This window comes from Saccopteryx bilineata, chromosome 8 (genome assembly GCF_036850765.1).
Source record: "Saccopteryx bilineata isolate mSacBil1 chromosome 8, mSacBil1_pri_phased_curated, whole genome shotgun sequence".
Lineage (NCBI taxonomy): Eukaryota > Metazoa > Chordata > Mammalia > Chiroptera > Emballonuridae > Saccopteryx > Saccopteryx bilineata.
In genome coordinates, this window is record NC_089497.1 from 33884490 (window position 1) to 34443657 (window position 559168).

At 37.1% G+C, this 559168-nt stretch overlaps 1 protein-coding gene, 2 non-coding genes and 2 pseudogenes across 4 annotated transcripts; 3 read left to right on the top strand and 2 right to left on the bottom strand.

Annotated features, from left to right (window-relative positions):
* Nucleotides 1–160692: 160692 nt before the first annotated feature.
* LOC136312319 (small nucleolar RNA U3) lies at nucleotides 160693–160769 on the bottom strand (annotated as a pseudogene).
* Nucleotides 160770–231240: 70471 nt separating this feature from the next.
* On the top strand, nucleotides 231241–231396 carry LOC136312313 (U12 minor spliceosomal RNA). Its single transcript, XR_010726927.1, has one exon. It is a non-coding gene; the product is annotated as a U12 minor spliceosomal RNA (small nuclear RNA).
* Nucleotides 231397–238173: 6777 nt separating this feature from the next.
* ALCAM (activated leukocyte cell adhesion molecule) lies at nucleotides 238174–465136 on the top strand. Of its 2 annotated transcripts, XM_066240914.1 has the most exons (15): nucleotides 238176–238846; nucleotides 411634–411734; nucleotides 416440–416659; nucleotides 423773–423837; nucleotides 425032–425119; nucleotides 425578–425760; nucleotides 430965–431092; nucleotides 432592–432724; nucleotides 436158–436270; nucleotides 438270–438405; nucleotides 438880–439013; nucleotides 441497–441629; nucleotides 443503–443541; nucleotides 443836–443953; nucleotides 465024–465136. In XM_066240914.1, the coding sequence occupies exons 1-15, from the start codon at nucleotides 238774–238776 to the stop codon at nucleotides 465109–465111; spliced, it is 1752 nt and encodes a 583-aa protein (XP_066097011.1). In that variant the 5' UTR covers nucleotides 238176–238773; the 3' UTR covers nucleotides 465112–465136. The 2 variants fall into 2 exon arrangements, with proteins under 2 accessions (XP_066097012.1, XP_066097011.1); XM_066240915.1 differs by lacking the exon at nucleotides 443503–443541 and having other exon boundaries at nucleotides 238174–238846.
* On the bottom strand, nucleotides 464168–464243 carry TRNAV-GAC (transfer RNA valine (anticodon GAC)). Its single transcript has one exon. It is a non-coding gene; the product is annotated as a tRNA-Val (tRNA).
* A 23666-nt stretch (nucleotides 465137–488802) lies between the features above and the next one.
* Nucleotides 488803–488917, top strand: LOC136312410 (small nucleolar RNA SNORA26; annotated as a pseudogene).
* Nucleotides 488918–559168: the final 70251 nt, after the last annotated feature.

The following is a 559168-nucleotide window of genomic DNA, read 5'->3' on the forward strand; positions in this document are numbered from 1 at the left end:
AACAAGTTTCTAATCTGAAAACAAAAATGACATACTTTATGGTTTTACTGTCCTCTCAGTCAAGAACAAGCAGATATTTTCTAATGAGATAACATAGTCCATGGTTATACTAGACTAGCAACAGAGTCAAAAGGCATTTAGTAATCTTTTATTTAACTAAAAGGATACCTTGTATATCTGCTTAAGGGGAAATCATATATTTATGTTTTATTCTACCTTGTATAACTTGTTTTGTTTTAGTTTTAAAGTTATTATAGAATAGATAAGTATTTTACTTAGTGTTTTTCACAATAAAACAAGTCACTAAAAAAATTAAATGACAAATATATTAAAGAGGATTTTATAGGCAATTTTGCCAACTCTTTACACTCCAGAGAGCTTCACAGATGGAGGGATGTTAGCATAAGATTGTACAGACATCTACAGAAAGAAATTCTCCATTTCAGGTAATCCATTTGATATTTCTCATGAAGGCAAATGTTTTACTTGTGTTCTATGGACATTAGAAACAAATTGTTCAGTATACCCAGGCTTCTGATTTCATTTAGATTACTTTTTTAAGAAAGTGCTCTGTTAAGTTTGAAATTCTAGATCTCATTGGTGACTTTGTAACAACATATATTATTTAACAATATTTTCCAACAACTTATTTTGAAAGAAGAAAAGAAATATAGGAATTATATGCTATATGATATAGTTAATTGAAAATAAGTGCCCAGTTTTTTTACATTAGATGATAATCTGATCCAAAATGATAAACCAGTTATTTTTCTTCTATTATTCTTTCTGTGCAATTTATGCTTGATAAATCTTCATTCCTTAACTTTCTATTCTCTTATGTTCTCTCTATCTCCAGTGATAACATTTAATAAACACTTAAGCCTGACCAGGCGATGGCACCGTGGATAAAGCGTCGGACTGGAACGCAGAGGACCCAGGTTCAAAACCCTGAAGTCACCAGCTTGACTGTGGACTCATCTGGTTTGAGCAAGGTTCACCAGTTTGAGCCCAATGTCAATGGCTTGAGCAACGGGTCACTTGTTCTGCTATAGCCCCCCTGATCAAGGTACATATGAGAAAGCAATCAATGATCAACTAAGATACCACAATGAAGAACTGATGCATCTCATCTCTCTCTCTCTTCCTATCTATCCTATCTGTCCCTCTCTCTGTCTCTGTCACACAAAAAAATAAATTTTTTTATGGCTAGAAAGGGAAATAAGGGAATAGAATGCTTTATGTGTATAACTAATAATGAATAATAACAGTTACATAAATATTACTTAACATATGCTTATTAACTAAAATAAAATCATATTATAAAGAAAATAAAATTTCAGAGGGTGAAGAAAAAGAGGTATTTATATACATCCATAAAGTGAAATAGTAACTTCATGAGCAGAGATTCAATTAAAACATTTAGTTAAGTTAGAAAATACAAAACTAGAATTTTGAATGTATGTGACAAAATTATAATTTTTGATAATATTGTTTTTATCCATGGGAAGATAGAAGAAGCATATAATATAAAGTAAAAACACATTTCTAATACTGAGTATAATAATAGAGGAAAAGCAGAAAGATATAAAATTCTAGACTAACGCAATTCTAATAAATGCTAATCGATGAAGACTTGATGTAGAAAAGACCAAGGGAGATGTTCCAGAATTTAGAATTTCATTCCCATTATAAACATTAGGATCCAATCTGCCCATGGATAGTTTCTTTACCACCTGATTTTTCTTGTAAGAGAAATGTACTTAAAATTTTTTTGGTTATGCATTGTGAATTTATCACGCATTTATTTCTGCTCCACCTGAAACACCTACATAGTAGCAATTAAAAAAGGATAGGCACACAAAGTCTAAGAAACTAGAGCCGTGTAGAATAGAAACGTTTAACTAAATTTTGGAATCTGAAAACCAAATAGGCAGTTATTGATTTAGGTGACATGAATGAAGAAGATGTGTGTGTGTCTGTTTCTGTGTAAGGGGTATTAGCAACCAGACTAGCTGTTTCACACTACAGGAGACTTAGGAATCAGAAAGATCTGTTATTTCAATAAAGCACAGCAGGAAGCAAGTTAAGTGGGTAAGTCTTTTATAAGAACTGTATATCCTCTTCCCTCATCCAAAGCTGCCAATAATTACCTATATCCTACCTGTGCTAAAGATGAAAGATTTATTCTCCGAAAAAATTTAACAGAAAAATCTCATGTAAGGCTATAAGGCACAGGTGAGGAGAAGAGGTTAAATACTAATAATGAAGTTTACATAACTGATAACTCATTTACTGAACAGTGAGTATACCACTTTGTTCCACCTGCTGGTACCTACTGGTCTAAATCCCCAAGAAAGGAAATGGAAGGGAAACCAGACCATAGGAAAAAGCTCCCACAATATTGACAATAAATGATCCCCTCAACTACTTTAAAAAGCCTGAGTTCTCCTATGAGTAAAACCCATCAGTAAACCAGCTCCTCCTGATAAAACAGAGCTTCAATAAGTTTTAGTACCTCACTCTTAATATAAACAGAAGGCCAAGGACCACCAACCAGTTGTAGAAAGTCTGTAATATAAAGCATGAGCATGAAAATATACAGTAAAAAAACAGGAAGCCAAAGTATTTTAAAAAGCAAAATGAAATATTTTTTAAATATTTGGTTGTTCTTAAAAAAATAAGAGCAACACTATAGCTATGACTCCAAATCAAAATGCAAAAAAAAAAAAAGAGAGAGAGAGAGAGAGAGATCATTTCAGGTAACACAACGTTCTTAGAAAACTAAAATATAACAACAAAATCTACGAAATAGGAAGTTTGAAAAATAAAGTTGAGGCTATCTTCCATAAAATAAAACAAAAATAAAGCAAAAAAAAGAGGACAGAGGGGCCCTGGCCCGTTGGCTCAGCGGTAGAGCGTCGGCCTGGCGTGCGGGGGCCCCAGGTTCGATTCCCGGCCAGGGCACATAGGAGAAGCGCCCATTTGCTTCTCCACCCCCCCCTCCTTCCTCTCTGTCTCTTTCTTCCCCTCCCGCAGCCAAGGCTCCATTGGAGCAAAGATGGCCGGGGCGCTGGGGATGGCTCCTTGGCCTCTGCCCCAGGCGCTAGAGTGGCTCTGGTCGCCGCAGAGTGACGCCCCGGAGGGGCAGAGCATCGCCCCCTGGTGGGCAGAGCGTTGCCCCTGGTGGGCGTGCCAGGTGGATCCCCGTCGGGCGCATGTGGGAGTCTGTCTGACTGTCTCTCCCGGTTTCCAGCTTCAGAAAAATACAAAAAAAAAAAAAGAAGAAGACAGAAAATATATACAAAAATACTACTACTAATAATAATAATAATAAAGATTGATTCAGGAGGTTTAACATTTATAAATATGTGTTCCAGATAAATAAAGTAGAGTGAATGGGAGGTAAAAAATTATCAATAAAATAAAATAAACAGAAAATTTTCCAAATTCAATTGATATGTATGGCTCTCCATTAAAAAGAGCATAAAGTACCCAACAATAATAAATAGAAAAACAAAACAAAAACAACTCATACCAAAGTGTGTAACTGCAAAATTTCATCACCTGAGGGATAAAGGAGAATCTTGAAAATTTTTAGGGAGAGAGACAAGATTAATGTGCAAAGTACTGTGTATAAAAGTATCATCCGCCTTCTTGACAGCAATGCTGAAAGCAATAAAACAAATGTGAAAGTGCCTTTTAAATTCTAAGGCATAATTGTTACTTAAACATTTAAGTGCAAACTATCAACTGTGAAAATGGAAAATTTTTCCACTATGCATGCATACAAAAAAAATGTCTGCCTCATGTGATTACATAAAGCTATTGGAGAATGTTCTTCAGCAAAATAAGAGAACAAATAAGAAAGGAAGGTACAGTGTATCTTCAAGCTCTATATCAGAGTTTCTAGTTCCAAACAATAAAAGAGGACTCTGGATTACTCTCTAGATGAAAAATTTATCAGGAAGATGTGGGAATGTATAAAATCATTGGAAGGGCTAGAAAAGCAAGCTACTGACAGCACTGTCACTAAAGAGATGTGACATCTTACGTCTTTTGAACTTTAATGAGGGTAGATTTGGGTGTCTCCATCATGTGAGTCAACATCCTCCACAACAAAGATTTAAAAGGTTCCACACAAAGAGCTCAAGTGTTAGGACTTTACTTAGGGCTGTTGGTCAAGCTATACAGCTTTCTGGTCAGAAAACCAACTCGCCTGACCATCCACTGGTGGCGCAGTGGATAAAGCGTCGACCTGGAAATGCTGAGGTCGCCAGTTCGAAACCCTGGGCTTGCCTGGTCAAGGCACATATGGGAGATGATGCTTCCAGCTCCTCCCCACCTTCTCTCTCTGTCTCTCTCTCCCTCTCTGTCTCTCTCTCTCCCTTTCTCTCTCCTCTCTAAAATGAATAAATAAAAATAAAAAAAAAATAAAAAAAAAAAGAAAACCAACTACACCTTCAACACCTTCAACTAAGTTGTACCGATGAGGTTGTTTATGAGTTACACCAATCAGCTACCTCTGCCCTTTTCCCTGATGATACATAAAATTAGCTTCCTGGCCAGGAAGAAAAAAAAAAGCTGTGTTTGTAAGGATTATAAGGAATGATGTACCTGTCCAGAAGGTGACCATTTTGAAGGTGTGAGACACATATGAGCAACAATGCCAGGAACCACATCCTCCAAGCAAGTGGCAAGATTCTTACAACCAGCTGGCCTGGAATTCCCCCCAAGAACTTTGGCAGCACCTTGATCTCTTTTCAATGCCAAGGAGGTGTACAGGCATTTTAGCAAAGCTCAAGGAACCCACACAACCACAACAAACCCTACCTGCACTCCAAGAATGGAAGTTACCTTGTCCCGGCAGCAGAAGGGGCAGCTGTGGCTACAAAACCTAATCCAGATCCTACCTTGTTATTAAGGAATTTGGATGAAGAAAAGGAAGGAAAGGAAAGGAGGGGAGGGGAGGGGAGAGGAGGAGAGGAGAGGAGAGGAGAGGAGAGGAGAGGAGAGGAGAGGAGAGGAGAGGAGAGGAGAGGAGAGGAGAGGAGAGGAAATAAAAATTTCAAAGGGTTCACTGAGGTCTTTTTATTTTGCAAATAAAAACATTGGGAATATTACCTGTGGACACACCTGAGATTACAATGTAGATACATGTGATTCCTGCCACTTGTTGGTTTGTAAAGTGATATAAACACTGATTTGGGCTAATCACATGATTACAAAGCATGGGTTCGAAGCATGATTCCAGAAAATCAAGCTAGCTTAGCTTCTGTAGTAGTTCTTAAGAAAGCAGTAAGAACAAGAGCATCACAGGGACCAGAGAAAGCAGTTAACTACCGGAGGCATGTGAAAGCACCGGTTGGGTACCTTCAGCTGCCCCTGCCTACATTAAGAACTTCATGCTACAAAGTGTTTTATTTCAGCTACCCCCAGAGAGAGCACTCCTGTCCCTTCTTTTGTGCATCATGAGCCATGTTCAAGTTTGCCACCTACATAGTTGACTGAGCCACTCTGGCTCATACATTTATGTCCTGGAAGAAAGAGTGTCAGGAAAAGTGAGAATCTATTATTTTCAGCTACTGAGCAGTAAGTCACTCTTTAGTCTCCTGAAATGTTCATCAGAGTGAAGATTTCCTCAATCACAGAAAAAGCTTCAGATGCTGGGCATACAAAGCAAAGAACAAATGTTCTTTATCCATGGTATCTATAAAATACTGGATCCAGCACAGGTGAGAGGTGAAAAGAATTTCCTGGAGAATTGGTGTAGGGTTAATAGATATGCATCAAGCCTAGAAAACAACTACTCAAACTAAAGCAGAAAACTAAAGAAATAATCTGGGAAAGATTTTCCAAAATTTGTAATCTAAAAAATAGAATAGATTTGACAACTTTGATTTCATGGAAAATGAGACTGAGAAGTGTTGAAAAGTGTAGGAATATAAAATGAGAGATTATAAAAAAATAAATAAAAACAACAACACTAATAAAAGGCAATTAATTCCATGAAATAAAAACAAAAATGGTATACAAGAAAGGAAATTTAATAATAATGTTCAACTTGGCTCTGAATTAAACAGTGTATACACAACCATGACAATAAAAACTTAATAAAGATTCAACTTAAATGTTACAAAACTGGATTTGTTTTATGGGAAGGGAGGCATACATATCTATGTGAGGAACATCAGAAAATGAGAGGGTTTAGGGGTTGTTGTTTTTTTGTATTTTTCTGAAGTTGGAAACCGGGAGGCAGACAGACTCCCTCATGCGCCTGACCAGGATCCACCTGGCATGCCCACCAGGGGACAATGCTCTGCCCATCTGGGGGGTCACTCTGTTGCAACCAGAGCCATTCTAGCTCCTGAGGCAGAGGCCATAGAGCCATCCTCAGCGCCCAGGCCAACTTTGCTCCAATGGAGCCTCGGCTGCGGGAGGGGAAGAGAGAGACAGAGAGGAAGGAGAGGGGGAGGGGTGGAGAAGCAGATGGGCACTTATCCTGTGTGCCCTGGCCGGGAATCGAATCCAGAACTCCTACACACCAGGCCGACGCTCTACCACTGAGCCAACCAGCCAGGGCCCAGAAAATGAGAGTTTTAAGAGAGCTAATCTTCAGTTTCCATAATAAATCAATATATAATACTGAAATTTAGGAAGATATTCAAACTAAGTTATTTTAAAAACTAGCTAAACATCAAAGAAAATGGCTAAAAGATTTGAAAGGGACATCCACTGGGGGAGTAGAGAACTATTGTGAGGAAGGAGTGACAGACTTTAGTTGTAAGCCTTATATCACTACTTTTTAATTTTTAAATCATTTCCAAGAATGACTTTGTGAAAAAAGTACACAGTTTGTAAAAACATAAAAAGCTGTAGCTAGAGTTCAATACTTACTGCATTACAAATTACACTATTTGAAAAACTGTATGTCAAAATATAGCAAAAACTATTAAGATTTTTATATATTTTGACTCTTTACTTTTATTTATGATAATTTATCATGAGGAAACAAATCAATAAAGCAAAATGCTATTAATTATAGCATTATCTATAATAGCAAAAAAACATAAAATAAATTACAATAAGAAAACAAAAGATTTATAAATTATAATAAATTGAAGGACAGAAGAGAATTTTAAGAATAGAAAAAATTATAATTATAAGAATATAGTAATATAGAAAAATGTTTCTGATATATAGATTAAAATGGAAGAATATAAAATCAAAGTTCAATGTGATTGCTACTATTTAAAACCAAGTTTCTATATTGGTAAAAATATAAAGCATAAGTAAAAACAAAAGTAGAAAACAAAGTTAAAGTGAAGTAGAAACAAATGCAAAGAAAAATACCCAGACTGTTTAACTATTTATAAAAACAAAATACAAACTGGAAAAATGTTTGTAACATTTCATGGAAAAAGTAGTATTACCCTTGTGTGAGCTTTTGCTGAACAACAACAACAACAACAAAAAAAACACTGCAAAATTTAGATGCTTTAAACAAAATAATTTTTTGTTACCTTATGATTTTGAGGTTGGAATTTTGCCCCTAAGTATTTGGTTCTTCTGGCTTCTGCTGTTTTTAGTCATGTTGCCATGTCTAAACTGACCTTAACATAATGCTCATCTCTGCTCCATGTGGACTCTCATTCTCCAGCAGGGTAGCTAGGATTAGCTTACAAGACAGCTAGGCAGTGTTCCAAGAAGCTGAGAGAAGCGTGCAAGGTCTCTAGAGGTTTAAACTTGAAACTGATACAAGGTCACCTCTGATACATTCTATTGGTCCAAACAAGCCCTAAGCCTAACCTTACCTTGCTTCAAAGAAATGGAGAAATGCACTTCAAATTTTCCTAAAAAGAGCTGAGAAAGAACATTTCAAAGGGAACAGCTAAAGGAAGGAATGAAAGAATGTGGTCATTTTTGCAAACTGCCATATTTCTTAATTCGTTAAAAAAAAGTTTATTAAAAAGATAAAAAGCTTACAGTTATATGTAAAAATAGCCTTAAGATGTGGTCACACAGCTTATTGAAAAATAATCACAAAACTGTTAAACATAAAAAATTTACATCTTAATGAAATTAAGGCAAATTAAACTATATTAAGATACCAATAAAAATTTAAAATGTTGATAATATACTCCGTGAAGTTTTGGTGGAAACAGCACTTTTAAATATTATAGGTAAAAATGAAAAATGATGAAAAAGAATTTGCAAATATATAACAATTTGCATATGCATTTATTCATTGACCTAGAATCCTACTTGTAAGACTCTTATCCTAAAAATACAGTGCCAAAAGTTTGGATGAAATTATGCAGTTATTTATTAAAGGACAATGATTGGAAACAAACACAAGTTCATTAATAAAGAACTGATGGAATAACTTTTGTAAATCCATACAATGGAATACAGTGCAATTACTAAAAGGAAGAAGAGATAGCACCATAAACATGGAGTAATCTCCAGGGCTGAATATTAAGTAAAAAGGAAAGCCAGACTAACATTTCTCTAATCAGTCGTATACATATTTACTTGTGTAGTTTCAAAGAGAATAAGAAGATAAAGTATAAATTAGCTTATATGTGAAGAAAAGAGGAACATGGTTGAGAGACCAATGATAGAAGTTAGACTTTGCTGATATAATTGCCTTGTAGATGTGTTTTGAGACACATAAATATATTATAATTATAAGATAAAATTATATCAGAATGAAATAACTACAGTCCCCATAATTGAGAGGAAAACCAAATGTATTATACTGGTCTATCAAAAAAACTAATCTCAAATAATAAAAAACATAGTGATTTGTTTGTCTTCTTGAATAAACTTGTCATAAAGACAAACAAACAAAAAACAACATAATTACTTAAAGCAACTATTTATGAATATTAAATACAAACAAAAGCAAATAGGTAGTTGTAAAATCAATGGAGTAAATTGGAACCCTATGATTATAAATTAGAGCTGGAAATGTCATTACAAATTTATGATTTACTTTCTCTTAAGCACAATATTCCTAAGTTTGTCCACTAGAAAGAGGAAAAGGTCTAGAAATGATAAATAATGATAGGTTAAAACTAATCAAAAACCAAAAAAAGCCCTAGCTTTTATTTTTTATATCTTAACCTACCATTTCCTACCAGAAGGACCTAGGAATTATTGAGGCAATGGCTAATTCAAGATTTGAAAGAGGAAATTTTGAAGATGATCTTAGACATCAGGCCATATCTGATAGCAAAGGAATCCATCAAAGACTACTAAGGTCATGTCTAAAGATGAAAAAGCCAACTTACAAAGCCTCTTTGTGCTAAAGGTGGACAATTTGTGTACCAATAAAAATTTAAACATCAATAAATTGATGAAAAACAACTATACTAATCTTCACAAGATCAAAATCAACTGTAAAAAGACATTAATCATTTTGGTGATGGTAGATAATGAATTTATTATTTAGAAAGTAGTAAGTAGGGGGAAATAAACAAGAATTTAACATGATCCTTCTATATAAAATAATTATTCATATTAAAATATATGACTTAATTTCAAAAGAGATAAGATATTATGTACTTCCACATATACAGTGGTTTTTCCCAAAACAAACCTGAATAAGATAAAGATATACAAATAATTTGGTTTTCAACAAATAAATTTTAAGAACAAAAATTAGTACATGGGGTAACCAATAGATTAAAAAATACTAAAGAAGCCCTGGCCAGTTGGTTCACTGGTTAAAGTGTCGTCTACATGAATGGAGGTCATGGTTTGATCCTCGGTCAAAACTCATTAGAGTAACAATCAATAAGCATACAACTAAGTAGAACAATGAGTTGATGCTTCTTTCTCTCCCTCTCTTCCCTTCCTCTCTCTCTCAAGCAATGAAAAAAAAATAATACTAAAGAGACATACCAAAATAATAGTGTTTTGATGTTATTTGGATACTGATTTAAACAAACCAATTGTAAACATAAAATTGAAAAAATTTTAACATGGACTTCATATTTGGTACTATCAGTGGATTATTTCTAAATCCTTTTTTAGATATGATAAAATTATGGCTATGTTTAAAAACGAATTCTTACCTTTTAGTACTATATACTAATACATATGAATATAAAATTATGTAATACCTTAATTTTTTCCAAATAATTTTATTTTGAGTTAGTGGAATAGGAAGAAGTACAGATGAAGCAAGATAACAAAAAAGGTCAAGATAAGTTAATATATCAACTATTAAAAGCATTGACCTTGCTGAGGTCGCCGGTTCAAAACCCTGGGCTTGCCTGGTTAAGGCATATATGGGAGTTGATGCTTCCTGCTCCTCCCCCCTTCTCTCTCTGTCTCTCTTCTCTAAAATGAATAAATAAATAAAAATAATTAAAAAAAAGAAGCATTGACCTGTTCCCAAAGAGGACAATACCAAGAATAATTAGTAAATTTTCTTATTAGAATATTTTCTATGTAGAAATGATTGAAATAAAACAGAATTTATCTTTCATGTACAATATTAAAAATCAATTTTTATAAACCAGAGAAAATTTCAGATACTGCATCAAATATTATCCAAATAACAATTCAAACTAAGTGAAATTGCATTTCTCACACTCCATATTTCCTGCCTTTTGTTTTCAATTTTCTCTCTCTTTTGTATAACACCTACTCTCTGTTATGCATATTTTATCTTCTACTCTTTTTACTATTATTTACTTTTTGGCTTATTTTTTTAAATCAACTAAACTTATAAGAGAACTTCACTGTAGTGTATTATGAATGTGCAAGGTATCAATCTTCAGCAAAGTTGGAGCTGTTAGTAACAAAATTCAACTGTAACAGTAACTCTGCAGAATAGTTTTTCCATAGTTATCTACTGGTATATGTATAAAGATTTAATCACAACACTAATGTTTATGCCAAATGGCACCAGATTTTACTGGCAAAGTTAGACCTTGGTTCTTGAGTTCAGCTAAGAAAGAATTCAGAGTCAAGACGCAAATAAAGCAAAAGCTAATTTAGAAAGTCACGGAGGTGGAAGTAAGCTGTATAAGAAATGAGCCAGCTGGGCTGCATGGACTCAGGAAACAACTTACAGAGGCAAAAGAAGAGTCCTTGGAGATTAGACGAAAGGACGCAAAGGTATGAACCTTGAGGGAAGAAAGAGGAAAGGAAAGGCACACAGTGAGAGCGAGAGCACTAGGTCTTTGTCTTGACAGTTTTTTTTTTTTTTTTTTCATTTTTCTGAAGCTGGAAACAGGGAGAGACAGTCAGACAGACTCCCGCATGCGCCCGACCGGGATCCACCCGGCACGCCCACCATGGGGCGACGCTCTGCCCACCAGGGGGGCCATGCTCTGCCCATCCTGGGCGTCACCATGTTGCGACCAGAGCCACTCTAGTGCCTGTTGGCTGCGGGAGGGGAAAAGAGAGACAGAGAGGAAAGCACGGCAGAGGGGTGGAGAAGCAAATGGGCACTTTTCTTGTGTGCCCTGGCCGAGAATCGAACCCGGGTCCTCTGCACACTAGGCCGATGCTCTACCGCTGAGCCAACCGGCCAGGGCTGTCTTGACAGTTTTTATCTGCTTCTCTGAAGGCAGGGATTTGGGGGAAGTCTCAGGATAGAATCTCAACAGAATATTCATCAGCTTTTTCAGGTGTGTCCTTTCAGGGTTCAGGTCTCTACTGACTGATTGACACTAGGGTAGAAGGTCATTAGCCATTGCATCTGGTCCTCATGGCAGCCATGACATCACTTTGTCGGGTTTTGCTGCTTTTCTGATCCTGGAGCTCAAACAACTGAGGCCTAGAAATCCTGTATGGGAGTCATATGAGACTGTTCTCTGGCCTGCTTGTTCCTCATCAAAGGGGGTCTATCATACTACCAAATGACTAGCAACATGCCAGGAGAGGAAAGGTCAGGACAGGGAGACTGAATTGCTTGATAAGTGATATGACAGGGGAGGAAAGGCCACCCTGGGGACAAGGTCCCACCCTACAATACTTGCTTTCCAAGTTTTGTCCATTGTTAGGCGCCTGGAGCTCTCTGCCCTTGTGACCTTCAGTACCTGGACTATCTTTTTTACCCTGCTCATGCCTGTCTAACTGCCTACTCTAACAGTAACACCAGAGTTCTCACACGGTCCAACTGTTAAATAACACAGCATTATAAATTTAGCTGTTTTCACATGAACCACTGATGCGCAAAAATAATTTCTTGCTAATCAGTAATAATGACTATATACCCAGTGAGTCACCGTTACAGTTTAAGAAGATTGTGCTAATGCATGAATAATTATTGACCTGATTAAGTGTTCAATCTTGCTCTTAGAAAAAAAAAAAAGTGCACATTATTTAACGATTCAGCTGTATATTCTCTGTGTGATAAGAGCAAGAGGTAATTTGGATAACTAATGCATCAGCTAACTTCCGTTAGGCAGTTCCCAAAAGTAGATGATTTTCATCTTCCTTAAACATTACAGGAACCTACATTTTTCTCTTCCCTGTGTCCTTAATGTGCTGCCAACTATTTTCATTTTTTCTCCCTAGAGGCAAGGAGGAAAAAATATAGAGAAAATGAAGTAGATGATAGGGTTTTATCTGTCTGTCAGTTAAGAGGGCTTGGGATTTAGAGAAAAGGCTATTACTAGTTAGTGCCACAGACCACTCTTTCACCAGGCCACTTTTCAAAGCTATTAGAAAGGTAAGCCTTTTGGGGGAAATGAGAAATGTGCAGAATTTCAAGCATTTAGCAAAGATCAAGTTGGAGTACAGTGAGGAGCTAAGAGCTCTTATTTGTCAGGTTACAGTTGTCTTTGATCAAATTGTTTCTTCGGCTTGTTTCTATAAGATTATCTCCCATTAAGTACAAAGAGCATTTTTGCTCTCCAGAAATGTCTTGACTTTGTAAATTAGACTAGAGGCATAAAAAGAAAAGAGGCATGCATCTGGGGAGAGGAAAAGGCCCTTTCATTTATGAATGAGTGTCGTGAGATCGTGAATGCTATGTTATTAACAGCTGGATACATATACTGGTTCAGAAAAACTTTTAAAACAATTAAAATGTACCCTGAAGAAGTAATTTGAATCCTGCAGCAATCTGTTGAGACAGCAGCATAAAAAGTCTTACTGTATACCACTACTTAAATTTGCAGTTCTGTTGGGAGAAGGAGAATTAGTCCACAATCAAGTTAAGGGCTGTGGACAGCAGAGCAATGTCCTTTCCTGGGAAGCATTTGCTGCCCACTATGACACTATTTTTCACCCAAACTACCCTGGAGCTAAATAACATTAGAAAGTATTCCTCTAAGTAACATTTAACCAAAACAACTTCAGTGAGTCTGATGGTGATACAAAGGTCTTCCAGGAATAACTGAAATATGACTGCAACTTTGGGAAAAGCAGAGTATTTGCAAAGAATGCTGCATTTGACCATAATCAAAGATGGAAAAAAATGGAAAAACTACAGCCATCTTCCTTTGGGAATGTTGTTTGTGTATCAGTGTTTCAATTTTGCCCACTTCAAACCATTCACTTTTATTTTAAGGGGATTTGAAGCTACCTCAGAGGCACTTTGAAACAACAGAGTAATATTGAGTTTTGGTCACAGGAGGCAAGTTGTTTGTGCCTCAGTATTAGCTTCAGGCTTTAATTAGTTAACCTTTCTACATCTTACTCATTAAATGAAATTCTCTCACACCATGCAACAACAATACTATTTCCCTTGTACTACACTAATGAGAAGCTTGTGTTCACTTCAGGCTATAACTAATACTACTTCTGTTTTATATCACCAAATAATAATTATTCTTTATTCTAGGAACTCTCATCATTAATAAAATGAGTATATAGTGATCATTATGCTCTATTTAGAAAGGTAAATCGGTATATAATACAGTTTAGAATGACTTCCATCTAAAATGATTAAAATATAAAACTTTACTGAATAAGAATAATTTAGGTTATCAAGAAGATTTACTGGTCTAAAACCATTTATATTCCAATTGTATATATAAATCACTGCTATATCAGCATAATAATGCTTATCAGAATTTTTATTCCAATATAGATTTTTCTAACTCTAAACATTGTCAATATGGTATTTTTTTTCTCTGAAATAGACTCATCTATATCTAGCTGGATTAAAATAAGGCAGAATGAATTCTGAATGGAGCAAACAAAGTGGGTTTTTTTTGTTTGTTTTTGTTTATTTGTTTTTAGTGAGAGGAGGGGAGACAGTGAAACAGACTTCTGCATGCACCCTACCAGGATCCCCCCTCCGCCCCAGTCTGGAGCCAATGCTCGAATCAACCAAGCTATCTTCAGTGCCTGAGGCTGATGCTCTGACCAACCTAGCTATTCTCAGCTCCCAGGGCCAATGCTGGAACAAACTGTTAATCGAGCTACTGACTGTGAGAGAGGAAGAGAGAGAGAAGGGGCAGAGAGAGGGGAAGAGTAGAGGATTGCTACTTCTCATGTGTGCCCTGACTGAGAATCGAACCCAGGATGTCTGCATACCAGGCCAGTGCTCTATGTACTAAGTTAATTGGGCAGGGCCAAAGTGTTTGATGAAGATAGCTTAATGCTTCCACTAACAGAGGTAAAGTTTATATTTCTCTTTAATTGGTCCAATGCAGCAAAATGGGAGTTGCTCATGAGTTGTGAAGATTCCATCAAGTTTTTCCTATCTTAATTCTCACTTTTCTTCAGGGGTTGCAAATCAAAAGACCTGAAATAGGTACCCTGCTCTAGTAATACTCTCTACTCAGACCTTTTATACAAACACATAGCTTTCTTCCCATCTTTAGGATAAAATTATACTTTCCTTACTGACATTGTATTAATATTTTTGTTTCTCCCCTTCAGTTGGAATCACTAACTGGTGAGATTTGCCTTCACAGTGCTGAAGGGAGATGATGTGATTATTTCCTACCTCTCCTTCTTAAGTCCAGAATAACAATGAGACTACAATGCAAGCTGTCTCAGGGGGCAGCTACATTCAGTGCATGATCTAGAATGGGAAGGAGGAAAAGTATGCTGGCGGATAAAAACTTTACACTGTACTTTTATCTTGAACAAGGTATTTTCTTGTAACGATAGGTCAAGATCTTAGAAAATAACACTGTTTTCCCCTACATACTTCCAAAAAGGATTAAAAAATTCAATAGTATAGAAATAACCAATTTAAAATGTTCTTTAAAATATCATCAGAAAAAAAAAATCTGGATTGAGTAAATGCAAAGTAGAAAAATAAAAATATTATCCCAGAACACCTAAGGTCAGAGAAAGTCCTGTGGTCTTCCAAGAGAAAGAAAGGAAAAATAGTTCTTATCATCAAAATTTAGATAACTCATCAGATTTTTATGTGGGACTAAGTTTTCCTATACAGAACAGCTGAAAGGAACCAGTAGTTAGCTAATTAATTCTCTGAATCAACACAGGTTTCTTTGAGAATCCAGAACAGAGACAGAGAAAATCACAATAAGGTGGGTTTCTCAAATATAGACTACTGACTTAAGACAAGATGCCTTTGGGTTTTTGCTTTAATTCACATGACCATACTTAATATGCTCTATTTTCAAATATTTCTTTAACTTCTGCTGTTTCCTGCATTGTGCATCTATATTTCTCCATGAAAAGCAAAATTAGCACAATTAAAGATTTAAATTAAGCTCCCATCTGCTTCTCCACCCTTCCCCTTCTCCTTTCTCTCTGACTCTCTCTTCCTCTCCCACAGCCAAGTCTCCATTGGAGCAAAGTTGGCCCAGGTGCTGAGGATGGCTCCATGGCCTCTCTAGCTCAGGCACTAGAATGGCTCCAGTTGCAAAGAGTATCACCCCCTAGTGGGCTCACCAGATGGATCTTGGTTGGCCACATGCAGGAGTGTGTCTCTCTGCCTTCCCGCTTCTCACTTCAGAAAAATAAAAAAAATTAAAATTAATGGTAACTGGTAATTGGTAATTCTTATCGACACTTTTAATTTTAAAAAAAAGGGTTATTTCATAACTTCATTGAATCTTTCTACAAAGATTTAGCAGGCAAGAAGAATAGAAATACAGGCTTAATTGAGCTTTACTACACACTGTATATTTTCATTTTCTTTCTCTTTATGGCTTCTAACAATCTAATTCATGTCAGCAAATACTTATTGAGCACCACATGTGATAAGCTTGGACCATGCATGGAGCAACTGGGGTTGAAAAGAAATATATAAAATAGTTTCTTCCCTAGAGAACCTTTAAATATTAAATATAAATAGGCAGAGAACTTATAAAAATTTCTTTTAAAAATTAGAAACTTTTAGACATCAAATAATCAAGGACACAAGTAAAATGCAATAAATAAGACTAGAAAAGAACAATTTATAGAAGATGTAAGAATTGGACCAGACCTTGAAATAAAATTGGCCATGTACACCAGGAAAGAATCATCAACCAAGACATGGAGAAAAACAGTAAGTAAGAGAGGTTTGATGGAGACTGAGAACTATGTACTGGGAGAACTGGAGATCTGACAGCTGGAGATGAACATGAATGGTGATAATTAAAAGTAAAGGCAAGAATAATGAATGATATACAGTAGGCAAACAAGGAAGTATACATATTTCCCTAGATTAGCAAGAGTACATAATATATATATATATATATATTAAGCATCATCATATAAATTATTATACTAGACACAGAGACATTATTTTGTTTCCATATCTGTTAGAGTCTGCAGAAATTTCAGAAGTAAATTTTATTTTCTACACTAACTGGTAGAGTGAGTCAGCAACCCTGGAAAACTCTGAGGGCAAGACATATTTTACTTTTGCTTGAAAACATTAGCAGCTATTAAAATAATTCTCTTTATTTCATCTGTTATACAACAGACAGGAAGTGCATAGAAGAACACCACATATACCAGCTGCAGAGAAATGAAACTTTGCCTTATCAAAGTAACTGGTATGATATGTGACTAACTTTGCTTCAAAACCTCTTTTGTTTTTTTGTGGAAAATATGGTAAGTGATCAGCATTTCACATTGCCTCATCACCACATCCCTTTTAAGAAAAAATGTTTAGCCTGACCAGGCAGTGGTGCAGTAGATAGAGTGTCAGACTGGGATGCTGAGGATCCAGGTTTGAAACCCTGAGGTAGCCAGCATGAGTGCCGGCTCATCCGGCTTGAGCACAGGCTCACCAGCTTGAGCACGGGGTCTCTGGTTTGAGAGTGGGATCATAGACACAACCCCACAGTCACTGGCTTGAGCTCAAAAGTTGCTGGCTTGAAACCCAAAGTCTCTGGCTTAAGCCCAAAGATTGCTGGCTTGAGCAAAGGGTCACTTGCTCTGCTGCAGCCCCCCGGTAAAGACAGATATGAGGAAGCAATCACTGAACAACTAAGGTGCCACCACGAAAAATTGATGCTTCCTATCTTTTTCCCTTCCTGTCTATCCTTCTCTCTGTCTCTGTCACAAAAGAAAAAAAGAAAAAGAAAAAAAAATCTTATACTGCAATAGACAATACATATATATTGCAGTTTAAACTTACTCTCATAAGCTTATTATTCATTCAACTATTATGTGATCGGTCAGTGTATGTCAGGGGCTATCATAAGTACTATAAACACAACAAGAAGCAAGAAGACTAAGGTCTCAGCAATTGTGGAGCATGCACTCCAGTAAAGGAAGTAAGCAACAAATAGAAAAGCAAAAAGTAGATATGATGATTTCAGTCTGCGATCAGTGCTATCTAGGAAATAAACAGGGTCATAGGACAGAGCGTGATGGAAAAAGGACAAGACTGTTTCTGGATCAAGTGGTCACAGAAGTGGTCTCTGAGTAGTTTACTCTTGAGTTTAACTAAAGGATGTAGGAAAACAGTAGATACAAGAGTCAGAGAAGAAACAGGCAAACAGAACTTCAAATGCAACAAATCTTGGAGTAGCTGCAAAGAGATTGGGGTGCTCAAGGAACAACAGTGGGGTGGTTGTACAGTTTGGCTGCAGAAAGAGGAAGAATGGATGGTATGAGTTTGCAAGTTGGGAAGGGATCCCCTTCAGAAAAATATTGTAAAGTTTGATTAGAGGAGGGAATGGAGAAGAAAAGAATGATTCATGCAAGACTGAGCTCTATAGAGGAAAAAAGGAAAACGATCTTCTCATGAATTCAAAACAAACCTTTTAATACTGTCTTACCTTGACAAAAACGTACACTTAATTTGCCATTTTCTTAAGTAAGGAATTCTATTTTTAATTGGCTATTTTAAGCTATAAAAAGCCAAAGTAAACTAAAATCATATTTTTCCCTGTGTCTTAGACTTTTTCTATGATGCATATACAAAGAAATCTGGATAGAAAACTTCCAAACCAATAATCAAATAAATTATACAAGTGTTTATTAATCACTTTCTGTGTATTTTGCTATTCCAAGTACTACGGAATTGCAAAAGAAGACAAAAGGCATGGTTCTTATGCTCAGGGAACTCATAACCTATTTGAGAAGACCTGCATAAATGTAAAACCTAGAGAGCAATGCCATCACAACTATGTAAATCAGAGGAGATTATAGGAGTGGTTTTCAAACTTTTTACACGTAGGGACTGATGGAAACAGGAGAATGATTGGGGGGAGCAAAGGCATAAATCACCTAGAGCATGAGCAAATTTGACTAAGATCATTGAGTCGAAAATCTTCATGGAACATCGGGGTGGTTAACTCTTTTGCAGACCATCACAAAATTTCTGGCAAAGCAATTTGTGAACCAGTTCTTGAAAAACATTGGATTAGAGCATAAGTTGTGTGCTTAATTGATAAAAAGTTGTGGGATGTTATAAACACCACTGTGAGGTGAATTCATCTGAGAAAATTAGATGAAGTTGTGAGGCAAATCCCAGTTATAACAGAAGAGGGTTGAATTTCTAAACAAGGGGTAACATTCACAAAGTTGGGACTGGATATTGGGTTTATAGGGGCAAACAGAGACTGAAGGTGACAGTCTACCAGTAGGTGAGGGGAAAGATTAAAAATAACTAGGCACAGAGTAATATGTTAGAAGATCTGTGCAACTAGACTAAAGAATTTGTATCAAATAGTTCACAGAAAACTACTACACTTTTAACCAGTAAGCATAAAAATAAAAATTTCTTTTCAGATAACATACAAACACAAAAGCACAAATAGCCCGACCAGGTGGTGGCACAGTGGATAGAGTGTCAGACTAGAATGCTGAGGACCCAGGTTCGAGACCCCTAAGTCACCAGCTTGAGTTCGGGCTCATCTGGTTTGAGCAGAAGCTCACCAGCTTGACCCAAGGTCACTGGCTCGAGCAAGGGGTTACTCAGTCTGCTGAAGGCCCGCAGTCTAGGCACATATGAGAAAGCAGTCAATGAACAACTAAGGTGTCACAATGCACAACAGAAAACTAATGATTGATGCTTCTCATCTCTCTCCATTCCTGTCTGTCTGTCCCTGTCTATCCCTCTCTCTGACTCTCTCTCTGTCTCTGTAAAAAAAAACAAAAAACACACAAATAAATAGCACATACATGTAGTACTTCTCATGTGAAAGATACTTAAATTAAATATCTTTAAACAGTTTATAGTAACAATCAGAAGTAGGTCAATAACCTAAGATAACAAAAAAAATTTTTTAAATGGCCACACAAGTTACCTAACTTGCCCATTGTCACCATATAATTTCGCATAAAACCAAGGTATTTCTTGATGTTCAGGTGTTTGACTTCATTAAGACATTGAACCTGATCTTGGAATAAATGAAATAAAGGCAAAAGGAATCAGACACAAAGAACAGGTAGAAGGGTTTGGTACTTGTGAGATGAAAACTCTATAGCTCACTACTAACACTAAAAATTGAGAGAAAGGTATAAATCTAAGAGTTCTCATAATGGATGATTGTCTAAGCTTTGGGAAAATATGCATGTAACAAGTGAAATAAAGAATAACACCAAAAGAGTTCATTTAGTAAATGGGGATGATAATAGTATAGTTGGCACAAATGTAGAAATTGGAGAGGAGGGTTAATTAGTGCTGAAAAATGATGGTTGTCTGGACATAGAGATGTAAGCACATTGCTGGGAAGGTATTCGTAGGTATCAGTAAAGCAGCTAAAGAATCAATTTAGAGCATCATGCCAAGTAGACTTTAATTCAAAATAAAATTCCTATCACTGCCTTTCTTAGCGTTAGATTTTACTGCAAGTATTGAGATCCAAAAGAAATCTTGGTCTGACTTCAGATGAATAATTGTAGCAGCTGTGGCTAAGTCTTGTCATTCTCAGAGGTGATGAGGTCAAGCTCCACAGTTGGCCTGACACTTTGTTCAAACTGAGAGGCCCATCTGCTCTTGTAGTGTAACAGTGCTGCCGTTCACAGAAAGTGGCTATCTTGATCACCTATGACTATATTTGGGAAGCAGACATGCAAGAGATGATGGATGGCTTTACTTCAGTGAAGTGTAGAGTAAGGAGTGAGTAAGGGCAAAGGTGAGAGGGTAAAGACAGTTTGCCAGAGACTGAAAAAACAAACCAGCTTTCCCTTAATTAACTTTGGTTCTTTACTCTTTCACCCTCTTGTCGTGGGGGTTGACCCCACTAAGATCCTCCATTTCACTTAGATTTTATTACTGATGTATCACAGTAATAATGATGCATAAGGTAACCACATGCTAAATTTTTCTGTTCTTTCCCAGGTGACCCATGACAAGAGATGATGAAAGGTCTGATACGGCCTATTTCTAAATTCCAGGGATGGTCCTTTATTTTTTAAGATAACCAATTTGCTTATGATCTTCTCACTATTCTTGTTTTCTTTCTCATGGGGGAAAAAATAGAATATTACAGAAACTTAGCTGAACACTAACTCTAGTGACAAATCAATTTAAACTTTTCTGATCTGTCAAAATTTCCATAGAAAAGATGTTACAATATGGAGTCAGAGAAATGCTTTTGCCTCTCAAGAGTCAGCCTTGCCTCTCAAGCCACAGAGACCATATGTTCCACAAAGCATGAAGAAAACCAAGTAGAATTTATCCGTAACAGCCATTCAAGTTTCAGTCAAGTAAATCATCAAATCATAGTCTAAATGAAGATTCATGGCCCAAACCTAGAGAGACATAATTTTACTGATGTAGACTGAAGTAACACAAATACTTTGGGGCCAACATCTAATCTGTTACCAGATTTTATTCAAGATTGGTATGAGAGAAAATGCAGAAGCTTGCCCCACATGTGATACGTGTAACAATGTACTTGCTGGCCTAATGATAATAGGTCTCTTTTGTACAATGCAAATGAAATCTACAAAAATGTGGACTTGCAGGTTGTTTGTAAAACTCTGTAGCAAAATAGAAAATTTCTAACAACTATTTATAATTCTCAGATCACTTTGGTTTACTTATTTTGATTAATTAATTAATTTATTCTCAGTCATCCAGTAGAACAGCTTTTAAAAGCCTTTCAATCCTTATTTGATTTTCTATTAGCTCCACAGATAAACCAGCCATCAAAATAAAACATCAGGCTATTATTTTATGCCTGAAGAGACTACTAACTATACAGTCTGTGAAATAGATTCAACAGGCAACTGCTTTCTTTTGTAACTAATTCTCAATAAATTTGGCATTTCTCCTCTGAAGCAGCTTCCAGGTTTCTCAAAATAGTTGCAATTTGAAGTTACAAATGGTTTATTTATGTCTTCATAAAATTTTACAAAGACCTAACTAGACATCAGATGCTGTGCTATTTACAAAAGCACAACATATTATTTCTAAAAGATATTATTCCTTAATCTCTGGTGGCAATCTTATCTGACAAACTCATGCACATAGTTCTTGGTTTAAGCTAAATAATATGATAATCATACCAGAGTTATCTCTACTTAAGGAAGCTAAAAGCAATTTTTACAAATTATTTATGATTGGTTTTAGAATGAGATGAGGGAAGAGAGAGATAGAGAAATATCAATTTGCTGTTCTGTTTATTTATGCATTCATTGGTTGATTATTTTATGTGCCCTGACCAGGGGTTGAACCCACAACCTGGACATATTGGGAAGATGTTCAACCAACCGAGCTACCTGGCCAGAGCTGACACTAAAAGAAATTTGTTCTTCAGGATGCCTGATAGCTTTATAGCCATTCATTCAACATTAAGGATGGTGAACCATTTTATTATTGTGTCCTCAGATCTTCTAAGTCCATGTGAAGTAGTTCACATTCAGGTCAGCTAAGCCTCCTATAGAAACATTACTTTCCTACATTTAGTGTGTATATGTGGATATGTGGAGAGGGTATTAATAATTGTACATGATGAGCAATTTACAGTCACTTTATCTTGCTGTTTTTGCTATCTCTTTTGCTAACAAATCCACTCAGATAAATTAACTTTCTTAACTGGATTGCCTCACCTGATGACAACAGCATAAGAAAAGTTTATCATCAACTTTTCATCAAATATATAAAAGATTATCATTATACCATTTGGTTTTATACCAAAAGAAACATTGAAAATGGTCAAGTTTATTTTTCTTTTCTTTTTTCTTTCCACAGAAAAACCCATTATTTTTTATTCTAGCACAACTGGTATATAAGAGAGTAGAAAAATCTTGTCATTTTATCCCAGGTCATATATTGATATAAAGACTTGCTGATTATGTGTAGTAGTATTTTAAGGGTAATATTTGAGAAGACTTGAATAAAGTTAGACAAGTCGATAAAATGCTTTCTTTTTTCTCTCTCTCTTTATTTATCTTTTAAAAATCAGGAGAAACTAACCTTGTCCCCAGCTCAGGGATAAATCTTGGTTGAACTAAGACAATTCTAAAATTCCTATACCCTTTTAAACTATTTATTTATTTATTTTTAATATATTTCTTTTTTAAAAAATTATTTTTTTATTTATTCGGGTTTTTTAGAGAAAGGAGAGACAGAGAAAGAGACAGAGGGGAGGGAGAGGAGCAGGAAGCATCAACTCCCATATGTGCCTTGACCAGGCAAGTGCAGGGTTTCGAACCAGCGACCTCGGCATTTGAAGTTGACACTTTATCCACTGTGCCACCACAGGTCAGACCTTTTCTAACTATTTAAATAAGGACAAGTTTGGCCAATAAAACATGAGGGAAAGTCTGCTGGAGACTTCAGGAAAGTTTTCTTATTGATATAAAGGAAGACATATATGCTGACAAAGCCATGTCTGCCTCTAAATCCTGGAACCACAACAGCCATTTGTGATCATAAAGGGAACCAGCTGAAGACAAACTAATACGCTCCCCATACATCCCCCAAGGGATCTTCCTACTCCTGATTCAGTAAATATTACTGGATAAAGAATACCCAATTTTTTATGGAATCTTCCTATAAAATATTGTTAGATAATCAAAGATCCAAAGCTTACCTATTAGGGTAAGAGGTTTGTAATAGAATCTAGAGCCAGTGCCGTTTTATACATATTTGTAATTGCTTTCCTATTTCTTAATGTGAAAGCAGAATGTGCATGCTTTTAGTTGATAAAAAGTTGCAGTTCTTTTTAAATGGAGTGCTCCCAATTGTATGAAGTCACAAATGGGAAGCCACTAGAAATTCATACTAAAACAGAAATAGTACATCTAAGATTGCACTTGAGCAGGTCTAGAGGGCACAAGTTAGCTACACAAATAATTGGTCCAGAAACCCAGGTCACCTACTATGTATTTTATATCTTTCTCTCTCCCTTAGTCCATGCTTATTACTTCACAGAGGGTTCCCTATGACCACATAACCAAGGAGAAAAAAATCAAGCTTGGTTCATAGAATGATCCTGTTTTACATATAACTTGAAGCTAAAAACCATCGGCTACCATCCTGTAGCTGCAATTAGAAATAACCCTGAAAGAAAAACAGGGAAGTTCCCCAACACACAGACCTTCTGACTCTGTGCTTGACTCAGTTATTTTTTTGTAAAAAGAAAATTGTCCCATGGTAAGGATTTGCATAAATTTATGGGCAAAGCCTCATTACTTGGTCAAGGACTTGAAAAAGCAAGGTGGAAATATTGAGAACAAAAGATTAGAGGAAATGGCAATTGGGAGGACTATATACCAATACCACTCGTAAGTGGCTGGCCAGAAAGAGTGATAAAATAGATTCTTAGTGCTGTAGATGAGGCATTAGCTTGGAAATAACACCCTGAAATGATAAGAAAATATCCTATAGTATGCATAACCCAATGGGCACGGAATGGTACAATTCCCCACTGGGTAGAATGCATGGGCTCATGAACCAAATGCAGAGCAAGGAGTGACCCTATGCGTCTTGCTCATCTTCAAGCTCAACAATCCATTAAAAATTGGTGATTCTCATCCTCTCAAATTTCAAGCTCTTTTAAGGTAGAAGGTTTAGTTCCCCAAGGAATGATGCTTCCACCAGAGGATAAAGTACAGATCCTATTTTTTAAAAGAAGAAGAAGAGGAGGAGAAGGAGGAGGTGGAGGAAGAGGAGGAAGAAGAAGAAGAAAAGGAGGAGGAGGAGGAAGAAGAGGAAGAAGAAGAAGAAGAACAACAACAACAACAACAACATGGCTGCAACTAGTTTGAGACCCTTATTTTAGCAGATCAGTAATCCAAGAAAGAAGTTTCATGCCAGCAGAAGCAACTGATGCCAGTCATAATTAGGAGATAAGATGGCTGTTATATAATGAGGTCTGGGGGAAATATGTTGTCACTCAGGTCATACGCCAAGGTGATCTGCATTACCCAGAACAGCTTTGTGAGCTGTGAATAGAAAATAACTGCCTCAGCTTGGTCAGTAAAAAGGCCAATTGTTTCTCTAGAATGGACCACACCAGTATGGGCAACGATGATCACAATGGCAATAAAGACATATAGAAAACTAGAATTTTATCAAATTTTATGGACCAAGTAAATCTCTCAGAACGCTCGAATGATCCTGGAGAAAGAACAGTAGCAGCCAACAAACACGATTGAATTTTTTTTTCTTGGTAACACTGAAAAAATGGGGAATATGGTCAGATTTTTTAAATTAAAAAGAAATCAAAATATAAGATTTTTTTGTTTGTTTTTTTGTGACAGAGACAGAGAGACACACAGATAGGGACAGACAGACAGGAAGGGAGAGAGATAAGAAGCATCAATTCTTTGTTGTGCCTCCTTAGCTGTTCATTGATTGTTTTCTCATATGTGCCTTGACCAGGGAGCTACAGCAGAGTGAGTGACTCCTTGCTCAAGCTAGTGATTTTTGGGCTCAAGCCAGCAACTAAGGGGTCATGTCTATGATCCAATGCTCAAGCCAGTGACCTCACGCTCAAACTGGCGACCTCCAGGTTTCAAACCTGGCTTCTCCACAACCCAATCTGATGCTCTGTCCACTGTGCCACCGCCTGGTCAGGCAAAACATAAGATATTCTTGCTACATATTATTTTGCTATAGTATTTATTTCTACCAGTTATCTAAATATTATGTATAGTGTTATTTCCTCTAGTGCTAATGTTATTAGACTATCAGATTAAATTGCTAAAATGTCTATAAAATATATATTAAAATACTTCTTTCTTCAAACTTTCTATAAGTATGTAATTTATTTATATTTACATAATATATATGACATAATTTGACACAGGTATTCAAGATTCAGTTATTTAGAACTTTTTAGTATTTTCCTTTGATGATTTCTAACATGTTGGAAATAATTTTGTCTTTGCTCATGTTTTCACATAGTTTTGACTATAGAAGACGGTTAGGAAAAGGAGGGCCTGTGTTTGAAAGCTAGCTTGCTTATGATATTTCTAGTTGTGCAACATTGAGCAAGTTACTTACACTCTTTAACCTTCAGGTTTTTAATCAATAATAATTCTTATTTTATAGGGGTCTTGTAAATATTAAGTAAAATAAATTATGCAAAGCACCTAGTAGGTTGGTTGCACTAGGTGGATGTGATTAGGTTAAAAAGGAAAAGAAGTGATTATCCAATACACATTATGATTTGATCTTGAAAAATATTTGACCAAGTGTTTCCAGAATTATGTCATCTATAAAGCATAAATAATTTAAAGTGTTTCTTTGTTTCTTGTCAAGTAAAAATACTATTGTGAGACTGCTAGGTCCCGTCCTCATAGGTAGACCGTGCACTTCTTCTTTACTAGCTTAAAAAATGTGCAAGTTTCTTCTGCTCCCTCTTGACTTCCTAGTTGTAGAGAATATCTCTGTGGTCTGTGTGAGAAGTTTCTGCTTTCCCTGCTTGTTTCTCAATGTTTTTCCTCCCAACACGCCAACATATTAATAAGGAATAGACTAAGCTATGAGCAACAGAAATGCCAAATGGCAGTGGCTAAATAAAATATAAGTACAACCTCTATAATGCAAAAGTCAGAACTTGGCTGTCCAGGAGTGATAAGGCTGTATCTGCTCCACCAAGTCTATCATGTTGTTCTGCCATGCATGACCACTATGACCAATATCAGCTCATGGTTGGAGATGACTGCTCTGATTTCAGCCATCCTGTAGCTATATTCTGAGCAGAAAGACAGAAGAGGTAAAGTAAATGGAGGGAAGGGATGCACACAGACCTACGTTGAAGGAAAGTGCCCAAACCTGGTATGTAACATTTTACTTAGATCAGCAAAATGTATTCCCATGTGCACATCCAGCTTGCAAATAAAGCTAAGTAACAAAGTTATTTCTCTGGGCAGAAATATCTAGAATTAAGAGTGGAAATATTGCTGTGGAAGAAGGAAAGGGAAAAGATATATTGGGGAGTATTAATAGTATCTCCCATAGCCCACCATAAACCACTGGACTTAGACAGGTAGAAAAGTATCTAAATCTTCCACAAGGCTTGGCTTATTATGGACATGAGAATGAAAAAGCTGTGCAGACTATTTTCACCTTCTGCCCATTTTTATATCTCCCTTGAGGCACTGAATAGGAGCAGGCATCATCCATCAGTAACAAAAAAATTCAGGAGGAAACTGAAGCTTAAATTAACATTTGAAGTATTATGGAATTATATATGTTGAGAAGTTGACTTAATTATTCAACAAGTACTCAATAAGAGGTAATCATTATAAATTATTATACTGATTAGTCCAGAATATAATACAAAGAGTCAGAATATATTTAAAGTTTTTTTATTGATTGATTTGAGAGAGAGAGAGAAACATCAATTTGTTGTTATATGTATATTTATTTATGTATCCATTGGTTGATTCTTATATGTGCCCTGACTATGAATAGAACCCACAACCTTGGTATATCAGGATGATGTTTTAACCAACTGAGCTACCTGGCCAAGGCTACAGTCAGAATATTTTTTGAAACCTATGTAATAATGTTATATTACTATACTCATAAGCTCCTCATAATACTGTTACTATTACTTTATATTCAAATTTAAAGAGGAAAAATAAAAGAATGACTATATAACTCTACTTACAACTCACAAATGTCCCTTTTGTAAGCACATCTACAGATCATCTATAAAACATTAATATATATCATTTTTTCGCTTATTTTATTTAGACATCAATACAACTTACACATATACTAATGTTAATGACAACAGGAAATGATGAATATAACCCTGGGTTAAGAATCAAATTAGTTACTGAAAGAACATAATTGTATTTCTTTTAGTTATTAGTTCTCTGACTTTGGGAAAGATTTTTTAACATTTTCTTTATTTATTTTAAAGAAAAGTAATATGTGATAAAAAAATTTACAAAAATTGTATTTTTTTTTGTATTTTTCTGAAGCTGGAAACAGGGAGAGACAGTCAGACAGACTCCCGCATGCGCCTGACCGGGATCCACCTGGCACGCCCACCAGGAGGCGACGCTCTGCCCTCCAGGGGGGGATGCTCTGCCCCTCCGGGGCTCGCTCTGTTGCAACCAGAGCCACTCTAGCACCTGGGGCAGAAGCCAAGGAGTCATCCCCAGTGCCCAGGCCATCTTTGCTCCAATGGAGCCTCGCTGCGGGAGGGGAAAAGAGAGACAGAGAGGAAGGAGAGGAGGAGGGATGGAGAGGCAGATGGGCGCTTCTCCTATGTGCCCTGGCCGGGAATCGAACCCGGGACTTCTGCATGCCAGGCTGACGCTCTACCACTGAGCCAACTGGCCAGGGCCCCAAAATTGTATATTTTTAAAGGTTAATAATCATCCCTCACCTACATTAATTTCATTGCCAGAGGCAAATATTGATATATTTGTGTATATTTGTTCATGTGTTTCTTCATAGTTATACAAATATGTATAAATATATAATCAACATTGGTAGAAATTGTTACTTCTACTGGAAATTTTAAAGTGTTGATTGTATTTTGCTTTTCTCAAAAATACAATTTTTTCAAACTTTCATAGATATATATGCATATAAACAATATACATATATATATTTATATACTGCTCACAAAAATTAGGGGATATTTTATTGCTTCATATTCATTTTGAAAATATCCCCTAATTTTCATTATATATGCATATCACAGTCTAATTTCACTTGCACAATGCCCTCAAGGTCATCAAGGTCACAAATGGGAGAATTTCCTTCTTTTTATGACTAATATTTCATCATACATATCTACCACATTTTATTTGCCCATTCGTCCTATGACGGACACTTACGCTATTTTCAAGTTTTGGTTATTGAAGACAATGCTTCAGGAAACATGGTCATGCTATCACCAGAGATCCAAGTCTAAGGGGGCTTTCCCCTCACTGGTTGTTGTCACACTCACAAGAAAAACTTCAGAAAGACAAAGTGCAGTGGTCAAGTAAAGCAAGCAATTTAATAGAGAAATACACTTGACATAAAGCACAAGAAGAGAACTCAGACTAGCTGAGTTGGGTTTTAGATGTAATATATTCTAAGTTGCAAGCTTCAAGGCTTCCTTTCCCAGATATCAGGGCTAGCAGACAGGGTTTCAAGGCTTCCCTCTTCAAAAATCAGAATTAGCACCCAGGGTCTCGAGGCTTCCCCTCTGCATCATTGTAGTTTCTCTTGTAATTGTTGAGACAACTGGTTTTGTTTTGTCTGCTCTCAAGACTGCTGACTTCCTCTTCAGTTGATGGGCTAAATGTCTTTTATTTCCCCTTCCCCTTCTCCTGTTCTAATAACTGTCTATCCTGCCCAAGAGTACAGGTATTTTTTAGAGATAGTGACCTTGTTTTCTTTGAGTATATATGCAGAAGTAGAGTTACTGAATTTTACATTAGTTCTATCTTTAATTTTTTGAAAAAGCCTCTATCCTGTTTTCTTCATAATGGATGCACCAACCTACATTCCCACCAACAGTGCATGAGTTCCTTTCTCTCCGCATCCTCACCAACACGTATCATCTGTTGACTTTTTAATTATAGTTATTCTAATAGCTGTGAGGTAATGTCTTGTAATTTTGATTTACATTTTCCTGAAGATTAGAGATGATGAGCACATTTTAATATACCTTTTGTCCAATTGGATATCTTTTTTTTTTTTTCCTTTTTTTTTTTTTTTTCATTTTTCTGAAGCTGGAAACAGGGAGAGACAGTCAGACAGACTCCCGCATGCGCCCGACCGGGATCCGCCCGGCACGCCCACCAGGGGCGGTGCTCTGCCCCCCAGGGGGCGATGCTCTGCCCATCCTGGGCGTCGCCATATTGCGACCAGAGCCACTCTAGTGCCTGAGGCAGAGGCCACAGAGCCATGCCCAGCGCCCGGGCCATCTTGGCTCCAATGGAGCCTTGGCTGCGGGAGGGGAAGAGAGAGACAGAGAGGAAAGCGCGGCGGAGGGGTGGAGAAGCAAATGGGCGCTTCTCCTATGTGCCCTGGCCGGGAATCGAACCCAGGTCCTCCGCACGCTAGGCCGACGCTCTACCGCTGAGCCAACCGGCCAGGGCTATCTTTTTTTTTTTAAGTGAGAAGAGGAACAATAGTGAGTCAGACTCCCACATGAGCTCCAACCACAATCCTCCTGGTCACCCCCATCTGGGGCCAATGCTGGAACCGAGATATCTTCAGCACCTGAGGCTAACGGTTGGACTAACTAAGCCATCTTTAACACCAGGGCCAATGCTGGAACCAATCGAGCCACTGGCTGCTTGAGGGGAAGAAAGAGAGAAGAGGAAAAAGGAGGAGAAGAGAAGCAACTGGTTGTTTCTAATGTGTGTGCCCCGACCAAGGATTAAACGACCAGGATGGCCACACAGCAGGCTGATGCTCTATCCACTAAGCCAACCAGCCAGGGTTAATTAGTATATCTTCTCTGGAAAAACGTCTGCTCAGTTCTTCTGCCCACTTATTAATTGAACTGCTTGGAGATTTTTGTTTGTATGCTTTTGGGTTTTTTGTTTTGTTGTTGTTGTGTTTTGGGTTTTTTTGGTATTGAATGTATGAGTTATTTATATGTTTCAGATATTAACTCCTTATCAGACATTTGATTTACAAATATTTTCCTTCATTTCTAAAATGCCAAGATGTTGGATGTCAACTGTACCTCTTTCCCTTTTCTTTTTAAAGAAGATTGAGTGTTGTACTTGTTCCTCATTTGGCAGAGCTATGCCTTTTTGAGCACTGAAATGTGAAGATGTTAAGGGCAAGCTCCCCTTTCTACCCTCCTTCCAAAAAAGAGACATCTCAGGATTGTGCAACTTCCCTCATTCCACAGAATCAGGCTACTTTCTGAAAGCTAATCACTCATTTTTCCTAACGAGGTGCACTTAAATGCCAGGAGGTTGGTACAAGTTTCATTTCTTTTTTTTTTTTTTTTTTTTCTGAAAAGGTCTCAAGATGGTGTGCCTTCTCTTAATCCCGTAGCACTAGGCTGCCTGCTGGGAGCCATCCACACAACTATTTTTTTTAAAGGATTGAGCTTGAATGCCAGGAGACTGGGTGCAAGTTCCATATTTCTCATTTTCTCTCTCTCTCTTTTTTTAAATTTTATTTAGAAAATTAAATTTAATGGGGAGACTGATCAATAAGAATACATAGGACTGAGTCAAACATTACTATAGCATTTGAATGGTTGATTCTGTTGTATTCCCCTCACCCAAAGTCAAATTATTTTCTGTCACCATATATTTGTTCCTCTACTCCTCTTCCTCTCAACCTTTACCCCCAACCCCTTTCCCCTGGTAACCACTTCACTTTTATCTATGTCCATGAGTCTCAGTTTTATATCCCACCTATGTGTGAAATTATATAGTTCTTAGCTTTTTCTGATTTATTTATTTCATTAGTATAGTATTCTTAAGGTCCATCCATATTATCATAAATGACAATGGGTCTTCATTTCTTATGGCTGAGTATGTACCACCTTCATTCTCTCTTGAAAGAGAAATCTTAAAATTGTGTACCTTTTTTCATCCTGAAGAGCCATATAGACTACTGAGAGCTGCCCAAGCCTTTTCTTTATTCTTAGCTTCCCCTAGACATTCAAACTAGTCTGGTTTCCTCAACTAAGTCTCTATTAAGTTATACAAAAGTAGATTTCTGGGGCAGCGTCCCAAAGGGAAATTAAATTCATGCTTCATTCTCTCACTCTCCCAAGGGATACATCTTGGGCCAACTCAATCTCTCTTAGCATTGAGCTGTGCTGACTTAGGGGAAGAGGGCCCAGCACAGGTAAAGTAAAAAACTATTCTTCTCGCCTATTTTGAAGTGTTTTTTCTTTTGTCTTGTCTTGGGTGTTTCAACTTCTTAACTGGTCTCTGGAACTCTCAGAAAGATATTTTGGCTCAAATATCATTGTTTTATGTTTGATTACATAAATAAACAATGGCTAGGTCTTCTTATTATACTACCATCTTAACTGATATTACTCTTCAATATCTTAATGTATTAAAAATTGATGAACACAAAAAAATATGTTTTTGGAAGAACACTTACAAACACAAATATACAAATTAAAGAAATTAGAACCACAGCTTAGGGAAGGAAAAATAAAAGAAAATATAAAATAATATATAATAATAACCCTACAAACACCAATTTTTCATTCAATCTTAAGATAGTTGGGTATTAGAGAAAATAAGAGCCTATAAGAGCTTTGTAGTGATTTCCTCAAAAATAAAGACTTCATAAAGAAAATGTTTGTGGATATAGGTAAACTTGTTTGTAATTCAGGAAGAATTTCTCAGGGCACTGTGAAAAAGTTTGGAGGATGCAAGAGGTAGAAAGTTGAGTTAAGATAAAGGCATCATTGAGCATTTGAGAAATACTTGTAGCAATCAATTTGATGCCTGTAAGAATTCACATTTTAGTTGGCGACCAAGGATAAGAAATTAAGAATGATGCATTTGGTCTTAACCATCTTCTGAAGATAGGAAGCAATCTAAATTTATTGAATTTAGTGCTAGGCTTGAGTAAACGATCAGTGGCTCTAGAGTAGGGTCAGATATTCCTTTCTTCTTAGTCCTTGAGGAGGAATAGACTCAACAACATAATGTGATCCCTGCATTAGCATGCCTCACCAAGTTTGAGGACCAAAGAGGACAGCATGATCAACATATCAATCCAAGCCTGACCAGGCAGTGGTGCAGTGGATAGAGCATCAGACTGGGATGTGAAAGGACCCATCGAGACTCCAGGGTTGCCAGATTGAGAGCAGGCTCATCTGGCTTGAGCTTGAGCAAAAAAGCTCACTAGCATGGACCCAAGGTCACTGGCTCGAGAGGGGGGTTACTCAATCTGCTGAAGGCCCATAGTCATGGCACATATGAGAAAGCAATCAATGAACAACCACAGCGTCACAACAAAAAACTGATGATCGATGCTTCTCATCTCTCTCTGTTCTTGTCTGTCTATCCCTATCTTCCCTCTATCTGACTCTCTCTCTGTCCCTGTAAAAAAAAAAACAACAACATATCAATCCAAAATGTAAATCCCATGGGGAAAGACACAATATCTTCTGCTTTGTTCATCACTCTGTCCAAAAACATGAAAGCATCAATTAATGTGGTATTTGCTGAATAAATTAGATAATAACAAACAACTAGAACTAGAAAGCCAACATAAGAGATCAATCAAATACATTATGACATATCTTTGCAATGGAATTTGATAAAATAAATGAAAGTTATGTTTCATAAATATACTATTAATATGGAAAATACTGCCCTGGCCGGTTGGCTCAATGGTAGAGCATTGGCCTGGCATGCAGGAGTCCTGGGTTCGATTCCCGGCCAGGGCACACAGGAGAAGCAGCCATCTGCTTCTCCACCCCTCCCCCTCTCCTTCCTCTCTGTCTCTCTCTTCCCCTCCCACAGCCAAGGCTCCACTGGAGCAAAGTTTGCCCAGGCACTGAGGATGGCTCTGTGGCCTCTGCCTCAGGCACTAGAATGGCTCTGATTGCAGCAGAGCGATGCCCCAAGATGGGCAGAGCATTGCCCCATGGTGGGCATGCCGGGTGGATCCCGGTCGGGTGCATGCGGGAGTCTGTCTGACTGCCTCCCTGTTTCCAGCTTCAGAAAAATACAAATAAATAAATTAAAAAATTTTAAATACAGCTATTTCTGGATTTTATAAGTGAAGTTCTTTTTTCGCTATTATATATTTCTTAATATTCTAACAGTTAACAAGGATAATGGTGAAATTTTAGAAGTACAAAAATGTAAGTGGATTCAAGAATTAATACCTGTACTGTGAATAAATTAGTTTTAAAAATTATCTATACTAAAGACTTATATTTAGCTTTAATTATACCAGTTAAGTAGGTATAAAATGGTTTAATGGTCTTCTAATTTGCATTTCTTTGCCATATGTTTATATGGTGAACAGCTGCAAGCTCCTTGAGGGCAGTATAACGTTTTTATAAGTATCATGAGAACCTAGGTGTTCAATAAATAGCTGTTGAACTAAGTAACTATTTTATGATATCCTCTAATTATTTGCTACCATTCTCTTAAAATGTTAAATGAACACTTCATATAGTACTGACTAAAATTTTATCTGAAACTGCTTCTGCATTTGTTTTAATTAGGTTGCAATCTTTCCTTTGTACAGAAACAAAAAATTATAGTATGATCTGTGGCCCTTTTACATTTTGATATTTTCTATAACTTCTCTGCTTATAAAGTGACTATTTCAAAGCTCCAGTAAGTAGTCATTTTTTCTCTTATTTTAAGCATAAACTTTTTACATTTAAATTTTTAATACATCTAAAATTTATTTTATTTCCACAGAAAGGAAATCTTGCTTTATTTTTTTAGCATTTACTCTTAATACATGAGAGTCAAGAGTCTTAACGATCCTTTTGATATTTTGACATGCTCTCAAATGCATTCTTAGAATTTTTTGTCATTTTAAAAATGTTTTATTATTTTAGAATAAACAAGATCATGTTGATTCTTTCACTGAGGCTATAGAGAGCTGCACTGAACATTGGGAACATCTGACATATTCAGAATAGTATTATCTTCATATTCAGAAATACTATAGGCCTCTGCATTTCATGCTTCATTTTCAGCTCTTAGATTCATCCCAAGTATTTAATTTTTGCTTTATTGTGAATTTAATCCTTTTTTTATTATTGTTCCCACATATTTTGACTTTTTATCATTTCTTTTTTCCCATTTTCTTGACATGCTGCTTTATTCTTTTCCTAAGTTATTTAGGTAGAGGCTTAGTTCATTGTTTATCCCTTTTCTTCCATACAAACAGAGGTATTTTGAGTGATAAATTTTCTCTTAAGTGCTATTTTGGCTGAATTCCATACTTTTTTATTATATTGTATTTGTATTTTCATTGAATTTTCTTGTTATTACATACTAGATTCCTTTCCTAACTTAGGTACTTTTTAAAACATTTTTAAGGTTTTTTTGTTTAGTTTTGTTTTTAGCCTTTGATTCGTTTTCATTTCATTCTTATTATTTGTTTTTATTTTTAATGTAGTTCAGCTTAACATGTATTCTATAGAACATCAGCTATTAAAAATTGCTTCAGTACAATTTCATTGCAGCATGTGATTCTTTTGAAAAGATCTTAGTATACTTGAAAAGGAAGTACATTTTCATATCCTGCTACTATGTTCTCTACAAATAATGGTTCTTTTCTATAATCATGTTGTTCAGGTAAAATTTTGAAAATTAATTATCTGTTTTCTTGTTGTCAATCTAATTAGAATCTTAATGTGATGGTTTTGCTTATCTCACTACCTCTTGGATCTATTTTTAACTAAGTTAATTGGGCAGTCATCTTCTAGCTAGCCAGGGGCCAAATCACATGGTAACCATATGATTTGTCATCCAAACTGGGAAACTTTTGATAGTGAAAAAGGATGCTGCTAATAATTATGCTGGATCAATGGGTGTTGTTTTGTTATAAGCCAATCAGAGAAGCACAAGTACCACATGAATTTACTCCTATGTGGAATCTAATGAACAAAATAAACTGACAAGCAAAATTGAGAAAGACTCATAGAGAGAGAGCAGGCTGACAGCTGTGCAGGTAGGGGCTGGATGGGAAGGTGGAGGGATTGACAAAAAAAGGAAAAAAACAAAAACAAAAAACTCATGGACACATGTAGGGAATCACCCATCTAAGCATTAATCCTCTATGGCTTGTGTAAAGCCAGTAGCCACGACCACCATCAGAGCCTCCTGGCCCGTGCAGGTTCGTATTTGATTCAGACAGACGGTAATGAAACAACGGAGTCAAGACCTGGTGGGCCATTAGCTTTAACCCTAGCTTGTACCCGGTGGGCAAGAAATACACCGAGTGGGAAAACACTTCCCTTTCCATTCAGGGCTGGCTCCTAAAGCCACTGACTCATCTGTGTTTCCTAGAATCAAAGGTTTCTACCTCACTAGCCTTACTCACCTCTGTTCCCCATCTCCTTCTCCCTGCACAAACTCTGCACAAACTGGCTTCTCCTTCAGCACTCTGCCATCTTGGCTGCTTTTCCTCTCCTCCTCTCCTCCTCTCCTCCTCTCCTCCACGTGTCCTTTCTCTGCTCTCCTTCCAGCATGGGCTCCTCTGCCTCATTTTATAGAGTAGAAATCAAAACCTTTAATCCAATATACAAAGTCACTTATCTGAGGCATAATGGGATTCCTCATGAGACTGCACCACCCCCTATCATGCAACAGTCAAGGGTGTGGGGTAAAGCTTAGTCTTAAAACTAAGGCTTAGGGTATAAAAACCCTGCCTGCTATCAGCTGTCCCACATCCAATGCAAACTATAAGCAAGCAAACATATATATCATATTTACAAACTTATTTGACCAACAGCTTGGATTGGAGAATTCTAGTTAAAAAGCCCTAAGTAAATGTCTCTTGGATGCAAACACCAAGAAACTGTGTGAATGAGTGACCTTGCTGCAGACACAAAGAAATGCATGTTGAATGGGCTTTAGGAAATTAATCTAGAGAGTTTTAGACTGCTCCTTCCTCTGTGCTTGTTAATTAGCAAAAGAAAAAGAATGTACTGACTGAAATTAGCTCTTTCTCCATGTCAGCAAGGAATCCATTAGTCATTCTTTCCCCTTATCAACTGATCTCCCTCCCCTGTAATCCTGTTACCTTGTTCTGCTTCTGATCAAGGATAACTGAGGGAGAAGATTCAGGTCTTTGTCTCTCTTGACACTCTCTCCCTCTTCCTCTTGACATCAGTTTGTGTCTTGAGCAGGTTTTTTCCTCCAGACACTGGTAGTTCCCAGTGGGCTGGAGGACAACAGACAGAGACAACAAAATGGTGATTGCCAAGGGAAGGGGGCTGGGGTGCTGTTGGTCAAATAAGTTTCTAAATATGATATATATGTTTGCTTGCTTATACTTTACATTGGGTGTGGAAGACAGGCTGTAAGCCAACAAAGTCATTATAGCCTTTCCTACCTGTATGGCCAGTATCCACGGCCACCATCACAGCCGTCTGGACAATGCAGGTTCGCATTAGATTAGGACAGACTGTAATGAAACAATGGAGTCAAAAACTGGTGGGCCATTAGCTTTAATCGTAGCTTGCACCCGGCAGGCATGTAAAAACACACACTGGGTTCCAAAACCCACTCATTCAGTGCTCACAAAGCTACTGACTTATTCGAGTTTCCTAGAATCAAAGGTTTCTAGCTCACTAGCCTCATTCTCCTTTGTTCCCCATCTCCTTCTCTCTACACAAACTCTGCACTAACTGGCTTCTCTTTCAGCACTCCACCATCTTGGCTGCTTCTCCTGGCCTCTTCCACGTGGTCTTTCCCTGCTCTCCTCTAGTGCCAATCTCAGGAACCGAGAGAGCGCAAGTTCCTGGTCTGTCCCACTTTATAGTGCAGAAATCAAAACCTTTAATCCAATATACAAATAGGGAAGTCTCTAATACAAAGTCACTTATCTGAGGCATGATGAGATGGCACCACCCCACATCAAAAAGGGTGGGAAAAGCTTAGTCCCAAAACTAAACCCCAGGCTACAAGAATCCTGCCTGCCCACAGCCCACCCCCAACACACATTAATACCACATGGGCAGCGCCATCTTTAACAAAGTGAGCATAATATATTTTATCTGCCCAACAATCCACCCCTATGCTCACTTTACTACCCACAATCTATATCACCGGCATCTCTGTGCAAGGAAATTAGGTACATTACACAAATTACAACAAATGATATAGTTTCAACAGTTACAAAGGTACGTTTCACCAGTCTGAGCACTTAGCCCAAAGCAGAAAATGTCCTCAGCCTCCTTTCTAGCCATAAGAAAAGCTTCCCGGGACAGGGGAGTGCCTCCAGCAAAGCTGCTCCCCACCCCCATCAGGGTATTTCACATTGTCCAGAATCTGTAAGTCCATCCAACAAAGGAGCCGGTGCCCACTCCGGTCGTAGTCCAGGAATTCAGTCCACGCACATGGGGCATCAGCCACCGCCATCATTCCTACCGTCCTGGCAGGTCTTACACTGTCCCTAAGAAGAGCACGTGGCAATGGGAGTCAGCGTTTCCATCTCTGCTCCGGAGAGCATGATGGCATTCACTCCTATGTTACAAAATGTCAGCAAACCCAACAGCAGCTTAGCAGGCACTCCCTGCCATTACAGCGGCCACTTGGCGATGCAAACCTAGCTTCCAGGACGTCCATTCATTCTTCCACCGCAGCTGCCATCATATACCTTCTGGAGTCTGCGAATCGCAACTCTGGCCCAATTCTCCTCATCCTCCAAAGATGAACTGAAAACACCAGCTCACGCTGCCGGAATCGAGCCCCAGGCTGCTGCTCCCTTCTGCTCCACAGACCTTGCAGCTCCAGCTGCGGTCTCAGCCCCAGCCTCCCTCCGCTGCTGGCTCTCAATAACATCCAGGGCAATCTGAAACTCACGAACCTGTGATACCTCCTCCAGCAGTTGCTGTATTTCCAAGGGAATCTCACGAACCTGGTCGGCCTCCTCCTCCAGCGCTTCCTCCAGCTCCAGGGTCAGCATCTGTTTCTCAATGTTTGCTCCAGCTCCTTCCACTGCTCAGTTTGCAGGTCCCGGGCAGCCTCTTCCACAGAGCTCTCGGTTTCCTCATGCATGGCTGTAAAAGTCAGCCAGCCTATGGTCCTCAAAAGGACAGCCATGGGGAACCATAACAGCAGCCAGTCCTTTACTCCACCACTCAAATTTGGTGGTGGCTCCTTGCCAATCTGTATCGAATCCTGCCACAGACTATGCCAAATGTATGGCCAATATCCACAGCCACCTGGCCCATGCAGGTTCGCATTAGATTCGGACAGTCGGTAATGAAACAATGGAGCCAAGAACTGGTGGGCCATCATCTTTAATCCTAGTTTGCACCCAGTAGGCAAGTAAAAACACACACTGGGCTCCAAAACCCACTCATGCAGCGCTCACAAAGCTACTGACTTATCCAAGTTTCCTAGAATCAAAGGTTTCTAGCTCACTAGCCTCATTCTCCTTTGTTCCTCATCTCCTTCTATCTACACAAACTCTGCACTAACTGGCTTCTCCTTCAGCACTCCACCACCTTGGCTGCTTCTCCTGGCCTCCTCCACGTGGCCTTTCTCTGCTCTCCTCTCTAATGCTAATCTCAGGAACCGAGAGAGAGCAAGCTCCTGGTCTGCCCCTCTTTATAGGGTAGAAATCCAAACCTTTAATCCAATATACAAACAAGGAAGTCTCTGAAACAAAGTCACTTATCTGAGGCATAATGGGATTCCTCATGAGAATGCACTATCCCACATCAAAAGGGTGGGAAAGGCTTAGTCCTAAAACCAAGCCTCGGGCTACAAGGATCCTGCCTGCCCACAGCCTGCCCTAACACACATTAATATAATTATGCCCATTCCAAGCAAGAAGGGCAACTAATATCACCTGGGCAATGGGTTTCCACATGGGCAGCACCATGTTTAACAAAGTGAGCATAATATATTTTATCTGCCCAACAGAGAGGCAGCCAAGATGGTGGAGTATTGAAGGAGAAGTCAGTTTGTGCTATTTGTGCAGAGAGAAGGAGATGGGGAACAGAGGTGAATAAGGCTGGTGAGGTACAAACCTTTGATTCTAGGAAACTCGGATAAGTCAGTGGCTTTGGGAGCCCTGAATGGAAACGGAAGTGTTTTCCCACTGTGTGTATTTCTTGCCTGCCTGGTGTGAGGTAGGATTAAAGGTAACGGCCCACCAGTTCTTGGTTCTGTTGTTTCATTACCATCTGTCCGAATCAAATGCAAACCTGCACGGGCCAGGTGGCCGTGATGGTGGCCATAGCTACTGGCTTTACAGGTGGTGAACATATAATACAGTGTAGAGATAATATGTTCTAGAATTGTGCACCTGAAACCTGTATAATTTTGTTAACCAATGTCACCTCAGTTAATTCAGTGAAACAAACAAAAAAAAGATCAACACATTTAGAACAGACTATTTGATCAACTCAAATGTACCCTTCCTAAAGTAATCTACATGTGAATTCTAGCCAGTTTTGGGGCCAATAAAATATATTATGCTCACTTTGTTAAAGATAGCGCTGCCCACATGGAAGCCCGTGGCCCAGGTGATTGCTTGGGATGGGCATGATTATATTAATGTGTGATAGGGGCGGGCTGTGAGCAGGCAGGATCCTTGTATCCTGGGGTTTGGTTTTAGGACTAAGCCTTTCCCACCCTTTTTAATGTGAGGTGGTGCACTCTAATGAGGAATCTCACCATATCTCAGATAAGTGACTTTGTATTAGAGACTTCCCTATTTGTATATTAAATTAAAGGTTTGGATTTCTACCCTATAAAGAGGGGCAGCCTGGGAGCTTGCTCTCTCTCGGTTCCTGAGATTAGCATTAGAGCAGAGAGTAGGTTGGAGAGTAAAGTAAGACCACATGGAGGAGAGGAGAGGCAGCCAAGATGGTGGAGTGCTGAAGGAGAAGCCAGTTAATGCAGAGTTTATGTAGAGAGAAGGAGATGGGGAATAAAGGAGAATGAGGCTAGTGAGCTAGAAACCTTTGATTCTAGGAAACTTGGATAAGTCAGTAGCTTTGTGAGTGCTGCATGAGTGGGTTTTGGAGCCCAGTGTGTGTTTTTACTTGCCTACTGGGTGCAAGTTAGAATTAAATATAATGACCCACCAGTTTGTGGCTCTGTTGTTTCATTACCATCTGTCCGAATCCAATGCAAACCTTCATGGGCCAGGCGACTGTGATGGTGGCAGTGGATACTGACCATACACCAGTGGAGTGTCCTAGACTACTCATTCAAGAATACATCATTAAATGAATTAGCCTGTGTATCTTTGACTTGAAACCTGGAAAAATCTAACATTATATTATCTGTAAAACTTACCATATTGTAAAGTTCCAGTGGATGTCAATTACATGTGTTCATAAGTGTTTGCTATATACCAAAGGTAGATACAGAGGTTATGACTGATTCTTATTTCCATCTCTTGCTTTCTAAGTGTAAACCCAGTAGCCACGGCCGGCCACCATCAGAGCTGCCTGGCCCGTGCAGGTTTGCATTTGATTCAGACAGATGGTAATAAAACAATGGAGCCAAAAACTGGTGGGCCATTACCTTTAATCCTAACTTGCACCTGGCAGGCAAGAAATACAAACAGTGGGAAAACACTTCCCTTTTCATTCAGGGCTCCTAAAGCCACTGACTCATCCGAGTATTCTAGAATTAAAGGTTTGTACCCTCACCAGCCTTATTCACCTCTGTTCCCCATCTCCTTCTTTCTGCACAAACTCTGCAGAAACTGGCTTCTCCTTCAGTACTCCACCATCTTGGCTGCTTCTCCTTGCAACGCTAATTTCATGAAATGTGAGAGAGAGCAAGCCCCCGGTCTGCCCCATTTTATAGTGTAAAAATCAAAACCTTTAAGCCAATATACAAATAAGGAAGCCCCTGATACAAAGCCACTTATCTGAGGCATAAAGGGGATTCCTCATAAGAGTACACCACTCCACATCATGCAACAGTCAAGAGTGTGGGGAAAAGCTTAGTTTTAAAACTAAGTCTTAGGTCCGTGATAGCGAACCTTTTAATAAAAACCACCCACTTTTGCAGTGCTGGTCAACCTGGTCCCTCCCGCCCACTAGTGGGTGTTCCAGCTTTCATGGTGGTTGGTAGTGGAGCAACCAAATGCCACCGCAATTGGCCCACCATGAAAGCTGGAATGCCCACTAGTGGGCTGGAGGGACCAGGTTGACCAGCACTGCAAATGTGGGCGGTTTTTATAAAAAGGTTCACCATCACAGCCTTAGGCTATAATGAATTTGCCAGCTTACAGTCTGTCTCCCACACCCAAAGCCAGCAAATATATATACCATATTTACAAACTTATTTGACTAACATTCCACCCCTTTTGCTCACTTTATGATCTAAACCACAGGTATCTTCCATGATGGGCACTGTGCAAGGAGTGGGATACAGTGCATAAATAGAAACAATACAAGCTACAGCAATAGAATTAACAAATCAAAAGCTATGGGTGAAATGAAAGATCTGTCAGTGGCACCAAGAAAGGCAAATCTTTTCCCTCTGGCAGAATATAGTTTTGTCGGTAGAGAGCACAGTAGCTGGTACCAGAGGCCACCCTGAGCAGGCATACCAAACCTTATTGGCCAATACACCAGCATCTGCTAGTTCTGTGTGTAGTAAAATAGGAGAACTCATTATTGGCCATAAATAAATTACAAAGGTGCCCTTCAGAATGCTGTCCCCCTGAGCACTCAAGGGATAGTACACTTCTACCTTAGGTGGACACGTGCTGCTTGCCCAAGGAGTTAACTGGAGGTCCACCTCTAGCCCTTTTCCCCATGGTGCCAACAAGGCCACCTATCTCAGATGGGGGCCTGTATGGTCCAAGGCCAAGTCCATCGAAACCATTGGCCTTTAAGGAGGGCTGTTGGAGCAGGTAAGAGCACGTTGCCCTGCTGTCCAAAACCCTGCTTGAATAAAGTGTCCTATGTGTGTATCTGCAACTGAATGGGGGCAGCTGTCCAATGCAGGAGGGCCTCTACTGGAGCTGGGCTCCCCTGTCGAGGTTGCTCATTCAAAATGTGGAGTACTGTCCATAAGCGGCGTGTCCACCTAGTAAGGGAGCCAGTGCCCCCCTCCTGTCTCAGTCCCTGCTTTAAGAGTCCATTATACCACTCAGTGATACCAGCAGCCTGGGGGTGGTAGGGAACATGATACTTCCAGTCCACCCCCAGCTCTTAAGCCCATTTTCTCACCGTTGAACCAGTGAAATGGGTACCATTGTCACTTTCAAGGACCAGCGGTCGCCCGTATACAGCACTCAGGTGGCTCAGAGCCCGTATGACTGCCCTCTGGTCGGGGTCATAGGTGGGATAAGCAGAAAGCAGACCGGTGGCAGTATCTACACGAGTGACTGCATACTGGTACCCTTCTGACATTGACTAAAGTGCGATGGTTGGCGACTGCACCTGCAGGTGATGTGGTACAGTGGCTCCACCAGCGCCTGCTCCATGCAGGACAGAAAACTATGTGGGGTATGGTTAAGGTGTGGAACTTGCCTGTGTCCTATGCAGAGGTACTTGCAGCCTGTGAGCAATGTGCAGTATGTTCCAAGGAGCACTCTCGGAGACCACTGGTGTCACCTGGACAGGTCCAGAGGGGTCATGTTCCACTGACACGATGGCAGATAGACATCATTGGACCCTTACCAAAGTCAGAAGGGTACTCGTATGCAGTCACTTGTGTAGATACTGCCACCGGGCTGCTTGCTGCTTACCCTGCTCATAACCCTGACCAGAGGGCAGTCATACGGGCTCTGGACTGCCTGAGTGCTGCATACGGGCAACTGCAGGTCCTTGAAAGCAACAATGGTACCCACTTCACTGGTTCAGTGGTAAGACAATGGGCTCAAGAGCTGGGGGTGGACTGGAAGTACCATGTTCCCTACCATGACCAACATAGCTCTTTTTAAATATTTTATTTAAAAAATTACATTTAAAGGGGTGACATTGATCAATAAGAGTATTTTGGGCCCTGGCTAGTGGCTCAGTGGATAAAGAATTGGCCCTGCTATGGACATCCCAGGTTCGATTCCAGTTAGGGTCCATAGGAGAAGTGCCATCTGCTTCTCTTCCCCTCCTTCTCCCCCTTTATTCTCTCCTTCCCTCCCTCAGCCAGCGGCTTGATTGGTTTAAGCATCGGCCCCAGGTGCTGAGGAAAACTCAGTTGGTCCGTGCACAGCCTCTGGTGCTAAAAGTACCTCGGTTGTTTTAAGCATAAGCCCTAGATGGGGGTTGCTGGATGGATTCTGGTCCATCACATGTGGAAGTCTATCTCACTACCTGCTCTCCTCTCACCAAAAAAAAAAAAAAAAGAATATTTTGAAGGGAAGAAATACATTTTTAAAATAAGAAAATAAGCAGGTGATTTAGTAAGTATAACTATTTGGAACAATTCTAATTCTCAGGTTTAATAAAGAGACAGTAAAAACTACCTTAAAGAAAGGATGTAGTAATGGATGTAGTAATATTTAGAAAATAAAGTTATCAAGAGTCAGTCCACTAGAGCCAGACTACCACATCATGTATTAGATGTGCAGCAGTTAAGCTGTACTCACTAACTTTCTCCTCTGATAAAATAAAGTACCTTTCCTAAGAGGTTGTCATGAGTGTTACATGAGACGGTGCTAGCCCAGTGCCAGTTGATGCATAAGTGCTCGGGGCACTAGATATTTGCTAAGGACAAGCAAGAGAGTGTCAAAGAAATGCACAGGATCAAGAAAATAAAGTAGCCTGACTAGGTGGTGGTGCAGTGGATAGAGCATCGGACTGGGATGCAGAGGACCCAGGTTCGAGACCCCGAGGTCGCCAGCTTGAGCGCGGACTCATCTGGCTTGAGCAAGGCTCACCAGCTTGGACCCAAGGTCGCTGGCTCGAGCAAGGGGTTACTCGGTCTGCTGAAGGCCCATAGTCAAGGCACATATGAGAAAGCAATCAATGAACCACTAAGGTGTCGCAACGAAAAACTAATGATTGATGCTTCTCATCTCTCTCTGTTCCTGTCTGTCTGTCCCTGTCTTTCCCTCTCTGACTCTCTCTCTCTGTCTTTGTAAAAAAAATAAAAAGATTTTAAAAAGAAAATAAAATAAAGAAGTGGCATAAATATAGAAAAGTAATACTTAAACTGGGCCTGCCTCCCTTTGTTCCGTCACCTGAGTACGCAGCAGGATTCTGACCATTCTGCAAACCCGCAGGACATGTTTAGGTTCAGAGAGAGGCCTTCCTTTCTGAAGCGTCCCACCTCCCTTTTCCCATTCCCTAAGCTACAGCCATCCTGTAGCCTGCTCTGCCCCAAGCTGCCAGCCAGATGTTTGCCCCTTGAGATTTATTATTTGCCACAGAAAGGGAAGTAAAATCCCGCTGCTTGCACAGTTGTAACATTTCTTCCAAATACTATAGAAAGCGTTGCCACACGTGTCATGCATTGTTCTCTTTCCTTTTTAGCTACAAACCAAATGGGACAACGTTGGCACATAGAAAATGATGCTGGAACATATTAACACAAAAAAGAAGCAGCTAGTAAATATAAAGAGTTGGAGAACAAGGAAAACAAAAATGAAGAGTAAATTTAGGTGGATATTAACATCAATTTGTGGTATTCTACTTACATTTTCTTTGCAAGTATTATGCTATTAATGCTAGAACTTTGGCTACTGGCCATTAAAGCATGCTGCAAACACAACCTTTGTTTTCCATGAATTTCTTAGTCAGTGAAGAGCTCATATCTTGTTCATATCAATATTTTCAGCAAGTGGCAAAACTCCTAGCATATAGTAAGTCCTCAATACAAATCTGTTAAATAAAAGTAGGAGAGAATAAACACACACAAAAAGAACCAATTTGCAATATATTATGTAATCTATAAAGGAATCAATAGTTTTTAATATGCTTTGAGGAATAAAAAGAAGCAGTGATATATCTGGGTCAATAATGAAAGCTGGCTGAAAAGGAAAATATTTAGTAAATTGAATATATTGTTATCATTGGTGCCTCCAAACTACTTCTTAAATTTAATATTTGACTCTAACATTCTTAACTTGAGCCTTTCATTTTCTTACCTGTTTAATTAGAATTTCACACTAGAGGTTGAAGATAATTCCGTAAGAGCAGCAAAACAATCCATGAGAAAACACTACCATGGGATATTTTATTTAGGATACTCCTGTAAGCTCAAATTTCTTCTGCTAGCTTTTATTATTTTTTTTTCCGAAGTTGGAAACGGGGAGGCAGTCAGCCAGACTCCCGCATGCACCTGACCGGGATCCACCCGGCTTGCCCACCAGGGGGTGATGCTCTGTCCATCTTGGGGCATAGCTCTGCCGCAATCAGAGCCATTCTAGTGCCTGAGGCAGAGGCCACAGAGCCATCCTCAGCGCCCGGGCAAACTTTGCTCCAATGGAGCCTTGGCTGCAGGAAGGGAAGAGAGAGACAGAGAGAAAGGAAAGGGGGAGGGGTGGAGAAGCAGATGGGTGCTTCTCCTGTGTGCCCTGGCTGGGAATCGAACCCGGGACTCCTGCACGCCAGGCCAACGCTCTACCACTTAGCCAACCGGCCAGGGCCCAGCTTTTAAACATTATATACATCAACTCCCCTTATAAGCTGATTAATGGAGTCAGCATGTATAATTTTACCAAAATTAAAAAGAACACATTTTGTACCAAAACTGTGCTAGGCATTTGGATTAAAGAATAAGTATATATGATCTTACATTTCTGATTTGTCTTTGCATAGTTGGAGCATTACTATTTGATTCAGAGCTACTACTTTAGATATCTGGCTCTTGTAATAGTTACAATAATGTTAGCTTCTATAATCAATGAACACTATAACCTCAGTGGCTTAAATTAGTAGAAGTTTATTTCCTGTTATACATTTTAAAATGACTATTTTTAATCAGTGGGTGGCTTCCTCCAGTCATGTGTTCACATACCAATGTTCCTGTCATCTTGAGATCTGCCCTATTCAATAGGGGCTTTACACAGTCACCCTGGAGTTTGTCTCCATCCCATCAAGCCTGAAGTGGAAGAGAACATTGAGGATTGTACATGGGAGTATTTTTTTATATATAGACAGAGCGAGAGTCAGAGAGAGGGACAGATAGGGACAGACAGACAGGAAGGGAGAGACATGAAAAGCATCAATTCTTTGTTACATCTCCTTAGTTGTTCAGTGTTTGCTTTCTCATATGTGCCTTGACTGGGGGGCCACAACAGAGCGAGTGACCCCTTACTCAAGCCAGTGACCTTGGGCTCAAGGCAGTGATTTTGGGCTTCAAGCCAGTGACTTTTGGGCTCAAGCTTGTGAGTTCATGCTCAAGCCAGATGAGCCTGTGCTCAAGCCGGTGACCTTGGGGTTTCAAGCGTGGGTCCTCATCCTCGTCTGATGCTCTATTCATTGCACCACTGCCTGGTTGGGCCACATGAGAGTTTTTTGGTTTGCATAACTTCTATTTGCATTATTTTATCTAAAACTCATTCACTTGTTTACATCTACCTGCAAAAAAAGCTTGCAAATTTGAGCTACCAGTGTGCCCATGAAGGAAAAATGAGTTGAGTAAGTAATGAGTCTAGTCTGACTTGTCTGTCAATTCTGTATATTGCAACTGCCCACAATAGACAATACTCCTTTTATCCAACCCAGACATTTGAGATCCCATCAGCGAACTGTACTCTTAATTTCATCTATCCCTGTTCCAAAATAAGACAACTTTCCTTTAGTGTTTCTCAGTATTTTTTCATAAAAACTATATTTGTGTGATAAACTCTGTGATGGCTCCCCAAGATCCCTACATGTTATGCATGCCCTGTATAATTCCTTTCCCTTGAGTGTGTGCTGGACCTAGTGACTAAATTCTACAAAATAAATATGGCAGGAGTGATGGATGTCACTTTTAGGAATAAGTTATAAAAAGACTGATTTCCTTGGACATTCATTTTCTCTCACGCTCTGAGGGAAGTCAGTTGCCATGTTGTGAGCTGCCCTAGAGAGAGACCAAAGGAACTAAGAGAGGACTCTGGCCAACTGCCAAGGAGGAATTGAGTGTCTCATTTCATAACCAGTGAGGAACTAAATATTTTCAACAACTATGTGAGTGAGATTGAAAGCTGATTCTGGAGAAATAAGCCTTCAGATGAGACAACAGCCCAAGGTGACATATTTAAAGAGTTAAGTAATCTCCTGAAAATCCTTGAGCCAGAAGTGACCAGATTACTTAACCACAGAACCAGAAATGTTTACTGATGAAGTCATTATGTTTGGGGGTAATTTGCTACACAATAATAAAAAAAACAAACTTTTGACATTGCCAGCTTGGGTTTCCATCTTCTCTCCTTTTCTTCCTTACCAAATATTCATATTTCCATGCCTATAGAATTATATACCCTTGTATGTGATCTGAAAATGTATACATAATTTATATACATCAATATAATTCTAGAAAAAATAAATTTATGCAACTTAAATTTATTTTAGTAAAACTAATTTGTTCAATATATAAATTGGACTGTTTGTCTTAGAAAACAAAAACTTTGTGATTATGTTTTGTCTAATACAGGGGTCTCCAAACTACGGCCCGCAGGCCACATGCGGCCCCCTGAGGCCATTTATCCGGCCCCCACCACACTTCCAGAAGGGGCACCTCTTTCATTGGTGGTCAGTGAGAGGAGCATAGTTCCCATTGAAATACAGGTCAGTTTGTTGATTTAAATTTACTTGTTCTTTATTTTAAATATTGTATTTGTTCCCGTTTTGTTTTTTTACTTTAAAATAAGATATGTGCGTTGTGCACAGGGATTTGTTCATAGTTTTTTTTATAGTCCGGCCCTCCAACGGTCTGAGAGACAGTGAACTGGCCCCCTGTGTAAAAAGTTTGGGGACCCCTGGTCTAATATTTGGTTGTAAAAATTATGATCATGTTATGATGTATTAACCTTTAAACTTGAAATGCCTATATAAGGGAAATATTGCCTGATTTAGGTTTAGATAAAAAAGAATCATAGATAATACATAGCCAAACTCTTGAGAGCAATAAGCTTAATATATTCATGTTTGTGTTTCAAAATCTCTAACAGAGACCATTGCATATTGGACCATAATGAAAGTTAGTGCTTTATGGTAGATTTTTCTCCCCTATTCTAACAAATATCATATGTGGGGTAAACAAAAACCTTAGAGACTCACGTTTTTATCTGCAAAATGTAGAGATCAGTGTTGATTTTTCTATCTCCTTAAGGGTGCTGTGAGAAATATAATAAAATGCTGAGAACAAAACTTTGGAACAATGTCTTCAAGAGGTTTTTTGTTTTTAATTTAAATCTTTGGAAAGTTTACAGGTAGAAATTGCCTAAAAGACAGGCTTATACTATTGAGAAAACATGGGCTTTGAAATCAGAATATGTATCCTAGCTCTAAATTTATTTATGATCTCTAGTACTTTTTGGAGCTGGTTTTCTGATATGTAAAATGAAATAATGACATATTAAAATAGCTCATAGTGATGTTATGAAGCTCCAATTAATTCATGTACATGCCATTTTATGAATTATAAAACACTATACAAGTATTAGTTATAACCATTATCATTAAACACAAGTATACCTATATAGACTAATATGTATAGGCTTATATTTCTATAGCATTTCACTCTTCCAATTATTAAAAATAGGCCCTGGCCCCAGTTGGCTCAGTGGTAGAGCATCAGCCTGGCATGCGGAAGTCCCAGGTTTGATTCCCAGCCAGGGCACACAGGAGAGGCGCCCATATTCTTCTCCACCCCTCCCCCTCTTCTTCCTCTCTGTCTCTCTCTTCCCCTCCCGCAGCCAAGGCTCCATTGGAGCAAAAGATGGCCCGGTCGCTGGGGATAGCTCCTTGGCCTCTGCCCCAGGCACTAGAGTGGCTCTGGTCGCGACAAAGCGACGCCCTGGATGGGCAAAGCATCACCCCCTGGTGGGCGTGCTGGGTGGATCCCGGTCGGGCGCATGCGGGAGTCTGTCTGACTGCCTCCCCATTTCCAGCTTCAGAAAAATACAAAAAACAAAAAAAAAGAAAGAAAGAAAAAAGAAAAATAGTTTTTGGAGCCAAATACTATCCCAAGAAGTTTACATGTATTAATTTTAGAGTTAAGGAAAAAGAGGATCAGAGATGTTGTATAACTACTAAAAGCTATACAGTTTATAATTACTGCCAGAGTCTCAATTTGAACCATTGAGTCAAGCTCAATGTAACTTTTCTAATGTAACATTTCTAATAAATTTAATTATAATTGCAAGGATGTGTTCATACACACCTACAAACATGCCAACGTTTTTAAAAACTGAAGTCCATAGATTATTCAGATTATCTGAGTTTTTCTGTTGTGTCATTTCTCTCTTTCAAGATACTACATTATATTTATTAACCATGTCTTCTTAGGCTTTTCTTGGCCATGACAGTTTCTCAGACTTTCATGTTTTTAATAATCTTGACAGTTTTGAAGATTACTAGTCAGGAATTTTGCAGACTGTCTCTCATTCAGATTGGTTTGATGTGTTTCTTATGATTAGACAGGGATAATGTGTGTTTGGGAGGGAGATTCACAAAGATAAATTGATATTATCACATCATATCAAGTGTACTTACTATCAATATGACTTATCACTGTTGATATTCATTTTGATTATCTGACTTGAGATAGTATTATCAAGTTTCTTCACTGTAAAGTCCATTTTTTTTTTCCCCAATACATTCACACTTACTGCACTCTGGGAGAAAGTCACTATACAGAGTTAATTCTTAAATAGTGGTAAGATGGTCTATACCTTCTGAAGAGTGAAGTATCTACTCAATTATTTAAAATTCTTCTGCATAAGAGATTTGTTTACTATTCCCAAAGTAATTATTATTCAATCATTTATTTAGCCAATATTGAATTTGTGAATATTTATTTTATACTTTGGGTTATAAACCAATACTACTTTATTTTGTTGCTCAAATGGTTCTAATTTTGATCATTGGGAGCTTCATGTGGCTTGTGTCATTTAGATATACCCATCATTGTGTGATTTAGTTTTGTATGTTTTATTTGAACAGTTTCTCACTTTCTGGTACAATATATTTTTAAAATTCCATTAAAATAGGAATATCTGATGTAAATCCCTACTTTAAACACTGGCATTTCTCAGAAAAAAGGTAGGAAAGCTATACTTCCTAGAGCTCCCTCCATTCTTATCTGCAAGTTTCTCTTCAGGCTTGCACAAGTACAGTTCCTTTTATACTTCCCTTCTTTAGGATAATTGTTTGGGGATATAAACTCCTTCGTGTGTCTGTGTGTGTCTGTGTGTGTGTGTCTGTGTGTGTGTATGTGTGTGTGTGTGTGTGTGAGAGAGAGAGAGAGAGAGAGAGAGAGAAGAACAGATAGGGACAGACAGACAGGAACAGAGAGAGAAGAGAAGCATCAAGTCTTCACTGTGGCATCTTACTTGTTTGTTGATTGCTTTCTCATATGTGCCTTGACAGGGGAGGGAGGGGGGGTGTGACTCCAGTTGAGCCAGTGAACACTTGCTCAAGACTGTGACCTTTGGACTCAAGCTAGTGACTATGGGTCATGTCTATGATCCCACGTTCAAACCAGCAACATCAAGCTGGTGAGCTGCACTCAATCGAGATGGGCCTGTGCTCAAACCAGTGACCTCAGGGTTTTGAACCTGCGTCTTCTGCATCCCAGGCTGATGCTCTATCCACTTTGCCACTGTCTGGTCAGGCCATAAACTCCTTTAAAAATCTAATTTTTAAAAAATCTCCCAAAAGCACATGTAAGTACTCATCCATTAAATTTGCACAAGATCTTCTGGATCCACAAACCACCTAAAGCTTACAGGTGTAGCCTACTTTAGAGCTGGCCCTTCAGTCCTCAGAAAAAAACATGTAAGCTCATAAAACCAGAAATACTCAAATTCATGCTGCCTATCTCCAATTCAGCCAAAAAAGGTAGAGACAGGGATTGACTCTTTATGGGTGCTTGATTCAGATGGCCAGTAATCTAGGAAGACTGGGGTTATATTCCCAAATTATCTCAACTTTCTATCCCCACCCAACCTTTTTATAAGGGAAAGAAAAGGGTACGAAAGGGTTTTGGAATTTTAAAGGTGAATTAATCAGATCATAGTCAATGTTAATAGAATCAAAGCAGGTGTTTTGTCCTTGGAGCACAAAGGCTTTACTTGTAGTCTCCTGGGGCACGAAAGTGGATTGCTGGTTGATCTGGTTAAATCATGTAGGCCTGTTCAGGTAACTTAGTTGCTGGAACAAAACTTTTACTTGCATTAACCATTATGGCCACTGACCACAACCAAAGTCATCATTCCTTGAGCTAAAATTTTAACTCTTGAGTTCCCCCATCACACGCATCAATTCTGGATAAACATTTAGCAATTGCAGAAGTAAAAGAAACATAATCAATCTCTATTTATAACTGTAGAATCTTAAGGTCAAGAATCTTGCAAGCTTATGCTAGAACATTCCTATAGATAAGAAAGAGATGTTTGCAGAAATAACTTGACCTTCCCCTGGACATTCTCTTCACACAGCCACCCTTGGTCTCATTTCTTATTCCAAGGCCACTGCTAATGACATTGCATTTTTTATCTTGCTTATGTGAATGTAGAATAAATTAAACTTTAATCTGTTTTCTATTTTCCAAATTGCTAAATGAAAAAACCCTTCTTATTAATGTTATTATTTACTAATAACTTTCTCCCAAATCACTCCCAGCAGGAAACTAAGAGAGTAAATAAATCACCCTCTTTAAAAAGGTGGAAGGTCTCATTCTCAGGATCTGCTCATCTCTGATATTTTCATTCCCTTTCTCCTTGAGTCTCACTCTCCTCCAATAATATATAGTTTCTTTTCTCTCTGAAAATTGAAAAATTGAAACAGCTCAGAAAGAAATAAAGGATTGAATATAGCTTCTCTGTGGTTGTATTTATCTTTTTTTTTCAAATACATGCTTCTCAGTTTCCAGTCTGAAGATAAACTCTGATCTATGATTTAGAGATCTATGTTGCTACACCTGAAGTTAGTATTAGCGAAGCTAGACTGCTTGTCCTAGGATTGAGAAAAAATATTGTATAGATACACAATGTATTTATCATTAACCTCCTCCTTGGAGTGTCCTGTCATTCCAGATCAAAACCTTCTTGAAAGAACATAAATAACCAGCAAGACTGTTCAAAGGAAAAGTTCTTCAAAGGGTAGTCCCACCCAAAAAGAGTATTATAGAAAAACTCTTCCATGCACTCATCAGTTAATAGATAAGAATTGTAAATGACCATATGCTTCAATGCACAAAACAATTTGGACCTACTCTACTATATTCTTCAGTGAGGTTGATCTGAACATAGCAGTAGAGATACATAGGATAATAACAGGAATGTATTGCAAGTTTAGAGTAAGGAATTTTATCAGAAATAAGAACCTGAAATTCCCTGGAATGCAATTCACCATTGTCTGTGGACACCAGTCAAGGCCATTGTTGGTCAAATAAGTTTTTAAATATGATATACATGTTTGCTCGCTTATAGTTTGCATTGGGTGTGGGGTACAGTCTGGAAGCAGTCAGGGTGGTTATAGCGTAAGGCTTAGTTTTAAGACTAAACTTTTCCCCACACCCTTGACTGTTAAATGATGTGGGGTGGTGTACTCTCATGAGGAATCCCATTATGCCTCAGATAAGTGACTTTGTATCAGAGACTTCCTTGTTTGTATATTGGATTAAAGGTTTTGATTTCTTTTTTTTAATAATTTATTTAAAAAAATAAATATAGTTTTTTTTAATGATTTATTTTTAATGGGGCGACATCACTTATGTTGCATACCCATCACCCAAAGTCAGATTGTCCTCTGTCACCTTCTATCTAGTTTTCTTTGTGCCCCTCCCCCTCCCCCTTTCTCTCTCCCTCTCTCCCCTCCCCCCGTAACCGCCACACTCTTATCAATGTCTCTTAGTTTCACTTTTATGTCCCACCTACGTATGGAATAATGCAGTTCCTGTTTTTTTCTGATTTACTTATTTCACTTTGTATAATGTTATCAAGATCCCACCATTTTGATGTAAATGATCCTATGTCATCGTTTCTTATAGCTGAGTAGTATTCCATAGTGTATATGTGCCACATCTTCTTTATCCAGTCATCTATTGATGGGCTTTTTGGTTGTTTCCAAGTCCTGGCCACTGTGAACAATGCTGCAATGAACATAGGGCTGCATGTGTCTTTACGTATCAATGTTTCTGAGTTTTTATACTATAAAGTGGCGCAGACTGGCAGCTTGCTCTCTCTCAGTTCCTGAGATTAGCATTACAGGGGAGAACAGAGAAAGGCCACGTGGAGGAGGCCAGGAGAAGCAGCCAAGATGGTGGAGTGCTGAGGGAAAAAGCCAATTTGTGCAGAGTTTGTGCAGAGAGAAAGAGATAGGGAACAGAGGTGAATAAGGCTGGTGAGGTACAAACCTTTGATTCTAGGAATACTTGAGTAAGTCAGTGGCTTTGGGAGCTCTGAATGGAAAGGGAAATACACTGTGTGTATTTCTTGCCCGCCAGGTGCAAGCTAGGATTAAAGCTAATGGCCCACCAGTTCTTGGCTCCATTGTTTCATTACTGTCTACTGAATCAAATGTGAACCTGCATGGGCCAGGCAGCTGTGATGGTGACTGTGGCTACTGGCTTTACACCGTATAATATATAAAATCAACTAAAACATGAGGTTCTGACACCTTCCAGCAAACAGGTAAAGTTCAAGTTCTATGTTAGAAGCCAGAGTATTAACCTGTTAAAAACATGATCCTCACAGTGTACTCTGAGGATCTTCATAAGAGTTAGCTGCATCAGAATGACATTGGGGTGGGAGCAGGTTGGAGGCAGAGAATTTGGCCTAATTCAGACTTCTGAATCACTGCAAATCAATGGGGTCGGGAATGAATCTGTGGGGTTGTGGTCCCCCCAACTGCATCCTCCACACCCAAACACTGGAAAGCCTCTGCCTTAAAAACAATAAAATGTAAGGGAAAATGCCTTTATAACTGATAGTGTGCATACTCAGACAAAATTGGTTTTGAATTTATGATATGGTATAGTTCAATTTTATCATGCACAACACATCATAAATTTTTTAAAACAAAATTATTTTTATTAAGACAAGCAACTGCTGGGATAGTTGAGGAGTTTTATATTTGGAGCTTTAAGATATTCATGGAAAATAAACCGTTTTATTCTTGGCAAAATTCTCAGTTAATATTTTTTAATTTTATAAGGGCACATCTACCTAAAATATAGTTGTAAAGCCAGTAGCCAGGGCCACCATCACAGCCGCCTGGCCAGTGCAGGTTCACAGTAGATTCAGACAGATGGTAATGAAACAATGGAGCCAAGAACTGGTGGGCATTAGCTTTAATCATAGCTTGCACCCAGTGGGCATGAAATACACACAGTGGGAAAATACTTCTCTTTCCATTCAGGGCTCCCAAAGCTACTAACTTATCCGAGTTTCCTAGAATCAAAGGTTTCTAACCTCACCAGCCTCATTTACCTCTGTTCCTCATCTCTTCTCTGCACAAACTCTGCACAAACTGGCTTCTCCTTCAACACTCCACCATCTTGGCTGCTTCTCCTGGCCTCCTCCACGTGGCCTTACTCTGCTCTCCTCTCTAATTCTAATCTCAGGAACCGAGAGAGAGCAAGCTCCTGGTCTGTCCCACTTTATAGTGTAGAAACCAAAACCTTTAATTTAATATACAAACAAGGAAGTCTCTGATACAAAGTCACTTATCTGAGGCATAATGGGATTCCTCATGAGAGTGCACCACCCACATCAAAAAGAGTGGGAAAGGCTTAGTCCTAAAACCAAGCCACAGGCTACAAAGATGCTGCCTGCCCACAGCCCGCCCTAACACACATTAATATAATCATGCCCATCCCAAGCAAGAAGGACAACTAATATCACCTGGTCAACGGGCTTCCACATGGGCAGTGCCATCTTTAACAAAGTGAGCATAATATATTTTATCTGCCCAACAATAGTTAAGTTTTATAGTAGACTGTACAACTTCCTCTTTAAGTACATTTATCTGACCCTTTTCAGAAATATCCTTAAATGCACATCAGCTTAGGGTTGGAGTCTTGTTAACTCAGCTCTCTAGAACGTGGTTAAAATTATTTAACAAGTTGTAGTTCTTAGTTTTCCAATTTTCAAAGGGCATTGCTATCCCGTGCACCCTATACACACCCATCTTTAAAAATTGCTCTTTGGCATTTTTATCCAAGCAACAAGCTTAACCCTTATCGAGCAGTGAATGACATTAAAAGAAGCTGTAAAAGTATAAACCAGTCTTGTTAAAATTATCACCAGGTTCTGAATCTTTAAAATATATTTGTAGAAGCAAAAATAGTATGTGCTGTACAGACCACTGCCGGCAGGAACAACCGCCGGCCTCAGAGCGAGCGCCAGGGGCCGCCGGCCCTGTCTCGGCCCGGTTCCTGCGAGACGGGGGTTTCGAGGATGAAAAAGTGTGCCTGCTCTCTGCATCTTAAGCAGACAAAATGAAAAATATTTTATAAGCTTTAAAACTTTATTTGAAGATTACCCTAAAGTGAGAATTTCATACTGTAAAACCTCCAAACAGTAAACCTTAATACCGCCTGCCACGCGTTGCAATGAAACAGTGAACTGCTCCTGCAGTGTTGAAAGTATCAGACATAAAGTTAAAGTTCCTCATTTTGAAATTAAGAATTATGTTGCAATGAACAAAGTCCTCCTAGACAAAGCTGATTTACATTCATCTTGTCAGTATAATTACTCAGTTTTTAAGATACAAAGGTAGAAATTGATCTTAAAGCTGTTATATTTTAATATACCACCCATTCGTGAATTTTAAGGCAGATTTTATTTATTGCAGTTTTGGGGATGAAACCTTCCTTATCAAGTATAAAAGTGAGTAGTCAGTGTAACCCGAGAAATTCAGTGCTACATATATTTGTTGTGTTAGCACCTTCACTGGTCTATAGAAACAACAAATGGATTTGGTAATCAGGCAGTGTTACAGCTCATTAGAGAGACCTCACTGAGAAGCACTCTACCTAAAAGGGAATGTCACATGCTTGCTATTAATTAACTACAGTCATTTTTTAGCTGCTGCTTAGGAAGCTATACTTTCAATTTCCTTGTTACTGAACAAGACAACTGAAGAGTTTGCAAAAAAAAAAAAGTTGTCTGCTTAAATCTCTGATAACATATAAAGTAAGCTAATTCCCTTTCAACTAATAACTCAAAATTTTAAAGATGCTGAATGGAGACAAAGCCAGCCTAAGGAGAAACTTAACTTGGAGAAATGGGATGAAGTCAGAGAGAAAAAGAAAACTGTTTCCTCAATGCAAACATCTCCATGTTGGACAGATAAGGGGGTGGCTAGCAGGCGTTAGAGCAGTTCAGATCTCATGAAATCATCTAATGGAATAAAAAGCTTTAACGAATTAAAACAAAGATGGAAGACTTTAATTGAAAACTTGATCAATTAGCAGCGAGGCCATCAGATGGAAGCAGTAAAGCATGAAATTTGATTAAACAGAACCATACGTCCCACTTCATTTCCAGTGATGTGGTGAAACTGATGACCTTGGAAAGAGATGGTTGGCAATGTGAAATGGCTGGGATAGTGGTTGAAACATAGTTCTGATGGGAAGTTTTGTGCATAAGAAAGCTTTACATTAAAATTCCGATTCATATTCAAGGGAGAAAGTACAGAGAGGTAAATTTGGATAATTGACGTATAATCCAAATTTATGACACTCTATCACTGCAGATGGGATGCAAAAAAATGATTTCATTTCATAAATGTAAAGAACTGAGCTGATCGTGGTTTGCTGACTAGTCAAATTCTGTCTCATTTTGGCCCTGTTTTCATGCATTCTTTAATGGAAGAACAAAACAGGTCCAAATTACAGGCCTGAGCCCAGTCAGATCAAAAGTGTGTGATAAACCCCTCCAAGAAATGCCTTCGTAATGATTTTTCACCTTCTTCCCTCAGAAGGTGGCAAGGAAGGAGAATTAGAACAAAACTAGAATATTCTTTTATCCCTGCTACAATTTAGGATCACTCTGCTTGCTGTCGATTCTCAAGAGTAGAAACAACAGTAGACATGCCAATCTTTGTACATCCAGATATGAAATATCAATAATAATATCGGAAACACATACCAATTTTTGTAGCTTTTCTTTTCCCTAGCTAGTCAGAGGTAAATACCCCTGCCCCTTTTCATTACTTGTCTCTGTACCTCATTTCATTTCTAATTTCATCGTGTCTTCCTTCAATAAAATGTTCTCCCATGTCCTCTCCCAATGTTTAGACCTGAAGATGAGTGAAGTTTTGCTACTACTGCCTTCTGCATGTTGATGTAAATGATTTTTTATCATTGGGAAAGAAGTCACAAAAGACTTTGGGTGGTGGGGGGGGACATGAAATCTATAGAAATAGAAGATCTCTGAAGAAGTAGCAGAGAATTTTTACTTCAAAAATTGCTAAGTGCTGTAAGAAATCTGTTCCTTGCAAACTCAAGATATGAGATGTGGATGGCAAATAGATACAGGTTACCATTCTGGTCTGCAGAGAAGTCAGAAATTAAAAATCACTCAAAGTCTTTCATCTGTAAAAGCACCTCCTCCTTCCCACCCACACTCACAATGGCTACGGAAGTCGCAGAGACTCATGGCTGTCACTAAGGGAGACAATGGCTCTGCCAACTATTATTGAAAGGCATGTGTAGATACAAATATACATACTCTGCTATTGAATTCACTACTGTCTCCAACACAAAATCATAAGTCTTCTCCTTTCCCTTCTCATTTTAGTGGCCTTCACTGTTTTCCCATAATTTTGTTTGTTTAAAAATAGTAAAGCAGGAGAATATAGCAGCCTACACTAACCAGCCTACACCCTCCTTCTGAATATTACATTAAATACCGAATTTGATTACTGAGTAAGCAGCCTCACATTTAACAGTTCATGACTTTCTGGATAATGAAGACAGTCTAAAAATCTGCAAGTCTCACAAGCAAATTCAATTTTACTCTGGAATCTCCAAGAGACATACCTGCTTAGTCTTCATGCTGGAGATAAACCTGTGCTCTTCAACTGGGTAATAAATATTAAGATAAGTTTTGTAAGAGTTCTACCACAGTGATTCTCAAATTTTAATGTGTGGATGCATCACCTGATGTTCTTAGTAAAAGACTCTGTTTGAAGCAGTGAGTCTGCAGTGGTGCCTGAAGATCTTGCATTTCCATCCAGTTCCCGGAGGAAACAGTGCTGCTATGACTAGCAAGGTCCTAGTATTTGATGCTCGGGCATATGGGAAATATTTGGAAAAAGACTAGTCTGGAGTGTTTTCCAACAGCAACAACCAATTCTCTGATTCTCTGGTTATGGATTGGTGTCTTAGAATTCAATTCTGACACTAATCACAAGGAGTTGGCACAGACCCCATAGGTGAGGGCTCAGTCCCACAAGACTGCCTCTTCAGACCACCAATTGCGAGACCCAGTTTGTCACTTGGATTGCTGATCAACCAGCTATATAAAGTAGGAGTTTCCATCATGCCCCTCCTAAGGCTGAGTTGATTGCTATGGCTTCCTGAAAGCAAAAAGGCATTGAGTAAAATAAGCCAGGCAGAAAAAGAAAAATATCATATGACCTCACTCATTTGAGGAATCCAATGAACAGTGTGAACTGAGGAACGGAATAGAGACAGAGGAGAGATCAAAGGGACCAGAGGAAAAGAGGACAGAGGGAAAGGGGATGATAAGATGGGATAAACCTGAAGGGAAGGGGGGAGGGCGCTATGGGGAGGGGGCAAGGGAGATGTTGAGGGGAATACGGGGGAGGTAGGATGCATTTGGGGTAACACTAGAATCTATGTAAACACAATAAATTAAAATCAATAATAAAAAAAAAGGGCACTGAGGTTTGTCAGTTTATTGTAAAAGATACAACTCAGGAACAGCCAAATGGAACAGATTCATAAGGAAATGTATGGGGTCGGGATAGTGGTATGTGGAGCTTCGTGCCCCTTCCAGGCCTGCCACCTTACAGTCCCTGGATGTTTTCACCAACGTAGGAGTTCATCGAATTTGGTTGTTCAAGATCTTCTATCAAGTTCAATCTCCAGCTGACCCTATCCTGTTCCCAGAAGTCAGAGAGTGGGCCTGAAAGTCCCAGACTTTATCTTTCTGGTGAGCAGCCCCATCCTAAGGCTATATAGGGGCCCCGTTCCAAGTCACCTCATTAGTATAAACTCAGGTATAATCAAAGAGACACTTTTTTTAAAAAAAGAAACTTCTATTACTCACAGATTTACAAGAATTTTAGAAGACTGATTCCAGAAAGCAGGGACAAAAAGCAAACATATTTTTTTTTATACTACAACTGGCTATTGGTACGTTGTTGCTGATGTTTTTATAACTTCTAATATAAAGTTCTAAGACAGCTCAAGTGAGCTCCTAGAATCAATCTCTTCTACCTATGTCTTGACCCCTAAAATAAGCATGTCATTTTTCGCTAGAGTTTGGTCCAATGAATCTTAAAGACTGCCAACACAAGGAACAGGGTTAAAGAGAATGAAAGCTGCAAGCCTGACCGGCCACATGGAGCTGGTTTTCCCATGATGAAAGCCGCCTTCCCTCTGATGCTGCCAACAGATAGCACACATTCTCATTCCCAAGTGGCACCACTGACAGTTTCCATTAAACAACATCGAGATCAGATGGAAAACCTTTTCTCACATCCTAGAAATCTGTGCTGTTCTACATCCTCCCCTTGCATAAAAAGAAAACAATTAAAGTCAGCCAGATGAATTACTTTCTTTCTTTTTTTTTTTTTTAATTTTGCTTGCCCTTTGATTCTCTGTGGCAACTATTCAGCTAACCTGAGCTTCATTCTTTTCTCTCCTTCCGGCACCTGTTACTACCCACCTCCAACTTTGCGTATTGAAAAGTTCTCTCATCCATAGCTAAAAGATAAGCACGCAGTTAGTTGTCTCTGGAGAGTAGACATTGAGATTGTACAGGACTGGGGCAGAGTCTGTGGTGAAAAGTTATTTGATTTTTGAAAAATGTACTATATTGGTAAAAATAAAAATGAATATAAATTAAAAAAATAAAACAGTTCTCTTTCTGCTGCGCACTAACATTGCTTGAAATACATCTCACACCAAGTGAAGTGTGCACGTGAGCATGGCCTTCCAGGACCAACAGCCTCCACACTGTCGTAGAAATCCATTTTTGAAATTAATATACGTGGTAATTCAGTGCAGAGCAGTTTGTGAACTCCATCGGTTTCCAGGGGTAGTCAATCTTTTTATACCTACCGCCCACTTTTGTATCTCTGTCAGTAGTAAAATTTTCTATCCGCCCACCGGTTCCACAGTAATAGTGATTTATAAAGTAAGGAAGTAACTTTACTTTATAAAATTTATAAAGCAGAGTTACAGCAAGTTAAAGCATATAATAATAATTACTTACCAAGTACTTTATGTTGGATTTTCGCTAAGTTTGGCAGAATAAATCTTTATAAAACAACTTACTATAGTTAAATCTATCTTTTTATTTACACTTTGGTTGTTCCACTACCGCCCACCACGAAAGCTGGAACACCCACTAGTGGGCAGTAGGGACCAGGTTGACTACCACTGGTTTAAACAAAGGAAACTCGGTGTCTCGGAAAACAAAATAAACAAAAGATAAGGGTAATTTTTATGCATATTACATTGCAGGACCCACAGGATGAGAAAGTTTTAATGTGTGCAGGGGTTTTTTTAGACTTGCTTACAAGTTAACTGAATTAAAAGATTCCGAGTGTGAGCCGGCGAGAAAGTGACTTTGTGAAGGGTGCCAATCTAATTACAGTGCCGCCCGTCCCTGGGGGCTCACTGGGCGCTGCCTCAGCACTTATGTATGTCACCTCAAACCAGTGTACTGTGATTTCTCCACTGTCTTCCAGGGACAACATCATTCCCTTAAAATTCTTCTTCATTTGCTGATACTTACTTTTTAAAGTTTACAGGATCTCTTTTCTCTCCTCTGCTTTCACATAAATGACAACAGAATGCAATGAAAAGATACTTAACTTTCTGTGATGTCCGAAATAGTTTTCCTTTTCTCCACTCCCTTGTCCTTACTTCTCTACTATTCATTTTTATCTTTAACTGAGATTTGGTTCTAGAAATTACCGTCTTCCTCAGCATCTCTCCACAATCATTTTCACTTAAAGATACCTTCCCCTACTTTGAAAAATTGCCAGTAAAATTGCCTTTTGTCTTTAGGCAGATCACATGCAAGGTCTTCTGTGTCTGACTAAGGCATAGACTGAGGTTCTTGCCCTCACTTGACTCTCAGTTTTATGCCTATTGCTTTGACCTTAAGGCTATGTTCTGGCACTTATAGCATCCCAATTCATGTTTAGAGTCAACTACCAAAAACACATGCTCTAGTCCAACAATCAATCTATGTAACCAGAGGCAGCAATATCTTCAAGGCTATAGAGTACAATGTCAATCTCCAATTTAAAAGTCTGTAACATTCAAAAATTTCTAAATTCACTGTTCTAAATTCATTTTTTAAACATTTTATTTTATGGATAATTGGATTGCAACTGGTGATTGCAAAACTAGATACATTCTTTCAGGCCCCAGTTGATGGGAATTGGGAATTGAATTGATGCAGATTCGTTACCAACTTTTGCTCAATTTATTACAATTAACAACAGCAATAATAATAACAACTGCATGTTACACAGCTTTTTCTCAGGCTACTGTGAAACTTACACAGCTAGTTTATACCCTTCAAATTATTTCTCGTTTTCAGTGGAATCGATTTGGTTGGAAATAATCAGATAAAACAGTGGAAAGAGGAAAGGGAAAAAAAACTGAAAAGGAAAAAGAAAATATGATGATTAGAGCATGAGAAAGTTGGAGGACAATAAATAAGAGAGCTAGAGATGGAGATAGAGATAAAGAAAGAGGGATCAAAAGTGAATAACAAAATATATACAATGTGGTATTCTGTGTCGGATCTCGGAAGAGAAAAATGATATTAGTAGGAAAATGATAAAAGACAAAAATAGATTCTGTAGTTTAAGTAATAATAATGCAACAATGTTAACTTCTTGGTTTTGACAAAAGTACCATGATTTTGTAGGATATTAAGTTGGGGGAAACCGAGTGACAAGAACATAAGATATTTGCACTATCTTTGCAACTGTCTTGTGTATATTTGAAAGGATTGCAAAAATTTTTTTAAAAGCTTATTTTTAAAAGTAAAAAAAAAGAGTTAGAAGAAGAAATAAAATAAAGTATAATCCATTTATTTCCTTCTTGTTTTTAAGAGAGGAAGAACACAACAGTAAGTGCTCAGGTTTTTCTCCACCACTGCGTCATAGTGACCTAACAGAAGAGTCTTTCAAACCTCAGTTCCTCTGCCTATAAAGTAATAATAATATCTACTTCAAAAGTTCTGGTGAGTTTTACGTGAAATAGAATATGCAAAGTGCTTAAAGCAGTAACTGCCAAGTATTAGTCTTGTATTCATTTACAGTGTCACAATTTATCTTTAAAATAAAATTGACTCACCATCACATGGACTCATTTGGTCCAGTCAAATGAGGCTTATTTTTTTTTTCTTTACACTTTAAAGCTTTGTCTCAATTGTCCTTCACTTCTCATTCCTTCCTATCTTAGGGTATAAGATGACATAATCTATTTCTAAGACTATTCTCTCATAAAAAGAGCTAATATTTAAAATATTTAACACACAGTTTCAACCAATTATGACAGATGCCACAACCAATTAGTATGAACATTACCACAATGTCAGGTACATACTAATGACTAGCAACCTAGATGAAAAGAGTCACAAATCATACTGGCTGCCAGTTCATAACAATTCCCTCAAAAGACCACACTATATTATGTACCTTCTTCCTTGTTTTAAAAAGGATTTTGAATTGGAGCTTTGCCATTTTCTTGGACATAATAATAAACCTAAAGGAGGACCCTGGATCCAAGTTGAGCCAATCATTTATTGTCCTAGCAACAATAATTAGTTGGAGGTGTGAACACATGACTGAAACTGGGAAAAAGAAGGTACCAGGTCTGTACTAGTTAGGAAATAAGGTCTAGGTGTTTATTTTTGGGTATATGCATGAGAATCTAAGTGAGCCAAACAGAACTTTCTTGTCATTTTCTCAAATAGAATCTTCCCTCTTAGAATGAGACTTTGCAGGGATCTGGGCCCAACAGTAGTTGACAGCTCATGGTTTGTCAAATTATTTATAGAATTAGTTTTAAAGACTAAAATTGACACATAGATTAAAGCAAAGATGTTAAATTGAAAGAGGGAGAAGAGAACAGTTGGGTTACATGAGTCAATACAGTTCCTCTTCTTTTGGTAATGGCTAGATCAAATTAGGTTTCACTTATAACCAAAAAAGTTCTGTTTAATATACCCCTCCATCTCTGTTACTCAATGCTATCTACTGCCAATTACTCTGGGATCTTTTATAATACACATGTACACACATTAAATTATCCTCTCCTTTCACCAAAATATTTCATTGTTTTTTTCTTGAGTGACTTCTTGAATCTGCCTTAAAATATTCACTTGTTTGGATCTCTTTTTATCTTGAAATAAATCTTTATGTAACTCTCATGTCTTTCAAGTTACACTCATATTTCTTTCCATCTATTTACAACCTAACTTCTTTTTTTTTTTACAGGGACAGAGAGAGAGAGTAAGAGAGAGGGATAGACAGGGACAGACAGACAGGAATGGAGAGAGATGAGAAGCATCAATCATCAGTTTTTTGTTGCGACATCTTAGTTGTTCGTTGATTGCTTTCTCATGTGTACCTTGACCATGGGCCTTTCAGCAGACCGAGTAACCCCTTGCTCAAGCCAGCGACCTTGGGTCCAAGCTGGTGAGCTTTTGCTCAAACCAGATGAGGCTGCGCTCAAGCTGGTGACCTCGGGATCTCTAACCTTGGTCCTCTGCATCCCAGTCCAATGCTCTATCCACTGTGCCACCGCCTGATCAGGCTACAACCTAACTTCTTAAACTTGCTTTTATTTTCTTAACTCTCCTTCCCTAATTTATAATCTGAGTTGTTTTCAGGATTCTAAAATATACTTTAAAAAATTTATTTATATTATTGTGGAATATCCATCAAAATATATATCTTAGATCACAAAATTTAAACTCTAGCACTACTACAAAAGAGTGATCAAAACAGTAGGCTTAGACTAAAACATTTTTATAAATTTTAGAGCCATATCAGCTACTTTTTATGCTTCCTCCTGGATATCCTAAAATTATTTCAAAGAATCTATCTTTAACCTAAAGTTACTCTCCTGACTAAGTTGTCTATTCAATACTTTAATCACCTAGGTTAAGAATGAACTTTTTCTAGAGGGGTTCTGATCTAAGAACATATTCAACTCTGCCATCATACTGTAAAAGCAGCCATAGACAAACATAAAAAAAATAGTGTCATTTTCTTTTAATAAACCACAAAATTAGGAAATGGAACAAATTTGACCAATGGATTTGAGTTTGTCCTAAGAAAGCAAGCAAATGACACTAATCGGATGTAATCACCAATCACACCTCCATGATGTCTTCTGTCATTGTGAATTCCTGTAGAATATTTTTATAGGATTGCTCTTGTATACCTTACCATATTCCTATATATTGCTATCCATATGGATATCGCTCATACAAGTATACTTATTGTGAAAACTTAATATATTATAAGCCCCTTAAAAAGGAACTATCATTTATTTAGTTAGTTTTGCATACCACAGTTTATTATACAGTGACTTGCACAGAGTGGATGAATATTTAACATTAACAAGAAGTTTTCAGAATACCTGTTACCACATTTATTCCTTACCTTTTCTTCTGGTGTTTCAAGGGGTTATAGAGAGTAGATACTATGAAAAAAATTCAGTATAAACCTGGAACATCAGTGAAAATAGTATCTTAACTAATCAGTTTTGTGTAGAGAATGAGGAAAACAATAATATCTTAAATGCTGATTTGGGCTTGAAGGGAAGAATAATGTGAAGCGTTTTTGGTGAAGAAAAACTCAGTTTGTCAGAGAGATATGAGGAACATCAGAAACATCAGCTTCTCCATGGGTTTCAGGTTCATCCCCATTCCTAATTATACTGATTTTGCCTGATGATGCCATTCGAATTTTTTTTTTTAATTTAATTGGTATACTCATTCTCAATGTAACCATGTGGCATATATTTTAAAAGGTATTCTTTTTTTCCTTTTTTTATTAATTTTAATGGGGTGACATTGATAAATCAGGGTACATATGTTTAGGGAAAACATCCCTAGGTTTGTTTTTTTTTTCTGTATTTTTCTGAAGCCGGAAACGGGGAAAGACAATCAGACAGACTCCCGCATGCGCCTGACCGGGATCCACCCAGCATGCCCACCAGGGGGCGATGCTCTGCCCCTCCGGGGCGTCGCTCTGTTGTGACCAGAGCCACTCTAGCGCCTGGGGCAGAGGCCAAGGAGCCATCCCAGCACCCGGACCATCTTTGCTCCAATGGAGCCTCGGCTGCGGAAGGGGAAGAAAGACAGAGAGGAAGGAGAGGGGGAGGGTGGAGAAGCAGATGGGCGCTTCTCCTGTGTGCCCTGGCCAAGAATCGAACCCGGGACTTCTGCACGCCAGGCCGACGCTCTACAACTGAGCCAACCGGCCAGGGCCTATCTCTAGGTTATTTTGACATTTGATTATGCTGCATTCCCATCACCCAAAGTCCAATTGTCTTCTGTCACCTTCTAATTGGTTTTCATTGTGCCCCTCCGCTCCCCCAATCCCTTTTCTCTCCTCTCCCCCTCCCCATAACACCCACACTCTTGTCCATGTCTCTGAGTCTCATTTTTATGTCCCACCTATGTATGGAATCATATAGTTCTCAGTTTTTTCTGATTTACTTATTTCGCTCAGTATAGTGTTGTCAAGGTCCATCCATGTTGTTGTAAATGATCCAATGTCATCATTTCTTATGGCTGAGTAGTATTCCATAGTATATATGTACCAAAGCTTTTTAATCCACTCATCCACTGACACTTGGACTGTTTCCAGATCTTTGCTATTGTGAACAATGCTGCCATAAACATGTAGATGCATTTCTTCTTTTCAAACAGTGCTGTGGTGTTCCTGGGGTATATTCCTAAAAGTGGGATAGCTGGGTCAAAAGGCAGTTCAATTTTTAATTTCTTGAGGAATCTCCATACTGTTTTCCACAGTGGCTGCACCAGTCTGCATTCCCACCAGCACCCCATTAACATTAATAAAAATTTATTTATTAAAAAATGGATAAAAGACTTAAATGTAAGCTGTAAAACCATAAGCATCTTAGAAGAAAACATAGGCAGTAAGCTCTCTGACATCTCTCGCAGCAATATATCAATATTTGCCAATTTACCTCCATGGGCAAGTGAAATAAAAGACAGTATAAACAAATGGGATTATATCAAACTAAAAGGCTTCTGCACAGCTAAAAACAATAAGAACAGAATAAAAAGACAAACTACACAATGGGAGAATATATTTGACAATACATGTGATAAGGGGTTAATAACTAAAATTTATAAAGAACTTGTAAAACTCAATACCAGGAAGACAAATATTCCAATCGAAAAATGGGCAAAAGAAATGAATAGACACTTCTCCAAAGAGGACATACAGATGGCCAATAGGCATATGAAAAAATGTTCAACATCACTAATCATTAGAGAAATGCAAATTAAAACCACAATGAGATATCACCTCACACCAGTCAGAATGGTGCCCATCAACAAAACAACACAGAATAAGTGCTGACGAGGATGTGGAGAAAAGGGAACCCTCCTGCACTGCTGGTGGAAAAGGTATTCTCTATAATGGAGGATCATCATACTTTTTATACCTATTAAAGGTTAAATCCTATGATTTTCAAAGCCTCAACTTTTCCCACAATCACTTATAAATCCATTTTTATTGTAGGTGAAATTATAGTTACATAAAACAGCAAAAAAGATAAGTTATAATCCATCTGAACCAGACTTTAAAGTAATGGAAATGAAAAGAAAGCTTCATGTTTTAATGACTTCCTATCAAGCTAATCTGAATGAACACACTATAAACTAGACAGCTTTGTTTCCCAGTGGGTATTAATTTTGGATTTCTAAGATAAAACCAATGAAAACTAAGTTTATGACACATATATAGATAGAAATCCTGTGACTATTTTTTTAGCATCTTATTCATAACACGTAGGCAAAAAAGTACATTTACATAAGAGATCATGCAAATAATGATCTAGGAGTAGGGAGGAAGAATGTGAAACCTTTGTATTAGTGGCAATTTTGTGCTCTTAGATTAACTATTCAGTTATCATTAAATAAGCTTTAAGCTGTAATTTACTAATTGCTACCAAATGACTCACATTTAACATTTCTTTAAAATTGACCAGAAGGTTACAACTCTTTAAAATTTTAAATTATTTGGTAGGCATCTGCTGACCTTGTCACACATACAATAAAGTTTTTTAGATTTCTAAGTTGCCCAAAAGCACCTGTGTTTTGATAGAGATGGAATACCTGGTAATTTCCAGTTATTTAATTAGCCTCTTATTCAAAATGTAACTCTAAATCTTTCACTCAATATAATACACATGCTAATCTTTTATATATGTATATACCCATTTTAATATTCCTAACTGCTAAACATAATTAAATATTAATTGACTCAAACACAATTATATATGGGAATAAGAAGAGAACTTCACAATGTAGTGTTATGCCAGATATCATATCTTTCTATAAAACTGTCAGAAATGAAGTCAAATTCTATAAAGCCTAAGCTTTTAGGAGATAGATGAAACTAATTATGACAAGACGTCATCATGCATTATGTTTAGATACCAGCAATAAGAAAGATGAATATAATCACAATTCTGGTAAAGTAATTCAGACTAAGAATATGCCATAAGCCATTGGCTCATGAAAAGATATATATAATACAATGGTAAGTCAGGAAGAAACATTTGCTTAATTCATTTATCACTGAGAAATTTTCAAATTGAGTCATAATACTAGGGAAAATAAGAATCCTGATAGTGGATTTCATGATAAAAATGCGGTTAAGGAATCACTGGTTACAGGAAAGAATGGGAAAATTCATTTTTTTCGGTTAAGAAGTGGCAGATTACCCTGACCAGTTGGTGGCACAGTAGATAGGGCAGCAGCCTGGGATGCCATGGACCCAGGTTCAAAACCCCAATGCCACTGGCTTGAGTGTGGGCCCATCCAGCTTGAGCCCTGAGTCACTGGCTTGATTGTGGGATTGTAAACATGACCCCATGGTCACTGGCTTGAGCCCAAAGGTGACTAGCTTGAAGACCAAGGTTGCTTGCTTAAGACTAAGATCGCTGGCTTGAGCAAGTGGTCAATAGATTGACTGGAGCTCTCCCCTACCCCGCCCCGGATCAAGGCACATATGAGAAATAACTGATGAACAACTAAGGTGTCACAACTAGGAGCTGATGCTTCTCATTTCTCTCTCTTCCTTTCTGTCCCCATGTGTCCTTCTCTCTTACTTTCTCTCGCTAAAAAAAAAAAAAGTGACAAATTAAAAATAATTTTCTTCTAGATTTATATATAAAGAAGAATGAGGTATTACTGAAAGCTTTGATAAAATTAAAAGTATATTCTGTGGCTTGGGAAAGAACCTATGAATAGTAATTAAAGGAGATCATTTCAGTGAGCTTTGAAATCACCATAAGGTAAAGAAGCACACACATGCACACAGAGACACATACTCTAAGATGAATATAAAAGATCACTTGGAATTTATCTTATCAGAACTCTTATTATAAAGCTAAAAATAAATCAGTAGCTTAATATATTATGGGAATTCACTGCTGGAAATAAATGAACAAAGGTTATTGTCTTCATAGAAAATAATTTGGTCACTACACATACTGAGTTTAAAAATTGGTTGAAAGAGTATTTTGTTATTGTGTGGTGCTTGCCAAATATGGAAAATGTTGACACACAGGCAAAAGAGAGAGAGAGAGAGAGAGATTCTTTCTCTTAGATTCCTCCTTGTTTCAAGTTGAGTAAATTATGCAAGAGACTTTCAAAGTAAGAACAACTGACAGAAAAGGATGTTTATTTTCTATGTTGTGCTGAAACCATAAGAAGTTGTGAAGTTCTCTTCAAATCATATAGATGAAATAGAAGCCGTAATTTAACAATTTCTAATGAGCTATGTATTCATCTGAGCTTGAAAATTTATGCTTTTATAAGGCTCTTTAAATATATATTTCCAGAGATACACTTTCATAATGAATAATTTATTTTGTATATGTGCATTTTATGTGAAAGATGAGCAGAAAAAAAAAACTAATGTAGTCTCAGCTCTTTTTCTTTTTATTGATAGATTTGTGTGGTCCCCTAAAAATTACTGCAAGTACCACATCTATATATTTATGTCCTTAGGTGTATATGTAATATGCACACTTTGATGCTTTTATTGCTTAAGAAGAATATTTTCCAGCTGTGTTTTTGCATTAAAGAAAATGACTCCATTAGTATAAAGCTCTCTGCTTCAAATCCCTTGAGGATTTTGTGGCATATGGTACATCTTTGGTGGAGTGCATAATAGTGGGTGTGGTCCTGTGGTTACCTCTATGGGGAGGTGCTGTTTCCCTTTCACTCCAGGAGTCACAGTATAAAGTATAAATTTCCATCATACAATAAGAACATAAATGCCTTTGCCAACATTTTGGCAATATCTTTTCCTCAAGCTGGCAAACAAAACTCAGCAGATGCTTCCCCAGATGACTCCACACTGATGAGCATTATATATGCAATCTATCTCATATGATTGTACAACACAGATCATCATAAACATTGTATGCTTCACAATCTGTCTGCCAACTGATCTATGAATTTTGAGGTTTCCTGGGCATGAAATCACTGTGCAATTGATGGTCTGCCCCCTAATCCAAGTGAGACAAATAAAATTGATGACTACAACCTTGACTGATTTATCAATATAGGAGAAGGTGAAAAAAGATGAATCTTGAGCAAATGTTCTTCAGTGGGTAGCACAGAATCAGGAGAAGTCAGAATGAAAACAAAGAGTGACATATCTTGTTTAAAAGTCTAAAAGTACAGGTGATAGAATTTTCCCTTGCTTTGTGACAAAGAAAAAAGTTCTGTTCATTCAATCTAGAGATACATTGATCTATTTGTTGCTCCCTCTCAGTCTTCTGTAAAACAGTAGCATGATAAGGAAAAAAAAATATTTTAAGGTGGAACTGAGACAACATGGTTTCAAAATCTATATCTGCCATTTATTAGTTATGTGCTTTATGGCATATTAACCCCTTCGAAATGTATAATACTAATAACAATCCTTTATGAGATACCTCTCTAGGGTAACTTTCTACAAAAAGGGGCACTATGACAAATCCAGAGTTATTACTTCACTTAAATGCCACTATGAGATGAAATATAGGCTAATAATATTACTCTCATTTTAAAATGATGAAAATAAAGTTTAGTGTATTTAAATTATCTGGGCACAGTCATGCAACAAATAAGTCACAAATTCTTCCCAAGTTTATATTTTTTTTGTACATCAAGACTACCATTGGCTAAGATGAGACTCAGACATTTGTCTGAATAATAACACAGTCTCTTGGAGATGAAGAAAAGGGAATACTTATAAATTACTCCTAGGTTTCTTCATTGAGAAAGTAGATAAATGGTAGTGTTCTTAATAAATACATGCTCTATATAAAAAATATAATATTGGTCATTTTGGAGTGGAGAGAGATAATAAGTTTAGTTTATAGAAGGCTTTAATGTACAATAGAATACACAAGTGGCTTATGTTTTCTAGGCAGACCAGTACCTGCGGTTTCTGGATTTTGAACAGAACATAACAATATACTTATAATAAGAGAGAGAGAAAATGTGCCAAACAAAAGACAAAGAACCTAAACTAGAACAAAAATAAATCTTATGGAAAAGTAGAGAATTGCTCCATATTACATAAAAACTTAAGAAACCCATTCATTCTGAAAAAAATAAATAAATAATTTAATTAATTAAAAAACCTCAAAGATAAATAATAAAACAAAAGAGTATGATACAAAACAGTGACTTAAGACCCAAGGATAAAAATGAAGACTAAAACCATCTCTACTTAACTGACAAATAAGTGAGATTAGAACAAAGAAAATAGCAGAATAGAGAGTCTTAGAATTTGAAGAACTCAAATATTAAAAATATAGTTATCATCAAGCAAATAAGAATGAGTTTTTTGCCTGACCAGGTGGTGGCGCAGTGGATAGAGCATCGGACTGGGATGCGGAAGGACCCAGGTTCGAGACCCCGAGGTCGCCAGCTTGAGTGTGGGCTCATCTGGCATGAGCAAAGAGCTCACCAGCTTGGACCCAAGGTCACTGGCTCCAGCAGGGGGTTACTTGGTCTGCTGAAGGCCCACGGTCAAGGCACATGTGAGAAAGCAATCAATGAACAACTAAGAAGTCGCAACGCGGAAAGAGAAACTGATGATTGATGCTTCTCATCTCTCTCCGTTCCTGTCTGTCTGTCCCTGTCTATCTCTGCCTCTGTAAAAAAAAAAAAAAGAATGAGTTTTTGTCCTGGACAGATAGGTCGGTTGGTTACAGCATTGTGTTCATCCTCCAAAGTGGTTGGTTTGATCCCTAGTCCGGGCACATGCAAGAATCAAGCAACAAATGCATAAATAAGTGGAACAACAAATCTCTCTCTTTCTCTCTCTCTCTCTCTCTCTCTTTCTGTTCTTTTCCTTCTCTCTAAAATTAATAAGTTAAAAAATAAAAGAAAATGAGTTTCAAGAAACTATAGAGAAGTGAATGATTTAAAAAAAAGACAAAGATGCTCCATTATGATGATAATTGCTGTCCCTGTAGTAAGAAACTCATTCATAAAATTAATAGCTATTAAAAGCTTTATTCAATGATTTAGTGCAAGAAAAATTTCCTTGATGAAGATAAGATTTAAAGAGCATACACTAAAATTCAACATAAAATGGTTACACTGACATTTTGTATTGAGCAGTTAAACTTCAAGAATAAAAAATACTAATTTTTAAAGATATCTTGATAAGCTTTGGTTTCTGCTTGGAAAGGTAAGGAAATACAGTGCACAGTTGGAAAAACACAGGAGCCTGCAGTAATAGACAGCACATGAACATTTCTTGTCTGAGAAAAACACAACTCAGCACCTATAAGTATTCATCTAGGATAGTTAACAAATTGTGGAAGTAAATGTGGACTGCTTGCAGGGGTCCCCAAACTTTTTACACAAGGGGCCAGTTCACTGTCCCTCAGACCGTTGGAGGGCCACCACATACAGTGCTCCTCTCACTGACCACCAATGAAAGAGGTGCCCCTTCGGGAAGTGCGGCGGGGGGGCCGGATACACGGCCTCAGGGGACTGCATGCAGCCCGGCCTGTGGGCCGTAATTTGGGGATGCCTAGGTGGGAGCCAGCCCATCAGGATCAAGTTACAAGAAGAGTTGCATCTTTTGCTGACTTTTGCTCCATGGGCCCCATTTGTTGAGAGTCTTGAGAAGGGGTCCTTCATGTTATGTTGAAGTGAGGAACGGTAACAGCAGCCACAATAAAGGTAACAATCCTTACTGGGATCCTTCCATTCATGATTCCAATGATATAAGTGGTTTTATTTGTAGGGAAAGGGCAACAAAATCAGTCTACTTTTAGTGACTGATGGTAAAAATTCATTGTGGCTAAGTAAAGGGAAGAGAAGAGTCTCTACCTCTTGAGGAAGAACGGCAATGCATACTATCACCAGAACGGCCTTTGGGTTGGAATGTGAGCACTAAAACGGCCAGAGCACTGATGCTCAGGAACAGCATTGTTTATCATTGAGACTTAATCAGAATAATAAGGACTGCAATGTTCCACCACCATTACTAGCTGACTAATAACAAGAAAATACTGTACCTGGAACATAGAGATGACCCTCTCTGAGGTGCAGCACAAAGGAATGGCCTAAAGCTGAGGGTGGAACACTCAGTGAGAGGAACTGTCTGGCATGTCAATCCTCATCCAAACCACAGGACATCACTAGAGATATATGATGCTTATGGTACATTGAGAATAACCAATGCAGTAACAACCTCCAGTTCAGCCCAACTCCAGACCAGATTAGGTCAAACACCCTCTCTCAAGTCCTTGAGAAAAAAAATGCTGTATCCATTTCCAGAGATAAGAACTATTTAGTTCAGTCTCTGCTGTCATCCACGAGATGTTTGCCATCAATAAATAATTTCTAAGCATATGAAAAGGCAAGGCAAAACAACATTCTCAGAGAGCCAAAAAGCATTTCATCCAGATTCAGATATGACACCAATATTAAAACTACCAGATAGGGAATTAAAAATAACTCTGATTAATATGTTAAAGGTCCTAATAGACAAAAATACACAACATGCAAGATAAAGAAAGCTTTTACATACATGTTAAGGCAGAGAAAAAAAAATCACCTATAAAACCTGACATAGATAAAAGTGAAATGGTTACCAGAAGGCAGAAGTCGAGGAGGGGAGTAAAGAGGGACAAATATATGGTAACAGAAAATGATTTGACTTTGGGTGATTGTCACAGAAAGCAATCAACAGTTCAGATGCTATAGAGATGTTTATCTGAGACCTAAGTACTTTCATTGATCAATGTCACTCCATAAAATTTAATTTCAAAATAAAAAATAACAAAAAAAGTCACATACAAAAGTGAAAAGAAGTCAGGGTGGTCTCAAGTTTCACAACAACATTCAAAAACAGAGCAAAATAAACTGATGTCTCTCAAGTCCTGAGGGCAGAAACTGCGACTAATTATACCTACATTATACCTGCACAAGAAACCATTTTATTTTAAATTTAACAAAGTTATTATTATACATGGAAAAAGTTTTTGAAATAAGTTAGTCATAGCTCTTGTTTGGAAAAAAAAATAACAACATCCAGACAATTTAGTGGGGTTTTTTAAAATTGAGTTTATTAAGGTGACATTGGGTAATGAAAATTATATAGGTTTCAGGTATACAACTCTATAATTCATCATTTGTTTATTGTATTGTGTGTTCATTTCCCCAAGTTAAGTCTCCCTTCATCACCATTTACCCCCTATACCATCTTCTACCTCCCCTCTAAGAACTGTCAGTGTGTTCTCTATCTTATTTGTTAGCATCTTTACATGATTCTACATGAGTGAAATCACAAATTTGAATTAATATGAATACCTGAGAAATACAGATTCTTTATTAAAAGACATAGAAATAAATACTAAAATTATTCTCTAAAAATATAACCATGTATTCATTCAACTCAAGAAATACTATTGAGAAAAATAAAATTCAATTGGGTGAATATTAAGGGCCTATTTTCTTTCAGACACTATTCTCAGTAATGGAGATAAAATGGTGAAAAAACTCAAACAATATCTTTGTGTTCAAAAAGCTGACTCATATAAACATAAAATGACAAAAACAAAACAAAACAAAAACAAGAGAAATAAAACTAAATATGAATTTTACATGTTTATGAAACTAAACATAAATTTTACAATTGTAGAAAATTCAAAACTAATTTTATAAGCAACAAGAACCAGGATATAAGGGTAGGTAAACTAAGAAGATGTGCTCAAAGGACTAAATTCTTCTCTTCACAACAAGGTTTCAACTATTTAAAATTGCAAACTTCTTGTTTGTTTGTTTTTTAATGACTTCAAAGTCTTAATTATTTTTATAATTTTTTCTTTTTTTAGATAGTGAGAGAAAGACAGACAGGGACAAACAGAAAAAGAAAGAGATGAGAAGTATCAATTCTTCATTGTGGCATCTTAGTTGTTCAATGATTGCTTTCTCATATATCCCTTGACCAGGGTTGGAGGTTGGGGGGTGGCTTCAGCCAAGCCATTGACTTTGGGTTTGAAGCCATTGATCTTTGGGTTTAAGCCAGCGACTATGGGGTCATGTCTATGAACCCACACTGAAGCTGGTGAGCCTGCACTCAAGCTGGATGAGCCTGTACTCAAGCCTATGACCTTGGGGTTTTGAACCTGGGTCCTCAGTATCCCAGGCTGATGCTCTATCCACTGTGCTGCCACCTGGTCATGCTATAAATTTTTCTTTGAAATTTTTAAGAAAATATTTTTGTTAAAGACAAATTTGTTTGAGGTTCAACATTTCTTATAATTTAACTACAATCTTATTTTCTCTCTTAATTTCAAATAAAAGTAAGATTAGTATTCTTTTATTTTTTAAAACAACCTTAGTATAATTCAATATTTTTAAAATTATTTTTCTATTATTTTTTTTTTGGATTATGTCTGGAATAATGCTCACCTAGACTAATGAGGATTATTTCTAAACAGCGGAATTTTTTTCCTGAATGTTATTTTGTAAATTTCTGTACTGCTTAAATCCTCTAAGGTGAGCACAAATTATTTTTACAAAAAAAACAATATAGCAATTTCCCTTTTAAATTGTCAAATTGTTACTGGGTGTTGCAAATATGAATAATAGTTATTTTCTTCTTTGTATTTTTCTGTATGTTTAATTTTTTTAAAAATGATTAAAATAAAAGAACTAACAACACAAAATGCTGAGTAAAGTTAAATGTGACAATGGTGAAGAAAAATAGTAACTTGAAGGCTGGTAGAGAAACAAAGCCTGGCAGCGCAGGGAGGTCCCAGCCTGGAGCATCCAATGAGGGTCAGGTAAATATATTTATTCCATTCTTTTTCAATACTAAGTGAGGTTGTAGTCAGAGACCTCTGAGTGATGCTTTTTTGCTCATTTCTCATTGGCGATGGACAGAAAATCCGCACAGGGAACAAGGACAGCTGGGTCCGTCTGTCTGGCCAGCTCCAAGAGGAGCAGTGGTAGTACCTGTTACACAAATGATCTGGATTGTCTCTATTTTGGTGATAGGATCCAATATTCTGAACTGGTGAACTAGACAAACACCCAGTCTGCTCTTAATCTTTGTAAAGGGAAATAAATCCCTTCCTTTGAAATATTATTATTTAATGTGCCTACAATACACTGAGCAGGCACTTCTGCTCATACTCTCTGAGATATGTTAAAGGATACCTGGTACCCTTCCCAGGAAATGGTTCAGGGGAAACAGGGACTGCGTCCAGGTTCCTTTCAATGTTTGGTTAACTGATAGCACAAATCCTCTCGAAACCTGCAGCTCAACCTGCTCATTATCTAAAGTGGAACAAAAACTGCCATTAGCGTTCCAAAGGGGGGCTAAGGCTGGAAGCGGAGAGAAGAGAGGCTTTATTATGTGGGACATGTAGTCCAGGCTGGTAGATGTCTGAAGTAAAGTTTTAAGAGAACTGTAGTAAAAAATAGATGACGTATTTTCATAACATAAATTTTCTGGGCAAGAGACAGATTTAAAAGAACTCAGTTTTATAACCATCATGACACGCCCTGTGTTCTGAATATATATGCACTGTCAGATTCTGTCTATACGTGAACAGTAGCCCTTCAAATTATCTGCCCATAAGAAGATTTCTCTTAAAACAATGTGAAAGTCACCAATTAGCAATAAAAAATAAAAAATTTTTAAAAAGAAAATGAAATCTATTTCTTATCCAGCAGGGATGCTTTTTAGTGCTTTCTTGCCAGACCCCTATGGTTCATGTGCTCTGTCAGTTACTTGAGGTCTCAAATGTTTCTTTCAAAAGGTCATCCCTACATGGCATTTCCCCCATTTATTTTTAGATGTTCTAACCCGGTAAGTTGAACCACCTCACAGCCTGAGAGCAACTACCGATTTCGGTGCTGCTGAAACTAGGGCTGGATCAAGCACACGCTTCTGTGAGTACTTTCTACGTAGTTTCTCTGCTGCTTCAACAGCCATCTCAAAAATCACCTGCGTTCTAGGCACTGAGGTTTGCATGGCATTATGAAAATTAGAGTTCCAAGTGCTTTGATTTTTAACTGGTGGCCAAGGTATAACCTAATAAAAATGTAATGCATTCAACCAATGAGGAATCAACAATAGCTCGCAAGGCATAAGCATGTATATAGCCCCCGAACACTGCACAGTACAATCTAAATAATTTGTCCACTATAAGTAATCACAGTCTGAGACACATGCACCCAATTGACAATCATCTTTTAAGTCATTCTTTGCCTGTCCCCTTATGGAGATAGATGGTGAAGTACACTTTAAAGCTTTAAATAAATTCTAAAGATTTGGGGACTTGTAATCACTCAGAACCTGTCTGAGGACAATAAAGGTTGGGAGGCTTAGGTCTCTAAATTTACTTAGGATTTCAGATCTGAGCTGAGGCAAGCTTAGGAAATCTGCAGACAATGGTGACCAGAATATAAGAGAAATGGTCAGCTATCCTCTTTGCTACAAACTGAGGCAGTAAAATGATCTCCTGCCTCCTAGAGTAATTTTGTCAAGACTGAATAGAGGGCCTTGCCCTATTGGATCAGTGGTAGACTGTCGGCCAGGTGTGTGAAAGTCCTGGGTTTGATCCTCAGTCAGGGTACACAAGGGAAGCGACCATCTGCTTGATAAGGACTTGTCAAGGTGGATCCTGGTCAGACTGCATTTGGCAGTCTGTCTCTGTCTCCCTGCCTCTCACTTAATAAAAAAAATACATAAATAAGGACTAAATAAGGCCTAGCACCTCCATCAATATAATACTCTTCTAGCATCTCAGGGTGTGGCACATGGTTTGTGTGTGTGTTCATTCCTGTGTGTGTGTGCCTGAGCATGTCTAAATTTAGAAGGGACTGGAAATAAGTACACCAAGTACTATTTGTCAACAAATTAAATAAATTTTGTATGCTAATATGTCTACATGTGCATTCCATTCAAGGTATCATGTTTATGTTGGAGCCAGAGAGGTATAGTGATACTTATGATAGATCATATAGATCTTACAATTTAAAAAGTACAAGGTGATTGTGTTTTTCTTTTAGTAAAAAGGTATAAAATAAAAGCTTAAATTTTTATTCATTTAGCATGACAACACCTTGGTTTATTAGTATATAAAAGAAAAATTAAAGGAAAAGCGGAAGGAGAGAGAGAGAAGTATTGAGAAAGAGAAGCAGAAAGGACGAAAAATAAGGAAAGATATACTTGCGGAGAGCCTAACACTGAAAACAAAAGAAAACATGTAAAATAAAATATGAGAAGATCAGCAGGAGAGAGAGAGGGGATGGAAATGGGAAAGATAAAAGAGACACAAAAAAAGAAGGAAAAGTCAGATAAATGGGAAAAAAATGAGGAAGAAAAGAAGAAGCTACAATGAAGAAAATGAAATACCTCTAAGAAAGAAGGAGAAAAAGTAGAGGGAGATTAAATACAGAGAATGACTAGATGAGAGGCATAGCTAAAAGCAGAGCAGATCCTGAATTATTAGGAAGAGACAGACTGCTCATCTCCAACCCTGTTGCTCTTTTGCATAGTGGTTTAGAATCCATAGTCGATTCCCTCCAAAGCAGGGGTCAGGAACCTATGGCTTGCAGGCCAGATGTGGCTCTTTTGATGGCTACATCTGGCTCGCAGACAAATCTTTAATAAAAAAAATAATGTTAAAAATATAAAGCACTCTCATGTATTACAATCCATTCATTTCCTACCGCTCATGTTCATGGTTGCGGATGGCTGGAGCCAATCACATCTGTCCTCTGGGATAACACCAATTTTTTATTGGATAATGTGTAATGTACTTGGGTCGTTGTATGGCTCTCATGGAATTAAATTTTAAAATATGTGGCATTCATGGCTCAGCCAAAAAGTTTCCCGACCCTTGCTCTGAAGTCCTAACTGGGCACTGTTCAGAGCCCAGAATGTCCATTCTAAACTTATAGTCAAACTAACCTAGTAAAAAGAAAAGTGTTCTCTGAGCTAACAATTGGTGTGGCTGGTGAGATTACACTTTGCAGAGTACCCTCCATCAAAACAAAACTAAGGTAGATAGAAATTCAGCTGAAATTTCCTACCTCTAATTAAAGAAAGATCTTCAGATGATTATTTGAATTATCCTCCTCTAATTTAGAGTTTCTCAGTTGGGGTGGTATTGACATTTCAAAAAGTATAGCTTTGTTGTGGTGAGGCTCTCTGTCTGGTGTAAGAGTTTAGAAGAATCAAAGCCCTTTGTCTACTAGATGCCAGTAGCACTCCCTGGTAGTTACAATCAAAACTGTCTCCAGACAGGAAACTGTGTGGAAAGGGGGAGGGTAAAACTCCCACACCCCACACCATCCGTTGAGCATCATTGCTCTAATGCATCAACACTACTGAGGTTAAAAAATAGCAAAGAGTAGGAAACAAGTGTTTCCAAGATAAGGTTCAATGCTGCCACAGAAATTTGTTCCCAATTTCTCCTGATTATCTTGATAAAACCATCTTAGCATAGTACTATGTACCTCTTCTAGGACATCCTAGGACTTGTGGTCTAGCCAGAGTTTAGGCAGAGTCCCCAGAGAACCAACCTCAGTCAGGACAGTGGACTGGCTCAGCTCTGGATTGAGAGTGTTGGCCACAGAGTTAAATAGGCCAACGCGAATAAGTGAATGACAAATGCCTATGGACTGCAGGGTAGCAGGACGTTCTGGCACAGAATCCTCAATTAGAGGGCCATTTTCTTTTCTCACATCTTCTATTTGCAAACCCTCAGAGAACATTAAAAACCTTGTTTTAGCAGGCGCCTGGCTTTGCCTGACTGCAATTAGGATGCACAATTTCTAAATTACCCCCACCCTGGATATCAGCCACAGGCTACTGAAACACAAGCCAGGCAGAATGCAGGCTAGGTTCTGAGCATTCAGGCTGACTCAAGAAAGGAACTCCAACTCCCAGTAATCCTTGACCTTTACCAGAGCCATATCCTTCTGTTCTGCTGTTTTAGTTAGACGGCACTATGAGAAGGCATATCCAGCAGGGCATTGTTATGCTACCTTTTCCTAAGTAACTTGCCTTGCTTATGTCAGTTTCATATCAGCCTTTATCCCATGCTTTTCTCATACACAGATCTGTCACTTTAGTACAATGCTTTTTTAGTATGGAGAAAATAATTTTAATTACCCAGGTACCTGTCTTTGATATTTGTTAAGAGAAACGAATAAAGGTAATAACATGTAGAAAGGTTAAAAATACCAAAGACTATAAAATGATAATCTCTCTCTCTTCATGATCCCTCATTCTTCTCTTCAAAGACAATTGTTATTTATGGTTTTTAATGATTCTTGCTATAGAGATTCACTATAATTAAATACATGTATACATTTAATTATAATTTTCCATGTAATGATTTTATATTAAGCAGTGTCTTCTCTACTTTTATTAAAATACACTTTATAGATTATTCCATCTATTGATATAGTGACTTAGTTCAGTGCTTTTCAATCTTTTTATACTTGGAGACCAGTGAAAATAGAATTATTTCAGGGACCTCTAAGGCAGAAATCACCCTGAGCATAAATGAATTCAACTAAGATCATTGGGTTTATAATCTTCCTACAACATCAGGTTGGTTAACTCTTTTGCTGACTGGCGTGAAATTTCTGGTGGACCAGTCTGCAGACCAAAGATTGAAAAAACACTGACTTAACTCAGTCTTTTAAAGAACAGTTTTGTATGAAATTGTGGAAGTATATAACTTCTTCAATACATACCCTATAAAAAGAAACATTATGTTTGTTTATATTGAGGTTGTTGATGCTGATATTACACAAAAGCAACAATGAATACCCTTAAACATAACCATAGTGAACTTTTGCAGGATATCCATAGTAAAGTTATTATCTAATGATTTCAGAAGTATATTATTGCTAAGCTTTCTCTGGAATCATTTATTCTGAATAAAGTTCCAAAAGGGTCTTGTGTCAACAAGTATATATTGAATAGGCTTATTTCCATCAATTTGATTTTGTGGAGATTTATACTCTGGAAATTTTATTTCATTGAATATAAATTTATATATTTAAGTTCTTGTTATAATCTGGGGGTATAGACATGTGGGGTATAGATTTGCTGTTTAGTAGACTAATTATAAAAACAACTTCATACTGCTTTTTCAAAAACCTAGTATAAACTAATAAATGTAAATACCATTCAGATCAAAAGTCAAAATATGTTTGCCATTGACACAGTGTTTTCCTTTAGCATTTTACAAGAATGTTTAAATGCATTATTAAATATACTGAACTCCTCAGATATTGATAGTAAGAATGTAAAATGTTGCAACAGTTATGGAAAACAATTTGGAAATTTCTCAAAAATTTAAAAGTAGAATGACCTAGCAATGCTATTCCTAGGTATATACACAAGAGATTAAAACATATTTATGCAAAAGGATGAACATGAGTGTTCATAGAAGCATTATTAATAATAACCAAAAAAAACCCACCCAAATGTCCAATTAATGAATTGACAAATAAATATCAGTGTATTTATAAATGGATTATTATTCATCCATTTAAAGAAATAAAATGTTGATACACGCTACACCAAGTATGGATGTTAAAAATCTTATGCTAAGCAAAAGAAATTAAGCACAGAAGGGCACATGTATCAATTTACATGAAATGTTCAGAATAGACATATACTTGGAGAGAAAGTAGACTAGTGGTTTTGGGGGCCTCGACAGAACAAAAATAGTGACTGCTAATGAGTACAGCATTTCTTTTTGAGGGGGTAGAGAACAGTTAAACAAAATGTTCTGGAGTTAGATAGTTATGATTTGCACAACGTTGCAAATCTAAATATCACTTCACTGTACACTCTAAAAGAATAAGATTGAGGTATATAAAATATAGTTTAACAAAGCGGTTACTATATATATATATATGTAATTTCAACATAGTCAAATATTTTTGTAAAGAAATATGAATAAGAATACACTTTGAAATTTGTGCCTAGTTGGGCTTAGACTGATCCAGAAAGAAAAGTGAGGTTGGTCTTGATTACAGAAGAATTCAGCCTGTAGTCCAGAATAACAGAACATTTTTTTAGTATTTGAAGGCCATCCTTAACTATGTGTATGTGGCAATCACATTTTCTGAACCAATACTCAGAGACCTGATGCAATTAATACACATTTATTTATAATCAGAATTACAATTAGAACGCTTGAGAGCAGGTTTGTTCTAGGAAACTGAGAAATGAAGTTTTGACACAGACATGGAACTATTTCTGAAAGCTGATTTTATGCTGGAAGTTTGAAATAAGAAATAATACTTCAAACCACTACTAAATTACCTCTTATTAAATGTCTATTTGAAAATTCTAATTATCTCTTTCACTTAGAAGGGCCAATTAAGATTAAAATTATTAAAAGTTGTTCAAGTCACAGTAATCAACCACAAAGAAGAGTTTAAACATCAAAGTTAAAGCATATATATTCCTCATATGTTATTCTAGAAGGAACTTTAAAGAAGGTCCTTAATTTTATCATGAGAGTCTGTTTGACAATCATCTGATTTACATAAAATCAAATTTGAAAACTGAAAAGAAAGGGATAATTATATGCAATTACTTTGCCTTGGAATGTAGTTCTTATTACTAAATAGACTTACATTTTCTTTTTTTTTTTCTCCCATTATCATCATCTGAAAAGAAAAATAAGAATGCACATTAACATTGTTGTGTAACCACATTTATCATTTGGGGATAAAGAAAAGGTTCTTTTTCATGATTCACTCTTAGTTAATGATGAGACTTTGGTATGCAACATGTTGATAGAAAATTTAAAAAAAGCAATTCATTTACTATTCCAGGTACATGTATTGTATTGGATTAGGGCAATGGTTCTCAAAGTGTGTTCCAGGGCACACTGGTGCGCTCTAGAAGATTTTCAGGTGCGCCCTATGGTATTCCAGAGAAATATGTGCCTGTTGGGTACCCAAAAACCAACACAGTTTTTCGAGTTTAGATTTTGGGGGGGCAGGGGTATGGGGAATTGGCTGTAAACTGACAATCTGCCCAACATCCCACCTCACTTGCCTGCTTGGGTTGCAAAAGGCTGTTAAGCTGTGGTACTGGATTGTTTACACTACCCCCCATGTTCCCCAGAAAGACTGGAAGCAAGTTTTTTCTATCCTTTGTTTGGTGTAAAGTTAAGATGATATGTATGGTGGGGGTTTTGGATTGATGATTAAATATAAGGAATTGTCTCTTGGAAGCCTTTTGGATTTCTATAAAACATGGGTCAGGAATCTTTTTGGCTGAGAGAGCCATAAATGCCACATATTTTAAAATGTAATTCCATGAGAGCCATACAACAACCCATGTACATTATACATTATCCAATAAAAATTTGGTGTTGTCCTGGAGGACAGCTGTGATTGGCTCCAGCCACCTGCAATCATGAACATGAGCGGTAGGAAATAAATGGATTGTAATACATGAGAATGTTTTATATTTTTAACGTTATTATTTTTTTTATTAAAGATTTGTCTGCGAGCTAGATGCAGCCATCAAAAGAGCCACATCTGGCCTGTGAGCCATAGGTTCCCGACCCCTGCTATAAAAGAAGAATATGTGACAATATCTAAAAAAAAGCTTTGAATATTTTACTACAATTTTCAACATTCTATTTATGTGAATTAGGATTTTCTACCCTCAACACAATTAAGAGTAAAAAAAAGAGTAATTCTTCAATGTATTGATGAGGAAATGAGAGTTTGCTTTTCAAATATATGCCCAACCATTGAAAAAATTGCTAGGATACATCAGGCTCATGTTTCTCATAAACACAAGAATGAGAAAACTTAACACATTCACGCCAGAACCTGCCGAATTTACTAAATCTTACAAAGAATGTATCTATATATATATAAAAAGATAACTTTTTTGTCATTTTTTTTATTTTTAACCCCTCTTTTTTATAAATTCTAAAAAGCATAACTCAAAGAATGTAACATAAAACCGTTTTTTAATGTCCAAATAAATTTAATATTTTGTCATATTTATTTCATTTAATTACCATAAAAGCACACTTGGACTTCATTTTTTTCCTTTAATATTTGACTTAATTATTATAATATATTTCTCAGAAATTTGTATATAGTGTGCCTACAGTTATATATAGGATTTTAAATGCACCCCGACTTCAAAAAGTTTGAGAACCACTGGATTAGGGTATTTGTCCTTATCAGATCAAGTACTTATTTCTAAAGGTTTTGCTCTTTCTGGCTGCAGAATGGTATATGCATCAATGGATTTTTGCCACATACTTCAACAGTCTTGAATTTCTCCAGATAAGGAAAAATTCTCTAAATTATAGGAAAAATATATAGCATATTCTTCATGGAAATTTAAAAACCAAACAAACAAAAAGAAAACAATGACAATAGCCTTAAATGGTAAGTTGGGTGTTATTATGGTTTTTAAAAATTTAGATACATTGACTTGCCAGGCATTATCAACTAAAGACTATGTATACATATTTATGATCTTAGGGGGATTTTATCTTTGCTTATGGGAACAAGTCAAAAGCCTTCATTTAAGTTAATTAGATTAACTATAAATTAAAACTATTATTTCTTTTTTAGAACACCAGATTTAAAAATAGGGACTATATATGCATATGCATGTGCACATATATACATACACATAATACATATATAACTGTGAGCTGATGTTATTCACCAAGGGAAAAGTATGCAGAACTTGCCCAGTATTCTAAATTATGTAATTATAAGTTTATCTACTTTGCATAGGACATGGAGGCACAATGCAGGCTGTAAATTTATAAATATATAAATATTCATATATACAATAAGTTAAGTCAAAGTTTTCAGACTGGACGAACTCATGCCAGGAAACTCAGAGGACATTTTTCTGTTTGTTATTATTACTACTAGTAGAAATTATTTCTTGCCTGGTCAAGGCACATATGGGAGTTGATGCTTCCTGCTCCTCCTCACTTCATTCTCTCTCTCCTCTCAAAAAAAAAAGAAAAAAAAAAGAAAGAAAGCAAAATTATTTGTTCCCATGAAATCAGTCAGAAGAAGGCAATATTGATACTGAAATATAAAAACAAAGTGATGTAGCCTTGAAAATTAGCACAAAGCCCTGGCCAGTTGGCTCAGTGGTAGAGCATCGGCCTGGCGTGCGGGAGTCCTGGGTTCGATCCCCGGCCAGGACACACAGGAGAAGCGCCCATCTGCTTCTCCACCCCTCCCCCTCTCCTTCCTCTCTGTCTCTCTCTTCCCCTCCTGCAGACAAGGCTCCATTGGAGCAAAGATGGCCCGGGCACTGAGGATGGCTCTGTGGCCTCTGCCTCAGGCACTAGAATGGCTCTGGTTGCAACAGAGCAACGCCCCAGATGGGCAGAGCATCGCCCCCTGGTGGGCATGCCGTGTGGATCCTGGTCGGGCGCATGCAGGAGTCTGTCTGACTGCCTCCCCGTTTCCAACTTCAGAAAAAGAAAAAAGAAAAAAAAGAAAATTAGCACAAACAAGCCTTGGCTTTGGCTTAGCAGTAGAACGTGGTCCAAGCATGTGGAAGTCCCACGTTTGATTCCTAATCAGGGCACACAGGGAAAGCTACCATCTGCTTCTTCCCCTCGCTCCTCCTTTATCTTTCTCTCTCTTTCTCTTCTCCTGCAGGCATGGCTCAAATGGTTCCAGCAAAGTTGACCCCTGATGCTGAGGACAGCACCATGGCATCTGCCTCAGGTGCTAAAATAGCTTGGCTGCTGAGCAACAAATAGAGCTGTAGCCCAGCACTGCAGAGCATCACCTGGAAGGGGCTTTGAGGGTAGAACTTGTTCAGGGCACATGAGAGAGTATGTTTCTCTGCCTCCCTGCTTCTCACTTAATTAGAAAGAAAGAAGGAAGGAAGGAAGGAAGGAAGGAAGGAAGGAAGGAAGGAAGGAAGGAAGGAAGGAAGGAGAAGGGAAGGGAAGGGAGGAAGGAAGGAAGGAAGGAAGGAAGGAAGGAAGGAAGGAAGGAAGGAAGGAAGGAAGGAAGGAAGGAAAGAAAAATTAGCACAAACCTTTTCTTGCACCACTAAAAAAAAGTGGGAATAGAATTTTCATAAATTGGAAAACACACAAATACTATGTCATTTCTGGCTTCTTCACCAATACTATAGTGTCATCATTGCTAAGACTCTAGAACAGGGGTCCCCAAACTACGGACCGCAGGCCGCATGCAGCCCCATGAGGCCATTTATCCAGTCCCCACCGCACTTCTGGAAGGGCACCCCTTTCATTGGTGGTCAGAGAGAGGAGCACTGTATGTGGCGGCCCTCCAACGGTCTGAGGGACAGTGAACTGGCCCCTGTGTAAAAAATTTGGGGATCCCTGCTCTAGAAAGTCAGAAAAACATCTGCTGAAATGAGTTAAAAAATATCGACACCGATTATTAAGCATAACTTCAGAGTAAATAATAATGACTAAAATTTGTAAAGTGCTTCATTTTACCGCGCAATTTTATCATTTAATCTTTTTTTTTTCCATACAGGGCAGGCTATATTTCTTGCAGATAAAGAACATGCGAGGTAATGTGATTTACTTGAAATCATGCCTCAATAACGGTGATCGCATTCCTGATTTCAACCAGAAGTTTTCATTCCAAATGACTTGTTGCTAAAAGCATAAGAAAAAAATTACATTGTGTTTGAAACTTTGGATTTTATCTTAAAGAAGTTGTAACCAAAGCACCAGAATGATCATCTTATACAATAATTGGCTGCGTAAGATAATACTACCAATTTTTAAGATATGATTACTAAGTAATTATTTGAACTGACTTTTCAATTCAGCCTAAAATTGAAAATTATTTTATGTCTCTTAATATAGCCTGAATAATGACTCCTGAATTCCTAGTAAACGTAGTAGAATCATCATCGCACAAACTTAGGTATAAAATGTTAGTTTTCCTTTTTGTTGGGTGAGATGTAATCTTTTGTTACTTTTAATGCAGAAAAATTTTAGATAATCTTTAAAATAAGAAGATAATATCTGGAAGAATAGATAAGGCAGAAAATTTGAAGTCATCAAAAATCTAAGAAAAAGTCTACATTGTAATTCCAATTTGTCTATTGAGTTCATTTATTCTGGGCCCTTGGTTTCACTTTTCTGTGCAACAATTTCCCTGAAGTGAAACCCAAGCACATCATTCCCCTTAACAACTGGGAACAGTATGAATAATAAATGAGAGTAGTGAAGCACTTAAACTGAGTGCTATGGAAGTAATGTTTTTTTAAGAAGAAGAAAATGTTCATATGGGAATTGAATATGATTTCCTTTTAGCACCATGTGGTGAATCCCATGTTAGTGAAAAGAATAACCTGATTTTTTTTAATGAGATAAAATTTTCCTTTAGCTCAAGACAAGATCCCACTACATTGAAAAACTCTAGAATATCACAACATAGTTAAAAAAATTCTAAAAGTCACAAAACTACAATCAAGTCTCTGAGGTCAAAAATAACAACATAAAAATATTAGAATAGGAATGTGGCAAGACAGAACTCTAAGAGGTAATAAAATTATTTTTCTATTTTAGAACACAAAAGAGAAACTGTCCTCCACACAATATATCGATAAGTTCTTGACTAGAAAGAAATAGAATCATAATTATTATTAATAAATACATAAAGCATTTAACCAGATAATGAATTTAGAAAGCTGATTTGTTACTATGCTCAGTCCCCTTCTATTTAACCAATATATGACTAATATAAAGCATTAAACTTAAATAAAGACATTTTTAAAGAGCATCCAATCTTTTATGGTCAAAAGCCCATTTATGAATATGTAAATTGATTAAATGCACCTACGTAATTGGTAACTTCGTATATTATTTCAAGGGATTCAGTATACCTGATATAGGCAATTGGGGACCCCACTAGAAATCCTGATCTTTATTCTAATGCTATGTTCTCTTTTCCAACCTTTCTCCTTCACATAGTGAAAAGTGGTTCCAAAAAAGCTTAGGGAAAAGGGAAAATTCAGAGCAGAAATATTAATAAGGCATAAAATGTTACTGGCATGCGTGGATATGGAATATTAAATATTTAAGTAGTTGTGCTCTAACCCACAAATGTTAAGGTGTTATGTCAATGGAGAAACTGATTTCATCTCAGATTGGTTGCTACCAGAGACTTTTAATTGTCCCTCTTCACAGCTTATCCAAAGACTCACAAACCCACAACTAGCAAAAACTTTTTGATCTTAGAAAGGAAATGAAGCCACCCCAAAGCACTTAGATAAGGAGAACTCAGACTTACACATCAGAATTTAATGTCACACAGCAATTGCTAAAGTTAACAGTTAAAAACTAAAATATATTGGTTTCAGTAATAAAAGTCCTAAAACTGGAAGAAGGCATGGCACCATATGTAAGAATTCATAAGAAAAGAATAAACCATAAGAGAATATAGACTAGATAAGCACAGTTGATCATTCTACTCACCACACCAGTAAAGAAATAATGCTACTTCCTCTGAAGGAAAGAAGTGGAGACTAGTACCAGCCATCAGGTATTCTTCAGAGTACTTTAAAAGTTATGTGTTATGCTTGGTTGCACAGGCATAGTACATTCTGAACAGTTTTCATTAAAGAGTATATTCGGTAATTTTGAGAAAAATCTTGTCAGAATTAAGTCCAGATATAAGGAGTTCTTAAGATTATTATTATAGTTAGAAATGTTCCCTTAAGTGACCCATCCAGTTTATATAGTCTCCTTTTTCCTAAGTTATTTCTTCATTAAAGAGAATCTATTTGGCTCATTTTCACATGTAAGTTTTTACTTTTAAGTCATCTAAATCTGTTAAATATAAGATGTCAAGAGTTCATATTGCCAACATAGAAAACCTTACAATAATTAACTAGAAAAATTAGGGACAACTTAAAAAGATAATTTGCAGCCTACACATTATTGACCTCAACTTTCAAAAGCCTAGTTTACATTCCCTACTAAATTATTCTTTCTAAATGAAAGCAGTATGAGCTAAAAATAAAAAAGAATAAAATATAATTAGTTTAGAAGATAAACTGAGGGTCATGTAGAAAAGAGAATAATATGAAACATCATCTGCAATGCTTTTACTTTATGCTTTATCAATTACCCTTAACTTTTATTCACTACTCATGAGTTGTTTTTTTTACAAAAGTAGCATCATTATTTGGTTCTGGTCCATTTGCAGCTACACGTCTATGCATATATTCTTTAGAATTCTTGAATTCTTTCTGTAATCTTGTAGAATAAGGTGTTAGTGATTTCTAATTGTTTTAAAGATTTTATTTATTGATTTTGAGGGGGAAGGAAGCATCAACTTGTAGTAGTTGCTTCATGTATGTGCCTTGACTGGGCAAGTCTAGGGTTTCCAACTGGCGACCTCAGTGTTCTAGGTTGACACTTTATTCACTGCATCACCAATGGCCAGGCAGATGTTAGTGATTTCTAACAATTTATAATAAGGCTTAGGATAAAAATTAAATGGGACATTTAATCCATTAAAGTAAGTAGTACTAGAAACATCATTGTTTCTCTTTGTTTTTATTATTACACAATTCTGTTAGGTGGACAGTGATTGTTTCCTTCCTGCCCAACATCACTTTCTGCTACTAAGTATCTGTAATAGGATGCCTTTCAGACCCTCTTTTAGGAAAATGAGTCTATTTAATATACTCTAGATAAATAATTTTGATCTTAGGCATCTAACCATCTTTAAAAATGGTAAACTTGTGAGCATATTTTTTTCAACAAGAATATTTTATCTTCCTTGATAAATTAGTTCCAAGGTCTGGTAAATGATTATAACCAAAATCTCTTCAGGGGGTTCTGACCAGAGCTATCAGAGAAACTCTCCTTTGCTTAAGCTTGCTTGAGTTGAGTTTCTATTGCACACAAGCCAGTCTTGATTTATACTTCAGTAAAATCTTCCTACTAAATAAAATTAATACTTCTTTGAGTCTTGGATATGGGATTAAAGATAAGTAAAGAGATTGTTTTGAACTGTTCATAAGCTCCACTGTATTCCATTTTCTTTTCTAAGAGTTCACATGCATTTGCAAGATTGGGGATAAGAGCACATTCTGTGTTTAAAGGATTTTTGTTTTATATCATGAGATTCAGCACTTTGAGTCACAACAATGAAACAAAAAGAATATAAAATCTTTACCTGAATATATATCAAAATGAGACCCCTGAGTTGTGATTGAGGGCTGAGACATGAGTGCTTCAAACTGAGAAGTTGAATTAGCATAAATAATTTGTTTCAAGTACTAAAATGTTTTCTCTAAATTCATAAAACTGATCATCTGCTCGTTTTATTTTTAAATAATAATGTTTGTAAAAATGAAAATCAGAATAGTTTAAAAATGTAAATGGAATAAATATGACTAATATCATTTAAAATAGTAATGAACAAATGCGTTGCTCTGAATTCAACAAATGAATATGGATAAAGAAATTCATGAACATCAGAGTCAAGAATGACAAAAGAAAATAAACTTTTCAAATCTCAAGTTATAAATAACATGAATGATATACCAAAATTTAGCCCATTTTTTTATTGACAGATTTAAAAGCATTTTGTATTTTACATTTTGGAGGGATCAGTCAAAAGATGCCACCTTGGGCAACTGAATAGATGAGAATCCTCAGGAAGAAATTATGGAGAGCTCTCACATTCTTAGAATTGATAGTGAGAGTAAATCAATTTGATTAAGAAATTATTTCTGATAACAATATCTGTGACCCAATAGTGTTTTCAAACACACAGTAGACATTTTCAGATCAAAAAGAGAATATACATTGTTTTAATTTCTTTAAACACTTTAGCCAAACAAGGTAAGTGGATAGTTGATGATTATTAAAAGGATAATAACAAAATCAAAAAAGCTTTTGAATGTGTATCAATATAAAATCTTCATATAGTTTAATGAGGTTAATATTTATAATCTCTTCAGTGTAATATGCATGTGAGGAAGCTTCAAGATCAGTATGAACACAATTTTCCTCAAGTAGAAATCAGTGTTACATGGTACGTTTTTGCTTTTTGGTTATTTTATTTTTTAATTTTATTTTATTATTTTATTTTTAGGTGAGAGGAGGGGAGATAGAAAGGAAGATTACTGCCTATACCCTTACCAGGATTAATCTGGCAACCTCATTTGGGGCTGATGCTAGATTACAGAGCTACCTTTAGTGCCTGAGGCTGATGTTATCCAAGGGAGCCACCTTTGGTGCCTGGGGCCATGCTCAAATCAATGGAGACACTGGCTGTGGGAAGGGAAGAGGGAGAAAAAGATAGAGGGAGGTGGAGAGAAGCAGATGGTCCCTTCTCCTGTGTGCCTTGACTGGGAATCAAACTTTGACATCCATATGCCAGACTGATGCTCTATCTACTGAGCAACTTGCCAGGACCATAAAGTGCTTTTTTGAATTAAGTCTTTCAGGAAATCACAAATTACTCAATGCTCTTACCCAGAAAAAGGTAGGACAAAATGAGCACACATTAAAACAAACAAAAAAAAGCAACAGTATTCTCTGCTCAGAATTCAGTGTACAAAAAGCAATGATTTCACTTTATTATTTGCTTTAAGAAGTGTTACCCAGGAAAGCTTGACCTCTAAAACAAAAGATAAGATTTTATTTAAAGAAATACAAACAAACCTGACTAGGTGGTGGCACAATAGATAGAGCATTGACCTGGGACGCAGAGAACACAGGTTTGAAACACTAAGGTCAACGGCTTGAGCGCAGGGTCTCTGGCTTGAGTGTGGGATCATATATATGATCCCATAGTCTCTGGCTTGAAGCCCAATGTTGTTAGCTTGAGCCTAAGGTCACTGACTTGACAAGGGGTTCCTGGTTCAGCTGGAGCCCCCAGTCAAGACACATATGGGAAAGCAATCAATGAACAACTATGGTGCTTCAATGAAGAACTGATGCTTCTCAAATCTTTCCCTTCCTGACTGTCTGTCCCTGCATATCCTTCTCTCTCTCTCTCTTTCTCTGTGTCTTTGTTTTTCTTGTTTAAAAAAAATATAAACAAGTGACGTCACGGAAATGGCGCCGTGAAAAGCGCATCCGACAGCTCTCCCCTAAATCACAACAAATTTATCAACTAGAAAAATTTATCCTCGGAGCATTCCGGAGTTCCACACAAACTGAAAGCAAAAGGACTGTTATCACTTGAATCTGAGAGACGAGGGTGTGGAGGAAGCTACCGCAGCAGCGACGCTCATTCAAGCCGCGAGGGAGTGCGCCTGCGGTGAGTCAGCCCATATACTTGGGAACCGCGAGCCACCGCGAGCGGCCGACACGAGCCGCCACCGCGAGCCGCCACGAGCCGCCGCAAGCCGCCACGAGCCGCCGCGCGCGCGCCCGGTCCGGTTGAGCACCGCTGACGTTCCCAGCGGCCCGCACACTGCGAGTGGGGGTCGCAGGCCACCGGTGCCTGGAGCGCCCCATTCGCGCGCGTGCCTTGGGCATTCCACACGCCCAGGGCGCCCTACTGGCCCGCACACCCAGGGGGCTCCATTATCCTGCGCCTGGTGCGGTCCAGCCACCAGTGGCGGGGCGAGCGGGAGAGGCTTGGGAGATTCTCTCCGTGGGCGGGGCACCTCACCCAGCCATTCAAGCTAACAATCAAGCGTTGGGGGAGGGGCGCGCGCAGGCAGCCTAAAATACCTTCAGAAACACAGCTGCGACCCAATCACTGAAATTAGCTTAACCCATAAAATCTGCGCACCCTCGGTTCTAATTGATAAGATCTCTCTCAGTTCAGCGATCCAAGACAAGAGGCGTGATATTTTTTAATGCCTCTCGCTAAAGGGGCGGGGGCAACTTCTGATTGATAGAGCCTCCATATTCAGGGATAAACGCTAACAAGAAGGACTTGGCAGATAATAAGGTCTATACTACACTAGTCGTAAGCAGAGACTAGTGCCTCTTCTTCCCTGCAAAAACAGGCTACAAAGTGTGGAAAGCCTGGGTTGAGAGGTCCAACTAAATGCTAGGCGCTGAACAGTCACCTTGACAACAATTGACTCCCACCCCCGCCTGATTACACTGGAGGCCCTGACTCTCAGAGCCTTTCCCAAAGCCTTGCACTGAGTGGGGATAGAGTGGGGATTTCCCAGCTCTTTGAGCCTCTTACTCCCCAGGCAGAAGCAGTTGCAGCCTTATAGCTGGATCACCAGGCTGCTAATTCAGAAAGGGGGGACTAGAAGAGAGAATCCAGGAAAGCAAACTCTCTCATCGTTGGACCCTGCAAACGCCAACAAGCCTTTACTTCCAGCAAGACTAAAGCCAATTATATGATATTGCCATAGAATCCCATCAACTGCAAATCCCTACCTACGAGTGACACAGGGGCAGAGCCTGGGGTACAGAGTCACCGACTAGGAAGAGGGAGAGAAAAGAAAAAGGAAGAAGTTAACCTCTTAAAATCAAGAAAAACCCACAGACTTTACAACTTGATCCACTAATTTTTTGTTGTTGTTGTTGTTGTTGTTTGTTTCTTCTATCTTTTTGCCTTTATTTCCTCCACCTCGGTCCTTCTATTCTCTGCCCATCTTATGCTTCCCCTTTCTTGAACTACACTACCCATGAGTGTTGCATTTTATTTTTCTTCTTCATCCTCACCCTCCTTTAAGGTTATACTCCAAAACACAACTCTCACTCTCTCCTCTTTTGTTTTTTTTTGTTTTTTTTTGTCTTGCTTTATTTTGTTTTTTTCTCCTCCTATTTTATTTCTTCCTTCGTTTTTCTCTTTTTCTTATTTTTTCCTTTATATTCATTTTTTCTTTTCTCATTTTACTTTCCTCCCATATAATCCTCAATCACGAACAAATTAGTTAATTTGGGACTCAAGGCTTTTTTTTGGCTTTATTTCTCTTTTTTGCTTTTGTTTTTATTTTTTTTTCTCTTGTTTGTTTATTTTTGTGGCATTTTGGGTCCTCCCAACCCAAGGTCTCCATTGTATTTAGTCTTCGCTCCACTTAATACAACAGATTTTTACTTATTATTTTTATTTTTTCTTCTTTATTATTCTTTTTTGGTCCTTTTTTCTGAACCCCTCTTATCCCTCTCATTATATCTCTTAGTTGACCATCACTTACAAGCAAATCATCTTATGCTTGTCTAAGATTTTCTTCCTTTTTTTATTTTGCATTTAGTAGGTCCCTACTCCCTTTTTTTTGCCCCTTGAACTCTTCACCCCAAATCAGGCCCTCCATTATAGGCACGATATTTCCCTGAGGAGGGGAGAGGAGGGAAAGAGAAGAGAGAAAAAAAGGGGAAATAATAAATTATTACTGTTTTTTTTTTGTGGGGTGTTTTACCCTTTTTTTTTTCTTTTTACTCTTTATTAATTCTAATTAGTGCTATCAATAAGACCACCCTCAGATGCCGATAAGAAAGAGGAAATCGAATATTATAGATACAAAAGAAAGAGAGGTAACACAAATAGATGTGGAAAAATCTATGGAGAAAAGACTTAACATATTGGAAGCCTTGGAGCTAAATGACAGAGATTTTAAAATAGAAATCTTAAAAATACTCAGAGATATACAAGAAAACACAGAAAGGCAATATAGAAAGATCAGAAAACAACTCAATGAACACAAAGAATATATTACCAAAAAAATTGAAACTATAAAAACAAATCAAACAGAAATGAAAAACTCAATTCATGAGCTGAAAAACGAGGTAACAAGCTTAGCTAACAGAACAGCCCAGATTGAAGATAGGATTAGTGAAATAGAAGACAAACAACTTGAGGCACAACAGAGAGAAGAAGAAAGAGACTCAAAAATAATAAAAAATGAGAAAGCCCTACAGGAATTGTCTAACTTCATCAGAAAGAATAACATAAGAATAATAGGTATATCAGAGGGAGAAGAGAAAGAAAATGGAATGGAGAATATACTCAAACAAATAATAGACGAGAACTTCCCAAGCCTGTGGAAGGAACTAAAGCCTCAAATTCAAGAAGCAAACAGAACACCAAGTTTTCTTAACCCCAACAAACCCACTCCAAGGCACATCATAATAAAGATGACACAAACCAATGACAAAGAAAAAATTCTCAAGGCAGCCAGGGAAAAGAAGAGTACAACATATAAAGGAAGGCCTATTAGAATATCATCAGATTTCTCAGCAGAAACTCTACAAGCTAGAAGAGAGTGGACCCCAATATTTAAAGCCCTGAAAGAGAGGAACTTTCAGCCAAGAATACTATACCCATCAAAGCTATCCTTCAAGTATGAAGGAGATATAAAAACATTCACAAATACAGAAAAGATGAGAGAATTTATCAACAGAAAGCCCCCACTCCAGGAAATACTAAGGGGGGTTTTCCAACCAGATTCAAAGAACAAAAGAAAACAACACCACAAGTAACAGCTCCACCAAGAACACAATAAAACCAAACTTAAACTGTGACAACAAAGGAAAAAAAGGGGGGAGAGGATGGAGATTAACAGTAGCAAAGGATGATGAAGTGCAGAAATACTTATAAGATAGGGTACTACAATGAATATGGTAGGTACCCTTTTCATTACTTAATGGTAACCACCCTTAAAAAAACCACCACAAAAACACTTGACTTAAAAAAGGTAGCAACAGAGGAAAGAAGTATGGAATACAAACAAACAAAAACAAATGATAGAAAAACAAAAGAGAAGAATCAAACTAGATACAAAACTAACAGAAAGCAATTTATAAAATGGCAGTAGGGAACCCACAAGTGTCAATAATTACACTAAATGTAAATGGATTAAACTTACCAATAAAAAGACACAGAGTAGCAGAATGGATTAAAAAAGAAAATCCAACTATATGCTGCCTACAAGAAACACATCTAAGCAACAAGGATAAAAACAAATTCAAAGTGAAAGGCTGGAAAACAATACTCCAAGCAAACAACACCCAAAAAAAAGCAGGCGTAGCAATACTCATATCTAATAATGCTGACTACAAGACAGAAAAAGTACTCAGAGACAAAAATGGTCATTTCATAATGATTAAGGGGAAGTTGAATCAAGAAGACATAACAATCCTTAATATATATGCACCAAACCAAGGAGCACCAAAATATATAAGACAGCTACTTATTGACCTTAAAACAAAAACTAACAAAAATACAATCATACTTGGTGACCTCAATACACCGCTGACGGCTCTAAATTGGTCATCCAAACAGAGAATCAATAAAGATATAGTGGCCTTAAACGAAATACTAGAACACCTGGATATGATAGACATCTACAGGACACTTCATCCCAAAGCGACAGAGTATACATTTTTCTCTAGTGTACATGGAACATTCTCAAGAATTGACCATATGTTGGGCCACAAAGACAATATCAGCAAATTTAGAAAAATTGAAATTGTACCAAGCATATTTTCTGATCATAAAGCCTTGAAACTAGAATTCAACTGCAAAAAAGAGGGGGAAAAACCCACAAAAATGTGGAAACTAAACAACATACTTCTAAAAAATGAATGGGTCAAAGAAGAAATAAGCGCAGAAATCAAAAGATATATACAGACAAATGAAAATGAAAATACGACATATCAGAATCTCTGGGATGCAGCAAAAGCAGTAATAAGAGGAAAGTTCATATCACTTCAGGCCTATATGAACAAACAAGAGAGAGCCGAAGTAAACCACTTAACTTCACACCTTAAGGAACTAGAAAAAGAAGAACAAAGACAACCCAAAACCAGCCGAAGAAAGGAGATAATAAAAATCAGAGCAGAAATAAATGAAATAGAGAACAGAAAAACTATAGAAAAAATCAATAAAACAAGGAGCTGGTTCTTTGAAAAGATCAACAAAATTGACAAACCCTTGGCAAGACTCACCAAGGAAAAAAGACACAGGACTCAAATAAATAAAATCCAAAATGAAAGAGGAGAGATCACCACAGACATCATAGAAATACAAAGAATTATTGTAGAATACTATGAAAAATTATATGCCACCAAATACAACAATCTAGAAGAAATGGATAAATTCCTAGAACAATACAACCTTCCTAGACTGAGTCATGAAGAAGCAGAAAGCCTAAACAGACCAATCAGCAGGGAGGAAATAGAAAAAACTATTAAAAATCTCCCCAAAAATAAAAGTCCAGGCCCAGACGGTTATACTAGTGAATTCTATCAAACATTCAAAGAAGACTTGGTTCCTATTCTACTCAAAGTCTTCCAAAAAATTGAAGAAGAAGCAATACTTCCAAACACATTTTATGAGGCCAACATAACCCTCATACCAAAACCTGGCAAGGATGGCACAAAGAAAGAAAACTACAGACCAATATCTCTAATGAATACAGATGCTAAAATACTAAACAAAATACTGGCAAACCGAATACAACAACATATTAAAAAAATAATACATCATGATCAAGTGGGATTCATCCCAGAATCTCAAGGATGGTTCAACATACGCAAAACGGTTAATGTAATACACCATATCAACAAAACAAAGAACAAAAACCACATGATCTTATCAATAGATGCAGAAAAGGCTTTTGATAAAATACAACACAATTTTATGTTTAAGACTCTCAACAAAATGGGTATAGAAGGAAAATATCTCAACATGATAAAGGCCATATATGATAAACCATCAGCCAACATCCTATTAAACGGCATAAAACTGAGGACTTTCTACCTTAAATCAGGAACAAGACAGGGTTGTCCACTCTCTCCACTCTTATTCAACGTGGTGCTAGAAGTTCTGGCCAGAGCAATCAGACAAGACAAAGAAATAAAAGGCATCCATATCGGAAAAGAAGAAGTAAAGCTATCACTTTTTGCTGATGATATGATCCTATACATCGAAAACCCGAAGGACTCCACAAAAAGATTATTAGAAACAATAAACCAATACAGTAAGGTCGCAGGATACAAAATTAACATACAAAAGTCCATAGCCTTTCTATATGCCAACAATGAAATATTAGAAAACGAACTCAAAAAAATAATCCCCTTCACGATTGCAACAAAAAAAATAAAATACCTAGGAATAAACATAACAAAGAACGTAAAGGACCTATATAATGAAAATTACAAAGCATTGTTAAGGGAAATCGAAAAAGATACAATGAGATGGAAAAATATTCCTTGTTCCTGGATAGGAAGAATAAATATAATCAAAATGGCCATATTACCCAAAGCAATATACAAATTTAATGCAATTCCCATCAAAATCCCTATGAGATTTTTTTAAAGAAATGGAACAAAAAATCATCAGATTTATATGGAACTATAAAAAACCCCGAATAGCCAAAAGAATCCTAAGGAAAAAGAATGAAGCTGGGGGCATTACAATACCTGACTTTAAACTATATTATAGGGCCACGATAATCAAAACAGCATGGTATTGGCAAAAAAATAGACACTCAGACCAATGGAACAGAATAGAAAGCCCAGAAATAAAACCACATATATATGGTCAAATAATCTTTGATAAAGGGGCCAACAACACACAATGGAGAAAAGAAAGCCTCTTCAACAAATGGTGTTGGGAAAACTGGAAAGCCACATGCAAAAGAATGAAACTCGACTACAGCCTGTCCCCGTGTACTAAAATTAATTCAAAATGGATCAAAGACCTAAATATAAGACCTGAAACAATAAAGTACATAGAAGAAGACATAGGTACTAAAATCATGGACCTGGGTTTTAAAGAACATTTTATGAACTTGACTCCAATGGCAAGAGAAGTGAAGGCAAAGATAAATGAATGGGACTACATCAGAATTAAAAGTTTTTGCTCAGCAAGAGAAACTGATATCAAAATAAACAGACAGCCAACTATATGGGAACTGATATTTTCAAACGACAGCTCAGATAAGGGCCTAATATCCAAAATTTACAAAGAACTCATAAAACTCAACAACAAACAAACAAACAATCCAATAAAAAAATGGGAAGAGGACATGAACAGACACTTCTCCCAGGAAGAGATACAAATGGCCAACAGATATATGAAAAGATGCTCAGCTTCATTAGTTATTAGAGAAATGCAAATCAAAACTACAATGAGATACCACCTCACTCCTGTTAGATTAGCTATTATCAACAAGACGGGTAATAGCAAATGTTGGAGAGGCTGTGGAGAAAAAGGAACCCTCATTCACTGTTGGTGGGACTGTAAAGTAGTACAACCATTATGGAGGAAAGTATGGTGGTTCCTCAAAAAACTGCAAATAGAACTACCTTATGACCCAGCAATCCCTCTACTGGGTATATACCCCAAAACCTCAGAAACATTGATACGTGAAGACACATGTAGCCCCATGTTCATTGCAGCACTGTTCACAGTGGCCAAGACATGGAAACAACCAAAAAGCCCTTCAATAGAAGACTGGATAAAGAAGATGTGGCACATATACACTATGGAATACTACTCAGCCATAAGAAATGATGACATCAGATCATTTACAGCAAAATGGTGGGATCTTGATAACATTATAAGGAGTGAAATAAGCAAATCAGAAAAAAACAAGAACTACATGATTCCATACATTGGTGGAACATAAAAATGAGACTAAGAGACATGGACAAGAGTGTGGTGGTTACCAAGGGTAGGGGGGGGGAGGACATGGGAGGGAGGGAGGGAGAGAGTTAGGGGGAGGGGGAGGGGCACAGAGAACTAGATAGAGGGTGACGGAGGAGAATCTGACTTTGGGCGAGGGGTTTGCAACATAATTTGATGACAAAATAACCTAGACATGTTTTCTTTGAATATATGTACCCTGATTTATTAATGTCATCCCATTACCATTAATAAAAATTTATTAAAAAAAATATATAAACAAACTAGATACTTAATAGTCTTTTCCATATTTAAGATATTCAAAAGTTATATTAATCTTGGGTATCTCAAAAGCTAAACAGTTGTTCTTAACCCCAGCTACATATTAGAATTATCTAAAGAATAAGATTATAAATTTCCACAACTTACTATCACCTCTATTTTAAATTCTGCTATAATACATATAATGTAGGACATGGGCACTTGTATTTTCTTAGTGGTGGCCAGGTAACTTTAATGTATAGCCCAGATTAAGAAACACTGATCTAGATAGAAACATATTAAGGAGGTACTCACTAGTGTTATTGAGTGAGCAAATGAGTGAATCAACATTCAATTTAAATCAATCAATCAAACAATAAATGGAGCAATATTGTATCTTCACTTAAATCTAATCTCTTTCTAGCTCCTTTGCTCCTAAAGATATGTCATTTCACACAAGTTTATCAACTCTATTTAGATTTAACCTAACTTCTTTCTTCACAATTATGCTGCATCATTTTTATCTTTGGAAAGGCAGTAATATCTTTAAGCAGATCTACTATCCAACTTGATTGAAACCCTTCACTGTCTCTAATATTATACTACTGAAATGATAATATTGTGTCTACAATCTCTACTTCATAGTAGATATAGGAAAAGTATTAAAACTACTCTCCTCTAAATGTTTAAGAAATTAATTCTCTCTATGATTAGATTATGATTTAGTAACTTTAAAAATTAAGTAAGTTTAAGGGAAAGAGGTGTTTTAAAAGAAAGTTTAAATCTTCCCTTCTAAGTTGAAAAATTCTTAATTACAGCAACCATGGTTTATTTGCATATAGTGCATAAGCATTTAATAAATATTCACAAAAGTTAGGAAATGAAGAAACCAAGTCTTTCAAAGAATAATTACCGGATTAAATTGGGAAAAAATGTATGGAAATTAAAATATGCATTTTATTTCTATTTTTAAAATACACTATATATGTACATATAAACAGTAATTTGCATAAAATACATATAATATTTTAGAAGAGAAAATTATATTTTAAAAACTATGACTGGCAGGAAATTTTATCATTAAGGTACAATACATATGCTTTGGTACATTTTGCACTCTGTCTTAGATGGATGAGAAGGCATTTCGCTTTATTTCTCAGTCACCAAATATAATCTCATAGTATATAATGACCCATCTACCTGTCCTCTATCCATCTTACCTTTGCTCTAGAAACTTGGAATAATTTTTTGTCTTTCCTGTCAATTGAATATACAAAAGCTTTCCAATATTATGAAACATGTTCACTGCCTTAGGGCTGCAGACATTTTGAAAATGTTAAAAGATCACATTATATATCCAGTTTCAAATCAATACTGGGCTAACATGTTGCTATGGTTACTAAGTCTCCATATAAAAATGTGTATGTGCATAAACAATATATATATACACACATATGGATGGGTAGATAACTCTGGGGAACAAAATTTTTGTTGCATCCACAAAAACACTTGCTCTTACCTAATTCAAGTGTGCTAATCTCAAATCTGACATTGGTTTTTCTCTGTAAGCTACAGTTTTTTTGAAATTCAAGATTTTAGGTTTTCATCTTATTGTAAAATTTTCAACATTTAGTTTAACATAATGAAGTAGAATGTCTTCTTGGGCATCATCTTTGTGAAAATATAATAATTTATATAATGCAGCAAATACACTAATACACTATAAGATATGATTGTATCAGAATTTGTTTACAATTTCAAAATAGAACATATTAAAACACTTACTTTAATCACAAAGTTTGTGCAAAACTTATTTAAATTATATTCAGGAACAAATTTGCGTTTGTAGCTCTTGCATTTGTGTACTTATTGAGGACAATCTCATTTGATATTCCAGCAGTAGTAGTCTGCTCATCACTAACAGCTCCAAGATTTTCGGGAAACTTATCAAGGTGACTGTTCAGGAAGTGAATTTAAATACTCATGTTACATCCAATGTCGTGGAAAGCCAACAGTATCCTTTGAACCAGAGTTCATAGTTTTCTGCTGTTTTGTTGCCAAGGGAGTTCTTTGTAACTTCACTAAAGACTGCCATGCTGCTTTCTCCACCTTATTCATCTTCCTGGTAAATTCTTCATCACATATGAGGGTTTGAATTTGAGGTCCATTGAATACACCTGCTTTTATCTTCTCTAAAGACAAGGCAGGAAAAGCAGAAATAATGTGTTGAAAGCATTCACTTTCTCTATTCAAAGCCTGAACAAACTGCTTCATTAAGCCAAGTTTGATATAAAGTGGGGAAAAAATGATCCTGTCTCGATTAACTACAGGTTCATTCACAATATTTTGCATCCCTACTTCTAGAGCTTCACGTTTCGGCCACTCCTTTTGTGTCCAGTATTTCTCCCGAGCTTGGCTATTCCACAAACACAGAAAGCAAGGATACTTCATGAAACCTCTCTGTTGTCCTAGCAGGAAATTTACTATTTTAAGATCTACACAAATGATCCAGTTATGCTCCTTATACTTCAGAAAGTCGAGGACAATTTTTATGTCATTTTTACTAAGTTATTCTATTTGGGTTGGCTAAACTGCTGAGGGGTTAATGACTGCTTGGCATCAGAAGAAGACCCTACAGATTCTACAACCATTTCCTCATGCATCTTATCAAAATACATTTCATCACCATGTTCACTTTCCTCATCCTTAGAAGAAATAAAATCATTGAAAACTGGAACCAGGAGTGTCTCAGAGTGTGGGAGAGTTTGTATTGCTGAAATTAGGAATACAAGGAATATTAGGATATGTGATCCTATGCCGTTTTTTCATGCCGATGCCCTTTGTATGGATCAGACAGAATTAACAGTCACTGCTGTGGTCCTTAGGTTCACGCCAAACCATGGGAATACCAAAAGGCATTCCTTTGCGTTTTCCTTTTGTCCAGTCATGAAGCATTTCCTCACAATTATAACACACAATATGACCCGCCTAATTCTTGTCTTGATTACCAAGGGGAACTTGAAATTAGGCAATATATACATGTGTCGCAAATGATAAAATATTGTGTATTTGACATTGAAGTGTGTAACAGTCACATAAATAACAGAAGGTGTCAGGACTATTCTTACATTTACACCTACTTGAAGAAGCCATGATTCAATCTCAAAACAAAATAAGAGGGTGTTTTCATCAGATAATAATTTTTTACATTTAAAAACTACTACAATTATGTAAAAATGATGTTTGGAAAACATTAATTGCCTTGTGGTTATGTTCAATCCAAGAGTTGTTGCCTTTAACTCCAATTTAAAAACCAATGCATGCCATTAACTGTAACAAAAAGAAATTAAAATTGCATAAAAACTGGAACATGCACCAAAAAATAGATTTCATATTTGGAATCAATGATGCAGACATATATAGAAACATTTCTAAAACCTCATGCAACAGAAAATGAAAAAAAAATTTTTGTTTCCCAGTGTATAGTGTGTCATTTTAATTTTTAAACTTTGAGAAACAGTCAAAAGAATTATATAAGCTACAACAATGATTCCTAGTGATGAAGTAAAATTAACGGGATTCTAGATGCAACTAGGTAATAGATTTATGGGATTACATTTTCTTACTTTTCTTCATTTGTAAACTCTCTACATTTCTTTTTTCAAGAAAGTCCTGCAAATATAACTTTGAAGAACAAATGGTAAAATTTAAATTCCAAAAATAAAATTTTTAATCTGCCTATCATTCACTGCAAATATGAAATTATCTCCAATGATAACTTGATATGCAAATCCTCTATATTGTATCTTTTGTATGAATATTATGTCAGCTATATTTTTTTAAATAAGCCCTTCATGTAACATGTAAGAACAGACTTTTTCTATTTGAATTTGTTTGAAGATGTGTGTGTGTGTGTGTGTGTGTGTGTGTGTGTTTAAAGCTTTTATTATCTTGGTCCAGGGAAGTGTAAATAGGGCTTACCAAAATCAAATTTATAAAATCTATAAAGTTTGTCTCATTTTCTTCTATTTGTCTTAAGTATAAAAATTTCTTTATAAAACTGAAAATAGAACTACCTTATGACGCAGCAATCCCTCTACTGGGTATATACCCCCAAAACTCAGAAACATTGATACGTAAAGACACATGTAGCCCCATGTTCATTGCAGCATTGTTCACAGTGGCCAGGACATGGAAACAACCAAAAAGCCCTTCAATAGAAGACTGGATAAAGAAGTTGTGGCACATATACACTATGGAATACTACTCAGCCATAAGAAATGATGACATCGGATCATTTACAACAAAATAATGGGATCTTGCTAACATTATACGGAGTGAAATAAGTAAATCAGAAAAAACCAAGAACTACATGATTTCATACCTTGGTGGGACATAAAAACGAGACTAACAGACATGGACAAGAGTGTGGTGGTTACAGGGTGGGGGGAAGCAGGGAAAGGGGAAGGGAAAGGGGGAGGGGCACAAAGAAAACTAGATAGAAGGTGACGGAGGACAATCTGACTTTGGGTGATGGATATGAAATATAATTGAATGACAAGGTAACTTGGACATGTTTTTTTTGAAATATGTACCCTGATTTATTGATGTCACCCCATTAACATTAATAAAAATTTATTTAAAAAATTTCTTTATAAAGTAAAGCTCTATGTTCCTTGCCTTGTCACTCTTTTTCCTTCATTGAAGAAATAAAAGATCCAGAAACCAATGACCTTTGGCTATTAGAGTATTTATATTTTAATATATTATACATTATTTTTTTTTAAAAAATTGTTTTTAATTTCTAAGCGGGAAGCTGGTGGAAAAAAATTCTTAGAGAACAAGGGAACACTGAGATACTACAAGGTTAATATTCCTGAGCAGTGGTAATGAATGTTAACTAGACTTGTCATAATCATTTTACAATATATACAAATATCAAATCATTATGCTGTATATCTAAAACTAATATAATCAAATTTGTAATTATGTCTCAATAAGAAATTATAAAATAAAATAAAACTTAAATTCCTGAGCATCGGTAGAAGCCTGACTGATATATTATATGGCAAAAGTTTTCATCTCTGGTCCATGGACCATCAAGTTTATAAAAATTAAATTTAGCACATCAGGAAACCTCCTAAACTAAATCTTCTATACGACTGTGTGCTAAAATGTCTAACATAATATAGTCAAAGAAAAAGATCTATAGATGTTCTCAAAAGAGGCTTTGGCCTCTGAAATAAAATAACTGCTACTTTTTTTTTCTTACAGACATATGCAATTTATGTCAAAATTTGTATGTAACTTGATCATAGTTAAGACACTTTTAAAACTTTTAATGTTTTTCCTAACTTAAGACACTTTTAAAACTTAATATTTTTCCTAACTTTACTTAAAACAGTAAAGTGTACTTTCTTTGATGTATAGTTTTGTGAGTTTAAAAATACATGGAGTCTTGTAGCAACCATAATAACCCAAAACAGTTTTCTCATTCCCAAAATTGTTCTCCCCCCATCTGTTTCTTTGTATTAAAATTTTTATTTTATGCTTAATCCCTGGTAAAAACTGATCTATCTGTTCTCTTTTTTTCTTATGCTTAATCACTGGTAAAAACTGATCTATCTGTTCTCTTTTTCTATAGAATGGCCTTTTCTTCTTCTATATTCAATAATATAGTATATAACATTTATTGTCTAACTTATTTTACTAAACTTAATGCATTTGAGAGTAAATAAGTATGTTTTTAATTGATATTTAGTGTTTTATTGCATGAAAGTATATAGTTTGTTTATTCTTTCATTCATTGAAGGTTACTTCAGTTGTTCTCAAGGTTTGTAAATTATTGATATTGCTGCTACAAATACTTATGTTTGGTTTTTATATGTCTGCATTACTTCAGCTCAATAACCAGGAGTGAGATTGCTAGATCATATGGTAAATGTAAGGTTAACGTTTTTAGAAATTGCCAGTTTTCCAAAGTGGAAATATATTTTCTAATTCACACCAGCATTGTAGCAGAGTTTCAGCTTCTCTTCATTTTATTCAGTATTTGATATTCTTAGGTTTTATATTTTAGCCATTATAACAACTTTGTTGTTATACTTCACTGAGATCTTAACTTACATTTCTTTAATGACCAATGTCCTTGAGTACTTTTCATAGGCACATTTGTCTTTCTTTTTTGTGAAGTATCTCTTCAAGTCTTCTGTCCATTTTTAGTGGGTTGTTTGTTTTTTATTACTGAATTTTAAGTGCTCTTTATATATTCTAGATAAAAATCATTTATTAGATGGGTGATTTACAAATATGTTCTTTAAACTTCTCAATCTCTTAACAGTGCCTTTTGCAAAATAAAAGTTGTAACTTTTGAGAAGGGCCATTTATCTTTACTTTTTGTCATATATATTTTGCCTTTTTGGGACATCTAAAGACAATTTGCCTAATCTCATGTCCCCAAAGTATTCTCTTGTTTTTTTCAAAGAGTTTTATACTTTTACATTTTACATTTAAGCACATAGTTCATTGTAATTTCATTTTTTGAGGCTCCCATTCTTGCCAATGGATTTCCAATTGCACTAGAACTATTCGTTTTTTTCTTTAAAAAAAACAGTATTTCTTTTTTGAATTGCTTTGCATTTTTGTCTATAATCAGTCAGCCTCATTTGTATGGGTATATATTTGTATTTTGCTCTGTTCCAGTGACTAATATGTCTATGTTTTTTGCCAATAACATACAGAGTGATATGATTTTATGATAAGACTTAAAATCATATCCCCAAAACTTTGATATTTCTTAAAATTATTTTGGCATTTTTAGTTCTTTTATCAATCCAAATGAATGTCATATCAGCTTTTTATTATCTAAAAAAGATACTACTGGCATTTTGGTTGGGATTGCTTTCAACCTATAGAATAATTAAGAAAAAATGACATCTGAACAATTCATAAACACCATCTGTCTCTCTGTTTGTTTGTGTGTGTTTGTGTTTTATTAACCATTTTCAGCATACAGATGTTACACAAATATTTTCTTAGATTTATAACCACATTTTTTCATATTTTTGAGCTAATGTAAATGCAGCTTTTTAAATAATTTTAAATTGCGGTTGTTTTTGCTAGTATCTAGAAATACAAATGATTTTTAAAATCTCAGTTTCATATGCTGCAACACTGTCACACTTACTAATTATTTCTAGTAATCTTTTCTTGTAGATTCCTTGGGATTTTCTATGTAAATAATCCCGTCATCTCTAAATAAGGACAGTTTTAGGTGTTTACCACATACTATATCTGTAAGTAAGTCTTTTAGTTATTCTTTGTGTGTTGTACTACCTAGGACTTCCAGGAGGATATTAGAGAGTAGTAGTAAGATCAGTTATCCTTAATGTTTTTGTTTTGTTTTTTGTTTTTCTGAACATAGAAAGGATTCATTTAGTCTTTCACTGTTTAGTATGCCATTAAGTATAAGTTTAGTATAGATTTCTTTTAACGAGTTACCAAAATTCTTTTTTTTTTTTTCCTTTTTTCCGAAGCTGGAAACGGGGAGGCAGTCAGACAGATTCCCGCATGCGCTCGGCACGCCCACCAGGGGCCGATGCTTTGCCCCTCTGGGGCGTCGCTCTGTCGCATCCAGAACCATTCTAGCGCCTGAGGCAGAGGTCACAGAGCCATCCCCAGCGCTCGGGCCATCTTTGCTCCAATGGAGCCTCAATGCAGGAGGGGAAGAGAAAGACAGAGAGGAAGAAGAGGGGGAGGGGTGGAGAAGCAAATAGGCGACTCTCCTGTGTGTCCTAGCCGGGAATAGAACCCAGGACTCCTGCACGACAGGCCGTTGCTCTACCGCTGAGCTAACCGGCCAGGGCCCCAAAATTCTTTTTTTTTTTTTTGTTTTTGTTTTTTTTGTTTTGTTTTTAATATTAATATTTTTTTATTAAATTTAATGCAGTGACATTGATAAATCAGGGTACATATGTTGAGAGAAAATATCTCTAGATTATTTTGACATTTGATTGTGCTGTATACCCCTCCCGCAAAGTTAAATTGTCTTCTGTCACCTTCTATCTGGTTTTCTTTGTGCCCCTCCCCTCCCCTAACCCCTCTCTCCTTCTTCAACCCCTCCCCCCTCCCCCAACCCCCCCGCCCCTGTTGCCATCACATTCTTGTTCATGTCTCTGAGTCTCATTTTTATGTCCCTTCTATGTATGGATTCATCTCAGTTTTTTTTCTGATTTACTTATTTCACTCCGTATAATGTTATCAAGGTCCATCCATGCTATTGTAAATGATCCGATGTCATCATTTCTTATGGCTGAGTAGTATTCCATAGTATATATGTACCAAAGTTTGTTAATCCACTCGTCCTCTGACGGACACTTGGGCTGTTTCCAGATCTTCGCTATTGTGAACAATGCTGCCACAAACATGCGGGTGCATTTCTCCTTTTCGAGCCGTTCTATGGTGTCCTTGGGGTATATTCCTAAAAGTGGGATAGCTGGGTCAAAAGGCGGTTCGATTTTCAGTTTTTTGAGGAATCTCCATACTGTTTTCCACAGTGGCTGCACCAGTCTGCATTCCCACCAGCAGTGCAGGAGGGTCCCCTTTTCTCCACATCCTCGCCAGCACTTATTCTGTGTTGTTTTGTTGATAAGCGCCATTCTGACTGGTGTAAGGTGATATCTCATTGTGGTTTTAATTTGCATTTCTCTAATGATTAGTGATGTTGAGCATTTTTTCATATGCCTATTGGCCATCTGTATGTCCTCTTTGGAGAAGTGTCTATTCATCTCTTTTGCCCATTTTTGGATTGGGTTGTTTGTCTTCCTGGTGTTGAGTTTTACAAGTTCTTTATAAATTTTGGTTATTAACCCCTTATCAGACGTATTGTCAAATATGTTCTCCCATTGTGTAGTTTGTCTTTTTATTCTGTTCTTGTTGTCTTTAGCTGTGCAAAAGCTTTTTAGTTTGATATAGTCCCATTTGTTTATCCTGTCTTTTATTTCACTTCCCCGTGGAGATAAATCAGCAAATATATTGCTCCGAGAGATGTCGGAGAGCTTACTGCCTATGTTTTCTTCTAAGATGCTTATGGTTTCACGGCCTACATTCAAGTCTTTTATCCATTTTGAGTTTATTTTTGTGAGTGGTGTAAGCTGGTGATCTAGTTTCATTTTTTTGCAGGTAGCTGTCCAATTTTCCCAACACCATTTGTTAAAGAGGCTGTCTTTACTCCATTGTATTTCCTTACCTCCTTTGTCAAATATCAGTTGTCCATAGAACTGTGGGTTTATTTCTGGGTTCTCTGTTCTGTTCCCTTGATCTATATGCCTGTTCTTATGCCAGTACCAGGCTGTTTTGAGTACAATGGCCTTGTAGTATAACTTGATATCAGGAAGTGTGATACCTCCCACTTTATTCTTCTTTTTTAAGATTGCTGAGGCTATTCGTGTCCTTTTTTGGTTCCATATAAATTTTTGGAATATGTGTTCTATATCTTTGAAGTATGTCATTGGTATTTTAACTGGTATTGCATTGAATTTATAAATTGCTTTGGGTAATATAGACATTTTAATGATGTTTATTCTTCCTAACCATGAGCACGGTATATGCTTCCACTTGTTAGTATCTTCCTTGATTTCTTTTACCAATGTTTTGTAATTTTCCGAGTACAAGTCTTTAGTCTCCTTGGTTAAGTTTACTCCTAGGTACTTTATTTTTTTGGTTGTAATTGTGAAGGGGATTGTTTCCTTAATTTCTCTTTCTGACTGTTCATTGTTGGTGTATAAAAATGCTTCTGATTTCTGAGTATTGATTTTATATCCTGCCACTTTGCTGAATTTATTTATCAGGTCCAGTAGTTTTTTGACTGAGACTTTAGGGTTTTCTATATACAATATCATATCATCTGCAAATAATGATAGTTTTACTTCTTCTTTTCCAACTTGAATGCCTTTGATTTCTTCTTCTTGTCTGATTGCTGTGGCTAGGACTTCCAGGACTATGTTAAATAAGAGTGGTGAAAGGGGGCACCCCTGCCTTGTTTCTGATCTTAAGGGTATTGCTTTTAATTTTTGCCCATTGAGTATGATGTTGGCTGTGGGTTTCTCATAGATGGCTTTTATCATGTTGAGGTATGTTCCCTGTATTCCCACTTTGCTGAGAGTTTTGATCATGAATGGGTGCTGGATTTTATCAAATGCTTTTTCTGCATCTATTGAAATTATCATATGGTTTTTCTCCTTCTTTTTGTTTATGTGATGAATCACATTGATTGATTTACGAATATTGTACCAGCCTTGCCTCCCCAGAATAAATCCCACTTGATCATGGTGTATGATTTTTTCCATATATTGTTGGATCCGGTTTGCTAATATTTTGTTGAGGATTTTAGCATCTATATTCATCAGAGATATTGGCCTATAATTTTCTTTCTTTGTGTGGTCTTTGCCTGGTTTTGGAATCAGAATTATGCTCGCCTCATAAAAGGAGTTTGGAAGTCTTCCTTCCTCTTGAATTTTTTGAAATAGTTTGAGAAGGATAGGAGTTAGTTCTTCTTTGAATATTTGGTAGAATTCCATTGTGAAGCCATTGGGCCCCGGACTTTTCTTTGTTGGGAGTTTTTGATAACTGTTTCGATCTCCTTTGGTGTAATTGGTCTGTTTAAGTTTTCTGATTCTTCCAGATTGATTTTTGGAAGATTGTACGTTTCAAGGAATTTGTCCATTTCATCTAGGTTGTCTAGTTTTTTGGCATACAGTTCTTCATAGTATTTTCTTACAATACTTTGTATTTCTGTTGTGTCAGTTGTTATTTCTCCTCTCTCATTTCTAATTTTATTTATTTGAGTCCTCTCTCTCTTTTTCTTGGTGAGTCTACTTAAAGGTGCATCAATCTTGTTTACCTTTTCAAAGAACCAGCTCCTAGTTTCATTGATCTTCTGTATTGTTTCTTTAGCCTCTATGTCATTTATTTCTGCTCTGATCTTCATTATTTCCTTCCTTCTACTACATTTGGGCTTTACTTGCTGTTCTTTTTCTAATTCTTTTAGATGCAGGGTTAAGTTGTTTATTTGAGCTTTTTCTAGCTTCTGAAAGTGTGCCTGTAGTGCTATGAACTTCCCTCTCAGCACTGCTTTCGCTGTGTCCCATAAATTTTGAGTTGTTGTATGCTCATTGTCATTCGTTTCTAGGAATTTCTTTATTTCTTCTTTGATCTCATTCTTAATCCATTCATTATTTAACACCCTGCTATTTAGTTTCCATGTGTTTGAGAATTTTTGAGCTTTTCTGCTGTGATTCATTTCTAGTTTCATGCCGTTGTGATCGGAGAAAGTGCTTGATATGATTTCAGTCTTCTTAAATTTGTTGAGAGCACTTTTGTGCCCTAACATGTGGTCTATCCTAGAGAATGTACCATGAGCACTTGAAAAGAATGTATATTCTGCTGCTTTAGGGTGAAATGTTCTGAAGATATCTATTAAATCGAGTTGATCTAGTGTTTCCAATAAGTCTGCTGTTTCTTTGTTAATTTTCTTTCTTGAGGATCTATTTAGTGATGTTAGTGGGGTATTGAAATCCCCTACTATTATAGTATTGCTGTTGATCTCGCCCTTTAAATCCATCAAAGTCTGTTTTATATATTTGGGTGCTCCTATATTAGGTGCATAGATATTTATAATAGTTATATCTTCCTGTTGGATTACTCCCTTTATCATTATGTAGTGGCCTTCTTTATCTCTTACTATATCCTTTGTTTTAAAGTCCAATTTGTCTGATATAAGTATTGCTACCCCAGCTGTTTTTTCATTTCCGTTTGCATGAAACATTTTTTTCCATCCTTTTACCTTCAATCTGTGTGTGTCTTTTGTTCTAAGGTGTGTCTCTTGTAGACAACATATGTATGGGTCCTGTTTTTTTTTCCACGCAGCTACCCTATGTCTTTTGATTGGATCATTTAATCCATTTACATTTAAGGTTATTATTGATATGTAGTTGTTTGTTGCCATTTTCTTCTTTAAAGGTGTATTCCTTTTTCTTTTTTTTTTTTTTTCTGTATTCTTTTCCCACTTTATCTGTTTACACCAGGCCCCTTAATATTTCCTGCAGCATTGGTTTGGTTGTAATGAATTCCTTGAGTTGTTTTTTGTCTGAGAAGCTTTTTATTTCTCCTTCAATTTTAAACGATAGCCTTGCTGGATAAAGTAGTCTTGGTTGTAGGTTCTTGTTCTGCATTACTTTGAATATTTCTTGCCATTCCCTTCTGGCCTCAAGTGTTTCTGTTGAGAAGTCAGATGTCATCCTTATGGGGGCTCCTTTGTAGGTGATAACTTTTTTTTCTCTTGCAGCTTTTAATATTTTCTCTTTATCGCTTAGCTTTGGTATTTTAATTATGATGTGTCTTGGTGTAGGTTTCTTTGGGTTTCTCTTTAATGGAGTCCTCTGTGCTTCTTGGATTTGTGAGAGTTTCTCTTGCATTAATTTAGGGAAGTTTTCAGCTATGATATGATTGAACAAAGTCTCTATCTCTTGTTCTTTTTCTTCTTCTTCAGGAACCCCTATGATGCGGATGTTATTTCTCTTCATGTTGTCACAGAGCTAAGAGTTTCCTCTGACTTTTTGAGTCTTTTTTCTCTTTTCTTCTCTGCTTTCATGCCTTCATTCCAGTTGTCTTCTAACTCGCTGATTCGATCCTCTGCTCTATCTATCCTGTTTTTAATTCCTTCCATTGTGGTCTTTATTTCTGATATTGTATTTGTCGTCTCCCACTGATTCTTTTTTATACTTGCTATTTCTTTATTTAGGTTTTCAAACTCCCCCTCCATTGTTGTTCTAAGATCCCTAAGCATCCTTACAATCATTATTTTGAACTCCGCATCTGGAAGTTTGATTATTTCCATATCACTCAGTTCATCTCTCGAAAGTGTCTCTTGTGGTTTCATTTGGATTGCACTCCTTTGTTTTCTCATCTTCTTCTTCTTTTTTTTTTTATTTGTAGAGTTGATTGAGTCTAGGCTTGGTGTTGTCTGCCTCCAGTTTTCAGTTGTGTTATTTTTAGGTCTTCTTGGGTTGGTATCAGCTATTATTTGTAATCCACTTTCGGATTTGGGCACCTTTGAAGTCTTGATTTGTTTGTTTTCTTAACAGGTGATAGTCTTGTTAACTGATCTCAGCAGGGGGCTTCCTTGAAACTGTATCCAGGAATGCTGTGGGTGTAACCTGAGACGCTGAAGGTCTCTTCCTCCAACTAATCTCACTGGGGGCAGGGTTTTTTTCTCTCAGCTTCAGTAGGGGGAGGTGTATCTCACATCTCCATGGAGACCTGAGTTACTGCCCCTCCTCCCCACTTCTTGTTTTCAGCTGTGTCTTGTTGTGCTGATTGGAGCTGGATAGATGTCCGGAGATCTCTGATCCGGGAAGCACTTCAGCTCTGTTTTGTGAAAGGTTCAGTCCCTCCCCCAGCTATGGCCGCCTCCAGCACGAATGAGTCAGCTTTTTTATTTTGTTTCTTGCATACCTTAGCCCCTCACAGTCTGTCCCTCTCCCTGTCTTTTCCACTTGGGAGATAAGCTGGTCTTTTCAACCCACCTTGCTCCCTGGTCACCAGGTAAGTGGCTGTGAGCAGTAGTTTCTGCTCTTTTTCCTCTGTGAAATCCTCTCTGGGCTCTCAGCCTCACCCCCCTCCTTCCCTTCCTGTAAGCAGAGGAGATTCAGGCACTCCTTACCAGGATTATTGTGGCTTCCTCTTTGCTCCTTGGTTTTTGAGAGCTGTTCTTGCAGTTCAGTGTTGGTTTTTCATGCTGATTTTTTCTAAATTGATTTGTATTCCAGTTTGGTGTTGAGAGCTGGGTGTCTGTGCATCCGCCTACTCCGCTGCCATCTTCTCTCTCCCCAAAATTCTTTATTGTTCTTAGTTTGCAGAGTTTGGATGTTGAATATATGCAAATATATTTTTTATCTATTGGTATGATAACAATTTTCTACTTTTTCTATTAATATGATATGACTGATTTCATGACATTTCACCAGCCTTGAATTGCTGAGATAAACCTCATCTAGTTATGAAATATTATAATTTTTATATATTATTAGATTTGATTTCTAATACTTTGATGTGCTGTATAAATGTCCATCGAATGTTGGCCTGTAGTTTTCTTTTCTTCTACTGTTTTTTTTTGTTCTTTATTTGTTTGTTTGTGTTTACTTCTTTTGGAATCAGAAAACACAGAATGTCAGAATTCTGACCTATAAAACTATGAGCTGATAAATTTGTGCTGCTTTAAGCCACTACTTTTTTGTTGTTATCTGATAAACTTCAAGGGAAAACTAATAAAATAGCTTTGTGTAAACCTCTCCTCTTTAGTCTGTCGTGGCCCTAGTGACTTGTTTACAATGTATAGAACATAGCAAAAATGAAGAGATGCCTATTCACGATTAGGTTATAAAAGATTCTGACTTTTACCTTGCTGGCATTCCTGCACTATTGCTTGCTCAGCTGACATGTTTTAATGAGGCAAGATCCATTGGTAAGGAATGAAGGACAGTCTGGTTAACAGCCACTGAGTAACTGAGACCCTCAGACTAACAGCCCATGAACAACTAAATGCTGTGAAGAATTATGTAAACTAAGAATCAGATCCCTCCCCAGTTAGGCCTTCACAAGAGATTCAAACTCAGTGGATACCTTTATTGCAGGCTTGTGAGAGACACATCTACACATGCCTGTATGATCCACAGAAATTATGAGAAAATAAATGTGTGTTGTATTAAGCCACTAAGTTTTAGAGTAATTTGGTAGGAAGCAATAAGTACCTGATATATATTTCATTTTACTTTTTCCACCAGCTTTTTTTTACTGTATTTCTTATGTATATGCATATATTTTTATTGATTGATCTATAAATTACTATATAGGTATAAAAGTTATTATAGTCTACTGAGAATTAATATTTCACCATTTCAAGTTAAAGGTAAAAACTATATAACTCTACATTATTTTTAACTTTTTTCCCTTTATGTTGTAGTTTCTTATGTTGTGGTAGACAAAATAATGACCCCCCCCCTTCCACCAAAGATGTTCATGCAGAAATTACCAGAACTAGTGAATATGTTACTTGACAAGGCAAAAAGAACTTCATGTACAGATTAAAAGTATCTAATTTCTTCTGTTTCATGTTCCCTTATACGTTCTGGTTTCCAGAGGCCCTTTCCTTGGTGCTCTGAATAGAGAGGCCTCCTTATGTTACCCACACTTTCCCAAACTGGATCTTCATCTGGACAAAGTTGTGAGTGAGAACACAATAAAAATCATTGGGATCTCCTCCACATACTTCAGATCACATGCATGTTGTTTCCAAAGTCTTTAATCAAAGAGACATGAGTACAACTTCAAGAATAGGGAGGTCTTAGGTCATGGCCAAAAAAAGTAAAAAGAGAAAAAAAAAACAGTGGAGATTTGCATGTGTGCACACATGTTCCATCCCAGAGAGGTTTACCTTTGAGTCTTCTAGCTTTAAAAACAGGTTTTCCTGTAGTCTTTTCTGTTCATGAGAACTGTGAGATTCCATTGGATTACTTAGAATATAAGCCAGGAGATAAAGAAAATAAATAAATAAATAAATAAATAAATAAATATAAATAAATAAATAAATAAATACAAGAAACTTATTGCTGCGTTTGGTATTTGGGGTTTTGATTTCTCTCCTGAATCTGCCTCTTATTATTTATTTTTCAAAATTATCACTGATTTATTTTATAAATTCAGTCCAGAAATTTTAGTTGTTATGAGTGGAAGATATAGAGTAGAATAGGTTTACTTCTTCTCAGCTGGAACTGAAAATTGTCATTTTCAGGTGATATATCACAATTTACATTCTTCCTCCTTTTTATTACTTTAAGTCTTCAAACAATCAATTTCTTCTTTTATAACTCACCTTTATACCATATTTCACCTTTTGACCTCCTAGTACATATCATACTGTTATTTCCATTTTTAAATGATGAATCTTTCTTTAAAAACTAGTGATTCATCTTTGTTTTCCAAACCTGTTTGGGAAAACCTGTGTTAGCAAAATTAAACAATGCCTTTACTATATAACTTTTTAGGTCCTTTAATATGTTAATCTGAATGCAGAATTTCCAAGAGGGGTAGATAATACATTGCTTTTTCCAAACATATTTAATTTCTGAGACATTTATTTTGTGCCCCACAGAATTGACATTCTTCAGAAAAGAATTTCAGAAATATTCTAACCACTAGCACTAAACTTTTATATCATACATTACTCATGTTATACACTCCAACTTTGCTCCCTTCTATTCTTATTAAATGTTATTTTAGGACAATGTGGGGTGTACCTTTTGTAGATTTAAAGTGCTATTCCAGACCTTTGCTAAAATGACTCTGCTCTTAACAACATTAAACATGCTGTCACCTAACATTGCCAAGTATTCTCAAGACAAATTCAAGAAAGAATGTATAGAAAGTCTTAATTTTAAACATAGTCTATGAATTCTGTAGCTAACTCAAATAGAAGTAGGTACATTTACTAAGCTTTATAGAAATTGTTAACCTTGAAATTAAAGGAAAAAGATTGGTGCATACCTTCTCTCTTTTTTTTTTTTTGAGAAGAAAAAAATTATTTTAATTTCCAAGGTGCATACCTTCTTGAGTGAAATAGTGATGCAAAGATGAGAAGACTGAGGAATACTAAGGTAATAAATGTGGAAATATTGGACCTTAAGTAAAACCTAAGTAATAATCACAGCCAACATGTATAAAAAAAACTCCATATATTAAACATTATGCTACATGTTTATAATGGAAATCTGTAGTATCTTCCAGAGTTATCTATTCTCCTTTTCCAGAGAACCCTTGATATAGGTTTGAGAATTTCTATGATTTAAAAGATGTGGAAAATATACCAAGATAAGTCAATGATTATATTCTGTATGTCTAGACCCTAGATTAATTTGGAAGTTGCCTTGTGACTTAAAATAGCTCAATCATACTAAATTTCAGGATTCCTTCTGGGAATGTTTGAAACAAAGGGATCTCTTTGCTCTAGACCATATACTATCATACTATAGAGATGTGAGGCAGTGAAACAAATGTAGCTAGTTTTCTTTCATAAGTGGCTAAAGCCAACACACAAAGAAAACCAGAACTTAGAAAATATCATCACAGAAAAACATGGTCAATTTATGAACAAATCAAGCATAAAACTATCCCATATTTAGATATTTTTTTTCATTAAAGCAAGTTGTATTTATTATGTATTGCCATATGAAAAATTACCTTAAAATGTATTGGCTTAAAAGAACAATAAATATTAATCTCTTATGTTTTAATTGGTCAGGAATTAAGATAAGACACTACAGGATGGTTTATCTCTGCTCTGTAATTAGAGGTTCTTAACTGAAATACTTGAAGGTTAGAAGGCTGTGGGTTACAGTCATTTGAAACTCATTTACTCACATATTCAGAAACTGATGCTGGCTGTCATCTGGGGAACAAGCTGGGGTTGTTGGCTAGGGTGGGCTTCCTCCTCCCATGGTAGCTAGATTCCAAAGGAAAATAAAGCACATGAACAGAGGAGAGAAAGATGAGATAGACAGACAGACAGAAACACACACACACACATTCACACTCACTCACACACTTTGCCTTTTTATGATTTAAGTTCAAAATTCAGGAAGGATTGCCCCTGCTTCATTGTACTGGTTGAGTCTCTTCAGATGTGTACCCCCTTTAAGGGAGAGGGAACATAAACCGGTAGCTCTCTGTGGAAGTGTGTCAATATCATATTTTTAAAAAGAGCATTTGATGTAGAGTATGTATATAACGTCCAACTTTGGAAAAAATAACCTACTACACGTCATAAATGTACATTTATTCTGTGAGCCAATTTGAGTTAAATTATTTGTTTAAACACCTGACCCACATCACACTTATCCATGATATTTATTGTGAACAACATTTACAGAAACGAAGTAATGTACCAGTCAATTCTTCAGAGAAAGAGAACTAATAAGATAATAAGATAGGTGGATAAAGATAGAGATAGAGAGAGAATGTAAGACATTGATTCATGTGACTGTAGGTGTTGGCAGTCAGAATTGGTACCTTAGGGTAACAGTCTAGAAACACAGGCACAATATGTACTCTTTAGATTGAAATTAAGGCAAGCCAGCTGGCTGGAGACTCAACTAGAATTTCTATCTATGTTAAAGTCTTAAGGCAGAATTCCTTTTATTCTGGTAAACTTTGGATTTTGTCCTAAGGCCTTGAACTTATTGGATAAGGCCAAGCCACATTACCAAGGATGATCTGCTTTCTTTAAATCCACTGATTATACATGTTAATTCCATATATATAAAATATCTTCACAGTAAGATTACTTCTTGACCAAACAACTGAGTATCATAGCCTAGCCAAGTTATAGTTTAACCATAACAGCCATAACTTGTCAACTTAACACTTAGACACATCTCCTTATACCATATTTAATCTCCAAATAAAAACAATAACAAAGGCTTTAAAAGGCTTTTAACATTACGACTATATCCACATTCAACTCTGTTTACTCAGAAGGCTGCTTGACAATTTGAGAAATTCTCAATTTACCTTTTTAGATCCACTCTCCACCTTTCTCTACCCAACAACATATTCTGTGCTCAAGACACTGACTTTATGAACTGTATCAAATAGTCTTGCCCTCTGGCTTCTGGTTTTGTATGCCCAAACGAAGATGCAAAGGTGAGGGGAAAGATAAACTAGAGTATTTATTCTCCAGTGCTTTCACTGATGTTCTGCAATGGGGGACTAGTTATTTTCTTTGACATTTCATGAGCTATAGTTCTCACAGAGTACTGGTAACTATTCTTTTTTCTTTCCTGTGCCTTTACACAATTTCTAAATTACACTGTAAGCCTTGAATATGGCACCATTCACGGGGGTAAAAACTAGATACATTGAACAGCTTCTGTCATTGACAATTATTTTTTTTATCAGAGGACTAGATACAATAAAGTTATACCTTCACTGCCTTTGACAATTTTACCAGCTCTATCATTTCTGAACTTACATAATTCCTTCTCCTCTACCATGGCATCCCATATCATGTCTCATGAAGCAACTTATTTTATGTTGAAATAATTGTAAAAATTGATTTATATCCACAATACTATGTTTCTTATCACTAAGAAACTACTGACTTAAAAGATAGTGAAGTGGCCATCTGTAGGTTCATTTGATATATATCTTAAAAATCATTTTGTGAGGTTGCTGAAATTTATACTCTTTTTGAATGAAGTATAAAATTTTAATCAGTAGCCAGCATAGGTGCCGACTTAATTATAGTCAAAAGTCACATAACCTCAAAGTAGACGATAAAGGTTGGATGACCTCTTCTTATCATTATATCAAATAATTCACTTAGAAATTTATGCTTCTGGTACCCAAAACAAGGGCCTTGGTGAATTTGGTGCTCATAATGCTTAAGAGAAGCATTGTTCAATTGGGAAATACAGTTATAGTTATCTTAAATGAGAGCTGAGACCAGACGTTAGTTATTTTGTGCTCCTCATTAAATCAACAGGGAAAGCAAGACATCCTACTGACTGAGTGATTGATCTCAGTTACCAAGTAGAAACTGATTTGCTGTCTCACAACAAGGGCAAGGAAGACTATGGCTGAAACTTAGGAATTCACTGGTCACCCCTTAGAAATCCCTTACTAATACTCTTAGTCAATAAAAAAATAATTTAATAAAGGATAAACAGGTAAGAATTCATATTCTGGGATTTGTGTCTCTCAGAATGAGAAAATCCTCAGTCATAGTGCTGATATATAATGAGGAGTTTCTGCTGCTTTACATGAAGCACTCTAGTGATGGCTAATGATTCATATTTCTGGGGGGAAATGTGACCGAATTAACATCACCCTACTTCTATGTAGGGACACAAGATTTTCATTCAGACAAAGAACGGGTGCTGAGAAACAAAACAAGTAGTTTGGTTAAATATGCTGCCCTACTAAAATCACCCTCTATCCATCTTCACCCATCTTTGCTCTGGGAATCTCTCTTGCATATGTCTTCTATTTGAATTTGATTGATGAAAGACGGCAGAAGAAAAGAAGGCAGGAATACAGAAATCTTCAGAGGTTGTTTCTTCTTCCACAGGTTACACCACTTGTGTGGCTGTCTCCCTCACAGTTTTGATAACCACTGCCTTCTGTTGTCCTCCTGGGCCAGGAGTGGTAATATCTTTCTGCTGCCTAAGATACTTTACTATTATTGTTAGTTTTCTTTAATCCTGTCCATAAATATAAAAAGTGTATTCATTAAATTATCTCCAAACATTCTTTTGGGAATCCAATCTGTTTCCAACCAGAATATCATTCCATGAAGTGATCTGCTATATTCTAAGAAAGCCTATTCGCATATTTAAACTATCAACCTATTATCCCCTACATCAGTGGTCCCCAACCTTTTTTTGGGCCACAGACGGGTTTAATGTCAGAAAATATTTTCACAGACCGGCCTTTAGGGTGGGACGGATAAATGTATCAAGTGACCGAGACAAGCGTCAACAGTGAGTCTTAGATGGATGTAACAGAGGGAATCTAGTCATTTTTTAAAAAATAAAACATCGTTCAGACTTAAATATAAATAAAACGGAAATAATGTAAGTTATTTATTCTTTCTCTGTGGACCGGTACCAAATGGCCCATGGACCGGTAGCCGTCCAAGGCCCAGGGGTTGGGGACCACTGCCCTACATCTATAGTTATTGAAAGTTTTTCATCCCTCTCAAATATGCTGTAATCTCATAGACTAGCAAGCAAATTAAAAAAATTGCAATTCAATATAAAAAGAGATCAATTGAAAAGAGAGATTAGATAATTATTCTTATAAGTTAGAAAGATAAAAGTTTGAATTTATAAGTTAGAAACAACCACATACTTGAATTTTGCAAATTTTAATCTAAAATAAAACAAATTTCTAAAATAAGTTGCATAAATCAATAGAATGACTAGAAGAAGGTAAAAATTGCTCATACTTTTAAGGCTAATAAAAGAATTTACAGAGAAAATTAATGCCAGAGCTGCAGCATAATATCCTCAGAAAACGCTCATTAAAACACACATACTGTGGTGCATACACTATGTGGGACCTCCATGCCCGGCCTACTTCGTTACTGCTCTAAAAGTGGTGTCAGCACAGAGAGTACAAATAAAACTAGATAAAATGTTTTCTCTAAAAATATCGTAATATTTTAAATAATACATTTTTCTGAACACAGGAATGCCTTGAGCTAGGAAGTACCCACCTTTGCCCTACTTCCCACCAAAAGATAAAACAGTAGGAAAAAACCTGAGGAGTCTCACTACTGTATCAAATTAAATTGTAGGTTTTGGTGCATCCAATTCTACAGGAGATTTGAATTGAGTACAGATGCTGTATTGAAGCATTTCTGATACAAATTAAAGAATGAACCGGTAAGATCAACACTTTCTTTCAGATAACCAAGTGGAAAACAAAATTTATTTCAGTCTTATTTTAAAAATCAAACACTTTGTCTAGCAATATTTGGACCTTATTAGCAGCTACATCTTTTAATATATGATGAAATAAGAATCCTTCTATATGAATTCTTTATAAAAGAATGAAGAGAAGATCTTGTATAGAACCAGGTATATTCACATATGATGGAATAAATGTGAACTTTCTCAACTTTATGCCATGTTAAAAATTATGCATTATAAGTAAAATGATAGGTTACCAATCTGATGGTATAAGGATTTACACCTGCTAATTTCTCTTGTTTACAATAGACTCATATGTATATAAAATATAGAGGGTAATCCATAGCAGAAGTTTCAGTCTTGGGATGTCTTTCTCTCTACCTTCTACAACATTATTTTCTTAGCAAATACACTTAAAGAAAACATCAGCAGCAGCTTTTAAGAGAAAGCTTATCACAGAAAGACAAGAAAGCCTATCACAGAAAAACAAGGTTGAGGACTAAGAATGAGAGTTTGGAGTCCTATTTTTTTCATTTTATGATGGAATAAAAGTTGGTCTTATGAATACCATGCTGTAATTGCAGAAACAAGGTATGAGATCTAGAGAAGTCATATTTAATTATATGTGGATTTTCTCAAACCTTTTTTCTTATTCTGATGTTTTTTAATAAAAAGAAAAAAAATTCCATGAGATGCTTAAGAAAATTTTATAAAATATATTTCTGTTGCCTGACCAGGTGGTGGCGCAGTGGATAGAGCATCGGACTGGGATATGGAAGGACCCAGGTTCGAGACCCCGAGGTTGGCAGCTTGAGCGTGGGCTCATCTGGTGTGAGCAAAAAGCTCACCAGCTTGGACCAAAGGTTGCTGACTCGAGCAAGGGGTTACTCGGTCTGCTGAAGGCCCATGGTCAAGGCACATATGAGAAAGCAATCAATGAACAACTAAGGTGTTGCAACGAAAAACTGACGATTAATGCTTCTCATCTCTTTCCGTTCCTGTCTGTCTGTCCCTGTCTATCCCTCTCTCTGACTCTCGCTCTGTCTCTGAAATAAATAAATAAAAATTAAAAAAAATCTATTTATATTTAAAAATATATATATATATTTCTGTTATTGCCAAAAAAGTTTCTGATTTCTAGTACATATCTATTGTACAGAAATAACATTTCTAGAATTAAGATGACCTGATTAATTTATTCTGATAATATTTTGTTAAATAGGACTTTTTCACTATTTCATAGTTATTTTCTTATATTCAACCATGTGCTAATATGAAATGTTGTGGACTTTCTAATAGAATTTGTCTGTTTTTAGACACTGAAGTCACTAATATTAGAGAACCATTCTAAAAGCAATGGATGATGCCTGACCTGTGGTGACTCAATGGATAAAGCATTGACCTGGAAAAGCATTGAAACTCCGGGCTTGTTAGATCAAAGCATATATGAGAAGCAACTATGAGTTGATACTTCCCACTCCTCCACCCTACTTTTCTCTCTCTCTCTTTCTAAAATCAAATAAATAAAATCTAAAATAAATAAATAAATAATAAAGGAAGTGGATAACATATGTTGCTTATGAAGAAAAAAAAATTTAGTGTTTCTTCTTCTTTCCAAAGAACCCATAAAAATTTACAAAAAAAAAGGACATATAAAACAGCAGTAAAATAAAAGTATTTGAGGCCTGACCTGTGGTGGCGCAGTGGATGGGGCATCGACCTGGAAATGCTGAGGTTGCCGGTTTGAAACCCTGGGCTTGCCTGGTCAAGGCAGGCACATATGGGAGTTGATGCTTCCAGCTCCTCCCCCCCTTCTCTCTCTCTGTCTCTCTCTCCCTCTCTGTCTCTCTCTCCTCTCTAAAAAAAATGAATAAATAAAATTTAAAAATAAAATAAAAGTATTTGAGAAATGAGTAATGAGTAGCCTTATTAAATAAGTTATAAGTTGAGATATCATTACTTTATTGTACACTTCAGTTAGTCCCTCAGCCATTTAAAAATCAATGCAAGAAGCATAAAATAGAATTAAGACTAAGTTCCAATAATAAGACTGTGAATAAATACCAACACTGGCTGAGCAGTATACACACGTAGTCTTTTAGTTTCTATAGATATGACATGAAATGGAAAGTAATTAAGGAAATGTCTATGCAATACCAAATACAATAACTAAAAAAAAAATAATGATCCCTTGACATTTTAAAATAACTCAATAGTAGCTAGCATAGAAACTTCGCAAGTTTGACTTCCTAAATTTTCATCAGATTACAAAATTTGGGAACAACTTTTTATTCATTTGTTTTATTCGCAATGACCTTAAATATATACAAAACTTTATGTTTAAAGATGAGGAATATAAGAGTCCTATTTATTTACCTACCCACCTCCTTAAATTAGTTACAGTATTCACTATGTTTGTGGGATGAAAACAAACAAATTACTGAGAAGAAAAACAACTAATTTTTTTTTTTGGACTAGTAAGAAATAACTCCTAGGCATCTTCGACAATAAGAGGCAATACTAACAAGCTTAGAGAGAGTAAGTGATTTGCATAAGTTTACACAGCCAGTAAAAAGGCTATGCCCAGTGTTCTTCACTAACTGATGTAAGTATCGGCAGAACCTTCAATGGTTTAACAAAATTAGAATATCAAATCATTGGATTGTGTCAGTGAATAAAATAAAAATTAGAGAAAATGAATCAAAGACCTTTCTTTTTGGAAACTGAGGATTATTACAGATAACTACAAATAGAGCCTGTATATTTGATATTGCCCAGTGGTTTAAAAGACAGGGCTTTGAAACAGTTTGAAGATAATCAACTGAAGCAATGTCCACAGACAAATATTAAAGTATAAGAAAAAAATGAGAATTAAAACACTTGCTCAGTTTTTCCATGGTGCTTCATACCTACACCACAAGAGGTAACTTTGTTTCAACTAAACACTTGAACTCCTCAACAAATAGTTTGACTTTTGGATTCAATTTCAATTGTGTGGATCACAGAATTCTGTAAATTCTATATTCTTCAAATGTGCTATGAATACCTGTATATTACAAACATATTGGGAAAAAATTAAGCTGTAATGGTACTGTTGTATATTTATCTGCTCTGGGACATTTTGAATAAATTTATCAAAACTCTGTGGTAAGAAAATGAAAAGAACAAATCATAATCGACAGTAGTTAAACATGCCTGAGCTTTGATTGATTAGACCAACAGTCATACATGAGAGGCTTTCTTTCAAATTTCACTCTGAAAACATTAATAAAAAACGTAATACAGAAATATTTAGCTTTAGACTGCTGCCAAAATATAAAGAAAACACAGGTAATGCTTCTGTAGGTGTTGCCTACCACCATTAGTCATCTTTTTCTTCCAGGAAAATCATGACATTTACGTTCGTCTCGTGCCGATTGGCAATATATTGTACTTTGTAGTTTACATATGTTCTTCAAAAGACCTGCATGCGTATTTGGTGAGAAAATCTTGCATGTACTTACTATATAAGTCTGGTGGTTCAAATATCTTGTGATTCTCTTTCTCCTCGACTGCACTTCTTCTTTTTTTTTTTTTCTACCCAATACCTTTCAATCCTTGGCTTATTAAATTTTAGCATCAGTATTCCCAGGAAAGCTTGTCAGAACAGACTTTAGGTCCCTGCTTAGGAATTATGATTCATTATGCCTGGAGTGAGTGTCAAAAGTTGCCTTTTTTTTCCCCAGTGATATTAATGCTTCTAGTCTACCAATCATACCTTGAGTGGCACTGCTATAGTAATTTGATAATGCAATTGTACTCTGCAGACTAACACCATTACCATCACTGCCAAGTGTGTTTAAAATGCAGAATCTCGGAACCCGTTACATATCTACAGAATGTTTTTTCTCAAACCACATCATGGGGTAAAATCTGTCATTCCTAGAGAATACACAGCAATGATCTTGTAACTCTCTAGGACCTGTGTTCATGTTCTTGCCCTTAAATTAGGCCTCTTGTCAAATATAGTCTCTGGGTGTTTGTGACTTTTTTTTTTTTGGACAAACAGGAAGGGACAGAGAAGAGAAGCATCAACTCATAGTTGCAGTGCCTTACTTGTTCTTTGACTGCTTTCTCATATGTGATTATAAAAGGATTTCAGTCATGCCAGTGATGCCTTGCTCAAGCCAGCAACCTTGAACTTTAAGACAGCAACCTTTTGGCTCAAGCTTGTGACCATGGGGTTATCTCTATGATACCACATTCAAGCCAGCGACTCCACACTCAAACTGGTGAGCCAGAATTCAAGCCAGTGACCTCAGGGTTTCGAACCTGGGTTGTCAGCATCCCAAGATGTCCCTCTATCCACTGAGCTACCAGCTGGTCGGGCTAAAAATTAGTTCAAACATTTATAGCTTTTCCCATCAAAAGGTAGAGTCCATTTCCTCAATTTTGGCATGTTATTGGTTTGAATTCACAAAACATAAAAATTAGCTCTATGAAAATGACAATACAAGACCTCAAGAAACCTTGAAGGTTCTTCTCTCGCTATTCTAAGGACTCTTGCCACTGGTACCATGCAAAGAAGCTGAAGCTAAAGTCTTCAAGATATCAAGGAACATGTGACCCACTGTTGCCTCAGTCAACAAAGAGTCAACCTGCAGAAACAAAGCGAGTTGACTGGCAGCTGACTTTAGACACATGAGTGTCTAAAGATCAACAGAAGAACAACCTAGCCTCAGTAGCTAAGCCAGAAATTTATGAACAAAATAAATGGTGGTTGATTTTTGCCATTAAGATTTAAAGTGATTTGTACCAGAAAGAAATACTGACATGTACTTCTTCTTAGTAATTCTTTTTGAGGATTATAAAAACTAATTAAAAGAAAATTATGACAGAGCAAGCTCTGAGATTTTATCTGTTTTTAACTTCTTGGCTCTTTTTTTTTCATTAAGCCAGAAATAATCACTGACAATAATAGATCAAAGATCAAACTGTAACTTTCTTAACAAATAAAACAAACAACCAAAAAAACTCCAATTCTTTTATAAATCAAAAAGTGAAATTATTGATGTTGAATATGTTCCAGAAGGATATAAAAGAACTAGTTTTGTATATCAGGAAATCTAAGTCAATGACCCTGAGAGAGTTTCAGGGGTGGCTGACCTACAAGCATTCACACCTCTATTTCTGTGGGTCTTTTCAGTTCCCAGAGCTGTACAGTCTCACTCATATATTCAGATTGGTTTGAAAATTTTGGCTACAGTGCTAGACTTGTTTGTTCTATAAGATAATACTAAGTATAAAAAGGTAACAGTTTTTTTCAGATTCCTTGTATTAGCAAAACTATTACTAATATTCTAGGGAATTTTTTTCTAATAAAAAAGTTTAATATTTGAGTTAATTTAGTAATATGAACAGGTAGAAATAACTAAGAAAAAATTGAAATAATAGTAATGATGGAAAATTAACTTGAGAAGATTTTACAAATAATGTGAAGCTACTAAAATTAAATCAATATAAAACTTGCATAAAAATGTAAAAAATCAAGCTAGAAAATAGACCCCATGTTATATGAGAATTCACCATATGATAACAAATGTATCATAAATCGTAAATTCTATAAAATGTAAAAACTATTAAGAAGCTACACTGGGTAGTATTGATGCTTAAGTAAACAGAAAAAAACAAGGGAAAATAATATACTCTAGAATGAGACCAAACTTAGTATATATTAAATATAGCTTGTATTTTACCTAAATACAAGATGATTTGATAAAAGATGATTTGGTTAATAAGCTGTGTTTGGACAATTAGGTTGAAATTTCAAAAAACATTAAGATATTTCACACATAAAATATATTCAGATGATTAAAGTTTAAATATTAAAAGAAAAATATATAACAAAAGGGTAAAAAATGTCTTTACTATTTGATTGAAAAATCACAAAGTGTAACAATAAAATCAGAAGCCATTAAATATATGTTATAATAAATGCCACAAAAAACCTTCATTGAAAAAATAATAAATAAAATCCAAGTGAAAGAGAACAAACTGAAATATGTTTTTCAGAGCCACAAGTAAAAGCTCCAAGAAGAACACAATAAAACCAAATTTAAACTGTGACAACAACAAAAAGAAAGAGGGGGAGAAGATGGAGATTAACAGTAGCAAAGGACGATGGAGTGCAAAAGTACTCACAAAATAGTTCGCTACAATGAACAGGGTAGGGACCCTTTTCATTACTTAAAGGTAACCACCATTGAAAAAACCACCACAGAAGCACATGAGATAAAAAAGATAGCAACAGAGGAAAGATGTATGGAATACAACCAAATAAAAACAAAAGATAGAAAAACTAAAGAGAAGGATCAAACAAGACACAAAACTAACAGAAAGCAAGATATAAAATGGCAATAGGGAACTCACAAGTATCAATAATTACACTAAATGTAAACGGATTAAACTCACCAATAAAAAGGCACAGAGTAGCAGAATGGATTAAAAAAGAAAATCCAACTGTATGCTGCCTACAGGAAACTCATCTAAGTAACAAGGATAAAAACAAATTCAAAGTGAAAGGCTGGAAAACAATACTCCAAGCAAATAACATCCAAAAAAAAGCAGGTGTAGCAATACTCATATCGGATAATGCTGACTACAAGACAGGAAAAGTACTCAGAGACAAAAATGGCCATTTCATAATGGCTAAGGGGACACTGAATCAAGAAGACATAACAATTCTTAATATATATGCACCAAACCAAGGAGCACAAAAATATATAAGACAGCTACTTATTGATCTTAAAACAAAAACTGACAAAAATACGATCATACTTGGACACCTCAATACACCGCTGACGGCTCTAGATCGGTCATCCAAACAGAGAATCAACAAAGACATAGTGGCCTTAAACAAAACACTAGAGCACCTGGATATGATAGACATCTACAGGACATTTCATCCCAAAGTGACTGAGTATACATTTTTCTCCAGTGTACATGGATCATTCTCAAGAATTGACCATATGTTGGGCCACAAAAACAACATCAGCAAATTCAGAAAAATTGAAGTTGTACCAAGCATATTTTCTGATCATAAAGCCTTGAAACTAGAATTCAACTGCAAAAAAGAGGAAAAAAATCCCACAAAAATGTGGAAACTAAACAACATACTTTTAAAAAATGAATGGGTCAAAGAAGAAATAAGTGCAGAGATCAAAAGATATATACAGACTAATGAAAATGACAATACGACATATCAGAATCTATGGGATGCAGCAAAAGCAGTGATAAGAGGGAAGTTCATATCGCTTCAGGCATATATGAACAAACAAGAGAGAGCCCAAGTGAACCACTTAACTTCTCACCTTAAGGAACTAGAAAAAGAAGAACAAAGACAACCCAAAACCAGCCGAAGAAAGGAGATAATAAAAATCAGAGCAGAAATAAATGAATTAGAGAACAGAAAAACTATAGAAAAAATTAATAGAACAAGGAGCTGTTTCTTTGAAAAGATCAACAAAATTGACAAACCCTTGGCAAGAATTACCAAGGAAAAAAGAGAAAGAACTCATATAAACAAAATCCAAAATGAAAGAGGAGAAATCACCACGTACACCGTAGATATACAAAGAATTATTGTAGAATACTATGAAAAACTTTATGCCACTAAATTCAACAACCTAGAAGAAATGGATAAATTCCTAGAAAAATACAACCTTCCTAGACTGAGTCAAGAAGAAGCAGAAAGCCTAAACAGACCTATCAGTAGAGAAGAAATAGAAAAAACCATTAAAAACCTCCCCAAAAATAAAAGTCCAGGCCCTGACAGCTATACCAGCAAATTTTATCAAACATTCAAAGAAGACTTGGTTCCTATTCTACTCAAAGTCTTCCAAAAAATTGAAGAAGAAGCAATACTTCCAAACACATTTTATGAGGCCAACATAACCCTCATACCAAAACCAGGCAAGGATGGCACAAAAAAAGAAAACTACAGACCAATATCTCTAATGAATACAGATGCTAAAATACTAAACAAAATACTAGCAAATCGAATACAACAACATATTAAAAAAATAATACATCATGATCAAGTGGGATTCATCCCAGAATCTCAAGGATGGTTCAACATACGTAAAACGGTTAATGTAATACACCATATCAACAAAACAAAGAACAAAAACCACATGATCTTATCAATAGATGCAGAAAAGGCTTTCGATAAAATACAACACAATTTTATGTTTAAGACTCTCAACAAAATGGGTATAGAAGGAAAATATCTCAACATGATAAAGGCCATATATGATAAACCATCAGCTAACATCATATTAAATGGCACTAAACTGAAGGCTTTCCCCCTTAAATCAGGAACAAGACAGGGTTGTCCACTCTCTCCACTCTTATTTAATGTGGTACTAGAGGTTTTCGCCACAGCAATCAGACAAGACAAAGAAATAAAAGGCATCCATATCGGAAAAGAAGAAGTAAAGCTATCACTTTTTGCAGATGATATGATCCTATACATCGAAAACCCCAAAGAATCCACAAAAAGACTACTAGAAACAATAAGCCAATACAGTAAGGTCGCAGGATACAAAATTAACATACAGAAGTCAATAGCCTTTCTATATGCCAACAATGAAACAACTGAGAAGGAACTCAAAAGAATAATCCCCTTCACGATTGCAACAAAAAAAATAAAATACTTAGGAATAAACATTACAAAGAATGTAAAGGACTTATATAATGAAAACTATAAACCATTGTTAAGGGAAATTGAAAAAGATATAATGAGATGGAAGAATATACCTTGTTCTTGGCTAGGAAGAATAAATATAATCAAGATGGCTATATTACCCAAAGCAATATACAAATTTAATGCAATTCCCATCAAACTTCCAATGACATTTTTTAAAGAAATAGAGCAAAAAATCATCAGATTTATATGGAACTATAAAAAACCCCGAATAGCCAAAGCAATCCTAAGGAAAAAGAATGAAGCTGGGGGCATAACAATACCTGACTTCAAACTCTATTATAGGGCCACGACAATCAAAACAGCATTGTATTGGCAGAAAAATAGACACTCAGACCAATGGAACAGAATAGAAAGTCCAGAAATAAAACCACATATATATAGTCAAATAATTTTTGATAAAGGGGCCAACAACACACAATGGAGAAAAGAAAGCCTCTTCAATAAATGGTGCTGGGAAAACTGGAAAGCCACATGCAAAAGAATGAAACTGGACTACAGTCTCTCCCCCTGTACAAAAATTAACTCAAAATGGATCAAAGATCTAAACATAAGACCTGAAACAATTAAGTACATAGAAGAAGACATAGGTACTCAACTCATGGACCTGGGTTTTAAAGAGCATTTTATGAATTTGACTCCACAGGCAAGAGAAGTGAAGGCAAAAATTAATGAATGGGACTACATCAGACTAAGAAGTTTTTGCTCAGCAAGAGAAACTGATAACAAAATAAACAGAAAGCCAACTAAATGGGAAATGATATTTTCAAACAACAGCTCAGATAAGGGCTTAATATCCAAAATATACAAAGAACTCATAAAACTCAACAACAAACAAACAAACAATCCAATAAAAAAATGGGAAGAGGATATGAATAGACACTTCTCCCAGGAAGAAATGCAAATGGCCAACAGATATATGAAAAGATGCTCATCTTCTTTAGCTATTAGAGAAATGCAAATCAAAACGGCAATGAGATACCACCTCACACCTGTTCGATTAGCTGTTATTAGCAAGTCAGGTAATAGCAAATGTTGGAGAGGCTGTGGAGAAAAAGGAACCCTCATCCACTGTTGGTGGGAATGTAAAGTAGTACAACCATTATGGAAGAAAGTATGGTGGTTCCTCAAAAAACTGAAAATAGAACTACCTTATGACCCAGCAATTCCTCTACTGGGTATATATCCCCAAAACTCAGAAACATTGATACGTAAAGACACATGCAGCCCCATGTTTATTGCAGCATTGTTCACAGTGGCCAGGACATGGAAACAACCAAAAAGCCCATCAATAGATGACTGGATAAAGAAGATGTGGCACATATACACTATTGAATACTACTCAGCCATAAGAAATGATGACATCGGAACATTTACAGCAAAATGGTGGGATCTTGATAACATGATACGAAGCGAAATAAGTAAATCAGAAAAAAACAGGAACTGTATTATTCCATACGTAGGTGGGACATAATAGTGAAACTAAGAGACATTGATAAGAGTGTGGTGGTTACGGGGGGGAGGGGGAATGGGAGAGGGAAAGGGGGAGGGGAAGGGGCACAGAGAGAACAAGATAGAGGGTGACGGAGGACAATCTGACTTTGGGTGGTGGGTATGCAACATAATTGAACGACAAGATAACCTGGACTTGTTATCTTTGAATATATGTATCCTGATTTATTGATGTCACCCCATTAAAAAAATAAAATTATAAAAAAGAAAAAAAACAAATATGTTTTTAAAAATGTTTTCTCACAGAAAAAGAAATCAAATAGTCCTTAATTATATCTAAAGATATTAAAATCTCAGTTATAATAAAATAAATTAAAAAAACAAATTATTTATTTTGTTTTATAATGTACACAAAAATCAAAAGTTTTCATTATTCAGTAGATATAGGGAAACATTAGAAAGTGAACTGATATAGCTTCACACAGAGCAATTAAAAAAACTGTCAAGCCTAACCAGGCGGTGGCACAGTGGATAGAGCGTTGGACTGGGATGTGGAGGACCCAGGTTCAAGACCCCGAGGTCGCCAGTTTGAGTGCAAGCTCATCTGGTTTGAGCAAGGCTCACCAGCTTGAGCCCAAGGTTGCTGGCTTGAGCAACAAGTCACTCGGTCTGCTGTAGCTCCCTGGTCAAGGCACATATGAGAAAGCAATCAATGAACAACTAAGGAACTGCAACGAATAAATTGATGTTTCTCATCTCTCTCCCTTCCTGTCTGTCTATCCCTATCTGTCCCTCTGTCTGACTCTCTCTGTCTCTCCCACAAGAAAAAAAAAACTGTCAAAATTACAATTCATATACCCTTTCACTCAGAGTTTCAGTTTATATCCTAATATTTATTTTTTAGGACACAAATTAATTAATTGAAATTGAAGACCAATGTGAAGACCAATTGAAAACAGACATCCAATGAGTAAATAAGGGATTAATACAAACATACAAAGTTTTTTGTTTTTTTTAAATTTATTCATTTTAGAGAAGAGAGACAGAAAGAGAGAGAGAGAGGAGCAGGAAGCATCAACTCCCATATGTGCCTTGACCAGGCAAGCCCAGGGTTTTGAACCGGTGACCTCAGCATTCCAGGTCGACTCTTGATCCACTGTGCCACCACAGGTCAGGCCAAACATACCAAGTTTTATTGTAGCTCAAATTATTGCACTTTGCAGATGTTATATTTTTTACAAATTGAAGGTTTATGTGAACCCTTCATCTAGCCAGTAAATCTGCACCATTTTTCCAACAGCATTTGCTCACTTTGCTTCTGTTTGGGGGAGCATAGAACCATATCCATGTAAGACAGAGTACTGCATCAATGAATGTTATGGGTGTTTTATTTCAGTACCTGCCATTCCCTCATTTTTCTCCCTCTCCTCGGGCCTCCATAGTCCCTGAAACTCAACAATATTGAATTAGGCCAATTAATAACTCAACAGTGGCACCTAATTGTTTGAGTGAAAGAAAGATTGCATGTCTCTCACTTTAAATTTAAAGTTAGAAAAGATTAAGCCTAGTGAGGAAGGCATGTTGAAAGCTGAGAGAGGTTGAAAGTTAAGCCTTTTACACCAGTTAGCCAAGTTCTAAATGCAAAATAAAATAAAAAAATTATTAAGAAAAATTAAAAGTACTACTTCAGTGAACACACAAAATGTTATAAAAGCAAAACAACCATTTTGCTGCTATGGAAAAAGTTTAGTGATCTGGACAGAATATCAGACCAGCCACAGAATTCCCTTAAACCAAAGCCTAATAAGGATCAATGCCCCAAATCTCTTCAATTCTATTATGGTTGAAAGATATGAGAAAGCTGCAGAAGAAAAGTTTGGAGCAGATGTTGGTTCATGAGGTTTAAGAAAACAAGCCATACCTGTAACAGAAAAGTGCAAGGTGAAGCAGCAATTGCTGATGTAGATGTTGCAGCAAGTTATCCAGAAGATCTATGAAAGCGGATACTTAACAACACATTTTTAATGTAGACAAAACATCCTTTTATTGGGAAGAAAATGCCATCTAGGACTTCCATAGCTAGAAAGGAGATGTCAATGCCTGGCTTCAAAGGACAGTCTGACTCTCTTACTAGGGGTTAATGCAACTGGTGACTTTAAGTTGAAGTCAGTACTCATTTAACATTTCAAAATTCTAAAGCCCTTAGCAATCATGTTAAATCTACTCTATAAATGGAACAACAAAACTTAGATGGCAGCATATCTGTTTACAAAATAGTTTACTGATTATTTTAAACCCACTACTAAGCAAGCTTGGAAATGACTGCTGACACTTCCAATAATTGAGATTATTGTTTTCTCAATTCTTTTCCCTACTGGCCCCATTTTTTGTCTCTCCCCTTGCTTCCTTTTTTTTTTTTTTTTAAACAGTTTGGGCATATTTTTTTTCTTTTTTTCTCATTTTAATGATACTTTGAGGGTAGAGGAGGTAGATGAATATTCTCAATCTAGCGCTTTTTAAATTTTATATACAATCATTAAGTTTCTTAGGATAGTGTGTTTTTTATTATATTTATATATGTGTGTGCATGATCTACAATAGTATATCATAAGTTTCTTGACCCTTATGACTCATTAATTGTTAATCACAACTCCCCACAGAATACTAGAAAAAATTTTTCTGCGAACTAAATTTTATCTTTAGGTCTTCCAACTTTTATCTTTAAAAGATTTTTATATTTAGTTATTTTAGTTACTCTTTTGTACAATTTTCAAACTTTGATTACCTTTCTTGAGACATTTAAACAACCTTTAACTGATGCTAACAATTCCAATTTCTCCTCTCTATAACCCCCCTTATATACTGCTGTCAAGGTTAATAATCATCCAGAAACTCAACCCTTGTTACATTATTTCTTTGTTCCAAAGTCACTATGACCTATGATATTAATTCCAAAAATGTAGACTAATATCTAAAATTTTCTATCATATAAGTCCAGGAAAGTTTTCCAACTTAAGTTCTTAAAATTCCCCTATATATATACCTTATTTTGCTAACAAAGGACTTTCTTATTTCTGAACATCTCTCACACATTCTGCTTTGCTTATTTTCATGTATACAAATTCTGTCCAGTTTTCAAGGGGAGCTCAAATACCATCAGCTTTACAGAATTTATTTTCATGTCTCCAGAAATCTTTCTGTTCTCTGAACTTATATAACTCCTTATGAGTATTATTGCTATAATTTTTTCCTTTTATAAATTTTTAAAATATATGTCTTATAGTCATATATTTTTTAAAAAAACAGGCTTCTTATAAACAAAATCTGAGTTGAACTCATTATTTGTACCTATTATAACAACTAATACAGGAACTCATAGAGTTAAATTTAATTTTTCATACAAATAACAGCAAAATTACATATCAATTATTCACATTAATAAATAAAATAGCTCAACTATAAGTTTTAAAATCCTGGTAATCCAAACTTTATTAATCATTGGCCTCCAAATTACTCCCTATTTACCTTTAATAAGATAAGTATATTAGAACAACAACAAAAACTAAGAAGGGAAGTTAGAGAGATTAATATATAAACTTATCTTCTTACTAACAAAATAAAAAGTACTTCTATCTTCACATAATAGACTCTTAGGTGATACAATCTTTTGTTATTCACAGATAGCTATATGTCTGAGTGTTCATATTTTTTTTCTACTCAGAAATATAAACAATCAACTACATAATACAAAATGAAATTTTACTCAGTATTGAAATGAATAAAGAAATATGCTATGAAAGCTTTCAGCATAATTCCTAGAACACACTGCTCAATAATTGGTGACCATGAATGAAAATTCTTGAGTAAGTGCTCTTTACTTTGGGGGAAAAAAAGCAACACATTATAACCACACATTTGAACCAATGATCAAGATTTAAGTTATTAGATTCCACCAGCAATGGGCTTTTTTGGCCATTGTTCTAGGTTCAAGGTGGTGACATTAGACCCTCATTAACTCACCACTTCCTCCTGAGTGTACTGAATTTACAGCTACATGTAAAGCAACTAACTCTGAAAGAAATATAGAAACAAGCTGAATGGCTCCTACACATTGGGTAAATGAGAAAATACCCCCATCACCCATATTGATATGGCTAGAAAAGGCAAAAACATACTCTCACCATTAATCTAAGCCCTGGAACTGCACCATACAATAGAAAGGGAAGTCTTATCTCCCAGCTTCTTCCAGAAGAACAAAGATTTTGGGCTCTATCTATTGCCCCAAATTGTAAGATTCACACATGAGAAATTGACTGAAAACAACTAGGTTTAAAAGCCAATGGTACAACCACCCATTGGATCCACAAGACTATAGATCAGAAAAAAGACACAGCTCTTGGAGGGCTCACAAGGATTCACAGTGGCTACCCACACCTCCCAGGGTTCAGAGTAAAGGAAGCAGACAGAAACAACCATCTTCCATCTTTTCCTAAAATACATCTATTTGCATACTTTAAAAAATTACTATCTGAACATCAGGCTTCTAATTGAGCACATATCATGGTACAGACTGTGATCCAATCCAGAGATCAGGGGAGGCTCTTGACACCTCCCTTGTATTCTCCCTCTAGCCTAGTCCAAGTCACCAATATCTCCCTGGAAGAAGCTTATACATATGTCTTGCACCCAAACTTTTGTAGTTGCTTCCCAAGAGACAAGCCCCAAGATCACATATCCCAGATTATCAAAGGGGCCTGCTTTCACAAGTCCCACAGTAATGTAGAAAAAAATAAAAAGTTAATGAATAGATAATCAGATAAAAATGCTAACCTCCCAGTTTCTCTAATTATTTTAAATGTAAAAAGATTAAAATCTCTAATCAAAGAAATAAAATACCTAAAAATAAACTTAACAAAAAATGTGAAAGACTTATGTACTGAAAACTACAAATCATTGTTAAAAGAAATTGAAAAGACACAATGAAATGGAAAAATATTCCATGTTCATGGACAGGAAGAATCAACATAGTTAAAATGCTCATATTATCCAAAGCAATATACAGATTTAATGCAATCCTCATTAAAATCCCAATGTCATTCCTTAAAGAAATGGAACAAAAAATCATCAAATTTTTATGGAACCATAGTAGACCCACATAATCAAAGCAATATTGAAAAAAAAGAATGAAGCCAGAAGTATTACACTACCTGACTTAAAATTATACTACAGAGCCACAATAATCAAAATAGCATGGTATTGGCAGAAAAACAGACATACAAGCCAATGGAACAGAATCAAGAGCTCAAAAATAAAATCACATATATATGGACAAATAATCTTTGACAAAGGAGCCAAAACATACAATGAAAAAAAAAACATAAGGCTTTTCAATAAATGGTTCTGGGAAAATTGGATAGCCACATGCAAAAGAATAAAACTTAACTACATTCTTTCCCTATGCACAAAAATTAATTCAAAATGAATCAAAGACCCACATAAATGAGCTGAAACAATAAATTACATAGAGGAAAGCATAAGTACTAAACTTACAGATGTTGGCCATAGGAACATTTTATAAATTTGACCCCAAAAGCAAGAAAAATAAAGGCAAAAATAAATGAATGGGACTATATCAAAATAAAAAGCTTCTGCACAGCAAAAAAACAACCAACAGCAAAACTAAAAAGGCAGCCAACCATATAGGAGTTGATATTCACTAACAACAGCTCCAACAAAGGGTTAATACTCAAAATATATAAAGAATTCAAAAATCTCAACAACAAACTAGTAAACCATTCAATTAAAAATGAGGAGAGGACCTGAACAGACACTTCTCCCATCAGAACATATAGCTATAGCTCTCACCAGTTAGCTCAGTGGTAGAGTGCTGGCCTGGCATGTGGATATCCGAGGTTTGATTTCCAGTCAGGGCACCCAGGAGAAGCAACCATCTATCTGCTTCTCCACCCTTCCACTCTTCCTTTTCTCTATCTCTCTCTTCCTCTCCCACAGCCAAGGCTCCATTGGAGCAAGTTGACCTGGGGACTAAGGATGGCACCATGACCTCATCTCAGGTGCTAAAATGGCTCTAGTTGCAATGGAGCAACAGCTCCAGATGGACAGAGTAACTCCCCTTAGTGAAGTTGCCAGGTGGATCTCGATTGGGTGCATGTAGGAGTCTCTCTGCCTCCCCACTTCTCAGTTAAGAAAAATACAAAAAAACAACCCACAAACCAACCACATAGATATATGAAAATATGCTCATCTTTGTTAGCTCCTAGAGAAATCCAAATCAAAACTACAATAACATGCCACCTCACACTTGTTAGATTAGCTGTTATCAATAACACAATAATAACAAGTGTTAGAGAGGCTATGGAGAAAAGGAACCCTCATTTACTGCTGGTGGGAATATAAATAGTACAATTACAATGGAAGACAGTATGGTGATTTCTCAAAACTTAAGAATAGAACTACCATATGACCCAGCAATCCCTTTACCAAGTATCTACCCAAAAACTCAAAAACATTTGTACACAAAGACATATGCACCCCCATGTACATTGCAGCATTACTCACTGTGGCCAAGACATGGAAACAACCAAAGTGTCCTTTGATAGAGGATTGGATAAAGAAGATGTGGTACATATGTACAATGGAATACTACTCAGTCATTAGAAATGATGAGATATTGTCATTTATAACATTATTGATCAGACATAGGTGGGATATAAAACTGACACTCATAGATAAAAGTGAATTGGCTACCAGGGGTAGGGGTTGGGGTGAAAGTTGGGAGGAAGGGGAGTAAAGAGGGACAAATATATGGTGATAGAAAATAACAACTTTGGATTGGGGCACACAACACAATCAACAATTCAAATGATATAAAAATGTTTACCTGTTTTCTTTTTATTTATTTATTTATTTTTTATTAAATTTAATGCAGTGACATTGATAAATCAGGGTATATATGTTGAGAGAAAACATCTCCAGATGTTTTGACATTTGATTCTGCTGTATACCCCTCCTCCAAAGTCAAATTGTCTTCTGTCACCTTCTATCTGGTTTTCTTTGTGCCCCTCCCCTCCCCCACCCCCTCTCTCCTTCCTCGCCCCATCCACCCTCCCCCCACGCCCCACCCCTGTTGCTATCACATTCTTGTTCATGTCTCTGAGTCACATTTTTATGTTCCATTTATGTATGGATTCATATAGTTCTTAGTTTTTTCTGATTTACTTATTTCACTCTGTATAATGTTATCAAGGTCCATCCATGTTATTGTAAATGATCCGATGTCATCATTTCTTATGGCTGAGTAGTATTCCATAATATATATATATATATATATATATATATATATATATATATATATATATATACCAAAGCTTTTTAATCCACTCGTCCTCTGACGGACACTTGGGCTGTTTCCAGATCTTCACTATTGTGAACAATGCTGCCACAAACACGGGGGTGCATTTCTCCTTTTGGTACCTGTTTTATTATAATGTTGCTGACATGCCCTTGGAACTTAACTCTTTTTTTATTTATTCATTTTAGAAAGGAGAGAGAGAGGGGGAGAGAGAGAGGAGAGAGAGAGAAGGGGGAGGAACAGGAAGCATCAACTCCCATATGTGACTTGACCAGGCAAGCCCAGGGTTTCGAATCGGCGACCTCAGCATTTCCAAGTTAACGCTTTATCCACTGCGCCACCACAGGTCAGGACCTTAACTCTTTTTTAAATTAATAAATCAATTAATTTATCCTTTAGAAAATTAAATTTTATATACTCTTGATCAACAAGAGTACATAGATTTCAGGTAGATATATTTATAGCATTTGAACTGTTGACTGTGTTGTGTTCCCATCACCCAGTCAAATCACTCTCAATGACCTCATATGTGTCCCTCTTTCCTCTCCTCCCCAAACTCTTTCCCCACAACCTCCTCTACCTGGTAACCACTTACTTTTATCTATGTCCATGAGTCTGTTTTATATCCAACCTATTGAATATATGTGAAATTATATCTTTTTAGCTTTTCTGATTTACTTATTTCACTCAGTATAATGTTCTCAAAGTCCATTCATGTTGTTGTAAATGGCAATATGTCATCATTTCTTATGGCTGAGTAGTATTTCATTGTGTAAATTTATCACAACATATTTTTTGGTGACAGAGACAGAAAAAGAGACAGATAGGGATAGACAGGCATGAAGGGAGATACATGAGAAGCATCAATTCTTTGTTGAAGCACCTTAGTTGTTCATTGACTGCTTTCTCATATGTGCCTTGACTGGGGGGCTTCAGCAGAGCTAGTGATTCCTTGCTCAAGCCAGTGACCTTGGGCTCAAGCCAGTGACCATAGGGTCATATCTATGATCCTCCAGCCTACAATCCTACACTCAAGCCAGTGACCCATGCTCAAGCTGGTGAGCCCGCACTCAAGCCGGATGAGCCCATGCTCAAGCTGGCAACCTTGGGGTCTCAAACCTTGGTCCTCTGCATCCCAGTCCAATGCTATATCCACTGTGTCACTGCCTGGTAAGGCTAAATGTACCACAACTTTTTTATTCACATCTACTGATGGGCACTTGGCTGTTTACAAATCTTGGCTATTATAAATAATGCTGCAATGAACATAAGGATACATATATTCTTTTGAATTAATGTTATGAGTTCCTTTGGGTATATTCCCAGAAGTGGAATTGCTAGGTCAAAAGGCAGTTCCATTTTTTTTTATTTTTTAAGGTAACCCCATACTGCTTCCACAGTGGCTGCACTAATCTGGCATTCTCACCAACAGCACAGGAGGGTTCTTTTTTCTTCACATTCTTGACATTTGGTATTTTTTTATTTTCTTATAAAACTATAAGTACACTTACTCAAGACCAAGCAATCACACTCCTACATATTTACCAAGAGAAATAAAAACAGATGTCCACACTAAGACTTGTATGAGCCCTGGCCGATTGGCTCAGCGGTAGAGCGTTAGCCTGGCGTGCAGGAGTCCCGGGTTCGATTCCCAGCCAGGGAACACAGGAGAGGCACCCATTTGCTTCTCCACTCCTCCCCCTCTCCTTCCTCTCTGTCTCTCTCTTCCCCTCCCGCAGCGAGGCTCCATTGGAGCAAAGATGGCCCGGGTGCTGGGGATGGCTGTGTGGCCTCTGCCTCAGGTGCTAGAATGGCTCTGGACGCAACAGAGCAATGCCCCAGAGGGGCAAAGCATCGCCCCCTGGTGGGCATGCTGGGTGGATCCTGGTCGGGCGCATGCGGGAGTCTGTCTGACTGTCTCCCCATTTCCAGCTTCAGAAAAATGAAAAAAAAAAAGGTCTGTATGAGAATATTTGTAGCTCTACTTATAATAGCTGAAAGAAGCAGCAGCCCAACTGCTGAATAAACAAGCCACTTGTGGTGCATCTGAACAATGGACTACTCCTCAGCAATAAAACATTAACAAATTACTGACACACAAATAACATGTGTGAATACCTAAAGTTCTACTCTAAGTGAAATAAGCTAAGCCCTGAAGGCTGCATACAGTATGATTTGTATGGTTGCATTTATAAGGTGTTCTGGTCTTAAAAAGGCAAAGCTGTGGAGAGTGTTACTACATCAGTGATGCTAGGGACTGAGAATGGAGTGAATGCAAAGACGCAGGAGAGACTTTCAAGGGAGAAATAGTAGAAATGTGCTGTATCACGACTGTTGTTATTAGTCTGCTGGAGTTGCCAAAACAAAATTCCACAGATTGAGTGGCTTAAACAACAGAATTTTACTTTCTCACAGTTCTGGAAGCTGGAATTCCAAAATCAAGAAACTGGAGAGATTAGTGTCCTCTGAGGCCTCTCTCATTAGCTTACAGATGACCACTCTCCTGCTGTCTGGTTACATGCTCTTTTCTCTGTGCAGGGACATCTTTGATGTCTTTTATGTGTGCCCAAATTTCATCCTCTTATAAGAATTTTAGTCATATGACCTCCTTTAACCTTAATTATCTCCTTTTAGGACCTGTCTCCAAATACAGTCACATTCCGAGGTCCCGGGGCTTAGAGCTTCACCATATGAATTATGACAGGGAAGAATGCACAATTTGACCCATAATAACTGTGGTGATAGTTACACAGCTATACACATTTCACAACTCATCAAACATATATAGTTGTACTTCTATAACTGTGTAAAACTATGTATTTTTAATTTTATAATTTATGCTTTTGATGTTGTTTTTATTTTCATTTATTTTAAAATATTTTCTTTTTTCTTTTTTTTTTCATTTTTCCGAAGCTGGAAACGGGGAGGCAGTCAGACAGACTCCCGCATGCGCCCAACCGGGATCCACCCGGCATGCCCACCAGGGGGCGACGCCCTGCCCCTCTGGGGCATCGCTCTGTTGCGTCCAGAGCCATTCCAGAGCCTGAGGCAGAGGCCACAGAGCCATCCCCAGCGCCTGTGCCATCCTAGCTCCAATGGAGCCTCGATGCAGGAGGGGAAGAGAGAAACAGAGAGGAAGGAAAGGTGGAGGAGTGGAGAAGCAAATGGGTGCCTCTCCTATGTGCCCTGGCCGGGAATCGAACCCGGGACTCCTGCACGCCAGGCCGACGCTCTACCGCTGAGCCAACCGGCCAGGGCCTTAAAATATTTTCTAATGTCAACACTATACTTGTGTACACTTAAAATGGTGAATTTTTTTTTAATAATTTTATTTTTTTAATGGGGCGACATCAATCAGGATACATATATTCAAAGATAACAAGTCCAAGATATCTTGTCGTTCAATTATGTTGCATACCCATCACCCAAAGTCACATTGTCCTCTGTCATCTTCTATCTAGTTTTCTCTGTGCCCCTCCCCCTCCCCCTTTCCCTCTCCCCCCTCCCCCCCGTAACCACCACACTCTTATCAATGTCTCTTAGTTTCACTTTTATGTCCCACCTACGTATGGAATAATGCAGTTCTTGTTTTTTTCTGATTTACTTATTTCACTTCGCATAATGTTAGCAAGATCCCACCATTTTGCTGTAAATGATCCAATGTCATCATTTCTTATGGCTGAGTAGTATTCCATAGTGTATATGTGCCACATCTTCTTTATCCAGTCATCTATTGACGGGCTTTTTGGTTGTTTCCATGTCCTGGCCACTGTGAACAATGCTGCAATGAACATGGGGCTGCATGTGTCTTTACGTATCAATGTTTCTGAGTTTTGGAGGTATATACCCAGTAGAGGAATTGCTGGGTCATAAGGTAGTTCTATTTTCAGTTTTTTGAGGAAACACCATACTTTCTTCCATAATGGTTGTACTACTAAAATTAACTCAAAATGGATCAAAGATCTAAACATAAGACCTGAAACAATTAAGTACATAGAAGAAGACATAGGTACTCAACTCATGGACCTGGGTTTTAAAGAGCATTTTATGAATTTGACTCCAAAGGCAAGAGAAGTGAAGGCAAAAATTAATGAATGGGACTACATCAGACTAAGAAGTTTTTGCTCAGCAAGAGAAAGTGATAACAAAATAAACAGAAAGCCAACTAAATGGGAAATGATATTTTCAAACAACAGCTCAGATAAGGGCCTAATATCCAAAATATACAAAGAACTCATAAAACTCAACAACAAACAAACAAACAATCCAATAAAAAAATGGGAAGAGGACATGAACAGACACTTCTCCCATGAGGAAATACAAATGGCCAACAGATATATGAAAAGATGCTCATCTTCTTTAGTTATTAGAAAAATGCAAATCAAAACTGCAATGAGATATCATCTCACACCTGTTAGATTAGCTATTATTAACAAGACAGGTAATAGCAAATATTGGAGAGGCTGTGGAGAAAAAGGAACCCTCATACACTGTTGGTGGGAATGAAAAGGGTGAACTTTTAGCCTGACCTGTGGTGGCGCAGTGGATAAAGCGTCGACCTGGAAATTCTGAGGTCACTGGTTCGAAACCCTGGGCTTGCCTGGTCAAGGCACATATGGGAGTTGGTGCTTCCAGCTCCTCCCCCCTTCTCTCTCTCTGACTCCTCTCTCTCTGACTCTCCTCTCTCTCTCTCTCTCTCTCTCTCTCTCTGTCTCTCCCTCTCCTCTCTAAAATGAATAAATTTTAAAAAAGGTGAATTTCGCAGCGGTACAGCGTCGGCCTGGCATGCAGGAGTCCCAGGTTCGATTCCCTACCAGGGCACACAGGAGAAGCGCCCATCTGCTTCTCCACCCTTCCCCCTCTCCTTCCTCTCTGTCTCTCTCTTCCCCTCCCGCAGCTGAGGCTCCATTGGAGCAAAGATGGCCCGGGCGCTGGGGATGGCTCTGTGGCCTCTGCCTCAGGCACTAGAATGGCTCTGGATGCAACAGAGCGACGCCCCCGAGGGGCAGAATATCGCCCCCTGGTGGGCATGCCGGGTGGATCCCGGTCGGGCGCATGGGGGAGTCTGTCTGACTGCCTCCCTGTTTCCAGCTTCAGAAAAATGAAAAAAAAAAAAAAAAAAAAAAAAAAAAAAAAAAAATATATATATATATATATATATATATATATATATATATAATACTGTAACACAATAGACCTTATTTCTTTAAAAAAGAGTAAGTGGGTATTTTTAAGATTTGTGTGTATAAAATTTTTACCTAGTACATTGATGTAAATTTCTAATAAATTCATAAAATGGACTACTGTGTTAGTGATTTAGGGTTTTTCTGAGGTAAATCTTGAGAGTTTGGTAACTTACATAATTAATGGCATTTTCTAGGGGTTACTATATATATTTCATAAAAAGAAAATAGACAATGAGTTGTAACCTATTGCTATAGATCTGCCTTTATTTTGTAGTAGTATAGTATGAAAAATGCACCTATTGGGGAAAAAAAAGCACTGGAACCCTATATAACTACACTATATATTATAAGGTCAGTCCATTCACCCAAAATGAACTTGATTCAACATGAAAAATGCCGATGACCATTCACTGAGACTATGCTATAATTCTTCAAAGACCTAATGATTACATCATCTGAGAAATGAAAGTGTGAAAATACAAAAGTAACCTTCTACTAAAGTTTTTAGGAAAGATCTCAAATGCCTCTTATAGTCTTCTATTTTTATTTGGGCAAGTTTTGGCAAATCTCTGGGAGGAACATCTGGGTAGACACAAAGAAAATACAGGTTTCCAAGAAAGAGCTAGACCAGCTGGCTGGTGAAATGTCAGCATAGTGGGGTGGGAGGACTGTTATTTTGATTTGTGGAGGTCATGCTATATGAGATTCGCAGGGAATACCTCTATCACAGTATGTCTAAGTTTAAATTCATCCTCACAGTTGTACAAACAATTTAAGAGTGCCAATAAATGATATAACTTCCCCATGTGGATATTTATACTAAAACTAGCATTGCCATTAAAATATTAAGCAACATATGGCAGGCTTAAATATCAATTACATCATTTATGCCAGAACACATTATTTTAAGATTTACAGATAAAATGATACTACTGGCAATTTCTTCAGAATAGGTTTTCAATCACAATACTTTATGAAGATTAAAAAAAAAAGAAAGAAAAAGCTTTTCAATTTGACACATTGTTGGTGATGTTAGCTTCAGACAAGTGCTTTCACTAAGTAAATACATACCCAGGTTGAACACTACTGCTAACAGGATAAATTTTCAGCAGACTCTCATAGTCCTGCTGTATACTTCTTGGGTAAATACATTCAACATTGATCTACAAAAGGTATGGGAGAAATCTTTAAGACATCCAGCTGTTTACCACTTTGTAGTGAACAGCTGGACTCCAGCATAGACTCAACAAAGTAATGTGTGCAGTAGTTCAGTTAGGCATACAGTTTAGCAATGATCTAACAGGAAATACGTACTCAGAACACATTGTCTATATAGTGTATTTGGGGATATTCTCACTGAATAGTTAAAAAAATAAAGACAGCAAGAATAAGAAAAACTTTTCAATAATTGAAAATGCACATGAGAGAATCTCTCTCACTCTCTTTTTTTTCTTTATTTTTTTGTGGCAACAGTGATGGTAAATATCTTTTTTCCATGAGGTATTGACACTGAAAGTGAAATGTCATTGCTTTCTGTAAGGCCACCTCATGTCCTGGATTTTTCTAGAAGAGAGAAGTCATATGTCTAGCAAAATATACTGTTACCCTGGTGATTGAAATACTATAAAAATGATTTCAAAAGTAAGTATACTGTATGTGGACTGCAAAACTACCAACATTGCACATTCTTTTAGGAAATTATAAGCTTTGCCTTTCTATAGAATATTTGATTCCAATAAAAGAAAATAATATGTTTCTAGACATATTCTTTTAGTGCGGTGCATCTCAAATTTTACAGTGCATACAAGTCACAAGGGAGTATTTTTTTAAATACAGATGCTCATTCAGCAGTTTTAGGGTAGATCCCAAGACTGGATTTCTGACAAACTGGATGATATTGATGCTGCTGGGGGCAGATGCTCTTTCTAAAGCAAAGCTTTAGAATATTCTACACTGACAGCTGAACACTGTCAAATCTATCATCTATTTAAGCAATCACATTTTATTAGCATCTGTGAGGTTTTTGGGTTTTTTTAAATAATATTTTAAAATACATCCTACTCACTTGAATAATATGGGTTTGGAAACTGAAAATTAGGATAAGGAGCATGAGGGACTCATGAATTCTCATGAATCCCAGAGCCCTAGAAGGACTGGCGGAGCGAGCTGTGACTATGTATACCAAACAGCCATAGTTAGAGCCCCAACCTTTTTTCTTTTTTTAAAAATGATTTGATATAACTTAACTTTCATCTCCTTCTATACAGTTCTATACTAATGCTTACTATTCTTATAGTCATCCATGCATTACTTTTCTAGGATTAAAACAGACTGAGTGTCTTAAACAAAAATTCATTATTTCACAGTTCTGAAAGCAGGAAGTACACAATTAAGGTGTCAACAAGGTTGTTTTTTTCTGAGGCCTCTCTCCGTGGCTTGTTGATGGCTCCTTTCTCACTGTATCTTCATATGGTCTTCCCTCTGTGTGTATCCATGTCCTAATTGCTTCTTCAAAGGATTAGAATTAGGGCCTGCCCTAATGACCTCACTTTAACTTAATTATCTTTTAAAGATCCTATTTCCAAATACAGTCACATTCTAGGTACTGGGGGTTAAAACTTCAAAATATGAATTTTGAAAGAATGCAATTTCTCCTATAACAGAATATATAAGTAGAGATTACTATAAAGTTATATAATTTATATATATATAATATACACACACAGACATACACATATACACACACACACACTTTTTTTATATGGGTACATTGAGTTATGCTGGTCAAAATGAATTAAGTCAACACTAGAATATAATTAAAAAGTGTCATCAGACTCTTCATAGTTCTCCAGGTTTTGGTGTCTAAAATGAGGAGCTAGAAAGGTTAATCTGTTTGATACACAAAGAAATAAAAAATTGGAGGCTTTAAGTGACTGAGACTATCTTCACTCATGCTCTTGTAAATCTCCAATCTAAATCTCTGAGTCCTAACTCTTCATAATAATTTATCATCTTACTCTGGTTTCCAGAAATAAAGCAGAGCAGTTCATAATGATACTAAGATATCATTTGCCTATTTCACTATCTTAGTATTTGTTCAGATGCTGAAAAAGCAAGAAGGGGGTGAAACTGTTGATGCCTAAGCACAAAACAAAGCAGTAACCCTTCAGTAGTCATTACATTCTGTAAGGCTACACACTTGTAGTAAAAATGTCAGTTTCACTTTTAAGAATGTCCTTAATAAAGCAGTAAAGGTCAGAGGCAGATTAAGGTCGGTTGAGGCCCTGGATGCAGAAGAAAATATCGAGCCCCTTACATTAAAAAGAAAGTGTAGCCTGACCAGGCAGTGGCGCACTGGATAGAGCGTCGGACTGGGATGCAGAGGACCCAGGTTCGAGACCCTGAGGTCGCCAGCTTGAGCGCGGGCTCATCTGGTTTGAGCAAAAGCCCATCAGCTTGAACCCAAGGTTGCTGGCCCCAGCAAGGGGCTACTCGGTCTGCTGAAAGCCCGCGGTCAAGGCACATATGAGAAAGCAATCAATGAACAACTAAGGTGTTGCAACACACAACGAAAAACTAGTGATTGATGCTTCTCATCTCTCTCCATTCCTGTCTGTCTGTCCCTGTCTATCCCTCTCTCAGACTCACTCTCTCTCTGTAAAAAAAAAAAAAAAAAAAAAAAAAAGAAAGAAAGAAAGTGTAAAGTTGGGTTTTGCAGAGCCCTTCAGAAAGCTGGTTCCAGGGTGTGAGCCCGGTGAACCCGCCGTTAAATCCACCTCTGGTAAAGATTATTAGTTTTATTTCATCCCAACGGTTGACTGCATGCATTTTTAAATATAAATCATTTTTGCTGTACACTGACATATGATGATTGCCTCAAAAAAAAGAAAAAAACAACCAACAAACAAAAAAAATGTGTAATTGTTGGAGTTGCAAGCTAAACTATCTGGTTTTTTTGTTTTTGTTTTTTTCATGGAGCTTTGAGTTTTCTTGGTTATTAAGACTTGGGTATTTGGCAAGTAGTTTCTCAAACATGAAACATAGTGAGCCTGCCATTTTCAGGAAACAACTGACAGTATTTGTTGGCAAGGATAAAATTTAAGCTTTCAAACCAAAACCAAAATTTTGAGAAATTTGTATCTGTTTCTGAGCTTGACAGCCTTTCAATAGACTTTTCTAGTGAGATTAACAAATGTATAATAAAACGTTACAACATTTGGAAATCTGCATAAGTCAGTGGACCAACATATTCCAAAGGACAAATGCATGATGTTACAAAATCAAGCATAGTAGAATATGCAAAGATAGTCTAAAAACTTTAATGTAACAGAGTTGAAAAGTTCAGTGATATGGTTTCAGTTTCTACATTGCAATTAAAGTGTGAAAAAAACCCAAATTTTTCTATATATCTTTGTAATGCTAGATTTACTTTCTTTCTTGAAACCAAAACAATACATCATAACCAATTAAATGCAGAAGCAGAAATATAAATTCAGCTATCTTCTATTAAAGGAAATATTAAATAAAAATTTAAAATATGCCATTCTACTTTTCCTTTTTTTCTTTTCTTTGTTCTGGAAAATAGTTATTTTCCTAAAAATAGTTTTATATTAATATGTAAAATATTAATTATTATTATTAAATTACTTAATAAATATTTTATTTTTAATATTAATTTATAATACAGTAAATATCAATGACTATAATCCACACAAACAAAATTCTTTGTTATCTTTTGTAATTTTTAAGTATAAGAGTCCTGAGACCAAAATGTTTAAAAATCAGTTCTCTAGCAATAATACACTCTTTTTATCCTGGCGGGGAATTCTGCACGAATCTTTATGTAGTCATCACCCATCTTATGATATGAGCTAGCTAGGTCAAACATGAACGTCAAAGAGTTCTTTTTACTTTTTTTCTCCCAGAGTAAAATAGAAGTTGTTCTTTTCTTTATCCAAGATTAACCCAGTCATATTTGTATTTGCAGAGCTGGCAGGCAGCTCAAAGGAAAAGAGCTCATTCAGTCTCAATTTTACTCCATCTGAAGAAAGAAAACATAGTTCAGAATCATTCCTGAGAAAACCTTTATTCTTCCTACCTGAGCCTATTCAGCTGAGGGCAGGAGTTTCCTCTGCAGAAAGCTATCAGCAAAGCACTATGAGTCAAAAAGAGTGTGATGAAGGTAGAAAGAGTTATCCTCTACTGTGTCTGCCTTCACTGATATTATCATCATTGTCATAATCATCATCATTATCACTGTCTACCAAATCCATTTATATAATACCCATACTGAGTCTTGTGCCTTATATGTCAGACACTGTGCTAAATACTTTAAGAATAACCTCTTTTAATCTTCACCAAAATCTTAGGAGCCAGATAGTATATTATTTCCACTTTACAGATGGGAAGTTGAAACGGAGAGTTTAAGTAAATAGTTCAAAGCCTCTGTTAATAAGTGGGGTGATCTAGAATTTAATTAAACCAGAGTCTTACCTACTCAACAAAATATATAGTTTCACAGCATTCTGCCAAGTTTATGTACAGGAAGAATAGAGAACAACATTCTGAGATGCATTACTTGTGAAAGTCTCATTTTCCTGAAGGATAAAGTAGGGAAAAGGGATGCTTTCAAAATCAGTGTTTACAACATTGAGAATGTATTCTGGGAAACTTTGTTAAGATAGAAGAAGCTTTATTTTGAATAATTTTATTAAGTTTTGCTTTGTTTGTTTACATATTATTGCTGTAAATAAAAACACATTGTCTTATGTGGCTTTCACTTGTTAATAAAAAGCAGCAGAAAACTTACGGGGTAAGACATTTTCCCTCAATACAAAGTTTCAGGAAATCTTTATAATGCAGAGTCTTATATAAGAGATTCTAGGTTACATAATGGAAAATGTTTTCAACTATAAATTTTCAAGCAGTAAAGAAATGTTCAAATGGTCAATTTCTTATATCAGACCTTTATAAAAGCTTAGAGCATAACATATATCAATGGAAGCATTTCTATAAGAAACTAAGCTAATATCGCTCAGGTATGTGATTTTGGCTGCTCTAATTTAATACATAGAAACTTAGTTTAGGAAACCTAGAGAAATGAGTAATTAATATGTTCTTAGCCTCCATTATTACATCTCAACAGAGTGGAAAGTAAATGTTGGCTCATGGTAAACTCTTGATTAGAGTTCTTGACACTGCCCGATAAAGTGATGTTTTGTTTATTACAAAGAAACTCTATGCATTAGATGCCAAACATTCAGGCAGCCAGCAACTGTTTTAAAATTTTAGAAGCCTGTCATATTCTTAGCATGAAAAACATCCTAAAATATGCCTACATACATATCAGACATGCATTGGGATTTAGCCTTATTTTTTTTTTTATAAGAGGAACACTGAAGCTATCTAAATCTGCCTAATAAATGAGCAGTAACCTTGGGCCCTGAGCCTGAGTTTGGGTGATACTAGCCCCGACATGGCAGATTACAGAACTAAAGATGGTATGAAAGACAACTCCTGCCTGACCTGTGGTGGCGCAATGGATAAAGCGTTGACCTGGAAATGCTGAGGTCGCCGGTTCAAAACCCTGGGCTTGCCTGGTCAAGGCACATATGGGAGTTGATGCTTCCAGCTCCTCCCCCCTGTCTCTCTCTCCTCTCTCTCTCCTCTCTAAAATGAATAAATAAAAATATATTTAAAAAAAAAGAAAAAAGAAAGACAACTCCTAGAGTAAAACACATGAATCAAAGAGCCACTGGGTTCCTATCAGAGGAAGCTCAAGAGAGAAGTAGAATCCCATGAAAAGTCAACACAACAAAAGGCAAAGTAACCAGCATTGAAACTGGGCTTCTGAACCATAAGTAGGAGATGCTGGCATCAAGATTCATTTTTAGATGTCCCCAAGCTCAGTATATTTGGGGCAAAAAATTTTTGTAGTTATGACAAGCCTGCTCAAACAAAATCTGATAAAGATCTAAAAGAAATATTCAGTTGAAACCATAATCATTATCGTTATCAAGTGTGGGGTTTTTTTTTGGGGGGGGGAGTATTGAAATGAAAGTTCATTGCCAGAATTAAATCTTATTAGACAGTTTAAGTTAAAAATTATAAACCTCAAATATCCTTTTTTTTGAACTTACTACTAGTGGGAGAAAATTTTGAGACTTTCCAATAGAGTAATGCTTACTATATTAGTGTTCTATTGCTGCTATGACGAGTTACCACAAATTTAGTGAATTAAAACAATGCAAACCTATTATGTCATAGTTTTGGAGGTCAGAAATCTGAAATTGACATCACTGAGTAAAAATCAAGGAGCTGCATTTTTTTCTGAAGGCTCTAGAGGAGATTCCACTTTCTTGTTTTTTAGATTACTCCATTGGCTTCCTGCTGTTTCGTAAGAATGTTTGTGATTACATTGGGTCCACTGCATAATCCAGGCATTTCTTCTCAAATTAAGGTTAACTGATGAGCCACCATAATTGAATCTGCTACCTCAATTCTTTTTTGCCATGGAACAAAATGTGGACATTGACAGAAAGACATTATTCAACCTATAATACCTGCCAATAAAATTTACTTAATGATATATTTTTAAAGTTAAAATGAGACCACATTCACAAGCCAAAAGAGAGACATTTGGAGGTATGCAAGAACTTTTTTTTTTTTTTCATTTTTCTGAAGCTGGAAACAGGGAGAGACAGTCAGACAGACTGCCGCATGTGCCCAACCGGAATCCACCCGGCACGCCCACCATGGGGCGACGTTCTGCCCACCAGGGGGCGATGCTCTGCCCATCCTGGGCGTCGCCATGTTGCGACCAGAGCCACTCTAGAGCCTGAGGCAGAGGCCACAGAGCCATCCCCAGCGCCCGGGCCATCTTTGCTCCAATGGAGCCTTGGCTGTGGGAGGGGAAGAGAGAGACAGAGAGGAAAGCGCGGCGGAGGGGTGGAGAAGCAAATGGGTGGAGAAGCAAATGGGTGCTTCTCCTGTGTGCCCTGGCCAGGAATCGAACCGGGTCCTCCGCACGATAGGCCGACGCTCTACCGCTGAGCCAACAAGCCAGGGCTGCAAGAACTTTTGACAATGCTTCTTCTTGAATCTATTAAAACAAGACTTTTAATATGATACAAATGCTCTTTGTCCTTTGTCAAACCAACTAAGAAATTCAAACTTATTTTAAAAAGATACAGAACAATTTAAAGTTAACTTAAATGTTATAATTAGCTCACATCAAGATTGTACATATTAATAGAGAGTTCTTAACTATATATTAACAAACTTTGGAAAAACTCTTAGTGTTCTTATATTTCTGTTAACATTTTTAAGAATTATAAATTCCTGCATTTATTTACTAAATGTGTCAGTAGTCAATAATAAGTATATATATAATCATCGTAGAGGATAATATGTCAAAACTCTACCTTACAATTACCTGAGAAAAATGTTAGCATTGCATTCTGTGAGAATATTCAAGATAAAATAGCATTCTAATTTGAGATAAAAGACTTTTCATTACTATAAAGTTTACTCAACTTAAGTCCATCCTGAGGAAAATATATTTGAATTTTATTTACTATGACATGAATATGGTATAGTCACACTGTTAAGACTGAGAAATCATTCTGAAAAAAAAAATTTTTCCTAAAAGTCCTTTTCTGCTGTAAAATTTTAAAATCAATGAGGTTAGTGGGTCAAGCTAAAAAAAAAAAAAACTTGGAATTTAGAAAATGCAAATACATATGTCATAAAACTGTAAAATGTAGAGAAATGATACGCGAAGTTATTGTTAGATGATTTTAATTGATTGATTTTTCCTTTTTTCTTTTTATTTCTTTTTTTATATTTTTCTGAAGTTGGAAATGGGGAGGCAGTCAGACAGACTCCTGCATGCCCACCAAGGGGTGATGCTCTGCCCATCTGGGGCATTGCTCTGTTGCAACCAGAGCCATTCTAGCGCCTGAGGCAGAGGCCATGAAGCCATCCTCAGCGCCCGGGCCAACTTTGCTCCAATGGAGCCTTGGCTGCGGGAGGGGAAGAGAGAGACAGAGAGGAAGGAGAGGGGGAGGTGTGGAGAAGCAGATAGGTGCTTCTCCTGTGTGCCCTGGCCAGGAATCAAACCCAGGACTCCTGCACGCCAGGTCGATGCTCTACCACTGAGCCAACCGGCCAGGGCCTTATCGTTAGATGATTTTAATCAATAATTTATCTTACAAAAGTAACTCCATGAGAAATAGCATTATTCTACACTCATTATTAGACTAGAACTGGTGGCTGAGGACTCCCATTTATTTAACTTAATATTTTAAAGAATAACTTACTTGTAAAAATATTTTAGCTTAATATTTGTACAAGAGTGGGCAAAAGTAGGTTTATAAGTATAATACAAATAAAATAATGCAATAATTAATAAATAATACCAAAATAAATTCTGTGTTTCATACACTCGCTAATGTAAACCTACATTTGCCTATCCCTGTTTGTGTGACTTCATCTGAATGTCATTTGCAGTCTTGGTCTCTCTACCTCTGTCAATTATTTTCATTTTATCTTGTTTTATCTTTTTTACAACTAGATGGGATGGGGAAGAGCAGTTTAAGCACACAGCAGTCAAAATTAATTTATCAACAGTTATTTCTAAAGTACTGCTGAGAGGATTTGTCATAATTCCTCAGACTGAGGCTGTTACTTGCAAAATAAAACCACTATTTTCCTATCCTAATTTCTTTCTGTCTTTTGGTCAGACACAAAGACAATAAAATGGAGGACAAAATTAAGTCATTTTCAACTTTGACTAAAATATCTACTTCTAGAATTGAACCAACCAAACAAAATTATTAAGAAATAATACATTAGGCTTTTAATTGGATTGAACCCTTTAGAGTTATCACACAGACCATATGTGCAAACTGGTCATTCATCACCTGACTCCCAACTGTACTTGCCAATATTACCTTCTTCACTTTAGTGTTTCAGTTTCATTGGGTTTCTACCTTTTATGCAACTATGTACTCAAAGAAGGTGACTTTATCCAGAGCCACAATCCCTGCTCCCTTCCTCATGAATGAGCCAACAGCTACAACATGGATTCCATTAACATTTATCCTGTGGTTAATAATGTCCTCAAAATGAATGTGATCTGTGGAAGACCTAGAAAAGTATACATGAATCAAGTCAGTATAATCAAGTGTTCTTTCACTTCTTCACTGTTGCTAATCCTTTACACTGCCTTTCTCCTTTTATATATCTGTGTGTATCACTAAGTCAAAACTCTTAACCTTGTAATAGGTCTCAGGACACAAAAGATGTGAGTCACCTACTACTGTATGTCTTGCAAATATTTTAAGTTGCTTAGCTTCTAGCTTTCTTGTTTCTAACCAGTCCTTTTTCACAGAAACACCTGCTGAAGATTTTGGGAACTCTTGTTCTTACCAGGGCAATGCCCTCAAGTTGCTTAAAGAAAAGAAAGTTGGTTATTCAGTCTCAAAATATTGCAGAAAAGTGGGAAAATCTTACTTAAGTGAAAAGATGATGGCAGACACATTTGTTGAGAAATTTTTTGATGAACCATGGTGGGTCTTTCTTTTCTTTTTTTTTTTTTTTTTTAATTTTTTTTTCTTCCATTTTTCTGAAGCTGGAAACAGGGAGAGACAGTCAGACAGACTCCCGCATGCGCCCGACCAGGATCCACCCAGCACGCCCACCAGGGGCGAGCGATGCTCTGCCCATCCTGGGCGTCGCCATGTTGTGACCAGAGCCACTCCAGCGCCTGAGGCAGAGGCCACAGAGCCATGCCCAGCGCCCGGGCCATCTTTGCTCCAATGGAGCCTCGGCTGCGGGAGGGGAAGAGAGAGACAGAGAGGAAAGCGCAGCGGAGGGGTGGAGAAGCAAATGGGCGCTTCTCCTGTGTGCCCTGGCCGGGAATCGAACCCCAGTCCTCCGCACGCTAGGCCGAGGCTCTACCGCTGAGCCAACCGGCCAGGGCCATGGTGGGTCTTTCAAGATGAGAAACATAAGGGTGCCTAGACACTTAGAGCTGTAGTTCCTTACATAACAAAATGAGAGGAAGTGTAAATAAGGAGAGGAGAAAAAAAAGAAACAGAGAAAAGGGAACCTGATCAGCAGCCTTCTTGCTACTTACGAAACCCAACACAGTTTTCTTCCATTGCTCAGTCTGGAAGAAAACTTTCAGGGACATAGAATACTCGCTGCTGCTCTTTGTTCACTATGATTTATGTTAAAGAGAGAGAGAGAGAGTGCAAGCAATAACAATAGTACTACAGCCTCTATTGATAACGCCAAAAATCTAATGCTTTAGGGACTGAATTCTCATTATTTTTAAACAGAGAAAATAGTTCATTACAATGAACTTGGATCAAACCAGAATAGATAACATGGGATACAGCAGGAAGAACATGGATTGAAGAAACATAAGGGCAAAAAAAATACGATAAGAGATAACAGAGCTGGACATAAGCATTACTAGATTCACCAAGTAATCAAGAAAAGATTTTGTCCAGAAACGCATAGTTTTTGCCTTAGACATAAAACAGGCCTGGGGTCAAAATCTTACTTGGGCAAACCAGTGGTGTGTAATCTTTGGCAACGTTCTTATCCTCTTCAAACTTCAGTTTATCTATAAAAAGTAATATTTAACAAAGTCTTGGAACATATTAGGAAGTTATTTTACCATTATGTATTTGGACTAATAAATGATTATCTCTAGATATACCTTATATTTTGGTAAATCTGTATTTACAATCTGCTTCGTATATTCTATTTATATTAACACTCTAATTTTATATAATTGATTATAATGTATTTATTGACTAATCCTTTTGTTGCCATTATAGAATCCTGGGATAAAGAAAGACTAAAGCTGGCCCTGGCCTGTTGGCTCAGTGGTAGAGTGTTGGCCTGGCGTGTGGGAGTCCCGGGTTCGATTCCCAGCCAAGGCACACAGGAGAAGCGCCCATCTGCTTCTTCACCCCTCCCCCTCTCCTTCTTCTCTGTCTCTCTCTTCCCCTCCCGCAGCCAAGGCTCCATTGGAGCAGTTTGCCCGGGCGCTGAGGAAGGCTCTGTGGCCTCTGCCTCAGGCGCTAAAATGGCTCTGATTGCGGCAGAGCGACACCCCAAGATGGGCAGAGCATCACCCCCTGGTGGGCGTGCCGGGTGGATCCCGGTCGGGCGCATGCAGGAGTCTGTCTGACTGCCTCCCCGTTTCCAACTTCAGAAAAGGAAAAAAAGAAAAGAAAGAAAGAAAGACTAAAGCCCTTGCTAAGGAGAGCTAAGATATACAGTAAGTCTTAATAAATTATGCCACAGACAATCCTTGAACAGTGTTTTCATTGGAATTGAACATAACATGAAACAAAATATTTTATCTATTTACAAATCTGTTTTGATTGTGTGCCTCTTTAGTACAGATTATACTGGCATCAGTTATCTGATAACAAAGCTCTGGAATACACTTTGCAATGGATGCTTAAACAGTGAAAGAATAAAACATAACTGTAGAGTTAGGGTTGAAGAAAGCCATACCATATCAAATGAAATTCTTACAGTTGCATGTGCATTTCTCAACCTACCTTGCAGTTTAGTGTCCTTCACAACTCTCCCACCTTGACTGCCAATATAGTTTATTAGAGTTTATTAAAGTCTTTTGATTTGCATTGAACAGTTTTGTTTTGTTTTTGGCTTGAGATTCTATAATCACTGAAAAATGCTAATGTTATGTAGACTAGCCAAAACACTTTTACTCATAAATATTGGATGTGCTAGTATTTTGCATGTTTTATACTCTTGAATTTTAACATTTAACTGAGCACTGAGCACAGTATTATTTACTTTTTTTACTCAATAAACTAGGAATACGAAATACAAAGGTAAAAGTAATATAATAGTTGTGACTGTTTTAGTTGAATGTATTGGAGTGACACTGGTTAACAAAACCATATTAAAAAACCCATATAGATTTCAAGTGTGTAAGTCAACAAAATTCATTCGTACACTGCATTTTGCACCCTTTGCCATTGCCCCAAGCAAAATCTCTTTCCATCCCCACTTAGCTCCCCCTTGCCCTCTACCACCCACAACTCCCTTTCCCTCTGGCTATCACCAAATATAAATATACTATTAAGTATCAGTTCTTAAGAAAAAAGGAGCCTGACCAGTCGGTGGCGCAGTGGATAGAGCATTGGACAGGATGCAGAGGACCCAGGTTCGAGACCCTGAGGTCGCTAGTTTGAGTGCAGGCTCATCGAGTTTGAGCAAAGCTCACCAGGTTTGACCCAAGAATACTGGCTTGAGCAAGAGGTTACCAGTCTGCTGTTGCCACACGGTCAAGGCACATATGAGAAAGCAATCAATGAACAACTAAGGTGTAGCAAAAAAAAGCTAATGATTGATGCTTCTCATCTTTCTCCATTCCTGTCTGTCTGTCCCTCTCTCTGACTCTCTCTCTCTGTTTCTGTAAAAAGAAAAAAAAATTATATATATATATATATATATATATATATATATATATATATATATATTTCATTATGCTTAAGGTAGGAAAAAAATGTCCTGAAAACAAAACAATTTCCCTGCTGTTATTCAATTTGCCATAAACTTCAATAAATTATTTTGCAAAGGATAACATCATTTATCTTTCATTCAGTCATTCTTAAGTGATTATTTTCATGTTAATAAAATTCTTAGTTTTGGTCATCAACTTTTCCTCATTCATTATTGACAATGTCCCTAATCAGTAACATAGTAGCAAGTTGCATGCCAAAGACTTTGTAATATTCTAAGTACTTATATAAAGCTCTGTATATTCCAAGTGATTTATAATATTTTGTGTGGGTTTTTTTCAACATTCTAATATAAAGAGCACATTTTAAAACAAAAGTCATCGAAAGGCTATATTCTTTTCAATAGAATAATAAATGGTCATTTACACCAAGTAAAATTTTCACAAATGCAGGTTACGTTTCCAATTTAACTGTAACAAATGCATAAATACATAAGTAGATACTCATTTTATTTATTTATCCTATTTTCCCAAAATGTTCTCAATCTGTATGCACATATTTTCTTATGATTTCTAACTCACCCTGGGCTGAGAGCAGTATAGAATAGCTTCAATCTTTATTGAAAAAAACTCTTGAAGTCTTTAGCTTCAATCCATAATAAAACTTAGAAAGGTCTAAATGGCTATTCAAACAAACAGACTTTGGAAAAGGACAGCTTGAGACCTTCTAGCATAACGTGGAGTACACCACCAAACACAGGATAGCACTGTCATAGCTTGGGAGTCAGTAACCTCAGTTTACATGGTAATGGGTTTGCCTAAGCTTGTTTTAATTCTCAATTCTTTCAAGTCCACAGGAGAACTCAGAAGAGTATTTCATCACTGAGCATTGATGTGGAGAACACATAATGAAGTAGACAAGAATATGAATAATAAGTTCTCTGAATTTCTGTTTCTTCCAGCATGTAAGCTGTAAAAACTATCTAATTAGCTTTCTCTGAAGATTAAATAAGAAAATATATGTACAGTATAGATGATATTAAAGTTTTATTAAACACTAAAAGTTATAGCGTCTATAATTATAATACCATTAGGGACATTCACATTAGTATAAATCATGAACCTGGAGGTTTTAATCTGCGTATCATCAATTTTCAAACCATAGACATTAAACCTTAACATTTCCATCCACTTATTTACTTATTCTGGTTTTGGAGATCACACTCCCCTCCCAGGCAGTAAAACTCAGAAAGAAAAAAGAAGGAAATGAGTTTTTTAAACACCTTAAATCCTCCTCCTGGAGGTCTGAGAGTTGTTGTGGTCCCAGGAACAATAGGGGAATCAATGCCGCCCCCAAACCCTGTGCAGCCTGATTGCCCAACCTCAGTGCGAAGAAAAAAAATGCCACTTACACTCAAGCTACTGCAGTTGCCAAAGCCAGATCCCCTCTCCAATCCCAACCCTTCTCCAGGCTCCTTAAAAGTTTTCAAGGGCAGTAGGTAATTAAACAGTTCACTTTTGAACACACTCAAAAGGAATTCAATAATCACCAGGAATCCAAATGGGTGATTTAAGCTTAATTAATGTCTTTAAAGTTATTAACATAAAATATGTGTTTAGGTTTTTTTTTTTAACCTGGATTTACAAAAAGGTTTATGTTATCTCTGTTATGCCTTTTTCTTTTTCTTTTTTTTTCAATTGATTGGAGAGAGTGAGAGAGAAGAAGGGGTAGAGAGGAGAAGAAAGAGAAACTTCAATTTGTTGTTTCTCTTAGTTGTTCTTTTTAGTTGTGCATTCATTGATTGCTTCTTGTATGTGCCCTGACCTGGGGGGGGGGGAGTGTTAAACTCTGGTACTCTGAGGTTATTAAGCTTTATTCACTGAACCAACCACCTGTCCAGGGCCTCTGTTATGCCTTTTAAAAATATAAATGTGTTTGTTTAATGAAAACACCTGTTTCTAAAAGTTATGAAATGTACTCAGAAGAGTATCAATCTAAAGAATGCTAATTACTTACTTTTGGTTATCACAAAAAGTTAAAGTTTCTGAGAATTAAGAATTCTAATTAAATTGGGAAAAGATTTGGTTTTAGTAATAAAAGATATAAAATATAAAAATACATTTTTAAAGGACAAGAATTAAAAATACATTGTTCTAAAATAGTTTTACTGTAAAAGTTATAAGGGGGGGTGTGCTAGGAATTTTCTTTAATTTTTGAAAACCAGTTGTTCTTTTCCCACAGGACCAACAAGTACAATTGACAGTAGAGAACAAATTAATTGATTTTTTAGTTAATACGGGAGCTACTTATTTGGTTCTAAATACAAAAATGACCAAAAGGAGTCAGAGAATCATCTCAGTAGCTGGAGTTACCAAACAGAAATGACAAAAAGCCTTTCTCCAACCTTCTCATTGGTTAAACTTTAAGATACTTTTTCTTAGAAATGTCTTTGGGTTATTCCAATGGGCCCCTAGAATACCTGAAGAATTTGTTCTCTCTCCTAATAAAGTTTTTTAACTAATTAGGCCTACTTGACACACTTGAACTACATGGGAAACATTATCAAATAAAAATAATAACTATGCTCTCTATATATATATACATATATTTTTATTACTAAAGTAACAAACTATAGAAATGATCCCTGAAAGTATAGTCTTTTTATTACTAAAGTAAATGTTTAAAAAATTATATAAAAATTTCCAAAAGCCCACAAATTCTGATCTACTTTCATTTATAATTCTGATTATTATCTTAAAATATTGTGTCAATTGCATTATAATCAAATTTATAACCATGTCATTTTAAGTTGTTTTTTGTTTGTTTGTTTGTTTTTGTCATTTAGAGACAGCCATTGTTTTGTTCTAATTCTTTGCAAATATATCTGCACAAAAATCCATTGAAAGTACTCTCACTTGTTCTAAAGTATGGATTTAGAGAATACATTTTCAGATCATACCTTTAAATTGAATAAACATTTATAAAACTCTAAGAAATAACTGGGTTCACTGAAATACTAGCAAATAATCAGAATAAAGAAGAATTAATTATAGGGCTGAATGGACTGAGAATAGGTTATTATTTTTATAACTTTGTTCAAATTTTGCTGATTTTTAACTCTTTTTGTTTTCTTGACATAAGAAAGTTTGTTTTTTTTCTTTAGAAGTAGTTGATAAATTACATCTTTCTAAGCAAGATAGAGACATTTATAGTTTTCTCCATACTCAATCCCTACAGAATATAGAAACTCTTAATGAGTGAGTTTTATTATTTTCATGGCAATATGTTTGCATGAATGTATGGCCAGTAGTCATGGCCACCATCACAGCTGCCTGGCCCATGCAGGTTCGCATCGGATTCAGACAGGTGGTAATGAAACAACGGAGCCAAGAACTGGTAGGCCATTAGCTTTAATCCTAGCTTGCACCCAACGGGCAAGTAAAACACACACTAGGCTCCAAAACTCAATCATTCAGTGCTCACAAAGCTACGGACTTATCTGATTTTTCTAGAATCAAAGGTGTCTACCTCACCAGCCTTATTCACCTCTGTTCTCCATCTCCTCTATACACAAACTCTGCACAAACTGGTTTCTCCTTCAGCACTCTGCCATCTTGGCTGCCTCTCCTCTCCTCCACGTGGTCTTTCTCTGCTCTCCTTTCACTGCTCTCTCCTCTAATGCTAATCTCAGGAACGGAGAGAGAGCAAGCTCCAGGTCTGCCCCACTTTATAGTGTAGAAATCCAATATACAAACAAGGAAGTCTCTGATACAAAGTCACTTATCTGAGGCATAATGGGATTCCTCATGAGAGTGCACCACTCCACATCATGCAATCAGTCAAGGGTGTGGGGAAAAGCTTAGTCTGAAAACTAAGCCTTAGGCTATAAGGACCCGGCCTGCTTACAACCTGTCCCCCACACCCAATGCAAACTATAAGTGAGCAAACATATATATCATATTTACAAATTTATTTGACCAACAATGAATAAGAATTTGTTCTCTTTATAACGGGACACTTAAACCTCTTTTCAATTGTGGTTTTATTAACCAAACTTTTACTGCAATCTTATATCTAAGAGAGACATGCCTGAACTCTGGATGTCACCAGAAATCCTTAAAACATTAAGATTTACTTTGGTAGCTAATAAAAAGCCATTGAAGATACAGTCTGGTATTTTCTTGTTTGTCCATGTGGTTTATGGCAGTCTTTTCAGGTAAGGCACAAAGGTTGCTTTCCTGAAAGATGGTAAGAAAGGAACCTCAAGACATGTGGGGGGATATCAAGTAGTTGAGAAATTTACCCAAATCGAGGTAAAGGCTGATAACAACTCTGGAGCTTAATTTCTTCACCCAAATGAGAGAGTTAAAACTCAATCTAAAGTTCCTTATTGTAAGGCCAAGAGCCAGGGCCATCATCACAGCCGCCTGGCCCATGCAGGTTCGCATCTGATTTGGACAGACGGTAAGGAAACAATGGAGCCAAGAACTGGTGGGCCATTAGCTTTAATTCTAGCTAGCACCCAATAAGAAAGAAATATGTACAGTGGGAAAACACTTCCCTTTCCATTCAGGGCTCCCAAAGCCACTGACTTATCTGAGTTTCCAAGAATCAAAGGTTTCTAGCTCACCAACCTTATTCACCTCTGTTCCCCATCTCCTTCTCTCTGCACAAACTCTGCACAAACTGTCTTCTCCTTCAGCACCCTGCCATCTTGGCTGCTTCTCCTGGCCTCCTCCATGTGGCCTTTCTCTGCTCTCCTCTCCGCTCTCCCCTCTTCCCCGAAACAATGTGATCTCTCTTCCTGTTAAAACTTTTTGGCGTGAAAGCCCTCCCCCAACACACATTAATATAATCATGCCCATCCCAAGCAAGAAGGGCAAGTAATATTATCACCTTGGCGATGGGCTTCCACGTGGGCAGTGCCATCTTTAACAAAGTGAGCATAATATATTTTATCTGCCCAACACTTATGAAATCCCAGCAAAGCATATTTGAAGAAGCCTATATGATCAATTGCTGTTCTTGTTGTGCGTATGCAAGTAATCAAGCCAAATTGAAACTGGACTTAATGCAGAAAATAGTCCTAATTTGGCTGTATTTAATAAATGAGGGTAATTTTAGGGAAAAAATTGTGTTTCAATAAACTCTATAATACACAGTTGTAAATACTAGATTCTAGTTCAGTAAATTGTCTTTAAAGTTATTTTTCACCTATAAACGAGACGATATCCTGAATTTTTTTAGACTTCTTAAATGTTTTGGCTGCAACCCTCTGAACTAATATCATTTTCATCTAATCCTTTTGTTGGGCAGATAAAATGTATTATGCTCACTTTGTTAAAGATAACACGAGGAGGCCGTCGCCCAGGTGATATTAATGTGTGTTGGGGTGGGCTAAAGGCAGGCAGAATCCTTGTAGCCTGGGGCTTGGTTTTGGGATTAAGCCTTTCCTACCCTTTTTGATGTGGGGTGGTGCAATCCAATCATGCCTCAGAAGGTGACTTTGGGTTGGAGACTTCCCTACTTTGTATATTGGATTAGAGGTTGTGAAGCTACAGTATAAAGTGGGGGCAAAACGGGATTTTGCTCTCTTGGTTCCTGAGGTTAGCATGAGAGAGCAGAGAGAGTAGAGCCAGCAGCGGAAGGAGGCCACGTGGAGGAGGCCAGGAAAAGCAGCCAAGATGGCGGAGAGCTGAGTGAGATGCCAGTTTGTACAGTTTGTATCTGGGATAAGGAAGGTGATGGGGAACTGAGGAGAATAAGGCTGGTGAGCTAGAAACCTTTGATTCTAGGAAACTCGGATAAGTCAGTGGCTTTGTGAGCACTGAATGTGACTGGATTTTTGGAGCCCAGTGTGTATTTTTTACTTGCCCATCGGGTGCAAGCTAGGATTAAAGACTATGGCCCACCAGTTTTTGGCTCCATGGTTTCTTTACCGACTGTCCGAATCCAATGCGAACCTGCATGGGCCAGGCTGCTCTGATGGTGGCCCTGGCCCTGGCTTCTGGCTTTACACCTTTGATTTGAAATTATTGAAAACTAAAACTATTTCTTTTTCTTTGCCATTGTAAATTGCAGTTAAAGAAATATTCTCAGTGACTAATATTGTGTAAACCATGAGGAATTTACCTGAGCATCTGATAACATCACCAACCACATCTAAACTACAGATAAAGATTTATCAGATTGCCACCCTTGCTTTCATTCCAGCAGGGGAAATGATAAGTCTCTGCACTCGTTCCAAGCAGGAGATAAGGTTCTACTGAAGACTTGGAGGAAACAGGGACCTGAGCAACAACTGGCTAAACAATGGATCTGTCTCCATGACATTTTATAAATGATCCACTGTTGGGCAGATAAAATATATTATGCTCACTTTGTTAAAGATGGCGCTGCCCACAAGGAGGCCATCGCCCAGGTGATATTAATGTGTGTTGGGGGTGGGCAAAAAGCAGGCAGAATCCTTGTAGCCTGGGGCTTGGTTTTGCGATTAAGCCTTTCCCACCCTTTTTGATGTGGGGTAGTACAATCCCATCTTGACTCAGGTGACTTTGTATTAGAGACTTCCCTATTGTGTATATTGGATTAAAGGTTTGGATTTCTACACTATAAAATAGGGGCAGAATAGGAGCTTGCTCTCTCGGTTCCTGAGATTAGCATTAGAGGAGAGAGCAGAGAGCAGAGAAAGGCCACATGGAGCAGGCCAGGAAAAGCAGCCAAGATGGCAGAGTGTTGAGTGAGAAGTCAGTTTGTGCAGAGTTTCTGCAGGGAGAAGGAAGGAGATGGGGAACAGAGGTGAATAAGTCTGGTGAGCTAGGAACCTTTGATTCTAGGAAACTCGGATAAGTCAGTAGCTTTGTGAGCACTGAATGTGAGTGGGTTTTGGAGTCCAGTGTGTGTTTTTACTTGCCTGCCGGGTGCAAGCTAGGATTAAAGATGATGGCCCATCAGTTTTTGGCTCCGTTGTTTCTTTACCGACTGTCCGAATCCAATGTAAACCTGCATGGGCCAGGCTGCTGTGATGGTGCCGTGGCTTCTGGCTTCACACCCACACTTCTTTGAAGCTTGTGGAGATAAAGCCTTGAGTAACCACAACCCATTTTTTGAAGGGACTAAAGAGTGGTTTAAGAGTTTATTCCTGAAGATATCACAGGAATTCTGGTCCAAATTTTAGCAAGATTTTTAAGTTAGGACTAACTGTCCCGTTTTGGTTTTTGTTTTGTTTTTTTACTTGCGTTTATTTCTCTAAAGCTTTTTATGACCTGTTCATCTTCAATAGGTAAATGCATTTCTACTTGACATATACTTTTGAAAGATAAGCTATAAAGCCAGTAGCCATGGCCACCATCACAGCTGCCTGGCCAGTGTAGGTTTGCATTTGATTAGGACAGATGGTAATGGAACAATGGAGCCAAGAACTGGTGGGCCATTAGCTTTGATCCTAGCTTGCACCTGGCAGGCAAGAAGTACACACAGTGGGAAAACACTTCCCTTTCCATTCAGGGCTCCCAAAGCCACCAACTTATCCGAGTATTCCTAGGATCAAAGGTTTGTACCTCACCAGTCTCATTCACCTCTTTTCCCCATCTCCTTCCCTCTGCACAATCTCTGCACAAACTGGCTTCTCCCTCAGCACTCCACCATCTTTGCTGTTTCTCCTGGCCTCCTCCACTTGGCCTTTCTTTGCTCTCCTCTCTAATGCTAATCTCAGGAACCGAGAGAGCAAGCTCCAGGTCTGCCCCACTTTATAGTGTAGAAATCAAAACCTTTAATCCAATATACAAACAAGTCTCTGATACAAAGTCACTTATCTGAAGCATAATGGGATTCATCATGAGAATGCACCACCCTACATCATGCAACAGTCAAGGATGTGGGAAAAGCTTAGTCTTAAAACAGCCTTGGGCTATAACCACCCTGCATGCTACAGCCTGTCCCCCACACCCAATGCAAACTATAAGCGAGCAAACATATATCATATTTAAAAACTTATTTGAGGAGGAGACAAGATGGCACTGGAGTAGGCGGACGTACCAGCATCTACCTCCCAGAACCAATGTGGATTACAAACTAATTTTATGAACTATCAGCTGGAAAAACCAACTTTGGACTAAACTAAAAGGACTCTTCAACCAAGGAACGCTGAAGAAGCCACACCAGACTGGTAGGAAAAGCGGAGACGCGGAGAGGGCTGCCCAGCTTCTCGGAGCGAACGGCAGCAGGGAGAGACTCGCGTGGCGGGAAGTGAGTTTAGCAGAGGGGGAAGAGTCCTGAGCCCCAGGAACAAAGCCCCAGCCTGCAGCCCCAGAGCCCAGAAGAAGCGTAAAGACAGTATTTAGCTGGAAACAAGTCAGGATACTGTTTGTGAGAGAGTCTGATGTCTCAGACCCAGGATCCTTCTTAAAGGGACCACGCAGAACATCGCTCTCACAAACACTCACCCAGGGCTCCTGGAGATGGAGGGAGAGGGGAGAGAACCATAGTAACAGGAAGAGAGTGCAATCTAGGAGGCATAGGGAAAAACATTTTGGGAGATAGCCACCCTAACCCCTGGGACGAGTCACTCCCCAAAGCTGAAGTGAATATTTCCCCCGGAAACCGCAATACCAGCAAAGGGAAGCAGGAGAGCAGCCAAACAAGCTCCCCCGCGGCATTCAGAGCAGAGTCGCATAGAAGGAGGGAGCTTTCGGGTCTACAGTAGTGAGTCTTAGGGTTCGAGCTGCAACGCCCCCACCCACGCGGCTGAGGGCTCCCCGGAGGGCGGGCGGCAGCGGGAGACAAAAGCGCGGTTCTGCTGGCAGGGGCGGAAGCCGGCTGGCCACCAGTGGGCTCAGGTGTGAGCTCAATCTTGCCCGGCTAGGGAGAAGGGGGCGTGCAAAAGCGGCCAAGCTCAGCTGCCGGCAGCCTGTAATCCAGCCTCCGGGAGAAGGGCGGGAAACCCAAAAAGGGTAGAAACCAGCCCCGGAGCAAGGGCAGAGGAGCACATCCCTGCCCCGCCCGTGCAACCCAGGCTTGCGGTCTGACTTGGTAGCCTGCTCCTCCCGCGAGGGTGGAGCCAAAAGCCCAGAAGAGGCGGAGTTCCACTACGAAGCTGAGCTTGGGCACGCAGCCCTGCCTGGCAGTAGAGCCAAGGCTAGCAGCTGTTCCTTGAGTGGGATCATCCTGCAAAGGCAGGGCAAAAGCTCGGAAACAGGTGGAGACCCGCAGCAGAGCAAAGGTGCTTGCCAGTGCCCTCAGGACAGAGCATAACGTCACACACAGGGGCGGCGCAAAGCCAAGGCCACCAACCCTTGTGCACCCAAGCACGTGATCACAGCCGCTCTCGAGAAGATAAAATACGGAGGCAGAGAAATACAACACAAATAAACCAAGAGAAATCCCCAGAAAAGGACCTAAGTGAATCGGATATAACCAAATTACCAGATGCAGAGTTTAAAATAACGATTGTTAGGATGCTCAAAGATATTAGAACCACCATAGATGGCCATTACGAAAACCTAAATAAAGAGATAACAAATATAAAAAAGTACATTGAAATAATAAAAAAGAATCAGACAGAAATGACAAATACAATATCTGAAATAAAGAATACAATGGAAGGAATTAAAAGCAGGATGGATGAAGCAGAGAATCGAATCAGTGAGTTAGAGGACACAATAAATAAAGGCACAGAAGCAGAGCAGAAAAAAGAAAAGAGACTCAAAAAGTCTGAGGAAACTCTAAGAGAGCTCTGTGACAACATGAAGAGAAATAACATCCGCATCATAGGGGTTCCTGAAGAAGAAGAGAAAGAACAAGGGATAGAGACTTTGTTCAAACATATTATAGCAGAAAACTTCGCCCAATTAAGGCAGGAAAACATTTCACATGTTCAGGAAGCACAGAGAACTCCATTAAGGAGAAACCCAAAGAAACCAACACCAAGACACATCATAATTAAATTACCAAAGCTAAATGATAAAGAGAAAATATTAAAAGCTGCTAGAGAAAAAAAGACTATCACCTACAAAGGAGCCCCCATAAGGATGACTTCTGACTTCTCAACAGAAACACTTGAGGCCAGAAGGGAATGGCAAGAAATATTCAAAGTAATGCAGAACAAGAACCTACAACCAAGACTACTTTATCCAGCAAGGCTATCACTTAAAATAGAAGGAGAAATAAAAAGCTTTACAGACAAAAAAAACCTCAAGGATTTCACTGCAACCAAACCAAGGCTGCAAGAAATGCTAAGGGACCTCTTGTAAACAGATCAAAGGAAAAAAAAGAATATAGCAAAAGAGAAAAACAGTTTTAAAGAAAAAAAATGGCAACAAACAATTACATATCAGTAATAACCTTAAATGTTAATGGATTAAATGATCCGATCAAGAGACATAGGGTAGCTGCGTGGATAAGAAAACAGGACTCATACATATGTTGTCTACAAGAGACACACCTTAAATCAAAAGATGCACACAGACTGAAGATAAAAGGATGGAAAAAAATATTTCACGCAAATGGAAATGAAAAAAAAGCTGGGGTAGCAATACTTATATCAGACAAAATGGACTTTGAAACAAAGACCATAGCTAGAGATAAAGAAGGTCACTACATAATGATAAAGGGAGCAATACAAAAGGAAGATATAACCATTATAAATATCTACGCACCTAATATAGGAGCACCTAAATATATAAAGCAGACTTTGATAGACTTAAAGGGCGAGATCAACAGCAACACTATAATAGTAGGAGATTTCAATACCCCATTAACATCATCAGACAGATCCTCAAGAAAGAAAATTAACAAAGAAACAGCAGACTTAAAGGACATATTAGATCAACTCGATTTAATAGATATCTTCAGAACCTTTCACCCTAAAACAGCAGAATATACATTCTTTTCAAGCGCTCATGGTACATTCTCTAGAATAGACCACATGTTAGGGCACAAAAGCAGGCTCAACAAATTTAAGAAGATTGAAATCATATCGAGCACTTTCTCTGATCACAATGGCATTAAACTAGAAATCAACCACAATAGAAAAATTGAAAAACATTCAAACACTTGGAAACTAAATAGCACGTTATTAAACAATGAATGGGTTAACATTGAGATCAAAGAAGAAATTTAAAAATTCCTAGAAACAAACGATAATGAGCATACACCAACTCAAAATGTATGGGACACAGCAAAAGCAGTCCTGAGAGGGAAGTTTATAGCATTACAGGCATACCTCAAGAAGCTAGAAAAAGCTCAAATAAACAACTTAACCCTGCATCTAAAAGAACTAGAAAAAGAACAGCAAGTAAAGCCCAGAGCTAGTAGAAGGAAGGAAATAATAAAGATCAGAGCAGAAATAAATGACATAGAGGCTAAAGAAACAATACAGAGGATCAATGAAACCAGGAGCTGGTTCTTTGAAAAGGTAAACAAGACCGATGAACCTTTAACAAGACTCACCAAGAAAAAAAGAGAGAGGACTCAAATAAATAAAATTAGAAACGAGAGTGGAGAAATAACAACTGACACAACAGAAATACAAAATATTGTAAGAAAATACTATGAAGAACTGTACGCCAAAAAACTAGACAACCTAGATGAAATGGACAATTTCCTTGAACCATATAATCTTCCAAAAATCAATCTGGAAGAATCAGAAAACCTAAACAGACCAATTACAACAAATGAGATTGAAACAGCTATCAAAAAACTCCCAAAAAAGAAAAGTCCTGGGCCTGATGGCTTCACAAGTGAATTCTACCAAATATTCAAAGAAGAACTAACTCCTATCCTTCTCAAGCTATTTCAAAAAATTCAAGAGGAAGGAAGACTTCCAAACTCCTTTTATGAGGCGAGCATAATTCTATTCCAAAACCAGGCAAAGACCACACAAAAAATGAAAACTATAGGCCAATATCCCTGATGAACTTAGATGCAAAAATCCTCAACAAAATATTAGCAAACCGGATCCAGCAATATATGGAAAAAATCATACACTATGATCAAGTAGGATTTATTCTTGGGAGGCAAGGCTGGTACAATATTCGCAAATCAATCAATGTGATTCATCACATAAACAAAAGAAAGGAGAAAAACCACATGATAATTTCAATAGATGCAGAAAAAGCATTTGATAAAGTCCAGCACCCATTCATGATCAAAACTCTCAGCAAAGTGGGAATACAGGGAACATACCTCAACATGATAAAGGCCATCTATGACAAACCCACAGCCAACATCATACTCAATGGGAAAAAATTAAAAGCAATCCTCTTAAGATCAGGAACAAGGCAGGGGTGCCCCCTTTCACCACTCTTATTCAACATAGTTCTGGAAGTCCTAGCCACAGCAATCAGACAAGAAAAAGAAATAAAAGGCATCCAAATTGGAAAAGAAGTAAAACTATCATTATTTGCAGATGACATGATATTGTATATAGAAAACCCTAAAGTCTCAGTCAAAAAACTACTAGACCTGATAAAAGAATTTGGCAAGGTGGCAGGATATAAAATCAATACTCAGAAATCAGAGGCATTTTTATACACTAATAATGAACTGTCAGAAAGAGAAATCAGGGAATCAATCCCCTTTACCATTGCAACCAAAAAAATAAAGTACCTAGGAATAAATCTAACCAAGGAGATTAAAGACTTGTACTCGGAAAATTATAAAACATTGATAAAAGAAATCAGGGAAGATACGAATAAGTGGAGGCATATACCGTGCTCATGGTTAGAAAGAATAAACATCATTAAAATGTCTATATTACCCAAAGCAATTTATAAATTCAATGCAATACCAATGAAAATACCAATGACTTACTTCAAAGACATAGAACACATATTCCAAAAATTTATATGGAACCAAAAAAGAACACGAATAGCCTCAGCAATCCTGAAAAGGAAGAAAAAAGCGGGAGGTATCACACTTCCAGATATCAAGTTATATTATAAGGCCATTGTACTCAAAACAGCATGGTACTGGCATAAGAACAGGCACATAGATCAATGGAACAGAACAGAGAACTCAGAAATAAACCCACAGCTCTATGGACAACTGGTATTTGACAAAGGAGGTAAGACAATACAATGGAGTAAAGACAGCCTCTTCAACAAATGGTGTTGGGAAAACTGGACAGCTACTTGCAAAAAAATGAAGCTAGACCACCAACTTACACCACTCACAAAAATAAACTCAAAATGGATAAAAGACTTGAATATAAGCCGTGAAACCATAAGCATCTTAGAAGAAAACATAGGCAGTAAGCTCTCTGACATCTGTCGCAGCAATATATTTGCTGATTTGTCTCTACAGGCAAGTGAAATAAAAGACAGGATAAACAAATGGGACTTTATCAAACTAAAAAGCTTCTGCACAGCTAAAGACAATAAGAACAGAATAAAAAGACAAACTACACAATGGGAGAATATATTTGACATAGCGTCTGATAAGGGGTTAATAACCAAAATTTATAAAGAACTTGTAAAACTTAATACCAGGAAAACAAACAATCCAATCCAAAAATGGGCAAAAGAAATGAATAGACACTTCTCCAAAGAGGACACACAGATGGCCAATAGGCATATGAAAAAATGTTCAACATCACTAATGATTAGAGCAATGCAAATTAAAACCACAATGAGATATCACCTCACACCAGTCAGAATGGCTCTCATCAATAAAACAACACAGAATAAGTGCTGGCGAGGATGTGGAGAAAAGGGAACCCTCCTGCACTGCTGGTGGGAATTCAGACTGGTGCAGCCACTGTGGAAAACAATATGGAGATTCCTCAAGAAATTAAAAATCGAACTGCCTTTTGACCCAGCTATACCACTGTTAGAAATATACCCCAAGAACACCATAGCACTGTTTGAAAAGAAGAAATGCACCCTCATGTTTATGGCAGCATTGTTCACAATAGCAAAGATTTGGAAACAGCCCAAGTGTCCATCAGAGGACGAGTGGATTAAAAAGCTTTGGTATATATATACTATGGAATACTACTCAGCCACAAGAAATGATGACATCGGATCTTTTACAACAACATGGATGGGCCTTGATAACATTATACTGAGTGAAAGAAGTAAATCAGAAAAAACTAAGAACTATATGTTTCCACACATAGGTGGGACATAAAGATGAGACTCAGAGACATAAACAACAGTGTGGGGGTTACAGGGTGGGGGGAGGAGAGGGAGGGGGGTTGGGGGAGGGGAGGGGCACAAAGATCATGGCCTTTCAGCATTTGCCATATTCCCCCCTTAATCTATAGACAGACAGCAAATATTTACGTATGGTGTTCCCACTATAAAGACTGCTGTCTTAGGGACAAATGCTGATAAACTATTTCAGCAGTTCCTCCTTCTTCAAAGACTTATATAGAAACATAGATCTCCATGTTTCATAGGACATACTCAAGCTCACTCCATGCTCCCTGGTGCTTTAGCACAAGGGTATGCCTCCCCCCCCCCTTTTTTTTTTTTTTTTTTTTTAGTATTTTTCTTTTATTTATTTATTTTTTGTATATTTCTGAGGATGGGGATGGGGAGGCTGTCAGACAGACTCCTGCATGTGCCTGACTGGGATCCACCTGGCATGCCTACCGGGGGGAATGCTCTGCCCATCTGGGATGTTGCTCTGTTGCAACCGGAGCCATTCTGGTGACTGGGGCAGAGGCCACGGGGCCATCCTTAGGGTCCAGGGTGGATTTGCTCCGGTGGAACCTTGGCTGCGGGCGGAAGGAGAGGGGGAGGAATGGAGAGGTAGATGGGCGCTTCTCCTGTGTGCTCTGGCCGGGAATCGAACCCGGGGATCCTGCACACCTGGCCAATGACTCCGACGGGTCTACCATATCATGCTTTTTACTTAAAAAAAAAAATTTACATTTCTTTTGAATGCTGATGAACAGGAGACACCAAATCTTTTTCGCCTGCAAACTACTACCTTCTTTATTAGATCTAGCTAATAACACTGTTTTGTCTTTTTTCCAAATAGCTCCAGATATATGGAAAAGATTTATATAGGCGGAAGGGGATCCTCAAACCCCTCAGCGAGATCTTCTGAGAATGGCTTTTAAGATACCTAGAGGCAGAAAAAGCCCAATAGAGATCAGGGGAACTACCAGCTTTTAGGATACACCCTTAAAGGCTCCAACACCCAAAAGGGTCTCATAGGATGCCATCTGGGTCCTGCTTCAATAGTGGAAAGGAAGGTCATTGAGCTAAAGCCTGCCAGGCTTACACGCCTCTGCTGTGAGGAAACAGGGCCACTGGAAGGTGGGCTTCTCCCTCGCTCCTCTAAGGGAGGGTTCAGTCTCTTCCAGCCCTGCTCCAACCACCTATGACCTAACCTTCCCAGAAAGCTGGGGTTTGCCACTGAAGGCTGAAGGTGCCCAGGGACGTCGGCCCCATCTACGACACTGGACGAGCCAAGGGTATTTCTTCCAAGAAGCAGGTAAACTGATCTCATTTGCACAAGGGCCACTTAACTATGTTTTGCCTGAATAGTCAGGTTTTTTATTCTTCCCTCAAAGATCTCTGTTGTGGGTGTTGATAGTCCTATTTTCTGCTGCTTTGCTTAATATATAGTGTTTCCTTTATCCCTCCTACCTCAATGCCCCACTCATATTTCAGGCTGAGACCTACTCTTAATTTAGAGCTCTCTTTCCTCCTTATGCCAACTTGTATTATGAATTTACCTTTGCCACCCAGCTTAGTGTATCCCAAGGTTCTCTTTACCAGGCCACAGTCACAGAGCTCCAGGGAAAAGCAACCTGGTCTCAATTCTCCAGGCAGAGGAGAACAGAAGCTCCGTATCCACGCATGCTGCAAATGGTTTTTTCCAGTCTGCCTGAATCATTACCAGCTAGAAGCAGCGGTCATTGGGACTTGGACATGAGCTGCAAAGTATAGAATGGTGACAACAATTCCAGTGCCATGCGGACTTTTCCTGTGGGGAACTTTCCTGGACTCCTGCTCCCTGTGGCGGCTCCTAACAGACTGAACTGTGGTTGGGTTGCATTTTTCTGGGATTTGGCATGGTGATGGGGCCAACTTGGACTTGGGGAACATGTTAAGGATACTACTCATTCATGGATTCTTGCTGTATTGGCCAAGAGTTTGCTTAAAGGCTGTTAATCACTGTAAAAAAAATAGAGGACTGGATAAAGAAGACGGGGCACATATACACCATGGTATATTATTCAGCTAGGAGAAAGGGTGACATCGGATCACTTATAGCGGAATGGTGGAGTCTTGGTAGCATTGTGCGGGGTGAAATGGGTGAATCAGAAAAAAACAGGAACTGCAGGATTCCATACATTGGTGGGACATAAAAGCGAGACTAAGAGGCATGAACAGGAGTGTGCTGGCTATAGGGGGTGGGGGGAGGGAAGGAGGGAGAGAGGAGGGGGAGGGGTACAGAGAGAACTGGATGGAGGGTGGCGGAGGACGATCTCTCTTCGGGTGATGGGTATGCAACAGAACTAAATAACAAGATAACCTGGAAAAAAAAAAAAAACTTATTTGACCAACATTAGCCTACTTTTAACTCGTGAGATTTTGCTTTATAGCAGGCCCAAGTTTTCACTTCCCTAGAAGATTGAGAGATGTCAAAGGCCCCTTAGAAATGGAGCCAGAATTGACAGTGGGGAGTTATAATGGGGAATAAATATACTAAACTACTTATATTAGCCTGACTGACCATAGAATAGAATTAAAATAAGAATATACTAATAAAATAAGCTCATTCAAACTTATGTAAAGCCACCCATGTAAATCTCAGTAAATAATATACCCAGCTTGTGACTCTAACTGTAATTATGATTTAATATTACAAACCTAGTAATCAAAGTTCTGTATTCTGAAACAAATCATAAGTATATAATCCATGCTATGCTTTCACCTCTAGCAAAATTCTCCTTAGAATTCAGAGGCCTGTTCCCTTCTGGGAACAAGGAATGTTCATGCTGGTGATTCACAGCCCTCCCGCTGACGCACCTTGAGAGTTAACATCAGAGTGGGAAGAATGAACCCTCAGCTCCTCCCCTCTCTCTCAGGAAAGGCCGAGAGGAGAGCCTGAGCACAGGAACGTGGAGACACAATTTTCAGGAAAAACAGTAACTCTAATATATGAGCTACTTTCTAACTTCAGTTCCAGTTAGGAGGCCAGGAGAATCATGGAAGTCCAGCAGCTACGGAAATAAGAAAAAGGCCTTTTCTTGAGAGAAACTGCACATCTGCCCTCCTCTAAGAGTTTGTTCCCTTCTGAATTCCCCCAGTCCCTATATAATCTGGGCAAAGAGTCTGAGCGTTCACGATGGGTTTTTGAGGACAGGAGTTCTCCTCATCTTCTGAGGTGGCTGGCACTTGAATAAACCTCTTTCCTTCTCACCAGCACCTGTGTCACAAATGGCTTTTCATGTTGCAGCAGACAGCTGAACCTGCATCTGGGAACAGTTTCCCTGGCTTCAAGCTGGTTACATCATTACCTTGGCACAGCTGTTGTTCACCAGTGAACAATTAGTCCCCTGGACTAGACATGCACTTATAACATGAAAAAAAATGTACAAATTTTTAACAAAATTGGTATGGGTGATATAACACTATTTCAAAAATCATTTTCTGGTCTACTTGAGACTGTGAAAATTCATGTATGTGAAACTGGTGAAATGACATGCATTTTTTTCCCTGTCATATTAGGTCAATATTCTGCTTTTAAAGGCAGTAGGTCCATTAGCTCTAGAGGTCAGGCCAGTATCCATTATCTATTGCTTCACTGAGCTGCATGAACCAGGTTTTCTCTTCCGAGTCCTATCCACACACAGAATAAAGGGATCTCATATCTCCATCGCTAGTTTTTCTATTATGCTTGATTTTTCTAGTTTTTTAGTTTAGAAATTGCAGTAATATTCCAAGGGTCCAAGAAAGTGTTTTTCACATTAATAATAACCCTGAATGACCACAAAGTCGCTTCTAAGATTATTTTCTTAAGGTTGCTATTGATTTACTTTTTCATAAATTGTTTATTGGTTTAGTATGATATTAGTGATTTTCAAAAATTGTCTTTTAAAAAAGGAGTCCTTTGAGGCTATGGTGAGATACCTGAGATTTAAATGGAAATAATTATGAAATGTTTTTAGTTTAAAACATTATTATTTTTCAGACTTCTTAGCAGTACTACTGAGAAGCATGGATGACATTTCATTTACAAGCTATCACTAATCTTGTAGGTGAGATGTACTATAGAGTATACACCAAAGAAATAACTTATCAATGGTATAATATGCCATCTTTGAAGTGTTTTTCCTGTGATGATGGTATGAAAAACTTAGAAATAAATCATAGGAATTAAAGAAAAAAATGATCTACCTAAATTGTTTTTAAAATGGAGACTATAAAAATATTCATAATTAATGTTATTCCCAAAATAATTTAAATTACTAAAAATTATGAAAATCATGAAATTTTCATACACTTTGATACATATTCTGAGAATTTCCTTAGCATTGTTTGCAATTAATACCTATATGCTGCTAAGGAAGTAATAATATTCATTGCTACTTTATGATTATCATAGATACCCTTGTTTTATAATGTGCTAAACAGAAATGTATTGGAAAATGATAAATTTTCAAAAACGATATAACTTTTACTAAATGGTACTGTCTTTAACAAACATCTAAAATAGTCTATACAAACAGAGTATGTCTCTACAGAAAATTAATGAAGCTTTTCCTATTCACTACATTGACTAACATCTTGTTTTTGAAAGAGCAATTGAATGAAAGGTTATTTAAAAGTTTATTTTGTGGCCTGATCCTATGAATATGAATACAGAAAAAGGGGATGAAATATGTGAGCAGATTTAACTTCAATAATTTATTCTGATTAATCAAGGTTGATTATCAACAATGTACAAAGAATCTTAATAGCTTGAGAAAATATATGGATCATTGCCATGCACTGTCTTGTTTAAATAACAGTTTATAACACAAAGTGACTCATCGAAAAAAATACAAAACAGGCAACATAACCAGGAGATACAGGTTATCAGCAACATCTCTTGCACATTTTTATCCTAGAGTTCCTTAAGTTACAGTGTCTGTAAAGGAGCAAACATATTACTGCTACTTTTATTTTTTTTAGAGAGTGAGAAAGCGGGGGTGGAGGGTGGGAACAGGAAGCATCAACTCATAGTTGTTGCTTCTCTTATGTATTGTACCTTGACCGGACAAGCCCAGGGTTTCAAACCAGTGACTTCAGCATTCCAGGCTGATGCTCTATTCACTGTGATACCACAGGTCAGGTTACTGCTACCATTTTTTTTTCCTATTATGGTCATAATCTAATTTTCTAATTTTGTTTATCATGTTTTAAAGATTTATACTCAATCCCATATTATAATGCCCTAATATATTTCTCCTTCATAAGGCCAAAGTGGTAAGCCGGTTTGAGACAAATTATTTAATTGCCTTTCCTTCTAATGTTTTAACTTTTGCTTTATTGCCTTGAAAATAAAACATGTAAAAAAGTTGCCTCCTGTGTCCTGTTACACCATCAACTACCCCAATCTCACAGGTTTATTTACTGGTTTTCAAAAACATATGAACCAGAGGCTTCAATTAGCATAAAAAGAAGCAGCTTGTTTTTGCAGCTATTCCTGTTCATCTCATCACAATTCCCTCTTGGTACCTTCTTTGTTGTAAAAATTCAGTGATTTCTTTTTCAGGTTCCTTTTTTCCAACTCATTTAAAATTCCCAATGATATCTAGCGTACCTTTCCTAGTTTCTTCTTACCATATGTTCTTAGTCATTCATTCAAGTGCATCTGTTCATTATTTGGTATAGCACCTCCTCAGTATCAATTCCAAAACAATCGGAGTTTAGATTTAATTAATTAAGTGTTGCAGTAATGAGTCAACTTCTGCTTCAAATTAATATTTTTTCCTTAGAGAGAATTACAGAAATATACTTAGTGTACCAGAGAGTCATACTATAATAATATACTAGTACATAGTTAGTATCAATATATTGGTGCACTTTGACACAGTATTACAACCTGCAAAGTTCACCACAGAGAAATTCAGGAAGGAAATGTTACCTTTCTCTGAATTCTTTTGTATTATTCTTTCTCCTTGAAATACGGTAAACAGTATATTTTTTCCTGTTCTATATTATCTAACATATGCAGTAAAAAAAATGAAAATAATAAAACAAATATCAAAATAAAAGAAATATAAATTTTACTAGAAGTCATACATCAAGTATAAAAAAATATTTAAGAGTAGTACATAGAACCTATACTAATATATATACTTGGATATAAAGTTCCTGTCAACCAATCTTTTTATTTTTTTATCTTTTATTTTATTTATTTTTTTATTAGTTTTACTAAGGTGACATCAGTATATCAGGGTACATATGTTCAAAGAAAACATGTCCAGGTTATCTTGTCGATCAATTATGGTGCATACCCATCACCCAAAGTCACATTGTCCTCTGTCATCTTCTATCTAGTTTTCTTTGTGACCCTCCCCCTCCCCGTTCCCCTCTTCCCCCCCCCCCCCGTAGCCACCAAACTCTTGCCAGTGTCTCTTAGTCTCATTTTTATGTCCCACCTACGTATGGAATAATGCAGTTCTTCGTTTTTTCTGATTTACTTATTTCACTCCATATAATGTTAGCAAGATCCCACCATTTTGTTGTAAATGATCCGATGTCATAATTTCTTATGGCTGAGTAGTATTCCATAGTGTATATGTGCCACATCTTCTTTATCCAGTCTTCTATTGAAGGGCTTTTTGGTTGTTTCCATGTCTTGGCCACTGTGAGCAATGCTTCAATGAACATGGGGCTGCATGTGTCTTTACATATCAATGTTTCTGAGTTTTGGGGGTATATACCCAGTAGAGGGATTGCTGGGTCATAAGGTAGTTCTATTTTCAGTTTTTTGAGGAACCACCATACTTTCTTCCATAATAGTTGTACTACTTTACATTCCCACCAACAGTGAATGAGGGTTCCTTTTTTTCCACAGCCTCTCCAACATTTACTATTACCTGTCTTGTTAATAATAACTGATCTAACAGGTGTGAGGTGGTATTTCATTGCAGTTTTGATTTGCATTTCTCTAATAACTAACAAAGATGAGCATCTTTTCATATATCAGTTGGCCATTTATATTTCTTCCTGGGAGAAGTGTCTGTTCATGTCCTCTTCCCACTTTTTTATTGGATTGTTTGTTTGTTTGTTGTTGAGTTTTATGAGTTCTTTGTATATTTTGGATATTAGGCCCTTATCTGAGCTGTTGTTTGAAAATATCATTTCCCATTTAGTTGGCTTTCTGTTTATTTGTTGTCAGTTTCTCTTGCTGAGCAAAAACTTCTTATTCTGATGTAATCCCATTCATTTATCTTTGCCTTCACTTCTCTTGCCTTTGGAGTCAAATTCATAAAATTCTCTTTAAAACCCAGAACCATGAGTTTAGTACCTATGTCTTCTTCTATGTACTTTATTGTTTCAGGTCTTATATTTAGGTCTTTAATCCATTTTGAATTAATTTTAGTAAAAGGGAACAAACTGTAGTCAAGTATCATTCTTTTGCATGTGGCTTTCCAGTTTTCCCAACACCATTTGTTGAAGAGGCTTTCTTTTCTCCATTGTGTATTGTTGGCCCCTTTATCAAAAATTATTTGACCGTATATATGTGGTTTTATTTCCGGACTTTCTATTCTGTTCCATTGGTCTGAGTGTCTATTTTTCTGCCAATACCATGCTGTTTTGATTGTCGTGGCTCTATAATATAGCTTGAAGTCAGGTATTTTAATGCCCCCAGCTTTGTTCTTTTTCTTTAGGATTGCTTTAGCTATTTCGGGTTTTTTATAGTTCCATATAAATTTGATGATTTTTTGTTCCATTTCTTTAAAAAATGTCATAGGAATTTTGATGGGAATTGCATTAAATTTGTATATTGCTTTCGGTAATATGGCCATCTTGATTATATTTATTCTTCCTATCCAAGAACAAGGAATATTCTTCCATCTCATTGTATCTTTTTTGATTTCCCTTAAGAATGGTTTGTAGTTTTCATTATATAAGTCATTTACATTCTTTGTTATGTTTATTCCTAGGTATTTTATTTTTTTTGTTGGAATCGTGAAGGGGATTGTTTCTTTGAGTTTGTTCTCAAATGTTTCATTGTTGGAATATAGAAAGGCTATGAACTTCTGTACGTTAATTTTGTATCCTGAGACCTTACTGTATTGGCTTATTGTTTCTAGTAGTCTTTTTGTGGATTCTTTGGGGTTTTTGATGTATAGGATCATATCATCTCTTTACTTCTTCTTTTCCTATATGGATGCCTTTTATTTCTTTGTCTTGTCTGATTGCTCTGGCAAGAACCTCTAGAACCACATTAAATAAGAGTGGAGAGAGTGGACAACCCTGTCTTGTTCCTGATTTAAGGGGGAAAGCCCTCAGTTTTGTACCATTTAATGATGTTAGCTGATGGTTTATCATATATGGCCTTTATCATGTTGAGATATTTTCCTCCTATACCCATTTTGTTGAGAGTCTTAAACATAAAATTGTGTTATATTTTATCGAATGCCTTTTCTGCATCTATTGATAAGATCACGTGGTTTTTGTTCTTTGTTTTGTTGATATGTTGTATTACATTAACCATTTTATGTATGTTGAACTATCCTTGAGATTCTGGGATGAGTCCCACTTGATCATGATGTATTATTTTTTTAATATATTGTTGTATTCAATTTGATGGTATTTTTTTTAGTATTTTAGTATCTGTATTCATTAGAGATATTGATCTGTAGTTTTCTTTTTTTGTGCTGACTTGCTCGGTTTCAGTATGAGGGTTATGTTGGCCTCATACAATGTGTTTGGAAGTATTACTTCTTCATTTTTTGGAAGACTTTGAGTAGGATAGGAACCAAGTCTTCTTTGAATGTTTGACAGAATTTACTAGTATACGCATCTGGGCCTGGACTTTTATTTTTGGGGAGGTTTTTAATAGTTTTTTTCTATTTCTTCCCTGATGATTGGTCTGTTTAGGCTTTCTGCTTCTTCTTGACTCAGTCTAGGAAGGTTGTGTTGTTCTAGGAATTTATCCATTTCTTCTAGATTGTTGAATTTAGTGGAATAAAGTTTCTCATAGTATACTACAATAATTCTTTGTATATCTATGATATCCGTGGTGATTTCTCCTCTTTCATTTTGGATTTTGTTTATATGAGTCCTTTCTCTTTTTTCCTTGGTGAGTCTTGCCAAGGGTTTGTCAATTTTGTTGATCTTTTCAAAGAACCAGCTCCTTGTTCTATTAATTTTTTCTATTCTCTATTTCATTTATTTCTGCTCTGATTTTTATTATCTCCTTTCTTCGGCTGATTTTGGGTTGTCTTTGTTCTTCTTTTTCCAGTTCCTTAAGGTGTGAAGTTAAGTGGTTCACTTGGGCCCTCATTTGTTCATAAAGACCTGAAGTGATATGAACTTCCCTCTTATCACTGCTTTTTTTGCTGCATCCCAGAGATTCTGATATGTTGTATTGTCATTTTCATTTGTCTGTATATATCTTTTGATCTCTGTGCTTATTTCTTCTTTGACCCATTCATTTTTTAAAAGTATGTTGTTTAGATTCCACATTTTTGTGGGGTTTTATCCCCTCTCTTTTGCAGTTGAATTCTAGTTTCAAGGCTTTATGATCAGAAAATATGCTTGATACAACTTCGATTTTTCTGAATTTGCTGATGTTATTTTTGTGGCCCAACATATGGTCAATTCTTGAGAATAATCCATGTCCACTGGAGAAAAATGTATACTCTGTCACTTTAGGATGAAATATCCTGTAGGTGTCTATTATATCCAGGTGCTCTAATGTTTTGTTTAAGGCCAAAATATCTTTATTGATTCTCTGTTTGTATCCATCAGCAGTGTATTGAGGTCTTTAACTATGATTGTATTTTTGTCAGTTTTTGTTTTTAGGTCAATAAGTAGCTGTCTGATATATTTTGGTGCTCCTTGGTTTGATGCATATATATTAAGGATTGTTGTCTTCTTGATTCAGTGTCCCCTTAATCATTATGAAATGACCATTTTTGTCTCTGAGTACTTTTGCTGTCTTGTAGTCACCATTGTCAGATATGAGTATTGCTACACCTGCTTTTTTTGGATATTTGCTTGGAGTATTGTTTTCAAGTCTTTCACTTTGGATTTGTTTTTATCCTTGTTGCTTAGGTGAGTTTCTTGTAGGCAGCATACAGTTGGATTTTCTTTTTTAATCCATTCTGCTACTCTGTGCTTTTTATTGGTGAGTTTAATCCATTTACATTTAGTGTAATTATTGACACTTTTGGGTTCCCTATTGGCATTTTATACATTGTTTTCTGTTAGTTTTGTGTCTTGTTTGATTCTTCTCTTTTGTTTTTCTATCCTTTGTTTTTGTTTGGTTGTATTCCATACTTCTTTCCTCTGTTGCTATCTTTTTTAAATCATGTGCTTCTGTGGTGGTTTTTTCAAGGGTGGATATCATTAAGTAATAAAAAGGGGTCCTACTCTGTTCATTGTAATGCACTATCTTGTGAGTACTTCTGTACTCCATCGTCCTTTGCTACTGTTAATTTCCATCCTATCTCCTTTTTTTTGTTTGTTTTTGTTGTCACAGTTTAAATTTGGTTTTATTGTTTTCTTGGTGGAGCTTTTTTTTCTTTTCTTTTCTTTTCTTTTCTTTTCTTTTCTTTTCTTTTCTTTTCTTTTCTTTTCCTGAAGCTGGAAACGGGGAGAGACAGTCAGACAGACTCCCGCATGCGCCCGACCAGGATCCACCCGGCACGCCCACCAGGGGCGATGCTCTGTCTACCAGGGGGCGATGCTCTGCCCCTCCGGGGCATCGCTCTGCCGCGACCAGAGCGACTCCAGCGCCTGGGGCAGAGGCCAAGGAGCCATCCCCAGTGCCCGGGCCATCTTTGCCCCAATGGAGCCTTGGCTGCGGGAGGGGAAGAGAGAGACAGAGAGGAAGGAGGGGTGGGGGTGGAGAAGCAAATGGGCGCTTCTCCTATGTGCCCTGGCCGGGAATCGAACCCGGGTCCCCCGCACGCCAGGCTGACGCTCTACCGCTGAGCCAACCGGCCAGGGCCGGTGGAGCTTTTACTTGTGGTTTTGTTTTGTTTTGTTCTTTGTATCTGGTTGGGAAACCCCCTTTAGTATTTCCTGGCATGAGGGTTTTCTGATAATAAATTCCCTCATCTTTTCTGTATCTGTGAATGTTTTATTTCTCCTTCGTATTTGAAGGATAGCTTTGATGGGTATAGTATTCTTGGCTGAAAGTTCCTCTCTTTCAGGACTTTAAATATTGGGGTCCACTCTCTTCTACCTTATAGAGTTTCTGTTGAGAAATCCAATGATAATCTAATGGGCCTTCCTTTATATGTTGTATTCTTCTTTTCCCTGGCTGCCTTGAGAATTTTTTCTTTGTCATTTGTTTGTGTCAATTTCATTATGATGTGCCTTGGAGTAGGTTTGTTGGGGTTAAGAAAACTCGGAGTTCTGTTTGCTTCTTGAATTTGAGGCTTTAGTTCTTTCCAAGGCTTGGGAAGTTCTCATCTATTATTTGTTTGAATATGTTCTTCATTCTATTTTCTCTCTCTTCTCCCTCTGATATACTTATTATTCTTATGTTATTCTTTTTGATGGAGTCAGACAATTCCTGTAGGGCTTTCTCATTTTTTTTAAATTTTTGAGTCTCTTTCTTTTTCTCTCTGTTGTGTCTCAAGTTGTTTGTCTTCTGTTTCACTAATCCTACCTTCTATCTGGCCTGTTCTATTAGCTAAGCTTGTTACTACATTTTTCAGATTGTGAATTGAGTTTTCATCTCTGTTTGATTTGTTTTTATAGTTTCAATTTCCTTGGTAATATATTCTTTGTGTTCGTTCAGTTGTTTTCTGAGCTCCCTAAATTGCCTTTCTGTGTTTTCTTGTATATCTCTGAGTATTTTTAGAATTTCTATTTTAAAATCTCTGTCATTAAGCTTCAAGGTTTCCAATATATTAAATTTTTTCTCCATAGAATTTTCCTCATCTATCTGTGCTACCTCTCTGTCTTTTGTATCCATGATATTTGATTTCCTTTTCCTTAATGGCATCTGAGGGAGGTTTTGTTGATAGTACTAATGAGAATTAATAAAGAATAAAAAGTTAAAAAAATAAAAAAATTATTTCCCTTTTTTTCCACTCTTCTCTTCTCCCCTCCTTCTTGAGAAAATCTTGTGGTGAATTGTGAATTATGTTGTGCTAAATAGAACAAAAATACCTATAATGGATGGCCTGTGTTGAGGAGAAGTGATAAAGGAGCAAAAAAAGGGGGTATGGACTCACAAAATGCAAAAAAGGAAAAAATTTGGGTCAAGAATAAAATGATTTATTTTAGGTGATGGTTAACTAAAAGATATAATGAGAGGAATAAGAGGGAAACAGGAAAAATGGAAAAATATTTACAAATTACTATTGTATTTAGTGAAGCAAAAACTAGATAAAATGGAGTGCCAGGGTTGGAAGCACTGTTAGTGAGTTAAAAAAGGAAAGTAAAAAAACCCCAAAGCGCCATAAAGAAAAATTTGAGTCCCAAATAAAATAATTTGTTTGTGATTGAGGATTGAATGAGAGGAAAAGTAAAGGAGAAAGGAAGAAATTAATACAGAGAGAAAGAAAAAGAAAGAGGAAAACACAAAAAGAAGAAAAAAGAAAAAAGAACAAAAGGAGACTGCTAGAGAGAGCGAGTTAAGGGTTTTGGAGTGCAACCCTCATAGAGAGAAAAGAAGAGGAAAGAAAAGATAATAGGAGATGTAACACTTATGGGTAGTGTAGTTCAAAGAGAGGAGAGAATAAGACCGGCAGAGAATTAAATGACCAAATTGGAAAAGGAATAAAATAATCAAGACAATAAGATAAGAGAAACAAATGAACAAATCTAATAAAATGGGATAGGTTATAAAATCTGTGGATTATTCTTGATTTTGAGAGGTTATCTTCTTGCTCTTTCTTTTATGTCCCTCTTCCTGATCAGTGACTCTGTACCCCGGGTTCTGCCCTTATGGCACGTTTAGGTAGAGGTTTGCAGTTGATAAGTCTATATGGCGATGTCATATATTGGGCTTCAGTCTTGTTGGCAGTCAAGGCTCATTAGCATTTGCAGGCTCCGCCAATGAAAGAGTCCGTATTCCCGGAGCCTCTCTCCTAGTCTTTCCTTCCTGAATTAGCAGCCTGATGATCCAGCTATGGGATTGCTGCTGCCTCTGCCTTTGAGAGTAAGAGGCTCAAAGAGCTGACAAATCCCCACTCTATCCCCACTCAGCGCAGGGTTCTGGGTAATGCTCAATCAGTCAGAGCTGCTAGCATAATCAGGCAGAGCTGGGAGCCAACTGTTTTCAAGGTGCCTTTCTATGTGCCTCTAGGCACATCCCAAATGCCTCAGCACTCTGTGGGACCCCTTTCCCCAGGCTTTTGGCACTTTGTAACCTGTTTTGGCTGGGTAGAAGATGCCCTAGTCACTGTTTGCAAAGCAGGAGGACTTACAAGCTGCCAAATCCCTCTTTTTAACATATAGCCCTGAGTATGCAAGCTCTGCCAATCAGAGATTGCCCCCACCGCTATGTGCATAGCATAACAAGAGGTACTAAAAGATATCTCCCCTCTTGTCTTAGACCGCTGACCTGAGAGAGATATTGTCAGATAGGGTCACATAGGTCAGTTGGGAGGCGAGCAGACTGTGGGTTAAGCTAATCCTTCATGGGTCTGTTAGCTTGTATGGCTGGGTGAGGCGCCCCACCCACCTGGAGAAGTTCAAGCGCAAGGAATCTGGCTTTCACGTGCCGCTCTTCAGGGTGCAGGGGTGACACTGAGACTCTGGTCACAGCCCACGCAAAGGCCTCTGACTCTGCCCCTCTGTCCAGGAACATGGGCGCCCACTCCCGGGGGAATCTCTTACCCACTATCCGCACTCGCCGACCAGAATATCATGCTGGCCGCCTCTCACTCTGGGTGCAACACCCCGCCCGCACGGAAAAATTTGAGCACAGGGAATTTTGCTCTCTCTCACTCCCCACGCACCGCTTTTTCAGGGCTCAGGAGAGGCACCGAGACTCTGGATTCAGTCCACACAAAGGCCTCTGACTCTACCCCTCTGTCCGGTAACATGAGCACCCACTCCTGAGACTCTAGGAGGAATCTTTCGCACACTATCTGCATGTGCCAACCAGGAGATCGGGGCGGATGGCTGCCCCACTTGCTTTTCTTTGTCTGGATTTGGCGCAATTGTTAGCCTGTCTTGACTGGGTGCCACAAGCACGGTTTTTCCTCAGCTTGGATGTCCATGCCACAGCCTGGTTCGGATGTTTGTGCCACAGGCTGGTACTATTCACACCCTATGCCCGCCTTAGTACCTATACTCTCAGTTCCCAGTGAAAGCAGCCTTTATTTAGGTTAGTGAGGAAGGCAGAGTGTTTCTTCCTCTGTCTTATTTCCTTCGGGGTTGATTATATATTTAGTCAATTTTTCACTCGATCATACCTTTGTGTTTAGTGTGGAACTGCTGGAGGCTCCAAGGATAGATTTTTCTGTCTCTGGTTGAAGATCTTGTTGAATTTTTGGGGAGATTTGTCGGTATTGCTCCTTACAGCGCCATTTCTCTGACATCACTGCAAATCTCAACCAATCTTTTTAAATGAAAGATATTTGTGTATATATATATATACTCTAGAAGTAGAGCATGCTTATAGACTTTGCTCTTAACTTTTTTCTATAAAAATGGTAATTTTGACATAAAAGAAAACAGCTGATCAAAAAGCATTGGTTTGCCTGTAAGAATAATGGGTATTTCATACATTTTAATTCCATAAAGTAAACAACAAATCCCCCCCAAAAAGTAATTAAAGGGTATCACAATATAAATCAAAATTTTAGATATGATAGTTTCAGTCTGTTATAGTCACAGCTGCCTGCTAACACCTTTACTGGTATACAGAACTTTTAATGTATTGATATATTTGTTGAGTTAGTCAGTTAATTAGTTAATTAAAGTATCTTACAGTGATTCTGGCTTTGCTTGAAACCTGATGATCTTTGAGGTCCTGCAATTGGTGATATGCAGATCATCCATTTCAATCTAGTGTTGTGTTAAGCAACACAGATGTGTGGGGCTATAGGTTTGTATAAAGGTTTGGGATTAGGGCAAGGCAAGCAAGATATTTTACTTAAGGTACAAAATTACAGTGGTTATAAAAACTAAGAAATCAAGAAAAAGTACATTTTAATACAATATTTTTAAAAATCAAATTAACGTAAAAGACATCCATAATGAACAAAAAAAAATCAAAATGTTACTGATGGCTGCTCCCCCTACTTTGGGGGTCAGATGACGTGCTGCCCTAAGAGCACCAGGGAACAATTCAGGAGCACAAATTATGGTAACTAATGGATCTAACTTTAACCAGTGAAAGACAAGTGAAAGGAAAAAAATTCTTTTTTCCACAAGACTCTTTCAGGGCATAGTATATATTTCCATATGGCTACCCTGGATGGTACCTCCCATGTCTGAGCAACCAGCGTCTCTGGCTTGTGAGACTGTGACCAGCTCAGAATAATAGCTTTATATTTTCTTTCTCCTTCCCTGTCCCATTTCCCGTCTTACACACACTTTCTTCCTGAAATTTCATCCTTCTACAAAGTATAGCTCATAACGAATTCTGTTTTGCAGGGAACTCCAGCTAAAGCTAAAGGTGCAGGCGCAGTTCAGCAGTTTAGCAGCCAAGTAAAAGCTGCAGCAGAGAAGTTCAACAGATAATTTCAGTGTGGTGCAATAAGTGCTCCATCTGTGAGCCTTTATGAAGGAGTAGGCACTAGGTGGGATGAGTGAGTGTTGAAGAATAAAAAAGAGTTTATAGACAAAGGACCGACCCATTATGTACATTCTAGTAGAGAATAGAGAGAGTAAACAAAAGCATAGAGGTATTGGCAGGAAATAGTACCTAGAAGAGTTTGTATCCTCACACATTACAAGGTGCTTGATTGAAATACCTTTTTAAAGACCTCATTCTCATTAGCTCTGAAATGAAGATTATAATAATGTCTACCCCAGGGGTTGGGAACCTTTTTGACTGAGAGACCCAGGAATGCCACAGACTTTAAAATGTAATTATGTGAGAGCCATACAATATGTTTAACACTAAATACAAGTAAATGTGTGCATTTTATGTAAGACCAACACTTTTAAAGTACAATAAGTCTCTGAATTATTTTTAATAACATTGTTATGCTGTTGCTAACCAATAATGAATAAAATACTTCTTACCATTATGCGACTTCTGGTGCTGCATGGTTTTGCTGATGGCTTTGTAGTCTGGTTGATAGATGGTGAGGTTAAGCTTCATGCAGGCGTTGAGACTTCCATCCATTAAATGTGATCCTAGGTTGGTCTTAACAGTCTTTAGATGTGAGAAGGACTTCTCACATGCATATGTAGAGCCAAACATTGTCAGTACAGCAATACAACACTCACATGCTGCAGTGTGTGGTATGTGACTGAAATTGCCTTTCAAGTATTGACAATCAGCTGGTCCGTGGGTTGAAGTTTTTTCATTTTCCCCCACTTGTGTTTGCTCGCCAACTCTGCTTGCTGTTGTGCAAGTCTTTCCAAATATTCATTCAGTGACTTGAACTTATACACCCACATGAATGAAGCAGCTTGTAGTTCAAAATCTCTGACGGAGACACCGGGGATGTAACTCAGGTCGGCGCTGTCTATTGCACACTCGTGTGGATGGGTGATGAACTTAAAAAGATGAGTGCACTCACAAAATTCTCCAAAACATGCTTTGAATGACTACAGGAAATTAGATGTGAAGCCTGCTAGCTGCTGGAGATCAAAATGTTGAGCAGGGTCACTTGCTGTGCATGCATCTTTAAACTCTCCCAGTTTTTCAAAGTGTAGTAAACCAGTGGTCCCCAATGCCCAGGCCGTGGACCAGTACCAGTCCATGGGCCATTTGGTACCGGTCCACAGAGAAAGAATAAATAACTTACATTATTTCCATTTTATTTATATTTAAGTCTGAACAATGTTTTATTTTTAAAAAATGACCAGATTCCCTCTGTTACATCTGTCTAAGACTCACTCTTGACACTTATCTCAGTCACGTGATACATTTATCTGTCCCACTGTAAAGGCCGGTCCGTCAAAATGTTTTCTGACAATAAACCGGTCCATGGCCCAAAAAAGGTTGGGGACCACTGTAGTAAATGACCTGTTTCAATGTCAGCGATGAAGAGTTCCAGCTTGCTTTCAAATGCGAACACCTTTGTTGAAGGGATAAGACTGTATTTTCAATGCCTTGCATTTTCACATTGAGCTGGTTCAGATGTTCAGTCATGTCCATGAAATATTAGAACTTCCAGAGCCAATCAGTGTTAGCTAACTCAGGATACTCAATGTTTTTCATTTCAAGAAAAATCCAGATTTGGGCCCTGGCCGGTTGGCTCAGTGGTAGAGTGTCGGCCTGGCGTGCAGAAGTCCCGGGTTTGATTCCCAGCCAGGGCACACAGGAGAAGCACCCATCTGCTTCTCCACCCCTCCCTCTCTCCTTCCTCTCTGTCTCTCTCTTCCCCTCCCACAGCCAAGGCTCCACTAGAGCAAAGATGGCCCGGGCACTGGGGATGGCTCCTCGGCCTCTGCCTCAGGTGCTAGAGTGGGTCTGGGTGCAACAGAGCGACGCCCTGGAGGGGCAGAGCATTGGCCCCTGGTGGGCGTGCCGGGTGGATCCCCGTCGGGTGCATGCGGGAGTCTGTCTGACTGTCTCTCCCTGTTTCCAGCTTCAGAAAAAATACAGGAAAAAAAAATCCAGATTTCACTCAGACAAGCCGAGAAATTGCTGAGCACCTTCCCTCTTGACAACCAACGCACATTGCTGTGCAGAAGCAGACTAGAATAATTATTCCCAACTTCAGTCAGTAGTATTTTAAACTGGTGATAATTTAAAGCTCAGGCAACTATAAAGCTGACCACCCAAATGACCAGCGACATGACCTCACCAAACTGCTCGCCACACATCTGAGCACAAAGCGCCTCCTGATGTAGGATGCAGTGAAAACTTAGAATGGGTCTCTTTTCATGTTCACAAAGAAGCACTATAAATCTTCTGTTTTTCCCCACCATGCATGGAGCACCATCAGTACAGACCGAAGTAGGTCTATCCATTGGTAGATTTTTTTCTTTAGCAAACTCAAGAAAAAATTGAATAAATCCTCCCTTCTTGTTGTCTCTTTCATAGGCAAAACAGCAAAACTTTCCTCATGTAGTGTGTCACCGAAAGCATACCTTGCAATCATGCTGAACTGGGATAAATGGCTTACGTCTGTTGACTCATGCAAAGCGAGAGAAAAGAATGGTGCTGTATTTATGTCCTTCACTTGTGTTGCCTCAATTTGATTTGCCATCATGATGGTACGATCGTGAACAGTTTTTGCCGACAGAGGCATGTCTTTTATTTCTTTGATTATCTTGTCTTTATCTGAAAAGTCATCAAAAAGTTTATTGGCAATATCAAGCATGAATCATTTTGGCATACTCCTCATTTGTGAATGGCTTTCCATTTCTCACAATTGCTAAAGCACCAGCAAAGCTAGCCAAATTCCAGTCACCTTGTTGGGTCCAGACACAGAGTTACTGCTGACTAGCTTGCACTCTGCACAGTAGCTCTTGACATGCTTTCTTCCTGCTGTCCCCCGCTGGATATTTCAATGCAAATGTAGTATGACGTGTGTCAAAGTGCCGCTTTATATTTGACCATTTCATCGATGCAATTTTATCATTGCATATTAGATATACTGCAGAACCTGCTCTCTCCACAAACGTGAATTCCTCTGTCCATTCCTGCTGAAAAGTACAATACTCCTCATCTTTTTTTTCTTTTAGCCATCTTCTTTGTCAAAAGGGTTTCTGCAATTAGCTAGCTGACTACTTGATTAAAAGGAGGGAAGTTTACTTCCTGACCTCACAACAACCTGTGTACGTTATGCATTATTCAATAAATATTTGGTGTTGTCCTGAAGGACAGCTGTGATTGGCTCCAGCTACCCGCAACCATGAACATGAGCAGTAGGAAATGAATGGATTGTAATATATGAGAATGTTTTATATATATTTTTTTTTCTGAAACTGGAAATGGGGTGAGACAGTCTGACAGACTCCCGCATGCACCCAACCGGGATCCACCCAGCACGCCCACCAGGGGGCGATGCTCTGCCCCTCCGGGGTGTGGCTCTGTTGTGACCAGAGCCACTCTAGCACCTGGGGCAGAGGCCAAGGAGCCATCCCCAGCGCCCAGGCCATCCTTGCTCCAATGGAGCCTCGGCTGCGGGAGGGGAAGAGAGAGACAGAGAGGAAGGAGAGGGGGAGGGGTGGAAAAGCAGATGGGCACTTCTCCTGTGTGCCCTGGCCGGGAATCGAACCCCGGACTTCTGCACGCCAGGCCAACGCTCTACCACTGAGCCAACCGGCCAGGGCTGTTTTATATTTTTAACGTTATTATTTCTTATTAAAGATTTGTCTGCGAGCCAGATGCAGCCATCAAAAGAGCCACATCTGACTCACAAGCCATAGGTTCCCGACCTCTGATCTACCCCATAGTGTCATCTAGTAGATTAAATGATGATATACATGAAAACACACTGAAAAAAATGTTTGGGAAATAGCAAAACCTGAGTGCCTTATACACCTTTAAAATTGTATTTTCAATGAATATACTGAGATTGCCATTTCATTGAGTCATTTCCATTTTTAGACAAATTGTATTGCATGTTAATAGTTTGAACTCTTTTAATATGCATTCCCATTTAAAACACACTAGTAAACATGTGTTGAACCACCTAGAAAATGTATTTTAAAAAATGAACTAGTGACTTAATTTAATAATATGTTGAAAGTCATCTAGCTATCACATCTCAAACATGACAGAACTAATTTTTTTTTGACATTGGTGTTTTTCTACTTTAACTTTTTTATTAAAAGAAACTATATTTGTGCTTTATGAGACCCTGAACAAAAATTACTAGTGCTTCCACTTTATGCTGTCTTCTTTCAATAACCACTTTTCTAAAATTATTTGTACCATGGACCTTTTTAGTTTGCTTAGTTAGAGACAGAAGTGTCAAATAATTCATTCTTTTTTTAATAAATTTTTATTTTAATGGGGTGATATCAATAAATCAGGGTACATACATTCAAAGAAAACATTTCCAGGTTATCTTGTCATTTAGTTCTGTTGCATACCCATCACCCGAAGAGAGATCGTCCTCCGCCACCCTCCATCCAGTTCTCTCTGTACCCCTCCCCCTTCCCCTCTCCTTCCTTCCCTCCCCCCACCCCCCATAACCACCACACTCCCGTCCATGCCTCTTAGTCTCGCTTCTATGTCCCACTAATGTATGGAATCCTGCAGTTCCTGTTTTTTTCTGACTCGCCCATTTCACCCCACACAATGCTACCAAGACTCCACCATTCCACTGCAAGTGATCCGATGTCATCATTTCTCCTAGCTGAATAATATACCATGGTGTATATGTGCCCCATCTTCTTCATCCAGTCCTCTATTTTTTTTACAGTGATTAAAAGCCTTTAAGCAAACTCTTGGCCAATACAGCAAGAATCCCTAAAAGAGTAGTGTCCTTAACATAATTCATTCTTTTTTAACCTATAACTTTTCTGATTAAAAATATCTTTAATAAGTTAATGTATATACCTATTATTTTCTACTAAAGTAAAGTGCATAACATCAACTCAAGTTCTAAAGAGGCTTTATGTTGGTTAAATAGCTGTTGTGTTTTTACTACTTCATTTAGCAAATGTTAATTACTAGGCTTAGAGAGAGTTGTTTGTATGTTTGTCGGTTGATTTTTTGTGTCAGAGACAGAGAGACAGATGGGGGCAGACAAACAGAAAAGGAAAAAGATGAACAGCATCAATTCTTTGTTGTGGCACCTTAGTTGTTCATTGATTACTTTCTCATATGTGCCTAGACCAGGGGGCTACAGCAGACCAAGTGACCCCTTGCTCAAACCAGATGAGCCCACACTCAAGCCAGTGACCTAAGGGTTTCAAACCTGGGTCTTCCATGTCCCAGTCCGATGCTCTATCTACTGCACCACCGCCTGGTCAAGCTGTTTGTTTTTAAATGTACATTCCCTTACATCAATTAACTTCTTATGATTTAAAATATAGAAACCTATTTAAATAACAAGCAGGATGTGACACAAATACATGTTATAAATAATTTATGCTTCCAGATTTTAGAGCAGTGGTAGTCAACCTGGTCCCTACTGCCCACTAGTGGGCATTCCAGCTTACATGGTGGGTGGTAGTGGAGCAACCAAAGTATAAATAAAAAGATAGACTTAACTATAATAAGTTGTTTTATAAAGATTTATTCTGCCAAACTTAGCAAAAATCTGACATAGAGTACTTGGTAAGTAATTATTATTATATGCTTTAACTTGCTGTAACTCTGCTTTATAAATTTTATAAAGCAAATTTACTTCCCTACTTTATAAATCACCATTACTGTGGAACCGGTGGGCAGTTAGAAAATTTTAACACTAACAGAGATACAAAAGTGGGTAGTAGGTATAAAAAGATTTACTACCCCTGGTTTATAGTAAGACAGAACCATGGACTAAAGTGGAAATTAAAAAAAAAAAGAATACAGGAAAATATGAATAGCATAAACAGTAGAAAAGACATTCTAAGTGCAAATTAAGACACCACATAATCTGTCACATGATAATTGTCAAAAATGGGAAAAGGTCCTAGAGCACTAATAACAGGTTAACATTATTTTATACACATTTATGGTTTGATATCCAATACACTGGGAATGTGTAATGCATCGATAACAGTATTAAGTATATTGCTATAAAATAAATATTTCAGTAATGTACGGTTTGTATATGTTCCACCACTAGGTATGTGAAGTTATAGAAAACTATGTAGCAGGCGCATAAATAAGAGAGTGGAATTGATGGGAAAAAAATTAATTTTAAAAGATATGTCTTGGCCCTGGCCGGTTGGCTCAGCGGTAGAGCGTCAGCCTAGCGTGCGGAGGACCCGGGTTCGATTCCCGGCCAGGGCACATAGGAGAAGCGCCCATTTGCTTCTCCACCCCTCCGCCGCGCCTTCCTCTCTGTCTCTCTCTTCCCCTCCCGCAGCCAAGGCTCCATTGGAGCAAAGATGGCCCGGGCGCTGGGGATGGCTCTGTGGCCTCTGCCCCAGGCGCTAGAGTGGCTCTGGTCGCAACATGGCGACACCCAGGAGGGTCGCAACATGGCGACGCCCAGGATGGGCAGAGCATCGCCCCCTGGTGGGCAGAGCGTCGCCCCTGGTGGGCGTGCCGGGTGGATCCTGGTCGGGCGCATGCGGGAGTCTGTCTGACTGTCTCTCCCTGTTTCCAGCTTCAGAAAAATGCAAAAAAAAAAAAAAAAGATATGTCTTGTGGTTTTAATTTCTATCTTTATTCTCTTCTTTCCCTACTTCTTTTGAATATATTCTTCCTTCATATTTATATAGGAAACAAAAGAAAAGGAAACAATCTACAATAACACTAATTCATAGATCTTTTGGGCAAACTCTAACTAATCTGTACTTTGTTTCTCCATGCATAAAGAAACAGCAATAAATTTTGCAGATTTTTTTCTACTACCCCCGTTTCTATCAGTAATTACAAGCAATACTCAAAAACACAGTTTCCATGTTTACTCCCATGTTATAATGTCAAGTTTCTATAATTATAGCTTAGTAAGTTAATAAAGAATTCAAATAGCATTTTAATTCCAATGAAAATGAAGTTCTGAATATTCTGCTGTTGATTCACAAATTGGCCCCTATACACAGAAGGCAAAGAGAGACTGGAAAAAGAAGCTGGTCACTCCAGACTGGTAGATGGCAGGTTTAATACGCAAGGGAACTTTCATACAAGATTTTCTTGGGTGGTGGCAAAATTCAGAGTAGGTCTCTGCACCCACCCACCATACACTTAAAAAATTATAAAGAGGCCTTCTCTGTGTTCAGTCATTTCACATATTCAGTCCAAATGGTCCCAATACACATTGCTCTCTCAAGCCTGCATCCTTGCAAATGGGTCCAGCTGTGGGAACAGCAGGCAGAACATAAGTATAAGGGTAAGGAAAGGGTGGTGAAGAGCCTCTGATTTCCCACATGAAGCTCACTGAATCACTTCCCTTCCATGACTTTCTTCTCCAACACTATTCCTCACAACTGGTTCTTACGATCTTACATGCACCCCTGTTTCACAGTGTGCTTTAGCCATCAGCAAGGGGTTTCATTAACATGGAGGAGGATCATTTGTCAGCTATCTGGTTTCATTGGAGGCAAATACCACAGTAACAATATAGGTACATATGAGAAAAAAACATAGATCAAGATAATGATCACCAAAATAAGTAATTTTTCCACCAAACGTCTTATGATCCAAATCACTGATTTATCAAGTCCCCTAGGCTGGAGGTTGCATTACTCAGGACATTCATTTGTGTCCTCATATGATTTCATAAAGTTGATTCATTAGCAGATACATCAAGTATGAAGATAAAGCATTCTGTTCAGATAATGGCATAGTTGCCTACTTATGAGTTAGTTATAATGTCCAGGGCCATCCTAATGTGGAAGGCAGCTTTTCTCATTAGAGATTAGATTGTTCAGTGTTCAGTAAAGATAGGATTTGCAAGCTATCATTTAAGGCTTCTTGAGTGAATATAGGAAGAGCTTCTCTGTGTGCTATACCAATCCCCAGGGCAATGAAGGATACAAAGACAGCAGCCGAATGAACTTACCAATGAAAACAGAAAGTGCCCATCTGGTCTTGAAGAGAGGGAGATGGGCAGCTTTAGGTAATTGACTAGGTTGTACATACTATACATGTTGACGTGGGTAGGCAACACTGTCAGGCATGAGGAAATGAACTGGGAACAAATATGCCAGAGCAGCCTTCATCCCCTTCTCCCCTCTTTAATGTGCATGTTCCATTCCAGGTATAGTATTTCAAAAGTTCTGCTTTGCCGCAGTACATGATCCCAGTGGAGACTGAGTAGTTAGTTTCCTTTTACATAAGGGTGCAAAGTACTTCATCTATCCCAGTAGGATGTCCCATTTCATATTCCAGTAGATAACGTCTTCCACAGGTGTGATGGAGCCTGGTGTTCTCAACTGCATAACACTGATCCATGGTGAGAGTCAGGGCAATGGCTGCTTCCCTTGACTTCTAAATCTTTATAGTCTTGGGTGTCTCTGCAGGGGTCCCTGCCTAGAATGTGGAGCAACAGGCCCTATTGGTTGATCAGTATAAGTGTTAAAACCTGGAACAGTACATTAGTCTACCCAGCCATGGTGGTCTTACCCATTAGTAAATTAATCTGCTGCTTTAATATTCTATTCTTTCAATTACCCTTGTTTGTGGAGTATACAGGAGATGGAACCTCTATTTAATGTCATGTTTCACACGTCATGACCTTTGACATGTGACCATGATCACTGTCTATTTGTTGAAGGTATTTGTATAAGGTACTCAGTTTTGCTAATCCCCTAACAGTGCAGCCTAGTTTGTGTGGCAACAGGAAAAACCTAAGATTACGCCAGGCACAGTACCACATAAAACAAGGCATATTTATAGAACCCTCACTCAGGCAGAGGGAGCCAGTGTTATCAATTTTCCAATCCTTTATTTGTGAAAACTACCCAGACTTCTTTGACAATTGCCTTGGGCATTGTTTGCAACACACAGGATATGCTATTACTGCATCAACCAATTCATTGTATTTCAAGAATAATCCAGCATCTTTGGCAATATACCATCTCACCTGGGGCACTAAGATGGCTCTTTTTTCCATATACCCAATCTGCTGTATCTACTGATAGATCAGTTGTCAAGTTAAGGCATCAGTTTCCTGATTGCCAAGGGTTATCAGCACCTTATGAGCCAGAACATGGAAGACAGTGAGGACTACCTCATAATTTTGTAAGTGAACTCAAATGCCTTTCCACACGTGCTGACCCCACAAGGGCTTATTAGTGATTATCCACTCTTTGGCTTCCCATTGTCCAAAACATGGGCTTAACCCCTGTAGAACAGCCCAACTGTCAGTACAGAGTTAATGGCCATGGCTCAGGAGTCATCACCAGCCAAACCACTGAGTTGAACCCACTAGCTGCTGTGATTTGTTCCTGTTTCCACCCAGATGGTGTCAGTGTTGAGCTGAATCACTACTGCAGTCCAAGTTGATGGGTTGTCCTGAGTAGACCCATCTGTATAACGGGTAGTAGTGGGAATTTACCTCTCTTTCTCTCTACAAGTCACAGGGGCTGCCACAAGAATAAGGTGAAGGCATTTGGAGGTTCGACAGATACCCCCAAAATTTTATGGTGATGCCTGGGCCTTGAATTTTCTATGGGTTTATAACCCACCCTCTCTCTTGGAGACATTTCAACATTGTCTGCAGAGTGTCCTGCAACTGAGGCAAGTCTTTTTTTTTTTCTTTCTTTCTTTTAAAATGCTACTTAACATAACTTTTTATTTATTTATTTATTTATTTATTTATTTATATTTTTTTATTTATTGATTTTTAGAGGGGCGGGGAGAGAGAGAAAGGGGAGGAGCAGGAAGCATCAACTCCCATATGTGCCTTGACCGGGCAAGCCCAAGGTTTCAAACCGGCAACCTCAGCGTTCCAGGTCGACGCTTTATCCCACTGCGCCACCACAGATCAGGCCAACTGAGGCAAGTCTTTATGTACATTACTTTGTCATTGTAGTAGGCCAACTATACTGATGTGGGAAATGAGAATAGGGAGAGATACTAGACTAACCTTTAATAACATACTGTGGGGCTGTGCATGTAGCCTAGAGGAACCACTTATAAGGTCCATTGTTGTCCTTTTAGGGCAGTGGCCAACGGATCTAAGATGGTGGCAATATTAATGCTTGGGACAGCCATATTGATAGGGGCACTCCTTGTTCAATTCTTAGTAGTCCATAGTCACGTGCCATGAGTCATTTGGCTTTTTTAAAGGCTATACTGGGCTGTTGAAAGCACTATGGGTAGAGTGTATAATGTTTACTCAGTGCAATTATTGGACTCTGTTTCCTATTTTCTTATGCTTCTTCCCCCAGGCAGTTTATATTGTTTGATAGTTACGACCCTTTGAGAAGGCAGTAGATTTACAGCTTCCAAGTGGTGTTTCCCTTCGGCACTACTTTGATTATTCTAACACATAAGAAGAACTCACCCATAGAGTTTTATAGAATGTGACTTTGTGGGACAATAATGTCCAATATGTTTTCTGGTACTGAATCTCATAGGAGAGAATGTTCAATTTGCAAAAGGGCCTTCCTAACCATAATCATTTGTCCTCCATTGCCATCAGTGGTGCTGAGGGAGCCAATAACTTCTGCAGGTTATTACATATTATTAGATAGAGTACATTTTGCTCCAGTATCAATCAGAACCATCACTTTTTGTTTATTTCTGAAGGATTAGTAAATAGTGAGCTTAATATGAGGCCTCCAGTAGCCTCTACTGGCCCCCACATGGAGTTATTCTTGACCTGCATCCTATGCTTTAAGTGTGGGAAGCACATACCCCAAATGAGACTGTATTCCTGAAGATTTGCTGAAGTGGGTGTGAGTGAAAAACAGAGATGATAGGGGCAGGTGGGCAAGTCTAAACTGTTATTCAGGTCTTAAGGTTTTCCACAGGTAAACCAACACAATGTTGGGTTGCCAGTCTATCTTCCCAGGAGAATTCTGGTAGCAATGAGGTCAGACCTCATTTATTTCTGGGTTTTGAAATTGGACCCTTTACAACTGATTGGGATAGGATTTTGGCTCTTCAACTTTTCTCTCTGTCTCAGGTCCCTCTCAAAGTCTGTAACTATTTCTGGGACTTGTAAGTTTCTCCTAGATCAGCAATGGATTGCACAACATCATAAACATCTTTTCCCACAACCAACACAGCCCAAGTACAATATCTCATACCAGTTGCATTATACACAGTTCCTCAAACAAACAGATTAATTCAGCCAGCATTTTTGAGATATCTCTGTACTTTTATGGCAGTATACAAAGCCCTAACATACAGGCTACCCCTCCCCACACAGAAGTTGATGAACAAATTTGGATTTCCCCTGTAGATATTGCTTTCCCAAGAAACATTTCTTTGATCTACTGGCTGGCTCATCAATTTTTGGTTACAAATCTGGACTGTGTATACAGAGGGCAAGGAGAAACCAAAGAAAATGGCATGCCACTGTAGCTTGGTAGGTGGAAGTTTTACAAAACAAGAGAAACTAGCCTGACTGGACAGTGGCACAACGGATAGAGCGTCAAACTGGGATGCGGAAGGACCCAGGTTCAAGACCCCGAGGTCGCCAGCTTGAGTGCGGTCTCATCTGGTTTGAGCAAAAGCTCACCAGCTTGGACCCAAGGTCACTGGCTCGAGCAAGGGGTTAGTCGGTCTGCTGAAGGCCCGCGGTCAAGGCACATATGAGAAAGCAATCAAAGAACAACTAAGGTGTTGCAATGAAAAACTGATGATTGCCTGACCAGGTGGTGGCACAGTGGATAGAGCGTCGGACTGGGATGCGGAAGCACCCAGGTTCGAGACCCCGAGGTCGCCAGCTTGAGCGCGGGCTCATCTGGCTTGAGCAAAGAGCTCACCAGCTTGGACCCAAGGTCGCTGGCTCCAGCAGGGGGTTACTCGGTCTGCTGAAGGCCCACAGTCAAGGCACATGTGAGAAAGCAATCAATGAACAACTAAGAAGTCGCAACACACAACAAGAAACTGATGATTGATGCTTCTCATCTCTCTCTCTCTGTTCCTGTCTGTCTGTCCCTGTCTATCTCTGCCTCTGTAAAAAAAAAAAAAAAAAAAAAAAAGAAAAACTGATGATTGATGCTTCTCGTCTCTGTCCGTTCCTGTCTGTCTATCCCTCTCTCTGACTCTCTCTCTGTCTCTGTAAAAAATAACAGAAAAAAAAGAAACTATGTGCAAGGTTTGTGTTGGGCATTTACAAGACAAGTAGATCTCCCCATAGGCCCAGTAGAATCTTAAAAGTTTACACAAAGGCTTTAACTGAGTTTAGTCACATAGAACATCCAGATGGTTTCATTAACACATTGCTCTCTCAAGATTATGGCCTTGAAATAGCTTTGGTTGTGTAACAGTGGGTGGAACACACATCCCAGAGACAGGAGAGAGAGTGAGGAACCTCCAATCACCCAGGTCTAGCCCTTGGGTCAACCAGTGGTCATATCTTCTCTATGATGATCATTAATCTACCATGAATTATATTTGACTGATCATTATTTATATATTTAGTTGTTTGTTCTCTTCTTTCTTTTTTATTTTTTTAAACATAAAATCAACTCTCATTTGTAAATTATCTAGAACCATTTTCACATTATAGAAGGCTCTTAATTATCTCTTTCTTATTTACAACTTACTTATTCAGAATTTGAAGAGTGAAAAGATAATATAATTGATGAAACCATCTTTTTCATTCAGATTTAGGCTGGCCTACTGTTTTACTCGGTAACAGTGTGATCCTGAATTTCTTAACCTTTCAGAGTTCCAGCTTCTTCAATAAAATGGGAAAAATTAGATCTACCTCAGAGTCACTAGGAGCAGGAAGAAATGAGATTACACACATTAACTAGCTCTGAGCACAACACAAAGCACACTCAATACATCTTAACCATTGTCATTATTTGTTTTCAAATATTATTTATGCTTAAGTCCATTTTTTATTGTAGTGAGTGCTAGAAGTATAACTCAACTCAAACAATAAGGATAATACATTTTTTTCCAAAAATACTTTGTTATCATAGTTAAATAACATTAATTTAAATCATTGTTTCTTAGCATATTAATAGGAACTCAATACATTTTAAAATTACTGTTGTCTATTTTAAAAATGATCCAAGCTACATCTCCCTTTTTGCTAAAATAGATAGTTGAAAGCTGAATACAAGAAATTACATTAGAGAAAACAAATGTTCTATTATAATTGCTTTGGAAGATGAACATGAACATATATTTAAGCACATATCTAATTTTTGACATATTACAGATTAGTTGCAAACAAATGTAAAGACTTGTCTTTGAAATAATGTACAGGGATTATCAATATATAACTATAAAATATACCAACTCATTTACTCTCAAAAGGAGTAGTTAACTGCAAATTCTATCTCTGTACTCTATTATTTGACTATATCCAAGCAAAAACAAACAGAAAAAAAGTTTTTAATAACCATGTTTCACTTATCTTTGTTCTAAACCTGATTCTGATGATTATTTCAGATCCTCACAAACAGCAACAATTACTCAGAGCAATCACATGCCTTAATCTCAGGCAAGAACAACATTACAAAAAGGCTAGAAGGTCTACGGCCATACCTCCCTGAACACGCCCGATCTTGTCTGATCTCGGAAGCTAAGCAAGGTCGGGCCTGGTTAGTACTTGGATGGGAGACAAAAAAGTTAGAAGGTATATTAGGCAGTACATTTCTAAAAATTTTAAAATACAGTTTTTTTCAACAACCTAGATAATCAATACATAAGACCAGGGATTATATGCAAAATCACCTGAAAAAGAACCAAAAAAAGTTGGTAAAATATAGAATTATATCTATACATTTATATAGAGAGATATCTATACTATATACATAGTATATATCTATAAAATACAATGTATATCTACAGAATCTATCTGTAGATTTATAGTATATATAAATATACTATACAGTATAATATAAATGTTGTAATGTATACTATACTAAATGTAGTATCTAGCCTGTGTAGCAGTGTTTTTCAACCGCCGGTCTACCGACCAGTACCAGTACTCCAGAAATACCATGCAGACCTGCAAAAGAGTTAACCATCATGATGATGTATGAGGATTATAGACCCAATGATCTTAGTCAAATTCGCTTGTGCTCAAGGTGATTATCAGCCTGTATCGATGAAAATACTATCGGAGTTGTCTTAAATATCTTTGAAATTTGTAGATTCATTGGACCAACCTTTTGCACCATGCAGAGTATTCACAAATTATGCACAATAGACAAAAAATATTCAAACTTATGCAGTATTCAGTGCATCCTACATATGAAGTTCAGAAATCAAGCACCATCTTGTACTGTGTTGCACTGTTATGCACAGTAAGATAAAACTTTGTTGCATGTTTCACTTTTCCTGTTGGCTAGGTCATTAGTCCTCAAGTATAGAAAAGTTGAAAACCACTGCTGTATATACATACACATACATGTTTATTTACACTAGTAATAGATATGCCCTTTGACTTATGATGGGAATATGTCTGGACACACCCATTCTCAGTTGAAAATATTGTAAATTAAAAAGGCTTTTAATACACTTAACCTACCAAACATCATAGGTTAGCCCTACTTTCCATATGTCTGCGTTAGCCTTCAGTTGGGCAATTATCTTGAATTTCATCTCAAGAGAAATTGCCCTCCTGTTCTCCCCCAGAAGCAGAAAATATGAATGGGCTTTCTGTAGACATGTTGGGATGCAAAAAACACAATATTCATAAAAACACTTGCAACACATTTCACTATAGAATATTGGTTGTTTACCCCCAAGATCCTGTGCTGACTGGGAACCTTGGCTCCCTGCCACTGCACAACATCATGGGAGAGTATGGTATTGCATATCACTAACCCAGAAAAAGATCAAAATTCAAAATTCTGCCTCACCAAGCAGTGGTGCAGTGGATAGAGAGTCGGACTTGAATGCGGAGGACCCAGGTTCAAAACCCTGAGGTCACCAGCTTGAGCACGGGCTCATCTGGTTTGAGCAAGGCTCACCAGCTTCAGCCCAAGGTTGCTGGCTCAAGCAAGGGGTCACTCAGTCTGCTGTAGCCACCCCTGGCCAAGGCACATATGAGAAAGCAATCAATAAACAACTAAGGTGCAGCAATGAATAATTGATGCTTCTCATCTCTCCCTTCCTGTCTGTCCGTTCTATCAATCTGACTCTCTCTCTCTCTGTCAAAAAAAAAAAAAAAAATTCGGCCCTGGCCGGTTGGCTCAGTGGTAGAGCGTCAGCCTGGCGTGCAGGAGTCCCGGGTTCAATTCCCAGCCAGGGCACACAGGAGGGGCGCCCATCTGCTTCTCCGCCCCTCCCCCTCTCCTTCCTCTCTGTCTCTCTCTTCCCCTCCTGCACCCCAGGCTCCATTGGAGCGGAGTTGGCCCAGGCGCTGGGGATGGCTCTGTGGCCTCTGCCTCAGGTGCTAGAATGGCTCTGGTTGCAACAGAGCAACGCCCCAGATGGGCAGAGCATCGCCCCCTGGTAGGCATGCCGGGTGGATCCCAGTCGGGCGCATGCGGGAGTCTGTCTGACTGCCTCCCCATTTCCAACTTCAGAAAAATACTAAATAAATAAATAAATAAATAAATTCTAAGTATAGCATATCACTCTCAAACCATTATAAAGTCAAGAATTATAAGTTTAACATCATAAATTAGGGAGCATCAGTGTATCTATACACACATATACCATATATATCATAGATGTATAGTTTACTATAGAAATATCTCCATACATATAGACATAACTACATATGTATATATCCATAATGTATTATACTTTATATCTATATACTATATATCTATAACCCCTGGGCTGCGGACTGGTACCAGTTCATGAGCCATTTAGTACCAGTCCGCAGAGAAAGAATAAATAACTTACATTATTTTTGTTTTATTTATATTTAAATCTGAACGATGTTTTATTTTTAAAAATTGACCAGATTCCCTGTGTTACATCCATCTAAGACTTACTCTTGATGCTTGTCTCATAAGTTTGACAATTATATTTAAAAATACCACAGTTTTTACTCCGGTCGCATATTTTTATTTTGTGCATTTATCCATCCCACCTTAAAGGCTGGTCCATGAAAATATTTTCTGACATTAAACCAGTCCGTGGCCCAAAAAAGGTTGGAGACCACTGATCTCCACTATATATATTATAGTATATATAGCATAGTATATATAGATTATATTCATATACTATAGATATAGCATATAACTTGACAAAAGATAGTATCATATTTAAGAAAAAATGTATGACTCTGAAAAGAAAGTGAACAATTTTTAAAGAAGATAAAAATTTGTGAAACACATTGCCTATACTCATCTTTGTGTTATTGTTAAGAGGGAGACCCAAGAAGATAATTTGTGATTTCATTCTGAAATTAGGTAAAGAAATTTTCACAAGTGAATGTAGCAAGCTTAAAAGGTGATATGATTATGCATTCATATTACACTCTCTTCTGCCTCTGCTTCTTTATTACTGCAGTAATTATTACTGCTGTTTACCAAATGTTCCCAGTTCTTTTCTTGGGGACACATAGTAGAATTATGCTTCCCAACTCACTTTGAACTTAATCTGTGTCATTTCCAGATTAAAGTTTGAATAGTCTGTCTGTGATTCACCATATTTCTTTTCCCAGACCTAGAAATCATGAAAACATGAGACTCATTCACTGTGAAGCTAATTTAAGAAAGAAAAAGAAAAAGTCTTGATTTTTATTGTTTCTTCATTTGCATAGGCTTATTTAAGACTAAATAATTCTGTATTTCTAATTTTGTATTATATTTCTTTTTTTAAAAAAAAGGCTCAAAACTATAGAAATTTCAGACCCCAGAAACCTTAGCTCTGACCTGGAAGTATATGACTTAGAGCCTGCATCAGCCAGGTTCCCTGGGCATTACAATTAGATCACCCTGCTCACAAGGAATGGACAAGCATGAGCAAGAAATATGTCTTTATTGTTTCAGTATACTGAAGTTATGAGTTTGTTACAGCAGCATAGCCCACATTATCCCAACTGATACAGTTAAGCAAGTAATTCTTACAGAACAATGTGCTCGTCAGATCAAAATAAACACCTAATTGTTCTGGCAATTACATTTTATATATTAACTAAATCACCTAGAATTTTTATTTATAAATTAATTGTTCCTAAACTTAAATAACTGAGTAAGTACCCCTTAGCATCTAAGAGCTTAGGAATCAGGCAAAATGGTGTTTTTAACACGCAAAACTACTACTATGATCTTGGAGACTACACCAGCTTAGTAATTAGAAGTTTATCTAGCTCTGATAAAAATTTACTCTGATCCATCCTGAGTAATGCCTCATACATGATTTCAAACTCCTGAATCTACCCCATCATCTATCTATATTTATTAGTTAAATAGCTACAATATTCCATCTACTTGTTTACTTTTTATTGATTATATTAAATGAAATCAAAGATTGGCAATGAATTGACAACCTTACTAGTTGTATAACCTTAATCATTCCAGCCCCTATTTTCTCACTTGAAAAATGAGACCAAGACTATATCTCACTTATAGTTTTCTGGTAAGAATTAAATGAAATAATTGTAGTAGATACAAAATTAAGAAAAGCATTTAGAAGAATGGAGAACTAAAGACAGTATATAACTAATTTCTGGCTCTTTAGTACACAGTACTCACATTTAAGATTTTAGCATTTGTGGCAGCAGCCAAGATTGTCCCCAAATCATGATCTCTTTCTTGTGTTCACACCTTTATGTAGTTCCCTTCCACATGACTAAGGGTGATCCATTTGACAACAGACTCTTGAAGATGTAACAGTATGTGCCTTCTGAGGCTATGTTATAAAGACATTGCTGGTACCATTTTGTAATCTCTCTTGATAGCTCATGTGAAGAAATCCCCCAGCCATGCTATAAGAACACTAACAGCACTGAGAAGAGGCTGGAGTATGGAGGAATTGAAGTGCCCTGCCAACAACAAGCACCAATTTGCTAGCCATGTGAGTGAGAGACATTGGAAGCGGATCCTCCAAACTGAGTCTAGCCTTCAGCATTGTCGTCCTGGCCAACATTTTCACTTAGCTTCACGAGAAATGCTGAGCCAGATTTGCTGGCTGAGCCACTCTCAAATTATTGACCTGCAAAAACAGCAATAACAATTACTTTTACTAAATGGTTGAGTAATTTAGCATAAAAGAATAGATAACTAGGCCCTGTCCGGTTGGCTCAGTGGTAGAGTGTCGGCCTGGCGTGCAGGAGTCCCAGGTTCAATTCCTGGCCAGGGCACACAGGAGAAGTGCTCATCTGCTTCTCCACCCCTCCCCCTCTCCTCTCCTCTCCTTCCTCTCTGTCTCTCTCTTCCCCTCCCATAGCCAAGGCTCCATTGGAGCAAAGTTGGCCCGGGCGCTGAAGATGGCTCTGTGGCCTCTGCCTCAAGCTCTAGAATGGCTCTGGTTGCAACAGAGCAATGCCCCAGATGGGCAGAGCATCGCCCCCTGGTGGGCATGCCGGGTGGATCCTGGTCAGACGCATGAGGGAGTCTGTCTGACTGCCTCCCCGTTTCCAACTTCAGAAAAATACAAAAAAAAAAAAAAGAATAGATAACTAATACATCATCTAGTTTGATTTTTTTTCCAAGTGATGAATTCATATCCAACTACTAATATAAATCCTAAATATGTATTCCCAGAAAAGAGATTATAAAATTCTATTTTATTTCATAGTACTTCAACATGCTGTTGTATTGAGAATCACATGACTACCTAGGCTCTATCACATTGTAACAAAGAACCCAAGGTTTTAGCCTTTTGGACAATAAACATAAAATCATCTTTCTGTTTTCATTTCCTTTTTCTTGTTTCATTTCAAACACAGCATTATAGAAAAGTGTGCCAGTCTGGACTTGGCATTTCTATCACACTGTTTCATTCCATAGCCTGTAAAGTGACTCTTTTTCTCAAAATGAGAATTTTTTTTTATATAACGGAGCCCACAAACCTCCTTCTTGCCATCTACCATGCAGTTTTCTCAAGTTAAAAAATAAATGGGAGAGAATCAGGGGCTGTGACTACTCCATATTCCTCTCTTGGTACCACAGGGTCTGCAGCCAGGAGCTCCAAAATTGTAACTGATAAAAGTCCTTAAGGGACATCATTTCTATGCCTGGATAATTCTTCACTCACTAACTGCTGTTTGAATGCATTTATGTGCCAAGCACTGTGTTTGGTGCTAGAGACCCTGACAATCTTAAAGTTTTATTTTCCTTTGCTTTTGATTTTTTTATTACCTTCTTGCAAAATGCGAAAAACAGGAAAAGCAAAATTTCTTTCAAATGTATATAAGAAACATATAAAGGAAAAAGTCATAAAAATTTTTAGAACATTTTTTATGTGTTTGTTTCATAATACAGCTTCTTTGGGATTAGTGTAGGTAAACTGCTACTACAGCCTGAATGCGTGATCACCTGATGTCAATAGCTGGCAATCACAATTAATGTCAAATAAAACCCTAATAGAAAATTGCCAATAAAATGGAGTTATTTATGACAAAAAAGAAGCAATCGCAATTTTGTGACCAATAAAAATACCAATGAGGTGTGTACAATGGGGAACAACTGCAAATTGTGAAAGTAAACAGACCATAAATACTTAAATGAATTTTCAAGGATTATTTTCTTACCAGCTCTTCAGATTAGATTTATCTATACTATTTGCTGTATAAGCATCTAGGAATTTATTCTGCTTATTTTTATCACATCTAGGAATCCCCTGGAATTATCATTGTTAGAATTAATTATGTTTTAACCTCTATAAAGATGTTGGAATTAACTTGAAAAATATTTAAGATCCTTTCCTGTCTGTACTGCAAACATCAAGAAAGCATTTATTTATTCATGGTATATCTAGATGATAGATAGATGATAGATAGATAGATGATGATAGATAGATAGATAGATAGATAGAATCTTAATCTGATGCATGTACTCTATTAAGAAAATAATTTTAAACCTGATTAGCTATTCCAAAGAACTGCTAATTTTCTGTTCTAGTCATCTCAGAAAGATATTGTTGATGTTATTCAGACTATCCAAGCTTAACATCCAAATGAACATTGCCAGAACCATGAAATTGCTGATTAGACAGTATAACAGACAGAAGGGATATTCAAAATAATTAGCAAACTGGCACTGCCATCAACCAATCAGAATTGACACTGGCTGAAGTAGTAAGCAGGGTTCCAGAGTCCTTGCTACACTATGAGTTAACCTAGTGTTAGGTCAGGAGCACCTGAGAATTTGGAGGGACCATATTTAGCAGACTTGAGGTCAGGGGTTATTTGAAATAGGTAGAGAGTTATTTGAATATTTCAATAACTGATATGACTTTACAGTACTTAAGTGAAGTCAACATGGCTTGACTAGATGGAAAAGAATCTTTAAAATTACTCCAACAGTATTGTCATTGCCTAAACAGTCTGTGGAATTTCTTTTTGAAAGTACCTTCAGCACCAGTTTATAATCCTGTAAAAAGTAAATGTCTCATTAACTTCATCACAACTGATTTTTTACCAAAAATGGTATTATACAACTTGTTCACTTTTATTATTCACTACACTTGGCTCTGAGTGGCTTTTAGCTATTTCCAAAATTCAGACTCAAATTTCAAAGAAAAAGATATATTAAGGATTTATTTTAGTGTTTAATATAGCATCTAAATCAACTCCAAGTGAGGAAAATAAATTCAAATGTATTAAGTTCCTATTATATACAATTTTAGGAGAAGAAGCTTATATACAGTTATCTCATTTAATTTTACATTATTTTATGTCATTGGCCTCTTGGGATTCTGTTCTCCACATATAAGCAAAAAAGTCAGAACAAAACTTTACAACACTCTGGAAAGAATGCGTTTCTCTTGTATAATGTTCTACTTACTAATTACAACTTATGAGTGTAATTAATAGATTCATGCATAATAACATATTGAAAGAAACAAGACAAAGCTTCCAAAGATCTTAAAATAAAAGGAAGCTAAGATTTATTGAGTGCCCATTAGGTGCCCAGAACGATCACATGTTAGAACTAGTTTGTGTATACGTGTAATACGTTTTGAAAAGACTGTATTTGTTCAGGAAGAATGTTACAACATCTCTTGGTATTAATCAATTGCCTACTGATAAATAAATATTTCTATCCTTGTCAGTTTTTTTACTTATTTTTAAGCACCTACTATATACAGGCATGTGTGAATTCATTACACATTATATCATTTGACCCCAACTACAACCCCATAAAGTAGATGTTATTAAAATTTCAAATTTATAAATAAGAAAATGGAGATTTAGTGATGTCAAGAATATTATCTATGGCTGCAGGGTATAACTAGGATTTGAACACAGGCATCCTGTTTCTAGAACCATGTCTTTATCATTGTGTTGCATTGAACGAATTGGTGAGAACACTGACATAGACTTGCTACTTAATAAATTCAGAATTGTGGTTATGTGCTTAGTTCAGTGTGCGCTCTATAATTTGCATACAGGTGGAACAGAATGATTTGACCCACCAGAAAAGAGAAGAAAGAAAGATGGAGCCCACTTTATGAGATAGAAGGAACACTCATTTCCATCTCAGAAGTATCCTCCCTGAAGTATGGTCCCAGAAAGGCCAAAATTCCCTTACGAGTCCAGCCTCTGCATTAAAAAGTGATTATGTTGTCTTCACACATATGTTGCAAACTGTATGTCACAAAAAATTAGTTACTATATACTTAAAATACAGAATTTTTAAATTTGGTTGTTTTTTTTTAGGAAAGATTTTGTTCTTCACCATATACACACAGAAAGGAAGAAACACATGTATTTATCAACCAGTTAAGAAATAGAGTAATGCATATAAATGAGTGCTTTTTGCCAATCTCATTTACTTCCTTTTGCAACAGAAGACAGTATACATTATCCTACTTTTGAAATTTCATTTTCTTCCTTTTCTTCTGTTTACCACCTATTATGTATTTCTAAACATTATATTTTCCCTTTTTTATAAACATTAGAAATCATTCTGTGTATATTCTGTGACTTGTTTATTATGTAGCTTTGCTGTGACATTCATATATATTGATGTATAGCTTGTTTATTTTCATGAATCTATAGTACTGTATTTTATAGCTCAATTCATTTATTCTGTCTATTGTTAATGCATAATTGAATTATTACCAGATTTTTTTTTATTTTATTTTTTTGCTAAAACAAAGCCTTTATGAATATTCTGGTACAATGTCTCCTGGTAGACAGTTAAAAACAAGTCTCTTGGATACAGGAGTAGAATTGTTGTGTCATAGAGATAAGATATAGAGATTGCTCATTACTCCTTAGTATCTTCTTACTCCATAAAAATAGAAGATTAGATAATACATTCCCAAGCCTTCTTACAGTCATTTTTGGCCATGTGACTAAATCATTGGCAAAAGAGTGTAAGAGAAAAAAAGGTAAAACACGTCCTGGCGTAGACCTCTATGCTCTTGTTTCCTTCCCATACTCTGTGACATTAATATGTCTTCAATCTATCTTATAAACCATGCAAACATGGACAATGTTCTAAAAAAAAAAAAAAAAAAAAAAAAAAAAAAAAAAAAAGAGCCGACTAATGATATAGAAGAATCCTCAAGTGACTGTGAAAGAAGACATCTCCTAAATTGAATCATTCACTTGGGACTGTTTTATGAGGGACAAATATCACTGCAATTTTACTTTATAGCATCTTGGCCTCTATGCTGTGTAATATTTGACTAAGTTGTGCTAAAATGTTTTTCAAACTGGATGTGTCAATTGGCACTCCTACCTGTGTATGAGTTCTTATTACTTAAACTCTTCACTCACATTTGGTATTCTGAGTCATTTTAACTTTTAATACTCTACTGAGTATCAAATGCTAGCTCATTGAATTTTAAGTTACACTTTCTTGATTTATCATTGCTAATTTTATATGATTATTTCAATCAGGTTTCTCCTTTTGTAAAGTACATATTTAAGTCTTTTGTCAATTTCTCTGTTGATTGTCTTTTTCTTAATAATTTGTAACAATTCTTTATAAATTAGGAACATTGTGTTGCAAATATCTTTCATTTTATGAGGACTCGAGATGTTTTTTCTTTTAATGAAGTCAAATGTCTCAGCTTCTTCCTTTATTTGTGCATTGTGTACAAAATTCCTTTTTTCCTTGATAAAAAGATATTAACCTATGTTATCTTTCAAAAGCTTTAGGCTATTGTTTTTACATTTAGTTCTTTGCTTTACTTACTCAACTTTTGATATGCTTTTTTTGCACAGAAGAGTAAAGTGCGGCATCAAAACTGGCAAATAAAAATTTCAAATAGAATTATGGTGTGCCTGTGGGCATTTGTATTTTATGTGAATAACATCATTAATGTGCATTGAGAAGAAAAAATTATTGAGAACAAGTTGAAAGCATTGTCTCCAGTTCCTTTAAATTTCTCTAAGCATGACTCAATAAATGTTAAAAAACCTGCTGCTTGATACACTCTTAGTTACTCATGTACAAAACAGACTGGACCTAGTTTATCAATTGTTCACGTGAAAAAGACCTGGAGTTACTGCTCTGTTTCTGACTTGTGGTTAATAAATTAGATATGCCTCCAACTATGTGATGTGGTTGGCAAGAAATTTAATGAAATCTCAGCCTCTATTAAGAATATAGTGTCACTTGACCAGGCGGTGGTGCAGTGGATAGAGCGTCGGATTGGGATGCAGAGGACCCAGATTCGAGACCTCGAGGTCACCAGCTTGAGCGCAGGCTCATCTGGTTTAAGCAAAGCTCACCAGCTTGGACCCAAGGTCGCTGGCTCAAACAAGGGGTTACTTAGTCTGCTGTAGCCCCCCGGGTCAAGGCACATATGAGAAAGCAGTCAATGAACAACTGAAGTGCCACAACAAAAAACTGATGATTGATGCTTCTCATCCCTCTCCGTTCCTGTCTGTCCTTCCCTATCTATCCCTCTCTCTGTCTCTGTAAAAAAAAAAAAAAAAAAAAAAAAAAAAATATATATATATATATATATATATATATATATATATATATATATATATATATATATATATATAGTGTCCAGATCATGGAGGATAATATTTTTACTGTATTCTGAACTAGTTTGACAAAAATTCAGGTATTGCATCTTTTCCTAGTGCAGTCCTTGAAGAGGTACAGAGATAAACTAGATGTCATCATGAGGAGAGCAATTGTTGGTGATGATGTGAGAACTGTAGAAAGAATAAATATGCTATATTACTGATGTTAGTCTGAGTAACCATAGAATAAAATTAAAATAAGAATATACTAGTGAGCCCTGGCTGGTTGGCTCAGTATATAGAGCATTGGTCTGCCATGCCAATGTCTCTGGTTTGATCTGGAATCAGGGCACACAGGAGAAGCAATCATCTGCTGCTTCTTTTTCCCTCCATCTCCCCCATCTCTCTGTCTTCCACTCCCACAGCTAGTGGCTTGATTGGTTCAAGCATCAGCCCTTGGTGCTGAGGATACTGAGTTGGTCTGAATGTGTCTGCCTCAGGCACTAAAACTAGCTTGGTTGATTGAGCATTGGCCCAAGATGGGGTTGCTAAGCAGAACCCAGTTGGGGCATATGTGGGAGTCTGTCCTACTCTCTCCCCTCATATCCTTTTAAAAAAATGAATATCCTAATAAAGTAAGAATTTATACAAAGTCACCCATGTTAATCTTAGTAAATATTAAACCCAGCTTTTTAATTTAACTATAACTAAGATTTAATAACCAATCTATTAATCACAGTTATATATTCTGTAAGAAATCACAACTATAAAACCAATCTTATGCTTTCACCATTGGCTGAGCTCTTATTACAGTTCAACAGCCTGTTCCCCTCCTGGAATAAAGAACACTAACACTGGCAATGAATCACAGACATCTAGGTGACACGTATCAAGAGTTAACATCAGAGCAAGAATAAACACTCAGGCTGCCTGCCTCTCATCTCTCCTGCCAGACTGAGGCTTACATTTCTGATTCTCTGATGAGACCAAGAAGACTGTGGAAGTCCACTCAGCCATGAAGATAAGAACTTCCTTCCCTTAAGAGAAACTGCACATCTGCCCTCCCTCTAAGAGTTCTTTCCCTGGCAAAATCTCTTGATTCCCTATATAATATGGCCAAGGTATCTGAGCTGTTAAGAGGAGGTTTTGAGGATGAGTCATCCTCATTTTCTGAGGTGGCTAACACTTAACTTCTTTCCTTTCCACCAGCACCACCGTTATGAATACTGGCTTTTTTTTGTCTCAGCAAACAGCAGAACCTATGGGTCTTTTTAACTGGTTACAAAACCACTGCAGATGAACAACAGTCGAAGGAACTGGAAAATCTTAGCCTAGATAACAAAAATATAATGCGCTATAATTGTATTTAGAAATTTTAAATGTTTTCTCACAAAAAACAGGTACATGTCTTAGCTTGGACTACTACAACAAAGTAACATGGACTGGGTGGCTTAAGCAACAGATAACTTTCTTATCTCTTTCTCCTCAGCTTTCTTATCTCTTTCTCCTCTTTGTGTACTAATATCTTCATCTAAATTTAATTATCTTCCCAAAGCCCCATATTCAAATACTATCACTTTGAGGAGTAGGGTTGCAACATATGAATTGGGAGGGGGGGAGGTGGACATAAATATTCAGTTCAGCACATATATACTCAAGTAAACACTGGGGAAGCAGCACATGGAAGCTATAAGGAAGCCGGTTTAAGTTAATTCTAAAGGAGTTTTGCAACAAGTAGATAATTTGTCTTCAAAAAGATCTGATTGACTCAAGAAAGTAGTGATCTCCTTCCCCAATACTGATGGCATGAAAATGAAGTCGGGAAGACCATTTATCAAGAATGTTTCTAGCCTGACTGGGCGGTGGTGCAGTGGATAGAGCATTAGACTGGGATGCGGAAGACCCAGGTTCGAGACCTCGAGTTCACCAGCTTGAGCAAGGGCTCATCTGGTTTGAGCAAAAGCTCTCCAGCTTGAGCCCAAGGTCACTGGCTTGAGCAAGGGGTTACTCGGTCTGCTGAAGGCCCGCGATCAAGGCATATATGAGAGGGCAATCAATGAACAACTAAGGTCTCGCAATGAAAAACTCATGATTGATGCTTCTCATCTCTCTCCATTCCTGTCTGTCTGTCCCTATCTATCCCTCTCTCTTACTCTCTCTCTGTCTCTGGGAGAAAAAAAAGAATATTTCTAGTAATTGCTCATATTTATTAGCAGTTACAACTGGCAAATAATTATTTTGTGCTCTCCCTGCCTTTTCTCATTTAATATAGTAACCCTAGAAGATAAGATCTATTTTGACATCATTTTTAAATGAAGATCTTAAAGCTTAGAGGGATTAAATAATTTACTCAAAGTCATATAATTGGTAAAAGGCAGAAAGTACATATGCCTCCTGTCTATGAACTGACTTCTGAGCCACGCTACCTCTCACTTCTCAATGCTGAGGGGAGAATTGCTTCACTGGGAAAGAGGTTGTACTCTGAGGCCTTCCAATTCTGTTATAACTTGATTCACACAAAATAATAATATATTGCCTAGGAAGCATAAAAACATTAGGGGAAGCAGACACAAGAGGGAATGGAAAAGTGGTAGGTAAAATTTAATAAGGGGGGAAAAAGTCTGGAAAGATTCTAAGTAAAAGGCACTAGTCCAGGAAAAATACATTCTTGGCTGGGTGTCTGCAAGGGGCATTTCCTCAGGACTGTGCAGAGAGAGAGGTGAAGGGGGAGCAGGAGGCAACAAAGACATAAACATACAAAAATATTTATGCTAACAGAAACATCATTCAATGGTCTGAAATGAGAACCCCACCACCACATTTTGTTGATAAGCAGAAGAAACTGTGGTGAACAAGGAAAGAATACCAACTCCACATCAAGTATCCAGTGACCTACAATGAGCTTACTTTCATTATTTTTCTTTTAAGTAATTAATTAGCACCCCTCCCTTACAAAAAGCAGTGGCAGATAGATACTAATTAGATCCAATGGACAAATAGACTCTTTTCAAGCATTCATTCATTCATTCATTCATGTATACATACATATATTTAACAAATATTTATTGAGTGCCTATTATTTTCTAGATAGTTTTGTTGGCATGGGAGATACAGTTGAAGAAAGGTTCTCACCCCCATCAACCCTCACTTCTTAAAATTAATTCCCTGTTTTCACTGAGTGTATTCTCTAGAACAGAAAAGCAAAGAAAAAACAAATAAATGATGATCAATATGTAAAATTTAAAGTATATTAAATAGGAGAGCTAAGGAGAAAAACAAAGCAAGGAAAAAGAATAGACATTGAGAAAGTTTGGAGAATTATTGAAAATTTTGATAGATTTTCAACTAAATATTTAAACTAAAAAGATGAGAAAAGGTCAAGAAAAGAGGATGTGTTGAGGTCCTGTGTGGTATTAAAGTTCACGCTTATGAATCATAAATACTGTTTTGAGAAGTTTTGAGGCAAAGAAGAAAGGACAATGGAAAAATCACTTCCTTCATTTTATTCTCATTTCTTTATCTTTAAAATGGGAATCCTGCCTGACCAGGTGGTGGTGCAGTAGATAGAGAGTTGGACTGGGATGCAGAGGACCCAGGTTCGAGACCCCCAAGGTTGCCAGCTTGAGCACGGGTTCATCTGGTTTGAGCAAAGCTCACCAGCTTGGACCCAAGGTCTCTGGCTCGAGCAAGGGGTTACTCGGTTTGCTGAAGGCTTGCGGTCAAGGCACATATGAGAAAGCAATCAATGAACAACTAAGGTGTCGCAATGAAAACCTGATGATTGATACTTCTCATCTCTCTCTGTTCCTGTCTGTCTGTCCCTATCTATCTGACTCTCTCTCAGTCTCTGTAAAATAAAATAAAATAAAATAAAATAAAATAAAATAAAATAAAATAAAATAAAATGGAATTCTAACATTATCCCTGTAAGCAACATAAGATCTGTGTGTGTATCACATGAATGTGGCCTGCAAAATGTAAAACAATATATTCGTGTAACTGCCTGACCAGACAGTGGCACAGTGAATAGAGCGTCAAACTGGGATGTGGAAGGACCCAGGTTCGAGACCCCAAGGTCGCCAGCTTGAGCACGGGCTCATCTGGTTTAAGCAAAAAGCTCTCCAGCTTGAGTCCAAGGTCACTGGCTCGAGCAAGGGGTTACTCAGTCTGTTGAAGGCCCGTGGTCATGGCACATATGAGAAAGCAATCATGAACAACTAAGGTGTCGCCATGAAAAACTGATAATTGATGCTTCTCATCTCTCTCCGTTCCTGTCTGTCCCTAGCTATCCCTCTCTTTGACTCTCTCTCTGTCATATATATATATATATATATATATATATATATATATATATATATATTCATGTAACTTCACTTAACTACAAAATGGTCTATATTGAAATTCCTACAGAATACACACACAGAGTATCCATTCCATCTCATATCTCATATAATTCACCTAATACAAATGTCTGGTAAGGAATAGAAAATCTCTAGTGGAATAGGGTCCCTGAGGCTCCCAGGAGCCTCCCTGCGGACTGAGTAACCCCTTTCTTCCCCGTTCAGGTCTCCTTGGACTACTGAACACTTGGCAGAGCTTTTTAACCACCTCCTGAAATGCTGATTTCCTTCCTCCATCAACATACTCAACAAAACGCAACTTGTCAACTCTGCTTATGGTAATAAATCTCTTTTCCAGCATTTCTTCTGACGTTCTAATATCTTCCTGCACATAATGAAAAGGTTATTTTCCACCTGAATTCATCTCCTCCAAGCTACCTTATATTTCTGCAAATCCAAGTTTCAACAAGTTTAATCTCTTTTCTTCTACAGTATTTTCTTTGCTTTACCCAAGCTGAAAATCCCAACTGCAACCCCACACTCTCTAACTGCTTGAGGAATGATTACATTTTATTAGTTGACTGTATGATAGAGATACGTTTTGAAAGATGAACTGTTTCCTTTTCTCAAGTGGCAGAGAATTAAATGACCCCTTTCAGATATTGCCCAAGGATTTCTTAGGATTTTTTATTTCCACGTCAACTCAATAGCTTTCTATGTATCAATTAATCAAATATCAACATTCTCACCTACAAGTAAAACAATCCCCCGAAACCCATCAGACATGTGCAGGCCTTGCACTTTGTTCAACCAAGCCAGCTGTATTGTCAGGCATTTTACAATCTTATTTCTGGTTTCCAGACCTGTAATTCAAGAGGAAGTCTTACAGGCCCTGGCCAGGTAGCTCAGTTGATTAAACATAGTATTATGTTGAAGAGGTCGTGTGATTGATCCCTGGTCAGGAAACATACAACAAGTACAGAAATAAGAGGAACAACAAAATGGTTTCTCTCTCTCTTCCTCCCAGTCTCTCTCTCTCTCTCTCTCCCTCTCTCTTTCTTTTCTTTTGTATTTTTCCAAAGCTGGAAATGGGGAGGCAGTTGGAAAGACTCCCACATGCGCCCCACCAGGATCCACCCGGCATGCCTACCAGGGGGCAATGCTCTGCCCATCCAGGGTGTCGCTCTGTCGCGACCAGAGCCATTCTAGCACCTGAGGCAGAGGCCACAGAGCCATCCTCACCACCCGGGCAAACTTTGCTCCAGTGGAGCCTTGACTGCAGGAGGGGAAAAGAGAGACAGAAAGGAAAGAGAGGGGGAGCGGTGGAGAAGCAGATGGGCGCTTCTCCTGTGTGCCCTGGCCGAGAATCAAACCTGGGACTCCCGCACGCCAGGCTGATGCTCTACCACTGAGCCAACCGGCCAGGGCCTCTCCTTCTCTCTTTCAACAACAACAAAGTTGTAGCCAAAAGGTATATATTCCTGAGGAATTTTTTTTAATATTTATTTATTGATTTTTGGAGAGAGGGAGAGAGAGAGAAAGAGACAGAGAGAAGGGGGAGGAACAGGAAGCATCAACTCCCATATGTGCCTTGATCAGGCAAGCCCAAGGTTTCGAACCAGCAACCTCAGTGTTCCAGGTTGACGCTTTATCCCACTGCGCCACCACAGGTCAGGCGAGGAATTTTTTTCAAGTAATAATAGTGATATTTATTTTTCATAGGTTCAGGTGCTTAAGTGCAATCATTATATCTAGACATTATTTGGAATATAATACCATTTTATAATGAAAATTTAGTGGGGGAGTAGGGCTAGTAAGAGCGCTCCCAGGTAAAAGAAAATTAAAAAATAAAAAAGTAAAAGAAAAACCTTGGACCTCTTGCTAGCCACAATGAATGATAGTACGTGGGCACTTACTTATTTTGTTTAACATATTTGTGACATTTCTCTCTATACCTTGGTCTCTCCACTTCCCCGAAATGATGAATCAATGACTCTGATCATGGAAGCAGCTGCGGCCCTCACTTGGAGAAACAGGATCTCAGGACAATTTTAAGGGACCACACCTTGACCACGACCTCTTCTGCGCGAGGCAGGATACACAGGATCCTAGTGACAGGCGGTCCCCAATCTCGCCGGGTGGCGGGGGTGCAAGCTTGTCCGCTGCTAGGGCGCCGCCAGCCGGTCTCTCCCGGATCCCAACCCCTGGCCCAGCAGTTCCAGCTCCTGCAGCCGAAGACCGCGTGGTGTCTGTCCCTCCGGACGCGGACAGACTGTCGATCCTCCGCCAGGGTGATCGCTCTCCTCTCAGAGAGTAGTTCTTAAACAGGAAGAGGGGGAGTGCCCTTTGGGACTCTGCCAGCTCTCCAGGAGTGTCAGGGGACCCTCCTCCAGGCCGCCAGGTCCGAGACGCGGATAGGGAGCCAGTGGCAGCCGGGCAGAGAGGAGCGAAGGGACCCGAGGGAAGGGACCAGGTGAGGACAGAAAACGAGAGGGAGAGAGAACTGGCTCAGCCTCCTGACCTGTGCGGTCTTCAGACTAAACCCAAGTTGGGTCTGGAAAATGGATACGAGAGCGAGCTGCTGGAGCTCCGGGGGCGAGCCTCGGACAGCAAAGCAGAAGGGACCATCGCGCGCGGGGTCTGGGACTGAAGGATGCACTCGGTTGAACGAAGGGAGGGAGAAGAGAAGAAAACATAAACACCTCTCTTTCTTGTTTCATTCTGTTTTTATGTTTCTGTTCTTGATCTCTAAAAAGCGCGAAATGGAATCAGTCGCGACTCTTGCTCTGGGAAGAATATTGTTATTTAATATAAACAGGAGAGCCTTTTATTTTTTCTTGTTCTTTGAAATAAATTTAGCAGCATTGCCTTTCTCCCCATTTCTTCGATTCTGCATTCTCAATCTATTTTCTCTTATTCCATTGCCATCGCATCCCTAGTCTGGTTCCAGGCTGGTCTTTTGGACTAATTGAAAGAAATCGTTTTATGTCCTATTTATCAGATTTGTATCTGCTTAAATGCCTTCAGACTATATTACTCTGCTAGTGTGGTCTTCCACTCTGGACGTCCCAGTCCTTTCTAGTCCAGGGGTTCCATTATTAAGTGAGCTTTGTCCCTCCTCTTCTCCCTCCCTCTCTGCAGAAACTGTTTCATTCCAAGCCCCTTGCATTCCAACCCCTGGCTGAGTTGCTTTTTTGCCCTCAGGCTTTCAAAACACATCAGAGAAGTTTGCTTTCACTTTCCTTAGACCCAAGTGATGTCTACTGGTGGGGCTGCTCTCTAGATTGAAAATCTGCTCTTCTCCCCTCTTTTTTGTCTTTAGCTTGTTTCAGTTCCTGCTAATAAGAACAATTGAAGTGCTTAAACAAAACTGTGAAATAGGATAGTGTGACATGTTCTCTGCTTCCCTAACACAATAGTTCTCTTCTTCCTCCTTCTTCTCTCTTTTTCCTCCTGTATTTCTCCTTTTCATCAGCACCACAGTTTCTGTTATCTGAAAAGTTAACTCAAATTCATGGACTCAGGTATGAGAAAAGAGCTGGTATCTGGCATTTTAGCTGTGTTGTAAAGTAGTGCAAGTATTCATTCAACAATCATGCACTGGGCACATGCAATAGCTGCCAGAAGTTAAGAAGTATCCCAGGGACTGAAAATATATAAAACTTTCTTTTTCATTATTTTATCTCCTCCTTCTGCTCTCAGACCACATCAACATCATCTTTTATAATAGTCATTGAGCCCTTAATAGATGTCTGGCATAAGGGTAAGAGCTTTAAATGCATTTTCTCTTTGTGTTATTATAAGAACACTTATAAGGGAGAATTCCATTTTATAGGTGAGGAAACTGGGAATTAAAGATGTTGAGTAGCTTCCTCAAGCTCATACGCCTAGTTTGCATTGGTAGGGGAGAGCTTGCAAACCAGACAGTTTGACTCTAAACTTGTGGCACATCACTACTAGGGAGTCATAGTTTCAGTAGGGGAGCCAGACTTGTAAACAGATAACTATAATTCAAAGGGGTAAGAGCTAGTGCTGTAGAAATATAGAAACAGCATGACTAACACTGCCCAAGGGAATTAGGAAAAGCTTAAAAGACAACTTGACAGGTGAGGTGTCTTGAAATATGAGTGGGAGTATCCCGGGAAAACAAATGAATGGAAGTGGTAGGTGCATTTCAGGCTGAGAGAACCATATATGTAATGCCACACGTTAAGAAAGGCTGCCATGGTGTGTTTAGGAAACAGTTTAATCTGATTGAAGCATAGAGTTCACTGTATGTTGAATATAAAACTAAGACAGACAAATATGAAACTGGGAGCAAGAATGTTAACGACTTTAGAGATCTTGACAGTACGTTGAACTTTCATCTTATAGGTAAAATGACTCCAGCAGAGATCTTAAAGAAAGGGAACGACATAGTGAAATTTGTGTGTCTGTTTGTCGGTCTTAAGATAGCAGGAGAACTCTGAAGAATGGAGAGAAGGGCCAGATGGTAGGCATACTGATTGGAAATTTTCTGTAAAGATTCTGGGAGCCTGAGCCAGGAGTCATGAAACACTAAATAGATTATGGACATTAATCTTCTGTTTCTCCAAAAAGGGTTTAAGAGACAAAGAATTTCATTCAAGATAAAAGGCCTCTTAAGAGGATACCAAATCAGCCCTCTAACGTTTACAGGTATAAAGTCTATGAAGCTTAAGGCTATCAAACCACACAATCAAATAGTGGAATGATAATAGCCACTTTTTATTTAGAGACCACTGTCTTCACACTTAGCATCCGTCAAAACATTTGGCCCTCCTAACTTTTGATGGTAAGTGCAATGCTACTCTTAAATCCATGCAATGGATGAGGAAGCTGAGGTCTGTATCTTTCTTGGTGAAGGCTTTGTAGATAATTAAAAACAGAACTAGCCCTGGCCGGTTGGCTCAGCGGTAGAGCATCGGCCTAGCGTGCGGAGGACCCGGGTTCGATTCCTGGCCAGGGCACACAGGAGAAGTGCCCATTTGCTTCTCCACCCCTCCGCCGCGCTTTCCTCTCTGTCTCTCTCTTCCCCTCCTGCAGCCAAGGCTCCATTGGAGCAAAGATGGCCCGGGCGCTGGGGATGGCTCCTTGGCCTCTGCCCCAGGCGCTAGAGTGGCTCTGGTCGCAACATGGCGACGCCCAGGATGGGCAGAGCATCGCCCCCTGGTGGGCAGAGCCTCGCCCCTGGTGGGCGTGCTGGGTGGATCCCGGTCGGGCGCATGCGGGAGTCTGTCTGACTGTCTCTCCCTGTTTCCAGCTTCAGAAAAAATGAAAAGAAAAAAAAAAAAAAAAAAAAAAAAAAAAAACAGAACTAGGACTCACACTAGAGTTATTGAATCATGGAGTTCTTATAGTTTTTGTATGCTATGTTCTGAGATTGAAACTTATTCATACTCTTAACTTAGTGCACTCTTCACTAGTTGTTGCTGACTTTATCTTTTTTTAAATTCATTTTAGGCATCATTGGACACACATTTGTGACTATCTGAATTGTCTGCTTTACAAATATTCCCTAATGTGGCATCTATGGTGGATTCCTTATCAAATACACTAAGCAGGATATTATGATGATCCTTTTTAAGACCAGGATTTTATGGCAAAAGAAAAAGGACATACAAATAACATTAATACATGGCAAGAACCACAGCTAATCAAAACCTTGAATAATGTAACCATGAATCATCAAGAGCTATTGGGGAAATGGCTAAAGTTATTTAATACTTTCTTGCGGCAGGGGCTTAACATGTGTTACTTTATTTAATAAAACTGACTTAGAGAAGTGGAGTAACCTACTCAGTCTCACATAAGTAATAAACAGATGAGCCAAAAGTTGAGATTCAGTTTATCTGACATCAAGATCAGGCTTTTAAGAACTGTTACAGTGATTAATAAAGACTGAAGTCAGTTCCATGGACAGAAGTGTGCTAGCAAATGCTTAACAACCAGCTCTCAGAAACAAAAATAACCCTGATTTGTAGCATTTGCCAATTCCTAATTCCCATAGGATGTAAACAATTCCACAACAGTGGACTTCAGGCTGTCAATGTGACATTACTAAATAAATGTGGCATCTGGAATGATGTTCACAAGCAGCTCTAGAAAGCCTTCAGTATATGATTGTACCACGAAGAAAGACATACTTGGGCAGTCAATTATAGGAAAAGTAGTAGAAGAAATTCAGGATAATTCTTGGAGAAACGAAAGGTAATGAATGAAGGCTGGAGTGGAGATTAAGTTAGTTATTGTCAAAGAAAGTAGATGGGTTAACTAACTGTAGAAAACATGATTTAGGATTAGTTGGGGTGGCTACTTGCTTAAAATCACCATTCCTGAGGGATGACAATTTGCTTGAAAAAGTAAGACCTAAACATTGGTGTATTTTATCTGAAACTGTCAGCAGGGATTTGTCTTAATGACTGATAAAACTAATAATGTACTTAAAAGACTGAAGTCAGGGCTAGATGAATCAAAATGATTGGTCAATATAAATTTCTGGTTATTTATCTACTTTTTTCTTTCTTTATCACAAGGATGGTAGCAGACAGATGAAGGTGATAGATTGAAGGAAAATAAGTCTTAGCAAATATATGGACAATAAAGCTGAAAAGAGTGAATTGGTGTTCACCTTTAAAAGAGGTCCTTCAAAAGAGTTCAGACTGTCTGAATGTACCTTATATTTAATTTGTATCCAGGGAAAATAAATATATTTGCACATACTTCAGAATATTTATTTTGTCATTTTATTTTATATCTTTTTATATATATATATATATATATATATATATATATATATATGCAATGTTTCCCTTTTTCTCCACATAATCAGACAGTAAATAAGAAAGAAGAGGGGGAAAAAAAACATTGCTAGCACCTGCAAATAATGCCTGTTTCCCTCTGTGCCAATAATCTAGAGCTTTAAAACAAGAAAGGGTGAAAATAAAGTTATTTCTTCATGTTACAGAATATCTCTACTTTTCCCTTTGGATAATCAAAAACTCTTGTACACAATCTGGATGGAAAGCATATTGGTCCTAAGAACCAACAAAAATAACGTAAAGAAAATGAAGTAAATGTCTTCTGTTTTTATCTGATCATTGTCAAATGGCCCCAATTCCTGTGATTTTGAGGTACTGTCAAGTGTGATATCCACCTGTCTTCTGGCTATATGGGTGGACACATGATTTAGTCCTGGACAGTCATCAGTCATGGTCCTGGATCTTCTTTTTCATAGTAAATGACTCTAAAAATTGGCAAAACCAATCAAACCTTTTCCATCAGTGAGAGAGTATATCTTCCTTTAGGATTTTAATTTTTGTAGATTATGCCTCATGCCTGAAGATAATTTTCTGTCAATATGAAGGAAGTTTAGCTACGATAGAGAAAATTGAGAAAACAGTCCAAAATAAGCAAAGGCATGTAAAGCCAAAATAGAGGAAAAAGGACAGATTTGAGAATTTTACTAAATGTCTGGATCTTGCTATACCTAACCATATACATACTATTCAAACTCTTGGGGTTCCCAGTCATTTAAACCAGCGAGTCATTCCATCGTTTTTTTTTGTTTGTTTGTTTGTTTGTCTGGTTTGAGTGTTTTTGTTTGTTCATTTTTTGGTTTGGTTTGGTTAAGCTTCTTGGAGTCGGCTTTTGTTACTTTCAGTTGAAACTATCCTGGCCATTACAAAAACTTTGTTAAAATTTCCTGACCTGCCTGACCAGGTGGTGGCGCAGTGGATAGAGCGTCGGACTGGGATGCGGAAGCACCCAGGTTCGAGACCCCGAGGTCGCCAGCTTGAGCGTGGGCTCAGCTGGCTTGAGCAAAGAGCTCACCAGCTTGGACACAAGGTCACTGGCTCCAGCAGGGGGTTACTCGGTCTGCTGAAGGCCCACGGTCAAGGCACATGTGAGAAAGCAGTCAATGAACAACTAAGAAGTCACAACGTGCAACAAGAAACTGATGATTGATGCTTCTCATCTCTCTCCGTTCCTGTCTGTCTGTCCCTGTCTATCTCTGCCTCTGTAAAAAAAAAAAAAAAAAAAAAAAAAAAAAAAAAAAAAAAAAAAAAAAATTCCTGACCTGATGACAAACTTTAGTAAGCGAGAGTATAAATAGTAATGTCTTCTTAACTTTTTTTTAAAAAGGTGGAGAGAGTTGGAAAAATACCAAGAATCTGAGATATGCTGATTTATTTTATTTTGTTTCTCTGGTCTATGATTCATCTCTCTTTGGAAATCTTCATTCGTTATCACAGAGATCATAATACATTCATTCCTTCATTTATAAATTATCATGGCTTTATTATTTCACTCAAAATGCTGAGCTTTCTCAGAATAAGCAGATGACAAGGTATTATTAGTTGAGAGGAAAAGAGGAAATGCTGATCATTTAAAACTGGAAGGATAAATCATAATTTAAAAAAAAAATCTTTCACCTGACCTGTGGTAGCACAGTGGATAAAGCGTCGATCTGGAATGCTAAGGTTGCCGGTTCAAAACCCTAGGCTTGCCTGGTCAAGGCACATATGGGAGTTGATGCTTCCTGTTCCTCCCTCCTCTTTCTCTCTCTCTCTCTCTCTTTCACTCTCTCTCCTCTCTAAAAATTAATAAAAAGTAAAAAAATTAAAAAAAAATCTTTCCACCGCAACATAAAGTAATCTGGAAATCTTTCTTGGAAGACCCCATACGTTGCAGAAGGTGAGAAGTGAGAGTAGAAGATGACTATGTTGCTGGTATGGTTAAAAGACATGAATGACTAAGACCTACTTACTCAGTCAGATTACATGAATATGATTCCCTTCTCTACATACTTCTCAGGTTGCCTTTGATATGTTTTGCATTTAAAGGTTGATTTAGCATTTACTTAATCCAGAACTCAATATTTCTCTGAAAAAAAAATTACCTAAGAAATAACACTGGATCTGACTGACACTCTTTTGAAATATCCTTATGTCTAGGAAAAATAACTGAGTTATGCTCTTTGGGAATTCTCTTCTAACTTGATATGTTCACTGCTCTTGGACAGAACGCTTCATTTTATAATTTGGATATCATTTTCTATAAAAGGGCAATTCATTTTCCTTAAGGAATGGATCAATTAACTAGTTTTAACAGAACTACAAAACTGGAAGCAATAGCCAAAAATCATTTAATTTTTCTCACAGCCAAATAGAACATATCAGATTCTTATGATTTCAATAAAAACATGCATATGTTTATAAATATTTTATGCCTGGCTTATATAGTGATTTTAATATGTATTGTATTTTCTCACATGCTTTTTACCTTGAGGTACAATTATTAAGTGAATGTCTTGCCCTAAACAGAAGAGTAAACACATTAAACACCTCCATATAATGTTGAGGTGCTGGAGATTAAACTAAATTAAATATTTGTCTTACAGCACTGTTAGATGAATAGGTTATGAATCATCTATATTTGTAGTAGAATACATTGCTTTAAATTATAAGTTTGCCAAATCCACGCTGTAAAGAACAAAGTATAAGGAACACTGTGGCTTAAAACCTTAAATACTGAACCACCTCTGTAGATTGCGATATTGATACTGAATCCATAATCACACAGTAGTGAAGAACTTACAGAACATTATTCAAAATGTTCTGAAAAAGAGTTTGGATCAATGTACTATACTTGAAATTAATTAATACTGTCTGATATGCATCCAAACCTTTTATTATGTTGAGAATCTGACTTAAAATTTACAGGGTATCTTGTGTATTTACTCTGTTTAAAAGTGGCCCATTTGCACTTAGGTAAAGTGGTCCTCATGGTTATGTAAATTTTGGTTAAGTCTCTGGATCCTGGGACCTCTATTACCTCATCTTTCATGTGATGTAGTTAGACTGGTTCCATGGATTTTTCTACCTATGCTGAAAAGCCTTCAAGTAGCTACAGGCTGTTTATCAAACTGCAGCCAAAGCAGCCCACCTTTATCAGTTTATTAACTACCTTGCACAATAATGTATTATTTATTCATGTATGTATGAATTGATGAAATCATTAATCAAGTAGAGTAGTATGTGTGTCTCCTATGTGTCTGTTTAATCTAGGCATATGGCAGAGACTAAAACAGTCACAAATCCCTGCCCTTTTGGAACTTTCACGCTAGTAAAGAGTGGCAGACAACATTCAAAACATGTCAGTTAAATATATGATATGTTATATGGTGATAGAGTCTATGGAAAAAGTGAAGCGGGAAAGGGAGATAAGGAGTACGGGGGATGGAAACTAAAATTTTAAGTAGTTGCTCATGAAAAGCTTCAAAAAGAAGGTAATATTTGAGCAAATACCTTGAAGGAGATGATACTGTAAGCTACACTAATAACTAAGGAGAAAGAGTGCCAAGTATTAGAAACAGCAAGTACAAAGACCTTGATGTGGGAATATACAAGTGTATTTAGGAATAATGAGAAGACCACTATGGTTTGAATAAATAGAATAAAGGGGAAAGAGGAATTGAACCTCAGAGTATCCCTATGTTAGAAGAAAAGGTTTATATTTAAAGATTGAAAACTTTTTTTGTGACAAAGACAGACAGAGAGAGGGACAGATAGGGACAGACAGACAGGAAGGGAGAGAGATGAGAAACATCAATTCTTCACTGTGGCACCTTAGTTGTTCATTGATTGCTTTCTCATATGTGCCTTGACTGGGGGGATACAGCAGACCGAATGACTCCTTGCTCAAGCCAGCGACCTTGCACTCAAGCTGGTGAGCCTTGGTCAAACCAGATGAGCCTGCACTCAAACTGATGACCTTGAGGTTTTCAATCTGGATCCACCATGTCCCAATCTGATGCTCTATCCACTGGGCCACCACCTGGTCAGGCAACATTGAAACTCTTCATCTAAATTACTTGTAAGGCCTTGAAAAGCATTAATAATAAGGTTCTATTTTATATTACATAATAAATGAACTTTCATTCAGTGATATTAATTTTTTGGCTAATTAGTTATCATCACTCCTTAGAAATTATGTTTATCCAAGAAGTGCTTCTTAATAATTTCCTGTAAACTCAACTATCTTATATATTATAAGGGAAAATAGTATGACTGACCTAGGCCTCATATTTATATATAATTAATTTGGTTTTCCAGAGTTCATTCAATCTATGGTGATCTATTTGTTTTAGAAAATCAAATACATATCATTTTCATATATATATATGTGTGTGTGTGTATATATACATATATATTATATATATACATATCTCAAATTCTGAACAAAATTATGGATCATAATAGTATGTGACAAAGCAAGTAGAGATAATTCTGGAGGATTTCTTTAGGATTAATGAAATAGAAATTTCTTTTAAAGTATGAAACATTTGAAAAACCATACCCTGAGTCACTTTTTATTTACTCAAAACTGAAAAAACTGTTTATTTCATTTGAAAGTTGAAAACTATATTTACATAGAGACCTCTGAAGAGAAGCTCTCAAGTTGTAGGATAAACCCAAACTGTTATACTTTTTGAATCAATTTTATTCATTGACAGAAATCACTAATGAATTATGAGTGTTTAATACACTAAGAGTTTTGTCATCTATTTTTTAGCTATAGTGTAAGTTTCACAGTTAAATAGCTTAAGTAGATTTTTTGTTCATTCATTATATCTAAGACAGGAAGGAAAATGTGGAAATGTGTTTCCACTTCAACTGAAATAGCTATGCATTTCCTTTTATTCCTAGACATCAAGCAATCTACAGTCCGAAATAAGAACATAATGTGTACCATAGGCTTTGAAAGTTTTTTTTTTTATTAATTTTTTTTATTTTTTATTTATTCATTTTAGAGAGGAGAGAGAGAGGGAGATAGAGAGACAAAGAGAGAGAAAGACAGAGGGGAGGAGCTGGAAGCATCAACTCCCATATGTGCCTTGATCAGGCAAGCCCAGGGTTTCAAACCGGCGACCTCAGCATTTCCAGGTCGACGCTTTATCCACTGCACCACCACAGGTCAGGCCAGGCTTTGAAAGTTTTTACTCTCCTGAGCTCCAGTGATATGTCTTCATTAGCTAGCATTATTGAGAATGAGAGTTGCAAAATTTTATTAAAACAATGACTGATATTATTATTAAAATTGAAATTAAAAAATAAAAGTAAAGGTTATATTTCTTCAGGACAGAAATTTGTATCTAGAATAATTTTAGGAATTATTGACTTAAAAAACCCTGGGGTTGGTTAGGCAGATAAAATATATTATGCTCACTTTGTTAAAGATGGCGCTGCCCATGTGGAAGCTGTCATCTAGGACCTCGTGATATTAATGTGTGTTTGGGGTGGGCTGCGGGCAGGCAGGATCATTATAGCCTGGGGCTTGGTTGTAGGACTAAGCCTTTCCCACCCTTTTATTTTTTTATTTTTTTTAATTTTATTCATTTTTTTTTTAGAGAAGAGAGAGGAAGGGAGAGAGAGAGACAGAGAGGGAGAGGAGAGAGAGACAGAGAGAGAAGGTGGGGAGGAGCTGGAAGCATCAACTCCCATATGTGCCTTGACCAGGCAAGCCCAGGGTTTCGAACCGGCGACCTCAGCATTTCCAGGTCGACGCTTTATCCACTGCGCCACCACAGGTCAGGCCATTTTCCCACCCTTTTTGATGAGGAGTGGTGCAATCCCATCATGCCTCAGATAAGTGACTTTGTATCAGAGACTTCCCTATTTTGTATATTGGATTAAAGATTTTGATTTCTGCACTATAAGGTGGGGCAGACCGGGAGCTTGCTTTCTCAGTTCCTGCTATCACCATTGCAGGGGCCTCCCTGATCCTTTGCCCTTCATGGGAAAGGCTGGTTTTCTGCTTTTCCCTTGTCTTCTCTTGCCTGTCTTGGTGAGACACCAATAAACAGAATGGGCCACCATCCTCCGACTCCGCCATTTCTTTACCATCTGCCTGAATCCAATGGGAACCTGCATGTAAATGGGCATGATAGCGGCTCCTGGCCTTACAGAATTCAAAAATAAAATAGAGTTTTATCTTATACCTATGTAATCTCTGTGCCTCTTTATAATAGTTCTCTCTTCCTGGACTTAATATAAATCCTACTGTATGGCGAGGAGCCGCAATAGTGGCCATTCACATGCAGGTTCCCATTGGATTTGGGCAGATGGTAAAGAAATGGCGGAGTCAGAGGATGGTGGGCCATTCTGATTATTGGTGTCTCATCAAGACAGGCAAGCCACAAGAGAAGACAAGGGAAAAGCAGGTTTACATGAAGGGCAAGGGATCAGGGAGGCCCCTGCAATGGTGATAGCAGGAACCTAGAGAAAGCAAGCTCCCGGTCTGCCCTACCCCATAGGATCGAAATCAAAACCTTTAATCCAATATACAAACAAGGAAGTCTCTGATACAAAGTCACTTATCTGAGGCATAATGGGATTCCTCATTAGAGTGCACCGCCCACATCATGCAACAGTCAAGGATGTGGGGAAAAGCTTAGTCTTAAAACTAAGCCTTAGGCTATAGCAATCCAGCCTGCTTACAGCCTGCCCCCCACACCCAATGCAAACTATAAGCGAGCAAACATATATATCATATTTACAAACTTATTTGATCAACACCCACTTAGTCCTCTGTTTCTTTTCATCAGTGCATTAGCCCAGGACTGGTCACCTAGAACATTTACTAGCCAGGCTTCTATTCTCAGTGTGGCTCTTTTTGTTTTATTCTCATTGGCGACAAGTAGTTTTTACCACTCACTTTCTCCTATAAATTAAATTGCCTTTCTTCAAATTTTTTACTATATATACTAGGACTTGACTTACTCTCTCTTTTTATTTTAAATTTTTATTTATTTATTTTAAATTATTTTACAGGGACAGAGAGAAAACCAGATAGAGGGACAGATAACGACAGACAGACAGGAATGGAGAGAGATGAGAAGAATCAATCATCAGTTTTTCATTGAGACACCATAGTTGTTCATTGATTGCTTTCTCATATGTGCCATGACCGCGGGCCTTCAGTACACTGAGTAACCCCCGCTCCAGCCAGTGACCTTGGGTCCATGCTAGTGAGCTTTTTGCTCAAGCCAGATGAATCCGCGCTCAAGCTGGCAACCCTGGGGTCTCGAACCTGGGTCCTTCCGCATCCCAGTCTGACGCTCTATCCACTGCGCCACTGCCTAGTCAGGCTTGACTTACTCTCTTTACACTTCCAAAACCATAGTGGGCCTATTTGTAATATTGATTTATAATAAGAAATAGATATTTGGCCTTTGACCAATTCCCTGCACAGAGTTCCTAAAATTTTTGACTTTCTGAAGTTATTAGAGTGATAAAGTTGTCTTTCTTATGTTATGGGGGTAAGTTTTGGAAAGCTCCTAGGTAACCTGTGATTGGGGGATGGTTGCCAGGTGACCCAAACATGTGATTAGAAGATTTGGAACTTTTAGTCCTTCCACTCAACCTCCAAGGAGGAGAGAGGGGCTGAAGATAAAGTTCAATCACCAATGACCAAAAATAGGTCAATCATTCCTATGTAATGAAGCCTCCACAAAACCCCAAAGGATAGGGCGTGGAACACTTTGGGGTTGGTAAATACATGGAGATTGGAATGTTTAGAGAGCTTGGAAGCCTGCTTCCCTTTCCACATAGCTCACCCTTTATATCTCTTGCATCTGGATGACTGCTCTATTCCAGTAGATAGTGTCAGAATTGAGTTGAACTGTAGGATACCCAGCTGGTGTCCAAGAATTGATGGTGTGGGGGAAAAAAAACCCAAATTATGCCTTAAACTTATGAGTAAGGAAAATAATGATTCGGGGTGACGCCCAAATCCTCACTGCTAACGTGAGACGAAGACGAATTTTTGAGCGGGTAAAGGTTGCCCCTAAGGTGACCCGCCTACTTTGCAGGATGCCTGGGAGTTGTGATCTGCCCGTCCCTTTTATCTCTAAAAAGTAAATTTGTCAGAGGTTAGGAATAAAGGATTGAAAAAAAAAACAAAAACCCAAATTAGAATTAGTATCAGAATCACCCTTACTAATCTGATCATTGAAAACCAATGGAAACATTTCTCTTGTCCTTCTAAAACCCTCCCTTCTAAGTTTGTGTCAAGGTGTATGCTCTGTAAAGAGAAGCTATTTTTTTTTTACCATTTATCATTTATACCTAAATATTTAGAGAATTCTCAGGTATTTACAAAGTATTGGCTAGAAATGTGTAATTACTAATGGAGAGGTGAGAGAAAGAAAGTGAATTGAATTCGTTGCATGCTCTTGATTTGTTCACAGTTGTTTTTTTTATTTGGGGGGGGTTTCTTTTGTGTTTTTTTTTCTTCAAAAACTAGTAAGACACAAAGAATAGTGTGGGTCAAGTAACTTTGCAAATATGATATATGTTTGCTGGCTTATAGTTTGCATTGGATGTGGGGACAGGCTGTAAGCAAGCAGGGTCCTTATAGCCTAAGGCTTTTTAAAAATTTTATTTATTCATTTTAGAGAGGAGAGAGAAAGGGAGAGAGAGAGGAGAGACAGACAGAGAGAGAAGGTGGGGAGGAGCTGGAAGCATCAACTCCCATATGTGCTGTAAAGCCAGGAGGCACGGCCAGGGCCAGCATCACAGCCGTCTGGCCCATGCAGGTTCGCATTGGATTCGGACAGTCGGTAAAGAAACCATGGAGCCAAAAACTGGTGGGCCATAGTCTTTAATCTAGCTTGCACCCGGCGGGCAAGTAAAAATACACAATGGCTCCAAAACCCAGTCACATTCAGTGCTCACAAAGCTACTGATTTATCCGAGTTTCCTAGAATCAAAGGTTTCTAGCTCACCAGACTTATTCTCCTCAGTTCCCCATCTCCTTCCTTATCCCAGATACAAACTCTGTACAAACTGGCATCTCACTCAGCACTCCGCCATCTTGGCTGCTTTTCCTGGCCTTCTCCACGTGGCCTCCTCCCGCTGCTGGCTCTATTCTCTCTGCTCTCTCATGCTAACCTCAGGAACCAAGAGACAAACTCCCGCTCCGTTCCTATTTTATAGTGTAGAAATCCAAACCCTTAATCCAATATACATAATAGGGAAGTCTCTAATACGAAGTCACTTCTCTGAGGCATGATAGGATTGTACCACCTTACACCAAAAAGGGTAGGAAAGGCTTAATCCCAAAACCAAGCCCCAGGCTACAAGGATTCTCCCTGCCTTTAGCCCACCCCAACACACATTAATATCACCTGGGCAACGGCCTCTTTAACAAAGTGAGCATAATACATTTTATCTGCCCAACATGTGCCTTGACCAGGCAAGCAGGGTTTCGAACTGGCAACCTCAGCATTTCCAGGTTGTAAGGCCAGGAGCCGCCATCGTGGCCATTCACATGCAGGTTCCCATTGGATTCGGGAAGACGATAAAGAAATGGCGGAGTCAGAGGATGGGGGGCCATCCTATTTATTGGTGTCTCACCAAGACAGGCAAACCACAAAAGAAGACAAGGGAAAAGCAGAAAACCAGCTCTTCCCATGAAGGGCAAGGGATCAGGGAAGCCCCTGCAATTGTGATAGCAGGAACTGTGTGTCCAAGCTCCTGGTCTGTCCCACTTTATAGTGTAGAAAACCAAAATCCCTTAATCCAATATACAAACAAGGAAGTCTCTGATACAAAGTCACTTATCCAAGGCATAATTGGATTCCTCATGAGAGTGCACCACCCAGATCACACAATCAGTCAAGGGTGTGGGGAAAAGCTTAGTCCCAAAACCAAACTTTAGGCTACAATGACCTGGCCTGCTTATAGCCTGTCCCCCACACCCAATATAAGTCACAAGCGAGCAAACATATATATCATATTTACAAACTTATTTGACCAGCACAGGTCGACGCTTTATCCACTGCGCCACCACAGGTCAGGCAGCCTAAGGCTTTTAAGACTAAGCCATTTTTTTTTTTGTATTTTTCCGAAGCTGGAAACAGGGAGAGACAGTCAGACAGACTCCCGCATGCGCCCGACCGGGATCCACCCGGCACACCCACCAAGGGGTGATGCTCTGCCCCTCCGGGGGGTCACTCTGTTGCAACCAGAGCCACTCTAGCACCTGGGGCAGAGGCCAAGGAGCCATCCCCAGTGCCCGGGCCATCTTTGCTCCAATGGAGCCTCGTTGTGGGAGGGGAAGAGAGAGACAGAGAGGAAGGAGAGGGGGAGGGGTGGAGAAGCAGATGGGCGCTTCTCCTGTGTGCCCTGGCCGGGAATCGAACCTGGGACCTCTTGCATGCCAGGCCGACGCTCTACCACTGAGCCAACCAGCCAGGGCCAAGACTAAGCCATTTTAATACTAAGATCTTCTCAACACTAAGCATTTCCCCACACCCTTGACTGTTGCATGATGTGGGGTGGTGCACTCTTATGAGAAATCCCATTTATGCTTCCGATAAATGGCTTTGTATCAGAGACTTCCTTATTTGTATACTGGCTTAAAGGCTTTAATTTCTACACTATAAAATAAGGGAGACCAGGGGCTCTCTCTCTGTTCCTGCTATTAGCATTGCGGAGGAGAGGCAGCCAAGATGACGGAGTGCTGAAGAAGAAGCCAGTTTGTGCAGAGTTTATGCAGGGAGAAGGAGATGAGGAATAGAGGTGATTAAGGCTGGTGAGCCTTTGATTCTAGAAATACTCGGATAAGTCAGTGGCTTTGGGAGCCCTGAATGGAAAGGGAAGTGTTTTCACACTGTGTGTATTTCTCGCCCGCCAGGTGCGATCTAGGATTAAAGGTAATGGCCCATCCGTTCTTGGCTCCATTGTTTCATTATTGTCTATCCAAATCAAATTCGAACCTGCATGGGCCAGGCAGCTGTGATGGTGGCTGTGGCTAATAGCTTTACAAATAGTATAATATAAGGTGGTAAAAAACAAATGTCACTAGCCTCCAAAATCATCTTTAGTGAAATTTAATTTTTTGTAGGAAATTATTTACAATAATCAGAAGGAAAAAAGTTATCTCAACTCTTTAAATGCGCATACCTGACCTGGCTATGTTGTCACATACTGATAGTATAATGTTTTAGTACAGGGCAAAGGTTCCTGGCCAGAATTTCTGGGATCCTGAGTTCTGAGCTCAGATTCTAAACAGCGAAGTTACTTAACGTGCTGTCATTGCTGTGTCACTGCCTGATGATGACTCTTCCATACTGAAGATGCAACACTCGTCTGTTCTAGATAACATTAAATATCTTTTCCTCTGGCTGAATGTTTTTATTTTACCTCTTAGAGTAAGAAGTACCCATTATAGTGTTCTGGTTCATGACTACACTGTATGGTAAATATCATTGGTATAGTATGTATCATCAGTTGTAACAAAAGCAATCATGATCCAGATGCAGCTGGAAAACTCTTCCTTTAAAGAACTAGGTAAGCTGGCCTAACATGTGGTGGCACAGTGGATAAAGCGTCGACCTGGAAATGCTGAGGTCGCTGGTTCGAAACCCTTGGCTTGCCTGGTCAAGGCACATACAGGAGTTGATGCTTCCAGCTCCTCCCCCTTCTCTCTCTCTCTCCCTCTCTCTCTCCTCTCTAAAAATGAATAAATAAATAAATAAAAAGAACTAGGTAAGCTGGATTGAACTCCCCTTCCCTAGATTTTTAAGAACAAATGCTGTCTCCAACCCATTATTTTGAGGAGCTTACATTCTTAAGTTTCTGATTGAAAGCTTTTGCTTATGCTAAATTATTTCACTCTAAAAATGGTCTTGTCATTTTATATGCACTGTATTTGGCTTGAGCAGAACTGTGTACACTGCTGTATTAATTTTCTTAAGGAAAATGTATCTGAGAGTAGGAGACTTTATTCAAATTTCAGGAAGATAAAGGAATTTATGTTCAAATCAGGCCTACCTTTCCCTCTGACCAAAAAAGAAAGTGAATAGTTTATTGTCAGACATTTCTGGTGAGCAAAGTGGATAAGAATGAGGCCTAGCGTCAAAGTGCCTGGGGTAGAATTTGGTCATTGTGTGACCTTGGGAAAGTTACTTCATGTCTCTGGGCTTTAGTTTCTTCATGAGTAAAAGAAAGTGATAATAGCGCTTACCTCATAAGATTTTTTTTTAGGGCGATCTTTTTCATTAATTTACATAAGTTGCTTAAAATAATTAACATACAGCAAGTTTCTAAGAACTTCTGCTAATTACTTAACTAAAGATATTCAGAGGCATTTGATCATTTCCAAATTCATAATTATATGACTTGGTTGTTGTGCCTTCTTCTCTTCTCAGCATCTCCCTCTTCACTCTTCCACCAAATTCCTGCTTTTGTTATTTTGTTATTCTTATTTTTATTTTTATGGTTTTTTTTTAATACAGAGTAGTTTCACCATCACTTTTGTGGCCTTAGCTATATATGACTGATAACCTTGGGAGTTACTGCTCCAAGTGGTTTATCAAGGCATTTTCCTAAACTAGAACAAATTCCTTCAAAAAGGAATTATGAAAGCTACTGACTTTATAAACAAGCATGTGTCAGTATACCTGTTAAGTCAGTTTCCAGAATCCCATACATAGTGTGTGTATATGATAGCCTTAATTTATACAATGTATTTTTGATACAATTTAGTTAGCAATTTTAAAGGTGGTACTCTAATGTATTATCACACTTTGATTATGAGAGACTTACTTTTGCTCAAGGTCACTTGCTAAATAAAGATTTTAACTAGATTCTGACTACTCCCCAAAGCCCAGGCTCCTTTTATTATACCTAGCCAGTTATTTGTGTGATCTCAATTCTCACAACAATCTCAAGAGACTGACATTATTGTTATTACATTTTACATTTAAGGAAATTGAGGTTTATAAAGATTAAGTTGACCAAGATATAAATGTCAGAGCTCAAATCAGACAGTCTGCCTTTTGCAGATCTACTTTTCAACAATTATATTAATTCTCATCCCAAAATAAAGGAGGTCAGAGAGACAAAGTCTGGTATCCAGGTTAAATATATAGTTAGGATGATTTGTTTTAATACAAACTACATGGAGCTGCTGCTAAAAGAAAAACAACACAAAACAAACAAAAACAATTCCCCATAGGAATTCTACAGAACCCATCAGAATGCTAGCAATTAGTAAAAGTTATTTTATAGAATACTGAACTAAAAAGCATTTGCCTCATACCATTAGCCTTCCTGATGGTTCGTAAGATGCAAAAGAACTATTAATGTTAAAACCAAGCGGGAGAAACTACTTATTTTGAGAGGAAAAATATAAGAGCTCTTCTCTAGAATATTGTTATTGTAATGTAAGGAGACCCTGGAGGACAAGACAGGCAGACTTTTGACAAAAATTGCAGCTGTAAATGGACCTTAATAGTTTCAAGCATGAAAAGATTTTAAAAATTCAACATTGTGTGTGTGCACGCGCACGTGTGTGCTTGTTTTATTAAGCTTCTCCTGCCGCAAACTCCCCTTTCCCCCATCTGGCTGGTGCCTCTAAGCCCTCGGATGAAAGCACAGTATGAGACGATCACTAGTTGGCATTCTCTCTGCTGGAGAATAGCCTCACACAGGGGGTGACTCTGTGATGCACGGAAGGCTATTTAATGTCCCGGCGAAGTGGTTCAGGGACCAATATTTTATTAAGCTTTGGGTATGAGAGCTGTGATTCCGCATCCCTGATTTACAGCCACTCAGGGCTCCGACAACTCCACCCCGGTATTCTTGAGAAAATTTTTTCCTTCATGATCTCTGGCTGATCTGAAAAGGACGCAGCTTCCACTGTTCCGCCTGGGAGGTGGTTGAATCCTCAGAAAATGCCCGAGAAGCCTGTCCATCCGCTGAGGTTCCTGGCTTTCTGGAACGGACAAGGAGTAGTTTGCTTTTTAATCTGAGCAATTTGAGGGATTTGTTTGTAATTTAAAAATCGCCGCTTAATTCAAAATAAAAGAGACACACGCTCTGGCTTTGTAGACATTGGGAAAATCCGTGTGACAGAGTATGGTCTAGAAATTCCTGGCTTAATTTCCCCCGAGAAAGAGTAAATATTTTTCTTTTTGGTCCTGGGCAGTCCATTCAAGTCATCTGCCTTTTTAAAAAGGTGTGTGAGAGGCGGGTGGGATGGGGGAGGCAGTAGGAGGAATCAGCTCAGTACGTGGGTTACCCCCGGCCAACCACAACCGTCTGTTAACTCCCGGGAGGTGAGTTTCCACCTTTGCCTCCCCCCCCCCCACACACACCACCACCACCACCGCCACCAGCACCATCACCACCACCACCAGCAGCAGCAGCAGCCCCTTCCTTTCTCCTCCGGTCCGCCCTTGCGCCCAAAGTCTGTGAGTTCCCCACCCCGACTCCCCTGCCCCACTACGCTCTAGGTAGGAGGAGGCTGCAACACCACAGCCGAAAAGTCCCCGAGGAGTAAGTCAATCCGATGGCAGTCCTTGGGAAAGAAAAGGGTAATTTGGCTTTCTGAACCGCGACGAGGCTGGGTAAGGGGGGTGAACTGAGAGGCCACAGGGAAGTGGCAGTCCCGGGGGCCCACCCGGAGCGCGTGGCTTCTGTGTCTCCTGCCTATTGGCTCGCGCGCTGCTGGGGCGGAGCCGCGAGAAGCCCCGCCCACTCGGGGGCCCTCCTCCGGGCGAAGTTCCGGAGCGGGGCTGAGTCTCCGCCTCGGTCCTGCAGCGCCTCTAGGCTGCGGAGCTGCGCTCCAACCACCTGCTCGGCGCCGCGTCTCGGGCAGCCGGGAGGAGAGGAGAGGGAGGGGAGGAGGCGGAGAAAGGAGGAAAGAGGCAGCTTACACACGCCTTCCAGTCTCCACTCGGAGCCGCCGGGAGTGCTGCTGCCGCTGCCGCTGCCATCCCCGCCGCTGCTACTGTTGCTGCCACAACTGCTGCCACCTGAGGTGACCCGCTGGACCAGCCGGCCCCTGGTGCCATCCGCGGCTATTCCTTCCCAGAACCGGCTTTTTATGCACTCTGCCACTATTACCATCATTATTATTCCAAGAGACGGGAAATAGCAGACCAGTCAAAAAGAACCACGTCTACCTTGCTGAGTTGCTCAAGTGTCTCCCGGGAAGAGAGGGTCGCCGGTCTCCGCAGAAGCAGCTGGGGGACCCTAGGGCAAGTGCGGAAAGGGAGGGAGCAGGAGTTGGGGGCGCTCCGTGGCGGAAAGTTCCGTGCGGCGAAGACCTGACGGTGCAGCGCCACAGTCCCGGGGACCGTGTGTCTGGGAGAAGCCGCTGCCCCCTGCGTCCCGACCCGTGAGCGCGCGGGCCGCGTGGGGTTGGGAACGACGCCCCCTCCTGCGGCGCGGACTCTGTCGGTGGCTCCCGAGGAGGAAGAATATGGCATCGAAAGTGGCACCTTCCTGTCGTCTGGTCTTCTGCCTCTTGATCTCTGCTGCTATCCTCAGGCCAGGTGAGCAGGGGCCTGGGATCAGCCTCCGGCCGACGAGGGCCGGGGTCAGTGTCCTGGGGTCCCCCTCCCCGGCCTGGCCCCGCGGGGCCGTGTGCCCTGGCGCGTGGGGAGGTAAAGGGACGGCGGTGCGGGCGGAGAGTTGGCCCCGGGTTCAGTCACCTGTGACACACGTTTGGGCTTGGCGGGTCGGCTCAAGTTTGCCCAGCGACTGGCACTGGGGAAATCTCCAGGAACTTGGGGTGCGGCCGGTGTCGGGACCCCGGGGGTCCCCGGGCAGGACTCTTCTAGCTCTCTCCCCTGCCCCGGCGGCTCCTGCCTCGGCGGCGAGCTCTGGCTCACTGACAATCCAGTCCCTGGATCTCAAAGTTCACGTCACTCCGCTCCGGGCACTTTTCCTTTTGGTTCGCTCTCGGAGACCGTGACTACCTGCAGTTTTTCTGTGATAAATCCCCTAGTAACTTCCGCATGGTACGAGGCGAAGAGGCGATGGGAGAGGTAGAAGAGGAGGACTTCAATCGCTCCCTTAAAGTCCTTCTCCATCTTAAATCTTGTTTCGGACGCCCCCTCCCCCATGGTCTGAGTTCTGGACTGAGGGTGGGCAACAGACCCAGCCCGACTGGTGGGACCTCGCTGTGGGGTTTGTGAATTTTTCAGGACCTGTGATTCAATCTCAGATTTCAGTTCTGTTCTCAGCCTCAGAAAAAAAAAAAAAAAAAAGGCAAAACCCCCAACAACTAAAATATCTGGCCGGGAATCCCTCGCTTCACCCCAGGGCTGCCCCGGGCTCTCTCATCCCCAGACCCGCGGGCGGCTGACTCGAGTTGGTGCTCACAGCGCATTCTTCCTGCTCACCGTTACTTGACAGAGCAGCAGGTTTATTTCCTCGTTAAATAGAAAGACTTTTGGAATTTTCCCCCCACCCATTTGAAGTTTTGATTGCTAGCCCTTTGTTGACAGTTGCATGTACGACTCCTACTTCCTGTTATTTCGGGTTCTGTTTGTTCTACTCCTTTCTTTAGTTTGTATCAGTTCCTTGTTGCATCTTGAATTTCTGCACATCCCTTCAGTTGTCGGCAAGTTGAGGCTGAAGAGGAGGTTTGAAAGCCGCTGGATCTCTTCCAGGAACAGGGGGAACGTGAAGTTGGGGGCTAGAGCCTGAGCATAAATGTTTGTGAACTGCAGCTGTGTGTTTGCGGTTGGTAGTGGGGCGGGGGGTGTTCTCTCTCGCGATCTCCTTAAGTTGCATTTCTGGGTGAGGTAATGAGCTCACCTGCTGTTCTGAGGCTGGAGAAAGAGGCATCTGTGACAAATCTCCAGGTCTGGGGCAAGGACTGTGGAACGCTAGTTGAACCTTATTTAAAGCAGGTGGGGTTGGGTAGGAGCACCAGGAAAGTGGGGGAAGAGAGACCCCCTTGGTTTGGCACTGTGTGGATTTCTTTTTTCTTTTTTCCTGATCCCAGCGTCGATGTGGGAAGGAAGGGCACTCACACTAGAACCAAGAGGAGAGAAGGGAGGATGATGGTGATGTAGTTTGTAAAATGCAAAGATCCACACGCCCACAGATGATTGTCAGTTTAACCCCCTCGCCACTTGGAGAGTGTCATCTCACCTCCAACCCCACCCCGGGAGCACGCGCACACGCCCAGTTTCCTTTTCCGTGCCATAGCTCAGGTATTTATTTCAGTGGGGTCACCTTAGAGGACAGGTTTCCCCACATATTTAACTGGTAAAAGGGGAGAGGTTCGGCTTTCAGATCCTCATCGTGGCCATTCTTTTGGCGCGTGGGCTTCGCACCGGTGTCTTCTCGCTTTCCGCGAGCGTCAGGCGGGGCTGCCCTAGGGCTCAGAAGCCTCAGCCCTCGGATCAGCTATTTCTTTGAATTTACCCCGCTGGCAAATGCGCGAAATTTTCAGCCAATGTATTTTAACAAAGGGTTATGGCACTAAAAGCACCAAGTCCGAACTCAGGACGCAAGTCCTGGATTGCAAATACGCCTTCTTATGAGCTCTCTGCATAGCTGAGCCCAGTGGGGATGCAAAGCCAATGGCTGGCTTAGTCAAGGGAGCCAAGTGACTCCCAGCCGGCCGTCCTCATTTCCGGAACAGTTTTTAATAGTGTGTGTCCAGGCTTAGAACACAAAAATTTGAGTTCATGAACCTGCTCCTGCAGGTCTTTTGGTCTGTAGTCATTACGTAGTCATTGATGTATTTTAGGCATGGCATGTTACTTGGTTGGAAGGGAAGGGAAACTATACATGAACCACCAAAACTGAATTCGGAGTTATAAAGGCAATGAAGTGTGTGTTCATCATCCCAGAGAGCAAAGAATCTCATTATTCTTATAGAAAGAGCGTCAGCCTGTGGTGACATTTTGTATTGCTTTTAAAAAGGCGTTCCTTGATTATTTACAACAAGGAGGTGGGGCCCTGCAGTTAACTGTTTCTTCACTTGGGTCATCTATATGCATTCCTGTCTGGAATTTTTCTTAATTGCTCACAGATATAAGATTAATTCCAAGACATAAGCACACTTAAAGGTATTTGTTGTTGTTTGGAAAGTATCAGTTTATCTGAATTTGGCCTTGGGAAAAGCATCAACTCAAATTAATAATGTCCTTTCAGACTACATGTTGTGGGATTATTAATATTTATTAATGAAAAAATAGCAAACTGTTTTAATAGCCAGTAAATATTACTTTTTCCTTGATTTATTTAATCCAATATGAATCACAATTTAATAGAGGACTCTTCGGTAAACTGCTTTTCTCATGGCCTGTCCTCAGGCATGTTGAGCAGGTCATTTGACCTTTTTGGGCCTCAGCTTTCTTATGTGCAAGGAGAAGGGTGGGCTGAAAATCTACTCTCTCAGATGTTTTCAGCTCAAGACTGTTTCTGACTACCTAAGGGGAAAAGCCAATTATGGCAAGACAGAGTCATTTTCTTGTATTTTTCTAATTCTTCCAGACAGCCTGGCTGGATACAGTTTATATAAATTTTGTTTCTAGAAAATGTCAGTGTCCTCCAAAGGCTAATATTCCTTTTATTCTCCTCTACTTTTATAAACTCATCTTAATATCTTGTACTTATTCTCCAGGCCAGAATAGAGCTATTAAAAAATAATAATAAAAATGTCATGGAGAGGAATTAGTCTCCCACTTTCCTGGATAAGAAGACCAAGAAAAGGGTTTCTAGATTTTAAAGAAACAAAAAAACATAAATGTGCCCCGCTCCTCCTGGAATCTGCCTCTATCTAAACTCCATTTATACTTCCAAGGACAAGACATAAGTGATAGGTGATGCTGATATGTTCATGAAACAATGTTTAATACGAACACTATAAAATGCTCCTAAACCAAATTGATTTGCACTATGGTTGTGTGTGCAATATAAAACAAAGTAGAAAATACCAATGTTTCTTTTTTTTTCCAATTTTATACAATTGCAAAATGTTTTCTGGTTAATTTAACAAAAGTTGTATTCTAAACTTTTTCTGACTTTTTAGAAAATTCAAACTATTATTTTGAGTGAGAGAGAGGGAAATAGTGGGACAGACAGGGACAGACAGAAAGGAAGAGAGATGAGAAGCATCAATTAGGAGTTGCAGCACTTTAGTTGTTTATTAATTGCTTTCTCATATGTGCCTTGATTGGGGGGGGGTCCTGTTGAGCCAGTGACCCCTTGTTCAAGCCAGCAACCTTGAGCTTCAAGCCAGCAACCTTCAACTTTCAAGCCAGAGACCTATGGGCTCAAACCAGCAACCATGGGGTTATATCTATGATCCCATGCTCAAACGGGTGACCTGGCGAGCTTGTGCTCAAGCCAGATGAGCTGCAATCAAGCCAACAACCTCAGGGTTTCGAATCTGGGTTCTCAGCATCTCAGGTTGATGCTCTATCCACTGTGCCACTGCCTGGTCAGGTTCAAACTATCATTTTAATACAGAAATTTGGAAGAGAATGATTGCTTACCATTGACTTATTTTTAAAAATCAATAAAAACTTATTTTAATAGTTACATGTATTACCAGAAAATTCTATCTCTTGGATGAGTACTCATGTGTGCTGTCTTTAGCTATGATGTATGTAAATGTTGTGACTTTGAGAAAGTTATTTTTCTGTTGCTTTTTATTTCTAATCTGAAAATTTTTTCTCCTTCTGTTATGCATGTTTCTGACTAGTAATTCCTTGGCTCAACATTTTGAACTTTTCAAGTAAAACTTGCTGTATTAGAACTTTCATTATACTCTTAATAGAATAACACTATTTCACTTATCACTTGACCATTTTATTAAAACAGACAAAATATTTCTTGTATTTTTTCTTCAACTTTTTTCTTTTACTCCTCAAGTTCATGCCATTAAACATAGGCCTTTGTAAAACTGAGCACTAAGATACCAATCAGCATTACACGGTGTAAGATGGCAGCATTTTGTCATACAGTATTTTTTTTTTGTATTTTTCCGAAGCCAGAAACAGGGAGGCAGTCAGACAGACTCCCGATGCGCCCAACCGGGATCCACCCAGCACACCCACCAGGGGGCGATGCTCTGTTCATTCTGGGCGTCGCTCTGTTGCAACCAGAGCCATTCTAGCACCTGAGGCAGAGGCCAAAGAGCCATCCTCAGCGCCAGGGCAAACTTTGCTCCAATGGAGCCTCCGCTGCAGGAGGGGAAGAGAGAGACAGAGAGGAAGGAGAGGGGAAAGGGTAGAGAAGCAGATCGGCGCTTCCCCTGTGTGCCCTGGCCGGGAATTGAACCCGGGACTCCTGCACACCAGGCCGATGCTCTACCACTGAGCCAACCGGCCAGGGCCTGTCACACAGTATTTTAAATGCTTTACAATCACTTTGTCTAATAGTCTCAAACACACACCTCTTTTTGTTTTGTCCATTTATTTTGTATAAAACATCATCAATGAGTTCTAGCTCTCTAAAGACACTAACTCAAGTAGACACATGCAACATAGGTCCCAAATATGCAGGAGAGCAACATAGATGCAACTAGGATAAAAAGAATATCTCTGTGTCTCTGTGAATATATATCATTTACCAACTTATATTTAATTCTTCCAGAAGTATTATTTTAGTCTTTTAAATTTTTTTGAGAGATGATATTGTTTAATATAATTATATAGGTTTCAGGTATATAATTTGATAATACATCATCTGTATAATTTATTGTATGATTTTTTTTTTTTTACAGGGACAGAGAGAGAGTCAGAGAGAGGAATAGATAGGAACAGACAGACAGGAATGGAGAGAGATGAGAAGCATCAATAATCAGTTTTTCGTTGCAACACCTTAGTTGTTCATTGATTGCTTTCTCATATGTGCCTTGACCGTGGGTCTTCAGCAAACCGAGTAACCCCTTGCTCAAGCCAGCAACCTTGGGTCTAAGCTGGCGAGCTTTGCTCAAACTAGATGAGTCTGCGCTCAAAGCTGGTGACCTTGGGGTCTCGAACCTGAGTCCTCCGCATTCCAGTCCGATGCTCTATCCACTGCGCCACTGCCTGGTCAGGCTGTATGATTTTTTTATTGTCAGATTTTCACAAAAGATCGTTTCATTTTTTGAAAAATTTTTTTTCATTTTTCTGAAGCTGGAAACGGGGAGGCAGTCAGACAGACTCCCACATGCTACCAACTGGGATCCACCCGGCATGCCCACCAGGGGGCGATGCTTTGCCCCTCTAGGGCGTCGCTCTGTTGCGTCCAGAGCCCCTCTAGTGCCTGGGGCAGAGGCCATGGAGCCATCCCCAGCGCCCGGGCCAACTTTGCTCCAATGGAGCCTTGGCTGCAGGAGGGGAAGAGAGAGACAGAGAGGAAGGAGAGGGGGAGTTGTGGAGAAGCAAATGGGCGCCTCTCCTGTGTGCCCTGGCCGGGAATCGAACCCGGGACTCCTGCACGCCAGGCTGACGCTCTACTGCTGAGCCAACCGGCCAGGGCCTATTTTTTGAAATTTTAAAATCAAATTTATTGGGGTGACATTGGTTAATAAAATTATATATGTCTCAAATGTACAGTTCTATATCATTTTTGTATTGCATTGTGTGTTTACCATTCAAAGTCAAATCTCCTTTTGTTACCATATGCATGACCCCTTAATTTCATTTCTTACATATTAATAATATATGTGGCATATTAAGAAACTAGCTAACTCACTGTAATAATAAAGTTTTCTTTAAAGTGGTGGGTAATGAATTAATATTTATTTATTACTTTTGGATATCAGTTTTTTATTTTCAATAAGAAATGGAAAAGAACAAAAAATGCCCATCTGTATTTCTCATTATTTTTTATTATGTATTTGTATTATTATTTTCTTCCTTGTGGAGATCAAAGTCAAGACTCAAATATGTTATCTATATTTAAGAAGAGGATTACAGGCTATTTGATAAGGTTAAATCTTATGGTTATTATAAGTATTCCTAGTGTAAAAAGTATTATCATATATTTGGAATTACTGATATTTTTATCCAGCTAATTTCTGTTTAAATAACAAAATTTATATTCTCTCCCTTCTACCTTATTATTAAATACCATCTATATTTTAGCTAGAACTAATGTGCTGGTATATCTACTACAGTACTGGCTTATGCCTGATGTCTTCATTTAATTATATATTAATAGTATTCTATTTCACTCTCAAAAGTGCAGTTTGGATGGCAAATTATATAGTTACCATAATTATTAATGACTTTTCTGTCTATATGTCTGCCTTAAGAGTATTTAACAACAAGACATACATTCTTCATTCTGACCATTACATGTTTCTAACCTTTTTAATTTAAGTTTCAGTTACAGTGAACTAACAATAGGAATTATATGCTCCTTTAATGTCAAGTATAAGAGAGGGACAAGGTTATAACTTTGAACCACAGAACAGTATAGTGAGTGTGAAACATTAAGAATCTCACGGTTTGAAATGGAAACTGAATTCACCTGAGATGCCAGCAGAAGAATGGTGGTTGAAATTCACCTGGAAGCTATAGTTAGCTATGGAGTATCTAGAGAAGGTCTTTTTCAATTTTGTCCTAAAATCCTTTCTTAACCAATTGCACAATTCCCATTCTGTTATTCTGTAAGTTTTCTCAGTAGTTTCCTATCAATTTGGATCTAAAAACAAAACAAAACAAGCATGTCTATAAAATTGAGAGAAACCCTAAGTCTTTTTGTACATGTAAACTATAGTTGTAGCAGTTAGCTATAGTGTCTGTGGTAGACAAAAATATGGCTTGGAGAGTTGGTGCCAAGTCTGACTATTCCTAATTAGGTACCTAGGTGTTATTTGGTTCAGTTATCTCTGAGTGTCTCACTTACTCCAGTGGATGAAGATCACTAACAGTGCAGAAGATAAAGGACACCATGGAATTGTCCTGTTATAGTTAATAGGGAAGATGAAGGGAGAAGTCGTTGGCCATTGTAGTTGAAATTCTTATCAATGTATTCCCAAACATTTTCCCTGATAGTTGGAAATTTTCTGGGTATGGAATTTACTGAGCTTCAAATCAAGCAAAAAACATAAAAAGAGGTCTCATTATGACTATTAAAAATTTGAACTACAGTTTAATAGTTAATGGTGCTGCATAATAAATACATAGTAGTTTAAATCAGCAACCATCTTATGTAGTACATTATTGTGCTGGTTGGTGGTTCAGTCTATACAGTGGGTGATTTTCTGATTTTAGCTAGATGTCTTCATTTTACTAGTGTGATGTGTATCAGCCTAGGGGCCTCCTGGGAGTTAGCTGGTTGCTGTTCAGGAAAAAATGATTCTTCTTCATGGTCTTTCATCTCTAATTTGCTTCCCTAGATTTTATTTTCTTGGTGGAAGCCACATTCTGATGACGAAAAGTTCGAAGCCCAGCTCAAATTCTAGGGTGGAAAAATAGTCTCTACCTATTAAATGAAAGGAGCCAAAAATACTTGACAAAAGGTGTGGATAAAGACCAGGAGAGAGAATTAGGGCCATTCTTAAAATCATTCTACCTCTCATAATAGTGGAGAATGTGGCAGCAACAAAGACCCTTACAGTAGATCCTTAGCCCCATATTCCAATTTACACACTTCTCTTCTAGATCCTTAGGCAACATCCACCCGGCATGCCCACTAGGGAGCAATGCTCTGCCCATCTGGGGCATTGCTCTGTTGCAACCAGGGCCATTCTAGCATCTGAGGCAGAGGCCACAGAGCCATCCTCAATGCCCAGGCCAACTTTGCTCCAGTGGAGCCTTGGCTGCGGGAGGGGAAGAAAGAGACAGAGAGGGGGAGGGGTGGAGAAGCACGCCCCTCCTGTGTGCCCTGGCCAGGAATCGAACCCAGGACTCCTGCACGCCAGGCCGACACTCTACCACTGAGCCAACCAGCCAGGGCCCTTTTCTGTTCTTTTAAACGTAGTTTTCAAGTTTTTTTCACTACAAACAATAGAAATTCTTGGCCATATGTGCAATTATGTTGGTAGGAATATGTCCTGAAAGTGAAATTGCCTAAAGAATAATTGCATTTTTTTATTTGGAAAGAACTTCTAAAATTACAGTTCAAAGAGTATATACCTTATTGTATATTTGAAAGTTGCTTAGAGAGTATATCTTAAAAGTTCTCATTGTAGGAAAATATGTTGTAACTATGTGCAGTGATGCATGTTAACTAAGCTTACTGTGGTGATGATTACTTTGTATTGTGTGCATATTTCAAATCATTATGCTGTACATCTAAAATGAATACAATGTTACATGTCAGTTATGCTTCAATAAAAAAAAGAGCATTTAAAAAAAAAGAAAGGAAAAAATAGAAAAAAAACCCAGAGTGTATATCTTTTAAAAGTTCCAACAAAAGTATTCTGGGATGCCCGTTCCTTGTATTTCTTCTGTAACTCTGTACTATTAGTATAAATTTTAACAAAACCCTGGATAATAGGTTGGTTCTTATTTATTTAAAGCTCATGAGAAATATGAGAATGATAGGAGTAATAGGCACACACTCTCACATGTAAGGCAAGAGCAGTGGATATATTGGTGCCTAATTTTATTACACGTAAGATAGGGCCACTAATGGGAGAAAGTGCATTTCTTATGAATGATTATTATTGAGTTTTCCATATAAGATAGCTAACTTTGAGAACATAAACTATGTAATTACAAACTATATTTTCTTCCATTTTGGAAGATTTATACCCTGTGGAAGCCTTGAGAGTAGTTGATATTGTTTTTCATGTCATAAATGTTTTCTAAATATCTGTGTTAGTTTATGTACAATATTCATTATATGGGTGGTCTAATGCCATTTTATAAAACCCTGCATAATAATTCTTACTAAATATATTTCAGTTTATATTATATTTTAAACAATTCTTCTAAATTGAACTAGTTTGTTTTAACAGACATCAAAAATATTTATAAGCTGATAAAAAGTACCATTTTCTATAAATTTATAAAAAATCAGTGCCATTAAATATGTTTCCCCTGGCCTGACCAGGCAGTGGTGCAGTGGATGGAGCATCGGACTGGGATGCGGAGGACCCAGGTTTGAGACCCCGAGGTCCCCAGCTTGAGCGTGGGCTCATCTGGTTTGAGCAAAGCTCACCAGCTTGGACCCAAGGTCGCTGGCTTGAACAAGGGGTTACTCGGTCTGCTGTAGCCCCACGGCACATATGAGAAAGCAATCAATGAACAACTAAGGTGTTACAATGAAAAACTAATGATTGATGCTTCTCATCTCTCTTCGTTCCTGTTTGTCCCTATCTATCCCTCTATCTGTCTGAATCTGTAAAAAAAAAAAAAAATTTCCCCTGTAGTTTTTGTATCTATTGTGGAAAGGCATAAAATATTTATTTTATACCCACTTTTATGTAGAAAAACCATAACAATATATGTGAAAAGTATTCAATAATTATATGCTCAAGATACAATTTTTAAACAAAGCAACAAATATTCATAAAAGAGTTAATATTAGTTTGCACATACTGCAATTTCATGAATAAGTTAGCTTTTGCCTAGCATTTCGTTTTAAATATCCAAACTGGTGGCATTTGTATTTTATTCTGCAAGTATTTTCTCCACCTGGATGATAAGTATGACACTTTTCAGAAAAACATTTATGTTGGTTATAAGACATAGGTTTTTATTTTTGTGGAGATGTGCCTGGCCTAAATATTAATAGAGATTTTGTCAGATCCAGGAGTAAAATGCAATACATAATTGGATTTTCTCTGTTGGATTAATCCCCTACTGAACCCAAGTGCATGGTAATCTAGTTTTCAAATAAAAATTTTCTTTTAGAAATAATTGTTTAGTATAAGGTAAAATTGCTTTTCTTATCATACTAGGTGGCAAATTAATATCTGTTAATTAAAATAAACCCTGCATCTGCTCAGCTGTTTTTTTCCTTTGCTGATAAGAAATATGTCTTCTTACTAAAAGAAATGACAAAACAATTCAAAAAGAGTAGATTTTAAGGGTATGGCTGGCTTCTAGATTATCATTTTGTAGAAGTGATCTAAAATATTTGGCTAGATGAAATTTGAACTGGCTGAATAATGATATTTTGTAGACAGTATGGCTATAGTTCAATGATTCTTTAAAAAATAATTCTCTGCTTAACTTTTATAGACTGTCAATGTTCACAGATTTCAGAGACTATCAATATAGACCACAGATTTCATTACACAGGAGCTCAAAATCTTGGATAATGGAGCAGACCAATTAGTTTGATTTCTAGCTCTTGTCTCTCTTTTCTTACTTGAGAAATGAGCATAGCAATACTACCAAGTTCATTAGCTATGAATATTCAAAAAAGTTATAATGGACTCTCAAATAATAATTATTATGAATCACAATTTTGAGTTATGTTATTTATATCAGAAAGTAAGTGAAACTACCTTATTTTACTGACTGAAAGATATATTTAAGTTCCCATCTAAGTACATTTTTTGCTTCCAAAAACAAAATTCGAATTCATATTATTAGGATATTTCAGAGACCTAACATCTGTTGAGTAACTCTTCAGTTTTATCAATTCAAGGAAAACAAAAGAGAAAAACACATTTAGAATTACAGCCTAAAAATGTAATTCCTCAAACAAAAACCATTAAGAACAGTCTGACTTGTGGTGGTGCCGTGGATCTAGTGTCAGCCTGCAGTGTGGAGGTTGCTGAGGTCGTCAGTCTGAAACCTTGGGCTTGCCTGGTCAATCCACAAAGAACAAGCAGGCATTCAAAGGCTAAAGCAAAGCATACTGTTGATTTAGATCATTAGTGTAAGTTGGTCAGAGGTAATTTAGGAGTAGGAAAGTGCATGTGTTTAAGACTTTTGTGGACTCTAGATTCAAAATAAGTAGATCATAATCTAAGAAAGTGAGCAAAATAAACAAATAATCTAACAGATTCTTAAATTTCCACCTATCACTCCTCCAATCTCCCCTCTCCTTTGCCATCAAATTGATATATCAAGCTTTGAGTAGAATTTTGTAACTGGCCTGCTTAAAACACTTCAGTGGCTCCCTGTTAGAGTAAGGTTAAAATACCTCTCTCTCCCAACCACTCTCTCTGTAAGATCAATAAATAAAATCTTAAAAAAAAACAACATAAGGACATGTATGATTTAGAAAAATACTCTTAGAAATTGTATATGAATGAGTTTTTGTCATTTGAAAGACATTAGATAGCAGAGAAAAATCATGCAATTATTAAAATAGAGTCATTTTGATAAAATTATGGTTTTAAATACAATGTACAGTTTCTCAATTATAATTCAATAGAGGGAGCTCAACTGCTTTCTGTGTGAGCACTGCAGGATGCTTCTGATGATTATGATTTTCGTCTATTTTAATGGTGAGATTATTAAAATATATTTGTAACATTCATGGTATTTTGGAAATTCAACAATATTCTTTTCTTATTAGTCTGATTTAAAAAATGCTTCTACAAACACTATACATGTTTTAAAACCCTTGTTCTTAGTATTTGTACTCTTGGATAATAAATTGCTAGACAAAATTCAAGTATGCATACTTGAGAAGCATGCTTCATTCTAACATAGGAAGGCAACAAAGGAGTTTTTTTGTTGTTTGTTTGTTTGTTTCTGAAGTTGGAAACGGGGAGGCAGTCAGACAGACTCCCGCATGTGCCCAACCGGGATCCATCCAGCTTGCCCGCCAGGGGGCGATGCTCTGCCCATCTGGGGCGTCGCTCTGTCGCAACCAGAGCCATTCCAGCGCTTGAGGCGGAGACCACGGAGCCATCCTCAGTGTAGGGGCCAACATTGCTCCAATGGAGCCTTGGCTGCTGGAATGGAAGAGAGAGACAGAGAGGAAAAAGAGGGGGAAGGGTGGAGAAGCAGATAGGCACTCCTCCTATGTGCCCTGGCTGGGAATCGAACCCGGGACCCCTGCACACCAGGCCGACGCTCTACCACTGAGCCAACTGGCTAGGGCATATTTTTAATGTTAAATAATGACTATTTTTGGTATTAGTTTTGTGGTACTATTAAATAAAAACAGCTATATATTTGAATAGGAGAAAAAAATAGCTGGTATTTTTCTCAATTACTCTGCTCGTATTTTTAACCAAATGAGTATAGATTTCTATGTGGAAATAGTCTCTACTCACATCTTTCCCTGCCCCAAATATCCCCTTGATTTAGGTAATTCCAATTGTTTTCATTCTAAGTTGATATACATCACCTTTGTGACTGACAGTTCATTTACATGGAAGTATTGTACCGTATGATTTTTAATATCTTTACAGCTTAAAAATTCTAGTATAAAATTATACATCAATTAAGAAATTTTTTTATCAGTTTGAGTGGATGGGAATCAACAACTTTCACTTAACTTCCAATTAAGAAAAAATTAATTTTAATGATGAGCCCCATTTATTTTTTTATTCAAAATTAAAATGATTTGAGTTCTATAAGAAATTACATAACCCCACAAATTAGACCTCATAATTTCTAAACTGCTCTCAGTTGAATAAATGTCCTAGTTCTCTGGTATATTTCAGGATTGCCAACTTAAGACAACTTTTTTTTTTCCTTTTTGTATTTTTCTGAAGCTGGAAATGGTGAGGCAGTCAGACAGACTCCCGCATGCGCCCAACCGGGATCCACCCGGCATGCCCACCAGGGGGCGATGCTCTGCCCATCTGGGGCGTAGCTCTGCTGCAACCAGAGCCATTCTAACGCCTGAGGCAGAGGCCACAGAGCCATCCTCAGCGCCTGGTCCAACTTTGCTCCAATGGAGCCTGGTCTGCAGGAGGGGAAGAGAGAGACAGAGAGGAAGGAGAGGGGGAGGGGTGGAGAAGTAGATGGACACTTCTCCTGTGTGCCCTGGCTGGGAATCAAACCCGGAACTCCTGCACACCAGGCCAATGCTCTACCACTGAGCCAACTGGCCAGGGCTTAAGACAACTTTTAAACATTTGCTATTGAGATTTAAAATCTGCTCTTATGTCAGTGCTTGGGCAGCAGTCTGAAGATTGAGGCCAATAGCTTGTTAATGACAGTTTTCAGCAACTTTTAAATTAAATGTTCATTTTATTGTGTTTACTTTTCATAACAGATTAGAGCTTGAGAATGTGGCTTCTGGGGGCAAATTGTGTGGTTTGTAAACAAGTGTCTTCACTCTCCAGCCTTTCAGCCAGGTGGCATTGGGCACCATCCTTAACCCTTCTATGGTAATAGTACCTATCTCTTAGGGTTGTTAGGAAGGTTAAATAAATTAATACACATAAAGCGGTATGGTTGTCAAATAAACTCTCCATAAATTGTTAGAACTATTACTATAAACCAATTTTAGTTCCACGAGTAGCTATAGAAGAGAGGCCTCAAGTTGTATCAAAGCTATAAAAATGCCAGCTAAGATTTTTCCCATGCCACACCTTTTTCTTCCATTAAAGAAAGGGGATAAGAGTGATATCATAATATTTATTGGGTATAACCTTGAATCAACTCACTTGAAAAAACCTATAAGGTATTCACAAACACCTAGACTTTTGAATAATTAGAATTATATTCAATATGATGCCATTCTCATGATAATGAAACATCATTGCATTGCAATCTTGAATTTTAAATCTAAATTTAAAAGTAATTTTAAAGTTGAAAAAAAAAACATCTTGTGGGCTATAGTTTGCAGTGTCTGAATGCATACTGTTGAATTAGATCATTAGTGTAAGTTGGCCAGAGGTAATTTAGGAGTAGGAAAGTGCTTGTGTTTAAGATTTATGTGGATTCTAGATTCAGACTAAAGTAGATCATAATAATTTAAGAAAGTGAGAAAAATAAACATAATCTAACAGATTCTCAAACTTTTACCACCCTCTAATCTCGTCTCCCCTTTGCCATTGAATTGATATAAGCTATGGAGTAGAATTTTGTAACTGACCTGCTTAAAACACTTAAGTGGCTCTCTGTTAGAGTAAGGATAAAATAAAAATTTCCTAACATAGCATTTAAAGTTCTTCATAAATTTGTTTAACAAAATCTTTCTTGAAATTCCATGCTGTAGCCATATGTCCAAGTCAGCTGCGGCCTTGCAGTTAGTTCCCCATGTACTTTTTCAAGTCATTTAGTTATTCTAGAACTCTCCCCTTTACACCTGCTGCCATCACTCTTCCTTTGCCTGAACAATAACCAGCATCCCCATCTCCAGAACACAATTTAGATTCATGTCTTCCAGAAACCCTTCTCTAAGCTCTCTAGAGTGTCCATCCTCTGGAGTTCCAGAGCTAATTTCATCTCCTGCCTGTTGGCTGTGTATTCTCGTAGCTCTCTCTTAAAGAATTTTTGAGTTTCTGAAGGCATGAGCTGTGTTTTCTTAATCGTTTTCTCTACTCAGTGTCTATTTGGTATATCCCCAGTACACATAGGATGGTTGAATAAATGCATTAATCAAAATTATAAATGCTGATTATTAATGAAGCTTATCTAAAAATGCAAAATTTATTCACACGTGAATAAGAAATACCTATATTGGGACAAATTTTCAATTGCTTTCAGAATTTCAGTTAGAGGATAATAAATCTCCTTAATTATGGTTGTGAGCATGAAAACAAAAAAGCATTTGCCATTTTCTACCCAAGCTGTCCAATGCAATATAAGAAGAAATGAAAAAAAGTTTAGCATAGCTTTTCCTCCAGATTCCAATCCAGGTTAATATAAAATAAAACCTTGACTAACTGCATTCTTCTAGAGCTTCAATAAACATTGAATATTAAGTGTAAGATATTCTAGAAAAATATAGAAATTTATTTAAACTAGTTTATTTTTAGAACTGTAGTTTTTTTGTAGGATAATTATAGGAACACATTCTCAAAATGCAGTAAGTGACTGGTAATATTTGATTTCTCTTAATTTTATTTTTTAGATTAAAACTGTGAATCAGGGCATTTTTCTAAATATGAAAAAAAATAGTATAGAAACAATTTTATGAACAAGTTGATCAGTTATGTAGACAATATTTAATGTATTTGTAGGCCATACCTTGAATGTGGTTAACATAAAATTTAGAGATAATTTGGAAAAAATCTGGTGTTAGTCTTTCAAATTTATTTTTTATCAAAACATTTTAAAAATTAGGCACAAAACAAAAATTATGAAAAAAAGAAATGATTTTATTTTTACTAAAGAATAAAACTTGTGTTCATGAAACTGACTTATCATTTTAACAGGCCAGTATTGAAAACAGCTGTGCAGAATTGAATTTATCACGGGACCTTGTTAGTTGATGGTATTTGATAGTTAAAATCTTAATGAACTTTAAGTCTTTCTGATGTCTCTTTTCTGGGTAAAATAATTTTAATTCTTTTTTTTTTTTTTTTTTTTTTTTCTTTTCTGAAGCTGGAAACGGGGAAAGACAGTCAGACAGACTCCCGCATGCGCCCGACCGGGATCCACCTGGCACGCCCACAAGGGGGCGACGCTCTGCCCACCAGGGGGCGATGCTCTGCCCCTCCGGGGCGTCGCTCTGTTGTGACCAGAGCCACTCTAGCGCCTGGGGTAGAGGCCAAGGAGCCATCCACAGCGCCCGGGCCATCTTTGCTCCAATGGAGCCTTGGCTGCGGGAGAGGAAGGGAGAGACAGAGAGGAAGGAGAGGGGGAGGGGTGGAGAAGCAGATGGGCGCCTCTCCTGTGTACCGTGGTCGGGAATCGAACCCGGGACTTCTGCACGCCAGGCCGACGCTCCACCACTGAGCCAACCGGCCAGGGCAATTTTAATTCTTATAACCTTTCTTGAAGCCTTTTCATAAGCTTTGATTTTTTTTTTCCTTTATTTTGGGTCCTTCCAGTTCTGAGTTTTAATTTTTGTATCATGGTTTTATGGTATCATTTTCCATAGACAACCTCGTCTGTGAGTCAAGTTCTGTCCCGATTTCCTGCAGAGAAATTCTAGTATTTTTCTAACATGTTATAAAAGTTCCTGTTCAGATAAACCAGTTTAAGTACAACACATTGTCACTATTAGCTCCCACTTATTGAATATCTACTATGTTCCATGCACGGTAGCACTTTATAAAATAATGGTCAGTATATTTTTATAACTGATTTTAAGTTTAAAAACTGTACTTTTTTAGTTTTTGAATTACAAAATCTATCTCACTTTCAAACTTTTCAGTATAGAACTTTTGAATGTACTATAGCAAATGTATCTAGAAGTAGAGCAAACTTATTATCAAATAAAGCCAAGTAAGCGGGACTTTTTTATTCTTTTAATATATAGCACAAAACTGGCCCATATCAAAGAACTGTTTACATTTGTTTGGAATCAACTGCACAATAATTCATGAATAGAAGGCCGGCATAAACTTCAGATTTGATCTTAGTTACAGGTGTCCTCTCTTGGTTTATTCACAAATAAAACCCAATTAAATCCATTCTCATTGGTTAGGAACATCGTTCCTCATGCTTAGTTTTGTAAGACTTTTCCCCACATCCTACCTTCCTAACCCTTTTTTTTCATGGTCCCTGCCTCTAAACACAAGACCCCAATTCCTGACGTCCCACAGTTGGCCTATCATTTTATTAAAGTAAATATATATATTTAGTTGCTTTCTTAGTGAATTGTGGATTTAAAAAAATTAAAATTACATGGAAATGTATGTTATACTCTTTCCTATCAAATTAGGCACATTTTTGAGAAGCATGCCTGTTTTTGGACACAAAGCCTCAATTCAGGATACCAAATAACCAGTATGATTGTGTTTCTATGGAGTACAGTTTCCAGTGTTTGGAATGCCATCCTTCTGAACTTATTCCTTTAGTGTGAAAGCAAACATCTGAGGGTAGTATGAGTAGATTACCCAATATACATGATTTTTCTTCAATAGTTTCAGTCTCATTCTGGTTAATATCAGATGAAGTGTGGATATTTCAAATTGACAACTTTTGAATTTTGTCCTCTCTTTTAACCCAGGTCATTTTCCAAATAGAAATTTAGAGATTTTTCCATCAGAGAAATATACTGCTCACAATAATTAGGGATTATTTTATTGCTTCATACTCACTTTGAAATATCCCCTAATTTTTGTGAGCAATAGGGAAGGATAACTGAGCAGTAATTACATTTTCCACAGCAGTATGTAGTAGTCAAAAGGCCAAGGTTCCAAATTAGTCTGTTATAAGAAAGGCAGGCAGAAATGACAATTAAAATAAAACAATCCTCCCTACCCGCACACACACAAAACCCAGAAACCATCCAACGAAGCCCAGAAACACTTTAAACATAAGTTCGTATTTTACTTTACTCTTTTCTTGGCTATTTATTTGCCTTCTGGGAATATTGCACAATCTATTAGCTTTTTCTCTTTAGATGTTTGCAGGATACAGAATGTACCACTAACATAAAAAAAAGTAACATTGGTTCTCACAACAGAACTATTGTGTACCTACTTGTTAACCACATAACTGCATTGCTAAATACAGTTCCTTCACAAATTAGAAAATAAAATGAAAAAGCAGTTACAAAAACAGGCCCTATGTAAACTATTGTGGACAAGTCCTGCCGGCGGTGAGGATGATGGAACATAAAGACCCAACTCCGGGGACCAGGTTCAGTGACTCAGATCCATTTTATTCAGGAAGTAAACTAGCTTATATACATGGGTTCAGCCAATAGGATGTTATAGCATGTCCTTCACAGCCAATGGCTGAAAAGATCAGGGAGCTACGTGGTTGGCACTAAGTCACTTCCTTATAGCGGGCGAGCTTCCTTCCTGGGTATGCTCAGGAGGGTTCTGGGAGCTGGAGTATTCTCACAGCATTGCATCAGTCGCAGCTGCTAGGAATGTGCTCTGCGCTCCACCCACAAACTATCAATACATTTTGCAAACATTATTATTTAGTGATTAAACAGAAAGCATTAATGTTGGTTTATCATTGTTGAATCAGTAACAGTAACCTGTATCATTGTGGAGTTAATAACAGTGACCAGGAACTTTTCTTCTTCATGTGGCATGAATGCCAGTGATGAATGGCAGAGTGACATGGAAGGCAAGATGGAAGATCAGCCCCAGGTGTTAGTTCCACCTTTGTCAGCAGCTCTGGGATTTTGGTTAGTCACTGCATGTTTCTGCTCTCTGTTTCTTTGCTCATGCAATGACAATTATTAGGGTAGTGGGCTTCCTTACATGTGATTGTGAACATTGTGTGATTAATTTAATTTCACTGTCAAATAAAAATGATCTTTACATTGTCTCCTTTGTGTTATTTGTTCTTTTTTTATCAGTATGCATAGTTAAGAGTTAGCCATGTAACATTATGCAAAATGAGATTCCCACTCACAGTGGACCATAAATAAAATAATTGAGCAACAGAAATAAAGAAATACAATATAGTTAAGCATTAACAGAACATGAAATTATGATAGACAAGGAGCAATAAACTTTCCTTCTTATTCAATACTGAACAAACTTCAAGCGTACAGAATTACATTTCACTTCAGCCTTCATATTTTAAATAAAAATGAAGAGAAGTTTAATTTGGTTCAGAGAAAAACAATAAATTGATTAAACCGTATATAATACAGATCCTCTGGGGAGAGGTTAAGGTCTATAGAAGGAAAGAGTAAAGGATAAATGAATACCTGTGATGAGAATGCTCATTCAAGATTCCCTGTGTTCACAGATAGTCCACAATGATAATGACAAAACAAGACTCAATTGCTGGAAGAAAAAGCAAGTTCCTTGACTTTGATTTTGCTACTTTTGGGGAAAACTCAGAGATTATTATCTCTGATAGTATTACAAAATATTATAGCCCCTTGTCTGTCTGGGATACTTTATATGTATTCTATACTCCAGGCAGAGATAGTCTGTCTCTTTCAATGTGGGTATCAGTATGCAAGGATGATAAAATGGAGATTAATGCTTCATTTTTCTTATTTGTAAAGTGATGAAGTTTCTTTTCTTTTCTTTTTTTTTTGCACATATCTAAGTTCCCATCACCGTTTATTGAATAGACTAACTTTACCCCATTGTATGTGTTTGCCTCCTTTGTCAAATATTAATTGATGATACAAGTGGGGGTTTATTTCTGGGCTCTCTATTATGTTCTGTTGTTCTTTATGACTCATTATTTGATGCCAGTACCATCTGTTTTGATTACTACAGTCTTGACATGTACGAGTAGTTTGGTATCAGATAGCACTATTTCTCTAAGTTTGTTCTTTTCTCTCAAGATTGCTATGACTATTCAAGGTCTTTTGTATTTCCATATATCAATAAAATTTTCAAAAATTTATTCTAGTTCTGTGAAATACACCATTGATATCTTGATCAGCATTGTATTGAATCTATAGATTTCTTTAGGTAGTATGGACATTTTAAAAATACAAATTCTCCCTATTCACGAACATGATATTTGCTTCCACTTACTTGTTTCTTCTTCAGTTTTTCTTTAGTGTCTTGTAACTTCCTAAGGGTAGATCTTTTACATACTTGATTAAATTTATTTCTAGGTATTTTATTTATGCAATTTTAAATGAGATTGGGTTTTTGTTTTTTTTTTAGTTTTCCTTTCTAATAGTTCGTTACTGGTGTTTAAAAATACAACTGATTTCTGGGTATTTATTTTGTATCCTGTTATGTCACTTAACTTATTTATCATTTCTATTAGTTTTTGCCAGAATCTTTAGGTTTTCTACATACAGTATCATGTCATCTTCAAATAATAACAGTTTTACTTCTTACTTTTCAATTTGGATGCCTTTTATTTCTTATTCTTGTCTGATTGCTATGGCTAGGATTTTCAGTATTATGTATGTTGAATAAGAGTGGTGAAAGTGAACATCCTGATCTTAAAGGAAATTTTTACAATTTTTGTCCATTGAATGTGAGTTGACTGTTGGTTTGTAATATATGGTCTTAAAAAATTATATATATATTGAGTTCATCGTCTCTGTTTTCAAATTTTCAGTCTCTTTGATACAGTATTTATTTTGTTCATTAACTGTTTTGGGGGCTCATTAAATTACCCACAGTGTTTTTTATTTTTGTTTGTTTGTTTTGCATCTTGAGAACATTATACTAAGTGAAATTAAGTAAATCAGAAAAAGCTAAGAACTGTGTAATTTCACACATAGGTGCAATATAAAAATGAGACTCATGGCCATAAACAAAAGTGAAGTGGTTACGAGGGAGAGAGTTTTGAAGAAAGAGGAATAAAGAGGGACAAATATATAGTGACAGAAAATGATTTGACTTTGGGTGATGGGCACAAAACACAATCAACAAGTCAAATGCTACAGAAATGTTTACCTTATTAATCAATGTTACCCAATTAAATTTAATTTTCTATATAAAATGCAAAAAATAATAATAATGAAGAAAAAATAATTTATATTTACTGCTTTAAAATGAAATGCTTTGAAGATATCAATTCAATCCATCTGATTTAGTGGTCATTTAAGGCTGCCGTATTCTTGTTTATTTTCTGTTTGGAAGAGCTATTCATTGATGTCAATAGGGTGTCAAAATTTCCTACTATGACTGCATTACTGTTAATCTCTACCTTTATGTCCATCAAGATTTGTTTTACATATTTAGTTATTCCTATAATGGGTGTATAAATGTTTACAAGGGTTATATTCTCTTGTGGGATTGAATTCTTTATTATTATACAGTGTTCTCCTTTGTCTCTTACTATAACCTTTGTTTTCAAGTCTATTATGTCAAATATAAGTATTGCTACCACAGCTTTTTATCTCTTTTCATTTGTGTTTAATATTTTTCTCTATCCCTTTACTTTTAATCTGTGTGTGTCTTTTATTCTGTGGTAGGTTTTTTGTAGACTGCATCTATATGAGTCATGTTTTCTTATACATCCAGTTATTCTATGTCTTTTTTTTAGAAAATTAAATGTAACAGGGTGACATTGATTAACAAGAGTACATAGATTTTGGGTAAACATCTCCACATCATTTGATTGGAACATTTAAGCCATTTATATTTAAAGTAATTATTAATAGTTATGTATTTATTGCCATTTTATTTTTTTAACTGTGCTCCTCTGTTTTTATTCTTTTTTTCATTTTTTTTCTTTTTTCTCCTTTTGTCCTTCTTCTCTTTCTCTTAGTCTTTGAAGGTCCTTTAACATTTTTTGTAGTACTGGTTTGGTGGTAATTTATCCTAAATTTATAAAAAACTCATGCAACTCAACACCAAAAACAAACAAACAAAAATACAACTAAAAAACGGGCAAAGGACCTAAATACATACTTCTCAGAGACAATGTACATATGCCAATAGACATGTGAAAATAAGCTTAACATTACTAATCATCAGATAAATGCAAATTAAAAGCACAGTGAGATATCACCTAACACTTGTCAAAATAGCTATTATCAATCAATCAACAAACAAGTGCTGGTGAGGATACCATTGCACACAGTTGGGGGAATGCAGATTGGTGCATACTGTGAAAAACAGTATGGAATTGCCTCAAAAATAAAAAAATGGAACTGCCTATTATCCAGTAATTCTACTTCTTGGAATATACCTAAAGAAGCCCAAATCACTGATTGGAAAGAATATATGTTCATTGCAGCATTATTTACAGTTTCCAAGATTGGGAAAGAAGCGTCCATCAATAAGTGAGTGGATTAAAAAATGTGATATAGTTATACAATGGAATATTATTTGGCTGTACAAAAGGAAATCTCACCTTTTACAACAGTGTGGATGGACCTGGAGAGTTTTGCTAAGAGAAATAAGCCAGTCAGAGAAAGACAAATACCATACAACTTCATTCATAAGTGGAACCTAGTGAACAAAATAAAGTAACAAACAAAATAGAAACAAACTCATAGATATAGAGAATAGACTGACAGCTGTCAGTAGGGAGTAGAATTGGGGGAGGGCAGCTTGATGAAAAATGATGAAGGGATTAAGAAAAAGAACTCATAGGCAGCATTATGGTGATTAACAGATGAAAAGGGAGGCAAGGAAGGTTGAGGAGGGTATCGTGGGAGATTTGACTTGGAGTGGTGAACCTACAATACAATATACAGATGATGTATTTATAGAATTAAACACCTGAAACCTATATAATTTTTATTAAGCAATGACACCCCAATAAATTAAAAAGTAAAATATAAATCAAAATAAAATATAATTCATATTTCAAGTATGATTCAAGACAGCCAATCCAAAGTAATAATGAGAAATGTTCCCAATATCAAGAGTCACTGAACAACAGAAATAAATGGATGCATAAAAAAATAAAATAAAATGAAAGGAAGAAACTGTAACTTAAGAGTCTTTCTGCCTGACCAGGTGGTGGCGCAGTGGATGGAGCGTTGGACTGGGATGTGGAAGGACCCAGGTTCGAGACCCCGAGGTCACCAGCTTGAGTGCGGGCTCAACTGGTTTGAGCAAAAGCTCACCAGCTTGGACCCAAGGTTGCTGGCCCGAGCAAGGGGTTACTCTGTCTACTGAAGGCCCGCGGTTAAGGCACATATGAGAAAGCAATCAATGAAAAACTAAGGTGTCACAACAAAAAACTGATGATTGATGCTTCTCATCTCTCTCCATTCCTGTCTGTCCCTGTCTATCCCTCTCTCTGACTCTCTCTCTGTCTCTGTAAAAATAAATAAATAAATAAATAAATAAATAAATAAAATATTTTTTAAAAAAGAGTCTTTCTGGTTCAAGTTGTATATGATTTTTTTTTTTTGTATTTTTCTGAACTTGGAAACGAGGAGGCAGTCAGACAGACTTCCACATGCACTCAACCGGGATCCACCCGACATGCCCCCAAGTGGGCGATGCTCTGCCCATCTGGAGCGTTGCTCTGTTGCAACCAGAGCTATTCTAGTGCCTGAAGCAGAGGCCATAGAACAGTGGTTCTCAACCTTTCTAATGTCGTGACCCCACAATACAGTTCCTCATGTTGCAGTGATCCCAAACCAAAAAATAATTTTGGTGGCTATTTCTATGATTCAAAATGTAAATACCTGATATGCATTATGTATTCTCATTGCTTTAGGCGACCCCTGTGTTTTGGTCGTTCGACCCTGCTGGGGTCACAACCCACAGGTTGAGAACTGCTGCCATAGAGCCATCCCCAGTGCCCGGGCCACCTTTGCTCCAATGGAGCCTCGGCTGCGAGAGGGGAAGAGAGAGACACAGAGGAAGGAGAGGGAGAGGGATGGAGAAGCAGATGAGCGCTTCTCCTGTGTGCCCTGGCCAGGAATCGAACCTGGGACTCCTGCATGCCAGGCTGACTCTCTACCACTGAGCCAACCGGCCAGGGCCTGTATATGATTTTTGAGTGTTGGAATGTTGGACCTGAATCTTAGCTTAATATTTGATTATAGACATATCCTTCTAGGTAAATTTTTCTTAGGTTAGGAAATCAAACGTTTCTTTTTCTTATAAATATAAAATGGGCATCTTTTGAACTTGAATAATTAGATTCCAAATGGTTCAAACCACTCTCTGTGGATTTTTACCTTTTGAAGCCTCAAAGCCCTGAGACTTTTCACTTAAGATTTAGAAACTATCCATTGAATGCTTATATTAAGAATTTTGTGAAAGAAAAGAGGAAAAAAGAATAGCAAACAAGTTACATAAAGTGGGGAAGTTTTGTGTTATGTCTCTAGGTCAATTTTCTTCTCTGTGAAATGAAAGAAATAATAGTAATTATACCAGAGGTTTGTTGAAAGAATTAAGTGAAAAAATCTTTGTAAAGGAATTATCAAAGTCAATGTTGAGTAGCACAGACTTCAGAAATGCAGCTGTTATTGTTAATACTGCCATTATTGTCAACATCTTAAGCTCAACATTTTAATATATTGTATCTTCTCAAAAAGAAGTTCATATCTGACACATATTTAAATATAACAGAAAGGAGGGAAACTTTTCTATGTAAAGTGGAAAATAATCCCACAATAGTTTTCTTTAATTGTATTTATTAAAAACATAAAAATGAATAGCAATAAAAAAAAAGGTGACAGACCAATTTGTATGGCATGCTTATTTCTACGAAAATGGAATATATATTTAAACAGACAAAATCATTTATCAGGATTGTGTATACATAAATTTTTTTTCCTGAAAAACAAACTTTTAATAATGGCTATTGTTAAAAGAAGAAAATGGAGATAAAAGATAAAAGGAAAGCCTTTTTACTAACTACATACTCTGTCATGCAATTTGTATATTTATATATTATTTAGAAAAAACTACTAGTACAAAGATTATTGTAATATTGGTGCCATTATCAAAACTGTAGAGAGGGGTATACTTCTCAAGTACTAATTTACTCATTTTGAATTGAGAAATTAGGACATTTTATTAAATGTAGTACTATCCATAATTATGAAATTTTAGATTAACAGTTATAGTCAGTTTTGTGTTTCTTGTTTCTCTTTTTTGGTTTTGTAGTATATTTCAGTAAACCTACAAACATACTGAAATTAAAATGATCCTTCATTTTTATTGTTGTGTTTTTTTATAATACTAGTCCACATTTAAATTTAAAATACATTCAAGATGAGATTGCAGAGTTTGCTTATTGACTGGTATTCTGAAGTGATTTGCAAATGTAAAACTGTAACCCAAATGATGACTGCTAAAAGATTGTTCAAATATCTGGTTAATAAATTCACACCTGTGATGACAAGTGCATATGAGAGAAAAAAATACATACAGTCAAAGAAACTTAAATTTCGTATCAGCAATAATTTTCTGATACCAAAGGTTGTTGAACCAAATGAAATGAGTTATTTTAAAGATACTGGCATACCAGTCTTGGAGAAATGTTTCCCAAATTCTTGTGATCTGATTACTTAGGCCATGATCAAATTCAGTTGTGAAATCATGTGATATCTTTATGCTCATTCTTAACATTCACAATACAAATAAACTTTGCTAATTCCTAGTGTAAAGAAATTTCATCACCATTGTTTAAACTGGTGTCTGACTTTGAGACACTTACAGAACCAGTATTTCAAAAGCATTACTCCACTCCTGGTTAAACTGGTAGGCAGCAGCTGCAGCAAAAGACTTTGACTAGAATCTGTGTCTGAATGCATAGAAGGCATTTGGAAAACATATGGAAAACATCTAGAAAGACTAAATCCCAACAGTCCTATCACATTTTAAATCAGTCAGTTGTTTGATTTTATTGATGATCTGGCAGACCTCAACTGCATTGCTTACCGAGTTGATAAAGAGGCATACCAGCCTTATAATAAAAACTGAATTAAAGAGAAGATCTGTGTGCTCCGTCATTGGCAGGCCCAATAGTCCCAAAAATATTTGTGTTGGAAGAATTAGCAGGATGGGATTGGTTTAGAACACTGTGTGTCTAGCAGTTCTGTTGCGAAAGTTTGCATTATAGTAATCCTGTTCCCACTTTGGTACACTCTAGCCAGAATTGGATGAATGTATATTAGATGAAATGTGGGGATCTTGTTCAATCGGAAAATTCCATCACCTCTTTTTCTTTCTTTTCTTCTTCTTCTTTTTTATTTTTTTACTTAACCACTTTTTTTTTTAATTTATCTTATCTTTTTTTTTTCTTTTCTTTTTTTCTTTTTATTGAAGCTGGAAACGGGGAGAGACAGTCAGACAGACTCCCACATGCGCCCGACCAGGATCCACCCGGCACGCCCACCAGGGGCGATGCTCTGCCCACCAGGGGGCGATGCTCTGCCCCTCCGGGGCGTCGCTCTGTTGAGACCAGAGCCACCCTAGCGCCTGGGGCAGAGTCCAAGGAGCCATCCCCAGCGCCCGGGCCATCTTTGCTCCAATGGAGCCTTGGCTGCGGGAGGGGAAGAGAGAGACAGAGAGGAAGGAGGGGGGCGGGGTGGAGAAGCAGATGGGCGCTTCTCCTGTGTGCCCTGGCCGGGAATCGAACCCGGGTACCCCGCACGCCGGGCGGACGCTCTACCGCTGAGCCAACCGGCCAGGGCCTTTTTAAATTTATTTATTTGTTTATTTTCAGAGACAGAGAGAGAGTCAGAGAGAGGGATAGCCAGGGACAGACAGACAGGAACAGAGAGATGAGAAGCATCAATTATTAGTTGTTGTTGTGTTGTTGTTTTTTACAGGGACTGAGTGAGAGTCAGAGACAGGGATAGATAGGGACAGACAGGAACGGAGAGAGATGAGAAGCATCACTCATCAGTTTTTCACTGCAACACCTTAGTTGCTCATTGATTGCTTTCTCATATGTGCCTTGACCGGGGGCCTTCAGCAGACCGAGCAACCCCCCGCTCCAGCCAGCGACCCTGAGTCCAACCAAGCTGGTGAGGTTGTTTTTTTTTTGTTTTTTTTTGCTCAAGCCAGATGAGCCTGCGTTCAACCTGGCGTCCCGGTAAAGCGGCTGCCATGTTTTTAATGGCATACAGTACCGGAGAGGGAGGAAGGGAGGTGGGCGGTCAGTTCCTCGCTCTCCTATCGAAGAGGTTAGCACGAAGTTAAGGGCTTAACCACTTTTTTTTAAGTGAGAGGAGAGGAAATAATGAGACAGACTCCTGCATGTGCCCAACTGGGATCCACCCAGCAACCCTGTATGGGATGGATGCTGGAATCAACTGAGCTATTTTTAGTGCCTGAGGCTTCCTGGCTGGGACCAGTCATGCTATCTTTTTTTTTTTTTTTGCATTTTTCTGAAGCTGGAAACAGGGAGAGACAGTCAGACAGACTCCCGCATGCGCCCGACCGGGATCCACCCGGCACGCCCACCAGGGGGCGACGGTCTGCCCACCAGGGGGCGATGCTCTGCCCATCCTGGGCGTCGCCATGTTGCGACCCTCCTGGGTGTCACCATGTTGCGACCAGAGCCACTCTAGCGCCTGGGGCAGAGGCCACAGAGCCATCCCCAGCGCCCGGGCCATCCCTGCTCCAATGGAGCCTGGCTGCGGGAGGGGAAGAGAGAGACAGAGAGGAAGGCGCGGCGGAGGGGTGGAGAAGCAAATGGGCGCTTCTCCTATGTGCCCTGGCCGGGAATCGAACCCGGGTCCTCCGCACGCTAGGCCGACGCTCTACCGCTGAGCCAACCGGCCAGGGCCAGTCATGCTATCTTAACACCAGGGCAGATCCTTGAACCAATTGAGCCACTGGCTGCAGGAGAGGAAGAGGGAGGGAAGGGTGAAGGGAGTGGAAGAGAAGCAAATGGTTGCTTCTCTGTGTGCCCTGATGGGGAACTGAACCTGGATGTCCATTCACTGGGCCAGTGCTCTATTCACTGAGCCAACTGGCCAGGGCTACTTAAACACTTTTATGCTGACTTAGAGAGAAGTTTTTCTTTGTCAGTTAATGTTGGTTCCAATCCTTTTATCCTTTTTTTTTCCCCAGATACAGAGAGAGAGAGAGTCAGAGAGAGGGATAGACAGGGACAGATAGGAACGGAGAGAGATGAGAAGCATCAATCATTAGTTTTTTGTTGCGCATTGTGACACCTTAGTTGTTCATTGATTGCTTTCTCATATGTGCCTTGACCGCAGTCCTTCAGCAGATAGAGTAACTCCTTGCTCGAGCCAGCGACCTTGGGTCCAAGCTGGTGAGCTTGTGCTCAAACCAGATGAGCCCGCGCTCAAGCTGGCGACCTCAGGGTCTCAAACCTGGGTGCTCCGCATCTCAATCCAACTCTCTATCTACTGCGCCACCGCCTGGTCAGGCGGTTCCAACTTTTTAAAAACTGTTCATATCTGCTTTATGACATTCACTGTATTAACCATGCTTCAAGTTGAGTGGGGTGGTGATGACACAGCTTAGGTATGTCCTAAGGTAAAGTCTTAATGAAAAACAAATGTTTACCTGAAATCTATTTATTCTTATTGATCAATGTCACTGTATATATAATATGAGCACTACTCTAGTCATGCTTAGAAATAAAATGGATTACATAAATATATTAAACAAATGAAACAGCATCCAGATTTTTAATCTAGAACTATATTTCTGCATTATAAATAAAAGGCATGATAACTGAAGGACAAAAGAAACCTGTTTATTTCTTACTAGCCGCATATAAGATTTCTTATTATTTGTAATTTATATCCAATTTAAAATTTTAAACTTACTTAAATATGGGCAATTTTTTTTTTGTATTTTTCTGAAGCTGGAAACGGGGGAGAGACAGTCAGACAGACTCCCGCATGCGCCCAACCGGGATCCACCCGGCAGGCCCACCAGGGGGCGACGCTCTGCCCCTCTGGGGCATCGCTCTGTTGCGACCAGAGCCACTCTAGCGCCTGGGGCAGAGGCCAAGGAGCCATCCCCAGCGCCCGGGCCATCTTAGCTCCAATGGAGCCTCGGCTGGGGGAGGGGAAGAGAGAAACAGAGAGGAAGGAGAGGGGGAGGGGTGGAGAAGCAGATGGGCGTTTCTCCTGTGTGCCCTGGCTGGGAATCGAACCCTGGACTTCTGCACGCCAGGCCGACGCTCTACCACTGAGCCAACCGGCCAGGGCAAATATGGGCAATTTTAAATTTTGTAGAAGTAGTCTATAATAATTGTGTTATGTTTCCTTTTTGCTTGAGTTGTTGAATAGTTAGCATCTCATAAATGGAATCTGGAGACCTCAGGGATTTTCACGGTTGTAACCTTACTACACAGAATATAGAAAAATTGCATTTCCAAACTATTTTCGAAATCATAGAAAATTTGGAAGCATAGATATCTATAATTAAAACATTTTTCTTATTCTGATTTAAGTACTGATGAAAAAAATGAAAAATATTAAATCTTATGTCTTCACTGGAGGAATTTAGCAGGGCTAATTTCTGTGAGATAGTGTTAACCCTCCTAGAAATCTTTGCACCTTCAAGCTTGACTTTATTAGAATACAGATTTTTATAAAACATATTTATAATTTGCCTGATTCAAAGAGACACCACTTGGTTACATTATCCTTATAGTTATTCTCTCTGGCATTTTTTCTGAAAGATCACTCATAGAATAATTCTTTTAAATACCAACAGCCCAGGTAATGGTATCTTACTTTTAGATTGTACTCTGGCATTTTAGAAATCTAATTTGTTCTGATTTCTAAGCCCTCATTGTAAATGGCATTTAGATCAGAGCTAGTCCAGAGCCAATTCAAAAGAGATTAGACTTTAAAACATATGTAAATGTGTTTTAAAAGAAACAACTGAGCCTACTGAATAGCTCAGTTGGTGAGAGTGCTGTCCTCATATGACAAGGTTATGGGTTCAATCCCCAGTCAGGGATCAGTGGATAGAGCTTCAGCTCAACCAGCGGAAGTCCCAGGTTTGACCCCTGAGGATAGGTTGGTAAGTCTGAGCATTAGTCTCAGGCACCAAGGATAACTTGGTTGATTCAAGCATCAGCCCCAGATGGGAGTTGCTAGGTGAATGTTGGTTGGGGCACATGGGAGAGTTTGTCTCTCTATCTCCTGTCCACTCACTTAAAAAAATAGAATAAAATAAATAAGAATCAAACAATGAATGTGTAAGTAAATGAAACAGCAAATTGATGTGTCTCTCTCCCTTCCTCTCTCTCTAAAATCAAACAATAAATAAAAATTTTGAAAGGTAAAACTGAAAAAATAAGGCAGACAAAAATTAACACAGGGATTTAAAGATTTTTTTTTTAATTTAAGAATATAATGAACACCTGTTTTTAGGTAATCAATAATTCCAGAGTATTTTCACTGACCTTACCATCAAATTTTAAAGCCAAGCTGATGATATAAGTTAAAGTGCTTGCATGATATGAGCTGGGTTGAATTGTATATGGAAAGCATTATGAATCTCTTCAAATTGCTGTAGTAATAGAAAGCTCAGCCCATTTTCACAATATTGTTTTAGTCCATTTCCTCAAGAGTGCCACATCAGTGGCCAAAATACTATGTCACTTTCAATAAGTATGGTAACAGCATGTAAAATACCTAAAATTGAAAGAATTAAAAGTAATTCTGAGATAATTGAACCTACTGAGGAAGTATAGAACGCTTTGGAGCAGTCAGCTGATTGTATGTAGTTTTCTTTTTACTTCTCTCTGTGTGCTCACAGCCCATGACTCACCACCTGTGTATTTCTGGACGTGGGAGGAAGAGGCGAGTATAGTTATCTTGTGACGCTTCTAGTTTCTTTCTTTCTTTCTTTCTTTCTTTCTTTCTTTCTTTCTTTCTTTCTTTCTTTCTCTTTTCTTTTGGAGAGGGAGTTGGGGGACAAAATAACCATGACAAATTTATTTTATTTTATTAATCTTTATTGAATTTATAGGGGTGACAAAGGTTAATAAAATTATTGGAATTTAGGCGTACAGTTCTATAATACATCATCTGTATATTGTGTGTTCGCCGCCTTGAGTCAAATCTCCCTTTCTTGTTGCAGACACAGCTAGCCATGAACAGGAAGCCAGCACCCTCATTCACAGGCTTTTCTAAATTCCTGTTTCATCCTTGAGAGGACCCTAGAAAATTTTCTATTTCTTACCTGACATTTTCATTCACTATGGCCTCAGGAATTTCCTTTGACTCCTTCAATCTCAGCTGACTTTGCAAAGCAAAAATTTGTCTCAGGGGATTTTTAGTAAGTTATCACTATTTTTAAGAAAATATGAGACACAAAATGTTCCGCAAAGTACTCATGAAAACAGTCTTCCGTATTTCAGAGACCCATTGTGTATACTTAGAACTACACAGCCCTATGGCCTTCTCCTGGAGCTCAGACATTTATTGTCATGAGCATTAACTCAGTTGAGGAAGTGATTTTATTTTAATTTTAAAATTTACTGAAGCCATATAGCAAGTGTGGCAAGCCAATGGCTACATTTTGGAAAATTATTTATTAATTCAGTAGCTTACAGAGATTGTCTTTGCTTTTTCTGAATCTATTATAAGTGGCCTGTATAAGGTTTTGCTCTCTGTAGTTATTCTTTTCATTAATGTGGAAAGTAAAAGTCTTATTCTTGGTGAAACAAACACAAAGTAGATATTAACAACCATGGTTCATATAGAGTTTTTCATAACATAATTGGAACCATAGCAGATAAAGCATGTTATCTCGTGCCACAAGTATTATACCCAAAGCTTATCACAAATTAACAATCAGTATGTATAATTTATATCAAATGAACTTTCTGCCAAGTTATTGACAAAGGATGTGTGCTATTAAAATTTTTTAATGCTTGCTTTGGACCCTTTTATATTTCTTTATTGGAAATATATATATTTAGTGACCACAGTGGAGTATGCTTTTACATTTTAGGTAGGGCAGTATTCAAGGAAACACTTCCAGGATGATACTTCATACATTGTTACTTTCTTCATATATAGTATAATGGATACATAGAACTTTTAATCCTTGGGAAATATACAGAAATATAGAGATTCAAAGCAACAATTAGGCTCCCACTTCCATATGCAGATGTTTTTCTTATTCGATTGTTCTCTATGTGTACTCATGTGATATATTTTATCTGAATTTAAGTGACATTTCTATGTTACCTTTCTATTTTAGATCTCCCCAAATATGGTTTTCTCATTAATTTAAAAATAATTAATAATATATCACCCATTATTCTGTCACCTGTATTATACAGAATATTTTATTGCAGTAATAGGAGCCTACAGGATCTAGCTTAAGCAAAAAAGAAATCTCCATAACCAAGGGAGATGATACAGCTAAGACTTAGGACTTAGAAACTATTTAGAAAGAAGGGCGTGAATGCGGTCACTTCTGTCTGTCTCCATTTCTCAGATCTTTTTTGTGCCTTCTCTGTTTCTGCAAACTATCATATTTTGACTCTAATGCCATATGGCAGGCTATAGCTTCTGGATTTGGTTCTTTTCCATTTAATAAACTACCCAGCACAGTTTGTCTAGTTTGGATTCCAAATATACACAAAAATAATTCAGACTGGCTTAGTTTGAGTCACTAATCGAAGACCAATCAACAATAAATGGAGGAAGGGCCTGACCAGGCGGTGCCACAGTGGATAGAGCATTGGACTGGGATGAGGAGGACCCAGGTTCGAGACCCCGAGGTCGCCAGCTTGAGTGCGGGTTCATCTGGCTTGAGCAAAAAACAAAACAAAACAACAAAAAAAAAAACGCTCACCAGTTCGGACCCAAGATCGCTGGCTCGAGCAAGGGATTACTCGGTCTACTGAAGGCCCGCAGTCAAGGCACATATGAGAAAGCAATCAATGAGCAACTAAGGTGTTGCAAGGAAAAACTGATGATTGATGCTTCTCATCTCTCTCCATTCCTATCTGTCTGTCCCTGTCTATCCCTCTCTCTGACTCTCTCTCTCTGTCCCTGTAAAAAAATAAAATAAAAATAAATAAACAGAGGAAGGGAAGTTGGCAGATTTCTGTTCGGTAACGCAAAAACTGGGGATGTGATAACAGAAAAGACTGGGCAAGCAAATAATACGATAGCACTTTTAAACTTAATTAATATTTATTAGATATCCAGTATAAGCAGGAAATTGAAAATAACTTTTGTCCTGGATAAAGATGAGTAAGATGCAGCATCTGTATCCAAAGGTGTAAGAGGCCACAGACACAGCACGAATCATCGGTGTACAATTCAGACAGGAATGGAGTCTGGTGATGAGCCTAAGGAGAGAAATAGGAGGTTAAGAAGACACCAAGTTTGATGCTCTGGAGAATTTTTTAAAATTGAGGAGATCTAAATACGTGTGTGGGCCAACAGAAAAGAAGTAAGCTGAAGAGACAGCTGAACTTGGAAGCAAATGTGTATTGACTGAGCAAAGCATTCAAGTTGGAGGAAGAAGAGAAACCAAGAAATGGGAGAAGAGCATTTAGGAACTTGTTGGGTTTCTTCCTCAAATCTGAAACCAAAAGACGGACAAAGGCCTTAATAACAGTTTTTAAGTAGAATTGTAGTGGACTTTGGTCAATAGTTTAGGGTACTCTTCAGAAATATCTGCTATGTAAGAGTTAAAATACCATAAAATCATAGCTTCCCCACTGCCTGGTCCTATACAGTGTGTCCGAAAAGTCATAGTGCACTTTTGACCGGTCACAGGAAAGCAAAAAAGACGATAGAAATGTGAAATCTGCACCAAATAAAAGGAAAACTCTCCCAGTTTCATATCTATTCAGTGCAGTTCGATGTGGGCTCACACACAGATTTTTTAGGGCTCCTTAGGTAGCTATCCCGTATAGCCTCTACAGACTCGTCACTGACTGATGGCCTACCAGAACGGGGTTTCTCCACCAAACTGCCCGTTTCCTTCAACTGCTTATCCCACTGAGTAATGTTATTCCTATGTGGTGACGCATTGTTATAAATGCGCCAATATTCACGTTGCACTTTGGTCACGGATTTGAATTTAGCGAGCCACAGAACACACTGAACTTTCCTCTGTACCGTCCACATCTCAACTGGCATAGCCATGGGCTGCTCTGCTGTATACACGGTGTTACGTCATCATCTGCACATGCGCACATGCTGCCACATCAATCCTACAGAAACTGGGAGGGTTTTCCTTTAATTTGGTGCAGATTTCACATTTCTATCGTCTTTTGTTGTTCTCCTGTGACCAGTCAAAAGTGCACCATGACTTTATGGACACACTGCATTTCTTTGGTTCTTTTTCCCTATTATTGATGCTTATGGCGTTAGCATTATTGATGGTTAACCCCACGGATGGCATTCAGGAAAGAGACTGTCCCCTTATGAGTTAGCATTTCTTTCTAAAGATAGTCTCTGGATTCATTATTTAGCATTTTTATAGTTCTTTTGTTAATGTTAGCATGTGAAATGATAATTTTACTACTGTATGAAGGATATGTATATCATTAGGTGGCATTAGTGTTCAACTTTTCTTTCTGTTGACTTTTAGGCAATTTTCAGCTCATGCTGACAAGTTTCTTCTTGCAGATAAATTGAATTAATTTTTTAAAGTAACATTTTTTGTGTGTATGTGAGGCTATATTTAATAGTGTCCTAGAGTTCAAATATATTACTTTGCCCAATTTCCTATTTTTTATGAAAGTTTAAAATTCAAGCAAAAGTACACTAACAGTTTATCTCCTAAAACTATACTTTGTAAAATGATGATGGTCATTACTTTACCCCTTGAGATTCATAAGTTTTCTTCTTGGCATTTGTTCCCTTAGTTAACTGGCAATATACATTTCGAGTTTACAGGTACAGATCCTACTATTTTCTCATAGTTTTAGTTTTGATCATTCTGTAAATAATGATTTTAAAAACATAAAGCATATCTTTTAAAGACTGTACACATATACATGGTGGGAGAAAAGTAGGATTACCGTTTTTATCGAATATAGCCCAATAATTAATAAATAGCAACACAAGATTAAGCTCTGTTTTGTGTACTCACAACTGTGAACCTGCTTTTGCCCTACCCTGTATATATGAATTATACCTATGTAAAGTGCTTGAGTTGTCTTGCCATACAAAATTTTATGAATATATTATGTTATGCTGAGTAACATAAGATAATAGCTAAAAGTTTAAACAAATAATTAAATTTAAAATTTATGCCAGTTATAGATAATGATTGGTAATAGAGTCCATTGTTAAGATTATCTTCTCATATGGTCCCCTTCACAACAACAACAACAACGAAACAACAAGCTACCTATCCACAAACACAAAACTAGTTACACGATGATTGTCACAATGTATTTTAAAGAACATTTTGTTTTTCAAATACAACTGACTCTAATTCAAATAAGAATTTATTCATTTTAATGAAGCTTTTAAGAAATTTTTTTCTGTTCTATAAATACAACTATATACCAGTGCTAAAAACACCTGAAAATGATGGTTGGGATATCTCTTCAATCTATTTCTTTAAAGAAAGAGCTTTTAAAATATTAATTTATTCAACAAATGCAGTCCCACGGAGCTTTCATTGTAGTGGAGCGGTGGTTCTCAATCTTGGACACACATCAGAATCACCTGGAGAGAAGCAGAATCGTCTGCTGAAACAGAGTTGAGCCTAACCCCTGGCATTCAGACTGATTCAGGATTGCTGATGTGGGCTGTAGAATTTATATTTCTAATAAGGTTCCGTATGTTGTTGATGCTGCTGGTCCTGGGACCACACTCTGAGAACCGCTGTGCTAGAGGAAGGCAATGCTGTCTGTTCCCCAGTTCTCCAGTTAGCCTGCTCTCTGCTGACCCATGCTCACTGCAGAGACCCCCTTTGTAGTTATAACCAGTAGAAAAATACTGTCTATAAATGCAGTCTGGTGTGTGGCTAGCACTCAAATTGTATAGATGCTTATCAAGTTATCAAGAAATTTATGAGATCAGATAGATATAATTTTCAAAGACAAAGCTGCCTTGTTTATCCCAGTAAAAATGTATCATCAGCATTATGGCCTGATTTTCAATTTAATCATCACTTTATTTTAACATAAAGCTTTTCTTTCTGATCTATTGGCAACCCTCCAGTTTGCCATAGTCTTTTAAAAGTGATGACCAGTGGTTCATTTATTGCAATAATTAAGATGGATAGCAGCATGCCAGCTGGAATGACTACACTTGTGTTTTTGTATAAATTATTTTCCTAGTATGAAAGCCTCTTTTATGGCTTCTGCTTTGGTCATTTTCTTTTGTACCCCAAACCATTAAATATAGCATAGTTAGGAGAGATATTTATAAAAAATCTTGTAATATTTACCAATTTTTAATCACCATTAATTCATTTCTGTATTTTTCTTAGCACTAAAGATTGCTTTTCACTTTGTTCCTTCTGCCAAGAGCAGCAAAAAGGCCTTCTAGTCCTCATAAGCCTGTTTTGTTCTTTTTTTTCACTACCTTTACACTTCCTTTATTTTGTTCTAATTCTAAACCCTTTTCCTTGTGAATCTTAAGTGGCTCTGGACAGTTCACCCAAAGTGCATAGAAGAACAGTCCCAAATATAAATTTCTTATAAGGCATATTTGAAATTCCCATTAAAACATAGATTTAAAAAATATTACTTGAGTTTAATGGTCTTTTTTATTTCAAGAATGAATGCATCTCAAATTCAATAGTAATTATTTAGATAAAGTTTGACACTGGTCATCTTATTTTTGTATCCATCATATAGAATCTAATCTATATCAGTAAAATTTGCTGACCTATTTTGTTCTATACATTTGGCTTTAAAAGAAATTGCATATCATTGTTATATATATATATATTTATAATGCTTATTTTTTGTTTTAATCTTTATAAATCTGAAAAGAAATTTAAAAGTGTAACACAGTGCCAGAATATTTAGTTATTATCCATATGCCATATAACTAGTTAAAACAATTCGGAGTAGCTAACAAGGAATAACTAGTCATAATGAATATATATTACTGCAAATATATACACACTGGGTGGGGCAACAGGTTAACAGTTGTTTGTATAGAAATAATATAATAATTAATACATAATAATACAAAAATAAATTGTATTTTGCATACTCACAACTGTAAACTTACTTTTGCCCTACCCTGTATATTAGCACTAGGTAGATTTATTGCCTGCAACTCTTTAAATTTTATTAGATTTCAACATAAAGGAAAATGGTGAATGAAATAAACAAAAGACATTGTCACCATGTTAATTTCTCTATCTTGTAATGGTTTAATGTTATATCTTGATAGTTTTATGGCTTCTAGCCAATCTTTCAGGTTAGACTTTTCTTAACATCCAAACTGTGAAAACCTGCCCTCCTTGGAAAATCTAAAAGAGCTGGTTAGTTCACACAAAGACAACAAGAGTAACTCTGTTTGGAGAACTCTGGCTCTTTTTCAACAGAGTCCCGACTGGCCTGAGAATACAGATTATTCACACCCACTGGCTAAAATTAACTTGTTTTAGCAGACAGCCTGCATCCCTTAGTATAAGAACTGTTTTTAAAAGGTAGCAAACATTGTCCTAACTCCCCTAACCCCATCCCCGAATACTATTTCATACTTGCTATCTGACTTATTAGAACTTTTATTCTTACATACAGATTTTAATTGCTGTCATTATTCTTGTTTTCAAATAATTGAATTTATAACCATAGTAGCTGGAAAAAGTAACCACATTGTCCTTTGGAAGCTCATAAAATTAATTTAGGTGACTTTAAATGAAGAATGAGAAAAGTCAATATCTCTCTCTTAGGTCAATGAGATGATTAGTATTTTTTTATAGAAATTTTGTAGATATTTAAAACTTTTAATTTGCTATTGGTGAAACATTTTATTATTAGGTTTTGAAAACTATTTGACATCTTCTGTAAATATCATTTAATTTATAAATAAAAAACAGAAACAAAACGTAACCATTTCCACATGTACAGAATATTTTTAAAAATGTTAAATAAAAATTTTATGTTGTTTATTAATACTGTTGAAGGAGAACTTTTGAGTAATAGACTGTTAAAACAAAAAGTTTCCTTTTTTTAATCTATCCCCCATTGATTGAGAGATAATTGACATATAACATTGATTCGATACATTTATATATTGCAAAAAATCACCACCAAAGTATTAGTGACCATCTTTATTCTATCACATAGTTACCATTTTGTTTCTATCGTAATAACATTTTATATCTACTCTGTTAGCAATATTCAAGTGTATGATATGGTATTACTAGCTATAATCAACATGTTTTGTATTATTTGATCCCTAAACTTGTTAATCTTATGATTGGAACTGTGTACCCCTTAAGCAACATCTCCTAATTTGCTTCACACCCCAACTCATGGGATTTACTTGACTTCTTGTTTCTCTGAGTTTGTATCTCTAGATTCCACATAGAAGTGAGATTGTACAGTATTTGTCTTTCTCATCTAACTTATTTGATTTAGCATAGCACCCTCAAGGTTAATCCATGTTGTCAGAGGTAACAGGTTTTCCTTCTTTCTTATGGCTGAATTTTACATTTTTATTATATAACACACACACACACACACCCACACACCACATCTTCTTTATCCATTCATCCATTGGTGGACATGTATGTTGTTTCCCTATCTTGGTTCTAGTAAATAAAACTACATTAAAAATGGGAATGCCAATATCTTTTTGATACCCCATTTTCATTTCCTTTAGATACATACCTAGAACTGGAGTGAGATTATTGAATCAAATGGTAGTTTTATTTTCAATTTTTGAGAAACCCCATACTGTTCCTATAGCGACTGTACCAAACATAATGTATCCTTTGCATTTATAAAATGATTTCACTAATGCTCTTCCATTGTTTTATAGATTTGTAACAGTAATGCAATGATAATAAGAGTGTTAACAATTTTCAGGTTCACTTTTAGAGATGAATAAAGGGCCTTCTGGAATTTTATACAGAGAGAGAACTCCTCCTACATAGAATTGATGAAACACTCAAGTTAAAGGTTTTCTGAAGATGGGTTGGTGGCGACAGTGGAAGTGGTGGTGGGATTTACTGGTGAGGTAGGATAAGAAACTAATCTATAGTTTAGGAAAACAGAAGGGAAACAGCAACAATATAATTCTGGGATAGTGGATAGTGGCAAACACTAAGCAAAGAGAATAATAAAAATAATACTTCTGAAACTTGACTGCACCTCCTCCTCATATGTTTCAAAGTAGCGTACATGACTTACACAGAAAGCAAGCTAACGACTTGCTCTTAGATAACATAGTAATTTCCTTCATACTCAAGAGAAATTTCTGTCAAGAAATGTGCTAATTCTAGACACTTTGTCATATTGTTAGGAATTTCCTGTCCTAACAATAAATGGATTATTGTGCTGTACCTTGCCATTAGAAACTATATGATTACAATGAATTTTGGCCGGATTGATCTATATATTTAAAATAACAGCTACACGAGTCTGAATTTGGTGCCTGTAGTTTTAAACTATGGCTTTATTTTATCCTCACCATTACCTGTAATGTTATAATGGGGCTATCCAACCAACCATACCACTGGCAGTTTCAGTTTCCAAGGTTGCCAATCTGGGTCACCCGTTATTAGCACAATGGAAAAGCCAGGTTGGATAGGCTGCATTAGAAATCACAAAGGCAAGATGTCTTAAGTTGTAAGAAAGAAGGTAGTGTCTGCTGTGGTGTCTACCATAAAATCCATCAGATAATTAGAGTTGGTTCAAAGCAAATCAGGGAAGAAGAGTTAACATCCATTCCATTTTCCTGCGTATATGTATGTGTGTGTGTATGTGCTTTGTATGTGTTTGTGTAACCCAGTATTTTGTACCTCCATGGAAATAGGCATTGTTGGAAATAGGCATTGTTAACTTGGTTTGTGATCCACAGTTGGTTTATTGTAAATCTAAATGCTGCCTTATTCTGTTTATCTCTGTTTCTGCAGTAGGCAGGCTTTAACTGACTTAACAGTGTGCTAACAACTCAGATATTATGAGATCTAATCATATTTTAACCCATCCTTAAATTACTTTATATCTTCACTTTAGAATCTTTATGGGACTTTGTTTGAGAAATAAATATTAAAAATTATTGTGGGACACTTTGAAAATATAAATTGTTATGAAAAAGTAATTATAGTACTTTCAAAATTTCTTTTGACATGCTTGACCAGGCAATGGCCTAGTGGATAGAATGTTTGACTGGGATGCAGAGAACCCAGGTTCAAAATCACGAAGTCACTAGCTTGAGTGCGGCTCATCTGGCTTGAGCCATGGGCTCACCAGCTTGAGCACAGGCTCACCTGCTTGAGTGTGGGGGTCTCTGGCTTGTGTGTACGATTATAGACATGACCCCATGGTCACTGGCTTGATCCCAGAGGTCGCTGGCTTAAAGCTCAAGGTCACTGGCTTGAACCTAAGGTTCCTGGCTTGAGTAAGGGGTTAGTTGCTCTGCTGGAGCTCCTGGTCAAGGCACATATGAGAAAGCAATCAATGAACTACTAAGATGCTGCAACGAAGAATTGATGCTTCTCATTGCTCTCCTTTCCTGTCTATCTGTCCCTCTTTCTGTGTCTCTCTCTGTCTTTGTCACACAAAAAGAAGTCTTTTGACATCAACCTACAGAGAAAAAAATGTAAGGTTTCCCATTTATAGACCTTTTAAAAGATATTTTGTATTTGATTTATCCTTGCAATTTTCTATACTCTTATGTACAATACTTATCCTAATCCACTAACAGGGTTTGTGTAAACATTAGATAATATTGAAATATATTTTTTTTGAAATATATTTCTTTTAGGTGAACTGTCAATGCACGTTAATGGGAGAACATTAATGCAGATCTTACAAAGTGACAGACTGTCCAAAAGATCTCAGGAAGGATTAAGGACCACCAAACTTAGAGGCCCTGTCCTGTATTACTGCCTTTGTCAACTTGGATAATGATTGTGTTAAACACCATGTGATCAGGGAGAATGAAGTTCAGTTGTACAATTAAGAGGAGTGGGGGTTTGGGTGGGGGTGACCCTCAACCACCCAAAGCATTCAGTTCACTGGGTAGGGAAAAAGGGCACCAGTCAGGGTGTAATGGCAGTAAAAGAAGTGGCAGTAGAAATAAACATAGTAGCATGAACAGTAGTAGTAGTAACAGTAGAAATAAAAGTAGTAGTGGTAGCAACAGCAGTAATGGGAATAGAATAAATAGTTACCAGTGGTGCATGAGCAATAGCTAACATTAAGTATACTACTATTTTCCAGGCACTCTTCTATGCAATTCGTATGTTTTAACTCATTTAATATTCCTAATAGTTTTACAACTTGTTATTCCCATTATCTGGGATACTGCCTATGAGAACATTATTCATCAAAATCAGCAAAGGGCCAATGGACAAATTGGTATGCATTGCCCAGAGTTTACCATACTGTTTGTGTGAACCGAGATGAGCAGGGATGTCTGAGCAATGCTGCCTTTCAGGCACAGACAGCTTCTGATGCAGAGAAGCAGAGCATATGGAAGCTCTACAGTCCTTCTGTGTTTGAGGTCTTATAACCTAGGAGAGAAATGAAAGCATAGAGTATTTCTTACTACAAAGATGAAAAACATAAAAAATAATAATACAAAATTTTGTACTGTAAAAAGGAAAAAAAAGTAAAATCTCATGGTGGTAAGAGCATTTTATGAACAGAAATAGGTTACTTAAAGAGAGAAATAGAATCCTTTCCCCTGGAGACATTTAACGTCAGGACCAATAACGTCAGTATAAAATAATATGAATAAAACCTGGAGAAAGAATGGGTGAACCTCGAGAGTCCTTTTCAGACCTATGCGTTTATAAAGTAATACTTAGAATTTTAATATCTCAAGACGTACGCGTAAGAAGAGAAAGAGATCCTCATGTCGAAATAATTACATCAGTTTTCTTCAGCATTCTTCCTTAACAGCCTTCAAGACTAAGATAAAAGAAAAGAACATGACGGTCAAAAAGCATTGAAAGTAAATGCTTATTCTCATTGTGAACTTATATGGTATATAATGTTCAAATTGTATAATTCTAATTAATTTGAAATGTGGAACTCAGAAATTTAAACAAATATATCCCTATTTCAACAACACTGTTAGACTTAAAACAAAATAGAGAGGGATTTTGTACTTAAAACTAGCAAAATAATGATCCATGTGGTATTATTGTTTACATGCAAATTATTAATCCCGTAGCGTACATTTGTTTAGAGAGTACTCAAATTTTAATTCACATGTGTATTTTTAAGTGCCATGTTGTTTCTTTTATGTATTAAATGATTTATAATCTGAAGTGCTATGTTTTTTCGAGAAAAAACATGGCTTAGACATAGCACCAGAAGTCAGTATGAACAGAAATAAATGATGGTTTTGTTTAACTCAGTGGTAGTCAACCTGGTCCCTACCGCCCACTAGTAGGCTTTCCAACTTTCATGGTGGACAGTAGTGGAGCAACCAAAGTATAAATAAAAAGATAGATTTAACTATAGTAAGTTGTTTTATAAAGATTTATTCTGCCAAACTTAGTGACAATCCGACATAGAGTACTTGGTAAGTAATTATTATTATATGCTTTAACTTGCTATAACTCTGCTTTATAAATTTTATAAAGTAAAGTTACTTCTCTACTTTATAACTCACCATTACTGTGGAATCTGTGGGCGTTTAGAAAATTTACTACTAACAGAGATACAACAGTGGGCGGTAGGTATAAAAAGGTTGACTACCTCTGGTTTAACGGAAATAAAATTGGCCCTGGCCAGTTGGTTGTGGATAGAGTGTCATCCAGCCTGCAGACGTCCTGGTTTCAATCCCCGGTTAAGGCACACATGAGAAGTGACCTTCTCTTCTCCTCCCTTTCCCCCTTCTCTCTCTCTTCCCCTCTCACAGCCAATGGCTTGATTGGTTTGAGCATCTGCCCAGGTGCTGAGGATAGGTCATTGGTCCCAGTGTCTACCCCAGACGTCAGTTGCCAGGTGGATCCAGGTTGGGGTACATATGGGAAGTCTGTCTCTCTATCTCCCCTCCTCTCACTTAAAAAAATTCCTAGCTCCATAATTTTGGGAAACATCAGAAGAAAATGTGAAAGGCCCTGGCTGGTTGGCTCAGTGGTAGAGCGTCAGCCGATGTGTGGAAGTTTGAGGTTCAATTCCTGGTCAAGGCACACAGGAGAAGCACCCATATGCTTCTCCACACTTCCCCCTCTCCTTTGTCTCTGTCTCTCTTTTCCCCTCCCACAGCCTAGGCTCCATTGGAGCAAAGTTGGCTCGGGCACCATGACCTCAGCCTCAGGTGCTAGAATGGCTCCAGCCGCAATGGAGCAATGCCCCAGATAGGCAGAGCATTGCCCCCTGATGGGCATTCTAGGTGGATTCCAGTTGGGTGCATGCAAGAGTCTTTCTGACTGCCTCCCCATTTCTAACTTCGGGGAAAAAAAGTAAAGCATATATTACTGTTTATCCAGTATGTGTAATATTTTATGTTAAATATTCAGTAAGAACCAATGGTTATGTTAATGTGGATATTAACTAGAATTTCTCCAAGGAAACATTTTAAAGTATCATAAATCTAATGTATATATGCTCCATATCATATGATAAACAACAATAAAAGGTTTATCTAAATTAAACATTTTCACATGCTTTTTACATGCTTTGTCAGAATTATATGAATTTATGAATACAGTTAGGAAATATATAATGTTGCCAATCCAAAACGCCTGGTTCTCAATCAAAGTTTTATCAGTTATTAGTATTGTGACTGTAGATAGTTTAGTAACATGCCTAAATTCCCATTTATTCATCAGTGTAATATGTATAATGATAGTATTTACCTCAGTGCTCTTTTTAAAATTTTTTTATTGATTTTAATTTATTGTGTTTACATAAATTCTAGTGTTACCCCGAATGCATCCCCCCCTTCCTTGTATTCCCCTCAACATCTCCCTTGACCCCCCCAAAGCACCCTCCCCCCTTCCCTTCAGGTTTATCTCATCCTATCATCCCCTTTCCCTCTGTCTTCTTTTTCTCTGGTCCCTTTAATACCTCCTCTGTCTCAATTCTGTTCTTCAGTTAACATTGTTAATTGAATTCCTCAAATGAGTGATATTTTTCTTTTTCTGCCTGGCTTATTTCACTTACCGTAATAGTTTTCAGGTCCATCCATGTTTTTGCTAAGGGTAAGATTTCCTTCTTTTTCATGGTCCCATAATATTCCATTTGTATATATGTACCACTGCTTTTTAATCTACTTGTCTACTGACGGACACTTGGGCTGTTTCCAGGTCTTCGCTATAGTGAACACTGCCATAAACATGGAGGTGTATTTCTCCTTTTGAAACAGTGCTATGGTGTTCTTGGGGTATATTCCTAAAAATAGTATGTCTGGGTCAAAAGGCAGTTTAATTTCTAATTTTTTGAGGAATCTCCATACTGTTTTCCACAGTGGCTGCCCCAGTCTGCATTCCCACCACAGTAGGAGGGTTCCCTTTTCTCCACATCCTCTCCAGCACTTATTCTGTGTTGTTTTGTTGATGAGCACCATTCAGACTGGTGATATCTCATTGTGGTTTTAATTTGCATTTCTCTAATGATTAGTGATGTTGACCATTTTATCATATGCCTATTGGCGATCTGTATGTCCTCTTTGGAGAAGTGTCTATTCATTTCTTTTGCCCATTTTTGGATTGGATTGTTTGTCTTCCTGGTATTAAGTTTTACAAGTTTTTTATAAATTTTGGTTATTAACTCCTTATCAGATGTATTGTTGAATTCTCCCATTGTGTATTTTGTCTTTTTATTCTGTTCTTATTGTATTTAGCTGTACAAAAGCTTTTTAGTTTAATATAGTCCCATTTGTTTATCCTGTCTTTTATTTCCCTTGCCAGTCAAGATAAATCAGTAAATATATTGCTGCGAGAGATGTCGGAGAGCTTACTGCCTATGTTTTCTTCTAAGATGCTTATGGTTTCATGGCTTACATTTAATTCTTTTATCCGTTGTGAGTTTATTTTTGTGAATGGTGTAAGTTGGTGGTCTAGTTTCATTTTTTTTGCAAGTAGCTCTCCAATTTTCCCAACACCGTTTGTTGAAGTGGCTGTCTTAACTCCATTGTATGCTCTTACCTCCTTTGTCAAATATCAGTTGTCCATAAAGGTGTGGGTTTATTTCTGGGTTCTCTGTTCTATGCCATTGGTCTATATGCCTGTTCTTATGCCAGTACCAAGCTGTTTTGAGTACAATGGCCTTGTAGTATAACTTGATATATCAGGAAGTGTGATACCTCCCACTTTATTCTTCCTTTTCAAGATGCTGAAGCTATTTGCGTTCTTATTTGGTTCCATATAAATTTTTGGAATATGTGTTCTATATCTTTAAAGTATGTCATTGGTATTTTAATTGGTATTGCATTGAATTTATAAATTGCTTTGGGTAATATGAACATTTTAATAATGTTTATTCTTTTTTTTTTTTTGTATTTTTCTGAAGCTGGAAACGGGGAGAGACAGTCAGACAGACTCCCGCATGCGCCCGACCAGGATCCACCCGGCACGCCCACCAGGGGCGACACTCTACCCACCAGGGGGCAATGCTCTGCCCCTCCGGGGTGTCGCTCTGCCACGACCAGTGCCACTCTAGCGCCTGGGGCAGAGGCCACAGAGCCATCCCCAGCGCCCGGGCCATCTTTGCTCCAATGGAGCCTTGGCTGCGGGAGGGGAAGAGAGAGACAGAGAGGAAGGAGGGGGTGGGGTGGAGAAGCAAATGGGCACTTCTCCTATGTGCTCTGGCTGGGAATCAAACCCGGGTGCCCCACACGCCAGGCCAACACTCTACCGCTGAGCCAACCGGCCAGGGCAATGTTTATTCTTTCTATCCATGAACACTGTATATGCTTCCACTTGTTTGTATCTTCCTTGATTTCTTTTATCAATGTTTTATAATTTTCCGAGTAAAAGTCTTTAATCTCCTTGGTTAAATTTACACCTAGGTACTTTCTTTTTTTTGTTGCAATAGTGAAGGGAATTGTTTCCTTAATTTCTCTTTCTGACAGTTCATTATTGGTGTATAAAAATGCCTGTAATTTCTGAGTATTAATTTTATATCCTGACACCTTGCTGAATTCATTTATCAGGTCCAGTAGTTTTCTGACTGAGACTTTAGGGTTTTCTATACACAATATCATATCATCTGCAAATAATGATAGTTTTACTTCTTCTTTTCTAATTTGGATGCCTTTTATTTCTTCTTGTTGTCTGATTGCTGTCGCCAGGACTTCCAGAACTATGTTGAATAAGAGTGGTGAAAGGGGGCACCCCTGCCTTGTTCCTGATCTTAAGAGGATTGCTTTTCATTTTTGCCCATTGAGTATGATATTGGCTGTGGGTTTGTCATAGATGGCCTTTATCATGTTGAGATATGTTCCCTGTATTCTCACTTTGCTGAGAGTTTTGATCATGAATGGGTGCTGGATTTTATCAAATGCTTTTTCTGCATCTATTGAAATTATCATGTGGTTTTTCTCCTTCCTTTTGTTTATGTGATGAATCACATTGATTGATTTACAAATATTGTACCAGCCTTGCCTCCCCAGAATAAGTCCCATTTGATCATGATGTACGATTTTTCCCCATATATTGCTGGATCCAGTTTGCTAACATTTTGTTGGAGATTTTAGCATCTAAATTCATCAGGTATATTGGCCTATAATTTTCTTTCTTTGTGTTGTCTTTGCCTTGGTTTGGAATCAGAATTATGCTTACCTTATAAAAGGAGCTTGGAAGTCTTCCTTCCTCTTGAATTTTTTGAAATAGCTTGAGAAGGATAGGAATTAGTTCTTTGAATATTTGGTAGAATTCACTTGTGAAGCCATCTGGCCCAGGGCTTTTGTTTGTTGGTAGTTTTTTGATAACTGTTTTGATCTCATTTGTTGTAATTGGTCTGTTTAGATTTTCTGATTCTTCCTGATTGATATTTAAAAGATTATATGTTTCAAGAAATTTGTCCATTTCATCTAGGTTGTCTAATTTTTTGGCATTCAGTTCTTCATAGTATTTTCTTACAATCCTTTGTATTTCTGTTGTGTCAGTTGTTATTTCTCCACTCTCATTTCTAATTTTATTTATTTGAGTCCTCTCTTTTTTTTCTTGGTGAGTCTGGTTAAAGGTTCATCAATCTTGTTTACCTTTTCAAAGAACCAGCTCCTGGTTTCATTGATCCTCTGTATTGTTTCTTTAGCCTCTGTGTCATTTATTTCTGCTCTGCTCTTTATTATTTCCTTCCTTCTATTACCTCTGGGCTTTGTTTGCTGTTCTTTTTTTAGTTCTTTTACATGCAGGGGTAGATTGTTTATTTGAGTTTTTTCTAGCTTTTTAAAGTATGCCTATCATCTTATGAACTTCCCTCTCAGGACTGCTTTTGCTGTGTCCCATAAATTTTGAGTTGTATGCTCATTATTGTTCATTTCTAGGAATTTTTTTATTTCTTCTTTGACCTCATTGTTAACTCATTTGTTATTTAATAACAAGCTATTAATTTCCAAGTGTTTTTAGTGTTTTTCAGTTTTTCTGTTGTGGTTGATTTCTAGTTTCCAATCATTTTGATTAGAGAAAATGCTTCATATAATTTCAATCTTTTTAAATTTCTTGAGACCACTTTTGTGCCCTAACATGTGGTCTATCCTAGAGAATGTACCATGAACACTTGAGAAGAATGTATATTCTGCTGCTTTAGGGTGAAAGGTTCTGAAGATATCTATTAAATCTAGTTGATCTAGTGTGTCTTTTAAGTCTGCTGTTTCTTTGTTAATTTTCTTTCTTGAGGATCTATCTAGTGATGTTAGCGGGGTATTGAAATCCCCTAGTGCTCCTGTGAAGATTAAATTAATTAGTGAAGTATATGCTTGGCACAGTGATTGATATTTAATATGCAAATGAAGATTATATTTTATGGTTATCATATCATTTAAAACATATCTGATAAGAGCATCATATACTTTCGGTTAAGTATCACAGTTTGGAAAGTTATAGAAAAGATATATTTTTTTGTAGTTGTCCTTTCTGTTGTTAAATTTCTGTATAAACTGGTATAAATCAGGTTACAAAGTAGTCTTTTATCTTCTCCATATACATCTACATATTTCAATCTTACAAACCTGGAGAATTGTGCTGTAGCCTAGAACATATCTAGACTTGACAGTGGAACATAACTGACTTCTAGTTCCTGCCCAGGTCCTTAATAACTGGGCTCAGGATAAATCACCTGTCCCATTTCTGTCCTTAAGTTGTCACCTGTAAAATGAAAGGATTGACATTTAACTAATACATTGTTTGGAATTATAGATACAACAAAGTCAAGAATCTCTATAATTGAAATAGAACAAGCTTAATACTAAGTAGGCAGTCTGTCCACAGCTCCTCCTTATTGTACCATGTATTTGATCATTGTAGGCTCTTTTTCATTGCAATCGTTATATATTGAAGAAGCACAAAAGAAAATAATTAGAAAATAGAATTCTCAATATTTTTGACTGAAACTTTGCAGTAGAACATAATTACTCAGGCCTAGAATGTTCATATGCTATGATGTTATTTATCAAATATTATTCAGTTCAATTTAGCAAATGTGATACCTGCTGTAAACAAAAAAATTATGCCCAGTGCTGATGGGGGAAATAAATATAAATAAGGTTAGAGAGCATGTTCAAGGCTGCATGTGTGTATGTGTGTGTGTGTGTGTGTGTGTGTGTGTGTTTGAGAGAAAGAGAGAGAGAGAGATAATTGGGCTAATCTTTAGAGTGTCATGAAAGATAAAGTTCAAAAATCCAAGATGCAATAAATTGAAGAAAGATTTGAAATCTAGGTCAAAAGGTTCAGAGCTTATTGTGAGAACACATCAAATGCTATTTTAACTAGTGGAATAAAAAGGCCCAATTTCTTCTTGAAAAAGGTAAGTTGGATGCTAATATTAATGGTATTTTTGCAGAGAGAGAGTTTGGAAGAAGGGAGAGCAAGAGGCGAACTTGATCTGATCTATAGCAGTGTGAGAGAGCTGTCTGAAGAGATACAGTAGAGAGAGCACCAACAAGATCCATGCCAGCTTATAGTTTTGGCTACTCTGTAAAAGTGCTGTTTTGCATGCATTGGCAGGCCAGTAGCCTGGAAGTGTTGTACAGTCCCTTTAGAGAGCATGTCAGGATGGTTTATGGATGCCCATTTTCTCATGCTTATTTACTGAAAGAGTCTGGGCAAGGTGCCTAAATTTGCTCTTTCTCAGTAAACACGAATTACTTGTCTTTATCACTTTGGTCTCAGAGTGGTTTTAAGTATTAATTAGTTGAGATAAAGTTCTTTAGCAAGAAGAATTATGGAACATATAGTTTTCCTGAAATAAATAAATCTTATAGGCATCTAGGTCTATGCCTTGAAGGTAAATGTTAAAAAGGCAGAAATTGTGTAAAATGGAAAAACAGCAGAGATCACCAAGTAATAAACCTCCCAGAGCAAGCTATTGCTTAGGAAGTGAAAATTTATGTCTATGTCTACTAAAAACAATTTACAGATATACCTTTAAGAAAACAACCTGCTGATTAGCCCCACAACCACATTATTTTGCCAGCCATGGAAACATTTATTGGTTCTTTTTTGGAAGTCATATGAATGAGTTTGTAGACTCAAAGTGGCCATATGTAAGTTATTTTTATTTGTATGTATACACTTTTAGTTATTACTGATAGTATTAAATATTGTATTTTTGTTCCACAATTTTTGTCTTTGTGTGCATTTCTTTTTAAATCTACCCTACCCATTTATGTCAATCCATATATCTTTATTATATTCAAACAATGGTTTTTCTTTGTAGGTTGTATAGTTAAAGTATAGTGAGAGTAACTCAGATATTTTTGGGCCTGAAGTGAGTATACATTTGATTTTTATTTTGAGTATATTCTCCTATTGATGTTCTCATTGCATATCTGTAAGACAAGCATACACTCTCATGCACTATCTCCGTGTCGGCGGACAAGATCATTGTACTGGGTAATGCTTCTGGAGCTAGTCATTCATTTCTCCTGCTTGTTTCCATAGTTGGCACATTCCATTATCTTTATACCTGACTCCTAATTCTTACTTCATTTGTCATTCCTGGCTTGACCTTGCTTTCCCCCCTCCCAAGATATAGTGTAGACTGCTCTTACCAATGATTTCCATTGGAGAATAAATTCATTAAGATGTCACCATAGGTCACTAAGTAGGGACTTCGTCAATGCCTTGAGTTATCTTTTCTCCAAATATAGTATGTAATCTCACATTAATGCTTTTTGTCTACTCCTTATTTAGTTGGCTCTGGCATATACCAGCTGTGAAAGTTACTAAACTTTTCAATTTATTCTTAATTTTTCCAATTATAAAATTGATACAATAATTACCTCAGAGGGGGGTTGTGAAAAATTAAATAATATGTATAAAGCACTAAACATTTTCTTCAGCATAGTTAAAAGTTAAACAATTGGTTTTCATCATTATTACTGTTCATTATGGTAATATTATTATAAAGCTGGCCCATATTGCTTCTCCTTCTGTGTACCCAATCTTGATAAGTGCCACCACCATCTTGCTAGTTTTTAAACCAGTGTCCTTAATTATCCTTGACACATCTCCATCTGTCATATCCCACAATCACTCAGCAAATTCAGTTGATGCCATTTCCTAGATATCTGCTGCATCTCAGCACATTTTCTCCATTTCTCTACACAGCCATTCTCTGAGTTGAAGCCACCATCATTTCTTCCTTGAGCTACTGCAATAGCTTCCTACTCATTTTCTAGTATTTCTCTTGTTGACTCTATAATTCTCACATTTTTAGGAAATTCAAATCTGATCATGTTATTCCTTACTTTAAATATTTCAATAGCATCTCATTACCCCTGAACAAAGATCAAAAATCCTTGTTCTGAGCTATAACAAAAGCATAACCACATGCACTTTGCCTGAATTATCTCCTCTGTACCCAGCTTCAGCTCTCCTTTATTTCTCCAGAAGTTCTCTGCCCCGCTTCCTCCCAATGCCTTTAGCCCTACAATTTTCTGTGCCTCAAAAATTCCTGTTTCACTTTGCTAACTCTTTCTCTTATTCTAGTGACTTTTCCAGGAAGCTTTGCTGATTTCTTCCTTCCCTACTCCATCCCCTGCCGACCCTTATTAGTAAATTCTCCAGCATTTTTACACTATATTCACTGTGTATTTACTAATTCCAAGACTAATAATATTATATTTTCCAACTGATTCTTAAGTTGGCTTGAAGACAGTGACGGTTTTATTTCTCACTGTTTTCCCTCCAAAACGTAATGTGGAAGACTTTAATAGATGAATGAACTATTTAGTGAGAAAATAATAGACTTTTGTTAACCATTCAAACCTGAACTCAAATCCTCTCTTGAGCACTTGCTGACACTGGTACCTTGAACAAATCATTTAGTTTTAGGTTTTGTTTTGTTTTTGTTTTTGTTTTAAATCAGGAAATTGGGAGATAATTATACTCTCCTCCTGATGGTTATTTTGGTTAAATAAGGTAACATATGTAAAGCACTAAACACAAAGCATTTCTATAAATGTTACTTCTTCTTTTTCCCTTTTATATTTAGAGTTCTTTTGAAGTAGTAGTAGTGACTTTGATTAATGTGAAGTTTTATGCCATTTTAATTGTATATTCTCCTAGGAAATACGGAACAAAAATTTCCTCCTCTTTTTGTAAATATTTTTTGAATGATTGATAAGCCATTTTAGTGTCTCTGGGGATAAAAAATTATCGCCACCTCCCATTTCCTTTCCAGGATTGAGTATTATATTCTTTGTTGTAACTTGAGGAGAAATGAGTGACCTAATGGTTAAAAGTACCAGAAATAAAAATTGCACTTTTGTTGATTCACTTGAGGGTTTGATTATGGGGACAATTGGTGCTGAATCACCCTGTTGAAGAAATGTGTTTCGTTCTCATATCCTCCTTTCATGTATGACTATGCTCATTCTTTCTAACCGAAGTCTTTAAATTCTGCCTTAATGCAGATCTGTGTGTTTTGAAAGTTTCTCAGTTGATTTTTTAAAAAGGTAAAACACACTGAAAAGGCTGGAGAGCTTACTCTTGGGGTTTTAAGAGTGTTAAAGTGCTATCTTCACCGGCTGTCCATTTTAAAATTAGATTCCTGTTTTTCACATGGAACACTGTGCACTGACCAACATTAAAGAGAGAAGTTACAAAAGCCTTGAAATTAATTCTTCGTTAAGAAACAGCTGAGGGGTTGAGTGTGACACCGTTTTCCCTTGAATCTGCAGTCAAGCTGGTGTGCTTCCTACTACCACTAGATTAAAAAAATAATAATGACAGTTCAGATTCACGCCACATGACAAACTTTTCTAAAACTAGGCTTTATGACGATTGAAGAATTGAATTTTTTTCAACTGTTGTTTTGTTTCTTTGTTTGTTTGTTTGGTTTCAGTTTTGCAACCAACTTATTTGATGCATTAAGGCTCATCTGCCTCAGAGTTTACATCAGAAAATATGACTAAAACAGCAAGGAGGGGTTTAATGTTATAAAGAGTACATTTAGAACAAAAGCTAGTGTTTGATATCTTATTCGATTATGTCTTTATTTTTCTGTCTTTCTTAAGTAGTTACTGTAGAAAAAAATGCTATTTATCACAAATGGATTTTTTCCCTAAGTTTTATTATTTTCAATACCAAATCCTAAAATGTCTTCTTGAATTTCTTATACACTATCATTCATCTACTCTTTCATTTCTACCTATTTTTTGCCTCCTTATCAATTTCCATTTCTGTGGTTTCTTTTTTTTGAACAGTTGGTACATTCTGCTTTCTTTGAGATTCTTTCCTTCCTCTCAATTCCTGAACTTTCAATTTTATAGCCCTATAAAAGAGGATACTAGAGCCCTGGCCGGTTGGCTCAGTGGTAGAGCATTGGCCTGGAGTGCAGGAGTCCCAGGTCCGATTCCTGGCCAGGGCACACAGAAGAAGCGCCCATCTGCTTCTCCACCCCTCCCCCTCTCCTTCCTCTCTGTCTCTCTCTTCCCCTCCCGCAGCCAAGGTTCCACTGGAGCAAAGTTTACCCAGGCGCTGAAGATAGCTCTGTGGCCTCTGCCTCAGGCACTAGAATGGCTCTGATTGCTGCAGAGCAACACCCCAAGATGGGCAGAGCATCGCCCCCTGGTGGGCATGCCGGGTGGATCCCAGTCGGGCTCATGCGGGAGTCTGACTGCCTCCCCGTTTCCAGCTTCGGAGAAATACAAAAAAAAAAAAAAAAAAAAGAGGATACTATAAGATAAAAAAATTATCAAATTATACCTATATATATAAACAATAAATGCACCCAGGCTTTTCTCAAAAATATGGTATTATTGACATACAATTCCTTAATGGCTACACAGAGACCATGGAAATTAATTTTATGGAAGAATTCTGGAAAGCGTTTAAGTTCAATAGACAATTTAATTTCCGAATCACATTCAGAATAGTGCCCCTTCTTTCCATTGAAACATTAAAAAAAATAATGTGAAATTATTAAATTTGGACCATGTAAGACATACCTAACAAAAAGGGAAAAAAACACAGGGAGCAGGGAAACATTAATGTTTCTAAAGAACTAATAGAAAAATGAGGTAAAAGTCAAGAAAGAGCTACCTTACATTCACTTTGAGAACTGGCAAAAGAGATGTTCCAGTTACATCACAGAGAACTCAATAACTTTGCGATGTTTCAAGGGTCCTTGTGACAAGGAGAGTCCAGAGATAAAGAAGGAAAAATTAATATAAAGTACTAAAGGTTGTTAGGCCTTAAAGAAGATATTAATAAAACTTCCTATAAGGATTTTTTTTTAATGTAGCATACTAGAAATTTTAAGTGGTCCCAGAGGAGTCTTATTTTTCTAATTGAAATAGCTGCTACTAATCTGAAGCTTAATAGTATGTTGTTATAATAAACAGGTGATTATGAGAAATTAAATGTCCCTGGAGAATGAGTAAATAACAACAGGCAAGTAGATATAATTTTACATAAGTTTACATTGTGAAGAAGGCCACATAGGAAGACAGCATTCAATTTCTTCTCTCCAAAGGAACATTTGCCACGAGCATCCTTTGCATGGCACAGCTGTACATCCACAGTTCTAACCATCTGGATTTGTATAAAGAACATGGATGGAGCAGAGAAAGAAATAAAGTCTTTTTGTTTGTATAAGCACAAATACAAAAACTTTTTGGTAATTTTTGAAGAATCACAAATATTATTTTTTATTTTAAAGTCAGAAGTATTAGCAAATATTGTTTTAGTTTTTGTTTTTTTTTAATTCTCAATTAAGGTTGACATTAAATATTGTATTAGTTTCAGATGTACAGCATAGTGGTTAGACTATTATATAATTTATGAAGTGATCCTCCTGATACGTCTAGTCCCCACCTGGCACCATACGTGGTTATTACAATATTATTGACTATACCCCCTGTGCTGTATTTTACATTCCAGTGACTGTTTTGTAAATATTAATTTGTACTTCTTAATCCCTTTAGCTTTTATATCCAGTCCCCCAAAACTCGCTCCTCTGACACCCTTCAGTCTGTTCTCTGTATCTATGAATCTGTTTCTATTTTGTTTGTTCATTATTTTGTTCTTGAGGTTCCACATATACATAAATCATATGGTATTTGTCTTTCTCTGTCTGACTTACTTTACTTAATATAATACCTTCTAAATTCATTCATGTTGTTGCAAATGGTAAGCTTTCATTCTCTTTTATGGCTGAGTAATATTCCATTGGGTAAATGCTCTGAAGCTTTTTTATCCATTCTTCCGTTAATGGACACTTAGTTTGATTCCATATCTTGACTACTATAGTTACTCTTAAAATGAACATAGGGGGGTGCATATATCATTTTGAGTCAGTATTTTGGATTCTTCAGATACCCAGAAGTGGAATTGAATATTAATAAATATTAAATACTTTAAATAATTGCCACATGTAAGGGTTCTAATTTTATTATCAATGGTTCACTTATCTTACATCTTGGAAAGAGCCACAATGGGTGGTCTTCTTCCTTTCTTGCTTTTTTCCTTTTACCTTTTTTCCTAACTTTATTTCTTCCCTCTTTTTTCTAATTATTTTTTATCTCCTGTAAAAATGAATTTCAGTTACTAACAAAATTATAACATACACTGATGACATTTTTTAAAATTTTTTACAGAGACAGAGAGAGAGTCAGAGAAAGGGACAGATAGGGACAGACAGACAGGAATGGAGAGAGATGACAAGCATCAATTATTAGTTTTTTTATTGCGCATTGCGACACCCTAGTGGTTCATTGATTGATTTCTCATATGTGCCCTCACCATGGGCCCCCAGCAGACCAAGTAACCCCTTCCTCGAGCCAGCGACCCTGGGTCTAAGCTGGAGAGCTTTTGCTCAAACCAGATGAGCCCACACTCAAGCTGGTGACCTTGGAGTCTTAAACTTGGGTCCTCGGCATCCCAGTCCAATGCTCTATCCACTGCACTACTGCCTGGTCAGGCACAACATTTTTAATTTAAAGTAAAAAAAGTGATTAAAAAGAATTTGAAAAGAATGTAGGTATTATTTCATTGTATTAATCAACTCAGTCAGCCATAACCAAATAGACTGGTAGCATAAGCAACAGAAGTTTATTTTCTCAGAGTTCTGGAGGCTAGGAAATTTATGATCAAGGTGACAGCTGTTTCAGTTCCTGGTGAGAGCTCTCTTCCTGGTTTGCAGATGGCTATCTCCTCATTGTGTCCTCACATTTCAGGGGCAGAGGGAGAGAGGCCAGTAGAGAGAACACTGTGGTTATGATATTATTTCTTATAAGTACACTGATTTTATCAGATCAGAACTTCACCTTTGCAAATTCATTTAACCATAATTACTTTCTTATAAGCCCTATCTCCAAATGCAGCAATATTGGGGGTTAGGGTTTAAATATATATATGAGTTTTGGAGTCAGGGGTAGAATTCAGTCTGTAGCTCCATGGATACACATGATGTAGCAATTGTTTGTTTACTAGGTGTGTCATTGGGCAACATGATGTACTTGAAAGAGCCTTGAAGTTGATGTAACAGAGTATTGATGCTCTGCCAGATGCCAAACAAATAATGTTGGGCAAACCGCTTAACCTCCCTGCATCTCAGTTTACTCACTGCTAAAGTAGTGTTGAAAAAACCTTTTTAAATGTCATAATCAAATAAAATTAGGTATATGTTGCACCTTATGTAGTGCCCTCCACACATATAGAAGGCATTCATAAAATTCACACTAATTTCTCTTCAAATTTCTTGAATCCACTGGAAAAGGGGAAATAAGATGATTTTATATATTCCATTTTTAAATAAATGAAAAGAGAATTGTGTAAAGAAAGTACATTTATTTCCAATTTTAAGGAAAATACAATCTAGTTTCTATTTTTACTTAGAAGACATTGAGGAATATAATGAACAAAGAATTTTAGCTCTAGTTTATATCTATATCTATATCTATGACTGTTTTTTCTTTCAGTGTTTTTATATTGGTTCTCAATAAAAATGTAAGGCCAGTCATGACATATAACTCAGTTTAAGTCACACTTATGACACTTAAATACATGTGAGGCACACATGTTGTTTTAGTGATCTGACTTAATATAAGTACAGAGTTTCTTGATGTGGATTCTATAGCAGGCTGTATTGTCTGTTAATTCTTTGAAAATTTTTGTGGTATTTTCTGCTCACCTACATTTTTTTTGAGGAGAATTCTTATGGCTTTTCTTGGTTTCTTAAAGATGCTTTTACCTCTGAAAGAATGTAGATAGACCTAGAGGGTGTTATGCTAAGTGAAATAAGTCAAAGAAAGACAAATGCTGTATTATTTCACTTATGTGTGGAATCTGAGAAACTAAACAAATGAACAAACAAAACAAACAGACTCATAGACCCAGGAACACTGAGAGTTGCCAGAGGGGTTGGTGGAGGTATGGGCAAAAAGGTGAAAGGGATTGAGAGGTATAAATTTATAGTTGTAACATAAATAAGTCACAGCAATGTAAAGCACAGAATAGGGAATACTGTCAATATCACAATAACTTTGTATGGTGACAGATGGATAGTGGGCTTTTTGTGGTAATCATTTTTTAAGGTGTATAAATGTGGAATCGTATTATGTTGCACACCTGAAATTAATGTAATATTGTATGTCAACTATACTTTAATTAAAAACAGCCTTATATTCCAGAACAACAGTAATAATAAAAGCCAGTATACTAGAGAGAAAGAGTTAACAATCCAAGAAGAATGAACAGTTCACACATTTCTGTAGCTGTCTCCCTCAAATACCAGACATCTGAATTTTTCTTTGGGAAGAACTGGATAGGAGTCAATTCATGGTAGTGCTCACAGAGTCCCTGAACTCTTTTCATCCCACAAATACCATATAGCCTAGAAAACAGTTACAAGTAGTGAACATACTCAGAACCCAAATGTGGAAAACGAGGTCTGCCTTTTGCTTTTGCTCTGGAAGGGGCATCTTTCTCCTCTCCATTTTATTATGTATTGAACACTTGCAACACCTCAGACAAAACTTACATGCTTCTATTTTTTTAAAAAGTGTCCTAAAATTGTTTAATACCTAGATATGTTATGTCCTTTATTATATTCTCAGAGGTCCCTATTGCACAATATTGAAAAGATCATTTTAACTTAGAGAAATTCAAGGACAGAATCTACACACTTGGATCCACTATAGAAATATTCAAATTTGTCTCTAAAAGTGTGTGCTTTGAAGATATATTGTATCTAAACTGAACATCACCCAAAATGAACTAACTGCAAACTGAACACTCCTGAAGTTGAATGAATTGATTTGCTGAATAAAAGTATTTGGAATTACATATTTAAATTTTGGAAATTTTGTGTGCTATTTCTGTTTTAGTACTATATATCTTAGCTCAAAAAGCATCTATTTCTTACCACTCCTGGGCCATACAGTCCATCAGTTATTTAGAGAGAGCCTAGCTCGTTCCAGCAGGTAGCAGGTTCCTTCTCTGGATATGCTCACAGTGCGGCCTAACTGACACACACATTCACAACCAACGGTGATGCACTGGAGGTGAGAACCATAATGGAAATATTGCGCTGGGAACATAGAGGAGGCAGTGATATATTTTGATGATGTGTTAATAATGTGTGTGTTAAAGAGAGAAAGGTTAAAGGAAGGAGGTTTATTATCATTATGGGGTTATGGAGTAAAAGATTCATGGATTTTAAACATAACTTGGTTGTATTTTTTGTGTGTGTGTGTGTATTTTTCTGAAGCTAGAAACGGGGAGAGACAGTCAGACAGACTCCCGCATGCGCCCGACCGGGATCCACCCGGAACGCCCACCAGGGGGCGACGCTCTGCCCCTCCGGGGCGTCGCTATGCCGCGACCAGAGCCACTTTAGCGCCTGGGGCAGAGGCCAAGGAGCCATCCCCAGTGCCCGGGCCATCTTTGCTCCAATGGAGCCTTGGCTGCAGGAGGGGAAGAGAGAGACAGAGAGGAAGGAGAGGGGGAGGGGTGGAGAAGCAGATGGGCGCTTCTCCTATGTGCCCCAGCCGAGAATCGAACCCGGGTCCCCCGCACACCAGGCCGACGCTCTACCGCTGAGCCAACCGGCCAGGGCTGGTTGTATTTTTAAGCTAGGAAATTAGTGGTGGAGTTGTAGTAATTTAGTAAACATTTGTTCATATTCCACTAACTCTGTTTACATATTTTCAGAGGGTAAGTGTTTTACTTTATCGCCCTTAATAATATCTATAACCATTTGAGGTAAGAGTTGTTGGCTTTATTTACAGAGAAAGAAATAGTTTAAAAGACAATGAGCGAATGTTCTGATTACACAGTTTCTAATCACCAACAACATTCTAGCTAATTAAAATTAAATATAAGAGGGGAACCTGTAAAAATGAGACAGGTTATGAAATTAATAAGAAAAAAGTATCTGTGCTGTGTCATTTGAGTTCCACCCCACCAAAAAAAAAAAAAAGTAAGTCTGTGTTAACATAATATTTGGAAAATACCAAATCTCAATGACTACACATTCTACTTATGAACTTTTATCATAAAATGTCAGTAAAATTGATAACATGAAGAATTGCTTCTCTCACTATTTTTAGAATAGAAAGACAAAATAGATCACTTCTAATAGTATCTCATCTTTCCTTCAACCTCCTGTTTTAATGAAAGATCAAGAAGGAGATGGTTTTTATTTTGTGTGTGTGTGTGTGTGTGTGTGTGTGTGTATTTCTCTGAAGTTGGAAACTGGGAGGCAGTCAGACAGACTCTCATATGCAACCCACTGGGATCCACCTGGCACGCACACCAGGGGCCGATGCTCTGCCCATCTGGGGCGTCGCTCTGCCACAATCAGAGCCATTCTAGCACCTAAGGCAGCGGCCACAGAGCCATCCTCAGTGCCCGGGCAAACTCTGCTCCAATGGAGCCTTGGCTGCGGGAGGGGAAGAAAGAGACAGAGAGGAAGGAGAGGAGGAGGGGTGGAGAAGCAGATGGGCGCTTTCTGTGTGCCCTGGCCGGGAATCGAACCCGGGACTCCTGCACACCAGTCCGATGCTCTACCACTGAGCCAACCAGCCAGGGCCAAGAAGGAGATGGTTTTTAATAGAAAGTTGCCACCCTGAAAAGTTGATTAAACTTGTCAACCAGGGAAATCCTACATTCCGCAACCTTGCCTACTCCATGGCGTTTAAAGTGGAGCACCAAAGAAGTGTTCTGGTAAAAGTTTTTCTGCAAAATTTTTGTTTGTTCTTGAGTCAAAATTTTGATGAGGTTAAAAACATTTAACTCCACTTCTAGGATATCAGTTTTGAACAAATTTGACCTTTTCAGGGTAACAATACTTTAAAAACAAGTGGTAATGCCAACATTATTTCCAGTGGTACTACTGGTAATGCACCGAGGTAGATAATTTGTTGGCTTTCCTCTTTTTACTTGAACCAGTGTACCTTGTGAAGATAGATTAATGAATTAATGCTTCTGAATTTTTGCTTTGTGTCTGAGACATTTATAGCCTTGGGAAAATATGCTTTTCAAGACCACAAGTGACAAATGGATAAAATAGTGTTTTTCTTTCTTTATGGGGACTGTAGAAATCATTTAATGTGTACAACATGCTGGATATTATCATTATAGTATAGTATTAGATTTCTTTGATGTATCATGGAGCAGAATATTGAACAATAATAAGATAAAACAGCTTTTTAAAGCAAGCAGTGTTTTAGTCACTGATAATTATAAAATTATGCCAGATGAACTTATTTTTTTCCCTATAGTTACTCTTCAAACAGCCAGTGGGATATGAAGTACTCAGGTGGGGAAAGTACCAATGGACAGAAAGAGCAAGTGTCATCATTACTTTATGGTATGAACAGTTAACATCTGAACACACTTTTCAGAAATTATTAGACTCGTAACTAACAGTTGTAATAGTTCTGTTTGAAAATATAGTAGCCATCCCATTTTACAACATAGTATATAGGTAAGTCATATAGTTTTATTGTAAACTTCTAATGTAACTACCTACTGTTAGCAATGAAAGTAACAACTGGCCACTAGTGTGTTTTTGGAAAAGCTAGATGAAATAGAAATGTTGTACAAGCTCTTTATTCCTGTATTGTAGATAGTGAATCAAAAAGTTTTTAGAGTAAAAACTTGATTGCAATAGTTGATTACAGAAATTATATTATAATTATAATGAGTTCTTTACTATTACATCCTTAGTTCTTTGCTAACCCCTCTCCCACACACATACACTATTCAATAAAGATATGAAATATAATTTTTCAGTGCCTATGAAAATAAATATTGTCCAAGACAATTAGCATTGTCTATGGAGTCTCCTATATGTACCAATTGTTCAGTGGAGGATGAACAGGGGCAATGGGTTAGTAAGGACATTAGGCTAAAGCAGTTATCCTAGGATTTTAATATTAAATACAGGTGTAATTAGTTTTTTTTATTATTTTTTCACTGATGAAAAAGAGAGGGAGGTAGAGAGGAAGGAAGGAAAGGAAGAAAAGAAGAAGGGGCGCCTGACCTGTGGTGGCGCAGTGGATAAAGCATTGACCTGGAAATGCTGAGGTCGCCAGTTCAAAACCCTGGGCTTGCCTGGTCAAGGCACATATGGGAGTTGATGCTTCCAGCTCCTCCCCCCTTCTCTGTCTCTTTTCTCTCTCTCTCTCTGTCTCTCCCTCTCCTCTCTAAAATGAATAAATAAAAAATAAAAAGTATTTAAAAAAAAAAAGAAAAGAAGAAGGGAAAGAGAGAGAGAGAAAAACACCTACTCATTGTTCCATTTAGTTGTGCACTCATTGATTGCTTCTCATAGGTACCCTAACTGAGGATTAAACCCATGGCTTCAGCACACAAGGATGACACTTTATCCATGGAGCCACTGGCCAGGGTCTAGTATTAAATATTTTTTAACTGCAGATAATATTTAATCAAATTTTACTGGGTATGTTTTTATATCTGTTCTTTCAGAAAAAAAACCCATATAATAAATACAATGTCAGAACTATATTTGCTTCTCTAATGGCTAAGATCTGTCTAGTTCAGTATTAGATAAAATACTTTTTTTTTGTAACAGTATTTTCACACATTCAACTAGAAAATTATATAACACATCATTTTAATCTATAAATTAATACTGTTTTCATCTATAACATAAAGAGAAAAAATTCCTTAGTATTTAAAGTCCAAAGCAATCACCACTTTAATAAACCTGGGACTATATTTGAGAGTTCATGCACTTTTCATAGATTAAAACTAGAGTTTGTAAGGGTCTAATGATATATAGTCTATAGTCAGTAGCTTTGATTCCTAGTGACCACGTTAGCTTGAGTCAAGTAAGTTACCCTTAAACTGAATAGTATGGGAGAAAATACTAGTATTTTTTAGAGTTTTACTTTTATTTAAATTTCAGATTACTCATTTATTCATTAACATTTTGGTGTATGTGCCAGGTTACACTACTCTAGATACATTTTATTTTAGTAGTTCAGAGTACCAGCTTAGAAGCCACATACTAAAAAGTTGCTTTAGCTTTTATGCCACAATTCTCTCATGAATGAGAAATAGTATCTTAGCTAGTGGTCCCCAACCTCCGGGCTGTAGACCGGTACCAGTCCGTGGGCCATTTGGTACCAGTCTGCAGAGAAAGAATAAATAACTTACATTATTTCCATTTTATTTATATTTAAGTCTGAAAGATGTTTTATTTTTTAAAAAATGACCAGATTCCCTCTGTAACATCCATCTAAGACTCACTCTTGATGCTTATCTCGGTCACGTGATACAGTTATCCGTCCCACCCTAAAGGCCAATCCGAGAAAATATTTTCTGACATTGAACCGGTCCGTGGCCCAAAAAAGGTTAGGGACCAGTCTTAGCTACTTCATGGAGTCACTGTCAGTATGAAATTCATAAATATATGTAAATGTATAGAATGGAGCCTGAGCCATAGTATGCTCTAAATAAATTATATATATATATATGTTTTATAGCTATTATCTCATTTAACTATTACAAAAAGCATGTTGGGTAGTCTCATTTTACTGTGACCTAAAATATCCTAAATTATACATTTGGTCAAGTATCAGAATTGAGATTGCACTTAGAATTTCTTGAATCCAGAAACCATGTTCTTCTTACTGCACTGAAGAGGAGAGTGCATTTCAGAACAAACACACATTGCTATGGGAGTGAGAATGGGTACAGTACTATCGTGAAGAATCGACTTCGTGTGATTTTAGAGTTGTGGGAATAATGTTGAATAGTTGTAAGGCCAGTTTAGAGAATATCTTTAAAAACAGGTTTATAATCTGGGATTTGTTAAGATTAGTATTTGAAGGTATTGGTAACATTTGAAGATGTCCAAAGGTGACAGACTAAAAGGCAAATTTTGGGAAGAAAAGACAAAATTAGTGAGAGAAGTGCTGACTTTACAAGAATCTTGATGTTGAGTTGCAACCAGACAAAAATGGCATCCATCGAGACTATGAAACCATGTTCAGAACACAATAGGCATTTCAAGGAAACAAATGCTTTGCTGATAGACTAGGACAGATGAACAGGAAAGAATAACTTACTTTCTAACTTGGAAGACTGGCTTCACACTCAGGATGAACAAATCAAAACTGAGCATTTCCTGTGTATTTGCCATTGTGTTAAGTACCACGAAGTGGTGGAACCAGAACTTGAAACCTGAGTATTTTATATCGTCTTCATCCTTAATTTCACTATACTGCCTCCCACCTCTGGGTGGCAGCATGTTCAGCTATTTGAAGTCATAGAGCTAGAAGGAATGGGCTGAAAGATGCATCAGGTCCTTTTAATAATAAATAGCGGCACAGTGCTAAAATTCAGAGCCTTTACAGTCTTGTTCTATGCTTCATGACTGTTAAATACTTAAGCAGTTCTTTTAGGTTAAGGGCTTATTTCTCTGAAAAAAAATTACTTCTTTACTTGAGCTCAGGCTGTGTTATATGTTTAGAGGCACATGATATCTTTCTACTTTACTGATTTTCTTTTCTTGGTGTGTGTGTGTGTGTGTGTGTGTGTGTGTGTGTGTGTGTGTGTGTGTAGTATCTAACTAGGCTTGAGCAAGGAAAGGAAGCCAGAATTTCCTCCTCTTCCAGAGTGGACCCTGTCTTCATTAGACTGATTTTCTGCTTTTAATGCCTTAGCTGAACACTTGATTTTAGAGAGCTGATTTTTGTTCTCCAATAATGATTTCAAAAATAATTTCTCATAAAAATTAAATAGATTATACTGTAAAAATCATATAATTACTACTGTAAAACTACAGATGAAAGCAAGCACAGAAAATTATAGTGTAAAGTTTTTAATTAGCTTCTGATTAGCTGTAACCTTATGTTTTAAATGTACCATGCAATACCTTATAATAAGTAGGCGTAAATTAAATAGCCACTAATATGTAAGTAGTAAAAGAGATTAATTCTACAGTTACTAGGTAAGCATTTTTTCTGGCACAGTTTTAATACTTTGCAATATAAATCGGGGTAAAGTCTATAGTTACAGGAGTATCCATCACATGATTATTAGAATGGGAAAATATTCTTTTAGAATATGAACAATAGTCTTTATTTATTTAGTAGCTGTGCTGTGTGGTTAGTGATTTGTTCATCTCTTTAAAAATAAGGAGTCTTTCTATCGAAAATGAGATTTCATGTGTTTTCTTTTAATAGGAGACCTATGCTTTCAGTCAATGGGCATGCTGGTTTTAAGATCATAGCAAAACTAAACTCTATTTATGTAAGTGCTATCTTGTCTATGTTCCTCATTTTAGGGTTAGAAACTAGAAATTTAATTTGAGTGAGAGTCGGGGTATTTTTCAATCTATATTTAGTGACTTAAGCTGCTGAATGACCTTTTAGAAAAGGGGGCAGTCACTTAAGCTCTTGGGGCCTTACTCTTCTAATTGTTAAATTAGAAGTTTAAAGTAAATGATCTTTATAGGTAGTGTCAAATCAAAAGTCATTTTTTAGATGCATTCTGTTTTTGAAGGTCTTGACATCAATGGTTTTTCAATATTATTTTAGAAATAAAAACTACTTACAACTGTTGGCTCTGGCTGGGTAGTCTGTTTGTTGCAGAATGGTCCCAACATGCTCAGGTTGCTGATTCGATCCCTGGCCAAAGCACATACAAGAATCAACCAATGATGGCATGAATAAGTGGAACAACAATGAATGTCTCCCTCTGTCTCTGTCTCTTTCCCTTCTTTTCTCTCTAAATATCAACAAATTAAAATTAAAAGATACTTAGGGGTGTTATTACAACAGAAATACCTCAATATTTTGTGATAAAAAATATTCAATTGTAAATTGGATTATTAACTTACGTAAGTAACTTGGAATCTTCTGAATTAGACTTCAGATATCATTGGGCAAAATACCATAACATTAATAAGCCTGTTCAGAATTCAGTAGGCTTTAGACCCAATACCTAGACATCTCTACTGGGACACTGATCATTATTTACATATTTTTGGATACTTTTAGGACTAACAAAAAATGGATGAAAGAATATAATAGCTGACAAACTAAGTTCAAGAGTGCATGTCATTGTTTATTTTTGAAAAGGGCTTTTCTCAGGAACATAACTGATCTAGTATATGTTAAAGGATGGCTGGCCACTTAAGAATTTTTGCTCACTTCAAATGCAAAATGTAAATTAACACATAAATGTTTATTTTTTCTAGACATTATATATATGACTGAGATTAACATCAAAAAACAATCATTAGTAAGATATTTTCAAAATTATTTTTAAACGTTTCTGTTATTGATTAAATGAAAGCATAATTTAACAAAATATGGGACAGTCTTGTACTTTACAATGATGATGATATTTCTCATATATTTGACCACTCATTTCTTCTGAAGAGACATGGAGATGTAGCTACCTTCCTCAGTGCCAAGATCCTTAAGTAGTAGAGAAGGAAGTGGAGAAAAAGTCATTTTCTTATTGTAATCATGATAAGATTCTTATATATACATTAAACTTAATTTTGGCTCAACATAATCTAACCCACCTTTGCTTTTTTTTTTTTTTTTTTGTATTTTTCCGAAGCTGGAAACAGGGAGGCAGTCAGACAGACTCCCACATGCGCCCGACTGGGATCCACTCGGCATGCCCACCAGGGGGCGATGCTCTGCCCATCTGGGGGCATCGCGCTGCCGCAATCAGAGCCATTCTAGCGCCTGAGGCAGAGGCCACAGAGCCATCCTCAGTGCCTGGGCAAACTTCGCTCCAGTGGAGCCTTGGCTGTGGGAGGGGAAGAGAGAGACACAGAGGAAGGAGAGGGGGAGGGGTGGAGAAGCAGATGGGCACTTCTCCTGTGTGCTCTGGCCGGGAATCGAACCCAGGACTCCTGCACGCCAGGCTGATGTTCTACCACTGAGCCAACCCACTTTTGCTTTTTAACTTTTCTTTTTTTTTTTTTTTAGCTTCTCTCTAATTCTTTATCAGCCCTTACCTTGCTTCTATGGCCCATCCTGAAAACCTAACCACCATATGCACAAGTCGTTTTCATTGGAAAATGCCTACAAATGATATACAAAAGAAGTTTTCAGACAAAGCATTTCAATATTAGAGACAACCTATAATATTCAAGAAAATAAAATGATTGGGATATCCAAGGCTGAGTTAATATCTGTCCCCCTCCCTGCTCACACATTAAAATTTTGACAAAGAAAAATACTTTTAAGTCTTTTTTTGTAATATTGAAGCATTTGAACTAAATATTTGAATGCTTAGAAAGGCCTGGAATTGCTATGTCCTCTTTGGTCACACTGCTCATATCCTTTATAAGCTCTTCATGACTGAGTAAATATTATCAGACAACCTTAGAATTAGAAGCTTAGGTTCTTTGACCAAAAGATTTTCCAGGGTTTAAAGGCCACCTTTGACAGCATGTTTCTCTTAAGGTTTAACAAACCTGGCAACAATAAAGTCTAAAATAAAAAACATACACATCAAGAGTTTTCTTTTATCTTGTAACTTAAATTTTTATTCTTAAATTCTTAAGCCACTTTCTTTTCTTATTTGAAGTGAAAAGATTATTCTAAAAGCTCTTCTTTAGGAAATTACATGTTAAGCAAGTGTTCATGTTTTCTGACATTTAAAGAGATTAGTTGACTCTACATATTTTTAAAATACTACATACATTACAAAAGTAATGTGTTTATATTATAAAATATGGTTAAACCCTGTAATCTGTGCTTTCAGATCATGATCAACTTTGGATAGTAAATATTAAACCGACATTTTAAATTACTTAACTCTATAATTCCATCTGCAAATGTCTATTTTGCTTTTTAAAACTTAATATGAAATTTCAACCACACTTTCCACCCTTCTTCTTTTGGTGTCCGCATCAGTAGACAAAGAGAATAATAACTTCTGCCTGAAGCAAATACTACAGTTCACAGTTAAACACATTCCCAAGAAACCAAACAGAAAAAGAATAAAAAATAAGAAACATGTTTTATTAAATGTCTTCTACACCTGCTGCCTTTATCTTTGAAACCTGTTTACTGAAGCATATTGGATATCATTAATTTTTTTAAAGCTACAGAGCATATGAGCTAGTGGTTATTTTTGTCATCGCACTGAATATTTGTCTCCTAATATTACATTATTAATGATAATAACCTAGTATTGAAAGATAGTAATGTTCCACATGTAGGGGATATCCACGAAAGTTTTTCAGCTGCAAAAAGTTTCTAGTAGTTGCTAAGCAGACTGGTTATTTCTTAAGCTAGCATGGTTAAATAAAGAGTATTTAAACAGCTGGTTTCTCTGTGATCCTACCATTAATCCTCTCCAGAGAGTGACAAGAAGTGATATTTGACAATTTTAGAAAATGATAGTAAAAACAATTGATTATGCAATTTTCATTTTATTTTCCAAGTTATATTAAAATATATAGTATACAATCTATTTTTTTAAATCCTAAAATGGAATTTAAATTATCTTAACCTACATAATTTATTTTAAATTTCAGAATTACACACTAGTTTTTATTAATTTCTATATTAAATTAGCAATCTCTTAAAATTAATATCTTTATAGCAGTATTTGGAAAATTACAAATTTTCAGATTTAAAGAAACTATGCCTGGTCTGACCAGGTAGTGGTGCAGTGGATGGCATCAGACTGGGGCGCAGAGGACTCTGGTTCAAAACCCTGAGGTCACTGCTTTAGCACAGGGTCATCTGGTTTGAGCACAGCTCACCCGCTTAAACCCAAGGTCGCTGGCTTGAGCAAAGGGTCACTCAGTCTACTGTAGGCCCTGGTCAAGGCACATATGAGAAAGCAATCAATGAACAACTAAGGTGCCTCAACGAAAAATTGATGCTTCTCATTTCTCTCCCTTTCTGTCTGTCCCTACCTGTCCCTCTCTCTGCTTCTCTCTCTGTCACACAAGAAAGGAAGGAAGGAAGGGAGGGAGGGAGGGAGGGAGGGAGGGAGGGAGGGAGGGAGGGAGGGAGGGAGGGAGGGAGGGAGGGAGGAGGGAGCCTGATAATAAGCTGATTAAGAACCAATGATAATTACATAATTATTTTTAGTATTCATACTTTATTCATACTCTTAAATTTTACCTAATGTCATTTTTCTAGAACTTTAGGATTACCTTCAGTCATGTCTATAAACTCTATTTGCAGCTATTCAGTTTCTCCTTGCCTCTTTTTTTTTTTTTTTCTTTTTTTAGTGATCTTGACAGTTTAGATGAGAACTGGCCATGTATTTAGTAACATACTCCTTGGGGTTTGTGTGATGTTTTCCTTATGATAATATTTGGATTGAAGTTATAGATTTTGGAAATAGAAAACCACAGTGGGAAAATGCTATTCTCATCATATCATATCAAACATACATAGTATCAACATGACTTACCACTGTTGATGTTAACCTTTACCACCTGGCTGAGTTGGTGTTTGTCAGGTTTCTCCACTATAAAGCTACTCTTTTGGCCTCTTTCCATACAGCACTCTTTCGAAGAAAGTCACTATGCATAGCCCACACTTAGGAGTATATATGCTCTGTCTCCTTGAAGCTGAAATATCTTCCTAAATTATTTGAAATTATTCTGCTAGGGATGGTTATCTGTTCTTACTTATTTGTTTGTTTATTCTTTTTTTATAACACTGTGAACTCATTTATATTTATTTTATGCTTTGAATTATAGTCCATTACTACTTTATTTTGTTGCTCAGATAGTTCCAGACATTATCTTTTGAACTTTATTTATATTTAGAAGTTCCCAGCACAGCACCAGAAACATAGTAGATGCTAAACAAATGGTATTTTACTATAAACCTAAATGTAGGAATATGCTCATGGGCTATTTTCTTATTAAGAAATAGAACTTTTTTATTGAGAAATAGTACTTTTGTTATTTTGAACATAATTCTTAATTATGCAGATTATAATTCAGATTCAGGATTATGCCAGTTATTCTGCATAATGGCAGATCCCTGTTTATGCCCTTATAAATAAAAACTAAGGAGAAAAGCCAGTATATAATTTAAGTGTTGCCACAAAAATGTGACATTATAAACAACCATCAAAACTTAGTAGCAAGCAACAATATATGTTTACTTAGCTCATGAGTCATTGGGGGTTCAGCTGATCTGGACTAAGTTTGGCCGATTGGCTGGATTCGCTCACAGTGTTATGTGGCCGGGGTTTGAGGGGTTGGAGAATAGTGAGGGGGAATCAACAGACACTGCTTATGCCTCAGGGGCTATCATAGCTGAGGGAACACCGCTTTCGCCCATGATTGCTTCTTATGAAAAAGGGGCAGCTAGGCATGTTCTCATGGCAATGGCCAAGGACAAGAGTGAACAGAAATGTAAGTGCCTTTCTCAAGCCTGTGCTTACATCACATCTGCTATCATTTCATTGGTCAAAGCAAGGCGCAAGGTGAGCCTAGATGTAAGAATTGGGGAAAGGAATTGTGCCTCTTTGTAGTGTAGAGGAACTACAAAGTCCTATGGCAAATGTAGTTTACACAGAAAGGGATAAAAAATAGGGCCATTAACACAATCAATCGACCATGCCTGACGATGCAAGGGAAAGTGTCTGGGGTTTTTGTTTATTGTTTGTGAAATAAGTTTGCACCCTGTTTTTGTTGTGACGTATAACTGAAAGTGGAAGAGCGGCATTATCATTAACTGTCATATTTCAAAAACTGTTCTTTCTAAGCTGATGATCCAATCAGTTAAATGTATGATAGTAATTTATTTTTCAGACCTACACACATCTCTCATTATAATGCAGTCTTATTGATCAAATGCATTTTAATACAGTGTAATTCCAATATGAGTGAAAATTTAATGTAGGAAACCTTGAAATGTAATAATGAACTGCTCTATAAACTTGAAAGAATCAGCTAAGCCTGGAAATTTCCTTCAATATACATTTATGCCAGAATTAAGTATGTTAGTAATCTATTCTTGGCGAATATTCAGGAAAAGATAAACTCTAACTTATAAAGAGGTCTCATTGGAAAGTCTCTTAGAAACACTTATAGACAATTGCAAAATATACAACTTGCAAATTTATTGTTTTAAAGTTTGTTTAAACTAAAATAAGCCTTTAAGAATTTATGCATATCGGCCTGACCTGTGGTGGCGCAGTGGATAAAGCGTCGACCTGGAAATGCTGAGGTTGCCGGTTCGAAACCCTGGGCTTGCCTGGTCAAGGCACATATGGGAGTTGATGCTTCCAGCTCCTCCCCCTTCTCTTTCTCTGTTTCTCTCTCTCCCTCTCTCTCTCCTCTCTAAAAAAAATAAAATAAAAAAAAATAAAGCATTTAAAAAAAAAGAATTTATGCATATCAAATCCTTTTCTCTGTAGAAAATTGAAATAAAATGAAATAAATCTTTTTTCTCGAAATATTTGAAAATAATTTATGAGATGTAATTAAACATAAACGTTTATGTTTACATTTTGTGGGCTACATACAATCCTTCAAGAAGCAGTTCCATTTAAATCCAAGGAGATCTGGGTTAAAATCCTGATTCTCTCTTTTGTAAAATTAGTTTAGCAAGAGTTTTAAGTTCTGTGAGCCTGCTTTCTTATTGGTAAAAAGGAATTACAGTGATTATATAATATGTTTTTAATTAGAATTTAATGATATATAGAATGTGGAACTTAGCACAATGCTTCACATACAACAAGCTCCTTACTAATATTTTGATATCACTAACTTCCATGAAAAGTTTTATAGTTGCTTAATGACTTACTTCTCAATGGCTATTTTTAAAAAATCTTTCTGTCACTTGTTGGGGTATATGTATCTACTAGCCTCACTTTTAGATGATTTATTATTTGCCAATACTTTGACGCAAGTGTGGGCATGAAAAAAATTCATACCAGAAAAAAATCAGCCTGGCCAGGCAGTAGTGCAGTGGATAGAGCATCAGACTGGGACAGAGAGGACCCAGGTTCAAAATTCTGAGGTTGCTGGCTTGAGCATGGGCTTATCCAGTTTGAGCATGGGCTCACCAACTTGAGTGCAGGGTCAGTGGCTTGAATGTTAGATCATAGACATGACCCTATGGTCACTAGATTGAAGCCCAAGGTTGCTGGCTTGAGCTCAAGATCGCTGGCTTGAGCAAGGGGTCACTTGCTCTGCTGTAGCTCCCCCCGCCCCAGTCAAAGCATGTATGAGAAAGCGATCAATGAACAACTAAGGAGCTGCAATGAAAGGTTGCTGCTTCTCATCTCTCTTTCTTCTTATCTGTCCGTCCTTATCAGCCCCTCTCTCTGACTCTGTCTCTGTTTCTGTCACACACACACAAAAAAAGAAAATTATCCTGCAGAGTCTGAGCAGAGCAAAACCAGTACATTATCACAAAGATATCTATACAATCTTGTATTATTCACATTCTCTGAAACTTAACAGAAGCATACATTAAATAGTTTTGTAATTAATGTGCCCCACTGATATCAGCATTATCACTTTGTGTGTGTGTACACATACATATTTATAAATTGAGTTGGAGAACTTTCTTCAGAACACTGAGAGCTTTGATAAATGACCACATAGGAAAGCAAAACAGAATTAGAAATATCTAACAAGTTTAATACCATATTTTCCTCCTTCCAGAGCTATAAAAGCTCTTGCTGTTAACTAAATATTCAGGCTACAGTGTGAGATACATTTCTATGAACTTTCTTAGGTTCATTCTTCTGCTATTGCCAGATGTTTGTCACAGGATATCCTAGATGACACCAGGTCTTTAATGTCAAAGTCAGTCAAGGACCAACAAAATCAATAAATAGATGTTTAAAGTGCTGTTTTTAAATTGGAGCTTCCAGTGGTTCAACCAAACATTCTGGTATATCATCCAGGGAATTTTCACTACAAGATCCTGAATATCACACTGCATAGAATCCATGAATAAGAATTGTGGCTTGGCCATCAAATTCTTTCTTTACCTCCTTTGAATGATACTGAGAAGACATAGGTTTCTAAGTAGAGCTTGACATTACTTCTATCACATAAGAATATTCATACACACTCATATATGTAGACATACACACAGACAAGCTAACACACTGAAAACTGAAATTAGTTTTTAAATTTTAGGTGGTTTGTACTTACTTAAAAAATATGACAAATATTTTGTCTCAGATTTTGAGTTTCTTTTACTAAAATTTTCATATATTAATATATGTAAATATATTCTACACTGGCCTTTTTTATCCTCTAGGGCAATTACTAAAGTAATTCATAGACCTGTTCTTAGTGTAAGTAATAATAAATTAAATTTGTCAGGACACTAAAGTAGCATTAGATAAATTATGTTTCATTGACCTAAAAAATAACTAATTCTCTAGAAATAAAGCAGTTTATTTCTTAACTGTTGTATAAGTTTATATTGGAATTTTGAGAGTTTTAATAAAATTAGTGTTTAATGAGCTCTTATTGAGTATAGAACACACTATAAAATTCTTCGCCATTCTTCCCAGTGATAATTTAGGTATGCAGCAACTGTGGACCAGTTTTCTGCATGTGAATAGAATAAATATTTTAAGTTCTTATGTATATTATTTAAAAATAAGTAAAATAGCCTGACCTGTGGTGGCGCAGTGGATAAAGCGTCAACCTGGAAACGCTGAGGTTGCCGGTTCAAAACCGTGGGCTTGCCTGGTCAAGGCACATATGGGAGTTGATGCTTCCTGCTCCTCCCCCCTTCTCTCTCTCTCTCTCTCTTCCCTCTCTATAATGAATAAATTTTTAAAAAATAAGTAAAATTATAGTATGGTTTGCTATATTATAGTCTTTGACTCTGTTACTAGTTGTTGATATAACATTGAACAAATCCCTTAACTTTCTTCTTCTGTAAAACAAGGGATTATATGTTGATGATTTCTGAAGCCATTTTTGGCTTTTATATGGTTTAATACATTGTAACTTTTTCTAAAATATGGATTCTTCTTTCTCTGTATCTAACCTATGTCTACAGTTGTTTGTTATTGTAAAAAAAATACCTAATAATTTACTTCATTTCTCTAGTCAGCAGTGCTGAAACAAGTGGCAAGTCACACAAGGAAAACCACACCATCTAGAATTGTTAACAGAGAAATAAACACTACTGTCTCTTTCTGAATTCTAGTCTGAGTGATTAAACAGGAGAACATAAACAATGCTGGACATTTCTGAGTATACCCCATATCTATCACTATTTCCCCCCATGGTTATTATATGACTCAACATCAACATGATGCTATTTATTTCTTCTGTATTTAGGGTCTTAAGTAATAATACACTGGTATTGGAGGTTGTATTTGTTATTACTCTTTCAGTAGCAAATAATGCCAAAATATACAGCTTCCTATCACTTAGCTTCATTTTCTTTAGTGGTGACTTTCTTTAGACAACTTCTTGCCAGGTTACATTAGTACAGCCAGAAATACAGTCTATTCATTTGACAGCTTCAGTGTAAAAGCTTCTTTTTCTTAACAATTCCAGTAAAAATCCTTCAGCTAAATCTCCTTAGCCTGGTGCGGGTCACATGTTCATCTGAACCAATCATATGGCTCAGTTGAATGCACTCTTCTTATTGGACAAATTAAGCATATGCACCTCTCTAGAGCCTGTCAGGGTAGGGGGGAGGTGAGAACACTGTCAATCTGTCCGAACTGTACATGTTGAGGATAGAAAAAGTGATGATGCAATGAAAATTTTAAGGTACTGTTTCCAGAAGAGTAAATGACTGCTGGGCTGGCAAACAATAAATATACATTTCAATAAAGAATCAAAGGGGGGGTATCAAGGAGAATAAGGACAGAGGAGGGAGATATATTTTGGGGGTACAAATGTAACTAAGTAAACACAAGAAATTAAAACCCCCCAAATAATAATAAATAAAAATAATCAAAGAAATTGCAGCCACTGTGGAAAACAGTATGGATTTACCTCAAAAAATTAAAAATGGAACTGCTTCATGACCCAGCAATTCCACTACTGGGAACATATCCAAAGAAACCTGAGACACTCATTCAGAAGACTGTATGCATCCCCGTGTTTATTGCAGTGTTCTTTACAATAGGCAATGTATGGAAGTAGGCCAAGTGCCCATTGGTAGATGAGTGAACCAAAAGCTGGCACATTTACATAGATGAATGGTACATTTACACAGTGGAATACTACTGAGGCATAAGAAGAGGGAAATCCTACCATTTGCAACAGCATGGATGGACCTGGAGATTGTAATGCTAAGTGGAATAAACTAGACAGAAAAATACAAGTACCGTATGATTTCACTCATATGTGGAATCTAATGAAGAAAATAAACTAACAAACAAAATAGAAACAGACTCAGAGTAGAGAACAGATTGACAGTTGTCAGAGAGAATGGGGGATGAGAGAGCTGGGTGAAAAAAGGTGATTAATCAAAGAAAAAAAACTTCATAGGCAAAGACAAAAAAATAAAATAAAGAACCAAAGAGAGAAAAAAAGAAAAAGTGAAAAAGGAAGTTACTGTTCTTTCAACACTTGGGGTATGTGCAATAGACTATGTGTCCAGCACACTGATGACACCGAAGTAAACAAAACAGGCAAAAACTTTATCCTTGTGTTTGTTCTGGTTGGAGAGAAAGAATTATGTGTTGACCTCCGGCGAAATATTGCTGTTTTGATCTGTTCAGGATGCTATAACAGAATACCATAGACTGGGTGGCTTACACAACCAAGTTTGTAATTCTGGAGGCTGGAAAGTCCAAGATCAAGGTGTCAACAGGATCAGTTCAGATTAGAACCCACTTCCTGGTTTATAGTCATCTTCTCATTGGGTCTTCACATGATGGAAGTGACAAAGTAGCATTTTGGAATCTCTTTTATAAGGACACTAATTTCATGCACGAAGGCTCCACCTTCCAGGCCTAATCACCTCACAAATGGCCCCACCTCCTAATATCATTACATTGGGTTTAGGAGTTCAGCATATGAATTTTAGGAGGAAACATTCAGTCTGTTATAATTGCTATAATATATTTTATGATATAGGAAGTATTTGAATGGAAGTTTGGTTCAAGACTGATTTCTTTGATTAATTCAGTTCTCACTCTACCCACTATAATTTTGAGAACAGACTATTTTGTTTTTATTCTCTTTGCAGTTGATTATCGCCTTTAATGATAGTTACAAACTTCTAAAAACAAAAACATAACAGAATTTTTTTCATTTAACTAATATTTATTTAATTTTATTTATTTTTATAAATTTTTATGGGGTGACATCAATAAATTAGGGTATATATGTTCAAAGAAAACATGTCCGGTTATCTTGTCATTCAATTATGTTGCATACCCATCACCCAAAGTCAGATTATTCTGTTTTAAAGAGCATTTTATGAATTTGACTCCAAAGGTAAGAGAAGTGAAGGCAAATGAATGGGACTACATCAGACTAAGAAGTTTTTGCTCAGCAAGAGAAACTGACAACAAAATAAACAGACAGCCAACTAAATGGGAAATGATATTTTCAAACAACAGCTCAGTTAAGGGCTTAATATACAACAGAATTTTTAAACCTATAATATATTATACATTATAGTATATTTTTTTTTTGAAAAGCTGGAAACTGGGAGAGACAGACAGACTCCCGCATGCGCCTGACCGGGATCCACCCGGCACGCCCACCAAGGGGTGACGCTCTGCCCACCAGGGGGCGATGCTCTGTCCCGACCAGAGCCACTCTAGCGCCTGGGGCAGAGGCCAAGGAGCCATCCCCAGCGCCCACGCCATCTTTGCTCCAATGGAGCCTCCGCTGTGGGAGGGGAAGAGAAAGACAGAGAGGAAGGAGAGGGGGAGGGGTGGAGAAGCAGATGGGCGCTTCTCCTGTGTGCCCTGGCTGGGAATCGAACCCGGGACTTCTGCACGCCAGGCCGACACTCTACCACTGAGCCAACCAGCCAGGGCCTATAGTATATTTTTTTATTAGTAAAAAATATTAATTATTTTGATAACTTTTTTACAAGCTCATTTGCTGTTTTTTAAGAAAGGTTTTTCTCATTTATGGACTACTATTTCCATGATAATAATACTCATTCATGGAAAAGGTAAAATTAGGTTTTATTTTTCTATCATTTCTATCTATTAACCTCCTCCAAAAAAAAGGACATTTCAAAACTATTATTTCTTGTATTCTAGATATTTCTTGGAAGAATTATTTTTCATCTTTTCCAAAGAAATAAAAACAAAATAAAAGTTTAAAAATCCTAGGTACTTTTTGAAAAGAAGTGCTAGCTAATTCTTACAGGTTAAATCATTAAAACACTTCATTCATAACAGTTAACAAGGTAGAAAAGTGTAATGCATAAGAACTCTCTGATTAATTTAACTATATTCCATGAACATTTGGTATGGAACCATATGGAGCTTGTAGGGAACTCTAGTTAGCTATAATATTAAAGAGACTACTTACTGTCCTAGTATATGTCATCTTTCAGAGATAATAGGTTTTTCCTGAATCTGATTTAATACTTTTTTTCCCTCCAAAAGAGGTAAAAAGATGTAAGTTAACATGGAAAGTTTTTCTTTTAAAATCTATCCCTAAACTCATTATAATGGTTTTTCAAATTATAAGTGAGTACAAAATACCATACAGAGACCATTGTGTACAAATTAGAACAACATAGTTTTACATCTATAGGTATGTGGACATTCCTAAACTCTCATATTTTATAGCAGAAAATATGTATTTTTTTATCAATCTTAAATTTAGGCCATATTTAAACTTTAAAAGAAAAGAGGTAGCCTATATTTAAAACCTATTTGTAAGTAAATAAATTCTCAATGTAACTCTTATATGACATGAATTTACCCTCTGGTGTCCATTTTAACATTCATTTTCTAGATATTTACTCCTATTTGTCAGAGTCTTCGTAAAGAATGTGATCCTCTTTACAGTGTGAAGCATGATATTTCAATGAATGATCTGCTGGGGGACCTGATAGAGAATCTTTAATTTTCCATGGACTATATACTGGCTTAATATTAATTTAACATGTTTGTTTTCTACATAACATAATATGTTTGTCCCATAGTGTTGACATATTTTTTAATGTTATAACTCCTTAACATCTTATTTACTTATTTTTATATTTGATAGACACAAATAATTTTAGACATTAATCAAAAATTTTAAATTCCTTGGAAAAACATGAACTATAATCCAATAACATTTTTTAATATCTATTAGGGAGCATTATAGCTATAAATATTTAATAACTATTTCATTATGGAATAGATACTAAAATTATATAGCAATAAATTTGTTTAATTATTTTTAATCATTTAAAAATATTTTTCAATTACAGTTGACATACAATATTATATTTGTTTCAGCTATACACCACAGTGATTCAACATTATATAACTTTCTAAGGATCATCCTGATAAATCTCGTGTACTCTTGACACCATACATAGTTCTTACTATATTTCCTATGCTATACTTCACATTCCCATTTTAGTCTGTAATGACCAATCTGTACTTCTTAATCCCTTCACCTTTTCAACCCAGCCCTCCAGACTCCCTCCCATCTGCCAAGCATATTTATAAGTCTTTCAGTTCTGCCTGTTCAGTTGTTTTGGTTTTCTTAGATTCAATTGTTGATAGATATGTATTTATTGCCATTTTATCATTCATATTTTTATCTCCTATTTCTTCTCCTTAAAGAAGACCCATTAACATTTCATGTAATAGTAGTTTGGTGGCGATGAACTCCTTTAGCTTTTTCTTGTTTGGGAAGCTCTTTATATGTCGTTTGCTCTTCAATGATAGTTTTTCTGGATAATGCTGGTTGTAGGTCCTTGCTTTTTTGTTGTTGCTGTTTTGGAAAAAATGGGGTAAAATGAGACTGCTTGGGGCAATGGCTACATGATGCAGAGCACAGATGATGTTTAGTTGAAATGTGTACTTAAAATCTGTAATGTCCTATGAATCAATGTCACCCCAACAAACTCAAACAAAAAAATTAGTAAACAACTTGTAATTTCCAAACAACACCTACCAAAAAATTATAAATCTTCATTAAACATGAAAAATTAACTCCTATTAATCAGAAAAGTGCAATGTAAAACAATTATATACTTATTTAACAAAGTTTTTAAACAAAAAAAGAAAAATCTTTGATAACATTATTATTAATATGGCCCTGGCCGGGTTGGCTCAGTGGCAGAGCGTTTGCTGGGTGTGTGGATGTCCTGAGTTTGATTTCTGGTTGAGGCACACAGGAGAAGTGCCCATCTTCTTCTCCACCCCTCCACCTCTCACTTCTCTTTATTCCCCTCCTACAGCCATGGCTCAATTAGAGTGAATTGGCCTGGGCGTTGAGGATGGCTTCATGGCCTTTGCCTCAGGCACTGAGAAGAGCTCGGTTGAGAGTGTAGCCCCAGATGGGCACAGCATCACCCCCTAGTGGACTTGCCAGGTGAATCCAAGTCAGAGCATACATAGGAGTCTGTCTCTCTGCCTCCTCTCCTCTCACTCAAAAATAATAATAAAAAAGATTATTATTAATGTAAACAGCTAAAATTTTCCAAAAAAATTTAAAAATGAGAATATTATGGGTCAAAAGTATCCTTATTTTTAAGGTCCTTGCTTTTTATCACTTTCAATAACCATATTTCCCCATGTATAAGACACTCCCATGTATAAAATGCACCTTAATTTTGGGGCCCAATTTTTTTAAAAAATGTATTACATAAAGTTATTGAACTCAGGTTTTATTCAGCATAAAATTTATACAACTCCTCATCACTGTCAAAACTCCCATCCATTAGCTTATGCTCATCTGTGTCTGATGATGACTCACTGTCTTCAATAATGAGAGCAAACACAAAAGCAAAACAGCAGGAAATTCAAGTAAAAAACCCCCAAAAACTGCCTGACCAGGCGGTGGTGCAGTGGATGGAGCGTCGGACTAAGATGCGGGGGACCCAGGTTCGAGACCCCGGGGTTGCCGGTTTGAGCGCGGGCTCATCTGGCTTGAGCAAAAAGCTCTCCAGCTTGGACCCAGGGTCGCTGGCTCAAGCGGGGGGTTGTTCGGTCTGCTGAGGGCCCACAGTCGGGGCACATGTGGGAGGGCAATCGATGAACAACTAAGGTGTCGCAATGTGCAACGAAGGGCTGATGATTGATGCTTCTCATCTCTCCGTTCCTGTCTGTCTGTCCCTGTCTGTCCCCCACTCTGGCTCTCTCTCTGTCTCTGTAGGAAAAAAAAACAACCCAAAACAAAAACACTGTATAAGATGCACCCAGTTTTTAGACCCCAAAATTTTTGAAAAAGGGTACATCTTATACATGGGAAAATATGGTATCTTGCCAGTCCCTTCTAGAATGCAAAGGTTTTGTTGAAAAATCAACTGAAAATCTTTTGAGAGCTCCTTAGTAGCTGACTAACTCCTTTTCTTTTGCTGCTTTTTAGATTCTTTCTTAGTCTTTAAACTTCTGCAGTTTAATTATGATGTGTCTTGGTATGGGCCATTTTGGATTCATCTCTTTGGGACTTTCTGCATTTCCCGGACTTGTATGCCTATTTCCTTCACTAGGTTAGGGAAATTTTCTCTTATTATTTTTTTTCAAATAGGTTTTCAATTCCTTGTTCTCTCTTTTCTACTTCTGGCACCCCCATGATGCAAATGTTGGTATGCTTAAAGTTGTCCAGAGGTTCGTTACACTATCCTTATTTTTTTAATTATTTTCTGTTTTTACTGTTCTGATTGGCTGTTTTTTGGTTCTTTATATTCCAAATTGCTGCTTTGATTCTCAGCTTCATCTACTCCACTGTTTGTTCCCTGTACTTTTTTTTTTCATTTAAGTTAGTGTATTCTTCATTTTTGACAGTTCTGTTTTTATGGTTTTCATGTCCTTTTTTTAAGCTGTTGAAAGTTGGTACTAAGTCCATTGAGTAATCTTATCACTAATGTTTTGACTGTGCACCTAGTGTATTGCTTATTTCCATTTTGTTTACTTCTTTTTCAGAAGTGTTATTCTGTTCTTTCATGTAAGACATGTTTCTTTGTCTCCTCATTTTGGCAGCCTCTCTGTGTTTGTTTCTATTATATATATTAGGTAGAGCTCTGCTATAGCTTCTGGTCTTGATAGAGTGACTTTATATAGTAGGTGTTCTATAGGGTCCATAACTTCCTCCATCTACATGAGCTGGGCACTCTAAGTATGCCCCACACCCCCCTGTGCGCTGTGTACAGCTTTTTATTGTTGTTGACCTTCGATTGCTTTTGGCATACCAATGGTACGGCTTTACCCCCGGGCCAATCAACTGAAAAAACTGGTTGTGACCACCAAGGAGAATCAGTGGAGCGGGGGCACTCTCCATGGAGCAGGGCTTATTTCAGCAAGGCTCTGCTGCTCACTGAATCTGTCTCTTGCATGTGTCACCTTTGATGGTTATGTGGTGCTTCAGTGTGGTCTGAAGCTCCTCACCTGGTATGCTGGCTTGGAGGCCTCCTGGCAGGTGAAGGCCAAGGTCAACCACTGCTTGGGTTTTATCCAGGGCTACCCAATATGAGTTACCAAGTGATCTACAGATGGCTGCTATTTGTGCTGGTTTTGGAGGTTTCCAGAAAAGGCCAAGCTGCTAACCAAGGCTGGCTACTGCTAATGCCATGCCTGGGGCCACATAACAAGAGGTGCAAGGCACATCAAGGCCAGTTGCTACCTGTTTGACAGTTTATTTAAGTCTGAAGCATGAACCAAGACAGGCCACTTGTATGGAAAAGCCATTGGAAACAGTTTTGTGGGCCTACAGGTTGGGTGTGGTGGTGTCTCATGGTTGGATAAACAGTCTTTACCCAGTTGTTGGCGAATCAGATATGATACCCACCTAAAGGCTCTATAGGGGAAGGACTCAGAACAATTAGAATGACCTCTGTCAGTACTTCTACTTAGAAGAAAACTGTCATCTAGCTTTCACTTTGATGCCAGATAATTCAGATTCACCCTCTATGTCCATGCTTTTTGAGCTGCTGCCCCAGCACTGGAGGTTAGAGAGAGTTAGTCCAACTAATTCTGTTTCTGAGCCCTTTAAAAATAAACTGCCTGGGACTGCTGCAGCCTTCTGTCTCATTCAGCCATAATCCTTGCTTGTTTTATAGCTGCAAGTTATGGGGACTTTTTTTTCTGGTACTGAAATCCTGGGCTTGGGGGCCTGGTGTAAGGAGGCTGTGATCCCTTGCTCATCAGAGAGAACCTCCACAACTGAAATATCCCTCCCAATTTTTATCCTCCACATGTGGGTGTTGGACCAGCCCTTTCCACAACTTCATCCATCCTACCAATCTTTAAGTGGCTTCTTCATAATATTGTTAGTTGTATGGCATTCCTTCATCTAGAGTTCAGGCAGTTCTGAATGATGGTTGTTCTGAAGTTTAGTTGTAACTTTGATGTGGTCCTGGGACCACATTTGTGATGTGATGCGAGTACCACATTTACCTATGCTGCCATCTTATCCAGAAGCCCCTGTTTAATTATTACATAATTATTTCATTAAATATAATAGACTTGATTATTTTCTTGAATGTCTCAGTGTTTGAATAGTGCATCAATTCTTAATTATCTGGCAAAAGCAGATTAATTAAAAAATATCACACTGCTATCCCTATGTTAAATTATTCATATTGCTATAGATACTGTAAAGAAAACATACATAGAAATAATGTGTTGCTACCAGTCAAGGCATATGCATTTGGAAAGATATAATGCTGTTGCCAATTAGGCAATGTGTTTTGATTCCAGTGTGAGATGGTTGGATAGTCTTCAACAGTGAAGAACCAAAATTTAAAAGTGGAGACTATGGCTCTGTGATTATTAGTATCTAGACTAATAACAAATGAGGAAATCAGAATAAACAGCAGAAGATTTGTACTTTTAGTAACCAGGAGGCAAAGAATTTAGTCATTGACTCAAAATTATAGGTCTCAGGGGGTTTTAATTATTGAGACTATAAGCATATATTGCATTCAAAGTTCTGTATTGGTAACGATGGCAACTGGAATGGAATCCCAGGTGACACTTAGATCATTTGAGTAGTTTATGCACATGACATGTACCTCCATTTCATGATCAATAAAAATGGAGGATAAAACAAAGCAAAACAGCCTGACCAGGTGGTGGCGCAGTGGATAGAGCATTGGACTAGACCCAGGTTCGAGACCCCGAGGTCGCCAGCTTGAGCGTGGGCTCACCTGGTTTGAGCAAAAGCTCACCAGCTTGGACCCAAAGTCGCTGGCTCGAGCAAGGTGTTACTCGGTCTGCTGAAGGCCCATGGTCAAGGCACATATGAGAAAGCAATCAATGAACAACTAAGGTGTCGCAATGCGCAACGAAAAACTAATGATTGATGCTTCTCATCTCTCCATTCCTGTCTGTCTGTCCCTCACTCTGACTCTCTCTCTGTCTCTGTAAAAAAAAAAAAAAAAGCAAAACAAAAATATGTTTTGGGTTTTTTTGTTTTGCTTTTTCATATAGAGAAAATCATAGAATTCATCTTCCCCATGTAGATACTTGAGAAACTGTACTTACTGTGATCTGGATAAAGACATAGACTCTTTTTAAAGGGAACTTAGGATTGTATTGGGAAAAAAGTCATAATATCAGTAATACAAATGATTTGAAATTGGGGATGTGAAGAATTTGGGCTCAATATGGAATTTTTAGCTTCTTGTGTTCTGAAACGGGAAGTCGGAGCAAGTGTTGATCTAAAATCTAGAAGGTCAAGTGAACTAAGATCAGAATACAAGTATTCAGAGCACTAAATGAATCTGATCCTCAGACAGAATGAGTAACTTCTGTGGCCTATTTTGTATTTCCTGAGTGAGTGCTCAAGCCTGAAGGTCAGGACAAAAAGTGTAGTTGTCTCACAGAGAGTGGAATTTCAGTGGCTGTTGAACTTGCTTGTTGTTGTTATTGTTGCTATTTGGCCATAACATAGAGGAAAAATGTGGTTGTAGGTATATTTTATAGCTTGTTTTTAGTCTGCAGATATACAAAAACAAAGTTAATAAATGTTAATAAATTATTGTTCTAATATTAAGATATATTTTCTTTTAAACCATACACTAGTTTTGTGCATGACAGCTGTTCTTCATTATGAGTTTTTCTTTAAATTAAATGAGTTATGTGAAATTTTTTAGCAGAATTAGTAGAACATAGTCCACTCTCTTTTTGTTAATTTTCTTCTTTACTTTTTCTTGCCTTGTTATATCATTGTAAGAAAAATACATATCCATAAATTTTGTTTAAAAAGTAAAATAGGAAATGTAAGTTAAGTTTTCCATGATTAGATGTTAATAAAAATACTCTAAATAAAAGGAAAACTAAATTAATTTACATAGATAATATCAGTTATTCTAGCTTTAAAAAATAGAAATAAATAAAAATAATGTACATTGTACTCAATAACATTAAAATTTTTAACATACACTCAAGTATTTTCTTGAAAATTTCTAAAAATAGAATTTAGTATGACACTATTCTATATTTCAAAAAAGGAAATTCTTTCATTTGAGCACCCTTACAGTTTTGTTTTCAAATCCTTATACATTATATTCAGCAATTTTCTACGGTGCATGCTATTTCTCTTCTCCACTTTATTACTTATTTAATTCAGTACATAAATCAGTATTTTGAGTAAAACTTCTCAACCTACACAATGATAATCATAAAGTTGTTGGTTACATCCCCTATTTAGCTTTAGAAATTCAAAGTACCAAGTGAGGCAAACTATTGTGTTCTTTTCCCTTATGGTTTATGATTATAAAATAAACAAAATAAAATATTTAGAAATAATTTCTAAAATATTTGTCATTGATATTATAAACAATTTAAAATATGTTTTAACCAAATTTAGTCCTTTTAAATTTTTTATTTGTTGATTTCAGAGAGAGAGGAAAGGGGAGAGAGAGAGAAAGAGTCATCAATTTGCTGCTCTACCCATCCATTGGTTGATTTCTGTATGTGCAACAGGAGATTGAACCCACAACGTTGACATATTGAGACAATGTTCTAACCAACTGAGCTACCCAACTGGAGCTTAACAATATTTAGACTTAATGGATGAAATTTTTGGAGAATTTTTTTAGAAAACACTATTGATTGAAATCCTTTCTTTTAGCCTTATTTGTAAATCTTTAAAAAATAATTACAATGACATTTAGAAGATACACTTTTCCATTTGTGCCTTTGTAAAGTTAATCCATATCATTTTTTAAAAATTATTCTGTAAGTAGTTTTTTTAATTGAATTTATTAGGGTGACACTAATTAACGTAATTATATAGATTTCAGGTGCCCAATTCTACAACACATCTATGTACACCATACTGTGTGTTCACCTTCCCAAGTAAAGTCTTTGTTTATCACTAATGCTCCCATACCCTTCTCCACCTTCCCCCTCCCAGTAATCATACACTGTTGCCTGTGAGTTTTTTGTTGCTGTTATTGTTTTTTTGTTCTATCTTTCTACCTCCCTCACCCAACACCCTGCCACCCACACATCAATGGCTGTCAGCCTGCTCTCTATGATTGAGTCTGTCTCTGTTTTTCTTGTTAGTTCATTTTGTTCATTATATTCACATATGAATAAAATCATATGGTACTTGTCTTTTTCTGACTGGCATATTTTACTTAGCATAATGATCTCCAGGTCTATCCTTGCTGTCACAAAAGGTAAGATGTCCTTTCTTATGGTTGCGTACTATTCCATTGTGTAAATGTGCCACAGCTTTTTGTCTCAAAGCCAATATACATCAATTTAATGAATCAAAGATTCAGTAAAACTTGAATAATTTTTTTCACTAAGTTTTTAAAGTCTTTTCTTCTTACTCTCATCTTAATGAAAACTAACACAATTTTTTAAATTACAGCATTTGACTTACATTAAAAAATATGAAGTTAGGTATATTGGTTAAAATATTATTTTTGTCTAAAGATTATTTAAATATTATTTATTTCCTATGGAAAAAATATTAGTTTTACATGATTCTTTCAACAGTATATAAAGGCCACTCAATATTTTCAAGGAACTCTACTTATGAATGAAGATTAAAGTGATCAAGATAAAACCCTGGAGAGAATAAGAAGAAAACAAAGTCAGAACTGGAGACAGCATCTTGGAGTCCTTTAGCTATAGATACACAGGAATAAATAACATCTAAATCAATTTCAAGGAAGACGAGTCAAAAAAAAACATAAAATGAGAAAGAGAAGCTTCTTCTAGGAGATAACACTTGTGATAGAAAAAGAAAATAAACCATTATTGAACAATTCTACAGCTAAAAAGCAAATATTTATTGATAACAGCTCACTCTAGGGTAGCAAAGGGTCTTTTCAGATGTTTAATTTTGGTTTGTTTGGCTTAATTATTTGTGTTTGTGATGGCATGGGGGAAGGGCGAATGGATTAGGAGAAAACATCCTCCAGTGATAACTTCTCAAGAGCAAGAACTGGAAAGTGGCCCCTTTAAGTCCCTGACTTCAGTAGGAAGCTCAAGTTTCCAGCAAATCAGAAATTTTCAATTAAAAGGAAAAAAAGTTGGTGCAGTCTTTAAAAGGTGGCCAAGTTACTGACCTCTTATCTCCAACATGCCCCAGGGAAGAAGTTAGCAAAGAGCACTAGGCCTACCACCTCCCATCACTTATCAAGAACTATTTATGTTAATAATCCCTTCTTTAAAAGCAAGTCAGGCAGGAAATTTAAGCGGATTCACACTTCTACATAAACTACCTCCATCAGATAACCAAACAAATTGCTTTTCTTTTTATGCTATCTCAAATCTCCTGCCCTATGGTATTATTTTCAAGCAGTGGAGGAGAGGTGTGAGTTTCTTTGGAAGTCCTGGCCATTTGGGTCTTACTGAATCTGTTCCAGGAAACTGAACGAGGGCATAGAAACGAGAGAAAGGTAAAAGTAAAACATAAAGCAGTGAAAGAAAACTTTCTCTATTTTTTTTATTTTATTTTTTCTAAGGCCTTCCTGAGTTAGAAAATCCTTTCAAGAACATTTGTAGTAGTTTCCTAATGCCTGAGCTAATGTAAAATAATAAGACCTGAATTTCTGGCTTGGCTCTGTGCATCAAGTATAACCCCTAGGTTATGGACAGAAGCCCAGATATTATTTGAACATTTGCCAAAAGTTCATGACACTTTGTTACCAAACAAAAATTTAAAAAAATACATAAATTTTAAATATCTAATTTTTCTTGTGAACTTACTTTTTTTCTTTTTTTGCCCAGAACCAGATCATTGGGTCTGTTTTTCATGTTTGCACATATTTAATTAAGGTGACTAAATGGCCTCAACAGTGTGGTTACTACTGTGGCTGAAGCTCAGGGATCAGTATCCATGGCAATGCACTGAATCAGCGTTCTGCTCCTTTTTTTTTTTTTTTTAAAAAAAAGGAAGATTGACAGGAAGAGAACATTCCCACCTTATTTATTATATAGAGTTCATTATTTCCCTTGACAAATTTCTTTGCTTTTAATCAATTGGGGAAAAAAGTTTCACAGATTTTTAGTAAGAAGTATAGAGAGCTGTAGCTCATCAGTAATGCGCGAACTTCTATTTAAAGGTGCTGCGGATCTTGACCTTGCATTCTTCCCAAGGTGCACTCAGAAATCCTGTGATCAATAAATTAAATAGTATTCTAACCCCTTCACACTCATCTTTGAATGTCTGCTTTTCTCACACATCATCTAAACTTCTGTAAAACTTGTTATTTTTTTTTTGTAACAGGTTCTAATCCCTTTTATATGGGAAGTTTCACAAAAGAAGGGCTTAGCATTTCTCTTTAATATTAAGATATGGCTATAAAATAATAAGTTAACAAGATTGGTATTTTAAGAAATCCAACTTTACTTAAATGTCTAAATGGATGCATCTTTCTAAAGAGTCACCCTGCATGTCAATATATTTATTTCAAGGGTGTTGCCATTTCATAGAGGTTATCGCTGTTGCTTTAGAATAGCATTTCAAACCTATATTCAAGCTTCAATACTTTATAGTTAAGCCTTAATATTTATTATTTACTACAGGAGAGCTTCTTATCATCAGCTTTTAAAAAGTAGCCACTGTGGAAAACAGTATGAAGATTCCTCAAAAAATTAAAAATCAAACTGCCTTTTCACCAAGCTATCCTACTTTTAGAAATATACACCAAGAACACCATAGCACTGTTTTAAAAGGAGAAATTCACCTCCATGTTTATGGCAGCACTGTTCACAATAGCAAAGATCTGGAAGCAGCTCAAGTGTCCGTTAGTGGATGAGTGGATTAAAAAGCTTTGGTACATATATACTAGGGATCGGGAACCTTTTTGGATGAGAGAGCCATGAATGCCGCATATTTTTAAATGTAATTTCATGAGAGCCATACAATATGTTTAACACTAAATACAAGTAAATGTGTGCATTTTATGTAAGACCAACACTTTTAAAGTACAATAAGTCTCTGAATTCTTTTTAATAACATTGTTATGCTGTTGCTAACCAATGATGAATAAAGTACTTCTTACCATTAATGCGTCTTTTGGTGCTGCATAGTTTTGATAATGGCTTTGTAGTCTGGTTGATACGTGGTGAGGTTAAGCTTCATGCAGGCGCTGAGACTTCCATCCGTTAAACATGATTGTAGGTTGGTCTTAATGTTCTTTAGATGTTGAGAAAGACTGCTCACATGCATACGTAGAGCCAAACATTGTTAGTACAGCAATACTCACATGCTGCAGTGTGTGGAATGTGACTGGAAGCGCGTTCCAAGTTTTGACAATCAGCTGGTCTGCAGGTTTTCATTTCTCCCCACTTGTGTTTGCTCGCCAACTCTGCTTGCTGTCATGCAAGTCTTTCCAAATCTTCATTCAGTGACTTGAACTTATTCACCCTCATGTCTGAGGCCTTCAGGTCAGCAGTTAGTAGCTCAAAATCTCTAATGGAGACACCGGGGATGTAACTCAGGTCGGCGCTGTCCACTGCACACTCATGCGGATGGGTGATGAACTTAAAAAGAAGAGTGCGCTCACGAAATTCTCCATAGTGCGCTTTGAATGACTGCAGGAGATTAGATGTGAAGCCCGCTAGCTACTGGATATTAAGATGTTGAGCAGGGTCACTTGCTGTGCATGCTTCTTTAAACTCTTCCAGTTTTTCAAAGTGTAGTAAATGACCTGTTTCAATGTCAGCGATGAAGAGTTCCAGCTTGTTTTCAAATGCAAACACAGCTTGTTGAAGGGATAAGACTGATTTCCAAGGCCTTGCATTTTCACATTGAGCTGGTTCAGATGTTCAGTCATGTCCACAAGAGAGTAGAACTTCAGGAGCCACTCAGTGTTAGCTAACTCAGGATGCTTGATGTTTTTCATTTCAAAAAAAGTCCAAATTTCGCTCAGACAAGCCACGAAATGGCTGAGCACCTTCCATCTTGACAACCAACACACATTGCTGTGCAGAAGCAGACCAGGATAATTATTCCCAACTTCATCCAGCAGTGTTTTAAACTGGTGATCATTTAAAGCTCGGGAAACAATAAAGTTGACGCCCTGAATGACCAGCAGCATCATCTCACCAAGGGGCTCGCCACACATCTGAGCACAAAGTGCCTCCTGATGTAGGATGCAGTGAAAACTTAGAGTGAGTCTCTTTTCATGTTCACGAAGAAGCGCTACGAATCCCCTGTTTTTCCCCACCATGCACAGAGCACCATCAGTACACACTGGAATAAGTTTATCCATCAGTAGATTTTTTTCTTTAGCAAACTCAATGAAAGACTTGAATAAATCCTCCCCTCTTGTTGTCTCTCTCATAGGTAAAACAGCAAGAATTTCCTCACGTAGTGTGTCACCGACAGCATACCTTGCAATCATGCTGAACTGAGATAAATGACTTATGTCTATTGACTCATCCAAAGTGGGAGAAAAGAATGGTGCTGCATTTATGTCCTTCACTTGTGTTGCCTCAATTTGATTTGCCATCATGATGGTACAATCGTGAACAGTTCTTGCCAACAGAGGCATATCTTTTATTTGTTCAATTATCTTGTCTTTATTCGAAAAGTCATCACAAAGTTCATTGACAACATCAAACATAAATGTTTCACTTACCCCCCATCTGTGAGTGGATTTCAGTTTCTCACAATTGCTAGAGCACCAACAAAGCTAGCTGAATTCCAGGCATCTTGCTGGGTCCAAGCACGGAGTTGCTGCTGACTAGCTTGCACTTGGCACAGTAGCTCTTGACATGCTTTCTTCCTGCTGTCCCTCGCTGGATATTTCAATGCAAATGTAGTATGGCGTGTGTCGAAGTGCCACTTTATATTTGACCGTTTCATTGGTGAAATTTTATCATTGCATACGAGACACACCGCAGAACCTGCTCTCTCAACAAAGGTGAATTCCTCTGTCCATTCCTGCTGAAAAGTACGATACTCCTCGTCTTTTTTCTTTTAGCCATCTTCTTCATTAAAAGGGTTTCTGCAATTAGCTAGCTGACTACTTGATTAAAAGGAGGGAAGTTTACTTTCTGACCTCACAACGACCCCTGTATGTTACGCATCATCCAATAAAAATTTAGTGTTGTCCCAGAGCACAGTTGTGATTGGCTCCAGCGACCTGCAACCATGAACATGAGTGGTAGGAAATGAATGGATTATAATATATGAGAATATTTTATATTTTTAATGTTATTATTTTTATTAAAGATTTGTCTATGAGCCATATGCAGCCATCAAAAGAGGCACATGTGACCTGCGAGCCATAGGTTACTGACCTTTTATATATAATATGGAATACTACTCAGCCATAGAAATGATGACATCGGATCATTTACAACAACATAGATGGACCTTGGTAATGTTATAATGAATGAAATAAGTAAATCATAAAAAAAACTAAGAAATATAATAAAAATGAGACTCAGAGACATGGACAAGAGTGTTGTGGTTATGGGGTGGAGATGGGGGGAGGGGAGGGGCACAAAGAAAACCAGATAAAAGGTGAGGGAAGACCATTTGACTTTGGGTGATGGGAATGCCACATAATCAAATGTCAAAATAACCTGGAGATGTTCTCTCTGAACATATGTACCCTGATTTATCAATGTCACCCCATTAAAATTAATAATAAATATAGATATAGATGATATAGATATAGATGATATAGATATAGATGATATAGATTAGATATAGATATAGATATAGATATAGAGTAACCAAGAAAGCCTGATCAGGTGGTGATGCAGTGGATAGTGTCGGACTGGGATGTGGAGGACCCAGGTTTGAGACCCCAAGGTCGCCAGCTTGAGCACCAGCCATCTGGTTTGAGCAAAAGCTCACTAATTTGGACCCAAGGTTGCTAGCTCAAGCAAGGGGTTACTCGGTCTGCTGTAGCCCCACGGTCAAGGCACATATGAGAAAGCAATCAATTAACAACTAAAGTGTCGCAACAAAAAACTAATGATTGGTGCTTCTCATCTCTCTCCATTCCTATCTGTCTGTCCCTCTCTATCCCTCTTTCTCACTCTCTCTCTGTCTCTGTAAAAAAAATAAAAATAAAAAATAAATAAAAATAAAAAGTTCCCAAGAGTACTTAACATATACTAGCATATTTTCCTTTTCTTTATATACATTTGTGAATATATTGAGAAAAGTTAAAGATTGGAGATGGGTCAATGCTGAAATACAACCAGATCAAACCTATCTGGGACCTTTATACACTTTTTTATCTCTTGGGTTTGAGATATTAAGACACGCTTTGAGCTGTCCTACCTCTTAGAGACCTCAAGGACGTAAATAAGATATTATTTACGTCCAAGTGTATTAAAATATTATTTTCCAAGTGTATTAAAGCATTGCAGGATATTAGTCAAATAATTTGTAAAACTAATTTTTTTTTACTGTAAGGGAATAATAAAAACAGCTTTTTACTTTGTCCCTTAGGACAAGTGAGAAAAATATTAAATATTTAAAAGGAAAAAAAATATTTTTTAAAGAGTTACTTGTGAAAATGAACAAATTTCAAGTTCTCAGGTTGAAGCTTTTAATATACCAAAAATTATTCAAAGATGTAGAAATTACATCCATTAAAATGGTTTTTTCAACTTAAAGTTGTTTTTTTTTCTTATTCCTATTTTGAGTGCACCCTTTCTAAGATATCAAGTATACTATTAAAATGCTATATGTATTCTTTGAAGAACAAAATTGAAACATCCATTTAACCACTGATTTTCACACAAGAATAGGTACAAGCTCTTGAGGGTTGAATCATGATCCTTAGAGATAACGTTTCAAACTGTGTCCCTACCTTCCAATTTCCTTCAAATCTAATATACTCTTCCTGGGTCCCTCCACTTCTACTGTGCTGAAAATCATAGTATTCATGTGCAATGTTTCTGAGTGGAGTGCATTGTGCAAATGAGCATACTAAAAACTGAAAACATATTGAGGACCACTGAATTAAACCATGGTTATATAAAAACATTGAATAATAAGAGGTATATAGTAGAAATTAATAATTCATTAATTAAAGCATACCTAGAGTTTTTCTATAATAATAGACTTTTAAAACCAGGAAATATATATAAAATATCTGTAATTTAAAATGATTTATCTTTAATTAATAATAAAACATATATATATAGCCTTGGATCTTAAACTCTGGACAAATGTAGAATGAAATGTCTGCTATTTAAAATAGGTGTAGACAAGTTTCCAATGACTCTGCATATAAACTTGCTGCATGCATAATTTCAAATCAGTTGTAGCTTTCAGTTTTTGAAGAAAATTCAAAATTCTAACTTTCACTGTATTAAGGAGATAAGTCAAATGTTTCTTTAATGCCTACTTTTATTCAGTCCACATCCAATTTTGAAGGACTGCTGTCAATGCCAAAAGTATAGACAATGTTTTATAATGTTGCTGATATGATAAAAAGAATCTAAGGTAATTGTATAGTAATGTAAGTGCTGGATTCATCTTATACTATTCAAATAAAACTAAACCACCACTAATTTCTTAAAGGACCTTTTAAAAATTCACCATAAAAACACCATGATTTCTCTATCATACAGCAAGATATGCTTGCTACTCTTTATAATGAATTCAAAATAAAGTAGTTATGTTTACTTTTACAACAGCATTGCAATTTGTTTTCTGTAAGTAAACAAAAAATATAGACCAAACATAATGTAAAATTAATTTTTAAGCCTGACCTGTGGTGGCACAGTGGATAAAGCATCAACCTGGAATGCTGAGGTTGCTGGTTTGAAACCCTGGGCTTTCCCAGTCAAGACACATATGAGAAGCAACGACGCTTCTAGTTGATGCTTCCTGCCCTCCCCTCCGCTTTCTCTCTCTCTCTCTTTTATCTAAAAAGAAAAAGAAAAAATAATAATTTTTAAATGTCCCCAAAGTGCATCTTAAAATTTGTACTGAACATGAAAAAGTGATAAATTGCCATAACTATCTAAATCAGGACCCTCCAGTGTACAAGGCTTTTTTTCATCTTCTCAGCTAGAACTAAAGTGTTGAGTAATATTGTTTTAGTTTATATATACCATTGAAAAGACGTTTCCCGGCCAGGGCACACAGGAGAAGCGCCCATTTGCTTCTCCACCCCTCCGCCTCACTTTCCTCTCTGTCTCTCTCTTCCCCTCCCGCAGCCAAGGCTCCATTGGAGCAAAGGTGGCCCGGGCGCTGGGGATGGCTCTGTGGCCTCTGCCTCAGGTGCTGGAGTGGCTCTGGTCGCAACATGGCGACGCCCAGGATGGGCAGAGCATCGCCCCCTGGTGGGCAGAGCGTCGCCCCATGGTGGGTGTGCCGGGATATCCCGATTGGGCGCATGCGGGAGTCTGTCTGACTGTCTCTCCCTGTTTCCAGCTTCAGAAAAATGAAAAAAAGAAAAAAAGGAATAAAAATAAAAATAAAAAAAGAAAAGTATTTATTCTCCTTATCTTCCTGCTTTTTTTTTTTTTTTTGGTCTTTCTCTTTTTTAAAAAGATAAGCAGTCAGCTAAGGATTACTGATGCAATTTTATATCATAATAAATCATAATACCAACCTATTTTGTCTTAATAAATATGAACAATGACCTTTTCCTTGAAATGGTTCAAGGTTTACCTAGAGATATATTTTAAATATATATTTTTTTCTGTTTTTTAAATCATTCCAAGTATATCCAGGAGACAACCAACAGTTTATTTGATATATGATACATGAAATAAATTGTTTATGTGACCTTCATTTATCTTAGTCTATAAGACAATGAGCTCAAAGAGCAACAATGGCAAAAATATTTGGGGAAATTAACATTGAAGATTGAGTAAATCAAGTCTATCATACAATTTCTATATATTCAGATATAGTATATGTTGATTAATAAATACATATACAAGTAATTTTAATGTTTGAAATTTGGAAAAAAGCTAAGAGGAAAAGTAAGAGTTGTAATTTTAGTGCAGGAGTGGATTTAAGAATTTTAAAGAGTAGATATATATAAATACACACATATACACATACATATATGTATATATACACATAGAGAGAGAGACTATATATATAGTTTGGTTCGTTTTCATTTTTTTATAAAGATAATAAATTCGTATTGTTTTATTTTTATTTTATTGACATTCAATATTATTTTATTTTAGTTTCAGGTATGAAGCATACTGGTTAGACAATCATAGACTTTGCAAAGCGACCCCTCTCCCAGTATTTCAAGTCCCCACCAACACCACATATTGTTATTACAGTACTATTGACCATATTCCCTATGCTGTAGTTTACATCCCTGTGACTATATATATATATATTTTTTTGTATTTTTCTGAAGCTGGAAACAAACGGGGAGGCAGTCAGACAGACTCCCGCAGGACCGGGATCCACCCGGCACGCCCACCAGGGGGCAATGCTCTACCCATCTGGGGTGTCACTCTGTTGTGACCAGAGCCACTCTAGCACCTGAGGCAGGGGCCATGGAGCCATCCTCAGTGCCCGGGCCATCTTTGCTCCAATGGAGCCTTGGTTGCGGGAGGGGAAGAGAGAGACAGAGAGGAAGGAGAGGGGGAGGGGTGGAGAAGCAGATGGGCGCTTCTCCTGTGTGCCCTGGCCAGGAATCAAACCTGGGACTTCCGCACGCCAGGCCAACGCTCTACCACTGAGCCAACCGGCCAGGGCCCATCCCTGTGACTATTTTGTAACTACCAATTTATAGCCCTTAATCCTTTCACCTTTTTCTCACAGCTCCTCCAACTCCCCTCCCCTCTGACTACCATCAGTCTGTTCTCTGTATCTATGAGAGACCAAGTATATTTTTAAAGGTACAGAACCACCTGTCTTATTATAAGGGAGACACATTTGTGTTTAGAATTTTTAAATATAATTCTGAAAACTCCAGCATGTCTTTGTCAGGTTTTTTGGGTTTTTTTAATCAAATAATGCTGGTGTTTGGCCATGGGATGAAATTAAATCTTCTTTCATAACATTGTTACCAAACACATGAATAGAATGAAAGGATATATTTATTTTTCTCTGTATAATATTTTAAGAATTAGATAAATATATAAAGAAGAAAACATTTGATAATTCTGACTGTATTTTTTACATAGATCTCTAGATTTATTCAGTTTTATGTGTTTAATATAAATCCTTTTATATATAGAATCTGCCAGTAACAAAAAAGTGTTTGGGATTGTGAAGTTCTTATAGTACTGGAGATTTATTTTTCAGAAGTGATGTTAGTTATTTAAATGTCATCTGAAGCTGAACTGTAAGTGTTTCAGTAAAGTAATGAAAGCATTTTAGTTCCAATCAAGAAACCTGCTTTTCTGATCAATTTAAACTTATTTTCATATACATTGCTCACAAAAATAAAAGGAAATTTTATCACTTCATATTCATTTTGAAATATCCCCTAATTTTTGTGAGCAGTATATACACATATTTACCACACAATATTCAATTTACATATAGGCACATATATTTACCATATTTTAACTATTATAAAATCTTAAAGTTGAAAGTCTTATAAACATAAAAAATGATATATAGAATATTATAAATGATAAAACATTATCGGTCAGTTAGTGACTGAACTGATTAAATGTCATTAAGGTAAAAGAAAAATGTCACTTGCATTCTGAAGTTTACATTAAGGGAAAAAAAAAGAACAATTTCAATAATCTTCTGAATCCTTTTTCAGCCAGCAGCTCTGTAACATCTTGCTTCTTCTGCACACGATACTGCCTTTTTAGCCAATTCCAATTTAGAAAGATGAGTAACCATGGCTCCATCCAATTTTCCACATGACATCTGTGGCAACAGAGGTATTCACAGGACCTCTCTCCTGGAGAGTTCTCCCTTAGGTGGAGCTTGAATTTCTGTAAGAAAGTCATTGACACAGAAATCAGTCAGGACTCTGCAATAAGACTAGAAGCTTCCTGGGCTCAGATGCTGACAAGGCCATGTTTCTTATCTTTGTGATTTCCTGCCCTTCCTCCATGAAGCTCTGTTCCTTCAGGCTGGCAGGGAACTCGCCTCTGGACTAGAGGGTGACAGACTCCCTTTGATGATCAGTATCCGAAGAGACAGGGTGCAGACTCTTGCTATTCATCCAGCTGCACAGCTGTGGCAACTGGATCCTGCCCGGGTGTCCAAAATGGGGGGCAGGGCTTCAGTTTCAGCAAAAGGAAAAACAGTCCAAGTACAAACGAACTGCTTTAGGCTCTTTGAATTTATCTCCCACTGATTATTTTACTGAAACTTTATCACTGTAAAGTGACCATCCTTTTTATAAGCTCATATGAGAAAAATAAGAATAACCATGTTTTCACACCTCAAAAGACAAATTTTTATATATGAATAGCATAGTGGATTTTTGGCATTAATATTTTCACAATGGCATATTCTCTTATTAAACCCTGGTTTCAGCATAAAACATTCTTGTTGATTCATCTTTAATACTATTGTATGCTTTGCCTCACTGCAGGCTGTGTACAATAATAATAATTCAATTGATTTTTTTATTATTTTTTTGTGAACAGCAGGTTTGCATATTTCATGAATAAACTTCTCAAATCATGAAGGAATTCTAACAAGTTCTCCAGGCATTTTTTATAATGACATGAAAAAGAATCTATAGCAGGGTTCTATTTCCAGCTAAACAACGCTTAGAAAGCACATAAAGAGTTAATCCAACTCTTATTCATATAAATGAATAGGCTAATAAGGATATGACTTATCTCTGAAGAAACATTTATTGTGTCTGCTATTTGATTACATGAGCTCAATGTTCAATTAATCAGTTACCTTTCAATATCATTCCAAAGAGCTGCTTAATTAATCTATTGCATGCAGCCCCGTTCATTCTCCTAGCAATCCGTCGTCCCATTTCAAATGACAAAACCCAGTAACTGTGCCACAAAAAGACTTTATGCCAATGTTAGGTAAAGGTTGATAAGTGGCTGACTTTTTTTTTTCTTTATTAGGTTAATCAAACCAATCAGCCTTATAGAATTTACAGTTGTTAAAATTTTTAATGAGTTGAAACTAATGAGAAAAAGAAGAAGAAATTTACCCCGAGAATTGTGGCATTATCTGTACATTTCAATGGCTGTATACTGTTTTCATCAAGTAGATAGTTTTTCATCTTTTTCCAAATGCTTGATTTATATAATACTGCTAATTAAAGCTAGACTAGTTTATTATGCTACACTGCCACATCTCTCACTAACAAATAAGGCATCCTAGGTCCTTGTGTCTGAAGAAAAAAGCATTTTACATGTTTTCTGTATTTTGGACACTACTTATCGCACTACTTATCCTAAATGGTTCTAGTAACAGTTCCAGTAATAGTTGCATCATTATTTACCAAAAACTTACTGGGTGCCCCTTATGTAACCTAAAGTAACCACTCCAAGTAATAACTGAAATACTCCAGGGTCACGTGATTTTGCTCTCTTTATCTGTTTCCCCCAGTTGGAATCTCTTCTTTTTCCTTTTCTTTTTTCTTGATATTAACTGAAATTCTTCATTGTCCCTCAATGTCACTTCCCTTTGCTCTGCAGAAGCAGAGGAATTTTAGTAGCAGTTCTAAAATTGGTGTGGAACCATCTTCTTTATCTGCCCAATGACTTAGGCCGACTTTCATCCTCCACTATCACCTTACCTGGACCCTCTTAGCATCCCAGGAAGAATTTTAAAAACTGTGAATCAATCGTTGCTATTGTTCCTTCTAAAATAAAATACTTATGAAAGCATAGGGTGGTGTTTTTTGTAGTTGTGTGAATGCCATAAGATCATTTGAGAAAACCAATAGTAATATTTGTGTTATAATTCAACACTATTAATTTGCCTTGTACAATTTTAATTTTTACATAAATATATATATGTTTATTATTTTATTTCATCTTATCTTCAAGGCATCCCTAAGTATTTTCTATTATTTTACCCATTATATACATGAGGAAACTGAGGCATTGGGGATGAAATGGCTTGCTCAACAGTACATACCCACCCTATTATTTAAAAGGGAGATTACATATTCATAATTTTAAAATGTAACTCTAAAAATTCTAGCAAGCTTATGAAAAGTAGTTTGTTTTCATTAACTAATACCTTAATAAAATAATACCTCTGTAGCTTATACCTTCTCATAGAAACAAATAACTGCCCCCAAAAAATTATCCAAGAGAGTATCTATTGGCCACGTCCCATTTAGTGGTGACTAATAGTTAATAAACTACTGGTAAATGAGGATTTTTGAGACTGCTGCCCATTCTGGGGCAGAGGTTGAAATTTTCTCTTTGGTAATCTTACTATATACTTAATCATTTTAATCAGGATGTCTATAATGGCTCCCTCAAATAACTTCTCTAAACAGACTGTGAAGATGGGTATAATCTCATTCATACTGATATTCCCCAGGGCTTTACCCAGCATCTGACAAATTGTGAATGTTTAGTTAGCATCTTTGAAAGAAATTACTGAATGGCTTCCTGCCTACTTTAGATGGGCAATAAATTGTTGGTACTACCATGAACCAAAGTCCTGTTATATGTCATGATTATTTGTAAGATTGCCTTCTACTTTCCCTACTAAATCCCCATAGGGCAGCGAGTTTATTATCTAAACTCCCTGGTACCTAGCACTCCTGTGGTACCTAGCAAAACTTTGTACATAGTAAATACTAATCTATAGTTGTGGAATTAAATTTTTAAAATTACTCCAACAAATTTTTCTGTAGTCTGTTGGAACTTCCAAAATAACGACTTCCTTATTGTATGCTCATTAAATTATTTTTATTTATTTATTCATTTTAGAGGGGAGAGAGAGAGAGAGAGAAAAGTGGGGAGGAGCAGGAAGCCTCAACTCCCACATGTGCCTTGACTGGGCAAGCCAGGGTTCCGAACCGGCAACCTCAGCATTCCAGGTCAAAGCTTTATCCATTGTATGCTCATTAAAGAGATACGAAGAAGGAATCAGAAAACTTCCTAGGGAAACAACTTATTTGCTTAGTTCCTGCTTTCCTCTGACTTCCTACTCAACCTGGTTGACTAAGCATTAAGCTTGAGCAGAGAAGGGGCAGGAAACTGTGGGAGTAAAAGCATTCCAATGCAGTAGAGGCTCCATGGAAATAAAAAAGTCAACTGGATAGCAGAAAAAAAGTCAATTTGATAGCAGAAAGAGAGCGAAGAAAATTGTTGGGAATGTTAATTAATTCAGGGAGCATTTGGGGTGAGAGGAGGTAGAATCAGAGAAGAGTGTAGGGGGGGAGGAAGCTGTTAAAGTGAATCAGTTTTGACAGTATGTGGTATAGACTCTTTGGTACGACTAATTGAGAATCGATTGTGCATGCAGAAAGGTTATGCTTTATTAAGGGAAGCCTTTTTCTCTTTTGTCTTGATGAAACCCACTCTTCTGCACATTATCCCTTACCCATACAGAGCCCTCATTAATTTATAATTCACCGCAATGCTTTAATAGTGCTGCACAGACTTCCTGTTTCTCTCAAACATAGTGCTTCTAACAGATAAAGTCAGGTGGGGTGTAGGTTGAAATGTTGCTTGCCCTGAGGATTGCGTGCCAGACTTGCTGGTGCCAAAACATTTCAGCATCTGTCTCTAAGATCACTGTAAATGTTTCGAAGTGCCGTTTTGCAAGCTCCATGAAAGTGAATTTAGGCTCTAAAACAACTCTTTTACTGTTGGCTATAAATTTACTCTGGTTTCTGGAATCTGAAAGTCAAAACTAAATGAAGTCTGTTAGTGGGGATCTGTTCATTTTAAGGACAGGTACCCTCACATACAAAAGGGCATCATTTCACCAAATGTAAATACTCTGAGGGCAGAGGTAGTAGGAATGGAGAATAGAAAATAAATCACCTCCACCATCCTAACTGTTCTCTCTGCCAGGAAGTTTTAACAGAATGTGGGAAGTCATTGGCTACAGAGATACAGAAGGAGAAGTCACAATGGCTTTTTAATTTCTAATTGCACAAAACGCCCTTAGTCAATCTAGGAATTAAAGAAGTAGTTTTAACATCACTTTTCACTGAATCCCAATTTACAAATATATAGAAAACAGGAAGATAAGTTCATGATTTAGATAATTTAAAAAATTTTAAGTATCTTGAATATGAAATACCTAAGATAAATAGATTGAGGCTTCTGATCTTTTTAGAGACTTCAAGTGAGTTTAGGGGAGGGGGTGCGCGCGCGTGTGCACGCGCCCTTGCGCATTGGCACGGGACTGATAGCATGGAGTATCACTCAGGGTTGAAAATCTCCCACAATTTCTGGGCAGAGAACATAAATAAAGTAGGCTAGATAGGATTGAGAGAAATATGTGGCTGGGCTAAAGGAGCAGTAGCCATTGAGCTCTGGTTGATTACTGCCAAACAGAATTCAGTGTGACCAGGCCTTGTATTTTTCCAAGAGAAACTAGAAAACTGTATTTCTGTTGCTGTTGTTATGCAGACTCACGGGAATATCTGCAACTAGCTAAACACTGAAATTTTGTGATGATCAAATGAAACATATAAGACAAATTCAACTAAAACTTTGAGACCTTTGGATTAGAATCTAATTTTGGAAAAAAAGACTTATAACATGTTAAGCAACTTAAAAGCACTGTAAGTCCTTACATAATTAGATGTTAAATTAAGTAAAATAAGACATCAATTGACAAGCTTCTAAGTGTAGAAGGGGAGAGATTAATGTTGGCTGAGGTTAAACTAGAATTGTGTGAACAAGTGGAATGTTTTATGAAACTTGGAGAATGGATGGCTACCGGTAGTGGAAAACTAGGGAGAAAACAGTACAAGTGAGAAAAGTATTATAGTTTGGAGCCTAAAAATGGTAATTTGGAAGACAGTGAATAGTTTATACTAAGTGGGAACTTCTAATTCCTGGTTCGTTGATTTCTCTTTCATGCTTGATCACCTCATACTCTCACTTAGAATATTTATTGAATACCAACTATATGCCATGCACTACTCCAGGCTCTGGAGCACAGTGCTTGCTAATGTTCTATACATGCTTTCCTGTGCATATGAGCAACAGTCAAACCCAACCTTATTACAAATTGATTACATGAAAAATCAAACTAAATACATTTTAATTATTTTAGAAGGAAGTGGAGTTGATAATTTATATAATCTTGGGAAACTACAGTCAAAATATAACATTTGAATATGACATTTTACACCAAGTGTCAAATACTTATGTTAAATATTTCTAGAAGAAAATAAGTATAAAACAAACTGATGTTCATCAAAAGTTTATTAAAAATTTGTAGTGGGTGGCCAAACTAAAATAATCTTTTGATCAGGTAGTTAATACCTCCCATTCAACAGCCACTGAAGGAATACTTATCATCGGGAACAATATTAAAATCAGTATGAGTAACATTTTCTATACTTTGCTTTCTTGCCTCTCATGCTTCTTGAGAATAAAGAGATGGATTGTTGCAGGGAAATGGGTAGAGAGAATAAAAGAAATAACTACTTTTGGGGAAAGCAACACTGAGATGTCCTTCAAATGATTTTTGATTTTATATATATTTCATTTTATGAAAAAATAATATCTGTGTATAAATATAAAAAATACTTGTTTCTTTAGCTTTAGCAAATGTATTTATGATTTCTAAAATATAACAATATGTTTTTATAGATTATATATGAAGTATATATCAAAGATTCATATTTAACAGTGTAAATTATCATTGTTTTTAAAATAATTACACATTTGTCAATAAATATGAGTAAGTTCTGGAGAAAAAAGTAACCTTATTCAAGCATTCATTGCCCATAGAAAAAAACATTGCAGAACAGATAGCTAGCAAATGTCTATGTTGATGTTTCAAACTCAGTATTATTCTTAAAACATGGTCAAATAGTTAAAAGTCATTCCAAAAGCATTAGTCTGAATCATTTGATATTAAATATGTACTTATAAAGCTTATATTGTATAATAACATACAGTTTAAATATGCTATATCGTTGATCTAACCCTTTCAGCTATTTCTTACCATTTTACCCAGGCACTTTTCAAAGATACACAGAATATTAGCTGTGCACTCTCTAAATTAAACTTGAAAATTGAGAGAGATCAGGTCTATATATGTACAAGGAAAATAAAGTGGCAGCAGGACCATCTTAAATCTGTGTATTGTATACTATTTTAAAAAGTTACTCCTTCAGAGTTGACATACTACTAACAAGTATAATGCAGTTAAACCTTATTTTGTTGAATACATGTCACAAAACCATAGTTTAATCATGAAAAGGGATATGAATCAATATCATAATAATTTTGATTAAATGTTATATGCCTAGAAGGGGACATCCCAGTGTTTGAATTTCAGTAATATTTCACCTCCCCTCAGTCCTGTTTCTACTATGTCAGCACAACATTATCTCGGGGAGCAGACCCGAGTAGTTGTCTCTCTTCTGTTGACTCTCTTGCATACATTCTGCTGCCTGCTCTGATGGAATTTTTATCTTCACACATATATTTAATAGTTTGTCTATTTCTGTGTCCAGTAAGTCTACATGTTAGGAAGGTAAAGGTGCAGCCATCTTTCAGTTATATAACTTTATAAACAAAATTTTTCCAATGGTGAACAACTTGACACAATTTATCAGGCATTTTGATTTAAAACTAAAACATTTCTATTAAATTTTTTTATTTGCAGTTTATAAGGATTTGAAGTTTCAAAGGTTTTGAGAAAAAAGAGCATTTGGTGGGCACCACCTGCATCACATAATTCTCTCGAAAAGTTTAAAATTTGTAATTAGCCTAAATAAATCCTTTGTTGACTTTTAGAAGTAACACAGATGTCTACTACATCTTCAGAGTAAATGCGTTAAAATATGTAACTGTGGAATATTGAGACTGTGGATTCAGAGATAATAAAGCTATTTAGAAATTTGGGAGATTTTGTTTTGTTACTAACGTATTTTCCCTGAAGTCACTTAGTCAATAGAAAGAATAGCAATTTCCCAGAAACTGCAAAGTACTTTATCTGGATGATTGACAATTCATAAAATTTTCATTCTTCATAAGGAAGGTTTTTATAATGCACAGATATTTTGTTCACCACAAGCAAGATTAAAATAAGTTAACAAAACATGCAGCTTGTACTGTCACATTTAGTGCCTGTGAAATATCTGCTGCTCTCAAAGAGCCAATCTGTCAACCTCGAACAAGCGCAAAGAGATACATGAACAGGGACAGTTATGTCTTCGATACATTTTTTCCATATCAAAGTATTTTATTATAGTGTAATTATAAGTTCAGGGTTTTTTTTCCAAAATTTTTACAAAAATCTTCTGAGAGGAATATTTGACTCTAAGAAATGCAATGTAATGGAACAACAACTGAAAACCTTTGGTTTAAGTTACCATTGTTCATAAGGGGCATAATCCTGGTTCCCAAACAAAATTTCTGTGCACAGAGCTTTATAGTTAGTAAAAGAAATAGAATTTTAGAAAGGAACTTTTTCTTTAGCAAACATATATTGGTGACTTTTGGTTACTCAAAAGAGACAAACAGCAATCCACAAAGAGATTACAAGAGTAAAAGGCCTAGATTTTTCTCTATATTTTTTTCTTCATAACTATAAGCACACGAGGACAAATAATAAATTTTATTGCATTTTGGATGTCCTTGGAATAATGTAGTATCTATTTAGTAGGAAACTGTGTGTTATCATCAAAAGAAAGAAAAAAATCTAATCAAGGACTCGTATTTTCCAAAAGTGGTGACTACATCTGCTGACTAGTAAGGTTTTGAAATAAGGACTCTGAAATAAAAAATGAAATAAGGACTCTGTTGTCTTTGGAAAGTGGCTAACTAAAAATATTGTGGTGGAAATAATTCACGGGATGAAAGCATAAGAGAGTAGCGAGAGTAGCTTGGTAGAGGAAATATAAGAATACATGCTACACTTCCTGAATAGTTTAGAGATAATTTGCATTTAGATTTTAATTGTACAGTTTGATAAGTTTTGACAGATGCATTCAGTGGTGTCACCAACCTAATCAATATATACAACATCTCCATCACCTGGCCAGCTCCCTCATGTCCTATTTCAGTCGATATCCATCCCCTGCCCAGACATAATCAGTGTTAAACTCCTGTCATCACAGATTGATGTTGTCTGTTCTCGTATTTCTTAGAAATATAATGATATGGTAAAAACTTAGAGATTTTGTTACTGAAAACAATAGTAATTCTTAGAAGTTAGAAGAGGCAAGCAGGCAAGCAAGATTTGACAGGATAGAAGAGTCTTGTTTATATTGTTCCTAAGCTAAGGAACAGAACCTGTGTAGAGAAGGAGCTCGAAGATTTAACAGAGGGGGCATAAATAATGATGTGGTTTTCAAAGAGTAGAAACATTATCTCTTCAGAGCTGAAGATAACAAGATGTGTGAACATACATTTACCGTGTTGTTAGTAAACACTGTTACATGACTCCATCCAAAAAATTTTGAACTGCTGAGGAGCAGATTCAGGGGAAGAAGAAGACATGATTTAGTCAAGATTGGTGATGGGCAAAATGAATTTAACAGATAATCAAAAATGTAATAGTAACTAGAGCATAGTAAAATATATACACTATACAAAAAAAAAAAAAAGAATTGGTCATGATTAAGGGAAAAGCAGCTACTATGAATTAGAAATTTATACCCACTGGTTGGTTATATGTTCTTTAAAGAGTTTGTCACCACTTTTAACATGATTTGTAAAGGTAGCTCTCTCCAATTTATACTAATATCTTATTCCAACTTTTATGAAGCAACTTGTTTATCTGAACACAACACTGTTGATAATCCTTTAGCAAATTTAAGAAATTTTTGCTCTCTACTTCTACTATTATTGTAGCTAAGCATTAAAATGCATTGGTTAACAAAATTCTTCAAAAATGTGTAAATTTTTTCAGCTTTAAATCCTTTATAAAAATGCCTGTATCTCAGATTAAACCTGACTTCGGAGCTAGACCACTGTGTATTTCGACAGAGATAAATAGATACTGACTTTAAACACCAGGACGTATACAAGAAGAAAGAGCGTTTTATCTTTCAAAACCCAGCTCTCTGATGGTTTCACAAACAATCACAAAGAAATGCAAATTTTTAAATTGCCATCTATTCCATACAATACTAATTTTGTATTCCACTTTTATTGAAAGCAGCCCTTATACATAGCCTCTGATATCTAATTTTAAAAATATATTTCACCATTTATTTCTTGGTGCTTAATATCTAACTCAAAACATGTGACAAGAGCTGCCTTTTTATTCCCTCATTATGATTATACTTTCTTTATTCTTCATCATTTGGGGGGGAGCTCCTGCCCTTGTATTTCCAGATTCCCCTGATTTCCAGTGTTCTTTCCCGCATTATGTGCCTTTCTAGTCATCTTGAATGTTCTCCAAGAAAGTATGGGTGAATAGGCCAGGGTGACTATGCTCCTAAGTGCAAATCATAATCATTTCAGCAATCAGGGGACCAGAGATCAAGTGAAAGTCCTTTAACATTGTGTCATCTTCACAGTACTCATTTATTAAGGGTGCATGTGTTCTAAAGATTCTGCTTCTTGCATAAGAAGCTTTTAAGTGCTTTTCTTATATCCATTTGTTCTTTTTATCTTAAAAAAAAAAAGTCCTCTTCCCAGCTCCATTTGTTATCAAAGTCATTCTTTTTCATGTGTCAGGATGTAGCTCAAAGGTTAAATGAATTGTCCAACCAGTTTAATCAAGAGGTGACTGTACTCTGGTATCCCTGAGACATGCAGAATGACTCTGAATGTTTATGGTTAGGGTTATGGACCCTGAATGTTTAGAACATTGTTTCAGCACATATTAATTAGTGACAAATGACCTGAATTGATTTTTGTCTAGATCCAGGTCAAATGAGTAATCAGATATTTGACTTCTAGCCTCAGATACTAGAGGCCTGGCTATTGGATTTTTCCACCAGCAGATCCAAGGTCTGATCTCAACAACTTGGAGTTTGACTCTTGATTTTTTCAGTCCCAGGTAGAGTGACTAGGCCTGTAGGAGCACTTCTTTACACTAAGCAAGCTCATCAGAAACTGATATGTAGAGCAAAATAATATTTTATCAATTTACAGTGGAACAGAAAGAACATGGACTGTGGACCTATATAGAATAAGGTTTACTTCTCAACATCAGTATTTAACAACTGTGTAATTTTGGAAATATAATTTAGTCCTTCTGAACTTAATTTTTCTATTTGTTAAGTGAGTATAATACTATTCAGAACTCTGCTGAGCGTTACAGAGACAGAAAAAGTTCTAAGAACCTCCCTGGAATGTATTACATGCTAAACAAATATTGCTTTCTTTTTCTTCACTCCTGTTGAGAACAGAAATATTTATCTAAGAAATGTTTCGTACACTGCTGGGTAGAATTCTTCAGAAAGTCAGTTTACAGATTAAATAGTTATTTCATGAACATAGAATTAAATAAAGGGTGATATTTTCATCTAGTACTAGTTTAACTGATCTTTCACAACCTAGAAATATTTGGGGTAGATAACTAATGCTCTACATTAGCCTTTAAAAAGCCTCTCCCATGGGGATTGTGAGAGACACAGAGGAAAATGTTTAATATATAGCTCTTCAGTATTCCTTATTACTTTGATACTTCTCATATTATAAATTTTTTTCTCTAGAAGATGACATTCTTAGCTAATTTGACTCCCAATCTTTTCAATAGGAAAATATTTCAAGATTTTCAGTGAGGTTTGCAGATACCTTTAATATATCAGGAGGGATTAATGTGTGGTTTCTAAAGATTTATATTGGTTCTTGTTTATTGTTGATTCAATTTCAGATAATTTTAAAGTGAGAATATTCACTTGGTGCCTGTCATGAACCCAGTAAAAAATTACACTTACATGAATCACGCAAATGAATGATCTCATTCTGCAGAATAATTCTATGGCTCCATGTGGTTTTGTTTATCTGACCATCACCGCCTCAGATACTTTGTAAAAATTCTCTCCTCAGTTTTCATCTCTCACTTTCAATTTTTCAGTTTTGTTGAGCTCTTGATGGAGGACTGAAATTTTGGGGATCATTTCCACATCGTTTCCTGTTGGCCCATGAAAAAGTAGTAGAAATTTTTACTCTACTTCAAGAAGTTAGCATATGATGTGAGATTCAGGCAATAAAAAGACAATTACAACGGAATGTGCTAATTTCATCACTGAGCTATGGGTATGGTAAAAAGAAAGGGAGAGTGTCTGATTAAGACTAAATATGTACCTAATGTTTAAGCCATAAACTAACGAGAAAACGTTTAACCAAACATTTGGGTTTACCACTCTCTTTCTTGGCACTGCTACTGACCAGGATAACTACAAAATACGTAATAAAATTTCTTATTAGTCGTTACTTAATAAAGAGAAGTTAGTAAGGAGTTTGTTCGGTCAATGCTGGCTGATTAGATAGTAATTCTAAGATGTCCATTGTCATCGCATTGAGTACTCCATAACCTTTTCTTTCCAAGTGACATCATAGAGTGAATTTTTGTTTAAATGGTTGGACTGTATCTATATCCATTCATTTATATTAATTTTTTATAAATAAATAAAAAATATGGATAATTTTTGCATCCTGTCAGCAATGCAAGAAAATCAACCCGCTAGAGGCCTACACATTAGAAGAAGGCTGTGGCTCCATACCTGTGGTGAGCAGTGCATGAGAAAGGTCACCAATATGCTTTACTTTACCATCTCTATTTCTTTTCGAAAAAGGGTTTCGAACTAACAAATTTGAATGAAGACATAAACAATTAAAAAAAGTATATAAAAATTAATATTCGGTTCAGATTTATATTATTTTCATACTTAAAAATGAAGGTGGCATGTCTATAACCATTGGTGTTTACCTAAATAAATGCTCTATGTTCACTACAACCTCTTTTTAAAGATATTTTATTTTTAATATTACAATTTTTTTATTATTTTTATTTCTTGATTTAATTTCTTATTAGTTTATTAATTTTTAATAAAAATGTTTATGTCTTTGCAGAGAGTTGTAATACTCGCTTTAAAATTTTTGCTTGCTAATTTGAGCATTTGGGCCAATTTCTTTTGATTGTCTTTTCATTAAATGAGTCACATTATCCTGTTTCTTCATATGTGTAGGAATTCTGGATTGTATATAGGACATGTGACTATTACATCATTAGAGACTCTGGCTTGTTTATATTTTCCTAAAAAATGATTTTTGTTCTGTTCTATTTTATTTTATGAGGCAATTAATTCCAAACTTAATTTATACTGCTGTGAGCAGCAGCTGAAATTTTTGTTCAGATTTTTTTTTGCCTTAATTAGGATCCTTAGAGCCCTCACTACTCATGTGTAGTTTGGGGTTCTGCTAGTGACAGAGTTTATACACAGCATTTGTCCCCTACCTTTCCCCATCTCTTTCCTTTTCAAAATTTTCCCATTCATTCTCCAAATGCTACAGTAGCTTCAACCTCTAGTCATAAAGCCAGTAAGACTGTGGGTTTTAGTTATGTAACTTGAAATTACTGGAGAGAGATCAGCAAGCAGAAAACAAAAGAGTTGACAGTCTAACTTAACAAAATGAATGGCACTGGTTGAATTTGGGTAAATTTCCTGCTTATACAGGGTTTTGCCTGAAGGCCAAATAAATGAAGTGTGAGAACTAAATATGTACTATACAGTTCATTCCACAATTTGTAGATTATAGTTTTTATATGTAGGAAAGTTGCTCTGTTCAACTCTAGAAGCAGAATTCTCTCCAAGCTTTTAGCCGGTGTTACATTTTTTTTGATGCCGACTTCCAATATCCTTCAAATTTATTTTACATTCTCCCAGTATAACAATCATTTAAGACCCAATTCTAGTCCAGAAGGAATCCTTTTTTTACTCTACTAGCTGGCAGTGTGATTTCCATCTCATATTGGAACATAAACTCTCCAACTTAACCTCATTGAGCCTATGCTTTCATATCTATAAATACAAAAATAATAATTCTTACCTCCAGGGGACATTATGGATATTAATAAATATATATGTATGTATTTGTGTATATTTAAGTGTATGTGTAGCTACATGGCTGACACTTGATAAGTACTCAGCAAATAATGGGTTTAATTCTGCCTGCCATTTTTACCTGCATTGAAACTCATGTATTTTCATTTTTTGTCATTAGTTAGTTAGTTAGTTAGTTTTTAGAGGGAGAAAGGGGGAGAGAGAACAGAAACATCAACTTGTTGTTCCACTTATTTATGTATTTGTCAGTTAATTCTTACATGTGCCCTGACCGAGGATTGAACCTACAACTTTGGCAGGTAGGGACTGCTCTAGCCAACTGAGTTGTGCAGCCAGGGCAAAAGTCATGTGTTTTCAACTGTGTTCTAAAATATTAGGAGGCTGGAACCAGGTACCAAGATTCAAGGTTGCTTTTGTTTCCTTATATTGTTTAATAAATAGATAAACTAAAATCATTCAAAGACAAAGCTGAATTACTATAAACATTTTATCTTTTGTTAATTCCAGATTAAGAAAGTATAGGCCCTGGCCAGTGGCTTAGTGGATAGAGCATGGCTCATTGTATAGACATTCTGGGATTGATTCCCAGTCAGGGCACATAGGAGAAGTGACCATCTGCTTCTCCCCACATCTTTCTCTTCCTCTTCCCCTCTTGCAGCCAGTAGCTCAATTGGTTTGAACATAGCTGTGGGTACTGAGGATAGCTCAGTTGGTCTAAGCATGTCAGCCTCAGGTGCTAAAAATAGGTCTATATTTGAGCATTGGCCCTAGACAAGAGTTGCATGGTGGATCCCAGTTGGAAGACATGCAGCAGTCTGCTTCACTATCTCCCCTCCTCTCATCTAAAACTAAAAAGAAAAAAAAATAAGGTATATAACCTCTCTCATTCTAAAAATACTTCATACCTTCACCAAGATGAGAAAGAACTTAACATAACCCAAAAGAACTCTTGTTCCAGATTCTACTAGGCAACAGCCAATAATGTATGTATTTGGATCAATAAATGAGTTAATTAATAAGATAAGCAACCAGGTTGGTGGAAGTTAGGAAGTTCGCCAACTTTCTAATAGTTGGTGTATTTATAGTTCATGTATTTATAATTAGGAATTATATGTATAAAGTTAGTTTAAAGTTATAAATAGTATTAACTCTGGTTCTCAATTTATCAGAACTTTTTAACACTCAGATTTGAAAGAAAGAGAAAAGTGAGAAAAAACAAGTGATAAACAGGATTAATTCAGAAGAGAATTTTCTATGGCATTGCTTGAAGATTATATATTATATATATATATGTGTATGTATGTGTGTGTGTGTGTGTGTGTATATATATATATATATATATATATATATATATATATATATAATCAGTCCAAACTCCTACACTATCCCAGGAATGTACAATGAGAATTGTTACTCAAGATGATTCTGAATCACTCAATCTAACTCACCAAATTATTTTCCTCCATAGATTATACTTAACATGCCAAGAAGGAGATCAAAAGGTTTTTAGAAGGATTGAAATTCTAAAAAATGTTTTCCTCCTGAATTTAAGTTCATGAAACGATTTAATTTGTCAGAAGATCCCATTTTCTGAGCATTGTAGTATAAGTCTGTAAAGAGTTATTTAAGTCTCCAAGCTGCTCTGTGAAATGTTATATTTACTTTTATAATTTCCTACCCTTCTTCTCAACTTCAGCTCTCCCAAACAAATGAAAGTGGGGAAAGGATAAGACAATAACTGAACTGTTTATTCTTATACATGTAAATCAATTAATTTATTTATTTTCATTTAATTTGAATATTACTCAAAAGATTGTTTTAATGTGAAACTGATCACATTTGATAGCTTACAGAATAAGATTCTTTATTGTGCAGTAATTAATTATGTGCTTTTGGAAATCAAAATTTAAATTTTATCTGTCCGATCATTGATGAGAAAACAATCATAGGAAAAAACTTTCTAAAGAGAAATATTATTTCCTTAAGGACATCTTGATTGTAAATAGCTTATTATACTATAAAAAGGTCAGCAAATGGGAAACAAGTCTAAATAAAAGAAGTCGATATTAGCAAGACAAATTTCATTATGTGGAGAACTTTCATGTAAATGTTACTTAATTTTTCTTAATTTACTTAATTTATGGGGTGAATGTGTTAGCTTTTAAAATTGGCACTGGATTTTGTCAGCTGAACTTAAAGCACTGTATTTCTATAATAATAAAAAATAAACAATTTCTTTGAAGACATTTTATTTTACCATTGATCCTATGTATGTTAGGTGTTTTTTCCCCTCTGGTTCCATCCAAAATTTTTAAAATTAATTTCTGGACATTTAACTATATTATGTCTAAGTGTAGCTTTTGTAACATTTATTCAGATTAGTGTTCTCTGAGTTTCCAGAATCTGTTGTCACCATAAGCTAAAGTTATAAAAAGCATTTATAAAAAAAAATTGTTGTTACAATAGTTTTGATTAATATTTGGGAATGTTAGTTCCCCCAAAAGAATTAAAAAATGGAACAGCTCTATGACCCAGAGATTTCATTTCTGGGTATAAATTCAAAGAAACCCAAAACACTAATTCGAAAGAATATATGTACCCCTATGTTCATTGCAGAATTCTTTACAGTAGCCAAGATATGGAAGCAACTCAAGTGCCCATCAATAGACAAGTAGCTGAAGAAGATGTAGTAAGTATATAAAAAGGAATATCACTCAACCATAACAAAAGAATGAAATCTTACTGTTTGCAACAATATGGGTGCACGCTAATGAGTATTATGCTAAGTGAAATAAATCAGCCTGAGAAAGACAAATGCCATGTGATTTCACTTCTGTGGAATCTAAAGAATAATACACATGAACAAATGGAGCAGAAATAAACTCATAGATACAGAGAAAAGACTGATGGTTTCCAGAGTTGAGGAGGTGGGGGACTGAGTGAAAAAGGTGAAGGGCTTGAGAAATACATACTGGTAGTTACAAAATAGTCACAGGGATGTTAGATACAGCATGGGGAAAATAGCCAATATTGTAATAACTATGTATGATGCTGAGTAGATACCAGAAATATCAGGGGAAACCCATTATAAAGTATATGATTGTCTAACCACTAGGCTATATATCTGAAACTAATACAAAATAAAATTGAATGTAAACTGAAAAAAATAATATAAAGCCCAGGCCAGAGCATCGTCCCAAAACAGCAGAGGTTGCAGGTTCGATCCCTGGTCAGGGCACATACAAGAACAGCTCGATGTTCCTCTCTCTCTCTTTTCCCCTTCTTCTCTCTTGGTAAAATAAATAATTAAAAATTATATAAATAAATAAAAATAAAGCAAAAATATTTAGGAATGTAAGAAAAGACTACAAGATATCATTTGATTGATAGATTCCATGTCTGTTTTCTTCTCTAAGTAACAGAGCAAAAGTGGCACATCCACACTTTTGGAGACTTTTATCTTGACACCTTCAGGTTTAATATTGGGCTTTCTGGTAGTCTAAATATTTATATTAATCAACATTTTAAAAATAAACAATGGTTATATTGTTATAACGTACATATGTTTGAATATCTGAAACTAAGGTCCAAGTAAGCAAAGAATGTAAAATTCATATGGGCAGATATATTTGTCTTCCTTATCCTTGACTCTCCAGCAATTGGCATAGACCCTGGTAGGCTCTTGTACTGTGTTATTATGATTAATTACTGCACATTCAAAATCTTGGGTACATACATCCCATTTTCTGACCACAGTGACATACTTTTCTAACTTACTTTCTCTACTTTTATCCAAAACATCTTGATAAGCCCTGGCCGGTTGGCTCAGCGGTAGAACATAGGCTGGGCGTGTGGATGTCCTGGGTTTGATTCCTGGCCCGGGCACACAGGAGAAGCACCCATCTGCTTCTCCACCCATCCCCCTCTCTTTCTTCTCTATCTCTCTCTTCTCCTCCCACAACCAAGGCTCCATTGGAGAAAAGTTGTCCCAGGTGGTGAGGATGGCTCCATGGCCTCCACCTCAGGCACTAGAATGGCTCTGATCACTGTGGAGCAATGCCCCAGAGGGGCTGAGCATCGCCCCCTGGTGGGCATTCTGGGTGGATCCCGGTCGGGCACATGTGAGAGTCTATATGTCTGACGCCCCCACCCTGCACCCCCTGCTTCTCACTTCAGAAAAATACAAAATAAAAAGTCTTGATAATAACAAAATACTTTCTTTTCAAGATACATCAGCCTTTCACATCTTTTTCATACTTCCTCCTTTCCCAACCTAAATCCCATGGTCTTTCTTTATAACTACATCTTTGCTAGCTATAAGTCTCTTGACCCTTTCATATTCTATTCTTGTTACCTAACAAATCCCAACCTGATATAAATTTAGTTATCTTCCTACTCTATGATTACATATAAAATAGTGAGCATAGCTGGAGAAAAGTTACACAACTATTATGATTAGTCTCATATTAGGTGCATGACCACAAATCTCTTCACTTCTCAGGTATCCTATGATATGGTACAGTAAGTTCCTTTCTCACATGCTTACATTTTTGCACTAAAGCACATTATGTCTAAGGAATGTGTGTATGACTTCAATCCACAGAGTTGTATGCCACATCCATTTCTTATAATAGATAATAGTGATTTTCAACCAGTATGCTACAGGAAATTTTTTTTAGTGAAAGGTAGAAGGTAAAGAGATAGACTTCTCATGCACCCCACCAGGATCCACTCAGTAACCCCTGTCTGGAGCCAATGCTCAAATCAGTTAAGTTATTTTTACTGCTAGGGGCTAATGCTCAAACCAATCGACCCACTGACCGTGGGAGAGGAAGAGAGAGAGAAGGGAGAGAAGGAGGGGTAAAAAAGCAGATGGTCGCTTCTCTTGTGTGCCCTGACCAGGAATTGAACCAGGGTATCCATATGCTGGGCCAGTGCTCTATCCATTGAACCAACTAACCAGGGCCAAGAATTTTTAAAACATGTCATATCTGTCTATTTAGTCAGGGGCACTGACTTCTTTTCTCTTAGATTGTCAAATTAAAAAAAAAAATGACAACAGTTAATTAACATGATAATAGCAATCTGGTGTGAATGAATCAAAATTATACCTATTTTTTTTTAGATTGGCAAAATATATATATTTTTGGTGTGCCACCAAATTTTAGTAATTAGTTCAGGTGTGCCATAAGAAAAAAAGATGTTGAAAATTGCTTTCCTACACCATCCTCCCCTGATGAAGTCTTGGGAAATGTATTTAGGTCAATGAAGCCACTAGGTGATGTGGAGAATGAGTTTTTCTTCCAAAAGTTATGTGGGCTTGCTTCAGTTGTCTGTCAAAAGGTTATACTCAAAGTTAAAACAATGCTATGAAGGGTCAATGACTAATTCATTCCCAACTCCATTGCTGTGGATACGTACGTGTGGTTCAGTGAGCACCCCCAAGTAGTGAGTGGTCAGGTCTGTAGCATTTGGTTTCACTGACAGTAATTGGAAAAGTGTCCTTTGAGGTTTTAGCAATTACCCGAAACATATGCTGTTTTCCAACAATATCAAATAGATTATGTAAACTTTGTTATAAGAATTTTTATGCTGTTCTGTTACTGGCCTTCCCACAATTTTGAATTAAAGATGCAATTAGGCACTGAATAAATCTGTTGCTATGCATTCTGCATGTTAACACCTCTACGCAGTGTTCACTAAGCAGCTTCATGAGTTTATGTATGTACTCCAACTTGTTTCCTACTGCAACTGTTAGATCGAAGTATTATGTGGAAAATTTTATGAGCATGTATTTATTTGTTGCTCTGTGAGAGGATGTTTAGTCTGTTAAATTGCCCCCAGAACAGGAGATTAATACCTAAGAGCAATGATATGCAACTTAAGTCATAATTGGTATAAACTGCTCGGTAACTCTGCTTTCAATAAAAAGTGAAAATATTCAGACATAAGACTTTTCTTATTTTAAAAAAGGAAGAAACAAAACTTAGTTATTATTTTACGTTAAAAATTAGTCACTTTCTCTTTTCATAATTGGGTATAGGCAATATCTATTTGCTATATTGATGATAGACATACTATAATTTTAAATTATAGTATTTTAATATTATTATAATCTATTTATAAGAATTATTGTTTTTAAGTTTCCCTTGGCTTCACAGTTCCTTTAGTTTTTGTCAAATATAAAATGCTTTACAGGTTTTAGCCAATTAGTTCAAGTAGCCAGTTAAAGATCATCCACATAGCAGCTCATTTAGAGCAAATGATATCTGATTATTGAACAATGGATGAACTATGTCTGATGGTTCATCTAGTCATTAGTTAGAACAGCTCTGCCATGTAGTTATAAGCCAGAGTCACCTACCAAGCCCCCTGCTATGGCTAAAACATGACAAGTCACTTTCTGGTTTATTTTATGAATGGTGTCTGCTTACATTGTCAATATTTCGAAGGGAGTCTATTTTGGAGCCTGGAGTTTTCATGTAAACCATCAAGCAAAGTCTATTAGTGCAAAAGTTGTAAGTTTATAGTTTCCTCAATGAATACATTTTAAAATTATACATATAACACTATATAATATCCTTCATGTGAGGTGGGCTTATTTGCTAGCATAATTTAAAATAACATTTAAAAAACACTCTGGTTGCCTTGAGATGAAATCGCTCAGGTAAATCTACAGAAATGAAACACCACATTGCAATATGTGTTCTGTTTATCTTTTTCAGTTGTGTACTTGCTTGAAACTAATTTGCAGGTTAAGTTAACATTTCCCTTTAAAATGGTGTTTGCTGAGTAGATACAACACATCTATAACTTTTAGTTAACCTAACCGGGGCATAAGTTTTAAACACTGAACACTTAATACACACAAACACATAATTTGGCAGTAAAGTTTTTTAGCATCGAATATAGCTACCGTATAAATTTCATGCTCAGCAAAATACAAGATTATCTGAGTAAGTCTAAGAGGAAGCTTCTTCTAAAATGTTGCCTCTGATGATTAGACTAACTCTTAAAACTTAACTCACATCTGTCATAGTTTCTCTCAATTACTCAGGACCCTTACTTGCCTGTGTCTATAATCTCTCCCTCTGAACTGGATCCTTGCCATCATCACTACGCTCAGAATTCTCTCATCTTGAAAAATGCTTTGTCATTACTCTACTTTCTCCTTCCTTCTCTTTTATCATCAAACTCCTTGAAAATAGCTACCTACAATTACTGTTTCCATTTCCTCATTTTCTAACCATCATTTCTCCTCCAGGTTTAATTTTCCTTCAAGATTCAGGCCACCACAATAAAAGATTCCTCCTAAGATCAACAGCGGCATATATTACTAATGCAATGGGATTTTCAGGTCTTCATTGAATATGACTTCTTGGGTATAAGTGTTTTACAAACTGTTGATGATTTCTTCCTCCAGACACTGTTTTTTTTGTTGTTGTTTTTTTTTTTTTGCTGCCCCCATACTGCACAACACTCATTCCCGTCTGCCCCGAGTTTTCTTTGCTTGTTCACTCTCATTTACCTAAACTGCAACTGTTGGAGTTCCTTGAGCTTCATGTTTCTATCCCAGTTCTCTTCTTTTTCTAAATGTTTCATTCACAATCATAGCTCTCATTGTCATCTGTGTGCGAATGATCCTCAAGTGTATACCTCTAAATCAAAACCTTTCCCTGATTTCCATTTCTACATTGAGCTGTACACATAAATTCCTCCTCTGAATGTCTTACCATACCTCCACTGGAATTTAATATGTGTCCCAATAAGAACTCTGTATTCTTCCACAAGCTCTGCTTTTTCCAAGTTTCCCATCTCAGTGAGTAACATCACCATCCATTTAGTTGCTTAAGCTTGAAGCCTGGAAACCATCATTTCCTCAGTCATTTCTTTTACTCTCAAAGTCAGAATATCTACTTTCCTTTACATTTTAAATTCCCTGGATAAGTTGCTTCAAGGGGCTGCATCAGCATCTAGAAAAAAAATCTTTTATGTGGTCTATCAGGTTCAGGTAACCTTAGCTACCCAACCTGGAGACTACACTTCCTTTCTTTCTGTATGTAGTTCATTAACAAGCTTCTTCTTGAGCCATTCAGATACATTTTCCCTTTTCTGATTTACAGGCTCACTTATTCTGCCTTCTGTCCAAAACTCTTTCCATTGACTAGTTAACTGTGATTCATTCTTCAAAGCTTAGTTTCATTTTCTGTCACTTGAGAGTATCTACTACTTACTTTGCTATTACCATTTACTTCATTTTTGTAACACTGTTATAATTAAAGCATTAGCTATTTTTGTATTCTAATTTACTTTCTTACTTTCCCACTGGAATATAACTGTAATAGAGCAAAGAATATGATTATATCCTTAACATTTGGCATAATGTCCCACAATACTTCACAAATTAATAAATATATAATGAGTAAAATTTTTCTTCTCCACTTAGATTTTAAAAGATAAATGTTTCAAAAATTAAAAGAGAGCACAAAATTAGTGTTTAATTATATAAATCTAGTAAAAATAAATGTTTATTGCTTCAACTATTAAAATTTTTCTTAATGTTTTCTGTCATTCACACTTTAAAAATTGAATTAAAATTTTATTGTTGTTGATCAGGTTGCAAATTGCTGTTACTGTATTTTAAATTGTGAAATCAATATTTAACATAAACTTTCCCCTTTAACTGTACAATATAATATTATACATTTTTAAATATTGTTTAGAAAATTTACTTTAACATGGTGACATTGATCAATAAGAGTACATAGGTTTCAGGTAAACATTTCTATAGCATTTGAACTGTTGATTATGTTATATACTCATCACCCAAAGTCAAACTGATCAACTTAATACACTACATCAACAAAACAAAAATCTTATGATTATATCAATATATGTAAAAAAGGCATTAGATAAGATACAACATCCCTTTATATTTAAAACACTCAATAAATTTGGAATAGAAGGAAAGTACCTTAACATGATAAAGGCCATATAAAACAAACCATCAGCTAATATCATACTAAATGGTGAAAAATGAAGGCTTTTCCTCTACAATTAGGAACAAGACAAGGCTGCCACTCTCTCCACTCTTATTCAACATGGTTATGAAAGTTTTAACCAGAGATCAGGCAAGAGAAAGAAATAAAAGGCATTCATATGGGAAAGAAGAAGCCCTGGCTGGTTGGCTCAGTGGTAGAGCATCAGCCCAGCATGTGGATGTCCTGGGTTCTATTCCCAGTGAGGGCACACAGGAGAAGTGACCATCTGCTTCTCCACCCCTCCCCTTCTTTCTTTTATCTATCTATCTATCTATCTATCTATCTATCTATCTATCTATCTATCTATCTATCTATCTCTTCTCCTCTCACAGCCACTGGAGCAAGTTGGTCCCAGGCCCTGACGATGGCTCCATAGTCTCACCTCAGGCACTAAAACAGCTCGGTTTTCTAGCAACGGAGCCGGCCCCAGATGGGCAGAACATGGCCCCATAGAGAGCCTATGGGTGGGTCCTGGTCGAGGCGCATGTGAAAGTCTGTCTTTCTGCCTCCCAGCTTCTCACTTAAGAAAAATAATAATAATAATAATAATAATAATAATAATAAAATGAAGTAAAGGTATTACTTTTTGCAGATGACATGATCCTCTGCAAAATCTTCTGTATAGAAAACCCCAAAATTCTACCAAAACACTATTAGAAACAACCAATACAGTAACGTCGCAGGAAACAAAATCAATATTATCCATATTTAACGGAGTTTTCTTTTCAAGGTTGACTGAATATTAACAAGTAGATTTACAAATAAGTACAAAGAAAAATACTGACCACTAAAGACTGCAAAATTAAAGTGTTTTTGGAAATGTGGTGAAAATAAATACCTAATTTTATAATTATATTTTTATTTGTATCTCTTTCTTTTAAGATCCTAAACTCAAAACATGCAAATTCTGAAATATCACTACTTCACTGACCACATATATTTAAATATTTTATTACTTAAAAGTAAGACCACAATCCTTTGCTTACCTCTAAGCTCTTTCTATTCTTAAGTTCTATGAACATTTGAGTATACTAAAGAATACATCATATATATTGTTTGGGATGGTTATTCCCTTCATAAATATATTTCTTAAGTAACTAGAGCTTAGTACTTTAACAAATAAGTTTTCTAGATATTTTGTTATTGATTCAAATTTAATTCCATAATAATTAAAGAACACTTTTTATGATTTTAATAAGTTACATTTGTGACTTGTTTTATGGCCCAATATATGTCTTTCATGGAAAATGTACTATGTGTGCTTGAAAAAGTTGTATATTTTGCATTTGCTGAAAGTCATAGTATATAAACATCAATCAGATCAAGGTTGTTGATAGTGTTGTTAAAATTATCTACATCTTCACTGTTTTTTGTTTTTTTGTATTTTTCTGAAGTGAGAAGCAGGGAGGCAGACAGACAGACTCCTGCATATGCCCGGCCTTGATTCATCTGGCATGCCTACTAGGGCGCTATACTCTGCTCATCTGGGGCGTTGCTCTGTTACAACCAGAGCCATTCTAGTGCCTGAGGCAGAGGCCATGGAGCCATCCTCAGCGCCTGGGCCAACTTTGCTCCAATGGAGCTTTGGCTGCAGGAGGGAAAAAGAGAGACAGAGAGAAAAAGGATAAGGGGAAGGGTAGAGAAGCAGATGGGCACTTCTCCTTTGTGCCTTGACGGGGAATTGAACCCAGGACTTCCATATGCTGGGCTGACACTCTACCGCTGAGTTAACCTGCCAGGGCCACCTCCATGTTTTTTACAACTACGTATTTTCTATGTGTTTGAATTAAATAGTCATTCCTTATGAACTTAGATGGTGTGTATCAGTCCCCCAAATCCGATCCACCTAATACCTATTTCTGTAAAACTTTCCACCATATTGTGTACTATTGGGATTGTACCCAGTTCTGCCTACTCTTACCTTATGCCAGACACAATCAGAAACAGAACATCATCAGCTTTTGTTCATAGCATCTCCAAATTCCTTACTGCCCATTCTAAAAATATGAATACACACATTTTGGTATAATCTGTTAATAAGTAGTTATATCTTTAAAAAAAACAATGGAAGGGAGAACAATTAAAAGTTCACTTATTGGCCTCAAATTTCTGGGCTAATTAAGTTTTTTTTTAACATTCTGTTGCTAGAGTATATGTGTGATTATGCATGTGTGTAATTTGAAGTCTTTTATTTATTTATTTTTTAAATAATTTTATTTTTTTAATGGGGTGACATCAATAAATCAGGATACATATATTCAAAGATAACAAGTCCAGGGTATCTTGTCGTTCAATCATGTTGCATACCCATCACCCAAAGTCAGATTGTCCTCCGTCACCCTCTATCTTGTTCTCTCTGTGCCCCTCCCCCTCCCCCTTTCCCTCTCCCATGAAGTCTTTTATTAATTAAAAAATTTTTTCAATGATTTCAGAGAGAGAAAGGGAGAGTGGGGGACAGGGAGAGAGAAAAAGAGAAAGAGGAAGAAGCATGGACTCATTCCATTAGTTGTGCACTCATCTATCTGTTGCTTCTCATATGTGCCTTGACCAGGATCAAACACATGATCTCCAAGCGCCGAGACAACCTTCTATCCACCAAGTCACCAGGTCAGGGCAATTTGAAATAGTTTCCAAGGGATTGTTTGAGAGGGGAGCAGAATTCTGAGCCTTTGATTTAACAGTAAATCACAGAGCTCAAATACAAATCCCCCCAAATACGGCTTCAGCATATAGTCATCTGGGGTTGTTGAAAGAGAATACCAAGCTAGTGTGCAGAAACAAAAAGATCATACAGAATAAAGCTTGACTTTAGATTTTTTAAACTTTGTGTAGTGTTACTTTGAACTTCTTCTGTTTATAAAATAAAATTTCTCATAAAATGTATTTTGTGGGAACGATGTATTCACGTTGGGAAGTGCTTCCTAGAGATATAGGACTGTCATTTGTTCCCTTGACCTTACACAGTAATTCAACAAACTTGCCTATTTGAGAATTCTTTCCTTTGTTTCCACTCTAGTGTAAAGAAAGCACCCGAGAGTGAAGTCCTGTTGTCTGATTGATGAGATTTTCTCCAGGCTGTGACAGTGCATAACTCCTCTCATTGCCCAATCTGTTGACTCCCAGAGAGTCTGAGAGTAACACAGCCTTGGGACATAAGAAGTTTAGAATGTTTGTTTTTTCTAACATTGTTTACAAGTATTGGAACCATCAGTAGCCATGATAGTGGAAAGTAGAATGTATTTTTTATCCAGAAAGTTAAGAGCAATTGTGAGCTGAGGTTGCTTAATGGGCGAATAAGGCCAATGCCATCAGACCTGGTAGTTACGTAAGTGATATAAAAATATTTTGTTTTTCCTAACTCAAACTAAACCCATAACTAAAGCCTATATTCACTTTGTAATGTTGCTCACTGATTGCATAAGGGACCAAGATGGATTTAGGTAATATACCACTCATGCTGTTCATATTTCTAAACAGGGGAACCACTGGAATATCATTTTTCACCAGTGAAAATGCTGGCTTTACCTTTATTTCTGAAGAATAGAAAATTTGTAGCATAGCTTATAGGTCACTGAGTTAAAAATGTAATGTTAGTCCTTAGAGGACTTAAAAATAATTGAAATGATAATGAAAGGTTGTGTGTAATTCTGAATTAGCACATTTTTCTTATCTATTGTTAAGAAGACTAAGTCTACAAGTAGTCCAGACTAAATACCGATTTTGAAATGGCACCTTTACCAAAATAGAACCAATAAGGCAGTATTTTTGTTTATTTAATCTCCCCACATACTTGTTAAAGTAAATTAAGACAAAGAGTGGCACAAATATAGGGATGAGAGTTTCTCTTGATGGAAAAAAAATAAAGCTATATTTTTTCTTTTTCAGTTATTTAGGTATTTCTTAATCTTTTCTTTATAAAATGATAATGATATTATTTCAACTGTGTAACCAATTCATTTAAGGTAGTTTGTATATTTAACTTCAAAATGATAATTAAATTTATTGGCTTTTTTTTACTATTTACTGAATCATATTTGGTAATTAGAGAATAAACAAGGCTATTATTTTATAGATTTTATAACTATCGACTAATTAGCCCTGAAAAGAAAGTTTAATGGAAAGCAAATTTTAAAAAAGGGGCCAAAAAATACTGCAAGAACCTTGATCATTGCCTACTAATATTAATTTGTATTATAAAGGAAGACAATTTCTAAATTTTTTGAGAATGTATTATGAAAAGTTGAATCATTATTATTCCTATAATTATTAGTACATGGCTTGTCCATTTCAGAACAAATAAACCCAGTAAAGACCACTAAAAAAGCTTGTTCATATTGAGTGTCACCACATAGCTGAGACCAGCTCAGAATTGGAGCATATCTTTCAAGAAGGCTGTGATTGAGTCTGATCTGACAGCTCTATGAGTATGTTTACACAGCCTACACTTTTTATTAAAACATAAGATTCTTTTGAATTCATATGAAAGTTTATAGAACAATGTAATCTGCTAGTTAATTGAAGCCTTGTGTTTCAATGGTTTGCGGTTAAGATTTGGGGCCAAGTCTGTCTCTGTTAATTATGCAAGACAGAGATCAGAGGTCCTTTAGGAAAAGTTGTACCCAAGAGCATCTTAGCAGTCATGGCTACCTGGGGAGTAGAAAAGCCAAAAGGGTCTTTGTGCAAACCACTGAATTTCCCTTTGTCCTCATCCAATTTTCCCCTGCTACTCAATCTAAAGATATTAGTAGAAAACAAAGTAGATTATAAATGAGTAAATAAATTTCTTCGTTACCTAGGTTTTCATTCTTCAGAAAGACTTCACTGAGCCCAGCTCAGGTAAAGTACCTCTCATATGTGACCTCCCTGGGAACATCACATAAATATTTCTTTATTTGTCCTTCCTTCATTTATTAGAATGAGCTAAATGAGGCTAGAAACTGTTTTTAGTCATCATTCACTTGCTCATTCTTGTTCTATTCATTCATCAGTAAATATTTATGAAGCGTCTACAATGTGTTAAGCTTTACAAGTGAGCTTTGGTAGAATGGGGAAGGTGAGGGAACAGATAACAGATAACATAAGATGCTAGGCGGAATTTGTGATTAATTATGTGTGGGGAATTGAGGGTAGAAGAGAAATCTAGAGTGACATCCAAGGGCCCAGTTTGGTTACTTGTATAGATTGTTGAATTAGTAACCACAGAAAATAAAGAAGAAAAGAAGCCTATGGATGATAGGGTGAGAAGAATAGGAAAATAATTCATGCAAGTTTCAGGCTATTTTGAGTTTAAGATATCTGTGAAACATTCAGATGAAGAGGACTTGTAAGTAGTTGAAAATGTGGCTCTGAACCACAGAAGCATGATCAGGCGAGGTATCCAGACGGAGAGGTGCCCACAACTGAATGCAGTTCATAGAACCTGAACAGCCAGGCTGACTGAGAAAGAGAAGGAGCACTCAGAAAAGAGAGAAGAGAAATAAAAATAAAAAAAAACAGGATAGCAAAATACCATGAAGGTCAAAATGTGTCTTATAGAACACATGTGACCCCAAGTTACATTGAGGTGAAATTAACCGCATGCAGCAATGCACATTTTTAAAATTAGCCTGATAGTTTGCTGTATAGTATTCTGAATGTGAGAATTTCACCTGTCTGAGGTTTTACAAAACTCAATTAAGTTACAAGTACTTTGTAATAAGCTAAGTGTAATTAAACAAGTTTCAGTGTCTCTGTATCTTTTTTTATTTCTCAAATTAGAGATTCAATAAAATAATTCTTCTAGCTCTGATATTTTACATACAGTATTGGAAATAAGCTGGAAGCCCTCTTGATCAGAAACAATTTCCTAGGGAAGAAAACATAGACAAACATAGTCATCATATGTCAAGTTCATATTATATGTCAGAAAATCAATAGTGTAAGAAAATGTTAAAATGTACGGATAGAAGAGGTAGCAGCTATTGCTAGCTTTTGCTCTGATGGATGAAGTAATTTCATTATATATGAACTGGGACATCAAATCAGAATATGTGTAATCAGGATATTGGTGTTTTGTTTTTTCGCAAGCTTTATCCAAATAACATCTTATATAATTACCAGTCCCAGATTTCAAGGGAAAAAAATGTTAAATTTGAATGATACTCGATGAACAAAGGTCAGTGATTCACATCATTATTGCTAGTCAATATTAATACACACCCCATGGAGAAAAAAATCTATTTGTTAAATTATATACAATTAAATGAAAAACATTTACCAAAACTTAAGCTTTTTAAACCAAAATTATGTGGATGACTTTTTATCTCAATATTATGAAGACCCAGAGATATTAGCACATAGTAATATCAGGGTCAAGACAAGCAAGAGAAAGGAGAGAAGAGGAATTATTAATATCCAAAGGCATTTGCATGTGATCATAATTATTACCAGGTGCTCAAGTTAATATGCTTTCAATTAAAATGTGTGGAATACACCTGAGCAGGTGGTGGCACAGTGGATAGAGCATTGAACTGGGATGCAGAAGACCCAGGTTCAATTCCCCGAGGTTGCCAGTTTGAGCGCGCGCTCATCTGGTTTGAGCAAAGCTCACCACCTTGGACCCAAGGTCGCTGGCTTGAGCAAGGGGTTACTTGGTCTGTTGAAGGCCCACGGTCAAGGCACATATGAGAAAGCAATAATGAACAACTAAGGTGTCGCAACAAAAAACTAATGGTTGATTGATGCTTCTCTTCTCTCTCCATTCCTGTCTGTCTGTCCCTATCTATCCCTCTCTCTGACTCTCTCTGTCTCTATAAAAAAAAGTAAATCTTAAAACATGTGGAATAAACAGCTGTCATGGATATGTGCTACCAAAACGAAAACTTTGCTCAGCCAGAGAGACAGCTGGAAGTCAGTGAACTGATACATGCTCGTGCCTTAGGAAAGCAAATACTTTTCACTAAGCCCATAAACAAACTTTCAATCTGGAAGTGTCCCTTTGAAAAATAGTAGAAATCTGGAAACATCCTCAATATTTACTGAATGCCCCGTAGATATTGGCTCAAAAATTAAATTATAATACCCTTTTTTTATTCATTGCCCATTTTTTAACTATCAAATCTTGAGTTATGAATATAAACTCTGATTTACTTATGGAAATAAAATCAAAGTAGATATTTTGGCAAAACTAAATTTTGCATCTCTAATGAAGTGTGAAAAGAAGCCCATGGATAGTGTGTCCAAATCGCTGGCATGAGTGCTGTTCACACACAGACTGCTCCTGGTCAAAAAACACCCTTGTGTTTTGCCTTAAGTACACTATTGATATGTGTTTGAAAGAAATCAAGCAATTACAGTCCTGAAAGGAACCCTAGTAGATAATCTAGTTTATTTTTGAGACATCAGACAGTACTACATTGAGAAAGAGAGACAAAAAGACACAGAAAGAGGCAGAGGAAAATGAAGAGAGGTAGACCATTGCACCTACTTAAAAAAATACGGAAGAAACCTGTCTGCTTCTATGCTTCCTAGAATGCAGAAGACACACAAAATCTATATGGTTTAACCCATATACTTGGATTTCAGCATTAGGCCTATAAGCAGATTGATAGATGAAAAAGTCAAATATCTATTATTTATTCATTCCTTCAATAAATACATAGTACAGATTAACCACTTGTGTTATAGAATGATAATCATGGTATTGATGAAATTATATATCTGCTAATTATAGTTTTAGGTCAAACAATATGAAATTGCTAACATTTCATTTTTAACTCAGAAAAGCTATTTTATATTTTGAACCTAATATTTATCACAGAGTATTCTAATGATAAATGTTAGTTAATAGCTTGTAAAGACAAGATTAGCAGAAGTTATATCAAATTACCAAAAAAGATAGTTCTTAAAATCTTAGTCAAGCAAAGACTTCCTCTTCTTTATGGATTATCAGTTGCTAAGATAACATTAAGATCAGATTTCTTCCTAGAAAGTTATTGTCTACAAAACTTTTTGGATTGACAGTTGTTTCAATAACTTTTAATTAAAACATTACTGAGTTAATCTATTTGTAGCAACTTTGAACCTTTCTAAATTTAATGTTTTTAGATGAAGTCATTGATCCTCCCATGCTTCATCTAACAGTATCCTGTCATTACAATGATGGACCTATTGGGAGAGACACCATCCTAATTTATTGAATGCAGATTTTAATATTGTGATAGATACTTCTAAATTAGATTTAAAAAAAAAAATCTTTCGTGCATAGTGGATGCTAGTAATACTCAGCTATTTGAGATATGGCACTTACTGAATTTTCACATAAATTGGTATTCTCTGAATAAGACTATTATATCTCTCTATAAAGTTGATATATTTTCTACCTTCCAAGTGGGTTTTCAACAAACTTCTTTATTGTATATTTATGTTATACTTAACTATAACTAAGTAATTCTTCTTCAAAGGAAAGGGGAGGAGAAGGAGCTCAAATTGGAAGACAAAGTCCACTTATGGGGGAATTAGCATTTGTTTATAATAAGGGGAAAATGTGTTCTGAATAATTTTGAATTCTCATTTTATGCATTTTGGAGATCAAGCATTTGTTATAATTTCACTGGCAGGATGCATAGACATACAGTTACATTAATTCACTAGATCTGGGGCATTAAGGAAGGTCAGCTTCTGATGGTTAACCAATCCAAAGGCATTCCTAAAAATATAGATGGAAAACTTGCTTCAGGAAATAGCTTTCATTTATCTTGCAACATTAATTTTTAAATTAGTTAGCATGAAGTCTAACTTTAAAATGGATGAATTATTTTTTAAAAATAAACACTTGCACTAAAAATTAGGTTATTTTTAACAGTGAATTACTCTTGTGCTATCTCTCTGAGCAGAGTTCAAGACATATTTATTTAGTTGCTGTGCTCGGCTAAGATTCAAAATAGGTTTCCAGTGAAGGAAGAGAATTTTTGCCTAGTTTTGCACGAGTTTTATCTTTAAGACTTATAAAAAGGAAAGCTTTTATTTGGGGAAACCAGCTAAGATTCAAATGTCATAAATTTTAAAGATAGAATAACTATTTTTGAAAGCCTAACCATATAGAATTGTTTAGGTCCTGTTGACATTTTCAATAAGAAGGACTTTTCTTATTCTATTTTTCTAGTATGTCCATATCCCAGATTCTCATAGAGAGCTATGACTAAGGGACAGTCTCTGGGTAAATTAATACTTTTATTACTAACTGGGCTTTAAACTCAAATCCCTACACTCTTGGATGGCTGAGCTGAACTTAATTCATCAAAAGCAGTGTATGAGCCCTGGCCGGTTGGCTCAGTGGTAGGGCGTTGGCCTGGCATGCAGGAGTCCCGGGTTCAATTCCCAGCCAGGGCACACAGGAGAAGTGCCCATCTGCTTCTTCACCCCTCCCCCTCTCCTTCCTCTCTGTCTCTCTCTTCCCCTCCCACAGCCAAGGCTCCATTGGAGCAAAGATGGCCCAGGCACTAAGGATGACTCCATGGCCACTGCCTCAGGCACTAGAATGGCCCTGGTTGCAACAGAGCAACGCCCCAGATGGGCAGAGCATCGCCCCCTGGTGGGCATGCTGGGTGGATCCTGGTCGGGCACATGCGGGAGTTTGTCTGACTGCTTCCCCGTTTCCAACGTCAGAAAAATACAAAAAAAAAAAAAAAAAAAAAGAAGTGTATGTCTCACATAAGACCTACAGTAAAATCTAATATGTGGGGTCGACTCCTGTTCCTTTTTCCCTGGTTGATGTCATAGGCTGTGAGAAGGAAATGAAGTGTTTCTGTCCCGTGTTCCCCTATTAGCTACATAAGAGGAATAAGAGAAAATAATGCAAAGAAGACAATTAATCCAAGAACTGTAACAGATGCCAAAAAAGGGAAATGGGAAACAGAAGAGCTCTTCATTTTTCTGTTCCTTTCAGCAGAAAACATAATCTCCTACCATCAATGCCTTTGCCATGACTAATGTTGGCACTTATTCTTACAAGTTCAGTGTGAAATTAGAAAGCGAGGTGGAGTTGAGATTTTTTTATTTTTCCTAAGCCCAGAGATGGGTTGAAAAACTTAGAGGGTAGAAAGCAAGAACGGTTGAGAATAGCTAATGATATAATAGGGAAAGATAAAATTGTTAGTTGAAGAGTTTGTAAATTGAGCCAGTCAAATTCAAGAACCTTTTGTAGAATGCCACCAACCTGAGGGTAAGGGTCAGTCTAGGCAAAACTGGAGACCTGGAGAACAACAATGGAAAATGGATAGAGCTTTAATTTAGCACCAGTCTGAGAGCAAAGCTGGAACAAACTAATTGTGAGGCATCAAAACATGGGAACCCAACTAAAAGCTTAATAAAGACGTGTAGAAACCTGTTAAATGGCTTTGTCACAACATGTGGAAAAAGAGTGTGTGACTTTCAACAACAACAACAACAAAAAAATGAAGTTAAAAAAAGGATACCTGTAAGTGAATATGAATGAAGATCAGTCATTAAGAGAACATAAAGCATGTCAACAATTAATTAATGTAATACACCAAGTTACCTCTCTGGATTTAGTTTCCTCTTCTGAAAAATGAGAGGATTAGATTGAACCTGATGATTTCTGATGTTCATTAAAGATTTAAAAACCTATGATTTATGGCTGTAAATTGAGTTGAAGAATATATCTACTTATTAGCAACAAATTTATGTAAACTCAGTTTTTTTCCTTTTTCTTTCCTTTTTTTTCAAAGATAAAATTTTTGCTAAGAGTATGTAATATATTAAAGATAATTTATGAAGGTGGACTAAAAAGTGTTCAAGGGGAAGTTGAGGTCCCAAAAAGAAAATCCTGATTTTTCAGGTAGTGGTAACAGAAGTCCATCATTGGAGGTAATTTGGTTGAAGAGTATTATGTTCTAAGTAGGTGCATCTCAAAAGTAATGTGCAGAAAGACCATGTTGGGATATTGTCAAAACTCTGATTCAGTACATCTTGGGGTGGGGATGGTACTGAGCTTTTTATTTCTAACAAGCTCTCATGTGGTATCCATAAATATTCCTTGTTTTCATAGCCAGGTACCTATTATGTTCTGATGATTTAAGGTGAAAAAAAACAATACATGTATACCATATTTGTTCATAAGTCAGACGTTTGACAATTTTTAGAAGGCTTTTTATCCAGAACTAGTTCTATATCTATCCTTTAGCAAAGAGAAAGAAATACTGCCAGAACTCATGTAATTGGGGGATAATTAAGAATATACTGATTTAGTTTCTTATGTGAAAAATTAAGACTGCTGGATTTTAAATCTCAGTTGTCTGATTTAGTTCATTTTAGTGGTAGGCAATTTAGAATTAGCAAGAAGAGAAAGGAGAAATCATTAAAGCAGACACAGTAAGGAAATGATGGTCAACAGTGATAAAAAAGATTGAAGAATCAGAATCTAAAAAAAAACAACACACTAGCGTGCGGAGGACCCAGGTTCGATTCCCGGCCAGGGCACATAGGAGAAGCGCCCATTTGCTTCTCCACCCCTCCGCCGCGCTTTCCTCTCTGTCTCTCTCTTCCCCTCCCGCAGCCAAGGCTCCATTCGAGCAAAGATGGCCCGGGCGCTGGGCATGGCTCTGTGGCCTCTGCCCCAGGCGCTAGAGTGGCTCTGGTTGCAATATGGCGACGCCCAGGATGGGCAGAGCATCGCCCCCTGGGGGGCAGAGCACCGCCCCTGGTGGGCGTGCCGGGTGGATCCGGGTCGGGCGCATGCGGGAGTCTGTCTGACTGTCTCTCCCTGTTTCCAGCTTCAGAAAAATGAAAAAAAATAAAAAATAAAAAAAAAACAAAAAAAAAAATAAAAAAAAAAACACAGCAATCCAGAGGCATTTATTTAGTGGATGGCCCAACACATTCAAACAATGTACTACTTGCTAGGGGGTTCATTCTCTTTAATACAGGACAATAATTATAAGCCTTATATCATCAAAAATAGAATAGATTATGCCCAACATATTAACTAGTTTTATGGGTAAATCAGTGTTTAATGCACTTAAGAAAAATTGACAACCAAAATAAAATGTTAAGCAGGTTTTGTTAATATAACTTCATAATTCAGTATATTTTAATTGTTTGAAAATTTTCTCTTCCAGAACGTTTTATTTCCAGGGAAAAATACATAAAAGTGGTATTATTGTAAATATACACATTTATGCTGCCTTTAGGCATAATTCAATCTCTTTTATTGGACTGAGTATAAACTGCATTTTCTGAAGACTATGTTGGCATAAGAAAAGACTTATTACTTTAAAAAAAATTTATCTGGATATTTTTTCCCATATATCACTTGAAGTCACTCAGCCAGGTCACCATTTAATGATTTTCACCTGTGTGAAATTTCACGTTCCAGTCATTGTGCCAATAACACTTTAGAAGTGGAATTAGGGCTGCTGCTATTGGTCCTTACACTCAGGTCCGATTCCAATGTACATTTTAAGATACTGTGTTTCCCTAGCAAAGTAACTAAGGAGTTTGGAGAAGTGAGGCTTAAAAATATATTACACCTTTGGCTGCAAGTGGCCTCTCTTCTAAAATTTTTCTTTATTGAGGACTTCTAGGTTGCAAGTGTTTTCAATATTTAGGGATTATAGTCAAGATTTATTATCTCACATTTTCTAAATACTCAAAAATGATTGAGCCTCTTCTGTCCCTACCCTTTCAGAAACATTCAGTTGATGCCTTGTACCAGAAGGGTGATGTCAAGTGACCACAGTGAATAAAATTATTTTAACACTTAATGAAAGAATTTGGTAAATAAAGCTAACTATTCAGGTTAACTTTGTGATGCTGAGTCTTCTTAGTCTGTAGTACCTTTGAAAAAGGAGTAGAAGTATTATTTTTCTTTTTTTTTTCAGTGACAAAGAGAGAGAGGGACAGACAGACAGGAACAGAAAGATGAGAAGCATCAACCTTAGTTGTTCAGTGATTGCTTTCTTCCATATGTGCCTTGACCATGGGCCTTCAGCAAACCGAGTAACCCCTTGCTCAAACCAGCAACCCTGGGTCCAAGCTGGTGAGCTTTGCTCAAACCAGATGAGCCCGCGCTCAAGCTGGCGACCTCGGGGTCTCGAACCTGGGTCCTGTTCATCCCAGTTTGACATCTATCCACTACCCCACTGCTCAGTCTGGCGTATTATTTTTCTTAAGTGCACATTTCTGTCCTATTTTCTTCATGTATTTTATATTTTGTTATTTAAAATCTCTCTCTGTTCTTTGAAAGGAATGTTGAGAAAAACATACGATATCAGTTAGTATTGTAGTTTCTAAATGTTCTCTCCATGTAAAATTAAAAATATACTTCTATAAAACTATGTCATTCTTCATTATTTATTTATTACACTCAAATCTTTGATGTTCTTGACACTAACCTTTTTCTGTGTGTGTGTCAGAGATAGAGAGAAACACAGAGACAGACAGACAGACAGGTCGCTCAAGTTGGCGACCTCGGGACCTTGAACCTGGTCCTCTGCGTCCCAGTCTGATAAATTAAAATGAAATTTCAACATCTGTACTTTTTTTTTTTTTCTGAGCTGGAAACGGGGAGAGACAGACAGACTCCCACATGCGCCCGACTGGGATCCACCCGGCACGTCCACCAGGGGCGACGCTCTGCCCACCATGGGGCGATGCTCTGCCCCTTCGGGACGTCACTCTGCCACAACCAGAGCCACTCTAGCGCCTGGGGCAGAGGCCAAGGAGCCATCCCCAGCGCCCGGGCCATCTTTGCTCCAATGGAGCCTTGGCTGCGGGAGGGGAAGAGAGAGACAGAGAGGAAGGAGGGGGTGGGGTTGGGGAAGCAAATGGGCACTTCTATGTGCCCTGGCCGGGAATCGAACCCGGGTCCCCCGCACGCCAGGTCAACGCTCTACCGCTGAGCCAACCGGCCAGGACCAACATCTGTACTTTTTATCTAATATTAACCTGTAATTTGAATACAAATTAGTAGTAACATATTCCCCAAATAAGAACCAACTTGTAACAGAATGATGCATGCTTTGAGCAATATGTACACTTGTGTTTATGCTCAGGACACTTGTATCTTTTTTTTGTGTATGACAGAGAGAGGGACAGACAGACAGGAAGGAAGAGAGATGAGAAGCATCAGTTCTTTGTTGCAGCACCTTAGATGTTCATTGATTGCTTTCTCATATGTGTCTTGACTGGATGACTCCAGCAGACCGAGTGACCCCTTGCTCAAGCCAGCGACCTCCGGCTCAAGCTGGTGATGAGCTTTGCTCAATCCAGATGAGCCTATGCTCAAGCTGATGAAACCAGGCTTGGGTTTCGAACCTGGTTCCTCTGTGTCCCAGTCTGATGCTCTATCCATTGTGCCACCACCTGGTCAGGCAGGACTTGCATTTTAGGGAATATAAAACTGCCATGAGAAGATATATCAAACATGGCTGGAAAATTGTGGAAAATATACTTGCTTTCATTAGTTACATGTAATCTAGAAATTCTATATCATCTATGCATATTTCAAATAGCTAAATTCATTGCTAAATTAACTTTTATTTACATAATCCCAGTTATTCTGCTTATGAGGTCATTTTTTCCATGAGGTCCTAAACAACAAACAGCAAAAGCAACAAAGAGGAGAGATAATTGGTTATGATTTTTGTCCATATTAATAGAAATGTTTTTCCAATGTTTCTCATTCACATAAGCTTAATAATGCTATGCATCAGATTTCTAGAAATTTAAGAAGTTTGCCCAGGGAAACAAATAAAAAGCGATGATTTACATAAGTTTATCAGAATATTAAGAGGTATTACCGTCAAATGCCTTATTATAATTTGCTTTAAATGTGTTAAAAATAGAAACATTGTTTTGCCTGGATTTTTCTATATAAAGTATTTATTTATTTTTTTCCTGAAGTTGGAAACAGGGAGGCAGTCAGACAGATTCCCACATGCGCCTGACCGGGATCCACCCGGCATGCCCACCAGGGAGCGATGCTCTGCCCATCTGGGGCGTTGCTCTGTTGCAACCAGAGCCATTCTAGTGCCTGAGGCAGAGGCCACAGAGCCATCCTCAGCGCCCAAGCCAATTTTGCTCCAATGGAGCCTCGGCTGTGGGAGGGGAAGAGAGAGACAGAGAGGAAGGAGAGGGGAAGGGGTGGAGAAGCAGATGGGCGCGTCTCCTGTGTGCCCTGGCCGGGAATTGAACCCCAGACTCCTGCATGCCAGGCCAACGCTCTACCACTGAGCCAACTGGCCAGGGCCTATATAAAGTATTTATATAACCCAAATAGAACTACTGTCTTATGTTCGACTTGTAAGATGCCATTAACCTGTGCTCATTTCCCTTTAGCAGGATTTATTGGTGATATTATCAAATTGTATCCCAGTTTATATCCTAGTTTTGGTGTGTAGCCTATTTGAATTAACATGGCAAGTTGTAGAAGAAAATTGGAATCATGAGTTAGTGTTGTAATTCTATCATAAATTAAAAATGAAATAAGTTGTTCTTTTCTTAAATTATTAATTTTTTCTACTGAACAAGGGTATTCATTCAGAACTATGGGAACCAGAAAAGGAAAGGAAAAAAATGCAAGAAAAAGCAAGGGAAAATATAGGCATAGAGATATAACATTTGTGCTTTAAAACTCACTTTTTCTAAATGCAAATTCTAAACTGACTTCAACAAAATTTAGCAATTATTAACATTCTCTCTAATACATTTTAAATAGCATTTCTATGTAAAACAAAATTGTTTCAATGTTTTTGTGTTTTTTCTCATGCTAATTAAGTAATTTAGCTTGATATTTTTGAGGTTCTATGCAAATTAAACAAAGTTAGGTATAAATGTTAAGTATACATTTTATATTACTCTCCTCTGTGATATGGGAGAAACACTGTCAATTTAGGAATTACGAACTATACAATATCAGCATCAACCTGCTGAATGGCTATGTACAAATCATTTTAAATCTCTTGGTCTCTAATTCCTCATCTGAGAAAATAGCTTTGTAAACTTGTTTTAAAGATTGGGGTCACTCAATAACACCTAAGTTATAAGTGTCTGTAAGTACATGCCCATACTTATGCCAATAAAATAGTAATGACGATAATAATGAGTAATAACATTTATGGAGCACATTCTGGTGTACCAGGCTGTGGTAAGCAGAGTGACCCCCCCAATCCCAGATGTCCCCAATCAATTCTGCAGATTCCATGAATATGACACTGTACATATTAAAGGGAACATGACCCTCTGACACCTTGATTTTGGTTCACTGAAACCAGTGTCAAACTTAACCTCTGGGAGCAGTAAAATAATCACTTCTCATTTTTAGCCACTATGCTTGTGGTAATTTGTTACAGCAGCATAAATATTCTGATGTATCAGATTCCATGGTGGTAATTTAAATTAACTTGTTTTGGCCTCAAAACAACTCAAAGAGACAAAGACTGTGATTATCCCTAGTTTATACAAAAGGAAATTTAGGTTATGATATTTAATAACTTTTCAAACTCACAGCTTATAAATGATGAAACCAGCATTTTGATCCCAAGACTATTGTGTCTACTAAAGACAATATGTATAAAATACCCCTACATGTTAAATCTGTTTAAGAATTTTCTGTTTTATTTCCCGTACCATGGAATGAAACTAGTTTTTCTTTGCCAATTACATCCTGGAAAGAAGAGCCAATGGAGATATCTCTGTGAAGGCTTGGGGCCCTTTAGAAAAAAGTTATTGTATACTTTGTGTAAAATTCATTTTTTGTCTCTTTCTAAAATCATTTGCTTTCACTTTTCTTATAAAAAATGATTTGATAGTATTTTATAAGGAGACAATAATGCATGATATCACTAGTCTGACATATTCTAGAATGTGTAGCAAAGGGTCTTTTGTTTGATGATGAGCCTCCATCTCTCCCTCCTTTCCTCCTTCCCTCCCTCTTTTTCTTCCATTCTTCTTTTCTTCCTTCTTTCTTCCTTCCTTCCCCTTGCCTTTTTTCTAGCCTAAGCAACATCTCACTTACCTAAGAAATAAAAGTTTGATTCTCTTTAAAAAATATGTTCAGTGCTGATTCGCTAGACAAAATATGCTTTCTTTTTACCCTTATAATGCTCCTGTATCTTCTCTGTAATTGTTATTCCCAGATGCCTCCGTTCTCTTTGCTGCTTTTCTCCTGCTTTCAAAGCTTTCTTACTTACTTCCTTCTTTACTTATTCGGGTTAAGGGAGTTTCCCTTCTTTTTCTTTTGCCTGGGAGCTTTGAATATTTTGTAACCTCTTCAGCAAAATAACACCACTTCTACCTCTGAGTGGCTTCTGAGGTGATGAGCTCCTGAGAGCTGTGAGGTCTCTTTGCAAAGCATCTGACGCGGAGCCATTTCACATCAGAAAGCTGGAGCAACCGGAATGTAATTTAGCTCTTTGCTTTCTTTTTCTTTGCTGCTGTAAGCCCTTGACAATTAGGGGTTGTTGGTATCTCAGAATGTGGTAGGCAAGACCCCCTTTGGTATGAATTGTAGGTCAAAAAGGACATTTTGGCTTGAAGAAGAGGAAGTTTAACAAGGTGAATTTAGAGTTTGCTTATTTTGTGCCTTTTAAGAAAGGAAGAAAGATGGGATAAGGACAGAAGTAAAGAAAGTTAATACTTTAAACACATCATCTAAGTGGGCTTTTAAAAAAGGTTTCTGTCCTCCTCAGCCACTAAAAAGGAAATATATACTTACTTTATATCTCCTCACTGTCTTCAGTTTTGTTAGACTTGGTAACGGTCATCACAGACATCGTGCTGCGCGCTCTTTCATTCACCGTTCTCTACTAAGACTTGACATTCTTTGTATTAAGTACATTAACAGAGCAGAGTGACTAAGGTAGATAAGACTGCCTTTAGGTACAGTTGTGAGATAACTTATTATCAGTAGAAAAGGTCCTTTCTGAAGAGATTACTTCTCACCCTGCTCAGTGAGGTTAGATATTCTGGGTATCCAATCCAATTAAATAAAAATATGTGCCTGTGTGTGTGTGGCAGAAGAATGAGGAGGAGATAAGAAGCAACAATGAGGAAGTACAGTCAAGATTAACTTTCAAATATGAAACAAGTTGAATAGGCTTGTTCCATCTCCTCTTTCTAACTCTTCTTAGGAGCTAAAGAAAAAGATCTACTAGTGTGTGTGTGTGTGTGTGTGTGTGTGTGTGTGTGTGTATGTGTGTGAGAGAGAGAGAGAGACAGACAGAGAGAGAGACAGAGAGAGGGAGAGATGGGGACAGACAGGCAGGAAGAGAGAGATAGAAGCATCAATTCTTAGTTGCAGCTCCTTAGTTGTTCATTGCTTTCTTACACGTGTCTTTCAGGGGGGAGGGCTACACCAGAGCGAGTGACCCCCTTGTTCAAGCCAGCGACCTTGGGCTCAAACCAGCGACCATCAGGTCATGTCTACGATCCCACGCTCAAGTCAGCAACCTGGAGCTCAAGCTGGTGAGCCCTGCTCAAGCTGGATGAACCCGCACTCAAGCTGGTGACCTTCTGGTTTTGAACCTGGGCTCTCCATATCGCAGTTCAACACACTTTCCACTGCACCACCACCTGGCCAGCCTATTCTATTTTTTAACTGAATCAATGAAGGGAAGAAAGTTTTATAGTGTCCCTTAAGAAAAATAATTTAAATAAAGTATACTTTTCCACCTAAACCCCAAAATCCATTATATTTTTTATTTTTTTTCAAACAACAGTGACTCATTCTCAGTAAAAAGGGGGAGCTTTTAAAAAGTCATTGAATATATGGAAGATAAGAAATTATTTCCCCGTAGATATGAAATAAAATGAGGAACTAGAGAAAGAAGAAAAACATTGTCCAGACATTCTGACTGATAAGGAATTATCTTTAAATTTCCCTGTTTTTATATTTGTATATGAATATAATATATCAGGATTGGTCACCCTACAACTTACAATAACAGGCAAAGTATAATGCAGGTATGTAGGTGTCCTTTTTTGGGGGAAAAATGACTTTCTGAACATGTGTTGTGCTCTAGTTAGCCTCCTCTATTTTTTGTGAAGACACTAAAGGTTGTTTAAAAAAAAAAAAACTCCTTTAAAAATGATTGTGCTCAGATGCTCTCCTGATGTCTCCATTTCCTCCTAGCATGATGAACAACTATCAGGGTTTTACAATGACATTTCTAGTTTCAAATACTTTGTCTTTGCTGTCACCATAAATGCATTCATACTTGGCAGACTATGTCCCCAATTTTTCATTTGGGAGATATGGCCACTGAACTTATTTGTTTCCAAACAAATTTCCTTGGCTCTTACTATTTGAAAGGAATATGGGACTATTCTTTGTGAAATACCTGCCATGTGCCAGAATGAATGGTGTCCTACATTTATTATCTACTTAATATTGAAGACAGGTACAATTATTCCCATTATACAGGTTATGAAGTAGAGAGGCATAGAGGTTTTAAAAAAAGGCATTGATGATTATACCGCTAGGGAGTCATGGCACGAGGGTTCAGACTAGAACATTTGAATGCCAAATATAAGGGTTTGCTTTCCCTTTCCATAATTTTCTTCCTCACTCTTCTGTACCTTCTGCTCAGACAAATTTAATAGGAAACTTTAGCACAAGTGAGATGTTTTCTAAAACTTAAGTGTGTGAATTTTTTGTTAAGAAATTTCAGATTTAGGCCTACATACTAAATAGAAAAGAATCACAATACAAATTGCTTTCATTTGATAACCTTGTTACCAGCCTGTTATGTATCTCACCCTGCGGTTGTGTGTGATTCTGTGGGTTTTAATTATCTATCTGTTTATTAGTGTAACACATATCTATCTTTCTTGGTGTCGTCTGCTCAGTGTAACCTAACATATGAGTTTTGCTCCATTAGTGTAGATTCTAGTATTCCACTTTCTATAATTCCATGCTTCAAAATTTTGTGCTGGGATCTCTTCTCTCTCTAAGAGAGGCTCCTAACTTTGAAGGAATCTAGTTAAGCTCTCCAACATAAAAACTTTCAGAGGCACAGAATGACCCAGTAGTAAAATAAAAGGTCAAATATAAACATTTCATGTTTAAGAATGAAGATAAGTACCTTGCTAAATCTCTATGGTTTTATTCTTGTATAAAAAGAATACAATATGAGTTATGCTACAGTTTAGTATTTTCCCTCTAGATTGGGCTCCATCACAAAATACTCTAAAATAAAGGAAAAAGAAAAAGGAAAGTTTCTCCCATATGTTGTATAAATATTGATGTTTTTCAGAATTTTCTGAATTGTATTAAACTATGATCAAATGATAAATATGTTCAGCAATAGGAAGGACATAGCTTATTTCACCTTTCTTTGGGTAAATGAATGGCAATGCAGTAGCATGTCACAAAAGTAGAGTTGAGTTTATGAAAGTGCTTAAAATATACCAATTGAATAGCCATGATGTTTAAATCACTGCAAAACTCCAAGCAAAGTACAATAGAATTTTCAGAGCTATGTCAAGTGGCGATATTATATCTTTAATATCAAAGGGCTGGAAAATCATTCATAATGTGCATGTGTTTCATACTCAATGACTTTAGGTGAGAGGAGACCAAACATTGATAAGTGAATGACCTACCAGTTAACACAGAAGATCAGGTTAGAATGTTATTTATAGCTAAAAAAAAAAAAGAATATGGAAATTTTGTCAAATTTCTTCATGGCATAATATTGTCAGTTTAATAAATGGGCCTAGTGATAAGGTATATTTTATTAATTCTTTCCCAAACTCCCAGCCAGAAATCTTACTGTACTATAATGTGGTTTAATTTCCAACCATGTATAGAAAAATCATTTTATCTTATCTTGCTAGAGAAAAAATATATATATTTTTTTACCTTAAAAGTATGTGCTATAAAATAATTCATGTCTGTCCTTCTATATACCAATTAATTTTTTGTTCATGGATTAAAATCTCCTGGGACTGAAGAGGTGGCTGTGTGATGTAATTGGCTAATCAAATTTAAATGCAAAGGATTAAGTAGGGTAAACATTAGCAGGGATGGCAAGCAGAACCGCATTTCCTCATGATCCTCTGGTGGAAAGCCAAGGTGCTTTCTGAAGAGAACAGCTCACTCCAATGATCTCAGTTCAAATATGGTGACCCCTCTCTTCGACATTCTTCACTACCCCACCTCCATTTAGTCCTAGCAATCCCCAAAGAGAACTACTGTTTTAAATTGGGTTTTTAAAATTGCTATACTGATGAATACTGGTCCTTAAATTAATATAATAGTTGCTATTCTTTCTTATTTCATATTACCAAACAACCACTTTATTTTCAGAGCCGATGTGTCCAAGGTCAGTGAGGTATGAGTTGACTTTTCTCATAGAGTCCATTCAGGATCCTCATTATAGGTTTTGTTTAGTGCTCATATCAATAAAATTCTCCCAGTTTATTTCTTCAATGGTATACTTGATTCACCAGCACAGTTTTTATATTAATTGACAGTAAAATTTTTTCTCCAGAATTCCTACTCCTAATGCCAAATATATGAATCATCATAAATATGCCATGAGGACAAATCTGCAATTATTTATGCCAGTATCTCGTAACCAGGGGAAAAAGTCTAGTTCATTTTTGTTGCTGTGGTTGTATTGTTAATTATAAACATGGTGCAAAGTTGTTGCTAATAAGGAACGTACAATCTGGCTTTTCTGAAATGAATTTCATAGACAATTTTATTTTATTATATATGTTTATTAAAATGAAGTATTATAATCTCAAGATCCTTGTTTCGTTTTCCTTCTATTCCAATGTGGTTATCTCACCAACAAGATCATAAACTAAAAGTTGTAATAGGCAACCATTTTCTTCCTACTTTCAACAGCTACAAAGTATTAAATAGAAGGCATAGCTGTCACCAGAATACCAAAATGGTTGGTGTTAATTGCATTTAGTTGACAGTGAAGTATTTAGAAGGAATAGAAATAAATTTTACAGCTAGATCATTACTTACAAGTGACCAATTTAGCCATCTTTGCCTGTGTCATAAAGCTTCAGTTGAAATAACAAACTAATAATTTATATTAGGATGAGAGAAAATTACTGAAACACATACATTGCCATACTTTCTTAATGTTAAAATGCAAAAAATGACTAATGTTTCTGCTAGCTCTTCTTCCTTTGTTTCTTCTTTCCTTTCTTCCCTGCTTGCCTCTCCCCCCTTTTATCCTCCTTCCTTCCTTCCTTCCTTCCTTCCTTCCTTCCTTCCTTCCTTCCTTCCTTCCTTCCTCCCTTCCTTCCATCCTTCCCTTTATTTCCTCTTTTCTTCCCTCCCCTTTTCTTTCCTTTCCTTTTTTCTTTTTCTTTTAGGAGTCTGTATTTTTAAAATATAGAATTTGTATGTGGTAGCTAGTCATATTACATTTTTAAAAAACCAATATCTTTTTTTTGGACAAAAAGAATAAGTATTTTTTTATTTTTTAATATTTTTCAATTACAGTTTGCATTCAATATTATTTTGTGTTAGTTTCAGGTGTACAACATAGTGGTTAAACAATAATATATATACTTTACAAAGTGTTTCCTCTGATAAAATCTCTTTTGAAATATGTCATCTCTAACTTTAGAAACTCCAGAAAAAAGACTGAATGTATGTATACAATTTAATAGTAGGAAAGGTAGTTGTTCTATTACATGCTTCACTGCATGTCATAATACCTACACTTGAAAATACATGATCTTCTTCATATCATTTGTGCCAAACTCCCAAAAACTCGGTATTTAAAAATACCAAGGTGATTTAGAACAAGTGCATGGTGTGGTGTTAATAAAGAAAATATTGGATTGAGAATCAGAGAAGTTGTCTCCTTAAGTCAGCTCTGACTTTCATATTTAAAACTCTGCTCCTCCGCCTCCCTAGTTCCATGATGAGTGCCCTGCAGTAAATAATCTCTAAGGTTATTTCAGATTCTAATGTACAATGTCTCTAAATCACTAGGCATTTTCTTATAAAAAGTGCAGTGGCAGAAATATTTCATGGAGCCAGAGGCTTCTGCCAACCTCAACCATTTAAAGCCCAGCCAAGAACCCATGGAAAGTAGGAAGGTTCTGTGCAGCCAAAATAAATGCCAATGTCCATGAACTATACCTTATTCTTTAGGAAACTTCTTGGGGCCCTCTCTCAGAGAATGTTTACTCTTTAAATAGAATCTTTTTTTAAGTTTGTTTATCTTGTTTTTAAAGGCCTGGCACTTCGGTGGCAAATGGCAGAAGGACTGCGAGGCAATCACAGAATGGAGAGATGCCTGAGAAAGGGCTTTGTAGGCTGGCAGGACTGTGCAGATATGCACTGTTAGCCTTAGCACGGGTGACCCCTGGAAAGAAGACTGAGAGGCGAGAGAAGTAATTTAAAACAGAACACAGCAATTTCAAAACCCTGTTGTGGTGGGGCCATTTAGTATACTGTCAAACAGGCTTAATCATGTTAGTAGTTCTCAAGATCCTCACTGAGTTTCAGCATAGTGTGTACTTAAAGAAATAATTGAGTTATCACAGAAATGTTTATTTCTAGCCTGAACAGTATTTGGTTTAACAGATGACATATATGGAAGGTGCATTATCAAACACTATAAATATAAAATGTTAACTATTGTCATATACAATAATTTGATTAGAAGTCAAAAGGGTGTGCAATGTGATACAAATGTTTTCCATCTTAAAGAATTAAAAATTAGAAGTTTAGAATACATTGAGGTTATATTTGAATTATCTAGAAAATTGAATATATAAGATATTACCCTAATTTTGAAATGCAGTTAATTTCTTTGTATCCATAATGAAATAATTAAGATAAAATAATATTAATTAATATTGATTATATTCCATACTTAAACAAAATGATTCTATCTTGGTTCAGAAATTTTTGCAATATTGTCTCTAAAATCATGAGGTTATTATGATAGTATTATTGGAGAGATAAAAGTCCTGGTACCTGCCAATACACATGTACACTAAATTGCTGTGACAATGTAATAAAAAGTCTTAGTAATTCTTAAGTGATAGTGATAGCTAATCTAAAAGAATCTTGTTACATCTAAAACCATTCATTAATTGATATAGAGTTTGAAACCCAAACCAAAGTTTGTTCAATGTCAAGTTATTAAAATATTCATTGGAACCTCCAACAGTAAATTAGGTTATAAAATGAAAATAAGAAATATACCATTCTCTTTTTATCAGCTTTTTCCAGTACAGATACAAATGTAATATGGCTTCAAATCCCAGCCAAGCATTCATTAACTGTATGCTTTTCTCGTATTGGATAATATTAATCCTGGAATATTTAAGCTTTGTTTTATATTCTATACCATGAATAAACTGAGGTCCAGGAAAGCAAGGTTACAATGATTTAAAAATAAAGATTAGATAAGAACTCAGGTCTTTAGACTCCTATGCCAGTGTTCTTTCAACTCTTAAGTTATAGGACTATTTTATCAAGGTATCATCTGTTGTGTAACACTAATGGCAGGCATTTTAATTATAAAAAAGCCAGGGAATATGACAGTCCATGATCCTAGGGTTTGAGACCACCATTTTGGAAACCTTTTCCCAGAGTCAGGGCATCTAAGGAGAGCACACAAAAGCAAATGAATGGTGAATAGTAGAAAGGCCACTAGCCCGGCAGATGCAGGTTAGTGGGATCGGATCAGTTGAGCACAGATTTCTCAATTACTCTTTTGTACAGCAGGGAAAGAAAAAGAACACCCGAGGCTACTAACTCCCGGCTACCAGCAACTTTCGAAAGATATTTTAAAGATATATAAGTAATATTTCCAGTCTGTCTCTGTATAGGAGAGGCATTGTGCGTCACGTGAAAACTCAAATTCACTAGTGACCCAAGTTAGCAGCAACAGTGCTTGGCAACTATCTTTGGTCACGCTATCACTTAGGAATCGGAATGTTTAAACAGTAATAGCACAACAGCTTTGTACTTTATATCATACCTTTATATGAGGCCCTTCATCCACTCATCAGTGTTTTCTGAAACACTTCTGGAATCTCAAGAGGATTCAGAAACTGCTCTAAAAAGGAAAAAAAAATAGTGGTGGCTGAAAAAGTACAATTTTATAGGTCTTTTTTCTTTTACATTTTATTTCTGAATTCTTTATCTAAGCTCTAATTGGCAAACGTAGAGCCTTTTCGAAAAAGCTATATTTTTAGCACTATTTAAGTTCCAGCTTTGGGCTCTTCTGTGCAGTGTTTACCAAAAAAGGGCTTGCATGTGTTTAAAACCCAAATGCATGTTACATTTACAATCTGCATTTGGAAATTCAGGCACCTAACACCACCAGAGTTAATATTTGCTTTGGACTCTTCTGCTTATTTAGTCTCAAGCTTTTCCAAAGAGCTAACACAAAAAGGCAGCTTTCTTATTTGCCTAGCAAGTGTGTGATTTCACACAGTGAGTACATCATGTGCTTCTACAGAAACCAAGTATTAGCTGTTCTTCATGTGAGCAGTGTCCTTAGCTATGTTGGGAAATGTGCACTTTGTAGTTGCCAGATGCCGCACACTTACTGAAGCTCATGTCAATTCCACTCTGGAAATGTCTCCTTTTCACCATGTTTCCTCTTCTTCGTTCCGCAGTCCTATTTCACTGTAATTACATGACCTTCTAAATATTTTTACTCTCTACCAGATTTACCTTCCGTTAGTCTCCTCTCTAACTAGTTACCCTGCACATTACTGCTAGAGAACTTTGAGCAGCAGAAATCTGACCACTCTGCTGCCATCCTTAAAATACACCAAAAACCTTTTTATTGCCTCCACACTCCTTATAAAATAAAGACCAAAATCTTTCAACTATTAAGTAAGGGTTTTCAAAGTATCACCCACAAAATTTACTTCTCAGCTGTATTTCCTCCCATTGCCTCCCACATACCTTAAATGTCAAGCCACACTGTCCGTCCAAGTATTAGCTGTTCTTTTGTGCCTAGCCTTTCTTATGCATGGAGTTTCTTTCTTTCTTTTTTTTTCACTTAAATAAGTTTTCATCTGTGAAGATTAATATGAATATTTTTTAAGAAAGCCTTCTTCAATCTATTCATCAATCTCGTCTCTGCTCCTATAACGTTTGGCATATAATCTCTTTTATTACACTTAATAAAAGCCAGGGAAACATAATAGCTAACACTTTTTGAGCTTTATTGAGATATTTTTGACAGATGAAAATTGTATATATATATATATATTTAAATTATTTACATATAATATATTTAAGGTGTACAAAATGATGTTTCAATATATGTATGCATTGTGAAATGATTACCACATTCAAGATAATATACATATCCATTACCTCTCATAGTTACTTACCTTTTGTGTGTGGGGGGGGTAAGGGATAATAAGAACCTTGAGATCTACTCTCTTAATAAATTTCAAGTATATACTAATTTATTACTAATTATAGTCTCATACTATACTTTAGGTCTTCAGAATTTTTTCATGTTATAAAGTAGAGTAGGTACCATTTGACCAATGTCTTTCTAGTTTGTCAACTACCCCCCAAATACATTCTACTGTTTCTGTAAGTTTGCATTTTTCAGATTCCACAGATAAGTGAGATTTGTACATATTTGTAAGTAGGCATTTGTCTTTCTTCATATTACTTATTTTACTCAGCATAAATGAACTCAGTCTAGGTTCATCCATGTTGTCATAAATAGGATGTCCTTTTGTTTTTAAAGGTTTATAATGTTCATGTGTGTGTTGTACCATTTTCTCTTTTTAAATTTTATTTAGAAAAAAATTAAATTTAACGATGTGACATTGATCAACAAGAGTACATAGGTTCCAGGTAGATATCTCTATAGCATTTGAATAGTTGATTGCATTGTGTGTCCCTCACTCAAATCAAATAATCTTCCATCACCATATATTTGTCCCTCTTTACTCTCCACCTTCGGAAACCACTTCCTTTTTATCTATGCCCATGAGTCTCAATTTTGTATCCCACCTAGGTGTGAAATTATATAGTTCTTAGCTCTTTCTGATTTACTTATTTCATTTAGTATAATGTTATCAAGGTCCATCCATTGTTGTTGCAAATGGTAATATGCCATCATTTCTTATGGCTGAGTAGTAATTCCATTGTATATATGTACCATATCTTTCTTTGTCCAATCCTCTATCAAAGGACACTTGGGTTGTTTCTATGTATTGACCACAGTTAGTAATGCTGCTATGTACATGGGGGTGTCTGTGTCTTTGTGCACCAATGTTTTTAAGTGTTTTGGGTAGATATCTAGTAGAAGGATTCCTGGGTCAGATGGTAGTTCTATTTTTAATTTTTTGAGAAACCATGATACTTTATTCCATAATGGCTGCACCAGCTTACATTCTCATCAGCAGTGAATGACAGTTCCTATTTCTCCACAGCCTCTCCAACACTTATTATTACCTGTCTTGTTGATAATAGCCATTCTAACAGATGTGAGGGGGTATCTCATTGTAGTTTTGATTGGCATTTCTCTAATAGCTAGTGAAAATGAGCATCTTTTCATATATCTGTTGGCTATTTGTATGTCCTCTTGGAACAAGTGTCTCTACAAGTCCTCTCCCCATTTCTTAATTAAATTGTTTACTTGTTTGTTGCTGATCTTTGTGACTCCTTTATATATTTTGAATATTAACCACTTATCTTAGCTGTTTGTAAATATCATTTCCCATTTGATTGGCCAACGTTTTGATGTGTTGTTGGCTTCTTTTGCTGTGCAGAAGCTTTTTATTTTCATATGTCTCATTCATTAATATTTGTCTTTAGTTCTCTTGCCTTTGGGGTCAAATTCATAAAATGTTCTCTGTAGCCAAGGTCCATAGATTTAGTACCTATGTTTTCTTCTACATGACTTATTGTTTCAGATGTTATATTTAAGTCTTTGATCCCTTTTGAAATAATTTTTGTGCAAAGGGACAAGCTGTAGTCAAGTTTTATTCTATTGTATGTGGCTTTCTGATTTTCCCAGTACCTAAGATCTTTATGAAGGAGGCTTTCTTTTCTCCATTGTGTGTTTCTGGCTCATTTGTTGAAGATTATTTCTCCATATAATGTGGTTTAATTTCTGGGCTCTGGATTCTATTCCATTGGTCTGTATGTCTGTTTTTCTGCCAGTACCATATTGTTTTGATTATCATGGCTCTGAAGTATAATTTGCTCAGGTAATGTGATATCCCTGGTTTCATTCTTTTTTTTAGGATTTCTTTGGCTATTTGAGGTTTTTTATGGTTCAATATAAACCTGGTGATTATTTGTTCTACTTTTTAAAAAAATGACCTTGGGATTTTTATGAGGATTGCATTAAATCTGTATATTGCTTTGGGTAATATGGCCATGCCATTGTAACTATGTTGATTCTTCCAACCCATAAACATGGAATATTTTTCCATTTCATTGTGTCTTCTTCAATTTCTTACAATAATGCTATATAGCTTTCAGTATTTAAGTCCTTCATATCCTTTGTTAAGTTTGTTTCTAGGTATTTTATTTTAATTTCTGTTGCAACTCTGGAAGGAATTGTTGCCCTGGATGGCCAGTTTGGTTGGGAGGATCACTGAAGTGCAGTGGTTGCCGGATTGATCCCTGTTCAGGGCACATATAGGACAGATTTATGTCCCTGTCTTTCTCTCCCTTTCTCTAAAATTAATAAAATAAACATTAAAAATAAAAAAAATTAGTTCACTTTCTGAAGATTCATTTTTGGTATATAGGCAACAAGCTCTCCAATATCACTCACAAGCAATATATTTGATGATTTGTCTCCACAGGCAAGGGAAATAACAAACAATAAACAAATGGGATCATATCAAACTAAAAAGCTTTTGCAAAACTAAAGACAATATGAACAAAATTAAAAGACAAACCACACAATGGGAAGACATATTCAACAATACATCTGATAAGGGGTTAATAACTAAAATTTATAAAGAAGTTGTAAAACTCGGCCCTGGCCGGTTGGCTCAGCAGTAGAGCATCGGCCTGGCGTGCGGGGGAACCGGGTTCGATTCCCAGCCAGGGCACATAAGGAGAAGCGCCCATCTGCTTCTCCGCCCCCCCTCCTTCCTCTCTGTCTCTCTCTTCCCCTCCCGCAGCCAAGGCTCCATTGGAGCAAAGATGGCCCGGGCGCTGGGGATGGCTCCTTGGCCGCTGCCCCAGGCACTAGAGTGGCTCTGGTCGCAGCAGAGCGAGGCCCTGGAGGGGCAGAGCATCGCCCCCTGGTGGGCGTGCCGGGTGGATCCCAGTCGGGCACATGCGGGAGTCTGTCTGCCTGTCTCTCCCCGATTCCAGCTTCAGAAAAATACAAAAAAAAAAAAAAAGTTGTAAAACTCAACACCAAAAAGATAAAAAATTTAATCAAAAAATAGGCTAAAGAAATGAATAGACACTTCTCCAAAGAGGACATACAGATGGCCAATAGGCATATGAATAAATGCTCAACATCACTAATCATTAGAGAAGTGCAAATTAAAACAATGAGATATCACCTCACACCAGAGAACCACATGCTTCTTTCCTTTGTTTCATTGATGTCTTGTATTATGTTGTTCGGTTTGCATATGTGCTGGATGGAATACATCTCACTTTATCATGATGTACTATTTTTTTAATGTATTGTAGCATTTGATGGGCTAAAATTTTGTTTAGTATTTTTACATCTGCATTCATTAGAGATAGCAGTCTGTAGTTTTCTTTTTTTTTTTTTTTTTTTTGTTTGTTTGTTTGTCCTTGCCAGGTTTTGGTATCAGGATTAGGTAGGCCTTATAAAATATGTCAGGGAATATGGTTCTCCTGTTTTTTTGAAAGAGTTTTAGAAGGATAGGTACTAAGTCTTTTTTCAATGTTTGGTAGAATTCTCTAATATAGCCATCGGGTCCTGGACTTTTATTTTTAAGAAGGTTTTGATAGTTGTTTCTTTTTTTCCCCAGCTTATGAGTCTATTTAGGTTTTCTACTTCTTTGTGACTCAGTCTAGGAAGATTGTATACATCTAGAAATTTATCCATTTCTTCTAGGTTGTTAAATTAGGTCCATGATGGCAAACCTTTTTATAAAAACCGCCTACTTTTGCAGTGCTGGTCCACCTGGTCCCACCCGCCCACTAGGGGGCTTTCCAGGTTTCATGGTGGGCCAATCATGGTGCCACTTGGTTGCTCCAATACTGCTTACCATGAAAGCTGGACCGCCCCCTAGTGGGCGGGCTGGACCAGGTTGACCAGCACTGCAAAAGTGGGTGTTTCTTATAAAAAGGTTCACCATCACGGAATTAGGTGGTATATAATCTTTCATAGTATTCTTGTATGATCCTTTGTATATCTATGTTGTCTGTAGTAATTTCTCCTCTTTCATTTTGAATTTTATTTATATGAATTATTTGTCTTTTTTATTTCTTAGTGAGTCTGGCAAGGGATTTGTCAATTTTATTGATCTTTTCAAGAACTTGCTCTTTGATGCATTTTTTTTTTTTTCATTTTTCTGAAGCTGGAAACAGGGAGAGACAGTCAGACAGACTCCCACATGCGCCCGACCGGGATCCACCCGGCAAGCCCACCAGGGGCGACGCTCTGCCCACCAGGGGGCGATGCTCTGCCCATCCTGGGCGTCGCCATGTTGCGACCAGAGCCACTCTAGCACCTGGGGCAGAGGCCACAGAGCCATCCCCAGCGCCCGGGCCATCTCTGCTCCAATGGAGCCTTGGCTGCGGGAGGGGAAGGGAGAGACAGAGAGGAAGGCGCGGCAGAGGGGTGGAGAAGCAAATGGGCGCTTCTCCTGTGTGCCCTGGCTGGGAATCGAACCCGGGTCCTCCGCACGCTAGGCCAACGTTCTACCGCTGAGCCAACCGGCCAGGGCCACCATCTATAGTTTTTTTGTTCTTTATTTAATTTAATTCTGCTCTAACTTTTGCTATTTTCTTTATTCTACTGACTTTGGGTTGCCTTTGTTATTTTTTGTCTTGTTGTTTTGGATGTGATGTTAGGTTGTTTACTTGAGATCTCTCTTGTTTTTTTGTTTTTGTTTTTGTTTTTTTTTTACAGAGGCAGAGATAGACAGGGACAGACAGACAGGAACGGAGAGAGATGAGAAGCATCAATCATCAGTTTCTCGTTGCGCGTTGCGACTTCTTAGTTGTTCATTGATTGCTTTCTCACATGTGCCTTGACCATGGGCCTTCAGCAGACCGAGTAACCCCCTGCTGGAGCCAGCGACCTTGTGTCTAAGCTGGTGAGCTCTTTGCTCAAGCCAGATGAGCCCGCGCTCAAGCTGGTGACCTCGGGGTCTCGAACCTGGGTCCTTCCTCATCCCAGTCCGACGCTCTATCCACTGCGCCACCACCTGGTCAGGTCTTGATATAAGCCTATAATGTTATAAATTTCCTTCTTATTACTGATTTTTCTGTGTTTCAGAAATTTTCATATATCATGTTGTAATTTTTGTTTGTCTTTATATAAATTTTGATTTCTGCTTTATTTCTTTTTTGACCCTATCATTTTTTACAAGTATGTTGTTCAGAAAACTAGATAGAGGGTGACGGAGGACAATCTGACTTTGGGTAATGGGTATGCAACATAATTGAATGACAAGATAACCTGGACATATTTTCTTTGAATATATGTACCCTGATTTATTGATGTCACCCCATTAACATTAATAAAAATTTATTTAAAAAAAAAGAAGTATGTTGTTCAAATTCCACATTTTTCTGAGTTCCTTTGCTTCTTTTTTGTAGTTGATTTTTAATTTCAAAGCCTTATGGTTAGAGAGTATGTTTGGTATAATATTAAACTTTTTAAATTTGTTGAGATTAGTTTTGTGGCCCAAAATATGATCTATCCTTGAGAATGTTCCATGTATACTGGGGGAAAAAATGTGTAAATCTAATTTTCTGTGATAAAATATTCTTTAAATGTCTGTTATGTCTATCCTGTGGTGGCACAGGGGATAAAGTATCGACCTGGAACACTGAGGTCACCAGTTCTAACCCCTGGGCTTGCCTGGTCAAGGCACATATGGGAGTTGATGCTTTCTGCTCCTCCCCCTTTCTATTTCTCTCTTTCCTTTAAAATGAATAAGTAAAGTCTTAAAAAAGAAGTCTATTACGTCCACTTGTTCTGCTGTGTCATGTAAGGTTGATATTTCCTTATTGATGTTCTGTTTGATGATTGATTTCAAGTTATCAATGTTGTGTTGAGATCCCCAAGTATGATTGTGTTTTTGTCTGTTTCTATTTTTAGATCACTTATTAGGTATCCAATATATTTTGGTACACCTTGATTTGGTGCATATATGATATATTAAGAAGTGTTATGTCTTCTTGATATAGTGTCCCCCTTATTTTTATGAAATGTTCATCTTTGTCTCTTGTTACTTTTGTTGTCTTAATCAGCATTATCAGATTTTAGTATGGCTACACCTGCTTCTCTTTGGGTTTTATTTGCTTGGAGAATTATTTTCCAATCTTTCATTTTGAGTCTACTTTTTTCCTTGCAGGTTAGGCGTGTCTCTTGAAGGCAACATATGGTTGAGTTTTGCTTTTTGATCCAATCTGCTACTCTGTGCTTCTTTGTTGTTGAGCTCAGTTCATTGACATTTAGAGTAATTATTCATGCTTGATGATTGCATATAGCCACTTTATGTTTTGATTTCTGCTAGCTCTGTGTCTCCTTTGGTTTTTCTTTCTCTCTTTTTTTTTTTTTTTTTTTTTTTTTGGTGGTGGTATCCCATACATCTTTCCTCTGTTTCTTCTTTTTTTAAGCTATGTGTTTCAGTATTGGTTTTGTTTTGTGTGTGAGGGGTATGTTCACCATTAGATTATTAAAAGAAAATTTTCATATATACCAGAGTCCTTTGTCTTATGAGTGCTTCTGTATTACATCCTCTTTGCTACTGCAGATCTTAATTTCTCCCCTTTTATGTTATTTTTGTCACAGATTATCCTTGTTTTTATTGTAACCTTATTGGAACTTTTACTTGTAGTTTTGTTTTGTTTTATTTTTTTTATCCAGTTGAGTAATCCTCTTGAGTATTTCCTGCAGGGGAGGTTTCTGGTAAAAAATTCTCTCAGACTCTGTACATCTGCAAAAATTTTTATTTTTCCTCATAGCTGAAGGATAACTTTGATGGATATAGTATTCTTGGCTGGTAATGCCTCCCCTTCAGTACTTTGAATATTTGGGTCCACTCTCTTTTGTCTTGTAAAGTTTCTGCTGAGAAGTCTGATGAAAACCTGATACGTCTTCCTTTATATGTTAAGTTCTTCTCTTCCCTAGCTGTCTTGAGGATTCTTTCTTTGTCACTGATTTTTGACAATTTTATTATGAGATGCCTTGGAGAAGGTCTGTCTGGGTTGAGGTAACTTCTTGGATTTGAAGATCTAACTCTTTCCATAGGCTTGGGAAATTCTTATCAATTATTTGTCTGAATAGGCTCTTCATTTCCTTCTTTCTCACTTCTTCTGATATATCCATTATTCTCATAGTACTCTTTCTGATGGAGTCAGACAATACTTATAGAGCTCTATCATTTCCTTTTAATGTGTGAGTATCTCTCTTCTTCTCTCTGTAGAATCTCTAGTTGATGGTCTTTAATATCACTATTTGTCTTATTTGTCTTATTCTATTAGCTAAATTTGCTACCTCAGTTTTCAGTTCATGTGTTTTCTTCATTTTTTTTATATTAAAGTTTCAGTCTCCTTGGTGAAGTACTCATTTTGTTCATTAATTTGTTTTCTGAGCTCATTACATTTCTCACAGTGTTTTTTTGCTTCTCATTGAATGTTTATAAGATTTCAATTTTGAATTCTCAACTGTTTAACTACATGTTTTCATGTGATTAAAATTGCTTTCTGAAATCTTTTCATTTTCATTCTCCACTACGTCTCTCTTTTTTGTAGCCATGGTATTCATTTTCTTCTTCCTTGACTGCACTCAAAAACAATATTGTTAAGCATGACCAGGCTGTGGCGTGTAGATAAAGCATCAGACTGGGGTGTGGAGGACCCAGGTTCGAGACCCCAAGGATGCCAGCTTGAGTGTGGGCTCATCTGGTTTGAGCAAAAGCTCACCAGCTTGAACCCAAAGTCACTGGATCGAGCAAGGGGTTACTCGGTCTGCTGAAGGCTCACAGTCAAGGCACATACGAGAAAACAATCAATAAACAACTAAGGTGTCACAACAAAAAACTGATGATTGATGCTTCTCATCTGTCTCTGTTCCTTTCTATCCCTCTCTTTGTAAAAAAAATAATAATAATAAAGTATGATATTGTTAAGAAATCTAACAAAATACAACTAAAAAAATAAAAATTAAAAGTACAGTAAAAATAAGTAAAACTAAAGTAATAAAAATAAAAGAATCAAAAATAAAAAAACAAAAATTTAAAACACTCACAAAATTGTAAAATAAAAAATATAAAAAATTAGAGATAATGAAATTCAAAAGAAAATGAGATGAATTTTCAGTTTTGAGATGTTTTTCTGCTTTTGTCCAGTAGTTGGTGCTGTATTACAAGTTTTAGCTCTTTAAGATTCCTGGGTAGACCTTTGCTGAGATGCTGTCACAATGATGGAGACAGGGTTGGAATAGCAATGATGGGTAGGGCTTGTTGTTAGGGCCTCATGGCTTTAGTAATGGTGATCTCAGGCTTTCTTTCCCACATCTTAACATATCAGGGGACCAGACCCAGAGTACCTCTGTTTCTCAGCTGTGGGGTATCCATACCAGCAAGGTGAAGGTGTCAGTATCTGGGAGGCTGGGAAACGGCACTTTAGTTTTCTTTGACTCTGAGCTTATTATGGACTGCCAGCAGGCCACTGGAACACTGTCTAGGACACCTCAGTCTGCTGCTGGTTTGGTTTAGTATGACCTTCACTACCCCTCATGGCAGAAGAAGACTCAGTTACTCCAGGTTTCTTCCCTCTCCGGAGTCCTGGTGGTCAAAAAAAAACAGACAGTCTAGTCTTTCCTCCTCTTCAGTGCCCAACAGCGAGTGCGAGTGCATCTTATCTTTCAACTGTTTTTTTTTTTTTTTACTAAAGATTCTATGCATGGGCCTTTTTAGTCAAGCCTGCGAGCCCAGCTGGGGTTCTTTTGCTGCATTGTAAGTGTTCAATTTCATAAAATTTCAAGACCCTGGCTGGTTGGTTCAGCGGTTGAGCATCAGCCTGATGTGTAGAAGTCTCAGGTTTGATTCCTGACCAGGGCAAACAGGAGAAGCGCCCATCTGCTTCTCCATCTTTTCTCCTCTCCTTTCGCTCTATCTCTCTCTTCCTCTCCTGTAGCCAAGGCTCCATTGGAGCAAAGTTGGCCTGGGCACTGAGATGGCTTCCACCACAGCACTAGAATGGCTCTGGTTGCAGTGGAGCAAAGCTCCAAAGGGGCTGAGCATAGCCTTCTGCTGTGCATGCCAGGTGGATCCCGGTCGGGCGCATGTGGAGTCTGTATGCCTCCCCCACCTCACTTCTCACTTTGGAAAAATACAAAAAAAAATTTCAAGGGGAGTTGTCAAGGATGTCTCTCATGCTAATATTACTCTGGCATCATCTTCTGTATAATTTTCTTTATCCATTTATCCATTAACAGATGGATAAATTAACAGAAGATTATTTAACATTAGCAGGTGTTAATTAACACCTGATAATTAACATTAACAGACACTTCAGTTGTTTGCATAGCTTCTTTATTGTGCATAATGCTGCAGTAACCATAAGAATGCAAATATCCCTTTGATATACTCCTATTTTTCCTTTAATCCATACCTAGAAGTCATAGAAGTAGGATTATTTGATCATATGGTAGTTCTATTTTTTAAGAACCTCTATACTGTTTTCATTATGGCTGAACCCATTTACATTCCCACAAACAGGACACAAGGGTCTCTTTTCTCTATATCTTTACCAATACGTATCTTTTGGCTTTTTGGTAATAGCCATTTTCACAGCTATGAGGTGATATTTCATTATCATTTGGATTTTTATTTCCCTGATGATCAGTGATATTGAGCATATTTTCATAATAGTTATTATTTATTAAGCACTCTTATGCAACTTATATATATTAATTTACTTAATATCCTCAATAACCCTATAGGCTTTATACTATTATTGTCTTTCATATAATTGTGGGGGAACATTGGCACATATAAGTTAAGTAGCTCTTGCCTACTTTATTAGTAGCAGGGTGTGAGTTATACTCGTGCAGTCTGAGCCCAGAGACTGCGCCTTAACTGCTATTCTGTGCTGCTAGTTGTGCTTCATTTGCCTCTTCTTGAAGATTTTAATCTCCTTAGAATAGATAACTTCTTCATGTTTGTGTATCTAGCAGAAATATAGTATTTGACATATAACCAAGCAATAGATTTATCTCCAATATATTTAAGTTAATAAGAAATAAAATCCCTGAATTAAGGAAAATTTGATTTTTAGAAATTTGTAAAAAATATTTTTAATAAAAATTAAGGAAGGCTTAGCACAGGTCAATAATAATTTTGTTGTTGTTATTTGATGCTAAGATGTACCCTGTGGCTTTTGATAGTTAACAGATATCTTTTACAGTTCTCAGTTACATCAACAATAGTAGATGAATTTTTAATCCATATTTATTTGGATTTTTATTTCAAATGTCTATTCTTCAAGCACATGGAATTTTCCTTTTTCAATACATTGCACTGGCTTTCCTATATACATTGTCATAAGTTGTTTTATAGCTGCCAAGGTTTGATAATTACTAGCACACTTCCATAATGATATCTTTCTGAAATACATCTGTATTAGTTGTTTTCATTGACCGTATGTTTACCTCTAGTGAATGTTAGGTAAGGTGTTGTGTTGGAAGCTTCCTTTGTGGAATAGATTCCAGTTTTAAAAATTAAAGGTAAGAATCAATGGATTTCTGAATTACAAGCTCTATACTCATACTGATCACCTAGAAAGTAATATATATATTACTTTCATTATATATATATAATGAACATGTGCCAATAATCATATTTGTTTGTTTAAACTGCCTACAATTTAAGAAAGATAAAGAAGAAAATATTTTTGAGTTAATACCAAAGATATTCTTTGTCAACTGTACTATATACACAGAGGAGTTTAATTGTGGTTGAAAAACGCATTTATTGCAAATTTTCACAGGAATCTTAAGAGGGCCTGGCTTAAAAGTTACCATTAAATTTCCAGACAGTGACAGTCTAAACATTTAAGTCTTTTCTACTTGGTTTGTTTGTTTTTTAATTTATTATTTCCTGGGGGCAAAGCTTTTGGAGTGCTTTCATTTATAGAACTAAAATGCGATTCATAAACAAAAGCCATGATACAATCTGAAACCTTGCTGAAACTCTTAGAGCTCATCTCTATAACCTGGAATTCTTTTAATGTGTAGGAACAGTGAACTTTTTTTAACCTTAATAACACTATTGTCTTTAAAAGATGTTAAAAATAGGAGAGAGAGAAGATGGCAGCGGAGTAGGCGGATGCACAGACATCCAGCTCTCAACACCAAACTGGAATACAAATCAATTTAGAAAAAATCAGCATGAAAAACCAACACTGAACTGCAAGAACAGCTCTCAAAAACCAAGGAGCAAAGAGGAAGCCACAATAATCCTGGTAAGGAGTGCCTGAATCTCCTCTGCATACAGGAAGGGAAGGAGGGGGGTGAGGCTGAGAGCCCAGAGAGGATTTCACAGAAGAAAAAGAGCAGAAACTACTGCTCACAGCCACTTACCTGGCGACCAGGGAGCAAGGTGGGTTGAAAAGACCAGCTTATCTCCCAAGTGGAAAAGACAGGGAGAGGGACAGACTGTGAGGGGCTAAGGTATGCAAGAAACAAAATAAAAAAGCTGACTCATTCGTGCTGGAGGCGGCCATAGCTGGGGGAGGGACTGAACCTTTCACAAAACAGAGCTGAAGTGCTTCCGGATCAGAGATCTCCGGACATCTATCCAGCTCCAATCAGCACAACAAGACACAGCTGAAAACAAGAAGTGGGGAGGAGGGGCAGTAACTCAGGTCTCCATGGAGATGTGAGATACACCTCCCCCTACTGAAGCTGAGAGAAAAAACCCTGCCCCCAGTGAGATTAGTTGGAGGAAGAGACCTTCAGCGTCTCAGGTTACACCCACAGCATTCCTGGATACAGTTTCAAGGAAGCCCCCTGCTGAGATCAGTTAACAAGACTATCACCTGTTAAGAAAACAAACAAATCAAGACTTCAAAGCTGCCCAAATCCGAAAGTGGATTACAAATAATAGCTGATACCAACCCACTAAGACCTAAAAATAACACAACTGAAAACTGGAGGCAGACAACACCAAGCCTAGACTCAATCAACTCTACAAATAAAAAAAAAAAAAGATGATGATGAGAAAACAAAGGAGTGCAATCCAAATGAAACCACAAGAGACACTTTCGAGAGATGAACTGAGTGATATGGAAATAAACTTCCAGATGCAGAGTTCAAAATAATGATTGTAAGGATGCTTAGGGATCTTAGAACAACAATGGAGGGGGAGTTTGAAAACCTAAATAAAGAAATAGCAAGTATAAAAAAGAATCAGTTGGAGACGACAAATACAATATCAGAAATAAAGACCACAATGGAAGGAATTAAAAACAGGATAGATAGAGCAGAGGATCGAATCAGCGAGTTAGAAGACAACTGGAATGAAGGCATGAAAGCAGAGAAGAAAAGAGAAAAAAGACTCAAAAAGTCAGAGGAAACTCTTAGAGAGCTCTGTGACAACATGAAGAGAAATAACATCCGCATCATAGGGGTTCCTGAAGAAGAAGAAAAAGAACAAGGGATAGAGACTTTGTTCAATCATATCATAACTGAAAACTTCCCTAAATTAATGCAAGAGAAACTCTCACAAATCCAAGAAGCACAGAGGACTCCATTAAAGAGAAACCCAAAGAAACCTACACCAAGACACATCATAATTAAAATACCAAAGCTAAGCGATAAAGAGAAAATATTAAAAGCTGCAAGAGAAAAAAAAGTTATCACCTACAAAGGAGCCCCCATAAGGATGACATCTGACTTCTCAACAGAAACACTTGAGGCCAGAAGGGAATGGCAAGAAATATTCAAAGTAATGCAGAGCAAGAACCTACAACCAAGACTACTTTATCCAGCAAGGCTATCGTTTAAAATTGAAGGAGAAATAAAAAGCTTCCCAGACAAAAAACAACTCAAGGAATTCATTACAACCAAACCAATGCTGCAGGAAATATTAAGGGGCCTGGTGTAAACAGATAAAGTGGGAAAAGAATACAGAAAAAAAAAAAGAAAAAGGAATACACCTTTAAAGAAGAAAATGGCAATAAACAACTACATATCAATAATAACCTTAAATGTAAATGGATTAAATGATCCAATCAAAAGACATAGGGTAGCTGTGTGGATAAGAAAACAGGACCCATACATATGTTGTCTACAAGAGACACACCTTAGAACAAAAGACACACATAGATTGAAGGTAAAAGGATGGAAAAAAATGTTTCATGCAAACGGAAATGAAAAAAAAGCTGGGGTAGCAATACTTATATCAGACAAATTGGACTTTAAAACAAAGGATATAGTAAGAGATAAAGAAGGCCACTACATAATGATAAAGGGAGTAATCCAACAGGAAGATATAACTATTATAAATATCTATGCACCTAATATAGGAGCACCCAAATATATAAAACAGATTTTGATGGATTTAAAGGGCAAGATCAACAGCAATACTATAATAGTAGGGGATTTCAATACCCCACTAACATCACTAGATAGATCCTCAAGAAAGAAAATTAACAAAGAAACAGCAGACTTATTGTAAACACTAGATCAACTCGATTTAATAGATATCTTCAGAACCTTTCACCCTAAAGCAGCAGAATATACATTCTTTTCAAGTGCTCATGGTACATTCTCTAGGATAGACCACATGTTGGGGCACAAAAGTGCTCTCAACAAATTTAAGAAGACTGAAATCATATCAAGCACTTTCTCCGATCACAACGGCATGAAACTAGAAATGAATCAGCAGAAAAGCTCAAAAATTCTCAAACACATGGAAACTAAATAGCAGGGTGTTAAATAATGAATGGATTAAGAATGAGATCAAAGAAGAAATAAAGAAATTCCTAGAAACGAATGACAATGAGCATACAACAACTCAAAATTTATGGGACACAGCGAAAGCAGTGCTTAGAGGGAAGTTCATAGCACTACAGGCACACTTTCAGAAGCAAAAAAAAACTCAAATAAAGAACTTAACCCTGCATCTAAAAGAATTAGAAAAAGAACAGCAAGTAAAGCCCAAATGTATTAGAAGGAAGGAAATAATAAAGATCAGAGCAGAAATAAATGACATAGAGGCTAAAGAAACAATACAGAGGATCAATGAAACTAGGAGCTGGTTCTTTGAAAAGGTAAACAAGATTGATGCACCTTTAAGTAGACTCACCAGAAAAAGAGAGAGAGGACTCAAATAAATAAAATTAGAAATGAGAGAGGAGAAATAACAACTGACACAACAGAAATACAAAATATTGTAAGAAAATACTATGAAGAACTGTATGCCAAAAAACTAGACAACCTAGATGAAATGGACAAATTCCTTGAAACGTACAATCTTCCAAAAATCAATCTGGAAGAATCAGAAAACTTAAACAGACCAATTACACCAAAGGAGATCGAAACAGTTATCAAAAAACTCCCAACAAAGAAAAGTCCGGGGCCCGATGGCTTCACAACGGAATTCTACCAAATATTCAAAGAAGAACTAACTCCTATCCTTCTCAAACTATTTCAAAAAATTCAAGAGGAAGGAAGACTTCCAAACTCCTTTTATGAGGCGAGCATAATTCTGATTCCAAAACCAGGCAAAGACCACACAAAGAAAGAAAATTATAGGCCAATATCTCTGATGAATATAGATGCTAAAATCCTCAACAAAATATTAGCAAACCGGATCCAACAATATATGGAAAAAATCATACACCATGATCAAGTGGGATTTATTCTGGGGAGGCAAGGCTGGTACAATATTCGTAAATCAATCAATGTGATTCATCACATAAACAAAAAGAAGGAGAAAAACCATATGATAATTTCAATAGATGCAGAAAAAGCATTTGATAAAATCCAGCACCCATTCATGATCAAAACTCTCAGCAAAGTGGGAATACAGGGAACATACCTCAACATGATAAAAGCCATCTATGAGAAACCCACAGCCAACATCATACTCAATGGGCAAAAATTAAAAGCAATCCCCTTAAGATCAGGAACAAGGCAGGGGTGCCCCCTTTCACCACTCTTATTTAACATAGTCCTGGAAGTCCTAGCCACAGCAATCAGACAAGAAGAAGAAATAAAAGGCATTCAAGTTGGAAAAGAAGAAGTAAAACTATCATTATTTGCAGATGATATGATATTGTATATAGAAAACCCTAAAGTCTCAGTCAAAAAACTACTGGACCTGATAAATAAATTCAGCAAAGTGGCAGGATATAAAATCAATACTCAGAAATCAGAAGCATTTTTATACACCAACAATGAACAGTCAGAAAGAGAAATTAAGGAAACAATCCCCTTCACAATTACAACCAAAAAAATAAAGTACCTAGGAGTAAACTTAACCAAGGAGACTAAAGACTTGTACTCGGAAAATTACAAAACATTGATAAAAGAAATCAAGGAAGGTACTAACAAGTGGAAGCATATACCGTGCTCATGGTTAGGAAGAATAAACATCATTAAAATGTCTATATTACCCAAAGCAATTTATAAATTCAATGCAATACCAATTAAAATACCAATGACATACTTCAAAGATATAGAACACATATTTCAAAAATTTATATGGAACCAAAAAAGGACACGAATAGCCTCAGCAATCTTAAAAAAGAAGAATAAAGTGGGAAGTATCACACTTCCTGATATCAAGTTATACTACAAGGCCATTGTACTCAAAACAGCCTGGTACTGGCATAAGAACAGGCATATAGATCAATGGAATAGAACAGAGAACCCAGAAATAAACCCACAGTTCTATGGACAACTGATATTTGACAAAGGAGGTAAGGAAATACAATGGAGTAAAGACAGCCTCTTTAACAAATGGTGTTGGGAAAATTGGACAGCTACCTGCAAAAAAATGAAACTAGATCACCAGCTTACACCACTCACAAAAATAAACTCAAAATGGATAAAAGACTTAAATGTAGGCCGTGAAACCATAAGCATCTTAGAAGAAAACATAGGCAGTAAGCTCTCCGACATCTCTCGGAGCAATATATTTGCTGATTTATCTCCACGGGGAAGTGAAATAAAAGACAGGATAAACAAATGGGACTATATCAAACTAAAAAGCTTTTGCACAGCTAAAGACAACAAGAACAGAATAAAAAGACAAACTACACAATGGGAGAACATATTTGACAATACGTCTGATAAGGGGTTAATAACCAAAATTTATAAAGAACTTGTAAAACTCAACACCAGGAAGACAAACAACCCAATCCAAAAATGGGCAAAAGAGATGAATAGACACTTCTCCAAAGAGGACATACAGATGGCAAATAGGCAGATGAAAAAATGCTCAACATCACTAATCATTAGAGAAATGCAAATTAAAACCACAATGAGATATCACCTTACACCAGTCAGAATGGCGCTTATCAACAAAACAACACAGAATAAGTGCTGGCGAGGATGTGGAGAAAAGGGGACCCTCCTGCACTGCTGGTGGGAATGCAGACTGGTGCAGCCACTGTGGAAAACAGTATGGAGATTCCTCAAAAAACTGAAAATCGAACCGCCTTTTGACCCAGCTATCCCACTTTTAGGAATATACCCCAAGGACACCATACAATGGCTCGAAAAGGAGAAATGCACCCACATGTTTGTGGCAGCATTGTTCACAATAGCGAAGATCTGGAAACAGCCCAAGTGTCCGTCAGAGGACGAGTGGATTAAAAAACTTTGGTACATATATACTATGGAATACTACTCAGCCATAAGAAATGATGACATCGGATCATTTACAATAACATGGATGGACCTTGATAACATTATACGGAGTGAAATAAGTAAATCAGAAAAAAAACTGAGATGAATCCATACATAGAAGGGACATAAAAATGAGACTCAGAGACATGAACAAGAATGTGATGGCAACAGGGGCAGGGGGGGGGGTTGGGGGAGGGGGGAGGGGGTGAAGAAGGAGAGAGGGGTTAGGGGAGGGGAGGGGCACAAAGAAAACCAGATAGAAGGTGACAGAAGACAATTTAACTTTGCGGGAGGGGTATACAGCACAATCAAATGTCAAAATAATCTAGAGATATTTTCTCTCAACATATGTACCCTGATTTATCAATGTCACTGCATTAAATTTAATAAAAAAATATTAATATTAAAAAAAAATTGGTGGTTACTAAATAGTCACAGAATGTAAAGTACAGGATAGGGCTGACTGGGTGATAGCACAGTGGATAGAGAGCACCAGCAATGCTGAGGACTCAGGTTCAACACCCCAAGGTTGCTGGCTTGAGCATGGGCGCATCCGGCTTGAGTGTGGGCTCCTCAGCGCGGGGTCGCTAGCTTGAGCATGGGATCACAGACATGACCTCGTGGTCACTGGCTTGAGCACAAGGTCACTAGCTTGAAGCCCAATATTGCTGGCTTGAGCAAGAGGTCACTGGCTCAGCTGGAGCCAAGGCATGTATGAGAAGCAATCCACAACTAAAATGCCACAACTACGAGCTGATGCTTCTCATCTCTGTCCCTTCCTGTCTCTCTGTCTCTCTCTCCCACTCACTAATAAATAGATAGATAGATAGATAGATAGATAGATAGATAGATAGATAGATAGATAAAATACAGCATAAGGAATATAATCAATAATATTGTAATAACTATAAATGGTATCAGGTAGATCCTAGACTTATCGGGGATCACTTCATAAGCTATATAAATGTCTAACCACTATCTTGTACACCTGAAACTAATGATGTTGAATGTCAACTGTAATTGAAGAATTTTAAAAACATATTAAAATAAAAAGTAAAATGACAAAAAAAAAAAAAAGATGTTAAAAATAACAGAGCCAAAAAGGTAATATTACAATATTCAATTGAGGGGAATTGTGAGTGTCCTAATCTCCCTAAACACTAACCATGCACACATTGTCAAAGGCACTGTCTCTTTTAAATGGGAAGATGAACTAAATGTATTAGCACCTCAATAGAACTGGGAATATGGGGAAAACATAGTCACAAACAGCAATTGCTGGGCTTCAGCTCAGCCCCCAGGACACTCTGTTCAGCAGAGGTCTTGGTGTTGTTAGCACCTTCTGACATCTTGTGTGAAGATACAGCTGTCTAGACTGAGAGCACATTTACTGGTGGATGCCAAACTTTGCCCTTGAAGATTTTCATGTCCTCCTCTCCCCCCTAATCCAGGGAATTTCAATGGCATTATATAAATGCATATGTTTCAAAGACTAAATAAACTTGTGACATTATTTTTTTTAAATTAACAGAGTATTTTAATGTGTTTCAGGTTTACAGAAAAATTGAAAAGAAAGTAGAATTCCCGTATACTCCTTCAACAGTCACCCCCAATTTCCCTTTGGTTAATACCTTGCATTAGCATGGTATAATTATTAGAATTGTTGAGTCAATATTGATACATTATTATTATTATTAACAAAAACCTATAATTTATATTAGGTTTTCCTCTTTGTGTTGTACATTATGGGTTTTGACAAACGTGTAATGACTTGTATTCACTGTAGTACAGAATAATTTCACCACCCTAAAAATGAGCTGTATTTCATGTATTCCTTTATCCCTTCCTCTCCCCACTTGAACCCCTGGCAACTGATCTATGTACTATCTCCAGAGTTTTGCTTTTCCTATAGGGATATATAGTTAGAACAATGCAGTATGTAGTCTTCTGAGATTGACTTCTTTCACTTAGCAATATGAATTTAAGATTCCCTTGTGTCTTTTTGATGGCTTGATAACTCTTTTATTTTTTTAGTGTTGAATGATATTTCATGGTATGGCTGTACCACAGTTGGTTTATCTGTTAACCTACTAAAAGATAGCTTGGTTGCTTCCAAAATTTGACAAGTATGAATAAAACTGCTATAACAATCATGTACAGGGGTTTTTGTAAACTTCAAGTTTCTTTTCACTTAAAAGTTGTAATTGTGAAAAGTATTTTTGATAGAGAAGAAAGACATAGGTTTTAAAATTAGAAAGATTTGACTTGAATTCCAACCTTTTCACTTTGTTCATTCAATAAAATATTCTTGGTAGTCTGTATCTCTACTCTGCTGGGTTTTTGAAATACATAGATAAACTACTATCTGTGTTAACTGAGTGCTTTGTCTACCTTAAAGAGCCTTATTAGACCTCTGGTTCCTTATGTGAAAGATGCCTATCTCCTTAGTTATTTACAGTTCTCTACTTTTTTATCTTTTAAATTAAATGAGCTATCATGGACAGGAGTTAGTGACTGTGGGAATAAGTGCTCAGTTACTACAAAGCAGCCCACGCAGCCCATTGAGAGATAGGGGATCAAATATGTTGGTTTACATTTTTTTTAGTCCCTCCAATCTCACTTTTTTTAATATCTAAGTCTAAATTTGAAAAACATTATAACACATTCCAAGTAACATTCCTAAATTAGCCATTTTATAATGAAATATGAGTATGTAATCATTTTCCATATATATAACAATGATGAGAATTGGTCTTGAGTTGAGAATTAATTTTGAGCCTTGGCTCTACGGATATACTGGCTTAGTGATATTGGAATTGTCTCTCAGTTTGGGGCAAACAGTGTTGTTAAAATTAAAATGAAATATTGTAATATTTGTTCAACATACAGGTTTATTTGTTCAACATAGAGGACTTTTGTGAGGCTCAAATGCAGAAACATACAATGTATACAAAAGAATATTGTGAACTATAAAGTACCATAAAAAGTCCATTATTATTACTATTATTGTTTTACTGTATTATTTTTAATTTAGCTAATCTTTACTAAATTAAAGTATAGTTGTTGTTTTTTTCCATTATGTTTATATTGAATCCTAGTTCACTAATGTCACAGGTGGGTCAATATAGTTGATGTTGTGCCTAATTTCCCTTGCGCTATTCAGGAGCCTCTGAGAAGCAGATGTCAAAGTGGATTAAGCATGTAAGGATTGTATTATAGGAAACACCAATGTTAAAAAACATAAGGAAGGAGTTGATGAGCTGGGGAATATTCAGACTGCAATGTAAATCTGACCCTGAAGGATAGAAGCTTCAGTGGACATATCCTAAATCATCATGCAATCTAAGGAATATTGGTCAGTAAGTTGGGGAGTCCTTGACCATAGCCAGACCTCAGAGGATTCCCTTGTCTCCTTGAACCTTGCATGCCTTTGTATCCCTGCTGCCTTGGTCATGAGCTGGGAGCAACTTCTAGAAAATGTAGCTTTAGCACAAACTTGGTGGTAGATGTTAGAATGTCACGGTTAGAGTTTTTGGAAAGTTACATTCTCTACAGTTGGGGAATATGAAGTACATTTTCATGTCCACCAAACCTCACAAATATTTTTTCTTTTGAATAATAAAGAAAAGGAAGCATTGGTTTATTTGATGCTTAGATGAGGATGTGAAGATGTGAAGCAGAAACAGAAGTGGTAAGATATGACGCAAACTTTACCAAGAGTAGAAAACCAACTACAGGCATTTTTCTCAGGAGAGGTTAATAACCAATTCATATGCTCAGTCTACAGAAGATCATTTTCCTGTTGTAAGAATTTGTTTGTTTGTTTTAGCTAGTATTTTCCCCATCTTGTCCATGGTTGCTAGATTTCCAGTATTTCTTTGGTGATTCATTAAGCCATTTTCTAAATTAAAGCATAAATATGGCATATTTTAAAGTTATAATTGGCCTCTGGGGCTATAAAATGGAGCTTTCAGAGATAATGTCTTTGGCAGTTAGGGAAAGTGTCAAAGCTGGAGGCAACTTCAGGTTAAATACAAGATCTTTTTTTTTTTTTTTTTTACAGAGACAGAGAGAGAGATAGATAGGGACAGACAGGAACAGAGAGAGATGAGAAGCATCAATCATCAGTTTTTTGTTGCGACACCTTAGTTGTTCATTGATTGCTTTCTCATATGTGCCTTGACTGCAGGCCTTCAGCAGACCGAGTAAGCCCTTGCTCGAACCAGCGACCTTGGGTCCAAGCTGGTGAGCTTTTGCTCAAACCAGATGAGCCTGTGCTCAAGCTGGCGACCTCGGGGTCTCGAACCTGCGTCCTCCCACATCCTAGTTCAGTGCTCTATCCACTGCGCCACCACCTGGTCAGGCATAGACAGAAGATCTTTAAAACATTTCTTCACTCTGACACCCTTAGAAATGATAAAACTACCTTTAAATACTGCTTTCTATATTCCTCATCTCTACTCATCACCTATCTAAATTATTTTATTCTCTTTCCAACTTTTCCGCCCACTCATCAATTCAGAATGATTATCAAGGAAATGGAATATATAAAAAGTCATTGTTAATATTAATAGACAACATAGTTGTTTCTACAAGTTATGCATTCTATAGTTACTTCACTAAGCACTCACTGTGGACAAGCTACAATGGGTATTGGGTCTGTGCTTACTGGGTCATTCAGGTGACACATCTCTAAAGTCAGGAAGATGGTTTCAATTTTACATAACAGATTATGGTAATTTAATAAGTGTCTAAAAAATTTCTTTTATTTTTATATTTCATCTTTCCTGTGGCTTTTATCTTTTTCAAAAATATTATCTTAAACAGATGTTTCTATTTTTCCTTTCTCTTCAAAATTGGAAAACTAGATTTTATAGTAAGCTTAGTTTAGTTCTTAAAGAAAGAAAAAAATGCCACAGAAAGCCATTATTCTCTTCCTATGACCTTAAATTATATTACATCACCTCTGGGGGATTGTCAGTTAAAAGCATGGAATTTACACAAATCTCAGTCTCAGAAACCAACCAGCAATCTGTACCATATATGTCGGAAAACCTATTAAATACCTTTAACCTTTATCTCTTACCATGCTTGATTTAAATCTATATCCTCAGGAGACATTGGCAATGCTAATTGGGATGCATGTGGAAAAAAGAACAAAATCCTAGTTCAGCCTATGCAAACATTTTTTGGTGCCTAGTTAATACTTAACATGGAATAAACCAGAACTAAGCTTACTGGACAAGACCATTCAACCAATCCAGAAGCAGCAGTTTGCCACTCCACTCATTCAGTAGCCTTAACAATTTATTTACTATCACTGGTAATTCACTACCTCAATTATAAATTAAAATTCTCTAATGCTGTTGCATATTACTTTACATGATAAAGTAAAACAATAAGCACAATCATAATTAACTGAAATTTTCTGTGAAAACAATGATGATCTTATTAGCCAAAAGTCTTTCTAATATATCTTCTAAGACATTTTGAGAGATAGTAAAGCTATTAGGAATTTGTTGTTTGGGAATTTGGGAGTATCATCAAAGACAGCTTTGATTTTCTCAAATCAAGAGGTCTTTTAGTTGTTATGGCATTAAATTATTTTCAAAAAAATTAATAATGTAAAAACTATAAACTCTTTCTGAAGCAGACTCTAGTCTCAATTGCAAAAGTTTCCATTACTTCACATGATGCAATTAATGTCTTTGTGAGGCATTGTGCCTGCTTTCTTGTTGATAGTGGTTTCAAGAACACAGTACAGTTATTGTCCTTGCTAAAAGTAATTGAACTGTATTCACAATTTCAATACAATTTATGTCAAAGTGCACAGGAGAATATAAGTCTCACCATTTAAATAAAACTGATGCTCTTAAGTAGGAAAACCTGTACTTTCATGCTCAGAAAGTATTCAGAACAATGGAGCATAAATATATTTGTCTTTCGTTTGCTTTATTTTAACCTGGGGAGAGTTCAAATATTGGTTTCTTCTGCCTACCCCTTTTGCTAAGCTAGCTCCCAATTCCAGTCCTCAGAATCTGGATACGGGCAATGTAAGAACTAGCGCAGTAAGGGAAGCAGAAAGAAAATAATATTTTACTTATTTTCACCAAAATATTATTAGCTAGACACTTTTCCAAAGACAACAGAGTCCTCCTAATATTTTAGTTGTATTGCATTATATTGAATAATTGTCTGAGTGGAATAATTGTCTAAGATGCTCTGTGTATGAGCATCTTAAAAACACAACATCAAGTCATAGATAATTAGAAATATGGTAGTAGACAGTAGTCAACTTTATGAATTTCAACTAACATATATTATTAATTACATAAATGTTTTAAATGTTAATAATGAATAAACTATATAGTATAAAAGGAAAATATGCTTAAATAGTCTCCTGTCTAGTCCTCTTTACTGTGACTGACTAGCTACTTTAATATAAAATAAAGAATATTCTTTTTTCCATGTACAAAATTAAAAAATTTTGCTTCATTGTATTTGCTCTGTCTTACCCTTACTTCTCATGAACAAACGTACACATACATGCATGAACACACAGCATTAAGTAATTTTATGTGTCTTAATTTAAGTTTGTGCTTGAAAAGAAACCATTGTTTTGGCATATTGGCATAGACCCACAGCCTAGCTAAAAATTCCTCACTGAGGAATGTTGACATGGAAAACACAAAGGTCAACTGTGGGACAAATGTGTGAGAATCCCAGTCTCGTCGTCAGAACAAAGGATCTGAGGAGAGTTATCAACAAAATCCTAAGGCAGTGGTTCTCAAAGTATGCGACAGGGCACACTGGTGAGCCCTAGAAGATTTCCAGGTGCACCCTATGGTATTCCAGAGAAATATGTGCCTGCTGGGGACCAAAAAACCAAGAGGGTTTTTCGAGTTTAGATTTTTGGGGGACAGAGGTGTGGGAAATTGACTGTCAAATTTAGTCAAATAAATATGAAAGTAACTTCTAAGAATAACCTTTTTATTTCTACCTTTTTCCCCCCAATAATTTATTTGCACAAAAAAAAATTTCTCTAAAATTTCTGTGGAACTAGGAGTTATTCGTTTTTATTTATTGATTTTTTTTGAGAGAGAGAGAGAAAAAAGGAGAGAGAAACATCAATTTGTTGTTCCACTTATTTCTGCTTTCATCATTTGATTCTTATATGTGCCCTGAGTGGGGATAGAACCTGCAATTTTGGAGTGTAGAGACAATGCTCTATCAATTGAGCTACCCAGCCAGCTGGGAGTTATTTCTGATAAGCACTGAGCCAGTTTAATAACCCTTCTGTGACACTTAACAGGACTGCAAAGTTTAAAAAAATGCTTTAAAGAATGATGATGTTATTAAAAATGAATACACACTGCTGGTGGGAATGCAGAGTGGTGCAGCCACTGTGGAAAACAGTGTGGAGATTACTCAAAATATTAAAAAATGGCCTGAGCTTTGACCCAGCTATCCCAATATTAGGAATATATCCTATAAATACCAAATCACTGATTCAAAAGAAGATATGCACCCCCATGTTTATTGCAGCATTGTTTACTATAGCCAATATCAGCCCAAGTGTCTGTCAGTGGATGAGTAGATTAAAAGCAGTGGTACATATACACTATGCAATACTACAGGGCTGTGAAGTAGAAGGAAATCTTACCTTTCATGACAACATCGATGGACCTGGAAACTATCATGCTAAGTGAAATAAGCCAGGCAGAGAAAGAGAAATATCATATGACCTCACTCATTTGAGAAATCCAATGAACAATGTGAACTGAGCAACGGAACAGAGGCAGAGGCGGGATCAAAGGGACCAGAGGGAAAGTGGTCAGAGGGAAAGTAGAAGAGAAGATGGGATCAGAGAAGGGAAAGAGATTAAGGAAATTATATATACATAACACAGCAGTATAGAGAACAGGACAGCAAATCCTGGAGGGAAGGGGGGAAGGTATTGGGAGGAGGGGCTATGGGGGGGCCAAGGGGAATAAAGGGTGGGAGAGATATATTCAGTGGAACACTTGAATCTATGTAAACACAAATTAAAATTATAAATAAAAAAATGAATACAACAAAAAATTATTTACCATACTCAATTACAACATGTAAAACTAGACTCTGTTCAATTCTCATTCGATTTCCTATATTATTTACTGTTCTTCTATTTGAAATGTGGTAGCATATTCTGAATTTTAAGTTACCTCAACTCAAATATTTATGTTAGCAATGCAAAGAGAATGATTACTGGGAATTTGATAGTCCTTAATAATTAATTTATTCAGAAAAAATATTTTTCACCAATATGGCCAAAGTTAATACTATTTTTATTATTTCAATAAGAAATAAAAAGTAATCACCTAACTTCGAATCTTAATTTTTTTCTTCTTTTTCAAGTGATAAGAGGAGAGATAAAGAGACCGGGATCCACCCGGCAACCCCTGTCTGGGCTGGTGCTCTGCCCATTTGGTGCATTGCTTGCAACCAAGCTATTTTCAGCACCTGAGGCGAAGGCTCCAGGAATTTATCCTCAGCATCTGGAGCCAATGCACTTGAACCAATTAACCATGGCTGAGGTGGGGGGCAGGGAGTGGTGGAGAAGCAAATGGTCGCTTCTCCTGTGTGCCCTGACTGGGAATCAAACCCAGGACATACACATGTCGGGCAGTGGCTCTACAGCTAAGCCAACTGGCCAGGGCTCACTAACTTCAAATCTTTACCAATTAGTCCTCCTTTAAATTATTTGCTGTACAAAATTCATAACTACAACTACCTTGTATTTTATAACCACTTTCTGAGATTCTATATGTCAGAATTATCATATTTAGTCAAAATATTTTTCTAATGCTGTGATTTCTTATGTATTTTTACTGAATTCTCCTATATAGCCTTTCTAGTTCTATTATTCTTTAGTTAATAACTCTTCATAAAAAATACTTAAATAATTATACACAGCTTCTCAAATATAACATGTTTTATCTTTTATGTCAGGGCATTTTGATAGGAACAGTAGTATTAATAATTTATAGCAATAGCTTAACTGTATAGAACACATTTAACATTACAGAACATTTCTAGCCCGTTTTAAAGTACTTTATGACATATGCATGTACGTGTAAATATAACATGCACCACATAGAAATGCACACACACATTTCTTGTCACTTTTATGTTTAACCTCTTTAAGGAAGGACATCATAAGTGTTATTATACATTTCCAGTAGTATCCAATAATCTCTAGGCTAAAAACCCATGAATAATTTAACCAACTAGTATTATAGGGAGAAAATTGCTGAGGAATTCTATTAAACTAAATTTAAATCAGACAGTATATGACAGCCTTGAGGATATACGGTAGGAATTCTCAAAATCCCAGTGTTACCAACACCTTTCTGATTTTCAGAAGTTAATTTGATGACTAAAATAGAAAGGACTCCACATGGTTCCAGTCAGAAATCATCTTATTAGAGACCCGTTTGATGCCAGGAGCTGCTCCTAGGAATGCAAGGACTAAACATATATGTTCCTGTCCCCATGGTACTGTCGCTACTATAGACTTGAAATTCACAGAGCTTTAAAATGTATTATAAAATTATATATATATATAATCACATTAAAGTTTTCTAGAGAAGGTAAAAAAAAATGATCTATAAGAAAGAGTAAAGCATTAAATTTTTGGAAAAGGAATTTTCTTACTTCTCTGTATACGTGGCAAAGGATTAACCTCATTGGTACCTAAACTCTGTAGGTTGTTTTCACCTCTTGACCAACCATGGGAGTATCATCATTTGTCGAAAGAGGGTGTCCTGCCGTAATCTAGGGAATCGATCCAGAGTATCTTAGAGTGATTACATAGTCAAGCACCTTGCTTTATGCTGATGAAAATAAAAACAAAAACATTAAATCCCAAAATGGTTTTCTTGGCTAGGCATATCTATCACTGTGTAGTGCATGAGCAGAGCTTGAAGTACATGATAGATGTTCCACACTTACGAGCCAAAGCATTGTAGATAGAGAGTACTGTTATGGTGAAATAAAGCAATTTCTTAACTCCACTTAGTTTGCATGTCTGCAACCGTAAACCTAAACCCTCACAATTTCTATTTTAATAAGGCTGAAGAGTCAGCACTTCATTTACAGGCTTATGTTTTCTGATGGTTTAAAGTTAAGGGGATTAAAGTTACAACATAAAGAAGACTATAAGCAATTTAAAAATTACTGAAATAATTTTTATTATAACACTGAATATACAATAAACAATTTTAGTAAACCTCTTGTCTCAAATAGCAAGTGAAAACCACATTCTCATGGGTTACATTTTGCATCCTCTATTTTAACAATGTTAAAAATTATTGAAATTAGTTGTTAGGTAGCATAAACAACATAAAATTTATGGGTTTTGTAATGTTTTTATTTGCTGGATCAAAATTGCTTTAAAGGTAAAGAGCTTCCTTAAATGACAGAATTTTAAAATAGAAATTTTATTACCTTTTTGTTTAAAACACAGATTAATAATTACAATCCCAGTATGAAATTTTGTATGTCAGATGTGGATCGATAGGTAATGGTGAAAATACGTATTTACCCTGTCTGTTTCTTCAGAAAGTCCTAAGATGGTCTTATTATGTTATAAATTGCCTTAACTTTGCACTTTGGCACCACCTGGTGGACGAAATATTATTTTTTCTCTACAGTTAAAATTAGCCCCTTCACTCTTACATCTGAAAATGACATATCTGAATTATGAAAGTATTTAATCTTAAAAGTTATTGTAAACCATACGAGGAAAAAAAATCTGAGGTGTTTCCTAAGTAAAATCGACAGGTGAAACGTCTAAGTTTTTTAAAACTTCATAAATATATATGGATTTGATTAGTCCGTTACATACATATGCAAAAACGGTGGGTTTTTTTTACAATTTAATTTTTTATCATTTAAATATTTTTCTCAATAAAGAATTAAACAATACTAGAAAGTTTTCAGTGCCTTAGTAGCAAATTATAGTTAATTAGATTGTCAAAAATGTAGGATAAATCACTTTGTAAATACTTTATGAAGAATTTTCATACAACAAATTCTTGTGATAATAATTTTTATACAATTAAAATTAAAACTAGAAAAAAGTGAAAACTAGTATTTTAACCATTACTACTATAAAATAAGCCATTTTTATTATTTTCCAACTATTTTTAAAATTTAATGTGGCCTGACATGTATTGGTTCTTAGTGTTTAATACTTTAAACTTTTTTTTTATCAGAAGAGAATTACAACAATATTATCACGTGAAAAATACAATTATATTTAAAGTTAATTTTGATACTTATTTTTTTTAATTTTTAATTCATTTTTATTAGAAAGAGAGAGGACAGAGAGATAGAGAGGAAAGAGATAGAACAGGGGGAGGAGCAGGAAGCATCAACTCCCATACGTGCCTTGACCAGGCAAGCCCGGGGTTTCGAACCTGTGACCTCAGCATTCCAGGTCAATGCTTTATCCACTGTGCCACCACAGGTCAGGCCCAATTTTGATACTCAGTTTAACACATGGTAATCTTAGCCTAGTTCCACACATCTGTGAAATACAGTGAATGACTTTCCTATAAAATCCAGAGAAAAATTCACATCCAGATTTCACTGTGGTACTTTGGAATTCGCTTTTACATATTCCCTGATAAAACTGGGGTGGTCTGCAGGTTGAATTGTGTGACATTCAAAGACCTGGTAACTAAATAAGTGCTGATGATATTTAGATAGTAAATATGCCATAGCTTCACACACTTAGTATGTCACTGAAGATATAATAAATAACCTTCATTAAGATATGTATCTTAAACGGAAGAGATTTGTAGTAGTTGGTCCCCTCGCACCCACACAAGGCTTTGCTTTCTGAGGTTTGTTCCTCACAGTCAACTAAGGTAAAAATGAGCACCGTTCTGAGAAGTGTGATTACATCTTGTGCAGTCCTGCCTTGTTCTATTTTACTGCTCATTATTGTCGTTAATCCCTTATTGTGCCTCATTTATACATTAAACGTTATTATGGGTGTGTCGTATGTGTAGGTTTTAAACGTGGTGTATTTAGGGGTTGGTACTGTCTGTGGTTTCAGGCATCTAGTGGCAGTCTTGAAATGTATCGTCTACGGGTAAGAGGGACTACTGTACTTTGTTACCTCGAGAAAACATTTAAAAATTTCTGTCTTTTCCTTCTTTTTTTCCTCAGGCCTTGGATTGTATACTGTAAATTCAGCATATGGAGATACCATTATCATGCCTTGTCGGCTCGATGTACCTCAGAATCTCATGTTTGGCAAATGGAAATATGTAAGTGTGACGGACTTTGGATTTGGTTAATTGCCTCTAGTTTGTTGTTGTTTTTTTAATAAAATTTCTTCTGTGAGTGAGTGTGAATTTCAAATTAATGTAATGGCAATATTCAACTCTGGTACAAATATAGGAATGTAAAATTCATATGTTGAATATGTCAAAAGAATAATTCCTAAGTCTTACAGAACAAATCCTATTTTAAAACTACGCCAATAAACACCTAATTCCTACATCATATAAGTCTGAAAAATTCAACCTGAACAGCTAGAGGCAGAAGAAAAGATAGAATTCCAGAGTAAAATGAGTGGAGGATGGGACAGAGCTAATGTAAGACAACAAAATGTGTCAATTTAATTACCAAAACCAACAAAAGCGATTGTAGGAGGCCTGATTTCCCAATGCTGGGTCACGTGAGACCCATAGTCATTCGCAAGGTTAACGTAGACATATTTTTGCTTGAACATAATGACAAAGATGGCTACATGCTCGCCGTCTGCTTAGTGTGGCTATTGCACCAGCCAGCACCCGTACACAGTGTATCCAAATCTATATTGAAAATCAACTATCAGTATCAGAAACTGGTTGCTGGTGATTTAGTCTTACAGCTGTGTCGATGTGCTAAGTCCTTTTTTACATTTAACATTGTTGATTTTATGCATTTCTTGCAGATAACAAAATTACATTTTCTGAAGGATCAAGGTACAAACAGGTTTGGAAATGGAGGGCGGACCCCCTGCTAGGTGGATGTGGAGTGACTAGGAAACAACAACTGACAAAATGTGTCAATTTAATTACCAAAACCAACAAAAGGGATCCTAGGAGGCCTGATTTTCCAATGCTGGGTCACGTGAGACCCATGGTCATTCGCAAGGTTAACGTAGACATATTTTTACTTGAACATAATGACAGAATTTCCCCGGAGCCTTGAAATATTAGAAGTTAGTTGAATAGGAAAAGGATTTAACAGTCATATAATTTTTGAAGTCCCTTTATTGTATCACTTCCCCAAGCCTTTCATATATTAAGATGCATTATGAATTGTCTGAGTTTGATTTCTTTTCCTAGGTTTATTTAGCCATACAACTTTCCCCCGTCAAATATCTGCAAAAACAAACATTCTACAGACTACACTTCAGAAAGTGTGCTTACAGCTGCACCCAAAAGGTGGTAGAACACATTCTTTTAAAAGACCTTTTGGTTCTGAAGTCAGACCAACATGCTCTACCACCCACTCACTGTGGCATTCTGGACAGTAAATGAACCCTTATTTTCTATAAGGTTGTGAGGGTTGCATCAAGTTACGTATGTCAGAATACTCACATAGTTCTTGGCACCTGACAGTGGCATGAAAAATGTAAGTGGTTTTGACTGCAGGGCTGTAAGCTCAAAGCACGCTGGTGTGAGGGACACGCAGAAAGAGACAAGGACATGTGGTGACACAGCGCTTCTCTCTGCTCGCCTCCTGTCATCCAGCTCACACTGAACTATTTCTGGCTCTCTGTAAAAATGGACATATGAAGTGAAAGCCTATGAGGGCAAAGTCTGTTCACACCTCTAAAATTCCTACGGTCTGGAGAGTACCACATAGTTCACCTGTTGAATCACACTTACTGCCAAAATAAATAGAACACAGATGGCGAAAGCTTCTGTGATCTCAGACTTTTCTGAAAATCACCCAGGGCATAATTTCCACCTAACCTGAACTGGTACAATGGTAGTGGAAACAAACAATAATGGCAGTTTTTAAATTGTTAAGTATAAACTTTTAGCAATGAACAGATGAGGTACATTTGATGTACCATGTGCTTTAAAAACTATTGATTTGCAGGCATACTATCCAAGCTCGAGTTTAATGTAACCAGAAAGACAAATAGCAGGTCTGGAAAGAGTAAAAGGGAGCTAACACTGGGGAAGAATAGATCATCTTTTCCTCTACTACACAGTAATCTCTCAGTGGATGGAGATCCTTGCTCGCTTTGCTCACCTTTGCATCCCACTCCCACCATTTCTTCACCAGAATCTGCCCCAGTGCCTGGTAGGGACGCAGTATCAAATGGCTATGGTACAAGGTACCATAATGGAGCTGGACTGCTGAGCTCCAGTCTTGCCTTGCTGAGACACACTAACTGGGCCTTTGGACAAGTTATTTAACCAATCTCTGTCTCCATTATCTACTCTGTAAATGGTATTATTATCATAACACTAATTCTCAAGGTTGTTATGATTATTAGATCAATAAGTACTTGGAAAACCCAAAGAAAGTACCTGGTATAAAGTTAAATAATCAAAATGTAATAACTATTATTTACTGTGTAAGTGAATGAACAAACAAATTTAAGTTGCTGGTGTAGCATATTTCTCTTAATGAGTAATGATTGAAGGCAAGGATTAGCATTGTACACCTGTGACAAAGTTAAAAGATTTGAGGAGAATATTATTGATATATTTATATATCCAACCAGCTAAAACTTTTGAACTCCAAGACTAATTTACTAATTGCATTAGCGTGGGCCCCTATAACAAAATATCATAGACATGGACTTAAAGAAAAGATACTTATGTCTCACAGTTCAGGAGACTAAATCCAAGATCACGGTGCTAGCTGACAAGTCCAGTGACTTGTAGAGAGCTGACATTTCTCTTCTGTGTGCTCATGTAACCTCTCTCTACTCTCATGGAGAGAGAGACACCACCCATGTCTCTTACCCTTCTTATAAGGATACTAATCCCACCAGTGAAGGCACCACTGCCAATGACCTCATCTCAACCTAATAACCTCTCAGGGACTCCACCTCCAAATACTAACATACTGGGGGCCAGGATTTATACATGGGTGTGGTGAGGACATTAGCATTTAGTCCAGAACAGTAAGAAATATTAATAATATTACAGCAAGGTCATATCCATTTAATAAATAAGAATCAAAATTTGCAGGGTGATAGAGAAGTGTCAACACCCTGGAAATGTCTTCTGAAGCATGGAGGTGTTTGACTAATTTTCAAAGAAAAATATGCCCCAAATCATGAAGTCGTTCATTCTATTTTCCTTTGCTTTTTTTTTAATTTGAAAAATAAATAGGGACACACAATGCCTCGGCCATTCTTGGGCAGATGCCGGGCGCCCAGCACCTTGATGCAGATGGCACATGGCTCCAGCCCATGGAGGCTGCTCTTGTCGAAGGGGTCGAAGGCCTCGTCCCGCATGGCGCTGGGCTGCAGCATGTAGCCACAGTGTCCGCCGCTCAGGAAGAGGGTCTGGTTCATCTGCATTGGCTTGTCTGGTGTCTGGAAGTTGAGGGCCACCAGTTGACTGCCACAGATCCACATGGGCAAGGGATCATAATTGGAGGAGTCCAGCCACTGGCCCTTGGGGTAGATGCGGGAGAGCTGCAGCCGGTTGTACAGGAGGAACTTCTTGCCTTTGGCATTGTTCACATATTTTCTTTCTATCTCATGCCTTGGACACTCAAAGCCCCTCTGGGGGCCATAAGAGTCTGAAGAGCCTCAAAACTCTGTGTGTGTGTTTTTCTTTATATATATTTTTGAGCTTCTAGATTTTTCATTGGAATTATTGGGGTCTCAATAGTTAATAAAATTGTACAGTTTCCAGTTGTGCAATTCTAGAATACACATCGGTATATCGCATTGTGTGTTTACCACCCCAAGCCAGGGCTCCCTCCGTCATTATCTACCCCCTCTAACCTCCTCCACCTCCCTTACCCCTTTCCCTCCTGCAGTGAGGACATAGCATTAGTACAAGACAATAATAAATATTAATAATTTCGAAGTGTAGCGCCTTGAAATTTGCCATGCAGTTGAAAATGTTTTTATCGTATTTTATTTTCTCAAAGGTCTTAGGTGGTACGTAGAAGAAACATTCCCTCTGTTTTAGATTAAATTCTTTAATAGCTAAGAACATTTTTGTCAGAGCAGAAAAAGAAATGAATATATGTCTCAGTGCTTTTGGCATAGTTGTGTATGCCCAGATTCTATTTTATTTTGATAATAAGCTTTGATATGAAAGCCCTTTGAGCTAAGGCTTATGACTAAGGTAGCAAAACTATGGATTTTAGTGATTAAACTGATTCTATTGCTAAATGCACATGATTGTTTCACAAGGACAAATACTGTTCCTTAATGAAGAGTCATTAAACTATCTTATATGTAAAGGTCAGCTGTATCAGTTTTGGCTGAAACTGAAAGGTATGGACATTTAAAGTATGAGAATTAAAAGTAATGAATATACTAAAGAGAATTAACTTTACATGATTGCTAAAGGCATGTTTGCAGCTCAAGTGTACGCTTGCTGTGATGGTTAGCTGAATATCATTTTGTACCTTTGTATATTTGTTTACATCTATTTTTTTTCCTTAATATTAGACACAAAGACAGCTCTTGTCAGCTTTAAAACAGTCACTATTCTGTCCTGGAGATGCAGGAAAGCTCAGATTCCTAGAGCATTGCCCTTTCCTTTACAGACATTTAAGGTGATCCCTGTAAAGGAGCTTACAACTTCACTTACCGAGAGTGATTTTTCTGCACCCAAAGATTTATGTGAGGCTTGTATCCAAAACTACCTTCTTGGACACAACTATAAATATTGGTGGAAGAATATGGCCAAGGAAATTTTATGATTCTGGATGTGATCCTGAAACACCCGAATATGCATGTTTTTTTAAATGTATTATTATTTCAATTTTTAGGAAAAGCCCGACGGCTCCCCAGTATTTATTGCCTTCAGGTCCTCTACCAAGAAAAGCGTTCAGTACGACGACGTTTCGGAGTACAAGGACCGACTGAGCCTCTCAGAAAACTACACTTTGTCTATCAGTAATGCGAAGATCAGTGACGAGAGGAGATTTGTGTGCATGCTAGTCACGGAGGACAACGTGTTTGAGGCACCGACAATAGTCAGGGTGTTCAGTAAGTAGTCTGCAGTGTAACTGCTAAGTGGGATGGATGGCTGGTCCTAGACAATGCTCTTGTCTTGAGAAAGAAGACAGTCTGTAGTGTCTGCAGCGGGCATGTATGTAAGAGGGTTTCTAGCGATCTTCATTCTCATGCATGCTGTCAGTGAGGAAAACAGCAAAACCCAAAGTTCAAACAGGACTTTTGCAGTGTGAGACTAAAAGGCTGTTGTTGTTTTGGAATGCTATGAAGTACTACTAAGTTAAAATTGACACGTGATCGTTAACCTTCACTGACTTAGACAAATAAATGTTCTGTGATATGTACATAGGTACATGATATGTACACATAATTATGCATGTCATGAATGCATATATACATGCCAGGCGGAACCATATAAAATTGAATTTTGATAGATAAAAACAACAGCAACAAAAAGAAACAGGCAAATCCAAACTATCTTGTCATTTAGAGATCTAAATTTTCTATATATATGTGTGTGTTTGTCTATATAAAACCTGCTGCCCGTCACACATATGCTAACCTTTAATGCTTGCTCATTTCTCGCTTCAAAGTGTTCAGTTGGTTTATAAAATTACCCTAACATCACAAAGTTTACCATATCCTAAGTATATCTGTGGGAAACAAGAAGAGGAGAAGAATAGAGTTAAAAGAAGAGAAGAGTGTGGAAGAAGCTTGGAGCAACTACTGCCGTCACTATGGCAAGGTTACTTCGCCTAATGATAATGTCTAGTTAATCTTACTGTGCAAATTGCTATGCAAATGAGTGGCTTGAGAAATTTTAATTAAATCATTTTATCTCTTAATATTGAAATAAAAAGTTCCACCTCTGTTATAGCATAATATTTTAGAAAGTACAGGGAGAAAAAACATCTCAGAAGTTTCAGAATGCCAGTCTTTTAATTAGGGAAGAAATTCTCATTTTAATTTTTTTCCCTTCTTTTTCTGATGACTTGACAGTAACTAGAAATTATTAAAATAAACAGGGAAGAAAGAAACCCAGAGGACCTTGCTACTACAGCAAGTACACATGGATTCTTGCTGTTTCTCTTGTAATAGCCTATGCAACTAAGTAGGACTGTCCTTTAAGTATTTATATTGACTTCAGCGCTCCTACCATGTCATGACACAGATTCCAAGAGTGCTTATACTATCAAAGGAAACCTTTGTTCTCCAGAAGAAACTTATAAAACCATTATTTCATGTTGTAGTTGATTACTTTTCAGCTTAGCTGGCACCTTCTAGAAACCATTCTCTCTTCTCAGTTATTTTAAGAATAAAGCCTAATACCAAGGGTTTGCCTGTCACACCCCCTTCTATTAAATTACTCAATCTGATCATGTATTTGGCAATGTCCCATGTACTTATTTATTTATTTATTTCACTTTGATGTTATTAGGAAGATGGCTGGTGCACTTCTTGGGATACTTTCAAAAGCACAACCAAAAATTTTAATTAGGGCATGATTTCATAAATATAAGCACATATCAAGAATGTACCACAATAGGTATAGAGATTACGGTAAGTCGCAGTACTCTAAAGGTTATGTGTATTATTTGTCATTGTCAGGTTTCTTTTATACGGGGTTGAAATGACCAAATCTCAAGATTCTATACAAAAACGCTGAGAAAAATCTCGGTTGTTCTATTTGTGAAAATTTTCGGACTATGCTCTTTTTAATGAAAATACCACACAGAAGCTTGAAAAAAAAAATGCAGCCCTGGCCGGTTGGCTCAGCGGTAGAGCGTCGGCCTAGCGTGCGGAGGACCCGGGTTCGATTCCCGGCCAGGGCACACAGGAGAAGCGCTCATTTGCTTCTCCACCCCTCCGCCGCGCTTTCCTCTCTGTCTCTCCCTTCCCCTCCCGCAGCCAAGGCTCCATTGGAGCAAAGATGGCCCGGGCGCTGGGGATGGCTCTGTGGCCTCTGCCTCAGGCGCTAGAGTGGCTCTGGTCGCAACATGGCGACGCCCAGGATGGGCAGAGCATCGCCCCCTGGTGGGCAGAGCATCGCCCCTGGTGGGCATGCCGGGTGGATCCCAGTCGGGCACATGCGGGAGTCTGTCTGACTGTCTCTCCCTGTTTCCAGCTTCAGAAAAATGAAAAAAAAAATGCAGTTGGTCTAATTAGATAAAAATCTTAAGCCATTTTGGAATACAGAGATTTCTATGATCATGACAACAAACTCATACCCACATACTATCAGCACCGCTACCCCTTCTCTTTTGAATTTTGTTGAGAACAAAGTGATTCTTAGAAATAGAATCTACATTACAGGCTCTGGGCCAAGGAAAATTTAAATAGACAAGCTACATGTCCTTGAAAATGGAGTTTTGTACTAGAAACTATGGGACACTCCAAGTCTAATAAAATGAACAGCCAGCTCTTGATAAAGAAAATGTTTGCAAGGGCATATAGGGCTTTTGCTTTCTTAAAAATAATGAATTTACTTTGGGTCACTTTTCACGAAGCAAACGGCAGCTGTGACAGGGAGGCTCTCATTCTGTGCGTGTATATATTACGGTTACTGAAGAGTTACTAGGCTCATCAATCTGCCCTCTGTTTCCTTCTGTCAAATCACCTAGCAACGTGCACTGTGTATCACAGAACTGAGTATGGTTAATGTGAGCTAGTCCCAGCTCAGCTTGCTGCACAGTGCCGTCCTCATGGGCAAAGCCAAATTGTATTCATTCAAACTAGAAACCGTGACTGATGACCTTGTTACCTCTAATGTAGACTTGTTTGTTTAGTTTAAACTTATACCTCAGATGCAAGAAATCATTTCAATAAAGCAGCCTAGATCAAAATAAATCATGTGTTTTGTCACCACTAATACAGCTTTGTGTGTGTGTGTGTGTGTGTGTGATTGAATGGCATCAAAATCAAACTGTGTTTGCATTTAATGCACATTTGAAGTTAATAATACCATTCAAAAGGAAGAATAGACTTTTAAAAGTTCCCAGAGATTCATTCTGGCTATTGTGCAAAGATTTTAGAGATCAAATGGGTACCTAGGTTAACAGATGGCTGTCAATGGTGTAGTGGGAAAATCACTGAACTGGTCATCAGGAGACCTAATTTTCTTAGATCAGCTGCTAATCTTCAACCTTGGTCAAGTCACTGCCCCAGTCTTGGGCTATGAGTTCTTCCTCATCAGTAAAATACATACTTTGAATTAGATGGCAATATCCCCATTGTGTTCCTAGGATCCCCTTGAGGAACTTATGAAGAGAACTGAGAAGGTGAGGAACTGCTTCTGTTAGATTAGCCAGAATTTCACCTACTGAATAGTTCAAAGCTCTTTCATGATAACTTGTTCAGGGGATAAAAAGAAGGAGTCAGAAGAGCTGCACCTCTAAAAAAATCATTTAAAAACTCCACCAGTCTAGGCTAACCAGTCTAGCCTCTTATACTCTGGTGTCTGTAGTATTAAATAAAGACTGTTCCATGACATAGTCTGGTGTGCACCTGGGTCAGCTTTTTAGTCAGTGATGGGCAGAGCTGGTTTGCTTTACACAGTTATTTGAGAGCTTGCTTTCAATACTGTATAAACACTACTGAAGAAGAAAGAAACAAAAAAAATTTTCTTGTTAATTTTAACTATTGACTGACCTCATTTTATCAGAATTGAACTTCCTTCTTCCTACCTCCTTTTGAAAGTCAACCTGCAAATCACTAAATAACTTTTTTTTTTATTGAAGGAAGCAGAAAATGAGCTGTTTAACAAATGATACCTAGATTATATATTTCATTTTGATTCTTTAAACATAAAAAAAGACCTTTCCCATCTCATGAGGAAAATCGATCATTTCTCGCTCACAATAGTTTCCATAAAGTACATGACGATTTCTGAGGGGTGATTGCCAACAACGTTCTGAGAGAGGCACTCTTGAGTCCGTGTAACAGTGCACCTGCCTTTTCCTGCTCTCCCTCCACAGCACACTGAGCTGTCCTGTACATGGTCTTTGACAATAGCATGGTACCTTGTGGGTGACGTGGAGCAGTTTTGCATTCACCACTCCATCCTCACTTGGCTATGAGACCCTTGACAAAATTATTTCAGTAATGCAAATAAATTTGGGGCATGACTTTTTCTTTCAATTCTATACTTGCTTATGAATCCTTAAATCATATTAAGACATAATTCATGTAAAGTTTTTAAAAAAAAAAACACTTGGGAATCAATATGCAATTTGGTTAAAATAGTACTTGTCCTCTTTTATGGTCCTCCAACTAATACTCATTGATTGTTACAAGCTAGGGTAGGAGAAAATTACACACAGAATATATAGTTAATATAGAGGGTTTGACACAAAAGGTTAAAGACAGAATAACTCAAATAAATGCAATAGGTATTACAATTACTTCCACAATACACTGTAACTCTCTCTTTCCAACAGAAAGATAAATAACAGTGTAAAGAGGACTAAACTCTAAGCATTCTTTCATCAAGTTTCTCTGATTTTGCTACAGTTTCATTTTATTAAAATAAGAATAAATTTTAGATAATATTAATGGAAGTTAGTCCTTCACACACGGTCAAGTGTTTATGATCTTATATGCACTGATAAAACATCACAGGGTTCACAAGGCAAAGGAGAGAAATATATTCTACATTAGAGGAAGTATATGCCTAACTATTTAGGTATATTATTTGGGTGAACTAAAAAGTACTGCGACTTAGACAGATTGCCTATCTACCTTTTGTATTAACAGCCTAAATTATTTTCAGTGGATTTCTCAAATCCCTCTAGGTATTCCAAGCATAGCTACTACTGAAGAAGAAACAAAAAATTTTTTTCTTGTTAATTTTAACTATTGACTGACCTCATAAATAACTTTAATAACTTACCTCTCTTCAGCTCTCAGAGAAGTATTACTAAATTACTGATTTTAGTTCCCAAAGGATTTGGATTTACCTGCTGAAGCCCCCCAAATTTTTATTATGTTTGAATATTTTGGTTGCAGACCTTTTTCAAGTGTATTACATTTGCATTAAAATATAAAACCTGAACAGAATTTAATGTTTTAGCAATAACTCAGTGTTCTAATTATGAACATTATTGACATTACATTAAAATAGTCATAATATAAAGGCTTACTGATATATGGACAACTTTAATCTGCCACCATATGTGTCCCAGGAGTTGCTGTTTATATTGAATTTTTGTCTGTTTTTTGTCATATTTTTGGTCATATTTTTAACAGTCAGTGGGTCAGATGCCACTTCTATTTTGTGTTAATGTAGTTGTCTGTCATGCCTGTCTATTCTTCTATAATTATTTTTTATATTTTTTTATATTTTTAATATTTTGTTTCTAATCTATATATTTAGAAAACCGATAATCACTCTAGTGAAAATTGTATTAGGAAAATTATGTTTCTAGAATTAATATTAAATAGATCCTCCTATAATTAAAGTGTGTGAGTTCTACACATAAGCAGATTTACTATTATTCATTATTCTAATTTGTAATATAGAACATAATTGCAAAAGGGAAATTAATACTCAATATTAACCTGAAGAAATTTGTTTTTTTGTTGTTGTTTTTTATTTGCATATAGTCTTGGCAATATTCACTTTGCTATCTTTGGTCTTTATTTTAGTTTTCTGTAATGGTCTGAGTAGGTAGCATGTCTGATAAGTGATTCTGAAGTATAATTACACAAAAGCCAATTTAGTTTAGTCTGTTAATCAAAAGTATAAGTATTTGGAGATCATAAACAATAAGATCATAAAAGAAAGAATAACTGGTTGTTTTTATTTGTTTATATGAGAATAGAATAATTCTGCTCCATACAACTCACAAAAGTCAATACAAGTGAGGTGATATTAATTTTTTGTAGGCGAATTGTTAAAGCTAATTGAAAAGTTAAAAATTCTATCAATGTTAAAAAACTAGCAGCATAGAATAAAATAAGTTAAAATTAGCTTAAGTACTACCTTGTTGCTAAACAATTTTAAAGCAATTTTTATTGAAGTCTCTTAGAATTTATGCTTACATAATTTCTTATATTTAAAATACTTCCATTCATTATCTCAGTTTCCATATTTGAAAGATTTTGCCACCTTTATTGTTTGGTACATGGGTTTTCACTTTAAAAATAAGGTTTAAGATACACTGGAAACTTGGGCATCTGTATCCCTTAACTTGGTATTTTTCATGATTTTAGAGCAATAAATCTTTAACTTTATTGTGCCCAAGAATTCCATATGGAACTTGTGAAAACTGTAGATTTATAGGATTCTGCCCAGAAAGTCTGATTCAGTTGGCCAGTTAGAGCTCAGAAATCTGCATTTTAATCAAGTACCCCTGCAACTCTGATTCATGTGGATTCAGCTCTCCACCTGAGGAGTCAGAAACTATTGATAAGTGGATATGGTAATCAATTGGAGATAATATATTTAGTACATTAACTACTGTTTCATAATCAAATCCATATAGATTGTTTATAAAGTGTCCAGAAAACATCATTGACATTTTTTTCAAAGGAGTTATAAGCATTTAATGTGATATTTGACATAATATAGCAAATATTCAAAATGATGGACTAACTAGATTTCTTAAATACGTATTCTATAGGAAATCTGTTCTATGTGTTGTTGCTTGATTTTCTACACTGAGTAAATGATTTTTTTTCCTTCTCTTTCAAGTGAAAGGAGGGAAGATAGAGAGACAGACTTCCACATGCACCCTGACTAGGATTCACCTGGCAAGCCCATCTGGGGCCGATGCTCTGCCCATCTGGAGCCATGCCACAATTTAGCTAATTTTAGTGCCGGAAGTAGAGGCTCCATGGGGTCATTCTCAGTGCCTGAGGTCGATAAGCTGGAACTAATGGCTGCAAGAGGAAAGAGAGAGAGAGAGAGAGAGAGAGAGAGAGAGAGAGAGAGAGAAGGGGAGGGGAGAAGGGTAGAGAAGCAAATGGATCCTTCTTTTGTATGCTCTGACTGAGAATTGAACCCAAACCCAGGACATCCACATGCTAGGCCAATGCTGTACCACTGAGCCAACCAGCCAAGGCTGAATTCTTTTTTTATTTAAGCCAAATCAGAACATTCTTTTATACTTCCACATGTACTCAAAACCTTTCTCTACTTAACTTTAGAGCAACCATCTAAACCTGAAATTGTTAGCAAAGCACCATTTCTTGAAACAGAGAAGCTAAAAAAGGTAAGAACTTGTTTTTTGATTAATTGCCTTCACTTAGCCTACTATTAAATGCCTTCTCCTGGCCTCAGATGCCAGGACAACTAAGATAAATTGTTTTCTTGTGCAGGTGACTGTCAGGAAGTCTGCATAAGGTAGAATGGGGACACAGAGGAAGGTGATTCTATTTCTCAAGGGAAAAGAGAAAAATAAGCGTAAATAAGGGCATGTCTTTCCTGTTTGGATGAACTAACGATTTAATGGAGTCAAGAAAGATGAGTAAATTTTCCCCAGATCAGCAATTTAAAGTAATATGATGTAAAAGAGAATGATATTTGGGGGGAAATACCAAGTTATTTGAATTGCAGAAACTTGAGTGCTAAGACAGTGGGCAAGAGAGCGAAATAAGAAAGAAATCTGGAGAGGGAAGGAGAGGCTGGATTATGATAAGCCTTATATGTTATGTAGGGAGTTTGGACTTTGTTCTATTGAAAGTGAAACTACTGAAAAGTGGAAGTAAAGGTATGAGAAGATCAGATTTGAAAGATCACATTAGCAGAGGTTTGAAGGGAGGCTGAAATGAAGAGACAAATCTTGGCACCTCAGTTGACTAATAATCTTATTTTTACTAGCCAAACTACCTCAGTTTTCCTTTGTGTAGGGGAAAAACCAAGTCTGGAATTTTTTGAATCAGATTAGATTTTTCTGCGTAATATTATTTTATAGACATTAAATATTAAAATTTACACACATTTGCAGAAAAGTGGTGGGTATTATAGATCATGGTGAGTAGATGTACTGTAATCTGGAGTGTATGTAATATGAAACTAGAGAGTCCACCGCAGTTTAACACGGTTAATGATTCTTGCAGATCTATGAACCATGGTAATAGCCAATGTTAATATACTTATGTTATTTAGTCAATGTTAAAAATGAATAATTTTGAAATAAATTTGGTAATACTTTTTACATGAATGTGGTTTTATTAATAGTTGTAGCATCTGTGGCATATTTTTAAATGGACAAAACCATAATTTTAAGTATGAGATATTGTTTTTATACAAGAGAACGTTTTATTCGCTCCTTAGTCAGTGCTTGGAAAAATGAATGGCTCAGGAAACCTTTGGGATAACTCGAAATCCCCTGAGGATTCTGAGCTTTCCAGCTTGACAACCACTAATGAAATCAAGGTAGTAAAATTCCCTCTTCATCTTGCAGTTGGGTGACTGTGTTTCAAAAGACAGTTACCCAGATGGCAACATCACATGGTACAGGAGTGGGAAAGTGCTGCAGCCCCTTGAAGGAGGTGGGTATGAAGTGGGCAGTCAATTCAGATGATCTGTTTTGACTTGACTTTCTCTTATCTAGGGATTCCTTAAACTATTCTGCATCTAAATGTATAGCCTTCTTTTGATCTAGGACTCATGTTTTGTTACTTTAAGTGTCCATTAAATCATTGATTTCTTAAACACCATTGTAGCCCTTGTACAGAAGAATTAGGAGCAGAGAGAATTATTTCTGTGTGTACATGTTTTAGAAGTTAATTAAAGTGAGTGGAAAATCAGATTCCAGGATTCTATTTCTGTCTTTGTCTCTGACTCATGGTTTTGAAAAAAACATCTTACCTCACTGTATGTCACTTTCCCCTCCTGTTAAATATACATTGAAAAGGACAAAGCCACTTCTAAATGGTGTTGTGACGTTTAATTAAGAATTGGGATTCTGATGAAAGATCCTATCATTAGTGTTCTCTATTTTCTTCAGAGGTGGTCATAATTCTCAAAAAGGAAACAGACCCTGTAACTCAGCTCTATACCATGACTTCATCCCTGGAATACAAGACGACCAAGGCCGACATACAAATGCCGTTCACCTGTTCTGTGACATATTATGGACCATCAGGCCAGAAAACACTTTATTCTGAACAAGCAGTCTTTGATATTTACTGTAAGTAACTCAACATATAATTATGCAATTTTAATACATTAGAAAAAACATTCAAATGCATATCAGTCTTTTAAGTCCCAATCCTAATAATCTTTGGATTCTACTTCCAACCCCACCCCTACTCCATAGAACCCTAATAAGTACCCTAATAATCTGTTCCTCATTGAAAGACCTGTAGAATATAGGCTTACATGTCTTGTGATATTTTTCACTCTCTTGTTTGTTATTTATGAGCATCTTTTCCTGTATTCTGCTAAATGCTAAGCTCCTTAAAGACAAGATCTCTTAACTTAGTCTTATCCCTCCTCCTAGTCCTCAGCCCTGTCCCATAGCCATAGACTTTATAGGAGTTCAAAATGCCATCTGCTGGTTTTAAATGAATGACAGAAAAAAAGAAGCATATGACTAGTTTTCTAGATAAGGCATTTCCATTTCAATAAAGAAATTCATTTTTTATTAATGAAATCAGTAACATAAAATAAATAAGAATGTTGTATTTTAAGATGTTTTGGTAAATTTATTTTATAGATTTGAAACATAGAATAGAAGGATACAAAGGAAACTTCATAATCATCTGGTCTAACTCAATAATTTCACTTTGCAGTAAAATAAGGCTCTGAAACTTGTCCTAAATTGGCTTACAAACTAGATTAGAATCTTTTCTCCAATGCTGTGCTCTTTCCTGTAAGACAGGTGCCAAGAGAATCTAATAATTAAAAGCAAATATTAAGAGCAGTCCAATGCCAGTGTCAGTTACTGTGTGTTTCTGGGAGAGTAGCTTAAATACTCTAGGTCAGTGTTTTTCAATCGTTGGTTCGTGGACCAGTCTGCCAAAAATTTCTTGCCCATCTATGAAAGAGTTAACTACCCTGATGCTGTATGAAGATTACACAGCCAAGGATCTTAGTCGAACTCGCTTATGCTCAGAGTGGTTTCTGCCTTAGCCATCTCCAAAATAATTCTCTTATTTCACCATTCCCTAAGTGTAAAAAGGTTGAAAATCACTGCTCTAGATCTCACTTTTCTTACTTTGAAATGGGAAAAAATATAATACTTAACTCATAGAGTCGTTATGGTAATGAAGTGAAATCATAAATCTAAAATAGCATATAATCTCGCACATTAAATGCTCATTATTAAGTACTATTCTCATTATTACAAAATGATCATTATTACTACATAAGGTTATAGGTAATATATCTTCTTAGGTAAAGGCAAGAACAATTTTATTATTTTTAAATGCATTATTTAAAATTTATTATTTTAAAATTTATAAATAAATTTTATAAATTTATAAATAAATTCTTATAATACTACCATGTGTCATATAACCAAGCACTTCCACATCTATTCTGGAGAAAGGGCATAAATTCCATCTGAGCCTTCAGAGAGTTCTTACCTACCTACATTTCTATTTTGGTGCCACGAAGTGTAGAACCTGGTATGAGAACAAAACTAAAACTCCACTTCCCTTAATGATAGAGGGTCTTTTTGCCTTTAAATTTGTAAATATATTTCAACTTCATTTAAAGGCAAGAACTGAGAGGATTTCATCATGTACAGCTTATCAAAAATCAAACTATCATTTCTATAAGTGAAGGAGGAATTCTGTCTGTTCAAAACTATACAATTGGAAATAAACTATCTTGGTATATGTGCAGAAGTACAAGATAGAAAAGATTATCAAGATATGTATTAAAGAATGGGAAATTGGCTTAAGAAAGAACAGAAATGTATGTGAGTATAATAAAGCTTGGTGTTGGGAAGGCAGAACTGCCTTTGGTCTTACTGAAGAAAATGACTTTACTGTGATTGGCTTGGTAAGGTGCATTTGGCACAGCTTTTGAGAAGGCACAATGTGTTTATTGCTGGGCCTCATGGTGAAACATTTGAAATATAGTCCTGACATTTAAGGAATTTGCTACTCTAGTAGAGAAATAAGACAGCTGCATCAGAAGGAAATTGTCAGTGCAAGATTATAAGTGGTCTAAGCCACAGGAACTTGGTAAACAGTTCTAAGAGCTCAGATAATCAAGGACAGTGACTGTCAAACTTCAGTATGCATCAACCTCACTTGAAGAACTTGTCAGACACAAATTGCTGGACCCAGCTCTAGCTTCTCATCCACTAGTTACTGAGAGGAGCCCAAACTTCGCATTATAACAGTTTCCCTGGTGATGCAATTGCTGCTGATCTGAAGACCACACTTGCAGAACCACTGCTCTAGGATAACTGAATGGAAAGATTGCAGAGTACACTCATGATAAAGAAATTTGATAAATTTATCTTGACAAAGATGCACTAGTCTACTCTTTCCCTAACCTATTTAGTCAGTAAAGAATTCTTATAGAACCTAGTCCTTTAATTTTGGGCTTTATCTGATTTTTGCCTTCTGACACCACCTAAGATTATGCCACCATTCTTTATCACCTGTATTTTTGTGACAATTTTCTAAATCGTTTATTCATTCCAAACTGCCTTCCAAGCTGCTGTCAGAAATATCTTTCTAAAACACAAATGTGACCGTGTCACTACTGTGATAAAAGTTCTTCAATGATATCTTGGATCACTGAGATTGATATCACATTGATCTTCACATTCCCAACTGATTTCAGTATGCCTTGAGTCTCCCGTAGATATGGTCCTGTACTATTTCTCAACTTTCATTACTTCACAGTACCTACCATAGCCTGTTCTGTTCTCTAGATCTTCCTATAAAATATCACTTACATGCCTAGCCATATGCTGTTACTCCCTCCCCTTTATTGTCTAGCAAGCACCTATTCAGTCTTCAAAACCCAGATCCAGAGTCAATTCCTACTAGAAGTTTCCCAGGCTCAGGCATCTATAAGCTACCAGCAGTCACTATGCTTACATCATATGTGTTTTTATATTATTATAGTTTTAAATATTAAGTATGGTGAGATCATATTTTGAAAGTTCACTGAAGAGATTATACTGCTCTAAACTTTATAACTCTAGCACTTAGTACCTGAAGAAAATATATATATTAGTGAACAAATTAATAAATGACCAGACAGAAGAATAAATGGAAAGATGGGAGAAAGAAAATTGAGTAGACTCTTTTGTTTATAATGTAGGGGTATACAGAGAGTAGTGAGATGAACAATAGATACTAGGTTAAGAAATATGTATTTCAGTATTTTTATATTAGAAATTCACAAGGGTTTTGAACATCATTGTAATAGTCAAAGCACTACTTAAAAACTGGTTTAGAGGAAATATACAGGTGTTGTGAAGAGTAAGTTTTGTTCTTATGAAAAATACAATAATAAATAATACAAGAATAAACTCTGTTTCATGTACTCAGAACTATAAACCTACTTTTGCCCACTCCTGTATAGGAAGGAGTAGAAAAAAGAAAGGTTCAAAGTGAGGGACTGAATGAAGTTTGATGGAACTGCATCCTGTGTGGGTTAATTAGAGCCTGGACTCGGGAAGTGTTAGTGAGAACAGAAGGGGTGAATCACATGCAGAATATATTAAGTATTAATCATTAAGACTGGGTGACTGAATAGATAAGAGAAAGCAAAGGAGAAAGCCAGAGTAAGCAGATGAATGACAGAGTAAAACTCAAAGTTAGAGGCCAAGGAAGTACAAGAGACCATTAGTTTTGTTTGATGAAGGTTAGTGGACATCAATAAAGTTACTGTAAAAATAAAATGTGTGACATTAACATTAACATTTTGATCTCAGTTTAGTTCTCCAACCCCCTAGTACAGAACAGAGGCTATGGATAAGGGGACACAGTGAAGGGGAATTTTTGAAATGAAACAGGAAGTCAGATGGATTGAGATCCACTGTCACCGTGTCAGCCTTGATGGGGGGATGTGCCAAAGTGACAAGCAACAGGCCACGACTAGTCAGAGAAGGGCCACCTGAAGGAGCAAGAAAAGGTCACGAAACGGAAGGTCAGTCGAAGACCTAAACCAAACTTAACACACTTTCCAACTTCACTGGGAACTGCTGGTCGGGATCTACTTCAGGTCAATTCAAAGACACTAACAAAAAATATATTAAACCAATTATTGCTCGGCCTCAGAACATTCTGGACAAATATTCAGAGATGCCCAAGCTTGAAGAAAAGGCAAATGAGTAATCTAGAACAACCCTTCTAAAATTTTTCCTGCATTTTACTCTTAAAAAATATAAATAAATGACTGCAAGGGATAGAAAAACACCTCCAAATGTACCACTTATTTGTCTCATTATTAGTTAATACCAAAATAAGTCTTCAGAGATAATATTTAGTGCTACCAGTTTGGAAATATAGACACATACCTCAATGATATTAAACCTTATGGAAAGGCTCTCTACAATAAACCTTTGCATTATATGGTTTTAAAATTCATGTTTTATTGTATTATCAAGCTATAAATAAGTGGATAAGTTAGAAAGTAGGTGACTTATAGCCACCAACACCACCTCCTTTTATTTCATATTTGCTAGATATGGTCCACTGTATTCATTTAGCCTTTAATTTTTTTTAGCATTCCACTGTTAAGCAGTCACTTCGCTAACGAATACCCTTTGCCCTATTTTCTCCATAAATATAACCAAAACGAAACGAAAGTTGCATCTTGGCTCCACTGAACAGAACAGAATTATAATATACTTACAATCCTGTTGATTGTGTTAAGTGTCTCCCTCAGTTCACAGATTCAGCTGTTTGAAAGCAGACCTACTCTTCTCCTGCATGCCCAGAATCTTGCTGGTGTTATTAGCTCGTGTATATTTTTATTTAATGTAAGGTATTATTCTATAATATGGGCACAAGGTTGACTAATAATTTAAGTTACTTTGCTAGCTGATCCAGTCTTTCCAAACTGTAAGATTCCTGTAATACAGTTAAATGTCCCTATAATGAAATCATATAGTGAGATTGCTCCTACTGGTTTTTTACCCATAAAATAATTATGGTCATTCCTACCTCAGTTAGACATTTTGCTAGGGAGAAATTGAATTTTATGTTACAGGGTCTCTTTGTAGTTTGCTCTTCCAAGATTAGTACTTGGTGTAGCAAGAAGTTATTAACTTCAATCCTTGTATAAAAAGATACATTTAAGTAATTACCATTACTAGATTTTTGAGAAAATTGTGTATAATTTAGTTATTGACAGTGTATGTACAGAGTAATTTGGTACTTGATGGCAATAGTTAACTTGTATCTGTGACTCTTGCAGATCCTACAGAGGAGATGACAATACAGGTGCTGCCACCAAAAAACGCCATCAAAGAAGGGGACAACATCTCTCTGAAGTGCTCGGGAAATGGTAACCCTCCTCCTGAGGAGTTTTTGTTTTACCTGCCAGTAAGTGCTTAAGGATTATTACTTAAGCTAGACTGCTATCATTTTGTCCTGCTGTTTTGCTACTGGCTGACATTAAGGATTGAATTTACTTGGGCACCTTAAGTAAGAAAGGATGTTTTCTTGGGAACAGGGTCATCTGTAGAATGTCTTTTGAAAGCTTTTTCAGCATCTACAAATGATCTTTCCTTTTTTTTCAATGTTAAGAGATTTCAAGGAAAAAGAGGCAAAAAGCTGATTACAAGAAACCATAATTACAAAACGTCAACATTTTATAATCCAAATAAACTATAAGAATCTGCTCTTTAGAAGCAGGTAACTGTAAAATGAAGAGTGGCGGTCAGCAAATGCTCTGATACAGATTCTAAACCTCCACACAGCACCTTCCTGAACACCCTAGTGAACCTCTGAAGCAGGAATAGTTCTGTTGCAGATTATATCAATACTTAGCTATCAGACTAAACCTGGAGGCTGTCTTTTGCCTTTGTACAGTCTTGAAGCATCAGTTCCTCAACTTTTATCAGCATCATAGCTGAAAGAAGTGATATGGATAGAGAATACTTTGGAAAACTCTTCTAGAGTGTGTTTTAGAGGTCATAGTAATATGGAGCCAGACTAAGAGACAGCTCGTTTGAGGGTACGTGTTTACTCTCAAGCTCTTCCCAAGTTTCTCTCTGACATAACCTTCCATTGAGAGAACATGTACAATTCTATACACATTTACTGCAGGGATATGTTTACAAATGTCATCTACTACATCACTTAGTAGTGTTTAAGGGGATCATCCATTACATGACTCAGAAGACTAGTATAATTTCTTTCAGACTTCAAGGTTGACAGACAACTTTGTTTCTTCTAAAAAATTGAGATACTATCTTTGTCTCATGTGCAAATGACATTTAGAAATTAGTTTTGTCTCCACCTTGGCTATCAGAGATCAGAGAGCCAAATGTTTGTCTTAGTTTTAGCAACAATATCTGGTATTTATATTTTTTTGTTAAAATATATCCCTGGTTCATCTATACTTTTATATTTAATTTATTGGGATTTTTTTTTCTCTTCTCTTACTTTCTCCCTTTTCCTTCCTTCCCTCCCTCCCCCCTTCCTTCCTTCTTTCCTTCCTTCCTTCCTTCCTTCCTTCCTTCCTTCCTTCCTTCCTTCCTTCCTTTCTTCCTACCTTCCTTTCTTTTTCTTTCCTATCTTTATTTCTCCTTTTTACTTGGATATAAGGTATGTTTTCTTTTAAGTTGCCTTGAATCTTTCAGTCAAATTAGGCAAGTCTAAATATAAAAATATAGGAACAATAAAACATAATCCATACTATCTATAAAATAAATGTTATCAATATAATGTCAATTAGCTTCTCAATATCAATTATTTTTCCAGGAATCAAATAATACAAACTGTACTCGACTTTGTCCAATCAAAGAAAAATATATTCCCTTTTTTCTCATTTGAAGAAATGTCATTTTAATAATTTGACATTTTGCCTCTATCCAAAGGGACAGCCCGAAGGAATAAGAAGCTCAAATCCTTACACACTGACAGACATGAGGCGCAATGCGACAGGAGTGTACAGATGCTCCCTGCTAGACAAGGAAAGCTTGATGGCTTCCACAGCCATCACAGTTCACTGTAAGTAACCTCATTCTCTGTATCAACTTCACTTCAAAGACTTCGAATAGTCTAAGTTGAATATCTTTTCCAATAAATTTCATCTGTGTTTTATTTAAAACGATGTGGTTTCATTTGACTTACTGAAATGCATAAAAACAAGCTCACCTGTGGTCCAGATTTGCGCTGCCATATTGAAATCTTGTATGGATCTAATTATTTCATCTTTTGACAGTGGTAAACCTTTGTCTTTTTTTTAATGCCTTTAATTTGAGGTATCAACAAAATTTGTACATGGCTATTAAATAAATAATGTATTTTATCTTTTAAAAATATTTAGATATCCTTGAAGTTTCCAGGTTTGCATTTGGCAATTTGGCACATAAACGTATAGATTAAGTATCTTTTTTAAAAATTCAAAAATAATATTAACTTCCAAACCCAAGCAATCCAAAGTTAATGTAGACTCAACTTTTGGCAGACAAGGTACAGACTACTAAAAGTTATTTATTGTTTTTTAAAGAAAGCTAGGCTTTTTTTTTTTTGAAACAGAACCTCATCAAAATTCCCTGAGATACCTTTTTAAAAATATTTTGTTGTTAACCTTTCGCTTGCTTTTTTATCTGCAGATACTTCAAAAGTTATCTTTACTCCAGTGTGATAAAAAATAAAAGATATACATAGAAAAGAGGCATTATACTTGCGTTCTTTATTTTGTAATTCCTGATAGTCTATATTATTGATATACTTGATGCAGCATGACAATTGGGAAGTAACTTGAACTGTTGTCTGTTTAAAACTAGACTTCACAGGATGCTTTGGGCAAATGTCAGTCTTTCTTGGAAGTATAGGCCAAACTTTCTAATACACCTTTGCACCCAACAGCATCATCATATAAATAACGTTTCCTGTAGACATGATCTGTTGCCTTCCCATTGAGTATGAGGGGTTTCTTTGTTTTAAAATTGAAAGAGACTTCAAAAATTGTTCTGAGGATAATGATTTCTAAATCTTTCACTCTACTCCATAATGCTTGGGAAACATGTAGGATAGGGGCTAAAACCTTGAGGGAGATACAAGGAGGTACTAGGGAATAAAGTAACCATATGGTTGCTTTTTAGTATCTGATGTTAGAAGGACACTCTGGGGAAACCTATAAGAATAGTGGACTTAAGAAATATTCTCAGCCAGTCCATTTCTCTGTTTGCTCCACTTCATGCTAAGAGGTCTGAGTAAGGCTGCCATCAGGGACTATTTAAACAAAAAGCAGTGACCTACCTCTTAGGATAACAACAGTGCTACTTTTCTCTTATGACTCGCCAGTCATGGGACCATTTATCAGAGAGATTTTATTTGTATCACCTGCAGATCAAGCAGGGAAGAATAGATAACAGACTGATAAAGCAAAAGACTTGGATGTAGCTGTGTAATTTCTCTGTGATCAGCTGTGAAAAGAAACACAGGATGCAACAACAAATTCCCACTGCTGTAGAATAAAGTCCCCCACTCTGAGAATGGCAACACAATCCTTTATTTCCTGGCCTCAATCACTTTATTTTCCATGTGTTATAACCATGCATACTAAATTACTTACCACTGTAAAATCTGCCAAGCTCTCTCACATCTTTGCATTTGCTATGTGGCAGAAGCTTTTCCTTTATCTCCACTTATTAAAGCCCTCCTCAACCACCAGGGCCACAAACATAGAGCCTCCTGTACAAAACCTTTATTATTGCTTTGAAACCCGGTTTGGCTCTGGTCTCTGTAATTCCTTAAGTCTTTGCTTGTACCTCTGTTTGAAGCTCTTCCTTTAGTGCTTTATATTTCTTTCTTTTTTATTTGTGAGAGAGAGAATAGAGAGAGAAAAAGGAGAGAGATGAGAAGCACTAATTTGTAGTTGTGGCATTTTAGATATTTATTGATTGCTTTTCATATGTGCCTTGATGGGGGGCTCCAGCCAAGCCAGTGACTCCATGCTCAACCCAGCCACCTTCAGCTCAAGCCAGCAAACATGGGATCATGTCAATGATCCCACACTCAAGATGGTGATGCCACACTCAAGTTGACGAGTCTGCGCTCAAGTTGAATGAGCCCACACTGAAGCCTGTGACCTTGGGGTTTTGAACTGGGACCTCAGGGTCCCAAGTCAACATTGTATCCAATGAGCCACCATTGGTCTGACTTCTTTTAGTTTTCATCAAATAATTATTGAGTTCCTAATTTATACCACATTTGCTACCAGGTGCTTATTTGATGTTGCTCTGTATTATAGTTGCATCATTGAAAAAATATTACCTCTATCTCAAAAATTGTAAATTGTAAGCTCATTATTGACCTCTGTATTTTCCATCAGTGATTGAAACATAGTAACTGTATGATGAATGTTTATAATATTGAATTGGATTTTATTCATACAGATTATACTCTTGACAGTAAGATTTTTATAGAAATTATTTTCCATCTAAAAGATTATACCTGCTTTGGTTTGTTGGCTCAGTAAACAGAGCATCAACCCAGCTTATAGACATCTTGGGTTTGATCCCGGGTCAGGACACACAAGAGAAGTGACCTTCTACTTTTCTCTCTCTCCCTCTCCCTCTCCTCCTTCCATACTTCTTCCCCTTCCATGGCCAGTGGCTTGATAGATTCAAGCAGTCAGCCCCAGGTGCTGAGGATAGCTCAGTTGATTTAATCATCTGCCCCAGATGGAAGTTGCCAGGTGGATCCTGGTCGGGGCACATGCAAGAGTCTGTCTTACTGTCTCTGTTCCTCTCAATTTAAATAAATAAATAAATAAATAAATAAATAAATAAATAAATAAATAAATAAGATTATACCGCCTTAGATGGGTATATACTGGGTATATACTCTATTTTTAAAAGATGATATCTCCTAACAGTGTGTGCCTTCCAAAAGATATCATTTAAAATTTCAACTACATAAGAAATGGAATAGAATTTTAAAAAAATATTTGACTACCATTATCAATTTTCTGTGAAGAAACTATGCAGACTACCTCATGACTTTTCAATTTATCACCTTCTGACTAAATATACTTGATTTTCCTATTCAAGTATATTTTCCTGTGGTATATTTTATCCATTCTTTTTATATTTACCTAGTTTTCATCTTTTTTTTCAGAAGTGATTTTAGAATTTTTTTATAAGGCGATAAACCCTAAGGAAATGCTTACATGCAGTGTAAACATCAATCATGTTAACTGCAAATAAATGTGTAATCAATTAGATTGACCATTCACTTGTCTAAACTGGTCTCAAAACTCACTTGAAAAATGGCCTATTATGCTACAGTTCAGTTATTTCAGTCACATAAATCAGTTCTGAATTTTCAAGTACAGTTAGAAGGGGTTTTTTTCATTGTTTCTCCTTCAAAATATTTTGGCTGTCTTACTCTCATGGACTTTGAATTTTAAGCAGATTTTTCTGATTCACAGATTTGGATTTGTCCTTAAATCCAAGTGGGGAAGTAACCAAACAGATTGGCGATGCCCTGCCTGTGTCATGCACAATATCTGCAAGTAGGAATGCAACTGTGGTATGGATGAAGGTAAGTAATACTACTTGGTGATATTCTGCTGTTTGATTCATTCTTGACTTATTTTTTATTTTATGTGATATCCAAATATGTATATTTATGGGTAATGTATTTTTGGTAAACCCATGCTCAATTACGTCAAAGTAATGTAATTTTAAAGGTACTCAACAATAGTATGGCTTCTATAACTGATGCTCTGAAACTTAATTCGGGGCATTAATTTAATTATGAGTATATACTAAGTAATTCTACACATATACACATGCTCAGACACACACACATATACTAGGGCTAAACAATTTATGTGTTTTAACCCATGTTATTCTCACATGACAGTTACAACAACCCTGTGAAATATGCAGGACACTTAATATTCTCTTACATGATTCAGAAGGAGGTTGAGGTGTCAGAAATCAGAAAGCTCATAAGTGACAAAGTAGAGACTCGACCTCAGGCCGTCCTGAGTGTAAACACTGAGCTGAAATTAATCTGAAGTGTCTGAATAAGTGTTCTACTGAATTAGTCCCTCTTTGGTGGTACCTATATCTCTTTTCACCTTTGATCCATACTGAAACACCTGGAAAATACTAGGAGCTTAGTCAGTACTTCTTGAGAGAGTGCCTGTATTTTCTTGCAATTGTCTGAAATGTAGGCCATTACCTGGATCAAATTATTGCTATATTTCTAGAATGAAAATATAAGATTGGTAATTTGTGATTTGAAACACGGTTATCACCAAAGACAATGGTTGTGACTGTGATCCTGCGACTCGTGTCCTTCCCAAGTCTATCTAAATACTCAGTGCCGGGGATATAACGGGAGTATTTAACCAGCAATGTGTTGACAAACCATTGGAAACGTGGGTTGAGAAGTATTATCTTTGTAAACAATTGCGGAGAAATGTATTTCTTGAGTGTCTTCTTGATAAAAATATAAGTTATTTTATATTGTTCTTTGATCTCTTTTAATGCTAATCCTGTTACTTGTTCTCTTGACTCTCACTTTCTTATTGCAGATTGTTTTAACCACAACCTTATCACAATTTCTTGTCCACTCAGATAGTTAAGGTGTTACTCCATAGACTACATATTTAAAGTATTTATAATAGTTGATGGTCAAAGGGAGAGATAAGTTCTATGCAACTAGACTACTCAATAATATTTTGAACACTTATAGTGTGTTTTACTACAGGGCTAGAGAAATTAGTTTACTTGGCTAAACCAGTTTCTATCTCAACTGTAGTCACTGTTCTTAGTAGAATTCCTAATATTAGTGGTGCTGATCAATATTGTCTATCTCTTGATTAGTTGATAGGAGAGGGGGAAAAAACAGACTGGACAAAGATTACATAATCTTAAAACTGTGTTTAGCTGTCTGCTTGTGAACATTTTAGTTCCTGGTAAAATAACATCACTTGCTTTTATCAAGTAATTTTTTTAAGTTAAATGTTGTATTTCTTTTGTTCATTGAAATTAGGATAGAAAGCTGTTGTTAAGGGTTTCTTAAAAAAATATTGTCATAATTGCCATGGCCCTGTAATGAATTCTCTGTTTTGATAACTGTGTCCTAAAAAATGACCTTCAGTCATTTGTACCGATCATTGACTACATAGTATAAGTCTTCAATGTCTGCCATTCATCTACATTTACTACAAAGAGTAGCGATGAATTGAGAACTTTACTTAGTGTAAACACATACTGTTTATATAACATCTTCATAACAATTCAATATGGTTATTACCCCATTTTACAAATAAGGAAACTGAGTCTCAAAAGTTTATAAATTTGTTCCAAATTAAAAATTCAGCAAACAGAAGAGTTTGAAATAATGTCCAATTTTAGAACTACCCAGGAAAAAGGAAATCTATTTTAGAAGGCATCTGAAGTCAAGAAAAAGAAGGTTATATTTTTATTAGACCCAGAAAAACAATTTTAGGCTTAATTTTTATTCAATAAATACACTAAGAGATATTATTGTGTGGCATGAAGTAATTAACTTTTTATTTAATCAGGATAACATCAGGCTTAAATCTAGCCCATCATTTTCCAGTCTCCACTATCAGGATGCTGGAAACTATGTCTGCGAAACTGCTCTGAAAGAGGTAGAAGGACTAAAGAAAAGAGAGTCATTGACTCTCATTGTAGAAGGTAAGAAAATAGTTGGGACCTGGCCAGTTTTGTCAGTGGTAGAACATCGGCTGGCATATGGAAGTCCTGGGTTTGATTCTTGGTCAGGGCACACAGGAGAAGCAACCATCTGCTTCTCTACCTCCTCTTCTCTTCCTCTATCTCTTTCTCTTCCTCTCCTGCAGCCATGGCTCGAATGGCTTGAGCAATTTGGCCCTGGGCACTGAGGATGGCTCCATGGTCTTGCTTCAGGCACTAAAATAGCTCAGTTGGGATCAAGCCCCAAATGGGCAGAGCATGGCCCCATTGAGGGCTTGCCCAGGGTGGATCCCAGTTGGGGCGTTAGCAGGCATTCATTTCTCTGCCTTACAGCATCCCGTGAAATTTAAAAAAAAAATGTTGAACAGCCATTCAAAATTTTCTTTGATAATTTGCTATCTGGTTCGTTTTATAACTTTACTTCAACATCTCATTTTAATTTTAATAATACTTTAGGAAAACCTCAAATCAAAATGACAAAGAAAACTGATCCCAGTGGACTGTCTAAAACAATAATCTGCCACGTGGAAGGATTTCCAAAGCCAGCTATCCAGTGGACAATTACTGGTAGCGGAAGTGTCATAAACCAAGTAAGTGTTTGTCTTCTTGTTATATGCTGCACTTGGTTCAATGTGAGGTTTTATTTAGATACCTAAACTTTGGGCCAGCTTGTAACTAATGTGAAATTTGCAGTATGTTCTCAGAGAAAGCTTTTGATAAATTCTTAATTTCCCCAAAGGCAGAACATGGCTCAAAGAGAAAATTTAAATCCGAGGGCCATGGAGAATGAAAGTATCATGATGTTGTGGTCAATATCTGTTTTTAAAAGAATGCAAATTGGGATTTGGTCCATGGTCATTAATTTCTGAAACTTAGGTGATTAAAACATTAAGTTATACACTTTTCTGCATCATAAACTTAACACCTCTGAGGATAGTGGCCACCATTACTTTGCTTATTTATGTACATTAAGGGATTTTTTCTTTAATTGGGCCCTTGGAGGGTGGTGAAGAATACACTCACTGCTTCTCAACGTATGGTCTGGTTTGTGTACGCCAGGGCTATGGCCATAATAAGGCCAGTTAAATATAAGGTGTCTAGGGTGTTTTGTCCTGAACAAAAGTAAACAGAAACCAAACTTTAATATTTGTACCTTTGTTAGGGCATTTTAGTAATGGTAAAGAGATAAAAACTTATAAACACTACCAGTAATTTTCACTCTACTTTGACAAAAAAGAAAATAAAAGTAGAATCTGGCCCATCACTAGGGGGTTCATAGCGATAATCCCATTAAATTGTCAGTCTGCTAGGGTTACTGAGATGCTGATTAATTCCGTTTTCTTTACACCAGTCTTTGTGTCCCTCTTCTCAGTGAAGCCAGTTAAAGACTCTTCAGCAATACCCAGAGGTGCCATTTGATTATCTGAGTCTACTGTGTTGCCTTTTTCCCAGTTGAAAATCTGAGAAGGCATGCACAAAGCAGAGTTGCCATTTATTTTAAGTTAAAATTTCTAATTTCTCTATTCAGGGAAGTTAGGCCACTGGTCTAGCTTAAGTAATGTGGTTTTACAGAGCAAGATCAATTTTGGCTCTTTTACCTATGGGTGATGCTTACTTATTTGCATAAGTCCAAGCATGGGAGGTCCCCAAAGGAAATACTTACTGATTTGGTTAGGTGTAGTGGGGACACACAGCGAACATGCACAAGCAGGACAAAGAGCCTTTGGAAGGGAATGCAGTTGTCTTGATTCAGAAAAAACACCTGAACCACCTGAATTGCTGACAGTGCACAGGTTAATCTTTTAGCATCAAAAGTGACTGTTTCTTCTCTGCTTTCTTTTCTTTCTTGTTCAATTAAGATATAATTAAGGCCAAAAAGAACCTATAGGTACTGGTAATGTAAGCATAGAAAATAAGGGAAAAAAAGCACACAATAAATATCTGATGAATGAAAAGATATAAGATTTAAAAGGCATTCCTAGAAGTTAGTAAATATGTTTTGTAGAGATAAAAATAACAAGGAGACTCAGTGAGAAAGTCACATGAAAAATACCAGTGGGAAGTGGTGAAATAACAGGTGAACTTACTCTGAGGATAAAAATAATAATGCCATTCTTCATTGTCAAGGAGAAGAATTGATTCTGGCCCACTAGGTGATATGTTATTTTTCTTGTTCTGGGTTTGTGCTGATACACATAATCGTTTATTTGCTCCCTCCACAATCATATGGTGAATCTATTATTTTACAACTCCTGAAAGCCCTGCCCCACGGACTGGACAATCTCCTTAAGCATGAAACTAGCTCTTGTTCTCAAGGTTTTTGTATTGTCGTCAAAGAGAAAGTAAATAGGGACCAATACATAATGCATATAAATGAGGTGATCAGGAAGAGATTGCAGGTCTACATGTGCTTTAGTCATGTTGGACGTAGGAGTCAAGTCCTGGGGAAGAGATTAGAGTGAATTGTCTCACGTTCGGAGGAATTAAATGCAGTGATTATCTTCATTAACACTTGACCACAACCAAGTAAGTTCACCCATAACCAAAAAATAACCCATCTTCTTTATTTAGCTCAGAAAATTTGAGGAAAAGATGGATTTCCCATGAGTAAGTTCTAGATGGATATACACTCTGATATAATGACATGTACTTGGATATAAGACAAAAGAAAAAAAAAAAACCTGTAGCGAGCAACAATGTCATAATTTACAAATAAGTACAAATTCATTAGTTTATTAAGGGGAAATTGGTGATTAGTCATTAATTAGTTACTGTGAGACAAGTACTATCATGACAACATATTCACTAACCTGAGCATCTATTGAAAATTATTAATTTAATTACTATACTTATTAGAATTTTACAAGAGAAGCGCGAACAGGAATCCAATTTCAGATTTACTACATCTTTTTCCCTCTTCACTGTCAATGTAAACTTGAAGCGGCCTATGTTATAACCTTACATATACCCTTGAACACCAGATAGCACATTCTATTTTCCTCAGTATCACCCTGTCCTGTGTGTTTAATCTATTTCCATTTCTTAGCCCATATTCCATTTTTTTCTTTTCCAGACAGAGGAATCTCCTTATATCAATGGCAGGTATTATAGTAAAATTATCATTTCCCCTGAAGAAAATGTTACATTAACTTGCACAGCAGAAAACCAACTGGAGAGAACAGTAAACTCCTTGAATGTCTCTGCTAGTGAGTATTTCATTTCTGGCATTAAAAAAAGTAAGAACATTTGAAGTTATTCTTCATTAGTTTAAAATCTTCAATTCCATCTTCCTATACTGCATTATGGTAAGTTTTATTTATTTATTTATTTTACATTTGGTGTCATCTTCATAAGCTTTTGTTGGGTTTGTTTTTTTTTGGTGTCCATTCTTATACAATTCTTGTCTTGACAGCTAAATCATCTCATGTCCTACACAGGAATATTTCTCAAGAGCAACAGATAATATGAATTAGTTGATATTACTTAATCTATGTTTTGTGCTCACAGTAGAGATAATAAAAAGATTTTTTTAAAATATATCTGCAACAGTTTTATTTGTATTAAAATATTAATTATCTTTAATCTACTATTTTGCATTCTAATTTTTTACGGTATTTATCTTACCATTAGTTTGTACAGGATGCCATATGCTGGAAGTCATTCAGCAAATTGGTAGTAAAACTGATGTTAGAATTTATGAAATTCAGTTTAAATATTTATGCTTTTGTATATGATATTTGAATCATAGCTAAAAGTCAGATAAATGAGATTGTCTCAGAAAAAGTGGGAAAAAAAAATCTGTCAATGGTGAAATTGAGTAATACATACATACCAAAAGCAGCTTCTTCTGGAAATAACTGTCACTTGTTTGAAATTCTCCCTTGTCTTCTGTTCTGTCATTGTTCCTATTACTATGTCAACCTTAAATCAGAACTGGCCTAGAATGAGGCTCAGGAGGCTAACTACCCCTAGACTATTATCCTTCAGTCAGTTGGAATCCTGTGTGTGACATTTGCAGGGTAAAAATATACTGGCTAGGAATTAGCTGGAGGTAGGAGAAAATAATTGTCTAAAAATAATGGTTCTTAACAGATTATGACTGGAATATAAAAGTCTGCTGAACTAACAAGAAAAGAACTAAACAAATTTAACTCTAAGATAGAAACATTGGCTTCTCAGAATTTAATTCAGCGAGTATTGATTTATCCCACTAGAAAGAGAACTTATCCTTTCCTCCTGAACCCAAGTTGCTCTTTTTATTTTGACCCACTGAACAGTGGCTTCCTAGCCTTTTCTTGATCAATATTTAATACAGTCATTTACCAATTCAGTGAGCAACCTCTGAGATTCCAATTTTTATGAGGAGGGTTCTGGGAATCTGCATTTTAATAAATATCACTGAAAATCCTGATTCCGGCCCATGCATAGAAGAATATTTATGTAGTGGAATATTAGATGTAATTCTCATCAGTGGGGGTTGTTGAATGGAGCCAAGAGCATGCCCATCAGAGTTATTTGGAGGCTTTTATAAATATCACATATGTTGCCTCTTATCCTCCACCACATGCCGTGTTTTAACCTCTAGTCCTACCTCTTTGAGGAGGTCTGTAGTGGTAAGTCCCTGATGCTGAAGAGGAAAATTAATTCTCCTCAATTGAGGCAGGAAAGATTGAGAAAATTTGAGAAACACTACATTGTAGATTCCATATGTGGCGACTTGTTTGTTTCTCTTTAAAGAAAAAAAAAGTCCTGTTAAATGGTGGCAGGTTATGGGGAAATTACTATGGATTTTAGATTAATACCATATTTTGTCAGTTGTGAAATTTTCTATGTTAGATTAGTACCTTTGCAGCTTTAACTACTCTCCTTTCCTTGAAAGAAGATTAATTTCTTTATAGGGATGTTCACACTCTTCTAATAATAAATGTAAAAAATAAATGTAAATTTATTTTTCTACCCCAAGCTGTAGAATAGATATTTGATCTTTGAGCATTATTACATCATACTAAAAGAGTAAAGGTAACTTTCATTTATCAACAGATTTTGTTTTTAATTTCATATTAACATTTTTTATTTCAGTAAGTATTCCAGAAAACGATGAGGCAGAAGAGATAAGTGGTAGGTACTATGCTGCCAACTCTTCTTCCTTGACTATCAGCTGAAGATTTATGAAGTGCCATTGTTTAAGTAATTTTTTTTAGCCTCCACAAATCTGACTTGAATTAAAATAGCAAATGAGACAAGATAGTAAGAATGCTAAAATATTATCCTTTTAAGTTCACAAGTTTGCATGTTACTAATAATATAGTGAGCCTTAATCACTTTTTAATAAGAAATAATAACTAGATTATCTTCTTTTCAAAAATCCTTGGCACGGTCTGTAATTGCATGGACTTTTCTTCTTTGTTTTAGATGAAAACAGAGAAAAGGTGAATGATCAGGCAAAGCTAATTGTGGGGATCGTTGTTGGTCTCCTGCTTGCTGCCCTCGTTGCCGGTGTCGTCTACTGGCTGTACATGAAGAAATCAAAGTAAGTTGTGCAAAAAAGTCTTCAGTGTTCATTGACTTCCACTGGGAGAAAATGCAGCGTATTAACTGTGCCAACTCAGCTGGGCATGTAATTTCTGTAATAGGTAAGGCATATTGCCCACATCAGGCTGAGTCTGTTTTGCTTTCAGCTCATGGTGATGACATTACCAACATCAGGGACATAGTTTGGAGTATGATTTCATATGTGTCTCAGTTAGTTATTTCTCTCTGTCAATAATCTGAATTCAAGTATTTGATTTTTTCAAGTCTAGGTAGATTTTTTTAAAGCATATATTGCCTAAAAGTCAACCATTCTAAATCATTTGGTGGAAGTTGGTAGAGATTAATTAAAATGACTAGTGTATCCTACAGATCATTGGTCCCCAACCCCTGGGCCATGGACTGGTATCGGTCTGTGGGCCATTTGGGGCTGGTCCACAGAGAAAGAATAAATAACTTACATTATTTCCGTTTTATTTATATTTAAGTCTGAATGCTGTTTTATTTTTTAAAAATGACCAGATTCCCTCTGTTACATCTGTCTAAGACTCACTCTTGATGCTTGTCTCAGTCACGTGGTACATTTATCTGTCCAACCCTAAAGGCCGGTTCATGAAAATATTTTCTGACATTAAACCTGTCTGTGGCCCAAAAAAGGTTGAGGAACACTGCTATAGATGGCCAGGTGTCTTTGTAGTGACAGGTCTAACCAGCAGGTAAACTGCTGGTGAGCTAGAATTATCTTGTTGTCACTAGTTCTCCATTCTGTTTAGGTCACTTTGCTCCAAGAAGGATCTACTTCAGAGAAAAATTCATTATTAGTTGTATTGAAGTTTTAAAAAATTGATTAAAGTACTAAGACTATTTTTAAATGATTTAGATGGTGTTTAGATTTAAAGTTATCAGACCCATAAAATAACACAGATAATATCAACCTTACATGGTTTATAATGAAAATCTAATTAATTAATGAAGCTTCTTTATATGTATACATGCCTAGTATTATACTTACTTCTTGTCATGCAGCCCTGACACTATCTTCAGATATGATTTGGCAGCAACAAGGTTTCTAGATTTAGCATTTAAAAAAAGTTTTATTGAGCCTGAGCAGGTGATGGTGCAGTGGATAGAGCGTTGAATTGGAATGCGGAGGACCCTGGTTTGAGACCTCGAGGTCACCAGCTTGAGCGCAGGCTCATCTGGTTTGAGCAAAGCTCACCAGCTTGGACCCAAGGTTGCTGGCTCGAGCAAGGGGTTACTCGGTCTGCTGAAGGCCCACAGTCAAGGCACATATGAGAAAGCAATCAATGAACAACAAAAGTTCACAATGAAAAACTGATGATTGATGCTTCTCATCTCTCTCCATTTCTGTCTATCTGTCCCTATCTATCCCTCTCTCTGACTCTCTCTCTGTCTCTGTAAAAAATAAATAAATAAATAAATAACTTTTATTGATTGTTCTGTGGTATACCACTCATTTCAAATATGAGTTGTGAATTCTCTTATCTTATAAATGAATATATTGACTTTTGCAAAAGGATGCATATAGCTAATGGCAACTTTGGACTTAGTTTTATATTTTCTTGTTTAATATTACTTCTTTTTACCATTCACATAAGTTCTCTTAAAAGAAAGTCAAAAAAGCCTGACCCGGCTGTGGTGCAGTGGAGGGAGCATTGGCCTGAGACACTGAGGACCCAGGTTCAAAACCCTGAGGTCACCGGCTTGAGTGCAGGCTCATCCGGCTTGAGCACAAACTCACCAGCTTGAGTGTGGGGTCATCGGCTTGATTGTGGAATCATAGACATGACCCCATGGTCGCTGGCTTGAGCCCAAAGGTCACTGGCTTGAAGCTCAAGGTCAATGACTTGAGCAAGAAGTCACTGGCTTGGCTGGAGCCCCCCAGTAAAGGCATGTATGAGAAAGCAATCAATGAACAACTATAGGTGCCACAACGAAGCATTGTTTCTCATCTCTCTCCCTTCCTGTCTGTTCCTCTCTCTTTCTCTTTTTCTCACACAGACACACACAAAAAAGAGAGAAAATCAAAAGAAAAAACAGACTCAGAGTTTATGATCTTACCCTATAAAGACATTAACAATTTCAGTGAAGCAATATTTAAATGGAGCTGCCATCAAAGGAAAGCAGCAGCTCAGCGATGTTAGTCACATAACATGAGCATGTGTTGAGCTCTGTTTTGTTCTCATGATCTATCTTTGAAGTAGATACTATTATTATTCATACACTTAAAAAACTAAGGCAGAGAATGGTTAACTGACTTGCACAGTTGGTAAGAGACAGAATAGTGTTTGATTTAAGGCAGTGATGTTTTAGAATCTTTGTGTTTAATCACTAGACCTTACTTTCTCTCACTATGTCTTACTTTTTCTCTTTTTTGAACATTTTCTGGTTGTGTGTTGAGGGTGATGTACATGTTCACCCTCACATCGGGGTGTAGTCACTTCTGATCCTAGCCCTTAACTCCTCAATATTGAGCAGTCTCCACCATCACAGGGTAACAAATGTGTTTTTTATTCTTTTCAGTGAACATTTTTGTCTACAACTTTATGTGGGTCTGTGTCAATGGTTTCTGTGGAAAACTTAGAAAACTGCTTTTCTCATGAAAGGGAGAGGAAATGTAAACAGTTGCCCAGAGAAAATATCTATCTTATAGAAATTTATTGTTTCTATCTATATGTTTCCTAATGATCAACATATTATCATCTTCCCATTTTAATCCATAATAAATTACAAGTAAATTTGGGCTCTAGGGTATTTTGCACTCTAAATTTCATTTCTACAAAGAATGAAAATGAAATGTCCTTGTATTCTGAAATTGAGCTGAAAAACAAACATTATAATCAAATTATTGTAAAATTCTTAGAGTATCCTGAATATTCTTAATCACCCTATTCTAGCTGCTGGTATCTCAGCAGAAACCATTTGTCCTTCTATGAATATAAAAAATTTATATGTGTGTGTGGATGAGCGGGGGTTATTACTTCATTGGTTACTACCATATGGTTACCCAAAATTGAAATCATGGATAAATAAATGCTGGACACCTGGCTTTCTACTGTCTATAGGTTAATTGTTAAAATTTCCTGAATTTTCTTTAAAGTATTTCATAAATAAAGAGTAATTTTTACCGTTCAACTTGAATATTCATTCAAATAACTGTTACTTAATTGAAAAGTGCATCAAGTTCTCTAGAGTTACTATTATTGGTAATCAGAGTAATAAATTGCAATTCTCATCCCAAACATGCAAGTATTTTTATTATAAATTTGTGACACTCTTTAGATTTGCTAAGGGTTTTGCATTCCTGATTATTCTTAGCATGTTGTTCCTTGTAACTGGCCTCTGAGATAAGCCAGTATTTTGTGAATATGAGTTATTATTAATATATTTGTCTGGTGTTCATATTTATAATAAGAACCTTCAAGTTCAGAATTGCTAAGGTCATTTTTGGCTTTATTATATTCTCTTTCTTTTTCTCTTCTAGATTACTCTTTCAACATTACAAATTAATGTAAGGCTTTCATTTCTACCTGTAGCTAATTCATCACCATTTTATATGCATGTGAAAGATTTTTAATAAAGATATGGTCCAGACTTTCCCCCAGATACCTAAAGAAATATAGCCTTGTTTTTACCATCCTACAAAATAATATCATTAATAATCTTAGTGAGTCACCTATTGTTGCAAACAACTCTGAACAACAATGAAATTGAGTCAAACAGCCTGACCAGGCAGTGGCACAGTGGATAGAATGTCAGACTGGGATGCAGAGGACTTAGGTTCTAAATCCCGAGGTTGCTGGCTTGAGTGCAAGCTCATCAGGTTTGAGCAAGGCTCACTGGCTTGTGCTCAAGGTCACTGGGTTGAGCAAGGAGTCACTCGGTCTGCTGTAGCCCTCTGGTCAAGGCACATATGAGAAAGCAATCAATGAACAACTAAGGAGCCACAACAAAGAATTGATGCTTCTAATCTCTCTCTCTCTTCCTGTCTGGCTGTCCCTGTCTGTCCTCTTTCTGTCTCTCTCTGTCTCTGTCACAAAAAAAATAATAATAATTGCCTGTCCTGTGGTGGCACAGTGGATAAAGTGTCGACCTGGAAATGCTGAGGTCGCCAGTTCGAAACCCTGGGCTTGCCTGGTCAAGGCACATATGGGAATTGATGCTTCCAGTTCCTCCCCCCCTTCTCTCTCTCTGTCTCTCTTATCTCTCTCTCTCTCTGTCTCTCCCTCTCCTCTCTAAAATGAATAAAATAATAATAATAATAATAATAATAATAATAATTGGGTCAAACATTTCTTTTAAAAGCCTCAGTGATACAGCTAGCCAAGTGGTGAAGTTCAAGAAACATTTAAGGGAATTTTTTGTATTGGCAATTTAAAACCTCATTTGACAGAGATGAGGGTAACAAATATTTTATGTCCAAGTAGAATTGAAGAGTATATTTGTTAACTTACCCAGTGAGAGGCTACCCAGCCAGCATGTACTCCCCATTCTATTATTATCAGCTTTTTATATTTATATCTATTTTAAATATAGAGACCTACAGCAGGAAGTACTTACCAATGGTGCTTAACATTTTGAAATGATATATCTATAGCAGAGTAAAGACTTATGATTACTCTGCTGCTTTGATTTGTATAATTTCTTACCTAAATGTGGCAGGTATAACCAATATATCACAACCTTGGGATGTGGTATCATTTGAATTATATATATAGAATTATATATTTGAAAAGAACAATACCATTTAAAAAGATTCACACATAAAAGACAACTTGAAAGTTGTCACCAGACCAACTACTTATTCTTTTTCATCTCCTTCTTTAAACTCAAAAATGGCTGACAGAAGTCGTCCTCCTGAAATGCAGAGATTAGAGCCCTCCTCTCCTCCTCTAACGAATTAATCTTGGCCCACGAGGAAACTCACTCTGCCGACAACTGTGACCAGGGAAGAGAGGAAAATAACTATTCCCTTGAATGTGACCCTAATTACTTGTACAGGTGTCAGTAGCCAGTGTGCTGTGTCAATTCCACAATGCCAGGGTCCCGAGTGTTAAGTACCTACAGTCCTGGTGCCCTTCTGAGATGTGTCCCAGGAATGCTATAAATTAAAAATCACAAAATATGCTTCTCAAACAAGAAAATATTATTGATTTCTCAAGCTGCCTCTACAGTTTTGAATTTGTTATACATATGCCTGCATTTGGAAAACGTAAAAACTTATAAACTCTTTTATGTGTGAATCTTTTTAAGTGGTATTGTTCTTTTCAAATATATAATTCTATATATATAATTCAAATGATACCATATCCCAAGGTTGTGACATATTGGTTATACCTGCCACATTTAGAAGTTTTTTTAAATGGGAGATTTTTTGATAATGTGAATGGATGACTCTGATATTTTCCATATATGAAGGGTCTTAACAAATAGTTCCAGGCAAAATGCATTTGTTGACTAAGCCCACGCAATGTCTAGTTGTTTAACAGATAGGAGAACATTAAAAAAAACTACATATAATTTAATAATTTTAATATTTACTCCTTTTCTCCTCATCCTACCTTCCAAGCATTGTTTCTAGTTCTATAGGAAGTTGAATATGACTCTTTGAGTTCCAAATCCTCTCCTGTATATTTATAGTACCAGACCTAATGAAAAATTAAATGAGTCAAAGATAAAGGAAAGAGGCAGCATGATGTAGTCCCAAACATGTTCAGAGGTCCACTAAAACCATAATTTCCAGGTTTGTTGCATTTAAGAGACCCCTGACCACCATACTTCTTATCACTAAACTAGGAGTAAGCATTTGCCAGGCATTTGTAATCTCAAAATACAACATTGTCCGAATATTGGAAACTTACCGAGAGATGCATCTTTTGCAACTGTGGAATTCATGACTATTTTCATGAATATTAATGTGTAATATATATAAACAATCTGGAAATCTAAAAATTATAAATATCCTCTTAATTTTGCCTTTATATAATGCTATATTATTCCACTACTATCTCAGGGGGAAAAAAAGTTCTAAATTGGTGCAGGACTAAAGGGGACTTGCCTATAACATTGAAACATCAAGAAGCAATGTTATTTTAAGCCTTTCTAAAACCCTTTTCATTAGTATCTCTTGATATGCGGAATAGCATCTCCCAAGAAAGTTGATTTTAACTGAATTCTATTTCCAATCAATACTCACTCTGATGAGGCAAGATCGCCTCTCCATTGAATAGAATAAAATGAAAAGATAATGTTGGGTGACCATTTATAGCACATTTCAATCTTTCCTCATTTATTGTTACATACCCACATACTATTTTTTTTTCATTTTTCTTATTTTTGTTCTTTGACCTATATCCTCAACAATTTATTGACAGGGATACAATTCATTTTGTTTCATTGTATCAAAGGCTCAGTGAGATTAACCTGAATAAGAATATTTCATATCCCATACATTTTCAAATATATTTTGGTGCCTCCCCAGGACTTCTTTGGAATTAAAATTTTATCTCAGACTTTCATGTCCTTCTTGAATGTAATACAGAGCACAGAATAGAAGGGTGTGCTCTGAAGTTCAGGGTTGATGTGGTTTCCCCCTTTCTATTAGAAGTTGAATTAATCCAAACTTTGGCTTCTTTCTCTTCCCCTATCCATAGTCTGGTGAGCAGCCAGAGGGAAGAAAATTAAATTCCTCCTTATGCTATCAAATGATAAGTAATAGAGTAAATCAGAGCGGAAGTAAGAGAATGTGGAAATGTTAGAGTTTCCATCCATTCAGTCACGGGTTCATTGGCCCTTTAAAGGGCAGGACCATCCATGACTCCTCTACTACACGTGACCTGAAATATTTCCAGGGGAAAGGGCTTAATTCTTTAAATTTCTCTTAACTGGCTGTATACATGTATTTTATTTCAAGTGTTTTAAGTTATTTTTTCAAAGGTAAAGGTAAGTCCTGTTCCCTGAGCACCTGCCATGGGCCAGGCTGTGTGCTATCCCAAAACATTTGCCATCTTAAGAATACACTTCGATTCATGAAGCTGAATTCATGCAGGTGACATCCTGTTTTAATGCATATTTGCTATTTTTATGTTTATTTTGACCTCCCCTTCTTTTAAATGGATGGTCCCCATATTTACTATTGGCCTACATGAAAAGGCTATTTTCTATTCCTTAGTGAAGAGAGAAGGATTCCTTATTTAAAGTAGAGAGTCTCTTTGGAGAATCTTAGAAAGTCTAAGGGCATAAACTTGAAAGTTGTCACCAGACCAACTACTTATTCTTTTTCATCTCCTTCTTTAAACTCAAAAATGGCTGACAGAAGTTGTCCTCCTGAAATGCGGAGATTAGAGCCCTCCTCTCCTCCTCTAATGAATTAATCTTGGCCCAAGAGGAAACTCACTCTGCCGACAACTGTGACCAGGGAAGAGAGGAAAATAACTATTCCCTTGGATGTGACCCTAATTACTTGTACAGGTGTCAGTAGCCAGTGTGCTGTGTCAACTCCACAATGCCAGGGTCCCAAGTGTTAAGTACCTACAGTCCTGGTGCCCTTCTGAGATGTGTCCCAGGAATGCTATAAATTAAAAATCATAAAAAAATGCTTCTCAAACAAGAAAATATTATTGATTTCTCAAGCTGCCTCTACAGTTTTGAATTTGTTATACATATGCCTGCATTTGGAAAACGTAAAAACTTATCAACTTTTTATGTGTGAATCTTTTTAAATGGTATTGTTCTTTTCAAATATATAATTCTATATATATAATTCAAATGATACCACATCCCAAGGTTGTGACATATTGGTTATACCTGCCACTCCTGTTCCCTTTGCTTTTGCTGCCTCCTCCATTCCCCACTAAATACAGTTTTATGTAGTATGTAATTGATACACTGTACAACATTGAGTAAGTTTAAGGTGTACACTATATTGATTTGATACATTTATATATTGAAATATGTAGCATTAGCTAGTGCCTCCAATGAGTCAGATAATTATATTATATTGTGGTAAAAATATTTAAGATCTCTTATACAAGATCTCTTATACATGGGTAAAATAAAGGCACACTTAAGAAAAACCACCAGATTAGTCTCCTACCTCCTTTGAGGTAGATCTTGAAAAAACTTTATAGTATTGGGGGAAATCTCACAAATAAAGTTAAAGAATCTTCTAAGAAGTTATACAAAAATGACTTGAACTCTTAATAGTCACATCATTTATGGAAATTACACAGAAGAGGAGTTGCGGCCAGGTTTAACTCCCTTCTGCTAAGTCATAGCTATTTGGCCTTGAGGAATAGCTCTATGACTCACTTTCACTTTGGTGAGGCCCTGTCACATGCTGGAGCTTTCACTTATATGTCACATTTATCTTCACAGCAGCCCTGTAAGTAATTCCTGTTGTTCCCCCTGTTTATAGATGAGCAAGCATGCTTAAGAGGAGGAACTAATGAGGATGAGACCCCAGCCCACTGACCTCTTCTCACTGCCTCACAGATTAGACTAGATAGTCACCTACCTGTAGGGCTACTCCTAACCTTAATTTATTGTGATTCTATGATTTAAATTTTCTGCAATATTTAAAGTTACAAAAAGTCAACTGATAAAGTTTAAGACAAATAACCATAATAAAGCCCTGGCTAGTTGGCTCAGTGGTAGAACATCGGACTGGCATTTGGATGTCCTGGGTTCAATTGCCAGTCAGGGCAGACAGGAGAAGTGATCATCTGTTTCTCTACTCCTCCCCTCCCCCTTCTCTCTCTCTCTCTCTCTTTTTCTCTCTCTTCCCTTCCATGGCTTGATTAGTTCAAGGGCATTGGCCCCAGGCACTGAGGATGGCTCCATGGAGTCTCTGCCTCAGGTGCTAAAAATAGTTTGTTTGTAAGCATGGCCCCAAGTGGGCAGAGCATCGGGTCCAGATGGGCATTGCCAGAGGGATCCTGATCGGGGTGTATATAAGAGTCTGTCGCTCTCTCTCCCCTCATCTCACTTGGAAAAGAAGGGAAAGAAATAACCATAATAATTTGAATTTTTTACCCAAGCACTCATTCTTTACAAATACCTAACTTTTTCCCTCAAATCAGTTGTCTGAAAATATTTTGCTAAAGGGAATGATTTAAATAAATTATTGTTCCCTTCTAGTCATAAATGGATTTCTAACATCTGTAATGCTTTCAATTCCTGAATTTTTACAAAAGGACACATTTATAAAATTATATTTATTTTTACCATATTAGTCTCAAAGCCAAGCCAAAAGTAATCAGAATAGTATTTAAAAGTTTTTCTCTGCTAGGGAGAGTGGACTCTCAGAAACAAAAATGAAGAAATTCATAATAAAATGTGTATAAATATTTATAGTATATACATATACTCAATAAATACCCCCTTCCTCACCATCAACACTAGTTTCATTTCTACTTAGTATAGTTTACAGTGGTTAAAGCTTAGCATATTTGTATAACTGTGTAACTTGGTGCATGCATACTAGATCCAGATTGCTGCAGTTGAATCTTGCCTTTGCTACTTACTAGCTGTGTGACCACAAACAAGTTTATTAGCCTCACTGTAAAATAGAGATATTCTAAGGCTACAATACTTTAATATCTATGCAGCACTTAGTGCCTGATGCCTGAAGAGATTATCAGAGTGTTAGCAGTTATTCTTTTTGGACTAACAGATTAAGAAAAGAAGGAAGAGTTTTGCTTTGTATTTAATATTTCCTATTATTTTGTTTTGTTTTGTAAACTTTAAAGTCAAATATGATTAGTTTAAAGTTACCCAACTCTTTCTCTACAAATGTATTTTAGAAATATGTTTCATGTTGCTCTTAACAATTCCTGTTTTATGATTTCAAATTGTGAGTAGTGATAGTGTGCACCAAAACAGATACCCTGAAGATTCGGGATTTGCCCTGAGGACCACAACTTCCTTAGAATTCTGGTCATTCCCTTTCTTTGGCTACCTCTTTCTTCTATTAGATGTTACTTGTTGAAAGCATGGACAACACTCTGCATCCCTACACAAATAGATCCACCTAGAAGGTAAATAAAATGGCAAATGGAAATGGTATTTGTTTCTGGTTACTCCTTTGACCTGGTTCTTTCAATCTCTGTCCATGAGAATCATGCTTTAGTTTTTGTCTGTATAGGGTTGGGCATAGGAAGTTTACAATTGTGAGTACATAAAACAGAGTTCATTTCTGTATTATTATTTATTAATTATTCTATTATTTTCCATTTGAACAACTGTGAAGGTACTTTTACCCCACCCTATATAATGTTGTTATAGTATGAAGGTAAAATTTGCTTATATTAAATATACAATAATATTAAATATACAATTACAACTGTTTTGATAGGTATGTAACCATTACTTCAAAACACAATATAGAGCATCCCATCATCCTAGATAGTTTCCTTAGACTCCCTTCCTAACTAACTTCACTAAACCGGTTCTCAAAGGCAACCACTGTGCTCATTGTTATCATCAAGATTTGCCTAAACTTGAACATCATATAAATAGAATTATACAAAATGTACTCCTTTGTGTCTTTCTTTCATTTAACATAATGTTTCTGAGATGTATGTATGAACGCTTTTATTTTTTAATTGTTGAGTAGTGTTGCATTGTTAGAATATATCACATTATTTTAATTCATTCTCTTATTTATGGACATTGGCAATAGTTTCCATTTGGGGTATTATAAATAATATGGCTAAAATCAACTTTTTTTTTTTTTGTATTTTTCTGAAGCTGGAAACGGGGAGAGACAGTCAGTCAGACAGACTCCCACATGCGCCCGACCGGGATCCACCTGGCATGCCCACCAGGGGCAACGACGCTCTGCCCACCAGGGGGCGATGCTCTGCCCCTCCGGGGCATCACTCTGCCACAACCAGAGCCACTCTAGCGCCTGGGGCAGAGGTCAAGGAGCCATCCCCAGCGCCCGGGCCATCTTTGCTCCAATGGAACCTTGGCTGCGGGAGGGGAAGAGAGAGACAGAGAGGAAGGAGGGGCGGGTGGAGAAGCAAATGGGCGCTTCTCCTATGTGCCCTGGCCGGGAATCGAACCAGGGTCCCCCACACACCAGGCCGACGCTCTACCGCTGAGCCAACCGGCCAGGGCTAAAATCAACATTCTTAAGCAAACGTTTTGGTAGGCATATGTCTTTACCCTCTTGAGTAAATACCTAGAAATGGAATTACTAGGTCATGTTATAGATATTTTTTCATTAGTAATTGCCAAACAGCTTTTCAGAGTATTTGTCCTTTATGTAATTCCCACTAGCAGTATGTGGGAGTTTCAGTTCTACATCCTCACTTAAATTTGGTGTTGTCATTCTGCTTAACTTTAGTCATTCTAGGACAAGTGAAATGATATCTAATTGTGGTTTTAACTTACATTTCTCTGAGACCTAAGGATTTTAAGGTCCATCTACTTTATTAGTCATTTTCTTTTGTGCAGTGACTGTTTAACTCTTTTACCAAGATTTTATTAGTATTGGTATTTGACCTTTTGTGATGGGTTTTTAAGAATTTTTTGCATATTCTATGGAAGTCCTTTATCATAAATAAATTGTGAATATTTTTTCTTAGTCTGTGGCTAGATTTTTCCTTAATGCCATCTTCTGATGAACAGAAGTTTTTAATTTTAAACAACTTATCGATTATTTTATATAATGTTTAGTGCTTTTTGTGTCCACTCTACAAAATATTTGCTTATTCCAAAGTGGTAAATATATTTTCTGTCTTTTTAAAGAAACTTTATGGTTTTAAATCTTACATTTAAGGGTAGGCTACATAAAAGATTTTGTATATTGTGAAAGATAAAGGTAGTTTATTAGTTTGTTCGTGAGTCCTTCAACTTGAATATTCTGCTCATATGAACAATCTTATTTCTTTGCATTTCCACATAAATTTGAGCAATTTCTTAATTCTACCAAAATTTTAAAAAATCTTTACAGATATGATTGCTTTGAATTTATATTTAATTTGGATAGATTTGACATATTAAAAATATTTAGTCTTCCAATTCATGAACATCATACATTTATCTATTTGCTTAAATTATTTCCATTTTTTCTTAGCAATATTTCATGACTTTAATGCAGACATTTGACATGGCTTATAAAATTTATTCATATGTTTTATATGTTTTGCAGCTATTGTAAATACAATTGTTTTGTAATTTTTTTCTTTTCCAGTTGTTCAGAGTAGTATATGAAATTATGATTAATATTTGTATTGAAATGTACACAACTATCTTTCTAATTTTATTTATAAGTTCTATTAGTTGTTTTATATATTCCTTATGATTTATATAAAAACAATCATCTGCAAATAGATATAACTTTACTTTTTCTTTTCCATCTATATGCCTTTTATTTCTATTTCTTGCTTTATTGCACTCATAGAAAGCTCCAATATTATGTTGCATAGAAGGTTGACAGCAGACATCTCTACATGTTCCTAATCTGAGAGATGGAACTATTCAGTATTTCCCCATAAGGATGATGTTAGCTGTATGGTTTTCATATGTGCCTACCCAGAGTTTGCCAAACTGCAAGGTTGAAGGTGTCGTCCTCCAGACTGCCAATCTGCCCAAGATTTCTAACTTCAACTGCTTGGAGTTAGGGTCCAAATACAAAGTTAGATGAAAAAATCCACATAAGATCCCCCTTACTTCTGGTATCAACTCAAGTTGGGGAGTTTCCCAAAACCCACCCCCAGGCTTGGTAATTTTCTAGAAATATAGAAATCAATGAAATGCATTATACTCATGGTTATATTCATTATAAGTAAAATTGACCGACTATAAGACCTTACTGAGGTCTGAGAAGGTTGCAAATGTGATATTTTCTTTGTCCTCAGGGATGTGTTACTTTCCTGAATAGGACGTACAACAAAAGTATGGAATTTTGCCAATCTGAGAAGTTTACCCAAGCTTTTGTGTCCAGAGGTTTTATTAGGGCCTTATTATATCAGTATGATGAACTGCTCATGTGGTTGAACTTGGTCTCTAGCCTTTCACTTTCTCAGAAGTCAGACTCATATTACATGGCCAAAACCATACAGTTGTTCTTTCAGCTGAAGCCACCCCACACCCATTGGCCCTAACCTGAGACATCTCCTATCATAATTACCAGGTGATAGCTGAGAGGCCTACTGTGAACAAGAAAGCTACACCTATCACTCGAAAAATTCTAACTATTTAGTGGTAATCTCCCAGGAACTAAGGAGGATGGCGAGACTTGTGTTTGGGCAGGGCCAAATTCTTTACTACACGATGTCCTCTAACAGGTTGAAGACATTTCTAATAGTCATAGATTACTATGAGTTTTTATCATAGGTCACTGTTGAATTTTCTCAAATACGTTTTCTACATTATATCTATGTCTACATTATTTCTATAAATACTCATATATTTCTCATACTCTTTTATTCTGAAAAATAAATTGCATGATTGACTATTTAAAATTAAGTTGGTCTTCCATTTCTGGAACAAATCCAAGTGATGTACCATAATTTTTATATATTGATGGATACAATTTGCCAACATTTTATTAAAAATTTTTTTTGCCTGAATTCATGAGAAATATTGGTCTGTAATTTTTTTTTTGGTAATAATCTCTGTCAAGTTTGGTTGTTAGTGTAAGGTGGGCTTAATAAAATGTGTTGGAAAGTGTCCCATTCTCATTTTTAATGAAAGAGTCTGTTACTTCCTTAAATGTTTGATCTAAGTTAATGATGACACCATGTGGGCTCAGAGCTCTCTTTATGAGAACTTACTTTTAAAACAAAAATTATTATTTTAATTTCTTTAATAGATATAAGGTTGCTTCTTCTTGAATAAATTTTAGTAAGCTTTTCAAAAACCTTTCCATTTCATTTTAAGTTACTGACATTTTTGCAAAAAGACAGAATCTATCTATAAAATTCCATTATCCTTTTTTGCCTCTGGGTTCTGTAGTGATAACACTCTCTGTTTTCTAATATTGTTATTTTGTATTCTGTCCTTTTATGTTGCTTAGTCTTTTTTAGAGAGTTATATATTTTCCAAATATTTTAAAAACTCAGATTTGTTTTAATTTCTATTGCTTATTTTCAATTTGAATTACGTTTGCTCTTATTGCTGTTTTCTTCTAGTTATTTAATGTTTAACTTGCTATATTTTTTTATTTCAAAAAGTAAATTAAAATTTTAGATCACTGATGTTGGCTTTTCTTCTTTGTAACACAAGCACTTAAACTGTTCATTTCAATCTCAGCATTCTGCTGACAACATTCCACGGTTTCAGGAGGTTGTATTTTCATATTCATTCAATTCAAAATATTTTTAAATTTCTTTTATAGTTTCTTATTGGAAGTCATGTAACTAGAACTGTAATAAATTTCAAACATTTTCTTATTTAATTCTGTTTTGTTAAAACAACCTATTTTGTATGCATTTAGTTTTTTTAAATGCATTGAGGTGTTTTTTTATTGTTTTGTTCTTTGTTTGTTTTTTGCTTGTCAGGCAGTCATACAGTATTTGCTGATAGATGCTACGTGGGTACTTGAAAAAAATATATTTGGTGGTTAATGGGTATAGTGTTCTATAGCTGATGTTAGATTAAATTGTATAATAATTTGTTTAAATATTATCTTTACAAACTTTTTTCAAATTATATTAAATCATTTCACTATAAAGTTATAAACATACATTTTCAGTCCTAGAGTAGCTATCCAGTACTAGCTACTCTATCGTGATCACGCACAATGAATCCTAAAGCATTAATCCTATCACCTACTGGGAAGAGGTCATTAAATTCTCTAAATAGGATTATGTGTTTTCCTATGTCTAACTTAAGTTCTGTGCCTTTTTGCTTTATTCTTTCATTAGATGAATACGCTTATGGTTGTTATGACTTTTAGATGTTAAAACTGTCATAATGATAAAATGTCTCTCATTATCACTGTAGTGTTGCTTATGTTGAATTTTACTTTGCCTGATATTAATATAGCCACATGGCTTCCATAAGATCACTATTTACATATATTACTTTATATTTAAAGTGCATATGCAGTAAGGCTGATCAAACTATGACTTCAGACTGCTGCTTCATTTTGTAAATAAAGTTCTATGAGAGCACAGCCATGCCTATTTCTTTGCATTATTGTCTGTTGTTTCACACTACACTGACAGAGTTGAAGAGTTGAAGCAGAAGCCATACGGACTGCAAGCCGAAAAGATTTGCTTACTGGACCTTAGAGGAAAAAAGTATTGACTAGACTATAAAGCATTAACATGTCTTGCATAGTATAGTCTGACAATCTCTAACTTTTAATTGGAGAGTTTAGGCAAGTTACACTGGACTTCGTTATTGATATAGCTAAGACCACCATCTCTTAGTTTTCTTAGTTGTTCTCTGTTCCTCTTTTTTTACTTTCAGTTATTGAAATAAATTTTAGCATTACCTTTTCACAATTTCATTCTTCTGGTCTTTTAACTATACCTCTTTTATTGTGGTTATTCTTGGTATTACAGTAAGGACCCTTAGTTTATAACACTCTACTCATGTAACAATGTAAAATTATTTTACTATTATAATTTTATTTAACCTTTTCCACATCATTGTAATGTGAGGTGTGTAGTATATGCTGTTGTAGTAAATGTGACAATAATAACAAAAAAAGAAATAAGGCAAATGAAACAATTTTTCAAACGTCTTATATATAATGTTATCTATATAACATTAAACGGTTGCTTTTGTAAAAAAAAGTTTTTTGGAATAATATTTATATTTTGCTGCTACATATGTATAATCTGTATTTTTTTCTTTCTTGCACATTTGAGTTTCCATCCATCTAGTGGTCATTTGTCTTCAACCATAGAACTTCCTTTAATGCTTTTTTTAGATTGTTCTGTTACTAATGATTCAACCAGTTTTTCATTCAATTTATGTTTTTATTTTGCTTAAAATAAAAAGTATTTTTATTAGATGTAAATTTCTTGTTAGATAGCTATTTTTTCAACATTTTAAATATGTTTGATAATCTCACCAGGAAAAATATTTTTTCTTGGTGAGATATCAGTTTCTCTGAACAATTTTTCTTTGGCTAGTTTTATGTCCTTTTTATATTTGCTTTTGATTGTTTGATTATGATGTATTTAGTTTTTTGGGTTTTTTTTTTGGTCATTCCAACTTGAGGTTTGCTGAGCATTTTGGATATGCAGATTAATGAAGATCAACAAATCTGGGAATATTTTTATTGTTTTTTCAAATACTTTTTCTGTGCATTCTTTTTACTTCTCCTATTGAGAATCTAATGCACTTATATTTATACATACAATATTGTCCCACTGGGGATCTGCTTTTCTATTTCTGTGGTCTTTCTCTTTTTTTTAATTTATAATTTATACTTTTTTGTCTTTAAGTTCACTGAGGTTTTCTTTTTGCCACCTCCAATCTGATGATAAGACAACTTAGTGAATTGTTTATTTCCAATATTGTAGTTTTAATTTGGAAAATTATTTCCTTTTACATTTTTTTGGTGTTGCAATTTCTATCTGTTCTCTCGTTGTTACCATATTTTTCTCTAAGTCTTTAGACAAGTAATGTAATAACAATTGAAGTTCTTGCCTGTTAATTCTAAAGTCTGTGTCATCCAAGGACATTCTCTGAAATTTGTGTAACTTTTTTTATTTTTTTATATGCATGGTAACTAGTGTGTGTGTATATATATGTCTTTTTGGTGGGATATGTTATAAAGATTATAGTTTCTGTCATATTCTCCTAAAGGATATGGATTGTTTTCCTTAACAGACCACTATTTTACTGGCTAATTTTCTTGATCTCTGAAGGTTACTTTTATATTTTTATATGGCACATGTCTTAGGATAAATGCTGAATATTGATACAGTCTTACTTGGCTTTTCTGGGATTTGAATAGAAAGACTGATATGTTAGTCAAAGACTTCTCGCTTGGTGATTTTCAACTCCAAACTGTTGTCCCTTTGTGGGTAGTAGCTAAAATCTATGTCAAGGTTTTAGGCTTTCTATTAGGCTATGTGAAATTTCTCTCATATATGCAGGGTTAGGGATCATCTAAGGAATACTGTATTTTGCACAAAAACTTGGGGCTCTCTTTACTTTGTGACTCTCTCTCAGTTTTCCCCCTTAATTTCCAGCTTTTGTTCTAGTTAGCCTATGTCTCTCCAAATGTGAAATACCCTCAGAGGAAAGGCTATGTGAAGATAGAGCTTACCCAGTATAAGGGTCAAATTCTCTTTAGGTTCTACTATCTTTTGTCACTTCAGATACAGTCAAATAGTTTATTTTCTATTTTTTTCTGAGAGTTTATCATTGTTATAAATGTAATGATTAACAAAATACAAGGTTGCTAAAAAACTCTTTAATAGAATCATGCTTTATATCAAAGTTGTGAAATCATTTAGCCCTCAACCTTAATATATCCTCCTCCTTCCTACACAGGCCAACACAGTTGAAAAAAAATCAAATTTAATATTAATTTATTACATTTAGTAAGTTTTTATGTTTTTAGAATATGCTTACAGAACATAGACTTTTTTTAATTCTTAAATTTTATTTAGAAAATTAACGTTAACAGAGTGACAACATTGACTATTTTATCTGCCATTCTTTCTCTGTAGTGGCTCCAAATAAGTTGAAATTTTCACTTTTGTGTCAAAGAATAGTAGTTAATGAAGTGATTTGAAAGAAAATAAAAAGGAGAAAGACATAATGAAAGGAGAAGTAAGAGAAAAGGAATGGAGGAAAAATCAGAATGAGAGAGGGAACCAGAATACAAAAAAGGAGAAGAAAGAAGAAGATTTTAGAATCATGTTGCTTTCCTTGATTGCCACAATAGTTTACTTATTTACAGAAATTTCAGTTATTAGTAGATATTTGGGTTTTGGGGTTTTTTATTATTAATTTTAATACGGTGACATTGGTAAATCAGGGTACATATGTTCAGAGAAAACATCTCCAGGTTATTTTGACATTTGATTATATTACATACCCATCACCCTGTTAGTATATATTTGAATATATAGTTAGGAGCTATTAGAATGATCAAGGTACATACTTAAGCATATAATTATGTACAGTTTTGTCTGAAATGATTACAGTAAGATATTACTCAAGTTTTGTCATTTAATGTAGTATTCTATCTCACTTGTCTTGGGTATATATGAACTTCATTGGTGAACGGTAATATCACTAGGAACAGTAGAAGGAAATAGATATGAACATAAACAACCAAGTAACATATTTTGTATGTTATATGTATTATTGCTATATTCTTACAATAAAGTAAGTTAGAGAAAAGAAAATTTTGTTAAGAATATTATAGTAAAGAGAAAATACATTTATAGTAAGATCAGTTAGTTCAATTTATCAGAAGAAATGTCTTCTGGCTGCCTCCATATTCAGTCAGTATATTATGTGCTATGGGTAAAACAGAAATAAAACATGGTTCTTATTTATAAGGAGCTTAAACTTATACAAAATACTAAAGAATGTTCCTATATCTTGAAGTGCCATGATACAGGTAGCTGGAGATTTTGGTAGAGATTCTCCAAAGAAAAGAGATGAATCTCTGTATTTAGGGGCTGGAGAAAGTGAGACATGCTAATATCTTAATCAGAAGCCTTAGAGGGGTATGCCTTAGGAATAAGGGCAAACCAGAGGAAGGCTGAGTCGCACTTAAAATGCAACTGAGCCTCAACCTAGGTTAAGCCCTGATTGTATTGGAGTCATCAACCCTTCACCCTGTCTACTTAACAGAAAAGAAAAAACTTATCTGATGAAAAATAATGTTGTATGAACTCTGTACAGTTTGTTTATACAAGGTGTCATGCAAAATAAACAGGACTAAATATGCAAAGACTCTAGAAAATACAATCAGTAATTAAGAGAAAAACTAGGTATGTAGATTCATGCATGATTTGGATACTATAGTTAACAAACAAGGATATTAAAATAAATTTAAATAATATGTTGAAAGTGGAAGAGAAGATGATCATTGGAGATGAATGAACTAAAGAACTGAAATGTATTTTTAAATATTTTAAAATCAAATTGACTTCTTAGACCTGAAAAAAATATATTATATTGAAAAAATAAGTCTTTGGCAGATGAATTTAAAAAACAGATTTGCCACAGCAGAACATAAGAGAAAGAAGCTGGAATACAGATCAATAGAAAACACCAAGATGAAGCACAGTAAGGAAAAAGGATAAAACATATAAGAGCATAAGAGACATGGTCTACACACAAAAGATCTAACTTATGTAAAAGTGAAATCTCAGAAAGACAAAAGAGCGAGAATGCCCATCAACAGTAAAATATAGAAATAAATTGTGGGTGAGTTAAGGAAAGAAGTAAGGGAGGAAGGGAGGGAGAAAGAGAGATATAAATGAAGGGAGGGAAGGAAACAGGAAAGAGAAATGATACACTATTGGAAAAAATGATACAATTAATCCTGAGTGTCACAAAACCAAGAAATTTAGCTGTGTCTTTAAGAAAACCTGGTTTCAGCTCTTAATGGATAGAATATAGTCAGTTGTATGTAACTATAGCAGCTGCTAGGGCAACAGTTCTCAAACCTCAGCATGCAGCAGAACCACTAGATCTCGTTGATCGTAGACTGTGTACCCATCCGCAGAATTTCTTTCTTAGTTCTGTTGCTGAGCCTCAGAATTCCCACTTTTATCAAGTTCCCAAGGGGTGCTATTTTTTTTCCAGAAACAGAGAGAGTCAGAGAGAGGGATAGACAGGGACAGACAGACAGGAATGGAGAGATGAGAAGTATCAATCATCAGTTTTTTGTTGCGCATTGCGACACCTTAGTTGTTCATTGATTGCTTTCTTTTTTTTTTTTTTTTTTTGTATTTCTCTGAAGCTGGAAACGGGGAGAGACAGTCAGACAGACTCCCGCATGCGCCCCACCGGGATCCACCCGGCACGCCCACCAGGGGCGACGCTCTGCCCACCAGGGGGCGATGCTCTGCCCCTCTGGGGCATCGCTCTGCCGCGACCAGAGCCACTCTAGCTCCTGGGGCAGAGGCCAAGGAGCCATCCCCAGCGCTCGGGCCATCTTTGCTCCAATGGAGCCTTGGCTGCGGGAGGGGAAGAGAGAGACAGAGAGGAAGGAGGGGGTGGGGTGGAGAAGCAAATGGGCGCTTCTCCTGTGTGCCCTGGCCGGGAATCGAACCCGGGTCCCCCGCACGTCAGGCCGACGCTCTACCGCTGAGCCAACCGGCCAGGGCCAATTGCTTTCTCATATGTGCCTTGACCACGGGCCTTCAGCAGAATGAGTAACCCCTTGCTTGAGCCAGTGACCTTGGGTTCTGAGCCCGCGCTCAAGCTGGCAACCCCGGGGTCTCGAACCTGGGTCCTCGGCATCCCAGTCCAACGCTCTATCCACTGTGCCACCGCCTGGTCAGGCTTAGGGGGTGCTGATTTTGTTGATCTGGAACCACTGTTTGAGAACCACCACGTTTGGGCTGCTTTAGCTTCTTCTGCTAACAGTCTTCTGTCATAAACTTGGGTCTCTTTCTAATCTTGCTTTCACTAAAGCAGAATCCATAAACAAAGATACAGGAGATTAGCTCAACTTGGAGTATAATAGGGAATGCCAAAAAGGAAAAGGCCCTAAAGACACTCCCTTAGAAAATTTTTGCCCAAAACTATTTGCCAAGAATGTAAATTTTGACTATTAAGTGATAATAATTCCTTTTCAGAATGCAGAGAGAAAAACAATACAGCTTAAAACATGATGCTACTAAGTACGGTTTGTGATCAAAATAATGGATTTCTTTTTTTTCTTTGAGTATATATTTAATGCAGTGCCACTATCAAAGTAATTTCAGTGGAATGGGTTCTGTTACCAATCAACGATCACAGATGTGGAATTGTTCATCCTAATAGTTTGCCTGTATTAGATGTAAAACTCCTGCTTTTCAAATATATGTCAGTGTGAATCCTAAAATAAAAAAAGTCCGATTCGTGTGTATCAATGTAAGAATGTTTATTACATTTCTTTATAGGACCGCATCAAAACATGTAAACAAGGACCTTGGTAATCTGGAGGAAAACAAAAAGTTAGAAGAAAACAACCACAAAACAGAAGCCTAAGAGAGAAACTGTTCCAGTTGTCCAGGTGAGCAGGTTGTGTGAGGGTTATAGAAATAATTCCCCAGAAAGAATGAAACGGCCTGTGAGATGAAAGGGAAAACCTTGACACTAAAATGCTTCATAATTGAGGCTTTTAAAACAAGAAGAGTTTTTCAAAAGCAAACTTTGGTAACTCAGGTCTTCTCAAAAGAATGGAATCTCAATGATTTCCCAGTCCTCCAAACAAATAATCATCACCTCTGAATAATTAAAGTCAGTTTTGAGATTTTAACATTTAATTAGCATTTTTGTATTCTAATGCCAAAATTTTTGCAAAGAAACTTAGTCTTATAAATTGATATTTTGGTTGGACGAAAACTAATTCCAATTTTTAAATTTATTTTTAAAAGAAATTAGAATAATTTTAAAACATAAAATGTTTTATTCAAGGATTTAAGATACTTAAGTGTCAAAGTGTTTATACAGCTATCTCCCAAATCATTTTAATGAAGGGCTAAAAAATACACACACACACTTTTGCAGATAGTATGTATATTACATACATACATGTGTATGTATAGATATGTTTATGTATGCCCATATACATGTATGTGCATAATGTATATATAAATGTTACCTATATGACATATATTTAGATGTAATAACTATATAAGTATAGTTTTTTAAGAAAAGCCATTTGTACAAATTATGTTATATGTCCTTGAGTTAGAATAACTGTTACTCTAGTTTACTCATCTGAAGTTAAAATCCCCAAAATATCCCATTTAAACCTTGGTTCATTATAAATAAGCCATAGTCACATTTTGAGTATGTTACCAAAATTAATCCCACACAAAAATATGAGGCATAGGAAAGAATTGTAACTGGAAGGATGGACACAGGAAAAAAAAAATAGAATAGTTTAGATAAGACATTTTTTTTAAAATCTAAAAATCAGGTTCTCAAATTAATTGGGAGAAATAAAAACTGGATTATCTCCCCTTTTTGCTTTTCATTGGAAGGCCGGTAAGCAGTATTACTGCCTCTTCTTTTTTTTCCCCCCTGCCTCTATAAGGTTAATTCCTCAATTTTTCATAAACATGGATTTTTACCTTCTGTTCTCTTCAAAAGTGGAGTAAATCCTCAAAGGAAAATTAAGGTTGAAGGCAAGGCCCACAAAAGAGTGTGATTTAAAAGGACAAGTGAATTTTTTCACCTGAAGAGAGCAGAATAAAATATTTTTCTGAAAAACTCTAATAATCATATGAATTGAGCAATTATCATAAAAATAAAAAATCTCAACAATTCCAACAACTTATTTGCAGAAGGACCATAGCAATGCCTAAGATTACAGATAGGTTAAGGGACAATGGAGTTTTATTAGTCTCCTATAAAGTAATTTCTGTCTCTTTTAGTACGAAGCATCTGTTGATCATGAAAAATGATTGCTATGGTAACTTACTAAATTATGTTTTTTTTCTCATTATTGCAGAGAAAAAAAAATCTATATAGGCCAATTGAAGCATGAACGTGGATTGTATTTAAGACATATACAGAGACATTGACAGCAATTCATGGTTCAAATATTAAGCAGTTCATTCTACCAAGCTGTCACAGATTGTAGAGAATTATCTCAAGTCAAACAATGAAATAAAATTGCAAACAATAACAATATGTTTTGGCAGCCATGATGATAGGTCATCCGTTGTGTTTGGTTTGATTTTTTTTTTTTTCTGTAAATGTCTGCACTGAAGATTTCCTTTTGGTTTGCCTTTTATGTAAATTTTTTACGTAGCTATTTTTATACACTGTAAGCTTTGTTCTGGGAGTTGCTGTTAATCTGATGTATAATGTAATGTTTTTATTTCAATTGTTTATATGGATAATCTGAGCAGGTACATTTCTGATTCTGATTGTTATCAGTAGTGCCCTCAAACTTTTTCACAAGCACCGAAAACCCAAAGGTGGCAGCTTGTGAATATTGGGGACACACACATTGCCCTATTCCAAAACTGTGATTTTTATCATGAGGGGGAGGCAGAGAGTCCAGCTGATAAGCACCAGATGAGTGATGCTGTGTAGGCACCACCAGCTGACCCTCAGAAGTAAATCACACATGCATATGGACATATATACATGATAATGGTACTCCCAAACTGACAATTTTGTCTATAATACTGAAAAATCATAACAGAATTTGGGTAGCACTTACCTTTAGAGACACCTGTTAGTAAATTATTTTCTATCAAAAGAAAGAACAACACCAATGTGTGAAAGACAGTTTGGAAAAATCATGGATAACATTTCCATCTTCATAGATCACAATGTAAATCACTGTATTTTAAAATTGGTGTTAAATCCTTTGGGTTATCCACTGCCTTAAAATTATACCTATTTCTTTTTTAAAAAAGATATCAGTCAGAATTGGAGATTTTTAACAGTGGTCATTATCAAAGCTGTGTTATTTTCCACAGAATATAGAATATATATATTTTTTTCGTGTGTGTTTTTGTTAACTACGCTACAGATATTGAATGCACCTTGAGATAATTTAGTGTTTTTAACTGGTACATAATTTATCAAGCAGTACATGAAAGTGTAATAATAAAATGTCTATGTATCTTTAGTTACATTCAAATTTGTAACTTTATAAATGTGTTTTATGCTTGAGGAACTTTTTAGGGTGATAGTATAAATGGAAACTTTTTGAAGTAGACTGGATATGGGCCAATCGTTACTTGTGACTAGCCTTTTAAACTTTGCTCTTTCAAGCAGACACTTGGATTCTGGGAGAATACTGCTCAGCCATTTTTGACCCAGGATTTACATAACTTTATAGAAAATGGAAATGAACATCAGGTTTCCAGGTATAGAACTATGTTCTTTGGAAGAAAAAGGAAAACTTGGTGTTGTTTTTCAGACTTATGGAATAAAATTATGAAGGTAATGAAAAATAAATTGAAGAATAAAGTCATATGGAGATTAGGAATAATATTTTGCCACTTCTGCATTATTTAGAAACACATGTTATTGTACATTTGTAAACCATTTACTGTCTGGGCAATAGTGACTCAGTTTAATAAAAACCTTCCTGTAGAACATTGAAATGGATTAAATACATAAAATATCCTATTAGACTCAAAGCTGTGTAAAATATTATGGGGGAAAAGAAAATACGTTATTTTGCCTCTAAACTTTGATTTATTGAAGTTTTATTTGGCAGGAAAAATTGAATCTTGGTCAATATTTAAACCAAAGTTAAAGGGTAAAAAAACCAAAGTTATTTGTTTTGCATGGCTAAGCCATTCTGTTATCTCTGTAAATACTGTGATTTTTCTTTTTTTTTTTTTCTTTTCTCTTTAGAATTTTGTTACAGGAATTCTAAAAATCTTAAACACCTGCTTTCCACAATAAACCGTGAACACTAAAATGAAATCACTTCCATATAAATACTTTTGCTTTTGGTGTGGGAGATCAAAAGAAGTCTAACTCCTAGGAAATATATGCAGAAAGAAGCAATGTGACAATAGAAAGAGAGGGTTATGCTGCAGTTAATTCTTGGCTTTCACTTGCTATGATTAACTAAGTCCAAAAACAGCTGTCAGAACCTAGGGAGCTGACCATTCAAAACGCAGTGCTCTGGACACAAAGCAGAAAGTTTGCTGGGAAAGGGGAGACGCATTATAACTATGGAATCAATGTCTGGATGAAAAGGATAGCTTATTTGTGTAATGGCAAAGACAAGCACAGCAAGGCTGGAAGGAAGATCGTGCACAATCCTCAGCTTCTGTGGTTGCGTCCTTTCGATTTAACTCTTTGGCAACAGGAGACAAGTTTTGCCAGTTCAAGTTTCACTTCCAATCTTTGATTACAGGAACTGTATATGGAAATGGATTAACATACCCGTCTATGCCTAAAAGATAATAAAATTGAAATATGTCTTCACATATCTCTCACAGCTGTCTGCCTCTTGTCTAAACTAGGATCTTTATGTGTAGAAAGTAGTTGTCTTAATTAAAGAGTACAAAACTCACTGTGACTCTTCATCTCTCTAGAGATGGAATGCAGCAAAATAAAATTGTCCACGCCTTACTATTATGCCACCTAACTAGTCCTAGATTTTATCTGTAGTTGGTTCTATAATGTGGGTGTCTTTCTATCTTCAGATACACCGGTCCATGGGCCATTTGGTACTGGTCCGCAGAGAAAGAATAAATAACTTACATTATTTCCGTTTTATTTATATTAAGTCTGAACAATGTTTTATTTTTAAAAAATGACCAGATTCCCTCTGTTACATCCATCTAAGACTCACTCTTGACACTTGTCTCAGTCACGTGATACATTTATCCGTCCCACCCTAAAGGCCGGTCCATGAAAATATTTTCTGACATTAAACTGGTCCATGGCCCAAAAAAGGTTGGGATCACTGAGATACAGGATTATACTTGTTTTGCGTGTCCCATGTGGCTTTCCTAGAAACTTAATTAAGAAGACACAATCTTATTTTTTTTACTTCCACCATTAACACACCATTCAGTTTACCATCTGGCATTACCTAGACATGTACTTTCATGGAAATGCTCTACCTTTAAAATAAGGCAAAGTCAGCAGTGTACATCAGAGAAAAAAATTAATATTTATTGAGCCCATCCTATGTGCTATGGCCAATCATACATTTTTTAATTTAATGCTTAATAGTTGTTAATAGTATTAAATATCTCCCCATTTAATAGCTGAAAACTAAGGCTCAGAGAGTTTCCATAACTCAAGTACATTTAGCTTTCAAGTAGGTAAGTTGCACATCAAACCAATCCAATTCTAAACGTCATGCTTCTCCCCATCTACTATAGTTTCCAAACTTCTTTAATCAAGAAATCCTCCTTTTAATAGCATGTAAATTGAGAAACATTAATTGGCACATGAACTGGTAATACCATCCGTAATGTATTATTCTAAAACATTCAAATCATAGAGTATGCAATTATATAATTTTTCAGCTGTATTTGAATGATTAGATATTTTATTACACATTATATGTAACATTACATATGTGTTTTTGAAAACACACATGTTTAAAAATGTGATATGCACATATTTGTGGTACATTTTAAACACACATATATTGCTGTCATACACTAAGTACCTACTATGAGACAGGCAGTATATTAATGTGTTATGTATACTCTCACTTGAATTCATTCAATATCTTGCTATAGAAGGTGTTATCTCTATTTTACAGATCAAGGTAATGTAAATAACTTTGTCTACAATCACAGACATGGGAGGTAGTTAAGCCTGGATTTGTGCTCAAGATGCCAAAGTTCAAGTTCTATTCACTATATGGTATACCTTCCTGTTATAAGACTATATACTGCTCACAAAAATTAGGGGATATTTCAAAATGAATATGAAGTGATAAAAGCATTTGATTTTTTTTATTAAACAAAAACATCAGAAAAGCAAACGACAAGTCAAAGAAAGTTATTCAATTATGCAAATGAGATAAAAAACCAACTTTTATTTCATTGATGAAAATTCACTATACAAAAGGCTGAAAGTACTGAAGTATCTGCACTTTCCTTAATCCCCTGATGTTTGGGAGCAGTGTTACATCTAACTATGCTTGAGAAGGCTACCACAAAGATAGATATGCATTGAATCACTGACTTGATCCCTCAAGTAACTCATTTATATTCAAAGAAGTATGTGGAAACTGCTTTGAAACAAATTATTATATAAGTATTAGATTTTTTTTTTTATTATAGTCTGAAGAATAAAATGGAGAAATGCTGCTATTAAAATATCAGTTCAGGTGCCTGACCAGGTGGTGGCGCAGTGGATAGAGCATTAGACTGGGTTGCAGAGGACCCAGGTTTGAGACCCCGAGGTCACCAGCTTCAGCATGCATTCATCTGGTTTGAGCAACGCTCACCAGCTTGGATCCAAGGTGGCTGGCTTGAGCAAGGGGTTACTCGGTCTGCTGTAGCCCCACGTTCAAGGTACATGTAAGAAAGCAGTCAATTAACAACCAAAGTGCGGCAACGAAAAGTTGATGCTTCTCATCTCTCTCCTTCCTGTCTGTCTGTCCCTATCTGTCCCTCTCTCTGACTCTCTCTCTGTCCCAAAAATAAATAAATAAATAAATAAAATCTGTTCAGTATAGTTGACCTTAAAATTGTCATACATTAACAATAAAATATTTAGTTAAATGACAAATGTGTATTCCTCATATAATATTCTTAGTAAAAATATTTTAAATGCACTATATTTGGGAAACATAGTCAATAAACTGGAGTTCACTTTTTCCCAGAATGCTATCTTCACCTACTCATTATGCTCTTCTAATTCAATGTTTTTTCTTTCCCAAATCTGCCCTTCTTTCATTTATCCTTATTATTGTAAGCACTTCTCAAATGTACAAGTTTTTATTGGAAAGTAAACACACGGGCATACAACTCCAAAAACTGTTTCCATTAACAAGTTATCTGTTTTGTCCCTTTTTATTAGAGCTGGAAAAGGTTTTACCTTCTGATGACCAGGCAACTTAAATTGATGAGATAAAAGATATTAAATTGGTACTAAATTGTGTGTGTGTGTAAACTGTTTTATCCCATTTTCCTATAAGAAAGGAATTACTTGAGTGAATACAAAATATTAGTCAAATAAGAAGTAGCTATAGGGTGAAAATATTCATAGTACTTTAATGTGAGGCATTCATGCAATAATTGCAATTAAATTTGTATGATTTAATTGCTAATTTATATAATTGCAAAGCTAATTGTATAAATTCTATACTACCAGGAATTAAGTGAGGGCTTTAATATTATATATAAAGGCTAAAAAGAAATTATTAGATTTTTGAGAAAACTTGTATATTCAGAGAGCATAGGCTGTGGTCTTCATAAGGTACAGCATTTGATAAAATGTGCCTTTGGAAGCTGACAGCAACTTCCTATTTGTAAGGGCAAAAAAATTGAATATCCTCTTTTCCCAAAAATAATTTTTTTCTAATTGTATTTTCCCAGGTAGGCCAGGTTAAATTTTCAATGAACAGTTTAAATTGATGTTTTGATTCACCTACCATCTGAGATGTTCACCTCCACAGAAAAAACAGTTGAACTTTGGGCATCCCTATACATTATTTTTTTAATTCTCATAAGAAATAATTATTTCACTAATATTTCACTACCCACTACTTCTGACAAAGATGTAATTATAGCTTGAAAGTTGATCCTTAGCCCTGTCCCTGGATATCCTAATAAGAAAATGAAATATTTCTGTTAAGAAATGGATTATATCTAAGTATTAGTCATTCTTGGAAGCTAAATTGTTACTAAAAACCCAACTTACCCAAAAATTATGAGCTTCGACATTGTTGGCAATAATGATTAGGTTCCTTGTTCTTAGCTTGATTACAATTGTCCACCAAAGCTATAAAATAGTCTATGTACTATAAGACAAAGAGACATTGCATATTGTTGAATCTGATTCCAAGAGAAAAGTTTATTGTATTAAACTTCTTCAGGTTCATTAGAAGGAGTTATCTTCTGTAAATTTTCTTAATTTAGAGAGCTTTGTTTTTCATATATAATAATTGCACACAGCTGTTTAAAAGATGATGAAGCCTGTCCTGGTGGTGGTGCAGTAGATAGAGCATTGGTCTGGGATGCTAAGAACCCTGAAGTCACCGGCTTGAGCACAGGCTCATCAGCTTGAATGCGGGGTCACTGGCTTAAGCATGGGATCATAGACATGACCCCATGGTCGTTGGATTGAGCTCAAAGGTCACTGGCTTGAGCTCAAGGTTGCTATCTGGAGCAAGGGGTCACTGGCTTGGCTGGAGCCCGTCATTGAAGGCACACATGTGAAAGCAATCAAGGAACAACTAAGGCGCCACAACTATGAGTTGATGCTTCTCATCTCTCTCCCTTCCCGTTTCTCTGTCCCTGTCTGTTCCTCTTTTTCTCTCTCACTCAAAAAATAAATAAAATTAAAAATAATTTTAAAATAAATATTTTTAAATGATTTTTTTTTTTTGTATTTTTCTGAAGCTGGAAACAGGGAGGCAGTCAGACAGACTCCCGCATGCGCCCGACTGGGATCCACCCGGCACGCCCACCAGGGGGCGATGCTCTGCCCATTGGGGTGTCGCTCTGTCACGACCAGAGCCACTCTAGCACCTGGGGCAGAGGCCAAGGAGCCATCCCCAGTGCCCGGGCCATCTTTGCTCCAATGGAGACTCGGCTGTGAGAGGGGAAGAGAGAGACAGAGAGGAAGGAGGGGGGGGTGGAGAAGCAGATGGGCGCCTCTCCTGTGTGCCCTGGCTGGGAATCCAACCCGGGACTCTTGCACGCCAGGCCGATGTTCTACTGCTGAGCAACCGGCCAGGGCTAAATGATGAATTTTTAATCACATTGACAATACCACAAAAACAGTAAGTAGACCTCCCCACCCCCCACCCCGCCATTCCTAATTGATAACCTTTTAAAAAGTTGCCTATAGTAACATTGTTACTCTTGCATTATCTTTGCTACTGGAACAAGCTGGGTATGAAGATGCTGGTCATGTTTAGCCAATCAAACATGAACCTGGGACTGGGTTGTATAAGAGTGTCTTTAATTATAGAAGCCAGCAGCCTGAGAAGACAGTGGACATATCCTCAATGCTGCCTTTTAGTCTCAGGTCTGTCTGTGGTTTTAATAAAGGGAGATGGGGTTTGTTAATAGTGGGCTAGCACATGCAGTTAGTCACATAGCAGTGTGCTGAAGTTGGGCATCCAACTTGCTTTAGTGGCTCCCTGAAATGTCCTTCTGACACTGGCACAGGTCTATCACTCATCCTTGATGTTTCTCTGGGTCGGCTGTGGTCTGGAGTCTCTGGTAGTCATCTGTGACTCTGGAACCTTTCTGCAAGAGAAGTCCCTGTATTTTTTTTTTTTTTTTTTTTTTTTATAATTTTATTTTTTTAATGGGGTGACATCAATAAATCAGGATACATATATTCAAAGATAACAAGTCCAGGTTATCTTGTCGTTCAATTATGTTGCATACCCACCACCCAAAGTCAGATTATCCTCTGTCACCTTCTATCTTGTTTTCTTTGTGCCCCTCCCACCCCCTATCCCTCTCCCATTCCCCCCTCCCCCCCGTAACCACCACACTCTTATCAATGTCTCTTAGTTTCACTATTATGTCCCACCTACGTATGGAATAATACAGTTCCTGTTTTTTTCTGATTTACTTATTTCGCTTCGTATCATGTTATCAAGATCCCACCATTTTGCTGTAAATGTTCCGAAGTCATCATTTCTTATGGCTGAGTAGTATTCCATAGTGTATATGTGCCACATCTTCTTTATCCAGTCATCTATTGATGGGCTTTTTGGTTGTTTCCATGTCCTGGCCACTGTGAACAATGCTGCAATAAACATGGGGCTGCATGTGTCTTTACGTATCAATGTTTCTGAGTTTTGGGGATATATACCCAGTAGAGGGATTGCTGGGTCATAAGGTAGTTCTATTTTCAGTTTTTTGAGGAACCACCATACTTTCTTCCATAATGGTTGTACTACTTTACATTCCCACCAACAGTGTATGAGGGTTCCTTTTTCTCCACAGCCTCTCCAACATTTGCTATTACCTGACTTGCTAATAACAGCTAATCGAACAGGTGTGAGGTGATATCTCATTGCCGTTTTGATTTGCATTTCTCTAATAGCTAAAGAAGATGAGCATCTTTTCATATATCTGTTGGCCATTTGTATTTCTTCCTGGGAGAAGTGTCTATTCATATCCTCTTCCCATTTTTTTATTGGATTGTTTGTTTGTTTGTTGTTGAGTTTTATGAGTTCTTTGTATATTTTGGATATTAGGCCCTTATCTGAGCTGTTGTTTGAAAATATCATTTCCCATTTAGTTGGCTTTCTGTTTATTTTGTTATCAGTTTCCCTTGCTGAGCAAAAACTTCTTAGTCTGATGTAGTCCCATTCATTAATTTTTGCCTTCACTTCTCTTGCCATTGGAGTCAAATTCATAAAATGCTCTTTAAAACCCAGGTCCATGAGTTGAGTACCTATGTCTTCTTCTATGTACTTAATTGTTTCAGGTCTTATGTTTAGATCTTTGATCCATTTTGAGTTAATTTTTGTACAGGGGGAGAGACTGTAGTCCAGTTTCATTCTTTTGCATGTGGCTTTCCAGTTTTCCCAGCACCATTTATTGAAGAGGCTTTCTTTTCTCCATTGTGTGTTGTTGGCCCCTTTATCAAAAATTATTTGACTATATATATGTGGTTTTATTTCTGGACTTTCTATTCTGTTCCATTGGTCTGAGTGTCTATTTTTCTGCCAATACCATGCTGTTTTGATTGTCGTGGCCCTATAATAGAGTTTGAAGTCAGGTATTGTTATGCCCCCAGCTTCATTCTTTTTCTTTAGGATTGCTTTGGCTATTCGGGGTTTTTTATAGTTCCATATAAATCTGATGATTTTTTGCTCTATTTCTTTAAAAAACGTCATTGGAATTTTGATGGGAATTGCATTAAATTTGTATATTGCTTTGGGTAATATAGCCATCTTGATTATATTTATTCTTCCTAGCCAAGAACAAGGTATATTCTTCCATCTCATTATATCTTTTTCGATTTCCCTTAACAATGGTTTATAGTTTTCATTATATAAGTCCTTTACATTCTTTGTTATGTTTATTCCTAAGTATTTTATTTTTTTTGTTGCAATCGTGAAGGGGATTATTCTTTTGAGTTCCTTCTCAGTTGTTTCATTGTTGGCATAGAGAAAGGCTATTGACTTCTGTATGTTAATTTTGTATCCTGCGACCTTACTGTATTGGCTTATTGTTTCTAGTAGTCTTTTTGTGGATTCTTTGGGGTTTTCGATGTATAGGATCATATCATCTGCAAAAAGTGATACCTTTACTTCTTCTTTTCCGATATGGATGCCTTTTATTTCTTTGTCTTGTCTGATTGCTCTGGCTAGAACCTCTAGTACCACATTAAATAAGAGTGGAGAGAGTGGACAACCCTGTCTTGTTCCTGATTTAAGGGGGAAAGCCTTCAGTTTAGTGCCATTTAATATGATGTTAGCTGATGGTTTATCATATATGGCCTTTATCATGTTGAGATATTTACCTTCTATACCCATTTTGTTGAGAGTCTTAAACATAAAATTGTGTTGTATTTTATCGAAAGCCTTTTCTGCGTCTATTGATAAGATCATGTGGTTTTTGTTCTTTGTTTTGTTGATATGGTGTATTACATTAACCGTTTTACGTATGTTGAACCATCCTTGAGATTCTGGGATGAATCCCACTTGATCATGATGTATTATTTTTTTAATATGTTGTTGTATTCGATTTGCTAGTATTTTGTTTAGTATTTTCGCATCTGTATTCATTAGAGATATTGGTCTGTAGTTTTCTTTTTTTGTGCCATCCTTGCCAGGTTTTGGTATGAGGGTTATGTTGGCCTCATAAAATGTGTTTGGAAGTATTGCTTCTTCTTCAATTTTTTGGAAGACTTTGAGTAGAATAGGAACCAAGTCTTCTTTGAATGTTTGATAAAATTCGCTGGTATAGCCGTCAGGGCCTGGACTTTTATTTTTGGGGAGGTTTTTAATGGTTTTTTCTATTTCTTCTCTACTGATAGGTCTGTTTAGGCTTTCTGCTTCTTCTTGACTCAGTCTAGGAAGGTTGTATTGTTCTAGGAATTTATCCATTTCTTCTAGGTTGTTGAATTTAGTGGCATAAAGTTTTTCATAGTATTCTACAATAATTCTTTGTATAGCTACGGTGTCCGTGGTGATTTCTCCTCTTTCATTTTGGATTTTGTTTATATGAGTTCTTTCTCTTTTTTCCTTGGTAAGTCTTGCCAAGGGTTTGTCAATTTTGTTGATCTTTTCAAAGAACCAGCTCCTTGTTCTATTAATTTTTTCTATAGTTTTTCTGTTCTCTAATTCATTTATTTCTGCTCTGATTTTTATTATCTCCTTTCTTCGGCTGGTTTTGGGTTGTCTTTGTTCTTCTTTTTCTAGTTCCTTAAGGTGGGAAGTTAAGTGGTTCACTTGGGCTCTCTCTTGTTTGTTCATATATGCCTGAAGTGATATGAACTTCCCTCTTATCACTGCTTTTGCTGCATCCCATAGATTCTGATATGTCGTATTGTCATTTTCATTAGTCTGTATATATCTTTTGATCTCTGCACTTATTTCTTCTTTGACCCATTCATTTTTTAAAAGTATGTTGTTTAGTTTCCACATTTTTGTGGGATTTTTTTCCTCTTTTTTGCAGTTGAATTCTAGTTTCAAGGCTTTATGATCAGAAAATATGCTTGGTACAACTTCAATTTTTCTGAATTTGCTGATATTGTTTTTGTGGCCCAACATATGGTCAATTCTTGAGAATGATCCATGTACACTGGAGAAAAATGTATACTCAGTCACTTTGGGATGAAATGTCCTGTAGATGTCTATCATATCCAGGTGCTCTAGTGTTTTATTTAAGGCCACTATGTCTTTGTTGATTCTCTGTTTGGATGACTGATCTAGAACCGTCAGCGGTGTATTGAGGTCTCCAAGTATGATTGTATTTTTGTCAGTTTTTGTTTTAAGATCAATAAGTAGCTGTCTTATATATTTTGGTGCTCCTTGGTTTGGTGCATATATATTAAGAATTGTTATGTCTTCTTGATTCAGTGTCCCCTTAGCCATTATGAAATGGCCATTTTTGTCTCTAAGTACTTTTCCTGTCTTGTAGTCAGCATTATCCAATATGAGTATTGCTACACCTGCTTTTTTTTGGATGTTATTTGCTTGGAGTATTGTTTTCCAGCCTTTCACTTTGAATTTGTTTTTATCCTTGTTACTTAGATGAGTTTCCTGTAGGCAGCATACAGTTGGATTTTCTTTTTTAATCCATTCTGCTACTCTGTGCCTTTTTATTGGTGAGTTTAATCCATTTACATTTAGTGTAATTATTGATACTTGTGAGTTCCCTATTGCCATTTTATATCTTGCTTTATGTTAGTTTTGTGTCTTGTTTGATCCTTCTCTTTCGTTTTTCTATCTTTTGTTTTTATTTGGTTGTATTCCATACATCTTTCCTCTGTTGCTATCTTTTTTATCTCATGTGCTTCTGTGGTGGTTTTTTCAATGGTGGTTACCTTTGAGTAATGAAAAGGGTCCCTACCCTGTTCATTGTAGCGAACTATTTTGTGAGTACTTTTGCACTCCATCGTCCTTTGCTACTGTTAATCTCCGTCTTCTCCCCCTCTTTCTTTTTGTTGTTGTCACAGTTTAAATTTGGTTTTATTGTGTTCTTCTTGGAGCTTTTACTTGTGGCTCTGTTTTTTTTTTGTTCTTTGTATCTGACTGGAGAACCCCCTTTAGTAATTCCTGGAGTGGGGGTTTTCTGATGATAAATTCCCTCATCTTTTCTGTATCTGTGAATGTTTTTATTTCTCCTTCGTATTTGAAGGATAGCTTTGATGGGTATAGTATTCGTGGCTGAAAGTTCCTCTCTTTCAGGACTTTAAATATTGGGGTCCACTCTCTTCTAGCTTGTAGAGTTTCTGCTGAGAAATCTGATGATAATCTAATGGGCCTTCCTTTATATGTTGTATTCTTCTTTTCCCTGGCTGCCTTGAGAATTTTTTCTTTGCTGTTGGTTTGTGTCAATTTCATTATGATATGCCTTGGAGTAGGTTTGTTGGGGTTAAGAAAACTTGGAGTTCTGTTTGCTTCTTGAACTTGAGGCTTTAGTTCTTTCCACAGGCTTGGGAAGTTCTCATCAATTATTTGTTTAAGTATGTTCTCCATTCCATTTTCTCTCTCTTCTCCCTCTGATATACCTATTATTCTTATGTTATTCTTTTTGATGGAGTCAGATAATTCTTGTAGGGCTATCTCATTTTTTTAAATTTTTGAGTCTCTTTCTTCTTCTCTCTGTTGTGCCTCAAGTTGCTTGTCTTCTATTTCACTAATCCTCTCTTCTATCTGACCTGTTCTATTAGCTAAGCTTGTTACTTCGTTTTTCAGCTCGTTAATTGAGTTTTTCATCTCTGTTTGATTTGTTTTTATAGTTTCAATTTCCTTGGACATATATTCTTTGTGTTCAATGAGTTGTTTTCTGAGCTCCCTATATTGCCTTTCTGTGTTTTCTTGTATATCTCGGAGGATTTTTAGGATTTCTATCTTGAATTCTCTGTCATTTAGCTCCAAGGTTTCCAATATATTAAATTTTTTCTCCATAGATTTTTCCTCATCTAGCTGTGTTACCTCTCTTTCTTTTGTATCCATGATATTCGATTTTCTCTTCCTTAATGGCATCTGAGGGTGGTTTTGTTGATAGTATTAATGAGATTTAATAAAGAATAAAAAGTTAAAAAAAAATAAAAAAATAACAAATCGAAAAGAGTTGTTTTTTTTAAAAAAAATTAATAATGAAATAAAGAAAAATAAAATAAAATAAAAATTTTTTAAAAAAGGAAATTATTCCCCCCCTCTTTTTTTCCTCTCCTCTCCCCTCTTTCTTGAGAAAATCTTGTGGTGGACTGTGAGTTATAACAAGCAATGCCTGTGATGGAGGGCCTGCATTGGGGAAAAGTAATAAAGGGGCAAAAAAGAGAGAAAGAAAAAAAAAAAAAAAGAAAAAAGAAAAAAAAAAGAGCGTATGGACCCACAAAAAGCAAATAAGGAAAAAATTTGGGTCAAGAATAAAATGATTTGCTTTTAGGTGTTGGTTTTCTAAGAGTTATGATGAGAGGAATAAGAGGAAAATGGAAAAATGGGGGGACAAATTAAAAACTTACTATTGTATTTAGTGGAACAAGAACTAGATAATATGGAGAGCCAGGGATGGGAGCACTGCTAGTGAGTTAAAAAGGTGAAGTAAAAACCCCCCAAAATGCCACAAACATAGGTTTGAGTCCCAGATAAGATAATTTGTTTGTTATTGAGGTTTGAATGAGAGGAGATGTAAAGGAGAAAGGAAGAAACTAATATAGAGGGAGAAAAGAAAGAGAGAGAGAGAAAAAAAGAGGGAACCACTAAAAGAAGAAAAAAGAAAGGAGAGAGAGAGAAAGAGTTAAGGGTTTTGGAGTGCAACCCTCATAGAGAGAAAGGAAGAGAAGAGAAATGATAATGGGAGATGTAACACTTATGGGTAGTGTAGTTCAAGGAGAGGAGAGAGTAAGACCGGTAGAGAGTTAATCGGCCAAATTGGAGGAGGAAAAAAGAGTCTCAAGAATGAAGATAAGAGAAACAAACGAACAAATATAATAAAATGGGATAGGTTATAAAGTCTGCAGATTATTCTTGATTTTGAGAGGTTATCTTCTTGCTTTTTCTTTTCTCTCCCTCTTCCTGGTCGGTGACTCTGTACCCCGGGTTCTGCCCCTTTGGCACGCTCAGGTAGAGGTTTGCAGTTGATAAGTCTCTATGGCAATGTCATGTATTATGCTTTATTCTCGTTGGGAGTTGAGGCTCATTAGCATTTATAGGCTCCGACAGTGAGAGAGTCCGTGTTCCTGGAGCCTTTCTCCTAGTCTTTCCTTCCTCAATTAGTAGCCTGATAGTCCAGGTATGGGGTTGCTGCTGCCTCTGCCTGGATAGTAAGAGGCTCAAATTGCTGGCAACTCCCCACTCTATTTCTACTCAGCACAGGGCTCTGGGTAAGGCTCAGTCAGTCAGAGCTGCTAGCATAATCAGGTGGGCTTTCCGCCCACTCAAAGACCACTGGCTCTGCCACTCTGTCCGGCAACACAAGCAGGCGCCCACTTCCAGGGCGCTTGGAGGAAACTCTCACTCACTGTCTGCAACCAGGATATCCGGCCAGCAGTCTCACGCTCTGAGTGAAACCCCCAACCGCAGGGAAAAGTTGCAGCGCTGGAATTGAGTCTCGCTCCGTCCCCGTGTGCGGCTTTTGCAAGGCGCTGGGGCGGCCCGAGATTCCGCTTTGGCCCACACAAAGGCCCCTGACTCTGCCCCTCTGTGCGATAACACGGGCGCGCACTGCCGAGGCACTCGGAGGAATCGCTCACTCCTTATCTGCGCGCGCACACCAGGATATGAGGCCGGCCGCGGTTCCCTCCGAGTAAAACCCTCACCAGCACGGAAAATCTCTACCGTTGGAAGTAGTTCTCACTCCCTCCCATGCGTGGCTTTCCCAGGGCGCTGGGGCTGCCCAGAGACTCTGCCCTCAGCCCACAGAAAGGCCTCTGACCCTGCCTCTCCGTGGGGCAACACGGGCACCCACTTCCGCGGCTTAGGAAGAAATCTCTCTTCCACTAACTGCGCACCGACCAGGAGACCGGGTAAAATGGCCGCTCCGCTTGTCTTTCTTTGTTTGGGTTTGGCGCGAGTGTTAGCTTGTATTGCCCGGGTTGCCACAGGATCAGTTTTTCCTCGGCTTGGATCTCTGAGCCACAGCCTGGTTCGGCCGTTTTTGCTGTGGCGGCCTGGATCTATTCACCCCCTTTGCCCGCCTCAGTTTCTATATTCACAGTTACCAGAGAAAGCCGCCCTGTTTAGGTTAGTGAGGAAGGCGGAGCATTTCTTACTCCCTATTTCCTTCGGGGTTTGGTTATATATTTAGCCAATTTTTCACTCAATCATACCTTTGGGTGTATTGCGAAGAATCTGGAAGCTCCAAGTATAGGTTTTTCTGTTTCTGGTTGAAGATCTTGTTGAGTTTTGGGGGAGATTTATCGGTATCGCTTCCTACTCCGCCATTACTCTGACGTCATCCCCCCACAGGGATGATTCTTATGGGTTGAGAGGAATCTGGAAGGACACAGGTTGGAGCGAGGATGCCCTATGGCTGGTCGTCCCTGTATTTTTTAGACAACAAAATAAAAATTAAAAAATTTAAACTAAAGCTTCTAGTTATCTACAGTGCCTTAACTTGTTACAAGACATTCTGTGGCTGAGCCCTTACAAGAAATTATTTTAATTTAATCCATTACATAATCTCTTATTGATTATAACTAAAAGCTATTATTACAGAAGCCAAATTTTTAACTTTTGGGTTCTACTATCAATTTGAATTATTTCCTATTGAATGTAATAAAATGTAATAAGATAAAATTATTAAAATATCAAACATATACTTCATAGTTATAACAGGACTCTCATTTTTTTGTTGTCCTGATGATAATGTTAATGCATAGCATCCGTGTTCAGTTCAAAAATTGTGCAGATTTATAAATATTTACACTGTTGTTTTTATGGGATTTCTGCAGCAAGGATGGAATCAAATTCACATTAATATCCTTAGCATAAATGCCCAGTGACTCTTGGCATTGCACTGAAGAGAAGCTCGTTGAGCAAAATCTCTGAGGCGGATTTTGTTCATTCATCTTCTTCATTCCCCCCTCTTACTATGTATTAGAAATAGGGTGTGTGTGTGTTTATAAATCGGGAAGTGGAAAATCTACTTCTCAATTTTTCTTTTAAAATTATTTTTTTAAAGCATTTGATCCAATGAGAAAATCATGTGTTGGTAAAAAAGTCATATGGACTTGACCAAAATTCTTTACATTTCAATTTAAAAAAATGAAAAACCAGAATGACTCAGCAGATTTAGCACATTGAGTGAGCACAGGAAGCTGTTAAGGGATAATCTGTTCACATCAACTCAAGTTTACAGATTGAAAGCACATATATTTACAATTGCAGTGAACTGAGATTTTGCTAAAAGATAACTTTATGGGATGAAGCATGACAGCAATACTTCACAGTCTTTGATTTTGTCCTTGGCTCATATTTTCTTCTTAGACAAAGCTACTACAGCTATAGCACATGTGGGCCCTTTTCTTTCCATCCTCCTCTGTACATTTCAGAAGGTGCTTCCTGAAGTCAAATGCTTTTGTGAAAAGCATCCTGTTCCTGTTTCTCTCGTGGTACAGTTGTTGCATTAGACCAGGGGTCCCCAAACTTTTTACACAGGGGGCCAGTTCACTGTCCCTCAGATCATTGGAGGGATGGACTATAAAAAAAAAAAACTATGAATAAATCCCTATGCACACTGCACATATCTTATTTTAAAGTAAATAAACAAAAACAAAATGGGAACAAATACAATATTTAAAATAAAGACCAAGTAAATTTAAATCAACAAACTGACCAGTATTTCAATAGGAACTATGCTCCTCTCACTGACCACCAATGAAAGAGGTGCCCCTTCTGAAGTGCGGCAGGGGCCGGATAGATGGCCTCAGGGGGCCGCATGTGGCCCGCAGGCCGTAGTTTGGGGACCCCTGCATTAGATGCTCTACTTCTTTACCTGTATCCATACCCTTTGCATATAACTTTGCAATTCTTTCCACAAAAGGGTCAGAGTATATTTTCCCACTCCTTGACACTAGGTTCATTCATATGATTCACTCTAGCTAACAAAATCATGTGACAATGAAAATTTTTTAGTTCCGAGTATAGGCCTCAAGTTGCCTGCCATGTTTCTTCTTGACCTTTTGAACTTCTCTAATCGCCATCAAATGAACAAGCCATAGAAACCTGTTCATGCCAAGAGGAGGTTAAAGACAAGGAGCAGATCTGCACCAGGTAAAGTGCTTCAGACAAGCCCAGGCTAGAGCAGGGTGAGCCCAGCCATATTACCCGAGCCCAATATACATTAGTTGTCAGAGGCCCACAGATACGTGGACTATAATAACAAATGAGTGTCTTAAGCCACTACGCTTAAGATTGTTGTTATGTAACAATAATTAACTGGTATACCTCTTCAGGGGTAGGTAATGAGTTCCTGGTTGGCTTTTTAGGTCAAGATAATATCAAAAAACATTCCTTTGACAAAAAAAAAGAACAAAAAGTCATGTTTTTAAAGCTATAATGACTAGACTTTTGTGCTTTTGAAATGTTCCCCTTTTCCCTGACCTTTCTAGGATCAACAGTCACTATCTAAAGCCCCCAACCCCTCTAATATGCTATTAAATATATAAATACTTTGGCATCAACATATAAGAATTATTTGTAATAATGCTAGGTAGCTGTTTAGAGATGTTTCTTAAATATATAAATCAGATGCAAGTCTCTTGACAGATTGAGCCCATTATGAGTTCTGTCTGGTGCTGGTCTCATTTGTCCTTTCTCATTGTTCTGAAAGCTGAGCATTCAGGACGGGTTCTTATAATTAATTGCTCTCTCTGTATGTCCACATAATTACATGCTGACACTTTTCGTCACATTAAAAATTATATTCAGGATAGATATTTTGCTGACACCATATTCCTCACCAAATGGCAGAGACTCTTAAAAATATTCTCAGCTCAAATGGCCTAATTAGGTTTTCAGTTATTCATGTCACTGGTCATTAGGACAATCATGTAAATCAACAAGCACTCAGCTGCCCAGGCACTAAATAAGAATACTCTAAAAGAAACCAAAATTTTTCTAACTGCATTTATTAACCTTTTCTTAATGTTTTAACATTTCAGGTTTATTCCCTAGACCTATAAAACTGATTAGCAGGAAGCTTCATTCCAAAAAGAGAGAAGTATGGATAGGACTTTTTAAATAAGGAAAAAATGGGAAGAAGTTATATATACACCTACACACATATAGATCCTCAACAAATTTTCCTGGAAGCTATGCAGATTCTCACTATCCACTACTACATCCTGGAAAAGTAACAGTGGCAATGGTGTGAGGGCAGAGGTGGGTACTTCATTTTGTGTGTCTCCCAAATGGCACAGCCCATTCTTGAGGGACAAATGTACGTACTGGTTTAATGGAAAAATTATAATCTTTAGAAACAAACGGACTTTAAGTGAACTTCTAAATGAATGGGGATCTGCAGTGCTTTAGCAGTGAAGCCTTGAGCATAACAGTAAAACACCTGAGCCCCAGTTACCACATTTGTAAAAAGGCAGCTATACTAACTACATTAGATCTCGTCCTTAACAAAATCATATGTACAAGTTAAAGGGAAAATGAATCTGGCCTTCACTATTGAGTGCAAATTATAGATTTCTACAGGATGGGGAAACACAATCCAATAGTGTGTAGGTTACAAACATGGAGGCTGTAAGCAAAGAAATAGGTGTTTTTTAAAATATGAAAACTATTAATATAAACAATATTTTTTCCCACACTAGGAAAGTGAAGTATCTGAGAACTACTGACTTGCTGGTAGTATCTGGTCTAATAGATTAGTACTTTAGGCAAATGCTGGCCTAGGTGTTCATGGTTATTCTTGATAACTGTCTTATCCACATATATAAAGTGGTTTCTTTTGACTGGTTAGCTCTATAGTGCTCTCAGCAGGCCAGATGCAATATCAAAATCTGATATAATCAAAGGGATCACAGTGCCTGCTGTATGGTAATTGGGCACTAGATGTAGATGTGTCTATCTTATTTTGTCCTTGTCTCCTACAGTTAGCAGCAATACGGATGAAGGTAACCCCATATAACTAACTGTAACTGATGAAGTGATGTTTGGTGTGATACCACCTCTTCTAATTCAATTAGTTTAGTTACTTGCTTCCTTTGTATTTTAGTCTATTTCAGTTATGTGAGTTGGTATGCTATGTTGAAGAAAAATAATAATAAAATAATTAAAAGAAACAAGTTTAAATATCCTCCAAGGTCAGTTACTTTGAAGCCATAAGCAACAGCAAAACTTTCTACCTCTCGAGTCTTTCCCTTCCTCCTTTCTCATGTTCCAAGTCGAGTGTCGAAGCTGCAATTCCCAGCAAGAGCAGGTTAGGAATGATGAAAGAAAGCAGTCATCCTCACTTCTGTGCCTGTGTCTTAGAACAAAATGGAAAAAGAAAAAACTGGCTTTGCAATGAAGATTGAAAATCTTGGACTGGACACTTATTGAATTGAGACTAGGTTTGTGATTTCAGATGACAGTAGAACTGTCCATTATCTCTCATGAAATAAAAATTACTGAGTCCTTTTCAAATCCTCATCCAATGACAGGGAACTTAAAAATAAAATTCTCTTCATTCAAGTTCTGGTTTTTTAGACTAAAATAATTAAGTAAACAATACAGCAACTAACACAAGTACTAATTTTGCTTCATTATTGCTTGAATAGTGGGGTTTAACAAAGGAAAAATGATCATCTATGCTATGGAGTTCATAAGTCACTTATGCTGCTGAAAGAAATAAGGTGATTGTAGATAAAAACTATGTTACTGATAATTTCTTAACATTCCTTCCACATTTCTTCTCTGTTGCAAGTCTTAAACACATGCATCAAATACAGGATACAACAAATTATCTCATCACCATTACAACTATACGATGAGCTTTCTATTGTACACTATTACAAATTCAATTTTGTTAACAAACCCATCTTCCATTGTGTACTGGTGGAAAACTCTGTGAACAGTCTTATAGAATCCTTGCAATTACTGCCAGAAATAGTGAATTTAAAGGATTTGAGGTCATCGATCTAAATTAATGCATGGTCTGATTTGAGAGCACATTGCAATGCAATTTATACTATAAAGGATCTCTTCCAAAATTAAAATAAAACACGGTTAGAGTATCATTTTCTTGAACCTTCTCTGTACTCAGATATATAATAATTAAGATGCAAAGACAATCATTTCAAATGCAACATTTAATACCACTGACGTGTTCCTCCCTTAGAAACTAGCAATTTTAATCCCTTTATTATTAATTTGATTAATGTAAACTACTATATGTGGCTGTAATAGAACAAAGACAAATCAAAGTTAGCATGTTAATTTATTTAAATTTAACTTTCTGAAAATGGTATGCTCTTTAGCTTGTGATATGAAGCAAAAGAAAAAATATTTCCTGTACAAAATAATAGATTTGTCCCTATATAAAGAATCCAGGGAAATACTTCAAATTCAAAATGTGTCTTTTGAGAGGTTATATATTTCTGTGGATTTAAGAGAGGAAACCCAAAATCTGTGACATATAAATGACAGCAAACTAATGCCAAAGACAACTTAGTTAACCAAGAATACATGTCCTTAGTGAGAGTGTCATCTGGATTATACACAATGTCTTAGAGAAATATAACCAAGATAATTTTATAAACATTATTTATGATTCATTTTCCATGCTGTTGCTCTTTTTGAATTTCACTGACCATCAATTTAAGCAAAGGTTCTTCTTCACCTTAAAGAATGCATGATATTCTGTAGAAGAGAGCTCCATCAGTATTTTGATTTTAAAATATAATAGACACATACAAACACACACAATTTATTTGTATAATACAGAAATAAAGAATTTGAAGGTCAGAAAAGTAATTTCTGACAGGTCTTAATTAATAGTAGGGAATACATTTTTATTCCATTTTGTTGATTTACTTGTGATACTCCACTTATCCAAAATGTTTTTCTTTCTCTCTACAATTGTCAAATTTTCTTTCTTTTGGACTAAAGTCAATCTGCATAAAATTATAATCCTTATTTTATTTTCTATTGACTTCCAAGCACCTATGCTGATTCTAGTTCATGAAAGACACTTAACAAACATGTATAGGAAAGAAGGCAGGGAAGATGGGGAGAAGGTAGTATGAGAGGGAAAGAGATTGCCCCTGGACACGTAGGAAGTAATTGAAGAGAGGATTTAAACCCAGCAGTCTACCAGCCAGCTGCTCTAGTTAGATTCTGTCTCCACAAGGTCATGCTGTTTAAGTGAATCTTTTATTTTTAACTAACTTATTTAGCAATACTAAGGCCTGCGATTTTCTTTCTCATATTTGAACATCTCAGTAATCAAGATATAACTTATGGTTAATGACACCTGAACTTTGCTTGGCACCAATCATGACATAGTTGTCATTTTATAAGAAAATATAAAAAGCTTCAGGATTGAAATTTGCAAAATTAAATTTTGGCAGGTTGAAAGAAAATCAGAAGTACTCTTTTAACTTGTATATAAACAGTTGCAGAAAGAGGTGAGAAAGGATTGAATCAAATGGTCTAAGTAAGTTCTAAATGGAACTCAAAGGTAAACTAACTCTGTATCTTTCCAAACTGACTTAACAGACCAGAACCAATAGACTTGAATTCTATTCTGCTTCTCAAGGCCACAGAGGAAAAGGTGTGAAAAATGTAGGCCCTGGTGCATTGAAAAGTAATGTGGGAAAGTCATACTCAGAATGGTAAAAAAAATTTTAGGAAATCATAACCAATAAAGTTTGCTAATTGTTAATTTTTTCTGTGTGATAATAGTGATATATAATTCAAAATGAATGTCTTAATAATGCTATAGAAATTTCTTCAATAGACAGCAAATAAAATTTCTAAATGATAAAACACTGTGCGGTAGTTTACCTGGCATTTTTTTCTTTCTTAGTACATTAAAAAAAATTGTGAGTTTTGCTATTGGCAAGTTGAATCAATAAAATGTAGTATATGATAAATGAAAAAGCCAAGGAGAGATCACTAAGTGTCATTTGCATTAGAGAGACGTAAGCAATGCTCTCTCAAATGAATTTGCCATTTTATAGTCAAGAAAGCATTGACATGAACTGTTGTGGGGTTTTTTGTTGTTTGTTTTTCCTGAATTATTGAGCTATAGTTAACATTTAACATTGTTTAAGGCATACAAGGCGATGTTTTGATATACATATTATTGCAAAATGAATACCAAAACAAGGTTAGTTAACACATCTACCCTCACCGTTACCTTTGTGTGTGTGTGTGTGTGTGTGTGTGGTGAGAACTTTTAAGATCTACTCTCTTAGATGCCCTTTCCTAAGCCCTTAGGAGGCTAACACAGAAGGCTAAAAGTAAGTCTCCATAAAACCCTAAGAAGAGATGGGTAGAACTCCTCTTTGGATCCTATCTGGAGTCACAGTTGAAAAAAAAAAAAAATCTACTCTCTTAGAGACTTTCAAGCATACAATACAATACTGTCAACTATAGCCATCATCATGTTGTATTTTTAGAACTCTAGAACTTACTCACCATAAAAATTGAAATTTGAATCCTTTAATCACCATCCCTCACATCCCCAGTTCTGCACTGGCAACCACTAATCTATTCTGTTTCTGAGTTCAGTTTCTTCAGATTCCACATATAAAAGAAATTGTATAGCATTTGTCCATTTCTGTCTCACTTGTTTCACTTAACCTAATGCTCTTCAGTTTCTCCATGCTGTCACAAATAGAAGAATTTCCTTTTTTAATGGCTGAATTCTATATATATATTTAATACTTAACTAATAATTACATATTAATTAATAACTACAGTGTGTCCGTAAAGTCATGGTGCACTTTTGACCGGTCACAGGAAAGTAACAAAAGAAAATAGAAATGTGAAGTCTGCACCAAATAAAAGGAAAACTCTCCCAGTTTCATACCTATTCAGTGCAGTTCAATGTGGGCTCACGCACAGATTTTTTAGGGCTCCTTAGGTAACTATCCCGTATAGCCTCTACAGACTCGTCACTGACTGATGGCCTACCAGAATGGGGTTTCTCCACCAAACTGCCGGTTTCCTTCAACTGCTTATCCCACCGAGTAATGTTATTCCTATGTGGTGGCACTTCGTTATAAACACGCCTGATATTCACATTGCACTTTGGTCACGGATTCGAATTTAGCGAGCCACAGAACACACTGAACTCTCCTCTGTACCATCTACATCTCGACTGGCATGGCCGTGGGCTGCTTCGCTGTATACAGGGTGTTACGTCATCATCTGCGCATGCGCACATGCTGCCACATCAATCCTACAGAAACTGGGAGGGTTTTCCTTTTATTTGGTGGAGAATTTCACATTTCTATCGTCTTTTGTTGCTTTCCTGTGGACGGTCAAAAGTGCACTAAGACTTTATGGACCCACTGTATATATTATATATATATATATATATATAATTACAACTATTTAATTTATTCATTCATCTTAAACTCTTCTCTTGTTTCAGTATTTCAGTACTTCAGTATGGCTATGTAAGCAGTGCCACACTGAACATGGGGGTGCAGATATCTTTTTGAGATATTGATTTCATATCTTTCAGATACATATTCCCTCATTTAGACCTTCGTTAACTTATTTCAGTGATGATCATAATTTTCTGGATAGAGTTCTTAGACATCACTTCTAAGATTTACTCTTATACAGTCATGGTTTTATGTTCCTGGGAATGTACTGTTTTTCAAACTTAACTGTTTGATGCTGATATTAGAAATATAATTAATTTTTATCAATATTGCTTTGTATCCACCAACCTTGTAAAACTCATCAATTTTAGTAATTTAGCTATAGATAGTTTGGATTTTATAAGGTTTCTTTTCATTTATTTTTAGATAAATAAAAAAGCAATATTTATATATTGGTATTCTAAGTAAGTTATTTATTCACCAATAAAAATTAAAAATTAGGCTCTGGTTGGTTGGCTTGGTGAATAGAGCGTCGACTTCATGTGCGTACGTCCCAGGTTTAATCCCTGGTCAGGGCACACATTAGAAGCCACCATCTACTTCTCTTCCCCTCCACCTCCCTACCCCTCTTTCTTCCCCTCTCTCAGCAGGTGGCTCGATTGGTTAAAGCATCAGCCCCAGAGCTGGGGGTAGCTTGTTTGGTCCAAATGCCAGCCCCAGAAGCAGTGGGGGAGATGTTGCTGGGTGGATCCTGGTTAGTTCACATGCAGAAGTCTGTCTATCTCCCCTCCTTTTACTTAAAAAAAAAATTAAAGCAAACTGAGGAGACAAAGAAAAACTATACTGGGAAAGCTAATATGCTCAGATAAAACTTCTTGTTCTTAATCCTTAAAAGATCCTTCATTTTTTGTTATTAATTGAATTTATTGGCTTGGCATTGGTTCACAACACCATGCAGGTTTCAGGTGTACAATTCTTTTTTTTTTTTTTTTTTTTGTATTTTTCTGAAGCTGGAAACGGGGAGAGACAGTCAGACAGACTCCCGCATGTGCCCAACCGTGATCCACCCGGCACGCCCACCAGGGGCGATGCTCTGCCCACCAGGGGGCGACACTCTGCTCCTCCGGGGCATCGCTCTGCCATGACCAGAGCTACTCCAGCGCCTGGGGCAGAGGCCAAGGTGCCATCCCCAGCGCCCAGGCCATCCTTGCTCCAATAAAGGCTTGGCTGCGGGAGAGGAAGAGAGAGACAGAGAGGAAGGGGGGAGGGTGGAGAAGCAAATGGGCGCCTATCCTATGTGCCCTGGCCGGGAATCGAACCCGGGTCCCCCGCACGCCAGGCTGACGCTCCACCGCTGAGCCAACCGGCCAGGGCCTCAGGTGTACAATTCAATAAAACATCATCAGCACACTGCATCGTGCTCCCATCACCCGAAACCCCAAGTAAAGTCTCTTTCAGTTCCCATTTCCCCCTTTGCCCACCTCTGTCAATCTTCCAACCCCCTCCCCTTCAGCTATCATTTGAAACCTTCTCTATTTGTGTAAGTGATGCATGTCCTTGAGAAGTTATTTAACCTTTCTTAACCCAGGTTCTTCATCTGTAAAAAAATAAAAATAATGTCTCCCACCAAAGATTGTTAAAAGAAGCAAATGAAAAGAAGAAACACAGTGTATGGTCCCTAGTAAATACTCATAAGTGATTTCATTGTTTTTATTTGTTTGTATATACACCAAGGATCCCCAAACTTTTTACACAGGGGGCCAGTTCACTGTCCCTCAGACCGTTGGAGGGCCGGACTATAAAAAAACTATGAACAAATCTCTATGCACACTGCACATATCTTATTTTAAAGTAAAAAAACAAAACGGGAACAAATACAATATTTAAAATAAAGAACAAGTAAATTTAAATCAACAAACTAACCAGTATTTTAATGGGAACTATGCTCCTCTCACTGACCACCAATGAAAGAGGTGCCCGTTCCGGAAATGCGCCGGGGGCCGGATAAATGGCCTCAGGGGGCCGCATGCAACCCGCGGGCCATAGTTTGGGGACCCCTGGTATACACGATTTTCAGCCAGAATTCAGGGTCTTCCAGAATTCAGCACAAGGCCTGTTACTTCCCACAGGAACTACCTGCTCCTTCTTTGCTCCTGTGGTTGGGTTTCTGTTTCTAATGCTTTCTTCTCAACCGTTCTTTCTCCTGTCAAACATCAGTCAACACGCTGCTAATCATCCAAAATTCAGAGCATTCACTGCTTGCCCTGTACACTTGGTGAACTGAGAGTTAAATTTGGATTTAGACCCAATTATTTGGGCAAATATCTCTTACAGGCTATGATGTGTAGGTCCTTTTGTATCATCACATCAAGAGGTATGTAGTAATTTTATTTTTTTTAAATTGTGGTAAATATAACCATTTTTAAGTGTGCAATTTAGTGTATTAAATACATTTACATTGTTATGCAACCACCACTCTTCACCGCCACAACTCTTTCCATCTTGTAAAACTCAAACCCCATACATACTAAACAATAAATTCTCGTTCTTCCCTCCCCCAAGCTTCTGGCAACCACTACTCTACTTTCTGTCTCTGTGATTTTGACTATTGCAAGTACATATAATGAGAGGAATCATACACAATCTGCCCTTTTGTGACTGGCATATTTCACTTAGCATAATGTCTTCAAGGTTTATCCATGTTGTAGCATTTTGCAGAAATTCCTTCTTCTTTAAGGATTAATAATATTCCACTGTATATGTATATAAGCCACATTTGCTTATCCATTTATCTTTTAATGAACTTTGAGTTGCTTCCACATTTTAGCTATTGTGAATAATATTGCCATGAAAATGAATGTACAAATATCTCTTAAAGATCCTGATTTCAGTTCTTTTTGGTACATAGGCAAGAGCAGAATTGCTGCATCACATGGTAATTCCATTTTGAAATTTTTTGAGGAAATGACATACTGTTTTTTACAGTGACTGCACAACTTTACATGCCCACCAAGAAGGCACAAAGGTAGCATTTTTTCACCCCCTTTCCAACAGTTATTTAGTGGTAGTCCCATGTTTAGTTATGATTACCTTTGGGGTTTAAGGTATTTATCTTGAAGATCCCAATCGTCTTTTTTTAATTTTTTTCCAAAGTAAGAAGCAGGGAGGCAGAGAGACAGACTCCTGCATGCGCCCCCACTGGGATCTACCCGGCATGCCCACCGGGGGGCGATGCTCTGCCCATCTAGGGCGTTGCTTGGCTGCAATCAGAGCCATTCTAGCACCTGAGGCAGAGCCATCCTCAGCACCCGGGCCAACTATGCTCCAATAAAGCCTTGGCTGCAGAAGGGGAAGAGAGAGACAGAGAGGAAAGAGAGGTAGACGGGTGGAGAGGGGGAGGGGTGGAGAAGCAGAAGGGCTCTTCTCCTGACTGCCCTGATCGGGAATCAAACCCGAGATTTCCACAAGCCCTGTCGACTCTCTACCGCTGAGCCAACTGACCAGGGCCCCCCTTCATCTTTTAAAAATTGTTTGACCATCACTGATGATCTTTTCTCAGTTCCACTGATAATTTAGGGGTTGAAAAATGATTATTTTCTAATTTTATTATTCTACCTGTATGTATTAGAAGAGATAAATTCTATAACACATTAATTGCTTGGTTACTCTAAAATAAAGTTTGCACAGGGTAGGGAGAGTAGATATCTGGTTCTTCCTCAAACAGATTTTAGAGAAATCACATTTGCTCTAAACATTAGTGATCTTCAAATGATGATCAAAGGATTTTTTTTAAGAACCATAAGAAACTAATGGATTTTTATTTCTTTTTTTATCAGGTGAAATTACAAATTGGATTTTTATATATTTTGTGTAATTCAGTCCATGGGAGTCATTATTCTTTTTGGTGTTCATATTGTCTTATTTTAGGTCAATGAGAGGGAGCCCTTTCCATTTGGTTTCTGTTTTCTTTTCATATACAGCCATTGATCTAGATGAATTCCTATTTCCAGTTACAATGAGATGTTTCAGGTTCACCTCCCCATATTCTGTCCCAGGTCTGACTGGAATCCGCTATTTCACCATGAGACCTAGAACATTTTAGTGGACAATTGTACTTACAAACCACACAAATTCTCATTGCTACTAGGCATTTTCTGTGGGCAGACTCAGGAAATAAATGTGTTTCCTTAATAGAAAAAAGATTTCCAATTCAAATTTAAGTTTGCAGGTTTTCATTTTTGTTTAATTTAAATAGGTATCTCTTTCTTCTGTTTTCTCATGCTGAAATTTTTTTTCCCTTAACTTCATTAATGTAACTACCTATTTTTATCTTAAATATAACTATTGTTGTTTTAAAATATCTACTATCACCTGACCAGGCGGTGGCACAGTGGATAGAGCGTCAGACTGGGAAGTGGAAGACCCAGGTTTGAGACCCCAAGGTCGCCAACTTGAGCACGGGCTCATCTAGCTTGAGCAAAAAGCTCACCAGCTTGGACCCAAGTTCTCTGGCTTAGCAAGGGGTTATTCGGTCGACTGAAGGCCCGCGGTCAAGGCACATATGAGAAAGCAATCAATGAGCAACTAAGGTGTCGCAATGAAAAACTGATGATTGGTGTTTCTCATCTCTCTCCATTCCTGTCTGTCTGTCCCTATCTATTCCTCTCTCTGACTCTCTCTCTGTCTCTGAAAAAATAAATAAAATAAAATAAAATATCTACTACTACCTGAAGTAACTTTTGTCTGTTTGTTGTTATACAATCAAAAGTTGAGTTCATTTGTCTCAATTTGTTTTTAATTTAAAATTTTTATTCCTATTTAATATATTTTTCTCAATTAAATATAAAATATTTACATAGTTCCCATGTCATAATTGTAACACAAGTTCATAATGCAATCTTATCTCCTTTTCTACCTTACAGGCTTCCTTTCTGACAGGTAGTCATTGTTATTGAATTTTTAAAAGCTATCCTTCCATTGTATATTTTTAAAATACTATAAAATAAATATGTGTGTATATATTATGTATACAGATATATACATATATATATTTCCTATGGTTTTGCATAAAAGGTTGTATATTATAAATATTATTCTGCTCCTTATCTTTTTTCTCCTGACAATATACTCTGGTAATGACTCTACATATTTAAGTAGAGATCTCTGTGATTGCATCATGATTGATTCAATCAGTTTCCTTTTGGTGAATATTTAGGCATTTGTAATTTTTTTATATTACTAATGAAGCTTCAATGACTAATTTTGTGTACACTTTACATTTTTTTAACAGTGTATTTGGAATATATTTTTAGAAGTGGGATTGCTGAATCAAATTTTAATTTGCATGCAGTTTTCCTAAATATTACCATGCACCTGATCACAGAGTTGTATGCTTTTTTTTTGCCAACAACAGTATAAGAAAATTCTGTGTTTTCACAACAAACCAGTGTGGCCAACCATTTAGTTATTTTGTCAGTATGCATTATGATTTGTAACAAGTATATCTTAATTAAGTTGTAATATGAATTCTCTCATTTTGAGTAACTTTAAATATCCTTTGTATTTCTTTTTATGCAATCAATTACAGAACAATCTCCACCCCCACCTTTTTTGTTTTGTTTTTTGTTTTTTGTTTTTGTTTTTGTTTTTGTTTTTTGAGAAGTCTGTACCTTTATTGGCTGAGCTGGTTACTTGAGGAGATGAAGCAAGAGAAGTGGGCTTGTGGGGGATGAAGAAACTCTCCCAGGTGGTGGTCGATCATGTCAGTCTTGATTTCCATATGGTTGGAGTTCTTGCCACTGTAGACATTCACCACACTGCCCGCCATCCTGTGCAGGATACTCATGACCACAGGTACCTCTTGACCATCTTGGACTTCTGCTCCTGCGACTCCTCTTTTCTGGTCTCCCGTCAGTGGGTCAGCAGGGAGGGCTGCTTCCTCCGCAGTGAGTCAGCAGCAGGTACTAGTAGTATTCAGCTCTATCGGCAGCTCCTTCAGGTCCAGCGTCTGGTCCGGGTCAACGACATGGTAGGTAAACTAGCAGAACGTCCGCTTCTTCTGCTCTTGCTTCCATTTATTTTATTCTTGAGTTGCTGGCTTTTTCTCAATTTTGGATACTTTATAATTTAGGTATATTGTATTAGTTAAGATTCTCCAGGCCTGGCTGGTTAACTCAGCAGTAGAGCATGGGACCTGAGTGCGGAAGTCCCAGGTTAGATACCCCATAAGGGCACACAGGAGAAGCGACCATCTGCTTCTTCATCCTTCTCCCTTCTCTTTCTCTTTTCTCTCTCTCTCTCTCTCTCTCTCTCTCTCTCTCTCTCTCTCTCTCTCTCCCCCTCCCACAGCCATGGCTTCAGTGGTTCAAGCAAGTTGACCTTGGGCACTGAGGATGGCTCCATGGTCTCACCTCAGGAGCTAAAATAGCTCAGCTAACAGCAGCACCAGATGGGCAAAGCATCTCCCAGTAAGGGGCTTGCTGGGTGGGTCTCAATAGAAGTGCATGCAGGAGTCTGTCTCTCTGCCTCCCCACCTCTTATTTAATAATAATAATAATAATAATAATAATAATAAATTCTCCAGAGACACAAAAGAAAGAGGGAGAAAAGGAGAGAAAGAAAGGAATTGGCTCAAGCATATGTGATGTGGAGGCTTGCAAGTCTGTAATTGTAGAGCAGCATGGCAGCTCAGGAGGAGTTGATGTTGTTTGTGGTCTTTAGTCTAAAATCTGCAGGCTGGAAACAGGAGGTGTTTCTATGCAGCAGTCTTGAGACAGAATTGTTTTTCTAAGAAACCTGTTTTTGCTCTTAAAGGTGTCACCTGATTGGATGATGCTAAGGGAGAGTAAACTGCTTTACTCAGTCTACCGATTTAAATGTTAGTCACCTCTAAAAACTATGTATCTTCAAGCAACAGGAATGGTGCATGACACCATGGCCCAGCCATAGTGACACATAAAATTAACTGTTAGGAATACTGAGCACGCTTTACCCAAGTTGTCAACTATCCTTTGACATTGTCGAGCTCAGATGTTATATAAGTTATCAAAGTACTTGTTGAGTTAAACTGACATCTATTTACACACATTAACCATTTTTATAGAGCCTAACATGTCCATGGTGAATTATTAAATCTTAGTTTTCTGTGGACTTGGGTTAAAATAATGATTTCTTTATGTGACATGTAGAGGAAACAGCTGTTTAGGCTTGCTCTCTTGCACTTTGCATGATGAGGGTGTGCACATGTGACAGAGACGTGTGTGCAGCCTATGTAAGGCTCCGGGTGCCTTCTTCAGAGGGGGTGGCGGTTCTCTTGCCCACCACTATGAGGAGCGCTTTTGCTGTTCATTCGCCTGCTGTGATGAGAAGCGATGTCCCCCTGCCCGCTTGCTCTTCGGCCATTGGGAGAAGGTAATAAACGGGGAATGGCTCAACATTTCCCGGCTCCGTAGTCTCTCTACCGTCCACCAAAATCCAATGTGAACTTGCCTGAACTCAGCCACTGGCATTACATGAATGTAATAAACAATAGTTTGCATTAATTCTTTAATCATAGGACTAAAGTTAACGGTAAATTTTTTTACATATTTTAAGAAACACTGTCTTTTTATAACTTTATTTTCTTTCTTTTTTGTATTTATTCCCCCCTTTTCCCTCTGTTATTTCCCTCCACCCTCCATTCTGTCTTGTACTCCTCATACTGTTGTCAGTGTCTATGAGTTTTTTGGCAGATGGTGGTTGGAGGGCTGGGTGAAAAAGGTGAGGGGACTAAGCAAAGAAACACAGCTGTAAAAAATATCTGTCACAAGATATTTTAACATGACAAGACATTCTTTTAATTCTCAAATCTACAGATACATGGTTTCATGGTGAATGAAAATATTTGAAAATATTCTCATAAAATAGTTTATACAGGTGGATCTTGTCTCCTTAGAACCATGAAGTAATGCTGATAGTTAAGGCCAACCACAGCCACATTGGTTTCAGGTAGATGGTCAACTGCGAAGCTAGACAGCATTGAACCATTCCCATTTGATAGTCTCCAAAACAGCAGACAAGCAAACCAGCAGGAGAAAAACACTTCTCCCAGCATCAGGCAAACAAATAGCAAAATGGCCCCTCACAATGGTGGGCAAGTGATCCACCATCTGCCCTGATAAAAGCAGCCATAGCATTACATAGACTATATACACATGGCGCTGCCATGTGCTCATGTACCAATCAGATAAAGTGCAAGTGAGCAAGCCTACCACAGCTGTTTTCCCAACAATCCACCCATTTAGGGTTGCTTGCCTCACATTCTATGCAACAGGTATCTTCTGTGATGGACCCTGTGTGAGGAGTGAGGTACATTACATCACAGAAACAGTACAACTTAGAGCAACAGAATTACAAAAGCACAAGCTATTCCAAAACTGAAAATAATTATAAAGGTGCCCTTCAAAATGTCTGCCTGAGCACTCTGCCCAGAGAGTTCACTGGAGGCCCACCTCTAGCCCCCTCCCCCACAGTAGGCGGGAGGCCCTGTATAGTCCAGGGCTATGCCCATTGAAACCATAAACTGCCCTTGGTGCACAGCTGCAACTGGGTGAGAGCAGCTTCCTGGTGCAGGAGTGCTTCCCCAGATGCTGCAGCCCCCATCAGGATCTCTCATACTATCCACATGCAGCGTGTCCAACCAGCAAGGGAACTGGTGCCCCTCCTCTGATCATAGTCTAAAAGTCCATTATAGTGCTCAGTGATCAGTCCACAATAGAAAGCCCAGCTCTCTGTGAAAATCACCAAGGTAAAGGTCCATTACAGGAAACTAGGCATAAAGCTCTTTATTAATGGATCTCAGCACATTTCCATAAGCATTCTGTCCTTTGCCATAAGCCCTATCCAAACTCTTAAGCATGCTTACAGGGTTGGTAGACTCAAACACATTCAGGGCCTGTGCTGCCTTCATTATTCTCTTAGCTGCTGCTGCCGCTGCCACTGCAAAAAAAGCACCTGTTATCTCCTAAGAGCAATAGCTGCTACACATTAGAAAGGGACCAGTGGATTGCTAATTTCACATGGGCCTCTGGCGCCCCCCAGCCCATCCCTGTTAGGCAGATCCCTCAGCTTTCCCCTATTCAAACTAGGACAATAGGCCTTGGGGGGATCCTCCCCTTCTTCAATTGTCTCGAACATATAATCTTGTAACTGTGCCATCTGCGCACCAACCATTTAATTGGTAGCTCCTGGGGCCATTTGTTTCAGTGGCTGGAACCTCTGTTCTGATTTAAGCTACTACCAAAGCTCCAGAAGAACTTTATTAGATTTGCCATCTAAGTTTTCTCTATCTCACCAGCCACAATCAACTCTACCCACATCTGTGTTTGGGTAACCTCTACAGGCCTATTTCTCTTATTTGTTAGGGTGAGGGGGAAGCATGGGCAGCAGCTCACACAGCCTTATGATTTCAAGCTGCCTCCAGCTCTCTCAAATCTGCCACCATCTGTGTAACTGCATTGATGGGCTGCCCCCCTCAGGGGCTCAAGATAACCACTAGTGATCCAAAAAGGGCTGATGGGGTGCTACAGAGAATAAGGTCGCTCTCTGTGCTGTAAACACTTCCTCATCTGGCCCGTGAGACCTCAAGTTAAAAGCAGCATTTTTCATATTAGTTCCTGAAGGGCTTGCTACAGCTCAGTATATGACTGCCACCAACACACTGCCCCCAGCAAGTCCCCAGCATTCTGCCAGACTATGAATGGCAGCCATCACCCATTCTAATAGGGTATGGTTTCCTGGGTTGTCATGGAAGTTCTGAAGATGCTGCCTCAAGGAGGAGTGCGTGGTAATGGTAGCCAGTTTCTCCTTCTCTGCTCTGGAGAGCATGATGCCATCCACCCCTATGTCCCACAACTGCAGCAACCCAGCTGCCAGAAGCTCAGTGGTTTTCTGCCTGAATTTCGTCTCAACTCCATCAACTCTTCCTGGGTGTAGGTCTGAACCACAGACTGCTCAACTACTTGTGGAGAGGGTTGTGCCTGCCCCTGAGGCACTCTTGGCTTCTAGATTTTTACCTTCTGGGCGAACACCAGCTAGGCTCTGAGTCTGCCCAGGGCAGCTCCATTTCAAACCTTCTCCTCCCCAGAAGAGTCAAAATCAACTACAACCGCCCACTCACAGCCACTCCTCTGGCACAAATGCAACCCCTTCAGCACCTGTTTTGGTTCTTTTGGCTGCAGGCCCGTGACCTGAGCTGAAGCTCAAGCTCTCAAACCCTCAAACCCAGTTGTTTCTCTAACAACTGCCATTGCCAGTGTTCTGCTTCTAGGGCAAACTGAAGATTTGAACACACAGTTCCTTCTCCAGTGACTGTTCCAGGCAGCTTTGGTGCTCAGCCTGCATTTCACTCTGAAGCTCTCAAAAGCAGTCAGCCTCATTTTCCAGCATCTGTTGGAGTTTAAGCTGCTGTTGGCACTCAGTCTGCAGCTCACCTTGGAGCTTTTGACTTCATGCAGCCTCTCTCACAGAGCTTTCAGTTTCTTCTTGCAGGGCTGTAAAACACACCCAGCTCACAGCCCCTAACAGGAGAACCACAGGGAACAGCTACTTCTCTATCCCAAAAGCTACTCCTCTATCCCACCCCTCAAGGGTGTGAGCAGCTCCATACCAATCTCATCCAAATCTTGCACACTTCACCAGATGTAATGCTGGTGGCCTAGGCCAGGTAGGTGCCCATTGGATTCAGCCAAATAGTAGAAAAACTATGGAGCCAGAAAGTGTTGAGCCATTCCCATTTAACAGAGTCTTGCAACAGCAAATGAGCAAACAGGCAGGGAAAACCTCTTCTCACAGCAGCAGGTAAAGAAACAGCAAAACAGCCCTTCACAGTGGTGGGCAAGTAATCCACAATCACCTGTAGCCTTACATAGACTACACACATGTGGCTCTGCCATGTGCTCAGACACTAATTAGGCAAAGTACAAGCGAGCATGCCTAACACAGCTGTTTTCCTAACACTCACTGAAGCCTCTTTTTTTCCCCATGGGAAATGTATTTTTATTTTCTTTTTCTTTTTCTTCCCCCTACTCTGTGTTATGCAAGTGACCCATCCTTACTCACATTTTTAAAAACCCTGCCTTTTGGGCACAGTGACTGGTCCCAATCAAGACAGAATGGTCAGTGTCCTTTCCTGATACTGAATTTGGGAACAGAAAAACAAACAAACAAAAAAACCAGTTTCAGTTCCTCTCTAGTATGAGTGATATATTTGTCTGAATCTATGTCTCCTGATGTGTTTCAAAGAAGCTGGGCATCTGTATGAAAGTGATAACTGCCCACCTAAGGGAGAAACAGGTGGAGGCAGCACCTTGACTCTACTCCAAACCCAGCTCCAACTGTTCCCAAGGTACCCAGGTTTCCACCTGTAATTTATTTATTTAAGCTCCTTTTTGGATATGCTGATATGGGTTCAATTTCTGTCACCTGCAACCCAGAGAGTCCTAACTTGTGTAGGCATCTGGAAGTTTAGCACATTGTTCCAGAAGATTCATGAGCTTCTAGAAGAAACCCATCCTTTGATTTTATCCCTAGTCCTCAAATATAAACCTCTATTCAAAGATATCCCTCAATTCTTTGAAGATTTATCTCTACAGTCGTTCCTCGCCATTACACAGTTCACTTTTCACAGTCTCACTGTATCTCGGATTTTAAAATTGTATATATTTAACTTTGTGTCACGAATTTTTTCGCTATATCGTGGGATTTTGTAGTACATAGGTATTTTTATATATTTATTATTTTAATTAATTTTGCAGTACAATAAGCATTTTCTAGCCTAAAAATTGAAAACAATATCAAATATATTAATTAAAACATATTAGTATTCACTGGTGAGTATCCATATCGAATTTTATATATTGTTAAAATTACGTAGGTTTAAGAGTGTAGAAAGTGTTTCAGAGCATAGGAAGTGTTTATAAGAGTGTGGAAAAGGTTAATAACAGTGTAGGAAAGGTTTATAAGAATGCAGGGAGGGTTTATAAAGCCTTTAAATATACATAAATAATAAATGAATATAAGATCACTACTTCGCGGATTTTCACCTATTGCAGGTGGGAGGGTGTTCTGGAGCCTAACCCCCGTGACAGACAAGGGACCACTGTATATGCTATTTTCCAGGAAAACACTAATATCAAACTTTTCCACCTGGTAGCTTCCATGCGCTTGATCACATTCAATTTTAATAACCACAAGTCAGTCAAGTAGACATTATCCTTGATTTATACCCAAAGATAGGAGGCTGGGAAGGTTAAAGAACAATTTCTAAAGTGGTACAGCAAAACTAAACCTCCTATTCTTGTATCAAATCTGTGGTTCTTTCTCCTATACTAAATTTGTTTGTAAGCATGATTGACTCAGTTGTTTTTAATTACCGTTTTAAATGACAACTTTAAGATTTTTGCTTTTCAAAACAAATACAGTTTAAGTGAAACCGGAAAGTATGCACTGTTGGCAACTTAAGAATGTTAATGATGAAAACATGTATAAATGTAATTTTAAAAGAAAGTTTTAGATTACTTATTAGCATATCACCTCACTCCAATTTTAAATATACAAGCTGTGACGAATAGCAGTAGCTTCCTAAAGCATGCTGAAATCAGAAAATCCTTAGGAGAAAAGAGCCATAGTAATGAAAGCATCATCATAAGTAATTAGAAATGCCTGTCACACATTCACCTTTCAAATGCTGTATAAAATGACTGTCATGCAACCCACCTGGATCAATCTTTGCTAAATTTCTACAAGAAGCTAGTTACCTCGAGGGCAGTGAAACTCACAGAAGCAAACCACGAGAACAAAACTCATGTCTGTGTGGGAGGGCTTAGGTTTCTTTCCTAAACCGAGCCATGCGAATCAGCCCTTGCAAGTTTGCATTTCAGAAATAATTGAGACTGCAGGGGAACTCGCGCTCCACACCACCTGAAGTGAAACAACCTGCTTTTCAGAGTGCTGCTCTGGCCAGGCAGAGGAAAATCCACAGCAAAGGTAAATAAGCCCGCCCTCGGCTCCTGCACAGCTCCCCTGCCATCCCCAGCCCCTCTCTGGTGAAGCGGGATTTTCCTTTTGATCAGGCAATATCCACAAATGACAAATCAGAAATTTTAAAGGGACTGAGTAAATAAAGACGACAGGAGGGCTCTGGCCTAGCCCTGGCTCTTTGTGTCTGCTGCCCTAGATTCTGTCTTCTCTGTGAAGCGGCTGCACAGCGTCTCCCTGCGCTGGGTTTACAAAAGGCTTCTGTGCACCTTTGTGACTGGAATGCATACTCTCACTGTTCTCAGCAGAGTTTTTAGGTTGTTCAGCAGCTGTGTGAGTCACAGGGCCCCCTGGGTCCCTGGGTGCCCTGGATCTGGTTGATTCCTGATTTCCTTACTACAGGAATGAATATTTTCTGTGCTCACAGATAGAATACTTGGCGGCTTAAAATTAGTTTCGCTTGAGTAGAATGCATTGTGATGAGACATCCTTCCCACTAACCTTCATTCCCCTGCTTCTCTCAGGATTCTAAGTAGTTGGCGGGCAGAGCAACCAGGCAGGGGGCCCATCTTCTTTTTCTTTTTAAATCCCTCAATGAGCCTAATCAGGTGCTTTCAGCCTAAGCAGGTGCCCCAGAAATGTTCTTGTCTGTTAGGCCAACTGTGGTGTGATAGAAGATGGGACCATAGTGTCACCTCTCCTTCCCTGGAGTCTCCATTCTTCTTCTCTTCCCCACCACCTCAAGTACTGAAGGTTTGGAATTAAACAGTTGGAGACATTTTTATAGCCACTTGCTCAAGCTGTAATGGGGCAGTTGAAATGGGCAATAGGTTCAGAGTAAAAGCCTTTAAAAGAAGGTGGATCAAGAAGATACACTAAGCAAGTCTTTGTGTCAATATAAAGACATATAAGGTTGAGCACCAAGTAGGTGATAGGCATTATCCATTCATGCATTCACTTAAGCTTCAATAATGCCTTACCAGAGTGCACTAATATCTCCACTTCACAATGGAGAGAATTGAAAACTGATATAGGCCCTGTACAGAGAGATAATAAGGCCTGTTTCGAACTGTAAAACCCATGCCCTTGCTTCCAAGATCGCTCTGTCTCTTTGAAGAAGGACTAATACAGAACTCACATTAGCATCCATTTCAAATCTTATGGCCAACGTCAGGGTGGGAAATGGAGCCGAAAGGATTGTGCAAATCTTTAAAAGCTATATGATAGCTTAAATCCAGAGAGTGGCTGGGCATATCTTGGAAGAAAATTTGCAAAACAAATTTAGAAATTTTATTAGCTGTATAGATTCACATAAAAACTGGGACCTCTTAGGGGTGCAGCTATAATAAATAGGCATTTCAGTGCTGTGTAAGCAGGCAACATTGCTGGAAATGGAGTATTAAAGATGTCATCACTTTTGTATCCATCCAGGACCATATTTTGAATTAGTCGGCAGCTTTAGCTCACACACTTCATTTGGGTTTCTCGCTCCTCCAGAGAAATGGTCAGCTGCCCTCGGGCAATAAAGTGTCACTATCTGCTACCAGCATGTTCCAGGGAAGACTTGTGTGGCAGTCGAGAGCAGCTGCTGCTCAGAGAGAGATAACAGCTTTCCTGCAATCACTTGGGATCGGAAGGAATATCTGCAGCTCCCATCCACTTATTCACATCTGGCTTCCTCCTGTCCAGAGTGGAGACTCTCATAGGGGAGATTTAGGAGGAAATGGCAGGTGCATTGACATTTATCAGTTTCCTTCTACTTCCTAATTATTTTACATTGATTCCTTACAACAATCCTCAGGTAAATGTTACTGCCCCGTTTTATAGAAGACAAATTGGAGATCAAGGAGGTTAAGTTAGCCAAATTCTCTCAGTCATACATATTTCAAACATAGGCTGATGTGATTCCACCATGAACTTCTTGCATTATATGCCACAATTGACTCATTATGCCCATAACGTTTATTTATTTATTTTTATTTATTTATTTACTTATTATTTGAGAGAGACAGGAACATCAAGCTGCTCCTGTATGTGCCCTGACCAGGTAATCAAACACAACAACCTCCATGCTCCAGAATGACACTCCACCCAACCAAGCTATCTGGCCAGGGCTTAATTTTTATTGATTTTTTACAGAGACAGAGGGAGGAAAGGAGAGAGAGGGGAGGGGGGAAGGGAAGCATTTGTTGTTCCACTCAGCCGTGCATTTTTTGGTTGCTTCCTATGTGTGCCCTGACTGGGGAGCAAACCTACAACTTTGTTTTGGGATGTCACTCTTCACAACTAAGCTAAGCGGCCAGGGCCATATGCCCTTAACTTTTAATAACTAGATTATATATATCAATATATGCCTTGGAGCCAAACAATAGCAGCAACAGCAGCAATTTTTATGACATTCCCATGTGCTTGGCATTTTCTAAAAATTGGCTCATTTAATAATCAAAACAACCAAATGAGATAAATATTTTTTATTATGCTTCAAAATATGAAGAACTTTGTCTTTCTTCCCCTCAAGGCTGGTGTGTGTGTGTGTGTGTGTGTGTGTGTGTGTGTGTGTGTGTGTGTGAGATAGCAATGGAATGGATCTTATGAGCTCCGGGCTCCATCATTGAAAATTAAACAATAAGAAGGTGTCTTTTTTAACCAAAATTTAGGCTATCAGTGAATCTGTGGAATTTTTTCAACTCAGCATGTCTTTCTTTTCAAGTAGGACATTGATAATCGGTTGGGTACATATATATCATGGTCTTGCTCATTTTTTCCTACATTCTGGGCTATGTTCATTAACCTAAGATTCTTTCTGAATACTACAGATTATTTCTTCTGTTGTTATTTTACTCCTATGTGTACATTTCAAAACACATATATTTCTGAGGTCCATTTTCTATGCAAACAGTACTCATTAAGCCCATCCCTACAAGCATTTGACAAGTAGACCCAGCAACTTTGTGAAGCTTTTCTCTAGTTTGGGAGAGGATAAATTCCCATCAGTGTAGAGTCTTCCCTCTCAGTTCCTGTCACAGCCAGTTCCTCACTCAGAGTGGTAGCATTAATGCCATGTACAGTTGGGATCAGGCTTTCTTTTCTTTCCAAAAAATCGCTCTCTTTAGATCACTTGTGCTTTTCTCAGTTAATGTAGCATTAGATTTGCATTCAGTTATGTCAACTGTCACCAGTTTAAAGCTCTACTATAGGTTGTGTACTAAACTTACGCATATCTGTTACTTCTGCCCTAAATCGAACAGCTGCCTTCCGCTCAGCAATGGGAACTTTCCTGAAGAGAAAGAGTAGTACCCCTCTGAGATTCATCACAAAATTGATTTTTACATCCATTCTTAACTTGCCCTCACAACACAGATGCTGTGCTTGAGGGACCAATTGATCATTTTATTTCAATTGCACAGAAATGATGATGAAAAAGTAAGCAGATCTTAGGCCATTAGAGCTCAATGTTTGGCAGATAGCAATGTGCTTATCAGTTAAAATTGGAAACTCAAATTCCCACTATTTCCAATTACCATCATAATAAAGATAAAGGTACCCTCAAATGGTACAGTATTAACTACCAATTGAATTCTTATGAAACTACATCTAATGCAATGTTTAAAATATTAGCATTGCCAATTACAGTTGAAATCTGCTGGCTCTAATAGCTAATAATTTATATGTATTGTCCTTCACCACAGTCCATAAGTTAAATGTGTTATATTTGTATGCGATAGAATTGATTCCCCTTTCTACTACATACTTTATATGAAACCTTTTGCTATTGTTATCATTTGTGTACCTTATTAACTTCTTCCCCATCTCATTCTTTATATTTTACAAATGAAATTGCATTTGGATCACTGGCAATGAAAGAAAGCCAGGAAATCCAAACTAATTAGGGAAAAAAAGGCAAGAAAATAGAACTTTTGTGACCGTTATTACACCTCTTTTGTATTTTGTTACTATTCTCAATCAATAACTACTCATATTCAATTATGTGCCTTGTACTGTATTTAGTAAATAAATAAATAAATAAATAAATAAATAAATAATATAAGGGACTGGCCTTCAGAATTCCTGAAGAAAATAATAGAATCTGGTTAAGAACCAAAAGGAATTTTAATACATCAGAAAATGCACCAAGGTGTGGAAATAAAGTTGTATTTGGGTAATAGGTTGGGAGTGTCTAAGCCATTAGACCTAGTTTCAGTTCATTTAGCTCCATGCATGGGGAGCTAAATTAGGAGTTGGATCTGGAGAGTAAAATCTGACAGATTTTGCATGGTCTTCGATACTGTGGTAGATTACAAAAGCATTCACAGATTCTTCCCTCCCGTTCTTATATGCTCCCCCTCCTTTTTTGCATTAGAATATTTTAGGTTTAGTGAAAAATTGCACAAAAACCCCAGATTTTCCATATATTCCCTTTCTGCCACTTCTTTACTCACTCGTACACCCACACTCATGCATGCATGATCTCTCCTGTTACTAACAACTTGCACTATGTGCAAGTACATATGTTAAAATTGATGAGCCAATGTTTACATATTACCTGAAGTCCATAGTGCACATTAGGGTTCACTATGTGTTGTATATTCTGTGGGTTTTGATAAATACGTAATGTCACATGTCTACCATTTCAGTATCAAACAGAATGGTTCAATGCCATAATATTCCATGTGCCACTCATTCTTTTCCCCTTTTTCACAAATCCCTGATAGCCACTGATCATTTAGCACCTCTATAGTTTTGCCTTTTTAAAAATGTCATATACTAAAATCACACAGTAGATAGCCTTCACAGATGGGCTTCCTTCATTGAGCTACACACGTGTAAGTTTCCTCCCTGTGTTTTCATGGTTTGACAGTTCATTTATTTTTATCACTAAAAGCAGTCCGCTATATGGATGTACCACTGTTTATCCATTCACCTATTGAAGTATACCTTGTTTATTTCCAGGTTTTAGCAATTATTATAAAGTTGCTGTACCCATTCATGCATACCCATTTTTAATGTGACTTTGTAGCTCCTCCCAGAAAGACATGATGTCTGTTTATCTCTTGGATCCAGGCTGAACCATTGACTAGTTTTGGCCTATGGCCATTAGGAAACATGACAAATGCATACTGGGACTTGCTTACTTGCTGATCTTAGAACCCTGCCATCTCCTGTATGGTAAGACATGAGGATCAATTGTCCCTGGTGGTCCTGGCTAACAGCTAATGAGGCCATCCAAAGTCGTTCATCCACAAGCTGATCTGCCAGCTGATTGCAAATATGATACATGAATGTTCAGCAGAGATCAGTAAAGTTGACTCAACCCTGAGGAACCAAACAGCTGACCCAATAACTTTTTAATTAAATAAAAGGTTGTATTTTAAATCTCTGCATGTTTTTTTTGGGGGGGAGGTTGTTATATAGTGAAAGCTAGGGCACTGATGCCATGCTAAAAATGAACTAGTCTGTGTTTTATGATAAACAAGAAAAGTAGGTGAGGGCACACAAGAGAAGCAACCATCTGCTTCTCTCTCGCTCCCTCTCCCCCTTCTCTCTCTTTCCCCGTCTACAGCCAGTGGCTCCACTGGTTTGCGCATCAGCCCCAGGTGCTGAGGATAGGTCAGTTTGTCTGAGCACATCAGCCTCAGGAACTAAAAATAGTTCGGTTGATTCAAGCATGGCCCCAGACTGGGATTGCCAGGTGGATCCCAGTCAGGGTGCATGGTAGTCTGTCTCACTATCTCCCCTCCTCTCACTTGCGAAAGAAAGGGAAGGGAAAGGAAAGAGAAGAGAAGGGGGGGGAGGGGGAGAAAAGAATAAAAAAAAAGAAAAAAATTAGACACCAGAAATAAGATTATTTAGAAAGCTATTGTCATTAATCAACAGGAAAGAGTACAAGGATCAAAATTTTGGAATGACATCAGAAAATTGGTGTTGAAAAGACTAGCAGAGAAGACTAGGAAGAAACTTTTATTCCTTTCTTCACAGTGTTTAAAATAATGCATCATTCATAGATAGGAAAATGTGCAGAGATCAATGTACTGTATAAATAACAGTCTCATTTTATTCAAGAAGAAACATAGAACTATGATAAGAACATATCCATAGGACTCATTTAGTCATACTGACCAATTTTTTTGCATACACATAGCTTTTTGTATCAGATGATTTCTTCCTTTCTGGAAATAAACATTTCAAGACAAGTACAGGTATTATCTAAGAAAGTACAAACACAAGAAAACTTGACACGTCCTCTCTGCTTTATTCCACAGGCCAATCTTATGCCCAAATCAGAACGTCAAAGTTTGCAAAGTGGTATAAAGAAAATTCTAGCCTGACCTGTGGTGGCGCAGTGGCTAAAGCGTCAACCTGGAAATGCTGAGGTCGCCCGTTCGAAACCCTGGGCTTGCCTGGTCAAGGCACATATGGGAGTTGATGCTTCCAGCTCCTCCCCCCTTCTCTCTCTCTGTTTCTCTCTCTCCCTCTCTCTCTCTCCTCTCTAAAAATGAATAAATAAAATTTAAAAAAAAGAAAAAAAAATTAAAAAAGAAAATTCTAATTCAGAAATTAACAGATACTTTGTGCAGGGACCTATTCGTGGGGGCAGACTCAGCCACGGGGTGAGGGAGACCTGTCAGGCAGTCGAGCATGGCAGTACAAGAGCGTAGTGAAAGATGACAAATGACTGCTGGTGTGCTGGAAAGATGACAAGTGTGTTATGCTGTCCTAGGCCCTGAGTCTGGTCACAGGGAAACTTGTAGACATTTAACAGGCAGATAAATAGCTCTGTGCTGATAGCCACATGACCTAGTGCAGGGGTAGGCAACCTTTTTATGCCTACCGCCCACTTTTATATCTCTGTTAGTAGTAAAATTTTCTAACCGCCCACTGGTTCCACAATAATGGTGATTTATAAAGTAGGGAAGTAACTTTACTTTATAAAATTTATAAAGCAGAGTTACAGCAAGTTAAAGCATATACTAATAATTACTTACTAAGTACTTTATGTTGGATTTTCGCTAAGTTTGGCAGAATAAATCTTTATAAAACAACTTACTATAGTTAAATCTATCTTTTTATTTATACTTTGGTTGCTCCACTACCGCCCACCATGAAAGCTGGAACACCCACTAGTGGGCGGTAGGGACCAAGTTGACTACCACTGACCTAGTTAATGAAAACCCACTCACTGGGTCACTAGATCAGATGTTGGGTCTGAAAAAGTAGCTTTTCTCTATGATAAGTGACTACAGATTCTAAAATATTCCCCACTCTCCACAAAGAAACCACTTATTCCATACCCTGCTCTCTTCCTCTTCACACTTACCACTTCTGGTACATTAAGAAAATAATTTATATTCTCTGTCACATTGTCCCCAAAAGAGTGCAATGACTATGAAAATAAAGGCATGGATCTCTGGTGAATTCTCAGGGCCCAATACAACACTTGGTCTTTGGCTTGCAAGAGACATTTTTGAATTTTATATAGAACAAATGAAAGAATAATAAGTGAATAAATAAATGAATTGAGTCCTGTGGTTCTTGCAAGCATACATATAGGCAGCATCTATGTTTCATCTATGATAAACTAGGAAAACCAAATCAGGGGCTGTTATGACAGTTGACAGGCAATGATAAATAAAATTCTACTCACCACTTTTATTGATTCTGTTGAAAATAAGACACATTATGTGAAAAGGTATGCGTGGAGGTTTATGCTTCAGATTTGATAAAATGCACTATTATCAATTTCATAATAATTTTCTTAGTTAATTATTATTCATGAAAGATTGAAAATAGAATGAGAATTTGGATTGAAATCAGGTACACAGCTGTGACTGCCGTTGTCCTATGCAATATCTATTCTTTCTGTCCTCCTTATTAATTAATCCCTAAGTTTTACCTTGAGCTCAGTGCCTCTCAGAATTAGTGTCTACCTCCCCCAGATTCCCCAACCACCCTTCTAGTGAGATGCAGTCATATTAACTTCTGACCAATGAAACCCGGATGGAGGTGTTTGTTATGGGAACTTCAGTGAATATAACCTGAAAAGAGCTGACTCAGTTGGGAAGCACTCATTTTTAACAGTAGTCTGAAATTTTCCACGTAACCTTCAACTAGGAGGTGATGGTTGGAAATGCTGAAAATCCAGCAGTCCCCCCTTGGGACACAAACTGGTGTTGAGCATGGGAACAACAGGCTGGGATGCTGAGGAAGAAAGACAGGAGCCTGCTCCCTAATGATGTCATGGCATCATCACAGCAGCTCTAGAATGCCCGCCTCCAGATAAAACCATAAGTAAAAGACAACTTTTGTCTTGTTGCCGTTGGTATATGTAGCTGAACCTGCTCCTGGCTTCAAGAAATATAGCTACGAGATTAATGGAAAAAATAATCAATTTATATTCAGAAAACAAGAGTTCCTGTTGCAGGCTTCCCTGACATCTGTTGTCACAACTGGGAAATCTTTCTGCAAATCTGTTCCTTCACTTTGAAATTGGGAAAAACAATGCGTGCTTGTAAAGTAGTTGTGAGGATTGAGTGTAAAGGGGTATAGTGAGGTGTTTTAGATATTTAGAATATTAATATTAATTACGAATAAAGCGGTGTTTATGAAAACAAAAGAAGTCTTGCTTCTGCTGGCTTTAAACATTCCTAAGAAGTAATCAATACCATCACATAATTTAACTTACAATTAGAAACCACCTACTATGTACAAATCAGTATTATAATAAAATATATAATATAAATTAGATACCAGACACCAATCACCTTTAATCTAAATAGAAAAGAGAAAAACTTCAAAAGGCTACATAACCTAGTCCTCACAGAGTAAATGATGTAAGTGACACAAATTAATTTTGGTTTCTATCTACTACAAATTTGTATTTTATCAAAGTTTGGGAAAACTGACTGGAACATAATGAGAACTGCTGGTTATTTTATAATAATTCTCATGCAGGAAAGCTTTTAAACTGTAATTTATTTATATAACTGGTTATATAAATAAATGATATAAATATATATAATATATAACTGGTTGTTAATGGAGATTTGCTGCACTAGTTATGTGAAGTTAAGTTTAAACTATGATAGAAAAATTATGATAAATATATCAACTCTTTACTGACTTCTCAGATGAATAGATTATAGGGAGGCTGTATTCTCTAAGCAAATGATGAGGCTGGGAATGCCTGTTAAATTGCTTTGTACCTAAGGGTAGAAGTGGTGGGAAAATCTAAAGCCACAAGAACTAGAAAAACAGTTTTGGTAGGGGGGAGGGGTGATGTAACTAGATGAATTAGAACTTTGGTAGACCTGAGTTATCTAATAATAAATTATAATAAGTATTTTTGTGTGGCATGCAAATGCATCCCTTTCTCCTCTTTTTCTTTTTCTGTGTGTGTGTGTGTGTGTGTGTGTGTGTGTGTGTGACAGGAACAGAGAGAGACAGAGAGAGGGACAGATAGGGACAGACAGACAGGAAAGGAGAGAATGAGAAGCATCAATTTTTTCTTGCGGCACCTTAGTTGTTCATTGATTGCTTTCCCATATGTGCCTTGACAGGGGCGGGGGGGGGCAACAGCAGTGCAAGTGACCCCTTGCTCAAGCCAGCAACCTTGGGCTCAAGCTGGTGAGCCTTACTCAAACCAAATGAGCTCGCACTTAAGCTGGCGACCTCAGGGCCTTGACCCTGGGTCCTCCGCGTCACAGTCCAACACTCTATCCACTGCACCTCCACCTGGTCAAACCCTCTTCTCTTCTTTCCTACAAGATTTTTATTGATCCTCACCAAAGCAAATTTGATTTCACCAAGTCTTAAAACTACAATAGATTTTATTGAAATGTTGATTTCTTCTCTAAGCTAGGTGTATGCTAAGACAATTAAGTTTCTGTGGAGCCCAGACATAACTGGTAAACAAATCATTTATCCCTATTTCAAGCATTACTCTCTAATTCTAAAATCACACCGAAGACTTTTCGAGACTGCAAAAGATGAGTCAAAGGCCTATAACTACAATAGTTGTCAAAGCTATAGAAAAATTTATAGCTACCATTTTTATAGTTTTCAAATACATTTTTTTAAAAACTTGGGCTGTCTTCCCTTTTAAGTCAATGTTACTTTTTAAAATGCAGCAGTGATCTCGTTTTCAGAAAAAACTTGAGTAAACTGACAAACCAGTTTACAAACCAGTGACAGCTTCAGGGTCAGGAAGAGCCAAGACAAGTGCATGCTCAGCTTCCATCATCCGTGCCATTCGATCAAAGAATCTGTTTTTATATTTTTTAAATAGTATAATTCCAGATAAAAATTTACAGTTTAAAGAAGCGGTTTAAAGTTCAGTTATTTGGGGATAGTTTGAATACTACTGTGTGTAGTCTCTTTACTAGATAAAACATAGTAAAATACAATCTAACCCCCAGTTTCAAACACTTGTCTGTTTGGTATCTTCTGAAAAATCTACCTTATAAGTTCTTTCTGAATCTTTTTGCTACCAACTCTATTTGTCGCGATTGTCCCTTGTACATTTTACTCTCAAGATACCTGCAAATCTGCCACAATGACCTTAAGTGCTAAAGACGTCTGTGGCAATCATCGTGACTTATGCATCTCTCTTTATTTTCTAACAATTTTTATTTCACATTCTGATTTTAGACCTTTATTACAAGCTTCACATTCTCCTGTGTGTCTCTGACTCCTTTGGCCTTGTGAGTGGTCTGTGAATTTATCAAAATCAAATACCATAATTTCAGACACCTCAACTTCAATTATAAAAGCAAACAAAATCAGCCCTGGCAGTTTGGCTCAGCAGTAGAGCGTTGGCTCGGCATGTGGAAGTTCTGGGTTTGATTCCCAACCAGGGCACACAGGAGAAGCACCCATATTCTTCTCCACCCTTCCTTCTCTCCTGTCTCTCTCTTCCCCTCCCGCAGCCAAGGCTCCATTGGAGCAAAGTTGGCCCCAGGCGCTGAGGATGGCTCCATGGCCTCTGCCTTGGGGCTAGAATGGCTCCCGCTGCAACAGAGGAATGGCCCAGATGGGAAGAGCATAGCCCCCTGGTGGGCATGCCGGGTGGATCACAGTCAGGTGCGTGTGGGAGTCTGTCTGTCTGCCTCCCTCCCCCCACCCCCTCTTCTCACTTTGGAAAAATACAAAAAAAAATCAAAATGTGATCTTTAAAGAAATTAATTACCAGTCAGTTTATATATGTGCTTTGTGGCTTAAATTAGGGATTCTACTGTATTTAAATTATAAAGAATTCCCATTCCAGGACAGTCCTATCACTCAGAGGATATAGCAGTAGAAGGACAAATCTTCTAAGAGAGCATCAATAAAGCAAGCTGTCAGTTTTCAGTCTTTAGTCAGCCTGTCAGAGGGAACTTTCTCATGTACCCAAAAATGTGGGCTGAGAGAGAGAAATCAATGCATCAGTTTTAAGTGCACTATAAGTATTAATCTTGTACCATTAAGAGCTGCTCACACCAGTCTCATATACACTCCTTCCATTGTATGATGGACGGCTGCTGCCATGGCCAGCCTATGACTTAATGAAATAAGTGACATTCAACGTAAGATGGGTAAGTCCACGTTCCTTGTCACTTGTCCTATGGGGACTTGACTTCCTCAGTCTCTACCAAGATGAGCAAAAATGCAGAGCTATATGTCAAATGAAGAGTGGTTGCTGAAGGGAGCATTCTACTGCTCAAAACTCTTGACACTCAAATGGCCATTTGCGGCAGGCTCCATTTAGCGGTCCAGTAGCCTAAAGGAAATTAAGCACCATTAGATCAGCTGGGTGTTAAGGCTTAAATGACAGAGCACTTGCAATGCAACCTGGGACAGCAGGGGAACCTTCTTTAGGCCATATTTAAAGTTGTACAAGTTACTTGGTAAGTGGTCAGAGCAACATCCACTAAATGTTTAATGTTTTCTCTGTGGTTGGTACAACAAAGTGTAGCAGTTGTCAATCCTTTGAAGGATAAAACATGCCTGAAAATTGGACATTCAGAAATTTCATTGACCTGGCATGTCCTTGAATTTTCTTGGGGTTTATATTCCATTATCTTGCATTCATTTTTCTTCCCAAGAGAGTATGTGCGTGATGCTCACCACATCTAATATACATGATGTCTCTAATGTAGTGGACAGTGTAATGTTCTGTGGAAATGTGAGATGATCCATATTCCTATGGACTTAATTATGATAGAGAACTTTAAAGTTAATATAATAATATAATAAAGGGAACTGAGATTATAAAAATTAATGTTAGCTCTGTTAGTTGAAAGAAAGTTGAGAGTGATAGTCTTTGTTTATTATTATTATAAACATTAGCCATCTCAATAACTTCCTATCTGTTATTAAGGTACCAGTCAAATACCCCTACTTGATAAGTCTTCTCCAATTGAACTTGCCACCTCATCTGCTGAGATATTCCAGTGTCATTTTCCCAAACCTATCTAAGTTTTTCAGTGATGAAAAAGAAAGGTATACTACCTATATTTGTTTCCTTGGGCTGCTGTAACAAAGCACTATAAACTGGGTGTCTACAAACAACACAACTTTATTGTCTCTCAGTCTTAAAGGCTAGGAGTCCAAAATCAAGATGTTGGTACAGCCATGCATCCTCTGAAATCTTAGAGGGGAATTTTCTTTGCCATTTCCGACCTTTTGTGGGTCGCCATCAATTTTTGATGTTCCTTAACATGCAGCTGGGTCACTCCAGTCTCTGCCTACATTGTCACATGGCATTCTACCTCTCTGAGTGTCTGTCTTAACATGGGATTCTCTTGTCTGTCTCTCTTCTCTTATGACAAGGACATCATTCATTTTGGAATGTTTCCACCTTATACAAACATGACCTCATCTTAATTTAACTAAATTATATCTTCAACAATCTTGTGCCCAAACAACATCACATTCTGAGGTACAAGGTGTTGGGACATCATGTATCTTTATTTGAGGAGGGGGATAGTTTAACTCCTAACACCATCCTTATATCTTCTCAAAACTTTGATATTGGTACTCATTTCTGAAAATCTCCTAAGGATTTGGTATTGTGTTTTGTGACTAAAGATTGTTTCAGAGGCTTCAAATATGTTCTGACTTAACAGCCTTCATTCTGTTGGTCAGGGAGCTGTGAGTTACAGTTTATGTATATATCAGAACTCAGAAACATGGGGAAATAACCTCAGAGCATATCTGCCAACCCACTCAGCCTATTCTGCTATGAACTCAGGCTAAAATTTCCTTTAGTGCTTGGCCCTCAGCCCTCAGTCTGACTTGTCTCACAGCGGCATCCTAAACCAGTCCTGAGTACTGATTGCCCTTCCCTAACTGATGGTAACTCTGGAAAGGAGATTCAGGACCTCTGGGGGAGGTCTATAAAGAAACTTCATATTACATACTTGACAATGTCAAAGAAATACATTCTCTCTTGACTCAAAGTTTTCTAGCTAAATTGGTTTAGGAAAAACAGGTCTGGGAACTGGGTGAAGAGGCAATGACAGTCCATAATAGTGATGGTGGTTGATATTAGGTATACTGGACATTTGCCACCTCGGGGCTTCCTGAGTCTTTCCTGGCCCATACACATTCCTGGGGTAGAGGGAGTGAAGCCCCAGGTTGTCTGGGCCCAGCGCACAGGTCAACTGGTGGCCACCTCCTCTCAATGACCTCTTCTAACATAGGTCAGACGTTTTGATAGTTTGATAGTTTGTTTTTACAAAATCCTAAATGGCAACAGTTTTCTGCCCAGATACTTTAAGCCACTGCCAATGATGTCTAATAATCAGAGCCTTTTGATGAACAAATTACAGTGGCCATGCTTATTGGTTCTGGTGCTGTCATTTGACTTCTTTCTACAAGAACCAGTAAGGGCGAGATTGAGAGAGAGAGAGATTTCAAAAAATTGGCTTCCATGATTTTGGGGACTGGGAAGTCTGAAATCTACAGGGCAGGCTGCAGACTGGCAACTATCAAGCAGGAACTAACTGCAGTCTATCCACAAAATTTCTTCTCAGAGATACCTCAGTTTTGCTTTTTAAAAAAATTAACAAATATCACTGTGTAAGTTTAAAGTGTACAGCAGGATGGTTTGATTTATATATATTGTGAAATGTTACTACAATAGGTTCAGCTAACATCCATCAACTCATGTAGATACAATATAAAGAAAAAAATAAATAAAGACAAAAACAAAAACAATTTCGCCTTATGATAAGAATTCTTAGAATTAACTCTTAATTTTCCTATATAACATATAGCACTGTTAGCTATTGTCATTATATAGTAATTATATCCTTATTAATTATTTTTATTATAAATAGAAGTTTGTACCTTTTGATCACCTTTCTTTAATTCTCCCTCCCTTCACTTTCAATCTCTGGTAAACAACCACAAACCTGATCTCTTTTTCTATGAGCTTTCTTTCTTTCTTTTTTTTCAAATTTCCACATATAACTGAGATCATACAGTATTTGTCTTTCTTTGTCTGACTTATTTCATTTAGCATAATGCTTTTAATGCCCATCCATATTGCTGCAAATGGTAGTAATCCCTCATTTTTTATGGCTGAATAATATTCTATTGTACATATGTACCAAAACTTCTTTATTTATTTATTGATAGACACTTAGGTTGTTTCCATGTCTTGGCTATTATAAATAAGGCTGATATAAATATGGCAGTGTGAATGTCATTCATTTATTTATTTATTTATTTATTTATTTGGCAAAGACAGAGAGAGTAAGTCAGAGAAAGAGACAGATAGAGACAGACAGACAGGAGGAGAGATGAGAAGCATCAATTTTTGTTGCAGCATCTTAGTTGTTCATTGATTGCTTTCTCTTATGTGCCTTGACCGGGTAGCTACAGCAGACTGAGTAACCCCTTGCTCAAGCGAGCGACCTTGGGCTCAAGTTGTTGAGCTTTACTCAAACCAGATGAACCCGTGCTCAAGCTAACGACCTCAAGAAATTGTATTGATTGATTGATTGATTTTAGAGAAAGAGGAACAGAGATCAAGAAAAAACTCTGATTTGTTGTTACACTTATTTATGCATTCATTGGTTGATTCTTGTATGTGCCCTGCCTGAGGATCAAACCTACAATCTTAGAATATGAGGACAATGCTCTAACCAACTGACCTTCCCAGCCAGGGCCTCCATACTGTTTTTCATAGAGGCTTTACCAATTTATAATCACACCAACAGTACACAAAAATTCCCTTGAACACTTCCATGGTTTTCTTTGTTTTATTAAAGTTTTTTTGTTCATGCATTTTTAAAAATGTTTTTACTTGTATGTGTGCCCTTGAGTTCACTAAATTTCTTTGAGGATTATTCTGAATTCTTAGTTTGATAGCTCATAGATCTCTATTTCTCTTACGTTCAGTTACTAGAGCTTTATTAGTTTTCTCTGATGATGTCATATTTACCTAGTTTGGGGTTTTTGGGTTTTGTTTGTTTGTTTGTATATTTGGTTTTGGTGAAACTTGATTTCTTACATTGTTATCTGTGCACTTGAGTAATTGGGTCCCTTTTCCAGAGATTATAGACTTGCTTTGGCAGAGACTGATATCACCAGTCACTCAGTTTGGGTTTTGGGGCATATCTGCTGGTAGTGTCCCTGGGCCAGGTATTTTGTGTTTACTGGGGGTGAAGCAACTGTCCAAGCCTTGAGGTCGCAAGCGAGGGGAAAAGTGCCACTGGCCAAGTTTGGACAGGACTGCTGGCTTAGTGACCTTCTCAAGCGAGGCTGCCAGTTGCCTGGATTCTCTGGCAGGCTTACTAGCGGGTCGGGACAGTGTACTATATTCAGTAGTAGATGGAGCTGTGAATTCACTTCCTTGCTTTGGCAAGGCTGCAGGGTGGGACTCCGGGACTCTACTGCTTGTTTGGATACCAGAATCCATAGTGTATACGGAGTTTCCTGGTCTGGTGAGGCCACTGGTTTTGTTCTGCAGACCCGGAAAGCCACCGTCTGTGCTCTCTGTTCAAGTGTCACTCTAGGTGGGGCTATTGGATGGCATGTGCCCCTGTGCCTTGGTTAGGTTCGTTATCAGCAGGCTGGAGGCCGTATTCAGCAATGAGTACGGATGCAAATAAGATTTCCTGCCAGGGCACGGTGGGAGAATCAGCACGAAAGCTGGTAAAGCTCTTTGTTGTCTCAACTCAGGCCGATCTATGCCCCAAGTTTCCTGACCAAACAAACAGTTCTACTGGCTTTGCCCTGCAAACTGTGGGCTCTAACTTCCCTTCTCTCAGTGTCCCTGGGTCACACGGCTTCTAGTGTTCTGGCCAGTCCTTCTCCTCAGGTGCAGAGGGGAGCCACAGCAGATGGGGTGATGTCCCAGCTTCTCTGCCTGGGTAGGAGGGGGAGGGGTAACTCCAGGCTACTCTCAACTTCCCTAATGAGCTCTGGTGGGAGAGGCTGAGCCTTACTCTCAGCCTTGGCTATGACTTAATCATCCTGTGTATGTGTGGCAGGGGAACTCTCCAAACCTGGTACTGGCTTTTTTTCTGGGGCCTATCAGCTCTGCCCACCAGCCTTTTGGCATGAGCATTGCTGTTCTCTACCACTTTTAAGGCTTGTCAGATGTGGCTGGGAGACACTCTTCACAGTGGGTGGGGCTGTGACTCTACCCCTTGCATGCTCATGAGCAAACCAGGCTTAAGGGCCAGCAAAGTTACTCTTTTGAGGATCTAAGTCAGGCAAATCTGTACCCCAACTAATTTTCTTAATCAGATTGCACCCTGTCTTGGTTCTGCCAATGAGCTAAATTGTCGGTTGGGATGACTACTTTGCACTGCGTGTGTGAACCTGATCTGCCAAGATCCATATGCTGCTAGTGGTAAGACCTCCACACTTCTGCATCACAGTTGGATTCCCGGTGGTTGAGCCCAGCAGATTGTCCTACAATCCCCAGTGATGGAATCAGATTAGGGGCTTCCACAAAGTGACCCACAATTCTGTGGGGACTGGTGGTTCCCCTCCTATGGGTTTCCCCACTGGAGGAACTGGAGGCTCAGGGGCCACCTCTCCGTGTGGTGCTGTGCTGGCCTTGTGGAGGGCCAGGGTTGTCAACATGTAGCCATTTCTCTTACCGTCTAATTCAGCCTGTCTTGGTCTCTACAGTGCAGGAGGTTATTTTGGCCTCACTTTCCATGGTCACAGATTCTTTCCATGATGTCTTGTTCTTGAGTATTTGTTAGATGTTCTTTTTGTGAGGGAGAGCACAGTTGGGAAGAACCTGTGTTGTCATCTACTTGGTGGCATCATTCTGCTCTAGTTTTACTCCTCAGACTTTCACCTGAGGAAGTGAGGTTCTTCCTGGTTGTGAAGGGTAATCTCCTTTACTTAAACTCAACAAGTTATAGATGTAAGTTCATTTACAAAATACTGTCATAGCAACATCAAGATTTATGTCTAATTGAATAACTGAGCAATATATCCTAGTGAACCTAACACATAAAATTAACCATCACATTTCTCTTTCTGGGACCCAGCACTCAGTGAAATAAGTCAGACCATTTAACTGGAAGGATTTCCTACTTTAATGCCGGACTACAAAGACAACCTCTACAGAGCTTTCTAATGATCTGGTGATTCTCTCTCTTATGCATTTCTCAGTGCTTTGGTGAAAAGTGTGTTCTCTGAGTCTTCCTACAAACATAATTACAGTTTGGATGTCTAAGCTATATATAGTGGAGCTACTCCATCATCTCTATCTTCCTAAGTCTTTGACATTTCTCTTTCTGTAACACATTAAGGATTTTCTGGAACATTTCCATCAGTGCATGTAAGTTAGTTTTGAGTCAGAAGTACTCACAGATACTTATGCTGGCTCACAATCAATTACACATCTCTGGAAAACATATATACCCATTGTTAAATTTGACCTTGCCTAAACTTCTATTTAAAAAGTAGAATTCATTCTCACACGTATTCTTCAGTATGATGTCAAATAAATTTGCAAAATCTGCAAAATTGTGGATATAAAGCTATACCATTCTGTGTTCTGTGTTGATTTTGTTTTTGGCCCCTGAGTATGTGGGGTCTGATTCTATTTTAGGTCAAGAAGCAATTTGTTTGAGGCAGTGTCATGAGGAGAGTTGATTAATGCTTCAAAGGTAACTACCTCGTGTGAGGACCTGCAGGATCTCTAGGCAACATAGAATTAGCCATAGAAGACAGAGATGAGGGGCTACTTCTGATGATATGGGAGGATTAGTAGGTTTGGAGGGCCTGAGAACTCAGATTCTTTTGAATCAACCTAAATATATTTCTTCCAATTGTGAGAATCTGATTTTTTTCTGAAAAATTGACCTAAATTATGGAGACTTGAAAACACTATACTTTTATCTATATTTTAATTTGGCAGCCTACATGATGAGACTGAGAATTTTATTTTTAGCTACATTATCCTGATAAAAGATCTCTTTAGGGCAGTCACAAGGCTCCTGGTCTTCAAAATACCTCAAGTTAAAAATTTAAGAAGTTCATCATTTTTGTTGAAGTTTCCTTACTCTTTCCCTCCATCCCTTGTTCCATCTCTCCCCATTCTCATTTTTCCTTTCCCCCACGTCCTCCCTCCCTCCATCCTTCACCCCTTTAATTTTTTTCCTCTTTCTTTCCTTTTCCCTCTTCCACTTTCCTTCTTCCCTCTTTTATCCTCCCTATTTTCCTCCTACACATTTTCTTCTTCTTCCTCTTTATCCTCTTTTTTCCCCCTTCTTCTTTTATAGCTTATGTGATTTTAAGCTTCTATTTCAATTTACAGTCTCTGTACTACTCTTTGTCTTTCTTAAGACCCATTTTAGAAACCAGTCGTTCTAACCAAGAACATTCTTCTCATGTACACATTTATTCCAGGTGATATTGGATGATAATTTAAGTAACCATTTTTGTCATTTCATGCAGCCTCTTTTGAGTATTCCATTTTCCAATTGTGTTAACCATGATTGCTGCCTTTAATTCAAATCAGGATAGATGTGCATCCTTAAGTGTAAGCTTCTTGTTTCAAATATTTTATCACTGTTGGAAAATGAAACCACTTATATTCAGGAGATAAAATTTAATACAGAATATTAGGTGATTAGAACATCATTTGAAGGGTTTCAGGAATTTTTTTTTTTTTTTTTAGATTTAGTCTACAGGAATGATTTCCAGATATATACAGGACTGATTCACAGGAGCATTATTTTACTTACGCCAATACTAAAGCCAGAAGTTGAAAGGCACCTCTGGGTCCCTGATTCATGCTCTGTAAAACGAGAAAGAAAAAGCTGTCATAAAAACTATCTCTTAACCCAGAGGAAAAAGAGAATAAACATTTAAACACTGCTTCTCTTAAGCCTTCCAAATCTTAAATCAATCCATCTAACAAGTAGAATCTAATTCAGATTTTAAAAAAATGATCTAAATTGCAAGGTAATCTGGAAAATAGAGTTTCCACCTTTCTAATCTAGTAGGATGATGGATTAGAAGATGAACCGGTCCTTTCTCAATTTTTGTCAGAAATAAAAATCTGGATATCACCAAGATAGAGATAGAGGAGGCTCCAGAATTTCCCTCTTCTCATGTACACAATAATTATACATCTATACATAGCAATTTCCTCTCAGAGAAACTCAGAAACCAGCCAAGTCACTCCTACATATCAGGCAACAAGAGAAAAACCACATCAAAACAGGCAGGAAAGGCTGAGACATATTATCACCAAATAACCCAACCCTACCACAGTGTCATAAAATCGAGAAGAAACCCTTACCTCCCTCCCAACTTCTCCTTGAAGAACAAAGGATTTGGACCATACATGTGAAGCCCCAACTTTTAAAGACTGTCATTTAAGAGATGGATCCCCAAACCACCTAGCTCTGAAAACCAGTGAGGCTTGCATTCATGAGTCCAACAGGATCATAGCAAAAGAGGAGCAGAGGTTAATGGGCATGTGAACTCTGGCTGTGGCTCTCTCCCTAGGGCTCAGTGCAGAAGGAACGGACAAAAACATCCATCTCCAGTTTTTTTTCCTTAAAGGAATTTGACTACATACTTTAGAAGCTGTTACATGAGAGCTCAGAGTGTAATTAGAGTACATCTGGATGCTGACTGTGATCCTCACAGGTGCCTGAAGGAGCCAGTTTGCACATCCCTGCCTTCCCCTCTGAATCACTACAGCAATAAAATCAGGATTCTACCTTCTTCCCGGAAGAGGCTTGTCTGCACATCTAGTGCTCCAACTTTTTGACACAGCCACCTGAGGGACAGGCCTTCAAATTACCTAGCTCTGATAGCTAGCAAGCTTCGGCCTTCACATATTAAATTTTTAAAAAGCAATTTTCAAGTGGATCAACAGACATTTTTGGCAGTTACCCCTTCCCCAGGGCGATGCACAGAAAGAGCAGGCAAAAATGTCTGTGTCCCACTTTCTCCTTGAAAAACATTGGACTGCATACTTTCCCAGCTGCTGTCTGAGGTTCTGGCTTTTTCTAATCACTTGACGTGCTGAATGTGATCCTCCCAAGGGCCTGGTAGAGCTAGTGGGCACATCCATTGCTATTTCCCCCCAGCTTGCTCTAGCTATAATACCAGTGTTTAATTTGTCCCTGGAAGCAGCTTATTAACATATGTAGCACCCTAACTTTTATGGCTGTCATCCAACTGTTCTTAGTTCTCAAATCACCTAGTGCTGGGAGCTGGTAGGGGAGTAACATTTATGAGTCCCCAGGGACCACACAAAGGAAAAAGACAGTTTTATTTGGGTGTACTAGCAATTTCAGAGAGTATTCCCTCTGGCTAAACACAGAGTGAATAGGCAAAAATACCCAGCTACTCACTGATAAGAGCTAAACTGCATATTTAACATCCTACTTTCTCAGCTGCTATGTGAAAGTTGAGCTTCCAATTAGCCTACATTTGGGAGCTGAAAGGGCAGCAATTAGTAGTCATCCTGGGGCCTGAACAGGCATATGGATATTCCCTATGCCTGTGGAAAATTGAAAGGTCTTGGCACATTCTCAGCTTCTGAAAATCACTAATAACAAAGACAGCTGCTTAAACAATCACAGAGGTTTGAGAGGAACCCTCAGGCTAAGCTGATTGATGGGGCTCATCTACATGTGGCTAGTCTCTCAAGTTAGATGTGCAGTAACCTACACAGAGATTTAAGGAAAACAAAGAAACAAGGAAAATATGTTCTAAACAAAATAATACTATAAATTTTCACAAAACAACCTTAATGAAATAGAAATAATTTACCCAATAAAGAGTTCAGAATAACAGTCTCAAATATGCTCACTGAGGTAAGGAAACCAATGCTTGAACAAAGTGAAAATTTCAGCGAGGAAAATATATTAAAAAGTACCTAACAGAAATCACAAAACTGAAAAATACAATAACTGAATTGGAAAAATAGAGGTGTTTAACATCAGATTAGTTCAAGCAAAAGAAAGTATCATTGAACTCAGGATATATGGTAGGCTACAAAAGAAGTCTTAAAAATTTAAGAAGAATAAAATTATTTAAAATATCTTCCCCATCACAACAGCATAAAACTAGAAATCAGTTACAAGTGGAACCCTAGAAAATTCACAAATATATAGAGATAAACAATATGTTCCTGAATTATCAATTTTGATATAAATTAAAATAAAAACATAACATACCAAATTTATGGTATTCAGCAAAAGCAGTTCAAAGAGAAGAGATTATAGTATTCAATGCCTACATTAAAATAAAGTTCTTAAGTAAGCAACCTAACTTTAAACCTCAAGAAACTGTAAAAAAAATTAAGCCTGAAGTTAATAGAAGGAATTAACAAAATCAGAGTAAGAATAAATTAAGTAGAGACTAGAAACACAATAGAAGACATCAATGAAAACAAAAGCTGATTTTTGAAAAGATAAACAAAATTGACAGAAGTCTACCTAGACTAAGAAAAAGAAAGGGAAGACAATGTCAGAAATGAAAGAGTTGTAACTGATAACAATAAATACTAGGGATCATAAGAAACTACAAAAAATAATCATATACCTCCCTGGCCAGGTGGCTCAGCGGTAGAGCATCGGCCTGGCATGAGGGGGACCCGGGTTCGATTCCCGGCCAGGGCACATAGGAGAAGTGCCCATTTGCTTCTCCATCCTCCCTCCTTCCTCTCTGTCTCTCTCTTCCCCTCCTGCAGCCAAGGCTCCATTGGAGCAAAGATGGCCTGGGCACTGGGGATGGCTCCTTGGCCTCTGCCCCAGGCGCTAGAGTGGGCACTCTGGTCACGGCAGAGCAATCCCCCAGAGGGGCAGAGCATCGCCCCCTGGTGGGCAGAGCATCGCCCCTGGAGGGCGTGCCAGGTGGATCCCGGACGGGTGCATGCAGGAGTCTGTCTGACTGTCTCTCCCCATTTCCAGCTTCAGAAAAATACAAAAAAAAATCATATACCAAAAAATTAGATGACATAGAAGAAAATGATAAATTCCTAGAAACATACAAGCTACTAAAACTGAATCATGAAGAATTAGAAAATCTGAACAGGTCAATTACTATTAAGGAGACCAATTCACTAATCAAACTTCCCAACAAACAAAAGTCCAGGTCCAGAATGCTTCACTGCCAAATTCTACAAAATGTTTCAAGAAGAATTAATACTAGTCTTTCTGCAATGCTTCCAAAATGTAAAAGAGAACACTTCCTAACTGATTTTATGAAGCCAGAATTACCATGATACCAAGCCAGAAAAGGACACTTCAGGGAAATAAAATTACAGGCCAATATCCTTGAGGAACATAAATAAAAAATACATAACAAAATTAAATAGTACATTCAGTGATGGTTCAATATATGCAAATTAATATATGTGATACACCACAAAAAAATGAAGTATAAAAATCATATGATCATCTCAATGGATGGAGAAATATCATTAGACAAAGTTTAGCATACAGTCATGAGAACTCCCACCAAATTAGATATAGATGAGTGTATCTCAACATAATAAAATCCATGTAAGATAATCTTACAACTAATATTATACTCAAAACTTTCAGAAAAAAGCTGAGACCTTCTTCTCTAAAATCAGGAACTAGTCAAAAATTTCTATTCTTGCCATGTTTATTTAACACAGTACTGGAAGTTTCATCCAGAACATTTTGGCAAAGAAAGAAAAGAAGGAAGGGAGGGAGGGAAAAATGAAAGAAGGGAAGAAGAGGAGAAGGGAGGGAGGGAAGAAGGGAGGGAGGGAAAGAGGAAAAGAAAGAGGGAAGCAGGGAGGGAGGGAGAAAAGCAATCAAATTAGAAAATCAGAAGCAAAATATTTGTAGATGACATGATATTATATGTAGAAATACTGAGGGCTCCACCCCCCAAAAATATACACTTAGAACTAATAAACAAATTCAGTAAAATTACAGGATACAAAATCAACACAAAAATCAGTTGTGTTATTGTATACCAATAATTACTGTCAGAAAAATTAAGAAAAACAATCCCATTCACAATAGCATATAAAAGAAAATTATATCTAGAAATAAATTAAACCAAGGAGGTGAAAGATCTGCACACATAAACTATAAAACATTGATGAAAGTAAAAAGAAGGTATTAAAATATTCTGTTTGTGAATTGAAAGAATATTATTTAAATATCCATGTTACCTTAAGTGATCTATAGATTCAATGCAATGTCTATAAAAATTCCAAAGGCATTTTTCACAGAAGTAGAAAAAACATTTCTAAAATTTGAATGGAACCCAAAGAGTCTTCTACATAGCAAAAAAACAAACAAAAAAAAATTGAGAAAGATCAAGTTTTTACAGCTGGAGGCATTATTCTTTCTGATTCCCAATAATTTTACAAAACTATAGTAATGAAAATAGTATGGTATAGGTATAAAAACAGACATAGATTAGTGGAATAGAACAGAGAGCCCAGTAATAAATACATATCAATTAATTATTGACAAAAGCACCAAGAAAATACAAGAGGAAAGAATAGACTCTTCAATAAGTGGTGTTGACAAAACTGGATAGCCAATGCAAAATACCCCATTTTTATAACATTTGCAAAAGTCAATTCAAAATTGATTAAAGACTTAAAGAAAAGACCTGAACCTGAAAACCTTTTAAAAGAAAACATAACATGTGGTAAGATCCTTGTCATTGATCATAGCAATGACTTTTGGACTTGACACAAAAAGCAAAGGTAACAAGAGTAAAATCAATTTTTTTTTTTTTTTTATAATTTTATTTTTTTAATGGGGTGACATCAATAAATCAGTATACATATATTCAAAGATAACAAGTCCAGGTTATCTTGTCGTTCAATTATGTTGCATACCCACCACCCAAAGTCAGATGGTCCTCTGTCACCTTCTATCTTGTTTTCTTTGTGCCCCTCCCACCCCCTATCCCTCTCCCATTCCCCCCTCCCCCCCGTAACCACCACACTCTTATCAATGTCTCTTAGTTTCACTATTATGTCCCACCTACGTATGGAATAATACAGTTCCTGTTTTTTTCTGGTTTACTTATTTCGCCTCGTATCATGTTATCAAGATCCCACCATTTTGCTGTAAATGTTCCGATGTCATCATTTCTTATGGCTGAGTAGTATTCCATAGTGTATATGTGCCACATCTTCTTTATCCAGTCATCTATTGATGGGCTTTTTGGTTGTTTCCATGTCCTGGCCACTGTGAACAATGCTGCAATAAACATGGGGCTGCATGTGTCTTTACGTATCAATGTTTCTGAGTTTTGGGGTATATACCCAGTAGAGGGATTGCTGGGTCATAAGGTAGTTCTATTTTCAGTTTTTTGAGGAACCACCATACTTTCTTCCATAATGGTTGTACTACTTTACATTCCCACCAACAGTGTATGAGGGTTCCTTTTTCTCCACAGCCTCTCCAACATTTGCTATTACCTGACTTGCTAATAACAGCTAATCGAACAGGTGTGAGGTGGTATCTCATTGCCGTTTTGATTTGCATTTCTCTAATAGCTAAAGAAGATGAGCATCTTTTCATATATCTGTTGGCCATTTGTATTTCTTCCTGGGAGAAGTGTCTATTCATATCCTCTTCCCATTTTTTTATTGGATTGTTTGTTTGTTTGTTGTTGAGTTTTATGAGTTCTTTGTATATTTTGGATATTAGGCCCTTATCTGAGCTGTTGTTTGAAAATATCATTTCCCATTTAGTTGGCTTTCTGTTTATTTTGTTATCAGTTTCCCTTGCTGAGCAAAAACTTCTTAGTCTGATGTAGTCCCATTCATTAATTTTTGCCTTCACTTCTCTTGCCATTGGAGTCAGATTCATAAAATGCTCTTTAAAACCCAGGTCCATGAGTTGAGTACCTATGTCTTCTTCTATGTACTTAATTGTTTCAGGTCTTATGTTTAGATCTTTGATCCATTTTGAGTTAATTTTTGTACAGGGGGAGAGACTGTAGTCCAGTTTCATTCTTTTGCATGTGGCTTTCCAGTTTTCCCAGCACCATTTATTGAAGAGGCTTTCTTTTCTCCATTGTGTGTTGTTGGCCCCTTTATCAAAAATTATTTGAGTATATATATGTGGTTTTATTTCTGGACTTTCTATTCTGTTCCATTGGTCTGAGTGTCTATTTTTCTGCCAATACCATGCTGTTTTGATTGTCGTGGCCCTATAATAGAGTTTGAAGTCAGGTATTGTTATGCCCCCAGCTTCATTCTTTTTCTTTAGGATTGCTTTGGCTATTCGGGGTTTTTTATAGTTCCATATAAATCTGATGATTTTTTGCTCTATTTCTTTAAAAAATGTCATTGGAATTTTGATGGGAATTGCATTAAATTTGTATATTGCTTTGGGTAATATAGCCATCTTGATTATATTTATTCTTCCTAGCCAAGAACAAGGTATATTCTTCCATCTCATTATATCTTTTTCGATTTCCCTTAACAATGGTTTATAGTTTTCATTATATAAGTCCTTTACATTCTTTGTTATGTTTATTCCTAAGTATTTTATTTTTTTTGTTGCAATCGTGAAGGGGATTATTCTTTTGAGTTCCTTCTCAATTGTTTCATTGTTGGCATAGAGAAAGGCTATTGACTTCTGTATGTTAATTTTGTATCCTGCGACCTTACTGTATTGGCTTATTGTTTCTAGTAGTCTTTTTGTGGATTCTTTGGGGTTTTCGATGTATAGGATCATATCATCTGCAAAAAGTGATACCTTTACTTCTTCTTTTCCGATATGGATGCCTTTTATTTCTTTGTCTTGTCTGATTGCTCTGGCTAGAACCTCTAGTACCACATTAAATAAGAGTGGAGAGAGTGGACAACCCTGTCTTGTTCCTGATTTAAGGGGGAAAGCCTTCAGTTTAGTGCCATTTAATATGATGTTAGCTGATGGTTTATCATATATGGCCTTTATCATGTTGAGATATTTTCCTTCTATACCCATTTTGTTGAGAGTCTTAAACATAAAATTGTGTTGTATTTTATCGAAAGCCTTTTCTGCGTCTATTGATAAGATCATGTGGTTTTTGTTCTTTGTTTTGTTGATATGGTGTATTACATTAACCGTTTTACGTATGTTGAACCATCCTTGAGATTCTGGGATGAATCCCACTTGATCATGATGTATTATTTTTTTAATATGTTGTTGTATTCGATTTGCTAGTATTTTGTTTAGTATTTTAGCATCTGTATTCATTAGAGATATTGGTCTGTAGTTTTCTTTTTTTGTGCCATCCTTGCCTGGTTTTGGTATGAGGGTTATGTTGGCCTCATAAAATGTGTTTGGAAGTATTGCTTCTTCTTCAATTTTTTGGAAGACTTTGAGTAGAATAGGAACCAAGTCTTCTTTGAATGTTTGATAAAATTCGCTGGTATAGCCGTCAGGGCCTGGACTTTTATTTTTGGGGAGGTTTTTAATGGTTTTTTCTATTTCTTCTCTACTGATAGGTCTGTTTAGGCTTTCTGATTCTTCTTGACTCAGTCTAGGAAGGTTGTATTGTTCTAGGAATTTATCCATTTCTTCTAGGTTGTTGAATTTAGTGGCATAAAGTTTTTCATAGTATTCTACAATAATTCTTTGTATATCTACGGTGTCCGTGGTGATTTCTCCTCTTTCATTTTGGATTTTGTTTATATGAGTTCTTTCTCTTTTTTCCTTGGTAGGTCTTGCCAAGGGTTTGTCAATTTTGTTGATCTTTTCAAAGAACCAGCTCCTTGTTCTATTAATTTTTTCTATAGTTTTTCTGTTCTCTAATTCATTTATTTCTGCTCTGATTTTTATTATCTCCTTTCTTCGGCTGGTTTTGGGTTGTCTTTGTTCTTCTTTTTCTAGTTCCTTAAGGTGGGAAGTTAAGTGGTTCACTTGGGCTCTCTCTTGTTTGTTCATATATGCCTGAAGCGATATGAACTTCCCTCTTATCACTGCTTTTGCTGCATCCCATAGATTCTGATATGTCGTATTGTCATTTTCATTAGTCTGTATATATCTTTTGATCTCTGCACTTATTTCTTCTTTGACCCATTCATTTTTTAAAAGTATGTTGTTTAGTTTCCACATTTTTGTGGGATTTTTTTCCTCTTTTTTGCAGTTGAATTCTAGTTTCAAGGCTTTATGATCAGAAAATATGCTTGGTACAACTTCAATTTTTCTGAATTTGCTGATATTGTTTTTGTGGCCCAACATATGGTCAATTCTTGAGAATGATCCATGTACACTGGAGAAAAATGTATACTCAGTCACTTTGGGATGAAATGTCCTGTAGATGTCTATCATATCCAGGTGCTCTAGTGTTTTGTTTAAGGCCACTATGTCTTTGTTGATTCTCTGTTTGGATGACCGATCTAGAGCCGTCAGCGGTGTATTGAGGTCTCCAAGTATGATTGTATTTTTGTCAGTTTTTGTTTTAAGATCAATAAGTAGCTGTCTTATATATTTTGGTGCTCCTTGGTTTGGTGCATATATATTAAGAATTGTTATGTCTTCTTGATTCAGTGTCCCCTTAGCCATTATGAAATGGCCATTTTTGTCTCTAAGTACTTTTCCTGTCTTGTAGTCAGCATTATCCGATATGAGTATTGCTACACCTGCTTTTTTTTGGATGTTATTTGCTTGGAGTATTGTTTTCCAGCCTTTCACTTTGAATTTGTTTTTATCCTTGTTACTTAGATGAGTTTCCTGTAGGCAGCATACAGTTGGATTTTCTTTTTTAATCCATTCTGCTACTCTGTGCCTTTTTATTGGTGAGTTTAATCCATTTACATTTAGTGTAATTATTGATACTTGTGAGTTCCCTATTGCCATTTTATATCTTGCTTTCTGTTAGTTTTGTGTCTTGTTTGATCCTTCTCTTTCGTTTTTCTATCTTTTGTTTTTATTTGGTTGTATTCCATACATCTTTCCTCTGTTGCTATCTTTTTTATCTCATGTGCTTCTGTGGTGGTTTTTTCAATGGTGGTTACCTTTGAGTAATGAAAAGGGTCCCTACCCTGTTCATTGTAGCGAACTATTTTGTGAGTACTTTTGCACTCCATCGTCCTTTGCTACTGTTAATCTCCGTCTTCTCCCCCTCTTTCTTTTTGTTGTTGTCACAGTTTAAATTTGGTTTTATTGTGTTCTTCTTGGAGCTTTTACTTGTGGCTCTGTTTTTTTTTGTTCTTTGTATCTGATTGGAGAACCCCCTTTAGTAATTCCTGGAGTGGGGGTTTTCTGATGATAAATTCCCTCATCTTTTCTGTATCTGTGAATGTTTTTATTTCTCCTTCATATTTGAAGGATAGCTTTGATGGGTATAGTATTCGTGGCTGAAAGTTCCTCTCTTTCAGGACTTTAAATATTGGGGTCCACTCTCTTCTAGCTTGTAGAGTTTCTGCTGAGAAATCTGATGATAATCTAATGGGCCTTCCTTTATATGTTGTATTCTTCTTTTCCCTGGCTGCCTTGAGAATTTTTTCTTTGCTGTTGGTTTGTGTCAATTTCATTATGATATGCCTTGGAGTAGGTTTGTTGGGGTTAAGAAAACTTGGAGTTCTGTTTGCATCTTGAACTTGAGGCTTTAGTTCTTTCCACAGGCTTGGGAAGTTCTCATCAATTATTTGTTTAAGTATGTTCTCCATTCCATTTTCTCTCTCTTCTCCCTCTGATATACCTATTATTCTTATGTTATTCTTTTTGATGGAGTCAGATAATTCTTGTAGGGCTATCTCATTATTTTTAATTTTTGAGTCTCTTTCTTCTTCTCTCTGTTGTGCCTCAAGTTGCTTGTCTTCTATTTCACTAATCCTCTCTTCTATCTGACCTGTTCTATTAGCTAAGCTTGTTACTTCGTTTTTCAGCTCGTGAATTGAGTTTTTCATCTCTGTTTGATTTGTTTTTATAGTTTCAATTTCCTTGGACATATATTCTTTGTGTTCATGGAGTTGTTTTCTGAGCTCCCTATATTGCCTTTCTGTGTTTTCTTGTATATCTCGGAGGATTTTTAGGATTTCTATCTTGAATTCTCTGTCATTTAGCTCCAAGGTTTCCAATATATTAAATTTTTTCTCCATAGATTTTTCCTCATCTAGCTGTGTTACCTCTCTTTCTTTTGTATCCATGATATTCGATTTTCTCTTCCTTAATGGCATCTGAGGGTGGTTTTGTTGATAGTATTAATGAGATTTAATAAAGAATAAAAAGTTTAAAAAAATAAAAAAATAACAAATCGAAAAGAGTTGTTTTTTAAAAAAAAATTAATAATGAAATAAAGAAAAATAAAATAAAATAAAAATTTTTTTAAAAAGGAAATTATTCCCCCCCTCTTTTTTTCCTCTCCTCTCCTCTCCCCTCTTTCTTGAGAAAATCTTGTGGTGGACTGTGAGTTATAACAAACAATGCCTGTGATGGAGGGCCTGAATTGGGGAAAAGTAATAAAGGGGCAAAAAAGAGAGAAAGAAAGAAAAAAAAAAAAAAAGAAAAAAAAAAAAAGAGCGTATGGACCCACAAAAAGCAAATAAGGAAAAAATTTGGGTCAAGAATAAAATGATTTGCTTTTAGGTGTTGGTTTTCTAAGAGTTATGATGAGAGGAATAAGAGGAAAATGGAAAAATGGGGGGACAAATTAAAAACTTACTATTGTATTTAGTGGAACAAGAACTAGATAATATGGAGAGCCAGGGATGGGAGCACTGCTAGTGAGTTAAAAAGGTGAAGTAAAAACCCCCCAAAATGCCACAAACATAGGTTTGAGTCCCAGATAAGATAATTTGTTTGTTATTGAGGTTTGAATGAGAGGAGATGTAAAGGAGAAAGGAAGAAACTAATATAGAAGGAGAAAAGAAAGAGAGAGAGAGAAAAAAAGAGGGAACCACTAAAAGAAGAAAAAAGAAAGGAGAGAGAGAGAGAGAGAGTTAAGGGTTTTGGAGTGCAACCCTCATAGAGAGAAAGGAAGAGAAGAGAAAAGATAATGGGAGATGTAACACTTATGGGTAGTGTAGTTCCAGGAGAGGAGAGAGTAAGACCGGTAGAGAGTTAATCGGCCAAATTGGAGGAGGAAAAAAAAGTCTCAAGAATGAAGATAAGAGAAACATACGAACAAATATAATAAAATGGGATAGGTTATAAAGTCTGCAGATTATTCTTGATTTTGAGAGGTTATCTTCTTGCTTTTTCTTTTCTCTCCCTCTTCCTGGTCGGTGACTCTGTACCCCGGGTTCTGCCCCTTTGGCACGCTCAGGTAGAGGTTTGCAGTTGATAAGTCTCTATGGCAATGTCATGTATTGTGCTTTATTCTCGTTGGGAGTCGAGGCTCATTAGCATTTATAGGCTCCGACAGTGAGAGAGTCCGTGTTCCTGGAGCCTTTCTCCTAGTCTTTCCTTCCTCAATTAGTAGCCTGATAGTCCAGGTATGGGGTTGCTGCTGCCTCTGCCTGGATAGTAAGAGGCTCAAATTGCTGGCAACTCCCCACTCTATTTCCACTCAGCACAGGGCTCTGGGTAAGGCTCAGTCAGTCAGAGCTGCTAGCATAATCAGGCGGGCTTTCCGCCCACTCGAAGACCTCTGGCTCTGCCACCCTATCCGGTAACACAAGCGGGCGCCCACTTCCGGGGCGCTTGGAGGAAACTCTCACTCACTGTCTGCAACCAGGATATCTGGCCATCAGTCTCACGCTCTGAGTGAAACCCCCAACCGCAGGGAAAAGTTGCAGCGTTGGAATTGAGTCTCGCTCCGTCCCCGTGTGCGGCTTTTGCAAGGCGCTGGGGCGTCCCGAGATTCCGCTTTGGCCCACACAAAGGCCCCTGACTCTGCCCCTCTGTGCGATAACACGGGCGCGCACTGCTGAGGCACTCGGAGGAATCGCTCACTCCTTATCTGCGCGCGCAAACCAGGATATGAGGCCGGCCGCGGTTCCCTCTGAGTGAAATAGCCTCCAGCACAGAAAATCTCCACCGTTGGGATTAGTTCTCACTCCCTCCCGTGCGTGGCTTTCCCAGGGCGCTGGGGCTGCCCAGAGACTCTGCCCTCAGCCCACAGAAAGGCCTCTGACCCTGCCTCTCCGTGGGGCAACACGGGCACCCACTTCCGCGGCTTAGGAAGAAATCTCTCTTCCACTAACTGCGCATCGACCAGGAGACCGGGTAAAATGGCCGCTCCACTTGTCTTTCTTTGTTTGGGTTTGGCGCGAGTGTTAGCTTGTATTGCCCGGGTTGCCACAGGATCAGATTTTCCTCGGCTTGGATCTCTGAGCCACAGCCTGGTTCGGCCGTTTTTGCTGCGGCGGCCTGGATCTATTCACCCCCTTTGCCCGCCTCAGTTTCTATATTCACAGTTACCAGAGAAAGCCGCCCCGTTTAGGTTAGTGAGGAAGGCGGAGCATTTCTTACTCCCTATTTCCTTCGGGGTTTGGTTATATATTTAGCCAATTTTTCACTCAATCATACCTTTGGGTGTATTGCGAAGAATCTGGAAGCTCCAAGTATAGGTTTTTCTGTTTCTGGTTGAAGATCTTGTTGAGTTTTGGGGGAGATTTATCGGTATCGCTTCCTACTCCGCCATTACTCTGACGTCATCTCCCGTAAAATCAATTTTTAAAAAAAGCTTTGCACAGTAAAGAAAACCATCAACAAAATGGAAGGGTAACCCACCAAATGGGAGAAAATATTTGGAAACCACATATCCAATAAGGGTTAATATACAAAATATACAGAAACTCATATACTTCAATAACAACAAAAAATTAACATGGGCAAAGGGCCTGGTTAGATATTTTTTCAAAGAAGACATACAAATGGCTAATAGAAATATCAAAAGGGGCTCAAAATCACAAATTGTCAGGGAAATACAAATCAAAACAACAATGAGATATCATCTCACATCTATTAGTGTAGCTATTATAAAAAAGACAAGAAATAAATGTTTACAAGGATGTGAAGAAAAGGGACACTTGTGCACTGTTGGTGAGAATGTAATCTGATACAACCAGAGTGAAAAACAGCATGTAGATTCCTCAGGAAATTAAAAATAGAACTACCATATCTACTAGCAATCCTGGTTCTGGGTGTTTATTCACAGGAAACAAAATCACTGTCTCAAAGAGATATCTGTTTTCCCATGTTCATTGCAGCATAATCACAATAGCCAACATATACAAACAACATAAGTGTTTGTTGACAGATGAATGGATAAAGAAATGAATAAAGAAAACGTTTATACATATAATATTGTACCTTATATATAATATATAATGGAAAATTCATTCTTAAAACAATTTAAGGTAATTCTTATTTGCCAGACAGAGAAAGACAAATAATAATGAATGGTAACATTTACACATTAGAATCAAAAAAAAAATCACACTTATAGAAACCAAGAGTAAAATGGTGGTGCCAGGGTGTGGGGGTGGATGTGATGTAAGAAATAGTGAGATGTTGGAGATTCCAAGATGGCAGCAGAGTAGGCAGACACACAGACTGCCACCTTGCACCACCAAGCTGGATTACAAATTAATTTAGGAACAATCATCATTAAAAACCAACTTTGGACTAAAAGAACAGAACTCAAAAACCAAGGAGCACAGAAGAATCCATACTGATCCTGGTAGGGAGTGTGGGGGTGGGGTGGGGGCTTCCCTGCCCTCAGGAGTGAGGGGAAGCTGAAGCTGAGGGTCCAGAAGGGCTCTCATTACAAGGGGAGAGACTTTGAGAAGCAAGGGCCCTCAGCCTCAGAACTGGAGACCCAGCCTAGAAACCCAAGGACTGGAGGAGACAACCAGACAGCATTGAGTGGGGAGAAGAGTGAAAGTTCTGTCTGTGAGAAGTGGCTGGTGAGCCTTAAAAGGACAGAGCAGAAAATATTGCTCACAGCCACTTGCCTGGGGCTCCGGGGACAAGGAGAGCTAAGAGGACTGACTGGTCTTGCATGAAGAAAGTGGGGAGAGTGAGGCAAACGGTGATGGAGATAAGAGTGCCGGGGCTGACCTAAGCTGAGCTGACTCATTCTCTAGTGCAGAGGTGGCCATAGCTGGAGGAGAGATTGATACCTCAGCTCAGCACAAGCCTAAAGTGGAATCAGGAGTCCCACCTCCAAAAAGCTCTCTAGCTCCAATCAGCACAAAAGACACTTCATAAAGGAATAAGTAAGGGGGAGGGGCAGGGAGGTGTAGCTCAAGTTTTTAGGGAGACCTGAACTACACCTCCCCCTTTATACTGAGAATGTGTCCCACCCCTGGAGAGTAACTGGCAAAACACACCTTCAGATTCTCAGAGGTCACAACCACCACATTCCTGGATACAGTTTCAACTAAGCTCCCTGCTGAGATCAGAAAACAGAAGCTCCCTGCTGTGTTAAGCAAACAGACAACAGGAAAATCAAAAGTTAAAAGTGGCTCTACTAGTTAAGGAGAATTAAATCCAAGCAACCTGCAGAGTTAGAGAAATAAAGGCCTGGAGGAGAAGCTGAATTAAATAAACCAACCTCAGACCCACAACTCTAACAAGCCTGGAAACCACAAATGGAAACAATGAAAAGGCAGAGGAACATAAGCATATGAATCAACAAGAAAAATCTCCAGAAAACAAACTGGATGAAAGGGAAGTAATCAAATTACCAGATGCAGAGTTTAAAATTATGATTGTTAGGATGCTTAAGGATCTCAAAGCTACAATGGATTGATTTAATGAGCACTGTTGGTCATATAAGTTTGTAAATATAATATATAGGTTTGTAGCTTATAGTTTGCATTGGGTGTGGGGGACAGGTTGTAAGCAGGCAGGGTTGGTACACCCTAAGGCTTAGTTTTAAGACTAAGCCTTTCCCACCCTAAATGACTTTGTATCAGAGACTTCCTTGTTTGTATATTGGATTCAAGTTTTTTATTTCTACACTATGACATGGGGCAGAACGAGAGCTTGCTCTCAGTTCCTGAGATAAGCACTAGAAGAGTGATTATATTCTAGGAGGATCCCATGCTGTAAGAGAGCAGAGAAAGGCCACACAGAGGAGAGGAGAGGCAGCCGGGATGGTAGAGTGCTGAAGTAGAAGCCAGTTTATGCAGAGAATGAGATGGGAAACAGAGGTGAATAAGGCTAATGAGCTAGAAATCTTTGATTCTAGGAAACTCAGATAAGTCAGTAGCTTTGTGAGCACTGAATGAGTGGATTTTGGAGCCCAGTGTGTGTTTTTCTTGTCCACCGGGTGCAAGCTAGGATTAAAGGTAGTGGTCCACCAGTTCTTGGCTTTGTTGTTTCATTACCATCTGTCTGAATCAAATGTGAACTTGCATGGGCCAGGCAGCTGTGATGGTGGTCATGGATACTGGCCATACATTTGGTGTTGTCTGTGGCAGGATTTGATACAGATGAGTATGGAGTCACCACCACCTTTGAGCGGTAGAGAGGAGGACTGGCTGCTGTTATGGTTGCCCATGTCTGTCCGTTTAGGGACCATAGGCTGGCTGACTTTTACAGCCATGCATGAGGAAACCAAGAGCTCTGTGGAAGAAGCCACCTGGGACCTGCAAACTGAGCAGTGGAAGGAGCTGGAGCAAACATGGGAGAAAGAGATGCCAACCCTGGAGCTGAAGTAAGCACCAAAGAAGGAGGCCGATCAGGTTCATGAGATTCGCTTGAAAATACAGCAACTGCTGGAGGAGGAACCACAGGTTCGTGAGTTGCAGATTGCCCTGCATGTTGTGGAGAGCCAGCAGCAGTAGGAGGCCAGGGCTGAAGCAGGAGCTTGGCTACAAGGCCTGCTGAGCAGAAGGCGGTGGCAGCCCAGGTCTTAAGCCCAGAAGCAGGAGCTGGTGTTTTCAGTTCCTCTTTGGAGGATGAGGAAAAACAGTCTGGAGTTGCGACTCACAGTCTCCAGAAGGTGAGAGCCCAGCAGCAAGGAGTACTTACTATGCCCCTGGTAGGTCTGCAATTTTTGGACATAGGGGTGTGTTGGGCATATAAAATATATTATGCTCATTTTGTTAAAGATGGTGCTGCCCATGTAGAAGCCCATGCCCAGGTGATATTAATGTGTGTTGTGGGGAGGCTGGATCCTTGTAGCCTGGGGCTTGGTTTTAGGACTAAACCTTTACTACCCTTTTTGATGTGGGGTGGTACAATCCTGTCATGCCTCAGATAAGTGACTTTGTATTAGAGACTTCCCTATTTTGTATATTGGATTAAAGGTTTGGATTTCTACACTATAAAGTGGGGCAGACCGAGAGCTTGCTCTCTTTCAGTTCCTGAGATTAGCATTAGAGAGGAGAGCAGAGAGGAGAGCAGAGAAAGGCCATGTGGAGCAGGCCAGGAGAAGCAGCCAAGATGTCAGAGTGCTGAAGGAAAAGCCAGTTTGTGCAGATTTTGTGCAAAGAGAAGGAAGGAATTGGGGAACAGAGGTGAATAAGTCTGGTGAGCTAGAAACCTTTGATTCTAGGAAACTCGGATAAGTCAGTGGCTTTGTGAGCACTGAATGAGTGGGTTTTGGAGCCCAGTGTGTAATTTTACTTGCCCGTCAGGTGCAAGCTAGGATTAAAGATGATGGCACATCAGCTTTTGGCTCCGTTGTGTCATAACCATCTGTCCGAATCCAATGTGAATCTGCATGGGTCAGGCTGCTGTAGTAGTGGCCACGGCTACTGGCTTTACAGGGTGGATGCCATCGTGTTCTCTGGAGCAGAGATAAAAATGCTGACTGCCATTGCCACGTGCTTCTCTTTGGGACAGTGTAAGACCTGCCAGGACAGCAAGGATGAGAAGGGTGGCTGAGGCCCCATGTGCTTGAACTGATTCCTGGACTATAACAGGAGTGGGCACGGGTTCCGTTGTTGCATGGACTTACGGATTTTGGACAATGTGAAATACCCTGATGGGGGTGGGGGACGGCTTAGCTGGAGGCTATTCCCTGCCCCAGGAAGCTTTTCCCATGGCTAGAAAGAAGTCTGAGGACATTTTGTGCTTTTGGCAAAGTGTTCAGAGAATAGTGAAGTGTATCTTTGTAATTGTTGAAATTGTATGATTTGTCATGTTGTTGTATTTGTGTAATGTGCCTAATTTCCTTGTGCAGGTATACCTGTGCTTTAGATTGTGAAGCAAGCAAAAGGGATGGAACGTTGGTCAAATAAGTTTGTAAATATGATATATATAGGTTCACTCGCTTATAGTTTGCATTGGGTGTGGGGGACAGGCTGTAAGCAGGCAGGGTTGTTATACTCTAAGGCTTAGTTTTTGTTTTTTTTATATATAAATAAATTTTTATTTTAATGGGGTGACATCAATAAATCAGGGTATATATATTCAAAGAAAACATGTCCAGGTTATCTTGTCATTCAATTCTGTTGCATACCCATCACCCAAAGAGAGATTGTCCTCCGTCACCTTCTATCTAGTTTTCTTTGTACCCCTCCCCCTCCCCCTTTAAGGCTTAGTTTTAAGACTAAGCCTTTCCCACCCTAAGTGACTTTGTATCAGAGACTTCCTTGTTTGTATATTGGATTAAAGGTTTTGATTTCTACACTATAACATGGGGCAGACCAGGAGCTTGCTCTCTCTCAGTTCCTGAGATGAGCATTAGAAGACTGATTATGTTCTAGGAGGAGCCCATGCTGTAAGAGAGCAATGAAAGGCCACGTGGACAAGAGAAGCAGCCAGGATGGCAGAGTACTGAACAAGAAGCCAGTTTGTGCAGAAAGAAGGAGATGAAGAACAGAGGTGAATAAGGCTAGTGAGCTAGAAATCTGTGATTCTAGAAAACTTGAATAAGTCAGTAGCTTTGTGAGCACTAAATGAGTGGGTTTTTGAGCCCACTGTGTGTTTTTACTTGCCCAATGGGTGCAAGCTAGGATTAAAGGTAATGGCCCACCAGTTCTTGGCTTCGTTGTTTCATTACCATCTATTCGAATCAAATGCGAACCTGCATGGGCCCGGTGGCTGTGATGGTGGCCACGGCTACTGGCCATACAAACACCTAAATAAAGAAATTGTAAGCATCAAAAAGGACATGGAAATCATAAAAAAGAACCAAACAGAAATGACAAACATAATATCAGAAATGAAGACTACATTAGAAGGAAATAAAAGCAGGCTGGATGAAGCAGAGGATCAAATCAGTGATTTAGAAGACAAGATAAGTGAAAGCACAAAAGCAGAACAGCAAAAAGAAAAGAGGATCAAAAAGTCTGAGGAAATTCTAAGAGAGCTCTGTGACAACATGAAGAGAAACAATATTCTCATAATAGGGGTTCCTGAAGGAGAAGAGAAAGAACAAGGGATAGAAAACCCGATTGAAGAAAAATTTCCTAAATTGATACAGGAAAGAGTTACACAGGTTTAAGAAGCACAGAGAACCCTATTAAAAAAGAAGAAAAAGAGACCCACACCAAGACACATCATAATCAAAATACCAAAGCTAAGAGATAAAGAAAGAATACTAAAAGCTGCAAGAGAAAAACAGTCGATCACCTACAAAGGAGCCCTTATAAGGATGACATCCGACTTTTCTTTTTTTTTTTTTTTTTTTTTTTTGACATCCGACTTTTCAATGGAAGCACTTGAGGCCAGAAGAGAATGGCAAGAAATATTCAAAGTAATGCAGAACAAGAGCCTACAACCAAGACTTCTTTATCCAGCAAGGCTATAATTTAAAATTGAAGGAGAAATAAAAAGCAGACAAAAAAAAACGCAACAAAAACTCAAGGAATTCATTACAACCAAACCAGTGCTGCAAGAAGTGTTAAGGGGCATGTTTAAACAGAACAAAGTGGGAGGAAAATCTAGTAAAAGAGGAATGTAGATTTAAAGAATAAAATGGCAATAAACAACTGCATATCAATAATAACCTTAAATGTATTTGCTGATTTGTCTCCACGGACAAGAGAAATAAAGGACAGGAAAACAAATGGGACTATATCAAAATAAAAAACTTTTTCACAGCTAAAGACAATATGAACAAAATAAAAAGACAAACTACACATTGGGAGAACATATTTGACAATACGTCTGATAAGGGGTTAATAACCAAAATTTATAAAGGATTTGTAAAACTCAACACCAGGAAGAAAAACAATCCAATTAAAAAATGGGCAAAAGTGGCCCTGGCTGGTTGGCTCAGTGGTACAGCGTCGGCCTGGCGTGCAGGAGTCCCGGGTTCGATTCCCAGCCAGGGGACACAGGAGAAGCACCCATCTGCTTCTCCACCCTTCCCCCTCTCCTTCCTCTCTGTCTCTCTCTTTCCCTCCCACAGCCCAGGCTCCATTGGAACAAAGTTTGCCGGGGCGCTGAGGATAGCTCTGTGGCCTCTGCCTCAGGTGCTAGAATGGCTCTGATTGCAGCAGAGCATCGCCCCCTGGTGGGCATGTTGAGTGGATCCCGGTCAGGCACATGTGGGAGTCTGTCTGACTGCCTCCCCGTTTCTGGCTTCAGAAAAATACAAAAAAAAAAGGGGGGGGGGCAAAAGAAATGAATACACACTTCTCCGAAGAGGACATACAGATGGCCAATAGTTAGATAAAAAAAAGTTCATCACTAATCATTAGAGAAATGCAAATTAAAACCACAATGAGATATCACCTCACACTAGTCAGAATGGCGCTCATCAACAAAACAACACAGAATAAGTGCTGGCGAGGATGTGGAGAAAAGGGAACCCTCCTACACTGCTGGTGGGAATTCAGACTGGTGCAACCACTGTGGAAAACAGTACGGAGATTCCTCAAAAAATTAAAAATCAAACTGCCTTTTGACCCAGCCATTCCACTTTTAGGATATATCCTAAGAACACCAAATCACTAATTCAAAAGAAGAAATACACCTCCAAGTTTATGGCAGCATTGTTTACAATAGCCAAGATCTGGATAGCCCAAGTGTCCGTCAGTGGACAAGTGGATTAAAAAGCTGTGGTACATATACAGAATGGAATACTATGGGACCATGAATAAGAAGGAAATCTTATGTTTTGCGAGAACATGGATGGACCTGGAAACTATTATGTTAAGTGAAATAAGCCAGGCAGAGAAAGAAAAATATCATATGACCTCACTCAGTTGAGGAATCCTAGGAACAATGTGAACTGAGGAATGGAATAGAGACAGCGGTGGGATCAAAGGGACCAGAGAGAAAGTGGACAGAGGGAAAGGGGATAATAGGATGGATCAGAGAGGGAAAGAGATTGGTGGAATAATATACATAACACAGCATTATAGAGAGCAGAAAAGAAAATCCTGGAGGGAAGGGGGGAGGGTGTTGCAGGCAGAGGGGCAAAGGGGATGTTGATGGGAACCCAGGGGAGAAGGGGATGCATTTGGGGGTACACTAGAATTTATGTAAATACAATAAATTAATTTTTTTTGTTTGTATTTTTCTGAGGCTGGAAATGGGGAGAGACAGTTAGGCTCCTGCATACGCCTGACCAGGATCCACCCGGCACGCCCACCAGGGGTGACGCTCTGCCCACCAGGGGGCGATGCTCTGCCCCTCCAGGGCGTTGCTCTGCCGCAACCAGAGCCACTCTAGCGCCTGGGGCAGAGGCTGAGGAGCCATCCCCAGCGCCCGGGCCATCTTTGCTCCAATGGAGCCTCGGCTGCGGGAGGAGAAGAGACAGAGAGGAAGGAGGGGGGTGCGGTGTAGAAGCAGATGGGCGCTTCTCCTGTGTGCCCTGGCCGGGAATTGAACCCAGGACTTCTGCACGCCAGGCTGACGCTCTATCACTGAGCCAACTGGCCAGGGACAATAAATTAATTTTTTTTAAAAAGAAAAAAAATAATGAGATGTTGGTAAAATAATGCAAACTGTCAGTTATGAGAGTCTGAAGATCCAATGTATAACATGAATAGGAAGAATAAATAAATAATTATTATCATATTTGATAATACTGAATTGAACAATTTAAATTTGCTTGGAGAATAAAACTCACAAACACATAAAATAACAAACAAAAACAGAATTTTATGGAGTGGATGACCTGCCTTATGAAGTTGTTTTGCTAAAGATTTATTCCAACACCTTGATCATATGTGGAATCTTGTGTTATTAAAATGCTACATTTTCTGTTACATATTATAGGTTACAAGATGTCTGGACATTATTTTTTAGTGATCCTAATTCTATCTATGCCCAGAAAGTGCAAGGGCAGTAGACTAAATAGACTAGAAGCCCTGATTTGTAGTGTTTATTGTTTTCAGAGTGTAAATTCTCCTCTGATATAATGGCTGATGTCAAGCTACCAATCTGATGCCATTGAAATGGTAAAGGATGTTATAATAAACTCTTGAAAACCTTCAAGGGTGGGTTCCAGCACTTCACTGGGCCTCTGACTTTCTAAGAGAATGGAGGAAGTATTCACACAGATGTAGCTTTGACTCACCCTGGAGGCCTGCTGAGGCATGTTAGCTCCCTGCTCCGTGTAGTTCTGAAGCTTTTCCTGCTGCGGTGTAGTTCTGAAGCCCAGGGTATTTCTGCAATGAAGAGAGAAGGTTAGAAGGCCAACCAGTAGTCCTTGATCCAATCCCTGTGACTCTGTGTGAGGATGGATAAAGGAGGTATCAGTCTGAGATCCTCCAGCTGGCTAATTGAGCCACTTTTGGAAAGCTGCTGAGTACACAGAGCTTAAATCTATAACTATGTTTCTTTTCCTAGCACTATGTGCATCAGTTTTTGTTTGTTTGTTTTTTTTAGATATTCATCAGCATGACTATTTGTAGTGTCTTTCCAGGAAAGAGCCAGGAAAGTTTGAACCCTATATGCATTTGCTCATTGCCATATATCCAGTATTTAGTGATATCACCCAGACTGGTACAAGTGGGAATTTTCCAAAAAAAATATTTGTTGCGTTAATGAATGAAAAATTAATACTGCATATTTTGAATATAAATAAAATGATGTTTATTATTTTGAAAAGTATAGAGTGTCCAGAGTAGTTCAATTCTTCCAACAATTTAAGGTAATTCCTTGATTTACCTATATGCCCATAAATTGCCCCAAATGGTCCTGAATTATACTATAATAAAATAATTAAATTACATATATTGAGTCCTTGAGAGCAAAAATATACAAATATATTTTTATGTGCTTTTCTTTTTTTTTTTTTAATAAATTTTTATTAATATAAATGGGATGACATTAATAATTCAGGGTACATATATTCAAAGAAAACATGTCTAGGTTATCTTCTCATTAAATTATGTTGCATACCCCTCGCCCAGAGTCAGATTGTCCTCTGTCACCCTCTATCTAGTTTTCTCTGTGCCCCTCCCCCTCCCCCTAAATCTCTCCCTCCCTTCCTCCTGCGTCCTCCCTCCCCCCACCCCTGGTAACCACCACACTCTTGTCCATGTCTCTTAGTCTCGTTTTTATGTTCCACCAATGTATGGAATCATGTAGATCTTGTTTTTTTCTGATTTACTTATTTCACTCCTTATAATGTTATCAAGATCCCACCATTTTGCTATAAATGATCTAATGTCATCATTTCTTATGGCTGAGTAGTATTCCATAGTGTATATGTGCCACATCTTCTTTATCCAATCTTCTATTGAAGGGCTTTTTGGTTGTTTCCATGTCTTGGCCACTGTGAACAGTGCTGCTATGAACATGGGGCTACATGTGTCTTTACGTATCAATGATTCTGAGGTTTTGGGGTATATACCCAGTAGAGGGATTGCTGGGTCATAAGGTAGTTCTATTTGCAGTTTTTTGAGGAACCACCATACTTTCCTCCATAGTGGTTGTATTACTTTACATTCCCACCAACAGTGTATGAGGGTTCCTTTTTCTCCACAGCCTCTCCAACATTTGTTATTACCCGTCTTGTTGATAATAGCTAATCTAACAGGAGTGAGATGGTATCTCATTGTAGTCTTGATCTGCATTTCTCTAATAACTAATGAAGCTGAGCATCTTTTCATATATCTGTTGGCCATTTGTATTTCTTCCTGGGAGAAGTGTCTGTTCATGTCCTCTTCCCATTTTTTTATTGGATTGTTTGTTTGTTGTTGAGTTTTATGAGTTCTTTGTAAATTTTGGATATTAGGCCCTTATCTGAGCTGTCGTTTGAAAATATCAGTTCCCATTTAGTTGGCTGTCTGTTTATTTTTATATCAGTTTCTCTTGCTGAGCAAAAACTTTTAATTCTGATGTAGTCCCATTCATTTATCTTTGCCTTCACTTCTCTTGCCATTGGAGTCAAGTTCATAAAATGTTCTTTAAAACCCAGATCCATGAGTTTAGTACCTATGTCTTCTTCTATGTACTTTATTGTTTCAGATCTTATATTTAGGTCTTTGATCCATTTTGAATTAATTTTAGTACACGGGGACAGGCTGTAGTCGAGTTTCATTCTTTTGCATGTGGCTTTCCAGTTTTCCCAACACCATTTGTTGAAGAGGCTTTCTTTTCTCCATTTTGTGTTGTTGGCCCCTTTATCAAAGATTATTTGACCATATATATGTGGTTTTATTTCTGGGCTTTCTATTCTGTTCCATTGGTCTGAGTGTCTATTTTTCTGCCAATACCATGCAGTTTTGATTATTGTGGCCCTATAATATAGTTTAAAGTCAGGTATTGTTATGCCCCCAGCTTCATTCTTTTTCCTTAGGATTGCTTTGGCTATTCAGGGTTTTTTATAGTTCCATATAAATCTGATGATTTTTTGTTCCATTTCTTTAAAAAATGTCATAGGAATTTTGATGGGAATTGCATTAAATTTATATATTACTTTGGGTAATATGGCCATTTTAATTATATTTATTCTTCCTATCCAAGAACAAGGAATATTTTTCCATCTCATTGTGTCTTTTTCTATTTCTCTTAGCAATGCCTTGTAGTTTTCTTTATATAGGTCCTTTATATTCTTTGTTATGTTTATTCCTAAGTATTTTATTTTTTTGTTGCAATCGTGAAGGGGATTATTTTTTTGAGTTCATTTTCTAATATTTCATTGTTGGCATATAGAAAGGCTATGGACTTCTGTATGTTAATTTTGTATCCTGCGACCTTACTGTATTGGTTTATTGTTTCTAGTAATCTTTTTGTGGAGTCCTTTGGGTTTTCGATGTATAGGATCATATCATCAGCAAAAACTGATACCTTTACTTCTTCTTTTCCGATATGGATGCCTTTTATTTCTTTGTCTTGTCTGATTGCTCTGGCCAGAACTTCTAGCACCACGTTAAATAAGAGTGGAGAGAGTGGACACCCCTGTCGTGTTCCTGATTTAAGGTGGAAAGTCCTCAGTTTTACGCCATTTAATATGATGTTGGCTGATGGTTTATCACATATGGCCTTTATTATGTTGAGATATTTTCCTTCTATACCCATTTTGTTGAGAGTCTTAAACATAAAATTGTGTTGTATTTTATCGAAAGCCTTTTCTGCATCTATTGATAAGATCATGTGGTTTTTGTTCTTTGTTTTGTTGATATGGTGTATTACGTTAACTGTTTTACATATGTTGAACCATCCTTGAGATTCTGGGATGAATCCCACTTGATCATGATGTATTATTTTTTTAATATGTTGTTGTATTCGGTTTGCCAGTATTTTGTTTAGTATTTTAGCATCTGTATTCATTAGAGATATTGGTCTGTAGTTTTCTTTCTTTGTGCCATCTTTGCCAGGTTTTGGTATGAGGGTTATGTTGGCCTCATAAAATGTGTTTGGAAGTATTGCTTCTTCTTCAATTTTTTGGAAGACTTTGAGTATAATAGGAACCAAGTCTTCTTTGAATGTTTGATAGAATTCACTAGTATAACTGTCTGGGCCTGGACTTTTATTTTTGGGGAGGTTTTTAATAGTTTTTTCTATTTCCTCCCTGCTGATTGGTCTGTTTAGGCTTTCTGCTTCTTCATGACTCAGTCTAGGAAGGTTGTATTGTTCTAGGAATTTATCCATTTCTTCTAGATTATTGTATTTGGTGGCATATAGTTTTTCATAGTATTCTACAATAATTCTTTGTATATCTATGATATCTGTGGTGATCTCTTTCATTTTGGATTTTATTTATTTGAGTCCTGTGTCTTTTTTCCTTGGTGAGTCTTGCCAAGGGTTTGTCGATTTTGTTGATCTTTTCAAAGAACCAGCTCCTTGTTTTAATTGATTTTTTCTATAATTTTTCTGTTCTCTATTTCGTTTATTTCTGCTCTGATTTTTATTATCTCCTTTCTTCGGCTGGTTTTGGGTTGTCTTTGTTCTTCTTTTTCTAGTTCCTTAAGGTGTGAAGTAAAGTGGTTTACTTCGGCTCTCTCTTGCTTGTTCATATAGGCCTGAAGTGATATGAACTTTCCTCTTATTACTGCTTTTGCTGCATCCCAGAGATTCTGATATGTCGTATTTTCATTTTCATTTGCCTGTATATATCTTTTGATCTCTGCGCTTATTTCTTCTTTGACCCATTCATTTTTTAGAAGTATGTTGTTTAGTTTCCACATTTTTGTGGGGTTTTCCCCCTCTTTTTTACAGTTGAATTCTAGTTTCAAGGCTTTATGATCAGAGAATATGCTTGGCACAATTTCAATTTTTTTAAATTTGCTGATATTGTCTTTGTGGCCCAACATATGGTCAATTCTTGAGAATGTTCCATGTACACTAGAGAAAAATGTATACTCTGTCGCTTTGGGATGAAGTGTCCTGTAGATGTCTATCATATCCAGGTGTTCTAGTATTTCATTTAAGGCCACTATATCTTTATTGATTCTCTGTTTGGATGACCGATCTAGAGCCGTCAGCGGTGTATTGAGGTCTCCAAGTATGATTGTATTTTTGTCAGTTTTTGTTTTAAGGTCAATAAGTAGCTGTCTTATATATTTTGGTGCTCCTTGGTTTGGTGCATATATATTAAGGATTGTTATGTCTTCTTGATTCAGTGTCCCCTTAATCATTATGAAATGGCCATTTTTGTCTCTGAGTACTTTTTCTGTCTTGTAGTCAGCATTATTAGATATGAGTATTGCTACACCTGCTTTTTTTTGGGTGTTGTTTGCTTGGAGTATTGTTTTCCAGCCTTTCACTTTGAATTTGTTTTTATTCTTGTTGCTTAGATGAGTTTCTTGTAGGCAGCATATAGTTGGATTTTCTTTTTTAATCCATTCTGCTACTCTGTGTCTTTTTATTGGTAAGTTTAAGCCATTTACATTTAGTGTAATTATTGACACTTGTGGGTTCCCTATTGCCATTTTATAAATTGCTTTCTGTTAGTTTTGTATCTTGTTTGATTCTTCTCTTTTGTTTTTCTATCGTTTTTGTTTGTTTGTATTCCATACTTCTTTCCTCTGTTGCTACCTTTTTTAAGTCAAGTGTTTTTGTGGTGGTTTTTTCAAGGGTGGTTACCATTAAGTAATGAAAAGGGTATCTACCATATTCATTGTAGTACCCTTTCTTGTGAGTATTTCTGCGCTTCATCGTCCTTTGCTACTGTTAATCTTCATCCTTTCTCCCCTTTTTTTTTTCTTTTGTTGTCACAGTTTAAGTTTGGTTTTATTGTTTTCTTGGTGGAGCTGTTACTTGTGGTGTTGTTTTCTTTTGTTCTTTGAATCTGGTTGGAAAACCCCCTTTAGTATTTCCTGGAGTGGGGGCTTTCTGATGATAAATTCTCTCATCTTTTCTGTATTTGTGAATATTTTTATATCTCCTTCGTACTTGAAGGATAGCTTTGATGGGTATAGTATTCTTGGCTGAAAGTTTCTCTCTTTCAGGGCTTTAAATATTGGGGTCCACTCTCTTCTAGCTTGTAGAGTTTCTGCTGAGAAATCTTATGATAATCTAATAGGCCTTCCTTTATATGTTGTATTCTTATTTTCCCTGGCTGCCTTGAGAATTTTTTCTTTGTCATTGGTTTGTTTCATCTTCATTATGATGTGCCTTGGAGTGGGTTTGTTGTGGTTAAGAAAACTTGGTGTTCTGTTTGCTTCTTGAATTTGAGGCTTTAATTCTTTATACAGGCTTGGGAAGTACTCATCTATTATTTGTTTGAGTATATTCTCCATTCCATTTTCTTTCTCTTCTCCCTCTGATATACCTATTATTCTTATGAAATTCTTTCTGATGGAGTCAGACAATTCCTGTAGGGCTTTCTCGTTTTTTATTATTTTTGAGTCTCTTTCTTCTTCTCTCTGTTGTGCCTCAAGTTGCTTGTCTTCTATTTCACTGATCCTGTCTTCTATCTGGGCTGTTCTATTAGCTAAGCTTGTTACCTCATTTTTCAGCTCTTGAATTGAGTTTTTCATTTCTATTTGTTTTTATAGTTTCAATTTCCTTGGTAATATATTCTTTGTGATCGTTGAGTTGTTTTCTGATTTCCCTAAATTGCCTTTCTGTGTTTTCTTGTATATCTCTGAGTATTTTTAAGATTTCTATTTTAAATTCTCTGTCATTTGGCTCCAAGGCTTCCAATATGTTAAATCTTTTCTCCATAGATTTTTCCACATCTATTTGTGTTACCTCTCTGTCTTTTGTATCCATAATGTTCAATTTCCTTTTTCTTACTGGCATCTGAAGGTGGTCTTGATGATAGTGTTAATTGGAATTAATAAAAAATAAAAAGGAAAGAAAAAAAAAGAAAAAAGGAAAACACTCCACAAAAAAAGTAATAATTTATTATTTCCCCCTTTTTTCTTTCTTCTCTTCCCCTCCTCTCACCTCCTTAGGGAAATATTGTGATGACCTGTGAATTATATTATGCTAAATGGAACAAAAACTGCCTATAATGGAGGGCCTGTTTTGGGGTGAAGAGTTCAAGGGGCAAAAAAGGGAGTAGGGACCTACTAAATACAAAAAAAAAAGGGGGGGGGGAAATCTTAGACAAGCATAAAATGATTTGCTTGTAAGTGATGGTCGACTAAGAGATATAATGAGAGGGATGAGAGGAAAACAGAAAAAAGGAGAGCAAAAACAATAATTAAAAAAATAAAAATAATAAGTAAAAATCTGTTGTATTAAGTGGAGTGAAGACTAAATACAATGGAGACTTTGGGTTGGGAGGAATGCTAGTGAGTTAAAAAGCAATGTAAAAAGTGCCCAAAATGCCACAAAAACAAACAAATAGAGGAAAACCAAGAACAAAAGCAGAAGAAGAAAAAAAAGAACAAAAAAAAAAACCCCACAAAAACTTGAGTCCCAAATTAAATAATTTGTTCGTGATTGAGGCTTAAATGGGAGGAAAAGTAAAAGGAGAAAAGAAGAAATGAATAGAAAGGAAAAAATAAGAGTAAGAGAGAAACGAAGGAAGAAAAAAAAGAAAGGAAAAAAAAAAACAAAAGGGGAGAGAGTGAGAGTTAAGGGTTTTGGAGTGTAACCCTAAAGGAGAGTTAGGATGAAGAAAAGAAATAAGATGTAACACTCATGGGTAGTGTAGTTCAAGAAAAGGGTAGCATAAGATGGGCAGAGAGTAAAAGGACCGAGGTGGAAGAAATAGAAATAATAATAAAGGCAATAAGATAGAAGAAAGAAACAACAACAACAAAGAATTAGTGGAACAAGTTATAAAGTCTGTGGATTTTTCTTGATTTTGAGAGGTTAACTTCTTCCTTTTTTCTTTTCTCCCCCTCTTCCTGGTCGGTGACTCTGTACCCCAGGTTCTGCCCCTGTGTCACTCTTAGTTAGGAATTTGCAGTTGATGGTATTCTATGGCAATGTCATATAATTGGCTTTAGTCTCACTGGTAGTCAAGGCTTGTTGGCGTTTGCAAAGTCCAACAATGAGAGAGTTTGCTTTCCTGGAGTCTCTTTCCTAGTCTCCCCTTCCTGAATTAGCAGCCTGGTGATCCAGCTATGAGGCTGCCACTGCTTCTGTCTGGGGAGTAAGAGGCTCAAAGAGCTGGGAAATCCCCACTCTATCCTCACTCAGCGAAAGGCTCTGGGTAAGGCTCTGGCAGTCAGAGCCTTCAGCGTAATCAGGTGGGGCTGGGAGTCAATTGTTGTCAAGGTGACTGTTCAGCGCCTATCTTTCAGTTGGATCACTCAACCCAGGCTTTCCACACTTGGTAGCCTGTTTTGGCTGGGAAGAAGAAGCACTAGTCGCTGTTTGCTTTATGGATCTTAATATCTGCCAAGTCCCTCTTGTTATGTATATCCCTGAATATGGAGGCTCTGTCAATCAGAAGTTGCCCCAGCCCCTTTAGCGAAAGGCACTGAAAAATATCACGCCTCTTGTCTTGGATCGCTGAACTGGGAGAGATCTTATCAATTAGAGCCCCGTGGGTGCGTAGATTTCGTGGGTTAAGCTAATTTCAGTGATTGGATCCGCAGCTGTGCTCCAGAAAGTATTTCAGGCTGTCTGCGCGCCCCTCCCCCCAGCGCTTGATTGTTAGCTGGAATGGCTGGGTGAGGTGCCCCGCCCACGGAGAGAATCTCCTGACTAGGAAAGACAGCCTTGGCGCCCCTCCCGGAACTCGGCTGGGGGGGGGGCGCGCGCGCACGCGCGGTTTCTTGGCACACCAGTGGCCGGGGACCGCGGCACGGGGCGCGCGCGGTTTCTCAGCACGCCAGTGGACGGGGACGCGGCAGGGGGCGCGCGCGGGGGTTTCTCCGCACGCCAGTGGCCGGGGACCGCGGCACGGGGCGTGCGCGCGGTTTCTCAGGGTATGCTGGGGCGGCCGCCAGTGCCCAGGCTGCCGTCCCCGAGTGTGGGCGGGCAGCTGCATGTGTGGGTTGACTCACCACAGGTGTACTCTCTCCTCAGCAAGAGTCCTTTTGCTCTCAGTGTGTGTGTGGAACTCCGGAATGCTCTGAGGATAAATTTTTCTGTTTCTAGTTGATAAATTTGTTGAGATTTTGGGGAGATCTGTCGGACACGCTGCTCACGGCGCCATTTCCGTGACGTCACTCTCTCTTTATGTGTTTTTCTAATAGACAATGCGTACCTTTTAAATCTTCCTTATAAATCAGGTATCATTGTCCTTCTGATACTATGCAATCAATACTGAATACAAAGAAATCTATCCTGAATCTCAATAAAGTAATATTTCTTCATTTTATTTATGACAAATACCTTTATATTATTCACATCTAAGAGCACAGTAAAAGCCCCCAAGTAATGAGACAGAGAAATCATTCTGGATTAATTATTATGATAAATGAGACGTATTTCAATTGTGGAGTGATTCAGAGATGCTTCCTAGTGAGATTCAACCTAAGATGAAATCTTCTACTTCAACAACTTTCTGCTCTGATTTCTTTTTTTAAATTTTCATTTATTGATTTTTTTTTAAGAGAGAAGAGGAGAGAGACAAAGAAAGAGAGAGAGAGAGAAACATCAGTTGTTCCACTTATTAGAGCACTCATTGGTTAGTTCTTGTATGTACCCTACTGGGGATTGAACCCCCAATTTGGTTTGTCAGGTCACCACTCTAACCAATTGCACTGCTCCCATTTCTAAATCAACCTACCAATTTTATATTTATATAACTACAGTCTCTGGAGTCTTCTTTGCTTACCTTTAAAATTGCTACGGTGCATAGAAGGCTATAATTTTTTTTTCAAAACAAATCTAACCACAAAAATACTGAAAATTAGTTTCAAAAACATTTAGTACAAAGAGTCAAAAATAATAAAGAGTTCTGGAGCTCTTTATTATCTGTAGATGCCAATACATTTTGGGTTGTCAATCTCATGAGTTCATCACAATTTAAAGATTCTAAGAAAAATTCCAAACAGTTTTGTAAAAAAATTTAGCCTCCCACACTAAATCTAAGCAACTCAGTTCAAGGGCCCAGCAGTTCTTCTTGTGCTGTTTCCTTACTAAAAGCAACAGTAATTGATCAAGAAATTTTCCAATTGTAGAAAAACTATCAAAACAGGTACAAATCTTACAATAAGCGTTGTCCTAACATAAAAGTCAAGTTAAACTGAAACTGGATTGCCACCAGATGGGACTATTGGGGAACATATTTAAATGTTAGATGACAGAATTGATCTAAATGTTTTATAAAGCACTCTTCTACCCTAAAATTTTGTATCTAAAAAAAACTTGATGTTTCAGTCAGTGGACTGTATCATAGTATCCACTCAAGTGCACAAAAAACCTGCTTCCTATATATCTTTTTTTTTTTTCAGTTACAGTTGACATTCAATTTTGTTTTAAATAGTTTCAGGTGTACAGAATAGTGGTTAAACATTTATGTAATTTACAAAGTGATGCACTCAATAAGTCGAATACACACCTGGCACCATACATAATTATTACAATATTATTGACTATTCCCTATGCTGTACTTTTCATCCCCACAAACTATTTTGCAACTACCGATTTGTACTTGATTGTCTATAAATCTAGATGTCAATTTATAAGCTTCACAGAATCATGGGATGCCCAGCCCTCTTATTTAACAAATGAGAAAACTGTGCTTACTCCTCTTTTGCATCACCACATTGATGGTCTCTCAAAATGTTTTGCATATGCAATGTAGTGCTAGCCACAGACTAGATCTCCCGATTCTAACCTAAGTGTAATTATTTTACTACTCTATCTTGTATGTTAAGGTATGGCCCCTTAAAGAAAAGATACCTTGTTTATTTAACATTCTATGCTTTCAAAAAATAAATATTCCTAAAATATGTTTGCCAATCCTGTTGCCACAAACATTAGTATTTTTAAATTATAGAGTCAGGAATTTTTGAATAAGGCAAACACACACCCTTCCAGTACCTAACCTTAAAAACGTACCTTGCTGAAGGCTGTTTTACTGCACAGCAATTTGGAGTACAGGAATAGCAAGAGAGTATAAAGTACTTAGCCCAAATAAGTTCAAAGATAAGAAATGGTTCCATGTAAAAATTTTCCCTTTGTTTTGAATATTTCTGAAAGAATGGGTTAGAAATGTTTCACCAGGTAAAAAGATGCTCTTTAAATACACTTCTAAAAGTGCATGGCACTGAGAATTAAGTCAGAAAGTAGTTTTAAACCATAGGTCAAATGAAACTATTGTACAAATTATATTTACAGGACATATATATTTTACCTGGAGGAATCTTAGAGCCCTTTATAACCTGATTAGGAAGCACACGCCTAGGAGCTGGAGCACTCACAATGCTGCCCCTGTTTTACAAATTGCTTCAATTTTTAGGTTTTTTTTTTCAATGAAGTAGAAGCAAGATCATCAGATGAGAGTAAATGTAGGGCAGGATTTTTTAGATATGTAAGAAGAAAGAGGTATGTAAAATAAGACAAGAGTCCGAATAAATTGCCAAGACCGATTAGGCAGGATTGCTGGCCAGCATTCAAGTCCCTCTTGAGGTCTGTGGTTATGATTTTAAAGTGAGACCAGTCAGCATGTTTGTGTTTTTCTTTTGCCATACTCAGCTGCAGGCTGAAAGCACAGAGAAGGCAGAGAGTTTGATGTAATCAAGATTTAAATTTAACCCAGGGTGTAGTATTGCCAGGAAGATATGACAACAAGAGAGGGGTGATGCTGTTGAGAGTATGTGCATTGAAGAGATTATAATGGCTGGCGTAGAATTTAAGCTGTGGCAGGAGATAAAAAGGACACATGGGTGTGAGGGAGAATGACAGGATGGTAGGAATGATAGATTGGAAGCACTGGTAGTCAGGACACTAGATCGAGATAACGATGAGAAAACTTGCTGTACGGAATTGAGATTATGGAGGGTGGTAATTTTTAGCAATGGCAAGGTTTAAGATGTGACCATAGCAGTGAGTGGCTGAGGCAAGATAAAAGGCAAAATAATTGGAGTGAAGAAGGTAAAGGTGCTAGGGGGCCACTGTGTTGGATCATCAACTTCTAAATTATAATCACTAAAATTTGTAACAGCAATAGTGTGAGGAAGACTGGTATTCATCCAGCACTTACCATATCCAGAAACGAAGGGGAAGAAACAAGAGCTGAGAAAAGACTACAACAGTAAGGGCAAGTCTATGATTTAACATAATTCCAAGAAATTCAGAGCCAGATCTGAGGGTCTTTCTTAACATGTGTTGATGGAAATAAAGAGATCTGTGGGGAGTTGAAAAAGGTAAAGGGATTGATTAAGCAAAGAAGTAAAACTTAATAGACACGGACAACAGTATAGTGATTACAAGTTGAAAACGGGGGGGTGGAGTTAGAAGAGAGTAAATGGTGATGAAGGGAGACATGACTTGAGGTGGTGAACACACACTACGATAGTCAGATGATGTATTGTACGTAGACTTGTACACCTGAAACCTATGTAATTTTATTAACAATGTCACCCCAATAAATAAATATTTTTTTAAAAAGAATAAAACATTATCTCGCCACCAGAGACTATTTTAGGATGCATTTTTGCAAAATTTTAATATGCTTATTCATATTGAATAGAAAGAGTGCTAGAGTCAGTAACAAAAGAGATCTGTGTGTCTGTTGACCCCTTTCCCTCACTGAAGAGCTCAAGGCACCTACTAGGAAAACAGCTGGAGAGCGAAGAGCTGGGAACAAAGTGTAGGCTTCCCGCTCTCTCAAGGAATCATGGTTGGAACCTCCTGAGAAGTTCTACCGCTTTCTTGCCTCAGACTGAAGATTTTTAACCTGCAGCGAATTAATTTAGAGCTACATATGTTGTGGGACTTTAGAAGTCATGTCTCTAGGTATATGTATTGAAGATATCTCTCCCAGTCTGTGATTGTATCTATCATTCTATCTAATTAGAATTATGAATTTTATCTGTTAGAAAGAATGTTGTTCTGGCTCCAAGTTTGCACCAGAGACAGAGACTTTTCAAGCCAGAATCTCACATGGCGGAGAGCAAACTGACCGAGGAATAAAGTCATGTTCTCAGTTATCTCTATCAGGAATAAAACTGATCTTTTGATCCCCATCGCATGAGCTTTATTCCTCCAATAGCTCTGAAAATGGGAAAGGAAAATAGAAACTTGTGTGTTTGTCCATCCATCATACAGATAGATATATCCTTTATGTTTACTTGTTTTTTTTAATTTATTTATTAAATTTAATGCAGTGACATTGATAAATCAGGGTATATATGTTGAGAGAAAACATCTCTAGATTATTTTGACATTTGATTGTGCTGTATACCCCTCCCCCAAAGCTAAATTGTCTTCTGTCACCTTCTATCTGGTTTTCTTTGTGCCCCTCCCCTCCCCCAACCCCTCTCTCCTTCTCCACCCCCTCCCCCCTCCCCCCACCCCCTACTCCTGTTGCCATCACATTCTTGTTCATGTCTCTGAGTCTCATTTTTATGTCCCTTCTATGTATGGATTCATATAGTTCTTAGTTTTTTTCTGATTTACTTATTTCACTCCATATAATGTTATCAAGATCCATCCATGTTATTGTAAATGAGCCGATGTCATCATTTCTTATGGCTGAGTAGTATTCCATAGTATATATGTACCAAAGCTTTTTAATCCACTCATCCTCTGATGGACACTTGGGCTGTTTCCAGATCTTCGCTATTGTGAACAATGCTGCCATAATATGTTTACTTGTTTTAATGTCCTATTTCAAAAGATCTTCCTCACAACACGGTAAGATGTTTTCCCACATTGTGTTCTAGCACATGGTTCCATCTAGCTCTCATATTTAAGTCTCTACACAAGCTCAAATTTATTGTTGTAGGAAATAGCAATTTGTTAACATTTTTAAAATTCTTGGTTGTCCCAGTGCCATTTATTAAATAGCTTATATTTCCCCTACTGAACTGGAATTGTAATATATATATATATTCAAGATATCACAAAAGGTCACCTTGGTTTTAGGGCATCAAATAAAATGGTCTTGAACTGGAAACCTATCATTCTTTCTACTCTATAGATATTGTGGAGGTTTTTAATATCCTAGTCATTATTGGCTTAAATTTCTTTTCTTTTTTTAAAATTTTATTTATTTTAGAGAAAGAGAAAAGGAGAGAAAGAGACAGAAACATTGATCTTCCCTGTATGTGCCTTGACTGGGGACCAAACCCACAACCATGGCACATAGAAATGATGTTTCTCAATCAACTGAGCTATCCAGCCAGGGCTGGCTTAAGTTTCTTGATTTCAGCTTTTGTTTGTCTGAAAGAAGACTGTGTTTAGGTGGGTTTTTGCTTGTTTGTTTTGTTTTGTTTTTTAGGTGTATAGGTTCTAGATTGAAAGTTTGTTACTTTAAAAATGTCATTTCTCTGTATATATCTTTTTGGAAGGAGAAGGACGCTGTTTATACAGTTTTTCTTTTAATATTCGTTTTTCAAAATCAAACTTGTGTGACTTAATAGTTTTCTGAGCATTTGTCTCATGAAGGATTTGTTGAGCCTCTATTAGTGTCTTTAGTTTTCATCTAATTTCAATTTTTTTAAAACAATGTAGTTTCACATATATTTGCTATGCCCTTCTCTTTCCTCTTTCTCATGAGTCTTCAATTATATATACTTTAGAACCTGTGACATTAGACCACAGGTCACTTATGCTCCTTTTATTGGTTCATTTGTTTCTTTTATTTTTTTAAAATATCTTACATTTCTTTATCTAATACTACTTATATTTTAAATTCATAAATAATATCATATACACAGTTATGATAGCTATTGTACTTTTATTCTTCTCTCATCACTGGTATTTCTACGTCTGTTTCCATTGTTTGAGTTTTCTTCTGGTTATGAGTTAGATATTCCTGCTTCTTGGCATGTCTAGTGATTTGGATAGGATATTGTACATTATGATGATCCCTTTGTTGAAGTTCTGGATTTTGTTGTCTAACTTTAAAGACTGCTAGCTTTTTATTTTTTTAGTATTGACAGATTAGTTTGATCCCTTTGAGCTCTGCTTTTAATCTTGCTTAAGGTGGGCCTTGGTAGCTTAGACTCTTGAGATCACTCAGTCCTACTGTTAAGGCATGATGCAGCTAGGTCTGCTGTGACTGACCTGATGACTGCTGAGGACTCTCCACTCCGGTTGAAACTAAAATAATTCCCTTCCCACTGTGAGCTCTGGGAATTGCCCTCCTTACAACTCTCTGGTCATTCTTTCTTCTGGCCTGTGGAGTTTGACTGTACATATGTGTCACAGTCCTCAGCAAAGACTCAAGCAAAAGCCATATTTGGGGCACTTTTTGGGAATAACCCTCTCCTTTTCTGGAACTCTACCCTCATATTTCATCGGCATTGGTCCCTCAACATAGATATTCAACTTCACAACTTTATCTAAGACTGCCACATACTGTTTAGTCTCTACCTCTCTCTGTCCATGATCAAATACTGCCTGTTGCCCGATGTCTGAAAATGGTTGCTTCCAAAAATTTTTGAAACATGGAGGCTTAGCTTTCTGGTTATTAATGTCAGGATATTAAATATCATGTCTTCGTTGCTATAAGCAAAAGTAAAATTTTTCTATCAGTTTACTGACCAGTGTAGGTGGTGCAGTGGATAAAGTGTCGACCTGGAATGCTGAGATCACCAATTCAAAACCCCAGGCTTGCCTGGTCAAGGCACATATGGGAGTTAATGCTTCCTGCTCCACCCCCTTCTCTCTCTCTCTGCCCTCTCTAAAATTTATAATAAAATCTTAAAATAATACTTAAAAGTTTATTTATCCATTTGCATGGGATCTATCTCTCTGCAGTATTTGCTTTAAGCTCTCTTCCATGGGCCTCTTTCACTATATCAGATATGTGTTCTGGTTATTTAATTTCTATTTCTAAAAGTTCTAATTGGTCCTTAGTCAAATTTTTATTATTCTTTTTTTACCTTAAGGGTTTTTTTTGTTAATTTTTGTATCAAATATTATCCATATTTATTTTGTGTTGTTTTTCAGATTATACTCTATCATTTCAAACATATTATTATTTCAAGATCTAAATATGCAGGATTTGCAAAACTGAG

Excerpts from the sequence above, each read along its gene's own strand:
- ALCAM (XM_066240914.1), top strand. The coding sequence starts at position 238,774 with ATGGCATCGAAAGTGGCACCTTCCTGTCGTCTGGTCTTCTGCCTCTTG. Across the intron at positions 416,660-423,772 it reads GACAATAGTCAGGGTGTTCA|AGCAACCATCTAAACCTGAA; the intron begins GTAAGTAGTCTG and ends ACTTAACTTTAG. Across the intron at positions 436,271-438,269 it reads CAACTGTGGTATGGATGAAG|GATAACATCAGGCTTAAATC; the intron begins GTAAGTAATACT and ends TTATTTAATCAG.